Source organism: Anomaloglossus baeobatrachus, chromosome 11 (assembly GCF_048569485.1).
Source record: "Anomaloglossus baeobatrachus isolate aAnoBae1 chromosome 11, aAnoBae1.hap1, whole genome shotgun sequence".
Taxonomy (NCBI): Eukaryota; Metazoa; Chordata; class Amphibia; order Anura; family Aromobatidae; genus Anomaloglossus; species Anomaloglossus baeobatrachus.
Window position 1 is genome coordinate 61,919,471 of NC_134363.1, and position 546,214 is coordinate 62,465,684.

The following is a 546,214-nucleotide window of genomic DNA, read 5'->3' on the forward strand; positions in this document are numbered from 1 at the left end:
AGGTATGCAACATATAACAGCAGACATACTGGGATTGTGAATTGCTGAACAACAGTGGTGTGTTCATGTTTATTGCAGCCTGGTCAGACATTACCATAAGGATCTTGTGGACCCTTCATGGCTGCCATTTTCTAGTTTGTATTTCTTACCCTACTAATGAGCAGTGGATATGAGATGCAGGATTGATGATTGTTTTCTGTATATTATGGGACAGACTCAGTCTGAAGGATTTTGGTGAATATGTCAGCCAGCGGAGCATTAGTCAAAAGGGGAGAAAAGATTCTGCACAGGGAATCAGGGGCACACCAAGTACATATAGGTAAAAAAGAACACCTTTATTGAGTATACAAGAATGACATGTTAAAAACATATAAAACAAACATAGAAACAACAACATCCACTCGGCGGAGCCAAGCCCAAAGTATTGCACCAAAATTCCAATGTGTGTGCAAAAAGAGCCACAATATAAATAGTGTGAGACACAGCAACTGGTGCAGTATTCAATATCACATAATATTAATATCCCCTGGTAATAACATAAAATGAGAAAACCTACATAAGTCAAAAAAACAATCCTCAATCATGGATCATGCAAAAAAATATATAGAATATATGAGTGGTAATAAATAAGTCATGCAATTGTAGCAAAACCACAGGCGAATGCCTTATGGGAGACAAATAATTCATATGATACCACAATGGTAAGGCATCAGAGCACATACCCAAAGAGATGACAAGTATATAAAGCACCAAGACACAGGCGAAGAAATATGAGAATCCAATGCTGGGGGGCATGGAAGATGAGCAAGATGGGGCAGACCTGTGTTAAATGGAGCTAAAGCCGATAGGCTCCATGTATCAGGGGTGCTAGCATGGTCCAAATGAGAAGGGCATGAGGAGAACCAGACTGTAGGTTACAGATTCAATGCCAAAGCATAATGAAAGAGGAAAGAGAATGAAAAAAATATCATCAGAACGATTACCAGAGGGAAAACCAGAGGTAAATCAGCCGCACATGATGTGCTGCAGGGCAAGGCAGAGATGAACCGCTCAGAATGGGTGGCCCGACGCGTATCACCGCCGGAGCGGCTTCATCAGGGAAAGTCAGCGGAGCATTAATGAATGTGTGCTGTATCATATTAAGGTAATATGTACTAATGGTTGTGTTATGAGTCACCAAATAATGTATTTGACAATCACTATGTATGTTAATTTGACAGGCAGGTGCAATTATGAAATAAATGGACTGACTAAAGCAGAGGCCTCCGATTTTAGGCGTCTTATAAATACACGGCATGAGATCTATTGGCTATTAAACCTGGTCAGTATAACTAGTCAGGTAATAACATGTAGGATTCATCCATGAGTGGTAACAATGGATTCTCTGTGTTTTGTAGATTGTGATCCGTTATTTTTTCAAGAATTTGGTTGAGACGCCCCTGATGAGCCCCTGTATCTGTTAAAAGGGGCGAAACGAATAGGACAAATCTTGGATTGATTTGGAATAATCTACCTTTTATTGTCTTTCTACCTCACACAGACAAATGACCGATGCTTTTATTGATGAAGTAGTATGGCCGTATTCCCATTAATAATAACAACAGGAGACAATCCTTGACAAACGTACCTCACACAGAGCACGGATTATCTCTCTATGGGCTGTATGGTGATGCACTATTTCCCACTGCTAAAATAGGAGCACTGGGGTCTAGAAACAGGGAAGGGACCAGATAGGGATTAGCCGTTGTTGAATGGGGGCGTCATTGAGGATAGGATGCCGACCCCTGTATGGAAGGAAGGGAAAGGATAGGGGATGAAAACCTGTCATCATCCTTTCCTTTATTCACACTGAGCTCATTTTAATGTTATATTTGTTTATATGTACTTGTTGTAGTATATGTGTTTAATAAAGATTACGGGGGAACACTATTCTCCTTAAGGAGACTTTGCAAGCCAGTCTGGCTGCCAGGTAAGGGGACTTATAGCTGCAATGCCCCTCTGGGAAATATTCAAATTGTCTCTCCAGTAAAGGAGACAAACTCTAGCACAGCGCCACCTATTGGAAGTAGCGATCCTAAAAGTCACAAGTGGATTTTCAACAATCCTTTAAAATATGACTCAGGATATATAAGCCAGATCAGAATCCCAATTTGCAGACACGGTGTTTCGGGGTGCTTGCCCCTCGTCAGTGCAAAGTATGGGGGTGTCTGATCTGGCTCATGAGAAAGCTATGTGGGGACCACGGGGAACACTATTCTCCTTAAGGAGACTTTGCAAGCCAGTCTGGCTGCCAGGTAAGGGGACTTATAGCTGCAATGCCCCTCTGGGAAATATTCAAATTGTCTCTCCAGTAAAGGAGACAAACTCTAGCACAGCGCCACCTATTGGAAGTAGCGATCCTAAAAGTCACAAGTGGATTTTCAACAATCCTTTAAAATATGACTCAGGATATATAAGCCAGATCAGAATCCCAATTTGCAGACACGGTGTTTCGGGGTGCTTGCCCCTCGTCAGTGCAAAGTATGGGGGTGTCTGATCTGGCTCATGAGAAAGCTATGTGGGGACCACGGGGGAACACTATTCTCCTTAAGGAGACTTTGCAAGCCAGTCTGGCTGCCAGGTAAGGGGACTTATAGCTGCAATGCCCCTCTGGGAAATATTCAAATTGTCTCTCCAGTAAAGGAGACAAACTCTAGCACAGCGCCACCTATTGGAAGTAGCGATCCTAAAAGTCACAAGTGGATTTTCAACAATCCTTTAAAATATGACTCAGGATATATAAGCCAGATCAGAATCCCAATTTGCAGACACGGTGTTTCGGGGTGCTTGCCCCTCGTCAGTGCAAAGTATGGGGGTGTCTGATCTGGCTCATGAGAAAGCTATGTGGGGACCACGGGGGAACACTATTCTCCTTAAGGAGACTTTGCAAGCCAGTCTGGCTGCCAGGTAAGGGGACTTATAGCTGCAATGCCCCTCTGGGAAATATTCAAATTGTCTCTCCAGTAAAGGAGACAAACTCTAGCACAGCGCCACCTATTGGAAGTAGCGATCCTAAAAGTCACAAGTGGATTTTCAACAATCCTTTAAAATATGACTCAGGATATATAAGCCAGATCAGAATCCCAATTTGCAGACACGGTGTTTCGGGGTGCTTGCCCCTCGTCAGTGCAAAGTATGGGGGTGTCTGATCTGGCTCATGAGAAAGCTATGTGGGGACCACGGGGGAACACTATTCTCCTTAAGGAGACTTTGCAAGCCAGTCTGGCTGCCAGGTAAGGGGACTTATAGCTGCAATGCCCCTCTGGGAAATATTCAAATTGTCTCTCCAGTAAAGGAGACAAACTCTAGCACAGCGCCACCTATTGGAAGTAGCGATCCTAAAAGTCACAAGTGGATTTTCAACAATCCTTTAAAATATGACTCAGGATATATAAGCCAGATCAGAATCCCAATTTGCAGACACGGTGTTTCGGGGTGCTTGCCCCTCGTCAGTGCAAAGTATGGGGGTGGTCCCATATAGCTTTCTCATGAGCCAGATCAGACACCCCCATACTTTGCACTGACGAGGGGCAAGCACCCCGAAACACCGTGTCTGCAAATTGGGATTCTGATCTGGCTTATATATCCTGAGTCATATTTTAAAGGATTGTTGAAAATCCACTTGTGACTTTTAGGATCGCTACTTCCAATAGGTGGCGCTGTGCTAGAGTTTGTCTCCTTTACTGGAGAGACAATTTGAATATTTCCCAGAGGGGCATTGCAGCTATAAGTCCCCTTACCTGGCAGCCAGACTGGCTTGCAAAGTCTCCTTAAGGAGAATAGTGTTCCCCCGTGGTCCCCACATAGCTTTCTCATGAGCCAGATCAGACACCCCCATACTTTGCACTGACGAGGGGCAAGCACCCCGAAACACCGTGTCTGCAAATTGGGATTCTGATCTGGCTTATATATCCTGAGTCATATTTTAAAGGATTGTTGAAAATCCACTTGTGACTTTTAGGATCGCTACTTCCAATAGGTGGCGCTGTGCTAGAGTTTGTCTCCTTTACTGGAGAGACAATTTGAATATTTCCCAGAGGGGCATTGCAGCTATAAGTCCCCTTACCTGGCAGCCAGACTGGCTTGCAAAGTCTCCTTAAGGAGAATAGTGTTCCCCCGTGGTCCCCACATAGCTTTCTCATGAGCCAGATCAGACACCCCCATACTTTGCACTGACGAGGGGCAAGCACCCCGAAACACCGTGTCTGCAAATTGGGATTCTGATCTGGCTTATATATCCTGAGTCATATTTTAAAGGATTGTTGAAAATCCACTTGTGACTTTTAGGATCGCTACTTCCAATAGGTGGCGCTGTGCTAGAGTTTGTCTCCTTTACTGGAGAGACAATTTGAATATTTCCCAGAGGGGCATTGCAGCTATAAGTCCCCTTACCTGGCAGCCAGACTGGCTTGCAAAGTCTCCTTAAGGAGAATAGTGTTCCCCCGTGGTCCCCACATAGCTTTCTCATGAGCCAGATCAGACACCCCCATACTTTGCACTGACGAGGGGCAAGCACCCCGAAACACCGTGTCTGCAAATTGGGATTCTGATCTGGCTTATATATCCTGAGTCATATTTTAAAGGATTGTTGAAAATCCACTTGTGACTTTTAGGATCGCTACTTCCAATAGGTGGCGCTGTGCTAGAGTTTGTCTCCTTTACTGGAGAGACAATTTGAATATTTCCCAGAGGGGCATTGCAGCTATAAGTCCCCTTACCTGGCAGCCAGACTGGCTTGCAAAGTCTCCTTAAGGAGAATAGTGTTCCCCCGTGGTCCCCACATAGCTTTCTCATGAGCCAGATCAGACACCCCCATACTTTGCACTGACGAGGGGCAAGCACCCCGAAACACCGTGTCTGCAAATTGGGATTCTGATCTGGCTTATATATCCTGAGTCATATTTTAAAGGATTGTTGAAAATCCACTTGTGACTTTTAGGATCGCTACTTCCAATAGGTGGCGCTGTGCTAGAGTTTGTCTCCTTTACTGGAGAGACAATTTGAATATTTCCCAGAGGGGCATTGCAGCTATAAGTCCCCTTACCTGGCAGCCAGACTGGCTTGCAAAGTCTCCTTAAGGAGAATAGTGTTCCCCCGTGGTCCCCACATAGCTTTCTCATGAGCCAGATCAGACACCCCCATACTTTGCACTGACGAGGGGCAAGCACCCCGAAACACCGTGTCTGCAAATTGGGATTCTGATCTGGCTTATATATCCTGAGTCATATTTTAAAGGATTGTTGAAAATCCACTTGTGACTTTTAGGATCGCTACTTCCAATAGGTGGCGCTGTGCTAGAGTTTGTCTCCTTTACTGGAGAGACAATTTGAATATTTCCCAGAGGGGCATTGCAGCTATAAGTCCCCTTACCTGGCAGCCAGACTGGCTTGCAAAGTCTCCTTAAGGAGAATAGTGTTCCCCCGTGGTCCCCACATAGCTTTCTCATGAGCCAGATCAGACACCCCCATACTTTGCACTGACGAGGGGCAAGCACCCCGAAACACCGTGTCTGCAAATTGGGATTCTGATCTGGCTTATATATCCTGAGTCATATTTTAAAGGATTGTTGAAAATCCACTTGTGACTTTTAGGATCGCTACTTCCAATAGGTGGCGCTGTGCTAGAGTTTGTCTCCTTTACTGGAGAGACAATTTGAATATTTCCCAGAGGGGCATTGCAGCTATAAGTCCCCTTACCTGGCAGCCAGACTGGCTTGCAAAGTCTCCTTAAGGAGAATAGTGTTCCCCCGTGGTCCCCACATAGCTTTCTCATGAGCCAGATCAGACACCCCCATACTTTGCACTGACGAGGGGCAAGCACCCCGAAACACCGTGTCTGCAAATTGGGATTCTGATCTGGCTTATATATCCTGAGTCATATTTTAAAGGATTGTTGAAAATCCACTTGTGACTTTTAGGATCGCTACTTCCAATAGGTGGCGCTGTGCTAGAGTTTGTCTCCTTTACTGGAGAGACAATTTGAATATTTCCCAGAGGGGCATTGCAGCTATAAGTCCCCTTACCTGGCAGCCAGACTGGCTTGCAAAGTCTCCTTAAGGAGAATAGTGTTCCCCCGTGGTCCCCACATAGCTTTCTCATGAGCCAGATCAGACACCCCCATACTTTGCACTGACGAGGGGCAAGCACCCCGAAACACCGTGTCTGCAAATTGGGATTCTGATCTGGCTTATATATCCTGAGTCATATTTTAAAGGATTGTTGAAAATCCACTTGTGACTTTTAGGATCGCTACTTCCAATAGGTGGCGCTGTGCTAGAGTTTGTCTCCTTTACTGGAGAGACAATTTGAATATTTCCCAGAGGGGCATTGCAGCTATAAGTCCCCTTACCTGGCAGCCAGACTGGCTTGCAAAGTCTCCTTAAGGAGAATAGTGTTCCCCCGTGGTCCCCACATAGCTTTCTCATGAGCCAGATCAGACACCCCCATACTTTGCACTGACGAGGGGCAAGCACCCCGAAACACCGTGTCTGCAAATTGGGATTCTGATCTGGCTTATATATCCTGAGTCATATTTTAAAGGATTGTTGAAAATCCACTTGTGACTTTTAGGATCGCTACTTCCAATAGGTGGCGCTGTGCTAGAGTTTGTCTCCTTTACTGGAGAGACAATTTGAATATTTCCCAGAGGGGCATTGCAGCTATAAGTCCCCTTACCTGGCAGCCAGACTGGCTTGCAAAGTCTCCTTAAGGAGAATAGTGTTCCCCCGTGGTCCCCACATAGCTTTCTCATGAGCCAGATCAGACACCCCCATACTTTGCACTGACGAGGGGCAAGCACCCCGAAACACCGTGTCTGCAAATTGGGATTCTGATCTGGCTTATATATCCTGAGTCATATTTTAAAGGATTGTTGAAAATCCACTTGTGACTTTTAGGATCGCTACTTCCAATAGGTGGCGCTGTGCTAGAGTTTGTCTCCTTTACTGGAGAGACAATTTGAATATTTCCCAGAGGGGCATTGCAGCTATAAGTCCCCTTACCTGGCAGCCAGACTGGCTTGCAAAGTCTCCTTAAGGAGAATAGTGTTCCCCCGTGGTCCCCACATAGCTTTCTCATGAGCCAGATCAGACACCCCCATACTTTGCACTGACGAGGGGCAAGCACCCCGAAACACCGTGTCTGCAAATTGGGATTCTGATCTGGCTTATATATCCTGAGTCATATTTTAAAGGATTGTTGAAAATCCACTTGTGACTTTTAGGATCGCTACTTCCAATAGGTGGCGCTGTGCTAGAGTTTGTCTCCTTTACTGGAGAGACAATTTGAATATTTCCCAGAGGGGCATTGCAGCTATAAGTCCCCTTACCTGGCAGCCAGACTGGCTTGCAAAGTCTCCTTAAGGAGAATAGTGTTCCCCCGTGGTCCCCACATAGCTTTCTCATGAGCCAGATCAGACACCCCCATACTTTGCACTGACGAGGGGCAAGCACCCCGAAACACCGTGTCTGCAAATTGGGATTCTGATCTGGCTTATATATCCTGAGTCATATTTTAAAGGATTGTTGAAAATCCACTTGTGACTTTTAGGATCGCTACTTCCAATAGGTGGCGCTGTGCTAGAGTTTGTCTCCTTTACTGGAGAGACAATTTGAATATTTCCCAGAGGGGCATTGCAGCTATAAGTCCCCTTACCTGGCAGCCAGACTGGCTTGCAAAGTCTCCTTAAGGAGAATAGTGTTCCCCCGTGGTCCCCACATAGCTTTCTCATGAGCCAGATCAGACACCCCCATACTTTGCACTGACGAGGGGCAAGCACCCCGAAACACCGTGTCTGCAAATTGGGATTCTGATCTGGCTTATATATCCTGAGTCATATTTTAAAGGATTGTTGAAAATCCACTTGTGACTTTTAGGATCGCTACTTCCAATAGGTGGCGCTGTGCTAGAGTTTGTCTCCTTTACTGGAGAGACAATTTGAATATTTCCCAGAGGGGCATTGCAGCTATAAGTCCCCTTACCTGGCAGCCAGACTGGCTTGCAAAGTCTCCTTAAGGAGAATAGTGTTCCCCCGTGGTCCCCACATAGCTTTCTCATGAGCCAGATCAGACACCCCCATACTTTGCACTGACGAGGGGCAAGCACCCCGAAACACCGTGTCTGCAAATTGGGATTCTGATCTGGCTTATATATCCTGAGTCATATTTTAAAGGATTGTTGAAAATCCACTTGTGACTTTTAGGATCGCTACTTCCAATAGGTGGCGCTGTGCTAGAGTTTGTCTCCTTTACTGGAGAGACAATTTGAATATTTCCCAGAGGGGCATTGCAGCTATAAGTCCCCTTACCTGGCAGCCAGACTGGCTTGCAAAGTCTCCTTAAGGAGAATAGTGTTCCCCCGTGGTCCCCACATAGCTTTCTCATGAGCCAGATCAGACACCCCCATACTTTGCACTGACGAGGGGCAAGCACCCCGAAACACCGTGTCTGCAAATTGGGATTCTGATCTGGCTTATATATCCTGAGTCATATTTTAAAGGATTGTTGAAAATCCACTTGTGACTTTTAGGATCGCTACTTCCAATAGGTGGCGCTGTGCTAATAAAGATTAAAAATTTTAAGTCCGGTAGCTATAATGTGGTTTGCTATGTAGATATATCGCATGCATGCCTGACATTTGACTCATGATTGGAAATACAGACTGTTTAAAACGTGAATGCCTGCATGGATGGCAGTCTCTCAAATCCCCCCCCATATCACTGTTAAAATGTGGGGCCGTGCCCCGCACCCCGCCAGCTCTTTAACACTGACAAACACTGAGTGAAGTCACTGCTGATCACTTTGGCTCACTCATGCTCTGGAGCTCACAGCCGGCAGTCATGTTCGAAGATTGCGTGCTGTGAGGTTTAGATGTAGCAGAGCTGAATCGTCATGGGACCTTGTGTGGATTACATTGGAACTGCAGAGGTTTTCTGGGAGTTAATAAAGTGATGAAAGATGGTGTTTTTTGTCTTTTATTCCAAATAAAGGATTTTTTCAATGTTTTTGTTTATTACTTTCACTTACAGATTTGTGATGGGGGTGTCTCAGACCCTCCGCTTTACTAATGTAGAGCTTAGTGGCAGCTGTTAGTTGTTATTAACCCCTTATATTACCTCAATTACCAACGCACCAGGGCAATCGGGAAGTGCCAGGTAAAGCGCCAGTCTTGTCGCACCTAATGGATGCAACAGTTCCGAGGTGGCTGTAGGCTCCTATTCTTAGCCTGGGGTCCCAATAACCATGGGACTCCCCAGGCTGAGAATACCAGCCCCCAGCTGTTGTGCTTTATCATGGCTGGGTATGAAAATTAGGGGGCGCCACATGCTGTTTTTTTAAATTATTTAATTTTTTTATTTTATTATTTTTTATTTAAAAAAAAAAAATAACACATGCAGTTCCTTTAATTTTGATACAGCCAAGATAAGCCCTTGGCTGGAGGCTGCAGCCTATAGCCGTGGACTTTATATGTGCTGGGTATCATAATATGGGGGGATACTACCTCAATTATTTTATTTATTTACCCATTTTTTTAACATGATACTGACCTGCAGACAGTTGCACTGTTTCCCCACCCACTGGCCGTCCTGGCGCCTGTGATTAGTTGCAGTCAGCTGACACTCAGGGTGGGGGGCACGTCTGACTGCAACCAATCACAGGTGCCGGTGAGCGGGAAAAGCAGTGCACATAGATGAGAAGTAATTAGCAGCCCAGGAAGTGAATGCAAGGCCTGTGGGCAGCGTACAGCACACCTGTTCCCATCCCCCATCCCTTCTACCACCATTTTTAATAATTGGATTTTCGTCCCCATAGACTTATATGGGGACCGGAATCTGGCCCAGAACTGGATTTAAGAGCCCGGATCACTGAGATCAATCAGTCCCGGTTATCTGCGAGTCTGCTCATCACTACTCATTGCACCCAGTCGGATTCTGCATGAAAATAACCAATATTCTAGACAACCATACACCTATCACAAACTAAAAAAAGTTTATCGGTGTGGCAATCGGAAATGTTTTTGTTGTAAAGTGATCCAGCATGGGAGAGATCATTTCCGATCAGCCACCACAGGGGATGAATTTCCCATTTATCAGCATTTAAATTGTTCTTCGCCATTTGTGGTATACTTATTGGAGTGTGAGTGTGATCTTCAGTATGTCGGGTGGACCATTCAGCCTATGCACATTAATATCACAGAGGTTAAACTAAACCACAATGTGTCCAAACACTACCTGACCAACCATCAAAAAAATCCGGAAAAACTGAGGTTACCTATCATTGAGCAAATTCCAGAAAATGTAACGCACCGTTATAGAACGATAATTAATAGAGAATCTGATTGGATTTTTAACTTGGCTACATTGACCCCAGAAGGACTAAATATAAGTATTGAACATACATACTGAAAATAAAACTAAACCTTCAATAGCCTGAGGTATCGGGACGGAAAGGAAAAGGGGTGACAAAATGGAAATATAAGTACATAGTATAACAGCAGACCGATAGGATATTTACATGTTTTTAGCATATTTTTATATACATATTTTTTATCCTTACTTTTGGGCATCTACCTGTTTATATATTGGTATCACAGAAACAACAAAATCAATTACAGTAAATTTAGCTATTAAATATAGTATTTAAAAAAATAAGAACAATAAAAATAATGAAAAATAAAATGTAAAAATAAATAATCAACTCTATTTACTATATTGCATGAATATCAATAAATTATAGCCATCTAAATAGATTTACATGTCCTCAGTTAATGGAGTGCTATGTGTATTTTTTATTAATCTCCTTTTTAATATTTTTCATTATTTTTTTTAATCCATTCATATCTATATATTTTATTAGATTATATTTAACAATCTCAAACATGTTTACATTTTTATTTATATTAAATTATGTCAGAAAGGAATATTTCCTATTGTATTTTATCTTTTTCATACAAGTATTGTATTGATCAATTAATTTGTTAATTTGTAATTGATAGTTAATTGATATATTATCCCATAATGGCCACTGCTATATATATATATAGGGGATGTGCCTAACTGTTCAGTGAACACCTAAGGGGATGGAACGTCCCGGAAACACTTTGTGCAAAAAAGTAAAGCATTGATTTATCCACATGGTGTCCAGTAATGTGAAGCGCCCGATCTACCGTATTTTTCATTCATTGAACAAACATTTAAATAAATGGAGCAAAAACCGAAAATCTACTCACTCTGCCAAAGTTGCCCCTACCCAAGACCTGGTGGATGTTGTAGCTGCTGATGTCGATCCCGGTGTAGGGGCTGGATGTTCCGGGGTTTCCGCTGCATCCAGGTGTGTCTTTCTCATCCTCCAATCCTCTCTCGTCTTGTCTCCTCTTCTTCTTGGATCCGGTCACGCTGTCCTCTTCTCTCTTCCTCTTCTCTTGTCTCTTCTTCTCGCTGTCTTCTCCATGTCCAGTGGACGCCATTCTCAATAATATTTCTCAATCCGCAGACTTCAGTCCGATCACTTCAGTCGACAGTTGAAAGTAAACGGCAGTTGGTCGTGTGCAGGTGATGTCAGCGGTGACGGAAGCTCAGGTGGCTACTGCCCGGCAGCGGAGCATGGACCTGCTCTGCCCTATACACTGTGATGGCCATCATGGAGGACACGTTACCACCCAGTGGGATTAAACAGAACTTGATGGCAACTTTGATTTCTTTCCTCTAAAGTTTTCTTTGCACAGTTTTTCTATCTTTCTTATCTCACATTTCTTCCATTTCACATTTTTCTTTATTATATATAAATTTCTCCAGTGTTTATTCTATGAACATGTTGCGCACCATTTACAGCCAGTACCACCCAGCCGCCTCTACTGTATCCCCATGTACAGTATACACTGAGCTGTATACTCTTCTTGCGCTGTTATATACTCTCTATATCCAACACTGTGTTCTACCAATTATTACCTCTCACCATTATCATTATCATATATAGTGTCCCCATAACAGCACTAGTCATGGTGCCCAATAGAGAAAGGGAGAGGGGAAGATTGGAATTGCCAAAAAGTCACACATCAGACCGGACAGGAGCCATTGGCAGTTATATGTACAGTGTGGATGGGGTCTTATAGCCATTGTATAGTGTATGTGGTTCCTGTGTGCTGGGTACATGACGGCACAGTCACTTATACCGAGGTGCTGACGGGCACCACAGTGGCTAGTATTATTACATGTGTACTGAGGTTGGATATTTTTGTATGTGCACTGCTATTAGAATATGCACTATGGCACCAATTCACCAAAGTGTTTTTGGCCGAAATCCGATGTAAAACACATTTTTGGACAACCTGAGCTTTTCACACCAGGTTTGGCTCACTTTGCCAACATGGGCTGAGTTGGTGAGGGACGGGGTCACAACAGGGGGCACTACACCATAGCGGGCCTAATCCATGACAAGCTGTGGCATACCTTACTCCAGAAATCTTACTCCAGTCGCTGACTTTGTAGCGAGGAGCCTGGAGGCGCACACCACTTCTCAGAAGCGTTGGATACATTGAGGCTTGCGCCTATTAATGAGTGAGGAGTGTCTGACTCCGGCAAGCCCCCTCATAAAAACTGGAGTGAGGAAAGCCAGTCCTGAGGAATCGGAATATTAACCCATAAAAGAAAGGAAGACATAAGAATAACAATGTTACATAAATCAGTACCAGGATACATAGAATATTACACCAAAAAACAATCCCAGTAGCCTCAAATAGTAATAAATAACACCAACTGATAAAAACTAAGATTGTATTTTTTGTTTTATAAGACACACCGGATTATAAGACGCACCCCAAATTCAGAGCAAAAGGTAGAAAAAAAAATGGGGTCCGTCCTGTAATCTGGTGGTGTCTTACTGGAGGGGGCAGTAGCGGTGGTGGAGGAGGCACAGGAGGCAGGGGCGGTGGGTGTCCCAGAAACTGTAGGCGATGCTGATGCAGCAGTGGAGGCTGGGCCTGCGGCAGAGACTGGGGTAGCCATGCTGGGGCAGCTGCTGCTGCGCGCGGTGAGGGCTTCAAAGAAATGGAGCTCAGAGTCAGCGTAGATTGAGCTCTAGGCTCAATGTCAAGCTGAGATATCATCTGCGCAAGCGTCACCTCCAGGCGCCATTTTCCTGAAATTCGCTGGAGGGAGATCAATGAGCTGGAGGCAGTGCCTGCGCAGATGAGAGCTTGAGCTGAGTGTGCCATCAACGCATGTATCGACTCCGGGTGCCATTATTTGAAGTCCTCACCGCTCGACCAGTCCAGTCACCGGGGACCCTGCACTGCAGCCAGAGACCCCGCGCAGACTTCGGACAGCCACCGGAGACCCCACATAGTGGCTGCAGACACCGCACGATCCACCACAGACCCTGCACTAGACCCACAGCTCCTGCACAGCCGCTGCAGCATTCAGCCGGCCTCTTGAGACCCCTCTCAACCACCCCAGTAAGCTACATTCAGATTTTAAGACGCATCCCTCACTGTGCTCCCAATTTTTAGGGAGGAAAAGTGTGTCTTATAATCTGAAAAATATGGTATTTTATTTTTACTACATATAAAGAACATGAAACATAGACACGAAAAAAAGGAAATTAGGCACAGGGAGCAGGAGCTCAGCAGGGGATAACTATCCAAAGAGGAGAATTTAGGAATATTTAATCCAAAAGATGTATAGAAAAAATACAGTATAGAAATTACAAATGTAAATGATAAACAAATTTTAAATTCAATAACGATGGGGATGGAAAAAAACATTGTACGACTAAAGCATGAAGATATATAGGATAATGCATATATTTTGGAGTTTATTACTGAAGTACTAAATGATGTGTAATATAAAACAAATATCAATATTAATAAATAGATATAATTATATAAAAAGTGCAAGTGCAATATATACATAGTAGTTGTTTAAAATTACATTATACAGTAGAAAACAGAAGTTTACATACACTATCCAGAAAGACACATCTGCATGTTCTTCTATAGTACTCTTAAGGGTGCTTTACACGCTACGATATTGCTAACGTATTATCGTCTGGGTCACGGTGTTTGTGACGCACATCCGGCGCCGTTAGCGAGATCGCAACGTGTGACACGTACGAGCGACCTTAAACAGGCAAAAATCATTGATTTTGGTAGAGATCGTCCTAAACCAAAAATCGTCTGCTTATTAGCGATGTTGTTACTCGTTTCTGCGGCAGCACACATTGCTATGTGTGGCACTGCAGGTGCGACGAACATCTCCTTACTTCCGTCTACCGACAATGCGGAAGGACGGAGGTGGGCGGGATGTTACGTCCCACTCATCTCCGCCCCTCCGCTTCTATTGGCCGGCTGCTTAGTGACACCGCAGTGACGTCGCTATGATGCCGAATGCACCTCCCCGTTGAGGGAGGGATTGTTCAGTGGTCACAGCGACGTCGCTGACCAGGTATGTGCGTGTGACGCTGCCATGGCGATAATGTTCGCTACGACAGCGATCACCACAAATCGCACCAACGACGGGGGCGGGTGCTATCGCGCGCAACATCGCTAGCAATTGCTAGCGATGTCGCAGCGTGTAAAGCACCCGTTAGTGTATGTAAACTTTTGACTTTACAGAAAGTAATAAAAATGCGTTTAAACATTCTCTCTCATTATTCTGACATTTGGCAAATATAAATAATTTTGGTTCCTAATTGACCTTAAACGGTTATTCTGATTTCATGTTAGATAGTGAGAAAAACCTGCAGATGTGTCTTTTTAGATAGAATATGTAAACTTCTGGTTTCAACTATATATATCAGTTACACTGAAAGATTGTATATGCAAGATAGATAATGAGAAGTAAGCAAAAAAGCTAGAGTGCATGAAAAACCACTGAAGAGCATTGGTGAGGATGAAGACTCAGAAGAATCCCACAGGGATGTTATAATGCCACAACCAACAGGGCTAAAAGGAAAGGAGAAAAACGTATAAAAACTATTGAAGCCCCATTGATCGTTCAGACCATAAGATAATGTAGTCCACAGTATTGTAATACAGCTACATTCTTTCTGTAGTAAACGCGTTTTATGTCTCCTCCTCTTGATCCAAGGTGGATTCAATCAATCTCTTGGCCTTTGAGGCCAGAACAAGAATTAGGATGTTGATCATGAAAATGTCTTGTCAATGGTTTAAGTTTCTGAATTACTTCAAAGTCATTGAATTTGATTTTGTAGGCTACTTTAATATCACGTATATGTTCTTGAATCCGAATCCTCAATTCCCTTGATGTCATACCCACATATAAAGGTCATGGGCATGTTACCACCTAGATCACTGCTTGGGTCTTGCAGATAATATGATGAAGGGCTTTAAACTCCTGGTCTTGTGTAGAATTGTGGAAGATAGTCTTCAAGATAAATGGACCGATGGAACAATCTCGGCATTTCCAGAATCATCACTTAAGACCTGTAGATTGAAAGATAAATTTAGATCTTGGGGATATATTGGCTACATACTAGACATTATCTTAAGTTCTTATTGCTAGTGATGAGCAAATATACTGGGCACTTCGTTACTCGCATGAATATTAAGGTATTCGCGATTTCCATTAATCGTTGAATATTTTGGTATTCACCTCGTGAGATTTGAGACCCCTTCCAGAATCTTTGGTGCCTGATTTTCAGCCACTAAGCATGCTGATATTGCCTTCCAATCACAGTAATGCTATAGCCATCTTTAGTACTGGTATTACTGTGATTGGGAGAAAAAAAAATTACTTACCGAGTTCCCTAGTGGCTATCACACTACTTCTAGGTCCGCTTATTAGATCTCATACATATTCAGTGCTTCCCTCTCCCACTCTCTCTGCCGGCATCTGTGATTGGTTGCAGTCAGACTGCTGGCGTGCCAGCGTCTCTGATTGGCTGCTCTCACAGTAGCTATCTTGGTCCCCTAATGGAGTGTAAAAATATATATATATATATATATATATATATATATATATATATATATATATATATATATATAAAAAAAATGTCTAAGGGTCCCCCATATATAGATATCCAGCACAGAAAAAGCAGACGACTACAGGCTGCAGCTCCCAGCTGTGTGCAATATCTTGGCTATGTATCAAAATAAGAGGGACCCCATGCTGCTTTTTTAAAATGAATAATAATTAAAAAGCAGGTGGTCCTTCCCAAGCTTGATACCCAGCCAAGATAAAGCTGACAGTTGGGGGCTGGTAAACTCAGGCTGGGGAGACCCATGGTTATTGGGGCCCCCAGCCTAAACACAGCAGCCCGCAGCCGCCGAGAATTGTTGCATCCATTTGATGCGACAATTCTACAGCTTTACCTGACTCATCGGTAATATACAAAGCAAGAAGGCCTGCGGAGACACCATCACATGTTTCTCAACGCTGGCAGGAAACTAGCCAAGTCTTTCACCGGGAAGGAACAACCACGGGAAGGGCAGTCTCCAGTCAAGGAGACCACCTATGCCAAACATGGTATCCATCCACAGACAGCCGTTTCGGGGTATTTGCCCCTCATCAGTCTGGAGTAGGAATCTGGCTAGTGGGACATTGCCTAGTAAAAGACTATGTGAGCAAGGATGGTTGACCTTAGGGAGATCAACATCCACCACTGCGGAGACACCATCACGTGTTTCTCAACGCAGTGATTCTAGAGCAATGCCCCCTGGGAAATATTCAATTCAATATTCCTTCCCGGTGAAAGACCTGGCTAGTTTCCTGCCAGCGTTGAGAAACATGTGATGGTGTCTCCGCAGGCCTTCTTGCTTTGAATATTTCCCAGGGGGCATTGCTCTAGAATCACTGCGTTGAGAAACACGTGATGGTGTCTCCGCAGTGGTGGATGTTGATCTCCCTAAGGTCAACCATCCTTGCTCACATCATCGGTAATATAAAGGGTTAATGACAGATCACAACTCTTTCTACAATTTATTAATCTTATAAACAACCAGGTCTGACTTAATTCACATGAGGCCCCACAACGATCCTGGCTTTGCTGCATACCGAAGCTGCAACGCGAGCACATTAGAGAACATGACTGCCCGCTGTGGCTTCAAGCAGACACTGACTGAGCCGCAGCTGTCAGCGGTTACGTCACTGAGTTTACCTGCAGTCACATCTGTAGGTTCTCACGGAACGCCACTTGTGCCCGTAGGTAAACTAACTCACCTCAGGTGAAATCATTAAACTCAGTGACTTCACTCCACATGAACTGAGTTCAATCAGACCTGTAGAAAACCACATTTTTTTGACAGGAGATGCAGATTTAGTGCTGGAATTTATACACCAAATTCCTGCAGCAAAACTGCATCTCCTGGCAAAAAACGAATAAAATTGTGATGCGGTTTTGATGCAAATTCTTGCGAGGACATGCTGCACAAAAATCGGGTAAAGTGCTGGAATTATCACATCTAATGGAAAAGACAATTCTGGGCTACTGCAGGCTAACATATTTAGCTTGTATTGGCACAATAACCATGGGCCTCTCCAGCCTGAGAATTCCAGCCCCCAGCTGTTGGCTTTATAATGGCTGACTATCAAAATTGGAGGAGGGGGGACCACATGCCGTTTTGTAAAATTATTTATTTAAATCATTTAAAATTTAAATAATTTTAAAATAATTGCATAGATGTCACTCTCGGAGTGGGAGAAATCCGATAATACGGTGTGACAGTTGGAATCAGTCCTAAGGACGTCTTGTGCACTACAAAAACACCACATACAAAGGGGACACCGAGGTACACTTCAACAATGGTGGGCCCTGACATTTCCTGCACCCACCTGCAGCTGTACCCAGCACTCCCTAGCCAGCTCTATACGGACCGAGAAAGCTTGAGCCCAGAGCCCCAGATGTACACCTCCACTTGATGTTTTTTGTGGACACCCATATGTAGTCATTTACACACAGGTCCGGTCCAGAACGTTTATTACAATGCATGTGTTTGTTGGAAAAAGGTTACCTCCCAGATGGACCAACAACAGAGGAATTACCACTAGCCTGGACAACCTTATACTGAGGAATAACGGCCACCTCCCTCCAACCACCTCTCCAGGAGGAATAGAGAGGCCTAGTATAACCCTGAAGAGTGGGAATGTTAACACTGCTTTCCTTCAATTGAGCCTTAGAGACTTCGGTAGGGAAAATGGCTGTTGCGGAGGAAATATACATACCCATGTCACCATCCTCCACACGGCCTGTGTGGGGTGGTTTAGAGATGGAGTAACACATTGGAGTATACATGGAAAAACGGAGTTCATAACCCTATATTCAAGACTAGGACTGGAGGGAAACCGAGAACTAGCATGTTCCTGAAGTGTGGGTAGGGAATCCACTCTTTGTCCCACATTAATCTTAGCTGGAAAAGAGGGGAAGACAGAGGAAATGCACGCACCTAGGCTGACATACTCCAAAAGAGCTGGGGACATGGCTTTTTGGAAATGTTATATGTTTAGCAGTAGATGGACAAACCCAGATATAATGACTCTTAGTACCACAGTGGAAGCAAGCCCCCATCCTACGGCGAACCACAAGTGATGTAGTATGAGGGGTTAACTCCCCCAACTGCATAGGTTCATCAACATGCACCAATGCAACTGTAGCACCCAGGGATATAGGATACTCGGTTCTGGGCAGTACAGTTTTTGGGGAAGTCACGGTGGTGTCCGATACCCGGTTCCGTGCCCTGGGCCCTTTTTGGAACGGGGATATTTACAGGGGAGAATAAGGTAATATTCAAATGTGACGCCACTTGTAGTATTGCGGCTAAGTGTAGGGAGCCGCCGCTGCAGAATGTCTCTACTGGGGCTGGTGGTATTGGCAGCTAGAATGGTAGACCCTCCGCAAGTGGGGTTTTGCCCCAGAGGGTGTATGGTGCAGTGGGTGTCGGAAGAAGGTAGTTACACAGGTGTTCAGTGCAACTGGTTTACTCACTGCTGGTAGATGTTGACTGGTAGCCCGAGGCCAGCTGGATTCGCCTCCAGGTCCTCTTCGTCCCAGTGCCAGTTTTGTTCTCTGGTACCTTCTTCCCCTGCACCTGTCTCTGATAAATGGGTCCCCGTGGTATAGAACAACTGGGGGTCCCCATTCTGTGGTTTGTCCACTTCTGTCCGGCTGACGGTAGCGTGAACCCTGTGGGGTTGGAGTCTCTGGTCCTGTTCTCCCTTTGCTACTGAGTCTTCGGATTCTTTAGGGTCAGCAAGGTCCTTGATGGTCCCATTGCTATGCAGGAGTTAACAGGTCTGCCTGGAGCTCTTTCCTGTCCTAGGGTGCTGTACCTCGTCGGTGAGTAGTTCCGGGAGTACTGCACCGTATTCCACAGGCAACCACTTCTCCAAACTAGCTGCCAATACCATCAGCCCCAGTAGAGACATTCTTCAGCGGTGGCTCCCTAAACTTAGCCACAGCACCTCAAGTGGCGTCACATATAAACTTTATTCAATAATCCCCTGTAAATATCCCCATTACAAAAAGGGCCCAGGGCATGGAACCGAGTAACGGCCACCATCATGACATTCCCAAGACGTACACTGCCTGGAACTGAGTACCCCATATTCCTGGGTGCGACACACGGACACTAGGAATCCGATATGGACCCTGAACTTTACAGTTCAGGCTTGCCCATCACTATTTCTGTGAGTCAAAGCACAACTCAGCCTAACATTACAGCCCAATTCGCAAAGGTCATTTTCACTTCCTATGGCTCCACGTCCAATTTCCTCATAGAGGAGGGCATCAGGGGTGATATCACTATGGTGTATTCTCATCATGCTTTAAACATGCCTTGATCACACCCATGCTTAAAAGCCCTCCGCCCTCCCACCTCTCCACCTGCTCCATCTTTGACTGGCTACAATCTGGCTTTCGACTGCATCATTACACTGAAACTGCCCTAACTATATTCACTAATGATCTACTAACCGCCAAAGTCAAGCGACACTACTCTGTCCTCCTCCTCCTGGACCTTTCTTCTGCCTTTGACACAGTGGACCATTCCCTTCTACTACAGATTCTCTCATCTCTGGACATCACAGACTCGGCCCCAGCTTGGATCCCCTCATACCTAGCCAACCAAACTTTCAGTGTCTCCCACTCTCACATCACTTCCTCATTTCTCCCCTATCTGTCAGTGTCCACCAAGGTTCAGTTCTTGGACCACTGCTATTCTCCATCTACACCTTCGACCTGTTACAGCTCATAGAGGCCCATGGCTTTCAGTATCATCTCTATGCTGATGATATGCAGATTTACCTTTATGCACCTTGCATAACCTCCTTACTAACCTAATCCTACAATGTCTCTTTCCTATTTCATCCTTTTTCTCTGCTCAATTTTCTAAAACTTAACATGGACAAAAGAAAATTCATTATCTTTCTATCTCCTCACTTAACCCCCCCCAATGCTTGCTGCCTGAGGGTAACCCTTGACTCTGCTCTCCCCTTCAAACACATCCAAGCCCTCTTCACCAACTCAAACTCTAAAATATTTCACAGATTCGTATATTCCTCATCCAAGAAGCTGTAAAAACACTAGTGCATGCCCTCATTATCTCCCGCCTGGACTATTGCAACCCCCTATTCTGTGGCCTCCCTTCTAACACTCTTGCACCCTACAATCTATTTTAAACTATGCTGCAGACTAATCCACCTACCCCCCCCCCCTCTCGCCTAACTTCTTTCTGCAAATCCCTTCACTGGTATCCCATTGCCCAATGACTCCAGTTCAAAACCCTAATCATGACCTACAAAGCCATCCAAGACCTGTCTCCTTCATACATTTGTGACCTAGTCTCCCAGTACTTACTGTATCTGCACGTAACCTCCGATCCTCACAAGATCTCCTTATCTACTCCCTTCGTATCTCCTCTTCCCTCAATTGCATCCAAAATTTCTCCCGTTCATCCCGCATACTTTGGAATGCTCTGCCTCAACATATCAGACTCTTGCCTACCTTGGAAAACTTCAAAACGAACCTGAAGACCCACCTCTTCCGATAAGCCTACAATCTGCAATAACCCTCTGTCCACTATAGCACTGCACGACCATCTCCACCCTCACCTACTGTATCCTCACCCATCTCTGTAGATTGTAAGCTCTCGCTGGCAGGGTCCTTTCCCCTCTTGTCCCTGTCTGTGCCTGATATTGTTTATGATTAGTATACTTGTCCCTATTATATATACCTCTTTTCTCATGTAAAGCGCCATGGAATAAATGGCACCATAATAATATACTATATATTATTATTATTATTATTATTAATAATAATAATAATAATAATAATAATAATAATAATATGGCTAGAGTAGAGCATTGTGCACCTAGATGCTTCTGTTTCCATGTCTATTCTTGAAGAGTTGGGGCTCATGCCAGGAAGAGACTTGGAAGTGTGAGTTCAGTGGTGGCCAGACTCGGGAGTCTCTGACAAGAAAGGGCATCAGTCTGCCTCGGGACACGTCAATGAGAGTTAGCAGCTTTAAGAGCCGCCATTACTTATACGGATCACCGCAAGTAGTCATGGCATTCTATCAGGGAGTTGGTGGTCCCAAGAATATCCTGTTCTACTTGTGTAACATGCTGCCCAAGTAAAGTGTTGTTTCCTGTAACCATATTGAATGTGCCTCTGACATGTTTGTCAGATAAGGATTGCCATACCTTCTAACCATACCGGACTGTCCCAATTTGAGGGCTCACTACCACAGTCCCGCTGTTCACTGCTTTTGTCCCGGCTACTCCTCTCATTTCAGTGAAAAAAATTAACTCAAGAAGAGCAGTGCATAAATTAAAATCTCAACCTCTCTGGTTTCCAACAACAAGACTAGACCTCAAGAATTTGTGAGCTCTTTGTCCATAGGCAGCATCTCTAGGATTGAATCACTGTATTGCAGACTGAGAAGCCAGAAGCAAATTATTCAGTTATATATATATATATATATATATATATATATATATATATATATATATATATATATATATATATATATATATATATATATATATATATTTTATATATATAATATATATATATACACACATACACTGCATCTCTATGTAGGTGAAGGATGAAGTCAGATTGTTTTGTTCCTATAAAACTACAATAAAAAAATGAGATAAAAATGACAAAAATATAATTTTATTTTTCACCACCCACTTGGAATTAAACCAGCAATTTTCAAACACATTACAGCAAACCTAGCTGTGGAGCCACAAGCTCTGCTGATGACAGAGAGGATTTTAAATGGGAAGCTGTATTGAAGCTTTTGACTTCACAGCAGATTACTCTGCTCAAAGAGATCCATTGTATAGAGCAGCATTTCTATGTCCTATATTCTGAAGGGAGAGTAAAAGATTTTTAAATATTCTAAAAAAATTAATAAAAAAATAGAATAATGTAAATTAGATTTTCGTTTTTTTTTTTTAAAAATAATATCACAAATCAGCAAATCAAAATGGACATATTTTATATTCCTGTAATCATAACGATCTGAACAACACAGCGATCAGATTATTTATGGGGATTGGTAAATGGCACAAAAATGGCGCAATATTATTTTTCTCTATTAAAACCTATAAAAAAATGTAATAAAAATGTATCGCTTGAGGCCGTGTTCACACGTAGCGTAAATTCTGTGGGTTTTTTTGCAGGTGTCCGCACCATGCAATGCAATAACAATCTTCTCTGATTATTGCGTGTTTGTTGCATTTTTCATGTGTTTTCCCTAACATTTGATATGTTTGGTGCAGATGTGAATCCTGTTTTTAATGCATTTTAATACTACAGAAAAGCTTTGATTCTGCGTTTAAAAATACAATGGCTCTTATTTTGCTTGCAGTTTTTTTTCAGAAGAAAAAAAATACAATTAAAGCTCACAGTTCAGTGGCATCTATAGACGCACCGAGGGCAGAGATTTTATGATGTCACATTCACTTTGCTTGGACATTTAGTCCGTGTTCACATGTAGCGTAAATGCTGCATTTTTCTGCAGTTTTTTTGCACATAAATTCTGCTGTGTTTAATTGTCCAAGCAAAGTGGATGTGGTTCCGTGAAATAATATTGCTGAACTCTGCGGTTTTGGTGCTTTTTTTCTCTAGAGGTTTCTATGTGGAGCTTAAAAAAACGCAGGAAAAAACTGCAGATACTTTTTTAAGTGCAGAATAAGGCTACAGTGCCTACAAGTAGTATTCAACCCCCTGCAGATTTAGCAGGTTTACACATTCGGAATTAACTTGGCATTGTGACATTTGGACTGTAGATCAGCCTGGAAGTGTGAAATGCACTGCAGCAAAAAAGAATGTTGTTTTTTTTATTTATTTTTTTTTTTAAATTGTGAAAAGTTCATTCAGAGGGTAATTTATTATTCAACCCCTCAATCCACCAGAATTCTGTTTGGTTCCCCTAAAGTATTAAGAAGTATTTCAGGCACAAAGAACAATGAACTTCACATGTTTGGATTAATTATCTATTTTTCCAGCCTTTTCTGACTAATTAAGACCCTCCCCAAACTTGTGAACAGCACTCATACTTGGTCAACATGGGAAAGACAAAAGGAGCATTCCAAGGCCATCAGAGACAAGATCGTGGCGGGTCACAAGGCTGGCAAGGGGTACAAAACCCTTTCCAAGGAGTTGGGCCTACCTGTCTCCACTGTTGGGAGCATCATCCGGAAGTGGAAGGCTTATGGAACTACTGTTAGCCTTCCACAGCCTGGACAGCCTTTGAAAGTTTCCACCCGTGCCGAGGCCAGGCTTGTCCGAAGAGTCAAGGCTAACCCAAGAACAACAAGGAAGGAGCTCCGGGAAGATCTCATGGCAGTGGGGACATTGGCTTCAGTCAATACCATAAGTAACGTACTCCACCGCAATGGTCTCCGTTCCAGACGAGCACGTAAGGTACCTTTACTTTCAAAGCGTCATGTCAAGGCTCGTCTACAGTTTGCTCATGATCACTTGGAGGACTCTGAGACAGACTGGTTCAAGGTTCTCTGGTCTGATGAGACCAAGATCGAGATCTTTGGTGCCAACCACACACGTGACGTTTGGAGACTGGATGGCACTGCATACGACCCCAAGAATACCATCCCTACAGTCAAGCATGGTGGTGGCAGCAGCATGCTCTGGGGCTGTTTATCAGCCAAGGGGCCTGGCCATCTGGTCCGCATCCATGGGAAGATGGATAGCACGGCCTACCTGGAGATTTTGGCCAAGAACCTCCGTTCCTCCATCAAGGATCTTAAGATGGGTCGTCATTTCGTCTTCCAACAAGACAACGACCCAAAGCACACAGCCAAGATCACCAAGGCCTGGTTCAAGCGGGAAAAAATCAAGGTGTTGCAGTGGCCTAGTCAGTCTCCTGACATTAACCCAATTGAAAACTTGTGGAAGGAGCTCAAGATTAAAGTCCACATGAGACACCCAAAGAACCTAGATAACTTGGAGAAGATCTGCATGGAGGAGTGGGCCAAGATAACTCCAGAGACCTGTGCCGGCCTGATCAGGTCTTATAAAAGACGATTATTAGCTGTAATTGCAAACAAGGGTTATTCCACAAAATATTAAACCTAGGGGTTGAATAATAATTGACCCACACTTTTATGTTGAAAATTTATTAAAATTTAACTGAGCAACATAACTTGTTGGTTTGTAAGATTTATGCATCTGTTAATAAATCCTTCTCTTGTTTGAAGTTTGCAGGCTCTAACTTATTTGCATCTTATCAAACCTGCTAAATCTGCAGGGGGTTGAAGACTACTTGTAGGCACTGTATGTGCGCACGTTGCATATTTGTGTGCAGTTACGCTGCGTATTGCACTGCAGCGTAACCGCATGCGTCCTGCGTCCCCAGCACAATCTATGAAGATTTTGCATAATCCATGTACACGTTGCGTTTGAGAGCACAGCGATTCGGATGCCAAAATTGTGTTCCAAATCGCTGCGTTCTAAAATGCTACATGTCACTTATTCCGTGCGCTTTGGGTGCAGGTCCCGCTCTGTCTATGGGAGAGGCTGCATCTAGAGCGCATGAAATCGTCTTTTTTTCTGCAGAAACACTGCATTTATTATGCAGTTTTTCTGCAGCGATTTGACGCGCACATGTGCTGTCAAATCTGCAGAAATTTCTGCAGGGACACGACGCAACGTGCGCACATAGCCTAAAAGCTTTTCTATATTATAAAAACACTTAAAAATGCAGATTCAAGTTTGCACCAAAAATGCATGAAATAATGGGGAAAAGGCAGAAAAACTGCAACAAGAATGCAATAATCAGAGAAGATTGTTATTGTATAATTTGGTGCAGACAGCAGTGGAAAACAAAAAACACCATGTTTATGTAACGTGAACACGGGTTTATAGACACAAAAAAGCAACATGTCATATATTGAAGCTACATAAATATGAAAAAGTTCTGGCTGATACGACTGAATGAATGAACAGTCCGGGGTGTATGCTGAACATCCTTCTCTGGTCCTCGGACAGGTATATAATCATAGTTACTTAGGTTGAAAAAACACCTAAGTCCATCTAGTTCATCCTTTCTCCACCAATTCTACATTTTGTCCATAAGTCACTTATAACCGACAATGTTATGTACTTTGTAAATCATCCAGCCCTGATATAAAAGCTGTTATAGTATCTGCCATTACTACCTCTTGTGGTCGGCATTCCACAGTCTGACTGCTGTAACTGTAAAGAACCCTTTCCTATTTAGCTGCCAGAATCGCTTTTCTTCCACTCGCAGTGAGTGCCTCCTGGTCCTTATTATTGTCTTTGGAAGGAATAAGTCATGTGCCAGTCCTTTATATTGACCACAATACAGGTACATATGTACAGTACAGACCAAAACTTTGGACACACCTTCTCATCTCTAGAACAACTGTTAAGAGGAGACTTTGTGTAGCAGGCCTTCATGGTAAAATAGCTGCTAGGAAACCACTTCTAAGGACAGGCAACAAGCAGAAGAGACTTGTTTGGGCTAAAGAACACAAGAAATGGACATTAGACCAGTGGAAATCTGTGCTTTGGTCTGATGAGTCCAAATTTGAGATCATTGGATCCAACCACCGTGTCTTTGTAGAAAAGGTGAACGTATGGACTCTACATGCCTGGTTCCCACCGTGAAGCATGGAGGAGGAGGTGTGATGGTGTGGAGGTGCTTTGCTGGTGACACTGTTGGGGATTTATTCAAAACTGAAGGCATACAGAACCAGCATGGCTACCACAGCATCTTGCAGCGGTATGCTATTCCATCCGGTTTGTGTTGAGTTGGACCATCATTTATTTTTCAACAGGACAATGACGCCAAACACACCTCCAGGCTGTATAAGGGCTAATAGACTAAGAGGGAGAGTGATGGGGTGCTACGCCATATGACCTGGCCTCCATAGTCACCAGACCTGAACCCAATCGAGATGGTTTGGGGTGAGCTGGACCGCAGAGTGAAGGCAAAAGGGCCAACAAATGCTAAGCATCTCTGGGAACTCCTTCAAGACAGTTGGAAAACCATATCCGGTGACTACCTCTTAAAGCTCATCAAGAGAATGCCAAGAGTGTGCAAAGCTGTAATCAAAGCAAAAGGTGGCTACTTTGAAGAACCTAGAATAAAAGACATATTTTCAGTTGTTTCACACTTTTTTAAGTATTTCATTCACATATTTTAATTCATAGTTTTGATGCCTTCAATGTGAATCTACAATTTTCAGAGTCATGAAAATAAAGAAAACTCTTTGAATGAGAAGGTGTGTCCAAACTTTTGGTCTGTACTGTATGTGTACCGCCGAGCCGCTCGGATCCATGTTCGCACTGCGGGTGGTGGCTCGAGCCTCTCACGGACCCGGGGGTCACGTCGCTCTGCAAGGGAGTTGGCGCTACACGCGAGGATGTGGAGTGTTTGGATTTCAGGTAATAGTTTGTGACGCTGCGGTGAAGGTATGGGGGCCCCCGGGAGCGATATAGTAGCGCAGGTAGGTGTTGATCCCTCCGTGGGTAAGGGATGTTGGTCCCGGGGTCCGGTGGGCCGAGGCCCGGGTGCAGGGTGTAAGGTTGCGGTGCAGTGCGGTGCAGTGCCTGATGGCACTGGTGTACTCACTCTGACACAAGACACTGGAGTCACAGGTAAACCAAACGGAGTGATGAATGGGGCCCGCAGGCGGCTGCAGCTTTTTCCCAGGTTAGGTTGGTAATGTCCACCTTTCTCCTGCACCTTTGTATGTGAATCTTGACTCCCATGCCTAAGCACCGGTAGTCCGCTCCCCGGCGTGTATCTGTCGTAGGAGCCCGTTTGCCCGCAGACGCTGGCCCTTTGGATCTCTGGCCCTTGGCGGTGGCACTTATCCGGAATGGGTGGGCTGTTGCCTTCAATCGGGACTTAGGTGGGAATGAACCCCTGAGGTCCAGACCGTAATCAGTTAATTTGACTATGGTGGTGGCTTCTAGCCTAGTTCGGGGTCTGAGTACTCTGCCTGGTGCTCCGGTATCCAGTTGGCTCCCCGGTTCGGTTCCGGCGGGTCACTAGCCTGTCTCAGTCCCTTACAGTTCCACCGGTTGTCTTCCCGGTCTCCTGCAGACGGCCACTTCTGTCTGCCTCCTTGCCAATAGTGACTGGGCTCCAACCCAGCCACCGGAGTAGTCTTTGGCAGGCCTGAGCACAGGTCTGCTTCTGGACACAGCCTCCCTCCTTCACTGTCAAAACCACTCTCTCAACTCACTTAAACTTGACTACTACCGTAGGTTCCCGCCTCCAGGCCTGTGAACTCCTTGGTGGGTGGAGCCAACCGCCTGGCTCCACCCCCTGGTGTGAACATCAAACCTGGAGGGTGGTGACAAGGCTTTTAGTTTGACTGCTGTTACCTAACTGGGAAGGGGGGTGTGTAGTGTTGTTGTGTCTACCTGGGACGACCTGGATAGTCCAGGGCGTCACATATGTATTAATTGTGATTGGGAGTGCAATTACACGTCTTCGCCTGCATGTAGCTTACACCATAATTTTCAGACAGATTCTGCCACCAAGTTCATCCCACTTTTTGCTCGCACACTGTCCTATTTGACACACTATAGCTATCTGAGCTTTAACACCTTGAAATCTATTTCTAAGTAAACCTTGCCAATTCTTCCAGATGATGCTACATAAGTAATGCTTAGTTATGACTCAAGTTCCAACGATGAGCAGTAGATGGAGGTAAAACCTTACTGTACAGTGCTCAGCATAGGAAACAGCGCTACAACTATAGTCTATTGTGTATACGGCACATTTTACACATCAGCAACTTAAGGCTCATTCAGACGTCCATGACATGCAGATCGAGCACGGACCGCTAATGCACAGGCTCTCCTGACCAGGGCGTGACAGATTCATCATTTCTATTAAACTGTCATGCTTCTGTTGGGACCCACGACCAGTCTGTGCTATTCACCGATTTTCACAGACATATGATGAGCCTTAAAGGGATCCTGCCACTAGATTTGGGGCCAATAAGCTGCAATCACCACCACTCGGCTCTTATATACAGCATTCTAATATGCTGTATATGTAGCGCCCCTGAAACCATCAGGGTGCTACAAGGTTCTGCATCTGTGTTGCCCGGGGACCAGGGGTACTCAGATCCGGGCCACAGGGTCACTTCTGTGGGTCTCACGGTGGCGTGACCCGGTCTGTGATCCCAGGCTCCACAGTAAAAGGGGATTTGGGTAAGGGAGATTGTCCGTGACGCCACCCACGGTTGTGGTGAAGTTGGAACACCACCGCTGCTTTGGACGGGGATCCCGGGAGCGATGGTATGGAGCAGCTAGATGTTAGTTCTCCCCTCCGTGGGTAGGGGGCTGGCTGTCCCGGGGCCCGGCGATGGGGTAAGCAGGGCGCAGGGCTGCAGTGCGGTGCCCGAGGGCACGGGTGTACTCACAAGAAAGTCACACGGAGTCACTGGTGAACTAAGAATTGCCGGTGTCCGCGGCCTCCGGTACGGGGGTGTTAGTGTCCCACACACGGTGCAGCAGCCCTTGTTGTTCCTTCTCTGCAGCAAAGTGCCTTTTTCTCCTCTCTCTTCCTCTTTCTCCTCAGCCGGGAACGGGGAATCCTCTCCCCTGTAGTGATCCGGGTACCCAGGTACCGAGGGGCCACCGCCCGGCTCCGGCTACCTGTTCTGGCCCCTTCCTCACTACGGCCTGCCCCGGCCCTTTTGGAGAACGCTTCACTCCCAGCCTGGGAGCTAACTCCAGACCTCTGTCCTGTCTGCCTTCCACACACTCTCTGCTCCAGCCCCTCCCCTCTCCTCTGCTTTTCTCTTACACTGGGGCTGTGGCTTGTCTGGCTGCACCGGTGTGAGATCAGATTACCAAGGAGGATTAACTCTTTCTGTGACAACCTGGCTGTGCCAGGGCGTCACACACCCCCTTGGTAAAACACGGCCCGTCCTCGGGCCGTCGAGGCACCAACATTTATTAAAACTGGAAAAAGGGTAAAACATTTTAACATTTTCAATCTTCCCACAGCGGGATACACATTGCTTCAACGTTGCAACAACAAATAACACTTTTAATAATGTCAACGTGACGGGTCCTTTAGTCACCCACCCAAACAACCTAGCCTTGGTGCTGCCCCTAAAACCCAGGCAGCACCCCTTGACCCCAGTCCAGGAACGGCTCCAGATTGGTCAACGGGACCGGTACTTTGCTGCTGTTGTGGCCGGGCGGACTGCCGGAGCCGTCGTCATCTCCGTCGCGGCCGGGCGGACTGCCGGGGCCGGTGGCAGGGTGGTGACAAAGGTGAGGCCTGGGGACCCCAGGTCTGGGTCCTCCCCAACAGGCGCTGCGGGCTCCGCTACCGGTAACAGGGGTAACGGGTCGGTGCATCGCTGCGGCGGCCTCTCCAGGAACCAAACGTTGGCAGAGTCCTGGCGTCCCTGCCTTTACAGTCCTTGTCACATAAGCTGCGGTTCCTTCCTACTGCTCCCCCTTGGTACTCGGGAGCAGTCCTTCCAGCAACTTTAAAGTTTCTCTTTCGCTTCCGGTCCTCCGGAGCTTCACTTCCGCCCGCGTTCTCAGGGGGCGGAGCCTCTTTTTCGCGCCCGCCGCTCGGAGAAGAAGGCGCCAAGCTGTTGTTTTTGGCGCCTAAAATGGCGGCTAAAATGGCGGACTTCTGGATTTTTCCTCAGCGGGACGCCGCTGACGGACGGGGCAAGGCGCACTTCCTCCAGGTGACTGGATGGGCTCGATCCTGTTCGTGACGCCAAATGTGTCGCCCGGGGACCAGGGGTACTCAGATCCGGGCCACAGGGTCACTTCTGTGGGTCTCACGGAGGCGTGACCCGGTCTGTGATCCCAGGCTCCACAGTAAAAGGGGATTTGGGTAAGGGAGATTGTCCGTGACGCCACCCACGGTTGTGGTGAAGTTGGAACACCACCGCTGCTTTGGACGGGGATCCCGGGAGCGATGGTATGGAGCAGCTAGATGTTAGTTCTCCCCTCCGTGGGTAGGGGGCTGGCTGTCCAGGGGCCCGGCGATGGGGTAAGCAGGGAGCAGGGCGCAGGGCTGCAGTGCGGTGCCCGAGGGCACGGGTGTACTCACAAGAAAGTCACACGGAGTCACTGGTGAACTAAGAATTGCCGGTGTCCGCGGCCTCCGGTACGGGGGTGTTAGTGTCCCACACACGGTGCAGCAGCCCTTGTTGTTCCTTCTCTGCAGCAAAGTGCCTTTTTCTTCTCTCTCTTCCTCTTTCTCCTCAGCCGGGAACGGGGAATCCTCTCCCCTGTAGTGATCCGGGTACCCAGGTACCGAGGGGCCACCGCCCGGCTCCGGCTACCTGTTCTGGCCCCTTCCTCACTACGGCCTGCCCCGGCCCTTTTGGAGAACGCTTCACTCCCAGCCTGGGAGCTAACTCCAGACCTCTGTCCTGTCTGCCTTCCACACACTCTCTGCTCCAGCCCCTCCCCTCTCCTCTGCTTTTCTCTTACACTGGGGCTGTGGCTTGTCTGGCTGCACCGGTGTGAGATCAGATTACCAAGGAGGATTAACTCTTTCTGTGACAACCTGGCTGTGCCAGGGCGTCACACATCCCCACCAGGATGCAGAGCCTACCCCCTTAGGAACACAGAACCCCAGTGCTGGTACCAACAAAAACCCAGGTAATCCAGGTTTTCCCCAACATTCCCCCATACAATGGTACCCTACTAGGGTGGGACCAATGGATGGCTGCCTAGAGGTGGAGCTACTTCAGTCCACTAGTTGACCAGGTGAGAGGGGCAGACTGTGGAGAGTTGTCAGTTGAAAGTGTCAGACAGGCGAGAGTGAAGGTGGAAGCAAAGTGACTCCCTGACTCGGGTTGATGGTGACCTGGTACCCAGGAGAAGTGGTTGCCGATGGAGTACAGTGCAGTACTCCCGGAACTACACACCGACGGGGTACAGGACCCTAGGACAGGAAACAGCTTCAAGCCGACCTGTTAACACCTGCACAGCAAAGGGGACCATCAAGGACCTTGCTGATCCTAAAGAATCCGAAGAATCAGTAGCAAAGAGAGAGCCGGGGACAAGACCAGAGACTCCAACCCCACAGGGTTCACGCTACAGTCAGGCGGACAGAAGTGGACAAACCACAAAACGGGGACCCCCAATTGTTCTATACCACGGGGACCCACTTACTAAAGACAGGTGCAGGGGAAAAAGGTACCAGAGAACCAGACAGGCACTGGGACAAAGGGGACCTGGAGGCGAAACCAGCTGGCCTCTGGCAACCAGTTAACATCTTCAGCAGTGAGTAAACCAGTTGCATTGAACACCTGTGTGGACTGCCTTCTTCCGACGCCCACTGCACCATACACCCACTGGGGCAAAACCCCACTTGCGGAGGGTCTACCATTCTAGCTGCCAATACCACCAGCCCCAGTAGAGACAATCTGCAGCGGCGGCTCCCTACACTTAGCCGCAATACTACAAGTGGCGTCACATGTGAACATTATCTTATTCTCCCCTGTAACTATCCCTATTACAAAAAGGGCCCAGGGCACGGAACTGGGTAACGACCACCACCATGACTTCCCCAAAACCTGTACTGCTCAGAACATATATAAGACATATATAAGAGCCCAGGCCACTGTGTAAAATGTAAAAATCACTTTATAATACTCATCTAAGGGGCGGTGCGGTGCAGACTGGTCAGATGAGTGTCTCTGTCTCTCTGAATCCGGTGCCTCCTCTTTCAGCCATCTTTGTCCTCCTTCTTCTGAAGCCTGGGTGCATGAATCATCCTATGTCACACACACTAACCAGCATTGCAGTCCTGAGCAGGTGCACTACAATACTTTGATCTGCCCTGCTCAGGGCAGATCAAAGTGCGCCTGCACAGGACCTCAATGCCGGCTAGTGTGGATGACGTAGAATGCGTCAATCAATTTTGTTAATAAATTTTAAAAATAATAAATCAGTACTATACAAAAGGAGCAATGTGTTCCAAAGAGTTTTGACCACTTCTTCTTATGGCAATGAACATTAGACACAGAAGACACTCACATGGACAGTATCTCTGGGATGCCATCATTAGATACATAGTTTAAATGATAAACCAAACAAGACAAAAATGATAAAAAAAAACATTCATGGAGTATTTTTTTTATTATAGCTCTTAATGAAAGCTAGATTAGCATCACTATAATTCTTCTTGATGGGCGAGAGGAAGAAACACAGGCAATTGTTACTGGTGCTCATTTGGTGCCGCTGTTAAGTTACTTTATTGCTCATTAACATATTGCACAGGATTTTATATTGATACATTTATCATAAAGGTTATATAAGGAATACAGTGGTACCTTGCTTAACGAGAACAATCCATTCTGGGACTGTGCTTGTTAACCAAGTTACTCGTTCAGCAAACCATGATTTCCCATAGGAAATCATTGCAATGCAGATGATTCGTTCCACAACTTGTTAAATGTCCCATCCTGGTCCCCTATTGTGCCATTCCACACATGGACAAATGCACACAAACTCACACAAACACACACAAACACACAAGCATGCATTCACACGCACATATTATATGCTCACCTTACCTTCCGTTCCATCGCCGGCCTACTGGGACTTGCTGCACTCCGGTTTGGGCTGTGTATCGGTTACCATAACGACGAGGGAGGAACTTCCGCTCCTTGCGCGCTGACGTCAAAGGCAGAGCCGCTTGCCTCTGATTGGCCAGCGCGCTGCCTTTGAGTAGCGGTGACAGGAAGTTCCTGGTTCGTCGCTATGGATGCCGATTCACAGCCTGGAGTGGAGCGGAGTGGCGAACTACAGGACCCAGGAGGCCGGCGATGAAACGGAAGGTACACATATTATATGCTCACCTTACCTTCCGTTCCACCACCGGCCTCATGGTACTTGTAGTTCACCGCGAGGACGTCGCGATGTACCCGGGAACTACAAGAACCATGAGACCGGCGGTGGAATGGAAGGTAAGATGAGCATAATACTGTGTGTGCGTGCGTGTGTGTTTGTGCGTACATGTGTGTGTTCGTGTGGACTGCAAGTGCGGGTCAGAGCGCGGTACAGCAAAGCTTTCTCGTAAACCGGGTTACAAATTTACAGAAAGCTTTGCTTGTTAAGCGAAATTCTTGTTAAGTGGGTTACTCGTTAAGCGAGGTTTCACTGTAGTTTATCTTTAGACAAATCAACTGTTTATTACTCTGTTTCCTCTGCTTATATACTGTATTTTTCGGATTGTAAGCTGCATTTTTCTCTTAAAACTTTGGGAGGAAAGTGAGGGGTGAGTCTTAAAATCTGAATGTAGCTTACCAAGGGGTGGAGGAGAGGGGTAGTAGGAGGCAGGGGCAATGCTGCCACAGCTGTGCAGGGTCTGCGGCGGATGTACATGGTCTGCGGCAGCTGTGCAGGGTCTGCGGTAAATGTGCAGTATAGGCTAGCGTAGGGTAAAGTAGGCAGCGGCTGTGCAGGGTCTGCAGCAGCTGGGCTGGGTCTGCGGGTGGTGAGGGCTTCAAATAATGGCCCCCAGAGCTAGCGCTTGTGAAGAAGGAGCTCTTGGCTCAAGATCTCATCTGTGCGCGCACCGCCTCCAGCCCATTGATCTCCCAGCAGCGGACTTAAGAAAAATGGTGCCCGGAGATGGCAAGTGCGCATATGAGATTTCGAGCTCAATTTGTGCATGCGCTGTCTCCGGTTGCCATTTCTTTGAAGCCCACACTACCAACAGAGCATCTGTGACACTTGCCGCATCGCCCTGCTCCACACAGTGGCAGCAGGTCCAACTCAACTGCCCCAGCCCCAGCACAGTTGCCCCAGCACCAGTACAGTTGCCCCAGCATCAGCACAGCTGCCCCAGCACCAGCAAGGCCACACCAGCACAGCTGCACCAGCACAGCTGCACCGCCACAACCGACAGTTTCTGGGACAGCATCTGGGACTCCCGCCGGCTCCACCTCCCACAGCATCGTCCTGCTCCATCACCACCCCTGACTCCTGTGAACCCGCTTCACCACCGCTGCCGCCCCCTTCGGTAAGACTCCAACGGATTATAAAACCGACTCCATTTTTTTTCCACAACTTTTCCCTCTAAATTTGGGGTGCGTCTTATAATCCGATGCATCTCATAAACCGAAAAATATGGTATGTTGTGTTTTCCAATCCCAAAAACATTAATAAAAATGTTCTTTAAAAACAAAAGTCAGTTTAGATCTTTCGCACATTTCCATTTTATTCATTTCTGATCTTAATAGAACTTTAGATCTTTGGACATTCCCTTAAGGGTACTTTACACGCTGCGATATCGGTACCGATATCGCTAGCGAGTGTACCCGCCCCTGTTGGTTGTGCGTCACGGGCAAATCGCTGCCCGTGGTGCACAACATCGCTAACACCCATCACACGGACTTACCTTCCTAGCGACGTCGCTCTGGCCGGCAAACCGCCTCCTTTCTAAGGTGGCGGTTTGTGCGGCATCACAGCGATGTCACACGGCAGCCATCCAATAGCAGAGTAGGGGCGGAGATGAGCGGCCGGAACATGCCGCCCACCTCCTTCCTTCCTCATTGCCGGTGGACGCAGGTAAGGAGATGTTCGTCGTTCCTGCGGTGTCACACACAGCGATGTGTGCTGCCGCAAGAACAATGAACAACATCGTACCTGTAGCAGCAACGATATTTGGAAAAGGAGTGACGTGTCAACGATCAACGATTTTTCACATTTTTGTGCTCGTTGATCGTCGCTCCTTGGTGTCACATGCTGCGATGTCCCTAACGGCGCCGGATGTGCGCCACTAACGACGTGACCCCGACAATATATCATCAGCGATGTCGCAGCGTGTAAAGCACCCTTTAGTTAACAGCCTATTTTCAATAGGCATTCCATCCTGCAGATCCTATGTTTGTATTTTATTACCCACATTTGTTTCTACCATTTATTCTGTATTCCTTCAGTGCTACTGTTTTTTACATTGTTTCATTAATATGTATTAGGGCCTTCCATTCACCTTCTGTTCTCTTTAAAATTTAGACAAGGGCTTCAAGGTTTTCTATTTTACAAGACCATCAATTTGCATCTGTGTATGGATATACCCTACCTGTCTACTATTGTTTCGACTTCTGAGTTTCAAGATTTCATTTGTCTGTTTCATTTTTGGAAAAGGACAAATGGAATTCATGATTAGAGATGAGCGGCAGTTCAGTTTGGAGGATTCAGCCAGACCTTAGATAAAGTTCAGGTCAGGACCCAGATTTGACCTGAACCCCAATGGAAGTCACTAATTGGGCAGTTCGGGTTTGTGCCCATGTGTCGCCCTGGGCAAGCCAGGGGACACAGATAACAACACCACTACACCCCACACTCCAGGTAGGCACATCTGCTAACCAGAAACCCTTGTTGCCTCCCTCCAAGAGTCTGTTGATGCACACCAGGGGGTGGGCCAGGCGGTTGGCTCCGCCCACCAAGGAGCTCACAACTCTGGAGGCAGGAAGTTACCAGGCAGATTAGCCCGGGTAGGGCAAGAGTGCAGTCAGCTCAGGGAAGAGCTTGAGTGTAGTCAGGGAGGAGGAAGTGGAAGGAGTGAGGAGTAGCCCAGGCAGGGGCTAGAGTAAACAACCAGAAGTGAAAGTAAGGAAAGGAAAGTGGAAAAGGAGAAAAGCAAGAAGTGGAGAGAGCGCAGAGAGTGTGCAGAGCCTGAGAGCCCAGCTGTGTGTAGGGCTAGAACAGCAAGGTCAGCGACGGCGGTGACTGTCCGGAGTGGGACGGTTCGGAAGTTCCTGGAAGGACCCCGTTGGCTGTGTGCCCGGTGGTCTGGAGCAGTGTTCCGAAGGACAGTCAGCACCAGGGCAGTGGCCTCTCGGACCCCGGCAAGGCTAGGAGTCGCCCAATTTGCCGAATCCGTCAGTGAAGGGGACGCAGATCCCCCAGCAACAAAGTCCCGATTGACGGCAACAGCCCGACCATTACCGGGGAGACACCGCCACCGCCAAGGCACCAGTTTCCCCAGGGCCAGCGCCTGCGGGCAAAGTGTAGAGCTCCTCCGGCCCAGATTGCAGTCGGGGAGCGGGTAACCGGAGGGAATCCACCGATACCATCAGACAACACAGGTGCAAGGAGGAGAGACATCACCGTCACCTACCGGGAGTGCAGGTGCAGCCGTCTGTGGGACCGTCCTACCAGCCGTTGGTTTACCGTACAAACTGTGTCCGTGTCTGAGGCTGAGTGAGTACCACAGTGCCGCAAGGCACAGCGCGGCCCCCGCGTCCCTGTTCCCTCCAGGCCCTACACTTTACATCTCTTCACCGGGCCCCGGGATCACCAACCCCTACCCACGGAGGGGCAACACAACACCTGGCTGCTCCAATCACCATCCCCGGGACCCCCACACTGAGCAGCGGTGGTGCCATCACCACAACCGTGGGTGGCGTCACGAACTATAATCCCAACAAACAACCCCCCTTTCACTCACGGGCGAGGAGTGTCGCTAGAGACACCCCGGGATCCGGCCCGCAGCTCGAGCCACCAGGAGCAACTGCCGGACCCGAGCAGAAGGGGTGAGCGCGGTGTGCTGACACCCTCCTCCCCGCCCGCGACAACTTGGCGTCACGAACAGGATCTTACCGCTCTGCCGTCAGGTAGAGGTGCGCCTTGTTACCGCCGGAGGTATCCGGCAGAAAAATTTCAGAAGCCGCCATCTTTGGCGCGAAAAGTTCCCGCTCGAGCGTCTTCTCGAGCAGTAGAGGCGCGAAGGTCAAAACCCCGCCCCGAGAGAGGAGGGGCCGGAAAGAGCTAAGGGGGACGCGATGGCGGCTGGCGGCATGTAGTCGCTGCTATAAAAGCAAGGACGCCAGGACCTTGCCAGAAAACCGTTCCTGGAAGCAAACAGCAAAGATACCATGTGGATGCCGTCCCGAAACATCGTGGCCCCCGCACCGGGAACCGCAGCGTGGGTGGAGATCCGGACCGCGCAGCTCCATCTAAGGCTGCAGGTCAAAATGCAGCTCCTCTTGGAGGAGTGGGAGACCGACATGGCGGACGTTTTGGCAGCCGTGCGGAGACGCGAGGAGGAAGCGGAGGAAGGGAGGGTGAGTGACCCACGCCCCTATGTCCCGGAGGGACCGGTCGCTGCGGCTGAGGGACCCGGTCCAAGCCCTCTCCCCCCGTTGCCTCCCTCGCCACCCGTCTCGGAGGCCGTGACCCCGCCACTAGGCCCGCTGCCACCGCAACCGGGAGCGATACCCAGCCCGTCCGCCCCAGCGGACCGACCTGTAGCCGGAGCCCGAAGCAAACCGGAGGCATTGCCATGGAAGGCCCCGAAGATTGTGCCAGAGACAGTCCCCGAGCAGTTTCCCGAGCCGGAGCCGATGACCCGCTCCGAGCCGAAGGCCCAACTGCGGAAAGCCCCTGTGCCCATCCCCCACTCCTCGGCTGAGGTTGCGCCGGGTTGTTGCTGCAAGGCAGCGCCCAAGGCCATGACACCGCGGGATACGCCGCCCACCTTCCTGACAGTGGGTAACGTACTGGATGTCCCGCGGGGCTCAACCCGTGCGCCGGAGCCATACTGGGACAGGGAGCCGACCAAGCTGGGCCTGGAGATCGCGGAGAGGGAGCGGAGGAAAGCCGAGCTGGTAGCCCGAGCCATCCGGGAAAAGGAGAACCTGCGGCAAGCGACCTTCCGTGTCCGGGGCCCGTTCTACGAGGGGCAGGTGAGGCGGTTTGATATCCGCCGGGGCTACGGGTTCATATACGAACCGGGCCTGGAGGCCGAGGTGTTTGTAGCCCGGCGGGATGTGCATGCTCACCTGCCCGAAGAGCATCCTGGCCGCAATCTATTATCAGGGGACATGGTGCGTTACACCCGGCACTGCGGAGAGAGGGGGTGGTTTGCCCTGGATGTAAAGCGGAAGGGCAGCCCGGAGAGCAAGATGAGCTCTGCACCCCCTCCCTCGGATGAAGCAGCAGCAGGACCGGAGTAGGGCAATGGAGGCCCGCAGCACCGTCCCCGTAGGGACCAGCACTTTGTTTGTTTGAAAGTTTGTCTGTTAAGTTTGTTGAAAGTTTTGAAAAATGATAAGAAGAAAATGATTGAACCGAGTTTTCACCAGATTTGCTTTGTGATTAGCAACCGGCAGGAGCCGGCACCGTTGTCCCCGTGGGGACCGTTCAAAGTTTAAAAATGCATGGGAACTATCCATGGACAAGCCCGTGAACTCTGCAGGGCAACCACAAACGTTAGTGGCTTGTAAATATGTTGGGTACTGTTACCGTTTCCGCAATGCCGCCTCCGGAGAGGCAGGTTGGAGGGAGGGCCCTGAGCAGAGCAGGCCAGGGCCCAGCCACCAAAGGGACCGGTGGCTACCCTCTGGAGGGAAGGACAGATCCCGCTCAGGTGACTTGTGCTGGACTGTGGGTCAAGGGGTGCTGCCTGGGTTTTAGGGGCAGCATCAGGGCCAGGTTGCTTGGGTGGGAGAGAGCGGAAACCGTGACCGTACACCGTTGAAACGTTAAAAGTAAATGTGCCTCCCGTCTTGGAAAGAGTTTATTAAAAATGTCATGTATGTTTTGTTTAACCCTGTTATCCCCTTTTTGCAGAAAAATAAAACCGGTGTAGGACGGCAGCCCGCGGATGGTCTGCATTTTGCTAAGGGGGAATGTGTCGCCCTGGGCAAGCCAGGGGACACAGATAACAACACCACTACACCCCACACTCCAGGTAGGCACATCTGCTAACCAGAAACCCTTGTTGCCTCCCTCCAAGAGTCTGTTGATGCACACCAGGGGGTGGGCCAGGCGGTTGGCTCCGCCCACCAAGGAGCTCACAACTCTGGAGGCAGGAAGTTACCAGGCAGATTAGCCCGGGTAGGGCAAGAGTGCAGTCAGCTCAGGGAAGAGCTTGAGTGTAGTCAGGGAGGAGGAAGTGGAAGGAGTGAGGAGTAACCCAGGCAGGGGCTAGAGTAAACAACCAGAAGTGAAAGTAAGGAAAGGAAAGTGGAAAAGGAGAAAAGCAAGAAGTGGAGAGAGCGCAGAGAGTGTGCAGAGCCTGAGAGCCCAGCTGTGTGTAGGGCTAGAACAGCAAGGTCAGCGACGGCGGTGACTGTCCGGAGTGGGACGGTTCGGAAGTTCCTGGAAGGACCCCGTTGGCTGTGTGCCCGGTGGTCTGGAGCAGTGTTCCGAAGGACAGTCAGCACCAGGGCAGGGGCCTCTCGGACCCCGGCAAGGCTAGGAGTCGCCCAATTTGCCGAATCCGTCAGTGAAGGGGACGCAGATCCCCCAGCAACAAAGTCCCGATTGACGGCAACAGCCCGACCATTACCGGGGAGACACCGCCACCGCCAAGGCACCAGTTTCCCCAGGGCCAGCGCCTGCGGGCAAAGTGTAGAGCTCCTCCGGCCCAGATTGCAGTCGGGGAGCGGGTAACCGGAGGGAATCCACCGATACCATCAGACAACACAGGTGCAAGGAGGAGAGACATCACCGTCACCTACTGGGAGTGCAGGTGCAGCCGTCTGTGGGACCGTCCTACCAGCCGTTGGTTTACCGTACAAACTGTGTCCGTGTCTGAGGCTGAGTGAGTACCACAGTGCCGCAAGGCACAGCGCGGCCCCCGCGTCCCTGTGCCCTCCAGGCCCTACACTTTACATCTCTTCACCGGGCCCCGGGATCACCAACCCCTACCCACGGAGGGGCAACACAACACCTGGCTGCTCCAATCACCATCCCCGGGACCCCCACACTGAGCAGCGGTGGTGCCATCACCACAACCGTGGGTGGCGTCACGAACTATAATCCCAACAAACAACCCCCCTTTCACTCACGGGCGAGGAGTGTCGCTAGAGACACCCCGGGATCCGGCCCGCAGCTCGAGCCACCAGGAGCAACTGCCGGACCCGAGCAGAAGGGGTGAGCGCGGTGTGCTGACACCCTCCTCCCCGCCCGCGACACCCACATGCAGCCAACCATAAACAGATCACTTCCGGAAAGCCAAACTTTTTGGCTGGGTTTTTCCATTTTTTGGGGGGGTGCACACTACATCCGATAACTCTGTAGTTTATTTTCAGCCAGATCAGATTAAATATTACTGGTGTACCTATATTGTATATTCTATATTCAGCTAAGTCCATATTATACTAGTATTTAACACAAATGACATACAGATTTCTATTTCAGGATTTTAAATAGACCAAGTCCAAGGCTGTATTCTCAACGCCCCATCTTTGAGCCAAATATGTGAATAGATGCTTTTTCTCGAATCCTCTCCATGACAGCACACAAGAGGTTGCCTCCCTATCCTAGTTAGGGTCAGGAAACACAGAGGTGAAATAGCTCCTCCCCTCCCTCTATCCTCAGTGGTTTTCCTGTCTCTAAGGGCATGAAGAGGTTTCCTGGGGGGCTATTGCCGGCGAACAGTCACTCTTTTGTTATTACCCTTTAAATAGCCTGGCAGCTTGGGGTCAATAACTCTGCCTTCCTCCCCCCATATGCTGTTCCTAGAGATTGGGACTGCACCATTCTCTTGTGCCTGGAGGAAAATGCTGAATGATGTCACACTTGTGTCCTCCCATACCTCCTCAGCTTTGCCTCTTCTTTCTCCAGTGCGCACAGGAAGTGAAGCTAACCGCCAAAGTCCTGAGAGCATGATGTCACTTCCTGTACATGCCAAGGAGGAACACAAGGTGTTATCGGTGGGAAATTTGAAACTTGGACCGCCTATACTACATGCATGTGCTCAATTTCAGTGGAGCCTATGCATTTGGAGAGGTCTCACCCTATTGGATAGCAGAATGCTAGATATATTGTGTCCAGTTTAAACTTTACTCTATCCCATTCAAGGGTGAAAATGAGTTTGGTCCAGCTCTAGCTGTTCTGGCCTGAACCAAAATCCTTCAAAAGATCGTTTTGTCTGTCACAGCCCCAGACTCTGCAGTAGAGAGGGAAAGGTAAAGCAGGGTATTGAAGTTTTCCCAAAGGGAGAAGGGGAAGGAATACTTTTCAGAACCAAAGTCAACATAAACAATGATGCCAAACAATTAGGAGACAGAATTAGAAGATTTTTTTCCAGTAGTAAAATATATCTTTGGATTAGAGGATTCTCGAATCTGTCGGAAAAGGGTTAAAGATCAAGTTCTCCACCTACCCCCCTCAAAAGCTTTGCAGAACATTTTAGTCTCAGGACTCCAAGACCTGCAGACATTAGGAGTGATATTCTCAGTTTTCAGAACTAGAACAGGGCAAGTGTCATTATTCTCACCTATTTCTAATATAAAAAACAGTGGAGCCTACAGAATCATTATCAATTTAAACTGTCTAAAGTAAGTGTCCCCAACTGCAGTCCTTAAGGGCCACCAATGTCGCGGGTGGAGGAGGGGACGCCGCGCTCTCCCTCTGCTCGGGTCCGGGTGCCGCGGCTGCTGCAGCCTGCCGCTGCTCGGTGGCTCGAGCGATGGGCCGGATCCCGGGGACTCGAGCGGCGCTCCTCGCCCGTGAGTGAAAAGGAATTGGAGTTTTGGGATAGTTTATTGTCCGTGACGCCACCCACGGTTGTGGTGATTTGTTAACACCACCGCTGCTCTGTATGGGGAGCCCAGGAGTGATGGTATGGAGCAGCCAGTTGTTGATGTGCCCTCCGTGGGTAGGGGTTGTGGTGCTCCCGGGGCCCGGTGATGGGATTGGGATGGTGGACAGGCGGGGATGGGGCCTGTGGAGGTGCAGGGGCGCAGGGACAGCGCTGTGCCGCACGGCACGGAGGTACTCACTCAGCCAGTAAACACGACACAGTTCTCGGTAAACAAACGGCTGGTTGGACGGGTCCCTCGGACGGTTCACGGTGCTGATGTTCCCTGCAGTGAGCGGTGACGGTCTCTTCCCTGCACGTATGTAAAGTCCTTTTGGTAGCGATGGGTTCCCACCGGTTACCCACTCCTCGGCTTCAAGCTGGGCCGAAGGAGCTCTACTCTTGCCCGCAGGCGCTGGCCCTGGGAAACTGGTGCCCTGGCGGTGGCGGTGTCTCCCCTTCACGGTCGGGCTGTTGCCTTCAATCGGGACTTGGTTGTTAGGAGACAGACGTCCCCTTCACTGACGGATTTGGCAAATTATGGCGACTCCTAGCCTTGCCGGGATCCGAAAGGCCCCTGCCCTGGTGCTGACTGTTCTTCATATACTGCTCCGGTACCGCCGGGTCACCACCCATCCGCGGTCCTTCCAGCAACCTCCGAGCAGTCCCCCTGCAGACTATCACCGCCGTCTGCTGACCTTGCTGTCACTGTCCGGGGCACACACCCGGACCAACTTCAGGCTTTACAAAACTGTTTCTTTTCACTTTACTTCAGCTTCTCTCCTAAGCTCCTCTACCACTTCACCTCCTTCTACGTTCCCTTACTTTTCTTAACTGCCTGGTTCTCCCGCCTCCAGGGCTGTGAACTCCTCGGTGGGCGGAGCCAACCGCTTGGCCCACCCCCTGGTGTGGACATCAGCCCCTGGAGGAAGGCAACAAGGATTTTGGGTTAGCTTGGTGTACCTGCAGGGAATGTGGGGGTGCAAGTGGTGTTGTGACCTGTGACCCCTGGCTTGCCCAGGGTGTCACATTCCCCCTTAGCAAAACGCAGACCGTCCTCGGGCTGCCCGTCCAACACCGGTTTTATTTTCCTTTTGTTTTTCTGAAAAAAGATAGGAAAACGGTAACATATTTACAATTATGACATCATCCCACATCGGGAGGCACATTTCTTAAACGGTTTCAAACGGTGTACGGTTACGGTTTCCGCTCTCTCCCACCCAAGCAACCTGGCCCTGATGCTGCCCCTAAAGCCCAGGCAGCACCCCTTGACCCCAGTCCAGCACAAGTTACCCGAGCGGGATCTGTCCTTCCCCTCCAGAGGGTAGCCACCGGTTCCTGTGGTGGCTGGGCCCCAGCCTGCTCTGCTGTGGGCCCTCCCTCCAACCTGCCTCTCCGGAGGCGGCAATTGCGGAAACGGTAACGGTAACAAAACTTATTTACAAGCCACTTGACGTTTGTGGTTGCCCTGCAAGTTCACGGGCTTGTCCATGAGCAGTTCCTCATGCAAAACTTTTCAAACGGTCCCCACGGGGACAACGGTGTCGGCAACGGCCGGTTTCAAATCACGGTAAATCAGATGACTGTTCGGTTCCATTTACTTATCATCACTTTAAACTTTCAAACTTTTCAACAAACAACACACTGGTGGTCCCAACGGGGACTGTGCAACGGTGCTCCGCTGCCCTTACTCATACTCTTCGGCATCACCTGAGGGAGGGGGCGCGGCGCTCACACGGGACTCCTGGCTGCCCCTTAGCTTAGCGTCCAGCGCGAACCACCCCCTCTCCCCACAGTGCCGGGTGTACTGCACGATGTCGCCCGGCATCAGGTTACGGCCGGGATGCTCTTCAGGCAGGTGGGCATTCACATCCCGCCGGGCTATAAACACTTCGGCCTCCAGGCCCGGTTCGTATATGAACCCATAGCCCAGGCGGACATCAAACCGCCTCACCTGCCCTTCGTACAGCGGCCCCCGGACACGGAACGTTGCCTGACGGAGACTCTCTTTCTCCCGGATTGCACGGGCCACCAGCTCCGCTTTCTTCCTCTCCCTCTCACCGATCTCCAGGCCCAACGGTACCGGCTCCCTGTCTCAGTACGGCGCTGCTGCGAGCTCCGGCGCACGGGTCGGGCCCCGCAAGACCTGTTTGACATTGCCCACTGCTGGTACTCTGGGCGACAGGTCCCGCGGTGACGTGGCCTTAGACGCTGCCTTGCATCGGCAACCCGGCGCAACCTCAGCTGAGGTGTGGGGGATGGGCATAGGGGCTTTCCGCAGTTGGGCCTTCGGCACGGAGCGGGTCATCGGCTCCGGCTTGGGGACTTTCTCGGGAGACGCCTCCGGTTCGGTTTTCGGGGCTTTCCAGGGCAACACCTCCGGTCGACTACGGGCTCCAGCTACAGGTCGGCCCGCCTGGGCGGGCATGCTGGGTATCGCTACCGGTTGCGGTGGTAGCGGGCTTAATGGCGGGATCATGGCTTTCGAGACGGGTGGCGAGGGAGGCAGCGGGGGGAGAGGGCTTGGACCGGGTCCCACAGCCGCGATGACCGGCCCTTCAAGGGCATCGGGGCGTGGGTCACTCACCCTCCCTTCCTCTGCTTCCTCCTCGCGTCTCCGCACGGTTGCTATAACGTCCGCCATGTCGGTCTCCCACTCCTCCATGAGGAGCTGCATCTTAACCTGCAGCCGTTGGTAGAGCTGTGCGGTCTGGATCTCCACCCACGCCGAGGTTCCAGGCGCGGGGGCTACGGTGTTGCGGGACGGCATCCACATGCTGCTGGCGGCTTCTCCCAGTAACAAGATGTCCGCAGAGTCCTGGTGTCCCTGCTTTTATAGCTGCGTTCACATGCAGCCAGCCGCCATCGCGTCCCCCTTAGCTTTTTTTCGGCCCCTCCTCTATTGGGGCGGGGTTTTGGCCTTCGCGCCTCTGCTACTCGAGAAGACGCTCGAGCGGGAAATTTTCGCGCCAAAGATGGCGACTTCTGAATTTTTCCGGCCGGATACCTCCGGCGGTCACAAGACGCACCTCTACCCAATGGCAGAGCAGTAAGATCCTGTTCGTGATGCCAAGTTGTCGCGGGCGGAGGAGGGGACGCCGCGCTCTCCCTCTGCTCGGGTCCGGCTGCCGCGGCTGCTGCGGCCTGCCGCTGCTCGGTGGCTCGAGCGATGGGCCGGATCTCGGGGACTCGAGCGGCGCTCCTCGCCCGTGAGTGAAAAGGGGAATTGGAGTTTTGGGATAGTTTATTGTCCATGACGCCACCCACGGTTGTGGTGATTTGTTAACACCACCGCTGCTCTGTATGGGGAGCCCGGGAGTGATGGTATGGAGCAGCCAGTTGTTGATGTGCCCTCCGTGGGTAGGGGTTGTGGTGCTCCCGGGGCCCAGTGATGGGATTGGGATGGTGGACAGGCGGGGATGGGGCCTGTGGAGGTGCAGGGGCGCAGGGACAGCACTGTGCCGCACGGCACGGAGGTACTCACTCAGCCAGTAAACACGACACAGTTCTTGGTAAACAAACGGCTGGTTGGACGGGTCCCTCGGACGGTTCACGGTGCTGATGTTCCCTGCAGTTAGCGGTGACGGTCTCTTCCCTGCACCTATGTAAAGTCCTTTTGGTAGCGATGGGTTGCCACCGGTTACCCACTCCTCGGCTTCAAGCTGGGCCGAAGGAGCTCTACTCTTGCCCGCAGGCGCTGGCCCTGGGAATCTGGTGCCCTGGCGGTGGCGGTGTCTCCCCTTCACGGTCGGGCTGTTGCCTTCAATCGGGACTTGGTTGTTAGGAGACAGACGTCCCCTTCACTGACGGATTTGGCAAATTATGGCGACTTCTAGCCTTGCCGGGATCCGAAAGGCCCCTGCCCTGGTGCTGACTGTTCTTCGTATACTGCTCTGGTACCGCCGGGTCACCACCCGTCCGCGGTACTTCCAGCAACCTCCGAGCAGTCCCCCTGCAGACTATCACCGCCGTCTGCTGACCTTGCTGTCACTGTCCGGGGCACACACCCGGACCAACTTCAGGCTTTACAAAACTGTTTCTTTTTTTCTTTTCACTTTACTTCAGCTTTTCTCCTAAGCTCCTCTACCACTTCACCTCCTTCTACGTTTCCTTACTTTTCTTAACTGCCTGGTTCTCCCTCCTCCAGGGCTGTGAACTCCTCGGTGGGCGGAGCCAACCGCCTGGCCCACCCCCTGGTGTGGACATCAGCCCCTGGAGGAAGGCAACAAGGATTTTGGGTTAGCTTGGTGTACCTGCAGGGAATGTGGGGGTGCAAGTGGTGTTGTGACCTGTGACCCCTGGCTTGCCCAGGGCGTCACACCAACAGTGCATGTTTTTAGGGTATCCTTAGTATTGCACAGGTGATAATTTAATCACCTGCACAGGTGATGATTCCAACACCCGAGCAATGCCAAGAAAATCCTGAAAATATGCACTGTTGGTGGCCCTTAAGGACTGGAGTTTGGGGACCCCTGGTCTAAAGCATCATATTACCTGCAGAGGGTTCAAAATGTAATCTATAAGATCCACGGTCCCTCTAAGAGGAGAAAACTTTCTCATGTCAAACGTCGCTCTTCAGGATGCCTATTATCACGTGCCAATACATCCAGTATATCGGAAATTAGTTAGATTGATTGTCACACAAGAGCAGGAAGCTCTTCATTTTCAATTAAATGTCCTTCCTTTTGGGATTTCTTCAGCAACTCCAATATTCACAAAAATCATGGTGTAGGTGATAGCGTTCATCAGAAAGCAAGACATTTGCATCACCCCTTTAACACTTCAAGTTTTAAGATCCTTGTATTGGTTAGTAAATCAAAGAAAATCAGACTTCCAACAAAAAGGTCAGCTTAGGGATTCTCCTAAATTCCTGAGAACAGACCTCTTCTCTTCCAGTACTCGAGCAACTATATGCTGGGGTTTATGCTGTAAAAAACAGAAGATGGTCTTTATAAGAGTTGCCTTGTCTGTCCTGGAGTCCATGACATTATGAATCCACGCAGTTCCTTGGGCTCAGGCCCATACAAGAGTTATTCAGAGTTCCATCCTTTCATAAAAGGACAGATTTCAGGTTCACTCCACAGAAGGATCCATTTACATTATTCTTAACTGCAGGGAACTCATTTCAAGATTCTTTCCAACAATATGACCGTGGTGACAAACCTACAACATCAAGGGAGCACAAAATATGTGAACTTGTGGGAAGTCTGGGCAAGAATCTTTTGTTGGGCGTAAGATCATCTCTTGTTCTTGTTGGCCCTTCAGCTAAGATGTTACAACAATGTTCAGGCAGACTTCCTAAGCAGAACAGATGCACACCCAGGAGAGTGGAACCTAAATACCATAATCTTCCAGATGTTAACCAAGAGTTGGGGCTATGCAGAAATAGATCTATTTGCGAGTCATCACAACGCAAAAGTAGATCTATAGTTCTACATGAACCCAAATGATTTTGGGGAGAAGGTATAACCATTTTCTCACCCTTAAAAATTCAGGCCGGCCTATGTTTTCCCTTCAATTCCCCTACTACCCAAGACATTACAAAAAATCAGAACGGAGAAGCTCAAAACCATTCTGATAGCACCTCTTTGGCCACAAAGAAGCTGGTTTGGAGCACTGAACATCTTGCCTCTTATCATTCCAGCAAACCATGACCTTTTACATCAAGGTCCAATATATCACCCGGCCCCCAGGAGTCTGTGCCTGGTGGCCTGGCTTCTGAAGGCTCAATCCTAAAAGCTAGGGGCCTCTTAGATAACGCTATACTAAACCCTGAAAAAAGCAGGTCAATAATGGCATCTAAAATATGGAAAACTTTCACTTTTTGGTGTGGGTCTACTCTGCTGGATTCATTTTGTCCAGACATAGCCAAGATATTGTAGTTTTTACAGGTTGGTCTACCAAAAGAGTTAAAACGTTGCACTCTTAAAGTCCAAGTGTCAGCCTTAAGTTCCATTTTGAGCAATACTTGGCAGATCACTGATGGATTAAAAGATTCATGACAGCAGCCTCTAGAATACACCCAAGAAGATCTAATATAATTCCATCTTGGAGCCTGAATGTGGAACTCAAGGGTCTGACTCTGCTACCTCTATACCCAATATCTCTATGTAATTCAGATGTACAGATTAAGTTGGAAAACAGCTTTCTTGGTGGTCATAACAACGGCAAGGAGACTCAGTGAGATCCAGGCCTTATCTATATGGGAACCTTACCTGAGAATCGTGGAAGATAAGGTGGTATTCTGCCTAGACTCATCCTTTCTACCCAAAGTGGCAAAAGAATACCATATGTCCCAAGAAATAACCCTCCCTTCCTTTTTGTCAAAACACAACAGACAGCAGGGAAGAGGAATTTCTTTCATTGGATGTTTGGAGAACTATTCTCTACTATCTGGAGCAAACAGAGTCTTGGAGAAAGGATCAAAACCTTTTTTTATCAAGTACTGTGGTCCAAGTAAGGGGAATAAAGCTTCAAAAAACTATCTGCAAAATTGGATCACGAAAGTGGTTTTGGAATCATATAGGATCCAAGATCAGTCTCCTCCGATATCATTACCCCAACGTAGAGAAATACTTTGGCGTAGTGTTGGGGCTCTATTGCATTGATCAATTCAATTGCTAAATTTCTCTTGATTCATATGTTCATGGCAGTAATGCAGATTCCATTTTTCATACTTTCACTCTTGCATGTAGCTATTGGATTTTTCATGTCAGTATTCACACAGCAGTTTCTGCTTTTCATATATTCCCCTTACATAGTCACTGGTGTGCATACCTTATCTCCATATAGTATAGATTTTTTAGGTTTTTGCACCCAGACTCAGAATGGTTTTGCCTCCAAATGGTCAGAACTGGGGTCGGGTGTGGCAAAATCTGCTTGTTTGAGTCACAACTATATGTGGCATAACTGACTGCAGTAAGATTTGTGGAGATGCGCACTTCATCAATCAGGTGCCTCTGACTTCACCACACCCCATCGTCAGGACTGAACAACGCTAGTCTTGATGAATCAGGGCCTGTGGGCTTTAATTTTTGATTTAGAGAAAATTTGCATACCTTTTCTTAGAAAACTTCACCTGTTAGACATCCTACACTACACCAATTGAGTCTCCACAAGGAGGAGAAGCCTTTGCAATAAAGGCATCTCACACCGCTAATTAATATAGTACTTTATAACAGAGCTAGGCAAGATGCAGCCCACAGCCACATTTGGGCCGCTGGTTGTTCCAGTTTTCCCCATGGACAGAGACAGTTGGACGGCTGAAAATATTGGCCCACCTCACCATGCCCTTGCCCACACCCTGTTTGCTGCCTACTTCTCGAAGTCACTACTATCCGTATACTCAACATGCAGACAGAAACACTGGTGGAGGATGGAGCCTCCAAATCTTTCTAGAACCAGTATGTGAGATGGCAGATGCGATGATGTCACTTGATCGTGTCTGTTGTGCGGAGAGTCAGTGCACTGGAGACAAAAGGAGAGCATCGGGGAATGGCAGCGGGGTCAGTGTGTTTTTTCATGAATGGGATGTTTGCATGTCAGTAGGGGGGCTATGTAAGGCCTCATACTGTATATAGGGTGGCTATGTGTGGGCTCTTACTGTATAAATGGGGCTATGTGGGGGCTCACACTGTATATAGTTTGATGTCAGCATACTTAATTCTGATCAATATTAAGTGGTAATATTAATGTAATATAATAATAATTGTAGTTATTATGTTAAAATGGGAGAAAAATTAATATCAGTCATTTCTCTGAAACCCGCACCACTACCAGTTTCTGGATGTTGCTTACCTCACAGTGCCTGCAACAAGGATCTGGATCACCCGCCACACTGCCCATAGCATTGCCCTACTCCACCACGGCCCCTGCCTGCTGTGACCCAGCTCCACCACCGCTATCACCTCCTCCCCCCTCCGGTAAGACACTGCTGGATCATAAGACAAACCCCCTTTTTTTTTTTTTACTCCTCCCCCTCTAAATTTGGGGTGCATCTTATAATACAAAAAATACAGTATTCACTTAAAAATCATAGTAGGGCTTATTTTCGGGGTAGGCCTTATTTTTGGGGAAACACATTGTTTGCCTCCAAGTTACATGGAATGGGGGTCAAAACAGATTGGCCACTTCCTGCTGCCCAATAAATTATTAGAGCTTGGTATATCAGATAGGATGTGTGGTTGGGTGAATCGGCTGCAAAATGTGTCCAAATGGTATTCTAGCTATGGGGTCCTCTAGCTAGAGTCTGACTTTGCTCACTTCAGTATTGGGAGGTGAGCGGAGCCAGTGTCAGGCTGCCACTAGGGGGAGCTGGAGTGCTGGAGGGAAAGACACCACACGGAGCTGAATAAGCAAGGAGGGGAACTCACAGTGTGTGCTGGTGCAGTGTTTTGCAGCATCAGCTGGAAAGCAGAAGCGGGGGATGGTCGGGCAGGTTGGGTCATACACAGTACGGGGAGAAGGAAGAACGGAGGAACAAGCAGAGGTGGGCTCGAGGTCAGTACCAAAGGAAGCAACCGAGTGGGGAGGTAGGAAAGGGGGGAACAACCGGGGCTATTGTGGGAAGGAAGGAGGTGGGACAGAGGAATGGCAGAACAACTAGGGGATGGGACACAGACAGAGACCGAGGGCACAGCGAGGGGACAGATCAGGATCACACTTACAGGGACCAGCAATCACAGGCAAAGCAGCGCTAAGCTTATAGCTAGCACTGGTTCATCGGAGATGACAGTATTTAAAGCATCCAGGCTCCAGAAGTGAGGCCCAGGAAAAGGCTCTGCCCCAAAGCCATGTGGACAGGGAGGCGAAACCGTGACAGACAGTAATGTCATCTTCAAATTTCTGCTGGCTGGTATGGATGAGCAGCAGATATTGCGCACCTGTTCTATTTATCATAATAGGACAGGTGCACAATAGCTGCCTCTTCCTGATTTTTGCAGGACACAATTAGACTAAACCCCATGGACACCATCAGTTGATCTAAATAGAGCTCTTTAAATAAAAAGTATAAACTTAAAGGATTATTCTCATCTCCAAGATCCTATCCAATATGTAGTAGGTGTAGTAATAATATTAGCAAATACCTCGAATTAGAAAATATTATTATTATTTATTTATATAGCATCATTGATGCCATGGTGCTGTACATGATAAGGGGCTACATACAAAATACCGATATAGTCAACAGTAAACAAATTCACAATGAACTACTGGTACAGAGGAAAGAGGACTCTGCCCTTGCAAGCTTACATTCTACAGGATGATGGGGAAGGAGACAGTAGGTCGGTGAATTGCAGCAGGTCCAGTGGTGTTGAGGTGATGACATGGCTATTACAGGCTGTAAGCTTTCTTGAAGAGATGAGTTTTCAAGTTTTGTCTGAAGGATCCAAGCGTGGTGGATAATCGGACGTATTGGGGTGCAGAATTCCAGAGAATGGAGGATATTCAGGAGAAGTCTTAAGGCCCCGTCACACTAAGCAACATCGCTGCTAACGAACAACTTTTGTGACCTTGCTAGCGATGTTGCTGTGTGTTACATCCAGCAACAACCTGGCCCCTGCTGTGAGGTCGTTGGTTGTTGCTGAATGTCCTGGGCCATTTTTTTTTTTTAACTATATTTTTATTCAAATTTTTCAATAACATAACACTGGCATAAGCGAATTCAGCATTGTAAATTCAACATTACATTGTCGTGTTTGATCATCCCAAATTCCATACCAATTTTTAAAATCAATAACCGTAACATGGCAAGATAAAGCAAAGGAAAGCAGCGACCCCTTAACCCATCATTCTTATCATTCCCCCCATTGAACCCTTGTGAACATGGTAATGACATATAATAAAGAAGTCCCACTCAAATCGGTTATTTCCCCCTCTCCTTTTAGTCAGCTTTCGGCCTTTCCTCCCCCACCTCCAAGCCATCCAATGTATCCTTCAATTTTTCAGTATGATACCAGACTGTGTCTTTGAAAGGTGACATAATCCTGACTATCTCCTCCCGAGTACAATAGGCCAGTATGAATTTCTTCCATTTGTTAAAGTGCTGTCGTATTCTATCCGCCCTCCTTTCTGCATCCAATCCTTCTATTTCAAGAAGATGCATGAGCTGACCCAAGATCTCTTCAATCGCGGGGACCCTAGACTCCAACCAATTTTTTAGTATCGCTCTCTTGGCTGCCAGAAGTATCACATGTATAAGTCTGGGTGGGTTAGTCATCTTCCCTTTGGTATCGTTCCCCTCCTCCCAATGGTGAAAAATAGCGAACCCAGGTGAGAGCCGAACTTCAAGACCCCACACCTTTTGTATACAACTTTTGATCTGTGACCATAATGGACTCAAATGGGGGCAGGACCACAACCCGTGAAGGAGATCAGTTCCACTACTCTTACACTTAGGGCAATACGTAAGCCTGTCTGGCTTTGTTGCTGATGGAGGGAGATTAAAACCATAAATTGCCTTGTGCATAATTCTAAATTGGGTTTCTCGCCAATTCTCATTTAAAATTGATTTACGAAGAGCATTCCACCCTCCCCTAATTTTTACCCCCATAGACGGGTCCTCAAATTGTTTTTCCCAAGATTTAAATAAACCTTCCGGGTGCTGTCCTATTAATAGATCACGCATGGCTCCATAAAGAAAAGAGATAGATGATGAAGTTATTGAGTTCTTTACCAGACAATCAAAAGAGTTAAATACTACCTCCTGGGTCACATCATGCAACTGAGTCATAATACTATATCTCACTTGGTCATATTGGATTACTTGGTTAGGCCCCAGGCCATACTGCGCTATAATTTCGTCTCTACTCAACCATCTAGGTTCTGAGGTGTGCAAGAGATGAGCAACAGTCCTTATACCCCTCACCTTCCACTCTTCAAACAGCTTATTGCTTGTCCCCTGCACAAACTCTGGATTCCCCCATATAGGCAAGTATTTGGATATTTTATGGGGAAGTTTGTAGTTTTTCCTCAACGCCTTCCACGCTGCAATCGTGTCTTTAAATAAGGAAGAGTGCTTGATTTTCACTGGGAGATTAGCCTGCCTAGTATGAAGCAATGCCACCAGATCCCAAGGTTGTGCACAGTCTCTCTCAAGCTCCAACGCTGAATAATTTAGTTGTTGCTCTCCCGCTGTGAAGCACAGATCGCTGTGTGTGACAGCGACAGAGCAACAACTAAATGTGCAGGCAGCAGGAGCCGGCTTCTGCGGACGCTGGTAACCAATGTAAACATCGGGTAACCAAGAAGCCCTGTCCTTGGTTACCCGATATTTACCTTTGTTACCAGCCTCCACCGCTCTCACTGTCAGTGCCGGCTCCTGCTCTGTGCACATGTAGCTGCAGGACACATCAGGTTAATTAACCTGATGTGTGCTGTAGCTAGGAGAGCAGGGAGCCAGCGCTAAGCATTGTGCGCTGCTCCCTGCTCTGTGCACATTTAACTGCAGCACACATCAGGTAATTAACCCAATGTGTGCTGTAACTAGGAGAGCAAGGAGCCAGCGCTAAGCGGTGTGCGCTGCTCCCTGCTCTGTGCACATGTAGCTACAGCACACATCGGGTAATTAACCCGATGTGTGCTGTAACTAGGAGAGCAGGAGCCAGCGCTCAGTGTGCGCTGCTCCCTGCTCTCTGCACGTGTAGCTCCGTGCGCTGGTAACCAAGGTAAATATCGGGTTGGTTACCCGATATTTACCTTAGTTACCAAGCGCAGCATCTTCCACGCGGCGCTGGGGGCTGGTCACTGGTTGCTGGTGAGCTCACCAGCAACTCGTGTAGCGACGCTCCAGTGATCCCTGCCAGGTCAGGTTGCTGGTGGGATCGCTGGAGCGTCGCAGTGTGACATCTCACCAGCAACCTCCTAGCAACTTACCAGCGATCCCTATCATTGTTGGGATCGCTGGTAAGTTGCTTAGTGTGACTGGACCTTTAGAGGCGATTGGATGAAGAGCAAATAAATGTAGAGGAGAGGAGGAGGTCTAGGGAGGGCTGGAGATTACTTGAGGGAAGATATTGAGCTATTAGTTTGGAGACTATGGACAGCTTTGTGGGTCAGTGGTAGTAGTTTGAACTGGATTCCTTGGGGAATAGGGAGCCAATGGAGGGATTTGCAGAGAGGAGAAGTGGGGAAGTAGCGAGGAGAGAGGTGAATTAATCGGGCAGCAAAGTTAAGGACAGATTGGAGAGGTGCAAGTGTGGCACCGCTGAGGCTTCAGTCGCCACAGGGTACTGCACCTCTTCATCCCAGGTACGGAAGAGGTCATTGCCAGTAACACCACAATCCACACAACATGCAGCCAGCTTGGAGGTGAGCTGGTTAATTAAGTGGATGGGTGGAGCAAGCAGCACACAGAGAGAGGGAAGTAATGAGTCATCAGTTCCTTTGCAGACAGTCTAACAAGGGAGAAAGAAGTAGAGCTGCAGGAGAGAGGTCCTGGGGATGGGAGGCTGGAGGAATTTGTCCCAGGACCAGGAGTGAGTACAGATTGGGGAGTAAGGCGACAGACACACACTTAGTTATAGTTACGCACAGATCAAGGAACAAGTGAGGCGTGGGGAGAACACGGTCGCTGAGGGGAGAGCTCCGCCATAGCTCCCTCAGGACCAAGCGCGCAGAACAGGGTGCCCTAGGCTGGTGGGCACTGCACGTCCCGCCAGCAGAATCCGCCGGGCAAAGGATTTCAAGTCTTCTGGCCCACCCAAAGTGCCAGGGGTACAGCAGCATACAGAGCCAGGAGTCGTGACAAAAGAGCGGCACCAGTAACGAACTCACACTGCCTGCCATACGGGACCGGAACGGAGCCCATTCAAGGACTCGGGTCCCAGCGTAGTTTCAAGTCACAGGGACCCACACAACATGGCGCAAGAAGGAAGGACTCACATAATGAAGCAATGGTTCTGACTTCCGAACTATCTGGGATTTGCTGGAGCCTATGACAGCGGAGTCCGGCAGTCTAAAGCCGGTGATATCTCAGTGAGTCAAGAACTTTAACTGCAATCCTTGTGTCATCCAATCCTTCCCACGCCTTACCTGCACAGCAGCAGGAGACTACCACTCCCAACATCCCTGGGGCCTTTACTGTCTATTGTCTTTATTGACACCACCAAGGTCACAGAACAGGGCCTGGCCGCTGTGAGATCCTAAACTCTATACATCAGCCCAGTGATGAGTAACCCCCCAGACCCTGTGGGTGCGTCACAAGAGTATTAGGCGGGAGGCCACAGAGGAGGATGCTTCAGTAGTCAAGGCAGGAGATGTTGAGAGCATGTACGAGCATTTTAATAGATTGAGGGGCAAGAAAAGGATGGATTCTGGAAATATTTTTGAGCTGGAGGTGACAGGAGCTGGCGAGAGTTTGTATATGCAGTTTGAATAACAAGGCAGAGTCAAGTGTTACTCCGAGGCAGCAGATTTCCTGTACAGGCGAGAGCGTAATTCCATTTACCTTGATAAACAGATTAGGTATGGAAGATACGTGAGATGGAAAATAGATAATGAGTTCAGATTTGTTTACATTAAGCTTTAGGAAGCGAAAGGAAAAGAAGGAGGATATGGCTGATTAACACTCTGGGATTCTGGACAGCAGAGACTTGACGTTTGGGCCAGTGAGGTAGATCTCAGTGTCATCAGCATATAGGTGCATATAGGAGCTATTGGAAGCCATATGACTTTATGACTTGTTCCAGGCCAAGGGTATATATTGAGAAAAGCAGTGGACCTAGGACAGAGACTTGCAGGACTCCAACAGAGAGAGGAAGGGAGGAGGAGGTAGTGTGGGAGTGGGAAACCCTAAATGCGCGGTTGAAAAGGTATAAGAAGATCCAAGATACGGCATTGTCTTTGACACCACAGGAAGAGAAGAACTGTAGTAGGAGGGAGTGATCAACTGTGTTGAAGGCAGAGGAAGGGTCTAGATGGAGGAGTATAGAGATCTGTCTATTAGCTTTGGCTGTAAGCAAGTCGTTAGTAATTTTGGTCAGGGCAGTTTCAGTGGAAAGATGGCACCAGAAGCAAGATTGTAGGTTGTCAAACATAGAGTTAGATGAGAGGTGGGAGGAAAGTTGGGCTACTCAAGGCGTTTGGAAGTGAACAGGAGCAGATATGGGGTGATATCTGGACATAGCAGTCTGATCAAGGTTTGGCTTTATGAGGATAGGTGTTATTGTGGCATGTTTGAAAGCAAAAGGGAAGGTCCCAGAGGTTAGTGATAGGTTCAACAGTTGTGCTAGGGCTGGGATAAGAGTGGTGGTGAGGATGGAGAGGAGGTATGATGGGATGGGGTCGTGAGTACAAGTGGTGAGGTGTGATTTGTAGAGGAGATGAGTAAGTTCACCTTCAGTGATGTTGGAAATGGATGTTTTGAGGGAAGAGCAGTTGTCTGGTATACAAAGGGGTTGGGGTGGTGGAACAAAGGCTTGCCTTGTTTGGTCAGTCTTTTTTTTGAAGTGCGTGGCATAGTCATCTGCACAGATGAAGGGGCAGTGAAGGGGCAGTGGAGGGTGGAGGAGGGAGTTAAAACTGCTGAACAGCTGTTTGGGGTTCAATTAGGAAGCCACGAGGGTTGTGAAGTAGGTCTGTTTAGCAGAGGTGAGGGCTGATTGGAACATGAGTGTTGCTTGTTTGAATGCAGTGAAGTCGGCTTGTGTGTTTGCTTCCAACGCCATTCCGCAACCCTAGAAACTTGGCGAAGTTTTTTGGTGGTGAAGTTATTGTGCCAGGGTTGTCTGTTGATTCATGCCACTTTGGTGTTGACAAGAGGGGCGATGTGAGTGTGGCATTATACTCATTAAATTCCCATATTATTCCTAAGATATACAGTGCCTACAAGTAGTATTCAACCCCCTGCAGATTTAGCAGGTTTACACATTCGGAATTAACTTGGCATTGTGACATTTGGACTGTAGATCAGCCTGGAAGTGTGAAATGCACTGCAGCAAAAAAGAATGTTATTTCTTTTTTTTTTTTTTTTTTAAATTGTGAAACGTTTATTCAGAGGGTCATTTATTATTCAACCCTTTAACCACCAGAATTGTGTTTGGTTCCCCTAAAGTATTAAGAAGTATTTCAGGCACAAATAACAATGAGCTTCACATGTTTGGATTAATTATCTCTTTTTCCAGCCTTTTCTGACTAATTAAGACCCTCCCCAAATTTGTGAACAGCACTCATACATGGTCAACATGGGAAAGACAAAGGAGCATTCCAAGGCCATCAGAGACAAGATCGTGGAGGGTCACAAGGCTGGCAAGGGGTACAAAACCCTTTCCAAGGAGTTGGGCCTACCTGTCTCCACTGTTGGGAGCATCATCCGGAAGTGGAAGGCTTATGGAACTGCTGTTAGCCTTCCACAGCCTGGACAGCCTTTGAAAGTTTCCTCCCGTGCCGAGGCCAGGCTTGTCCGAAGAGTCAAGGCTAACCCAAGGACAACAAGGAAGGAGCTCCGGGAAGATCTCATGGCAGTGGGGACATTGGTTTCAGTCAATACCATAAGTAACGTACTCCACCGCAATGGTCTCCGTTCCAGACGAGCCCGTAAGGTACCTTTACTTTCAAAACGTCATGTCAAGGCTCGTCTACAGTTTGCTCATGATCACTTGGAGGACTCTGAGACAGACTGGTTCAAGGTTCTCTGGTCTGATGAGACCAAGATCGAGATCTTTGGTGCCAACCACACACGTGACGTTTGGAGACTGGATGGCACTGCATACGACCCCAAGAATATCATCCCTACAGTCAAGCATGGTGGTGGCAGCATCATGCTGTGGGGCTGTTTCTCAGCCAAGGGGCCTGGCCATCTGGTCCACATCCTTGGGAAGATGGATAGCACAGCCTACCTGGAGATTTTGGCCAAGAACCTCCGCTCCTCCATCAAGGATCTTAAGATGGGTCGTAATTTCATCTTCCAACAAGACAACGACCCAAAGCACACAGCCAAGAAAACCGAGGCCTGGTTCAAGAGGGAAAAAATCAAGGTGTTGCAGTGGCCTAGTCAGTCTCCTGACCTTAACCCAATTGAAAACTTGTGGAAGGAGCTCAAGATTAAAGTCCACATGAGACACCCAAAGAACCTAGATAACTTGGAGAAGATCTGCATGGAGGAGTGGGCCAAGATAACTCTAGAGACCTGTGCCGGCCTGATCAGGTCTTATAAAAGACGATTATTAGCTGTTATTGCAAACAAGGGTTATTCCACAAAATATTAAACCTAGGGGTTGAATAATAATTGACCCACACTTTTATGTTGAAAATGTATTAAAATTTAACTGAGCAACATAACTTGTTGGTTTGTAAGATTTATGCATCTGTTAATAAATCCTGCTCTTGTTTGAAGTTTGCAGGCTCTAACTTATTTGCATCTTATCAAACCTGCTAAATCTGCAGGGGGTTGAATACTACTTGTAGGCACTGTAGACCTTTTTATTTAGTGTAAATATTTATGGTTTTTACCAAAGGGGTGTGGTTCACAGACTAACAATACAGAGCAGCCTAAAGACACTCCCCAGAGGATCCTGTAAGCCATGCCTCATTGTAAAGACCATAAAGTTAGCATGTAAAAAGGCCCGTATCTCTCAAACCACTAAGAAAAGAAAAAAGCAGAGTAATTGGCAGCAGGGCGAATAATATAACAGTAAAAACTGGACACTTTTTCCTTTTGTGATAAGCCCTCTTTAAGTGGAGTGACTGCATCATGGTGCTGATGAGCAGCCAGGGGCAGCCAATATCCCATCACTGCGATGTTGGTACTGCAATAAAGCACATCTGCAAGAGATTGTGATTTTCACTTTATACTGAAGTACTGTAGTATTACATTACATAGAGCAAGTGCTAAAAATATTGTAGGTTTGTCTCCTAGGGAAACTAAAAAATAAATTATCAATTAAAAAAAATGCCAATAAAAAAATAAATATAAATATCACATTAAACATCATAAAGGGAAAACATAAAGACAAATAAGTGCCAGAATTGAAGTTTTTCAGTTGCTGAACCTCCTCCAAAAATGCTATAAAAAGTGATCAAAATGTTGTGTGTGTGTTGTGAACCTGGTTTCAATAACAATGTCAGCTCACCACGCAAAAAACATCCATCAAAAAAAAGAAAAAATGTATGGATTTCAGAAAAATGTATTATTTTTTAGTCACTGAAATCATACTGTCCTGAAGAATCCTGTTGCTCACAATGAGCACCATAAACACATAACCTAAAAACAATGGCGGAATTGCGGGTGTTTTTTTTTTACAATCTTACCCCAATTGGAATTTTTTACTATTTTTTTTCCAGTCCATTAGATACTTAAATGAATGGTGTCATTGAAAACTACAACTTATCCCGCAATAACCAAGACCTCAGATGGCCATGTTGATGGAAAAACAAAGGCTCAAAAAGAAAAAAGACCTGAGGATTGATGCCAAAAAGAGCCACTAAAGAAATCCCATTAAGTCAATACCTGATTTTTTTTTCTACGTATCTAGGACATTTAACCACTTTATACCCTTGAGTAGGGTTTCTTCAAGTTTAGGTCATACAAAAATATGAGAGAGTTACATCTTGACCATAAAGAATATGGTTTTAGAAAGTATACGGTCAAATTCAAGTCCACATCACAAAAAAGCATAGACTTTAGCTCAGTTAATATCCATATTGTTGTATCTTTTCTGCTTAATAAATATGGCAATCAGTCTCTTTGACAACGTGTATTTAAAATATAGGCAGCGTTGGCTTTTTTCCCCGGTATTTTCAGTGCTGTAGCGGAGATAGGTCAGCTGGAATCCCAATCCACTCCGGTAGGAATGCAGCATTATATCGGAAAAGTTTTAAGAATTCCGATTCAGGAAGTGTAAAGTTAGTGAGGTATATGGTTTCTCCTCCAACCAAATAACTTGCCCAAAATCCAAATGTCCCAATAGTCATGATTGTGTGGTTGCAACCAACCAGAAGTGCAAAATCCTTACCCGGAGTGGACTCGTAGCCATCCCCTGAGAAGTAGACATCACCCTTGGAATTGTCGATGTTCTCTTTACACCAACGCATTCCATTACTAGTCACTACGAAAACAGGTTCTTTATATTTATTTCGGAAATAATTCATGGCTTTCTCCAAGTAACCTTTGTCTGCGACCACACCCTTCCAAACGTTTGGCATGACATTGACATAATCGCCTCTTCGGACGTGGACCCCAATATAGGTGACATTTTTTCGAGAACCTTTTATGTTTTCCAAAACTTGGTTGGCCTCATTCTTAAGATAGTCATGAATTGTAAATTCCCTTTTCATGTCTTCTCGTAGATGATGAAAAAATGTCCATGAACAGGGGAAGCCTGTTAGTTTGATAAAACTCCCGTAAATGTGATTATATTCCTCAGACATCCAGTCATGTATCCAGTATTCCTGAAATGGGACGTACCTGGCCACACTGTTATGTAAAACTGGTAGCGTGATTTTAAATATTGGGGCCAAGTAGTCATGCATTTCCGTAAGGATAAAAGCCTGGCGTCCGTTTGCTTTGGCCAAGGCATATAAAGCAGCATATTCACCCATGTGGTTACCCAACCTTCCATCAGGTTTTACGGTCCAAATTCCTAAATCTTTGCATTTAGATATTATGTTATTGCTACTAGTATCTGAGACATCTTCTGATATAAGTTTGTTGTCTTTTTGTGGGCATATTAAGGATAAAGGCAGATTAGCGGAAAATGTCAAAAATTGGATACGGAACTGTAATTGGTATAATACAAGGAACACAAAAACTGACATTAATAGACAGCCCAAGAGAAAAAGTTTCTTTTTCTTGTTGGATAACTCCATCTTTTTCTGGTATCTTTCCTGAGTTCTGGTTCGTAGGATTGATTCATCGATAAAGAATCTAATACCTGTTAAAAAAAGAAAAAATAGAATTATAATTACTTTATTCACTGAATCAAAGAATATAAGCATCTGTATTTTATATTTCATAGGGGTGATCCCAGCACAAACATTTTTCACCTTTTTTGCTCACGCCAATCATTACAATGGGGGTTCTGATCCCATTCCAGAAGAGTTGGAATTGAGTAGTGGTCAAAATTAAGAACTAAAACTCTATGCATTGTCTATATATTTATATAGACAATGCATAGACATTTAGTAGAGATGAGTGGACCCGAAATTTTAAGTTTAAACACAGACTTAATAAAAAAAATTAGTGTTTGAGTTTGCATTTGGGTTCTTTACGTATGCAAACCACTCAAGCGAGCATCGCTGTGCCCGGGTACACTCAGTATGAGCTGCTTGTAGTGCTTGAATGACTTTCACTGAGGGTAAAAACAAAATTATCAAATGTAATGTGTACAAAAAAAAAATGGAAAAAACCCAACCTCCCTCCCCACTTTGTTTATGGCTGGCTGGATGAGCGGAGAGCCAAACTGCCCAATCAGTGACTTCAAATGAGGTTCGGGTCAAATTCTGGTCCAAAACAGAAGTTTATCTAAACCCACAGAACCCAATCTTCCACAGGTCCACTCATTTCTAATCTTTAGTTCTTATATTTGACCATCACTCAATTTCACCATTCAAAGACCACCACTTGAGAAATATAGACATGGAATATTATATACAGTGGGTGAAATGAGTGTTGAACACAAGTAAATATATTTCTAAAGGTGATATTGACATGAATTTCTCACCAGATGTTGGTAGCAACCCATCGGATCCACACAGGCAAAGAAAGAAAACCAAAGATGTGCTAAATTATGAGTAAGAATGAGAAATGACACAGGGACAAAAGTATGGAGCCCATGAAGAAAGAGAGGTGCAAGAAGCCAAGGAAAGTCATGAGACCAGCTGAAATCTATCAGTAATTAAAAATTAGTCATGCCACTAGTGAAAAATAACATCAGCTGGTTCAACTTCGGGCTTATAAAAAAGTATCTCAATACCGAGGTGCCACACAAGAAATATCTCATGATGGGTAAAACCAGTGAGCTGTCACAAGACCTTTTTAACTTTATTGTTGCAAAGCATACTGATGGCATTGGTTACAGAAGAATTTTTAAACTACTAAAAGATACAGTGAACACTGTTAGTACTACAATCTAGAAGTGGAAAGGACATCATTTCACCATAAATTGGCCATAACCATGTGCTCCCTGCAAGATTTCAGTCAGATGAGTGAAAAGAATTATGAGAAGAGTTGTCCAAGAGCCAAGCACACCTGTGGAGAGCTACTGAAATACCTGGAATCAGCAGGTACAATAATTTCAAAGAAAACAATAAGTAATTCACTTGACCTCTATGGCCTGTATGAATGCCCGCCAATCAAGGTTCCATTGCTGAACACAAAAACATGTTCAAGTGCGTGTTTCAAGGGACTCTGTCAGCACAGAATTACTGTGTAAACCAAGTACAGGCTTTCGTGCATCATGGCAGGGCTAATCACTTAAATACACCTTCCCACTTGTTTTCCCTCTATCTCAACTGCCCCTTCTTCTTTGTTTGAGAGCTCTTGTGGAGATTAGAGATGAGCAAATCTGTGCCGCCCCCGTGTCAGCAGCCGAGCTGCTCGGATCCGTGGTGGCTCGAGGGGCGTCCAGACCCGGGGGTCTCGTGGCCACTCGAATGAAGGGGGATATTTACAGGGAGAGTGGTATATTGAGAGTTCGTGACGCCATGCGTGGTGTGTGGTAAGGTGGAGCACCACTGCTGCAGCTGGGAGTACCCGGTGGCGATAGAGCGGGCAGCCAGGTGTTTAACCCCTCCACGAGTAGGAGGAGATGCCCTGGGACTCGGTGATGGTGACAGGGAGGTACCGTTGGGGAGGTAAGGGTCACTTGTGTACTCACTCAGTCCAATAACACTGACACCGACAACTTGAGTAAACCAAAGTTCTGGACACTGCTGCCACTGAGGAGGAGCACGTTTGGGTCCCGTTTCTGCTGGTGTTGCCTATTGATCTGTGACCTTTCCCTTGGCACTTTGTTTCCCTCTAGTTGGTCCCTGTAGCTTGAAACTAGCCGGGTCCCGCTCCCCAGTATGGCTAACTAGGGAGGTTGCTCTCAGGGTTCACGCTTGGGATTTCTTGGACCGTATTTGTGGAAAGTCCTATCCCCCTCTTTGCACTAGTATCCCGATTTTGGAGTGGGTTGAGAGCGGATCTTGAAGGCTCCGTTCTCGTCGGGCGAATTGTCAGGTTGCCTGAAGCTACTCCCTGATCTAGGGTCCACGTACCCCATCGTGCCCTGGTCCCAGCCTGGTGATGGTACAAGGCCGCTGGCTGTCCTCCACGATAATGCCTTGCCCCTTGTCATGATCCCCTGCGACCAGGGGTCCAGGTCCTACCAGGCCCAGACCAACATCTGCTACCTAGTAGTTCCAAGGAGCCCAGCTCCTGACCTCCTCTCACTTTGACCTCCAACACTACTCTCTCTCTTTCTCTGACTGACTCCTGACACTCCTGATCTCCCCTTAACCAACCCTCCAAGTGAGTGACCCTATTCCACTCAGACCGTCCACTGGTGGGTGTGGTGCAGAGTGTTCCTAGGATTTTGATTAGCTGGTTTTGGCAACACCAATGGTTAGGGACCAGTAACCAAGGAGGAAGTGGATATTGCACAGAAGGGCATATTGCATAATACCCTGTGACAACCTGATAGGCCAGGGCGTCACAAATCCATGGAAGTTTGGTTCGGCAGGTTCAGCCAGACTTTAGGTAAAGTTCAGTTTTGGACTCGGACTTGACTCGAGCCCCAATGGAAGTCACTAATTGGGCAGTTTGGGTCTCTGCCATCATATAGCCAACCATAAACAGAGCACTTCTGGGGGAGGGTGGGCAAGGAATTTACATTATTTTGTTTGGTGCACACTACAGCTGATCCCACTGTTGTTTCCCCAGTACGAGCTGCTCAAACACTGTACTTGGTTTGAACAGTCATTCTGTGCTCACAGAGGCAATTTAGGGTTTGTTCAACAACATTTTGACAAGTGTGTGAAATTTTGGGAGAATATAGTCTTGTCAGATGAAACCAAAATTGAACTCTTTGGATGCCATAATACACACCATGTTTGGAGGCCAAAAGGCACTGCACATCACCTCCAAAACACCATGCCAACAGTGAAGTTTGGAGGTGGAAACATCATGGTGTGGGGTTGTTTTTGAGCATACGTCACTGGCAAACTTCATATAATTTAATTAAGGATGAATGGACAACAAAATTACACCTCAGAAGAAATTAATCTAGAGGTGTAGTGAACAATTATAACCCTCAGGAGATTCACAGAATTGCATAACATTGGGCTGTAAAAATAAAAATGTACATTTTATTCCCACTAAAATGTTACTGTGGCCTCACAGTTTTAATTTGTATAAAGGGTAATAGAAGAAAATGGACTATACAATTTATTACACAATTTCGTCTGAGTTTGCCAATATCCCATATGTGGTTGGAAAATACTTTTGAATCACAAGGCAAAGCTCAGAAGGGAAGGAGGGACATATTGGAGTTCAAATTTAGTTGGAATGGTTTGTTGGTGCCATGTTACATTGACAGAGCCCCTGAAATGCCAGAAAAGCAGACCACCCAAAAGTATCCCCGTTTTACCTTCCCTTCTCAATGAATTAATCTAGGGGTGCAGTGCCAGTGAGCATATTGACACCATAGGTGTGCCATAGAATTTTATACCATTGGGTGGTGAAGACGTTTTTCACTAAAATGTTGTTTTAGCCACAAGATTTTAATTTTTATAAGAGCTAATAATAAGGAAAAAAAATGGACCACACAGTTTGTTGTGTAATTTTTCCTAAATGCGCCAATACCCTCCATGTAATTGGGGACTACTTTTGAGGTACAGTGCAAAACTGAGAAGGGAAGGAGTGCTGCATTGTACTTCATAATTTGCTGCAATGGTTTGTGGGTGTCATGTCAAATTGCAGAGCCCCTGAGGTGCTAGAACAGCAGAATCCCCCCACAAGTGACCCCATTTTACAAACTGCACCACTGAATGAATTCATCTAGGGGTGCAGTGAGCAAATTGACACTATAGTTGTGTCACAAAATTTTATACTATTGGGCAGTGAAAAAAATAATTACATTTTAGCAACGAAAATATTGTGTTAGATCCTGATTTCCAATTTTAAAAAGGGGAATAGGTAAAAAAAGGTCCCATAATATGTTACACAGTTTTTCTTGAATGTGAAAATACCCCACATGTGACTGTACAGTACTGTTTGGCTGAATCACAGGGCTCAAAAGGGAAGGAGCGCCTTTTGACTCTTGGAGCACAGATTTTCCTAGAATAGTTTGTGGACTCTATTTGCAGAGCCCCTTAGTGCCAGAATAGCAGAAACCCTCTCAAGTGGTTCCTTTTTGGAAATTACACCCCGTTGGGAATTCATTTATAGGTGTAGGTCGATTTTGTCTCTGCAAAACACCCATGGAGTAAAACTGAGTGAATATTGTAGAATTAAGAATTGCAAATAAGTCCTTGTAATGCCCAGTAAATAGTAGTGCCCGTGCATTGTGCCCAGCTTGTGCTTATGGAGACACACATCTAGTAAATTAAATGGGATCTCTTCATTACAACAATGCCAAACAAGTGGACATTAATAACTATGGTTTAGGCACATTGTGATGCTCCAAAGGGAGGGGGCATTTGGATTTGGGAGTGCAGACTTTGTTGGATTTCTTTTTTGGGGAGGCATAGCCCATTTCCAGAGCCTTTTTGCTACTAGTAATGAGGGAGTCTCCTATATTTCCATTGACAGATGACAGACCTGAGTGGGGACATGCTTTTTCTTGGGTTGACTTGAATGCTATTGGTGCCAATTTGGGGTGCAGAACATTTTTGATCACTTCAAATTCATCCTGTGCTTTATGCTGAACACTTAAGGCCGCTTTACACGCAACGACATCGCTAACGAGATATCGTTGGGATCACGGAATTCGTGACGCACATCCGGCGTCGTTAGCAATGTCGTTGCGTGTGACACCTACGAGCGACTGCTAACGATCGCAAAATAGTGAAAAATCGTTGATCGTTGACACGTCGTTCATTTCCCAAATATCATTGCTCATTTTGGAGGCAGGTTGTTCGTCGTTCCTGAGGCAGCACACATCGCTACGTGTGACACCCCGGGAACGACGAACAACAGCGTACCTGCGTCCTCCGGCAAGGAGGTGAGAGTGACCTTCATGCGGCTGCTCTCCGCTTCTCCGCTTCTATTAGTTGCCTGCTGTGTAACGTCGCTGTGACGCTGCACGAACCGCCCCTTAGAAAAGAAGCTGATCGTTGGCCACAGCAACGTTGTTAGACAGGTAAATACGTGTGACGCGTACCTCCAATATTGTTCGCCACGGCAGTGATTTTCCTATGATGCACAAACGACGGGGGCAGGTGCGATCGCTAGCGACATCGCTAGCGATGTCGCAGCGTGTAAAGCGGCCTTAACTGTACATCAGGGTTTCAATCTACATCTCCGAAATACATGATTCAGGTGAAACCCTAGATGGCTCCATTCACTCTTCATGCAGTAGTTTCTCTTTGCTCCATTTGGCAGAGCGGAGTTCAGCAGTGTCCTTCTGTTCAAAGGTGCAATTAAACTGTTGTTGACCATACTTTTGTGCATGGCTAAAAAGACATGTAAAAAGATGGACACTGCTGGACCACAGGCCAAACGTGAGCTCAAAGTGACTCTGTCTGCCTCATTAAAGTGAACTTTTCATTGGGAATTTTGTCTGAATCATGCTTTTCATAGATTTACACGTAAACACTGATGTAAGCGCTCAGTGTAGAGCGCCGGATAAATATAAGTTGCACCATACTGCTATCTTTGAGAGGCAGAAAAAAACATCTAACAAAGGGAGATGATTAAGTCCTGCACCACTGCACATTACCTGCAGTAACGTCTGCGGTACCGCCTGTGCCCGAGTCCGGGTGGAGAGCTTGGAAAGTCCAACAATCCAAAAGCGGGGTGCTCGTCATAGAACAAAATCCATGGATAAAGGTGAGAATAAAGGATGACCGCACTCTGTCCGCTGTGAAGGATTTTCTTTTATTCAAACACGTGCATAGTAGAAAGCCGGAGGCACACTGTGAGCTGGCTCCTCAAGACTGGACGACGCCCGTTTCGCTCACAAATTGGGCTTCCACGGGTCCACATGTGGAGCTATGGCAACACCCCTTTTAAAGGAGTGCTCACAGGTTGCCAAAGGCCACATAAAAAAACAACAACAACAACAGGAGATTTGTATATATAAAAATGAATATAAAATGTAAACATATGTCACTTTACATGAACCAGTTTACAAAATTTACATAAATAACAAACAATATATAGACACCAGAAGTATTAGAAAACAAAAATGTATCACAGGAATATAGCCAGATCCACACGATCGTTTAACCCTTGTGGGCCTTGTGCCCCATAATTAATGATCAATCTAGCCTCTTCTTGCAGTAATAATTTATGCAGGTCGCCCCCCTTAGAAGGGAGAGAGACCTTCTTGAGGCCGGCAAAATGTAAAACGTTAGGATTACTGTCATGACATTCCTGGATGTGTGTGATTAATCTGGGGGAACCTTTCCCTGATGTTATTGAACCATAATGCTCCCTGAACCGTATATATAAACACCTGATAGTTTTGCCTATGTAGAACCTGCCGCAAGGGCAGAGAACTACATAGACCACAAACTTGGTTTTGCATGAAATAAATTGGTGGACAGTGTGCAAATGCGAGCCTACCTGTAAAGAACGACCAGTTAAATGTAAATTACAAAAATGGCATTGACCACACCGGTAATTCCCCGGTGGGCAACATCTATTCAGCCATGTTGCTGGACTAGTAAGTCTGTTCTTCACAAGTTTGTCTCGCAAATTACCGCATCGTCTGAACGACACCAAAGGATTGGAACCTGTCCTCTCAGACAAGGCGGGGTCACTTTTTAAAATGTGCCAATTTCTGCAAAGAGCATTCCTAATAGCGTGCGCCATGGGTCCAAATTTGAAGCTGAAGACAAATCTATCCACACCCTCCGTGCCTTTTTTGGTGCGATTTTTTTGGGCAGCAGTGGTGTTATCGGATCTGGCTCTCTCACAGGCCGAATCAACTAGTTTTTTTGGATAACCTCTTTGTTGCAATCTTGTCTTCAACTCCTGAGACTGTTGAAGACAAGATTCCTCTGAACTATTTGCCCTTCGTACTCTCAGGAATTGACTATAGGGCAAACCTGTCTTAGTGTGGAGTGGGTGGGCACTCTGATAGTGTAACAGGGAATTTGACGCTGTCGGTTTTCTGAACAATCGTGTCTGAATGTCTCCATCCTTAATGGAAACCTCAATGTCCAAAAAATTGAGGACATCGCCACCAAACGAGGAGGTGAAGGACATATTCATAGTGTTGCAGATGTTAAGGTATGCCACAAAATCAGCAAAGAGGGTCTCAGTGCCCGCCCACACTATGAATATGTCGTCCACATACCTCAGAAAATGGCGAATGTATTTCAGAAAGGGGTTAGTATCAGAAAAAATGTATTTGCTTTCAAAGGAGCCCAAAAAAATATTGGCCATGGCACAAGAGACCGGGGTACCCATAGCGGTACCCCTGCACTGCAAGTACCACCGGTCCAAAAACATAAAAGCGTTTTTAGACAAAACGAAATCCAGGGCTTCCTCAATGAAATTGCAAAACAACGCGTCTTTTCCTGTCTGAGCCACCATATCTTTAACCGTCTGTATACCCATTTTTTGAGGAATACGGGTATACAAACTCTCCACATCAATCGAGGTAAGAGAAAAGCCTTCTTGCCAAGACATACCCTTCAGCAGTGTCAAAAAGTCACCGCTGTCTTTTACATAGGAGGGGATATGACTCATGATGGGTCTAAGGAGCCAGTCCAAATAGTGCGACAACGGCTCCGTAAGGGAGCCGATGCCAGCCACTATTGGACGGCCCGGTGGATTATCCCTGCTCTTATGTACTTTAGGTATGTAGTACCAATGGGGCTTGGTGGGAAAAGGAGGAATTAACTTATCGGCCTGTGAGCGAGACAGAAATCCCAACCCCACATATTTGTCCAACAACCGCACCAAAGACTTTTTAAAACCCTGGATGGGATTTGAAGGTAGGGGAGAGTAGGTAGATTCATCCGTCAACTGTCTATTGCATTCCTGGATATAATCATGCCTGGGCAGGAGGACAACGTTGCCCCCCTTATCAGCCTCCCGGAACACCGTGTCCTCCCAGCCCTGCATGACACCTATCGCTGCCTGTTCATTCCGGCTTAAATTTAGAATTGGTTTAGGATACACCAAAGATTCGATATCCTTCAAGACAGCCTCCTGGTACAGATCGATTAAATTTCCTGGTACAGTAGGGGGACAAAAATCTGATTTCCCCCCTTTGGTAAATCTATCCACCATTGGCTCGATGTTACTACTAACAGTATCAGTTATAGAATCCGGATCACTCAAACTGAGTAATAATCTAGCGTCCTGAAGGATATCAGAATCAAAAGCTCCCATCAAACCAACCTGGGGACCAGCTATGCTACAGGGAACATGCCCAGCCGGTACTTCTGTAGATATATCAGGCATTGCCTGGAAATGTTTGTATAGGTGAATCTTTCTGATGGCTTTAAAAAGATCAACCTTAAATTCAACGAAATCAAAAATCAAAACTATCAGGAATGCAAAACTTAAAACCCATGGGGGACTTTAACATCCCATGGATGCTCCACTCTCTCCATCTGCCACTTATCTTTTTTAACCTCTTCCTTTATCCCTTCATAGTTTACTAACTCTCCTACTCATGAACTTGAGAATACTATGGACCTGGTCTTCCCTCGACTCTGCTCAGTACAAGACTTTACTGAGACTTCCCCTCTCCCATTCTCTGACCACAGGTTTTTTCCTTCTTTGTCAAGAACCTTCTTATAGACCAGGACTCCCCCATTTACATGCCTTCAATAGCCGGCATCTTATGAACAATCTATAGTCATTCTTAGCTCCCATCCTCTCCTCTCCTGTCCAGACTCAGCATTGTCACATTATAACCATACCATTATAACAATACATTGCAGATTGGTCAGGATAATGCAGGATCTGCTACATGCAGAAAGACCCAAAATAGATTATGGCAACCCAGGCACATGCTGCAAACATGTTTTCTCCAGCATTCCTCAAGGTGCCGAGCATCAGTGGTGAAAATCACTTTCAGTGGAAGACTTCATCCACTATAAATTCATACTCAAAACTTATAACTCTGCTTACCATCTGGCCAAACAAGTCTACGTCTCCACCCTCATCACATAACTAACTGACAACCCAATACAACTCTTCGGACGTTTCTACTCCCTCCTGAGTTCTAAAGCACAGGCTTGAGTCACCAACCTCAGAGATGATGATCTGGCCACTTATTCCATAGAAGAAAATTAACCACATCCGTCAGGACATTTTTGCACAATCCTCTCACATCCTGGATCCCCTTCCCTACTTCTCCTTAAGTTCACTTTCCACCTTTGAGCCTGTCACAGAAGAAGTTACCAGGCTCTTGCTTCTTCTTGCTCTACAACCCGGACCAGTGACCCTATTCCCTTACATCTCATCCAGTCTCTCCCTACAGTTGGAATACATGCCTAACTAAAATATTTAACAAGTGATGAGTGAGCACTAAAAGGCTCTGCTGCTCGTTATTCAAGTTGGGCAATTTATAATATTCAGGTGCTCGTCTCGTGTAACAAGCATAATGGAAGTCAATGGGAAATTCAAGCATTTCTCTGGTAGACCCCCCCATCCTGGTATATATGTCCCTCATCCTGGGCCCCTTCCTGGTATACATCTCCCCCGTTCTGCTGCTGTTCTTTAACGCATTAAAAAAGCAACCAAAAAATACTCTCCCCTTTCTCCTTTCACCCACCACTCTGCATCCTCTTCTACAGCTGGCACAGAATCTGGCACCTTACATTGGTGCACGTGACATGGTGAATGACGTAATTGCCATGCGCACCAATCATGGGCACAGCAGGATGTTTAGCAGTGCAGGAACCCTTCGAGTCTCAGCGCAGCAGTATTCTTCAGCTAAATGTGTGTCCTCAAATGCAGGTGCTGGGGTCCGGGGCCGGTCACGATCTCTGCATCTGGGATCATTACGCCCCTGCTCTTAATCTTAAAGTTGTGATCCATGTGTTTTAAATGACTAGATACTAAGGGATCCTTAAATTTGAGCACCCTCCTGAAAGTCACAAACTGAGATAAGGTTACCCAAAAAGCTATCTCCGTTCAGAATGTGCCAGTTTTCCTTTAATATATACTTTATTTGTATATGAGCAATATTGTATATAAACAAAAGAGAAGAACTCCAGCACTCTTGGGATCCAGGTGAAATAAAAGTAGATTCTCTATTGACGCGTAGATTAAAAAAGATAACACATTATGGTTGGGACAGCAGCACATATGACGCGTTTTGATGGTGCATAACAATTTTAACTATGTATAACTTAACTTAAACCCTGGTGAAACACTCATATACTCGTATAGTACAAGTACAACAATAAAAAAAAAAATATGAAACATGGGAATTCAATGTGGATAATGAGTCACAGATGAGATGAATAAAGGGTTAATAATCCTTTTATTCGAGGAACTGACCTCTATTAACTTAACGGAGAAAAAAAATCCCCTTCTTCTCAAATCTTCTCCTATTCCTCTTCCTTTCTTCTCTTTATAAATAAACAAACTTTCACCTTCCATAGCTAACATCTCTGTCTTGGTGGAAATTTCAAAATTTACATACAGAGGATACTCCGACCTGTAATCTGGTATGTCTGCTTCATCGATCACCTGATCATTATTATACAAATATGAAACATGGGAATTCAATGTGGATAATGAGTCACAGATGAGATGAATAAAGAGTTAATAATCCTTTTATTCGAGGAACTGACCTCTATTAACCCAACGGAGAAAAAAAATCCCCTTCTTCTTCTCAAATCTTCTCCTATTCCTCTTCCTTTCTTCTCTTTATAAATAAACAAACTTTCACCTTCCATAGCTAACATCTCTGTCTTGGTGGAAATTTCAAAATTTACATAAAGTGGAAACTCCGACCTGTAATCTGGTATATCTGCTTCATCGATCACCTGATCATTATTATACATTGTTGACCTGCTAATTATTATACCTTGATGACCTGCTCCTTATTATACATCGATGACCTGCTCCTTTTGATACATCGATGACCTGCTCCTTTTGATACATCGATGACCTGCTCATTATTATACATCGATGACCTGCTCCTTCTGATACATCGATGACCTGCTCATTATTATACATTGATGACCTGCTCATTATGATACATGGATGACCTGCTCATTATTATACATGGATGACCTGCTCATTATTATACATCGATGACCTGCTCATTATTATACATCGATGACCTGCTCCTTATTACACATCGATGACCTGCTCCTTATTACACATCGATGACCTGCTCCTTCTGATACATCGATGACCTGCTCATTATTATACATCGATGACCTGCTCATTATTATACATCGATGACCTGCTCATTATTATACATCGATGACCTGCTCATTATGATACATCGATGACCTGCTCATTATAATACATTGATGACCTGCTCATTTTTATACATCGATGACCTGCTCATTATGATACATCGATGACCTGCTCATTATTATACATCGATGACCTGCTCATCATTATACATCGATGACCTGCTCATTATAATACATTGATGACCTGCTCATTATGATACATTGATGACCTGCTCATTATGATACATTGATGACCTGCTTATTATGATACATTGATGACCTGCTCATTATGATACATTGATGACCTGCTCATTATGATACATTGATGACCTGCTCATTATGATACATCGATGACCTGCTCATTATGATACATCGATGACCTGCTCATTATGATACATCGATGACCTGCTCATTATTATACATCGATGACCTGCTCATTATTATAACAGTAGATGAGATGCACCTACCGGATATAATTCACCTACCGGATATAATTCGTTATTTCAACAATAATTGCCTTTTATCATTCACAATCGAAATGAGTCATATGTGCTGCTGTCCCAACCATGATGTGTGATCTTTTTTAATCTAATTGACACTAAAGAATCTACTTTTATTTCACCTGGATCCTGAGTGCTGGATTTCTTCTCCTTTGCTTATATCTAATGCTGTACTGGATCTGTGTTCCTGCCACCTGTTGGATCTGGTTTTCTCTGCATACACAATATTGCAAGTAGTTATAAAGTTCATCGTACAGTTATTTCACGCTGACGTGTTCCTTACTTTTGGAGCAAAGCATTCCTCTTCTGTTGTTCAGGCTTCTTCCTGATAAGCTGAGTTAATATTTTTTCCTCATGCAGTCTTTTAGTGCTTTTAATTGATTCTTATAGTCAGTCTGGTAGAACTTTTCTGAATTCTCTTGAATTGGTCAAACAGGACAGTCAATGTCTATTTTTTGTGGTGCCCACTGTCCAACACTTAAGCCGTAGACTGCTGGCCTGCAACAGTCCAGGCGTCCGCATGCCGACGCAGGCAGCACAATGACGTTATTATCACACAGCCTCTGCAGGCCCGCTATAATAGTCAGAAAAGCAGACAGAGCTGGGCGTTAGGATTAGGTGAGTATAATAATTAGGTGAGAGCTGTAGGGACCATTACACAGTGTATACGGAGTTCTGGGCACTATCATACAGTGTATAGGGAGCTCTGGAGACCATCATACAATGTATAGAGAACTCTGCGAACCATTACACAGCCTATAGGAAGCTCTCAGGACCATCATACAGTATATAGGTGTGGCACCCCTGAGGCTCCAGTCGCCACAGAGTATTGCACCTTTTATAAGGAATGATATTCGCCTCGGGTAAGGAGGGTGTTAATCACCGGTGTTCCACATTCACACTTTACATATAGCTTAGGAGACTTCTCACAAGGGGGATGGCTCAGGGTAGGCAGGGGGGTGGCTATCATGAGTCATGGGACTTCCCCTGTCACTGAAGTCAGCCACCTGGGGGGAGGGTTCTACTGGGGGTAGAAGTAGGCACAAACTCACACAATCTTCAGACAGTCTACCTGGGACACCAGTTCTGGGACACGACACCATCACCTCTTTCTTCTCTTCTCTTCTCTTCTCTTCACAGGGCCTGCGGCTTGGAGCGGAGCGCTCAGCCGAGGTTCCTCACTGCTGGAAGGGCAACTCTGAAAAAGGACTTTCTTCTGTCAAACACCGGTGACTGCTTCTAACTTATCTGAGGTCGAAGAGGCTCATCACAGCGAGTGACCAGTACTACCAGGGCGAGCGGCACAAAGAGTGAGTAAAGACACCTGGAACCGCAGCATCTGACTCGGACTCTTATTACCGGCTCTGCCGCCCCGCGCCTTGGTGCTTAAGGCCTTCGCCATCACTACTCCCCTTATCATCCTTCCCGGGGCTCGCTAAGTCTGTGGGGAGTGGTACCATCTTCGGCTGCTATTGCCATCCAGCCCGGAGGACAGCGACAGCAGTGGCGGCTAATCTCTGGCCGCGTACCACAGGTGGCATCACGACAATCTTTCTAATTTAGTCCCCATCATCCTCCCTCCTTATTGGTGTACACCTCGGGGCATGAAGCCGGGCAGGCCACTGTGACATCCCAGATCATCATACCGGCCCGGCGACGAGTAACTCTGGTACGAGACCCCGTGCCTGAATCCCCCTGCCCCCTGGGTGCTACATAGGGAGCTCTGGGAACCACCATACCATGTATAGGGAGCTCTGGGGACCATCATACAGTGTATAGTGAACTCTAGGGACCATTATACAGTGTATAGGAAGCTCTCGGGACCATCATACGGTATATAAGGGACTATGGAGACCATCATACAGTGTATAGGGAGCTCTGGGGACCATTTTTCTCTATATAGGAAATTGTAGGGACCATCATACAGTATATAGGGAGCTGTAGGGACCATCATAATGTGTATAGGGGAGCTGTGGTGATCATCATACAGTATATAGGGAGCTGTAACTACCATCATACTCTATATACTGAGACGAATTTATAGGGAGCTGTAGTGGCCATCATACATTGTATAGAGTTGTGGGACTAGCATGCAGTATTTAAGAGGCTTGTAACATTATTTATTTTAAATGAGTGCATTATTAATTTTGATTTGGGCAATTATTACTTGGGCGGAGGCGTTATTACTCAACGGAGATACTCAAGGGTATTTGTTGTTTGAAGGGTGATTTTGGTTTTCAAAGAAGCATATTGAGCATCATTACTTGCTAGGTAGCACAGTGGAGATTTTATTACTTTCAACAGGGCATGATTATTTTTAGAAGCTCACTATCAAGCGCACTGTCTTTGTAGTATTAATAGATGACATCATTTTTGAAGTATTGGGGTCACTGTTCCGATGAGCAGGCAGGATGGGAAGTTTGTGCAGGTTGTGAATAGATGGGGCCGGGGCTGGAAATGTGAGAAGTCAGATGTGTCTTTCTTGTAATCTCTGCAGATGAGACCTGGCTGGAAGAAGTTGTCATGTTGGACCAGATGAAAAAGACGATAAAGTGAATGACTCCATCAGAAAAAAAAGTCAGCTGTACTGTATATATACTGTATATCTGTACTGTAACCTCTGTACTATGGTTGGCAGGACTGATATCTACCACTATATAGTCACCATATGGCGGTAATATCAGTCTTTTTAATAGCATTTTTTCTTTCTTTTTTTAATGCATTTCAGTCATTGTGTAATGGTAGGTGTATGGTGGCATTATTAATCTACTATAATCTGTGTTGTTTTAGAAGTAAATGTCATATTATAATATTATGTACTCGATATATAGTGGTAATGATAGTATACATTGTGTAGTGGTATTATTTTGACCTTGTATAGTAGTAATTTTGGTAATATTGGGCATTGTGTAGTGTGTTTTATTGTTAGCAATGTTAGCAACAGTGGTATATTGTATCTATATATGTATAGATTTTTTTAAGTGGTGGGCAGGTAGTATGGGGAGACATGTATTTCTGGGCTCCTGATCTTTTAGGACCCAAGCAACAACCCTGTTTAGATGGTTCCTAAAAGCAGTTGCACTTGCATATTTGCCTCTCAAATAATTAACAAATAATCAATAAAACATTTGCAAACAACAATTCTATTATTGTATTACTAACTGCCCCTGAAAATATATTATTTAAAGACCCATCCCATGAACAAATTTGCATGACGTGGCACTACTCGAGCGCCCATCGCGGTCCCTCTAATCTGGAGGTTCAACTCTTTATAAACCTTAAAGTAATTCTGTTTTAAAATTAATTTCAGATTTCATAATATAAATTATTTTTGCTTTTTTGTGTCATTTAAACATTTTCTAAATTTTGTAACATTTTTTTCCAAGTCTTTATTAATATAAATTGCAACCAGCTGCAGAAGAGAATTAAGAAACGATCGGCCTTCCCAAATGAGAACCTAAACATTTATGAATTTAGGGAAGTAAATAACACGGCACCCTTGGATAATTATTTGTTAATACTTGTTTAATATTAACTTCAATTACAGCCACTTTAACTGCTTCCTTCAGTATCAAGTCAACCTCACACTTTACGGACTGAGCTGGTGTCGAGGTGACAATCTATATATGCAGCTTTCTGACAATTGTCTAGCTTTCTCTGCATGGTAAAAAGATTTATGCCTTGTAAGGCTATGTTCACACGTAGTTTTCTGCTGCTTTTTTTGCATGGTTTTATGTAAATATATGCAAATTACAAGCTGCTTTTTACAGCACCAGCAAAAGCTATGAGTGTTCAGAAATCTCATGCACACACAGATGATTTTTTTCCTAAATGGAAAATAATAACTTCCTCATTATGACATACTGAAACACCTGCAGCAAATAACAATTAACAGAAGGATCAAATTGTTTATTTTGCCAGGGCTTAAAGGGAACCTGTCACCAGTTTTTTGCCCTATAAGCTGCGGCCACCACCAGTGTGCTCTTATATACAGCATTCTAACATGCTGCATATAAGAGCCCAGACTGCTGTGTAGAACATAAAAAACACTTTATAATACTCACCTAAATCGGTCGCTGCGGTGGATGTGGGTCAAATGAGCGTCTTTGTCCTCTTTTGCCAACACTGCCTCTTTCGGCCATCTTTGTCGCTGCTTCTGTCGTCCTTCTGAAGCCGCGGTGCATGGCGCATCCAACATCATACACACTCGTCGGCATTCAGGTCCGGAGCAGGCGCACTATGATCTGCCCTGAGCAGGGCAGATCAAAGTATTGTAGTGCGCATGCGCGGGATTGGCGAGTGTGTATGTCATAGACACGTTATGCACACAGGCTTCAGAAGGAGGACAAAGATGGCTGAAAGAGGAGGCGCCCAAAGGCAGCGACATATCAGTGAGTAAAGAACTTTGATTGCAACCCCTGTGTCACTCCCTTTCTTCACCACCTCCAACCCTGCGCTCTTTTAATAGAGTGGACTACTACTCCCAGCATGCTCCCTGGGGCATGAGCTCTGCCTGTGGAGAGCTGTACCATCCAAGCTGCGTTATCATCCGATCCAGAGAAGACCTCCCGCAGCGGCGGCAAATACTTGGCCGCACACCACAGGTGGCGTCGGCAATAACTACAACATCATCATCATCCCCCATTTATTTACACCACCGGGGTCACGGAACTGGGCTGGCCGCTGTGACAACCCGAATCGACACCGGCCCAGTGATGAGTAACCCTTAGGGACCCCATGGGCGCGTCATATGACATCCATTTTTACAAGTACGGAGACACGGACATACGTACAGGAGACACGGACTGTGCACATAGGGTTTTCACCAAGACCAAGTGTCTGTATTTAGCACACGTATGTCCATGTGTTCCTCACGGAGACTTGTTTGTTTTTTTCCAGCAGCACGGGTGTGATCCATGTGACATCAGTGTGACATGTCCCGGAGAAAACACGGTCTTTAAAATAAAATGATTTTCTATACTCTCCTGTCTCCAGCACTGCTGTCTTCGGTGCTGCTGTCACTTGCTTCCAGGCCCGCTCATTATACTCATAAATATTAACTGCACCGTGGACCCGGAAGCAGCAGTAATGCCGGAGACAGCAGCGTCGGAGACAGGTATGTAAAAAGTTCTTGCTCTCCATATGCTATCACAGATATCATGGCCAAAATCACAGCACACGGATGGGCTATACGCACCTTCAACGTGGCCGTACAAATCACAAACGTTTTTCATGAATGTATGAAGAGGTCTTAAGGTTGAACAAGGAGGAGCATGACAAATTGAACATTTCAAGCCTTTTGTTACTAATGAATAGCCAAAATGTCATTTGGATGGGAGGTTTACCATGGTACATAAGTTTTGGTGCTTCTCTGCACTTTAGTAGAGGAGATTTGCATCTCCTTTATTGGGGGGGGTTTCAATCTATTGAAGAGTATGAAACTAAAGGCCACGGTACACGCTGCGATATCGGTACCGATATCGCTAGCGTGGGTACCCGCCCACATCGGTTGTGCGACACGGACAAATCGCTGCCCATGGCGCACAACATCACCCGTCACACTACTTACCTGCTCTGCGACGTCGCTGTGACCAGCAAACCGCCTCCTTTCTAAGGGGGCGGTCTGTGCGGCGTCACAGCGACGTCACTAAGTGGCCGCCCAAGCAAAGCGGAGGGGCGGAGATCAGCGGGACGTAACATCCCGCCCACATCCTTCCTTCCGCATTGCGGGCGGCGGCAGGTAAGGTGAGGTTCATCGTTCCTGCGGCGTCACATGGAGCGATGTGTGCTGCCGCAAAAGCGACGAACTACATCGTACACGCTGCAGCAGCGATATTTGAGAAGGGACCCCCATGTCACCGATGAGCGATTTAGAACGTTTTTGTGACGATTCAAAATCGCTCATAGGTGTCGCACACAACAACATCGCTAATGTGACCCCAACGACATCGCATTAGCGATGTCATAGCTTCTAAAGTGGCCTTAACAGATAGGTCTTATTCACCAGACAAGAATCAGCATTGGATTCTGCAGGTGAAACGGTAGCTATTTTCTAGTGTTGTAAAAGGGGTCTGAATTTACTTTGCATTTTACAAAAAAAAAAAAACCTTGGCCTTGCCAGAATCTGAATTTTCTAAAATTCACTTTTGCATATCTCCCAACCATCCCAGATTCAGCTGGACTGTCCTGCTATTGTCCCAACTCCTCTTCTCAGTGTAGTGATTAAATTAAATCCTCTTCTCTAGGACTTGAAATGCTTGCCTGTACACACCAGCTCTACCCTTGAGCAACTGTCTCTACGGAAGAGTATAGGAGGATTTGGTAATCTTGACCTGCATTAAAGGCAGAGAACCCAAAATTATTCAGCTATATAGAGATATATACCTATATCTTTATGTCTATGTAGATGGAGAAAAAGTCAGATTTTTTTGTTCCTATAAAACGAATATAAAGTAAGGGAAAAAAATTGCAAAAAGATATTTTTTTTTTACTTTTCAGAATGCTCATCCCTCCCTAGGACTCAAACCAACAGCTCTCAAACAATTAATCTGCAGCACTAGCTGTTGAGCCACAGACTCTGGTGATGTCACAAGGAGATTTTCTATACTTGGAGCTCCAGTGCTGCATCTGACTCCACAGGCAGATTATATTGGACTTAGAGATCCATTGTACACAGCAGTGGATCTCTATGTCCTGTATTCTAGAGGGAGAATAAAAGATTTTTTTTTACTAAAAAAATAACTAAAAATAATATTAAATAATAATAAAAATAATTTTTAATTTTTAATCCCCCAGCAACCACATGCCTGAGCCCTCAGGTCACTGTTACACTCTCATGACAGTACGTCTGTCTCCTCTCACTTCTACTTACTGACTCCCTGACTGTCTGACCCCTCCCACCTGGTTTTTGTCTAGTGGACTGGATCGGCTCCAACCCTAGGTGGCCATCCACTGGGTCCAACTCTAGTCTGTCACCAGTCCTTGGGGAAAGGCAAAAACAGGGATTATGAAATGTTTTCCTGTTACCGGCACTGGTCTTCCAGGTTCCTGGGGGCAGGCCCTGCATCTTTGACAAGATATACGGGACCGGGTCCGCATGTGAGGCTGACAGTCTACCCTCCCTAGGTGCTTTATTGACCACAGGTAGGTCCCTCAGGTGCCAATCTCCACCATTGTATGATTTTTTTCTTGGTTGAGATTATGCTATGCACTTGATAGTGGTGCTACACACTGCTTTGTTTAGGCCCTGAGTTAGACCTTACCCTGGTGGTCACTTTTTAATGTCTCAGCACCCTATTATTACATCACCTTAGGGGATATATTTACATTACTTTGGCTACTTATATGGCCATTTGGGATATAATTCCACTATCTTGCTTCCTGTTTTAGGTATTGTGGGGTAGCCTGTCTCCCTCCCTGGTACCTCTTTTCTATGTCTCATTTAATTGGTTTTTAACTATGTATGTCTTACTACTAACTGTCATCACATGTGATTCCTAATATGTTGTATTTTTTGCTATAATAAAAACTGTATACCTTTTTTTCACAATTGTGGTGCAGTGGTTTTACTCTAAACAAAACATGGGAAAGAGCCCTTCGTGTTCACAAGTTTTTGTTTGACAGGATACAGTATCTTGTAGCTCCTGAAGGGTTCAGGGGTGCTACATTTGCAGATTTCTCAAAAAATGCATCAAAATCTGCACTGTATGCATAAAGCCTTAATTTTGTTGGAAAAATGAGAAATTGCTAATAACATTTTAACCTTTCCTAACAAAACAAATTATGTCTCAAAAATGATACTGATGTCAAGTAGACATGTGAGAAATGTTATTTAACTACTTTGTGTTACATAGTTCTCTGATTTAAAGGGGCATTGTCACATTCACGTGAATGGAGGACTGGATAAAGAGTCAGTATCCAAGTAAAGCTTTCTTGATATTGCATTCTATCTTTATTTTGCCGAACCACTGAGGTTGCTGCATTCGCTCACCTGTTTACATATCATGTATACCTTGGCTATATACTTTAGATATGGTGGCATGAAATGTCAACAAAATAACGACGGACCACGGTCTTAAGCTTTTATTGTTTGCCAAACCCACAAGTTAATTTTGCACTAATTTTCTATTGTTTAAGGTTGTACAAATATTGTCGTCCTTAAGATCCTTGTGATCCTAATAGTGATGAATCAGACGTGCAAAATCTTAGTTTGGTTATGATTATCTCCGCTAATGTCACACGCTAATGTAATAATCTATTATTAGAACATTTTCCCACTTCCACCCTGGAAAATTACCTTTGCACAGATGGTAAGGAAGCCTAAGCTTGTTGTAACCAATTATTAAAAACTTCATAAAAACGGCAGGAAACTATTTCAATAGTAGAGTTTACCTATATTTTGCCGGTATCGCAGTGTTGCCTTTTTTGTTATCATTACATTTAGAATCCAAAAGGGAATAAAAAGGGGATAAAAAAACTCAGGAAGCAGCAACATCTATAAGATACCTACAAAAAAGCTCAGTTCACATAGCATTTTTGTGCATATGATGCCCATAGGAACGTACACCAAGAGATATAGAAAAGTCACTATAAGGGTAGATAGTGTAAAACGCTCTATGCAATTGCCATAGTGTGCTGCAGCTGTCATACTTCATCTATACATTTTTCTTTGCACTTCTGTATACTTTTGAACACAGTCAAATATGCTTTGAAAGCTGTCACCAGATTTTTGAAACCCCATCTGAGAAAATAATAATAATATTAAATCTTTATTTCTATAACGCCAACAATTTCCGCAGCACTTTACAATTCAGAGGTTCATATACTCATATACAAACAAGTAACAGTCATAGAAAATACAATAATTAGACCAAAATAGACAAAACTGTTTGTGAGAGCTTACAATGAGGTGGGGGAGGGGGACAAGGTACAATCCAGGCATCTCAAAGAAATGGGGAATAGATAAAGGCTGCCTGAACTAGTCAGCAAAAAGTTTGGGTGCGGTGGAGTTTGACGTGGAATTATGTTCTGAGAGGTTGTGGAGGGACTACGTGAATTTAATTCGGCTAGGGTGGGTGATAGGTCACCCTAAAAAGATGTGTTTATACAGAGCGTCTGAAGCTGATTAAGTTGTGATTCGTCCTAGCTTCTTGGGGTAGAGCATTCCAGAGGATTGGTGCAGCTCGGGAGAAGTCTTGCATCTGGGAGTGGAAGGTTCGGATTAGAGTGGATATTAGTTGAAAATCGTTTCAGAGAGTAGAAAACAGGTGGGGTGATAGGTAGGGAGATGAGAGTGGAGATGTAAGGGGGTGCCGCACTGTGCAGAGCTTTGTGGGTGAGAAAAGCATGATGTAGGTGTGACGCCCCTGAACTAGTCAGGGTGTCACAGGGTACTGCACCCTCTTTATCTTTTGGATGCAGGACTCCACCCCTCATGGTTCCAGGTTCCCAACCTATGGTACTGCCTCCATCCGCTTCCAAATCCCAACCACACCTCACACCACACCCTGTCAGACACACCAGTGGGCTGCCTAGCTGGAATAGGGCCGCCCGCCTAGGGGTCGGGTAGGCTGGTGGCAGGGAAGTGAGCAGAATGGTGTTAGCCCTCAAGAAGTAAGGGGCTGAGGTAGTAGTGGTTCCCTGTATGTTGTTGGTTGGGTCGCAGATGGTGGTCTGGGCCCAGAGGGGTTGGAGACCCGGTCGCAGGGTATTGAGACTGGGTACCTAGACCCGGTCTTGGAGAACGGACAGCATCTCAAACCTAATAACCGGTCCAGGACCAAAAGTACAGTGGGGTACAGGACCCTAGGTTGGGGAGTAGCTTTAGGTAACCCGGCAATTGGCCTGTAGAGGATAGTGTCTTCACGTACTGTCCCCAAAAAGTTTAGAGATCGGGGGCACTAGTGCAACGAGGGGGATAGGGCTTTCCAATCTATGCAGCCTGCAAAAATCCCAAGCGTGAGCCCCTGAGAGCACAGCTCCACTACCAACAAGTAGGGAGTGAGGCTCGGATGCTTTAAGCCAACGGGCCACCAGAACATTCCAAAATGTGTGCACGGAGACAGGTTCCGGACCATCCACCAGTACCAGAGGAGACGGACACCCGGACGAGCTCCCCCAAGAGGGTAGCTGCACCCAGAGGGTCTATGATGTCATCGGGGGCCATCTTGGATATCTCTAATGACTAACTTATGTAAGGCAAATTGACACACTTCCCACAATCCCCTATGTCAAGAGGTTAATTAAATATTTGATGGAAAGGCCCTCCTCAACAGTTGGTGCTCTGAGTTCTTTTTCTCCATTTTCCCCCTTTTTAGAGGGTCTTCGTTTTATACATTCACATTAAAACATTCACATTAAAACATGTATACGGTCACATACAGTTTCCTAGGTTTATAAAAAAAAATCTATACATAAAAATTGGATGAAAAAAAAAGCAAAGAAAAATCCAGCACCATTTTCTTCCTTGGAATCTTGTTTGTTTCAAAGTTACATACAAACACCCATTAGAAATACTTGGGTCCTCATGTAGTAAGCCTCATCGGCCTCCCGTCCAACGCATTTCGGAATAAATGCTTACACATAAGGCTAAAAGTACCTTGCTAGGGCTCGTGCACACATCACACACCTTTCATTAGAGGTTTTCCTATGGAACAGGTAAACATTGAATGGTGAAAAGTTTCAATACAGCTCTTTTATGAACAGATAGGATAGAAGAGTTATACATAGGTGGTAATGTGCTGCAGACAGTCCATACAAATATTCTCTGTTAAAAAATGGAAACTGGGTTTGCTTAACACAAACATATGGCTGCATGCCTGCCATGCTCTGCATTTGTGATTATAAAGCACCAGGAGTTGTTCGGCAAACTTCAGACACAAAAGTACAGCAGGATAGATGGCTAAACAGACAGCAGACTATACCCAACAAATGGAATTGTTTGATATCTTTGGAACAACAACATTTTACATGTATCTCGGAAATTTGCATTCTATGCTCAGTGCATGTTTTTATCCCATTGGTTGTTGTATACAAGTGCTTCTCAATAAATTAGAATATCATCAAAAAGCTAATTTATTTCAGTAATTCAATACAAAAAGGAAGCGCATATATTATATAGAGTCATTACACACAGAAGGATCTATTCCTATATATTATATAGAGTCATTACACACAGAAGGATCTATTCCTATATATTATATAGAGTCATTACACACAGAGGGATCTATTTCTATATATTATATAGAGTCATTACACACAGAGTGATCTATTTCACGTGTTTATTATATAGAGTCATTACACACAAAGGGATCTATTTCACGTGTTTATTTCTGTTAATGTTCATGATTATGTCTTACAGCCAATGAAAATCCAAAAGTCATTATCTCAGAAAATTAGAATAATTACCACAAAACACCTGCAAAGACTCCCTAAGCATTTAAAACGGGCCCTTAGTTTGGTTCAGTAGGCTACACAATCATGTTCACAGAGTACTGTATCCAAGTATATTAATGGAAAGTTGAGTGGAAGGAAAAAGTGTGGTAAAAAAAGGTGCACAAGGAACTGGGATAACCACAGGCTTGATAGGATTGTTAAGAAAAGGCTATTCAAAAATTTGGAGGAGATTCACAAGGAGTGGACACTGCTGCATGAGTCAGTGCTTCAAGAGCCACCACACACAAACGTATTCAGGACATGGTCTACAACTGTCGCATTCCTGATGACCAATAGACAATGCCAGAAGCGTCTAACCTGGTCCAAGGAGAAAAGAACTGGACTGCTGATCAGTGGTCCAAGGTGTTGGTTTTGGATGAAAGTAAATTTTGCATTTCATTTGGAATTCGCGGTCCCAGAGTCTGGAGGAAGAGTGGAGAGGCCACAATCCAAGCTGCTTGAGGTCTAGTGTGAAGTCTCCACAATCAGTGATGGTTTGGGGAGACATGTCCTCTGCTGGTGTAGGTTCACTGTGTTTTATCAAGACCAAAGTCAGCGCAGCCATCTACCAGGAAATATTAGAGCACTTCATGCTTCCCTCTGCCAACAAGCTATTTGGAGATGTATTTTACAGCAGGACTTGGCACCTGTCCACACTGCCAAAAGTACCAATACCTGGTTTAATAACCACAGTATCACTGTGCTTGATTGGCCAGTAAACTCGCCTGACCTAAACCCCATAGAGAATCTATGAGAAACAGCAGACCCAACAATGCAGACGAGCTGAAGACTGCTAACAAAGCAACCTGGGCTTCCATAACACCTCAGCAGTGCCACAGGTTGATCGCCTCCATGCCACATTGCCGCATTGATGGAGTAATTCATGCAAAAGGAGCCCTGACCAAGTATTGAGGCATTTACTGTACAGACTTTAGTAGATGCCAACATTTCTGAGTTTAAAATAATTTTTTTCAGTTGGTCTTATACAGTCATATAAAAAAGTTTGGGCACCCCTATTAATGTTAACCTTTTTTCTTTATAACAATTTGGGTTTTTGCAACAGCTATTTCAGTTTGATATATCTAATAACTGATGCACTGAGTAATATTTCTGGATTGAAATGAGGTTTATTGTACTAACAGAAAATGGGCAATCCGCATTTAAACAACAAAATTTGACCGGTGCAAAAGTATGGGCACCTCAACATAAAAGTGACATTAATATTTTGTAGATCCTCCTTTTGCAAAAATAACAGCCTCTAGTCGCTTCCTGTAGCTTTTAATGAGTTCCTGGATCCTGGATGAAGGTATATTTGACCATTCCTGTTTACAAAACAATTCCAGTTCAGTTAAGTTTGATGGTCGCCGAGCATGGACAGCCGCTTCAAATCATCCCACAGATTTTCAATGATATTCAGGTCTAGGGACTGGGATGGCCATTCCAGAACATTGTAATTGTTCCCCTGCATGAATGCCTGAGTAGATTTGGAGCGGTGTTTTGGATCATTGTCTTGCTGAAATATCCATCCCCTGCGTAACTTCCACTTCGTCACTGATTCTTGCACATTATTGTCAAGAATCTCCTGATATTGAGTTGAATCCATGTGACCCTCAACTTTAACAAGATTCCCGGTGCTGGCATTGGCCACACAGCCCCAAAACATGATGGAACCTCCACCAAATTTTACTGTGGGTAGCAAGTGCTTTTCTTGGAAAGCCGTGTTTTTTGCCTTCATTCATAACGCCTTTATGTATGACCAAACAACTCAATCTTTGTTTCATCAGTCCACAGAACCTTCTTCCAAAATGTAACTGGCTTGTCCAAATGTGCTTTTGCATACCTCAGGCGACTCGGTTTGTGGCTTGCTTGCAGAAACGGCTTCTTTCACATCACTCTCCCATACAGCATTTCCTTGTGCAACGTGCGCTGTATTGTTGACCGATGCACAGTGACACCATCTGCAGCAAGATAATGCTGCAGGTCTTTGGAGGTGGTCTGTGGATTGTCCTTGACTGTTCTCACCATTCTTCTTCTCTGCCTTTCTGATATTTTTCTTGGCCTGCCACTTCTGGGCTTAACAAGAACTGTACCTGTGCTCTTCCATTTCCTTACTATGTTCCTCTCAGTGGAAACTGACAGTTTAAATCTCTGAGACAACTTTTTGTACCTTCCCCTGAACAACTATGTTGAATAATCTTTGTTTTCAGATCATTTGAGAGTTGTTTTGAGAAGCCTATGATGCCACTCTTCATAGGAGATTCAAATAGGAGAACAACTTGCAAGTGGCCACCTTAAATGCCTTTTCTCCTGATTGGATACACCTGCCTATGAAGTTCAAAGCTCAATGAAGTGACAAAACTAATTTAGTGCTTTAGTAAGTCAGTAAAAAGTAGTTAGGAGTGTTCAAATCAAGAAATTGATAAGGGTGCCCATACTTTTGCACCGGTCAAATTTTGCTTAAATGTGGATTGCACATTTTCTGTTAGTACAATAAACATCATTTCAATCCAGAAATATTACTGAGTCCATCAGTTAGTAGATATATGAAACTGAAATAGCTGTTGCAAAAACCCAAATTGTGATAAAGAAAAAAGGTTAACATTAATAGGGGTGCCCAAACTTTTTCATATGACTGTATGACTGTATAATCTAATTTATTGAGATAATGACTTTTGGGTTTTCATTGGCTGTAAGCCATAATCATCAACATTAACAGAAATAAAGACTTGAAATAGATCCCTCTGTGTGTAATGACTCTATATACTATATAGGAATATATCCCTCTGTGTGTAATGACTCTATATAATATATAGAAATAGATCCCTCTGTGTGTAATGACTCTATATAATATATAGAAATAGATACCTCTGTGTGTAATGACTCTATATAATATATAGAAATAGATCTCTCTGTGTGTAATGACTCTATATAATATATAGAAATAGATACCTCTGTGTGTAATGACACTATATAACATATAAGAATAGATCCCTCTGTGTGTAACTGTGACGCCACTGGACTAGTCAGGGCGTCACAGGGTACTGCATGCTCTTTATCTCTTAGTGCAGGACTCAACCCCCCATGGTTCTGAGTTCCCAACCTATAGTGCTGCCTCCATCCACATCCAAATCCCAACCACACCTTACACTATACCCTGTCAGACACACCAGTGAACTGCTGAGCTGGAATAGGGCCGCCCACCTAGTGGTCAGGCAGACTGGTGGGAGGGAAGAAGACAGAGAGTCAAGTGTCAGCTTTCAGAGGGATAGGAGCTGAAGAGGCAGCTTCTGGGGAGCTGGAAGAGGAGAAGAGAGTTAGCCCTCAAGAAGTGAGGAGCTGGGGAGTGTGTGGCTCCCGGTTTGTGGCAGGTTGGTTCGCAGACGGTGGTCTGGGCCGGAGGAGTCGGAGACCCGGTTGCAGAGTATTGAGCCTGGGTGCCTGGACCCAGTCTTGGAGGACAAGAAGCATCTGAGTCTAATAACCGATCCGGGACCAAAAGCACGGCGGGGCACAGGACCCTAGGTCGCGGAGTAGCTTTAGGCAACCCGGCAATTAACCTGCAGAGGATAGTGACTTTATGGACTGTCCCCAAGAAGCTCAGAGATCAGGAGCACTAGCGCAATGAGGGGGATAGGGCTTTCCAACCCATGCAGCCCACAGAAATCCCAAGCATGAGCCCTTGAGAGCACGGCTCCACTACCAACAAGGAGGGAGCGGGGCACGGACAGCTTTAAGCCAACGGGCCACCAGAAAACTTTGAATTTGTGCATGGAGGCAGGCTTCGGATCACCCAGCAGTATTATAGGGGACAGATACCCAGACAGGCTCCCCTAAGAGGGCAGCGGCACCCAGAGACTTGGTTCACCTTGTTGTCAGAGTCTGCTTTGCGGTCACACCATCAACTATGCTGCCTGACTGAGTACATGGTCCTCCCCTGCTTCCAACTGGCACTGCGCACCCTCGCTCCACCATCATCCAGAGTCCCGGGACCTTCCACTACCCGTGGAGGGAACGTCATCTGGCTGCCCCCACTCCATCTTCCCCGGGTACTCCCATCGGCAGCGGCGGTACTCCCCTTACCGCGATCCACGGGTGGCATCACAAACTCTTATCCCCTGTAAATAGTTACCTTTATATTTGAGTGGCCGCAAGCCCCCGGGACCGGAGACCCTCGAGCCACAGCAGACCCCGGATCCGAGCAGTTCGACCGCTGCAGGGGAGGCACATAATGACTCTATATAATATATAGGAATAGATCCCTCAGTGAGTAATGACTCTTTATAATATATGTGTTTCCCTTTTCGCATTGACTTACTGAAATAAATTAACTTTATGAGGATATTCTAATTTATTGAGAAGCACATGTAATTATAAATGATAATTAAGCATCAGAACACTGTGTCCCAGCTCACAACTGGGCGCCCCAACACGGTTGTGAGCTGGGACACAGTGTTCTGATGCTTAATTATAATTTATAATTATGTGGTCTTTATGGTGAGAAAAACTATTTTTCTTGGCTTGCCATACATATGGGTTTGCTGCTTTGTTTCTTGCCTAAACCATCTTGGGGCCAATATAGGCAGGAGCGGCAGAGCCTGTGTATACAAAATTAACTCACACTACACACAAAGAATATTATAATTATTTAATAGACAATGCAAAGTTGTATGAAAATTGGTATTATCTAATACATCGGTATGCAAAATGTAGGTTTATGAAAATTGTTTCAAATCCAATGACTGACTCTTATGTTGTCTTTTGCTTTCTTATGCCCCGATTTAAAAAAAAAAAGTAACAAAAAAAACAAACACAAAATGCATATAAAATTACAAACAAGCGAGTTGAACAAGAAAATAATCTTTATTGTAGCCAAAACTGTACACAATATTATATATAAAAAATTATTGAACATCCCTTTGTCATCGAAGCTTCTCTTGATCTCTTGATGGCTACGGATCTTCTCTGTGAAGCCTCCAGCAGTCGTCCCGCGTCATGGTCACATTCCTTCTACTTTGTTATCGTCGTTCCATCTCTTTGATATCCTGATGAAATCTGCCTCCTTGCTCTTTGCTAAAGGTTTTTAGGAAAGTGAATGAGAATGTAAAAATGCAACTTCAAATTCATCAGACAACTCAAGGCTTTGAAACGTTTCAGCATGTTCTCCATGATGGACTTAAATTTTGGATTTTTGTTGATACCTAGAATTTTTTTATGATTTCTTTAAAAGAATCCCAAACCCTTTTCTCAACAGTTTTCATTTTGTTTCTAACATGTCGTTCGTCTAGAGTTTCCAAAAATACTTCAGTTTTGCTTCGGACAGTCACTGAAACTTGGTACACAGGTACTGAAAGGTCTCTCCTTCTTTCAGTAGAGCTTTTACAAACTGTTTCATCAGTCCAAGCTTAATGTGGAGTGGTGGCAGGAGAACTTTAGTGGGATCAACTAAACCTTTCACCTTTATGTTCTTGAGTCCTGGTTTCAAAAATGTTCTCGTTGGCTAACCTTTTTTTGGCTCCAGTGATGAGTTGTATCCCGGCTGTCCCATTCACACAAAAAGCATGGCTACTTCCTGGATCCTCCTTGCTGCCCAAGGAGCAAAGAGAACTTTCAGATCACCACATATTGACCATCCTTGATCCTTGTAGTTAGGTTTCTTGAGAATAAAGTCTAAATTCTCATAGCTTCAAGTACACAGAGTACTCTACAGGCACTGAACCATACTCGCTGCTATTGCTTTCAGACTTTTTTGGATGAATCAATAGTCTTCACTTGCTCACATTGTAATTAATATTACATTTTTCCATCAGACCAAAAACGTCACTGCAATACACTGGAGCATCATCTTGAGAAAAGTATGGAAGGAATTCCTTTTGGAATTCTATCCTTTTGGAAGCCTATGGAGTCAGTGTTTGTGAAAAACTGTGAGAGAATTTTTTTGATATTTTTACTGAGTTCAGAGATCGAACGTATATAACAATCATCTCTTACTTGTCAAACAATTTTACCTTTACAGACCTGTTATATTAAAGGGGGATGTTCTTGACTTTTGTCCATTTTGATCCTGGACATTTGATGACTTATGCTTAAGGTGGGTCACAAATAACTTATAGGTGAGGCTCTCATAGCTAAGAATTAGGTCCACCATAAAGCAAAAAGAAAGGTCCATGATCTGTCATCAATTAGTGCTGTGTTTTCAAGGATGCTTTACCTTCCTGCAGTGATTTGCCAAGAAGGTGTGAAATCTAAAGCTGACATAGACTTTTCAAATAGGTCTATATTTGACTCACCCTCGAATACTGGGACTTATAGATCCTATTGTTTTACCATGTGTGCACAAAAAGTGAAACAAATGATTCTCTATAAATAACCAATCTCTACTTATATTCATTATTATTGAATTCCTTTCATCTGTTGGATAAGCTTGTAACTAATGTTATCACGCTTTTTTAGGCATATGAATGGAAAATCTACAAACAATCCAACAAGGTATCCAAGACTCCTGATTCATTTTATATTTAATCTTTTAATATGTGTTTTCTACAACTGATTTACACATATAATAGTCTTCACAAATTAAACAGTTTGAGATCTAAAATAGGAGTAGTAAGAAAGAGCCTAAAAGAGTAGAGATTGTGCTGATCCTCAGGGTCCCTCCTGTCTCAGCCTGAGGCCTAAAGGCCCCGTTACACGCAAAGACGTATCTAACGATATATCGCGGGGGTCACGGATTCCGTGACGCACATCCAGCATCGTTAGCGACGTTGTTACGTGAGACAGCAATGAACGACTGTTAGCGATGGAAAATACTCACCTTATCGTCTATCGTTGACACGTCATTCCCTTTTAAAAAATCGTTGATTGTTGCAGGACGGAGGTTGTTCGTCGTTCCCGAGGCAGCACACATCGCTACGTGTGACTCCTCGGGAACGACGAACTACAGCTTACCTGCAGCCGCCGGCAATGCTGAAGGAAAGAGATGGGCGGATGTTACGGCCGCTCATCTCCTCTCCTCCGCTTCTATTGGGCGGCCTCTTACTGACGCCGCATGAACCGCCCCCTTTGAAAGGAGGCGGTTCGCTGGCAACAGCGACGTCGCTAAGCAGGTAAGTATAGTTTGACGGCTCAAAATGATTTTGTGCGCCACGGGTAGCGATTTGCCCGTGACGCACAAACGATGGGGGCGGGTGCTTTCACCAGAGATATCGCTGGCGATATCGCTGCGTGTACCACCCACTTAAGAGTGAGCCCTCCTGGGGCAGATCCCAGATGACTGTAATGGCGGCTGTGTCCTGAAGAAGCGATCCCTCTAGTCCCCTGATGCAGAAGACAGACGGTCAGTAAGCCCTACGATGGGGTGGGAGCCAACGTGAGATCAGTCAGTGAGCTCACTGTGTATGGCGTGCACAGCACAGGGGATAGTGAACCTGGTGGTGTCTTAAGTATCCCAGGAGCTGGGGGGAGCAGTTAGCCAAAACCAATTTATCCAGTAATGAAATCCCAGAAGAACCCCGCTGGGGTCAGAGACGGCACCCTTAGGGTGCACGAGAAGGAAAGAGTTATGAGAACGAAGATGAACTGTGATGTTAAAGGAATCGTTGTGTTAAAAAAATGAGTAAACATGTTGAAATGGAAAATACAGCCTTGGTGTCAAGTTTATTGCCTCAGAGAATGGAAGCGTATGTGAATGAACTGTTTTCTATAAGAGTGGTGACCGGGGCTTGAGCCTTGAGGGGTTCAAGTCCGGCTGCACTGCGGCCTACTAGCCCCTGTGAGAACGACTACAGTAGCCCCTCTAGCCACTCTAAGGCTGTGTGCACACGTTGCGTTTTTTACCGCGGAAACGCTGCGTTTAGAACTGCAGCGTTTCAGTGGCAAATTGCATGCTTTCAGCTTTCCCAGCAAAGTGTATGAGAAAGCTGAAAAATCAGTGCACATGCTGCGTTTCTAAACGCAGCGTTTTGGATGCCAAAAATCGGTGCGGAAAGAAAAGCAGCATGTCACTTCTTTTGTGCGGTGTGGCTGCGTTCTCTCCCCCATTAAATCAATGATGTGGGGTCAGAACGCAGCTACACCGCAGTGAGCTGCTTTTTTGTTGCGGTCCGCGGCCTTTGTCGGCACGCCAGAACGCAGGCATTTACCTGGACGTGAGGTCAAGAGGTTTCCTGTTGACCTCACTTCCTGGCAAAGTCCAGGAAAGCCCCCGGTGTCACCAAAGTGCCCGCCCCGACCCCCGACCCCCCTCCCGAAAATCCAACATGGCCGCGCGCACAGTAGCGCACCGGCCGCCTTGCTCCTATGATTTCTGTCGCATGTGCAATAACACATGCGACAGAAAAATGCCCCCCAGGCCCTGCCCGGTCCCCCCCTATTCCCCCGGTATTCCCCCTTACCTGTCCGGTCGCAGCGCTGATCCCCCGCGGCCCCCTCCTCCTTCACAGTGCACGCTGGCCGGTCACATGTGCAGAGCAGCTGACAGCCAGCACTGTGTTCAGTGAGCTGTGCTGGCTGCTCGGCACTCTGCAGCTGTGACCCGGGGAGAGTGGCTGCATATTTTTGGCACCCACTCTCCTCAAATGGAGGGTCTGCCCTCCTAGAAAATGGGGGATACGTTCCCTGAACGTGCCCCCATATTCTAGAAGGTCCAGAGGCGACGTGGGACGTCCATATGGATTTCTGCTGACCCATTTTTTCAAATTTTTTTGATTAAATTGGAGAACAAGGGAATGATTTGGGGAGTGTTTTTTCTAATAAAAAAATTTTGTCATTTTTTTTGCTTTTGTTTACTGTCAATTAGTTATGTCGGGTATCTAATAGACGCCGTGACATCACTAATTGCTGGGCTTGATGCCAGGTGACATTACACATCTGGTATCAACCCCATTTATTACCCCGTTTGCCAACGCACCAGGGCGCGGGATGAGTTGGGGCGAAACGCCAGGATTGGCGCATCTAATGGATGCGCCACTTCTGGGGCGGCTGCGGCCTGTTATTTTTAGGCTGGGAAGAGTCCAATAACCATGGCTCTTCCCACCCTGAGAATACCAGACCCCAGCTGTCAGCTTCACCTTGGCTGGTGATCTAATTTGGGGGACCCCACGTTATTTTTTTTTTAATTCTTTATTTATAAATAAAAAAAAAAAGCCTGGGGAGCCCTCCAAATTGATCACCAGCCAAGATGAAGCTGCCAGCTGTGGTTTGCAGGCTACAGCTGTCTGCTTTACCCTGACTGGCTATCAAAAATAGGGGGGACCCCACGCCATTTTTTTCATTGTTTTTTTTTTTATTGGATAAATACTAAGCTAGGCACCCTTTAGTGCCACATGAAAGGTACTAAAGGTGCCAGCTTAGAATATGCAGGCGGGGGTGGGACGTTATATATATTTGACATACATTCATCCATTGACGCTTTTTAGGTTGTGTGCCCACAATCAGGGTTTGCAGCGTTATGGGCGCTGAGTGTTTTCCCTGCGTCCATAACGCTGCGTTGTGCAGTAGAAGCACAGTGGAAGGATTTTTGGAGATCCCATGCCCACTGTGCTTCTTTTCTCCGCAGCATAAACTGACCGGTGGCGCAGCTTCCCGAGCCTCAGCATGTCAATTTATGCTGCGGAGACGAGACTGTTCTCTGCAGGTAGAATAGAGCTAAAGTCCACAGCAGCCTGAACCCAAATCGTGGGCATGGGCAGCTGCGTTCTCCCGTGGTCAACACTCACATCTCTGCAGGAAGGCTGACACTGTGTACTAGACGCCGTGTCGCTGGATCATGGCCACATAGCCTTAGGCCCCTTTCACACATCAGTGATTCTGGTACGTTTGTGCTTTTTTTTAAACGTACCAGGATCACTGACATACGCAGACTCATTATAATGAATGGGTCTGCTCACACGTCAGTGATTTATCACTGCACGTGTCTCCATGCAGCGTACCCGCGTGTGCGTGTTTGCCGCACGGAGACATGTCCATTTTTTTCTGGCATCACTGATGTTCCACGGACCACGCAGTGGTGTGGTCCGTGAAACACGTGCCAGAAAAAAACGTGCTTTTAAAATAAAAATCATTTTAACTCACCCGGTGTCCAGCGATGTCCTCTGCAGCCCGTTCTCCCTGCTGCTTCTGAGCCGGCTCATTATTGTCGCGCATATTCATGATGTGCGACACAGCCGACCCGGAAGCAGCTGCTGCGGGGGTCAGCGCCAGCCGGATGCTGCACCGCGGGAGCGATCAGCACCAAGGACAGCGGGAGCGGGCGCAGGTGAGTTAATCTCTAAGTGCAATCACGGGCCACGGAGAATGGAGACCGGATTGCACTTAGACAACCCATGTGTGCCGTGATTCACGGCACACGGAGGGACATGTGCGTGTTTTACACGCCAGTGAAAAACATCAGTGTTTTTCACTGACGTGTGAAACGGGCCTAAAAGTGAGAATATTGTTGCTACAGCAACATTTTGGGTGAAGTAGCTGTGGATTCAAAATGCTTAATATACTCCTGAATAAAATCCTCGAGGGGTGCAGATTCCAAAATGGGGTCACTTGTGGGGGTTTTCTGACGTATAGGTACCCAAGGGGCTCTGCTAATGTGACATGGTGCGCGAAGTTTATTTCAACTTTTCCAAAATTCAAATGGTGCTCCTTCCATTCCAAGCCCTCCCATTTATCCAAACAGAATGTGGAGAAGGAAATGACATCACAGGTTTTTTTTTCCAAAGGTCTGTGTTCAACAAACTTTATTAACACTGACAAGTCTTAAAAAACGCACCTAAAAAAACGCATGAAAAACGCATGAAAAACGCATGAAAAACGCATTTGGCTGGCTTCTTTAGGAGACTGATTTCTTTTGTACACTGCAATGCTAATGCACTGTTGTGTATAGAACAAGTCATTAGACTATTGTAATTTCAAGGAGACTATTAAATACAGTGAAAAGTAGAAAAACAAGTTTAAAAAATATATATATGTTAAAATCACCTCCTTTTACCCCATTAAAGAATAAAAAAGATTAGAATCACACATATTTGGTATTGCTGCATTTGTAAACTTTCAATCTATCAAAATATATCATAAATTAATCTGATCAGTAAACAGCATAACATGAAAAATCAAAACACCAGAAGAATTGCCGTCTTTCAGTCGCCGCAGCAATAGAAAAAAATGCAATAATAGGCACATAGCTCCGTATCCCAAAAAATTGAAAACGTTACAGCTCTCGAAAAGTTCAGACACAAGCAATATTTTATTTTCCTAATGTCTTTATTTTTTATACACAACTTACCGTAAATAAAAAAAAATAATTTATACATATTTGGTATCAACATAATGGTACTGACCTGGAGAATAATACTGTTAGATCAATTTTATAATAAAATGAATGCTGTAAATAAAAAAAAAATAAATTGCAGAACTTCATTTTGTTTTTGCTATTTCGCCACACTTGAAATTTTTTTACACGGTATGATAAAATAGATGGTGTCATCCAAAAGTACAACTCATCCTACAAAAAACAAGCTCTCCCGTGGCTATATTGACAGAAAAGTACAAAAGTTATGGCTCTCGGAATAACGGGGGGGAATAAATCCACAAAAATTAAACATGTCCCGGTCCTTAAAGGGTTAAGAAAAGTCATTATTGCAGTGTATGATAAAGGTAAAGTGTAATGTTAGAAATTCCGAATAATTCAAATGACCCAAATTCTCATGAAACATTAAATTCTTTATTATTTTATTTAGACAAACACACAAGAAAAATATTAAAAAGATGGATAATGATATAAAAATATCCTGGGTTCAACAAGTGTTAATTTTTCTTTTTTTTAATATCGTACAAGATAAATTCACAGGTTCATCACACAAGTTTTTTTAACACATTTTTTGTACATATGTTTTTTGACCTTGATGCGGGCGGATTAGGGGTTGAATACTTTTGCAAGAGACCAACTTCACAAAAACATATGTACAAAAAATGTGTTAAAAAAAAATTGTGTGATGAACCTGTGTGAATTTATCTTGTACAATATTAAAAAAAAGAAAAATTAACACTTGTTGAACCCAGGATATTTTTATATCATTATCCATCTTTTTAATATTTTTCTTGTGTGTTTGTCTAAATAAAATAATAAAGAATTTAATGTTTCATGAGAATTTGGGTCATTTGAATTATTCGGAATTTCTAACGCTAAAGGACTATCAATCTTGATGACCAAACAATCAAATTATATCTGGATTTCCTGGTCAGTATATCTTACATCATACTTGATAACCAACAAAGGAACAACTTTGATAATGCCTACAAAATATAATGGTACCATCACAAATGTCACTCCTCAAATGAAAGATCTTGGACCCACTGTGAGAATCTGGCAAATTAATATTGAATGTATCAGCCGCTCAAAATGTGTTTTCCTCACAAATTCCACAAATTCCTCACTGATAACAAAATAGATGTACTTTTTCTTCAGGAAACACATATTGAAAATGAAGATCAACTCCTAGTTCGTGGCTCCATCTATGGCTTTGATGTAAGGGCGCTTTCACACTTGCGTTCAGCGCAGTCCGCCGCTAGGGAGAATAGCGCAGTCCGTTAACACACTGCACTATTCTCCATAGACTTGTATTGACGACGCACTGTAACGCAAGTGTCTGCGATGCATACGCTGGACGACGCTGTGTCGTTATTTTGACGCAGCGTCGGGTGGAGGGAACGCTGCATGTAGCATTTTTGGGTCGTTAAAATAACGCACTTTGACGGATTCTGTTAGAATCCGCCAAGGAGTCTAAGGATTGTCTATGAGGGCAAATTCCGCCACAATGCACTAAGCGTCGGAATCCGCCGACGGATTCCATCACATTCTACTGCGCATGCTCAGCATGTCCAGCAGAACAATCTAAATCATTTAAAATCACTCCTGGTCTCTCTCTCCCCTCTCACCCCCTCTCTCATACTCACCAATCACTGGCACGGCGCAGCACAGCTGTCACACTCCTCTGGCGGCTTCTCCTGCTTTTGAAAATGCCAGCCGTTGATTATTCCATCTCGTATTCACTGCTTTCCCAGCCCACCGGCGCCTATGATTGGTTGCAGTCAGACACGCCCCCACGCTGAGTGACAGCTGTCTCACTGCAACCAATCACAGCCGCCGGTGGGCAGGTCTATATCGTGCAGTACAATAAATAAATAATTAAAAAAACGACGTGCGGTCACCATCAATTTTGATACCAGCCAAGGTAAAGCCACATGGCTGAAGGCTGGTATTCTCAGGATGGGGAGCCCCCAAGCCTAAAAATATCAGTCTGCAGCTGCCCGGAATTGCCGCATCCATTAGATGCGTCAGTCCCTGGACTCTACCCGGCTCATCCCGAATTGCCCTGGTGAGGTGGCAATCGAGATAATAAGGAGTTAATGGCAGCCCATAGATGCCACTAAGTCCTAGGTTAATCATGGCAGGTGTCTATGAGACACATTCCATGATTAACCTGTAAGTGAAAGTAAATAAACACATACACTGAAAAAATACTTTATTTGGAATAAAAGACAAAAAAACACCCTCTTTCACCACTTTATTAATCCCCAAATACCCTTCCAGGTCCGGCGTAATCCACACGAGGTCCTGCGACGCATCCAGCCCTGCTACATGAAGTTGACAGGAGCCGCCACAGACCATGACCGCTCTCTGTCAGCTCCACGCAGCAACTGAAGGGAGTCGCGCTGTCAGCGGAGACGTCACTGAGGTAATGCCTGTGCGTGTGCGGTGATGATGGGTGCGGTAGTGCCAGTGTGTGTGATGATGATGATGTGGTAGTGCCTGCGTGTGCGTTGATGATGGGGTGCGGTAGTGAAGGGATGTGTGTGATGATGATCAGTGCGGTAGTGCCTGCGTGTGCGGTGATGATGGGCTCTCTCGCGCGCGGCTAGAAAACCTAGCGCAACGTGTTATTTTCCCAGGAATCCGTTGTCTTTATTATCCCACTTTTTGCAAGGCATCTGTCACATGCATCACACAATGCAATGCAACGGATGCCGTTCAACGCAAGTGTGAAAGTAGCCTTTCTGGTTTCACATCAGCATTTTTTTGCCTTGAGGCAAAAAAACGCAAACTGCATGTGACTGGATCCTGTTGAATTTGAGTTTAATGCATGCAAACGCAAGTGTTATTTACTGGATCCTGTGACTTGCAGTTTATGAGTCATATGGTCGGAAATGAGCTAAATGGGGCTGGGCGGGCAGTAAAGTCATGTGATCGGGAGTGAGCTGAATCTGCTATGACAGCGTGGATGCAGCTCTGGACGAGAGAGAGAGTGGGTGAGTGTGTGTGTGAGTGAGTGTGAGTGAGGGTGTGTGTGAGTGAGAGTGTGTGAGAGTGATATTCAGGCCATGTTCTGTACAGCAAACAGGATCCTTCCTGCAGCATATGTGATGCCCCAGGGATGCTGATCCTGTTCAGGGACGCCACAGGGGCTTCTTCAGTGTGGCAAACAGGTAATGTCAGTTTTGAATATGTCGTGACGCCACTCACGGCTTGCGATCAGGGATGTGGATGACCGCTACTGAAGATTTTACGAGCGTCTGAGGCTGATGGGGTCTGCAGTCAGATGTTGTAGCCTCCCGTGAGTGAGGCAGGCCCCAGGGGCTCGGGTGAGCAAGGTAGCGGGTCCCAGAATAATACAGACTGAGTCCAAAACTCTTTTAACTGGTTTTTACTCACTTCTGATGTTCTGTGAGCTGACCCGGGCGTTGCTGTGATGAACCAGGTAGGACCAGGGTTCCTTTGGGCCAGTCTCAGGGTAACCTATTAGCTCGCCTTCCTAGCACTCTGTGGTCAGATAACCCCCTGACGTGACGTACCATGGGGGTCGATCCAGGGAGTTGCAACTGCTTTTTCTCCCCTGTGTTTGGCCCGTTTGCCTGCAGCGTGGAGCAGGTGAGATGCCTCCAGGCTCTATCCCCTTATGGGTCCCTGCGTTGCTACTGAGGCTCGGACTCTGTAAGATTGGTGAGGTACTTGTAGTTCCCCTCACCGGCAGGTTTAGCAGATAGTTAAACTGGAGTCTTCTCTAGGGACCTGTTCCCCATACGTGCCTAGTCACCAGAGACACTACTCTCTTCTGACCAGGTGACGTTCTCCCCCGCCTACGGTTACTACCCCGTGCAGGATCTGACTAGTGTCAGCGTGCGGATCTGCCTCGCGACCACCGCTCACCACTACCAGACTGGCTCTCTCCCTCCTTTCCTGACAACCTCTGCACTTTCTAGCTCCCAGCCCCTCCGCTTCACCCCTTGACAAGAATTGAAGGCCAGACCCCTCTGGAGACTGCCCAAGGGTCCCATCTAATGGTGTGGGAGAACTGGTTGCTATGTGTCTGTGCGTACACATCTCATTCTGGCCCTTAGGATTACCTGGAAGTACTGTCCCAGCATGGGTGCAGTATTCAGTGGTGCCTGACTGGGTCAGGGGCGCCACACATACAACCGCAACTGTTAAAACCGGATCTGGTGCTCATTGAAATACATTGCAGTTACTCGATGGAACCTTGCCAAAGCCAACTGGAAGAAGTTTGCAGATCACCTTGATAAGTGATCGGCTGGATACCTCCAATTAGTAAAAACTCTAAACGGTTTTGTAAAGCAGTTATTATAGCTGCAAAGAAATCAATACCATGTGGCTTTCGCAAAGAATATATCCCAGGATGGTCTGATGAATGTGAACAACTGTACAGACAATTCCTTGAGAGTGAAGATGGTGAAATCAGTGAGGAGTTGTTGAACAAACTGAATGCAGCACGTTGTAATAAATGGATGGAAACAGTTGAGAATTTGGACTTTAAAATGTCCAGTAGAAAAGCATGGTCTCTTCTAAGAAAACTAAAAGGAAATTGTAAAGTAAAACAGAAAAGCATGATGTAGGGGCAGAGACCCTGATTCCTGTGAAATATCACAAAGCTTGCTGATTTATCTGCTGAAGATGTATCCATTCTCTGAATGCTGAGCACTGTATAACCCCACCCACACCACTGATTGGCAGTTGTGTACACTGTGCAAGGGCAAAAAGCTGTCAATCAGTGGTTGGGGTGTGATTTGACTACATGGAAGCAGGTTTTCTAGTACTTTAGAGATAATCTGCTGTTGATTGCTGTAGTTTTAATAAAGTTACTGCTTAAACAGCCCTGTAAGTGACACATCTCTTGAAGACTACGGTTGTGTTAGGGTGAACGCTTAACCAGTGGTGATGCTGATGGGTAGGTCTATGATGTCATCGGGGTGGATGTGCGGTGATGCTGATGGGCAGGTCTATGACGTCTTCGGGCGGATCCATGGTGATGCTGATGGGCAGGTCTATGACGTCTTCGGGCGGATCCATGGTGATGCTGATGGACGGGTCTATGACGTCTTCGGGCGGATCCATGGTGATGCTGATGAGAGGGTCTATGACGTCATTGGGGCAGATCTGCGGTGATGCTGATCGACAGGTCTATGACGACTTTGGGCAGATCCATGGTGATGCTGATGGGACGATCTATGATGTCATCGGGGGCCATCTTGGATATCTCTGATGACTAACTTATGTAAGGCAAATCGACACTCTTCCCACAATCCCCTATGTCAAGAGGTTAATTAAATATTTGATGGAAAGGCCCTCCTCAATAGTTGGTGCTCGGAGTTCTTTTTCCCCATTTTCCCCCTTTTTAGAGGGTCTTTGCTTTATACATTCACATTAAAACATGTATATGGTCACATACAGTTTCCTAGGTTTATAAAAAAAAATCTATACATAAAAATTGGATGAAAACAAAAGCAAAGAGAAATCTAGCACCATTTTCTTCCTTAGAATCTTGTTTATTCCAAAGTTACATACAAACACCCATTAGAAATACTTGGGTCCTCATGTAGTAAGCCTCATCGGCCTCCCGTCCAACACATTTCGGAATAAATCCTTACGGTACCGTCAAACTAAGCAACATCGTTAGCAACATCGCTGCTGAGGCACAACTTGCTAGTGATGTCGTTGTGTGTGACATCCATCAACAACCTGGCCCCTGCTGTGAGGTCGCTGGTTGTTGCTGAATGTCCTGGGCCATTTTTTAGTTGTTGTTGTCCTGCTGTGAAGCGCACATCGCTGTGTGTGACAGCGACAGAGCAACAACTGAATGTGCAGGCAGCAGGAGCCGGCTTCTGCGGACGCTGGTAACCACGGTAAACATCGGGTAACCAAGAAGCCCTTACCTTGGTTACCCGATATTTACCTTCGTTACCAGCGTCCGCCGCTCTCACGCTGCCAGCGCCGGCTCCTGCTCCCTGCACACATAGCCGGAGTACACATCGGGTAATTAACCCGATGTGTACTGTGGCTAGGAAAGCAGGGAGCCAGCGCTAAGCGGTGTGCGCTGGTAACCAAGGTAAATATCGGGTTGGTTACCCGATATTTACCTTAGTTACCAAGCGCAGCATCGCTTCCACGTGTAGCGACGCTCCAGCGATCCCTGCCAGGTCAGGTTGCTGGTGGGATCGCTGGAGCGTCGCTTAGTGTGACCTCTCACCAGCGACCTCCTAGCAACTTACCAGCGATCCTTATCAGGTTGTATCGTTGTTGGGATCGCTGGTAAGTTGTTTAGTGTGACTGGGCCTTTACACATAAGGCTAAAAGTACCTCGCTAGGGCTCGTGCACACATCACACACCTTTCATTAGAGGTTTTCCTATGGAACAGGTAAACATTGAATGGTGAAAAGTGTCAATACAGCTCTTTTGTGAACAGATAGGATAGAAGAGTTATACATAGGTGGTAATGTGCTGCAGACAGTTCTGTACAAATATTATCTGTTAACAAATGGAAACTGGGTTTGCTTAACACAAACATATGGCTGCATGCCTGCCATGTTCTGCATTTGTGATTATAAAGCACTTCGGTCAGCTAAGTACTGCAGGATAGATGGCTAAACAGACAACAGACTATACCCAACAAATGGAATTGTTTGATTTGACACTTTTGGAACAACAACATTTTACATGTATCTCGGAAATTTACATTCTATGCTCAGTGCATGTTTTTCTTTTCCATTGGTTGTTATATACTTGACCCATCCAAGTGTATAAATACCTTTGAATGGAATTGAATTATCCTATTTTCCAATTGTCTCTTCAGGGAGGAAGGAGACAAACTCTAGTGCCACCTATTGGAAGCAGCAATCCTAAAAGTCAAAAGTGGCCCTTTAACGAGCCTTTTCATATGACCTAGGATTTATGCCAGATCAGAACCTCAATTTGCAGACACGGTGTTTCGAGATGATTGTCCCTTGTCAGTGCAAAGTATGAGATCTGATCTGGCTGTATGAGAAGCTATAATGGGGTCTAAAGGGCAAACTTTTCTACTTGCGGAGACTGACTAACCAATCTTGCTACTTCCAATAGGTGGCACTAGAGTTTGTCTCCTTCCTCGTTGAAGAGACAATTTGAATATTACCTAGAGGAGCATTGCAGCTATAAGACTCCTCACCACTGACAGTCACATTGGTTTGTCAGTCTCCGCAAGGAGAAAAGTTTTCCCCTATTTTCCAAAAATGTGCATTTGCCAAAATGCAACTTTTTTATTATTTGCTGGCTGCCATTTTTCTGAAATGGAGAGAGATATTGAAAGGTTAAAAAAAAACTTTATACTCACCTTACCCGTCACCTCCCCATTCGCTCCACTACTCACTGTCACCTGTCTGGTCCTCGCCGTGCTTCTGATCACTGCTGCTCGAGCAGAAATCCCCGAGGACTTTCCGCTTTGATGAGGGACAGTTCTGCCCGTGCAAGGTCACGGTCCACATTGTGACGTCATGATGACTTGACGCGCAATTTCGAAGAGACTATCCTCGTCAAAGCCAGAAGTCCTGACTCAGTGTGACAAGCCTGGGGATCTCAGCACAAACGTTGGGGATCAGATGATGCAATGAGGATCGGACAGGTGACGGTGAGGAGCAGAGGGGTCAAGGAGGTGAGCTGTAAGGTGAATATAAATGTTTATTGTTTTCATTTTTTGCATATTACATTTACTATGCTCTCTGGTCTGGCGAGAATCGACAGAGCGTAAAATGCAACATCAAATTGAATCGAAAAACACCTGCAAAGGCTTTCTAAGTGATTAAAATGGTCCCTAGGTCTGGTTCAATAGGCTACACAATCATGGGGAAGACTTTCAAAATGCAGGCAGAGGGCACTCACCATTCCAGTGTATTTTATTTCGTTTTGACTATAAACATCATAGGCAAAAGGGGAGTGAGGGGGGCACAGAGGATGACAGCACTGGTTCGCACCTTACCGGGTGCTTCAACAGATCTGTCAGATCCTTTTCCTTCCTGTTAGCAACATCTTCCATCAGCTGGACATTCCTGGGGAAAGCGTTTACACTTGCTGCTGCAATGTTATGCGGCTCTCCTGACTGCACAGAAACAGTGGTATCATTGATTGAGTGCCCAGTTTATTTCTTCATATTTTTTGAAATTATGGAGAAGACTGCTGACTTGACAGATGTCCAGAAGGCAGTCATTGACACACGCCACAAGGAGGGTAAGCCACAAAAGGTCATTGCTTAAAAAGCTGGCTGTTCACAAAGTGCTGTATCCAAGCATATTACTGGAAAGTAGAGTGGAAGGTAAAAGTGTGGTAGAAAAAGGTTCACAAGCAACCAGGATAACTGCAGCCTTGATAGGATTGTTAAGAAAAAGCAATTAAAAAATTTGGAGAAGATTCACAAGGCGTGGACTGCTGCTGGAGTCAGTGCTTCAAGAGCCACCACACACAGACGTATCCAGGACATGGGCTACAACTGTCATATTCCTTGTGTCAAGCCACTCATGACCAATAGACAACACCATAAGCGTCTTACCTGGGCCAAGGAAAAAAAAGAACTGGACTGTTGCTCAGTGTCCAAGGTGTTGTTTTCAGATGAAAGTAAATTTTGCATTTTATTTGGACATCGCGATCCCAGAGTCTGGAGGAAGAGTGGAGAGGCCACAATCCAAGCTGCTTGTGGTCTAGTGTGAAGTCTCCACAATCAGTGATGGTTTGGGGAGCCATGTCATCTGCTGGTGTAGGTCCACTGTGTTTTATCTAGACCAAAGTCAGCGCAGCCGTCTACCAGGAAATTTTAGAGCACTTCATGCTTCCCTCTGCAGACAAACTTTTTAAAGATGGAAATTTCATTTTCTGGCAGGACTTGGCACCTGTCCACACTGCCAAAAGTACCAAGACCTGGTTTAATAACCACAGTATCACTGTGCTTGATTGGCCAGCAAACTCACCTGACCTAAACCTCACAGAGAATCTATGGGGTATTGTCAAGAGAAAGATGAGAGACACCAGACCCAACAATGCAGACGAGCTGAAGGCTGCTATCAAAGCAACCTGGGCTTCCATAACACCTGAGCAGTGCCACAGGCTGATCGCCTCCTTGCCACGCCGCATTGATGCAGTAACACATGCAAAAGGACCCGACCAACTATTGAGGCATTTACTATACAGACTTATCAGTAGGTTCCAACATTTCTGAATTTAGAATCATTTTTTCAGTTGGTCTTATATAGTATTGTAATTTTCTGAGATAATAACTTTTGGGTTTTCATTGGCTGTAAGTCATAATCATCAACATTACCAGAAATAAACACTTGAAATAGATCCCTCTGTGTGTAATGACTCTATATAATATATAGGAATAGATCCCTCTGTGTGTAATGACTCTATATAATATATAGAAATAGATCCCTCTGTGTGTAATGACTATATAATATATACAGTAGGAATAGATCCCTCTGATCCCTCTGTGTGTAATGACTCTATATAATATATAGGAATAGATCCCTCTGTGTGTAATGACTCTATATAATATATAGGAATAGATCCCTCTGTGTGTAATGACTCTATATAATATATAGGAATAGATCCCTCTGTGTGTATAATAACTCTATATAATATATAGGAATAGATCCCTCAGCGAGTAATGACTCTATATAGTATATAGGAATAGATCCCTCAGTGAGTAACAACTCTATATAATATATAGGAATAGATCCCTCTGTGTGTTATGGCTCTATATAATATATAGGAATAGATCCCTCAGTGTGTAATGACTCTATATAATATATAGGAATAGATCCCTCTGTGTGTAATGACTCTATATAATATATAGGAATAGATCCCTCTGTGTGTATAATAACTCTATATAATATATAGGAATAGATCCCTCAGCGAGTAATGACTCTATATAGTATATAGGAATAGATCCCTCAGTGAGTAACAACTCTATATAATATATAGGAATAGATCACTCTGTGTGTAATGACTCTATATAATATATAGGAATAGATCCCTCTGTGTGTTATGGCTCTATATAATATATAGGAATAGATCCCTCAGTGAGTAATGACTCTATATAATATATAGGAATAGATCCCTCAGTGAGTAAAGACTCTATATAATATATAGGAATAGATCCCTCAGTGAGTAAAGACTCTATATAATATATAGGAATAGATCCCTCAGTGAGTAATGACTCTTTATAATATATGTGTTTCCCTTTTCGCATTGACTTACTGAAATAAATTAACTTTATGAGGATATTCTAATTTATTGAGAAGCACATGTAATTATAAATGATAATTACCCATCAGATCACTGTGTCCCAGCTCACAACTGGGCGCCCCAATACGGTTGTGAGCTGGGACACAGTGTTCTGATGGGTAATAATTATCATTTATAATTATGTGATCTTTATGGTGAGAAAAACTATTTTTCTTGGCTTGCCATACATATGGGTTTGCTGCTTTGTTTCTTGCCTAAACCATCTTGGGGCCAATATAGGCAGGAGTGGCAGAGCCTGTGTATACAAAATTAACTCACACTACACACAAAGAACATTATTATTTAATAGACAATGCAAAGTTGTATGAAAATTGGTATTATCTATTACATTGGTATGCAAAATTTGGGTTTATGAAAATTGTTTCAAATCCAATGACTGACTCTTATGCTGTCTTATGCTTTCTTATGCCCCGATTTAAAAAAACAAACAAAAAACAAACACAAAATGCATATAAAATTACGAACAAGTGAGATGAACAAGGAAAAATCTTTATTGTAGCCAAAACTGTACACAATATTATATATAAAAAATTATTGAACATCCTTTTGTCATCGAAGCTTCTCTTGATCTCTTTTCTCCTATAGAAGGCAGCGGATCTTCTCTGTGAAGCCTCCAGCAGTCGTCCCGCGTCATGGTCACATTCCATCTACTTTGTTATCGTCGTTCTATCTCCTTGATATCCTGATGAAATCTGCCTCCTTGCTCTTTGTTAAAGGTCAAACTTCAAATTCATCAGACAACTCAAGGCTTTGAAACGTTTCAGCATGTTTTCCATGATAGACTTAAATTTTGGATTTTTGTTGATTTCTAGAATTTTTTTTATGATTTCTTTTTTTTTTTCAACAGTTTTCATTTTTGTTTCTAACATGTCGTTCGTCTAGAGTTTCCAAAAATACCTTCCTTCAGTTTTGCTTCGTACAGTCCCTGAAACTTGGTACTGAAAGGTCTCTCCTTCTTTCAGTAGAGCTTTTACAAACTGTTTCATCAGTCCAAGCGTAATGTGGAGTGGTGGCAGGAGAACTTTAGTGGGATCAACTAATGTTCTTGCGTCCTGGTTTCAAAATTTTTCTCGTTGGCTAACCTTTTTTTGGCTCCAGTGATGAGTTGTATCCCGGATGTCCCATTCACACAAAAAGCATGGCTACTTCATGTATCCTCCTTGCTGCCCAAGGAGCAAAGAGAATCTTCAGATCACCACATATTGACCATCCATGATCCGTGTAGTTACATTTTTTGAGAATAAAGTCTAAATTCTCTTACCTTTCCTTCAAGTACACAGAATACTCTACAGGCACTGAACCATACTCGCTGCTATTGCTTTCAGACTTTTTTTGGATGAATCAATAGTCTCCACTCGCTGACATTGTACTCATTATTACATTTTTCCATCAGACCAAAAACTTCACTGCAATACACTAGAGCACCGTCTTGAGAAAAGTTTGAAAGGAATCCCTTTTGGAATTCTATCCTTTTGGAAGCCTATGGAGTTAGTGTTTGTGAAAAACTGTAAGTGAGGGAATTTTTTCGATATTTTTACTGAGTTCAGAGATCGAACGTATATAACAATCATCTCTTTTGAATTGAAATGTTACAGCTCTCAAAACGTTCAGACACAAGCAAGATTTTATTTTCCTAATGTCTGGATTTTTTTTCACAACTTAAATAAAAAAAAATAATTTATACATATTTGGTATCAACATAATGGTACTGACCTGGAGAATAATACTGTTAGATCAATTTTATAATAAAATGAATGCTGTAAATAAAAAAAAAAAATAAAATTGCAGAATTTCACTTTGTTTTTGCTATTTCGCCACACTTGACATTTTTTTACACGGTATGATAAAATAGATGGTGTCATCCAAAAGTACAACTCATCCTACAAAAAACAAACCCTCCTATGGCTATATTGACAGAAAAGTACAAAAAGTTATGGCTCTCGGAATAACGGGGGGGAATAAATCCACAAAAATTAAAAATGTCCGGGTCCTTAAAAGGTTGAAAAAAGTCATTATTTCAGTGTATGATAAAGGTAAAGTGTAATGTTAGTCCGCCTCCACGTGGTGCACCCTGGGTAACGCTAAAGGACTAACAATCTTGATGACCAAACAATCAAATTATATCTAGATTGCCTGGTCAGTATATCTTACATCATACTTGATAACCAACAGAGGTACAAAGGAACAACTTTGATAATGCCTACAAAATATAATGGTACCTTCACAAATGTCACTCCTCAAATGAAAGATCTTGGACCCACTGTGAAAATCTGCCAAATTAATATTGAAGGTATCAGCCGCTCAAAATGTGTTTTCCTCCACAAGTTCCTCACTGATAACAAAATAGATGTACTTGTTCTTCAGGAAACACATGTTGAAAATGAAGATCAACTCCTACTTCGTGGCTCCATCTATGGCTTTGTTATAATTGGTGCTACATATGACTCTCATTACTGTGTAGCCACATATGTGAGAGGTAACATTGAAAACGCAATGCTTGTATCTACATCTGTTGAAAATGACATACGTGAAGTTGTGAGCAAAGTTGGCGATATCACAATTGTTAATATTTACAAGCCTCCTGCAGTACAATGGCCCACCGAAGTCATTCATGTTCACCCACACCCTACTGTATACATAGGAGATTTTAATAGCCACCCCGAGATCTGGCAATATGCTAGCAATGATGACAATGGCGAGCATCTGGTAAACTGGTCTGAAGTGCACAATATATTCCTCGTGTTTGATGCAAAGGACTTTCCAACTTTCCAGTCAGCAGCCTGGCAGAGAGAATACAATCCTGACTTATGTTTTGTCTCACGTAATAGAAACAATCAGTCTTTATCTACATCTCGATGTGTTGTCAAACATTTCCCTCGTAGCCAGCATCGCCCTGTCATCATCACCATTGCAGTATCTGTTCCTCTTGTAACTTCACATCTGCGTCCTCGATGGAACCTTGCCAAAGCCAACTGGAAGAAGTTTGCAGATCACCTTGATAAGTGATCGGCTGGATACCTCCAATCTGTAAAAACTATGAATGGTTTTGTAAAGCAGTTATTATAGCTGCAAAGAAATCAAGACCACGTGGCTTTCGCAAAGAATATATACCAGGATGGTCTGATGAATGTGAACAACTGTACAGACAATTCCTTGAGAGTGAAGATGGTGAAATCGGTGAGCAATTGTTGAACAAACTGAATACAGCACTTTGTATTAAATGGATGGAAACAGTTGAGAATTTGGACTTTAAAAGGTCCAGTAGAAAAGCATGGTCTCTTCTAAGAAAACTAGAAGGAAATCGTGAAGTAAAACAGAAAATGAATGCTATAACTCCAAATCAAATCGCAGCACACATTGTGAACATCTCAAGAAGTCCAAGAGACCGAGCTCACACCATAGAAGTTAAAAATAAGTTTAAGCTACTAAAATCATCAATAGCGCCAACTGAAGAATACTAACATGCTTTTAACACCAGTGACATTGAAATTGCCCTTGCTGAAACTAAAATGAACAAAGCTCACGGTTCTAATGGGATCCATCCTGAATTTCTCAAAAATTGTGGACCTTATGCGAAAAAATGGCTGGCAAAGTTCTCAGATATTATGGAGAATGCTCAAGTCCCTAGTAAATTAAAACATGCCAAAATAATTGCATTGTTAAAACCTGGGAAGCCTGAAGATAATCCATCAAGCGATAGACCCATTGCCTTATTGAGTTGCTTATATAAGCTCTTAAGGGTGCTTTACACGCTGCGACATCGCTAACGATATATCGTCGGGGTCACGTCATTAGTGACGCACATCCAGCGCCGTTAGGGACATCGCAGCGTGTGACACCAAGGAGCGACGATCAACGATCGCAAAAACATCAAAAATCGTTGATCGTTGACACGTCGCTCCTTTTCCAAATATCGTTGGTGGTGCATGCCGCTGGTTGTTCCTCATTCCTGCGGCATCACACATCTCCTTACCTGCGTCCACCGGCAATGAGTAAGGAAGGAGGTGGGCGGGATATTCCGCCCGCTCATCTCCGCCCCTCCTCTGCTATTGGGCAGCTCCTCTGCTATCTTTCGGCCATCTTCATCCTTCTTCTGAAGCCTGTGTGCATGACGCGTCTACGTCATACACAGTCGCCGATCCAGCTCAGGGCAGATCAAAATGCGCCTGCTCAGGACCTCAGGAAAGAGCAAGAAGATGGGCGAAAGAGGCGGCGCCGGACAACGGAGAAGCCCATTAGGCCCACTGCGCGACTGTTAGGTAAGTATTATAAAGTGTTTTTTATGTTATACCCCCGGCCTGGGCTCTTAGATACAGCATGTTAGAATGCTGTATATAAGAACTCGGTGGTGGTGGCCGAAGCTTATAGGTGAATTAAGTGGTGACAGGTTCCCTTTAAAGAATACACTAAAGTAGTGAATAAAGAAAAACTTCCAATACATCAAAATATCATAGATGTTACAATACAACAATTGAAATCAAGACACCCACCCATCCGAACTGCAATGATCTTGCATGAACAAGACTTCAATGTAGAGGAGAAATGGCGAGAACTTTGGGTCAATGTAGTAGACGGTGATTCCCAAATGTTCCCTAACTTACAAAACCCTCTACCAGGCTTCAATCTACCAAGGAAAACATGGGTTACTCTAAATCGTATCAAAACAAACGTTGGCGTCTGTGTAGATTTTGGGGAAAATTTTGACTCTCTGACCTGTGACTGTGGAGCAGATAGTCAAAGTATACAGCACATTGTTGAGGAGTGCCCCCTGAGATCCTACCATGGTCACAAGAATGATTTCTATACTGTAAATGATAATGCTATTGAAAACATAGAAAATCTTGATATTCGACTTTGATTTTTATCCTTTTGATATTTTTCAATCATTGTCTATTGTCTAGTGTTTATTTTTATATGATGGTAAGGTATACGTTCATACGATTAAGACATAAAGGTAAAGTGTGTGGGACTAGAGAAGAGAAAGTGAGAGAGGAAAGGAGGGAGGATGGCATAGTTCTGGTTTTAATGTCCAGTTCACTATGTTTTGCTACAGACAGAGGCAGTATCTACTCATTCATTTAAAGATGTCCTGTCATCAGATCAAAAGTGGGAAGTTTTTGGTCAGATTTATTTCAGCTACTCTCCTAGTATTCCACCTTTTTTTAAATCCACCATATGTTTCTAGAGACCTTTGTTTAATGCTAATATTCATGGTCTTTAGCAAGTGGCATGGTTCAGAAGCTCCTTGGGGGCATATCTCTAGGCTACTCTGTAGTATTAGTGTGGCGCCCCTGACCTGGTCAGGCGCCACTAGGTACTGCACCCATGTCGGGTCAGTACTGACAGGTAATCCTGAAGGCTGAAATAGGGTGTGTACGCACAGACACAACATAGCAAGCAGGTCTCCCACACCCTAGAGGGGACCCTTGGGCAGACCCAAGAGGGGGCGTTCCTCCACATCTCAGCTAGGGGTGCTGGGGAGGAGCTGGAAGCTAAGGTGGCAGTGGCAGTCAGGGAAGTAGGAGAGGAGCAAGCCAGTCTGAAGCGGAGAGCGCAGGAAAGAGGGAGCGAGCAAGCGCGCGGACACGCTAGTCAGACCCTGCCCGTAAAGTAGCTGCTGGCGGGGGAGAACGGTTGCCACACAGTCAGCCTGAAAGACACCTGAAGAAGAGACAGGCAGTTGAGTACGGGGACTCCTGGTAACTAGGCACGTACGGGACACAGGTCCCAAGAGCCAGACATCTATTTAGTGGTCTGCTAAACCTGCAGGTGGAGGGACTAGAGGTTCCTCACCAACCAACTAGAGTCGAGCATCAGCAGCAACGAGGGGGCGCATAAGGAGGTTCGAGCCTGGAGCCATCTTCCTTGGTTCACGCTGCCAGCAAACGGGCCCAAAAGGGGAGAAAAGGCAGTAGCGACTTCCCTGTATGAATCCCATGGTACTTTAAGTCAGGGGTTGTCCGAAACAAGAAGTGCTAGGAAGGTGAGTTAGCGGTTACCCTTATGCCGGCCTAAAGGATACCTGGTTCCTCCTAGTTTATCTCAGCATCACCCGGGTTACCTCACAAAAACAGCTGAAAGTGAGTCCCTGGGGCCAGTCTCACTCACGGGAGGCCACACCACCCGACTGCAGACTCCATCAGCCCCAGACGCTCGTTAAACCTGCAGTGGCGGTCACCCATAGCCCTGACCGCAAACCTTGAGTGGTGTCACGACTCCCATGTAATTAAACCTGACATACCTGTTGCCAGCAGTAATCAGCCCCTGTGGCATCCCAGAAGGTGGAGTGACATCCCTAAGGCGACCGCTACAGGTGGGCGATACATTAGTAGTATTACCCTGTCACCAATGCCTTAAAAAATAGCACTATTTAAAAAGCCTTTATCTCTGAAACTATATGCTGGATTTTTCAATAAAAAGCAGAATAATCAGACTAGTAGAATCAATGAAATAAGAGCAATAGCTGCTCACTTATGGCTTGGTAACAGATCATCTTTAACAAGATACTCAGATTAGTAATATTATATAGAACTATGACAGGAGAACACTTGAGTATATGGCTAAAACAGTATTATTTTATTAAATAAAAATATAAAATGTACAAGATGAACAAAGACAGCACAAGAAACTCTGGGTAAATACAATACAACCAATGAAATTGGTATACAGCATTAGATAGCTGAGGGGACAGATAGCTATTATTATAATAAGTAAAAAGACTCACATAAGGAGATTAAAGACCACTGTGAGGACAATAGGATGTCCTCCCAAAAGGTATTATAAAGAATATAATAAAACCTTACTCATAAAGTGCACTGGACCCAGAAATCAAAAAGGAAAATCCCCAACGCACGTTTCACATGTTTGTCGTGTTGCTTCTTCAGGGTAACTTTATTATATGCTTTATATTACCTTTTGGGAAGACATCCTATTATACCCACAGTGATTCTTTAATCTCCATATGTGAGTGTTTTTACCCCTGAAGAAACAAAACCACAAACATGCGAAACGTGCGTTGGGTATTTTCCTTTTTGACTTCTGGCTACGGTGTACTTTATGAGTAAGGCTGATCTTTATTATATGCTTTATATTACCTTTTGGGAGGACGTCCTATTGTACCCACAGCGGTCTTTAATCTCCATATGTGAATCTTTTTTACTTATAACAATAGCTATCTGTCCCCTCAGCTATCTACCTCGCTATACCTATTTTACTGGTTGTGTTGTATTGTATTTACCCAGAGTTTCTTGTGCTGTGTTTATCCATCTTGTACATTTTATATTTTGATTTAATAAGATAATACTGTTTTAAGCCATATACTCCAGTGTTCTCCTTTGTTAAACATTTCAAATTCGTGGAGTACCTTATGGATCCTTTCCCATGTATTTTGATAATTTTGTGATTCCATTTTTTTTCATAATACGCAACCATTGGAATTTATATTTCCTAATATTATATAGAAGCATGCTGAAATGCATGCAGAAGAACAGTAGGCCCTCAAAGTTAATCTTACTGGTGGGCCTATAAGGAGGTGGAGTCGTTGTTGTTGCATTGCTTTCCCTGAAGACACCAATCGCCTTGTTGTATTGTCATGTGAATTGTGTACTGTGTCTTAATAATGTGATATGTGAATTGTGATGTAATATGTAGTATATAGCAAGGCTATTTGTAGTGATGTAACCTATTATAATGTTTTCATGTATGATGTTGTGCAGTGGGTCAGGTTTTGCCCAGCAACAGACAGTGAGCAGAGTCAGAGAGAGTTAAATGTTGGGACTAGCCCACAAATGGGAGGGGTTAATTCATAGGGAAAGAGACAGTTCCTTCTATAAAGTAAGTGAAGATGCAATGTGTGATAGAAATGGATGCATAGTGTGTAGGTCATCATGGTTGTATGCAGTGGGTGACCTGTGGCAGCAAACGAAGAAAGGAGATTATATGTGAGATCCTGAGGTTATGATCGAGATGCAGAGTAGAGAACAATGTTGAACCTAGAGATCGACTATAGAGATCGATTATAAGTAAGTGGCCCTAGACAGGAGCGTCTGGAGGACGAGACTCTAACAGCAAGACTCCAATCCCCAAAGGTAAGGAGCTGAGATGGACAATTATGTGAGCTGAGTTGGCTTTTCCTGGGTGGAGTCTCCCCAAGCGTCTGAGAGCACAAGGCTCTACTTTGGCACAACTGGCTACTACTTACCCCCCTTCTCTATGAGGGGAAGAGATGTGGATACAGAAGCCTCTGGGCGCAAAAGCATCTGCTCTGGCCATAGAGATCAAAACCCCCATACCCACTACTCTACGAAGAGAATAGACGTGGAGCCACAGAAAGGGAAAGTGACCATCATGGATTGGACTCTTGTGCTGGATTGAGTTGTGTTGGGACTCAAGTCTAGTGCGATTGGAAACAACCCACAGGAAGCTGAGAATGTATCTGAATATGCTTTCTACAACTGGAACAGCTTGGAAGTTATGTGCCCACTATCACTTGTATAAAGTTGTTATGGAATAACCACTAAGTAAAGATTTGTTGAAACTGAACTGGTGGTCTCAATGTGGAAACAAGTCATTATCCAGCCATTGCCAACCACATGCGTCCTGCACGGGCAAACAGCCCACACCTCACAAGTCCACACAGCCACCCAGGACCATGTCTTTCATGTAGCATGCTGGGGCATCTGGAGTAAATCCCTTGCCAATGACTACCGCTATGTATCACTCTACAGACCCTTGGCACCTCAGTCTAAGACTGCCTAAGATATCCAGGTTGGTAGACTGATCATGTCAGGGTTTATCACATATATCCCAAACTTTAAGGACAGGGAAATAGGGAACATGAAGCAAATAGTTAACCTTGTAGTAGCTCTCCTTCCGGCTTCTGTATTTTGCATTCACGATACACCTGCTGTTTTAGGCAGCAGAGTAAAGTATATAAACCTGGAACATGTGTGTATACATGTAAATATGATAGAATACATAATGTCAAAATCACGTCAGACCAAGGTAAGACAAGCAATGCAATCATCCGTGTATGGGTGTCAGATAATACGAGATAACACACAAAAGGCTGCAGGCAGCTACACAAATGTGGAGTCCTCTGTTGTTTTTAGCTTTAGATATAGATAAGCATGTGAGGACATTGTAGGGAAGTTTAGTAAAACCTCATTTTTGTCCCTTTCATTTTTTCCACACATTCTTCCAAGAGACTTAAGCGGGCTTTACACGCTACGATATATCTAACGAGATGTTGGCGGGGTCACGTCGTAAGTGACGCACATCCGGCATCGTTAGTGATAGCGTAGCGTGGGACAGCTATGAACGAGCAGAAATACTCACCTTCTCGTTCATCGTTGACACATGCTCATATTCTAAAAATCGAACGTCCAGTTGTTCAATGTTCCCGAGGCAGCACACATCGCTCCGTGTGACACCCGGGAACGGTGAACTGCAGCTTACCTGCGTCCTGCCGGAAATGCTGAAGGAAGAAGGTGGGCGGGATGTTATGTCCCGCTCATCTCCGCCCCTCTGCTTCTATTGGCCAGCCGCTGTGTAACGTCACTGTGACGCAGAACGTCCCTCCCCCTTCAGGAAGTGGATGTTCGCCGCCCACAGCGAGGTCGTTTGGAAGGTAAGTACGTGTGACAGGGGGTTACAGCATTGTGTGACACGGGCAACAAATTGCCCGTGCCGCACAAACGATGGGGGCGGATGCGATCTCAAATGCGATCGCGCAACATATTGAAACGTGTAAAGCAGACTTTAACATTTTCTTTTATTTTTTCCATCAACATAAACATATTTATATATATTTTTTTCTTTTACTTTATTTTTTAGTTTTCTTAGGGGACTTGAACCTGTGATTGTTTTGATTGTTCGCTCACTTGTACTATATACTGCAATATTATATTGTGAAACCAGGGTCTCCTATGGAGCTGGGCTTCACAGGAGCACCAAGATGAGTGATAGGGGTTGCCCCCTGCCATCATAACCCATCAGTTCCTTGCAATTACATTGCACCTAAATGACAGCAGCATCTAAGTGGTTAACAGCAGCAATCGGAGTTCAGTTCCGGCCACTGCAGTTAGAAACAGATACCAGCCTTTTTATATAGCTGATGGCTACCCGGTGTGGGGGGGAGCTCATATCCTGAGCCTTCTGCACTCATGCAGACCCCTTCCCAGTACATTGATTCACACCCTAATGTGGGAAAGGGTTAAGGTACAAAAACAGTAATACTTAACAGGTATAATTTTGACTGACTATGTAATAAACTTGCACTATACATGTTTTTTGTAAGAAAAAAACAAAACAAAACACAAGTCTACTTGTTTTGGTACTATATATTTTCTTTTTGGTGAACTAAACAACTTTAACAGTACAGTGCTGCTGAATATGTTAGTGACAACACCAAAAACACAATCAATAAAAGTGGGAAGATAGACCACTTAGCATAAGACACCAAGAACATATGCAATCACATATTACAATTAAATCTTTATTAAATAGATAAAAATGTTAAAATAAAAAACATACAAAAAGAATGTCTCTAAAAAACAGATCCCCTCAAAGGGTAGATATTATATTGGAAACAACTAGCCAAACAACTCTCCATATAGTATAAATACTGACTACAACCGGACCAGTCAATAATAACCGCATGGTCATATATACAAGTAATGCATGGAAAAACGTATTTAGCAAAGTGACAAAGTAAAAACACAAGTGTGTTATGAGATATCAAATAGAAGTCACATTATGAACACATAGCTGTACAAATAAGGTCCTATGGTAACCCGCAATATACCTATAAGAGAGTCAGCAGGAAGAAGGTAATGGCGTCCCACACACCCAACGCACGTTTCGTATTAGCAATGCTTTTTCCAGCAGAATATATTAATGATTTATAAATATATTTTTTATTTTTCTTAAGCACTCGATCATTCTATAATGCTGAGTGTTATGCTTTTACACTGAGGCTACTTATTAATATATGCCTCTTGGATGATGCACTAACCTACAAAACATTTTCTATAACTTTTGAAAAATTTACATAGGGAATGGAAAAAAAAGAGAAAGGGAAGGAGGAAGGGAGGACAGGATGGACAAAAGAGAGACAAAGGAAGGATGAAAGAGGGAGAGAAATGAAGAATGAAAGAGGGAGATAAAGGAAGGATGAACAAAGGAGAGAATAGAAGGCTGAAAGAGGGAGAAAAAGGAAGGATGAAAGAAGGAGAGAAAGGAAGGATGAAAGAATGAGAGAAAGGAAGGTTGATAGAGGATGACAAAAAAAGGATGAAAGAGGGAGTGAAAGGAAAGTTAAAAAAAAGTAGAGAAAAGATGTATGAATGCAGTAGAAAAAGGGTTTGTTTAAAAGAACTGAGAGTCCTCAGTAGTTGATACCTTTTAATGGCTAACTGAAAAGATGGTAATAATTGCAAGCTTTTGAGACTACTCGGGTCTCTTCATCAGGCATGGTATAACACAAAATCTGAAGAGTCACATATTTATACACAACAGGACATAGAATGGAGCAGTAAAAAAAAACAACAAGTTATGTGAAGCAGAACTATCACTATGGCAAGGGGGCAAACTGTTTTGGCCATAAATATTGTTGTAGTTCATAGATAAGCAGTGTGAAAGTTTTATTGTCCTCTGATTGGGGTGTCTGGTCCGGGCTGTGATGCCCCCGGATAGTCTGCGGAACACATTTCTTAATTGATGTAAAAAGACATAAATCCATGTGACACATTCATTCCTGCTCTGAATGTGTCAAAGGTCATCATAAGTTTGTATTCCCAGACTCTCCTGTCTCTTTGGGACTTGAAATTTCCTTTCAATACCAGCAATTTCATGTCCATGATGCTGTGGTCTGGGGTGCAATAGTCATGATGAACAAATCAGACTACATGAAGGAAGCACACAGACAACTGATGGACACACGCTAGTATAAAAAATTGGAGTCTGACCCTACACAGGACTATTACAAGGAACTTAACAAGTTGGCCTCTGGGCTGCCTGACATATCCATAAGAACTGATGAACTGATACCAGTGAGTCCAAGAATAGGCACATTCTACATGCTTCCCAAAATTCACAAATCTGGAAATCCAGGAAGACCCATCATTTCATGTGTGGGCACCCTTACTGAACAAGTCTCTGGATGGGTAGAGGGTATCCTTAAAACCTTGGTAAGGGATGCAACCAGCTACATCCAGGACACTACTGACCTATTGAAAAAACTATCAGCAATAGGTCCTCTTCCAGAGGGAACCATCCTTGCTACCATGGATGTGGAATCCTTGTACTCGAATATTCCACACCAGGATGGATTAAATGCTTGCAACATTTTCCTGGAAAATACAGGAACTGATGCCAATTCTGTGGTGAAACTTACAAAATTCATCCTCACCCATAATTACTTTGCATTTGACAATAACATATCTACAGGAGACTGGGACTGCAATGGGAAGCAAAATGGCACCACAATATGCAAATCTTTTCATAGCCAAGCTTGAGAGTGACTTTTTATCCTCTTGTCCTATCATGCCTCTGGCCTACTACCGTTACATTGATGATATTTTAATCATCTGGACAGAGTCTGAGGAGCAGCTGAAGACCTTCCATGAACACTTTAATCAGTTTCATCCCACCATCAACCTAACACTCAACTACTCCAGCACGGAAATCAACTTCTTGGACACCATCATTAAACTACGGAACAATGAAATAGAGACATCCCTGTACAAGAAGCCAATTGACCATCCAACATACCTGAAATGGGACAGTTTTCATCCAAAACACATAAAAAACTCTATTGTATACAGCCAGGCCATCAGGTACAATCGAATATGTTCCAACACTACAGATAGAGACAATCACCTTGAGGGCCTCAGAAAGACCTTTCTGAATCAAGGCTACCACCCAAGAATAATTGAAAACCAGATTGCAAGAGCCACCAGAATATCAAGAAACCATCTCCTACATTAAAAAAATAAAGAAGAAAAAAACCGGGTACCTCTTGTAATCACCTACAATCCTCATCTGGAGGTGTTAAGAGGAGCTGCACGGAAACTACAACCATTACTGCAAAAAGATGCCCGGTTAAAATCTATTTTTCCAGACCCCCCACTTATGTGTTTTAGACAGCCCGGGAATCTAAGAAGCATCATTGTCAGAAGCTCTTTGTCCTCTCCAACACCAACAGGAACATTTCCCTGCAACCAGAAAAAATGTAAGACCTGTCCATTTATACTGACAACGGACAAGATAAAGATTCCCAGATCACATCAGGACTACAAGATCCCAGGTACCTTCAGCTGCACCACAACCAATGTGGTGTACTTAATTATATGTACCAAATGTCCAACTGGGGGTCTGTATGTAGGGGAGACCGGACAACAGCTCAGGACAAGGATGAATTCTCACCGCCACACAATTAAGGAAAAAGGATGGATCTACCTGTGGCCAAACATTTTTGTAACCCAGACCACAGCATCATGGACATGAAATTGCTGGTATTGAAAGGAAACTTCAAGTCCCAAAGAGACAGGAGACTATGGGAGTACAAACTTATGATGACCTTTGACACATTCAGAGAAGGAATGAATGTGTCTCATGGATTCATGTCTTTTTACATCAATTAAGAAATGTGTTCCTCAGAGCATCCGGGGGCATCACAGCCCAGACCAGACACCCCAATCAGAGGACAATAAAACTTTCCCACTGCTTATCTATAAACTACAACAATATTTATGGCCACAACCGTTTGCCCCCTTGCCATAGTGATAGTTCTGCTTCACATAACTTTTTTTTTTTTACTGCCCCATTCTATGTCCTGTTGTGTATAAATATGTGACTCTTCAGATTTTGTGTTATACCATGCCTGATGAAGAGACCTGAGTAGTCTCGAAAGCTTGCAATTATTACCATCTTTTCAGTTAGCCATTAAAAGGTATCAACTACTGAGGACTCAGTTCTTTTAAACAATTTTTTTTATCTCTACTGGCTAACACGGTACAAAGATATATTTTACCTGTAGAAAAAGGGAGAATGAAAGAGTGAGAGAAAAGAATGATGAAAGCAGAATATAAAGGAAGAGGGAGACAAAGGAAGGATGAAAGAGGCAGAGAAAGCAAAGATGAAAGAAAGAGAGAAAGGAAGGATGAAACAAGGAAAGAAAGGAAGGATGAAAGAAGGAGAAAAAGGAAGGATGGACGAGGCAGAGAAAGCAGAAAATGATGACATCCAGACCAGCAGTCACTTGACCCTGCCGCCCAATCAATAGCAATGGCGGTCAGGTATTGGTCCTTGGAAAGTCACCATCCTGGGATCAGGGGCTCTGGCAGAAGTTATGTATCTATACATTACATATTCAACAATTAATCTAATAGTGGATGTCAAAACAGCCTGGAAAGTCATGTTTATGGATTGGATTGTCTGCCTCCTTTGCATTGCGGTTATGACTCTTTTCAGGCAGTTTGCATGCAGTGTTTAACACTTTCAAAGCCATCTAAGTTATAAGAATATTCATCAACATTTTTAAAAAAAAAATAAATTCATGAATAACAATATGGTTAATGGCAATCTTTCGACAGCCTCCCATTGCTGCCCTATCTGAAAAAATAACTATATATATATATATATATATATATATATATATGTATATATATGTCTACAGACAAGACTATAAGTAGCCACTACATGAAAAGTCATTTCTGAATAATATAACTGTAAACTACAGGCTATATATGGCTGGATCATTTGAAATTCAAATTTACGATGTTCCGAAAATGTGATTTCTGCAGTGTTTGTAACTGCCAAATTGTAGATATTGTAACTAGTCATAAAAAGAGAGGGAGAGAGAATTAGATAAAAAGAGAAAGTGATTTTAAGGATGTGTCATTTGATTACAAATAAAGTATAAATGGTTTCTGACGCTACTACCCGATCTCTCGCCCTATTGATTTGAAACAATGTATTATTGAATACCACTGTCATTGAATTGCAGTTGTTCTATATATTACTGACTGCAGTATTTGGCAAATGTTTTGAGGGATTGTCTCCCTGTCCCAATTGCTGAGCTGTAACGTCCTCTCACTAGCCTAAAATCACCCTAAAATGGCTGCTGAGTTCCCTGCTTAGACTTTTCTACAATGTCTTAGAATCCCACTGATTGGCTGCAGTAAATCAAATGATATATCTGCTGGGCAGAGAGGGACAGTCCATGCGGCCCCACAAAACATCATCCACCTTCTCTGTGATGACTCAAAAGTGAGTAATTTTTTTTTTGCCATCAGAAAATTCCACTGAAATTTGATCTTTTGTAAATTGATATACTTATCTGTACTAAAAATCCAATAATAATAATAATATCAGAATAGAATGATATTATTAGTATTAGGCTTCCCAGAAATATACTTTAAGTCCAGTGTTCGGTGAAAAAAAAATGAACGAATGTTGAGACAGTGGAAATGAACATTTTTTTTTTCACTGACCAAGTGTCAAGAGTTAAGCAATCACAGGACAGGGGTCTCTAGGCTGGCCCTCAGACTTGAAATCCTACGCTGTACTTATCTTAGAGGTAGGCTTGATGGTAGCCAGGTCCAAGCCCCCAGCGTGTCCCTATCTCCTGTCTGGGCCCTAATCTCACTCCGCCTCTCCCACACCCTTGGGGCGGGCTGGATAACACAATGACAAAACCCTACAAAATGACATGGACTGGGGAGAACGGAAGCTCGTACACACAGCACTCAACACATACAGGAGAGACAATATGTGTACTGGGGGACAACGAAAAAGAGGAGGAAGTAATGCACAACAGGGGAACGCTCACACCACTCAAAAGCACAAGACGGATCACTATAAACAAGATAACCACAAAGACCGAAATCGCCGGAGCTTATGCTGAAGCAATCATTGGCACATAAAGGAAGGAATCTGTGCTTTAAATGGGGGGGGGGGGAGGAGAGACAGCTGCACATGGCAATTATCAATCTAAGGTCTTAGGTCCTGCTCACCAGTTTGCAGGAATTAACTACTGTAGAGCTGAAGAACAGTGGATCTGAATCAGCCGATGCCCAGCTCTGGCTGAACAATCCAGAAGCCTCAGGTTGCTTGCCAGTCTCTGTGGTGTGTACAGACTCTGATGATGCCGTGCCAGCAGGTGTGTGCAGAGCTGAACATCGCATGACGCCAAGTCACCATGTGAAAAAAGTCGCAGCATGCACTAATTTCTTCCTTGTATCATATGAGTCTCACACATTCACGTCTATGGGTACGCAAAAAAGATCAGATGTCATATAGAGCTATAGCATAGCATCCATTTCTTTTACAGATACATTGCAATTCTGTAACATAAAAAACTGTCAATGGTCCTGTAAATTATTAACTGCTGTTGTAAAAAAGGATTTGACCCAAATAAGTGAGAAAAAAATAACAAATATTATTATTGCAATATTATATTCTAATAATATAGTAGTCTTTATAAAGCACTGACAAGTCATCGCGATTTGGTGACAAAAATAGTTACATAGTTACATAGATTGAAAAAAGACCTAGGTCCATCTAGTTCAACCTTCCTCCACCAGTTCTACATTTAGTCCCTAAGTCACTTATAACCAACAATGTTTTGTGTACTGAGGAAATCATCCAGCCCTTTTTTGAAAGCTGTTATAGTATCTGCCATTACTACCTCTTGTGGTCGGCATTCCACAGTCTGACTGCTCTAACTGTAAAGAACCCTTTCCTATTTAGCTGCCGGAATCTCTTTTCTTCCAATCGCAGTGAGTGCCCCCTGGTCCTTAGTATTGTTTTTGGAAGAAATAAGTCATGTGCCAGTCCTTTATATTGACCACACATGTATTTATACATATAAATGAGATCTCCTCTGAGACGTATTTTTTCTAAGCTAAACATATCTAACTTTTTCAACCTCTCATCATATGGGCGGCCTCCATTCCTTGTAGTAGTCTAGTTAGACACCTTTGAACTGATTCTAACTTCTGTATATCCTTTTTAAAATGCGGAGGTCAAAACTGGATCCCATATTCCAGATGTGGCCTTACAAGTGATTTATAGAGGGGTAACAATACGTTGGGATCACGGGATCTAATCTCTCTTTTTATACACCCTAAAATCTTCTTTGCTTTAGCAGCTGCTGCCTGACATTGATGCTGCTGCTCAGCTTATTTGTAATGAGAATACCCAACTCCTTCTCCTGTTCTGTAGTCCTGAGTTTACATCCATTTAATGTATACGCAGCTATAGGATTACTCCGTCCTAGGTGCATTACTTTACATTTATCAACATTAAATCTCATTTGCCAAGTGTCTGTAAAGCATCACAAATCTCCTGTGTTATATCTGTACAGTATATAAATTATTGGCTGATTTCATTTACGGTAAGATGACTTGTGTGCCCTTCTATTTATGTGCGGTTTATCCGGCGCAGTATATCACCAAATCATTCAACGCTTTCTCACATTACTAACATCACAAGCTGATGTGTTAGAAAGATCTGTATTTTTTCCATGGAGACACACAACCTTTCCATTCCCCTAGGATAAGTATCTAAGGAATGTACGTGATCCCTAATTAAAGCCCAGAGATGTTCTACGCCCTGGAGAAGGCGCAGTATCTGAATTGGTAAAGACACACTTCCTTAATAACCGAAGAGAGAAAATAAATCCTAACATTGCATAAATAGCAGGAATACTGTAAAGTTTTCTGTTTCTCCTTTTGTTCAAGAGTAACATGCAACAAATGAACTAATATTAATAAGACCGGGGAGAGACGTCTTACCCTTCAGGATCTGGATAGGAGCATCGTACGGCGGCTGCCTCGTTCCTAGACCATCTAGCTACCTGTGGGAAATGGCAGGTGGAAGTCTTGTACCGTGACAGGTGTAATAAGATTATGTCATAAAAAGGAGAGCGGCTGTGCGGCTCCCTACTGGCACTAGGTGTCAGAGTCATGCAATTATAGTATTTTCAATCAATCCCTTGAATCAGCATCATATTTCAGCATCTGTTTTCTTCCAGTATTTCTAGTTCTATTTTTTTTAAGGGAAGGCATCATCAGCTATTGTTCTATTGAACAATAAAAGTGTATATAGAATAATGCTGACTAAACGTGTTCAACAGGATATTATTTTTCTTTTCCTAAACACTCAAGCCACACGGGATGAATAAAGCACCATTCATGGTTTAGGGGTTTTTTTTACACCGCTTTAAATGTAAGCCCCCCACCCCGTCTTACACTCCCCTTACAGCGTTCTCATACTTTACCAACCCCACTCTGATCCCACGGCGCCATATTGTGCCCAGAACTTATGACTGGCTCAATGCAAGTTTATGAGAGCCAGAACGAGGTTCTCATAGACTTGCATTGAAGAGTGACCTCCGACGTGCTCTATGAAACAACTAGGAGCAGGGTACTGCACCAAAGTTTCCTTCAAATGACCAGACAACCCCTGAAAGAACTGACACCGGATCGTTCCAAAGGGTGTCTATTGCTCACTTCCGGTACTCCAAGCAGTACTCCTTAGCCGGCCGTGCCCCCTGCTGGAGACTGCAGAGATGGAATTCCGCAAGGGAGAAGCTGTCAGGATCACCATAGACTAAGGCCAAGGTCGCAAAAAGATCATCTTCAGACCACAAAGCAACAGAATCGTCCGGCAGCGAAAAGGTCCAGGACTGGGGATCTCTCTCCAACAGGGAGACTTACGATCCCCTCCCACTGTTTCTCACTCCCCAATGAATGAGAGTGGAGCTTAAAATAAAGCCTGCATGTGCCTTCAAAAATTTAAAACTTGTCACACCCCCCAGAAAACCTGTCTGGGAGAGCAACTTTAGGTTCAGGCAGCATTTGACTTGCCACCAACAGACCCACCATGTGCTGCAAGATGCTGCACAACCTGTGTCCGCATCTTCACCACCTCCTGTGACAGGATCAGCAAAAGCTAAGCTAAAGGCGCCGCCTTAGCCATAAGGGTGCTACAGAAAACGTTGGGCCTGTTATTATGTCATGAGTGACTGGAGAACATACTGAAACCTATACTGGCCCGAAGGCTGGAGCCCCTGCGCTCACCCTCACAACTGGAGGTACCCTTGAAGGTAGGGAGGTCCAGGCCTTCAACCTGACCCTATCTCCTCTCCTTGTCCCTGATGGTAAGACCCCCCCATCCACAACCCACCACCCAGGGGAAAGAGGGAAGAACAGAAGTCAACAACCCCACTGACAAAGCTAAAAGGGGTAACAATGACTCATACACATGGCAACCACACACAAAGGAGCTGCTAAAAGTGCACAAGGGGAAACAACATAAAAGGGGGGAAGTAAATAGACTACTGGTTAACTTCCATACCATAACAAGCACACCACGGACTGCTGCAGCCTGCACTAATGCTGCAGCAAAAAAGCACACCAGAGAGTGGATCTCTCCAGCTCCTTTCTCCTCCTGGCCAAGTTTCCAAATGATTGAAAATAACCGGCACCCTCTGCTGGCACCACTCTCCTTTAGCAAGGAGATTCCGTGTGCAGACGTGGCTTCGGGTAGGGTGTATGACACTCACTTGCTGCTTCAGGCCAGTGTCTATCACCCCTGCTGCCAGTCGTTGACGCCGTCGGATAGTGAGGCCCGGAAAGCTCCAAGCTGACAGGCCAACTGAATACTCTAAAATACGGTGCCAGGAGGCAGGCCACAGACCACCAGGCAGTATTGCAGGGGACAGGACCCAGACGAGCTCCCCCCAAGAGGGCAGCGGCACCCAGAGACTTGGTTTACTATGTTGTCAGTGTCTACTTCCTTGCTGAGTGAGTACCTGATTAACCCCTGCAACCAGCGAGACTGCGCTCCCCCTGCACCCAATACCACCATCTGGGGTCCCGGTGCCTTCCCCTGCCCCCCTGCCCATGGAGGGTAACGTCATCTAGCTGCCCCACTCCATCACCCCCCCGGGTACTCCCAATGGCAGCGGCGGTACTCCCTATTACCGCACACCACGGGTGGCGTCACGAACTATTCCTCTCCCCTGTAAATACCCCCTTCTTCATTAGGGTGTGACCCTGATCCCCCGGGTCCGGATTAGATCCCTCGAGCCACGATTAGCGACGTCCGGATTCAAGTGGTTCGACTTCTGCTGGGGCGTTACACATCCCTCCCGGAAAAAGCGGTTTTCATACTGCGAAACGGCCGTTGGAGGTCCCCCTTCATTTCCTAGCCTAATGATATAATTTATGTTGCGGCAAGCATGACGATCACCTGATGCTGGTTGCATTACATGTATATGTGTGTGTACTTACTACTGATTTTACTGCCTGTGATTATCTTTGCCTTAACGGGAACCTGTCATCAGAAATGTAGCTATAAACCTAAAAGTTTCCCCCTCTGCAGCTCGTGGGCTGCATTCTAGCAGGTTCCTGTACTTTTTGTGGCCCCTTTTAAACCAAATTAAATACTTTATAAACTTGTACCTTTTGCTATGTAAATTTTGTAAATCGTCCATGGGGGCGGGCTCTCTGCTGACCGTTGCTGTTCCTCCAGCACATTGACGCCGTCCCTCCACGCTCCATTTCATCCAGCAGGACGCCGCCCACTGAACCCGAGGTGCCGCCCACGCCAGGATCGCTGGTGACATGTGTCACAAGCACGAGATTATGGGCGGCGCTGTGATTGCATCGCAAGTGCCCGCCCATAATCTCGTGGACGCGCTTTCCCCCACTGCCTCCAGCATTCTGCACAAGCGCTCGCCGGTCAAATGACCTGACGTTACCTCCTACCCATCTTACCCTGCAGCAGGGCAAGATGGGAAAGAGGTGACGTCGGGTCATCTGGCCAGCAAGCGCTTGCGCAGAACGCTGGAGGAAGAGGGGAAAGTACGGTCATGAGGTTATGGGCGGCACTTGCTGATGACACTCACAGTGCCGCCCATAACCTCGTGCCCGCGCAAAATGTCACCAGCGGTCACACAGTGCACAGTCCCGCTGCAGTCGCACAGCGCATGCGCGGGACCACGGGCGCCCAGAGGCGGCGTCCTGAGATATGAAATTCAGCGTTGGGGGGCGGTGTAAATCTGCTGGAGGAACAGCAACGGTCAGCAGAGAGCCCGCCCCCATGGACGATTTACAAAATTTACATAGCAAAAGGTACAAGTTTATAAAGCATTTAATTTGGTTTAAAAGGGGCCACAAAAAGTACAGGAACCTTGCTAGAATGCAGCCCACGAGCTGCAGAGGGGGAAACTTTTAGGTTTAAAGCAAAATTTCTGATGACAGGTTCCCTTTAATTGTATACCCTATGAGCCTTGGACAGTGATAGCTTTACCTCAAGTGTACAGTTTTTCTTACCTAAGATATTGTTGTTTGAGATTCTATTATCATCTGTTGCCACTTATTTTTTGGTCCAGGTGACCCTTGTTAGACCCACATTGGTCTTGACTGCCCTGAACCATTTTTGTACTTTGTGATATTGTTATCACCTTGATTTATAACTTTTTTGACTATATACATTCTTTGGTTTTTGTATTCTGATTGCATTTTTTTGCATGGTTTTATTTTTGACCCTAGCATATGCATATTTCATGATATTTTTTATAATAGTGTTTTCTATACAAAGATTGTTCTTATATAGTAATTTTTGTATTTAAATACCCATCACTTAGGCACTTTAGAATCGATTTATGTATTGTTCATACTGCTACCTATCCTGTGGTTCATGGGATCCCTGTGTTTGTTCTCCATCCCCTGCTTTCATGTCTTTTTCACTACTTTTTACAATTTAATAAATTATTCCTATTTCATGTAATTGCTCCTTTTTCGTTCTTTGTTAAACGTGTAACATTTATAGCTGATTCTGTCCGAAAATGTTGTTTGTTTAATGTCCAAATATCCCAATAGAGCCAGTATTACCTATATCTATATATATAATTGCCTTATTCTGTCTGTCTGTCTGTCTGTCTGTCTGTCTGTCATGCTCCGAAATTGTGTCCTTACGGTGACACAAAGCTGATTGGCCGCTGGGCTCGCCATGGCCCCGCCCCCCCACACGGATTGGCCTCTCGCCCCGGCTCTCTGCAGGCCCCGCCCCCCTCACGCAATGCACGCTCGCTCTGGCCCAACTGACACGGAGCCGCGACTCCCAGGTGAGTACACACACACACATCAGATCACACTCACTCTCACACATCACATCCACACACTCACAACATCCTGGGATATCGCTTGCTTCTACACCGGCTCCGTCAGGATCCCAGCAGCGCCACACATAACCTTGCGATGCTGGCATCTTGACGGAGGCCGTGAAAGCTGGTAACCATTATACACATCGGGTAACTAAGGTCCCTTAGTTACCCGATGTGTATCATAGTTACCAGTGTACACCGGCTCACACTCACTCTCATACACACCTCACACACATATCACATCGCATCCACACATCAAGGTCCTGCAGCGGCGGAAAATACAGACACATAACAGCACACACACACACACACACACACATACACACACACAAATCAGATCACACTCACTCTCACACACACATCGCATCCACATACTCACAACATCCTGGGATATCGCTTGCTTCTCGGCGGCGATACTGTGCTGTTAGCTTCCAGGACCTGCGGGAGGATCACATGGCCAGAAGCATGTGATATCCCCGGATGTTGTGAGTATAAGCGCGTATGTGCGATATCGTCAGTGTCTGTGTGTGTGAGTGTATGCGATCGGGTGTGTGTGTGTGGATGCGATCGGGTGTGTGTGTGTGGATGCGATCGGGTGTGTGTGTGTGGATGCGATCGGGTGTGTGTGAGTGGATGCGATCGGGTGTGTGTGAGTGGATACGATCGGGTGTGTGTGAGTGGATGCGATCGGGTGTGTGTGAGTGGATGCGATCGGGTGTGTGTGAGTGGATGCGATCGGGTGTGTGAGTGTCGGCAGAGGAGCACGGCGTGCTGGAGGAGGCTGGGAGCAGAGAGGCTGATCATGGGGAATGCTGGAAGGAGAGAGGCTGATGCTGGGGGAGGCTGGGAGGGGGAGGCTGGGACGAGGGAGGCTGATGCTGGTGGAGGCTGATGCTGGGGGAGGCTGGAAGGAGAGAGGCTAATGCTGGTGGAGGCTGATGCTTGGGGAGGCTGATGCTGGGGGAGACTGGGAGGGGAAGGCTGATGCTGAGGGAGGCTGGGAGGAAGGAGGCTGGGAGGAGAGAGGCTGATCCTGGGGAAGGCTGGGAACGGGAGGCTGATGCTGAGGGAGGCTGGAAGGAGAGAGGCTGATGCTGGGGGAGGCTGGAAGGAGAGAGGCTGATGCTGGTGGAGGCTGATGCTTGGGGAGGCTGATGCTGGGGGAGACTGGGAGCGGAAGGCTGATGCTGAGGGAGGCTGGGAGGAAGGAGGCTGGGAGGAGAGAGGCTGATCCTGGGGAAGGCTGGGAAGGGGAGGCTGATGCTGGGGGAGGCTGGAAGGAGAGAGGCTGATGCTGGTGGAGGCTGATGCATGGGGAGGCTGATGCTGGGGGAGACTGGGAGCGGAAGGCTGATGCTGAGGGAGGCTGGGAGGGGGAGGCTGGGAGGAAGGAGGCTGGGAGGAGAGAGGCTGATCCTGGGGAAGGCTGGGAAGGGGAGGCTGATGCTGAGGGAAGCTGGAAGGAGAGAGGCTGATGCTGGGGGAGGCTGGAAGGAGAGAGGCTGAGGCTGGGAGGAGAGAGGCTGATGCTGGGGAAGGCTGATGCTGAGGGAGGCTGGGAGGGGAAAGCTGATGCTGGGGAAGGCTGGGAGGACGGAGGCTGGGAGGAGAGAGGCTGATCCTGGGGAAGGCTGGGAGAGGGAGGCTGATGCTGGCGGAGGCTGATGCTGGGGGAGGCTGGAAGGAGAGAGGCTGATGCTGGTGGAGGCTGATGCTTGGGGAGGCTGGGAGAGGGAGGCTGATGCTGAGGGAGGCTGGGAGGAGGGAGGCTGGGAGAGGTAGGCTGAGAGAAGAGAGGCTGATTCACAACACACCACACACACACACACACTGGGAACCACAAACAACTGCCCTACACAGACACCCACACACACAGACAACGCTGCACACACACAACACCCAACACACAAACACCGCGGCACACACAAATATACGCACATACCGCACAACACACACATTGCACAAAACATACCTCCCCCAAAACACACCACACACCACACACACACAAACCGCGCAACACACACACACAACGCTACAGACACACAGCGCTCCACAAACAAAGCAACACACGCAACACACATACAACACCGCTCTCACCCCCCGTCACACCCAGACAACACCCAGAACATGTGCAGCGCCTACACAAACACTTGGTAACTACACACAACAACATCTCTATATATATATATAACAAAAATCATACATGAACTACACAATACGTAAATTCTAGAATACCCGATGCGTAGAATCGGGCCACCTTCTAGTATATTGATAAAGTTCTAAAGTGCTTAAAAAAATACACATAAAACATATAGAATACCAAAAAAGAGGAAACACATACTGTGCAAAGGATTTCTTGCACTTCCTCAATTTTAACAATAGGAAACTTTATTTTAAAGTATATACAAAACAAATAAAACATATAAAAGTGAAGTTACAGTGTTCAATGGGCTGGTGTGTAAATTCTTAAGGGCAAACTGTCATGGGATTCATGTTGGCCAAAGAGCGGGCACAGTTGTAGCTACGTATACATAGTTTAAAGCAGGGGTGGGGAACCATTTTACTGCCGGGGCCATTTGGAATTCTTGACCAACCTTCAGAGGCCGCATTAAATTATCAACTTGAAACTACCCTGCTATATTTGGTCAAAACATGACTTAACTCACATCTACTGTGGTGGCTGGAGCGGCTTCTCGTTGGTGCGGTTGTAATGTTAGGTGATATTGATTATATTGCTTCTCACAACTGCTTTTCCAGGTTTGTCTCGGTCTGGAGAGGCTGGGGGCATAGACATTGCAGGAGACACTTTGGCATACACATTACAGGAGATGCTGGGGCACATAAATTACAGGAGACACTGGGGGTACACACATGAAAGGAGGGGCTGGGGGCATATACATCAAAGGAGAGGCTGGGGGCATATACATTACAAGAGAGGTTTCAGCTGAGGACCACAGCTGAAGAGAAGACTAGACCGGCTAAGTCTCTTCCCAGTGTTGCTGCAGATGATTGACAGGTCTCTTTATGTACGCAAGAGGGACAATCCAGACAGGGACAGAGCCAGACTAGCTTCATCCACAGCTATGATCCCCAGCTGGATCTTTAAAGTAAATTTAAAGTAAAAATATAATGGCTATAATTATGGAGCCAATCTATAATTTATGCTACCCATGGTTTTTGCAGCACGAAAATATAGTGGCTATAGTTATGGAGCCAATCTCTGATTTATGCTACCCATGTTTTTTGCAGCACAAATCAGCTCACAGGTTCCCTTTAAATGTTTTATTGGTTTTTACTAGGTTTTTGTGGTTGTGATATAACATTCATATTGTTAAGGTTTAGGAAGTGCATCAAATCCTTTGTACTTGTCTTTTTTGGATTTTATTGCTTTTTTACATAAAAAGCTTATATATATTTCTGTCACATGAATATAAAATACATTTATTAACTAGAGCGGAAAATCGTACCTATCCACATATAGATTTATATCAGACAAGAGAAAACTGAAATCCTTTTTCTCTCCACCCATGTATATTTAGCACTTTGCAACAATCAATTTACAGCATCAATATACTTACATTATATGATGTGCTTCTCTTTGTAAATTAAAGTGTACATTGAAAATGAAAGCATGTTCAATACTTATTTCATCCACTGTATATATAAATATTCAAAGTAACTATATTTCTAAAGGTGCTATTGACATGAATTTTTCACCAGAGGTTGGTAACAACCCATCCAATCCACACAGGTAAAGTGATCAAACCAGGTCAAGTCAATAAATTAAGTTTTGTGTAATAATAAAAAATAACACAGGGAAAAAGTATTAAACACATGAAGAAAGAAAGGTGCAAAAAAAACATGGAAAGTCATGATACCAGCTGAAATCTATCATTTATTACAAAGCAATTCTGCCACTTAGTGACAAATATAAGCTGGTTCAACTAATGACCTTTAAATAGGTCTCATTACCAAGGTGCCACACAACAAACATCTCATGATGGGTAAAACCAGTAAGGAAAACATACTGATGGCATTGGTTACAGAACAATTACAAAAGGTTACAGAAAGAGAGGTAAAAAAGCCATGACACCAGATGACATCTTTCAGTAATTAGAAAGCAATCCTGCCACTAGTGAAAAATAAGATCAGCTGATTCAACGGATGGCGTATTAAAAGGTATCTCATTACCAAGGTGCCGCACAAGAAACATCTCTTGATGGATAAAACCAATGAGCTGTCTCAAGACCTTCACAACCTTACTGTTGCAACACATACTGATGGCATTGGCTACATAACAATTTCTAAACTAATGGAAATTCCAGTGAGCAGTGTTGGGGCCATAATTCGGGAGTGAAAAGGACATGTCACCATACACCGGCCACAACCAGGTTCTCCCCTCAAAATTTTATACAAAAGAGTTAAAAGATTTATTGATAGAGTTGTCCAACAGAGAAAGGAAATAAAGCTGCTAGAATGTTCCAGCCGATCACCTGACCTGAATTTGATAAAAATGTATGGAAGGAACTAAAGTTCAGAGTACATAGAAGGAGCCCATGGGACCTTCAAGATTTGAAGAATATTTGTGTGTAAGAATGGTCCAAAATCCTACCTGAGCAATGCATGAGTACTTTCATAAATAAAGGATGTCTTTTGAAGCTTCATTACCAACAAAAGGTTTTGTATGAAGTAACAAATACATTTCAGTAAGTATGTTCAATACTTTTTCCTGTATCATTTTTCTCATTATTAAGCATAACTTAATTTATGGACATTTATAGTTTGATTAATGTGCTTGTGTGGATTGGTTGATAAAGATATCTGGTAAGAAATTTATTTACTTCTGTTGACGTTTGCTATACTTATTTCACCCGCTTCATCTATCTATCCATCCAACTATCTATCTATCAATCTTTCTATCTATTGAGAGATATATATATATAATTTGTTTATATCCCTGCACCTAGTATTTCTTGCCATCACTCTGCATTATGGGATATTGTATATAATATCGCACTATTAACAGTCTGTGTTCTATTTACTTGGGTTTTGTGCAATAGTTGATTGTATTCGGTAGGTATCTTTTTCCTATTTGTATTGCACTTAGCAATTTATTTTGTCAGCAGACTTTTGCTATGTACCGTAATTTGAACATAGCAGGAGATGGAACTCAAAAACAGAGTTCAATGATGTGTCATGTATTACCCTGTGTGCAGTTTACTTATAGTGAAGGTTTTATCACCTGGGATTAACATTGCCCGGACTACATCAGCCTGACCACACCCCTCACCTTTGATTAGCAGCTCACTGTCTCTAGACTTTGTACATATAGAGCCTGATGTGGACGGGTTATCTTTTTGAGCTCTATTGCATTATTAAGTCTAAAAACTCTGATTATGTCAAAACCGCTACACCCAGCAATCTAAGTGATATATCGTTGGATTCAAGGTTTCTTTTTTCTACATTATGCTGCACTTAGATGAGGTTGTAAAAACCTGCTGACAGATTCCCTTTAACAGCTAAACTGGTGCCATTCCTCCAATGTTGGTGGTCAAAGGGCACTGTTATGTAACATGACGGCTTCAGCCTTTACTAATCTCCTTGGAACGAAGTTCCAATTGGCTACAGCAATCATGTGATATAACTTTCTCAAGTGACCACCAGGAGAAACAGCTCTGACATCAGAGGAATGGTGCCGGTCTGGGAGGGAGGTGTGAATTTATATTTTAGATGTTAAGAAAATGTTTGTACGGTGGTGGACAACTCCTTGAAAACTTGAAACACAAACTGTGCTCACCTAACCAGATTGACAACTTCTCAGTGTCCTACTGAAATTTCACACTATTCAATACAAGTTGCAGCTGTCAGTCTGGTTGGATGGACAAAGAATGTATAAGCCTGGGTAAGCGCTCTTATTCTTTAGCTGAACTCAAAAAATGTCCATTTGGAATATCAGGATCATACAGGCTTTTCATTCAGTCCCATTGCTCCCGGTGTATAGCCTACGGCCCCCCCACCCTGCCCTCTACCTTTTACTAACATGGGACAAAACAGGGAGTGATAGAAGCCTTTACTGGTAGAAGCCTAACTGTGAACCAGAGACCGTGGCCTTTCTTAAGGGTACTTTACATGCTGCGATATCGGTATCGATATCGCTAGCGAGCGTACCCGCCCCCGTCTGTTGTGCGACACGGGCAAATCCCTGCCCGTGGCGCACAACATCGCTAACACCGTCACACGGACTTACCTTCCCAGCGACGTTGCTGTGGCCGGTGAACCGCCTCCTTTCTAAGGCGGCGGTTCGTGCGGCGTCACAGCGACGTCACACGGCAGCCGTCCAATAGAAGCGGAGGGGTAGAGATGAGCGGGCGGAAGATCCCATCCACCTCCTATCTTCCTCATTGTCGGTGGACGCAGGTAAGGAGATGTTCGTCGCTTCTGCGGTGTCACACATAGCGATGTGTGGTGCCGCAGGAACGACGAATAACATCGTACCTGCAGCAGCAACGATATTTGGTAAAGGAGCGACGTGTCAACGATCCACGATTTTTGACGTTTTTGCAATCGTTGAACGTTACTCCTTGGTGTCACACGCTGTGATGTCGCTAACGACGCCGGATGTGCGTCACTAACGACGTGACCCCGATGATATATCGTTAGCGATGTCGCAGCGTGTAAATGGCCCTTAACTGGCAGCCACAGGGCACCAGTCAGCATCCGGTCTCACTCAATGGCAGGATTCAGATTGGTGGTGAGAAATCCTGAGGGAGGGAAACCCATCAACAACCTCAGGGTTTCCTCGCATCCCGATGCCAACTGGAAGGGTCCCGGTGAAGCCTTGGATGCCAAAACTCGCACGCTCCTTTGGTGATCCTCTAGGCGAGAAGTGCCCTCCACATCATTATGCTTTTTGTACAAATTTCCTAATCCAGTGGTTTCCCACTGCTCTTTGGAGGTTTGGCACCCTCCCCTGTAAGATTAAAATGATATTTGTTTCTTATTTAGTCTATCTTATAATTCCTGTTTAAAATGGATTTGGATAGTGGAGAGGTTGCTTGATTGAGTCAATCCAATGATGCGTTTGGCGTGGCCACAATTGGTGACAATACTATGCATAAGATAACTACAGAGCTTATTAATTTACATAAGCGTCTAACAAAAACATATTGGAACTGTAGAAGTCTAGAGGAATATAAAAAACTGAACATCATACCCAGGGGACTTAGGGTCCAAATTTTTCCAGCTTGGTTGCTAGCCCTAACTTTAAGACATAATGGGAGAAGGGCTTATTTAGAGATGCTTTTGGAACACGATTAGGCCCACATTTAGGTACCTCAAGGAGGAAATTAAAATAAGGGAACAAGAAATCAATAAACAAGATTCACATAAGGTTGTTATACCTTTTCAGAAAAGTCTAAAATTGACCATTGAAACCTTTGAGAAGAATGTGATCAATGGAAAGAAACGTAAACTCCAACGGGACAAGTTGGACTGTGAGAACAATAGAATCTATAAATAGTCCCATCATGGCAATCCCAGAATGTTGAACCCAGGAATCCTGCCATGTCCTCTACCCCTGCTGAATCGTCATCTAACGATTATTTGTCCTCAAAGGCCAACGACCCCGAAAGCGAACAAGCAGGGGTAAGGTTGGATTTTCCAAATGCAAGAAGAAGAGAGAGGAGATACCGGCAATTGTCTTCAACATATTGGAGGCAGACTAAAAACATTGACAGCTTCTGTTGATGAAGGTAACCTGCAAATTATTAATTTGTCCTCTTACAATCTATCAGCTCTTGAGAAAAGCCTCCTGACCAGTGGTTTATTTTTCTCACCTACGAGCAAGCTGTACAAATTTATTCTACCTAAAAACCTTTATCTTTTCTGCAGGCAATTGGTGTTCAAATCGCTTTACACCTAACCAACCCTTATTGATTCATTACCAAAGGATAAGAGACAGGTTTTTCAGGATTTCATGGAACTTCTCGATGAGAACCAAAGTAAGCCAGATAGGCATCCTGGATTTACAGGTATACTCTTATCCCAAGCCACACCCTCCTTTAATATGTTTCTGGCAATCCAGATCTTTTTTTGATAAGACCTGTAACCTTTTTGCCAAAGAACATAAGGCGTTGTGTGGCCTGAGGAAGAACGATTTGTTCTTAATCAAGGAGGTAGATAAAGGGAGGAATATTTTCATCTGGCAAACCGAAATGTACCTCATGGAAGTAAAACAACAACTAACATACCTTTTGTTACCAGGTATTACCGTCTAATCCTGTGCCAGCTTTTAAAAATATATTGGATCAGCTTCTCCATGCTGCATTTTGTCTTAACATCATCATCAAGAAAGAGAAAAACTTCATGATAACCCTGTACTTGGTCCCAAAGGTGCACAAGAACCTATCGGAACCACCAGGTAGGACCATGGTGTTGAGTATCGGTGGCCTGTTTGAACGTCCTTGCATTTATTTGGATTTTTCAGTTTTGAATATTGACTCTTCACCAACTGATCGCAATCAATCCTTGAATCAACATGAACGAACTGAGTACATGAAACTCCATAACTAAAGGCCACGTCTCACTAAGCAATATCGCTAGCAACATCCCTGCTGAGGCACGACTTTTGTGACGCAACAGCGATGTTGCTAGCGATGTTGCTGTGTGTGACATCCAGCAACAACCTGGCCCCTGCTGTGAGGTCGCTGGTTGTTGCTGAATTTCCTGGACCATTTTTTAGTTGATGCTCTCCCGCTGTGAAGCACACATCGCTCTGTGTGACAGCGACAGAGCAACAACTGAATGTGCAGTGAGCAGGGAGCCGGCTTCTGCGGACGCTGGTAACCAATGTAAATATCGGGTATCCAAGAAGCCCTTTCCTTGGTTACCCAATATTTACCTTCGTTACCCGCGTCCGCCGCTCTCACGCTGTCAGTGCCTGCTGCCTGCTCCCTGCACACATAGCCAGACTACACATTGGGTAATTCACCCGATGTGTACTCTGGCTAGGAGTGCAGGGAGCCAGCGCTAAGCGGTGTGCGCTGGTAACCAAGGTAAATATCGGGTTGGTTACCCGATATTTACCTTAGTTACCAAGCGCAGCATCGCTTCCACGCGTCGCTGCTGGCTGGGGGCTGGTCACTGGTTGCTGGTGAGATCTGCCTGTTTGACAGCTCACCAGCAACCTGTGTAGTGACGCTCCAGTGATCCCTGCCAGGTCAGGTTGCTGGTGGAATCGCTGGAGCGTCGCTTAGTGTGACGGTACCTTAAGGTGCAAGAGTAGGGCACTTGAGACACCTTGTCTCTGGCTCTCTCTTATGCCACTACTCACACATGGAGACTTCTTCAGATACAGTAACTTGACTCAATTGAAGAGGCATGTATGAAGATTCCAGAAGAAGTCGTTTATTTCAAAGCTGAATTCTTGTATTATGCACAATTACAGTAGGTAGAAAAGACAATTCTGAGCCAGAGCTGCATAGCTATGATGTTGGCAAGATGGCTGACATACACTAACTGGGGAAGAAGGGAGGGATTACTGACATCAGAGCAGCTACAGGGAGAGCGGGAGAACAACTTCAAAAAAGGGCAAGCTTTATTTCATAGTAACAATACAATGACAATACAATGCTGGATGATTCCCAAGTCGTGGGACAAGATACTTCCAGCCTGAAATATTTAGATTTCACAACAAACAAAACTTGACACGATGTCCTTAGATGACGTCCATCACTGTTCTTCAAACCTGGAAGACAAAAAAAGAAACCCACAAACATGCAACAATAAAACTGTCAACAGTTCTAAAGACCAATTTGTGGTTGGTGGCCTGTAGTTCATAACAGTAGGATAAATCTAAGTTCAATAGAAACCCATCTTCATATGGAGGAAGCCGCAACATGCAAATACTTCCACCAACCCAATAATACAATGGAGAATGTTCCATATAATAACACATACTGAAGGTATGGGCAAGTACGCTTTCCGTCATAAACTGTCTCAAGTAGTAACGGCTTTCATATGATGTCCTTCTTTGCTAGAATTACAAGTTCAGTTACAGGGCAAAGGAAACTCATGTTGAGCCCCCTTTCATCACTTTCACTTCCAACTTTTGACTCTTTCCATCGTCACTAGGTATAACTTTGTGATACTGTGGCACCCTGGACAAGCCAGGGGCCACAGGTAACAACACACGCACACCCCCACCCCCAGCAGTTCACAGCAGTCATCCCCAGTGAGACCTGATTTCTTCCTCGGGTTCAGACAGACACACCAGGTGGGCGGAGTCAGGCAGATGGGCACGCCCACCGAGGAGTTTAGCTGGCCTGAGGCAGGAAACAAGGGAGACAAGTCCAGGCAGAGGAAGAAAGAGGAGGTCTGCAGAGAGGCAGACACACACTGGGGCCTAGGTTGGAGCCTAGGTCCCTCATGTAGCCAGTAAGGCAGACGGTAGTGGCCGTCTGCAGGAGCCGGGAAGACAGTCTTGGTGGAACTGTAGGTAGCCGGGACAGGGTAGTGGCCCGTCCAGTACCGAACCGGGGAGCCAGCTGGAAACCGGAGCACAGGAGGAGCGTACACGAAGGTGCAGGAAAGGACTTACACTACCAACCTGGTGTCAGGGGAAAAACACTGCAGCCGTCTGTGGGACCCGTCCATCCAGCCATTTGCTTTACCGGAGACTTTGCATTGATCATTGGCTGAGTGAGTACCACCGTGCCGTGTGGCACAGCGCTGCCCCCGCGACCCTGCACCTCACCAGGCCCCGTAACCCGCCTGCCATCCATCCCTACCCCTCACCGGGCCCCGGGACAACCAATCCCCCTACCCACGGAGGGGAGAAAACAACATCCAAGCTGCTCCCTGTCACCACTCCCGGAATCCCGTCCAGAGGAGCGGTGGTGTCATAACCTCACCACAACCGTGGGTGGCGTCACGGACAATCAATCCCCAAAACCATTCCCCTTTTCACTCACAGGCGAGGAACGCTACTCGAGTCCCCGGGATCCGGCCCACCGCTCGAGCCACCACCGAGCAGCAGCAGCCGGACCCGAGCAGTGGGTGAGCGCAGCATCCCCTCCTCCGCCCGCGACAATACGACCCACTGACCAGTGATTACAATGAGCTTCTTGGTCTTTAAGAAGGACAAGATCTTCTTCTTGAAGGTTAGACCTGGATGATTGCCATTTGTGATGGCCTTAAAGCAAGTGTAAGTATTCAGTCTTCCAGCTGTGCTAAACCACATGTGTTGTACCTGCTTCCACTGACGATTCCATATGTCACTGTGGTCAAAATTCCTTGAAGGGATTGCACCAGCTCCATTCTTCTGTGCAAGAAATGTAGTTGAAGTAAGAATACTGCTACCAATGGTTTTGCCTTAATTATAGCTGACACTTTTGTGAGGGCGGTAACCAGACCTTCATGGGTGAGAGGCAACTTATTTACCAGCAACATCGACTCAAGGACTCTTTGTGCGATTCCAATCTTATGTTCCCAGGATCCACTCGTATGTGATAAGTGTGGGAGGTTGAACACCCAGGTACACCCACTCACAGTCGACAAGCTGTCTACATGCAGTTCCTTGCAGGCGCCTACAAAATTTGTGCTGAAGTCAGACCTAAATTGTTTGGCTGTTCCAAAGATGGAAAAGAATTGATTGAGGGCATTGATGAAGTACCATGGGCCAAAGACGTCTATGCCAATATATTCGAATGGCTGATTTGTGCTTAGTCGATTTGCTGGGAGATTTGCCATTTGTTGATGTTTTCTTCTTAATCTTTGACAGTTAATACATCTAGTAGTACTGAGAAGACATCTCTTCAGCCCCACAATCCAAAAGCCAACTTACCTGATGGTGCCTTTAGTAATTTTGATAGGCTATTGCAGCTATGGCCTCTGTAATGCATCAGAGAAAATGTGGACATCTCTTCACACGGCAGCTGAAAGAGACATTAAGGAATAACAATGTGGGACTTGGAGATGTTCTTATACCTTCAGAGACTTCTTCCATGTTTACCACCTTTGTTGTTTCTGGGACGGTAGTGAATTGTGGCAAGGTGTCTACGCCAACATATGTAAATGGCAGATCTGTGCTTAGCCGATCTGCTGGTGTTGATGTGGGTGTTTTCCGCTTATATACATATGAAGCACTGAGGAGGCAAATATCCTCATTCCCACAATCCACAAGCCAGCTGACCTGATGGCGCCTTTGTGCCGCCCTCGTGCCAGCAGCCGCCGCTGCTCAGATCCGGACCTTCAGGGGTGATGTCTCGAGGGTCTCCGGACCCGGGTGTCTCGCGGACACGCCGAATAAAATGGGGGGGGGCGTAGATGTACGGGCCAGGCCGTAATAGGTTCGTGACGACACCCACGGTGTGTGGTGAGGTGGGACACCACCGCTGCTGTTACGGGGCACCCGGGGGAGATGTTGTGCAGCAAGATGTTAACCCCTCCGTAGGCAGGGATGGTGGCCCCGGGACCCGATGGCTCTGGTGCAGGGGGATGACGACCGCAGATGGTGCTGGTGTACTCACTTTTAGTAAAACACACAAGTCTCTGGTAAACCAAGGTGGTGGTGGCTGGTGCCGCGGCCGATTGCGTTCGGGATCCCCCACCCGGCTGGTGGTTTCTATCCTTTTCCTGCACTGTTTAAGTAGAAAAGACTTCCCAGTTTAAACGTTGGAGTCTGCTCCCGGCTGGATGTGGCCTAAGGAGCCGTGTCCGCAGACGCTGGCCCGTGGGATCTATGGGCCTTGGTGGTGACCTCTTATCTCTAATCGGTGGACTGTTGTCTTCTATGAGGGACTTTGGGCGGGACAGGACCTCTAGTCCTGGCCTCAATTGGTTAATTAATTAGTTCCACTTGTTTCTGGCTCCTGGCTTCAGGGTCCGAGTACCCCCCTTTGTGCTACGGTTTCCGGGTCGGTTTCCCGTGTTGGTACCGGCGGGCTATAACCCTGGCCCGGTCCACCTTGGTTCCACCGAGCTGTCTTCCCGTCTCCTGCTGACGGAGACCACCCGCTGCCTCCTAGCCAAAGCACCAGGGCTCCTACCCTGGTACCTGTCAGTTTGCTTCAGGCCTGACACACAGGCCTGACCTCCTCTCCACACTCAACTCTAACACTTTCTGACTCCTTTTCCCGCCCTGAGCTGTCTAAACCCCTGGGTGGGCGTGTCCCAACTGCCTGGTCACGCCCACTGGTGTGTCTATCTTTCCCTAAGGGGGGTGACTAGGGTTTAATGGTTGGCTGTGTGTTTCCTTGTGAGGGAAGGTGTTATGCAGGGGCCTAACTGTTTTTGCCAGGGCGTCACACCTTCAGTAAGCTGTCTGCCTTGGTGCTCTACTCGTTCGTGATAGTATCGGACCAACAGACTAACAACATAGTGTTGACTCGGAATTATGAAAGGATTTTGCTCCTTATCACACAGATCAGATTTCTCTATACAATCACCCACTCTAAAGCCAGCTTTACACCTTACAATTAGGTGTGCGATCTCGTATGCGATGTGACACGCCCAGGTTGCATACGGGATCTTATGAGATTGCACGTAGGTCGTTCATTTGCTGTCACACGTGCGTTAGTAGTCTATGTTAAATTGATCAATTTTGTGTGCGATCCTTTAGATCATGTGTTCTGTGACGTATGCATTGGGCACCTTTTTTTTTTTTTTTTTTTTTTTTTAATTTATTGACTTGCCAAGCGTGTGTAATGTGTAGGGATGCGTTTTTACTATGTCATCTGCCATTCAGCTCTGCTACATGGCCGCTGACAGCAGACACAGACAGCCATGTAGCAGAGCTGAATGGCAGATGACAGCAGACACAGACAGAGCCGCACTGTCAGAATGAACTCGGGTGAACTTCCCCCGACTTCATGGTCATGCTGCGGCTCTGTCTGTGTCGCGTCCTGATTAGCGGTCACCAGTGAAGGACTCACCGGTGACCGCTAAACTCCTGAGTAACTGAATTGAGCAGCCCTCTCTCATATACTCACCGATCCCCGATCTCCGGCGCTGCACGTCATTCACACTGCTCCGGTGGCTTTTACTGTTTTGAAAAAGCCGGCCGCTCATTAAAGAATCTCGTATTCCCTGCTTTCCCCGCCCACCGGCGCCTATGATTGGTTGCAGTGAGACACGCCCCCCACGCTGAGTGACAGGTGTCACACTGCACCCAATCACAGCAGCCGGTGGGCGTGTCTATACTGTGCAGTGAAATAAATAATTAATTAAAAAAAACAGCGTGCGGTCCCCCTCAATTTTAAAACCAGCCAGATAAAGCCATACGGCTGAAGGCTGGTATTCTCAGGATGGGGAGCTCCACGTTATGGGGAGCCCCCCAGCCTAACAATATCAGCCAACAGCCGCCCAGAATTGCCGCATACATTATATGCGACAGATCTGGGACTGTACCCGGCTCTTCCCGATTTGCCCTGGTGCGTTGGCAAATCGGGGTAATAAAGAGTTAATGGCAGCCCATAGCTGCCAATAAGTCCTAGATTAATCATGTCAGGCGTCTATGAGACACCTTCCATGATTAATCTGTAAATTACAGTAAATAAACACACACACCCGAACAATCCTTTATTAGAAATAAAAACACAAACATATACCCTGGTTAACCACTTTAATCAGCCCCAAAAAGCCCTCCATGTCCGGCGTAATCCAGGATGCTCCAGCGTCACTTCCAGCGCTGCTGCATGGAGGTGACCGGAGCTGCAGCAGACACAGCCGCTCCGGTCACCTCCACGCAGCTAATGAAGACAGCCGTGCGATCAGCTGAGCTGTCAGTGAGGTTACCCGCTGTCACTGGATCCAGCGGTGGCCGCGGGTAACCTCAGTGACAGCTCAGCTGATCGCGCTACTCACCTCAGTTGCTGCGTGGAGGTGAGAGGAGCGGCGGTGAGTAGCGCGATCAGCTGAGCGGTCACTGAGGTTACCCGCGGCCACCGCTGCACCCACCGCTGGATCCAGTGACAGCGGGTAACCTCAGTGACAGATCAGCTGATCGCGCGGCTGTCTTCATTAGCTGCGTGGAGGTGACCGGAGCGGCGGTGTATTCTGCAGCTCCGGTCACCTCCATGCAGCAGAGCTGGATGCGACGCTGGAGCATCCTGGATTCCGCCGGACATGGAGGGCTTTTTTGGGCTGATTAAAGGGGTTAACCAGGGTATATGTTTGTGTTTTTTATTTCTAATAAAGGACTTTTTCGGGTGTGTGTGTTTATTTACTGTAATTTACAGATTAATCATGGAAGGTGTCTCATAGACGCCTGACATGATTAATCTAGGACTTATTGGCAGCTATGGGCTGCCAATAACTCCTTATTACCCCGATTTGCCAACGCACCAGGGCAAATCGGGAAGAGCCGGGTACAGTCCCAGAACTGTCGCATCTAATGTATGCGGCAATTCTGGGCGGCTGTTGGCTGATATTGTTAGGCTGGGGGGCTCCCCATAACGTGGAGCTCCCCATCCTGAGAATACCAGCCTTCAGCCGTATGGCTTTATCTGGCTGGTTTTAAAATTGGGGGGGACCGCACGCCGTTTTTTTTAATTATTTAATTATTTATTTCACTGCACAGTATAGACACGCCCACCGGCTGCTGTGATTGGGTGCAGTGTGACACCTGTCACTCAGCGTGGGGGGGCGTGTCTCACTGCAACCAATCATAGGTGCCGGTGGGCGGGGTAAGCAGGGAATACGAGATTGTTTAATGGGCGGCCGGCTTTTTCAAAATAGTAAAAGCCGCCGGAGCAGTGTGAATGCCGTGCAGCGCCGGAGATCGGGGATCGGTGAGTATGAGAGAGGGGGTAAGAGGGATAGACTGACATGGACAGAGAGAGAGGGACAGAGATAGTGATCGACTGACAGAGATTAGTGCATGACAGACATTGTGAGGCGCTTCAGAACGCAGCTTTTCAGCTGCGCTCTGAAGCGGAAGCTGCGGTGCAGAGCGCACACCTGCGCACATAGCCTCAGACATCACAATCGTATGAGGGATGTCACACGTTACAATTGACTAGGTTCATACAACAAAACGTCCAATGTATGAGGAATAAACGACGTGTATGCGATCACCGTATTTTCGTTCAATCTTGATCGCACGTAGGTGTCACACGCAAATACGTCACGAATGATGCAGGATGTGCGTCACTTACAACTTGACCCCGACGACGGATTGAAAGATTTATTGAAGCGTGTAAAGCAGGCATTAGCACCATATGATGAGCCAGCTTTGATTTTTGTTTGTGCTTTTTTAAGTCTTTTTAACAATTTGTGGTGCTTCCTTGTGCTTTCCATTGATGCGTTAACAAAATAGTATTTTTTGTGATGACCTCTCCTGTGATGTAGGGTGTGTGTGCATCCACTGCACCACTGGCTGGGCTTACCCCGAAGGGATGTGACTATGTGGTAGTCATTAGAGCCTCAGATGGTGAGGATAGACTGGGCTGCAGGTAGTCACCAGGTATAACTCTCAGCTGACTGATGGGTCAAGGTAGGAGTACAAGGTACAGAGGGTACAGGCAGAGACAGTCAAAAAGTCTGAGGTCGAGGCAGGTAGCATAGGGTAAGAATACAGAGCCGAGGTCAGGAGTGGAGAGGTCAGACGAAACGAGGATACAAACTGGGTCAAATCTGAAGAGATTATATGGACACAAACCAGGATGGAATTCTAGAAACAGGTAGCCACTAGAAACCTACATTTAGGCGCCATGTGAATGGATGAGGTACCTAATATAGTCCTTTCTGGCAGGTGATAGGACAGGGAAGCTAAACCCTGCAGAAGACAGCAGGGTTAAATTCCTGCATGATCTGGCCGTACCTCCCTATAGCCAGTTGGAGACAGCAGGATAATGCAGCAAGTTAAAACTGCCAAAAAGGATTTTAGCATGCATACCTGAGGCTGAGCAGAGTAGTGCAGTGGGTAGACTGGTGCTTAGATCGTGTTTGGGTTATCAGCCTGACAGTTGCTTCACCTTATGTCCCTCCTTTTTTTTGGCCAGACGTTCGAAGGAATCTTTCCAAGATGGAAGGGGCACAGATGTTCTACGCAGACTCCCAAGATGTCCCCTCAGGACCAAAGCCTCTCCAGTCAAACAAATAGAAAGTCTTCACCCGAACCTTCTTGGAATCCAGAATGTCCCTTACTACAAGCACATTCAATATACCGAAAACAGGAGTAGAGGCAAGAATATGTGATCTAGAGAAATGGTTCAGGACCATTGGCTTCAGGAGCGAGACATGGAAGCAATTCAGAACTAGTAGATTTAACTGGAGCTGAAGAATGTAGCTTATCAGATTGATCTGCTTGAGGATCTTGAAATGTCCAAGGTACTAAGGGGTAAACTTTAAGGAAGGAATCTTTAAGCGAATGTTGCAAGATGACAACCAGACTTTATCACCAGAATGTTAATGAGGTGGAGAATCTCTTTTCTTGCCTGCCACCTTAGACTTCATCCTAAACATGGCCTTAAAGAGGAAAACTGTAGTGTGGTGCCAGATCTGGCTAAAGTTGCCTTAAGAGGAACCTGCAACTAGTAACACAGAGGAAGCAGTCATAGGGGATAACACTTGAGGGTTCTGGGAATAACAAAAGATGATCTAGAAGACTCCCCAACATAGTTGTTGTATGCAAATTTGACCCAGAGGAGTAGTTGTACCCAATTATCCTGTCAGAGTTCCGGGTTTTCCAGTTTTCTTTTGAAAGAGCTTGCCCTTTGTTAACATGGAGTTTTCTGTTCTGTTGCCCTACTTCCTGTCCATCTGCTTAAAAGCCGCCCCTAAGCTTAGTCCAGTGCCTGAGTATATTGCTTCCTGTGTACTCCTGCCCTGCTGCTCTCATCTCCTGATTGCTGTTTGGATTCAGTGAAAACACCTGACACCAGCTCTGGACTTCACCTCTCATTCAACTGTGCTCGGACTTTGTCTGCTGTCTATGGTCGGCATTTCTGCCTGGTCCCTTCCGTTCATATCCACCCTAGGACTCACATCACGTACGGACATTTTTTTGGACTATATCTGTTGCCCTTTTTGTGTCCCGGCTGCTGTGCATTTAGGCCTTCTGGGGTGAATGCCGGACAGCCCCTGTATAGGGGTTCGCTCCTGGTGGTCTCCCTGGGGGAGTCCGGTGTGCAGCCCCGGGAATTCCCTTTTGCTCTGAACCCAGCAGGTATTTACTGTGTTTATGTTCCACTGTGTATATACTGTTCTGTGTGCATATTGCAGTTACATATTACTGTGTATATCTTGTTCTGTTTACATATTGCGGTTACATATTACTGTGTATATCTTGTTCTGTTTACATATTGCGGTTACTTATTATTGTGTATATTCTGTTCTGTGCACATTTTGCGGTTACATGTTGTAAAACGTCTTTTGCACCAAGAACTCGTCTCTGGTTGTCATTGCCCTAACGCAATCGAAATCCTCAGTACATACAGTAGTATTACATTATACTCAGGCCTTAAAAGGATTTCGCTGGGGCAATGACTGAGACACGAATAGATCAGCTTTTCTCCATGATTAACTCCTTGCAGCAGGAGATGGAGGCGGTGCAAACTAAGCTTAGAGATGTGGAGGTACAGCTGGGCTATGATCACCAGGTACTGGGTCCGGCTATTCAGGATTTGCAAACCAGAATGAAGGCTCAGGAAGCTGCCCCCGCTACATCCGTATCAGCTCCCGGTATGCCTAGGTTACCCCCATTTCGTTTCAGTGGTGATCGTAGTCAGTTTCGTGGGTTTGTTAACCAGTGTATACTGTTTTTTGATGTACATGCTGATTATTACCGTTCTGACCGGTCAAAAGTGTTATGTATAATTATGTTGTTAACCTCACGAGCACTGGCTTGGGCTAATCCTATGATAGAGAATCGTGATATCCGTTTAAATAACCTGGATGACTTTTTAACAGCAATGGCGCAAATGTTTGATGATCCTAATCGCCGTGCTACCGCTGAATCGGCTCTGCTTTCCTTACGTCAGGGAAAGCGGTCTGTCGTCGAATACGCCACTGAGTTCAAAAGGTTAGTGGTAGACACCGACTGGGGAAACAATGCACTATTGTCCGTTTTCAGAAAGGGTTTGTCCGGTACCATCAAGGACGAGTTAGCTCGTGCCGAATCTCCACGGGATTTTGAACTGTTTCTCCAACACTGTGTGCGTATCGATACCCGCTTGACGGAACGCCGACAGGAAAAATGGGCAGCTGTAAACCGGGTAACCAACTTTGCGTTTCCTTCTAGAGAACCCGCTCACAAGACACCACGGGAGGCCGAGGATGTTCCTATGCAAGTGGACTCTCTACAAAAGCGAGAGACCAACGAACGTCGTGAACACCGGCTCCGTGAGCGTTTGTGTTTCTATTGTGGTCAATCGGACCATTTTCTGATTGACTGTCCAAAACGTCTAAATCGCCCAAATAAGGTACTGGCAGCAATGGCAGAGTGTGACAACACGGACGCAGAGTCCGATATCTCTGAGGCAAGTTTACACCTGGATGCGGTATTTCCCTTGACTTTGATGTCAACTTCACCTAAGGACTCAGAAGGGAAATACACCCATTGCTCGCTTCCCATTCAGATACGGTGGGAGGGACAGTTAATTCCTACATCTGCTATGATAGACTCTGGGGCAGGGGGAAATTTCATGGACTCTTCTTTTGCCAGGAAACACTGTATCCAGACTCAACAAAGATCCTCACCGGTTACCATCGAGACGGTAGATGGTTCTCCATTAGTTTCTGGACCAGTTGATCGGGAGACAGTACCCCTTGAATGTGTGATGAAACCAGGTCAGCAGGAGACCCTTGTTTTCATGTTGATTTCTTCTCCCCATTTTCCGATAATTTTAGGAATTCCTTGGCTGCGGTCTACAAATCCAGTCATCGATTGGGAGACTAAAGAAATATCCTTCCCACTCCAGAGTGGTCCGACCATTAGTCCAACTGTACCGGTTCCAGTAACACCGAATGCGGAGGGCACTGTACAGGTACCTGTTCTACCCCCGGTTTATAATGACTTCGCTGATATATGCGACAAAAGAAAAGCAGATCGGCTTCCCCCGCATAGACCGTATGATTGTCCCATAGACTTACTCCCAGGGGCAGAGATCCCGTTTGGTCATGTCTATCCGTTGGCGGCACCTGAGTTACAAGCACTAAAAGATTACATCGATGAAAGCCTAGCCAAGGGATTTATTCGACCTTCTACTTCACCAGCAGGGGCACCCATCTTTTTTGTGAAAAAGAAAGAGGGGACTCTGAGACCTTGTATCGACTACCGCGAACTAAATAAGATAACCATCCGGAACCGGTATCCGTTACCGTTGATTCCCGAACTATTGGAGAGAGTACAACAGGCCAAAATATTTACTAAATTGGATCTCCGTGGGGCATATAATCTACTCCGCATACGTCCCGGGGACGAGTGGAAAACAGCGTTCAGATGTCGGTATGGACATTATGAGTATCTAGTGATGCCTTTTGGACTTTGTAACGCTCCTGCGGCTTTCCAACACCTAGTCAACGATATTTTTAGGGATATAATGGACCAGTTCATGGTGATTTACCTGGATGATATCTTGATCTTTTCTGATTCCCTACAGGAACACCAGGAGCACGTCAAGACAGTACTTACCCGTCTGAGGGATAACCACCTGTATATTAAACTGGAGAAGTGCGAATTCCATTGCTCACAAATACAATTTTTAGGATATGTCATCTCTCCTCAGGGATTGAACATGGAGTCTGGCAAGATACAAGCAATTCTAGACTGGCCGGAACCGGGAAACATCAAGGAGGTACAACGCTTTGTCGGTTTTGCAAACTATTACAGACGCTTTATTCGTAACTTTTCAGAGATCGTCCGTCCTATCACTCTGTTAACCAAGAAAGGACAGAAGTTTGTGTGGTCTGCCCAGGCCCAGGAAGCTTTCAATCATCTCAAGGTTTGTTTTACCTCAGCACCAATACTAATACACCCAAATCCCGCACTCCCCTTTATTGTGGAAGTCGACGCTTCCGATTATGCATTAGGGGCTATCCTTTCCCAAAGGACTGGGGACAAGAGTCTCTTGCATCCGTGTGCTTTCTTTTCTCGCCGGTTGTCCCCTGCAGAAAAGAACTATGACATTGCGGACAAGGAATTGTTGGCGATTATTTCAGCTTTTAAGGAATGGAGACACCACTTACAGGGAGCTGCGCAGCAAGTGATAGTACTCACAGATCATCGTAACCTGGAATTTCTTAAGTCTGCCAGGTGCCTGTCTCCATGGCAAGCCCGTTGGAGCTTATTCCTTAACCAGTTCAATTTTATCGTTACATACCGTCCAGGTTCACGTAATGGGAAAGCCGATGCCTTGTCCCGAATCCACGCCATGGACTCCGTGCCTGGAACCCCGTCTCAGACCGTGTTATCAGATGCCAATTTCGTTGGAGTAATCCAGGACCAGGACTTGTGGAAGGACATCAAGCTGGCCTATGATGGTGACGTATTTCTTGCTGCCCCCCCAAATGATGTGACTCTTGTCCTTCGGAATGGTGTGTGGTTGAGAGAGCGACGTATTTATGTCCCGGAGGCTGTAAGACTTCGGGTTCTCAAGTTGGTCCATGACTCCGTGTTGGCAGGTCATAGGGGGGTACAGAAGACGCAGGAATTTCTGAGTCGTTTTTTGTGGTGGCCAACCTGTTTAAAGGATGTGAAAGACTATGTCCACTCATGTGTGGTTTGTGCCCGGTGCAAGGTCCCTCGTGTGGCTCCTACGGGACTCCTTCAACCGTTACCCGTTCCATCTCGCCCTTGGGGATCCATCTCAATGGATTTTATTGTGGAGTTGCCAGTCTCAGGCGGTCACAATACCATTTTAGTGGTGGTGGATCGGTTGACAAAAGCTGCTCACTTTATTCCGTGTATCGGTCTTCCCTCAGCCGCAGAGACAGTGGATTTGGTTATCCAGAATATATTCCGATTGCATGGGGTACCAGATGAGATCATCTCTGACCGGGGCGTGCAGTTCACGTCTAAGTTCTGGAAGGGGTTTTGTTCGGCACTCCAGATTAATGTCTGTTTGTCTTCTGCATACCATCCTCAGACAAATGGGCAAACCGAACGGACTAATCAAACCCTGGAGCAGTACCTACGATGTTATGTCAGCCATCTGCAGGACGATTGGTTGAAGCTGCTTCCTTTGGCGGAGTTCTCGTATAACAACACTCAGAGCAGCTCCACTAAGGTAACGCCCTTTTTCGCTAACTTGGGTTACCATCCGAATGTTTTGCCTAGGTCACCGGTGGCGGTTTCGGTGCCAGCGGTGGAGGACAGATTGATGGAGCTACGACAGAATCTGGAGGTTTTAAAGGACACTATGGCTTCGGCTCAGGAGCATTACAAGAAGTCGGCAGACACTCACCGGAAACAGGCACCCATGTATAAGGTAGGGGACTCTGTGTGGTTATCCACCAAAAACCTGAGATTGGGTGTTCCTTCGCAGAAGCTGGGGCAGAAATTCATCGGTCCGTTTAAGATCACCGGAATCGTGAGCCCTGTGGCCTGTCGGCTGCGGTTGCCGCACCATTTAAAGGTACACCCGGTCTTTCATGTTTCTCTACTCAAACCCGTTTCCCCTAATACGTTTCATGGTCGTATCGTGCCTCCTCCTCCGCCTGTGATGGTTGACGGCGAGGAGCAGTTCGTGGTTGAGGACATTATTGACTCCCGGCTCCATCGGCTTCAGTATCTGGTACGTTGGCAGGGGTACTCCCCCGAGGATGATTCCTGGGAACCTGTGGGTAACATTCGAGCGCCCCGGAAGGTTGCTCAGTTTCATCGGCGGTCCCCGGACAAGCCGGGCCCTGATCCGTCCTGAGGCCGTTTCTTGGGGGGGGGGGGAGTACTGTCAGAGTTCCGGGTTTTCCAGTTTTCTTTTGAAAGAGCTTGCCCTTTGTTAACATGGAGTTTTCTGTTCTGTTGCCCTACTTCCTGTCCATCTGCTTAAAAGCCGCCCCTAAAGCTTAGTCCAGTGCCTGAGTATATTGCTTCCTGTGTACTCCTGCCCTGCTGCTCTCATCTCCTGATTGCTGTTTGGATTCAGTGAAAACACCTGACACCAGCTCTGGACTTCACCTCTCATCCAACTGTGCTCGGACTCTGTCTGCTGTCTCTGGTCGGCATTTCTGCCTGGTCCCTTCCGTTCATATCCACCCTAGGACTCACATCACGTACGGACATTTTTTGGACTATATCTGTTGCCCTTTTTGTGTCCCGGCTGCTGTGCATTTAGGCCTTCTGGGGTGATTGCCGGACAGCCCCTGTATAGGGGTTCGCTCCTGGTGGTCTCCCTGGGGGAGTCCGGTGTGCAGCCCCGGGAATTCCCTTTTGCTCTGAACCCAGCAGGTATTTACGGTGTTTATGTTCCACTGTGTGCATATTGCAGTTACATATTACTGTGTATATCTTGTTCTGTTTACATATTGCGGTTACTTATTATTGTGTATATTCTGTTCTGTGCACATTTTGCGGTTACATATTGTAAAACGTCTTTTGCACCAAGAACTCGTCTCTGGTTGTCATTGCCCTAACGCAATCGAAATCCTCAGTACATACAGTAGTATTACATATCCTGACGAGAAGAATTAAAATGGCATACATAGTTTTCAAGAACCTGGTTGACCCTTCCACTTACCCATTGGTCTGAGCATGATAGGAGGACAAGTCCAACTGAACATTCAGCAGCTTGCAGAGGACTCTTCAGAGCTTCTATGTGAACCTGACCCCTGAATGAGAGATAATGTGGAGAGGAAGACCATGGAAATGAAACACATGCTGAAGGAATTGCATGGCGAGTTTGGGAGTGAAAGGCAGACTGGCAAGAGAAATTAAGTGAGCCATCTTGAAAAAATGGTCTACCATGACTCAAATTGTTACAACCTTCAGAGATGGGTAAGTCCTCGATGAAATTCATGGCTATGTGTTGTCAGGGTATGGAAGGCATGGCTAGAGCTTGAAAAAGACCAGCAGGCTTGTTACTGGGGGACTTGTTTCTGGCTTACTAAGGACAGGCAATTATGAAATCCCAAACATCCTTGGCCAGTGAGGGACACCTAAAGCAGCAAGCAATCAATTCTATAGATGTGCATATGACCATATAGCCGGCTAGCCTAGACTCATGTCATCAAGGCAGAATTCTTCACCCAGTAGAAGGAACAAAGATCTTACCTGGTGGAATGTCCTTTAGTAGAATGAGCTACTTCAACAATTCTGGATGGATTGATGATGTACTGTGGTTCCTCTGCAGAATCAGACACGTCAAAGGAACAGGACAAGGCATCAGTTTTAATAATGTACTCCACAGGATGGAAGTGCAACTCAAAGTTGAATCAGGTGAGAGAAGAGTGCCCACCTTGTTTGACCAGGATTTAACAGTTAAATAGCCTGCAGAGGTGTCAAACCCTTAAGATTCATGTAAATTATTACTAGAGAGCTGGCACCTTTGCGAAGATGTTGCTATTCTTTAAGCGCCATCCTAAAGCGATTCTTACACCAGGTTTTTGCTACCTAATTTGAGAGCAGCAAAATGTAAAGGCTGCTTTACACGGTACAACCGATTGTGCAATTTCACAATCGATCGTACCCGCCCCCGTCCTTTTTGCGTCACGGGCAAATCGCTGCCCGTGTCGCACAAAGTTAGTAACCCCCGGCACACATACTTGCCTCTCGTGCGACCTCGCTGTGGGCGGCGAACGTCCACTTCCTGGAGTGGGAGGGACGTTCGGCGTCACAGCGACGTCACACGGCCGCCGGCCAATATAAGCAGAGGGGCGGAGATGAGCGGGACGTAAACATCCCGCCCACCTCCTTCCTTCCACATAGAGCCGGCGGCGGCCGCGGGAGGCAGGTGAGCTGCTCATCGTTCCCGTGGTGTCACACGGAGCGGCGTGTGCTACCACGGAAACGATGGTCAACTAAATTAAACGATATTATGGAACCTAGCGAGCAGTACCCGACTCACGATTTGTGAGCGATACTGCGTCGCTAGGAGGTGTCACATAGGCCGGCATCGCCAGCCATGCCGGATGTGCGTCACAAAAACCGTGACCCCGACGATCTATCGCACGATAGATTGTCTGGTGTAAAGCAGCCTTAAGGGCAGAAATCCAGATTCATTTGATGTGTCACTTGCTGGCATGCTTAGTGTAGTTTTGATAAAATGACTGTTTAATCAGCAGTAGATTATCATTAGAGGACTACTCGGTGTGCTGCCAGGTAGTCCACTTGTTCACGAGCTCTGTATAACTGCTACATCTGTAGCCGAGAAAACATAGATTTTATCAAAATGACAGCAAACAGCTCAGTAAGTGACACATCGCCGATATCAGGGTCTTGAGCGATGAGAGTTGAGCGATGTTTGAGGTTCGAGGTTTGCCAATTTCATGTTTGAGTGATATTAGGGGTGCTCGAGATCGAACTCGAACGCAAGCTTTTTGCTAAAAGCTCGACAGCTCGAGTTACGTTCGAGAACGGTTCGATCAGCAAAAAGCCTAGCTAGTTACTAGCTGGCTTTTCACTGTAATAGTGTGAGTCACTCTGTGATTCACACTATTATTACACTATTATCAAATTTCAGCGTATAGTGTGTGGGGGGGGCGCGTTTAAGTCAGTGCTGCTGGGATAATGACGATCGCCATTTTATTTTTTTTCCCTAAGCGCGCGTGCAGTGGGGTGGGCCAGCATGTCAGCCAATCACAGACACACACACACAGCTAAGTGGACTGTTTTGCCAGACAAGCAAGGGCATGTGTCATAGGCTGTGAATGTCACATGTCCTTGCATTATAAATACGGCCATTTTCCCTCACGGCGCCATTATCTGCCTTCTGCGTGTAGGTGACAGTCACCGCTTACGCAGCTCCTGTCACCGCTCCTGCATTCTGCATCCACCTCTGCATTCTACCCTCATGCACATTTTGCTACGCTATTTTTAGAGCAAAAAGTGCTGAAACTTAGTGGCATCCACAAAGTGTCTGCTATACTAATTTAGTGTTCCACTTGTGCCAAGCAATTCCCACCACCTCTGAATTGAACCCTCATGCACATTTTGCTACGCTATTTTTATAGCAAACAGTGCTGAACATTAGTGGCATCCAAAAAGTGGCTGCTATACTCCATTGTTGTCCCACTGGTGCTAAGCAAGTCACACCACCTCTGCATTCAACCCTCATGCACATTTTGCTACGCTATTTTTATAGCAAACAGTGCTGAAAATTAGTGGCATCCACAAAGTGGCTGCTATACTAATTTAGTGTCCCACTTGTGCCAAGCAAGTCCCACCACCTCTGCATTCAACCCTCATGCACATTTTGCTACACTATTTTTATAGCAAACTCAGGGAATTCCTTGCTGCATTTCATCATTAGGAGGGATAGAAAGTGAGGCTTCCTTTACTGTCCTGGTACCCACAGAACACGGCCACTGTACCCACCTGCCCACGTTTGCCACGCTATTTAAATTGCCCAAAGAGCTGACACTTTTTCTGCCATCCTAAAATTGTCTGGAATACTAAGTTAGTGTTCCTTTGCTGCCAAGCAAGGTACAACACATGTGCGTTCTACGCTCCTTTCCATTTCTGGAATGCAATTATTAACTGCAGGTAGTCCAGCCAATCTGTGACGAAGGTGCAGGCGTGGATATAATGTTGACTTCATCCAATGGTGGTTCTCTCGATGTCTGACAGCTCAACAATACCATCTGTTTCCACTTCCAAAACAAGTGACGACCTGTCAATCACACTCCCGCTTACGGGTAAAGGGATGGAAGTTCAGTGTGAAAAAGCATGTATGACTGCTGTCCCCACAGTCACAGAGGATGAAGAGCACGCAGATGCACTTGATGGGGCAGGCGGTGGTTGCACAGGCATGCTAGGCCACATTGTAGCACAGTGAAATTCCCATTGCGACTTATGATTTATTTTAAGTCGTGTACAGGGTGGGCTCCCCAGTATGCAGCAAAACCACGCAACAGGAAAAGGGCTCTAGGCAGTTGGGTTGATAAATGATTGTTTAACTTTCCCAAAACAAACATTAAGAACCATGCATAAAATTGAAATAATAGAACAATCTATTCAGTTGCCTACTACCTGCTAATCCCTCTGCGTAGCAGCAGTAATTGTGTGTGTGTGTGTGTGTGTGTGTGTGTGTGTGTGTGTGTGTGTGAACACGACTTACCAGTGGCGCATCACAAGAGCTTCAAAGTTATCTACCTAAACATAGACAAAACATTACCCTCTGAATACCCTTGTTAGCTGAAGCCCCACAGATAAGGCAGATTATAACAGTGTGAATGCAAACCACATAGCTCTGCAACACAGTCATGGAAATCTTGAAAAGCAACAATCAATGCAAACATGTGTCGCTATCCCTCTATGATTTAAACTGTACATGACAATTTGACAGTGCAGAGGCAGCAAGTCTTAATGTCTATATAGTCGTCCTACCCAGAACAGATATGTGTTTTGCTAATAAAACAAAGTGTTGCGTGCACGCATTACTGTCTGGGCACAGCCTACCGTACCCGGGTATTGTGATGTCCAGTTGCCAGAAATACAGACTTTACGCTCCTCTCACGGTAAACAGTATAGACAGCACTGGAATAATTTTGGTCTGTGGCACAGGATGCTGCTCACTTGCGTTACAGTACTCCTCACCAAACTCCAACACGACTCCCCTCACAATTGAATGAAGTGTTTCCGCGGTGGCTCCTTGCTGTAACACACACCGTTAGCTTTTCCTTCTGTTCATAGACAGCATCTCCAAGTCCACACCCGAAGACCAATTTGCTATTGCTATAGTGACCAAACAGACAAAGGCAGATCCAAAAAAACAGCAGCCCCTTGTGTGTAGTCTGCAACAATGGATGCAATGAACGGCAAATAAGCAAGTTGCATTGACAGTGGCTAAAGCTGAGCAATACACCCTCACGCTATCAATTCATATCCATGTGACACTTCATGGAGGTAGTATTCAAAGTCGTGAGTTTTTGCCTTCTACTTAGAGATTGTTGACAAATCTTACAGATTACATGACTCGGGTGATCCTTTGCGATGTCCAAAAAGTCCCAGGCTAGGCAAGGCTTACAGCCCATGCGACCTGCATAACCAACATGACTTATGCTCAGCGGCAGAGTTGTGGCCGAGGATTCAGTTGTTGACGTGCTTCCAGTACTTTATCTCTGTCCAGGAAGACACAACGTAAACTCGTCGTCAGTAGCATCCTCCTCCACCTCCTCTGCTGACGTTATCGACTGGCTGACTTTGGTTTGACAGTAAGTGGGGTCTCCAACCTCATCATCACCCTGTGTGTTTTCATTCCCCTCGTTCTGAGTCCTCCATGACAACCTCTTCCTACCCTGACCGAATAGCAAAGTTGTCATTACAATCAGGTATCTGAGTCTCCTCATCATGTTCCCCATTGTCTCCACCAGGATCATGTATGGGTGTACATTATGGTCAACACCTTCTTCATCGGGGCCTGGATCCGACTCACAAAGCTTCTGGCCATCTGTGCAGATCATTTCCCCGGTCTCCTGGAACTCGCTGCCTCAACACGTCAGATTATCTGCTACACCCGCAAGCTTCAAACGGAACCTGAAAACTCATCTGTTCAGAAATGACTATAACCTTCAATGACACCCCCACCGTGCGTAGCTGCTGCCCAACCTACACCACACCTACTGTCTCCTCCCCAAAATACTTTACAATGTAATCCTACAAGGGCAGGGCCCTCTTCCCTCTGTACCAGTCTGTCTATTGTTACTTGTATATGTATTCTATATGTAACCCCCTTCTCATGTACAGCACCATGGAATCAATGGTGCTCTATAAATAAATAATAAAAATAATAATAACTTCTTTGACTGTACTCACTGCAGCTTTGGAGCAGACCTCTGATTCCCAGGCTATAGTGTGACTGAACAGCTCTGCAAACTCAACCATCTCTGTTAGCCCATACTCAGCAGGGCTGGTGGAAACTTGAGAGCTGTTAGGAAGCAAGTGCGATTGGGTTGACACCACAGTGGAATGGAGTATTTGTGATATTGAACTTGAGGAGGAGGAGAGGCCACTTTATGGAGCACTTGAGATCCATTGAAGCAGCTGCTGTTTTGGTGCCTCATCTACATTTGTTAGCGATGGTCATGTCCGTGAAAAAAGGATCATATCAGATTATCCACGGGAAGAAGTACACCTGTTATTTTGGCTATTTGTTGTTACGAATCGGTGCCGCCGTAAACGCAAGCAACCTGCTGCGGTTCCAGTTGCGCCCAGGCGTCAGCTGTCATTTAGGGCTGTGCCTTGGGTTGTCCAGCTGGCTGCTTTCTCCTCCACGTCTAAGTGTGGAGAGGCGGCTAGTGCGCATGCGTGTGCCGATTTACCCCAGCCACAGCCTAACTCCAGTGTTTCATCTACTGAGTATGCTCAGCCTGACTGTGCCATTCCTGAGGCTAAGTCTTCATTTTGGGCTACAGTGCATGCTCCCACACTTAGTGTGAAAAGCCTCTTTGCACAGGTACTTGCACTCCGTGTCGGGTCTAAGTCCTGTGTTGTGCATAGACAGCATGCTGAAGCTGATAGTCTTTTTTCGGAGACTGTATTTCATGCTACTGAGCATGCTCAGGCACTTACTGCATCAGAGGCTAGGTTCGTTAATGAACTCTTTGGCCCTGCCCCTGATGTGGGGGGCCCATATAGACCACAGGGCATCAGGTGTCCTGACGATGTGGCCAGGCCACTCCCAACTGGCTTGCAGAGGCCCGCCCCTATGACTTGTCACCTCATTATTGTTGGTCAGACGATGACTGGTGAGGTGTTTGTGTCGTGGCAGCCATGAGGTCATCATTGAAGTGGCGGTTCTGAATAGGATGCTAGTTATGCCACTCATGATGTATCACTCTGCTTTTGACTCCAGGAGGTGCATTGTGGTCCACCCTGGTTTGGGGCGGACCCAGGTTATAAAAGGGACTGGAGCCAACAAGGAGGTGCGCAGTCTTCTCTTATGCTCCAAAAGAGCACACCTCCATGTGTTGAACCCATTGCGGCTTTAGGCCAGAGGTAGGCAGGGATAGAACGTCGATGCAGGCCACCACCACAGTTGGTAATGCAGAACGGTTAAGACCAGCTCCTGTCCTACCAGTCCTGCTAGTGCAGCCCAGTGGCATTAACAGGCCTGCTGCTGCTGATGCGCCTGCTGTCCACCGGTGTGGCCCCTACGCACACGGACAGCGTACCCAATGGCCCCTGTGTTGTTAACAGGGAGTTCCTGGGCTGGGTGGGCGTGTGGACCCTGTGACGCTAACAGGGCTCCCAGTCTCCAGATCCGAGTGGCGTCTAACTCGGTTCAGGCTACTATTAGTTTCATAGCCACACAGCTCTGTATCCTCCACCGAACCTTCCAGTTGCCAACCTCTCCTTTTCCACCTGGGAGCACGGTGGACACTGACTGGCGATGGAGATATATACCTTTCTCTTTCTTTTCTTCTTAATTTTTTTATATAGTGGTAACATAGTATATACCACCTTATCCAAATCTGCCAGTCCCACCGTAACAGATGGTGTTTCTTCAGCAAATGTTACTGTTCCTTAACCACCAAACCCACGGACACAAACTTTTTTCCCCTTTCCAACACACCTCTTCCCCTTTCCACCAGCATCTGTCCTTTTTCAACTCATGTTGTATATGACCAAAAGTGCAACTCTGCAGGGACACTGTACTCAACGCCGTCTCAGCACAGCAGCCAACCAGCCCTTGGTCCCTCAGATGTGGACAAGTAAAAGACCATTTCCTCCTATCCATGACAAAGCGTTGAGATTCACTCTGTGCAGCACAGGTGTTTAGTGGAAAAGCAGATCTAATATTGCGTACCACCTTCTGCTGATACTCCTGCATACGTGCATCCCTTTCTATAGCATGAATTATTTCGCCAAATTTTGTCTTATAACGGGGATCTAACAGTGTGGCAACCCAGTAGTCAGCATTACTTCGAATTCGTACAATCCGAGGGTCATGTTGTAGGTAGTGCAGCAAGAAGGCGCTCATGTGTCTTGTGCATCCAGGGGGACCAAGTCCTTGGTGTGCTGGTGGCAGAGAGGTGAGAATCATGCCTCCTTCCTCTGCCCTCTCCCCCCCAACCTCGCACAACCGAAATGTGAGCAAGATCTCACTCATCTGCTGAGTCTTCCATGCCCATCGCCAGTTCGTCCTCCATTTCTTCATGGGCTCCTGCACCTTCCTCAACAGTTTTGCTGATACTATGCGCCCTTGATAATCCCTCTCCCCCACCGTCCCATGACTGCCGCCTAGGTGCCGCTGACCGTCTGAACCTTGGAGATCTTGTTATCCCTTCCGCATATGACTCCTCCTGTACTTCCTCCCCTTCCTCTTGTCCCAACACCTGATTCCGAATAATGCTTACAGTGTGCTCCATCATGTAGATGACCAGAATTGTCACGCTGAGAATGGAATCGCCAGTGCTAAACATCTTCGTCGACATTTGTAAACTGTGTAGAAAGGTGCATAGGTCCTTGATCTGACACCACACCAGCAGCGTGATCTGCACCACCTCTGGATCAAGTTAGCCCAGGGTATACGTCATAATGTATTTCAGCAGGGCTCTGCAGTGCTGCCACAGACGCTGCAACATGTGCAGATTCAAATTCCTGCGTGTCGGCACATTGCATTTCACGCATTGAACCGCTAGTGTGACGCCCTGGACTAGCCAGGTAGTCATAAACATAACATCACACATGCCCCCTCCCCTGGATAGTCAACACCAGTCAAACAAAATCCTTGTTGCCTCCCTCCAGGGTCTGATGTCCACACCAGGTGGGGCGGAGCCAGGCAGTTGGCCCCACCCACCGAGGAGTTCAAAGGCCTGGAGGCGGGAACAGTAAGAGATTCGAGTTGGAGTTGAAAGTGAGAGGACAGAAACTGTTGGTGTCTGGGTAGGAGCCCAGGCACTGTCAGCAAGGTCGGCAGACGGTGGTGGCCATCTGCAGGAGGTGGTGCAAGTCAGCGTAACCGTAGGACCGGGGACGGGCGGTGGCCCGCCGGTACCGAGCCGGGAGCAGATTTGTACCAGGCACAAAGGCAGGGCCATCAGACCCCGACCAGGTTAGGAGCCGCCGACAACAGTCAAATCTGAGAGTGACTGGAACCCCAGGGGTTCCCTAACACCCAAGACCCGACAGAAGGCAACAGTCCACACAGTGAGGATAAAAAGCCACCGCCATAGGCTAGAGATCCAAGGGCCAGCACCTGCGGGCAAAACGGGCTCCTTCGGTACATACACGCCGGGGAGCGGACTACCGTAGGCAAACCATCGGAGTCCAAGACAGTCTACAAAGGTGCAGGGAAAGACAGCCACCATCAACCTGTCCGGGGAGAGCAAAGACACTGCAGCCGGCTGCGGGACCCGTCCATCCAGCCGTTTGGTTTACCAGAGACTCTGTGAATCTGTGCCTGAGTGAGTACAACAGTGCCATCCGGCACCGCGTCGCACTGCCTCTGCAACCCTGCACCCCAGCTACCCTGCCTCCCCGTATCACCACCGGGCCTCGGGATCACCAACCCCTACCCACGGAGGGGGAACCAACATCCTATCTGCTCCCTGCCATCGCTGCCGGGATCCCCATCACCAGCAGCGGTGGTGCCCATTATCACCACGACCCTTGGGTGGCGTCACGAACTATCTCCCCAAACAAACCACCCCCTTTTCACTCGTGGGCGAGGAGCGCTGCTTGAGTCCCCGGGTCTGGCCCACCGCTCGAGCCACCAAGCAGCAGCAGAAGCCCCGGACCCGAGCGTAGCGAGCGCGGCCCCTCCGCCCGCGACACTAGACCAAAAGACTTCTGGAGCGATGAAAGTTGTTGAGCTGCTGGGTGCGAATGATGGAAGTGAGCACATAGCGAGCGTGCCCGCTGCACAAGGCCATGTAGGCCGGGATGGTGGTTTAAAAATTGCTGGAGAATCAGATTCATCACGTGAGCCATACAAAGCACGTGTGTCACATTGCCCTGACGAAGGCCCGCAGCCAGGTTTGCATCATTGCCGCACACGGCTGTTAAGTCCCCACCGGAGTCCGCTCCATCAATTTGTACTCCGGTCGCCAGGTGACAACGTGTTCCTTTCGTGCATAGTGCTGATGATGGGAGAGGAGTCGATGCCAGCGGCGCAGGTGGACGCAGGTTATGCTCACCCACTGGGCTGCGTTACCTTGACCGATGCAGAACCACTGGCTGAATGTAGGTGGTGGGTGTCTAACAGATGAAGTACCATCATTCAGCTATAAACAATGGGAAGACACCACACCCTTTTTTAGGCCCATCCTGTCTGCAAACCACTGCCAGACTTAGCTATGAACCTCTGGTTACTGTTACCCCCAGTTCTGTTTTGTGATTTTGTGTGCTTGATTCCTGGCTACTTTGCCTGCCTGCTGTTTATGTACCTCGTTGGCTTATCCGCATTTCACCTCTGCTTGTTTTCTGATTAAGTCCTGGCCGTCCCATTCTGTTCCTCTTCCTCAATTAATGTTTTGACCCTGCATGACTACTATTCTCTGGAACTGCAGCCTTCCACAGGTATTGATCACCTTGGGCCCTGTGTAATTCCAAATCCCTGTATAGGGGTTAAAGGGTTTCAGGGTTCTGGGGGTCCTGCTTGGTGAGTGGCTTCCCTCTAGCCTATCCTTTACAGCCCGTCTGAGTGTGTGGATCAAGGAAGGTGTCACACCATGCTCTCTGCAGAAGGCCATGTAGGCCAGGATAGTGTTTTAAAAATTGCTGGACAACCATGTTCAACACGTGAGCCACACAAGGCATGTGTGCCACATTGTCACAGCAGAGGGTCGCACCCAGGTTTGCATCATTGTCGCACCTGGCCTTCCCTGGCTGCTGGTTGAGTGGAGACAACCATTGATGAAACTCGATCTCACTCTCCAGAGCTAACCGTCCACAACTCCTCAGCAGTGTGACTCACAATTTACAGACATTTCAAAGAAAAGAGTCAACCGCCTCATGCTGTTGAGCTCTGCTGCCAGCATAGTAAGGAGGTGTGTGGGATTCCTTGTACGCAGTTACAACGTGGGTGGCCTGACCACACAGGGTTTGGGCTGAGGTGGAGGACCCACACGAGGTTGAGGAGGCAGAAGCAGTGTAGGAACTTCTACATACAGAGGAAGGATTGGCACACAACTCGTGGGGATGGCAAGACTTGTACAGCAGACCCTTCTCCATCTCTCACCATAGTTACCCAGTGCCTAGTCAGCGACATGTAACGCCCCTGTCCATGCTTACTGGTCCAAGTATCTGTGGTGAAATGCACCCTGTCACACACAGAGTTTCTCAAGGAAGCGGTGATGTTGTGTGCGACCTGCTGTGGTAGCGCGGGCACGCCTTTCTTGGAGAAGGAGTGGCGACTGGGCATCAGCTCTTTGGGCACTGCGATGGGCATAAGGTCTCGAAAATCCTCGGTCTCAAAAGGGTGTAAAGGCAGCCTTTCTTTAGCCAACAAGTTGCAGATGCTGAAACTCAACCTCTTAGGCATGTCATGCCCTTCGAAAATCATGTAAAACACAGCGAGGGAACTCCAACCACAGTCTCCCTCGTTTCCACTAATTGTGCCACACACCCCCCACTTGACTGGCATCAGTTGACCCTCATTTTCAAAATGAAAAAGATGCTTTACATGAAGCACTCTCAAAAATACACGTGCCTTTCGCCTCCCCTGGATGACCCAGGGGAAGAAAAGTCCTCTGTGAGGCATGACTTGTTCATCTTGGTTCTTTTAAACACAGCGAGGGGACTCCAACCACAGTCTCCCTCGTTTCCACTAATTGGGCCACACACACCCCACTTGACTGGCATCAGTTGACCCCCATTTTCAAAATGAAAAAGATGCTTTGCATGAAGCACTCTCAAAAATACACGTGCCTTTCGCATCCCCTAGATGACACAAGGGTAGAAAAGTCCTCTGAGAGCTATGTTTACATTGTCAGTGGACAGACGCGTGTGCTTATCTGTCAGCACACCCCCAGCAGCACTGAAGACACGTTCCGAGAGAACGCTGGCTGCGGGACACGACAAGATCCCCAAGGCGTACGTGCTGAGCTCAGGCAATTTATCCAGATTGGAAGCCTAAAATGAGCAAGGCTCAAGTTGCACAGTAATGGCATCGATGTTCCCTTGCATATACTCATATATCTGTGTCTCCTCCTCTTTTTCCTCGTCCAGCTGTTTTGTTTTCACATGAGTATATGTCCTTGTTACTTTCCCATGTGTTTGTGTTGTCTTGTGAGTTGTTTGTCACCTTTGGACACCTTTGAGGGTGTTTTCCAGGTGTTTTTAGGTGTTTGTGATTGCCTCCCATTGTTTTCAATGGGGTTCGAGAGGTTCATCGAACGGTTCGTCGAACGGGGCACCGTTCGAGGAACCGAACTCGAACTCTAGGGGAGTGGCTCATCTCTAGTCTTTGTCTCTATATTATGCTGCTCTCAGATAGGATAGAAAAACATAGTAATAGATTCCATTTAACGGCCAGCAGTTCACGATCCCCAATAGTATAATTTCACTCAGCCGGACAAAAACAACTAAAAACCCCCAGGTGATGAACTTGCCTAAAGAAGTCCTTTGCAGAAGCCCTTCCTCAGCACTGATAGAGGAGACATCCACTTCCAGGAGAAACTACTTATTAGGATAGGGCTGGTGCAGCACTGGAGCTCTTGCAAAGACTTCTTTCAATTGCTGGAAGGCTGATACAGCCGATTCAGGCTAGAGTTTGGCAGTAGCCCCCTTCCTGGTTAAGGCGGAGATAGACCATGAGGGACGAGACGTGTGTAATGATTTGTCTGTAGAAGATGACAAAACCCATAAACCGCTGGATGGCACATAAGCCTTGTGGACGAGGCCAAGAGAGAACAGCAGAAACCTTCTCGGGTTCCATTTCGAGTCCCTGACTAGAAGCAATACAGTATAGCTAAGGAAAGGCAAAGAAGGTTTTTAGACGAGACGCTTATACAACTTAGCAAACAACTTGTTCTCTGGTATCCGCAGCAGAACTTGATGAGCGTGTCTTCTGTGGTTAGATAGATCAGGGGAAAAAATCAGGATGTTGTCCAGATATACAACCACGGACACATAAAGAAGGTTTTGGAAGATGTTATTAATGGACTTCTAAAACACGGCAGGCGCATTACACAGGCCAAAGGACTTGACGAGATACTGGTTATGCCCGTCACGGGTGTTAAGAGCTGTTTCTCATTCATCACCTTTACAAATCCGGATCAAGTTATAACACCTTCTTAGATCCAATTTTGAGAAAACCTTTGCTCTTTAGATATTGTCAAATAGCTTAGAAATCACAGGCAAAAGGTATTTATTTTTAATGGTAACCTTGTTAACCCCTTCACCCCGTTGCGATTTTCCGTTTTCCTTTTTGCTCCCCTTCTTCCGAGAGCCGTAACTTTTTTATTTTTCCATCAATCTTGCCATATAAGGGTTTGTTTTTTTGTGGAACGAGCTGTACTTTTAAATGAAACCATAAGTTTTACCATATAGTGTACTGGAAAACAGCAAAAAAAATTTCAAGTGTGGAAAAACTGCAAAAAAATGTACTATCGCACAATAGTTTGTGGGATATTTTATTCACATTGTTCACTATATGGTAAAACTGATGTGTTGGTGTGATGTCTCAGGTCGGTGCGAGTGTGTAAACACCAAACATGTAAGGTTTACTTTTATCTAAGGGGTTACAAAAATTCACAAGGTTGTCCAAAAAAAGTTGCTCACTTTTTGCGCCATTTTCCAAAACCCGAAGCGTTTTCATTTTTTGGGATCTATGGCTCAGTGATGACTTATTTTTTGCATCTTGAGCTGATGTTTTTATCAGTACCATTTTTGCGCAGATGCTACGTTTCTATCACCTGTTACTGCATTTTGCACACAATTTGTGGCGACCAACAAAGATAATTTTGGCGTTTGGAGTTTTTTTTGCCGCTACGCCATTTAACGATCAGATTAATTGATTTTATATTTTAATAGATCGGGCATTTCTGAACACGGCGATACCAGATGGTGAGGATAGGCTAAGCTGAAGGGAGTTGCCAGGTACCACACTCAGGGCAGTCCCTGCACCTGCAGCAGCTGACCGACGGGTCAAGGCAGGAGTATGAGGAATGGAGGGCACAGGTAGAGACATAGTAAATAGTCTGAGGTCGGGGCAGGCAGCACGGGGTCAGAATATCGGGGCAGGCAGCACGGGGTCAGAATAGAGAGCTGAGGTCAGGAGCTTTGTTGAGAAAAATAACCAACATGTAATTCAAATCAGTACAAAGCAAATTTTCAACTTTCAACTGAAAAATGGAAGACATTAGTTAATCATTTCACAAGTTATTCTTAGTAAACTGAACCCCCAAAATTGCAGAAAAAAAAATTGAAAAACGTTTTCAGAGGAAAAAAGAAGTTTCAGGAAGTTGCAAATTCTGCAAAATGTTTTGATTTCCATGGTTTCTTAAAATTTGGACACAATTTCTGATATATGTGTAAAGACTAAAACAAAAAATAATGCACAAGTTGATTGTTACATTTCCTTATAGATATAATTGGACACTTCAAAATACATCAAATTTATTGACAGACATGGAGTTTTAATAAGGCTGATGCAAATTATCATTTTTTTCTTTTTCGACTGGTGAATGAAGCATCTGCTCCACTGTGTTTAACGATAAAAGAAAACACATTTCCCATGAGGTCAGCCAGCCCTTGTTTACCTTCCTGCCGTCCATTGAATGACGTTTGGAGTTCATAGTGTATAGAATGCTTTGCCTGTTCCATTTTTCCATCAAATGAATAGAATTGTAAAATTTTGCTGCAGGCATGGAAAAATTGTGAACATTCACTGCTGCAAGAAAAGAAATAGGAAACCTACGTATGTGTGTCGTGCAAATATTGTATATCAGGCACACAATACACATTTATCAGTTGTACTGGAGAGAAAAAGGTTTTGTTCATTATTGTGTTTATGTGTTCAGAATAATAGATCGAGTAGAGCATGGATCTTGTAAAATGCTTCAAAGTTACAGGACCTCAACCTAACCTAAAATATCACTTGTTATAGAGATGAAAGACTTACGATGATTATACTACATCATGTACATTGTATTTAAGACATAAATGGGCCATGCACTAGTAGAAAAAACAAACCTCAAGGCTTAAAAGAGTTGTCCGACCTAAACTCCAAATTTTTTTTTAGCTAATCTGTGCTGTATTGTCATATAAATTTTTTTAGAACTTTTGTTCCTCTTGAATTATCCCTTTAGTCTCTGCAGACACTTCATTTACCTGCAGCTCAACCAAACATGAAATCTTTCTATGCCGAACCTCACAGTCAGAGCTGGCACCGCCCATCCTCACTGTCCAGTCCCCCCTCTGCCCGCCCTCTGCACACTCATTGGCTGTCAGTATTCTGCCCATCACAGACCTCTCATCACTACAGCATTGGAAATAACAGCCCCACGTAGGGCTCTGCAGACCCCACCATATAGGGCTCTGCAGACCCCACCACATAGGGCTCTGCAGACCCCACCACATAGGGCTCTGCAGACCCCATCACATAGGGCTCTGCAGACCCCATCACATAGGGCTCTGCAGACCCCATCACATAGGGGTCTGCAGACCCCACCACATAGGGCTCTACATCTCACCACAGACTGCCAGGACCCAAACACCACTTTTCCCCCCTAGAAAGACACCACACCGTTCTCTAAGTTAAAATGCTTTTATTTCACTTATTCAATTTAGGAGAGGCATGAGGAAAAAACACTCTCATCTTTTGGCATAAATTTTGGTCGCAGCTTTTGAATTAGGCATTATTAGCCAACACCACGGGGTTTAGGGAAATTTTCCGCCTTCCGGACGTCCGATGCGGGTATTTCACCACCACTTTTCCTACCCCTTCCGCCGCTGCGACTTAACACAGTGAAAAACAACAAAAACTTATAAAAACAAAGGGGAGGGAGGGCGGGAAACAGGTCCAGGTCCTGGAACAGAGAGATCGGAAGCTGAGCAGCGTGATGACATATATCCAGAAGGCGGGGCAAGAGCCAGTCATACCACAGAAGGTGGGGGCAGCTGATCTTTCAAGGGGGGGGAACCTCCTAAAACTTAGCATAGGGGGCCAGCAGTCAGGGGGCAGCATCACAAATTTGGCTGCAGTGCCTCTCATGGGGCTCTGCACCCCATCACATAGGGCTCTGCACCCCACCACATAGGGGTTTGCAGATCCCACCACATAGGGCTCTGCAGACCCCATCACATAGGGCTCTGCAGACCCCATCACATAGGGCTTTGCAGACCCCACCACATAGTGCTCTACATCCCACCACATAGGGCTCTGCAGCCCTGTTGACATGACATCACAGGAAGTAGCAAAATCCCGGCAGGAGCGGTCACATGACCGCTCTGAGCCAGGGGAGCGGGGCTGACAGCAGGGCAGGTAGGTAGTTACTATCTACTTATCTACCTCAATGTATCCCAATAGTGAAACAACAAAAAAAAGCAAAATAACATGGATAACCCCTTTAAGCATGTGCTTCTGATTAAAGATACTATAGCCAGGAATAATATACTGTGTTTTCCGAAATTTACCCCTACACCAAAAATAAGCCCTAGCAGGCATTTTCAGCCTTTCTTTTCAGCGTAAGGCTTAAATATAAGCCTTACCTTGAAAATAAGCCCTAGTTGCTGCTCAATAATGAAATGTCCATGCAGCTAAAAAAGGTAAAGAATACTGCAAGACACTTCATTACAGAAAGCAGACTCCCTTAAAAGAGAGAAGAAAGAACACAGGACCTGTGGTGGAAAGCATCAATGCATTCCACTACAGGTCCTCGATGCGTTCCACCGCAGGTCCTAACACTCCACTGCACTGCGACCCAGGTTCCCCTGTTGGCCAGAAGCAACAGGTATCACCAGTAGTTGTGTGTGCATGCGATCTGATGGGTGTGTGCGATCTGATGGGTGTGTGCGATCTGATGGGTGTGTGTGTGCGATATGATGTGTGTGTGCGATATGATGTGTGTGTGCAATATGATGTGCGTGTGTGCGATCTGATGTGTGTGTGTGCAATCTGATGTGTGTGTGTGCGATCTGATGATGTGTGTGTGCGATCTGATGTGTGTGTGCGATCTGATGTGTGTGTGTGATCTGATGTGTGTGTGATCTGATGTGTGTGCGATCTGATGTCTGTGCGATCTCATGTGTGTGTGATCTGATGTGTGTGTGTGCGATCTGATGTGTGTGCGATCTGATGTGTGTGCGATCTGATGTATGTGTGCAAACTGATATGTATGTGTGTGTGTGCGATCTGATGTGTGTGTGTGCGATCTGATGTGCGTGTGTGCAATATGATGTGCGTGTGTGCGATATGATGTGTGTGTGTGCGATCTGATGTGTGTGTGTGATCTGATGTGTGTGTGCGCGATCTGATGTGTGTGTGCACGATCTGATGTGTGTGAGTGCGATATGATGTGCGTGTGTGCGATCTGATATGTGTTTGTGTGTGTGCAATCTGATGTGTACCAGCCTGAAGCAGGGGAGGATAGCTGCGGAGCACAACTGCTGGGAGAGCCCATCGAGCATCGCAGGACCTGGGCGCGACGCAGACATTTTGGGTCTGTTAAGTATCATTCTCCTGAGAAGGTGGGGGGGGGTCTGCTTTTTGGGGAGGATAAACTCACCCCAACCCATGTGTCCTCAAAAATAAGTCCTACCCCAAAAATAAGCCTTAGCACATTTTTCGGGGCAAAAAATAATATAACATTGTCTTATTTTCGGGGAAACATGGTAGTAGTTGCAGTATGCCTTCTGCTCCTTTTATTTCCATGCCTGGATGAGTTTCTCTGGACTTTGATCTTTAATCCTATGAAAGCGGTAGAGTTTTATATAGGCCATCAATATCATATCAGTGGGGGCTCCAGGTTCAAAGCGCCAGGGCGCTCACCAACCTTTGCTCCATAGATTCTCTAATGGTTGCGCCTGGTATTTCACATTCAGGGCTCGCTCAAATGAGAGGTATCTAATGTTTTATCAGATAGCCATTGGACTTATGTCATACTATGGGGCAGTGCCCATGAACGTATGGGGGCGTAGATTTCCTAATAACCCTACTAATCATCTTATTACAAGCGACATCATTTGTAAGAGTGGCGTCACCACCGGCTGTTTGGAAATCTCTGCTTCAGTGGAGATGCACAGTGAAGTCAAATGTACGCTCCCCGCTTTCATTGGTGCATTGTGCATGCCCAGGGACGCAGCGGTGATGTCACATGGTGTCTGACTCAAAATTCTCCAAGTGTCTGAGGACAACTTCTGACACTGTTCACACAGCATGGTCAGACACTCCACACAATACTGCTTTGGAGTTGCACAGACCAGCTCAGGCATCGACCAGATGTGCTCTTATTAGTAACTGGGCTTGCAGGAGTTAATTTCTACTAGTCTGTGGATTACTGCTTGAGTCACATGTTGGAGGAGACCTATCACAGTCACCTCTGCCCTTTTTTTAGATGGTGGAGCCTTTTCTCCCATACCGATGATAGCTTACGTGATCCCGATCCTTGTGCTTTGATATCCAGTTGCTGGTGAACTTCTGTGTGTTGTAGAAATATTCTTGTTGTCTGATTATTTCCTTGCTTCGTTTAGTTTCCTCCTAATAATGCCAGAGGTTGGGCTGGCGGGACATGTGCCCCGGGCACAGTGTCAGGGGGAAACGCTGTCGGGCCGACTGATGCAGCACTCTGAATCTCCCCCGCTGCCAGGGCTGGCGTCAGCACCCGTCAGCAAGAGTGGTGATGTATGCAGCGGCCCCCAGGCTGAGTTCCGGGGACTGCAGTGGTCAGGCCGGCAGCCGCACTTTCCTGGCTGCAGGCTTTTAAATCCCCACCTGCATGCAGCCTTCTCTGTTGTCCGCAGGATCTAAGTTCATCTGTGGGCGGAGCTAGCACGCACTGTGCACTGCGCTCCCGTCCCACAGATGAAAGTAGATGCTAGAATGTATGCGCTCCTGTCATGAAGCTGGTCACGCCCACTAACCTGGAAGGAGCCTATACATTCTAGGCTCAACCCACAGATGAAGACAGGTCCCGAAGCATCAACATCCCGCTGAGCTGTATGTACTGTCCCCCCCACCCCAGTGCTATATACCCCCAGAACTGTTTCCCCACCCCCACTCCAGTGCTGTATACCCTCAGTACTGTCTACCCCCCACCTTAGTGCTATATACCCCCAGAACTGCCTAGTCCCTGACCCCAGTGCTGCATACCCTCAGAACTGTCTATCCCCCCCCCACCCCAGTGCTGTATAATCCCAGAACTGTCTATCCCCTGGACCCAGTGCTGTATACCCCTCAGAACTGTCTGTCCCCTGATCCCAGTGCTGTATACCCACCAGAACTATTTGTTTCCCCCACCCCAGTGCTATGTACCCCCCAGAGCTGTATTTCCCCCCACCCCAGTGCTGTGTAACCCCCAGAGCTGTTTGTCCTACCACTCCAGTGCAGTATACCACTCCAGAGCCATATACCCCCACTCCAGTGCAGTATACCACCCTAGAGCTGTATACCCCCCAGAGCTGTATCTCCCCCCACCCCAAAGCTGTATACCCCCAGAGCTGTTTGTCCCCCCACTCCAGTGCTGTATACCCCCAGAGCTGTACGTCCCCCACCCCAGTGATGTATACCCCCCAGAGCAGTACGTCCCCCCCAGTGCTGTATACCCCCCAGAGCTGTATGTCCCCCACCTCAGTGCTGTATACCACCTCAGATCTAAATGCCCCCCTCTGGAGCTGTATGTCCCCCCCCATTGCTGTATGTTCCCAGCCTCCCCTGTGATGTATATACAGCAGTGTCAGTGTGTTCTGTGTGTGGCCATGTCTGTTAGTCATGGTCACCAATCAGCGCAGCACAGCCACATGCCCAGGAGGAGCTAGATGGGTGACAAGAGGGGGAGGTGAGTGAGGCTGCTGCCGGCTTCCCCATATTAATAATATCTGTAGTGTGTGTGTGTGTGTGTGTGTGTGTTTGTGTGTGTGTATGTGATGTGTGTCTATGTATGTCAGTGTATATGATTTTGTATAGATTTATATCTTTTTATATGTATTCTTGTGAATTTGTCTTTAAATATGTATATGTATGTATGCTTGTATGTGTACATATTTGTGTATGTGCGTGTCTATGTGAGGATGGGGTCCATTGAGACTCTATCACCTGGGGCCCACAAAAACCTGGAGCTGGCCCTGCCTGCGGCTGCATTTTGCCGCCCCCGTATTGGGAGCCAGTTACTCTCTAAGTCTGACTGTCAAGGAAAGGGGATCGCATGAGAGGATTGTGTGAAGCCATAGCAAGGAGGGGGAGTGTGGTGAGGGGGCACAGTATAAAGACTGGGCAGTATAAGGGGGCACAGTGTAGCGGACAGTGTGAAGAGTGGGTTCAGTATGGAAAGTAGAAGGCACTGTGGAGGGCATGTACCATAAAAGGGATTTTGTGTGTCATGTTTTGTGCAAAGAATATTCAAGAGCACAGCGTAGGGCAGATATTTTTATATAGGAGTATTATAATCATTCAGCTATTTTAAGGGTATCATGCCAGGATGTTCTGCAGTAAAGCGGAGAAGATGGAAGTCTGCAGAGACGAGCTGTGGATGTGAAAAGTCATCATGGCATCTGGACAAGCTAACTCCGATCAGAGACAACATCATCTATAAGGTACCTGAATGTAAATGTTTATTTGTGATACTGACTAACTCTCATCATTAGGCCTCCGTCCCACTTGCGAATTGCTTCCCATGCGAGAGCATCAGATGCGATAGGCTAATGACCCTCGGCTCAGGCTCTGCTGCGAGCATGAGCCGAGTGTCATGCGACTGTGATCCGATCTTGCAATCAGATCACAGCTGCGGACAACAGGAAGAGAAAGAGTAATTCTCCCCCTTCTTCACGGCCTGTCTCCGCGTACATTGTACTGCACTCTGATGACATCCAAGTGCACTGCGATGTTTCACACGCTCCCGTAGACCTGTATGGGTGTGTGAGCTGAGACTCTCTGACACTCGCAGGATGCTGCAATTCTTTTTTCATGCCAATATATCATAAAAAATCAATCGCAGATGGACACTGCCTCATAGTTTTACACTGGTGCGAGTGCAATTCAATGTTTTATCGGATTGCATTTGTCCGTGCAAAATGCAAGTGAAACTGAGACCTTACTGTAGTTCCTGTATGCTCCGCAATCTCATGCTGACTGAAAACTCCCAAGTATCTCCTTACAATTGTTATAAGGAATCTATCACCAGGTTTTTGCTCCCCCATCTGAGAGCAGCATAATGTAGAGACAGAGACCCTGATTCCAGCGATGTGTCACTTACTGAGCTCTTTACTGTTATTTTGATAAAATCAATGTTTTCTCTGCTGCAGATCTAGCATTTATACAGAGCTGATGAATATGCTGGACTACCTGGCAGCATACCAAGCAGTCCTGTAATGATAACCTACTGCTGATTAAACAGTGATTTTATCAAAACAAACTAAGCAGCACAGTAAGTGACACATCACTGGAATCAGGATCTCTGCCACCAAGTTATGCTGCTCTCAGATTAGGTGTTAAAATCCTGGTGAAGTATTCCCTTTAAGGATGTACTGTAAGTTGTAGATTTCTGCAATACAAATGTCTACGTGTCTGACCTGACATTACAATTGATGTACCATGCTTGTGGTTCTGATGATGTATTTCTGTGCTGATGAGGGTTTTGATGCTGTGTTTCTGAACTGATGGGGCTATATGGATGTATTTCTGTGCTGCTGGTGGTTCTCATGATTAATTTCTGTACTGCTGGTGCTAGTGATGCTGTGTTTCTGTACTGATGGAGGTTCTAATTATGTATTTCTGTGCCTCTGGTGGTTCTGGTGCTGTTACTAGTTCTTATCCTGTACACAAGTAACAATACATACATTGTGAGATTGGACAACCCCCTTAATTAGAATTGGGCTACACTGCTTAATTGTATAAGTAAAGTTTTGTCCAGGTTTGAGATGAAAGTTTCCAGTCTCTCTAGGTGACTGCAGGCTTCTGAATTCTCACAGCGCTTACACACTTTTAGGATTCTCCGGTGCCAGTGGTGAGAGGGGATGGTCATGTGAGCACAAGTATGGGATTTTTATACTTCTGGTCACATTCTGATTTGACGTATCCGGCCTTACTCAATTAATTTTTATTGAGCAAGGCCATACATGTCTAGTCGGCACGTGACCACATGTATGTAAATCACATACTTGCAGTTTCGTGACCTCCCACTCACCGCCGGCACCAGAGAATCCTGACAGTGTGCAGTGTGAGAATTCAGAAGTCTGCAGTCGCATAGAGTGACACATAGTGACTGCAGATTGTTATCTCAGACCTGGAGAAGCCCTTTCCTTATCCTTTCCTTATCCTTTCCTTATAAAATTAAACAGTGTAACCCAATACTAACAACGTGTAATATACTCCCTGTCATGATTCAGCTCTGCTCAACGGTTCCAGCAATCATCACATGGCCTCTCCACTCATATATGATTTTCATACTTGCATGAGACAATTAGCTTTTCATCCTATGTTTCTCTTTGAACATTGAGAGACTTATTAAGAGCAGCTCGTCATCACGTGACTGTGAGTGTGCAAATCACATATAAATAATTGGTCACATGCGGGGTGCCAAATTGAATTCTTGCTCCGGGTGCCGGAAAGCCTAGATACACCTCTGATCTATACCTCTGTGAGTGATTTCTGTGAGTTTGCGTTTTGTTTTTTCCCCATCTGTTTATGTGTGTGGGATTAATCACTCATGACCTGGCCCTCTCCTGGGTGGAGGGATGTGGAGCCACTAGACCAGGGTTATTCAGGAAATAGGGTTAGGAAAGCGGCCCAAACATTGTCACCTTCAGACGTATCTTTGATATCAGGGTCAGCTAGGGATCCTCTCCCCTGTGCCTACTGTTACCCTGTGACAGGTGACATAGGTAGTCACAACATTTGCTTTGAGCTGGTGTTAATAGCTTGTTGAGTGCTGTGTTATTGCTGACTCCCTGGGTATACGCAGTACACAGATGAAGCCAGGGAACGCACAACTAGCTTCACTACCCATTGCCAGGGAGGCAAAGAAGTGCAAAGAGCTGACAGTGACACCATTCTTGAAAATCATATCACTGATGCTAACAGGAGCATGATAACATGATTAATTGGACGATTAATCTGGAGAAATCAACGCCTCCACAACTTAGTCACCCACTAATATAAAATTGATTTTAGGAGTATTAAAAAAAATCAATAACCCACCAAAAGGTGCTTCCTAGAAAGTATATAATAGGATTAATAAACACATGGTGGCAGGTTGTGGGACCTGAGGAAGCCGTCAGGTTCCCTATAAACCACCACCAGTATAACACAAAAGGTGTATTCAAAAGATAAACCGGTAATATCAAAGTAACAGAACAGAAGCAAAAAATAACATTAATGTCTGAGTTGCCCATAGAACCTGTAAAACCGGTAGACAGCCACTACCCTCCTCCATCATTGTTAATGTTCAGCTTATTATTGGCGATAACATCTAATGTTCAGGACTGATGAGGGAACACGGAGATTAAAATGACCTTCTGTTTATTTTATTTTCATATAACGCAGTCCTTACCCGTTAAAGCTCAAATATGACTTCAACAGAGTATGATCCCATAATAAGTACAAAGAAGAGAGAGCCTATTACAAGTTACTGGAATAGTGTCACTGGGTTATACATGCCAGAAAAATTAATCTCTCAAATAATTCATAATTTATTTAGAGGGACCAAGTGTAAACGTGTTATGGTAATACAAGAGTGTTACTGATCATTTAAAATGCATTAAGGTGTGAGAATACAATATATTTTTCTATGCGCTTTTTTACTGTGAGAATACAATATACAGTGCCTACAAGTAGTATTCAACCCCCTGCAGATTTAGCAGGTTTACACATTCGGAATTAACTTGGCATTGTGACATTTGGACTGTAGATCAGCCTGGAAGTGTGAAATGCACTGCAGCAAAAAAGAATGTTATTTGTTTTGTTTGTTTTTTTTTACATTGTGAAAAGTTTATTCACAGGGTCATTTATTATTCAACCCCTCAAACCACCAGAATTCTGTTTGGTTCCCCTAAAGTATTAAGAAGTATTTCAGGCACAAAGAACAATGAGCTTCACATGTTTGGATTAATTATCTCTTTTTCCAGCCTTTTCTGACTAATTAAGACTAGAGTTGAGCGCGGTTCACGGTTCGAGGTTCTCCAGTTCGAGGCTCGAGTGATTTTGGGGGCTGTTCTAGATCGAACTAGAACTCAAGCTTTTTTGCAAAAGCTCGATAGTTCTAGATACGTTCGAGAACGGTTCTAGCAGCAAAAAACCCAGCTAATTCCTAGCTGGCTTTCCGCTGTAATAGTGTAAGTCACTCTGTGACTCACACTATTATGACATTTCAGTGTATAGTGTGCGGGAACAGCGCATTCAGATCACTGCTGTTTGGATAATGGCGATCGCCATTTTTTTTTTTCCCTTGTCTTCCTTCCCTAAGCGCGCGCGTGTAGTGGGGAGGGCCAGCATGTCAGCCAATCCCAGACACACACACAGCTAAGTGGACTTTTAGCCAGAGAAGCAACGGCATGTGTGATAGGATGTCCATGTCACATGTCCCTGCATTATAAAAACGAGTATCTGCCCGTCCGGACGCCATTATCTCTTCTGCGTCCTTGGTGTCAGACATCACTGGCGCAGCTCCGTCCTGAGTCCTATCGCCGATACTGCTGTATGCGCTCCATACACAGCGCTGGACAGCATAGGGATAGCACTTTCTATCAGTCCTTTTAAGGGCTCGTACCGGCAGGGTCAGAGCCATAGGTGACAGGTCCTGAAAACAGAGACAGCGTCTGTGTAGCTAAGGTCAGGGATTTCCTCGCTGCATTTCCCCATTAGGAGGAATAGAAAGGCAGGCTTCCATTCCTCTACCCAGAGACCCACAACCCTGCCACTGTACCCTCCTGCCCTTTGCACACTCCAACTCATTGTTACTAAGCCATTATACTAGCAAACACTGAGTGAACTTAGTGGCATCCTAAACGTGGCTGTTGGACTTCTGTATAGTCCCACTAGTGCAAAGATATTTGCAGCACGTCTGCCTGCATTGCACACTCAAACTCATTGTTACTTACTAAGACATTATAATACCAAAAATTTAGTAAACTTAGTGGCATACAAGAAGTGGCTGTTGTACTCCATTAGTGCCCCACTGGTGCAAATCTATGTGCAGCACCTGTGCAGGACACCCTCCTGCTCTGTTTTTAATAAGCTATATTGATAGCAAAAAATACTGCCATTTAGTGGCATCATAGAACTGTCTGTTGTATTCCATTAGTGCCCCACTGGTGCCAAGCTATTTCTAGCACCTGTGCAGGACACCCTCCTGCTGTGTTTTTAATAAGCTATAATGATAGCAAAAAATACTGCCATTTAGTGGCATCATAGAACTGGCTGTTGGACTCCTTTATTGTGCCACTTGTGCCAAGCAATCTCAAGCACCTCTGCATTCTACCCTCATGCACATTTAGCTATGCTAATTTTATAGCAAACTCAGGGAATTCCTTGCTGCATTTGATCATTAGGAGGGATAGAAAGTGAGGCTTCCTTTACTGTCCTGGTACCCACAGAACACGGCCCCTGTACCCATCTGTCCACTTTTGCCACGCTATTTAATTTGCCCAAAGAGCTGACTCTATTTCTGCCATCCTAAAATTGTCTGGAATACTAAGTTAGTGTTCCTTTGCTGCCAAGCAAGGTACAACACATGAGCATTCTACTCTCCTTTCCATTTCTGGAACGCAATTATTAACTGCAGGTAGTCCAGCCAATCTGTGACGAAGGTGCAGGCGTGGATATAATGTAGCCTGCATCCAATGATGGTTCTCTCGATGTCTGACAGCTCAACAATACCTTCTGTTTCCACTTCCAAAACAAGTGATGACCTGCCAATCACACTCCCTGTTGCGGGTAAAGGAGTGTAAGTTCAGTGTGAAAAACCATGTGAGACTGCTGTCCCCACAGTCACAGAGGATGAAGAGCACGCAGATGGACTTGATGGGGCAGGCGGTGGTTGCACAGGCACGCTAGGCCGCATTGTAGCACAGTGAAATTCACATTGCGACTTATGCTTCATTTTAAGTTGTGTACAGGGTGGGCTACCCAGTATGCAGCAAAACCAGGCAACAGGAAAAGGACTCTAGGCAGTTGGGTTGATAAATGATTGTTTAACTTTACCAAAACAAACAATAAGAACCATGCATACAATTTAAATAATTGAACAATCTATTCTGTTGCCTACTACCTGCTAATCCCTCTGTGTAGCAGTAATTGTGTGTTTGTGCGTGTGTGTGTGTGTGTGTGTGTGTGTGTGTTTGAACACGACTTACCAGTGGCGCATCACAAGAGCTTCCAAGTTACCTACCTAAACATAGACAAAACACATTACCCCCCCTGAATAGCCTTGTTAGCTGAAGCCTCACAGATAATGCAGATGATAACAGTGTGAATGCAAACCACACAGCTCTGCAACACAGTCATGGAAATCTTGAAAAGCAACAGTGAATGCAAACATGTGTTGCTGTCCCTCTATGATTTAAACTGTACGTGACAATTTGACAGTGCAGAGTCAGCAAGTTTTATTGTCTATATAGTCGGCCTACCCAGAACAGATATGTGTTTTGCTAATAAAACAAAGTGTTGCATGCCCGCATTATTGTCTGGGCACAGCCTACCGTACCCGGGTACTCTGATGTCCAGTTTCCAGAAATACAGACTTTACGCTCCTCTCACGGTAAACAGTATAGACAGCACTGTAAGAATGTTGGTCTGTGGCACAGGATGCTGCTCACTGGCATTACGGGGCTCATCATCAAAGTACAACATGACTCACAATTGAACGAAGTGTTTCCGCGGTGGCTCCTTGCTGTAACACACACCTTTAGCTTTTCCTTCTGTTCATAGACAGCATCTCCAAGTCCACATCCAAAGAGCAATTTGATATTGCTATAGTGACCAAACAAAGGCAGATCCAAAAAAACAGCAGCCCCTTGTGTGTAGTCTGCAACAATGCATGCAATGGCAAATAAGCATGTTGCATTGACAGTGGCTAAAGCTGAGCAATACACCTTCACGCTGTCAATTCATATCCATGTGATACTTCATGGAGGAACTACTCAAAGGTGTGAGTTTTTGCCTTCTACTTACAGATTGTTGACAAATCTTACAGATTCCATGACTTGGGTGATCCTTTGCGATGTCCAAAAATTCACAGGCTAGGCAAGGCTTACAGCCCATGCGACCTGCATAGCCAACACGACTTCTGCTCAGAGTCAAAGTTGTGGTCCAGGATTCAGTTGTTGACGTGCTTCCAGTACTTTGTCTCTGGCCATGAAGACGCAACGTAACCTCGTCGTCAGTAGCATCCTCCTCCACCTCCTCTGCTGACCTCATCGACTGGCTGACTTTGGTTTGACAGTAAGTGTGGTCTACAACCTCATCAAAAACCCTGTGTGTTTTCATTCCCCTCGTCCTGAGTCCTCCGAGACAACCTCTTCCTGCCCTGACCGAATAGTAAAGTTGTCATTCCAATCAGGTATCTGTGCTCCTCATCGTGTTCCCCATTGTCTCCACCAGGAGGATTTACTTTTTGGAAATGAGGGTGTAGATTAGGCTCAGCACCTTCTTCATCGGGGCCTGGATCACACTCACAAAGCTTCTGGCCATCTGCGCAGATCATTTCCTCTGTCTCATGGAACTCGCTACCTGAACAAGTCAGATTATCTGCTACACCCGCAAGCTTCAAACTGAATCTGAAAACTCATCTGTTCAGAAATGACTATAACCTTCAATGACACCACCACCATACGTACTTGACGCTCAACCTACACCACTTCTACTGTCTCCTCCCAAAAATCCTTTAGAATGTAATCCCGCAAGGGCAGGGCCCTCTTCCCTCTGTACCAGTCTGTCTATAGTTACTTGTATATGTATTCTGTATGTAACCCCCTTCTCATGTACAGCACCATGGAATCCATGGTGCTCTATAAATCAATAATAATAAAAATAATAATAACTTCCTTGTCTGTACTCATTGCAGCTTTGGAGCAGACCTCTGATTCCCAGGCTATAGTGTGACTGAACAGCTATGCAGACTCAACCATCTCTGTTACCCCATACTCAGCAGGGCTGGTGGAAACTTGAGAGCTGTTAGGAAGCAAGTGCGATTGGATTGACACCACAGAGGAATGGAGTATTTGGGATCTTGAAATTGGGGTGGAGGAGAGGCCACTTTATGGAGCACTTCAGATCCATTGAAGCAGCTGCTGTTTTGGCCTCATCTACATTTGTTAGCGATGGTTGTGTCCGTGAAAAAAATGATCATATCAGATTATCCATGGGAAGAAGTACACCTGTTCTTTTGGATGGTATTTGTTGTTACAAAACCTGTAACCTGAAGCCTGCTGCGGTTTCATTTGCGCCCAGGCGTCAGCTGCCATTTAGGGCTGTGCCTTGGGTTGTCCAGCTGGCTGCTTTCTCCTCCACGTCTAAGTGTGGAGAGGCAGCTAGTGCGCATGCGTGTGCCCATTTACCCCAGCCGCAGCCTAACTACAGTGTTTCGCCTAGTGAGTATGCTCAGCCTGACTGTGCCATTGCTGAGGCTAAGTCTTCATTTCGGGATACAGCGCATGCTCCCACACTTAGTGCGAAAAGCCTCTTTGCACAGGTACTTGCACTCCGTGCCGGGTCTAGGTCCTGTGTTGTGCCTAGACACCATAAAGCTGATAGTCTTTTTTCAGACACTGTATTTCATGCTACTGAGCATGCTAAGGCACTTACTGCATCAGAGACTATGTCCGGTAATGAACTCTTGGGCCCTACCCCTGATGTGGGGGTCCCATATAGACCACAGGGCATCAGGTGTCCTGACGATGTGGCCAGGCCACTCCCAAATGGCTTGCAGAGGCCCGTCCCTATGACTTGTCACCGCATTATTGATGGTCAGACGATGACTGGTGAGGTGTTTGGGTCATGGCAGCCATGAGGTCATCATTGAAGTTGCGGTTCCAAATAGGACGCTAGTTATGCCACTCATGACGTGTCACTCTGCTTTTGTCTCCAGGAGGTGCATTGTGGTTCACCCTGGTTTGGGGCGGACCCAGGTTATAAAAGGGGCTGGAGCCAACAAGGAGGTGCACAGTCTTCTATTATGCTCCGAAAGAGCACACCTCCATGTGTTGAACCCATTGTGGCTTTAGGCCAGAGGTAGGCAGGGATAGGGCGTTGATGCAGGCCGCCACCACAGTTGGTAACGCAGAACGGTTAAGACCAGCTCCTGTCCTACAAGTCCTGCTTGTGCAGCCCAGTGGCATTAACAGGCCTGCTGCTGCTGATGCACCTGCTGTCCACAGGTGTGGCCCCTATGCACACGGTCAGCGTACTCAATGGCCCCTGTGTTGTTAACAGGGAGTTCCTGGGCTGGGTGGGCATGTGGACCCTGTGACGCTAACAGGGCTCCCAGTCTCCAGATCCGAGTGGCGTCTAACTCGGTTCAGGCTACTATTAGTTTCATAGCCACCCAGCTCTGTATCCTCCACCAAACCGTCCAGTTGCCAACCTCTCCTTTTCCATCTGGGAGCACGGTGGACACTGACTGCTGATGGGGATATATACCTTTCTCTTTCTTTTCTTATTAATTTTCGTTATATAGCGGTAACATAGTATATACCACCTTATCCAAATCTGCCAGTCCCACTGTAACAGATGGTGTTTCTTCAGCAAATGTTACTGTTGCTTAACCACCAAATCCACGGACAAAAACTTTTTTCCCCTTTCCAACACACCTGTTCCCCTTTCCACCAGCATCTGTCCTTTTTCAACTCATTTTGGTATATGAACAAAAGTGCAACTCTGCAGGGACACCGTACTCAACGCCATCTCAGCACAGCAGCCAGCCCTCGGTCCCTCAGATGTGGACAAGTAAAAGACCATTTCCTCCTATCCATGACAAAGCGTTGAGATTCACTCTGTGCAGCACTGGTGTTTAGTGGAAAAGCAGATGTAAGATTGCGTACCACCTTCTTCAGATACTCCTGTATACGTGCGTCCATTTCTATGGCAGGAATTATTTTGCCAAATTTTGTCTTGTACCGGGGATCTAACAGTGTGGCAACCCAGTAGTCAGGATTACTTTGAATTCGTGCAATCCGAGGGTCATGTTGTAGGTAGTGCAGCAAGAAGGCGCTCATGTGTGACGCCCTGGGCAAGCAAGGGGTCACAGGTCATAACACCACCACACCCTACACCCCAGTTAGGAACAACTAGGCTAACCAAAAATCCTTGTTGCCTTCCTCCAGGGGCTGATGTCCACACCAGGGGGTGGGCCAGGCGGTATGCTCCGCCCACCGATGAGTACACAGCCCTGGAGGCGGGAAGAACCAGGTGGTGCAGTTTAGGAAGTGAAAGCAGAAGGAAGTGAAGTGGTAGAGGAGCTGGAGAAAAAGAATAAAAGGTGACAGTTAAGGAAGCCTGAAGTTGGTCCGGGTGTGTGCCCCGGACAGTGACAGCAAGGTCAGCAGACGGCGGTGATAGTCTGCAGGGGGACTGCTCGGAGGTTGCTGGAAGGACCGCGGACGGGTGGTGACCCTGCGGTCTGGAGCAGTATACGAAGAACAGTCAGCACCAGGGCAGGGGCCTTTCGGATCCCGGCAAGGCTAGGAGTCGCCATAATTTGCCAAATCCGTCAGTGAAGGGGACGTCTGTCTCCTAACAACCAAGTCCCGATTGAAGGCAACAGTCCAACCGTAACGGAGAGACACCGCCACTGCCAGGGCACCAGTTTCTCAGGGCCAGCGCCTGCGGGCAAAGTAGGGCTCCTCCGGCCCATATCCAAGCCGGGGAGCGGGTTACCGGTGGGAACCCATCGCAACCATCATCTTCTTAGGTGCAAGAAAAAGGGACCGTCACCGTCACCTACAGGGGAAAGCAAGTGCAGCCGCCCGTGGGAACCGTCTTTCCAGCCGTGTGTTTTACCGAGAACTGTGTCATCGTCTCAGGCTGAGTGAGTACCACAGTGCCGCAAGGCACAGAGCTGCCCCCCCGCGTCCCTGCACCCCACCAAGCCCTGCATCACCCACCTCATCACTGGGCCCCGGGACAACCAACCCCCCTACCCACGGAGGGGAGGACTCACATCTAGCTGCTCCATACCACCACTCCCGGGATCCCCATACAGAGGAGCGGTGGTGTCAACAAATCACCACAACCGTGGGTGGCGTCACGGACAATAAACTATCCCAAATCCCAATCCCCTTTCACTCACGGGCGAGGAGCGCCGCTCGAGTCCCCGGGATCCGGCCCATCGCTCGAGCCACAGAGCAGCGGCAGCAGCAGGCCGCAGCAAGTGGACCCGAGCAGTGGGAGAGCGCGGCGCTCCCTCCTCCGCCCGCGACAACTTGGCGTCACGAACAGGATCTTACCGCTCTGCCGTTGGGTAGAGGTGTGCCTTGTGACCGCCGGAGGTATCCGGCCGGAAAAATTCAGAAGTCGCCATCTTTGGCGCGAAAAGTTCCCGCTCGAGCGTCTTCTCGCGTAGTAGAGGCGCGAAGGCCAAAACCCCGCCCCGAGAGAGGAGGGGCCGGAAAGAGGCTAAGGGGGACGGAAACAAGATGTCTGCGCCCGACGGAGCCGCTGGAGGAGCGGTGGTCGCAGCCGCAGTGGCACCCGTGGATGGGAATGGGCCTGCCCAGGTCCCGGCCGTGCTGGCAGGAGGTGCCGCGGCCCCCGCTCTCGCTCAGGTGATGCCGTTCTCCTTGCCCTATGCGCCCGGAGCTACCTGGCTACCGCAGTATGACGGGAAACCTGATGCTTTACAGGTCTTCCGGAAAAAGCTTAACCCGTTGCTAGAACTGTACCCCCTGACCGATAAGCAACGTGCAGCGGTAGTGCTGGGCCAGTTAACCGGTGCGGCTGAGCAGGAGGCGGAGACCTGGGCCGAGGGGGACCGGCTCTCTGTAGCCACCATCTTTGAGAAGCTACAGACTGCCTTTGAGACCCGGACTGAAGCTGAGCTGAGGATGCAGTTTTACCAGTGCCGGCAACAGTCTTCGGGACAACAGCATTCGGGACTATGCTTTACGTCTGCAAACCGCCCTCCGCACGCTAAAGCGGGTGAATCTTATCAATGAGGCGGACAGCAACAAGATGTTAGTAGAGCAATTTGTGCAGGGGATGAGATCCCCTGAGGATCGCAAACAACTCCGGCTGTGGGCCCTAGAACACCCTGATGTGGACTTTGCCGTGTTAAAGGAACGGGCCATTAAGGCACTGCAGCCCCCAGCTTCAGAAATCTTGGAGCCAGCCCCGTGGCCCATTGAGACGGCCCCCGTTGTAGTGGCCCCTGCCCTACCAACTTCTCCAATACCTACAGCCCCAAGCAGCACGATGGAAGAACTGGCAGCCCAGGTCCGTCGCATGGACGGAGACCTCGCCAAGATTCTTGCTGCGCTCCAACCTTTGACCAGATCTCAGCCTCCAGCACAGATACAGCTTGCCGACAGCCCTGAGGATGTCCCCTGGATGCAGCGGAGAAGCGCTAACAACCCGCGGAGCAGACCTCCAACCTGCTACAAGTGCCATAAGCCTGGGCATTACTTCCGACAGTGCCCGTTAAACGAGCAACCCCTGGGGCCCCGGGCCAATCCTCAGGAGTAGAACCCCGTGGCCCCCCAGTCTGGCGAGACCGGTATATCGGGGCCCGGCCCATCATCCCCATGGCTGTGGACGGCATACCGGTGATGGCTCTTCTGGACACTGGATCACAGGTAACCACCATACCATACACATTGTACCAGCGGTATTGGGGGACAGACGAGCTGGCACCCCCAGATACTAGTATAACGCTAATTGCTGCTAATGGACTCCCATTGACCCAAGTGGGGTATAAACAGGTGGCTATGACAGGGGGGCAAGCTGAACTGCAACACCAGGGTATGATTGTGATCATGAATGAACCCAGTGATCATAACCCAAAGATAGTGCTAGGAACCAATGTGATGGAGCACTGTATGGGTGATGTGTTTGCCCTCCTGCAGCAGCTGGCCGCCACGGCGGCGGGGAGCCGACAGAGAGCTGTGCAGCGTGAGATCCGAGCCTTGATGTACCGCCAGCATGTAAACTCAACAGGAGGAGAGATTGGTGGAGTGAGAGTGATGGATGTTGCTCCGTTGATTGTGCCCCCCAGGAGTGAGATGATGATTTGGTGTAGGGCAGCAGTAGGGCCTCAGGGGCGTGACTACCCTGCCATGATGGAGCCCATACCCTCTGAGCACTGGCCCACTGTAATGGCCGCCCGAGGGGTGGTGGACGTAAAGAAGGGGAGAGTGCCGGTGAGGGTGCTGAACTGTGGGGAGGAAGAAGTCAGGCTTCCCCGGTATGCCACCATTGCCAAGCTGCTCACCCTGGATCCCTACACCATCCACGAAGCCATTCCCTCAGTCTCCCCACCTACTACCAGCACTTCCCTGCCTCAAGGGGAGGTAAATGAGTGGCACCAACAGCTACACGTGGGCACTGATGATACCCCTACACATCACAAAGCAGGGGTATACAGGGTGGTGCGGGAGTATGAACAGGTTTTCAGCAAACATCCACTAGACTTTGGGCAGATCAAAGGGGTCCAACACCATATCCCCACCGGTGAACAACCCCCCATCAAAGAGAGGTACAGGCCTATTCCCCCTGCACATTACCAGTGTGCCAAAGATATGTTGAGGAATATGAAGGAGGCAGGGGTTATTCGGGACAGCTGTAGTCCCTGGGCCGCTCCGTTGGTACTGGTCAAGAAGAAGGATGGTACCATGCGGATGTGTGTGGACTACCGGAAGATTAATCAGATAACCCATAAAGATGCCTACCCACTGCCCCGTATTGAAGAGTCTTTGGCCGCACTGAGAACCGCAAATTACTTCTCTACCCTTGACCTCACCAGTGGGTACTGGCAAGTGGCTGTGGCCCCGGAAGACCGGGAGAAAACCGCCTTCACTACCCCGATGGGGCTCTGTGAATTCAATAGTATGCCATTCGGGCTGTGCAATGCCCCGGGAACCTTCCAACGGCTGATGGAGTGCTGTCTGGGACACCTAAACTTCGATACCGTCCTATTGTACTTGGATGATGTGATTGTGTACTCCCAGACGTATGAAACCCATCTGGAGCACCTGGCCGAAGTGTTCGCGTCCCTTGCCAAATACGGGATGAAATTGAAGCCCTCTAAGTGTCACCTGCTGAAACCCAGAGTGTAGTACCTAGGGCACGTGGTAAGTGCAGAAGGTGTCGCCCCCGACCCTGAGAAGATCACTGCCATCCAAGGCTGGCCGAGACCAACCACAGTGAGGGAAGTAAGGCAGTTTCTGGGTCTGGTGGGGTACTACCGGCGCTTTATCAAAGGGTACACGAAGATGGCTGCCCCCATGCAAGATCTCCTCGTGGGACAGACCAAAGGTGGTAGACCCATCGGGGCCCCACTGGTGTGGGAAGAAAAGCATGAGGAATCCTTCTGCCAGCTGAAAGCGGCCTTGACCGGAGAAGAGGTTCTAGCGTATCCTGACTATGGCCGCCCGTTCATCCTCTACACAGACGCCAGCAATGTGGGATTAGGAGCAGTCCTGTCCCAGGTCCAGGATGGGAAGGAGAAAGTGATTGCTTATGCTAGCCGGAAGCTTCGGCCAACTGAAAGGAACCCTGAGAACTACAGCTCCTTCAAGCTTGAGCTCCTGGCATTGGTATGGGCTATCACAGAGCGGTTCCGCCACTACTTGGCTGCAGCAAAATTCACCGCTTTCACGGACAACAATCCGTTGACTCACCTGGACACGGCCAAGTTGGGCGCATTGGAGCAGCGGTGGGTGGCCCGGCTAGCCAACTATGACTTCACCATCAAGTACCGAGCTGGTCGTGTCAACATTAATGCTGATGCACTCTCCCGAATGCCCCATTTGTCAGAAGAAGGGTGCGAGGATGACGACCTCGAGGAGATCGAGTTGCCTGCATTTCACCAGCCACCAACTGAGAAGGTATTTGTACACCAACAACGTGTGGACCTGGACCCACGGCCCAGTCAAGAGTGGCAGGAGGCCCAAAACCAGGCGCCGGCTGTCCGCCTGGTCAAGACCCTGGTGGAACAAGGTGCCGTTGGGATGGACCCTGCCGCCCCAGCTGAAGCCCAGCGCTTGTGGAAGGAACGGAAACGGCTGTATCTACATCAAGGGAAGCTGTACCGTGAGCTGATCAACCCGACGACTCATGAGAAAATCTGCCAGTTGGTTATTCCCCAAGCTGATGTGGCTACTGTTTTGCGGGCATACCATGATGGTGCCGGACACTTCGGGTAGAAGAAGCTGGAGATGCTGTTGAGAGAGCGGTTCTACTGGAGTGGGATGCGGGAGTCGGTAGAAGCCTGGTGCCGAGAGTGTGGTCCTTGCACGCTGAGGAGGAAGGACGAGACCAGCCAGAGGGTTCCCCTACACCCGATCACCACACATCAGCCGCTGGAACTGGTCGCCCTAGACCATGTCAAGCTCACCCCCAGCCGAAGTGGGTACGCCTACGCTTTGACCATCGTAGACCACTATTCAAGATTCATGGTGGTTGTCCCCGTCAAGGACCTAACTGGTCGAACTGCCGCTCGAGCGTTCCAGGCTTATTTCTGCCGACCACATGGATATCCAGAAAAGGTGCTTACTGACCAAGGCCTGGCTTTTGAAGCGGAGGTGTTCCACGAGTTCTGCCAGTTGTACGGCTGTAAGAAGATCCGGACCACCCCTTACCATGCCCAGACCAACGGCATGTGTGAGAAGATGAATCACTTGGTCCTAGGACTCCTCAAGACGTTACCGCTGGAAGAGCGGAACCTGTGGCCGGAAAAACTACCTGACTTGGTCGATATGTACAACAATATCCCGTCAAGCTCAACAAAGTGCACCCCAGCATATCTGATGAGGGCTCGCCCCGGCCGCCTGCCGGTGGACCTGGAAATGGGGTTGGAGGCCCCAGAAGCATTCCCTTCGACAGCTGAATGGGAAACTCGGCGGAGAGCACAATACCGGCAGATTCAAGAATATGTCGAGAAGAACTCAAGTCGGAGTCGGGAACTGCAGGAGCAGCGCTTTAATCAAAAGGCGTCTGCTGGCCCTTTTCAGCCCGGAGATGTCGTACTGAAGCGGAAGAGGAGAACCCACAAGCTGGATGATCAATGGGAACAGAACCCGTACGTCATACAGCCCACAGGATGGGAAGATGGGAAGGCCTACCAAATCAGTCGTGACCAAGGAGGCACTTTGGCCACAGTTTCCCGGGACCATCTGAAAAGGTGCCCACCAGCCTTAAGAGCGGCGGCAGAAGTACCGGTTCCCCTACCAGCGGATAAGGCGAAAGAGGTGATCCACACTGCGATGGGAGACTTCCCAGCAGACTGGCCTACACAGAACGGCGCGGTGATTCTTCCAGTGATACTGTTCCCACAACCCGTGGATGAAGAAGTGATGGAAGCGGTCAGCCGTGAGTCAGTACCAGTGCCCAGGGATGAACCTGTACCCAACTCCCCTATGCCTCCGCCTGCCCCACACGATAGCAGGGAGGAGGAACCGATTGTTCCCTCTACCCCACTGCCCAGCCCTACTGACACCGGACCCCGGAGGTCCACCTGTCCCAACCTAGGTAGACCCCCACTTAGGTACAGGGAGACCGTCCTTTAAATAAGGGGGGGGGGGAAGGTGTTTGTCTGAGTTTTGTTTGCAAGTTTGAAAAAGATGATGATAAGTAAAATGAAACCGTGAAGTTCACCTGATTGTCCTACCGTGATTGAGAGAACCGGCCGTTGCCGGCACTGTTGTCCCCATGGGGACCGTTTAAAAAGTTGCATGAGGAACTGCTCATGGACAAGCCCGTGAACTTGCAGGGCAACCACAAACATTAGTGGCATGTAAATAAGTTGTTTTACCGGTACCGTTTCCGCAGTTACCGCCTCCAGAGAGGCAGGTTGGAGGGAGGGCCCACAGCAGAGCAGGCTGGGGCCCAGCCACCACAGGAACCGGTGGCTACCCTCTGGAGGGGAAGGACAGATCCCGCTCGGGTAACTTGTGCTGGACTTGGGTCAAGGGGTGCTGCCTGGGTTTTAGGGGCAGCATCAGGGCCAGGTTACTTGGGTGGGAGAGAGCGGAGACCGTAACCGTAGACCGTTTGCAACATCTAAGTACTGAACCTCCCGATGTGGGATGATGTCGTAAATTGTTATGTTTACCGTTTTACCTTTTATATATTTTCAGAAAATAAAACCGGTGTTGGACGGGCAGCCCGAGGACGGTCTGCATTTTTCTAAGGGGGAATGTGACGCCCTGGGCAAGCCAGGGGTCACAGGTCATAACACCACCACACCCTACACCCCAGTTAGGAAAAACTAGGCTAACCAAAAATCCTTGTTGCCTTCCTCCAGGGGCTGATGTCCACACCAGGGGGTGGGCCAGGCGGTTGGCTCCACCCACCGAGGAGTACACAGCCCTGGAGGCGGGAAGAACCAGGTGGTGCAGTTTAGGAAGTGAAAGCAGAAGGAAGTGAAGTGGTAGAGGAGCTGGAGAAAAAGAATAAAAGGTGACAGTTAAGGAAGCCTGAAGTTGGTCCGGGTGTGTGCCCCGGACAGTGACAGCAAGGTCAGCAGACGGCGGTGATAGTCTGCAGGGGGACTGCTCGGAGGTTGCTGGAAGGACCGCGGACGGGTGGTGACCCGGCGGTCTGGAGCAGTATACGAAGAACAGTCAGCACCAGGGCAGGGGCCTTTCGGATCCCGGCAAGGCTAGGAGTCGCCATAATTTGCCAAATCCGTCAGTGAAGGGGACGTCTGTCTCCTAACAACCAAGTCCCGATTGAAGGCAACAGTCCAACCGTAACGGAGAGACACCGCCACCGCCAGGGCACCAGTTTCTCAGGGCCAGCGCCTGCGGGCAAAGTAGGGCTCCTCCGGCCCATATCCAAGCCGGGGAGCGGGTTACCGGTGGGAACCCATCGCAACCATCATCATCTTAGGTGCAGGAAAAAGGGACCGTCACCTACAGGGGAAAGCAAGTGCAGCCATCCGTGGGAACCGTCTTTCCAGCCGTGTGTTTTACCGAGAACTGTGTCATCGTCTCAGGCTGAGTGAGTACCACAGTGCCGCAAGGCACAGAGCTGCCCCCCCGCGTCCCTGCACCCCACCAAGCCCTGCATCACCCACCTCATCACTGGGCTCCGGGACAACCAACCCCCCTACCCACAGAGGGGAGGACTCACATCTAGCTGCTCCATACCACCACTCCCGGGATCCCCATACAGAGCAGCGGTGGTGTCAACAAATCACCACAACCGTGGGTGGCGTCACGGACAATAAACTATCCCAAATCCCAATCCCCTTTCACTCACGGGCGAGGAGCGCCGCTCGAGTCCCCGGGATCCGACCCATCGCTCGAGCCACCGAGCAGTGGCAGGAGCAGGCCACAGCAGCCGGACCCGAGCAGTGGGAGAGCGCGGCGCCCCCTCCTCCGCCCGCGACACATGTGTCTTGTGCATCCAGGAGGACCAAGTCCTTGGTGTGTTGGTGGCAGAGAGGTGAGAATCGTGCCTCCTTCCTCTGCCCTCTCCCCACAACCTCGCACAACCGAAATGTGAGCAATCGCTCACTCATCTGCTGAGTCTTCCATGCCCATCGCCAGTTCGTCCTCCATTTCTTCATGGGCTCCTGCACCTTCCTCAACACTTTTTGCTGATACTATGCGCCCTTGTTAATCCCTCTCCCTCACCATGACTGCCGCCTAGGTGCCGCTGACCATCTGGACCTCGTAGATCTTGTTATCCCTTCCGCATATGACTCCTCCTGTACTTCCTCCCCTTCCTCTTGTCCCAACACCTGACTCCGAATAATAATTACAGTGTGCTCCATCATGTAGATGACTAGAATTGTCACGCTGAGAATGGCATCGCCAGTGCTAAACATCTTCGTCGACATTTGTAAACTGTGTAGAAGAGTGCATAGGTCCTTGATCTGACACCACTCCAGCAGCGTGATCTGCACCACCTTTGGATCAAGTTATCCCAGGATATATGTCATACCGTATTTCAGCAGGGCTCTGCGGTGCTGCCACAAACGCTGCAACATGTGCAGATTCAAATTCCTGCGTGTCGGCACATCGCATTTCAGGCGTTTAACCACCAGACCTAAAGACTTCTGTAGCGACGAAAGTTGTTGAGCTGCTGTGTGCGCACGATGGAAGTGAGCACATAGCGAGCGTGCCCGCTGCACAAGGCCATGTAGGCCGGGATGGTGTTTTAAAAATTGCTGGAGAATTAGGCTCAACACGTGAGCCATACAAGGCACGTGTGTCACATTGCCCTGACGATGGCCCGCAGCCAGGTTTGCATCATTGCCGCACACGGCTGTTAAGTTACCAACGGAGTCCGCTCCGTCAATTTGTACTCCGGTCGGCAGGTGACAACGTGTTCCTTTCATGCATAGTGCTGATGATGGGAGAGGAGTCGATGTCAGCGGCGCAGGTGGACGCAGGTTATGCTCACCCACTGGGCTGCATTACCTTGACAGATGCAGAATCTCTGGCTGAATGTAGGTGGTGGGTATCTCAGAGATGAAGTACCATCATTCAGCTACAACCAATGGGAAGACACCACAACCTTTTTTATGCCCTTCCTGTCTGCAGACCACTGCCAGACATAGCTATGAACCTCTGGTTACTTTTACCCCCAGTTCAGTTTTATGATTTTGTGTGCTTGTTACCTGACTACTTTTCCTGCTTGCTGTTTATGTACCTTGTTGGCCGATCCGCATTTCACCTCTGCTTGTTTTCTGATTAAGTCCTGTCCGTCCCATTCTGTTCCTGTTCCTCAATTAATGTTTTGACCCTGCCTGACTACTATTCTCTGGAACTGCAGCCTTCCACAGGTATTGATCAACTTGGGCCCTGTGTAATTCCTAATCCCTGTATAGGGGTTAAAGGGTTTAAGGGTTCTAGGGGTCCTGCTTGGTGAGTGGCTTCCCTCTATAGCCTATCATTTACAGCCCATCTGAGTGTGTGGATCAAGGAAGGCGTTACACCGTGCTCTCTGCAGAAGGCCATGTGGGCCAGGATAGTGCTTTAAAAATTGCTGGACAACCAGGTTCAACACGTGAGCCACACAAGGCACGTGTGTCACATTGTCACAGCGAAGGGCCGCACCCATGTTTGCATCATTGTCGCACCCGGCCTTCCCTGGCTGCTGGTTGAGTGGAGACAACCATTGATGAAACTCGGTCTCCAGAGCTAACCGTCCACAACTTCTCAGCGGTGTGACTCACATTTCCCATACATTTCAAAGTAAACCTTTGACCGCCTGATGGCATTGAGCTCTGCTGCCAGGATAGTAAGGAGGTGTGTGGTATTCCTTGTGCGCAGTTACAAGGAAGGGTGGCCTGACCACACAGGGTTTGGGCCAAGGTGGAGGACCCACACGAGGTTGAAGAGAGCAGAAGCAGTGTATTAACTTCTACATACAGAAGAAGGATTGACACAACTCGTGGGGACGGCAAGACTTGTACAGCAGACCCTTCTCCATTTCTCCCCACAGTAACCCATTGCCCAGTCAGCGACATATAACGCCCCTGTCCATGCTTACTGGGCCAATTATCTGTGGTGAAATGCACCCTGTCACACAGAGTTTCTCAAGGAATCAGTGATGTTTAGTGCGACATGCTGGTGTAGCGCGTGCACGCCTTTGTTGGAGAAGGAGTGGCGCCTGGGCATCGGCTCTTGGGGCACTGCGATGGGCATAAGGTCTCGAAAATCCTCCGTTAAAAAGGTTGGAAAGGCAGCATTTTGGTAGCCAACAGTTTGCAGATGCTGAAAGTCAACCTCCAAGCCATGTCATGCCCTTCTAAAAGCATGTAAAACACAGCGAGGGGACTCCAACCACAGTCTCCCTCGTTGCCACTAATTGGGCCACACACACCCCACTTGACTGGCATCAGTTGACCGAATTTTCAAGATGAAAAAGATGCTTTGCATGAAGCACTCTCAAAAATACGCGTGCCTTTCCCGTCCCCTGGCTGACCCAGGGGAAGAAAAGTCCTCTGAGAGCCATGACTTGTTCATCTTGGTTCTTTTAGAAACACAGCGAGGGGACTCCAACCACAGTCTCCCTTGTTGCCACTAATTGGGCCACACACACCCCACTTGACTGGCATCAGTTGACCCCCCTTTTGAAAAAGAAAAAGATGCTTTGCATGAAGCACTCTCAAAAATACGCGTGCCTTTCCCGTCCCCTGGCTGACCCAGGGGAAGAAAAGTCCTCTGAGAGCCATGACTTGTTCATCTTGGTTCTTTTAGAAACACAGCGAGGGGACTCCAACCACAGTCTCCCTCGTTGCCACTAATTGGGCCACACACACCCCACTTGACTGGCATCAGTTGACCCAATTTTCAAGATGAAAAAGATGCTTTGCATGAAGCACTCTCAAAAATACGCGTGCCTTTCACCTCCCCTGGCTGACCCAGGGGAAGAAAAGTCCTCTGAGAGCCATGTCCACATTGTCAGTGGACAGACACGTGTGCTTATCTGCCAGCAGACCCCCAGCAGCACTGAAGACAGGTTCCGAGAGAACGGTGGCTGCAGGACACGACAAGATCCCCAAGGCGTACGTGTCGAGCTCAGGCAATTTATCCAGATTGGAAGCCTAAAATGAGCAGGGCTCAAGTTGCACAGTAATGGCATCGATGGCAACCGAACTCGAACGGGAGCTCCGTTCGGCGAACCGACCTCGAGCCGAACCGCGACCGGTTCGCTCATCTCTAATTAAGACCCTCCCCAAACTTGTGAACAGCACTCATACATGGTCAACATGGGAAAGACAAAGCAGCATTCCAAGGCCATCAGAGACAAGATCGTGGAGGGTCACTAGGCTGGCAAGGGGTACAAAACCCTTTCCAAGGAGTTGGGCCTACCTGTCTCCACTGTTGGGAGCATCATCCGGAAGTGGAAGGCTTATGGAACTACTGTTAGCCTTCCACGGCCTGGACAGCCTTTGAAAGTTTCCTCCCGTGCCGAGGCCAGGCTTGTCCGAAGAGTCAAGGCTAACCCAAGGACAACAAGGAAGGAGCTCCGGGAAGATCTCATGGCAGTGGGGACATTGGTTTCAGTCAATACCATAAGTAACGTACTCCACCACAATGGTCTCCGTTCCAGACGAGTCCGTAAGGTACCTTTTACTTTCAAAGCGTCATGTCAAGGCTCGTCTACAGTTTGCTCATGATCACTTGGAGGACTCTGAGACAGACTGGTTCAAGGTTCTCTGGTCTGTTGAGACCAAGATCGAGATCTTTGGTGCCAACCACACACGTGACGTTTGGAGACTGGATGGCACTGCATACGACCCCAAGAATACCATCCCTACAGTCAAGCATGGTGGTGGCCGCATCATGCTGTGGGGCTGTTTCTCAGCCAAGGGGCCTGGCCATCTGGACCGCATCCATGGGAAGATGGATAGCACGGCCTACCTGGAGATTTTGGCCAAGAACCTCCGCTCCTCCATCAAGGATCTTAAGATGGGTCGTCATTTCATCTTCCAACAAGACAACGACCCAAAGCACACAGCCAAGAAAACCAAGGCCTGGTTCAAGAGGGAAAAAATCAAGGTGTTGCAGTGGCCTAATCAGTCTCCTGACCTTAACCCAATTGAAAACTTGTGGAAGGAGCTCAAGATTAAAGTCCACATGAGACACCCAAAGAACCTAGATAACTTGGAGAAGATCTGCATGGAGGAGTGGGCCAAGATAACTCCAGAGACCTGTGCCGGCCTGATCAGGTCTTATAAAAGATGATTATTAGCTGTAATTGCAAACAAGGGTTATTCCACAAAATATTAAACCTAGGGGTTGAATAATAATTGACCCACACTTTTATGTTGAAAATTTATTAAAATTTAACTGAGCAGCATAACTTGTTGGTTTGTAAGATTTATGCATCTGTTAATAAATCCTGCTCTTGTTTGAAGTTTGCAGGCTCTAACTTATTTGCATCTTATCAAACCCGCTAAATCTGCAGGGGGTTGAATACTACTTGTAGGCACTGTATTTTTCTATATGCTTTTCTATAACCAAGTTTTCTTTTGTATATGGGTAACAAGATACTGTAAGCATGTGTACACTGAAGTCTGCCGATGATGTTTAATACAAGGGAACAGAATGAAAATATTGTTAATGATGACTGGCTGCATCTGATCCATGACTAGTGAGCTACGTGACAGGGACCCTGTGAGTTATGGTAGGTCAGAAAACAGAAGGGGCTGAAGAGGAAATCCCAAATATGGACAAACATCACAGGTTTTCTGCATATGCTTTTAATATGATCAATCGGAAAACACTGTGGAGCAAAAAGCGCAATTCCCTATTCAGGTTGTGAAAGTCACAACTCCTGGAGAAGCTTATAATGTTGGTGGTCAGCTGCAGCCCCGAGCGGTACAGTGTATATATCCAATAGAGACGAAATTGGGTTTCAGCCACGCTATATCACAGGATTCAATCTTGTAAAAGAATTCCTTTATTTGAAGTACAAGTCTACACGTTTCAGAGATATATCCATCTCCTTCCTCAGGACATTCAAGGAATCACAATCCCCCCAGAGCATGATCAACTCCTACGAACTATGGTAAGATTTTTGATTTAGAATTATTCTCTTATCTGTGTCCTTGGGTGGCCCCCATTTGCCTGGGGTAGTCTAGTCGGTTTCATGGGTCAATCTCTACAACCGGATCCCCTTCCTCCTGAGCGACCTTAAAGAAACCGAAAGGTTGTAAGTGACTGTCTGCTGAAATTGTTCTCTGTGTGAAATTGGAGATATGTCTAGCTAGTTGTGTTTTCTGACACTGGATTTTCAAAATGAATTGTGTAGACCAGGTATGGCTGATTGGTAATATGTGGCAGACTTAAATGTCATAAGGCCCGGATAAGGTATACCCCCTTGCTACAGACTTTGGATTAGCCGTCTTCTGAATAGTGGGAAAGTGCCAATCAAGGTCCTGGTTGGGTGTCCCCTGCGTGGACATGGTGTTAGGTACTGTCTCAGAAATCACAACCGGTCGGAAAATTCCCCAACAAATGGACGCCTTTAGGTCCATTTTTAAGCCCGATGGTTGCTTAACCTCTGGACACATGAAACCTGTTATTTGGTTACCCATCATGAGGGCAAGAAACATGGAAAAAATAAAGAAGTTGATGCTAATTTGCTGTATGCCATAATGTGGTCGATTACACCATGAACAATGGAATAAGGCATTGAAAGAACAGAAGGGAACTTTGGAAGATGCAGGATTACTTGGGACAGCCTAAGCTTGGTATAGAGTACCCTGCACAATTGTAAAAGAAGGTTATGTGGAGGAAGAAGCACGTGATAAGAAAGACAATGTATTGTGTTATGCTTACTACAAGTCTCTGCCACAACCACCACCCTATAATCAGCATAGGAAGCTGAACTTATGACTGTCACTAAAGCCTGTGAACTGGTAGAAGGAAAGACGGACAATATCTACATGGACTCCAGATACGTGTCTCTGTGGGCACTACGAGGCTACAAAACAGCCAATGGAGCACCCATAAAGAACTCTGAAGCTGTTGAAGCATTGATCATAGCTCTCAAACTACCAACGGCCGTGGCAGTCATAAAAACTAAAGCACATGGAAAACTAAACTCAGGGATAGATTTAAGGCCCTACCACACACAGAGATAAATCTTTGGCAGAACTGTGGTTGCAGTGAAATCATGGACATATTGTTCCATTTGTACACAGCCACAAACCTGGCACTGATTGTCCACAATTTCACTGCAACCACAGATCTGCCGCAGATTTATCTCTGTGTGTGACAGGGCCTTTAGGGAATCAAATAGAAAAATATTTTAGGGGGGACTGTGAGAATACAATATATTTTTCTATGTGCTTTTCTACTGTGAGAATACAATATATTTTCTATATGCTTTTCTATAACCTAGTTTTCTTTTCTATATGAGTAACAAGATACTGTAAGCATGTGTACACTGAACTTTGCCGATGATGTCTAATACAAGGGAACAGAATGAAGATGTTAATGATGACTGGCTGCATCTGATCCATGACTAGTGAGCTACGTGACAGGGACCCTGCGAATTATGGTGGGTCAGAAAACAGGAGGGGCTGGAGAGGAAATCCCAAATATGGACAAACATCACAAGCTTTCTGTATATGCTTTTAATATAACCAATGGCATATTTAGGAATTTTACTAAGAGATTAACCCACTATTGCTCTAAAAATGTCTTGTGACAATAAAGCACGTGACATGTGCACCTTCTTTTCACTGAGAAAGGAATTTATACCAGCAGTCTCAGTGTGGTCTAAATTTCTTCTGCCGGTGCTCAGTGACCTTCGATTTTAGATTCAGTAGACATTCTCTAGAAGGATATTTCCCAAAACTGTGGAATTCTTCTTAACAAAGATTAGGAACTAATGTACAATAGACATTAAAAAATAAAAGCTTCTAAAAGTAGCAAACACAACCAGATGAGAAATGAAGAAAAAGAAAAACATTGTCCCTCTAACAGATGATGATAGGAATATAATTGTACAGGACAAAGAAAAGGTTGAGATACTAAACATGCACTTTTTATCTGTGTTCACCAATGAACTGGTTGTGCACGATATTCAACAAAGCTGCTATGAATGTTAACTATTGAATATCACTAACTTAATACTAGAAGTACAGTTGTGTCTGAGAAAATTAAATATTGATAAAGCTTGAGGTCCAAATTGTGCTCATCCACAGGTATTGAGGGAGTTGAGTTCAGTAATTGACAGACCTCTGTATCTCATTTTCCATGATTCTCTTGTGACCTGAACGGGTCAAAACTTTGCATTATGGCAGAATAAAGAACACTTTGGATATTTCACCTATGCTGTGATGCTATCATTCTTCATTTGTCTCTTGTAACAGGGTCAGAGCCAACACTAAAAACAATAATAGGAAAGAGAAAGAGTAAAGGGGCCAAAGCCCTAATTTTTCCCTTCCTAAAATACGGGTGTCGGCATCCTACTTTTTAGTAACGCCCCCGTTCCATGGTGACTAGGCCCTAGGCAATCCCTCCCTAGTTCTAGGAAAAGTGCACTGACTCAAAGGAGTATATTAACCCAAAATAGTAAAACCACAGAGAGAAAAAAGTGCATAGTCCAGGGTAACTAATTTGTCTGTATCATCACCTGGGGCTGACAGGGATAGGGGGCCTAAGGTTAGTCGCGTATATCAATCAGTCTGTGTGCTCAGTAGCAGATAGTAACTGAATAGAGGTAAGCACAAGATTTTACTATCCAAGAATCTGCCAACGCGTTTCGCCCTTTCTGATAGTAGTAGTCTCAGGGCTCATCAGGGGCGTCTTAACTAGACTGATTGATATACGCAACTAACCTTAGGCCCCCTATCCCTGTCAGCCCCAGGTGATGATACAGACAAATTAGTTACCCTGGACTATGCACTTTTTTCTCTCTGTGGTTTTACTATTTTGGGTTAATACACTCATTTGAGTCAGTGCACTTATCCTAGAACTAGGGAGGGATTGCCTAGGGCCTAGTCACCATGGAACGGGGGCGTCACTAAAAACTAGGACGCAGACACCCGTATTTTAGGAAGGGAAAAGTTAGGGCTTTGGCCCCTTTACTCTTTCTCTTTCCTATTATTGTTTTTAGTGTTGATTTTATGTATGTTTGGAAATTTGATAATTAATACAAATTATCTATATATATAATTGCCTTATTCTGTCTGTCTGTCTGTCTGTCATGCTCCAAAATTGTGTCACGGTGACAGTGTCACCGTGACATGTCCTTACGGTGACACAAAGCTGATTGGCCGCTGGGTTCGCCATGGCCCCGCCCCCCCACACGGATTGGCCTCTCGCCCCGGCTGCGCCCCCACACGGATTGGCCAGCCGCTCGCCCAGGCTCTGCCCCCCCCCACAGATTGGCCTCTCGCCCCGGCACCCTGCAGGCATTGGCAACTCGCCCACGCCACGCCCCGCTCCCCTCACGCAATAGACGTTAGCTCTCGCCCCCCACCCCGCATTGCCCGAACTGACACGGTCACGGAGCCACGAATCCCAGGTGAGTACTGTACTCCCCCCCCCCCCTTTCCCCTCTCCCCAACGGGAGCCCACATCAGCGTACGCCGCCGCCGTATGCTGGTGTGGGCTCCCGTGCGAGCGGGGGACGTGTTGCGCTGGTAACCATGCTTGCATAGTTACCAGTAAATCAAGGTCCTGCAGCGGCGCGACTTCCACACGCACAAACATAACAGCACACACACACGCATACACACACACATCAGATCGCACTCACTCTCACAAACACCTCACACACACCTCACACACACCTCACACACACCTCACACACACATCGCATCCACATACTCACAGCATCCGGCGATATCGCTTGCTTCTCGGCCTCGATACTGTGCTGTTGTGATCTTCCAGGACCTGACGGAGGATCACATGGCCAGAGGCATGTGGTATGTCCGGATGTTGTGAGTATCAGCGCGTATGTGCGATATCGTCAGTGTCTGTGAGTGGATGCGATCGGGTGTGTGTGAGTGGATGCGATCGGGTGTGTGTGAGTGGATGCGATCGGGTGTGTGTGAGTGGATGCGATCGGGTGTGTGTGTGAGTGGATGCGATCGGGTGTGTGTGTGAGTGGATGCGATCGGGTGTGTGTGTGAGTGGATGCGATCGGGTGTGTGTGTGAGTGGATGCGATCGGGTGTGTGTGAGTGGATGCGATCGGGTGTGTGTGAGTGGATGCGATCGGGTGTGTGTGAGTGGATGCGATCGGGTGTGTGTGAGTGGATGCGAGGGGCTGAGGCTGGGGACAGAGAGGGGCTGAGGCTGGGGACAGAGAGGGGCTGAGGCTGGGGACAGAGAGGGGCTGAGGCTGGGGACAGAGAGGGGCTGAGGCTGGGGACAGAGAGGGGCTGAGGCTGGGGACAGAGAGGGGCTGAGGCTGGGGACAGAGAGGGGCTGATGCTGGGGACAGAAGGATGATGCTGCGGGTAGAGAGGCTGATGCTGGTGCAGCATGGGGGATGGATTACAATGGGGGGTGCGCAGCATGGGGGATGGAGCACGTTTGGGAGTGCGCAGCATGGTGAATGGAGCACGTTTGGGAGTGCGCAGCATGGCGGATGGAGCACGTTTGGGAGTGCGCAGCATGGCGGATGGAGCACGTTTGGGAGTGCGCAGCATGGCGGATGGAGCACGTTTGGGAGTGCGCAGCATGGCAGATGGAGCACGTTTGGGAGTGCGCAGCATGGCGGATGGAGCACGTTTGGGAGTGCGCAGCATGGCGGATGGAGCACGTTTGGGAGTGCGCAGCATGGCGGATGGAGCACGTTTGGGAGTGCGCAGCATGGCGGATGGAGCACGTTTGGGAGTGCGCAGCATGGCGGATGGAGCACGTTTGGGAGTGCGCAGCATGGCGGATGGAGCACGTTTGGGAGTGCGCAGCATGGCGGATGGAGCACGTTTGGGAGTGCGCAGCATGGCGGATGGAGCACGTTTGGGAGTGCGCAGCATGGCGGATGGAGCACGTTTGGGAGTGCGCAGCATGGCGGATGGAGCACGTTTGGGAGTGCGAAGCATGGCGGATGGAGCACGTTTGGGAGTGCGCAGCCTGGCGGATGGAGCACGTTTGGGAGTGCGCAGCATGGCGGATGGTGCACGTTTGGGAGTGCGCAGCATGGCGGATGGTGCACGTTTGGGAGTGCGCAGCATGGCGGATGGAGCACGATGGGAAGTGCGCAGCATGGGAGATGGAGCACGATGGGGAGTGCGCTGCATGGGGGATGGAGCACAATGGGAAGTGCACAACACACCACACACACACACACACACTGGGAACCACAAACAACTGCCCTACACAGACACCTACACACACAGACAACGCTGCACACACACAACACCCAACACACAAACACTGCGGCACACACAAATATACGCACATAACGCACAACACACACATTGCACAAAACATACCTCCCCCCAAAACACACCATACACACACAAACCGCGCAACACACAACGCTACAGACACACAGCGCTCCACAAACAACGCAACACACATACAACACCGCTCTCACCCCCGTCACACCCAGACAACACCCAGAACATGTACAGCGCCTACACAAACACTTGGTAACTACACACAACAACATCTCTATATATATATATAACAAAAATCATACATGAACTACACAATACGTAAATTCTAGAATACCCGATGCGTAGAATCGGGCCACCTTCTAGTTTTATATAAAAGTAGAAAAGACTGAGGTTTTGATGCAATATATCTACTTTGGAAATCCTTTATTGGTATTCTAACAGGGTCAGAGCCCCAAGATTGAAGGATAGCTAACTTGATAATGATCTTTAAATGGACTCTTTCAACACAGAATGACTGCTTAAACCAAGTACAGGTGCTTGTGCATCATGGCGGGGCTAATCATTAAATACACCTACGACCTTCTAGTTTTTTTATCTGGCTCCACCCTCCTCTAGCTCTATGAAGCCAAAGCTGTCCATCAATGAAGGGGGAGGAAGCATATTGATGGAAATCAAACAGGTAGAAAGGTGTATTTCAATGATTAGCCCCACCATGATGCACCGAGCCCCTGCTCCTAGTTTGAAAGTCATTCTGAGCTGACAGAGTCCCTTTAAGGTGGGTTAGAAGGTGTATATTTGCAATTTCCATCCGGTACATTTGACATTGATGTTGTGCAAAATTTTCAAGGTATTAAAAGGGATGATGTGCAAAAGTCTACAACATAGAAATATATATTAACTGGCAACCAGTATGGATTGATAACAGACAAGTCAAACCACCATGCTGGGTTCCCACATAAAAGTTCTGTGGTGTATGTCCAGTTTGTTTAATGGAAAACGTATTTTCCATTTTTTAAGGGGCCTACGGGGTAACATCTCTCCTTGTGGAGAGTGACATGCCAATGTAAGGAGACTTACAGGCCATGCAAATGCTCCTCTAGGAAGTTAAATATGCAAATTCAGAGAGGTAGAGGATTTGAACTCTAACTATTGGAAGTAGCAATCCTAAAAGTCATTATCAACCCTTTAACAAGCCTTGCCTCATGACTTAGGATAAAAGCCAAACTAGAATCTCAATTTGCAGACACGTGTGACCCCCTCAGTGCAAAGCATAATATCTCATTTGGTGGTATAAAAGGCCTCTGACTGGGGTCTACAGGGTAACATCTCTCTTTGCGTAGAGTGTTGTGCCTGACATGTCAGTGTAAGGAGACTTATAAGCCTATATAATGTAAGGAGACTTATAGGCCGTACAATGCTCCTCTGGGAAACTAAATATGAAAATTGCATCTTCCAAGAGGAAGAGGACTTGAACTCCAGCACCACCTATTGGAAGTAGCAATCCTAAAAGTCAATATTGACCCTTTTAACTTTGGAATCGAGGGGCACAGACAAAAAAGAAAACCTGTTTGAGAATCAGTGGCGCAGCACCAATCAAAGGAACTACTTAGTTTAAATAAAGAAATTCCAGTGAAAAGTGCTCTTGTGGCGCCCCTGACCTGGTCAGGCACCACAGAGTATTGCACCCATGCGGGGACAATGCTTCCAGGTAATTTCCAAAGGCCAGGATGAGGTGCACACACAAACATATAGTGACCAGGCCTCCCACATTACCAGAGGGGACCCTTGGGTAGCCAGAAGGGGTTAACTTTCAATTCCCAGCTGGGGGTGTGTTCAGGGGCTGGTTGCTAGGAAGCAGGGCAGAGAGAGAGAGGAAGAGGGGAGTCTGGAGGAAGAAGTTGAAGTGTGTGGAAGGGAGCAGAGGAGCTCTCGTGTCAGACAGGTCCTGAGGAGTGCAGTAGCTGAAAGCGGGGGAGAAAGGAGTACCGTGGGTCGGCCTGAAAACCATCCAGAGAGAGAAGGGTGGCTGAGTACGGAGATCCCGGTATCCGAGCACACAAGGGGAACTAGATCCCCAGTACAGGCAGCAGATCATCCAGAGCTGCTTAACCTACAGGTGGGGGGGGGTACTTCATGCCCTCACCACGACTACACAGCGCTTGAGCCAAGCAGCAATCACCAGGCCCATAAGGGGACAGGGCCAGAAGCCATCCCACCAAGGCCACGCTGCCGGCAGACGAGCCAGAGAGAGGGGAGCAGGGTGGTAACAGCTTCCCTGGAGGGGTCCTACCACGCTTCAAGCAAAGGATCCTCCTAAAACAGAAAGAGTGCAAGGAGGGCGAGTGGACAGCTACCCTCAGAACGGCCTCCTGGAATTCCTGGTTCAACCTGGTTATCACAGTGTCGCCCGGGCATCTCACCGTGACCTCCAAACAGTGAGTAAACACGTTGAAAGACTTCTTGGACTGTGTTTGAGTCATTCTGCGACCTGTGGTCCCACACACATACACCGGGGCCTGGGGCTTGCCTCACTCTCAGGGGGCTAATATACTGACTGCACCCACCATCAGCCCCAGGCATCCCTTGATCTGCAGTGGCGGTCCCCGCTGACCGCAATACTGAGAGTGGCGTCACGACAATCAGAAAAGAAGGTTCCCTACCTGTGACCAGACTGTTCCATCCACGTGGAGTCCCTGAAGGTACTGCACCGACACATACTAGCGGGGCTTCACAACTTCTGGCGTCACGAACAGGATAAGGACTAGACCTGTTCAGACAGGTGACCGTGTGCCTCGGAGGTCCGACCGCAAAAATTGAACCGCCGCCATATTGCCATCTTCAAAAGCGCGCGCTGCAGCCCGCGCGAGGGAGAAGAGCACCGCCCACGAAGAGGTGTGGCCGCCCCAGAATTCCCACAATTCAGAGAGCGTTCTGATCCAGGAAGTGGAAAGGGAGCGCGCAGATTTTTGAAGAAAAATGGACGCTGCAGGAGGTAATGCCCCTGGTCAGGGCGACGCAGCCCAAGCGATGCCAGCCCCCGTCGCGCTGGACGCAGCAGCGCCTGGTGCCGGTGCCGCGGTCGCAGCTGCGCCGGCCGAAGTCTCCCCCATAATGCCAGTTTCCTTACTGTATGTCCCAGGAGCGCAATGGCTGCCCCAATACGCCGGTAAAATAGACACGCTGACCGGGTTTAAGAAGAAGATCAACACCCTGCTAGACATGCACGCGATGACTGGTAAGCAGAGGGCCGCTGTGGTGCTGGGACAATTGACTGAAGCAGCAGAATTGGAGGCTGAGTCCTGGACCAATGATGACCGGAGCTCTGTTGAGACCATGTTTGCCAAACTAGCAGCTGCTTTTGAACACCGCACCGAGGGAGAGCTGAGGACGGACTTCTATAACTGCCGGCAGAAGCCCCAAGATAGCATAAGAGACTATGCCCTCAGGCTGCAGGCTGCACTACGGGCTCTCAAGCTGGTGGACCCTGTCAGTGATCAGGAAGGAAACCGGATGATGAAGGAACAATTCTTGCGGGGCCTGCGCTCTCCTGAGGATGGGAAGCAGATGAAGCTGTGGTCCCTGGAACACCCTGACGTGGACTTTGCCATTTTGAAAGACAGGGCAGTGAAAGCACTCCAACCTCCTGTGGACACAGACCCCGTCGCACCAGCATGGCCTGCCAGTTCCACGGCTGCAGGAGCGGAATCCTCCTCGCAGTCCCTGGTAACTGCAAAAGGACTCAACGCGTCAGCAGAGACTATAAATACACTATCCTCCCAGGTGCAACAGCTCACTAAGGATGTCGCACAAATCCTGAAAGCAATGCAGTTGCCCTCAGAAACCAAGGTCCCTCATCGGATCCTGCTAGCTGACAGCCCAGAGGACGTCCCTTGGATGCGGAGGAGAAGAGGTCCTACAACCCGAGGCAGGAGCAGTGATCGCTATGACTCATCTGGACAACCCATCTGTCGTCGTTGCCAGGAGGCAGGACACTATGCAAGGGCCTGTCCTTTAAACGAGCCAAACCTGGGGCCGGGGGCCAGTCCTCAGGATTAAGAAGATCAGGCCCAGGTCGCTGCTGTGATCAGTACGTGGGTGGACGTCCTGTCCTGTCCATTGTCCTGGACGGGATCCCTACCCCGGCATTATTGGACACCGGCTCTCAGGTCACCACGATCCCGTATGTCCTTTATCGTAGGTTTTGGTCGGACGACGATCTCCGACCACCGGACCCCTCCCTCACCATCTATGCTGCCAACGGACAACCTATAGACCAGATCGGGGTCAAAGAGGTAACCATAAAGGTGGGAAGGCAGGAAATGAAGGGACAAGGACTGATTGTTGTGGACACTGATATTAGAGAAAGGAACCCGCAAATGATTTTAGGCACTAATGTCATAGAAAATTGCCTAGGGGAAGTGTTGTTGTTGCTTCACCAGATTGTTGAAGGTGCTGAGGGCGGGTCGAAAAGAGCCTTGCAAAAGGAGATCCGAATCATTCTGAGGAAGCAACAGGTAAAACAGACTGGCAGTGAGATTGGTAGTGTACGGGTGATGGATGCTAACCCCATTGTGATACCCCCACGGAGTGAAATGATGATGTGGTGTAGAGCAGCGGTAGGTCTCAGAGGACAAGATTACCAGGCTGTACTAGAGCCCACTCATTCAGACCACTGGCCCACGATTCTGACAGCCAGGGGGGTAGTTGATGTACACAAGGGACGAGTGCCTGTACGAGTGTTGAACTGTGGGGAGGAGGAAGCCAGACTACCAAGGTACGCTACCATAGCCAAACTGTTTACATGCTCAGATGACGCCATAACACCTGTAGGTCCCCTGACACAAGCTGACTCAAAAGAGGGTGAGACCTCCCAAAAGCAGTTAGAGGATTGGTGCCAGAAACTACACGTGGGGACTGACTCTACACCCGACTACCAGAAACATGGGGTTTACAGGGTCGTGCAGGAATACGAGCAGGTCTTTAGTAAGAACCCACTAGACTTTGGTAGGATCAAAGGGGTGCAACATCACATACCCACAGGCAGTCATCCTCCCATTAAGGAAAGACATAGGCCTATTCCACCAGCCCATTACCAGCGCACAAAGGACATGCTGAAGGACATGAAGGAGGCAGGCGTCATAAGGGACAGTTGTAGCCCCTGGGCGGCTCCCCTGGTCCTGGTAAGAAAGAAGGATGGCACGATGAGGATGTGTGTGGATTACAGACGGATAAATCAGATAACACACAAGGATGCCTACCCTTTGCCAAGGATAGAGGAATCCCTCGCTGCCTTGAAAGCCTCTAACTACTTTTCTACCCTAGATCTTACTAGTGGCTACTGGCAAGTATCTGTAGCAGAAGAAGATCGGGAGAAGACGGCCTTCACCACCCCAATGGGCCTCTGTGAGTTCAACAGCATGCCATTTGGACTCTGCAATGCCCCCGGGACCTTCCAGAGGCTTATGGAATGCTGCCTAGGGCACCTCAACTTTGAGACCGTCCTGCTCTACCTGGATGATGTCATCGTGTACTCCAAGACCTACGAGGACCACCTGAAACACCTGGCTGAAGTCTTTGAAGCGCTATCCCGATATGGAATGAAGCTGAAACCATCCAAGTGCCATTTACTGAAGCCAAAGGTCCAGTACCTAGGTCACGTGGTCAGTGCAGAAGGAGTAGCACCGGACCCAGAGAAGGTCACAGTCATCCAGGAATGGCCCACACCTACTACCGTCCGGGAGGTACGTCAGTTCCTTGGCTTGGTAGGCTACTACAGAAGGTTCATCAAGGGCTACACGAAAATGGCAGCGCCTTTGCAAGAGCTCCTGGTAGGCCACCCAAAGAAGAGAGGAAAGATCTCCGGCCCGCCATTTCACTGGGGAGAAGCAGAAGAACACTCCTTCAGACAAATGAAAGGGGCCTTGACGGGTGAAGAGATCCTAGCCTACCCTGACTACGGTCTGCCATTCGTACTGTACACAGATGCCAGTAATGTGGGACTGGGAGCAGTGCTTTCACAGGTGCAGGGAGGCAAAGAGCGTGTGATTGCTTACGCCAGCAGGAAGCTCAGGCCTACTGAAAGAAACCCGGAGAATTATAGCTCATTCAAGCTAGAGTTCCTGGCCATGGTATGGGCTATCACAGAGCGGTTCAAGCACTACCTGGCAGCCACCAAATTCACTGTCTTCACGGACAACAACCCCCTGACCCACTTGGATACTGCTAAATTGGGTGCCATGGAGCAGCGTTGGGTAGCCCGACTGGCGAATTATGACTTTACTGTCAAGTATCGAGCTGGCCGCAAGAACGGCAACGCAGATGCTCTGTCCAGGATGCCTCACCTAGCAGACGAGGGTGAAGATGAAGATGATCTTGAAGAGATTGAGCTGCCAGCGTTCCATCGCCATGGAGCAAAACAGTGTCGGCAGTCGCGTGCCAACCGCCAAGAGGTGACCCTGAACCCACTACCTCACTACAACTGGAAGGAGACCCAGGAAAATGATCCAGCGGTAGGCTTGGTAAAGAAACTGATCAGCCAGCCGGGCGCCAGCCTTGACAAAGGAGCCCCACCTGAGGCACAGTACCTATGGAAGGAGAGGGGTCGATTATTCATCTATCAAGACAAACTTTACAGGAGCATCATTGACCCGAGGACGCATGAGAAGGTGTGGCAAGTGATTGTACCACAGAAGGATACGAGGATGGTGCTAGAAGCCTATCACAATGGTGCAGGCCACTTTGGTTGGAAGAAACTGGAGGCCCTACTTAAAGTAAGATTCTACTGGGTGGGCATGAGATCTGCCCTAGAGAAGTGGTGTCGAAACTGCGGGCCCTGCAATCTTAGAAGAAAAGACCAGCACAGCCAGAGAGCACCACTCCAGCCAATCCAAACTAAACGGCCCCTGGAGATCGTGGCCCTGGACCATGTAAAGTTGGCACCCAGCAGACAAGGCTACAACTACGCTCTCACTATGGTTGACCACTACTCCAGATTCCTGGTGGTAGTACCAGTCAAGGACTTGACAGGTCAAACTGCAGCCAAAGCTTTCCAGACACACTTCTGTCGACCACATGGCTATCCAGATCAAGTGCTCACTGACCAAGGACCAGCCTTTGAAGCTGAAGTGTTTAAGGAGTTTTGTAACCTATACGGCTGCCAGAAGATCCGTACTACGCCTTACCATCCTCAGACCAATGGCATGTGTGAGAAGATGAACCACATCATTCTCGACCTTCTGAAGACGCTCCCACTAGAAGAACGAAGTCAGTGGCCGGAAAAACTGCCCGATCTAGTGGACATGTATAACAACATCCCTGTGAGTTCCACGAACTGCACACCGGCATACCTGATGAGGGCCAGACCAGGGAGATTGCCAGTAGATCTGGAAATGGGAGTTGAGACCCCTGAAGACCATCTACAAGGTGCTGATTGGGATTCCAACCGCCAAGCCCAATACAAGAAAGTACAAGAGTGTGTGGAGCGAAGCCTGACTCAGCAGCGTGAGAAACAAGAAAAAGCCTACAATCGAAAAGCACCTGCTGTTCCTTTGATGCCAGGAGATATAGTTCTCAAAAGGAAGAGAAGACGTCATAAACTTGACAATCACTGGGAAGAAGAACCCTATACTGTGTTACCATCGACGCTTAGCAATGAAAAGACATGCCTTATCAGCAAAGATGGAGGAAAAACAACAGCTGTCGTTTCTAGAGATCGCTTAAAGAAATGTCCTGAACAACTAAGAATCCCTGAAGAAATTCCCAACCCTTTGCCAGTTCAAGAACCAAAAGAAAAGATGATCCATACTGTACTTGGAGATTTTCCAGCAAGTTGGCCTCAATACAATGGAGCAGTAGTTATTCCAGTCATTACATTCCCTCAATCTAGAGAAGTAAGAGACCCAGAAGAACCTGTTCAGAACCTGGAAGAGCCAAATGTAGCTGAAGCAGAAGACCATGCATTGGTATCAATACCTAGTACACCCATTATTCACATTGAGACACATACATCGGGTAGGAGGACACAACCTCAGACAGATGACAGTATAGTACTGCGTAGATCAACCCGCAGCAACTTTGGTCAGCTCCCATTACGCTATAGAGAAAGTACAGTTTAGTTCAAAGTGACGGTATGAAATGTAATGTTTCACCTGTTTACAGTTAAGTAACGTTTAAGTGAAATGTGCCCACAAGGACTATTGTGAGACCTCCTTAAAATGTTTTCTTTGCACTAGTTCACGTGCACTTTAAAAAATGGACCACCGGTTATGAACTGGATTTAACCACAAACTTTTGCATTGTAAAAAGTTACCTCCTTGGTACCAACCACAGGGTCTGCCTGTTGAGGGGCATGGCTCTGCACCAACAAGGGGGCACGCCTGTTTATGGGGCCTGCCCTCCAACACTCGGAAGCGGGTACGCCTGTTTATGGGGCCTACCTTACACCACTCTCCTCAGGAGAGGAAGATTGGAGGAAAGGTCTGGGGAATGTGATGGCCCAGCCCTGGTCACCAAAAGGACCGGCGACCTACCTCCTGGAGGTTTTTTTGGGTGGGTTTCGGACATGTGGGTGGTTGGTGGTGGAATGGTACCTGGTATGTTTAAATGTAAATAATTGCCCCTGTGTGGGAAAAGTTTGTAATTACCTTTTTTCTTTCTCTTGTCTTTGCAGCCCGAGGACGTGCTGATGATAACTAAGGGGGAATGTGGCGCCCCTGACCTGGTCAGGCACCACAGAGTATTGCACCCATGCGGGGACAATGCTTCCAGGTAATTTCCAAAGGCCAGGATGAGGTGCACACACAAACATATAGTGACCAGGCCTCCCACATTACCAGAGGGGACCCTTGGGTAGCCAGAAGGGGTTAACTTTCAATTCCCAGCTGGGGGTGTGTTCAGGGGCTGGTTGCTAGGAAGCAGGGCAGAGAGAGAGAGGAAGAGGGGAGTCTGGAGGAAGAAGTTGAAGTGTGTGGAAGGGAGCAGAGGAGCTCTCGTGTCAGACAGGTCCTGAGGAGTGCAGTAGCTGAAAGCGGGGGAGAAAGGAGTACCGTGGGTCGGCCTGAAAACCATCCAGAGAGAGAAGGGTGGCTGAGTACGGAGATCCCGGTATCCGAGCACACAAGGGGAACTAGATCCCCAGTACAGGCAGCAGATCATCCAGAGCTGCTTAACCTACAGGTGGGGGGGGTACTTCATGCCCTCACCACGACTACACAGCGCTTGAGCCAAGCAGCAATCACCAGGCCCATAAGGGGACAGGGCCAGAAGCCATCCCACCAAGGCCACGCTGCCGGCAGACGAGCCAGAGAGAGGGGAGCAGGGTGGTAACAGCTTCCCTGGAGGGGTCCTACCACGCTTCAAGCAAAGGATCCTCCTAAAACAGAAAGAGTGCAAGGAGGGCGAGTGGACAGCTACCCTCAGAACGGCCTCCTGGAATTCCTGGTTCAACCTGGTTATCACAGTGTCGCCCGGGCATCTCACCGTGACCTCCAAACAGTGAGTAAACACGTTGAAAGACTTCTTGGACTGTGTTTGAGTCATTCTGCGACCTGTGGTCCCACACACATACACCGGGGCCTGGGGCTTGCCTCACTCTCAGGGGGCTAATATACTGACTGCACCCACCATCAGCCCCAGGCATCCCTTGATCTGCAGTGGCGGTCCCCGCTGACCGCAATACTGAGAGTGGCGTCACGACAATCAGAAAAGAAGGTTCCCTACCTGTGACCAGACTGTTCCATCCACGTGGAGTCCCTGAAGGTACTGCACCGACACATACTAGCGGGGCTTCACACTCTTAACACATTTGACATGTATTAGCACATTACTAATGCATAGACCAAATACACACCTGTACACAAGACTATATAAATTTAGAGGAAGGTGAATCCATCTCTCACCTCATTGCCACCACAGCAATGTGATCACAAGGTGCGGATATAAACAGACCCCATGAAGATGAGCCCAATCTGTTGGATGCCAGTCGGCAAATTAATTCTATTACAAATACTTTCTCCTTTAAATCTAAGGAACGCCTATCACATTTCTTGCTGTTCATGAACGGTGACGGCTCCAGCAATACCTATGGGAAGGCATCAGGTGTGATTATAATTAGTACAACTATATGTAAGGGAAATCTGTATTCGTGCAGCAACTGGAAAAAAAATATCTACGGCTGGAGCTTTCTTTGTTCAGTGGAGGGTAAAAAAACAAGATCATTTTGTAGGTTGAGAAAGATATGTGTAATCACAGTCTATAATATGACAGGTGTACAAGACAACTGCGCTTAGGAGGACTGGGAAGCATATTTCCAAAATGGTCAGATTTCATGGCATGATATATAAAATCTGAGAAATTTGTTATGGCAGATCCATAAATCTTCTGCTTTAACTCAGAAACTCAGTGTATTGCAGGGCAGGTCAGTGAGGCTGCACTGAATGCACCCTGACTGCTGAGCCCGGTATGTAAGTGGTTAAAATCCCACTCCCATGCCCGAACCCTGCCCCCTTTAAGGTGTCCAATCCCACTATTTTCCTCACTATTGGCTCCCCTATATAATTCCCCCTACTTCCTGGATTCGGCCTCTCCTCATCCTGAGACCCGGACGCTGCTGTGCTGCTGGCAACCCGGACACAGTCTGCTGCTGGTGAGAGATGGCCGACACTTTGCCATAAGGGACAGAATCAGGACGGATGGTGACGCCTGGCTTAACACTTTCTTAGATAAGCCGCGTCCCGTCCCTCCTGAGGCTCAGGCGGTGATTCCTGGCAGCAGGCGGTCCGCTCGGCGAACCCATCCGCCAGAGCGCCTGAGTCCCACACCGATAACGTTGCGGGGCGTGCGCACTTCTTGTGCTCGCGCCTCGCAACTAGCCCCCCAAAGTTCCTCTCGGTTCCCGACCGCAGTGGCTACACGCTAGTACTGTCCCTCTTGCAGAATGGACCTGTGGTCGGTAGCTATGACATCACGGGGCGTGCGTGCGCCTCGTGACTAGTACCGCCCACTTTCACCCAGCTCCCGAACGCAATGGCTGCACGCCAGTACTGTCCCTCTGGCAGCATGGACCTGCGGTCGGAAGCTGTTAACCCCCATGTACCACCAACTCATGCGGATCCCTCACCCCTCACTCCCTCCCAGCTCCTCACTCCCTCCCAGCTCCTCACTCCCTCCCAGCTTCCGGCCGTGGCTGCTGCACGCAGACACTGTTCCCCTGTCAGTGTAGAGCCGCAGCCGGCAGTAGTTAACCCCTGCCTCCCCGAACCGCTAGTAAAACAGCCACCACCGTCACTAACAATAACAGGGGGACACCATGACTGTGGCTCCTCGTTCATAGGAGGATATGCAGGCATAGTGCAGCCCCTACCCCCCTCCCTTTCTCAGTTTATTCAGCAGGATGCACCTCTGGGTGCTGGGGTAGTAATAAGCCCTCCTGGCCCCTTTGCTCAGTTGCAGACCCTCACCATGCCATCTTTGGTACAGGGGGCTGCAGGTGTGCACCCTGCAGTATCTGCCCCTACCCCACCTGCACGAGCCTCATCTGCTCGATTATTAGCCCCTCCTGCCCCTTGTCCACCTGCCCCAGCTTGTCAAGCCCCTGATATTCCTGCTCCAGCACGGGCGGGTGCTGGATGCCCGGCCCGCGGTCGTAGCTGCCGTGGGTGCGGTATCCGCTCTGCCTTGCTCTCCTCGGCGTCACCCCTTTGCAGCCTTGGCCTACGTAGATGCTCTGCGGGTGTACACCCTGCAGTGTCTGCCCTCCTCCACCTGCATAAGCCCCATTTGCTCCTGTTTCACCAAAAGCGGTTGCTGGATCCCCGGCATCAACCTCTCTCGCAGCCCTGACAACAGACGCTCTGCTGGATCACATGGCAGACATAGCCACCATTCCTCCCGTCGTTCCAGATCCTCTCGAAGGAGCCGCCGTTCCCATTCATCGAGGTGGTGTTCTCCTTCCACTACACCATATTCTTCACCAAATAGCTTAGTTGTGCCCCATGGGCATCATCGCCGTCGTTACCGACCTCCTCAGAGGGAGACGGTTGTTGATCCTCTTCAGGAGTCTGATGTCGCTAGTTATACTAGTTAACCCTTCTTTAGCTGGTCCACCTCCTTCACAGTCTGACCCCCTGCCTCATGCTGACATTCATAGAGACGCTTTCTTTTGCGGCATTGCCCCTTTGGGATCCCATTTGGATGCTGAGACTGTCCGAAAAATATGGGCGAATGACTATGTTGATATATGGTCTTTAGTTATGACCGATCAACATACATTTGACAAGGAACGAAGCTCATCTGATAGTCCTTTCGAGAGGAGGCCAAAAGTGGCTAAGTCCATTAACACCTGGCTTCAGGCAGTTTTTGTTATGGGATGTGTCATGGGACAGAAGCACCCTGAGCGCTGTTTATATACGTATCTTGACACCATTTATAATTCCTACAAGTCACATGGGGGATCAGCTTGGTGGCGTTACGACGAGGATTTTCGGCGTCGTTTGGCCCTTCAATCCCAGTTGGGTTGGGGCGTGAAAGCCACGGACGCTTGGCAGCATTTAATGCTGGCCCAGAAGGCTTATGACCCCCTTCACCCTGGCACCTCTGCCGCCTCCGGCTCAGTGGCCGTTCGTAGACCCGGCGCGTGTTGGTTATTTAATGAAGGCCACTGCCGCTTCTTTGGCCTATGTAAATTCAGGCATGAGTGGTCCGCTTGTGGCGGAGCACATGCAGCAACTCAGTGCCTTAGTTCGTCCGCAAAATTGCCAGCGAAACCATCAAATATGCTGGATAAGGACGCCAGTGGGCGTTCTCGCGATGGGACCGTGGCTCGACCGGTACCCCAATAAAGAGGCTGTTGCTCAGCTGTGCTTTGGCTTTACTTTTGGTTACCCTTCTTGGGGATTGCAATTGATTCCAAAGCTATGTTTTTTTTCGCCTCCCACCTGACAAAGCTTGCTTTCATTTCCCATGGGTTTTTGGATCTGTCCATAGCGTCACATGGTGGCAATTGCGTGTGCATGTAATTTTGTTTGCCCATTTTGAATTGGTTCTTTTTTGCGTTTTTCCTTTGGCTTGGTCTTTTTTGGCGCTTGTCGAATCGGTGAGTAGTTGTTTTGCAAAGCACAGTTCCGGTAGTTTTCGGGCGGTTTACGTGTTTGGGTTTGTAAGTTCAGGAACGAATCCATCCGGTAGGTATTCTTTGGTTAACAACTACATGCGCTGCTCAGCTCCGGTGTTTTCTTCTACCTCTAGAGGATAGTCCCTAGCTGTCAAAAGTTCCAGTTCTTGTTCCTTTTATGTCAGTGTCTTTGGTTTACTCGGCCTAACCCTTTAGGTTTTGGTACACATTCTTTTAGGATGTGTGCTGCTACCGAGGCTGCACGGGCTGGTTTGCCAACCCTGATTTTCAGCACGTCGGTAGTGCCATTCCTCTTGTTTTGTGCATTATGGTAGCCTTCATTTATTGCTTAACTAATGGACGGTGCGGTATCGCCCAAGCTTTTCGTGTTCGGTGATGAGCTTTGTTTGTCCCAAGAGGTCCGACGTGGTAACTCTCCATCAAGGACAAGCGGCTATTTTATTTGCCTTCAAGAGGGCATTGAGCAGGCCCTCTTTTTTATGGGTGGGGGTCGGAGCACAGTCTAGCGACTTTTGCTCCTTCGTGGCGGTCAGTGGTTGAAAATGGTGGATGTTAAGCGAAGGCTGATTGCGCCGGGAGTCCGGCCTGGCATTACGCCTCGTTTGAAATGGTATATCCGGTTGGATAATTACAACGGTTAATTTTAAGCTGTGACTGACCCCAACCCAACAAAAGATGAGAGTTTGTATAAATAGTTGTTTATCTCTCCAATAAAGTTGATTTGGTTTACTACAATTGTGTGTTTTGTTCGGGCATGGGAGATTGGTTCAGTGGTGGGGTCTCAGCAGTCTGCAGGGCAGGTCAGTGAGGCTGCACTGAATGCACCCTGACTGCTGAGCCTGGTATTTAAGTGGTTAAAATCCAACTCCCATGCCCGAACCCTGCCCCCTTTAAGGTGTCCAATCCCACCATTTTCCTCACTATTGGCTCCCCTATATAATTCCCCCTACTTCCTGGATTCGGCCTCTCCTCATCCTGAGACCCGGATGCTGCTGTGCTGCTGGCAACCCGGACACAGTCTGCTGCTGTCCCACCCTCCCTCACCTTTTATTGTATGTTATATTGTTTTAAGTCACAGCGGTCAGTGGTTGAAAATGGTGGATGTTGAGCAAAGGCTGATTGCGCCGGGAGTCCAGCCTGGCCTCGTTTGAAATGGTATATCCGGTTGGATAATTACAACGGTTAATTTTAAGCTGTGACCGACCCCAAACCAACAAAAGATGAGAGTTTGTATAAATATTTGTTTATCTCTCCAATAAAGTTGATTTGGTTTACTACAATTGTGTGTTTTGTTCGGGCATGGGAGATTGGTTCAGTGATGGGGTCTCAGCAGTCTGGTTATGTATGACATGTTTAGTACAGAGCCATAGTCTTCCTGCCTGCCTGACATGCTCAACAGCACAAAGAGGAGCAATGTTCTGCCATACTGAATGCACTTGGGCACGGAAATTATCAGGATCCGCTGCTGGCAGCTCCCACCACAATTGGCGACCAGAGATTTGGCTGCTGTACTCAGTGGGAGACAAGTCCAGAGCTGTAGACCTCAAGAGCATATTTCGGCCGTGCTTAAAGTAGCACAAGCAACATGCAGCCTGGTGTTGCTGTGTTGAAAAACAGTTCCCGGAAGACTTTAGAAAGAGCAATATCACTGGTAACACTGTAAGGGGTGGGCAGACCCCTTACAAGGAGGTGCAGTTTCCCCCTGAAGATACCTCACTCTGGGGTAGTTACTGTTGATGTTATTAATAAACATGTTTTACTGTGCAGTGGGGTTTCCCCTAGAGCCCGGGTGGGACGGCTGTCCCCATAGAAACAGGGCAGGAGAGAGGAGGAGCCGGCAGCTTAGAGAGAGAAGTGTGTGTGTGTTGAAGTCAGTTGATTCCAGGACGGATGGAGAAGGAACAGCCAGGGGCAGAGTGTGGAGCTGAGTGGGCAGAAAGAAAGAAAGAAAGAAGGGAAGAAGAGAAGAAGTGTCCTCAAGGGTGAAGCAGAATTGGTGTGGGTCCAGTCTGTGTTAGCCGGAGTGGGAGCCTAGGTGAAGTGGAGTAGCCGGGCACATCCCCACTAGAGGAGACAACAAGGAAAGATTTCCCCGGACAGGAATTGTGACCGTGCGCTACAAAATCCGTGCATTGAGCTGTCTGTGAAACTCTGTGCAATAAAGATGTCGTCTGGTTTATCTGATCCCTGCCTGAAGAGTCTTCCTGCGGCTGAAAGTATGCTCTTTTACACCACACTCTGCCCCACAGAACAATCCCCTGTCCCAGTAGTGACGGCGGAGCCGGGGGTTGGCCTGAGAGAAAAGGGAGCCACGACTACAAGCCCCGAGGCACCCACGGCACCCCGTTACAACACCACCAAATCAATGTTACAACCTGGAATTAAGACTAGAGGGGTCCAACTATTGTACACACTATAATCTGAGAAGTATGAACATAGCTCCCTTCTGAAGGTCTCTTTGTAGAGGACATGGGGCAGGCAGTGGTAGTCGTGTGTGCAAAGGTTCCAGGCCGCAGAGCAGTCACTCGATAACCCCTTGCCTCCCAGTCGCCACTCCACTGCAGGGATGCTTTCACCACAGTCCATTTTTACAATGAGTCAATAAATCAGACACAGATATACTTTCTTAAAACAGCGGAACTTTACTTGATTTCGTTACAGGGAAACATTCAACTCGCATGACACGGGCACCACTTCTGACCCCGACGGGGTTCCCTCCAGGCTTCGTTCCTTGATAGAATTTACCGGCCGACCGCTTTCTTGGCACCTGAGCTTCTTCGGATACTGTTAGGCCCCTCATTCTGCTGTTCGACGTCACACTACATTAGCCAATTCAAAAAGTCCTTTAGCCTCTTCATCCCAGCCACAGAGATTTAGATGACACTATTGAAGGAGCTTATTAGGACAGCACTCCTCCGCTTGTGCTCCTGGCTAGGACCTCTCTCTTCTCCTTTAAGAGCCCCCGATCTTTGGTCTCGTGGGAAAATCATAAAGTTTTCAACCCAGCAAACACAGACACCACCCCGACCGTCTGGACTCAACCCCTCTTCTGGGGATGCAGTTACAGTAGTCGTCTTAAGAGCAAGACCCCGCATGTCTGGTGTCAAAGGGTTGACCCTTAGGATCTTTAATCATCGAATCTTTGGGCTTGTTCTCTCTCTTTCTCCTACTGGGGACTCTCCTCCCCTCCTTTTATATCCTGCCCTATTTATAGACTATATTCCTCCTTTCACTTAACCCTTTTTCTATCTAACTAGGTGCCAGGACACTAAGTCACATTCCCACCTGATGGCCATTTACCATAATACACAATACCAATTAATACACATCATAAACCGTCCTGTGTGCCGGCCACTTCTGCAGGGGTGGCGTAGCCTTGACCCCCCTACAACTTCATGGCACGTGGTTTCCATATTGAGTCTGGAGGCTAGAATGGAGATCTATCCTCTTCAGCAATGAGTCTTGGATGCAATGATAATGTGAGATTGATCTGGAAACCACATGGGCAACTTCATGAAGATTAGTTTTGTGACATTTTTGCAAAACCCATGACTTTTTGGTATAACCCGTCCCTTCCCCCCCAACAAATAAACTCAGAAACAAGGACCATTTTAGACTAAGGGGCGCTTTGCACACTACGACATCGCAGGTGCGATGTCGGTGGGGTTAAATTGAAAGTGACGCACATCCGGCGTCGCAGGTGATATCGTAGTGTGTAAAGCCTTTTTGATATGATTAACGAGCGCAAAATCGTCGTAATCGTATCATCGGTGTAGCGTCGGTCATTTCCATAATTTGGAAATGACCGATGTTACGATGTTGTTCCTCGTTCCTGCGGCAGCACCCATCGCTGTGTGTGAAGCCGCAGGAGCGAGAAACATCTCCTACCTGCGTCCTGCGGCTCATGCCAGCTATGCGGAAGGAAGGAGGTGGGCGGGATGTTTACGTACCGCTCATCTCCACCCCTCCGCTTCTATTGGCCGCCTGCCGTGTGACGTCGCTATCACGCCGTACGACCCGCCCCCTTAATAAGGAGGCGGATCGCCAGCCAGAGCAACGTCGCAGGGCAGGTGAGTGCATGTGAAGCTGCCGTAGCGATAATGTTCGCTATGCCAGCTATCACCATGATATCGCAGCTGCGACAGGGGCAGGGACTATCGCGCTCGGCATCGCAAGCATCGGCTTGCGATGTCGTAGTGTCCAAAGTGCCCCTAAGTATAAAATGTATGAACCGCGTGAGCAAGTTTGATGAATTTGGAGCTAAAAATGTCAGCGAATACTGCTGCAAGTCATGAATCAATCTGTGTGTGTTATCAGAAAAAAGTAATGATGAGTGTGTGCCCAAAAGCTAGGTCCACATTATAGATAGATAGATAGATAGATAGATAGATATGTGCAACACATATATAATGTCCCACCCCCTGCATATTGTAAGCTTGCACACTTTAGTGCCTTTCATGTGGCACTAAAGGGTACTTAGCCTTGTTTTTAGCCCCAAATTCAATAATTTAAAAAAAAAAAAGGACGTGGAGTCCCCCTTGTTTTTTTAGCCAACTAAGGTAAATCAGACAGCTGCAGCCTGCAGACCACAGCCAGCAGCTCTAACTCGGCTGGTAATCCAAAACAAAGATCACCCCCCATGCTGTTAATTTAAATGATTTATTTTAAATTAAACAAATAATAATAAAAAAATGGGGTCCCCCTCAAATTAGATCACCAGCCAAGGTAAAGCAGACAACTGTGACTTGCATTTTCAGACTCATGGTTATTGGGCCCTTCCCAGCCTAAAAATAGCAGGTCGCGGCCACCCCAAAAGTGGCGCATCCATATAACTCTTTTATTATCCGTTTTTGTTTTTCTTATATATGACTACAGACTACATCAAAGTTGAGTGTGTAGAAAAGTAAAGAGCCTAAAAAAGCAAAATGCTGCAACATTTGTACGGAAATCCAAATGCAAAAATATTTAGCCCCAAATACATATAAAGAAAATAAAAAAATGTATCAAATTCGTCATCCATCATGACCCACCTCCTTAAATTTGACATATATATATATATATATACATATATATATATATATATATATATTCTATCTCTTAGCTTTTAGTTTTATAGTAAATCCAGGGGTGCTGACAACAAACAGAAAAGGCCCTTGTGCATGTACTTTGCAGAGCAATAAAGTGTCTGTCGCAGAAAGTCCTTGCTGCTTCTGATGTGGCAGTGGGTTCCTTTACCTCCTGGGCCACTGTGCTGCTGCACACATTGCACCAATGGTATGTCTGTCCCTGAGTTAGTGAGCCTAAAGCAGATGACTAAATTCAGTGGCATAACTGGAGTCCAATGGGCCTCAGTGCAAAATATGCACCTTTGCTCCCCACTCACCAAGGATGTTTGTCAGATGTATGGGTCCTTGTAGTGCTCTAATCCTAGAAAGACATATGCTGGCCCACCTCCCCCTTCATTATGTAGTACTGTCACTCATTCTGTACTAATCTTCCCCATTCTTGACCCCTTTCTGGCAAATATGTCCCCATCCTTATATATATTTCCCCAATCCTGGTATATATTATCCTCATCCTAGTATACATGTGCTATCCTGATCCTGGTATATATTTTCCTCATCCTGGTATATTTTTCCCCACCCTGGCATATAAGTGCCCTATCCTGGTATATATTACCCCATCCTGGTATATGTTATTCTAATCCTGGTGTTTATGTGCCTATCCTGATCCCGGTATATATGTTCCTCATCCTGGTACATTTGTCCTCCAATCTGGTATACGTTTCCGCATCCTTGTATATATGGTCTCCATCCTGGTATATATGTCCCCACCCTGGTATATGTGTCCTCCATCCTTGTATATATGGTCCCCATTCTGGTATATATGTCTGTGACGCCCCTGGACTATCAGGTCGTCACAGGGTATTGTGCAATCTGCCCTCCCATGCAATATCCACCTCCTTCTTGGTTTTGGGTTCCCAACTACTTGGTGTTGCTTACATCAGCTGATTAAAATCCTAGGTACACTCTACACCACACCCACCAGACACACCAGTGGATGGCCTGAGTGGAATAGGGTCGCCCACTTGGGGGTTGGTTAGGGGAGGTCAGGAGTGTCAGAAGGAGGGAGAAGTAGTTTGGAAGTGAATGAGAGAGGAGGTCAGGAGCAGGGCTCCTCGGAAGCCATCTAGGTAGCAGACGGTGTTCTGGGCCTAGAGGAGCTGAACCCCCGCGTGACAAGGGGCACGGAACTGTCGAGGAGGACAGCCGGCAGCCTTGTACCATCACCGGGCTGGGACCAGGGCACGACGGAGTACGTGGACCCTAGGTCAGGGAGTAGCTTCAGGCAACTTGACAATTTACCCGACGAGAACGGAGCCTTCAAAATCCGCTCTCCACTCGCTCCAAAATCTGGGTACTAGCACAACGAGGGGAATAGGACTTTCCACTAAACGGTCCAGAAAATCCCAAGCATGAACCCTGAGAGCAAGCTCCCACACTTAGCCATAGTGGGGAGCGGGACCCGGCAAGTTCCATACTACCGGGACCAACGGAAAAGTTAACTTAGTGCCAGGAGGCAGGTCACGGATCACCAGGCAGCACCATTGGGGACGGGACCCGAACTAAGCTCCCCTCAGCGGCAGCGGTATCCAGAACTTTGGTTTATCCAGTTGTCGGTGTCAGCTTTATGGACTGAGTGAGTACGCAAGTGACCCCTTCACTTCCCACAGCACTCCCCGAACATCATCACCGAGTCCCGGGGCATCCCCTCTACCCGTGGAGGTTTCCAACACCTGGCTGCCCAACTCCATCACCCCCGGGTACTACCAACTGCAGTGGTGGTACTCCACATTACCATATGTAGGGTGGCGTCACTCTAACATAATCCCCTGTAAATACCCCCTTCATTTGAGCGGCCGCACAACCCCCGGGTACGGACACCCCTCGAGCCACCGTGGATCCGTATCCGAGGAGCCCTGCTGCTGACACGGGGGCGGCACATGTCCCCCTAGTTCATCCTGGTTTATATGTCCTTAACCTGGGCCCCTTCTTGGTATATATGTCTCCCATTTCAGTAAATATGTCCCCCATCCTGGTATATATGTTCCACTTCCTGGTATATAGGGTAACTATCCTGGCGTATATGTTCCCCTTCCTGGTACATATATCCCCCATCCTGGTATATGTGTCCTGGATCCTTGTATATATGGTCACCATCCTTGCATCTTTGTATATATGGTTCCCAGCTTGGTATATATGTCCCCCCATCCTGGTATATATGTCCCCATCCTGGTTTATATGTCTTTATCCTGGGTCCCTTCCTGCTATATACTGTGCCTACAAGTAGTATTCAACCCCCTGCAGATTTAGCAGGTTTGATAAGATGCAAATAAGTTAGAGCCTGCAAACTTCAAACAAGAGCAGGATTTATTAACAGATGCATAAATCTTTCAAACCAACAAGTTATGTTGCTCAGTTAAATTTTAATAAATTTTCAACATAAAAGTGTGGGTCAATTATTATTCAACCCCTAGGTTTAATATTTTGTGGAATAACCCTTGTTTGCAATTACAGCTAATAATCGTCTTTTATAAGACCTGATCAGGCCGGCACAGGTCTCTGGAGTTATCTTGGCCCACTCCTCCATGCAGATCTTCTCCAAGTTATCTAGGTTCTTTGGGTGTCTCATGTGGACTTTAATCTTGAGCTCCTTGCACAAGTTTTCAATTAGGTTAAGGTCAGGAGACTGACTAGGCCACTGCAACACCTTGATTTTTTCCCTCTTGAACCAGGCCTTGGTTTTTTTGGCTGTGTGCTTTGGGTCGTTGTCTTGTTGGAAGATGAAATGATGACCCATCTTAAGATCCTTGATGGAGGAGCAGAGGTTCTTGGCCAAAATCTCCAGGTAGGCCGTGCTATCCATCTTCCCATGGATGCGGACCAGATGGCCAGGCCCCTTGGCTGAGAAACAGCCCCACAGCATGATGCTGCCACCACCATGCTTGACTGTAGGGATGGTATTCTTGGGGTCGTATGCAGTGCCATCCAGTCTCCAGACGTCACGTGTGTTGTTGGCACCAAAGATCTCGATCTTGGTCTCATCAGACCAGAGAACCTTGAACCAGTCTGTCTCAGAGTCCTCCAAGTGATCATGAGCAAACTGTAGACGAGCCTTGACATGACGCTTTGAAAGTAAAGGTACCTTACGGGCTCGTCTGGAACGGAGACCATTGCGGTGGAGAACGTTACTTATGGTATTGACGGAAACCAATGTCCCCACTGCCATGAGATCTTCCCGGAGCTCCTCCTTGTTGTCCTTGGGTTAGCCTTGACTCTTCGGACAAGCCTGGCCTCGGCACAGGTGGAAACTTTCAAAGGCTGTCCAGGCCGTGGAAGGCTAACAGTAGTTCCATAAGCCTTCCACTTCCGGATGATGCTCCCAACAGTGGAGACAGGTAGGCCCAACTCCTTGGAAAGGGTTTTGTACCCCTTGCCAGCCTTGTGACCCTCCACGATCTTGTCTCTGATGGCCTTGGAATGCTCCTTTGTCTTTCCAATGTTGACCAAGTATGAGTGCTGTTCACAAGTTTGGGGAGGGTCTTAATTAGTCAGAAAAGGCTGGAAAAAGAGATCATTAATCCAAACATGTGAAGCTCATTGTTCTTTGTGCCTGAAATACTTCTTAATACTTTAGGGGAACCAAACAGAATTCTTGTGGTTTGAGGGGTTGAATAATAAATGACCCTCTGAATAAACTTTTCACAATTTAAAAAAAAAATAAAAAAAGAAATAACATTCTTTTTTGCTGCAGTGCATTTCACACTTCCAGGCTGATCTACAGTCCAAATGTCACAATGCCAAGTTAATTCCGAATGTGTAAACCTGCTAAATCTGCAGGAGGTTGAATACTACTTGTAGGCACTGTATGTCCACATTCTGGTATATGTGTACTCTATCCCGGTATATGTGTCCCGCATCCTTGTATATATGGTCAGCATCCTGGTACATATGTCCCCCTCCCTAGTATATGTGTCCACCATCCTGGTATATATGTTCTCATTTTGGTATATATTATCTCCATTCTGGTGTATATGTGCCTATCCTGATCCCGGTATATATGTTCCCTATCACTGTATATATGTCTGCCATTCTGGTATAAATGGTCACCATCCTGGTACATATTATCCCCATTCTGGTGCCTATGTGGCGCCCTGGACAAGCCAGGTCATCACAGGTACTACACCAACACACCCTACACCCCGGCTAGGCACACCTAAGTCAAACACAAATCCTTGTTGCCTTCCTCCAGGGGCTGATGTCCACACCAGGGGGTGGGCCAGGCGGTTGGTCCTGCCCACCGAGGAGTTCACAGTCCTGGAGGTGGGAAAAGGAGTCAGTAGAGTTTGGAGTTGAGTTTTGGAGAGGGAAGTGGTAGGACAGGAGACTGACCGTGTCCGGGTGTGTGGCCCGGACATACAGCAAGGTTGGCAGACGGTGGTGACCGTCTGCAGGAGAGGTTGATTGGAGTGAACCGTACGGACCGGGGACGGGCGGTGGCCCGTCGGTACCGGATTGGGGAGTGAAGAGAAGCCAGCACCATTCGGCAGGGCCTACGGACCCCGACCAGGCTAGGAGTCGCCGTAAAACCGGTCAAATCCGTTAGCGAAGGGAACCTCCGGGGTTTCCCAGCAGTCAAGACCCGATTGAAGGCAACAGCTCACACCGTAGAGGGAAACACAGTCACCGCCAAGGCTACTTTTCCCAGGGCCAGAGCCTGCGGGCAAACGGGGCTCCCTCAGCATCCATCCAAGCTGGGGAGCGGGTTACCGGTGGGAGGCCATTGGAACTGTAAACACAACACGGGTGCAGGGAAAGGCAGTCACCATCAACCTACCGGGAGGAGAACAACTGCAGCCGCCTGTGGGACCCGTCCATCCAGCCGTTTGTTTGACCAGAGACCCTGTGTGAATTACTGGCTGAGTGAGTACCACCGTGCCGTGCGACACAGCGCTGCCCCCGCGACCCTGCACCTCACCAGGCCTCGTAACCTGCCTGCCACCCCCTAAACCCTCACCGGGGCCCCGGGACAACCAACCCCCTACCCACGGAGGGGAGAACCAACATCCAAGCTGCTCCCTGTCATCGCTCCCGGGATCCCCGTCCAGAGCAGCGGTGGTGTCACAACTTCACCACAACCGCGGTTGGCGTCACGGACAACATCCCCCAAACCACACACCAACCCCCCTTTCACTCACGGGCGAGGAACGCCGCTCGAGACCCCGGGATCCGGCCCACCGCTCGAGCACCACCGAGCAGCAGCAGCAGCCGGACCCGAGCAGTGGGTGAGCGCAGCGTCCCCTCCTCCGCCCGTGACACCTATCCTGATCTTGGAATATATGTTCCTATCATGATATACAGTATATGTCCTCCATCCTGGTATCTGTGTCCCGCATCCTTGTATATGTACCACCCCGGCGACGACCGGGGTGCTCGGATCCGGGATGGTCGTGGCTCGAGGGGTCCGGACACGGGCTCGGCAAACACTCCGATCCTTGAAAGGGGATTATTTACAGGGGAGAAGTTTGTGATGCCACCTGCGGGTTGCGGTAATGGGAATACCACGGCTACTGGAAGAAGTACCGGGGCAGATGGTGTGGAGCAGCAAGGTGTCAGTCCCTCCGCAGATAGGGAAGGCCCCGGCCTCTAAGGGTTTTGGTGGATTTGGTAAGGCAGGGTGTAGGGATCAGTTTACTCACCGTGGGTAGTTGTGGTGCTGGATGAGGATTATAAAGTAGACACATACACTGCAAGTAAACCAAAGTCTCTTGGTACCACTGCCACTTCTGGGAGCCCGTCCAGGTATCTGCACCCACCGGTGTCACTGGTAATCCGGAGCCTGTCTCCGTGCACAATTTACTTGTCTGTTTGTGGCCCCTTGGCTTGAAGCTGTTAGGGCCCCTCTCACTATGTGTAGTGTAGCTGTGCTCTTGATGGCTGGCACTTGGGACTTCAGTGGGCTGCTTTTGGCTGGAAAACCCTGTCCCCCGCGTTGTGCTGATGCCTTCAATCTCTGAGCTCTTAGGGAAGTTCGTGAAGATACTCTCCCTCCCAGGTTAATTATCAGGACGTTGAATTGGTTCCTGACCTAGGATCCTGTACCCCGTTGTGTTCGGTACCGGTCTGGTTATTGGGCTTTTTGGTGCCAACAGTCCTGTTAAGGTGAACTCTTAACCAGAGATCACTAGTTGCCTACTGCCTGGCCGAATTGATATGGGCCAAGTGCATGCATAAAAGAATCCACACCAGACACAGTCGGATGTGTAATCTCTTCTTGGTCACAGTAGAAAATGGCACCAAATAGACAGAGGAGACTCATGCATCCTCTTGATATAGGCTAGGGGCGTACACAAGTTCAGATATGCCCATTTAGTGGGACAGTTCATGGGCTAGCGAATGGAGAGATCCGTGTTGCTGTTGATGGGCAGGTCTGACTCCAGTGGATGAAACCATGACGATGGGAGGGACGTCATCTGGTGCATCCATGCTGATGGTTTGGTCTGGGATGTCTTCCAGCTTGACCAGGGATCTTCCCTTATATGGTGGTCTTATTTCATCTGGACATACCTTGTATTCCAAGCAAGGTGTGGATAACAGGAAATGGTGGCCATCTTTATATCTGTGTCATGTATATGATCTGAAACCTGAATTATGTAAGGCAAATCGATATATTTCCCACAATCCCTTGTCAAGAAGTTAATTAAGTATTTCATCTTATGGCTCTCCTCAACAGTCCCCCCTAAATACTTTATTAACCTTCTGACCCTACCATGGTCCTCTAACACATCAGCTCTAATGCTTTAACTGCAACCTTTATTCATTTTTCTATCAGCTATACAAGCAATACTAAGCCTTTGCCCCCACTGATACAGACTGCTGATCAGAGAGTTGATCACATCCCGCACACACAGTTCACAGAGGCACAGGTAACTAGAACAGATTTATTTAATGCTGACGAGCTCACTCAGATTTCGAGATTAATCGATTAGAAAGAGTAAGGCAATTGTAAGAATAAGCTTCTTACTGTTATGCTGCAGCTTTTAGCGTTACTGTTTCTGAAAGACTGATTCTCAGTCAATATCCAAGTGCTGTCCGTGTCTTCGAGACTTTTTCTTGTCTCGGGTCTTTAATCTACCACCAGGAGGCTTTTAACAAGATTTCCCTTACACATGGATCTGATTACCTTCAGTAACACAGAGTAGCACTTTTACAGCTTCAAATACCAACAAATAAAACAATACCAGTTACCTATAAGTGTATGTTATCCTTAAGTCACTTAAACCCTTAAAATAATTGGTTCAGGTCAGATAATGTCTTTCCCACCATGAGCCCTTATTTGTGTAATGTTCCTGTACCCATTGTTCCCTTATGGTTATTTCCCATGTATCATCCCCAATCTAGAAATTCTCCATAAGGTTCTATGTGAGATAATCCAGCACTATGTGTGTTGTGACCCCCATTCTGCTGGTACAATGGACTCTTTACAGCGGCTGCTGTCTCCAGATGGGTTTTCCCTCAAGCTTCATGGAAGTCGCTGTGGTTGGGAAAAGCAGTATCGGCCCATCTGTTTCTGACTCATGGCTCTTTCTGACTTGTCTTTTTAGGATCACCCAGTCTCCTGGCTGGAGACCACGTGCTCCTGACACTGATTTAGGATCTGGAATTGGAGGATACACATATTTAACACACTATACAGGCAGTTGTATACGGCTCATACATCACTGGTCAGGATATCACACTATATCTGCAGTATGTGTGAGAAATATAATCACGCTCTAGGTACTAAACCAAAAATACCTTATATAAAGATCGAATTATTAAGGAAAACGAACATTTGTTACATGATTTGCAGCGTCCACCATTATCTTATGGATCGTTACATGATTATGTTATAATCATTAAAATTCCAAACAACATACACCCATGTGAGTATAAACACAATTAAATATTCCAATAAAGGAGGGAGCAGGGATTGGGGCAATAGCCCTAAACTCTCCCTACCTCGCAGCGGAGGTCGGCACCCTGTAAGGCGAATTGGCGCCCCCGCTCACCGACGGCTCGCCCTCCCTATCCCTACACTGCTAAGCTAATACGTGCTGCTAATGTCAGTGAGGGAAATATAGAAACCGTGAGATACAGGGGATAAAGAGGCATCAATATGCAATTATATATATCCAATTCATTCTCAAAGATTAAATATTCACACTCAGTATTTACATAGCTGTTTGGTAGCTTAAATCAATATGATACAGCAAAATTGAAGGACCAAACCCTAAAAGAAATTAAATATCTCACATGTATAACATGTACCCACTGTATAAATATAATAATAAAACCAGGTAAAGTCATGAGGAGATCTCGTCCTATCACAGACCCTCCACTGTCCAATTCACACTCAGGCTAATAAAATAAACGCATATTTATCAGACACTTAGCATGAAAGAAGCGCAACGCGTTTCTCCCTTCTTCACAATGGCAGACAGGGGTTCATCAGGGGCATCCCCAGGTACTGACCTCTATAATGACCTCTGCTATAGAATATGTACTTTTACCACTTTTTAGGAACTCCATCTTTACATAGCACCAGCACCATGAGTTTTTCAGCAGTAACGTTTTCCACACTGGATATGTTTCAGAGCAGACCTGAAAAGAAATTCACACAACACGCACAAAACTCATATAAACCTACTCATGGTAGATGTATATGACTAATCTGCAATCACCGGAGCAGTAGAGCGGATGAGGGGGGTGTTGCTACGAGGTCTTTACAGTTTTTCTACCTTAATAGGCACACGTCTTACTAGACTGGAGGTGTCTCGCCACCTGGGTACTGAGCAGTGGTGCCGCCAATATCTTGTCCATCCCAACACCTTTGTCACATGGGTTACCTGGGCCATTATTGAGTAGAGCGCTCATGGCAGAGAAAGCTTACCGCCTTTTATCCACAGACCTTCCTCAGTCACTGGCTCCCTGCGTCTCACACTCCGTTCCTTGCTGAATCGCTTGTTCCTGTAAGGATTTAAGAATACAAGGAGTGACCAATGTCACGGACGACGTGACAGGAGCCACCGAGGTACTGGTCTGCATTGGACTCTCAACTCTAGGCTCTTTCACTGCTTCTTTGTTGTGCACCTGTGCGAGCATCTCCTCCGGCTGCTGCCTATATCCACATTTTGACTATCTTACCCCTTTCCGCTCTACGAACCACAGTGATAGCAAATCTTCAACTCGTTCTCCTATTCCGATGAGAGAGGGAGTGAAGGGAGGGAGTGGTTTGATTTTTAATACCTCATGTTGCGTAACCTCAGCATATCCAGTGCAGAATCAACCAGCATCTTGGTATCTGGATCCATCTACGGAAAAACTCAAAATCTGCATTAGCAATGGCCTCATCTGAGACATGCTCAAAACCTGATGATTCTTGTTACATCAGAGCAATCATGAGATAAATGTGTGTCTGCTGTATCCTCCTTACAGATAAAAATATAAAGAACACTTAATAGAAAAACCCAATCGATGAACAAATTAAAACCTTAAATAATACGTGATTTTCCACATCATCTTTCCCCCCCTTTATGAATCTATTATCCAAAACATAATTAGATTCAAAAAGTGTGTGGCCCCGGAGCTCTGCATTTAGGCATGAAAGTCACATTGTATAGATTGTACCTAATCGGGAGCACCAGAAATATTGTTTTTATCTGTAATTTAATAATGGAAAACTGTTTCAATGGCTTTTATAACCTTTGTTTGGACCACAGAAATCTGCACTGCAATCATTCATTCTATAAAAAGAAAGCAGATTATTCAATACATTAAATATAAAACACAGAATTCCATAAATCATCCACATTCCTTAAATCAAATTATTGTAATTATTAATAAATGATTATTATTATGAATATTATTATTATTAATAATAACTATAATAATAACGTAGCACAACCTCTGGATATTGGACGTAGGGGCGTTCATATTTGAAACATTGAGGAGATTATCAGCATCTCTGTGATACTGTCCTATAACTTGAAGGGATAAAAGAATCTAGAACAAATAAACTGGCCATGTGGGAAAACAAAATGTTGATTTGCCATAGAAAAATTATCTAACAGACTTCTATGCTTGAAAAGCTATCAATGAATCTAAACATGTCCACAGTTAACTTTTATTTCTTTGGGATAAAATTAGTAAAATAAAACTATTGTCAATGACCTTTTTCCAATATAAATTGCAATGAGTTAAATGCAGAAAGCTCCCTTTTTTTTTTTTTTTTCTCTTGGGCTGCTCTCACAATAGATCGAAGGTGAGATAATAAGCCTGCACTACAGGTTTTTTTTTATCTCTAAAAGTTGCTCCTTCCCCCAAAAGCCAGAAACACACTGTTCATTTCCCTGGACACAAGTAAAATCAATTTCCCTCCTTCTGTTGGATTTTTTTTTTTTTTTTATTATTATTTATTTATTTATTTTTTTCCTTTCTGCAAGACAACTCAACATTACGACCTCTTTTCCCATGGATATATTTATTTATTTAATTATTTTTAAAACATTCAACTCTCAGGATTATTCGCCACATTCATAATTGGAATATGTATTATTTATCATGACATCTGCCGCAAAGGTACGTTATTTTAAGGTTTTTCTCTTATTTTATTGCTTACTAAATAAGATATTGCTCCTTGTGACTGTCCTGACTCAATCCAAGCTGCACACTGGATCTATATTAAGTGTCTTCCATAACTACCCAATCATTCAATGTTCCATCTTTTAGTGCTATAAACATTTACTAACACTTCATGTTATTCAGTGGCTGCAGTTTTGTCAGCTCCACTGAAGGGCTCCATACAGATTTACTAACAAAATGGCCACTGCCAGAATAGCACATGGCTTCTTTGTGTAAGGGCGGTCGAACCACATGAGAGGGGGAAGGGAGAAACTGATTTTACTTCTGCTAAACTTACAAGTTTAACCAATTATCCTTCCTGCCTATATTCCATACTCTATACATGTACACACAGATTTACATATCCACAGTCCTGGTCCAACTACAGTTAAAAACACTAATTTTTCTGTCTAAGTATGTACTACTCCATTCAGCCATGTGCTTCATCCACCATTTTAAAATCTGTAGGAACATGTGGCAGAGAAAATGGAAAACTGACCTCACATCTGCTCAAACTCTGTCTCCCCATTTTCTATAGTCTGTACTTATACATATATATATTTATACCCACACACATACGTCCCAGATCTAAGTCTAATTATAGATAAAAACACTTATTTTTCGGTCTAAGTATATAGTACTCCATCCAATCCATTGCTCAAACATTTACAGAGCACATGGTCTTCTTCACACAAACCCCTGACTCACTTTGTTTTCTTTGTCTCAATCATGCTGTAGCCATGTGCTTCGTCCACCATTTTAAAATCTTACCTAAAATGTCTGCCTCCATGACTAGCACATGCTTTATCACAGGATTGCGGCCTAGAGTCCCCACATCTCAACACAGTCCACTCATCCGGATCTTTCCGGCACAACTACACACAACTTCATCAATTTCTCCATCTTTCTCTCAAGATAAACAATATCAACAAAACCAACAAACACACACAGGAGGAGATGACTCACAACTTGAACACTAAGTAAAGTTTTGTTAAGTCTGCAGCAGGCGCCTCGTCACGGTGTCCCTGCCCAGTTTCTACATGGTCCGTAATTCATCAAGACACCAATGGTGTCACCCCTGGCTACAAGGTGCCCGTACCAGCCGATTCACGTCCAGCGCTTTTTCTAGACCCCAAGACACCTCATACCAATTATATCACCCAAGCTTGCGCTAAGCCCCAATGGTATCCGTACCAGCCATTTCACGTCCAGCGTTAGTCCCCAAGACTTCCACGTACCAGCCACAATGCGCAACTTAAACGCTATGCCCCAATGGTATCCGTACCAGCCATTCCACGCTAAACTGCGTTAGGCCCCAAGATTACCACGTACCAGCAGTCCCACGTATTTCCTCACAGAGCCATAAACTGTACCACAGGCGACAACCGTATACTATACCACAGACAAAATCCTTTACCATATCAACAAATTTGAGAGCCCGTGAAAAACACGTGCCTAACCTGACCAATTAAAACCTGCCCTATATCTCTAGGTCTTGTACCAAACCGTATTAACTACTTAAGTCTCCACTAGAACCACAAACCATATCACAGGCGACAACTAACAGAACTCACAAACCCACATGCTCTCTTAATTTCCCCTCTTCACAAATACACACAACAGGCAGCAGGCAACTGAATACGTGACGGTTCTTCCGAGATTAATATGGCCAATAGCCGTGAGACCCGTCTGCCCGTCAACAGATACCCCAACAAACCGGACACAGTCAGGCAATCAGTGCCACACACCCCACCGAGACCACGGGAAGACTACAGATTATGAAAAATCAGCAGACTTACCATACTCTCGTTAAGAAGTGATCAGTTTCCTGGGGTGTCCAGCACGTCATGCCATTCCAGTTGCCGGTTCATCAGGATTTCAGGTGTCTACGTCTATTGGCTCCACGTTGGGCACCAATAATGTTAAGGTGAACTCTTAACCAGAGATCACTAGTTGCCTACTGCCTGGCCGAATTGATATGGGCCAAGTGCATGCATAAAAGAATCCACACCAGACACAGTCGGATGTGTAATCTCTTCTTGGTCACAGTAGAAAATGGCACCAAATAGACAGAGGAGACTCATGCATCCTCTTGATATAGGCTAGGGGCGTACACAAGTTCAGATATGCCCATTTAGTGGGAGAGTTCATGGGCTAGCGAATGGAGAGATCCGTGTTGCTGTTGATGGGCAGGTCTGACTCCAGTGGATGAAACCATGACGATGGGAGGGACGTCATCTGGTGCATCCATGCTGATGGTTTGGTCTGGGATGTCTTCCAGCTTGACCAGGGATCTTCCCTTATATGGTGGTCTTCTTTCATCTGGACATACCTTGCATTCCAAGCAAGGTGTGGATAACAGGAAATGGTGGCCATCTTTATATCTGTGTCATGTATATGATCTGAAACCTGAATTATGTAAGGCAAATCGATATATTTCCCACAATCCCTTGTCAAGAAGTTAATTAAGTATTTCATCTTATGGCTCTCCTCAACAGTCCTCCAAGACTACGTCCGTCACACCCCTGTCCAACATCCCTGCAACTGGTCCCCGACTCCTCTGGTCCCGGACCACCGTCTGCGACCCAACCTTGCTTTAGCTCCCCGGGAGCTACTACTCCCAGCTCCTCACACTTAGAGGGTTCTGACTCAACTCTCGTCCTTCCCTCTCACCAGTCTGCCTGACCCCTAGGTGTGTGGCCCTATTCCAGCTAGACCAACCCACTGGTGTGTCTGACAGGTCATGATGTGAGGTGTGGTTGGGATTTGTGGTGCTGATGGTAGTGACACCGATTGTTGGGAACCTGGAACTATGGGGGGTAGGCCCTGCATCCTAGGTAAATGATGCAGTTCCTTTCCTGTAGCACCCTGATATATTCAGGGGCGCTATATATATGTGCCGCCCCCACGCCAGCAGTTGGGCTGTTCGGATCCGGATCCGCAGTGTGGCTCGAGGGATTCTCCGGACCCGGGGGTCATGCGGACACTTCAAATAAAAGGGGACGTATTTGTACGGGAATTGCCGTAGACACTCTGTGACGCCATCCACGGTGTGTGGTGAGATGTGGCACCACCGCTGCTGTTGTAGGGCACCCGGGGGCGATGGGATGGCAGCTGGGTGTTAACCCCTCCGTGGGTAGGACTGGGTGCCCCGGGACCCGGTGTCTCTGTGTTGGGGATGGTGATGGCGTGGGCCAGTGCTCCCGGTCAGACCGGGGAATCTCAGTTTACTCACGATTGAATGAATCACACAAGTCCAATGGTTAACCAAGGTGCTGGTGGCCGGCCGCTGCGGCCGGATGTATTCTGGTCCCTCACCTGGGGTGATGGTCTGTGTCACTTTCCTCTGCACTGTGGTTTTGGTGTGGTGGACTTCCCGGCGTGGAACACGGGAGTCTGCTCCCAGGACTTTTGTTGGGAGCCTTGCCCGCTGATGCTGACCCTTGGGATCTACCGGGCCCTGGCGGATGCCCTATCCCTCGCGGTGGGTGGTTGTCTGCTTTTGGGACTTTGGTTGGGACAGGACCTATAATCCTGCCCTCAATTGGTTAATTAGCTAGGCCGTTGGTTCCGGTCCTGGCTTCAGGGTCCAAGTACCCCCTCTGTGCACAGTTTCCGGGTCGGTTCTCCGGTGTCGGTACCGGCGGGCTCCTACCCTCTCCCGGTCCACCTCGGATCTTCGGCTGCCGAGTTCCCGTCTCCTGACAGACACGGACCACCATGCCACCTAGCCAGTACGCTGGGGCTCCAACCCCGACGCCTTCTCTCCCTGTCTCTGCACTTCAGCTTCACTTTCTCCTCTGCTCCTGCTCCACTCCACTCACTTGAAACTACACTCTCCAATGCTACTTTCAATCTGCTCTTTTTCCCGCCCCGGGTTCTCCAGACCCCTAGGTGGGCATTCTCCATCTGCCTGGTCCCGCCCACTGGTGTGCCTTTCCTAGCCTGGGGGGGTAACTAGGGTTTTGTTGGCTAGGTGTAACCCTGTGAGGGAAGGTGTTATGCGGGGGTCTATTCTGTGTGACCACCTGGCGGCGGGCATCACATATATATGGTCACCAACCTGGTATATATGTCCCCATCCTGGGCCCCTTCCTGGTATATATGTTACCTGTTCTGCTTGTTAAGCATAAAAAAAAAATTCTACTTACCTTACCTGGCTTCCAGTTCCCGTAGCATCCTCCTCTGCAGCCGATACAGTGGCCGGCAGCTGACACTTGTGTGTGTGCTATGCCAATGCATGATGTCACTGTCGTGTGTCCCCAGTCACAGGCATACCAACGTCACCTGCCAGCCCCTACCTGGCTGGTAGTGTGTATTGCAGTGCAGGGACCTGACAGGTCTCTGAGCAACAATGCATTTCAGCTGAGAACGCACATCCACCTGAGATAGGCGCTGGGGTTGGCAGGCCCAGTCCACTCCCGTACTTGGATTGTTACGCCCCTGACTACACTGAGAAAAGCAGGAAATATTCATATATTTGTATATCCAACTGCTGACATGGTGCAGAGCTGATGCTATGGAAAAAAAATGAGGTGCTTTGCTGCCACCTAATGGCGTTTTCTGGTATTACATATTTAACATTTAGATTTCATTTCTAGTAACACCAGAAGAAAAAGGATTCTGACATACAGCTGGGCACACCACTTATAAATAGTAAAAAATCTTGATTGTAAAAATACTAAAAACTATATAAAAACACAAAAAATAGTAACAAAAAAGTCGAAAAAAAAGAGCATCCAATTCCCATATCAAATAACTAAATCAGTAAATAATGCAAATAAAGCCCTATATATTGGGTACAAGAAGATAAACAAAGCTCATAAGGAATGAGTTGTATAGAAGATACACATAGGGCATATAAGAAGGCGTCTAAGTAGCCTGAGATGACAGAGCGTGTAAAAATAAAAAATGAAGTCTGCGATGTATTACAGTACCAGCACTGGGGATTTTACCAAATCTCAGCCACACAACACATGTAAAAAGTCAGCAGTGTAAAGTGACCTATTGTTCAGGAGTTTAAGGCACTGGCAGCGATCCATCCAGACTGACCCATCTACAGTGGAGATAAAAATTGAAGAACAGGACACAATTTCCTAAATGTTGCAGTCCTTCTATGAGATTACGATATATCCTAACATGAGGAAACTCGTAGTATTTCAAGCTTATTTCATAAATTGAATTTTTACCAAAGCACATAATAAAAATGTAAATTAGATAAATGAAAAAGACACTAATCAAAATTAGAGAACACTTTCAGATCCCTGCAAGTTTAATCTGGCACTTGGTGCTCATTTCCTTAATTATTTTACAAACCCTATGTAACTGGCAGCCTAACTTTCCAGTTTGCACTGACTTTGCTAAAACAGTGTGCTGTTCAAAAGTGACTGAAACCCTCCGGCAGCAGGTTGTCCAGATGAAGGCCAAAGAGGTGCACCTATCAGCCATAGCAAGACAAGTTGGTCGTTCCAAGTCTGTGATTTCAAGAAAATTGCATCTTTACAACATCTCAAACTCTTTCAAGTCCCCCAAGAAAGCTGGTCATCCTCGAAAGACAAATGCACGAGAGGACAGGATAATTCGGAGAATCTCCATGGGTAATTGTTTCAACACTGCAGTTGGAATTGTTCGGGAGTTCAGCACTGAACAGGGTAAGGATCTGTCTCGTCATACAGTGTCACAACGTTTAAGAGCATTTGGACTGAAAGCCCACTCTGCAGTGACCAAACCTCTCATTAGCAGAAAGAATCAAAAGGCTAGACTCACCTGTGGTGAGGAGCATGCTGTGTGGATAGAGAAGAAGTGTCCACAGTTAATTTTATTGATGAAAACAAGTTTAATTTATTTGGGTCTGATGGGAAATATTCTGTTCTTTCAAAAACTGGGAAAGACTGAACTCAAAGTGTGTTAAGAATTCAGTGAAAGGTGGTGGAGAAACTGTCATGGTTTGGAGAATGTTTTCTGCAGCAGGAGTTGTACCTCTCATATAACTACATGGCAGAGTGAATGCAAGTGTGGATCAGAACCTTCTTCAACAACATGTGGTTACTTACTTGGGTTCATCACTCAGCCAGCAATTTTCATGCAGGAGAATGTCCCCTGTCACAAAGCAAAATGGTGAAAGCAGTTCCTTGTAACAGAAAACATTGAAACAATGAAATGGCCGCCCAGAGTCCTGATCTAAACCTAATAGAAAATCTCTGGAAAATCCTTAGTGACAAAGTTATGGCCATGAAACCGACAACAGTCAAAGAACTGTGTAAGATACTGGAAGAAGAGTGGACCAAAATCACAACCGAGCAGTGTGAGATACTAGTGATGTCATGTGGCCGAAGATGTGCTGAAGTCATTCACAGCAATGGCCGGTACACGTCCTACTGATTGGTGACTGTTGTTACCTGCAGAAAATTTAGTTATAATCTTTCTCTGTGCTACAGTCATTGCTGTTCTCTAATTATCATCATCATCATCATCATCATCATCATCATCATCATCACCATCATCATCATCATCATCACATTTTGGGCAAAATAAAGGTTTTACAGTGATAAACTTTGGATCTTTTGTAAAACACTGTTCTAGTGGCATGGTGCACCCCTTACACAAAACCTTCAACTGTTCATCAATGTAGATTACATTATTTCTGAAAAAATAGACTGATCCTACATTGTTCTCTTTTGATCTTTAGTGTATGTGGCTGCTCAGCACAGAGTGCATGTGGATATAATAAGATATTGTAATTCTATACTCCGGGCAGATCCACAATAACATACTGTACATTCCCATTATACTGACACCCAGTGTACACAAAATCCAGGACTATAAATTGAGAAACTATGCAAGTCTATATCTCTAAAAAGAACCTATCACTCGATTTATGTTGGCCAAACCACAGGTATTAAAAAAAGGACAAAAGAATTGGATGTCCATTGGATCAAAATCCCTATACTGTTATATATGTGTTATATTGGTGGATTTCCTGATGAAGAGGTGAGGTTAGAAAGAATAAAACCTCCTTCATTCAATTTTCCTGGATTTATATAATATCTTCAGCAGTTTCACATCAACTTTGTTCCTGATCTGCAGTAGGCAGACATTGACACACTCCACAAGGAGGATAAGCCACAAAAGGTCATTTAAGAAGCTGCTGTTCACAGAGTGTTGTTGTGGCGCCCCTGACCTGGTCAGGCACCACTGAGTACTGCACCCATGCTGGGGACAGTACAATACAGGTAATCCAGAAGGCTGACCGAGGTGTGACTACACAGGCGCATAGTGATCAGGTCTCACACATGTACCTTTGAGAGGACCCCTGGGGATCCCAGGAGGGGGAAAAGCCTTCACCTCCACTGGAATAGTGGAGGGGGCCAAAAGCCTCCATCTCCACTCAAGGGGTGTGGTAAGAGAGCCTGGTTGCTAGGTGGCGTAGGGAAGAACAGGAGAGGAGGAGCAGTGAGCCAGTTCAGTGCAGAGTCCAGGGAGCTCAGAGAGGAGCAGACCCCTGGGGCTGTTGCAGTCTGACAGCGTCCGCGCAGTGGCTACCGACGGGGGAGAACGGTCACCTAGGAGTGCTACCCGAAATCCATCTTCAGCTAAAGAGAGAGCACGGAGTGGGAAGTAAGGAGACTGCTAGGGAGTACCAGGCCCAAACGGGCGGCAGATCCCGGAGCGGGGATAGATCCACCTTTCCCTGCTAAACCTGCCGGTGTGGGGCCCTCAAAGCCCACACCACAACACCCAAAAGCCGCAGCCACGTAGCCACAGTTAGGGCCCATAGTTCACAGGAGGCAAGCAGCTGGAGTGATCTGGCCCAGGCAACAAGCAAACGGCAACCGAAGGGGAGAGAGGCTTCAGCAACTTCCCTGGGTGACCCCCATAGGGACTAAAAGTCGGGGTTACCCCAAACCACCAAGGGCTAAGGAAGGCGAGTCGGTAGTCACCATCATAAGTCAGCCTGAAGGATACCTGGTTCCAGCCTGGTTCATCCCAGCTACGCCCGGGTTACTCACCCTGCCATCTGAAGTGAGTAAAACCCCTGAAAGACATTCTGCTTGTGTGGAGTTATTCTGCGCCTTGTGGTTCTACACACCTACACCGGGCCCTGGGGCTTGCCTCACTCTCAGGAGGCTATCCCAACTGACTGCACACACCATCAGCCCCAGGCGACCCTCAACCTGCAGTGGCGGTCCCTGCTGGCCGCAATACTGAGAGTGGCGTCACGACAAATAGAGGATTTCCTACCGGTGACAAGATCCAGACTGACAGCGGAGTCCCTGAAGGTAATGCACCGACACAGCGTGCCCGGGGCTCGACATCGTATCTAAGCATATTAATGGAAAGTTGAGTGGAAGGAAAAAGTGTGGTAGAAAAAAGGTGCACAAGGATAACCACAGCCTTGATAGGATTGTTAAGAAAAGACCATTCAACAGTTTTGGGGAAGATTCACAAGGAGTGGACACTGCTGGAGTCAGTGCTTCAAGAGCCACCACACACAGACGTATCCAGGACATGGGCTACAACTGTCACATTCCTTGTGTCAAGCCACTCATGACCAATAGATAACGCCAGAAGCGTCTTACCTGGGCCAAGGAGAAAAAGAACTGAACTGTTGCTCAATGATCCAAGGTTTTGTTTTCAGAGGAAAGCAAAGTTTGCATTTATTTGGAAATCACGGTCCCAGAGTCTGGAGGAAGAGTGCAGAGGCCACAATCCAAGCTGCTTGCGGTCTAGTGTGAAGTTTCCTCAATCAGTGATGATTTGGGGAGCCATGTCATCTGCTGGTGTAGGTCCACTGTGTTTTATCAAGACCAAAGTCAGCGCAGCCGTCTACCAGGAAATATTAGAGCACTTCATGCTTCCTTCTGCCGACAAGCTTTTCAGAGATGGAAATTTAATTTCCCAGCAGGACTTGGCACCTGTCCACACTGCCAAAAGTACCAATACCTGGTTTACTAAACACAGTATCACTGTGCTTGACTGGCCAGCAAACTCGCCTGACCTAAACCTCATAGAGAATCTATGGGGTATTGTCAAGAGGAAGATAAGAGACCACAGACCCAACAATGCAGACGAGCTGAAGGCTGCTATCAAAGCAACCTGGGCTTCCATAACACCTCAGCAGTGCCACAGGCTGATCACCTCCAGGCCACGCCGCATTGATGCAGTAATTCATGCAAAAGGAGCCGACCAACTATTGAGGCATTTACTGTACAGACTTTAGTAGGTGCCAACATTTCTGAGTTTAACATATTTTTTTCAGTTGGTCTTATATAATATTCTGATTTTCTGAGATAATGACTTTTGGGTTTTCATTTGCAAAATCATCCTCATTATCATAGTATCATAGTATCATAGTTTTTAAGGTTGAAAGGAGACTCTAAGTCCATCTAGTTCAACCCGTATCCTAACATGTTGATCCAGAGGAAGGCAAAAAAAAACCCCAATGTGGCAAACAAGTTCCAATGGGGAAAAAATTTCCTTCCTTCGTCCACATCCGGCAATCAGACTAGTTCCCTGGATCAATACCCTGTCATAAAATCTAATATACATAACTGGTAATATTACATTTTTCAAGAAAGGCGTCCAGGCTCTGCTTAAATGTTAGTAGTGAATCACTCATTACAACATCATGCGGCAGAGAGTTCCATAGTCTCACTGCTCGTACAGTAAAGAATCCTCGTCTGTGATTATGATTAAACCTTCTTTCCTCAAGACGTAGCGGATACCCCCGTGTTCCAGTCGCAGGCCTAGGTGTAAAAAGATCTTTGGAAAGGTCTCTGTACTGTCCCCTCATATATTTATACATTGTGATTAGATCCCCCTAAGCCTTCGTTTTTCCAGACTAAATAACCCCAAGTTTAATAACCTGTCTTGGTATTGCAGCCCACCCATTCCTCTAATAATCTTGGTCGCTCTTCTCTGCACCCTCTCCAGTTCAGCTATGTCCTTCTTATATATCGGTGACCAGAATTGTACACGGTATTCTAAATGCGGTCGCACTAGTGACTTGTACAGAGGTAGAACTATATTTTTTTCATGAACATTTATACCTCTTTTAATACATCCCATTATTTTATTAGCCCTGGCAGCAGCTGCCTGACACTGTCCACTAAAGTGAAGTTTACCATCCACCCATACACCCAAGTCTTTTTCTGTGCGTGTTTTACCCAGTGTTCTACAATTAAGTACATAATCATAAATGTTATTTCCTCTACCCAAGTGCATGACCTTACATTTATCTACATTAAACTTCAATTGCCACTTCTCAGCCCAATCCTCCAATTTACATAAATCTCCCTGTAATATAAAATTATCCTCCTCTGTATTGATTACCCTGCAGAGTTTAGTATCATCTGCAAATATTGAAATTCTACTCCGCATGCCCCCAACAAGGTCATTTATAAATATGTTGAAAAGAAGCGGGCCCAATACTGACCCCTGTGGTACCCCACTATGAACTGAGACCCAGTCCGAGTACGTACCATTAATAACCACCCTTTGTTTCCTATCACTGAGCCAGTTTTTAACCCAGTTACACATATTTTCCCCTATCCCCATTATTCCCATTTTATGTACCAACCTTTTGTGTGGCACCGTATCAAAAGCTTTTGAAAAGTCCATATACACAACATCCACTGCATTTCCCTGGTCCAGACTTGAACTTACCTCTTCATAGAAGCCGATCAAATTAGTTTGAGAGGATCGATCCCTTATAAACCCATGTTGATACTCTGTCATAAGGTTATTTTTCTTGAGATACTCCAGTATAGCATCTCTCAAGAAACCCTCAAGGGTTTTACCAACCGTAGAGGTTAAACTTACCGGCCTATAATTTCCCGGCTCAGTTTTTGTCCCCTTTTTGAATATTGGCACCACATTTGCTATGCGCCAGTCCTGCGGTACCGACCCTGTTATTAAGGAATCTGAGAAGATTAAAAATAATGCTCTATCTATCACAGAACTCAATTCCTGTAGTACTCTGGGGTGTATGCCATCCGGGCCCGGAGATTTGTCAACCTTAGTGATTTCGAGGCGGCGGCGTACTTCCTGCTGGGTTAAGCAGGTAATATTCAAGGGTGAATTTATGGTATCACTGGTCATGTCATCTGCCATGGCATTTTCTTGTATAAAAACCGTAGAAAAAAAGTCATTCAGCAGGTTGGCTTTACCCTCATCCCCTTCCACCATTTCACCAAGACTATTTTTAAGGGGGCCAACACTATCGCTTTTCAGTTTTTTATTGTTTATGTAGTTAAAGAATATTTTAGGATTATTTTTACTTTCTCTCGCAATGAGTCTCTCTGTCTCAAACTTAGCTAACTTAATTTGCTTTTTACATATTTTATTTAATTTTCTATAATTATATAATGCCTCATCACTACCTACCCTCTTTAATTCTTTTAAGGCTTTCTGTTTTTCTTTTATTGCTTCCCTTACAGCTCTATTTAGCCATAGGGGTTTCCTCCTATTTCTAGCATGTTTGTTCCCATAGGGTATATTTTCTGCACAAGCCCTATTCAGGATGCTCATAAAAGTCTCCCATTTGCTTTGTGTACTTTTATTACTTAGTACATCATCCCAGTTTATTGCACTAAGATCATCTCTCAACCGTTTAAAATTTGCTTTCCTGAAGTTTAGTGTCCTTGTAGCCCCTCTACTAGACATCTTACTAAAGAATACATGAAAACTTATTATTTTGTGATCACTATTCCCCAAGTAACCCCCAACTTGTATATTTGATATGCGGTCTGGCCTATTGGTTAGTACAAGGTCTAGTAGTGCTCCCCCTCTTGTGGGGTCCTGTACCATTTGTGAAAGGTAATTATCTTTCATTGTTATCAAAAATCTATTTCCTTTGCTGGAACTGCAAGTTTCTGTTCCCCAATTTATATCAGGATAGTTAAAGTCCCCCATAATAATTACCTCTCCGAGACTCGCTGCTTTATCAATTTGCTTTATGAGGAGATTCTCTACCTCTTCCATAATATTCGGCGTCTTATAACACACCCCTATCAGTATTTTATTATTCATTCTCCCCCCCCTTATTTCCACCCATAGGGACTCTACATTCTCAGTACCCTCACATATGTTGTCACGCAGGATGGGTTTTAAGGGTTTTTATGGGTTTTATGGGTTTTAATTACCAGAAATAAACATTAGAAATAGATCCCTCTGTGTGTAATGACTCTATATAATATATAGGAATAGATCCCTGTGTGTAATGACTCTATATTGTCACGCTCCCCGGGTCCTCAGCCCCGCTCCCCGGCTCACCTGCCACGCTCCCCTCGTCCCAGCCTCCGGTGCCCGTCCTCCATAGGTCCTCTGGTCGCCGATCCCGGCGTCCGACATCTTCCCAGGCCCTGGCCGGCTCTCCTGCGTCCTCCTCGCAGCCTCCTTCCCTGGCTTCTGGCACCCGGGCCGCGCGCATGCGCATTAGGGCACGCGCGCGGTCACTGACCCTTTCTTAAAGGGCCAGCGTCCAGTAACAGGAAATGAGGTTAGTCAGGTTCAGGGTATAAAGGGGGTTCTTGTCCAAGGGGGCGGGGCCTGATCTTCGTGTTCCCTGAGCTAGGAGTCAGGTCTCCTGGTGTTTATGTGCCTGTACTCACCTATCTCTCTTTGTAGAGCCGTACCTGCCTCGCCATCCAGTCTGCCGTATCCCGAACCCCGCACGCTGTCCGTCTGCCATCCGACAGCACCTGCCATCTCGGATCCCTGCGGTGACCCGTCATCTTGCTCCAGAGGTTCCGGACTCCGCCTGATATCATCTCGGCCTCCGAACCTGAGCTACGTCACCAAGACTACCTTCTGTGACTCCGTGGTCCCAGGGACTCCTCCGCTGTCTTCACTTGCACGGACTATCCTGCTGCCCTTCAGTGCTTCAGCTGCCGGACTCCCTACCTCCATCTTAGAGTTCGGTCCAGTGGATCCACCTCCTGGGTCTGCCCGACCGCCCCGGCCGTGACAGTAAGATCAGGCCATGGATCCCGCTGCTGCACTAATGGCCCTGCAAGAGGAACTCCAACGCCAGCGTGAAGTCCAGACCCGCATGCTGCAATTCATGACCTCCGTGGACACCCGCCTGTACACATTACAAGCATCAATGACGCCTGCGGCACCCAGGTCCCCCGCCAGGCACGCCATGGCTCCCGTACCAGTGGCAGCCTCTTCAGATGCTTCCCGACTCCGTTTGGCGTCACCTCCTCGGTATGCTGGAGATCCCAAGACCTGCAGGGGCTTCATAAACCAATGTTCCCTTCACTTCACGCAGCTGCCACATCTGTTCGCCTCCGACCAAGCCAAGGTCGCCTTTATAATGTCCCACCTAGAGGGCGAGGCGCTGGCGTGGATGAACCCCTTGTGGGAGAAGGAGGACCCCATGACCAAGGATCTTCAACAGTTCCTACAGGCCTTCCGCAGTACCTTTGACGAGCCAGGACGCGCCTCTGCCTCTGCTTCATCACTCCTCCGCCTACGTCAAGGGACACTGACGGTGGGTCAATACGCCATCCGTTTCCGCACTTTGGCTTCAGAACTCGGGTGGAATAATGAGGCCCTAACAGCCGCCTTCTGGGAAGGACTCTCGAGTCGCATCAAGGATGAGTTGGCGGGTCGGGACGTGCCCTCCACCCTAGATGCACTGATCGCCCTAGCAACTCGTGTGGACATACGTTTTCAGGAGCGCTCCAAAGAGCTATCTCGGGAGAGACGCCCAGTACGGCATTCTCCTCCTCCGCAGAAGTCCTCCGTTCCTCAGTCATCAACAGCTGGGATTCCCGTCCACGAGCCCATGCAGATCGACCGAGTGCGGCAGTCTGAACGACGTCGAGCAGAGCGGCTCGCCCAGGGCCTCTGCTTTTACTGTGGTGAGGACACCCACCTGCTACGCTCCTGTCCAGAGAGGCCGGGAAACTCCAAAGCCTAGGGTTGGTAGGAGAGGCCACCCTAGGTGCTGGGACCCTCTCTGACCCAGTTACATGGACAGTGCAAGTGACCACGGGAGAGACGCGGTTCACGGCTGATGCCTACCTCGATTCCGGGGCAGCAGGCAATTTCATCCAGCAGGCCACGGTGGACAAGTACCGGGTGCCTGTCATGCCACTCGACAAACCCCTAGTGATTGCCTCGGTGGATGGGAGGCCTCTCTCTGATACCATCTCCTTGATCACCAGGCCTGTCGAACTACGCATCGGTGCTCTTCACACCGAGAACATCGCTCTCTACGTTCTTCCACACATGTCCCACCAGATCCTGTTGGGACTCCCATGGTTGCGGACACATGAACCATCGGTTAGCTGGGGTACTGGCGAAGTCACCCGTTGGGGCTCTTCGTGTCATGAGAGGTGCCTAAAGTCCATACCACCCCTCCGACGACCTCCGGTTCCTGAGACCCTAACGGGGCTGCCTTCGGCCTATTGGTCCTTTGCCGATGTCTTTGACAAAAAGGAATCCGAGGTACTGCCGCCACATCGTCCATACGATTGTGCCATTGACCTGCTTCCAGGGACAACCCCACCTAGAGGACGGATATATCCTTTATCTCCAGCCGAAACCAGGGCCATGTCAGATTACATCTCAGAGAGCCTAGCAAGAGGGTTCATTCGGAGATCCTCCTCTCCTGCTGGAGCAGGTTTCTTCTTTGTCAAGAAGAGAGAGGGCGACTTACGCCCATGCATAGACTACCGGGGTCTCAACCAAATCACCGTGAAAAACAAATACCCCCTGCCGCTCATTCCCGAATTATTTGACCGGCTTAGAGGAGCTCGTGTGTTCACCAAGCTGGATCTTCGGGGTGCTTACAATCTGGTACGCATCCGCTCTGGTGACGAATGGAAAACCGCGTTTAATACGCGCGATGGACATTATGAGTACTGCGTGATGCCCTTCGGTCTGTGTAACGCTCCTGCCGTCTTCCAAGAACTGGTGAACGACGTGTTTCGGGACCTTCTCTACATCTGTGTGGTTGTTTATCTAGATGACATCCTTGTCTTCTCTCCGGACCTCCAAACCCACAGAGAAAACGTACAGCTGGTCTTACAAAGACTGAGAGAGAATCGCCTGTACGCAAAGTATGAGAAGTGTGTCTTTGAGCAGTCTTCCCTCCCCTTTCTGGGGTACATCATCTCTGATACTGGACTGCAGATGGACCCCAAGAAGGTCTCCGCCATCATCAACTGGCCTCCGCCTTCTGGACTGAAGGCAATCCAACGCTTCCTGGGATTCGCCAACTACTACCGCCAGTTTATCCCGCACTTCTCTGCCTTGACCGCTCCTCTCTCCGCTTTGACCAAAAAGGAGGCTAATCCTAAGGACTGGTCACCTGCGGCAGACGCCGCATTTTGTTCTTTGAAGCGAGCATTCGCCTCCGCCCCTGTACTCCACCGACCGGAGTTAAACCGCCAGTTCACCTTGGAGGTGGATGCCTCCTCCTCAGGAGCCGGAGCAGTGCTCATGCAAAAATCCTCCTCCGGGAAGATGGTGACCTGCGGTTTCTTCTCTAAGAGCTTCTCAGCACCCGAACGTAATTACACCATCGGTGACCGAGAACTACTGGCGGTCAAACTGGCTCTGGAGGAGTGGCGCTACCTCCTGGAGGGAGCAGTGTACCCCGTGATTATCTACACGGACCACAAAAACCTGGAATACCTGCGGTCCGCTCAGCGACTGAACCCACGGCAAGCCAGGTGGTCCTTATTCTTTGCCAGGTTTGACTTCCAGCTCCACTTCCGACCAGCGGACAAGAATGTACGCGCTGATGCCTTGTCTAGGTCTCTCATGCCCATGGAACAGGAGGAAGAGACTATCCAGCCTATCATCTCTCCTAGCAAGATTGTTCCGGTGGCTCCTGTCACTCTGGCCCAGATACCACCTGGGAAGACCTATGTCTCGGAGACCGACAGGCTAACGGTCTTACACTGGGGTCATACCTCAAAAACAGCCGGCCATGCAGGCCAGAAGAGAACATGGGGTGCAATTGTACGCCATTACTGGTGGCCATCTCTTCGCACGGACGTCGCCGCCTTTGTCTCTGCCTGCTCCTCTTGTGCCAGAAACAAGACGCCCAAACACCTCCCACATGGCCGCCTTCTGCCTCTGCCGATACCTTCGATTCCGTGGCAACACATAGCAATGGACTTTATTACGGACTTGCCATTGTCATCCGGGCACACAGTCATATGGGTCGTGGTGGACCGGTTCTCAAAAATGGCCCATTTCGTTCCTATGGCTGGACTGCCCTCTGCTCAGGAACTCGCGGACGCTTTTATACAACACATCTTCCGCTTGCATGGCTTTCCATTACACATCGTATCAGACAGAGGAACTCAGTTCACCTCCCGCTTCTGGAGGGCTCTCTGTAACCATCTGGGAGTGACTCTGGACTTTTCATCTGCATACCATCCTCAGTCTAATGGCCAAGTAGAGAGGGTCAATCAAATCTTGACCTCATTTCTACGTCACTATGTTAACGCCCATCACGACGACTGGTCCGCTCTTCTACCTTGGGCTGAATTCTCCCACAACCACCACATCAGTGAGTCGTCCTCCAGCTCTCCCTTCCATGTTGTTTACGGACTTCAGCCTTCCATCCCATTGCCTGTCTCCCCCTCTTCGGATGTCCCTGCTGCAGATACAGTAGCCCGTGACTTTGCCACCATTTGGGACTCTGTCAAGGTGTCTCTAGGACGTGCTTCCCTGCGGATGAAGAGACACGCAGACAAGAAACGCCTGGATCCTCCGTGTTTCTCTCCTGGAGACCTCGTCTGGCTTTCTTCCCAGTACGTCCGCCTGAAGATACCTTCATACAAGCTGGGTCCTCGCTACATTGGGCCGTTTAAAGTCCTCACCAGGATCAATGAGGTCTCCTACAAGCTGCAGCTCCCGGCCACGATGAGGATACCCAACTCGTTCCACGTCTCCCTGCTCAAGCCGGTGGTCCTTGGTCCCTTCTCCGCTGCTGCCAGTCCAGCTCCTCCACCTATTGCCGATGATGACATCTATGCGGTAAGGGATATCGTGGCCATGAAGACCGTACGAGGTCGGCAGTTCTTCCTGGTGGACTGGGAAGGGTATGGTCCTGAGGATAGGTCCTGGGAGCCCAGGGAGAACGTAGGCACTCCTCTTATCCGTGCCTTCTTGTCCCGGTTGCGGGGAGGGGGGCGTGGGGGGGGGGGGTACTGTCACGCTCCCCGGGTCCTCAGCCCCGCTCCCCGGCTCACCTGCCACGCTCCCCTCGTCCCAGCCTCCGGTGCCCGTCCTCCATAGGTCCTCTGGTCGCCGATCCCGGCGTCCGACATCTTCCCAGGCCCTGGCCGGCTCTCCTGCGTCCTCCTCGCAGCCTCCTTCCCTGGCTTCTGGCACCCGGGCCGCGCGCATGCGCATTAGGGCACGCGCGCGGTCACTGACCCTTTCTTAAAGGGCCAGCGTCCAGTAACAGGAAATGAGGTTAGTCAGGTTCAGGGTATAAAGGGGGTTCTTGTCCAAGGGGGCGGGGCCTGATCTTCGTGTTCCCTGAGCTAGGAGTCAGGTCTCCTGGTGTTTATGTGCCTGTACTCACCTATCTCTCTTTGTAGAGCCGTACCTGCCTCGCCATCCAGTCTGCCGTATCCCGAACCCCGCACGCTGTCCGTCTGCCATCCGACAGCACCTGCCATCTCGGATCCCTGCGGTGACCCGTCATCTTGCTCCAGAGGTTCCGGACTCCGCCTGATATCATCTCGGCCTCCGAACCTGAGCTACGTCACCAAGACTACCTTCTGTGACTCCGTGGTCCCAGGGACTCCTCCGCTGTCTTCACTTGCACGGACTATCCTGCTGCCCTTCAGTGCTTCAGCTGCCGGACTCCCTACCTCCATCTTAGAGTTCGGTCCAGTGGATCCACCTCCTGGGTCTGCCCGACCGCCCGGCCGTGACATATATAATATATAGGAATAGATCCCTGTGTGTAATGACTCTATATAATATATAGGAATAGATCCCTCTGTGTGTAATGACTCTATATAATATATAGGAATAGATCCCTATGTGTGTAATGACTCTATATAATATATAGCAATAGCTCCATCTGTGTGTAATGACTATATAATATATAGGAATAGATCGCTCTGTGTATAATGACTCTATATAATATATAGGAATAGATCCCTCTCTGTGTAATGACTCTATATAATATATAGGAATAGATCCCTCTGTGTGTAATGACTCTACATAATATATAGAAATAGATCCCTCTGTGTATAATGACTCTATATAATATATAGGAATAGATCATTCTGTGTGTAATGACTATATAATATATAGGAATAGATCCCTCTGTGTGTAATGACTCTATATAATATATAGGAATAGATCCCTCTGTGTGTAATGACTATATAATATATAAGAATAGATCCCTCTGTGTGTAATGACTCTATATAATATATAGGAATAGATCCCTCTGTGTGTAATGACTCTATATAATATATAGGAATAGATCCCTCTGTGTGTAATGACTCTATATAATATATAGGAATAGATCCCTCTGTGTTTAATGACTCTATATAATATACTGTATGTGTTTCCCTTTTTGTATTGAATTACTTAAATAAATTAACTTTATGAGGATATTCTAATTTATTGAGAAGCACATGTAATTATAAATGATAATTAATTACCCATCAGAACACTGTGTCCCAGCTCACAACTGGGCGCCCCAACATGGTTGTGAGCTGGGACACAGCGTTCTGATGCTTAATTATCATATATAATTATGTGATCTTTATGGTGAGAAAAACTATTTTTCTTGGCTTGCCATACATATGGGTTTGCTGCTTTGTTTCTTACCTAAACCATCTTGTTGCCAGGATAGGCAATTATAATACTTTTTTCTCACCTGACTACATTCTTTGTCTTTCTCTATTTTTTTTACTTACGGTAGCTCTTTTGATTATTTTGTATCTGTGTCCTTGGCTACTTCCTTGTCACCGGTCCTTACCTTCCACCTATTATGTATGTAGTACATTTTGATATGTTTATTATAACATTTTATTAATGATGTAGTAATATATACATTTTATAAATGTTATTATCTGGCATTAATTGCCCATTATTGACCACACCACCAGCTGCATGTCCGGCTGCATGACAAGTTCCCTTTAGTTTAAAGGGAACCTGTCAGCAGATTTTTGCTATGTAAGGTAAAGTCAGAATGCTGAAAGGGTTAACACATAAAATTCATGGATGCCGGGGTCGAGGCCGGGGCTTCTTGGAGCAGGACACCTGAGGGTTGAGCTCCTCCACCCGGGATCAAAATAGCCCACTTAAACCAGCTTGAAAATTCCACCATGGGGAAGAAAAAACCCCCAAAGACCACCAAGGACCCAGGAGCCCCCCAGCGACTACCCTGGACTCCTACCTGATGAGGGAAATGCCAGAGGAGCAGGAGGACGCAAGGACGGCTGGAGCGCCGCATCATCCCCGTCCTCAGACAGCTGCATCAGCGTTGTCTGTGGGGGAAGCTGAGCGAGATTCACAGGCCCGTGCAGCAAATGAAGAGAGAGGAGAGGGACGTTGGGAGCCCGACGCCACAGCTGGAAGGAGAGGTGAGGAACACGTGGATGTCGGCGGGCGACGGCCTCCCTCGTGGACAAGATGGCGGCGGCAGCGGAGGGGACGCGAGGTGACTCACCCGAGCGCCGACAGGAGCGGGACCACAGTGTGCCAGGTGAGGGTGTGTGCGCCCCCCTGGATGCGGGATTCTGCAGCCCGATGGAGACGGTGGTGACCGTGCCGCCCTTCCCCCCATAGAGATCCTGGGGCTGGAGTACGGCTGCCTCCTCTGATAGCAAGCAGAGAGGAGCAGGCGATGAGGAATGGGGCGAAGTGAACGTGGAGTGGGGGAGCAGCAGCTATGAGAAGGAATATGGCCAGAGGGAAGAGGAGGGGGGAGCCCTGGGGGAGACACAGGAGAGCAGAAATGGCGTCACACCGCCTGCTGGAGTCCCCCAGGCCCCATGGGACAATCCACTTAGTAATGGAGATGATCTTATGCCCTCCCCACTGGGACCACCAATGTTACAAAATGAGAATTTTACTCCCAGGCCTCAGAGAGCCCACAAGCCAACTAAGGCTCCGGGGTCGCAGGGTTCAGATGCTAGAGCCCAGCGGCGGGGGACCCCAAGGCCCCCACCTGGCACGCCTGACAGGGAAACTGTCAGGAGAAAGGCTCTGGAAAATACGAACACCGGACTCCCACATCCACAGCTTTCAGGCCCTCCACCAGACTGGTGGGAATTTGTTCTCCAACTCCCCACCAAGAGAGATTTTGAGGCACTCATTTCTGAGGTTAAAGATACCTGCAGATCTGAAATAGTGGCGGTTTGTCAGGATGTTGCTTCCATCTCTAACAGAGTAAATCAGCTGGAGAATGAACATAATGAACCTAGAACCACTATCCGTCACCTTCAGTCCCAAGCCTCCTCTCAATCCGAAGTCATAAGAGAGCTACAACGCCATATAGAAGATCTAGACAACAGAGGTAGGTGCCATAATATAAGGGTCAGAGGCGTCCCTGAGGCCCAAACAAAGGAAGATGTTACAGCAATTCTGCAGACCATTTTCAACTCACTCCTTCAGCGCCCTCCTGACAACCCAACTCCCATGGATAGAGCGCACAGGGCCCTGCGCCCCAAAAATTTAAAAGGGAACCCTAGAGACATTATCTGTCATATCATCGATTTCCAACTTAAAGAGGAAATAATGTTTAAGGCACGACCGCCAAAACAAGTGATGTACCGAGGCACTAGGATTCAACTATTCCAGGATCTCTCATGGATTACGTTACAGCAGCGAAGGGCCCTTCGCCCGCTGCTGTCGTCCCTGAGGGCCAATAACATCCCTTATAGATGGGGGTATCCGTTTAGCCTTTCTGCACGGCAAGGAAAGACGTCAGCCAGCCTTCGGACCCGGCAGACCTGGAGTCCTTCTGTCAGGCATTTGACCTCCCCGCTCCGGACTTGCCGGACTGGACTTTACCTCAGCAGATACCGCAGCTTTCCCAGGCCTGGCAGCCAGCCACCACATTGCGTAAGCGGCGATCCAGGAGTGCGAGGGAAGAAGGACCTACCTGATCGTATCTGTGTCGCCCTGGGCAAGCCAGGGGACACAGGTCATCACACCACCACACCCTACATCCCAGTTAGGAACACCAAAGCTAACCAAAAATCCTTGTTGCCTTCCTCCAGAGGCTGATGATTCACACCAGGGGGTGGGCCAGGCGGTTGGCTCCGCCCACCAAGGAGTACACAGCTCTGGAGGCGGGAGAAACCAGGGACGAGCTTGAGTAAGCAGATAGAGTTTGGAAGAGGAAGTGAAAGGAGTAAACAAGTAGTGAAAGTAGAAAGAAGTAAAGTGGTAAAGGAGGAAAGCAAGAGTGGTGACAGAAAGAAAGCCTGAAGTAGTCCAGCTGTGTGCAGGACAGGTCAGCAAGGTCAGCAACGACGGTGACTGTCTGGAGGGGGACCGTTTGGAAGTTCCTGGAAGGACCGCGGACGGGTAGTGGCCCGGCGGTCTGGAGCAGTGTTCCGAAGGACAGTCAGCACCAGGGCATGGGCCTCTCGGACCCTGGCAAGGCTAGGAGTCGCCATAATTTGCCAAATCCGTCAGTGAAGGGGACGTAGATCCCCCAACAACCAAGTCCCGATTGAAGGCAACAGCCCAACCAGAGTAGGAGAGACACCGCCACCGCCAAGGCACCAGTCTCTCAGGGCCAGCGCCTGCGGGCAAAGAGTAGAGCTCCTCCGGTCCAGCTTGAAGCCGGGGAGCGGGTTACCGGTGGGAATCCATCGCTACCAACACAGAAACAAAGGTGCAAGGAAAAGGGACATCACCGTCACCTACTGGGAGAGCAAGTGCAGCCATCCGTGGGAACCGTCTTTCCAGCCGTGTGGTTTACCGTAAAACTGTGTCAATGTCTCAGGCTGAGTGAGTACCACAGTGCCGCAAGGCACAGCGCTGCCCCCGCGTCCCTGCGCCCACCAAGCCCTGCATCTCCCTCACCATCACCGGGCCCCCGGGATCACTAACCCCTACCCACGGAGGGGCAACGCAACATCTCCCTGCTACATACCATCATCCCCGGGCCTATAGAGCAGCGGTGGTGAAATCACCACAACCGTGGGTGGCGTCACGGACAATAAACAATTCCCACACCCAACAACCCCCTTTCACTCACGGGCGAGGAGTGCCGCTCGAGAACCCCCGGGATCCGGCCCACGGCTCGAGCCACCACTGAGCAGCAGCCGCCGGACCCGAGCAGAAGGGGTGAGCGTAGTGTGCCGACACCCTCCTCCCCGCCCGCGACAACTTGGCGTCACGAACAGGATCTTACCGCTCTGCTGTTTGGTAGAGGCGCGCCTTGTTACCGCCGGAGGTATCCGGCAGGAAAATTTCAGAAGCCGCCATCTTTGGCGCGAAAAGTTCCCGCTCGAGCGTCTTCTCGAGTAGCAGAGGCGCGAAGGCCGAAACCCCGCCCCGAGAGAGGAGGGGCCGAAAAGAGCTAAGGGGGACGCGATGGCGGCTGGACGCATGTAGCTGCAGCTATAAAAGCGGGGACGCCAGGACCCTGCGGCCATTAATTGGTTCCTGGAAGAGGCCGCTGCTAAAGATGCTGAGTCTGACCAACAACACCGTGGTCCCCGCGCCCGGCATGGCTGTGTCGCGGGCGGGGAGGAGGGTGTCGGCACACTACGCTCACCCCTTCTGCTCGGGTCCGGCAGCTGCTCAGTGGTGGCTCGAGCTGTGGGCCGGATCCCGGGGTTTCTCGAGCGACACTCCTCGCCCGTGAGTGAAAAGGGGGGTTTGTGGTTGGGTGTGGGGATTGTTATAGTTCGTGACGCCACCCACGGTTGTGGTGATTGCACCACCGCTGCTCAGTATGGGGGTCCCGGGGATGGTGATGCGGAGCAGCCAGGTGTTGTGTTGCCCCTCCGTGGGTAGGGGTTGGTGATCCCGGGGCCCAGTGATGAGATGTAAAGTGTAGGGCCTGGTGGGCGCAGGGACGCGGGGGCAGCGCTGTGCCTTGCGGCACTGTGGTACTCACTCAGCCTGAGACGTGGACACAGTTTGTATGGTAAACCAAACGGCTGGTAGGACGGTCCCACAGACGGCTGCACCTGCACTCCCGGTAGGTGACGGTGATGTCCCTCTTCCTTGCACCTATGTTTGACTTGTGGTAGCGGTGGATTCCCTCCGGTTACCCGCTCCCCGACTGCAATCTGGGCCGGAGGAGCTCTACACTTTGCCCGCAGGCGCTGGCCCTGAGAAACTGGTGCCGTGGCGGTGGCGGTGTCTCTCTGCTTCAGGTTGAGCTGTTGCCTTCAATCGGGACTTGGTTGTTGGGGGATCTGCGTTCCCGTCACTGACGGATTCGGCAAATTTGGCGACTCCTAGCCTTGCCGGGGTCCGAGAGGCCCCTGCCCTGGTGCTGACTGTCCTTCGGAACACTGCTCCAGACCACCGGGCACACAGCCAACGGGGTCCTTCCAGGAACTTCCAAACTGTCCCCCTCCAGACAGTCACCGCCGTCGCTGACCTTGCTGATCTGGCCCTCCACAAAGCTGGAACCTTCAGGCTTTCTTTCTCTTCTGTCACTTCACTTGCTTTCCTCCTTTTTCCACTTTTCTACTTTCACTTTCACTGTCTTAACTCCTCTACTTAGCTCCTCACTCCTGCTCCTCCCTGAGCAATCTCTGTTCTCCTTCCACTTCCTCCTCCAAACTCTATCTGCCTGGTTTTCCCGCCTCCAGAGTTGTGAGCTCCTCGGTGGGCGGAGCCAACCGCCTGGCCCACCCCCTGGTGTGCATCATCAGACTCCTGGAGGAAGGCAACAAGGATTTCTGGTTATCTGTGATGTGCCTACCTGGAGTGTGGGGTGTAGTGGTGTGTGACCTGTGTCCCCTGGCTTGCCCAGGGCGACACATTCCCCCTTAGCAAAATGCAGACCGTCCGCGGGCTGCCGTCCTACACCGGTTTTATTTTTCTGAAAAAGATAACATTTGAAAAATCAACATATTTACATTTTTAATCAAAACTCTTCCCAAGACGGGAGGCACATTTACTTTTAACGTTGCAACGGTTTACGGCTACGGTTTCCGCTCTCTCCCACCCAAGCAACCTGGCCCTGATGCTGCCCCTAAAACCCAGGCAGCACCCCTTGACCCACAGTCCAGCACAAGTTACCCGAGCGGGATCTGTCCTTCCCCTCCAGAGGGTAGCCACCGGTTCCTTTGGTGGCTGGGCCCTAGCCTGCTCTGCTCAGGGCCCTCCCTCCAACCTGCCTCTCCGGAGGCGGTATTGCGGAAACGGTAACGGTAACCAACATATTTACAAGCCACTTAACGTTTGTGGTGCCCTGCAAGTTCATGGGCTTGTCCATGGATAGTTCCCATGCAAATTAAACTTTAAACGGTCCCCACGGGGACAACGGTGCCGGCTCCAGCCGGTTCAATCACAAGCAAATCAGGTGAAACTTCGGTAATTTTCATTTTCCTTATCATTCTTTCCAAAACTTTTAAACAAACAGCAACTAACAACCACTCCTTCACTTTTGCGGACCCCTTTTACTCATAGAACGGTCTCCCTGTACCTAAGCGGGGGTCTACCTAGGTTGGAACGGGTGGACCTTCGGGGCCCAGTGTCAGTGTTGCTAGGCAGTGGGGTAGAGGGAACAATCGGTTGCTCCTCCCTGCTATAGTGTGGAGCAGGCGGAGGTGTAGGGGGACTGGGTACAGGTTCGTCCCTGGGCACTGGCACTGGTTCTGGCTCACGGTTAAGCGCTTCCACTACTTCTTCATCCACGGGTTGTGGGAACAGTATCACTGGAAGTATCACCGCGCCGTTCTGTGTAGGCCAGTTTGCTGGGAAGTCACCCATCACAGTGTGGATTACCTCTGCTGCCTTTTCCACTGGTGGAGGAACCGGTACTTCAGCCTCTGCCTTCAACGCTGGGGGGCATTTTTTTAGATGGTCCCGAGAAACTGTGGCCAGGGTGCCCCCTTGGTCACGACTGATCTGGTAGGTCTTCCCATCATCCCATTCTGTGGGTTGTACGACGTAAGGGACTTGCTCCCACTGGTCGTCCAGTTTGTGGGCTTTTCTCTTCCGTTTCAGCACCACATCTCCTGGCTGGAAAGGACCTGCGGGCGCCTTCTGATTGAACCGGTGCTCTTGCTGTTCTCGGCTTCGACTGAGGTTTTTCTCCACATACTCCTGGATTTGCCGGTACTGGGCCCTCCTCCGACTTTCCCATTCTGCCGTTGAAGGGAGTGCTTCCGGGGCCTCCAACCCCATCTCCAGATCCACCGGCAGGCGGCCAGGACGAGCCCTCATCAGATACGCTGGGGTGCACTTCGTCGAGCTGGACGGGATATTATTGTACATGTCGACCAAGTCGGGTAACTTTTCCGGCCACATGTTCCGTTCTTCCAGCGGTAGCGTCTTGAGGAGCCCCAGGACCAAGTGGTTCATTTTCTCGCACATGCCGTTGGTCTGGGCGTGGTACGGAGTGGTCCGGATCTTCTTGCAGCCGTACAACTGGCAGAATTCGTGAAACACTTCTGCTTCAAAAGCCGGGCCTTGGTCAGTCAGCACCTTCTCGGGGTACCCATGGGGTCGGCAAAAATAGGCCTGGAACGCTCGAGCAGCGGTTCGACCAGTCAGGTCCTTAACGGGGACTACCACCATAAATCTTGAGTAGTGGTCTACCATGGTCAATGCGTAGGTGTACCCACTTCGGCTAGGGGTGAGCTTGACATGGTCTAGGGCGACCAGCTCCAGCGGCTGATGGGTGACTATGGGATGTAACGGTGCCCTCTGGCTAGTCTCGTCCTTTCTTCTCAGCGTACAAGGACCGCACTCTCGGCACCAGGCTTCCACCGATTCACGCATCCCACTCCAATAGAACCGCTCCCTCAACAGCATCTCCAGCTTCTTCCATCCGAAGTGGCCAGCACCATCATGGTATGCCTGTAGGACAGTAGCGACATCAGCTTGAGGAACGATTAACTGGCATATTTTCTCATGGGTCTTAGGGTTGATCAGCTCACGGTACAGCCTCCCTTGGTGTAGGTAAAGCCGTTTCCATTCTTTCCACAAGCGTTGTGCTTCGGCTGGAGTGGCAGGGTCTATTCCCATAGCACCTTGTTCCACCAGGGTCTTGACAAGGCGGACAGCCGGCGCTTGGTCCTGGGCGTCCTGCCACTCTTGACTGGGCCGCGGGTCCAGATCCACCCTTTGCTGACATACTTGTACCCTCTCAGTAGGCGGCTGGTGAAACGCAGGCAACTCGATCTCCTCGAGGTCGTCATCCTCGCACCCCTCTTCTGACAAATGGGGCATCCGGGAGAGTGCATCTGCATTGATGTTGACACGACCAGCTCGGTACTTTATGGTGAAGTCATAGTTGGCTAACCGGGCTACCCACCGCTGCTCCAGCGCGCCCAACTTGGCCGTGTTCAGGTGAGTCAGCGGATTGTTGTCCGTGAATGCGGTGAATTTTGCTGCCGCCAAGTAGTGACGGAACCGCTCCGTGATAGCCCACACCAACGCCAGTAGCTCGAGCTTGAAGGAGCTATAGTTCTCAGGGTCCCTTTCGGTCGGCCGAAGTTTTCGGCTGGCGTAGGCAATCACCTTCTCCTTTCCATCCTGGACCTGGGATAGGACCGCTCCTAGCCCCACGTTACTGGCGTCCGTGTGGAGGATGAATGGGTGCCCATAGTCAGGGTACGCCAGGACCTCTTCTCCGGTCAGGGCCGCCTTCAACTGGCAAAAGGACTCTTCATGCTTGTCCTCCCACGACAGTGGGGCTCCAACGGGTCTACCACCTTTGGTCTGTCCCACGAGGAGATCTTGCATGGGGGCGGCCATCTTCGTGTACCCCTTTATAAAGCGCCGATAGTACCCCACCAGACCCAGAAACTGCCTTACTTCCCTCACTGTAGTTGGTCTCGGCCAGCTCTGGATGGCAGTGATCTTCTCAGGGTCGGGGGCAACACCATCCGCACTCACCACATGCCCTAGATACTGCACCCTGGGTTTCAGCAGGTGGCATTTTGAGGGCTTCAACTTCATCCCGTACTTGGCAAGGGACGCGAACACCTCGGCCAGGTGCTCCAGATGGGCTTCATACGTCTGGGAATAAACAATCACATCATCCAAATACAGCAGGACGGTCTCGAAGTTTAAATGTCCCAGACAGCACTCCATCAACCGTTGGAAGGTCCCAGGGGCATTGCACAGCCCAAACGGCATGCTATTGAATTCGCAGAGCCCCATCGGGGTGGTGAAGGCGGTCTTCTCCCGGTCCTCTGGAGCCACGGCCACTTGCCAGTACCCGCTGGTGAGGTCAAGGGTCGAGAAGTAGTTTGCAGTCCTCAGTGCGGCCAAAGACTCTTCAATACGAGGTAATGGATAGGCATCTTTATGGGTTATCTGGTTGATCTTCCGGTAGTCCACACACATCCGCATGGTACCATCCTTCTTCTTAACCAGTACCAACGGAGCGGCCCAGGGACTACAGCTGTCCCGAATAACCCCCGCCTCCTTCATATTCCTCAACATATCCTTGGCACACTGGTAATGTGCAGGGGGAATAGGTCTGTACCTCTCTTTGACAGGGGGATGTTCACCTGTGGGAATGTGGTGTTGGACCCCCTTGATCTGCCCGAAGTCTAGGGGGTGCTTACTGAAAACCTGTTCGTACTCCTGCACCACCCTGTGTACCCCTGCCCTGTGATGTGTAGGGGTATCATCAGTGCCTACATGTAGCTGTTGGTGCCACTCTTTTATGTCCCCCTGGGGTGGGGGAGTGTTGGTGGCAGGTTGGAGTGTGGATGGACTGGCTTCATGGATAGTGTGAGGGTCCAGGGTAAGCAGCTTGGCAATGGTGGCATACCGGGGAAGCCTGACTTCTTCCTCCCCACAGTTCAACACTCTCACAGGCACTCTCCCTTTCTTCACATCCACCACCCCTCGAGCGGCCATTACAGTGGGCCAGTGCTCGGAAGGCATGGGCTCCATCATTGCGGGGTAGTCACGCCCCTGAGGCCCTACTGCTGCCCTACACCAGATCATCATCTCACTCCTAGGGGGCACAGTCAATGGAGCAACATCCATCACTCTCACTCCACCAATCTCCCCTCCTGTTGACCTTACATGCTGGCGGTACATCAGGGCACGGATTTCACGCTGCACAGCCCTCTGCCGGCTCCCCGCCGCGGTGGCGGCCAGCTGTTGCAATAGGGTCAACACATCAGCCATGCAGTGTTCCATCACATTGGTTCCCAGCACTATCTTTGGGTTATGATCACTGGGTTCATTCATGATCACAATCATACCCTGGTGTTGTAGTTCAGCTTGCCCCACTGTCATAGCCACTTGTTTATACCCCACCTGGGTCAATGGGAGTCCATTAGCGGCAATCAACGTTATACTATTGTCTGGGGGCGCCAGCTCGTCTATGGCCCAATACCGCTGGTACAACGTGTACGGTATGGTAGTTACCTGTGATCCAGTGTCCAGGAGAGCCATCACTGGTATGCCGTCCACAGCCACGGGGATGATGGGGCGGGCCCCGATATATCGGTCTCGCCAGTCCGGGGGGCCACGATGTTCTACTCCTGAGGATTGGCCCGGGGCCCCAGGGGTTGCTCGTTTAACGGGCACTGTCGGTAGTAATGGCCCGGCTTACGGCACTTGTAGCAGATTGGAGGTCTGCTCCGCGGGTTGTTAGCCCTTCTCTGCTGCATCCAGGGAACATCCTCGGGACTGTCAGCAAGCTGTATCTGCGCTGGAGGCTGAGATCTGGTCAAAGGTTGCAGTGCAGCAAGGATTTTGGCAAGGTCTCCGTCCATGCGACGGACCTGGGCTGCCAACTCTTCGACTGTGCTGCTCGGGACTGCAGGTATTACAGAGGTTGGTTTGGCTGAGGCCGCCACAACAGGAGCTGTCTCGACGGGCCACGGGACGGGTTCCAGAACTTCAGCAGCTGGGGGCTGGAGTGCTTTGATAGCCCGCTCTTTTAACACAGCAAAGTCCACATCAGGGTGTTCCAGGGCCCACAGCCGGAGTTGTTTACGATCCTCAGGGGACCTCATCCCCTGCGCAAATTGCTCCACCAACATCTTGTTGCTATCCGCCTCATTAATAGAGTTCACCCGCTTCAGCGTGCGGAGGGCGGTCTGCAGACGTAGAGCATAGTCCCGAATGCTATCCCCGGCTCGTTGCCGGCACTGGTAAAACTGCATCCTCAGCTCAGCTTCAGTCCGGGTCTCGAAGGCAGTCTGTAGCTTCTCAAAGATGGTGGCTACAGAGAGCCGGTCCCCCTCGGCCCAGGTCTCCGCTTCCTGCTCCGCCGCACCGGTTAGCTGGCCTAGCACTATCGCCGCTCGTTGCTTATCAGTCAGGGGGTACAACTCTAGCAATGGGTTAATCTTTTTCCGGAAGGCCTGTAGGGCATCCGGTTTCCCATCATACTGCGGTAGCCAGGCAGCTCCGGGCGCATAGGGCAAGGAGAACGGCATGACCTGAGCGAGCGCGGGGGCCGCGGCACCTCCCGCCGGTACCGCCAGGACTTGGGCAGGCCCATTCCCATCCGCGGGTGCCGCTGCGGCTGCGACCACCGCTCCTCCAGCGGCTCCGTCGGGCGCAGACATCTTGTTTCCGTCCCCCTTAGCTCTTTCCGGCCCCTCCTCTCTCGGGGCGGGGTTTTGGCCTTCGTGCCTCTACTGCTCGAGAAGACGCTCGAGCGGGAACTTTTCGCGCCAAAGATGGCGGCTTCTGAAATTTTTCTGCCGGATACCTCCGGCGGTAGCAAGGCGCACCTCTACCAGACGGCAGAGCGGTAAGATCCTGTTCGTGACGCCAAGTTGTCGCGGGCGGGGAGGAGGGTGTCGGCACACTACGCTCACCCCTTCTGCTCGGGTCCGGCAGCTGCTCAGTGGTGGCTCGAGCTGTGGGCCGGATCCCGGGGTTTCTCGAGCGACACTCCTCGCCCGTGAGTGAAAAGGGGGGGGTTGTGGTTGGGTGTGGGGATTGTTATAGTTCGTGACGCCACCCACGGTTGTGGTGATTGCACCACCGCTGCTCAGTATGGGGGTCCCGGGGATGGTGATGCGGAGCAGCCAGGTGTTGTGTTGTCCCTCCGTGGGTAGGGGTTGGTGATCCCGGGGCCCAGTGATGAGATGTAAAGTGTAGGGCCTGGTGGGCGCAGGGACGCGGGGGCAGCGCTGTGCCTTGCGGCACTGTGGTACTCACTCAGCCTGAGACGTGGACACAGTTTGTACGGTAAACCAAACGGCTGGTAGGACGGTCCCACAGACGGCTGCACCTGCACTCCCGGTAGGTGACGGTGATGTCCCTCTTCCTTGCACCTATGTTTGACTTGTGGTAGCGGTGGATTCCCTCCGGTTACCCGCTCCCCGACTGCAATCTGGGCCGGAGGAGCTCTACACTTTGCCCGCAGGCGCTGGCCCTGAGAAACTGGTGCCGTGGCGGTGGCGGTGTCTCTCTGCTTCAGGTTGAGCTGTTGCCTTCAATCGGGACTTGGTTGTTGGGGGATCTGCGTCCCCGTCACTGACGGATTCGGCAAATTTGGCGACTCCTAGCCTTGCCGGGGTCCGAGAGGCCCCTGCCCTGGTGCTGACTGTCCTTCGGAACACTGCTCCAGACCACCGGGCACACAGCCAACGGGGTCCTTCCAGGAACTTCCAAACTGTCCCCCTCCAGACAGTCACCGCCGTCGCTGACCTTGCTGATCTGGCCCTCCACAAAGCTGGACCCTTCAGGCTTTCTTTCTCTTCTGTCACTTCACTTGCTTTCCTCCTTTTTCCACTTTTCTACTTTCACTTTCACTGTCTTAACTCCTCTACTTAGCTCCTCACTCCTGCTCCTCCCTGAGCTATCTCTGTTCTCCTTCCACTTCCTCCTCCAAACTCTATCTGCCTGGTTTTCCCGCCTCCAGAGTTGTGAGCTCCTCGGTGGGCGGAGCCAACCGCCTGGCCCACCCCCTGGTGTGCATCATCAGACTCCTGGAGGAAGGCAACAAGGATTTCTGGTTAGCTGTGATGTGCCTACCTGGAGTGTGGGGTGTAGTGGTGTGTGACCTGTGTCCCCTGGCTTGGCCAGGGCGACACAGCTGCGTGGGTGGAAGTCCGGACCGCCCAGCTAAGCAGCCGTCTGCAGGTCCGCATGCAGCTCCTCCTGGAGGAGTGGGAGGCCGACATGGTGGAAGCGGTGGCTGCTATGCGGAGATGCGAGGTGGAGGAAGATTTGGAGGAACGGGTAAGAGACCCACGTCCCTGTATTCCCGAGGGATCGGCCGCTGCGGCTGAGGGGCCCGGCCTACACCCGTTCACCCTGCTGCCTCTCCCGCTCCCCGCGTTAGCTGCTGCTGCCCCGCCACTAGGCCCGCTACCACCACCACCGGTAGCGGTACCCTGCCAATCCACCCCGGCGGACCGACCTGCAGCAGAAGCGAGTGACCGCCCTGATCCGCTTCCATGGAAGAAGCCGAAGGCTGAAGCCGTCAGCAAAGATGCACCGGAGGCACGGCGGGGATGCGGCTGCCAGGAGGCAGAGCAGGCCATGTCACAGCGGGGTCCCTCATTACTGAAGGTGCCGGTCGTAGCCGACACGGAGGGACTCTGGCTGGGTCCGTCCCCCGCACACGCTGAACCGGAGCAAACAGAAAGTGCTCCCGGCTGGGAGCGACGGCAACAGCAGCTGCGCAGGGAGATCGATGCCCGAGAGGGGTGTAGAGCGGATGTGCATGCCCGCATGAATATGGAGGAAGATGACCCGCAGCTAGCTACCATCGGGGTCCACGGCGGTGCACCATGTGAAGGTGGCACTAGAGCCCCGCGATTGAGGATGGACTGCTAAGCCGGCGGTCCTCCGCCTAAAAGTTGTCCCCGTTGGGACCAGAAGTCAGTGTGTTTGTTTGAAAAATGATGAAAATGATTACTGAGTACCTAACCCGATTGTCAAAAGTGATTTGCAACCGGCTGGAGCCGACACCGTTGTCCCCGTGGGGACCGTTTAAAAAGTTGTTTTGCATGGAGGACTATCCATGGACAAGCCCGTGAACTTGCAGGGCAACCACAAACGTTAAGTGGCTTGTAAATAAGTTGTTTGCTGTTACCGTTTTCCGCAATGCCGCCTCCGGAGAGGCAGGTTGGAGGGAGGGCCCTCAGCAGAGCAGGCTGGGGCCCAGCCACCAAAGGAACCGGTGGCTACCCTCTGGAGGGGAAGGACAGATCCCGCTCGGGTACCGTGTGCTGGACTGTGGGTCAAGGGGTGCTGCCTGGGTTTTAGGGGCAGCATCAGGGCCAGGTTGCTTGGGTGGGAGAGAGCGGAAACCGTAACCGTAAACCGTTTGCAACGTTTAAGAAATGTGCCTCCCGTTATGGGAAGATTCATTAAAAATGTAAATATGTTATTTTACCATGTTATCTTTTACAGAAAAATAAAACCGGTGTTGGACGGCAGCCCGCGGACGGTCTGCATTTTGCTAAGGGGGAATGTGTCGCCCTGGGCAAGCCAGGGGACACAGGTCATCACACCACCACACCCTACATCCCAGTTAGGAACACCAAAGCTAACCAAAAATCCTTGTTGCCTTCCTCCAGAGGCTGATGATTCACACCAGGGGGTGGGCCAGGCAGTTGGCTCCGCCCACCGAGGAGTACACAGCTCTGGAGGCGGGAGAAACCAGGCAGTCAGCTCAGGGACGAGCTTGAGTAAGCAGATAGAGTTTGGAGGAGGAAGTGAAAGGAGTAAACAAGTAGTGAAAGTAGAAAGAAGTAAAGTGGTAAAGGAGGAAAGCAAGAGTGGTGACAGAAAGAAAGCCTGAAGTAGTCCAGCTGTGTGCAGGACAGGTCAGCAAGGTCAGCAACGGCGGTGACTGTCTGGAGGGGGACCGTTTGGAAGTTCCTGGAAGGACCGCGGACGGGTAGTGGCCCGGCGGTCTGGAGCAGTGTTCCGAAGGACAGTCAGCACCAGGGCAGGGGCCTCTCGGACCCTGGCAAGGCTAGGAGTCGCCATAATTTGCCAAATCCGTCAGTGAAGGGGACGTAGATCCCCCAACAACCAAGTCCCGATTGAAGGCAGCAGCCCAACCAGAGTAGGAGAGACACCGCCACCGCCAAGGCACCGGTCTCTCAGGGCCAGCGCCTGCGGGCAAAAAGTAGAGCTCCTCCGGTCCAGCTTGAAGCCGGGGAGTGGGTTACCGGTGGGAATCCATCGCTACCAACACAGAAACAAAGGTGCAAGGAAAAGGGACATCACCGTCACCTACTGGGAGAGCAAGTGCAGCCGTCCGTGGGAACCGTCTTTCCAGCCGTGTGGTTTACCGTAAAACTATATGTCAACGTCTCAGGCTGAGTGAGTACCACAGTGCCGCAAGGCACAGCGCTGCCCCCGCGTCCCTGCGCCCACCAAGCCCTGCATCTCCCTCACCATCACCGGGCCCCGGGATCACTAACCCCTACCCACGGAGGGGCAACGCAACATCTCGCTGCTACATACCATCATCCCCGGGCCTATAGAGCAGCGGTGGTGAAATCACCACAACCGTGGGTGGCGTCACGGACAATAAACAATTCCCACACCCAACAACCCCCTTTCACTCACGGGCGAGGAGTGCCGCTCGAGAACCCCCGGGATCCGGCCCACGGCTCGAGCCACCACTGAGCAGCAGCCGCTGGACCCGAGCAGAAGGGGTGAGCGTAGTGTGCTGACACCCTCCTCCCCGCCCGCGACATATCCTCTTGTGAATTCATGGCTACCCTGTGAACTTATCAGTGGTTACTGGACTCATTTATATTGTCTTTTATCTCCATGGGATTTTCTTTTTCTTCCCGGGGGAAGGGGTCTGGAGCCCGTGAGTCTGGTTTGTGGAGTTTCGTCACCCACCCCATCGACAGAGTCGTACCAATTTATTCGCACTTTGGTCTTATAGTGCAGGTTATAACTAGTGTGATAACTTTGAATTTGAGTGAACATAAGTCGACTCTGGCGCTGGGATAGTGGACGGTTAGAGTTGACTGCCATACACTTATCCTAGTACACAATTGAAAAGGTTTTATTCTTCAGTAGAAAATAGTTATGTTTTGGTTTGTTTTTCTATGTCCTGGTTATATTCACAGGTATGCAATCCACCAAAGTCTCAATGCTTTGTCTCAAAAGGGTATGGGGACTACTGTTGCCATACATACAAAATGGCGGTGTCGGGCACTAGCCCTTATACTAGCATATGTTGACGTCTTGAGATGGCTAAGTTAATGAGTCTTAATGACAAGGGGCTGAATTCAGATGTAAAGAGGAGGCTGGTCCTACAGGAGATGCGAAAATCAATGGCGGAAGTGGTGTTTCTGCAAGAGACACACTTCACAGAAAAAAACTCCTTCAACTTTGCCCGACACTGGTTTCCCCAATCCTTTTCGGCCACAAATATGAAAAAGAAAGCTGGGGTAGCTATAATGATTTCTCGCACTTGTCCACTTCAAGTGACTGGGTGTGAAGCGGATCCCTCAGGTCGCTTCCTCATAGTCCAGGGCACCCTGAATGGGATACAACTAGTCTTGTGCAACCTCTATGCCCCAAATTCTAATCAAACTAGATTTGTTTCCTCGGTCTTATCACGCCTCCCGTCAGACCGTGGGGCCTTACACATCATAGGGGGAGACTTTGATATGGTGTTTTCAGAAAGGACGGATAGAATGCTTGCACCTTCACACCCTGCAGGCTCACATAGAACATCCCATCTGTCTACTGGTTTACAAACACAACATCACACACACCCCCTCCCCTGGATAGTCAACATCAGTCAAACAAAATCATTGTTGCCTCCTCCAGGGTCTGATGTCCACACCAGGTGGGGCGGAGCCAGGTGGTTGGCCCCACCCACCGAGGAGTTCACACGCCTGCAGGCGGGAAAAGCAGTTAGTTAAGTTTGGAGTGGAGAGGAGTGAAGTTTGGAGTTCAAGTGAAGTGGAGTGGAGAAACTGTGAGTGTCTGAGTAGGAGCCCAGGCACTGCCAGCAAGGTCGGCAGACGGTGGTGGCCGTCTGCAGGAGGTGGTGCAAGTCAGCGGAACCGTAGGACCGGGGATGGGCGGTGGCCCGGCCCGCCGGTACCGAGCCGGGGAGCAGATCTGCACCAAGCACAAAGGCAGGGCCATCAGACCCCGACCAGGCTAGGAGCCGCCAACAATGGTCAAATCCGAGAGTGACCGGGACCTCAGGGGTTCCCTCACACCCAAGACCCGACAGAAGGCAACCGTCCACACAGTGAGGATAAAAAGCCACCGCCATAGGCTAGAGATTCAAGGGCCAGCGCCAGCGGGCAAAACAGGCTCCTTCGGTACATACACGCCGGGGAGCGGACTACCGTTGGGAAACCATCGGAGTCAATACATTCTACAGCAGTGCAGGGAAAGACAGCCACCATCAACCTGTCCGGGGAGAGCAAAGACACTGCAGCCGGCTGCGGGACCCGTCCATCCAGCCGTTTGGTTTACCAGAGACTCTGTGAATCTGTTCCTGAGTGAGTACAACAGTGCCATCTGGCACCGCGCCGCGCTGCCTCGGCAACCCTGCACCCCAGCTACCCTGCCTCCCCGTACCACCACCGGGCCCCGGGATCACCAACCCCTACCCATGGAGGGGGAACCAACATCCTAGCTGCTCCCTGCCATCGCTCCCGGGATCCCCGTCACCAGCAGCGATGGTGCCCATTATCACCACGACCCGTGGGTGGCATCACGAATTATCTCCCCAAACAAACCACCCCCTTTTCACTCGTGGGCAAGGAGCGCTGCTTGAGTCCCCGGGTCCGGCCCACCGCTCGAGCCACCGAGCAGCAGCAGCCCCGGACCCAAGCGTAGCGAGCGCGGCCCCTCCACCCGCGACAACTTGGCGTCACGAACAGGATAGAACCAATCTACCTACCGGTGGACGTGCGCCTTGCAGTCCCCGCTGGCGGCGTCCGGTCGAAAAATTTGAAGTTCCGCCATCTTGGGGGCGAAGATTTCCCACTCGAGCGTCTTCCCCGAGCAGGGAGGGCGCGAAAGTGAGGCCCCGCCCCCAGAAGAAGGAAGTGCTAGAAATAACCAAGGGGGGGCGGGTGCAGGTGTACCTGATGTAACCAAAGGTATAAAGAGCAGGAACGCCAGGACTCTGCTACACATCCGGTTCTTGGAAGCACATGCGCCAGTATGCCCACCCCATCTGAAAGTCCCGAGTCCCCGGAGCCTGCGCCCGGGACAGCGGCGTGGCTGAATGTCCAAGTGATGTTACTGTGCTGTCGCAACCGGGCCCAGGTGCATGATCTGCTGGATCGCTGGACCGCTGAAGTGGAGGAGCTGGCTGCGGTCGTGCGGGCGCATGAAATAGAGGCCATGCTGGAGGAGCTGGTGAGTGACCCACGCCCTTATGTCCCCGAGGGACCGGCCACTGCGGCTGAAGGACCCGGTCTACCCCCGGCCCCTGCAGGGCCCGCTCCATCGCCGGTGCTAGCCGCCCTTACTGCCCCACTCAGCCCACCGCCCCCGATGGGGACGGCGGAGTCCGCGCTGATGCCCCGCCAGGGCCCGGAGGCCCGAGAGGACGCCGACCAACCAAATGCCGGAGCGGTTAACTAAAAAAAACCAATGGCGGCCCTTCGTGCACTGACCGACGACGAATCGCCTGCCACTGAGGAGCAGTGGTCTGGGCTCAGCTGGAAACCGTACCTGTCCTACCGGATCCCGCCATCAGCCCCTTGGAGTCAGATGACAGCGGCTCAGGGGCTGACACAGAGCCTGTCTCAAAGGAAGAAGGAGTCTTCGGCTTGTATGATATGGAGGCCACCTACATCCCTCGGAGTGGAAATAATGGATGCCGGGCGGCCCTTCCCCGTCGCACCTGCCGTGTGCTGAAAGGGATGGAGCCTGTATTTCTTCGCTTGGAGCCAGGTGAGGGGTACGGAAATGAGTAATAAAGGTGGCGGTCCTCCGTTGCAACCCAGTTGTCCCCATTGGGACCATCAGCACCGGCCCACCGCTCGAGCCACCGAGCAGCAGCAGCCCCGGACCAGAGCCCAGAGAGCGCGGACCCTCCGCCCGCGACAGGACACTTCAGGCACTCCTCATTACGACCCCACAAAAATTGCCCAACTCTTTCATGCATACTGCACATCCTTGTACTCCATCACTATCAATGTCCCACCCGGACAGAACAAAAATAGTAAACGACTACCTGACTGACTGTCACCTCCCAAAACTGTCCCAGGAGGCTCTGGATGTGTGTCGCCCTGGACAAGCCAGGGGCCACAGAGAACAACATCACAACACACCCCATACTCCCTGCAGGCACATCAAGGTCAGACACAAAACCCTTGTTGCCCTCCTCCAGGGGCTGATGTCCACACCAGGGGGTGGAGCCAGGCAGTTGGTCTCCACCCACCGAGGAGTTCACAGTCCTGGAGGTGGGAAAACCAGACAGATTAGTTTGAGAGGTGAAAGTGTGAGGAGTGAAGTGGTAGGAGAGCAAGCAAAACTGACTGAGAGCATCCGGGTGGGTGCCCCGGGCGAGACAGCAAGGTTGGCAGACGGCGGTGACCGTCTGCAGGAGTGGCCGATTGGAGTCTACCGTAAGGACCGCGGACGGGTGGTGGCCCGGCGGTACCGGACCGGTACACAAAGAGAAGCCAGCACCAGTGGCAGGGGCCTTATGGACCCCGGCAAGGCTTGGAGTAGCCGTGAATTTGCCAAATCCGTCAGTGAAGGGGACCTCCTGGGTTTCCAAACAACTAAGTCCCGATTGAAGGCAACAGTCCGACCGAGTGAGAGGGACACCGCCACCGCCAAGGCACCAGTTCCTCAGGGCCAGCGCCTGCGGGAAAAAAGGGGCTCCTCCGGCCCATATCCAAGTCGGTGAGCGGGTTACCGGTGGGAAACCATCGATACCAACAACCGTACTTAGGTGCAGGGAAGAGACAGTCACCGCTAACTTGCAGGGAACAACAACACCGCAGCCGTCCGAGGGACCCGTCCAACCAGCCACTTGTTTTACCGTGAACTGTGTCATCATCATTGGGCTGAGTGAGTACCTCCGTGCCGTGCGGCACAGCGCTGCCCCTGCGACCCTGCACCTCATCAGGCCCCGCAACCCGCCTGCCATCCATCCCTACCCCATCACCGGGGCCCCGGGACAACAAACCCCCTACCCACGGAGGGGAGAATAACAACCCAAGTTGCTCCCTGTCACCGTCCCCGGGATCCCCATCTGGAGCAGCGGTGGTGTCACCAAAAATCACCACAACCGTGGGTGGCGTCACGGACAATATTCCCAAAACCAAACCACCCCCTTTTCACTCACGGGCGAGGAGCGCCGCTCGAGACCCCGGGATCCGGCCCACCGCTCGAGCCACCGCCGAGCAGCAGCCGCAGCAGCAGCAGCCGGACCTGAGCAGGGGGTGAGCGCAGCGTTGCCATCCTCCTCCCCGCCCGCGACAACTTGGCGTCACGAACAGGATCCTACCGCTCTGCCGTTTGGTAGAGGTGCGCCTTGTTACCGCCGGAGGTGTCCGGCCGAAAAATTTCAGAAGCCGCCATCTTTGGCGCGGAAAGTTCCCGCTCGAGCATCTCCTCGAGTAGTGGAGGCGCGAAGGCAAAAACCCCGCCCCGATAGAGGAGGGGCCGGAAAGAGACTTAGGGGGCACGAAATGGCGGCTGGTTGCATGTGAGCACGGCTATGGAGGCAGGGACGCCAGGACCCTGTGGCCATTTACTGGTTCCTGGAAGAGGCCGCTGCTAAAGATGCTGAGTCCGACCAACAACACCGTGGTCCCCGCACCCGGCACGGCGGCGTGGGTGGAAGTCCGGACCGTCCAGCTAAGCAGCCGTCTGCAGGTCTGCATGCAGCTCCTCCTGGAGGAGTGGGAGGCCGACATGGCGGAAGTGGTGGCGGCCATACGGAGACGCGAGGTGGAGGGAGTCTTGGAAGGGAGGGTAAGTGACCCACACCCCTGTACCCCTAGTGGTTCGGTCATCGCGGCTGAGGGACCCGGTCCATACCCGCTCCCCCTGCTACATCCCCCGCTACCCGTGTTGGCTGTTGCTGCCCCGCCACTAGGCCCGCTACCATCACCACCGGTAGCAGTACCCTGCCAATCCGCCCCGGCGGACCGACCTGCAGCAGAAGCCCGTGACCACCCTGATCCGCTTCCATGGAAGAAGCCGAAGGCTGAGCCCGTCAGCACAGATGCACCGGAGGCACGGCGGGGATGCAGCTGCCAGGAGGCAGAGCAGGCCATGTCACAGCGGGGTCCCTCATTACTGAAGGTACCGGTCGTAGCCGGCACGGGGGGACTCTGGCTGGGCCCATCCCCCACACCGCCTGAACCGGAGCAAGCAGAGAGTGCTCCGCACCGGGAGCGGCAGCGAAGGCAGCTGCGCCGCGGGATTGCTGAGTAAGGGCAGCGGAGTGCCGTTGTCACCGTCTCCGTTGGGACCACCAAAAAGTGTGTGTGTTTAAGAAAGTACAGTTGTAAAGTTTGAAAGTTCTGCAAAAATAAGTAAATGGAACCGAAATGTCACCTGATTGTTTACTGCTGATTAAAACCGGCCGTTGCCGGCACCGTTGTCCCCGTGGGGACCGTTTAAAAAGCTGCATAGGAACTACTATGGACAAGCCTGAGAACTTGCAGGGCAACCACAAACATTAGTGGCTTGTAAATAAATGTGTTGTTGCAGCTTCCAACCGTTGCTGCTTCCGGAGAGGCAGACTGGAGGAAGGGCCCGCAGTGGAGCAGGCTGGGGCCCAGCCACCACCGGAACCGGTGGCTAACCTCTCTGGGTTCCAGGGGCTCCCCATGGACGTGGGTCCCCTGGAAAGGACAGAACCCGCTCGGGCAATTTGTGCAGGACTGGGGTCAAGGGGTGCTGCCTGTTTCCTTAGGGGCAGCATCAGGGCCAGGTTGCTTGGGTGGGTGAGAGCGGAAGCCGTAACCGTTTGAAACCGTTTGAAACCGTTTAAGTAAGAGTACCTCCCGATGTGGGAAGATGTTTTTTAATTGTATGTCTGTCACCGTTTTACATTTTTTCTATATTTTTCTACAGTTGGTGAAAATAAATCCGGTGTTGGACGGGCAGCCCGAGGATGGTCTGCATTAAACTAAGGGGGAATGTGTCACCCTGGACAAGCCAGGGGCCACAGAGAACAACATCACAACACACCCCATACTCCCTGCAGGCACATCAAGGTCAGACACAAAACCCTTGTTGCCCTCCTCCAGGGGCTGATGTCCACACCAGGGGGTGGAGCCAGGCGGTTGGTCTCCACCCACCGAGGAGTTCACAGTCCTGGAGGCGGGAAAACCAGACAGATTAGTTTGAGAGGTGAAAGTGTGAGGAGTGAAGTGGTAGGAGAGCAAGCAAAACTGACTGAGAGCATCCGGGTGGGTGCCCCGGGCGAGACAGCAAGGTTGGCAGACGGTGGTGACCGTCTGCAGGAGTGGCCGATTGGAGTCTACCGTAAGGACCGCGGACAGGTGGTGGCCCGGCGGTACCGGACCGGTACACAAAGAGAAGCCAGCACCAGTGGCAGGGGCCTTATGGACCCCGGCAAGGCTTGGAGTCGCCGTGAATTTGCCAAATCCGTCAGTGAAGGGGACCTCCTGGGTTTCCAAACAACTAAGTCCCGATTGAAGGCAACAGTCCGACCGAGTGAGAGGGACACCACCACCGCCAAGGCACCAGTTCCTCAGGGCCAGCGCCTGCAGGCAAAAAGGGGCTCCTCCGGCCCATATCCAAGTCGGGGAGCGGGTTACCGGTGGGAACCCATCGATACCAACAACCGTACTTAGGTGCAGGGAAGAGACAGTCACCGCTAACTTGCAGGGAACAACAACACCGCAGCCGTCCGAGGGACCCGTCCAACCAGCCGCTTGTTTTACCGTGAACTGTGTCATCATCATTGGGCTGAGTGAGTACCCGGGACAACAAACCCTCTACCCACGGAGGGGAGAATAACAACCCAAGCTGCTCCCTGTCACCGTCCCCGGGATCCCCATCCGGAGCAGTGGTGGTGTCACCAAAAATCACCACAACCGTGGGTGGCGTCACGGACAATATTCCCAAAACCAAACCACCCCCTTTTCACTCACGGGCGAGGAGCACCGCTCGAGACCCCGGGATCCGGCCCACCGCTCAAGCCACCGCCGAGCAGCAGCCGCAGCAGCAGTGGCCGGACCCGAGCAGGGGGTGAGCGCAGCATTGCCATCCTCCTCCCCGCCCGCGACAACTGACCTTAATCGAGAAATATTGCCGGATGAGATCCACCAGATCATTGGGGACCTTCCAAACCATAAAGCCCCGGATCCAGATGGGTTTACGTACCTATATTATAAAACTTTTGTAGGGGAACTGTCTCCCCATCTGACTCATTTTTTCAAACTCTTTATGACAGGGGAGGACATTCCAAATACATTACTACATTCTTACATAACTATTATTTCCAAAACAGGTAGGGACCCTATGGAATGCGCGAGCTACCGCCCTATTAGCCTCCTAAATTCCGATCTTAAAATATTCACCAAATTGCTGGCAGAACGTTTAAATCATTGGCTCCCACAGCTGGTCCATAAGGACCAGGTAGGGTTTGACCGATTCCAACATGCGGGGGTCAACACCCGAAGGATCTTGGATCTGGTGGAGGTGGTGAACAGAGAGGGAGTGGAAGCACTTCTTCTGGGATTGGATGCGGAGAAGGCTTTCAACAGGCTGGACTGGTCCTTCATGTTCTTCGTGTTGGGTCACTTTGGCTTGTCGGGGCCATTCGTCTCCGCATTGAGGGGTCTGTACTCTTTCCCGGCGGCGACCATTCGCCTCCCACACGCTCATTCAGAATCCCTGCCTATCCGAAATGGAACTAGGCAGGTCTGCCCATTGTCCCCTCTCCTATATGCTCTTAGTATCGAGCCACTGGCGGCACAGATCTCACTTAATCCAGATATTATGGGGGTCAAGGTTCGGGAGAGGTCTTTTAAGGTGGCCTTGTTTGCAGACGACGTCCTACTGTCCCTGACTAACCTCGCCATCTCTCTACGAAATTTACATGCAGTGCTAACCCAATACGCCACAGTTTCGGGATACAAACTTAATTCTGATAAAACAGAAGCCTTACCTCTCAACATCCCAGAGGCCAAATTACAGTCCCTTAAGCAAAATTTTAAGTATTCTTGGAGATCGGACTCCCTGCGATATTTAGGAGTTAGAATAACCTCCAACTATAAGGCATTATACCAGGCAAACTTCCCACCCCTGATACGTGAAGTAGAAAATAGCCTTCAAAAACGGTCATCTCTACAGATCTCGTTCTTGGGCAGAATCGCCACAATCAAAATGTCGGTCATCCCTAAATTCCTATATTTATTTGAAACACTCCCGGTGCGGGTTCCCTTGGGGGTCCTGAAAAAAGTCCAGTCAACATTACTGCAATTTATCTGGCACTCGGGAAGGCACCGTATTCCAGACTCTGTTATGTGTACACCCCGTATAAAGGGGGGTCTGTCATGCCCGAATCTTAAACTTTACTACTACGCCTCTCATCTACGTAGCCTGGCCTCATGGACGACCCTACCGGCATACAACAAGTGGACGGAGATAGAGAAGCTATGGATGGCACCCTATCATCCAAGCTCTCTAATCTGGGGCAGCCCTAGTGACACCCCCTCTAGAGACCTCCTAGGCCCAATGGCATTTACAAGAGAGATATGGAGGCAGTGTAGAATGAAATACCAGCTGTCATCACAGTCATCTCTGTTGACCCCTTTCCTGTTTGCGCCACATCTGACGGAGGGTATGAGTCCGGGGGTGAGGGGGCTGTGGGCAAAGATGGGCCTTTACTGTTTCCGAGATATAGTTAACCCAGTGACTCTAAAAGTAAATCCATTTTCAGACCTACGATACCAATACAATCTGCCCTTTCACCTGTATTTCTCGTACCAACAAATAACACATTTTTTTACAGACAGTATGGTACTAGCGGAGGTGCGTCGCCCAACTACATTCAAGACCCTATGCTCTGGCCGAACTTCAACCAGGGGATTAATCTCAGCCATTTACGACATACTGATAACTGGGGATCATTTGGATACAGTGAAACACACGTACATGAGGAGGTGGGAGGGTTGGATAGGACGCCCTCTATCGGACGCACTCTGGTCAGTGATATGGGCTAGGACATTCCAGTCCTCGATTAGCACTCTCTACAAGGAGAATCAAGTTAAAATCCTCATGACATGGTACCACACTCCAGAGCTTCTACACAAGTTTAATCGTAATTACCCGGATGTATGTTGGAGGTGCGGCCTTGAAGGTGCATCTCTATACCATATTTTCTGGACATGCCTGGCCATCAGGGGTTTCTGGGAGGAGGTAGAGTCACTGATGGGCAGATTGGTTGGTAGAAGTGTGTCCAAAGACCCGGTGGTGTTTTTGTTAAATGCCCTCCCGTCGTCCCTAAGCAAACCGGATTTAAAACTCCTACTTCATATCCTCACAGTGGCCAAATGCCTAGTCTCATTATTTTGGAAGAGGGCAGCCCCTCCGTCTGTCTCTGATCTGTATGCACGAATAAAAGATGTTAGAAATATGGAAAAACTGACAGCCCAGCTCCATAATACCATGGATGGGTTTGTAGCGACATGGTCTAATTGGGATGCGCTTGGGGACACCTACCAAATTTGAGGACAAAAAAGGGCTTATGACAACACGTATTCCTCCTATACAAAAACCTGAGGAGTTGTGCGAAGGCTCCACCGGGTCCCTTTAGGTCCGGCTCTAGTCTTGCCCATCTCCGAGTTTACCCGATGATCGAATCCTGCTCGCCCTTCAATAGACTTTTAGTATGTTTCTGACATAGCATAATTGTGCCACATACCTGTGAAATGTTTCTTTTATGTATGTAAGTGTATATTTTCTTTTGTTGTATACCATGTTAAGAAACCTCTTTTTGAAAAATAAAAAGTTGAACAAAAAAAAATTCATGGATGCCTGTTTTGTCATAGTCCTATTTTTTGTCTATTTGCTATGATTTTTTAAGCAGCAGGACTTATCATTGCATTGACTACAAAGTCACAGGCAGGGCAGTTCGGCACAACCCCTGCTCTGACTGAGACCTCACTCTCTATGCACAATCCCTATAGAGAGACTGGTGTGGGCGGGGTTACCTTTCTCAGCTCTGCTACATGGCTAAATCTAAATGTTCTGATTGTGTCAGAACGGCTGCAGGCAGTAATCTATGTGATACAGTTGGATTCAGGACATCTTTGCCTACAACATGCTGCTCTCAGATGAGATAGCAAAAACCTGCTGACAGATTCTCTTTAATAAGAATCTACACCAGACTGGCCTGGTAGCATACAATAAACCTCACCCAAATATCCATCCTGTTAGGGTCTGTTATTCCCAATGTGCTGCTGGCCAGTGCTTTTTTTGCGGCGGTACATGCCGGTACGGCGTACCGGAAAATCTGAAGAGCGCTGAGAGTCAGCACCTCTGGCTCTGTCCACATGGCTAATTTGTAAACTATACAAATTAGCCATGTGTGGAGCTGAGGCACAAGCAGAGCAGCTACTGGAGCTGTAGGACCTGCGATGATGTCACGTACATGTGACTCGGGTGGGCGGAGCCATGGAGTTTTTCCCAGCGGGATAGAAGCTGGAGAAGATGGAGGAAGGCAGGGTATGTGAGAGAGGGGTGCAGAGGGCGGCAGGCTGTGCAGGGGGAAGAAGGATGAAGGGGGGATAGAGTGAGATCAGGAGTATGGAGAATTGAGAGACGAGGGGGATTGAGGATGGAGAGATCAGGGGGATCGAGGATGGAAGGAGCAGGGGGATGGAGAATGGAGGGAGCAGGGGGATGGAGGATGGGGGGAACAGGGGGATCGAGAATGGAGGGAACAGGGGGATGGAGGATGGAGGGAGCAGGGTTCATTGAGTTTTATTTCGTCAAACTTGTCTTAGATGGATAAAATAACGCACTAGTTCTCGGTCGGTGCGGCTCCGGCATGCAAAAGACCCCGAACAGACGTGGAGACAGAAACAAATCAGATGATAGAGCAGAACGTGGCCACCGGTTCTTCAACTATCGAACCTGCATCAGCTAGTATTAATGATCCTGATGTTTTTGGTTGAAATTTGGCGTTTTCTATAGAATACAGCCTAGATAAGTTGAAAACCATATTTTGCAAGTGAAAAAAACGATTATACAGTATTAGTCATTTTTTATTTTTCTTTTGAAATCTGAATTACATAGTTTTTGATTGAAATTAGCATACAGACTACAAAACTGAATAATGAGAAACAGGGCCACACCGTCCATTGGACAAGTTGAGCAGTTTGCTCAGGTGGCACTATATTCAGGGGGGCGGCAATGCGGCCGGGGGGTGGAGCTGTATGGGGACTGCCGTTTTCCGCCACCCAGTGCCTCAACTGCAGGTAAACCGTGCACAGGATCTCCCGGCCGCCTGACAGCACGACAGCACCCCCTCCCCGCACCTCAATCTCGGCCGCTGGCTGACAGATCCGCCGGCATCTGACAGCACCCCCCACCACTCCTCTCCTCAGAGATGCGTACCAGCAAATATTTTTTTTACAAAAAAAGCGCTACTGCTGACACATCATTGATGTCTGATGTATTACAGTACCAGCACTGGGGATTTTACCAAATCTCAGCCACATAACATTTATTAATAATCAGCAGTGTAAAGTGACCTATTGCCACAGTCAATTTACCATATAGAATTTCACTGTGGGGTTTTCACCCATTGCATAGTGAGAAACCTACAACAAATCTGCAGAATTTCTGCAATACAGTAAAATCCACAACAAAGGTCTGCATCATTTGGTGCCAATTTTACTATCAACTTTCTGCAACAGATCAGGTACATTGTAACATACTGTTAAAAGATAATTCACAAAAAAACTGTTATCCGCTATCCTTTTGATAGGGAATAACTTGCTGATAGCAGTGGTGTGAACGTTGGGACCCCCAACATTAGAACTTTGGTAACGGATCTTCAGCCTTCTTCTGATTGGTACAGCCTCACCTCCATTAATTGTCTATGGGACTGTCATCTGTTGTACTTGGTCTTCTCCATCAGTGGCATCCATGAATGTAACATATGCCTCACCCGTGCACCTTCTTTCCATGAGGACGGTTATCTGGGTGTCACAACTGTCTCTCTACATTATGAGACTAGTGACCGATTCAGGACTTGAGTCATTTCCATTCTTGACTCAATTTCAAACGTGGTTCCTTTCTTTTTGCAGTCGTGGTATTCCTTGCCAGCTATCAGGCTAATTACCAGCCCAGGTGTTTCCGGCTTGGACCACTCTCAGTCCCTTTTTATACCCTCTGCTATCAGTACAGGGTGCCAGTTATTCTCTGATCCATTCTGAAGCTTGGCCTGAAGGTGGAAGGAGCTGCTGAAACTCTCTCTTGAAGTTGCTGTGGTGGCTGCAGTAATGTTTCCACACACTGCCATAGCGCTATGGCACCTAACTTTCTTCCAGTCCTTCCTATAGTGACCACATGATTAGGAACCAGGAGAGTTGAAATGTCGGATGTGTCGCAAACCACCATATTGAAATTATTTGTTGTTGTTGTTTATCAATAAACATGCCCATTTTCAACATGCAAACTTGGAGAGTGTGGTAAATATTTATATGTTTTCTTTTTTCAGTCTGTTGTTGTTATTCCCCCTGTCTGTCTTCCTTCCCTGGTGTGTTGTTATAGTGCAGTGGTGGGGCTAGCAATCCTTACCTGCCTACTCGCTAGCCAGGGACTATTATATGGTCAACTCAGGGCTTCAGGTTCTGGCTTGGCGACAGGTGAGGAACCTGTATAGGAACTGGCTCGGAGTGGAGGGTACAGCAGCAGGTAAGTGCAGGAGGTATTCATCTTCCTTCTCACCAGTCCTAGGGGCCTCCTTTATTAAAGTGTTCCCGATGTACCTCTTGTTTGTCGTGGTGTAACCCCTGCTGTTGTGTGTTTTGGCTCACGCTAGACTGTCCAGAGTCTGCTCCATGACACTGGGATTCTAAGAAACCCCGATCTTGGGATCAGTGGGGCTGCCAGTGGTTTGATCCAACGATCGGCAAGTTATCCTCTATCACAATAACAATTTAAGATGCGATTCATGAATATGGAGTATATCAATACCTGATATAGTTTCATAGGTTGAAAAAAGACTCAGAGCCATCGAGTCCAACCTTTCTCCATCAGTTCTACATTCCCTATCTCTAGATTATCTATAACACTCAATGCTATTTGTTGTGAGAAAAGTATTCGGTCAAATTTAAAAAAACATAATCAGTAATTTTAACTCAAGCAGAAGTTCCAAAATGCATTTTATTTTTAGCCTATATGTATTATTTTAATTGTATATTGTGCTGATTCATTCTTTTACATATGTATAAACAAAGTTCCTCTCATTTGGACTATGTTCACACAAGTGTATTTAACCCCTTCACCCCCCAGCCTGTTTTTACCTTCCTGACCCGGGCAATTTTTCCAATTCTGACCGGTGTCACTTTATGTGGATATAACTCTGGAACGCTTCAACGGATCCCAGTAATTCTGAGATTGTTTTTTCGTGACGTATTGTACTTTATGTTACTGCTAAATTTAGGGTGATAATGTTTTGCGTTTATTTGTGAAAAATATAAATTTGGTGAAAATTTAGCAATTTTTAAACTATGAATTTTTATCCCTTAAAACTAGAAAGTTAACTTCTTAGTGACGGAGAAAATTTTGACATTGAGTAAAGGAGCATACATATTAACCCTTACCCAATTGACTACATAAAACTGCATTGTCATTGTATGGTTTTCAGCAATCTTTTTATGTACGGTATATCTCCCATACAGTATTAATATAATTAATTGATCATATATTTACTGTTCCCATTAGTACAAACAAGTTATTTACACATATATCATTTCTCATTTGTACAACAAATTTTACAAAAAAACATTTTTTTAGGGACCACATCAGATTTGAAGTGACTTTAAAAAGCCTAGGTGACACCATTCTAAACACTGCACCCCTCAAGCTGCTCAAAACCCCATCCAAGAAGTTTATTAAACCTTCAGGTGCTTCACTGGAATTAAAGCGTGTAAGAAAAAAGTTAACAGCTTACTTTTTCCCACAAAAATGTTACTTTAGCCCCAAATTTTGTATTTTCACAATGATAACAATAGAAAATGCATCATTCAATTTGTTTGCAATTTCTCCTGAGTACAGCGATGCCCCATATCTGGTGGAAATCCACTGTTTGGGCACACAGCAGTGTTTGGTAGAGAAGGAGCCCCATTTGACTCTTGGAATGCAAAATTGTCTGGAATTGGTAGCAGTGACCACTGCATGTTTGGAAAGCACGCATGATGTGACTAAGCAGTGACAATCCCTCACAAGCGACCCCATTTTTTAGACTAGACTGCTCAAGGAACTTATTTAGATGTGTGATGAGCACCTTGAACCCCAAGTGCTTCACAGAATTTTATAACATTGAGCAGTAAAAATAAGACATCAATCATTTTTCCCAGATAGCTATATGTAAGAACGAAAATATGAAAAATGGAACCTGCATTACTGCCATGAACATATGAATAAAGAGAAATGTAGCTATTGAATTGATCAATGCAACAGAGCCCCGACACTACGCCAAAGTATTTCTCTACGTTGGGGTCCCCCTGGTTTTTGCACCCAGTTCAGACTCAGAATGGAGTTCTAGATGTTATTTCTTGATTGATTTGTAGTTTTTCGTTTGTGAATCCGGCCCCACCCAATAGCCAGTCCACATTTTAGGCATATATAGCCTGGGTCTCAGCTTCCCATACACGGTAAGTTTTTTTAACTGCATGAGAGGACACACACAAGCTAGGCACCCCAACGTAGAGAAATACTTTGGCGTAGTGTTGGGGCTCTGTTGCATTGATCAATTCAATAGCTACATTTCTCTTTATTCATATGTTCACGGCAGTAATGCAGATTCCATTTTTCATATTTTCATTCTTACATATAGCTATTGGATTTTTCATGTCAGTATTCACACAGCAGTTTCTGCTTTTCATATATTCCCCTTACATAGTCACTGGTGTGCATACCTTCTCTCCATATAGTGTAGATTTTTTAGGTTTTTGCACCCAGTTCAGACTCAGAATGGAGTTCCAGACGTTATTTCTTGATTGATTATGTCAGACCTGCAGGGTTGTTTTGGGGGTTAACAAATTGGAGAAAAGGGTTTTTTTGTTTGTTTTTTTAAATAAATGATTTTTCACTAATTTTTGTCTTTATTTCTCTTTACTTACAAGATTAGTAATGGGGGTTTCATAGACCCCCTACCCACTACTAACCTCAAGCTTGATGACAGCTATAATTTTGTGAGACATCACAGCTGTCATTGACCCGTTATATTACCCTGATTGCGACTGCACCAAGGCAATTAGGATAAACTGGATAAGCGCAAGGGTTGGTGCATCTAATGGATATGCCAATTCTAGGGCGACTGTGGGCTGCTATTTTTAGGCTGAGGAGGGCCCAATGACCATGGGTCTCAAAAGTCTGAGAATACCAGACCCCAGATGTCATCTTTATCTTGGCTAGGTATAATAATTGGGGATAACTGCACATTGTTTTTTAAAATTATTTATTTTTTTAAAAAAGCCACTTGGGGTCCCTCGTATTTTGATACACAGCCAAAGTGAAGTGCACAGCTGGGGGCTGCAACCTCCAGCTGTCTACTTTATCTGTACTGCGTATAAATATATGAGGAACCTTATACCATTTTTTCAATTATTTATTTATTTTTACACTCCACTTACAGGGCCCAGAGAGCTACTGTGAGGGTAACCAATCACAGATGCTGGTACGCTGGCAGTCTGACTCCAACCAATCACAGATGCTGTCACAAAGGGTGGGTGGGTGAAGCAGTGAATATTCATGAAAGTTAATGAGCGGACCCAGATGCAGTGTGACAGCTGTGTGGAGACTTGGTATAATTGTCCTGCTTTAATACCCATTTTGTTTCCTTTTGCACCTCCCTAGACTATATTAACACCATTTTATAACACTTAAGTTCGGCTCCCTATAGACTTATGTGGGATTCGGCGTCTGGGCTCAAGTTCGGAGTCAAGTCCGGTCTCGAAGCCTGGACCCGCCGAACCCAACCATCTGCGGGTTCGCCCATCTCTAGTGGTGACCCCTCTATAAGTCATCGGATCTCCGAACTGAATGATTGGCTGCAGGGTCAAGTGACTGATGGACGGGAAATGATCACTTCTAAACTAAGCCAAGACCACCGGAACTGTGTAGCTGGAGCAGTGGGACTAGGCCCTAAAACTTCTTTATTTTTTATCAATTCTGTTGTTCTCGAAAATATTGAAAAAGAAAAGAAAACTTCTTGAAGATTCCCTTCAACATGGATTTCCACACTGATCCCCTACTCATAAGCTTGTACCTGACTGAGGCATATTAAGGAACTGAAAATATAAATACAATTTAAGAACATTTTTCATAGCACAACAGTATTTGTTTTTGTGTAGATATTATGTATTAAATAAGAAACACCAGTTTATAGATCATTAATAAAAAAACCTATGAAATATTTTGGAGTACAGTTTGTCTCACCTCTATATTGGAAGGGCAGGACTGCATCATCTTTATGGAACATGGATCCTGGAAAAGAAGTTATATTTCGTTAAAATTTGCAAAAATACTGCAAAAAGAAAGAACATTTTTCCTCATTTACAGAAACATGGTATAAAGAATAAGGCAAGGTTATTTGGATGGTCTATATATGCAAGAACCGCACCTTCGAAAGCTTAAACAGTCTGCTACAACTGTACATACCGGAAAATGGTGCATGACACAGCGCATGGTGACTCCATCTGGACCGTTATATACAATGGCCCTGTCAGCGCATACCTCCGTATCCCATTTGGTGGGAGGCGGGGGGTTCGGATGTGAGCCCTGATTGGACCACTGAATTTGGAGAACAAGGCAATGTGAAAGCACCTTAAGTGATACCATATGAGTATATTATTACAGTAGGGCTATCTTAAAACTTTGTCATGAAAGGAGCAGACCAAAACCATCATCTTGTTTGTTCACAGGTCTGGCGGTATGTGAAAATTGTGGGCCATCATAAGAGAGTGCAGCAGCGGGGGTCATGTCCCACTGCTTAATCCAAGTTTCAGTGAGAACCAGAAGGCTAGCAGAAGTGGAAAGAAAGAAGTTGTGGATGTAGGAGAGTTTGCTACACACTGACTGTGAGTTCCAGAGAGACAATTAAAAAGAGACTGGAGAAGAAAAGCACTGAATGGTAATATAATTAGTAGGGTTTCTATGTGCAGCAGAAAGAGAGTTATATTTACCTGTCCAGGGTTAGAGGAAATGTTGCATAAGATGACCATAAGTCACGACGGGAAGTAATGGCCCGGCTTAATTGCTCACTGCTCTGGAACAAATGTTTGTTTTTCATTCTCTGGTTTTGACTTCCAATCTTCTGTGTTTGACCATGTAGTCTGATCTTCTGGTAACTATGTTCGGTGTTTGGGTTCCTCCAGCAATGGTTTTCCGTCTTTAGCTTCCTCTGGTGATGATATTCTGACTTCTGGTTCCTCTGGCATTGGTATTCGGTCTTCAGGTTCCTCTGGTATAGGTATTTGGTCTTTGAGTACCTCTAGTGATGGTTTTCGGTCTTTAGATTTCTCAGGGCTCAGCAAATTTTCAGATAATTCCACCTCAGGTTACATGGGCCTTACCTGCTGCACACACGTCTGCTCCTTTGGTAATCTTGGTGTCAACTGCACCCTCTGGATGCAGGCCCAGTCTTTTAAATTTTGTAGCTGTGCCACAGTTGTCACGTGACTCAGTATCCCCCTCTAATGCTTCCCTCAAGAAAACATGATCCTTGCAGATCAGTAGTCAATGGCCACTGGTGCCGAAGTGTGGAGCAACGGCGACGGCAATAACAGGCTGACAGAGTCTCTGCGGTTCCAGGCGTCTTTACTCAAAATTCCAGTGCTGTCCCAGAGTGCCGGTCACCGCCGTGATCGGCCCCAGTCAATCCTGGTTAAGCTAGAGGTATCCACCGGTATTTTGACAGTGTCCTTGCTGAGTGGTGCCCCTCCAGGAGTGAGGAACCCGGGCTGAGTGTCCCACTCCAAGCCTCAGGCCCCATGAAAGAAAAAGAAAAAGAGGTGAGTGGTGTCATGTCGCCAAAACTAAAGTCCCGGCGTGACTAGACTGACTTAGTGTCCAGATGGCTCCTACTTCTACCCCAAGTGGAACCGGCCCCCCAGGTGTTTGTCCTAGTGACCGGGAAAGTCCCATGCCTTGTGATGGCCACCCCCCTACCTACCCTAGGTATATATACTATAGTATAGTATACCAGTCACCATTGGAGGCCAAAGTGTGTTTATAAATGTGTGTATTTTATTGCACTAAACACCATTAAGCTCCTTAATGTGCATACCAAGGGGTAATTTTGGGCATTTGTTGTATGCACCTGCTATTTATATTGCCTTTTGGGGTAGTACAGGACTATGCACTCAGTGTATTTGATATCGGTGGTCTGTACTACTACCCCAGGATCGCCAATGACATTGGAGGTGGTATGAACCTGGTGTTCATGTGTGGTTGTCCCAATCTTTCTGTCCACTGAAGTATGAATGTACCCTGTTTATGACCCTTGACTTCATCTGTTTTTCATCACCTTTTTGAGGGCTATTTGAGGGATATTACAGGGTTAGCCACCGCCGAGTGGGGGCGCCATTTTCGTAGCTATCAGGGTGCCGACCCCCGCGGTAGGTAGTGGACAGGAGGGAGGGCCATCATAAAGGGTAAGCATTTACCTTCTTCCCTCTTTATTTTCTTCAATATTTGCACAAAGGTTGTGGATTTTAATAAGTATCAATAAAATTTGTAATTTTAAAGGGTTATATGATTTTTACACAATACCCACCCTTGTTTCTATATTAGGTTATGCAAAGTAACATCAAAATTAAAGTGTTACAAAAAGGAAAATCATAGTTGTGTGTATTAAGGGGCTAGAGATGTAGTTTATTGCAATTTATTGTTATCTACATCTTTTCAGGCACAATGCCCCGAAGAAGTGCTACAAAACCACAAAAAAACTGAATACCAATTGCATCTCATATTGTAAAACCCTGACAAAAAAGAGGAAATACCAAAAAAATTACCACAAAAAATAAGTCAGAGTATTCCAATATACAGTTAGGTCCAGAAATATTTGGACAGTGACACAATTTTCGCGAGTTGGGCTCTGCATTCCACCACATTGGATTTGAAATGAAACCTCTACAACAGAATTCAAGTGCAGATTGTAACGTTTAATTTGAATGTTTGAACAAAAATATCTGATAGAAATTGTATGAATTGTACACATTTCTTTACAAACACTCCACATTTTAGGAGGTCAAAAGTAATTGGACAAATAAACCAAACCCAAACAAAATATTTTTATTTTCAATATTTTGTTGCAAATCCTTTGGAGGCAATCACTGCCTTAAGTCTGGAACCCATGGACATCACCAAACGCTGGGTTTCCTCCTTCTTAATGCTTTGCCAGGCCTTTACAGCCGCAGCCGCCAGGTCTTGCTTGTTTGTGGGTCTTTCCGTCTTAAGTCTGGATTTGAGCAAGTGAAATGCATGCTCAATTGGGTTAAGATCTGGTGATTGACTTGGCCATTGCAGAATATTCCACTTTTTTGCACTCATGAACTCCTGGGTAGCTTTGGCTGTATGCTTGGGGTCATTGTCCATCTGTACTATGAAGCGCCGTCCGATCAACTTTGCGGCATTTGGCTGAATCTGGGCTGAAAGTATATCCCGGTACACTTCAGAATTCATCCGGCTACTCTTGTCTGCTGTTATGTCATCAATAAACACAAGTGACCCAGTGCCATTGAAAGCCATGCATGCCCATGCCATCACGTTGCCTCCACCATGTTTTACAGAGGATGTGGTGTGCCTTGGATCATGTGCCGTTCCCTTTCTTCTCCAAACTTTTTTCTTCCCATCATTCTGGTACAGGTTGATCTTGGTCTCATCTGTCCATAGAATACTTTTCCAGAACTGAGCTGGCTTCATGAGGTGTTTTTCAGCAAATTTAACTCTGGCCTGTCTATTTTTGGAATTGATGAATGGTTTGCATCTAGATGTGAACCCTTTGTATTTACATTCATGGAGTCTTCTCTTTACTGTTGACTCAGAAACAGATACACCTACTTCACTGAGAGTGTTCTAGACTTCAGTTGATGTTGTGAACGGGTTCTTCTTCACCAAAGAAAGTATGCGGCGATCATCCACCACTGTTGTCATCCGTGGACGCCCAGGCCTTTTTGAGTTCCCAAGCTCACCAGTCAATTCCTTTTTTCTCAGAATGTACTCGACTGTTGATTTTGCTACTCCAAGCATGTCTGCTATCTCTCTGATAGTTTTTTTCTTTTTTTTTTCAGCCTCAGGATGTTCTGCTTCACCTCAATTGAGAGTTCCTTAGACCGCATGTTGTCTGGTCACAGCAACAGCTTCCAAATGCAAAACCACACACCTGTAATCAACCCCAGACCTTTTAACTACTTCATTGATTACAGGTTAACGAGGGAGACGCCTTCAGAGTTAATTGCAGCCCTTAGAGTCCCTTGTCCAATTACTTTTGGTCCCTTGAAAAAGAGGAGGCTATGCATTACAGAGCTATGATTCCTAAACCCTTTCTCCGATTTGGATGTGAAAACTCTCATATTGCAGCTGGGAGTGTGCACTTTCAGCCCATATTATATATATAATTGTATTTCTGAACATGTTTTTGTAAACAGACAAAATTTACAAAACTTGTGTCACTGTCCAAATATTTCTGGCCTTGACTGTATAAAAAACTGCCAAAAATATTCCAGTGCTGCCAAATAAATAATTATAAAAATGGTATGTATCATTAATTGTATTTATGCAATTTAATTATGCAAAAAAAAATGTAAAAGTAACATATAACATAGACATATTAAAGTGGAAGTAGGCTGGAGGAGCAAAAAATTGATGGTTGATAATATGGACTATAATAGAAATGTTCCAAAAATTACTTATAAAGGTAATGGTCAATGTATAGAAAAAATAATAAAGTGTAAGTGCAAAATACTCAACTTAGTACAATAAAGCTAAACCCATGGATACAATATAGACAATATTACATAACAATAAAAAGTATACATATATAATATGAGAAATTATGAATTATACTTAAATAATGAGCAAAAAACACACAAAGAAAATATCATAAGAACAGGGAGTCTAATTCCATGAGTATAAATTTCCAAATATTTACTGTGGTGTATCGACTCACTCAGCTAACACCGACACCGGAATGCTTTCCGTCTAAATTTCAGCTGGTTTATTCAACTTAATAAATCAGCCCAAAGAAAACAAAACAGGCTTTCTGGCATAAAGAAAATAAAACAGTAAATGAACAGTCTCCATAGCCGCGTGATCACCTGCTCAGATACAGGGTTCCATGCTTTACCAAAAGTCCCACTGCCGGAGGTCTGCTACCTCCATACACATAAAATCCACAGCCACACCATGATTAACAAGATATTATGTATAAGATAATGTCATAAATATACATGGCGGAATACGGACCCTGGCAGGTCGCTGGTATACGGCATATAGAAAGGAAAAATTGCGACAACGCCAGTAGGTGAAAGTGATGAACTTTATTGAACACAGGGTCGGTGAAATAGCGGCACAATTACAGGTGAGACAACAGGTCACAGTAGATCCAGGGTCTATTTATACATAATAGGTATAAAAATAGAAGGCTGAAGCAAATATTTGATATAGTATCCACCCTCAACCACAATTGGTCTAGGGGACAGCACAATATCCCAACCAGGTAGACATTGTACTACATGAATCGGAGATGGGACGCGGTCACATGGTCAAACAGCAGTAAGAGAGACTGTAAATAACAGGGGCTCATAGAGTATATGAGGACCGAAAACCCCAATTAGACCGCATCAACCACCATAATAATGTTAGTAAGGGACCATAAAGCCCAATACTGCGATAATGACATACCTGGGAGGCTGATCCTGGAGCGCACGGAGACCTGCGTCTGCCTGACGGCCGTTTCGGCTGTCAAAGCCTTCGTCAGGGGGAGTGGCCTGACCCTGTGTTCAATAAAGTTCATCACTTTCACCTACTGGCGTTGTCGCAATTTTTCCTTTCTATATACCTCCATACACAGAATACCTAATTGATTCAGGGGCCTTCATTAAAAACTATTTTAAAGAAACAAAACTATATTGTGATTGTTGCTCAAAACTGCATAAAAAACATACAAAAATGATAATGTGAATAGATTTATTATATTTCTGTATGAGCGAGTGGAAAACGTTTGATCCAGTGCCAGCATAATTATAATCACAATGTATTTATAATCATTAAAATGAGTCAATAGAAAAATAAAAATTCAATGGAAGTCCATGGAATGAACATATGGCAGGCAACTGACGTTACAGATGATCCCGTCCTAAAGGGGGCTTTACACGCTGCGACATCGCTAATGCGGAGTTGTTGGGGTCACGGAATTTGTGACGCACATCCGGCCGCATTAGCGATGCCGTTGCGTGTGACACCGATAAGCGATTTTGCATCGTTGCAAAAACGTGCAAAATCGCTAATTGGCGACATGGGGGTCCATTCTTAGAAATCGTTACTGCAACAGTAACGAAGTTGTTCCTCGTTCCTGCGGCAGCACACATCGCTGCGTGTGACGCCGCAGGAACGAGGAAGCTCCCCTTATCTGCCTCCCGGCTGCTATGCAGAAGGAAGGAGGTGGGCGGGATGTTACGTCCTGCTCATCTCCGCCCCTCCGCTGCTATTGGGCGGCGGTTCAGTGATGCTTCAGTGACGTTGCTGTGATGCCGCACGGACCGCCCCCTTAGAAAGGAGGCGGTTCGCCGGTCACAGCGGCGTCGCCGGACAGGTAAGTATGTGTGACGGCTGTGGACGATGTTGTGCTGCACGGGCAGCGATATGCCCGTGTCGCGCAACAGATGGGGGCGGGTACCCACACTAGCGATATCGGGACTGATATCGCAGTGTGTAAAGTAGCCTTTAGTCATGGGTGTGAGCTAGTCAGTCATTTCAGAAATATATATATATACGTGTGTGTGTGTGTATATATATATATATATATATATATAGTGCAGACCAAAAGTTTGGACACACCTCCTCATTCAAAGTTTTCTTTATTTCCATGACTCTAAAAATTGTAGATTCACATTGAAGGCATCACAACTATGAATTAAAACATGTGGAATGAAATACTTAAAAAAGTGTGAAACAAATGAAAATATGTCTTATATTCTAGGTTCTTCAAAGTAGCCACCTTTTGCTTTGATGACTGCTTTGCACACTCTTGGCATTCTCCTGATGAGCTTCAAGAGGTAGTCACTGGAAATGGTTTTCCAACAGTCTTGAAGGGGTTCCCAGAGATGCTTAGCACTTGTTGGTCCTTTTACCTTCACTCTGCGGTCCAGCTCACCCCAAACCATCTCGATTGGGTTCAGGTCGGGTAACTGTGGAGACCAGGTCATCTGGCGTAGCACCCCATCACTCTCCTTCTTAGTCAAATAGCCCTTACACAGCCTGGAGATGTGTTTGGGGTCAATGTCCTGTTGAAAAATAAATGATGGTTAAACTAAACGCAAACCGGATGGAATAGCATGCCGCTGCAAGATGCTGTGGTAGCCATGCTGGTTTAGTATTTTGAATAAATCCCCAACAGTGTCAGCAGCAAAGCACCCCCACACCATCACACCTCCTCCTCCATGCTTCACGGTGGGAACCAGGCATGTAGAGTCCATCCATTCACCTTTTCTACAAAGACACGGTGGTTGGATCCAAAGATCTCAAATTTGGACTCATCAGACCAAAGCACAGATTTCCAATGGTCTACAATGGTCTATTGTCCATTCCTTGTGTTCTTTAGCCTAAACAAGTCTCTTCTGCTTTTTCTCTGTCCTTAGCAGGGGCTTCCTAGCAGCTATTTTACCATGAAGGTCTGCTGCACAAAGTCTCCTCTTAATAGTTGTTCTAGAGATGAGAAGGTGTGTCCAAACTTTTGGTCTGTACTGTATATATACACATATGTAAAAAGACTGATGGCACTTGAATATAGAATATAGGAATATGAACAAGCATTACTGCTAAGAAAATACATTAAAAAATGAGATACTTAGCACATAAAAAGGACAGTTATATGTGAGCCCAACAGCCAAGGTCAAGGCGTATCTTTTATGTTGGGTTCCTATTAGAAATGAGCGTCAGACCCATGGAAGTTCAGTTCGGTGTGTGCAGCCAAACTTTAAATTAACATCTGTTTGGGACCCGAACTTGACCTGAACTCCAATGAAAGTCACTAATTGGGCAGTTCGGTTCTCCACCCACAAGGAGCCAGCCATAACAGATAACTTCCGGGGATGGGTGGATGGGGATTTTCCATTTTTTTTTTGTTCACACTACATCTGATCGTGCTGTTGTTACCCCCAGTGTGAGCCGTTCATACACTGCAAGTGGCTCGTACTGGGCTGAGGACCAAGCGTGCAGGTACATACTGAACATGAGATATATGATAACAAATAAAGATGCAGTTGCATTCTGAAATTCTAAGATATGTTAACAATGATTATAGGAATTTAAACATGCATTACTGCCAAAAAAATACATATAAAAATTGATATATTTAGCATATAAAAAAGTTTCATGTGAGCCCAACAGCAACTGTCTCTTTATTTGTTATAATACATCTCATGCTCAGTATGCACCTGTTCACACTTGCATGTTAGGAAGTGCCATCAGTCTTTTTCCTTAGATTATGGGGTTATGCCCATATAATTGAGCACACCTTCTCATGAGCCTTAGGTGTTTTTAATTCTTTATTAGCAGGTTCCTATCCGTCCATATATTGGAGGTTTTTTAACCTAAAGAGAGGCACTGGAGTAGACAGTGCCCCAAACTTAAGAGATATGCCTTGACGTTGGCTGTTGGGCTCACATAAAACCGGCCTCTTTTATATGCTAAGTATCTCAAATTTTATTTGTACTTTCTTGGCAGTAATGCATGTTCATATTCCTATACTCATTACACCATAACGTAGCTTAGCATTTCAGAGTGCAACTGTCTCTTTACTTGTTGAGAAATATATATACACCTATCTGAGAGACCGGAGCTGACATATGGCTGTTAAAGGGAACCTGTCACCAGGATTTTCCCTTATGAGCTGCCGTCACCACCAGTAAGCTCTTATATACAGCATTCTAGAATACTGTATATCAGAGCCCAGGCCACTGTGTAGAACGTTAGAAACACTTTTATAATACTCACCTAGGGGTGCTTCTGTTTGATGGTTGTCGCTGCTCTCGGTCCGGCACCTCTTCCATCATGTGTGATCACTGTCCTCCTGCCCAGACCCATTGGCACGATGTGTCCTGCGTCATTCAGAGAGGCCTCCACTGCGCTCCTGTGTATGCACACTTTGATCTGCCTGACTTAGGGAACATCAAAGTACTGTAGTGCACATGCGTAGGCGGACTTTCACCTTTCCTTGCTTCTGTGCATTACAGTACTTTGCTCTCCCCTTAGCCAGGCAGATCAAAGTGCGCATGCGTAGTAGCACAATGGTGGCCTCTGTGTGAATGATGCATTACACATTGTGCTGATGAGGCTAGGTAGGAGGATGGCGATTGCAAGAAGAGATTAGGCGCCAGACTGAGAGCAGCGACACCCATGGGACCGGACCGCCCCCCTAGGGGAGTATAATAAAGGTGTTTTTTACGTCATACAGAGTTGCCTATTCTAGAATATGCACATATCCATGCAGACATGTGTCCTTTTGGATTATATATAATGATATTTTTGGATTGTTGGCTAATATTTTAAATTCTGTATATAAGAGCTCACTGGTGGTGGCTGCATGTTATAAGGGAAGAACCTGGTGACAGGTTCCCTTTACGTTCCTCCCTCCCCTGGGAGAACGCATAATAATGAATGGCATCAAGCCAAATACAAACAGCAAGCAGACATCCTACATGTCATTACAAATACTCAGAATTAATGTCCATGTTGTCCTCATCATCATCATAATCATCATCATCAAAACATTTAAAAAATGCATCAAAGAAATGCATCAGAATGTGCATTAAATACTTACACTAGACATATACATCCCAGCATTGTCATGAGATACAATGTTACGAAGAGATTTATCAGAAGGCATACATTTAAAAAGATTCAAATGAAGAAGCATATAGAGAAAAAATATGTCAAGTCATTGCAATAGTTCAGGCCGTTTGGGAGCATGTAACTGAAGTATATAGTAAGCCTCTCTGGTAAGTAAGGCTTTAAACCAATCCCCATTGGATCTGTTAACATGTTAGATCCCTTTAACTTGTAAAGAGTTATATTACCTTGATTTTTCCTTATAATGCTTAGATAAGCCCAAGGAGGAACAGCCGGCAATTATTGTGTCTAGAGATGAAGCAGACACATGTTCTGATTTCCTCTTGGTGCAGCCAATGTAATATTTATTACAAGTGGTGCAGGATGCCAAATACTCCACGAGCACGGTTTATATATAACTTTATGGAGAATATATTGTTTGCATTGCTAATAAAGTGATCAGTTCTGCAGATGTTTGCGCATATGTAAACCCTTGTATCTGAGCCAAGAGGCATCATCATTATTTGTTTTAGAATGAAATTAACTCTGAAATGTGTGAGCCACACATTTTACACCTCCTGATATAATCGTACAAAGTGTTTCGCTTTAGAATTGGATAGACAAATAGTTGCCGCTGCTCGGTGGCTCAAGCGTGAGGGAAAAGGGGGTGGTTTGTTTGGGGATTTAGTCCGTTACGCCACCCACGGGTTGTGGTGAAATGGGCAACACCGCTGCTGGTGACGGGGATCCCGGGAGTGATGGTAGGGAGCAGCTGGGATGTTGTTTTCCCCCTCCGTGGGTAGGGGTTGGTGGTCCCGGGGCCCGGTGGTGTGACGGAGAGGCAGGGTCGGTGAGGTGCAGGGTTGCAGGGACAGCGCGGCGCGGTGCCGGATGGCACGGGTGTACTCACTCAGCAAAAGATGCACAAGGTCTCCGGTAAACCAAACGGCTGGATGGACGGGTCCCGCAGCCGGCTGCAGTGTCTCTCCCCGGACAGGTGATGGTGGCTGTCTCTCCCTGCACCTTTGTGTACTGTGTTGACTCCAATGGCTTCCCAACGGTAGTCCGCTCCCCGGTGTATAGGTACCGGAGGAGCCTGTTTTGCCCGCAGGCGCTGGCCCTTGGATTTCTAGCCGGTGGCGGTGGCTGTGTATCCTCACGGTGTGAGCGGTTGCCTTCAATTGGGACTTGGTTGTTAGGGAACCCCGGGGGTTCCTGTCACATTCGGATTTGACTATTGACGGCGGCTCCAAACCTGTGTGCTTAGCTTCACTCCATTCCCCGGTCTGGTACCGGTGGGCCACCACCCAGCCCCGGTCCTTACAGCTCTGCGGAGTTCCACCAACTCCTGCAGACGGCCATCACCAGCTGCCAACCTTGCTGTCAGTGCCTGGGCTCCTACCCAGACACCTGCAGTTTGTGACCTCTCACTTTCACCTCCTGATCCTGAACTCATCTACTGCCTTTCCCGCCTCCAGGCCTGTGAACTGTGGACATCAGACCCTAGAGGGAGGCAACAAGGGTTTTTGTCTGACTAATGTAGCTGTCTGGGGGTGGGGGGGGCGTGTGTTGTTTTGTCTGTGGCTACCTGGCTAGTCCAGGGCGCCACAGAAGCACATCTTAAGGCCACGTCTCACTAAGTGACATCGCTAGCGACATCGCTGCTGAGTCACGGTTTTTGTGACGCAACAGCGATCTTGGTAGCGATGTCACTGTGTGTGACATCCAGCAACGACCTGGCCCCTGCTGTGAGGTCGCTGGTCGTTGCTGAATGTCCTGGACCATTTTTTGGTTGTTGCTCTCCTGCTGTGAAGCAAACATCACTGTGTTTGACAGCGAGAGAGCAACGATCTGAATATGCAGGGAGCAGAGAGCCGGCTTCTGCGGACGCTGGTAACCAAGGTACACATCGGGTAACCAAGCAAAGGCTTTGCTTGGTTACCCGATATTTACCTTGGTTACCAGCGTCCACAGCTTCTCCCAGCCGGCTCCCTGCTCCCTGCACACGTAGCAAAGGTACACATCGGGTAACTATAAGCAAAGCGCTTTGCTTAGTTACTCGATGTGTACTATTTTTACCAAGCACAGCGTCGTTACACGGGTCGCTGGTGGCTGGCGGCTGATTTCTGATCGCTGTGGAGATCTGCCTGATTGACAGCTCACTAGAGACCATGTAGTGACGCTCCAGCGATCCCTGCCAGGTCAGATCGCTGGTGGGATTGCTGGAGTGTCGCTAAGTGTGACGGTACCCTAAGACACATAATCTAGACTCTCATTTTGCAGGGGGGTGCGGGACACCACTGTTGAAGCTAGCACTGTGCAAACAGGTTGTGGGCTGGATGGCAAATAATGCTTCCAATCTGTTTAACAGCACCACCCTGTCTTCCACAAGGTGCAATCTGACTAGTCAAGAAACACAAATAAGGAATTTAGTTCAGCTCACCACTCCAAAGCAAGTATCTCCAACTTCTGGTCCGGTGCACGGAACAAGTGGTTTGGCTTCCATAGCTGAATAATCAGTCACATCAAGAGGAGGAGTGGAGGAGAGAAGATCCAGCACCGAGGTAATAAAAAAAATCTTTATTCAAAATTCATAAAAAAGGTAATTCCAACCAAGTGCAGAATATATTTACGCTTGACGCGTTTCGGAGAAAGTAGACTCCTTATTCATAAGCAACCTTGCTTATTGGAATTACCTTTCTTTATGAATTTTGAATAAAGAATTTTTTTATTACGTCGGTGCTGGATCTTCTCTCCTCCCTCCTCCTCTTGATGTGACTGACTAGTCAACAGTCAGAACCACATAATCATTACCCTGATCCTTCTTCCCTCCACCATGGCAAGTCTAAGAAGTTAAGTAACTACACACTTGGACACTCCAAAGAGCTCTTTACCTTTCCATTTATGGCTTTTTTTCTGGCCCCTTAATGTGAATGTTTATGAGGCACATGAGAAGATTGTGTGTGGTGATGCCCAAATATTTGAGCAGCCACGGTCAGAAGAAGGCAAAGGTGGTGAATGGCAATTAATGTCTCAAGCAGTGGATGATGATGAGACACAGTTGCCAGTATGTCAGATTCAGTCTAGAAATCAGGAGAAGGAACAGAGTATGGAAATGGAAGACGAGTTAGTGGACGATGAAATCATTGACCCAACATGGCAAGGTGCAGAGTGAGGAAAGCAGCTCAGAGGGGAATGGATCCGCAGCACCACAACTGGCAGCAAGAGGCAGTGGGTGGGCTAGATGGAGAAGGCAGACAACTGTTCCCAAGAGCACCCACATGTGGCAAGATCCCAGAAAAAGGATTAGGTGTTTGCCTGTCTGGTGCTTTTTTTACAGAAAGTTTTAAAACCTCTGCTGTACCAAGCTCAGTAGGGGCCAGACCAAGACTAGTACCAGCCTGACCACTACCAGCATGCTGAGGCACATGTCACCCAAATACCCAACTAGGTGGACTACAATCATTGTCTGCAGGTGAAATACTCTGCCACCAACCCATAGGCCCAAACTCTAGACTGCTTTCCCTAGAAATGTTGCCAATTAAGCTTGCAAACACTGAGAATTTCTGCATCCTGATGACAGCGGCTTTCCCTCAGTAGTCATTCCCTAACCATCAATCTTTCTCCAGATGTGGCAGCCCCACAAACATGTGTAGAGGCGGCCGAGACCCAGTCGTCACAGCAACTGGCGACATGCCTCCCAGGGACCGCGGGTTGTGGGTGGCAGAAGGGGATTGGCACTGTGAGCAGGGTCTCGTGCCCGCAACCGCGGGTACTGCATGCCTTAAAAACTTTCCACCTGGCAGCACAAACCAGATTTTTGTTATGTGACTTATGGACTGTTGGCTTAAAAACAATGGCCGCCATTTTCTGTCTAGCGTGGGAAAAGGAGGAGGCATGCCTTCGTGGGTGGAGGCCAGATAGGTGCGCGAAAGTGAGCCCCACTGCTGGAAACTGGCAGGAAACCCCGTACCTCCAAGAAAGGGCGGGAGTCAAAGACTTGTTTACCCAGGAATCCTGACTTTGACAAGAGACTGTACACTTTGTTCCCGGTGTATCCCCTAATTGGAGAATTGCAAATGTTTGCCAAAGGATTTGCTGTTGCTGTGACCAAGTGGGGCATTGTGATTGGGGATGTTCCACACATGGACAATGCCTGGGGGCAGGAGTCGACCCTCGGGAGCCAGCGGTTAAGAAATAGTGAATGTTTTGTTTTGGGGTTTTTTCTCTCTTATGCAACTGCTGATCGTATATTGCCTATGAATAATACTGCTGACCTGACATGTTATTATTGCAACGTTTAAGTGAACCTGACTCCCATAAAGGGAATATTGGTATTTGTTACTTGTTATATGCATAACCGAAAATTGCGGTATACTCTGTGTTTTGTTTTGCAGCCCCGGAGTGCTGCAATTTGCTGTGGGGGAATGTGGCACCCCTGAGGCTCAGTCGCCACAGGGAATTGCATCTGGTTTAAGTTGTAATTCTCTCCCGGGTTGAGAAGAGGTTAATCACTGGTTTCTGCACTCACACAGAACATGCATCTAGCATGAGTCACCACACACAGGAAACCAGGCTTGGAAATCCCCTAGCACTGCTGAGTCATTCCTGAGGTGGGGGCCGCTCTCAATGAGAAAAACACAGTCAGTTTCACTTTAGGGGACAGAACAGCTCGGGACAGAGAAGTGAGCAAACAGCTTGAGCAGACCTAAATCAGCCCTGGGCCTGGGACGGGAGATAGGTGGAAATAGTGCCAGGGCCAGGGGCCACAACATCGCACTGAGTCTGTAGGAGGGAGACTGAAAGAGGGCAAGAGACAAAATCAGCTGGTAGAGATGGTGGGACAGAAGGAGTACGGTTGCCGGGAGAGTACGGTGTGAATACTCATGGGACCGAACACAGACGAGACGCAGAGATCTAGTTCAGAAAGACACTTCAAGCTCATCTGATAAATCTGCCCGGTGAGGGAATCATCAGGGTTCCTCACCAATGTTAGTGTCCGGGGTACAGCAGCAAAGAGGGAACCCGGGAACGGGGACAGAGGTCCGACCCAAGAGATGTTCAAGCTGCCTGCCATATGGGCCAGGACTGTGAAACCAAGAGGGAACACAAGACGCTTCAAGCCACGGGGGCCCACCAATTACAACAAGGTGCAAAGAGGAAGGTCTCACACATTTCCACAGACACAGGTGATTGCCTCTGATTCACCTGAGACCGTCTGGAGTCCATTCATGGCGGCGGAGAGTGGCATCTCTGGGGCACCTTAAGAACTGTGAGTAAATAGAACTTTGAACCGCAGCCCCCTGTGTCATCTTCGTCATTGCCGGTGCCGCCGCCTCGCACTTCAGCGCCATCAGCTGTCCCCATTGTCCTCATCCTCCCTGTGGCTCACCTGTGGGGAGCTGGACTATCTATGCTGCGTTAACATCAGCCCCGGAGGAGAGCAACATCTCGCAGTGGCGGCTAATTCCTGGCCGCACACCACGGCAAAGCATTCCCCATTCCCATCCAACACTGCTCCTGGGAGAGGAAAAGTCGCAGGAAGGGTCGGTGGCAGAGGAGACCTAGAACCCAGTCACCGCTGCAACCGGTGACACGCTTCCCAAGGACCCATCGCCATCCTTCCATCCCCCTCTACGCCTAGCACCTGTCTGTTTGTCATTTACATGTAGCCAATGGGACCATGGAGCCGGGTCAGGCCAGTCACAGCATACCCCACAAAACCATTGGCCTGGTGACGAGTAAGCCCTTTGTCCCTGTGGGGTGCTACACATGTGTCCCACAACATCACCCATGCCCTCACCAATGCAGTTACTTGCAAGGTCTATCTAGACGTGACAATTTGCTAGCAGATCGGTGGACTGACTAACTAAAGGCATTGCACAGGCAACTCCCCTAGTGGGAGGATGCCTTAACTATCCAGTGCCACTCAGCAATAAGCTGAGAGGCACTTCCAGGAAATAGCGCACTGGCCCTTTAAGAGCAAGTAAGATGCACATGCCCTATGTGCATTCCTGGGTGACTTTTATGTTGTGCACGGGCCCCAGGAAGAGGAGGCAAGGAAGCATATGGACGGCTGTGGGAGTGTGGGGTACTACGCGGTAAGTGAGTCAGCATTGCAGGAGAGGCAAGGTAGTGCAGAGACACTGGTGTTTCAGTACCCTCCCACTCTTACACCCCCTCGTCATTAGGCCTGATGGAAGTTTATTCTCCAGGAAGATGTTTTTTCTGGGTGCTGTAGGAATGGCCGGTGGAATGGGTAGGGCGGATGGCTGTAGGTTGAGAGAGTTGGTGTCCCTGCTGGGGAGAGGCAAGATAGTGCCGAGATGCTAGACAGCAACCTTACTATTCCACTTATCAGGGTAGCCTGCATAGGTGAACCAGGGTAGGAGTCTGACTCTTTTTATAATTTACACAAAATGTAGTCACAGGCGCTCCCTCCTCTGCATCTTTTGTTGTATGTATTGCAATCTGTCTTTGGAATTCTCACTAGGTCTTGCACTGAGTGCATAGCCTTTGCCAGTTTTGGAGTTAGATTCTTTCTAATATTGTACCACAATTGAATCTCCTCTACATCTCTTCCTGGCTATATTCCAGTCCCTCCTACTTTTTGGCAACCATTGCACTTCATGCGTAGGCTTTACCAGTCTAGGAGTCCCACTCAAAAATTGTTGTCTAAGGCCCTTATCTACATGTCTTTTAGGGGGTTTTGCAGTAACTCCTTTTAATTTTTGGCAGCCCTTGAACTTAGTGCATAGTCTTTATGAGTCTAGCAATCCCACTAGCTAACCATTTTAACATAATGTGTATGAGACCCTCCCTTATGTCTAATGAAGGGTGTATCAGAGTCCTTCTTCCTTCTAATTTTTGACAGATCTTGTATTGTCTGCACAGTCTTTGTGAGTTTGAGTGCTTGTGTCGCGGGCGGAGGGGACGCGCTCGCCACGCTCGGGTCCGGGGCTTCTGCTGCTGCTGCTCGGTGGCTCGAGTGGTGGGCCGGACCCGGGGACTCGAGCAGCGCTCCTCACCCGTGAGTGAAAAGGGATGGTTTGGTTGGGGAGATTGTTCGTGACGCCACCCACGGGACGTGGTGATGATGGCACCACCGCTGCTGGTAACGGGGATCCTGGGAGAGATGGTAGGGAGCAGCTAGGATGTTGTCCCCTCCGTGGGTAGGGGGTTGGTGATCCCGGGACCCGGTGGTGTAACGGGGAGGCTGGATGGCTGGGGTGCAGGGTTGCAGGAACAGCGCGGCGCGGTGCCGGACGGCACTGGTGTACTCACTCAGACAATCAATGACAGAGTCTCTGGTAAACCAAACGGCTGGATGGACGGGAACCACAGCCGGCTGCAGTGTTGTTGTTGTGCTCTCCCTGGACGGCTGATGGTGGCTGTCTTTCCCTGCACCTTTTAGAATGTTCTGACTCCTGTGGTTGCCCACCGGTAATCCGCTCCCCGGCGTATAGGGCCGTAGGAGCCCGTTTTGCCCGCAGGCGCTGGCCCTTGGATCTCTAGCCTGTGGCGGTGGCTGTATATCCTCACGGTGTGAGCGGTTGCCTTCTGTCGGGACTTGATTGTTGGGAAACCCCTGGGGTTCCTGTCACACTCGGATTTGACTATTGACGGCGGCTCCAAGCCTGGTCGGGGTCCAATGGCCCTGCCTGTGTGTGCTTAGCTTTACTCCACTCCGCGGTTCGGTACCGGTGGGCCACCGCCCAGCCCTGGTCCTTACGGCTTTGCAGAGTTCCGCCAACTCCTGCAGATGGCCACCACCATCTGCCAACCTTGCTGTCAGTGCCCGGGCTCCTACCCAGGCACACGCAGACGTTTTACTCCTCTCACTTTCACCTCCAAAACTGATCTCCGTCTGTTTTCCCGCCTCCAGGCCTGTGAAATCCTCGGTGGGTGGGGCCAACCTCCTGGCTCCACCCCACCTGGTGTGGACATCAGACCCTGGAGGGAGGCAACAAGGGTTTTTGTCTGACTGTTGTAACTGTCTAGAGTGGGGGGTGTGCATGTTGGCATGTATGTGACCGCCTGGCTAGTCCAGGGCATCACACTCCCCCTTGGTAAAATGCAGACCGTCCGCGGGCTGCCCGTCCATCACCGGTTTTATTTTTGTTTCTGTAAAAGATAATTTAACACATAACATTCAACATAAGTATATTTCAGTTCTTCCCTTACGGGAGGCACGGTACTTTTAACGTTTCAACGGTAAACATTTTTATTAAAACGGACGGGTTCGTGGTCATCTGCTCTCCCACCCAAATAACCTAAACCTTGGTGCTGCCCCTAAGAAACAGGCAGCACCCCTTTACCCCAGTCCAGGTCCAGGTTACCCGAGCGGGAACAGGGTACGGTGTTTCGCACCCGGCTGTCACTTCAGGGGACCCCACGTCAAGGGGGACCCCTGACCCCGGAGGATGGCCACCGGTCCAGGTGGTGGCCGGGCCCCAGCCTGCTCTGCTGCGGGCCCTTCCTCCAATCTGATTCTCCAGAGGCGGCACGGAACGGAAAACCGGCCCACAAATTATTTACAGGCCCACAAGTTCGTGGGTGGCCTGCTAATTCTCGGCCATGTTCATGAGCAGTTTCTCATGTGGGCGGTAAAAACACATAGGGTCCCCTAATTTGTCTTAAAATGGACGGCAATCTGGTGAAACTTCGGTTTGATTAGTGTTGATTCAACGAGCAACAAGGTGCTGAGGGTCCCAACGGGGACAACTTGGCTGCAACGGAGGGCCACTGCCTTTACTTGAGGTCACACTCATCGAAGACCTCCTCCAGCTCGACATCCGGACGGCATCCTGGGTGGCCCGTTGGGAGGTGCGAGTTCACGTCGCGGCGAGCCACAAACACTTCGGCCTCCAGGCCCGGTTCGTAGATAAAGCCAAACCCCCTTTGCGGGTCAAACTTCCTGACTTGGCCCTCATACACCGGACCCCGCACCTGAAAGGTGGCATTGCGGAGATTGTCTTTTTCTTTTATGACACGCGCCAGCACCTCGGCCCTCTGCTGCTCTCTGGCGGCAATTTCACGGCCCAGCTGGCTCGGCTCCCTGTCCCAGTAAGAGGCATTTGCATGTCCCTGCGCGCGGGTCGGGCCCCGCTGGACTGCGCCCACACCGGCCACGACCGGTACTCTCTTGTGGGGGTCCTGAGGTGACATGGCCTGGGCTGCTGCTTTGCAGCGACGACCCGGCGCAGCCTCAGCCGAGGCAGAGCGTTCAGGGACAGGTGGCCTCACCGGTTGGGGCTTCGGGCCTGCAGCGGCTGGTTCTTCCACGGCCGGGCGGACTGCCGGGGCCGGGTCATCTATGGGTGCGGCCACTTCCGGGGTCGACGGCTTCGCTTCATGGATGGGCACCTCCGATGGGACCTTACACGGCAGTGGAATCGGTGCGGGCCGTCTCCGGTTAGCGCCAGCAGGTCGGTCCTCTAAGGCGGACAGGTTAGATTCCGCTACCGATGTTGGGGGTAGCGGACCGAGTGGAAGGGCAACAGCAACTGGTACGGATGGCGGGGGAGACAGGAGGGTGAGCGGACGCAGACCGGGCCCCTCAGCCGCAGCGGCCGGTCCTTCTCGGACGCAGGGCCGTGGGTCGCTTACCCACTCCTCCAACATTGCCTCCACCTCGCGTCTCCGCACGGCCACCGCCACTTCCTCCATCTCGGCCACCCAGCGTTCCATCAAGAACCGGGTTTGCAGGCAGCAGCACATGTGTGCAGTCCGGGCTTCCATCCACGCTGCCGTTCCTGGCGTGGGCTCGGGAATCTCGGCATCACCGGACGGGACGGACATGCTTGCTGGCAGGCTTCCAGGAACCGGATATGTTGCAGAGTCCTGGTGTTCCTGCTTTTTATGCCCTCGGTTACATTAGGCAGGCCTTCACCCGCCCCCCCTTGGTTCTTTCTAGCACTTCCTCTTTGGGGGCGGGGCTTCGCTTTCGTTCCTTCCCTGCTCGGGGAAGACGCTCGAGCGGGAAATCTTCGCGCCAAAGATGGCGGCGCTTCAAATTTTTCGGCCGGACGCCGCCAGCGTGGACTGCAAGGCTCACCTCTACCGGTAGGTAGATCGGTTCTATCCTGTTCGTGACGCCAAGTTGTCGCGGGCGGAGGGGACGCGCTCACCACACTCGGGTCCGGGGCTTCTGCTTGCTGCTGCTGCTCGGTGGCTCGAGCGGTGGGACGGACCCGGGGACTTGAGCAGCGCTCCTCACCCGTGAGTGAAAAGGGATGGTTTGGTTGGGGAGATTGTTCGTGACGCGACGGGACGTGGTGATGATGGCACCACCACTGCTGGTATCGGGGATCCTGGGAGAGATGGTAGGGAGCAGCTAGGATGTTGTCCCCTCCGTGGGTAGGGGGTTGGTGATCCCGGGGCCCGGTGGTGTAACAGGGAGGCTGGATGGCTGGGGTGCAGGGTTGCAGGGACAGCACGGCGCGGTGCCGGACGGCACTGGTGTACTCACTCAGACAATCAATGACAGAGTCTCTGGTAAACCAAACGGCCGGATGGACGGGAACCACAGCCGGCTGCAGTGATGTTTTTGTGCTCTCCCTGGACGGCTGATGGTGGCTGTCTTTCCCTGCACCTTTTAGAATGTTCTGACTCCTGTGGTTGCCCACCGGTAGTCCGCTCCCCGGCGTATTGGGCCGTAGGAGCCCGTTTTGCCCGCAGGCGCTGGCCCTTGGATCTCTAGCCTGTGGCGGTATATCCTCACGGTGTGAGCAGTTGCCTTCTGTCGGGACTTGGTTGTTGGGAAACCCCTGGGGTTCCTGTCACACTCGGATTTGACTATTGTCGGAGGCTCCAAGCCTGGTCGGGGTCCGATGGCCCTGCCTGTGTGTGCTTAGCTTCACTCCACTCCCCGGTTCGGTACCGGTGGGCCACCGCCCAGCCCCGGTCCTTACGGCTTTGCAGAGTTCCGCCAACTCCTGCAGATGGCCACCACCATCTGCCAACCTTGCTGTCAGTGCCCGGGCTCCTACCCAGGCACACGCAGACGTTTTACTCCTCTCACTTTCAACTCCAAAACTGATCTCCGTCTGTTTTCCCGCCTCCAGGCCTGTGAACTCCTCGGTTGGTGGGGCCAACCGCCAGGCTCCGTCCCACCTGGTGTGGACATCAGACCCTGGAGGGAGGCAACAAGGGTTTTTGTCTGACTGTTGTAACTGTCTAGGGTGGGGGGGTGTATGTTGGTATGTATGTGACCACCTGGCTAGTCCAGGGCATCACACTTGTTTCATAAATTAAACAGGAAGGATGTGTCGGACTATGTCACACACCACATGCCTAGGTAAGGCAGTAAAATGTTAAAATTACATTTACCGGTGACTACCGGCTGGTGTACTTTAATTTCCCCCTACACCACATGTGCCAAACTCTGGCCCAGGGGCTAAATCTGGCCCACAGGCCAATTTTATTTGGCATGGAAGATTATGTGAGGCCTATAGTTCTGCATGGAGAGCTATGTGAGGCCCATTATTCTGTATGGAGGGCTATGTGGGGCCTATTATTCTGTATGGAGGGACTATGTGTGGCCCATTATTCTGTATGGAGGACTATATGAGGCTGTGGCGCCCTGGCCTAGCCTCATATAGTCCTCCATACAGAATAACTAACCACCCCTTTCACTCACGGGCGAGGAGTGCCACTCGAGTCCCCGGATCCGGCCCACCGCTCGAGCCACCGAGCAGCCATCGCAGCAGCGCCGGACCCGAGCATTAGCGAGCGCAGCGCAGTGGCGTCCTCCCCGCCCGCAGACAAGGCCCATTATTTTGTATGGAGGGTTATGTGAGGCCCATTATTCTGTATGGAGGGCTATGTGAGGCCCATTATTCTGTATGGAGGGCTATGTGAGGCCCATTATTTTGTATGGAGGGCTATGTGAGGTCCATTATTCTATATGGAGGGCTATGTGAGGCCTATTATTCTGTATGGGGGGCTATGTGAGGCCCATTATTCTGTATGGAGGGCTATGTGGGGCCTATTATTCTGTATGGAGGACTATGTGTGGCCCATTATTCTGTATGGAGGACTATATGAGGCTGTGGCGCCCTGGCCCAGCCAGGTCGTCACAGATAACAAACACCCCCACCCCCATTAGACAGGGACACCAGCCAAACACAAAACCCTTGTTGCCTCCCTCCAGAGTCTGATGTCCACACCAGGTGGGGCGGAGCCAAGCGGTTGGCCCCACCCACCGAGGAGTTCACAAGCCTGGAGGCGGGAAAAGTGACAGATGGAGTTTGGAGTTTGAAGTGAGAGGAGTGAGCACTTGAGTGTCTGGGTTTGTGGCCCAGGCACTGACAGCAAGGTTGGCAGACGGTGGTGGCCGTCTGCAGGAGTGGTGAAGCAATGCGGAACCGTAGGACCGAGGTCGGGCGACGGCCTGCCAGTACCGACCGGGGAGCGAAGTGAAGCCAGCACACCCAGCAAATGTCCCGATTGAAGGCAACCACACACACCGTGAGGGTATACAGCTACCGCCTAAGGCTAGAGACCCAAGGGCCAGCGCCTGCGGGCAAACGGGCTCCTCCGGTACCCATACACCGGGGAGCGGACTACCGTTGGGAATCCATAGTAGTCAGAAGGAGAACATCAAGGTGCAGGGAAAGACAGCCGCCATCACCTGTCCGGGGGAGAGACACTGCAGCCGTTTGGTTTACCGAGGACTTTGTACCTTTCTTGCTGAGTGAGTACAGCCGTTCCATCCGGCACCGCGCCGCGCTGTCCCTGCAACCCTGCACCTCACCCCAACCCTGCCTCCCCGTCACATCATCGGGCCCCGGGACCACCAACCCCTTCCCACGGAGGGGGAAAACAACATCCCAGCTGCTCCTTACCATCGCTTCCGGGATCCCCGTCATCAGCAGCGGTGGAGCCTATCTTCACCACGACCCGTGGATGGCGTCACGGACTAAATTCCCCAAACTAACCACCCCTTTCACTCACGGGCGAGGAGTGCCACTCGAGTCCCCGGATCCGGCCCACCGCTCGAGCCACCGAGCAGCCATCGCAGCAGCGCCGAACCCGAGCGTTAGCGAGCGCAGCGCAGTGGCGTCCTCCCCGCCCGCAGACAAGGCCCATTATTTTGTATGGAGGGTTATGTGAGGCCCATTATTCTGTATGGAGGGCTATGTGAGGCCCATTATTCTGTATGGAGGGCTATGTGAGGCCCATTATTTTGTATGGAGGGCTATGTGAGGTCCATTATTCTATATGGAGGGCTATGTGAGGCCTATTATTCTGTATGGGGGGGCTATGTGAGGCCCATTATTCTGTATAGAGGGCTATGTGGAGCCCATTATTCTGTATGGAGGGCTATGTGGGGCCTATTATTCTGTATGGAGGACTATGTGAGGCCCCTTATTCAGTATGGAGGGCTATGTCGGACCCATTATTCTGTATGGAGTTCTATGTGGAGCCCATTATTCTGTATGGAGGGCTATGTGAGGCCCATTATTCTGTATGGAGGGCTATGTGGAGCCCATTTTTCTGTATGGAGGGCTATGTGAGGCCCATTATTCTGTATGGAGGGCTATGTGAGGCCCATTATTCTGTATGGGGGGCTATGTCGGGCCCATTATTCTGTATGTAGGACTATGTGGGGCCCATTATTCTGTATGGAGGGCTATGTGGGGCCCATTATTCTGTATGGAGGGCTATGTGAGGCCCATTATTCTGTATGGAGGGCTATGTGGAGCCCCTTATTCTGTATGGAGGGCTATGTGAGACCCCTTATTCTGTATGGAGGGCTATGTGGAGCCCATTATTCTGTATGGAGGGCTATGTGAGGCCCATTATTCTGTACAGAGGGCTATGTGGAGCCCATTATTCTGTATGAAGGGCTATGTGAGGCCCATTATTCTGTATGGAGGGCTATGTGGGGCCCATTATTCTGTACTGAGGGCTATGTGGAGCCCATTATTCTGTATGAAGGGCTATGTGTGGTCCATTATTCTGTATGTAAGACTATGTGGGGTCCATTATTCTGTACGGAGGGCTATGTGAAGCCTATTATTCTGTATGAAGGGCTATTTGAGGCCCATTATTCTGTATGGAGGGCTATGTGGGGCTCATTTTTCTCTATGGAGGGTTATGTGGGGTCCATTATTCTGTATGGAGGACTATGTGGGGCCCATTATTCTGTATGGAGGGCTATGTGGGGTCCATTATTCTGTATGGAGGACTATGTGGGGCCTATTATTCTGTATGGAGGGCTATGTGGGGCCCATTATTCTGTATGGAGGGCTATGTGAAGCCCATTATTCTATATGGAGGGCTATGTGAAGCCCATTATTCTGTATGGAGAACTATGTGGGGCCCATTATTCTGTATGGAGGGCTATGTGAAGCCCATTATTCTGTATGGAGGACTATGTGTGGCCATTATTCTGTATGGAGGGCTATATGAAGCCCATTATTCTGTATGAAGGGCTATTTGAGGCCCATTATTCTGTATGGAGGGCTATGTGGAGCCCATTATTCTGTATGAAGGGCTATTTGAGGCCCATTAAAGGAGAGGACATCAATATATAAGTAGTGGACTATCCAAGAAGAAGACTCCAATATAAAAGTAGTGGACTATGCAAAGGAGAAAACACCAATATATAAGTCTCTAAAGGACAGGAAACCAATCTATAAGTAGTGAACTATCCAAAGGAGAGGACACCAATTTATAAGTAATGGACTATCCAAAGAGAGGACACCAATACATATGAAGTGGACTATCCAAGAAGAAGACTCCAATATACAGTTAGGTCCAGAAATATTTGGACAGTGACACAATTTTCGCGAGTTGGGCTCTGCATGCCACCACATTGGATTTGAAATGAAACCTCTACAACAGAATTCAAGTGCAGATTGTAATGTTTAATTTGAAGGTTTAAACAAAAATATCTGATAGAAATTGTAGGAATTGTACACATTTCTTTACAAACACTCCACATTTTAGGAGGTCAAAAGTAATTGGACAAATAAACCAAACCCAAACAAAATATTTTTATTTTCAATATTTTGTTGCAAATCCTTTGGAGGCAATCACTGCCTTAAGTCTGGAACCCATGGACATCACCAAACGCTGGGTTTCCTCCTTCTTAATGCTTTGCCAGGCCTTTACAGCCGCAGCCTTCAGGTCTTGCTTGTTTGTGGGTCTTTCCGTCTTAAGTCTGGATTTGAGCAAGTGAAATGCATGCTCAATTGGGTTAAGATCTGGTGATTGACTTGGCCATTGCAGAAGGTTCCACTTTTTTGCACTCATGAACTCCTGGGTAGCTTTGGCTGTATGCTTGGGGTCATTGTCCATCTGTACTATGAAGCGCCGTCCGATCAACTTTGCGGCATTTGGCTGAATCTGGGCTGAAAGTATATCCCGGTACACTTCAGAATTCATCCGGCTACTCTTGTCTGCTGTTATGTCATCAATAAACACAAGTGACCCAGTGCCATTGAAAGCCATGCATGCCCATGCCATCACGTTGCCTCAACAATGTTTTACAGAGGCTGTGGAGTGCCTTGGATCATGTGCCGTTCCCTTTCTTCTCCAAACTTTTTTCTTCCCATCATTCTGGTACAGGTTGATCTTTGTCTCATCTGTCCATAGAATACTTTTCCAGAACTGAGCTGGCTTCATGAGGTGTTTTTCAGCAAATTTAACTCTGGCCTGTCTATTTTTGGAATTGATGAATGGTTTGCATCTAGATGTGAACCCTTTGTACTTACTTTCATGGAGTCTTCTCTTTACTGTTGACTTAGAGACAGATACACCTACTTCACTGAGAGTGTTCTGGACTTCAGTTGATGTTGTGAACGGGTTCTTCTTCACCAAAGAAAGTATGCGGCGATCATCCACCACTGTTGTCATCCGTGGACGCCCAGGCCTTTTTGAGTTCCCAAGCTCACCAGTCAATTCCTTTTTTCTCAGAATGTACCCGACTGTTGATTTTGCTACTCCAAGCATGTCTGCTATCTCTCTGATGGATTTTTTCTTTTTTTTCAGCCTCAGGATGTTCTGCTTCACCTCAATTGAGAGTTCCTTAGACCGCATGTTGTCTGGTCACAGCAACAGCTTCCAAATGCAAAACCACACACCTGTAATCAACCCCAGATCTTTTAACTACTTCATTGATTACAGGTTAACGAGGGAGACGCCTTCAGAGTTAATTGCAGCCCTTAGAGTCCCTTGTCCAATTACTTTTGGTCCCTTGAAAAAGAGGAGGCTATGCATTACAGAGCTATGATTCCTAAACCCTTTCTCCGATTTGGATGTGAAAACTCTCATATTGCAGCTGGGAGTGTGCACTTTCAGCCCATATTATATATATAATTGTATTTCTGAACATGTTTTTGTAAACAGCTAAAATAACAAAACTTGTGTCACTGTCCAAATATTTCTGGACCTAACTGTATAAGTGGTGGACTATCCAAGGAGCGGGCACCGATATATAAGTATCTAAAGGACAGAACACCAATATATAAGTAGTGGACTATCCAAAGGAGAGGACACCAATATATAAGAAGTGGACAATGCCTGAAACTGCCTCTGCGTCTTCGCGTCATAGGTACAGCTTAAGTTGGGACATACCAACAACTTCCCGGGACAGCTCTCCAAATTTGTGAGTGTTCTATATCTGGGACAGTTGGAAGGTAAGCTCCTAGTGAAATGGAGATTGCACTTCATTATTGTCTGCAGATTATAACGGACACCTTACATTTGTGTCGCGGGCGGGGAGGAGGGTGTCAGCACACTACGCTCACCCCTTCTGCTCGGGTCCGGCGGCTGCTGCTCAGTGGTGGCTTGGGCGGTGGGCCGGATCCCGGGGGTTTCTTGAGCGGCGCTCCTCGCCCGTGAGTGAAAGGGAATTGTTGGGTGTGGGGATTGTTTATTGTCCGTGACGCCACCCACGGTTGTGGTGATTTCACCACCGCTGCTCTATACGGGGCTCCCGGGGATGGTGATGCGGAGCAGCCAGGTGTTGTGTTGCCCCTCTGTGGGTAGGGGTTGGTGATCCCGGGGCCCGGTGATGGTGAGGGAAGTGCAGGGCCTGGTGGGCGCAGGGACGCGGGGGCAGCGCTGTGCCTTGCGGCACTGTGGTACTCACTCAGCCTGAGACGTTGACACAGTTTTTACGGTAAACCAAACGGCTGGTAAGACGGTCCCACGGACGGCTGCACTTGCTCTCCCGGTAGGTGACGGTGATGTCCCTTTTCCTAGCACCTTGGTGTACTTGTTGGTTGCGATGGGTCCCCACCGGTAACCCGCTCCCCGGCTTCAAGCTGGACCGGGGGAGCTCTGCACTTTGCCCGCAGGCGCTGGCCCTAAGAAACTGGTGCCTTGGCGGTGGCGGTGTCTCTTCTATACTGGCTGGGCTGTTGCCTTCAATCGGGACTTGGTTGTTGGGGGATCTACGTCCCCTTCACTGACGGATTCGGCAAATTTGGCGACTCCTAGCCTTGCCGGGGTCCGAGAGGCCCCTGCCCTGGTGCTGACTGTCCTTCGGAACACTGCTCCAGACCGCCGGGCACACAACCAACGGGGTCCTTCCAGGAACTTCCAAACGGTCCCCCTCCAGACAGTCACCGCCGTTGCTGACCTTGCTGACCTGGTCCTACACAGAGCTGGACCCTTCAGGCGTTCTTTCTTTCCTGTCACCTCATTTGCTTTCCTCCTTTACCACTTTTCTACTTTCACTACTTGTTACTCCTTTACTAGCTCCTCACTCCTGCTCCTCGCTAGCCCTCAGCTAGACTTCCACTGCCTGGTTTCTTCCCGCCTCCAGAGTTGTGAGCTCCTCGGTGGGCGGAGCCAACCGCCTGGCCCACCCCCTGGTGTGAATCATCAGCCTCTGGAGGAAGGCAACAAGGATTTCTGGTTAGCTTAGGTGTTCCTACCTGGGATGTAGGGTGTGGTGGTGTGTGACCCGTGTCCCCTGGCTTGCCCAGGGCGACACATTTGTATTATAATTCACATTCACTAACTTTAGAGGCGTATTAGTATATCACAGGACAGGGAGTGGTTATTCCTGCAGAATTTAATAAGTAGCTGGTGAGTCACAGATTTGGCTAAATTCACACCTAATTTGGGCTCTGTGCTTGGCATAAACCCGTGGGTAGTGCTGCTGAATGAGGTTATGCATATTTGCCATTAATTTTTATAGTGTGGAAACTTATAAGCAGCTAAAAATAAGGTAAGTAACATAAATTAGCTATTTTGGAATAGGTTTGTCTGATATCGCAGTATGAGCCTCCATGCGATAGGGCTTAGGCCAAAATATAAGAGATCTTTGCTTCTTACGCAACACTTACACTGTGTCTGCCAGTGTGAAACTCTCATTATAACAGACTGTCACGGCTCGGGGATGTCACAGCCTGGTTATCAGCAGTACTGGATGTGGAGACGGTATTATTCTTTGTTCTCAAGTTGCAGAGAATCCATCAGAAGAGTTTTGGAGTAAAAATGAAGATTGAGATATATCATACCATTTCTTTAATAATAAATGACTATAACCAAAATCATTAGTAGAGTATATCATCCCATTAGTGACCACAAAAGTACATACGGTATTTATTTTATTATGATGCATTGTTTATATAGCACCATAATATTCTGTAGATCTCATCATCACTGCCCCCATTGGGGCTCACAATCTACTTTCACTATCAGTATGTCTATGGAGTGTCGGAGGAAACCTACACAAACATGGAGAGAACATAAAACCTCCTTGGAGATGTTTTCAACAGCGCTGCAAAGCAAAAATGTACACCACAATATTAATTTATTAATGTATTTCCTATTTTTTTAGTGTATTTTACATCAAAGTAATGGGTCTAATATACATAGGTAAATGTGCCAGAAATCTGTCTTAAAGGGAAGCAATCATAAAAAATGATCCATTGCTTTAATCATTTTTTTTATTTTAAATGTATTTATTAAAAAAAATCCATGTTTTTTTCCATATAACAGTGTGACACGTCATGCACACAGGCTTCAGAAGAAGGAGCATGAAGATGGCCGAAAGAGGAGGCACCGGCACCGGACAACGGAGACGCCTCCGTGACCCAACTCCGTTAGGTGAGTATTATATAGTGTTTTTTATGTAGTCACAGCGACCTGGGCTCTTATATACAGCATGTTAGAATGCTGTATATAAGAGCCCGGTGGTGGTGGCCGCAGCTTATAGCCAAAAAAAGTGGTGACAGGTTCCCTTTAAGGCCGCTTTACACGCTACGTCACGGAATTTGTGACGCACATCTGGCCGCATTAGCGATGTCATTGCGTGTGACACCTATGAACGATTTTGAATCGTCGCAAAAAGGTTCAAAATCGCTAATCGGTGACATAGTGGTCCAGTTCCAATTATCGTTGCTGCTGCAGGTACGATGTTGTTCGTTGTTCCTGCGGCAGCACACATCGCTATGTGTGACACCGCAGGGACGAGGAACCTCACCTTACCTGCGGCCGCCGGCAATGAGGAAGGAAGGAGGTGGGCGGCATGTTACGTCCCGCTCATCTCCGCCCCTCCGCTTCTATTGGGCGGCCATTTAGTGACGTCGCTGTGACGCCAAACGAACCGTCCACTTAGAAAGGAGGCGGTTCACCAGTCACAGCGACGTCGCTAGGCAGGTAAGTAGTATGACGGGTCCGCGCGATTTTGTGCGCCACTGGCAGCGATTTGCCCGTGACCCACAAACGATGGGGGCGGGAACGCACGCTAGCGATATCAGTAACGATATCACAGCATGTAAAGCGGCCTTTACTCTATCATGACAGACTATAATGCGCCCCTTAAATATTAATACAGATAACTATTTATACCTATACCACAGCCAATGTACATAAATCATACGTTGTATCAAAAATCAATTGGAATAAATACTGATAAACCATCAGGGCGTGATCACAAAGCACATTGATCAAACACCCCTATATATAGAAATAAATATTAACATTGGCTGCAATTAAATCCAAACAATAGCCAAATGTATGTGGCGTACACAAAAATCGGTCCTAAAATCGTCTAGCATTGTACAGATAATTAAAGATGCATACATGAAACTCAAAAAATCACTTCCCCTGAAAAATGGTGCATTCTGCACTATCACTATAAACTGGTCATAAGCCAGTCCAGTGTTCTGCAAACAATTAAAGATACATAAATAGATCAATCACTTCCCTTAAAAATGGTGCATATTGCATCGCCGCAACGCGTTTCTCCACCCGCTTTCCGGATAATCAGGAGGCCCAGGGAAAATCATGGAAGACATCAGGATATGAAGAGCTTCCTTTTCCCTTTTTTCCTCCCTGGGCCTCCTGATGATCCAGAAAACGGGCGGAGAAACGCATTGAGGGGAAGTGATTTTTTTGCGTTTCATGTATGCATCTTTAATTATCTGTACAATGCTAGACGGTTTTAGGACCGATTTTTGTGTACGCCACATACATTAGGCTATTGTTTGGATTTAATTGCAGCCAACTTTAATATTTAATTCTATATATAGGGGTGTTTAATCAATGTGCATTGTGATCATGCCCTGATGGTTTATCAGTATTTATTCCAATTGATTTTATGATACAACGTATGATTTATGTACATTGGCTGTGGTATAGGTATAACTAGTCATCTGTATTAATATTTAAGGGGTGTGTTATAGTCTGTCATGATAGGGTAAGTGAAGAGTGAGTGAGGGTGAGTCGACGAGGAATGGGGGCGCCCGGTCATGTTAGGGTGTCATACCCTCCATTGACAGGTAGGAGTCAGTCTTAAGGCTACTTTACACGCTGCGATATCGGTACCAATATCGCTAGTGTGGGTATCCGCCCCCATCTGTTGTGCGACACGGGCAAATCGCTGCCCGTGTCGAACAACATTGCCCAGACATGTCACACATACTTACCTGCCCGGCGACGTCGCTGTGACCGGCGAACCGCCTCCTTTCTAAGGGGGCGGTTCGTTCAGCGTCACAGCTGAGTCACTTAACCGCCGCCCAATAGAAGCGGAGGGGCGGAGATGAGCGGGACGAACATCCCGCCCACCTCCTTCCTTCCGCATAGCGGCCGGGAGGCAGGTAAGGAGAGCTTCCTCGTTCCTGCGGTGTCACACATAGCGATGTGTGCTGCCGCAGGAGCGACGAACTACATCGTTACTGCTGCAGTAACGATAATCGAGAATGGACCCCCATGTCACCGATGAGCGATTTTGCACGTTTTTGGAACGATGCAAAATTGCTCATCGGTGTCACACGCAACGGCATCGCTAATGCGGCCGGATGTGCGTCACAAAATCCGTGACCCCAACGACTCCGCATTAGCGATGTTGCAGCATGTAAAGCCCCCTTTAGGTAATTAAACAGGACTATCATACTGATCCCCTTATGACATTGATATTACCTTTTGAAATAACCCATTCCTGTTCGTTAAATACATATGTGTGCGGGTGTTCACCTGGGCAAATTTTAATATTGAAGATTGAAATAAAGATTATGTTTTGTTCACGATAAAACAGATTTTTGACTATCCTAACCCTATTTGGATTTTGGTTAGCCTAGTGTTTTTTTACCAACCCAAGTGTGATGACTTCATATATTTCTATCAGGCTGTCACGCTCGGGTCGGTCACGCTGTCACTCCGTGCATTGTGATCCGAGATCGGTCTGATATTCTCAGACGTCTGAAAGAGCCCTACGTTTGCACAATCTAAAAGCGAGACATATTTAGTGCATGTCTATTGTGACACCTGTACTAACCATTTGCACTATAACTCAAGTAAAAAGTGCTCGCGCAGGATTAAACATGAGCTCAAATTTTTCTAAAAGTGACAACACTTGTGTGCAGTCTCACATCTCTGAGTGAGTGCCACAGAAATTGTCAAAACATCTCATAGCTAGAGATGGGCGAATAGTAACTATTCCTGTTCGGATAATGCTTATCTAATACCGAGTACTATTCCAGTATTCGGCACGGCAAAAAAAATGGTCCATTTAGCTATTGATTTGCATTTGGTTCATTATTCGTGATGAATATCAGAATAGGACTTTGGGATGCGTTACGAATAAACAGATCACGAATAGTTACTATTCGCCCATCACTACTCATAACATATCGGTACTTAACGGTGCCACAAGTTTAGCAATCTCATGCAACATTTTGATAAATATTTTAAAAAAATTAGCTTTGCCTCCAACAAGAAACCCCAGATGATACATGTCACCCTTTATTTTTTTTACGTACAGTAGGTTTTCCAGTTTTTCTGTCATTAGACGACCCTTACATGTTTGCCACCAGCACTGAACCTCAACCCCCTGCTATGATTTTCATGTCTAAACTTTATGCAGCAAAGATGCCCATGTTTTGGACAGCGTGGACAACCAATGAATGTGAGCATATTGAACATGTACAATAATAAACTCAAATTTACATTTTCAGTGGGATCAGTAACGAGATATAATGGCTGTATATTCCTGGTATTGCAGGCTAAAATAAATTAAAATATTGCAATGTGTAAATGTTTTCTATGCTGATTTATATCATGGTTTAAGGCAATGTGGGCATGTTGTCATGGCGCGGATTAGGGGAGAGTCAAGCGTGAGCCTAAACACAAATTGACAAGGGTAACACCACGCCAAACAAGAAGTACACCAGGGACACTTTAACAATGGTGGGCCCTAGTGCTAGTGAGAGGGAAGATGGACACCTCCTCCATTTACCCTGCCGCTGTACACTGCACGCCTAGCCAGTCCCTATACAGGTTCCTCACCTGTTGCCGAGCAGGAACATGAAGCCTTGAGAAGACGCTACAATAGTTCCTGGCTAGGGAGTGGGCAGGTGAGGGATGCTAGCCACATTGAAGCAACACACCAGGGAAGGAAGACAGACAGGGGGAAAACACTACAACAGACTGCTACAGTCAGCACCAAGGCTGCAGCCATACCAGCAGCTCCAAGAGAGGGTTTCAGCAGCTCCTTCCACCTCCAAGACCAGAATAGTCTCTGGCTAGAGAGTTGGCAGGTGAAAGACGCTAGCCCCACCGCTGCACTAAAACACACCACGGAAGGAAGGCAGACAGGGGGAACACAACAACAGACTGCTCCAGGAAGCACCAAGACTGCAGCAACACTAGCAACTTCAGCAGAGGCCTTCAGCAGTTCCTTCCACCTCCAAGAACCAGCATCCAAATGGAAAAGAGAATAAGCGGTACCCTGTGCTAGTAGCAGAGTGTATATAGGGAATGGGAGTGGTCCCAAACCAGAAACACCTGGGATGGTAATTAGCCTGCTAGCTAGCAAAAATACGGACATTAACCCTACAACTGCCAAAAGAAAGGAAAACATTTAATATTGAGAGTCAAGAATGGAAATGACTCTCAAGTCTGGGATCTGTCACAAGTCGCATATAACAGAGAGACAACCATGATGCATGTTAAGTATTTGGTGCAGAAATTTTCTGCATCAAATCTGCACCTTCTGGCAGAAAACAATGCACCAAAAAGTAAGTATTTTGGGTGACTTTTTGTTTAACAGTACTTTTTATAACTTTTAGTGCCATAACATAATGATCCCAATGAGACAGAATTATATATCTATAGAAGGAGCGTCATTTGTCAGAAACATAAGTGCAATTGTATTACTATTATTACTGTTTATATTCTAGTGTACCATATAATGATGATGTACAAGATTTGTTTCACTTGAAATCAATAATTATTTTTGACCGACCCTTGTTCGCTGGTTATTTAGTAATATACTTACAGTAATAAACTTGGGGTAAAGACATGATTCCAGAGTTTTCTTTCAGAAGAAATAGTCCAGCAGAAGGTGGCACGTCCATTCCTGGTAGATGGTGATGATGCTCTTCTAGATGTTCTGCCTGATGCTGCATAAAACCTTCTCTTTTCCCTTTGCACTGAGAATCCACACCCAGAACGGAGGCTGTTTCAGAGGACAGTGATCATTCGCTTTTTGCTGCCAGTTTAGTTTTGGCATTACATGTGCACATAGCTCCCTCTGTCAGACTGGGGCTTTCACGCCATGTGCTATTCATGGAATGCAGAAAATTAGTGGATGACGTGATTTTGCCATATAAGTTGGCATTAGATAAACTGAAATGATCACACAATGTTATTCTTTGGTCTCTGCAAATCTCCATGTTCACATTTAGAATTGATTTTTAGCCTTGAACAAACTCCAATTTGGGTTTCCAATCAGTCAGAATCCCTAGTGATAAGCCATGACATGTTATAGGAGAACCCTTTAAAAGTGGAATCCAATCAATTATTTTTTTATAAGAACAGGTTAAAATATTAACACAAGCCTTTGTCATCTTACTTAGCCCCCTTCTTCTCCTTTTCCAGTAATAATGAGAATAATGTGTCCGGACAGGCAACAGTAAGATATGAAAGATCAATAAAGAGTATAAAAATCAATAAAGAGTATAAATAAAGAAGATCAATAAAGAGTATAATGTAAATCAATAAAGAGTGTAAATAGAGATCAATAAAGAATATAAATAAAGATCAATAAATAATATAAATAAGAAGATCAATAAAGATTATAAAGATCAATAAAGGTCAATAAATAGCATAAACATCAATAAAGATTATAAATAAAGAAGATCAATAAAGAGTACAAATAAATAAGATTAATAAAAAGTATAAATAGAGATCAATAAAAAGTATAAAAATCAAAAAAGATTATAAATAAATAAGATCAATAAAGACTAAATAAAGTAGATCAATAAAGAGTATAAATAAATTAGATCAATAAAGAGTTTAAATAGAGATCAATAAAGAATATCAATAAAGAATATAAAGATCAATAAAGAGTATAAATAAATAGAGATGAGCGAACCGGTCGCGGTTCGGCTCGAGGTCGGTTCGCCGAACGGAGCTCCTGTTCGAGTTCGGTTCGTCGAACGTTCGACAAACCGAACTCGAACTGCATAGGAAACAATGGCAGACAATCACAAACACATAAAAACACCTAGAAAACACCCTCAAAGGTGTCCAAAAGGTGACAAACAACTCACAACACAACACAAACACATGGGAAAGTGACAAGGACATATACTCATGCGAAAACAAAAGAGCTGGACAAGGAAAAAGAGGACGAGACACAGATATAGGCATGGCATGCCCTTCTAAAATCATGTAAAACACCGCAAGGTGACTCCAAGCGGAGTCTCCCTTTTTTCCAAAAATTGTGCCCCACACACACCCACCCATTCAGTGGCAGCACTTGTGCCCTAGTTTTACACTTCACAGCTAGATTTGCATCAAGCACATTCAAAAATACGCTATTCTTAACCGTCCCCAGGATGACACCGGGGTAGGTAGCAAAGTCTTTCCTGATCCCAGCTCTGTTCATCTTGGCTTCTTTTAAAAACAATGTAAGCAAGGGTTACTCCAAGCGGAGTCTCCCTTTTTTCCAAAAATTGTGCCCCACACACACCCACCCATTCAGTGGCAGCACTTGTGCCCTAGTTGTACACTTCACAGCTAGATTTGCATCAAGCACATTCAAAAATACGCCATATTTAACCGTCCCCAGGATGACACCGGGGTAGGTAGCAAAGTCTTTCCTGATCCCAGCTCTGTTCATCTTGGCTTCTTTTAAAAACAATGTAAGCAAGGATTACTCCAAGCGGAGTCTCCCTTTTTTTCCAAAAATTGTGCCCCACACACACCCACCCATTCAGTGGCAGCACTTGTGCCCTAGTTGTACACTTCACAGCTAGATTTGCATCAAGCACATTCAAAAATACGCTATTCTTAACCGTCCCCAGGATGACACCGGGGTAGGTAGCAAAGTCTTTCCTGATCCCAGCTCTGTTCATCTTGGCTTCTTTTAAAAACAATGTAAGCAAGGGTTACTCCAAGCGGAGTCTCCCTTTTTTCCAAAAATTGGGCCCCACACACACCCACCCATTCAGTGGCAGCACTTGTGCCCCAGTTGTACACTTCACAGCTAGATTTGCATCAAGCACATTCAAAAATACGCTATTCTTAACCGTCCCCAGGATGACACCGGGGTAGGTAGCAAAGTCTTTCCTGAACCATGACTTGTTCATCTTGGCTTCTTTTAAAAACAATGTAAGCAAGGGTTACTCCAAGCGGAGTCTCCCTTTTTTCCAAAAATTGTGCCCCACACACACCCACCCATTCAGTGGCAGCACTTGTGCCCTAGTTGTACACTTCACAGCTAGATTTGCAACAAGCACATTCAAAAATACGCCATACTTAACCGTCCCCAGGATGACACCGGGGTAGGTAGCAAAGTCTTTCCGGATCCCAGCTCTGTGCATCTTGGCTTCTTTTAAAAACAATGTAAGCAAGGGTTACTCCAAGCAGAGTCTCACTTTATTTCCAAAAATTGTGCCCCACACACACCCACCCATTCAGTGGCAGAACTTGTGCCCTAGTTGTACACTTCACAGCTAGATTTGCATCAAGCACATTCAAAAATACGCCATACTTAACCGTCCCCAGGATGACACCGGGGTAGGTAGCAAAGTCTTTCCTGGTCCCAGCTCTGTTCATCTTGGCTTCTTTTAAAAACAATGTAAGCAAGGGTTACTCCAAGCGGAGTCTCCCTTTTTTCCAAAAATTGTGCCCCACACACACCCACCCATTCAGTGGCAGCACTTGTGCCCTAGTTGTACACTTCACAGCTAAATTTGCATCAAGCACATTCCAAATCCACAAGCATTTACTCTCCCCGGGATGACACAGGGATAGTAAATTCCTGGTGGATCCATGACTTGTTCATTTTGATGAACGTTAGTCTGTCCACATTGTCACTGGACAGACGCGTGCGCTTATCTGTCAGCACACACCCAGCAGCACTGAAGACACGTTCAGAGACAACGCTGGCAGCTGGACACGACGAAATCTCCAAGGCGTAACTGGAGAGCTCTGGACATTTTTCTAGATTTGAAGCCCAAAATGAGCAAGGCTCCATTTGCAAAGTCATGGCATCGATGTTCATTTGGAGATACTCCTGTATCATCCTCTCCAGCCGTTGACTATGTGTCAGACTTGTTGTCTCTGGTGGCCTTGCAAAGGAGGGTCTAAAAAAATTATGAAAAGATTCCATAAAATTGCTGTTACCAGCACCAGATACGGTGCTACTGGTACGGGTAGACTGTTGAAGATGACGAGACCGTCCCATGTTTGTCAAGTTACAACTAGGAGAATCACTCCCTGCACCTACACGGTTGTTTGGTGGAAAAGCCGAGCTAAGATCGATAAACAGCTTCTGCTGATACTCCTGCATACGTGCGTCCCTTTCTATGGCTGGAATTATGTCACAAAATTTGGACTTGTACCGGGGATCTAATAGTGTGGCAATCCAGTAGTCATCATCACTTCTAATTTTGACAATACGAGGGTCATGTTGGAGGTAGTGCAACAAGAATGCACTCATGTGTCTTGCGCAGCCATGCGGACCAAGTCCACGCTGTGTTTGTGGCATAGAGGTGCTACCTGTTCTTTCTTCCTCTGACATCTCCCTCCAACCTCTTTCAACTGAAATTTGACCAAGGTCTCCCTCATCTGCTGAATCTTCCATGTCCATGGACAGTTCGTCCTCCATTTCTTCATGTTCTCCTGCACCTTCCTCAACATTTCGCCTGCTACTATGTGCCCTTGTTGATCCCTGTCCCCCATGGTCCCATGCCTGCTGCGTTGGTGATGATGAACGTCTGGACCTTGGTGATGTTGTTGTCCCTTGCGCATATGAATCCTCCTGTAGTTCCTCCCCTTCCTGTTGTCCCACCCCCTGACTCCGAATAGTGTTTAGCGTGTGCTCCAGCATGTAAATGACTGGAATTGTCATGCTGATAATGGCATTGTCAGCGCTAAACATATTCGTCGCCATGTCGAAACTGTGCAGAAGGGTGCATAGGTCCTTGATCTGAGACCACTCCATCAGGGTGATCTGTCCCACCTCTGCATCTCGTTGGCCCAGGCTATATGTCATGACGTATTGCACCAGGGCTCGGCGGTGCTGCCTCAGTCGCTGTAACATGTGGAGAGTCGAATTCCAGCGTGTCGCCACATCGCATTTCAGGCGATGAACAGGCAGGCCGAAAGACTTCTGGAGAGATGCAAGTCGCTCAGCTGCGGCGGTTGAACGGCGGAAGTGAGCAGACAGTTTTCGTGCCCTGGTCAGAAGGCCATCTAGGCCGGGATAGTGTGTTAAGAATTGCTGGACAACAAGGTTCAACACGTGAGCCATACAAGGCATGTGTGTCACCTTGCCCAGGGGAAGGGCCGCACCCAGGTTTGCAGCATTGTCGCACACGGCCTTACCAGGCTGCAGGTTGAGTGGAGACAACCATTTATTAAACTCGGACCGCAGAGCTGACCACAACTCCTCAGCTGTGTGACTCCTATTCCCAAGACATGTCAAGCTAAAGACCGCCTGATGCCGTTGCGCTCTGCTGCCAGCATAGTAATGAGGGGTGCGTGATTCCTTCTGCGCAGTGAGAACGCTGGTGGCATGACCAGGCAGGCTTGGGGCGGAGGTGGAGGACCCAGATGAGGTGGAGGAGGCAGAAGCAGTGGCGGAACTTGGACAGACAGAGGATTGACACACAAGTCGTGGGGATGGCAAGACTTGTGCAGCAGACCCTTCACCATCTATCACCATAGTTACCCAGTGCCCAGTCAGCGACATGTAACGTCCCTGTCCATGCTTACTGGTCCAAGTATCGGTGGTGAAATGCACCCGTTCACACACAGAGTTTCTCAAGGAAGCAGTGATGTTGTGTGCGACATGCTGGTGTAGCGCGGGCACACCTTTCTTAGAGAAGTAATGGCGACTAGGCATCTGGTACTGGGGCACAGCGACAGACATAAGGTCTCTAAAATCCTGTGTGTCCACTAGGTGGAAAGGCAGCATTTCGGTAGCCAAGAGCTTACAGAGGGATAGAGTCAACCTCTTAGCTTTGTCATGGGTCGCAGGAAATGGCCTTTTATTTGACCACATCTGAGGGACAGAGATCTGGCTGCTGTGTGTAGACGGTGTTGAGTAGGGTGTCCCTGGAAAAATGCAGGTTTGTGAGGAAAGTGCAGGCGGAGACATGATGTTGCCTTCATCCAACGTTGGTGCTATCGATGTCTGAGAGAGCTGTACACACTCACTTGTTTCCCCTTCCAAACCAACTGACGACCTACCAAGCAAACTGCCTGTTGCGGTTACAGTGGTGGAAGTTGTGCGTGGAAAACCAGGTGACAGCTGTCCCCACAGTCCTAGAAGATGAAGAGCGCGCGGATGCACTGGAAGGGGCAGGCCGTGGATGGTTCGCTCCGCTAGGCCGCATTGCAGCACGATGAGCTTCCCACCGGGACCTATGATATTTATTCATGTGACGATTCATGGAAGAAGTTGTCAAACTGCTGAGGTTTTCACCTCTACTAACAGAATCACGACAAATTTTACACATCACATAATTTGGGCGATCTTTTTCTATGTCAAAAAAGGACCAGGCTAGGCAAGGCTTAGAGGGCATGCGACCTGCTGAGCCCCCCCGACTAGTGCTCAGAGGCAGAGTGGTGGCTGATGATGCAGTTGTAGACGTGCTACCAGTGCTCCGACTCTGTCCAGGAAGGCGCAAGGTAACTTCGTCGTCGGTTGCATCCTCCTCCACCGCCTCTGTTGACCTCCTCAATTGCCTGACTGGGGGTTGACAGTAGGTGGGATCTAGAACTTCATCATCAATTGTTGTGTTTGCACTCCCCTCCCCCTCAGACCGAGCCTCTTCTTGCCCTGACCGAATATTTAAGTTGTCATCCCAATCTGGTATCTGCATCTCATCGTCATCAGTATGTTCCTCATTGTCTATAACCACAGGTGTTACAGTTTGTGACAAAGGGTCAACATTATGCTCAGAAACTTGGTCCTCACGGCCTGAATCAGAGTCAAAAAGGTTCTGGGCATCACTGCAGACCATTTCCTGGTCTGTACTCACTGTAGCTTGGGAGCAGACTTCTGATTCCCAGGCTATAGTGTGACTGAACAGCTCTGCAGACTCAGCCATCTCAGTTCCACCATACTGGGCAGGGCTGATGGAGACTTCAGAGCTGGGAGAAAGCAAGTTTGATTGGGATGACAACTCAGAGGACTGGTGTTTTTTGGATGCGGTACTTGAAGTGGCTGAGAGGGCACTTGTTGGACCACTTGAGATCCATTCAAGCATTTTCCTTTTTTGGCCATCATCTACCTTTGTTCCAGTTGTTCGTGTCCGTAAAAAAGGGAGCACATCGGATTGTCCACGGTAAGTAGTAGACATCTTACTTTTGCTGGTAGATGGTCTATCTTCAGCAGATGATAATGGAGCTTTGCCACCTTCCCCACGGACAAACCCTTTTTTTCCTTTTCCACCACGCCTCTTCCCCTTTCCACCAGCATCTGTCATTTTGCCACTCATGTTGATTGCGACAAGATTGTGCACTGAAAATGTGGTAGTAAAAATTGAGAGGTGGTGTAGATTGCAGCGGTGGTCTAGCTTTATCAACAGCAGAATAATAAAGAATAAATATCCCTGACAATGCAACTACGGCCCTTAACCTGGCAGCATAAATTGCTAGTATAATGGCTTAGTTATAATGAGTTGGAGTGTGCAATGCAGGCAGACGTGCTGCAAATATCTGTGCACTACTGGGACTATACAGAAGTCCAATAGCCACGTTTAGGATGCCACTAGGTTCACTCAGTGTTTGCTAGTATAATGGCTTAGTTATAATGAGTTGGAGTGTGCAATGCAGGCAGACGTGCTGCAAATATCTGTGCACTACTGGGACTATACAGAAGTCCAATAGCCACGTTTAGGATGCCACTAAGTTCACTCAGTGTTTGCTAGTATAATGGCTTAGTTATAATGAGTTGGAGTGTGCAATGCAGGCAGACGTGCTGCAAATATCTGTGCACTACTGGGACTATACAGAAGTCCAACAGCCACGTTTAGGATGCCACTAGGCTCACTCAGTGTTTGCTAGTATAATGGCTTAGTTATAATGAGTTGGAGTGTGCAATGCAGGCAGACGTGCTGCAAATGTCTTTGCACTAGTGGGACTATACAGAAGTCCAATAGCCACGTTTAGGATGCCACTAAGTTCACTCAGTGTTTGCTAGTATAATGGCTTAGTTATAATGAGTTGGAGTGTGCAATGCAGGCAGACGTGCTGCAAATATCTTTGCACTAGTGGGACTATACAGAAGTCCAATAGCCACGTTTAGGATGCCACTAAGTTCACTGAGTGTTTGCTAGTATAATGGCTTAGTAACAACGAGTTTGAGTGTGCAAAGGACAGGAGGGTACAGTGGCAGGGTTGTGGGTCTGGGTAGAGGAAAGGAAGCCTGCCTTTCTATCCCTCCTAATGGGGAAATGCAGCGAGGAAATCCCTGACCTTAGCTACACAGACGCTGTCATCTTGTGTAGCTGTTAAACTCTGTTTTCAGGACCTGTCACCTATGGCTCTGACCCTGCCGGTTTGAGCCCTTAAAAGGACTGATAGAAAGTGCTATCCCTAAGCTGTCCAGCGCTGTGGATGGAGCGCATACAGCTGTATCGGCGATAGGATTTAGGACTGAGCTGCGCCAGTGATGTCTGACACCAAGGACGCAGAAGGCAGATAATGGCGTGCTGGAGGAAAATGTCCGGTTTTATAATGCAGGGACATGTGACATGGACATCCTATCACACATGCCGTTGCTTCTCTGGCTAAAAGTCCACTTAGCTGTGTGTGTGTCTGGGATTGGCTGACATGCTGGCCCGCCCCACTACACGCGCACGCTTAGGGAAGGAAGACAAGGGAAAAAAAAAAAAAATGGCGATCGCCATTATCCATACAGCAGTGATCTGAATGCGCTGTTCCCGCACACTATACACTGAAATTTCATAATAGTGTGAGTCACAGAGTGACTTACACTATTACAGCGGAAAGCCAGCTAGGAATTAGCTGGTCTTTTTGCTGCTAGAACTGTTCTCGAACGTATCTAGAACTATCGAGCTTTTGCAAAAAAAGCTCGAGTTCTAGTTCGATCTAGAACAGCCCCAAAATCACCCGAGCCGCGAACTGGAGAACCTCGAACCACGAACCGCGCTCAACTCTATAAATAAATAAGATTAATAAAAAGTATAAAGTAGATCAATAAAGAGTATAAATAGAGATCAATAAACAGTATAAATTAGATCAATAAAGAGTATAACTAGAGATCAATAAAGAGTATAAATAAAGATCAATAAAGAGTATAATTAAATAAGATCAATAAAGAGTATAATTAAATAAGATCAATAGTGAGTGTAAATAGAGCTCAATAAAGAGTACAAATACAGTAGAACAATAAAGAGTATAAATAAAAATCAATAAATAGTATAAAGATCAATAAAGAGTACAAATAAATAAAGATCAATAAAAAGTATAAATAAAGTAGATCAATAAAGAGTATAAATAGAGATCAATAAAGAATATAAATAAAGATCAATAACGAATATAAATGAAGTAGATCAATAAAGAGTATAAAGATCAATAAAGAGTATAAATAACGATCAATAAAGAGTATAAATAAAGAAGATCAATAAAGAATATAAATAAAGATCAATAAAGAGTCTAAATAGATAAGATCAATAAAGAGTATAAGTGCTTGAAAGATATCAGCGGTATCTGTGTATCGCAATGGATTTTATTCGGATATTTATATAAAGACTTGGATCTTTTATTGTGGATATTGTTATTTTCTTCATCTACAATAAATGTGGCTGAACACGCCTGTGCAGCCCACAAGTAGGGGAGCTAGGTCCATTGTTGGACTTTTATTGAGAGAAGTTGTAGTGAAGAGCTGGGCTATGGTTAGATGGGGGGGTCTGGATTAGAATGAGTTGTTTAGAGGGAACTGTCACACAGCCAGTATTAGAGGGCACCCATTTTTATTAAAGGGCATTGTCACACAGCCACTATTAGCAGACACGCATTGCTATTAGAGAGCAATGTGATCCAGCCAGATTTAAAGCGCACAAAATGCTATTAGAGGGCATTTTCACCCAGCCAGTATTAGAGGGCACCCATTATTATTATAAGAGGGCATTGTCACCCAGCCATTATTAGAGGACACTAGTGATGGGCGGACCGGGACTGTAAAAGACTGTCCAAAAGAACCCAAGCACCGACTCTGGGCCATTAATTCTGAGGGAACTCCAGTTAACGATTTGGATGCGGCCACCAGAGTAATAAAAAAAATCAAAGAAAAAAGAAAGAAAATAAGAATAAAGCAAGCGCTTCATACTTACCAGTGTCCGCACGACTGTAACTGCTTCCGGATCCGCTCACTCTACTTCCGAGGCAGCTTATTATTTTCATGCATATGCACTACTTCAACCGCCCACTGACAGTTGCCACTTGTCTGATTGCTTGCAGTCAGATAGCGCCCCAACCCTGTGTGACAGCGTGCTTTACTGCTTTCAATAACACACGCTGTCTGCGTCTATATTGGTGTAAAAATAATAAAATATTTGGCAAAGGGCCCCTCCATATTATGAAATCCAGCACAGAGAAAGCATACGGCTACAGACTGCAGCCCCCAGCTGTGCGCTTAACTAGGCTGTGTATTAAAATAAGAAGAACCGCATGCGGCTTCTTTTTTTTTAAAAAAAAAAAGTATTTCAATAAATGATTTTAAAAAACAGCGTGCGGTCCCCCCCAATTTTGATACTTCTCCTTGATAAAGTTGACAGCTGGGGACTGCTATTCTCAGGCTGGGGAGGCCCATGGTTATTGGGCACCTCAGCCTAAAAATAGCAGCCTGCAGTCGCTCAGGATTGTCGCATCCATTAGATCCGACAATCCTGGACCTTTACCTTGCTCATCTCAATTTCCCTGGTGTGGTGGCAATCGGGTAATAAGGGATTAATGACAGCTCACAGCTGCCACTAAGCCCAAGATTAGTAATGGGAGGCATCCATGAGACCCCCCCATTACTAATCTGTAAGTGAAAAGAAATAAACACAAACACCAAAAAAATTCTATATTTGAAATACAAAAATAACATCCTGTTTCGCCCCTTTATTAAACCAATTGAGAGTTTCCTTGGCTGTGGATTGGGATCATTGTCTTGCTGAAATGACCATCCTCAGTTCATCTTCACCATCCTGGTAAATGACAGGAATGTCTTGTTACAGGTATCCATTAATCCTTCCTTCCGCTATATGAAGTTTGCCAGTTCTGTATGGTAAAAAACAGCCCCACACTATGATATTCCCACTTTCAAACTTCATTGTTGGTATGATGTTTTGTGGGTGAAAGTCTCTGGCATCCAAAGAGTTAAATTTTGATCTTAGCTAACAAGACTATATTCTCCCAGTATTTCACAAGCTTGTCTAAATGTTGTTCAGGAAACTTTAAGGCTATGTGTGCACGTGTGCGCTCTGCACCGCACAGAAAAGGTGCGCTTCAGAGCGCAGCTGAACAGCTGCGTTCTGAAGCGCATGGTGCCGGCAGAGAACGTGCGCTCTGCATGCTGCCTCTCCCTATAGACAGCATGCAGACCGCACGAAAGAAGTGACATGTCACTTCTTAGAACGCATCGATTCGGGCAGCAGCCGAATTGCTGCGTTCTAATATGCCACGTGCGCACGGCTCCTGCACAATCTCCATAGACTGTGCAGGGGACGCAGGACGCATGCAGTTACACTGCGGTGCAGAACGCAGCGTAACTGCATGAATTACGCACACGTGTGCACATAGCCTAACACACTTGAACATGCTTTTGTTCAGCAATGGAGTCTTGTGTGGTAAGTGTGCATACAGGCCATTGAGGGTGAGTGCATTATTTACTGTTTTCTTTGAAACAATAGTATCTGCTGATTGCATGTCTTTCTGTAGCTTTCCACTGGGGGTTTGTGGCTCTTGGACATCTCTTTTGATAATTCTTTTCAATTTTCGTTCTGAAGTCTTGAGGGGAGCACCTGGAAATTGTGTTCTTTCAACTCTCAGATTGTGGCCCCAACAGTGCACACTGGAACAGTCAGTAGTTTAAAAATTCTTCTATAACCAATGCCTTCAGCAGGTTTGCAACAATAAGGCTGTGAAGGTTTTGAGACAGCTCACTGATTTTACCCATCATGAAATGTTTCTTGTGTAGCACCTTTGTAATGAGATTTTTTATAGGTCATCAGTTGAACCAGCTGATATTTGTCACTAAGTGGCAGTATTGCTTTCTAATTACTGATAGATTTCAGCTGGTGTTATGACTTTCCATGGCCTTTTGCACTTTTGGGTTATTATTAACATCTGGTTTAGGAATAAATAAACATACTGACTTAGAAAATTGGTGGCATAGTCAGTACTTATTTCACCAGCTGTAAATATAACAACTGAGTTCCGGAGCTTAGACAGGTTTTGAGTAATCCTCTAATTCACTATGAAAAAATAGCTCATACATTGCCCTAAACTACGAAGAATACAATCCTAAGCCCATTCACTGTCGGACATTGCAAGACATGCTGACGCTATACCCTTCATTTCTGTTAACCACCAATGACCTTGAAATTAACCTCTTTAATGTCCTAGAGTAACAGGAATTAGTGATGGGCGGACCTGGACTGTAAAAGTCTGGAGTCGTGCGGTTTTAAACTTACCCGAGTGGTGGCCCCAGGACCAGGGTTCCAGATGTTGATCTGGATCCAGTAACTCAGGGAATAAAAAAATAAAATAAAGGAAAAATAAAGAAAATAAGAATGAAGCCAGCACGGCTTCATACTTACCAAGGCTCTGTCGCGGCTGTACACTGTTCCCATGTCAGCTCCTTCACTTCCACGGCTACTCATTACCTTCATTGCATATGTACTGCTTTCCCCACCGACCAGCCAAGCTAGCATCTGTGATTGACCTTCGGTGAACTGAGTGATGTTACTGCTGCCAGCCGGGTCTCCCTTGTCAGTGTTTCCCGGAGCCTGGAGAGATTGGACATGTTTTTGGTCTCTCCAGGCTCGGATGTAGCAGAGCAAGGACCGTCGTGGGATGTCGTGTGGATTAGCAGGAGCACAATGCTATTTTTGGGGAAGATAAAGAGAGGAAAGAGGGTGATATATGCTGCAATCAGAAGAACTGGGGAAAGTTGCTGGGATTTTTGTATCTAATACTGTAGATGCGATAATTCTGGGTGGCTGCAGGCTGCTATTTTTAGGCTGGGTGGTAGCACAATAAGCATGAGTCTCCTCTCAGCCTGAGAATACCAGCCCCCAGCTGTCAGACTTTACCATGGCTGGGTATCAAATTGAGGGGAACCGCACGTCGGTTTTGTAAATTATTTATTTGAATAATTAAAAACAAAAGAAGCCAACGCGGTTCCTCCTATTTTGATACACAGCCAAGATAAGCGCAGGCTGGGGGCTGCTGCCTGTAGCCATATGCTTTATCTGTGCTGGGTATCATAATATGGGGGGAACCTATGCCAATTTTTTTATTTATTTATTTTTATACCACGATAGATGCAGACAGCAACTGGGATTAGAAACAGTCAGTTCACACTCAATCTGGGGGTGTATCTGACTGCAACCAATCACAGGCACCGATGGGCGGGGAAAGCAGTGCATATTCAATGAAGTTAATAAGTAGCCCCAGAAATGAATGCGAGGCCTGGAAGAAGTATACAGCTGCGACGGAGCCTCAGTAAGTACAGCTCGCTTGCTCTTACCCCCCATCCCTTCTACCACCATTTTTAATTTCCGGATTCTCGTTCCCATAGAGTTATATGGGGACCGGAATCCTGTCCGGAACCGGATATTAAAAACCGGATCACTGAGATCTGCCAGTCCCGGTTATCTGCAAGTCTGCTCATGACTGACAGCCACTATCCCAATTTGCTGTCTTATATCCTTATAACTGCTGCTGCTATTAAATCCTTTGCAGCTCTAGAGAACAATAGAATTGGAGCGCAAAATTTATTCTCTACTAAACTCCACCAAGGATATGTAAATAAAGAAAAAATAGTTTTGTTATGCAGGAAAAACATTTTTGCACATACACAATACATGACTCATATACCGTGTGTATATACAGTATATATATATATATGACGCCCCTGGACTATCAGGTCGTCACAGGGTACTGCACGCTCTTTCTTTTTAGTGCAGTATTCGAATCCCTCATGGTTCTAGGTCCAAATCTTACAGTGCTGCCTCCAACAGCAAATCAAATCCTAGATACACCCTGCACCACACCCACCAGACACACCAGTGGGCGGCTTGAGCGGAATAGGGTCGACCCACCTAGAGGTCAGGAAGGGGAGGTGAGGAGTGAAGCAGTAGTGTAGTGTAGTGAAGGAGTAGTGAAGTGGAGGAGGCTGGGAGTAGTGGCTCCCAGGAAAAGCTGACTATGTTGCAGACAGTGGTCTGGGCCTAGAGGAGGAGGAGTCGGAACCCCGGTCGCAGGGGATTGAGGCTAGGTGCCTGGCTTGTTAAGGAGGACAGTCAGCAGCCTGGTCCTATCACCGGTCCGGGACCGAAGGCACGTCGGTGTACACGGATCCTAGGTCGGGGAGAAGCTTCAGACAACCCGGCAATTAACCTGTGGAGAACAGATCCTTTATGGACTGTTTGCACTAGCTCCAGAATCAGGGCACTAGCGCAACGAGGGAGATAGGGCCTTCCACATAAGCAGCCCACTAAAATCCTAAGTGAGGAGATCGGAGCCTTTATGATCTGTTCCCACCTGCTCCAGAATCGGGGCACTAGCCCAACGAGGGGGATAGGACTTTCCAACCCAAAACGGTCCAGAAAATCCCAAGCGTGAGCCCTGAGAGCAGGCTCCCACACTTAGCCACAGTGGGGAGCAGGGCTCGGCAAGTTCCAGACTACTGGGCCACTACGGTGAATTTAAACTTTGTGCCAGAGTGCAGGTCACGGATCACCAGGCAGTGCTGCAGGGGATGGGAGACGGACAAGCTCCCCTTTGAGAGGCAGCGGCACCCAGAGACTTGGTTTACCCGGTTGTCAGCGTCTGCTTATTGACTGAGTGAGTACCTGAGTGATTTCCCCTTCGCGGCACCCAGTAGCATGAGCCAGAGTCCCGGGGCCTGCCCCTACCCGTGGAGGGCAACGAAACCTTGCTGCCCCACTCCATCACCCCGGGTACTTCCAATGGCAGCGGCTGTACTCCCAGTTACTGCACACCACGGGTGGCGTCACAAACTTTAACTCCCCTGTAAATATCCCCCCTTTTACTTTACAGTGTGGCCCCTAAGCCCCCCGGGTTCGGAGACCCTCGAGCCACGAACGGACACTACCCCCGGATCCGAGCGGTTCGATCCACTGATGGGGCGGCAGATATATATATATATATATTGCTGAATGATATACTCAGACACACACTGGCGGTAACACATAATGTTACATACCTCTGCCCACACAAGATGTAATCACTGAATCATAAATGTTTAGATTTGGCAAGAAGAAAAATCGAAAATAGAAACCTGCTCCAAAATAGCTTTCCACTGAATACAAAAATAGAATGGAAAATATTATGCTGCTGATTTAAATTATTTTTATAAGAGAACTAACTTCAGAGTAAATTTTGTGCTACTAATTTCTTTTTTTAATCAGTTATTTTTTAAGCACAAAAAATATTTTCCAATTTCCCATTAACAAAACAGACACATTTAGACAACTTGTTTATGGAAGCAAAAGTTATTCTGACATACTCCCCATCTTACTCACTTTACCCCTCTTTCTTCTGTTCACAAAGGAGTAATATATGTAACATATTTGATTTCTTCTAACCCTTATCCTAGATTCTGATATACCTTATAATTAAGTACTGTAAAGTTCGGGTTTCATGCCGGACACCACACAAGTAAAACAATCAGCTATGGGATGCAACCTTCAGCTGTCTGCTTTATCTTGCCTGGTTATGAAAAATAGAGGGGATCCCACTCTGTTTTTTAAATTTTTTTAAATAAGTAATTAAAAAGGCATGGTCTCTACCCAATTCTTTATAAGAAGCCAAGGTAAAGCAGCTGGGGCTGGTATTATCAGGGTGGTAAGGTCCATGGTTATTTGGCCCTTCCGAGCCTTAAACTAATAGCCTGCAGCCGCCCCAGAAGTGGCACTTCCATTAGATGCCCAATTCCTGCACTTTGCCCTGGTGCAGTGTCTATCTCTCTCTCTCTCTCAATCTCCCAGGATGGTTCATATATGATTTCAATGGCAAATACCCTTTGCCATTTAAAACAAAAAAAAATTGAAGACGGATCCGTTTTTAAATTTACTGGATCCGTCGCATCAGTTTTCACACATTCTGCGACGGATCCGTCCCATCAGGCACAAACGGGATTGTGCCTGATGCCAAAAAACTGATGTGTGAAAGAGGCATAATACTTTTGGGGTTGATGTCAGCTGTGGATTGACATCTGGCATCAAACCCAAGTGTTAGTAATAGAGCCACCCTATCAGATCTCATATGCTTGGTGCTCAGCCACTTGCAGTGTTTGAATAGCTCGCACTGGGGGTAAAAACAGCGTGATTGGATGTAGTGTGCACAAACCTCCAAAAAAAATGGATAAACCCAGCTCTCATGGCAATAAAGGTTGGAGACCACTTCCATAGGCGGTGAGCTTTGAATAAATAGAGAAGGAATACACTTTGACTTGAAATAGGATTCTTACTAGACCTAACTGCCCCGGGTCAAAATCCATTTCATCTTCTATGAAACCAAGAATACATACTATGGGGCGTGAATGTGAGTGCTGCGCTGGCTTCCTACTCAAATGTCCAAAGGCAGGGACACAGACGCCAGGAGCTGATTGGTTGCGGGGTCACGTGCCATAACACATGTCTCCAGGAATGTGACTTCAAACATCACTGGAACCGCAGCCGCATCAGAGGTGAGTATAGGCTTTTTATTTTTACAGGGCACACAAGGGGAATGAGTAGAGGTTGTCCAAATAGTGGACAACCCCTTTAACAAATGGTGTGGCAATTATTATATCCTGGTTTTAACTTTAGTTGGTTAGGGACCGTCCCAGATGGGTATACCGTGACGAGGTGGGATGGCTTCTTACGTTTTTGCAAAAATATATACATTAAGTACCCTGTTATTAACCCCTTAACGACTGCGGGCCGTAAAATTACGTCCTAGCGGTCATAATGTTACTGCCCGCGGTCTGCTGGCGGCAGCATGCCGCGATCGGCACACATCTCAGCTGATTTTCACAGCTGAGATGTGTGCCTGCTAGGCACGAGCAGAATCGTTATCTGCTCGTGCCGTTTAACCCCTTAAATGGCGCTGTCAATATGTGACAGTGCCATTATAAGCGCGATCGCGGTAAACTTTTACTTACCGCCCGATACCGGAAGTCACGTGACGCAATCACGTGACTTCCGATAGTTGTCATGGTAGCACAGGGTCATGCGAGCGGCACAGCAAAAGAGAAAGAGAGTGTATCTGCTATTCGCAATAGCCCCCTAGGGGGACTAGTAAAATAAAAAAAAAGTTTTAAAAAAAAGTTTTAAGAAATTAAAAAAAAAACAAAAAAACCTAAAAGTTCAAATCACCCCCCATTCGCCCCATTGAAAATTAAAGGCTTAAAAAAATAAAAAATATACAGACATTTGGTATCGCCGCATTCAGAAACGCCCGATCTATCAAAATATAAAATCAATTAATCTGATCAGTATACGGCGTAGCAGCAAAAAAATTCCAAACGCCAAAACGACGTTTTTTGTCGCCACAACTTTTGCGCAAAATGCTATAAGAGGCGATCAAAACGTAGCATCTGCGCATCAATGGTACCGTTAAAAACATCAGCTCGAGACGCAAAAAATAAGCCATCACTGAGCCATAGATCCCGAAAAATGAGAACGCTACGGGTCACGGAATATGGCGTAAAACGTGCGGCACTTTTTTCGGTCAAACTTCCGATTTTTTTTAACCCCTTATATAACAGTAAACCTATACATATTTGGTGTCTACGAACTCGCACTGACCTGAAGCATCACACCCACACATCAGTTTTACCATATAGTGTACACAGTGAGTAAAATATATCAAAAACAATAGTGCTATCGCACTTTTTTTGCAATTTTTCTGGATTTGGAATTTTTTTGCCGTTTTCCAGTACACTATATGGTAAAACTTATGATTTCATTTAAAAGTACAGCTCGTTCCGCAAAAGATGAGCCCTCACATGACCATATTGACTGAAAAATAAAAAAGTTACGTCTCAGAAAAAGAATGGCGAAAAAAAAAAACGGAAAGCGAAAAATCGGCCGGTCGTGAAGGGGTTAAGCACTTGCATTTTATTCATTATTATTCAGAGTATTTTTCATACAATTTTTCTCTTTGGTTCTTTCTTGTCTAGAGACTGCCATTTACATTCTTCTAATGTTCCATGTTTACTGGGTTTTTTTTGTTACAGCTCCATTTTTTGGTGTTTTTTGTCTGTTTTCTTGCAAGTTGGGGGCGCAGCCCTCCTTATACTGAGGCTGAACAACTAACTGCTTCCCACTTTGCTGTGTATTTAATCTGGGACCCAGCTGACCACTTCTTACCATCCAGATTTGATAGACACAAGTCAGGTATGTATAATGGTTTTAACTTTAGTAGGTTAGGGACTGTCTCAGATGGGTACACCGTGACGAGGTGGGACAGCTTCTTACCTTTTTGCAAAAATGTATACACTAAGTACCCTGTTTATTAAGCACTTGCATTTTATTCATTATTATTCAGGGTATCTTTCATACAATTTTTCTCTTTGGGTTTTACTTTAAATTATTATACCCTTGTCACCAGCAGTCTTGTGCTATTGTTTACATTTACTTAGGGTTATGGAGTGTTGATGGTTGGTAGACGATGAGTGACCGGATGTCTCATCATCAGCTTGTCATGTGTCAGACATCATATTTTTTTGTTTTATTGAGTATTATTAACAACTATATGCATAAAATGTATACTAAAAGGCATAGATATAAGTACAAAACTACAAGTGATAACACTTGTGTGATGATTTTGACATGTGTGCTGTGCTTGTTGGACAGGTTACATAGTTACATGGGTTGAAAAAAGTCCCTGGTCCATCTGGTTCAACCTTCCTCCACCAATTCTACATTTTGTCATTATGTCATTTATAACCAACAATGTTGTGTGTACTGAGGAAATCATCCAGCCCTGATATAAAAGCTGTTATAGTATCTGCCATTACTGCCTCTTGTGGTCGGCATTCCACAGTCTGACTGCTCTAACTGTAAAGAACCCTTTCCTATTTAGCTGCCGGAATCGCTTTTCTTCCACTCGCAGTGAGTGCCCCCTGGTCCTTAGTATTGTCTTTGGAAGGAATAAGTCATGTGCCAGTCCTTTATATTGACCACATGTATTTATACATATAAATGAGATTTCCTGATAGGGAATATAAATTGTGAGCGTTGTGGAATTAATGGCTCTATGTAAGTGAATAAATATAATAATAATAATAATAATAATAATAATAATAATAATAATAATAATAATAATAATAATAATAATATTTCCTTGATATTGTATTCTTCCATGTGGCCACTAGATGTCCTCAGTTAATCAAATGTTCAATTAGTTGTACAAACTGTTGCTGCTGTTTTTGGACACTAGATGGTGCTGTTGTTATTTTTTAAATTAATTTGTCTATTGATGAACTGATTTGGTAGAAAAATAAGTAGGACTCGCTCTCTCAGATTTCTCTCTGAGGCATTTTTGATGGAAGATTCATGAGTCCAAAATGTCCCATGATTTTTCTTTTAGGATATGGAATCTATTACCTGTATTTTCATGAAAATAATCTATAAGTAGAAGGCTTTTCTGGTTTTGATCCTGCAAATATGTTTAAAAGTGTATTCTTTATACTTGATCGATTTAACTGTTTACCAAAACATAAACAAGATACAGTTATAGAGTCAACATGGGCTTAAGTGCAGACTTTCAACTTTAATTTGAGCATATTCACATCCTTGTTCTCCCCGTGTTTGCGTGGGTTTCCTCAGGGTTCTCCAGTTTCCTCCCACATTCAAAACACATCCAGATAGGGAATTTAGATTGTGAGCCCCAATGGTGACAGTGTTTCTAATATATGTAAAGAGCTATGGAATTAATGGCGTAATATAAGTGAATAAATGTTATTATTATTGTTATTATCCTAATTGGGGTAAAGGTTTACAGCTCTTTAATATGTACCTGCCTCTTCTCCAAGGGACAAAAAGTAATTGGACAATTATCTCAAAAACTATTGAGATTATCTCAAAAACAATTAGTTGCATGGGATATTCCCTCATTAATCCATCATCAAGAAAGCAGATAAAAGGTCTGGTGCTGATTCCAGGTTTGGCATTTGTATTTCAAAGCTGTTGCTTAGCTTTTTTGTTTGTAGACATGGTAATATTGTACTGTTGTTTTTGATAGTGAGTTCAGTAGGGGGTATAATTGTAATATTTCTTTTACCTTTTGCGAGATGTTTAGTTTGGTATTCTGTTTGCGCATTTTATAGCAAGGTTGTTGTTTCGTACTGCTGTGGATACAGGATTGATTCTACCTTTTGTGCTGCATGAGACAAAAAATTAAATAGTGCCTTCAATGTCTCCCTATCCTGAAAATGGATAGCAAAGCTCAATCTGGTACCATATTTGCAGATTATTATTTTTTTTAATATTATTATAGTTGTACTATTATTTATTATCCCACTCTCTACCCTGGCCCTGGATTTATAGCCTGCTCTGCAGCATCTTCTTTTATATAGCACTAACATATTCTGCAGCGCTTTATATACATCAGGAACACTGTCCCCATTGGGGCTCAAAATCTAAATTCCCTATCAGTATGTCTTTGAAGTGTGAGAGGAAACCTGAGAGCCCAAAGGAAACCCACACAAACATGGGGAGAACATACAAACTCCTTGCAGATGTTGTCCTTGGTGAGATTTGAACCCAGGACCCCAGCGCTGCAAGACTGCAGTGCTAACCACTGAGCCACCGTGCCGCCCCAGCTTGTATGTACCTTGTGTGCATAGAAAAGGCTGTCAATCATAGAGCATGGTAGTGTTTACAGCGCACTCATTGTATAGTGAACAATGATTGTTACAACTCCATGCACCACCCTGATAACTTGAAGCGAGCGACTACAGGTAGAATCAAACTTCATTTTCTCCCTGTAGCCACCACACAGGATTTAAATGCAATCTAGCTCCTGATCAATACCTTGTCTGCAGGTAAATTGCATTTCTGGACATTCCTTTAAAGTCATAAGAAAAATCATTATCAGAGGCATTCTATTACAGTGTGGAGGCAAAAGGGCAGCAAAGTTACTCCGTGACAAGAAGAAGTCTTCATGGAGGTCTGGCCTGGATAGAGAAGAAAATGGAAAGTGAACTACTATATCAGAAAATATGTTACCTGTGATTCACTGTATTTATTCAATCATATGGTGCAGAGTGTCTATGTAATACCGGTATTTGCCACTATATGATGACTGTGTAGGAGGTGGTCCCGCCCTTTCCCCCCTTTCCGCTGTTTTATGTTAATTGTTTTGTAAAGATAATATTTTCTAGGTACCAAGTATGCTGTCAATGTATATGATAAAATGATTACTGCTGCTAGTGAAGTGTTGGTCCCTGATATAGCTGTCATGTCTCCACCAGAGTCCGCACCTACCACTTCTGCTTTGATCACCAGGCGCCACCGTATTACCGTCGTGGGCGGTGCTGGTAATAGGGTAGGAGTCAGTACCAGTAGCTCTGGTGGGCGCAAGCTCCGTTCATCCACTAAGCTGGGTTTGACTGTAACCTGCAGTACCATTGGCTGACTGTGGTGGCGTCCGTGTGTCTTCCAGCTGACGTTACCACCTTTCAGCCACAGCCAATGGGAAGGCATCACACCCTTTTTATTCCTCCTCCAGACTGCTGGTCGCCACCAGATATAGCCTTGGTATACTTACTGCTGCGTCTCTGGTTCCCCTTGCCCTTATTGTTGTTCCCATGTGTTTTGACCTCTGCCTGTTTCCTGACTATTCACCTGCCTGCCACTGACATCTCTGGATTTTGACCCTAGCCTGTTTTAGTGATGACTCTGCCAATTTTGCCTCTTTTGTACCTCCTGGTTCAGGCCCCGCCTTACAACCATTCTCCTCTGGATTGCAGCTTTTCCACAGGCAGCGACCCCCTGGACCTTGTAGTAATTCTAGATCCCAGTACAAGGGGTTAAAGCACTTGGGGGTTCTCGGAGTCCTGCTGAGTGGGAGGCTAGCCTCTAGTCTGTTCGTCACAGTCACCCTGTGTCTGCAGTCCCAGACAGATGTCACAATAGCAACGCGGCCGGCGCCACCTAGTGTTAGGTTAGATGTCAGATAAGATAGGGAAGGAGAGACGGGTGGCCAGTGGGTTAGTTAGACGGACCTCATGAGAGGGAGTTCTGCATATGGGTTCAAGGATTAAAGACGTGGCACGGTGTCAGGGGCCAGTCATGCAACTCTGAGGTAACCTCTTAAAGGTCTGGAGCTTATGCTGAAGCCTACGGCTCACCTCAACAGGCTCAGGGAAGTAATGCAACCAGACAGCCGCCGGGGCCCAGAAGCGGACAGCAGTGAGAAGAAGCATGGGGAACGGAAACTCAGATGCCCAGCAGCTTGCGGACTAGTTCCATAATAGTGGCTGTAGGTTGAGTGAGAGTACCCCACAGAACCGTCGGGAGTGAGGCCATGTCTGTGGTAGTGTGGAAAAAATAAACTGTACAATTTTGGTTTGCCAAGAGAACTTTAGTGTCACGTGTTTGTCTATTGTGTGTATGATGGGGACCGGCTGCTGGGTTCTGAAGAACATAGTAAAGCGGGCTTTACACGCTACGACATCGCTAGCAATTGCTAGCGATATCGAGCGTGTAAGCACTCGCCCCCCGTCGTGTGTGCGATATCATGTGATCGCTGCCGCAGTGAACATTATTGCTGCGGCAGCGTCACACGCACTTACCTGGTCAGCGTCAACGCTGTGACTGCCGAACAATCCCTCCCTCAAGGGGGAGGGACGTTCGGCATCACAGCGACGTCACCGCAACGTCACTAAGCGGCCGGCCAATCAAAGCGGAGGGGCGGAGATGAGCGGGACGTAACATCCTGCCCACCTTCCTCCTTCCGCATTGGGGCCGGTGGCAGGTAAGGAGACGTTCCTTACTCCTGCGCTGTCACACACACACATGGACTCTCTCTGGTGGAGGAGTGCGGAGCCCCTATACCCTCATGTCCGTACCATTCTTCAACTGCAGGGTGGTAAAATAAGTCTTAGTGCTGTGTTTTTTGTTAATATTTAGTATGGTGGTATTATTCACTATGTGGCTACAATGTGATGGAGCATCCTCAAAGTATCATTCCGTAAAATGTTGCCCATCGTGATATTTCTGCTGCTGATGATCACTATCTACAGTAACTACTCCGATGAATACAGTATTGCCTTACTTCTATTTTATCTTCATTGTTGTCTTGTGCATTATGGGCCGAGCGTTGTACTATGCTGCACACGCTGGCTAGTACTACCATAGGGCGATGCTCCATGTTATTCATTTACAAGATGCGTCTAAGAATAGCTGTGACATGTACAGTTTGGCGATCTAAGGTCAGGGTTTCCTATATATGCTGGTATAGTGTTTTTCCATATAGCAAGTGAGTTGTATCATTAATAAAATCTTTGTAGAATTCAAGATCTCTGCAGATTCCACATACAGGAAACTTAAGGGGGCTTTACACGCTACGATATCCTTAATGTTTTATCGTCGGGGTCACATTGTTAGTGACGCACATCCGGCGTCATTAACGATATTGCAGCGTGTGACACTTACCAGCGACCTTAAGTGACCTCAAAAATGGTGAAAATCGTTCACCATGGAGAGGTCGTCCCAAAACCAAAAATCGCTAATAATTGATTATCGATGTTGTTCATCGCTCCTGCGGCAGCACACATCGCTGTGTGTTACACCGCAGGAGCGAGGAACGTTTCCTTACCTGCCGCCGGCCGCAATGCGGAAGGAGGTGGGTGGGATGTTATGTCCCGCTCATCTCCGCCCCTACGCTTTGATTGGCCGGCCGCTTAGTGATGTTGCGGTGACGTCTCTGTGATGCCGAACGTCCCTCCCCCTTCAGGGAGGGATTGCTCGGCAGTCACAGCGACGACGCCGACCAGGTAAGTGAGTGTGACGCTGCCGTAGCGATAATAATCGCTGCTGCAGCGATCACACGAAATCGCATGCACGACAGGGGCGGGTGCTTTTGCGTATGATATCGCTAGCTCCTGATCGCTAGATCCTGATTCCAGCGATGTGTCACTTACTGGACTGTTTGCTGTAGTTTGGTGAAACCACTGTTTTATCAGCAGGAGATTATCACTACAGGACTAGTAATCTGCTGCCATGTAGTCCTCCATATTCATGAGCTCAGTATAACCCCCCACAACACTGATCAGTGCTTACAGTACATAAAAGCTGCCTATCAGTAGTGTGGGTGGAGTTATACAGAGTTCAGCATTCAGAGGATTGGTAGATCTGCAGCAGATAAAACAGGGATTTTATGAAAACTACAGCAAACAGCCCATTAAGTGACATTTGCAACCTTGGTGTTTGGCTTCAGCAGTTAAGTTTGTTGTAGCCTTTTGTCTATGTCCCCTTGTCTGTCTTCCTTGTCCTTTGTTTTATTACCGCAGTGGTGGAGTCTACTGCACTTATTGGCCTTTGCAGTAGCCAGGGTGACTGGAGTGATAGCAAGGGACTAGGCACATGATGGCGGTGGATGGAAGGACCTACTTTGGAATGCTAGGGAGCACAGGGGACAGACACAGGTTGGTGTCAGGAGGTGAACACAGGGGATTCTATACTGTGCTTAAGCCTGGGGCCCCTGCGCTCACCTTCACACCCGGAGGTACCCTTGAAGGTAGGGAGGTTCGAGACACCAACATGGCCCTATCTCTTGCCCTTGTCCCTGATGGTAAGATCCCCCTCCACAACGCCCCACCTGGGGGAAAGGGGCAAGAACAGAAGTCAACAACCCCATCGACAAATAAAGACTTACAGGGGTATAAATGACAACTCGTACACACTTCAACCACACACAAAGGAGCCACTAAAAGTGCACAACAGGAAACAACATGAAAAGGGGGAAGTAAACAGACAACAGGGTAACTTCCATACCGTAACAAGCACACCACGAACTGCTGCAGCCTGCACCAATGCTGCAGCCAAAAACCACAACAGAGAGAGGGCTTCTCCAGCTCCTTGCTCCTCCTGGCCAAGCTACCAAATGATTGAAAATAACCGGCACCCTCCACTGGAAACGGGTATATATAGGGTCTGGGCGTGGTCCAAACTGGAAACACCTGACCAGGAGTCAGGAGCTACTGGAAGGTAAGGCCAGTTTCACACATCCGGCATTTCGCCAGATTGCCGGATCCGGCACACTCCAGTACAGTGCAATACTGTACAATAGCATCACGGTAAGCTCCGGTCACATTCCATTGTACTGTATTGCACTGTACTGGAGTGTGCCGGATGTGTGAAACCAGCCTAAACTGACTGAAATTAACCCTCTCCTCCCCAAAGGAAAGGGAATCTATTTATTCAGCAGTCTCACAAGGAAGTGAGACTCTGACCCAGAACATGTTAATAAACTTTGCAACAGATAGAAGACTGTAACACTCGTCACCCCTCTTTCTACCGTAAGGGCCTTCCATTCCCCACTCCAGGTTTCCTCCAGTATTGTCTTGTATTTAGCTCCATCCATTTCCCCATCAATGCTGACCAGCTTCCCTGTCCCTGCTGAAGAAAAGCCTCTTCACAGAATGATGCTGCCACCACCATGTGTGACGGTGGGGATGGTGACAACTTCAGTGGTTTGGAACCGGAGGTCCACAAAGTAATGTGTATTAATAGGGACCCTGGAACGTCAGGCAACTGGTACAGAGACTGCATTTAGGCTGAATCTGGAATGTTAGTAGAAGGACTTAAGATTGCTGGGGCACGGGTATTATACTGTATGTGGGCTGTGAGCAGCAGAGAGGAGAATTAACATTACAATAGATTACCAAAGCCAACAAGGTTGTGTAACAGGGACCACAAAAGATATGTGCCGTGGGACCCTTGAGCCGTATTCAGACATCTGTGTACCACAGTCCAAGTATGGACTGGGATGTATGGACTGGCGGTGGGTGGGTCTGCTAACCCGAATTTGACTGCTTCATGTATGCCAATCAGGCTGTTGGGTTGGGTAGAAGACGTGCGGCCATTCTGTGAACCATAGTCCATACGCAAGATATATGAACATCAGAAGATAGCCTTAAACTGATATAAAGCCTATCTTTTATCCAGAATAAGAAATGGATGGCTTAAACAAAGGCATGTTTGGAATGCTGTTACTAGTCCTACACCATCATGACGTCAAATTAGATACTAGAAATCTGGTGACAGGATACCTTTGAAAGGTTTTACTGAATATTTTGGAAAGAACATTTACATGACACACACTGTCTAGTCTTAAAATAATGAAGATATTGCAGTAATTTTCCTAGACTGCGAAGTTTGTCATCTGCTTCTAAGGTCAGTCACATAATAATAAAAGATTTTCATGGAAACCAAAAATACAACAGCTGAAGAATAAAATGCTATTTTCCACACTTGACAAATTGAAAGTTTCCTGTATAAGGTAAAATGGTGGTCTATGGGATGCATTATATTTTCTGGAGTGCAATATACTATATGGAGAATTATGAGGGGTGCATTATACTATATGGAGGACTATGGGGGGTGAATTATACTATATGGAGGACTATGGGGGGGTGAATTATACTAAATGGGGGATGCAATATACTATATGGAGGACTATGGGGGTGCATTATACTATATGGAGTACTATGGGGGTGCATTATACTACATGGAGGACTATAGGGGATGCGTTATACTATATGGAAGGCTATGTCAGGGCCATTATAATATTTAGAGGGCTATCAGGGAGCCTTTATACTTTTTGGAGGGTTATGTGGGTGCCATTATAATATTTGGAGGGCTATGATAGAGATTTTATACTTTATGGAGGGCTATATGAGGGCCATTATACTGTATGCAAGCAATTACACAGTGTAAAGGATTGTGTGGGGTCCATCATACTGTTTGGAGTGCTTTGTGGGGGACCATTATACTGTTTGGGGGGCTAGTGGGAGCCTTTACAGTATGGAGTGGTGTGGAAGCCATTATACCATATGAAGGCCCATTATTCTGCTTGTTACTTAAAGGGGTATTCCCATCTCTAAAATCCTATCCCAATAGGTAGTAGGTGTAATAAGACAGATTCGACTGTTACATTCAGTGGAGTCATATCTTCCAGCTATTCGTCTACTAGCCTGGTATGTCTCGTGCCTCATCTCTAGTGCATTAATCAATGTACTGTACAATATGTGTCAGATAAATTGCATAGTTTTATGGTTGACTGTCTTTTATATCCTCACCCACTGATTTCAGTTCACTTCCAATCTTGTATCTGTGTGCTCCGGCATATGATATTCTTTGATTAGTCTAACGATGAGTCTAATTTGCTTAGCGGTAATAACTTTCTGTTTAGACTAGATCTCTTATGCAGGTTTTACCAGTGTTCTTATGTCATTTGTGGATCAGTTGGCATCCTCCGCGAATAATACCTTATGTCTGTTTTTGGTCCTATTACTGATTTCCACATATGGTTTCTTTGTAGTAGTAGTAAATAACCTTGTACAAGTCATCTCTCTCCAGTAATGTTTTCACTACCAACGAGGAAACAAGAGAAAGTTCACACGTTAACGAACTCTAAAAATTAACATAGTGCCATATGCTACTAGCCCAAAACTCTCCCCGAAAGATAATCCTCCAACTGTCGTATTCCAACACAAGGTGTATCTTAAAGCCAATGGAATTTCTTTTGAATCTGGGCTACAAGTCTATGACCTCCGATTCATCAAGACTGGAGATCTTCATGCCGGCCTTGTTGACTGGGTGGGGTGGAGTGTGTGTTTCAACCCTAGAGAGGTATCATTAATGCATGTTTTCTGTCCCTAGTAGCATTCTTACCAGCACACACAATAATGGGAAACTGTCCGGTCCTCTATGCCCTCCAACACCGCAGAGTTCAGAAATTTCCTGCCTACGAAGCCCTGTATAATACTATTCACTAATATGACCTGTGACTAGTCGCAAGGGCGTTGTTTGCCCAGACTAGTCAGCCCTGTTTCCGTGTTATCACGCCTGTTCCTGGAAATCTCGCGCATGCACACAGCTCATTTTGGTGACGTTAGTGCTCCTTTGAGGCTGGGTATACGCTTCCCAGCTTCATTAGGCGCACTGCGCATGACTGGTAGTTCAGAAGACGTGTACGTGAGCTGTCTGTCTTCTGGACTTCTGGTCATGCGCAGTGTGCCTAATGTCCCCCCTGCTTCTGAGGTGCACTGGCGAGGCCAAAATGCACTGCACACAGTCGTGAGATTTGCAAAAGCTGTCAGAGCCACTGGCTCTTGGAAATCATGTTATCATGCCCACAGAGGCATGAAAACTTGGAAAGCGGGCTGACTAGTCTGGGGAACTAATGCCTTTTTCACTACTCAAGGCTGTAATTTGCATAGGAACAATGAGGTTTATAAGTCTTTTTTTAAAACATTCATATTAGTGAATAGCTGGTTATGGAGGAAATTTGGACATACAGGTATGAATGGTGCTTGGTTGGAGGGCATAGGGGACCCAACAGGATCTCTTTACCTTTTAGGATTGTCACATCTAATGGGTGGCACTAGATATCTTCTCCTCCTTCTTTCTGAAGAGGCTATTTCAAACTCCCAGGTGACCATTGCATGGCCTATAAGTCTCCTTCCTGCACTCCATGAGGAGAAAATTTTGAATTGGAATTGCAAAGGACGTATGAATCAAGCCGCATACACGGTTATCCTGGAAAAACAGTTGCTTCCTTCTGCTCAGGCAATGTTCCCCAACAGTGAGGACTGGTTTTTCCAGCAGGATAATGCACCATGCCACACAGCAAGGTCAATCAATCTGAGGATGAAGGACCACCACATCAAAACCCTGTCATGGCCAGCCCAATCTCTAGACCTGAACCCCACTGAAAACCTCTGGAATGTAATCAAGAGGAAGATGAATAGTCACAAACCAACAAAGAAGAACTGCTTACATTTTTGCACCAGGAGCGGCATAAGGTCACCCAAAAGCAGTGTGACAGACTGGTGGAAAGCAGCCAAGACGCATGACAGCTGGGATTAAACATCATGGTTATTCCACAAAATATTGATTTCTGAACTCTTCCTGAGGTAAAACATTATTAGTATTGTTGTTTCTAAATGATTATGAACTTGTTTTCTTTGCATTATTTGAGGTGTGAAAGCACTGTGCATTGTTTTGTTATTTTGACCAGTTCTCATTTTCAGAAAGTTAATACAAAATTCATTGCTTGGAAATTCGGAGACGTTGTCAGTAGTTTATAGAATAAAAGAACAATTTACATTTTACTGAAAAATCTAATATATAAAGCTGATAAAGCTGAGTGTATGTGTGTGTGTGTGTGTGTGTGTGTGTGTATGTATGTACAGTACTGTATGTGTGTGTATGTCCGCTAAAGGAATCCGCACCGTCGCATTTACAATCACAAAAATTTGCACAGACTCCCCATGTGACTCAGGGAACGTCATAGACTATGTTTTGAAATTTAACCCCGCGCTTTACAGTTACTCTCCAAAAAACGTGCTTACATTAAAGTGAATGGAACTGCGAGCTACAGGCTAGTAATAACAGCTGTGATTGCTTGCTATAGGAACAAAGGAAATTGTTAGTATAAGAAGCTTATGTGTGAGGTAATAAGATGTCAGTGGGGAGACGGATAGAAACAGAGAGACAGACAGACAGGCACAGACAAACAGGGAAAGAGACAGATAGGAAAAAATAAGCCAGCCAGACAGAAAGAGACAGACAGAAAGACAGATGGGGAAAGAGACAGAGACAGACAAACAGTCAGATAGAGGCAGACAGGAAAAGAGACAAACAGACAGAGATAGACAGGGAAAAAAGGCAGACAGACAGAGACAGACAGACAGAGAAAGAGACATATAGAGGCAGACAGGGAAAGAGACAGAGACAAACAGACAGAGACAGACAGGGGAAAAAGACAGACAGACAGGGAAGGAGACAGAGAGGGAAAGACAGACAGTGAATGAGACAGACAAAGAGACAGGCAGAGAGAGACAGACAGACAAAGACATACAGAGACAGACAGGTAAAGAGACAGACGGGGAAAGAGACAGACAGGGAAAGAGACAGTTAATCACCAAAGTCCAGTATCATTTATACACACTTCCATCAAGCTTAACAACCACCACTTGGCATCGGAAGTGACCGACCAAGAAGAAGTGAATCAACACCAATTACTAGTAAATCTTAAATATTTTATTTCTTATTTTTAGTAAATTCATTCAATAAATATACAAACAAGAGAGCCACCTGGGGGGCACATGGTTCCAGAATTATAAAAATTTCATATCCCGTCCATTATTCAACATCAAAAGAAGGGACCATACATCATATCAGTAGGGCATAATATTTAATGTCACATGTCAATAGATTTCTCACTGATAAGACATCAAGGGACCGTGAGGTATTAGAACGTGGCATGAATCCCCACCATCATAACATATAGCGCATACAGTAGTCGTATTATATTCTAGGGTATAAATACTGGCATATATGTATTCAATGGTATATCCCTGCCACCGTTCCAGCACCTTACCCCTAAGTGGTGATGCTCACTGGGGTAAAATGATGACATATATATGATGGTATACCATATCACCAAAGCAAGGCCTAAATCGCCTCCTCTTGGGCCCAAATTAACCTGGTCAATAACCCGAAATTTCAACCCTCTAGAATTACATCCTTGCGCCTTTAAGAATGGGCGTGGCCACGCACGCACCCTTTGGGCACTTCCGGAAAGCCTGCGTGTGGCCTGGAAACAGGAGGAAGCTGTGGCAGGCCCTGGGGCAGGATCGGCCCACATGGACCCACCAGTCAGGTGAGGAGGCATGAGAGCAGGGGTGTACGGGGGCACCGCACCAGGATCGGGTGCTACAGGTATCTTTAATTGTAGTAATGAAAAATATCAACTGGTATTATGAAACTGGTTGTCATGAGGACTACCCCAGGAAAGGAAGACCAAGAATTACCCCTGCTTCAGACTATAATTTCATTAGAGTTACCAGGCTCAGAAACCTCACATTGACAGCACCTCACATCCTCATAAATGATACTGACATGAAGTAGCAGAAACATGTCAATATCAACTGTCCAGAGGAGAATACAAGAAGCAGGACTTTATGGTCCAATTGCTGCAAACAAGCCATTACCAAGGCCTGCAAATAGGAGCATTATTTTGGTAAAGTAATACAAGGACTTGACATTAAACCGCAGTACGGATTTACACTGATTTAGTGAGTTAAAATTTTAGATTTTTGGTACCAACCACCATGTCTTGATGAGATGTAGATAAGATGAGCGAATGGTTTTTACATGTATGGGGCCCACTGTGAAGCATGGATATGGAGGTGTGATGGTGTAGGGGTGCTTTACCAGATTTACTTTGATGCAGACATCACCTACAGTAAAACTAGCTACTGCAAGAGCAGATTTTAGCTGTTAAGTGGGAGCATCGGGTATTGTACCCCCACAATCTCATATTGATAACATTGGGATAGGTTATCAATTGTTAAACCAACTCCCATAATACGATTAGAATTCAAAGCTGGAAAAGTGTCCTGTGGTTATATCCGCAGGACATTCTGCAGGAGCTCCCAGAAAACCGCAGCACAACTTTGTCTGTTTTGTGCTGCGGTTTATTTGCAGAATGTCCTGCGGATATGGTGCGGGTATTCTGCATTGAGGATACAGTACCATGGCTTCAGCACTGCCTCCTCAATGCAGAACAAGTGCTGGAGTGATCGAGGGAGTTCATACTTACCTCCCTCACGCAGCACTTCTCTCCGGCGTCTGTCAGCGTCTCTACACTGTGCAGGATAAGGTGGGCGGGCCTGAACTAGCTCCCGCTGTCACATGACCGGAGCTCGTGCGGAACCCGCCCACCTCCTCCTTCCTGCTCATGGATCCATCATGCTCCAGCCTCCTGTGCACCGAGGGAAAGTGACCGGGTGTCTGCATTCAAGGCAGGTAAGTATGGGACCATCCGCAGGTAAATCCGCAGGAATAATTGACATGCAGTTATATGCGGCTGCGGGATATCCGCAACATATTCCGCAGTTGCACATTCCGCAACGTGGACACAGACACTCCACATGTCCCATAGGATAACATGGGGAATGTCTGTACATGCTAAAACCTGCAGATTTATCTGGAAAATCCAGATAAAGCAACAGGATTTAGTTTTGTTCCAAAATATAATATCGTAGTGCTGTGCATAGTACATTTATGATTATTTTATATCTGGCAGTGAAGATCAGCGCTCATCTCTAGCCACTTGGATCGCTCTTCAGTGCTTGTAAAGTGTTTAGGCTAAGGAAAAAGTACAAAATTTTCCCCACTGTTGTTTGAGTGGATAACGCTTCTTGTAAACACTTCTTTGTAATAAGAATTGATATGACCGAGTCTTGCGGTAGACAATGAAGTGTTCTGGAGAGTCCTGTACTTTCCTCGGTTACGCAGGGTCGGATATTGATTTCACCAGCAGGATGAAGGAGGTGAAGGGGACAAAAAGTACTTACAAATGTTTGCAATATCGTACGGTTAAGAAAACAGCTTGCATTTTTCCCGACGTTTGAACTTGGGAAAGCGACTTCTTGGCTAAATTTGGCAAATGAACACAGCTCTGACGTGAAGTAAACTTTCTGAATTGTAGAGCACATGATATGCCGGAGGAGAGAAAAGCCTAACCGGAAATGAGCAATGGAATGAGTGTTGGCTTCTGTCATTACCATTTTATGCTGCTTAGGACTTTAATGGTTTTAATTCTGTATATAAACATTTCATGTACGGTAAATCAGATCAACCAGCTGTTTGCCCTCTCAGACAAGACCCGACATGTAAGATCTGGATTTAGGGTACCAAATTACCAAATACAGCAGGTGAAGTAAGTATTGAAAATGTCACAAATTTTCTAAGTAAATATATTTCTAAAGGTGCTACTATATTGACATGAATTTGTCACACAGGGAAGGAAATCAAACCTTAGATATGCATAAATTGTTCTGTGTAATAATGAGAAAGGACACAGGGAAAAGGCACTAAACACATGAAGAAAGAGAGCTGCAAAAAGCCATGGAAAGTAATGCCACCAGCAGAAATCTATCAGTAATTAGGAAGCAATGCTGCCACTTAGTGAAAAATATCAGCTGGTTCACCTGATAGCCTATAAAAAGGTGTCTCATTACCAAGATGCCACACAAGAAACATCTCATGATGGGTAAAACCAGTAAGCTGTTTCAAGACCTTTGCAATCTTATTGTTGAAAAACATACTGATGGCATTGGTTGCAGAAGAATTTCTAAACTACTGAAGGTTCCAGTGAGTACTGTTGGGGTCATAATCTAAATATATAAACTGGATGTGTCGCGGGCGGGGAGGAGGGTGTCGGCACACTACGCTCACCCCTTCTGCTCGGGTCCGGCAGCTGCTCAGTGGTGGCTCGAGCTGTGGGCCAGATCCCGGGGTTTCTCGAGCGACACTCCTCGCCCGTGAGTGAAAGGGGTTTGTGGTTGGGTGTGGGGGATTGTTATAGTTCGTGACGCCACCCACGGTTGTGGTGATTTCACCACCGCTGCTCAATTCGGGGGTCCCGGGGATGGTGATGCGGAGCAGCCAGGTGTTGTGTTGTCCCTCCGTGGGTAGGGGTTGGTGATCCCGGGGCCCGGTGGTGGAGAAGGAGGTGCGGGGCCTGGTGGGCGCAGGGACGCGGGGGCAGCGCTGTGCCTTGCGGCACTGTGGTACTCACTCAGCCTGAGACATGGACACAGTTTGTACGGTAAACCAAACGGCTGGTAGGACGGTCCCACAGACGGCTGCACCTGCACTCCCGGTAGGTGACGGTGATGTCCCTCTTCCTTGCACCTATGTTTGACTGGTGGTAGCGGTGGATTCCCTCCGGTTACCCGCTCCCCGACTGCAATCTGGGCCGGAGGAGCTCTACACTTTGCCCGCAGGCGCTGGCCCTGAGAAACTGGTGCCGTGGCGGTGGCGGTGTCTCTCTGCTTCAGGTTGGGCACTTGCCTTCAATCGGGACTTGGTTGTTGGGGGATCTACGTCCCCTTCACTGATGGATTTGGCAAATTTGGCGACTCCTAGCCTTGCCGGGGTCCGAGAGCCCCTGCCCTGGTGCTGACTGTCCTTCGGAACACTGCTCCAGACCACCGGGCACACAGCCAACGGGGTCCTTCCAGGAACTTCCAAACGGTCCCCCTCCAGACAGTCACCGCCGTCGCTGACCTTGCTGATCTGGCCCTACACAAAGCTGGACCCTTCAGGCTTTCCTTCCTTCTTGTCACCTCACTTGCTTTCTTCCTTTATCACTTTCTTACTTTCACTACTTTCACTTAGTTGTTTACTCCTTCACTCCCCTAACTGTTCAGCCTGGTTTCTCCCGCCTCCAGAGCTGTGACCTCCTTGGTGGGCGGAGCCAACCGCCTGGCCCACCCCCTGGTGTGAATCATCAGCCTCTGGAGGAAGGCAACAAGGATTTCTGGTTAGCATTGATGTGCCTACCTGGAGTGTGGGGTGTGGTGGTGTTGTGACCTGTGGCCCCTGGCTTGCCTAGGGCGACACATTCCCCCTTAGCAAAATGCAGACCGTCCGCGGGCTGCCGTCCTACACCGATTTTATTTTTCTGAAAAAGGGGGTAACAAGGTTAAGCAAACATGAATAACATTTTTAATAACTCTTCCCAAAACGGGAGGCACATTTACTTTTAACGTTGCAACGGTTTACGGCTACGGTTTCCACTCTCTCCCACCCAAGCAACCTGGCCCTGATGCTGCCCCTAAAGCCCAGGCAGCACCCCTTGACCCACAGTCCAGCACAAGTTACCCGAGCGGGATCTGTCCTTCCCCTCCAGAGGGTAGCCACCGGTTCCTTTGGTGGCTGGGCCCTAGCCTGCTCTGCTCAGGGCCCTCCCTCCAACCTGCCTCTCCGGAGGCGGCATTGCGGAAACGGTAACGGTAACCAACATATTTACAAGCCACTTAACGTTTGTGGTGCCCTGCAAGTTCACGGGCTTGTCCATAGATAGTCCTCCATGCAAAACTTTAAACGGTCCCCACGGGGACAACGGTGCCGGCTCCTGCTGGTTCAATCACAAGCAAATCAGGTGAAACTTCGGTAATTTTCATTTTCCTTATCATTCTTTCCAAAACTTTTAAACAAACAACAACTCCAGTGGTGGTCCCAACGGGGACGGTGCAACGGGCATCTGCTGCCCTACTGGGTGTTTTCGTCCTCCTCACCCGGCTCGGGGTGGAAGGACACGGGCACCAGCCCCTCCAGTGCATAACAAGCATGGCGTGGAAGAGCTGCCCGATACCCGTTGCCCCCGGTTCGGGGAACATAAGTGGCCTCCATGCCAGGCAGGGCAACGATCTCCTCCTCTTCTTCTGACACAGGCTCAGTGTCAGGTCCGGGATCGCTATCTTCTGCCTCCGCCGCAGTCACAGAGAGAGGCACACCCGACGGGCCAGGTGCGGTGCAGCACGCGAGTGAGTAGGACGGAGGTAACACAGGAGCCAGGGGCAGACCGGGTCCCTCAGCCGCAGCGGCCGGTCCCTCGGGGACACAGGGGCGTGGGTCATTCTCCAGCTCCTCCATCACGGCCTCCACTCCATACACTCGGGCCACAGCAACTAGCGCTTCCACCTCTGCGGCCCACTGCTCCATCAGCCCGCCAATCTGACTCCGATAGTGACGGCAGATCCCCGCCGCCCGGGCCCTCAGCCATGCCGCTGTTCCGGACACCGGCTCGGTAGTCTCTGCAGGACTAGGTGGAGCGGACATTTTCCGTTAGGGTCGATGGACCGGGGGGGGTCCCAGTGGGTTTGTCGCGACGCCACACTTACATGCGTCCAGCCGCCATCGCGTCCCCCTTAGCTCTTTCCGGCCCCTCCTCTCTCGGGGCGGGGTTTTGGCCTTCGCGCCTCTACTGCTCGAGAAGACGCTCGAGCGGGAACTCTTCGCGCCAAAGATGGCGGCTTCTGAAATTTTTCTGCCGGATACCTCCGGCGGTAACAAGGCGCACCTCTACCAGACGGCAGAGCGGTAAGATCCTGTTCGTGACGCCAATTTGTCGCGGGCGGGGAGGAGGGTGTCGGCACACTACGCTCACCCCTTCTGCTCGGGTCCGGCAGCTGCTCAGTGGTGGCTCGAGCTGTGGGCCGGATCCCGGGGTTTCTCGAGCGACACTCCTCGCCCGTGAGTGAAAGGGGTTTGTGGTTGGGTGTGGGGGATTGTTATAGTTCGTGACGCCACCCACGGTTGTGGTGATTTCACCACCGCTGCTCAATTCGGGGGTCCCGGGGATGGTGATGCGGAGCAGCCAGGTGTTGTGTTGTCCCTCCGTGGGTAGGGGTTGGTGATCCCGGGGCCCGGTGGTGGAGAAGGAGGTGCGGGGCCTGGTGGGCGCAGGGACGCGGGGGCAGCGCTGTGCCTTGCGGCACTGTGGTACTCACTCAGCCTGAGACATGGACACAGTTTGTATGGTAAACCAAACGGCTGGTAGGACGGTCCCACAGACGGCTGCACCTGCACTCCCGGTAGGTGACGGTGATGTCCCTCTTCCTTGCACCTATGTTTGACTGGTGGTAGCGGTGGATTCCCTCCGGTTACCCGCTCCCCGACTGCAATCTGGGCCGGAGGAGCTCTACACTTTGCCCGCAGGCGCTGGCCCTGAGAAACTGGTGCCGTGGCGGTGGCGGTGTCTCTCTGCTTCAGGTTGGGCTGTTGCCTTCAATCGGGACTTGGTTGTTGGGGGATCTACGTCCCCTTCACTGACGGATTTGGCAAATTTGGCGACTCCTAGCCTTGCCGGGGTCCGAGAGGCCCCTGCCCTGGTGCTGACTGTCCTTCGGAACACTGCTCCAGACCACCGGGCACACAGCCAACGGGGTCCTTCCAGGAACTTCCAAACGGTCCCCCTCCAGACAGTCACCGCCGTCGCTGACCTTGCTGATCTGGCCCTACACAAAGCTGGACCCTTCAGGCTTTCCTTCCTTCTTGTCACCTCACTTGCTTTCTTCCTTTATCACTTTCTTACTTTCACTACTTTCACTTAGTTGTTTACTCCTTCACTCCCCTAACTGTTCAGCCTGGTTTCTCCCGCCTCCAGAGCTGTGACCTCCTTGGTGGGCGGAGCCAACCGCCTGGCCCACCCCCTGGTGTGAATCATCAGCCTCTGGAGGAAGGCAACAAGGATTTCTGGTTAGCATTGATGTGCCTACCTGGAGTGTGGGGTGTGGTGGTGTTGTGACCTGTGGCCCCTGGCTTGCCCAGGGCGACACAGATGCCCTACAAGAGATAAAAAAAAGCAGCGCTGAGTGCAGAGTGTTTTCTAAAAAGATAGGAGTGAGTGTATGATCCCACTCACCTTCACTGTGGGTAAATCAAGAGTTGAAACAATGCTCACATTGAAGCCTTACGGGTACTTTGCACACTACAACATCGCAGCTGCGATGTCAGTGGGGTCAAATCGAAAGTGACGCGCATCCGGCGTCGCTGTCGATATCGGAGTGTGTAAATCATTTTTGATACGATTAACGAGCACAAAAGCGTCGAAATCGTATCATCGGTGTAGCGTCGGTCATTTCCATAATTACGGAAGGACCGATGTTACGATGTTGTTCCTCGTTCCTGCGGCAGCACACATCGCTGTGTGTGAAGCCGCAGGAGCGAGGAACATCTCCTACCTGTGTCCTGCGGCTCACACCGGCTATGCAGAAGGAAAGAGGTGGGCGGGATGTTTACGTCCCGCTCATCTCCGCCCCTCCGCTTCTATTGGCCGCCTGCCGTGTGACATCGCTATGACGCTGCACGACCCGCCCCTTTAGTAAGGAGGCGGTTCGCCGGCCAGAGCGACGTCGCAGGGCAGGTAAGTCCGTGTGAAGCTGCCATAGTGATAATGTTCGCTACGGCAGCTATAACACAATATCGTATGTGCGACGGGGGCGGGAACTATCGCGCTCGGCATCGCAAGCATCGGCTTGCGATGTCATAGTGTGCAAAGTACCCCTCCGAGTACCGTCACACTTTAGCGACGCTCCAGCGATCCCACCAGCGAGCTGACCTGGTCAGGATCGCTGGTGCGTCGCTACATGGTCACTAGTGAGCTGTCAGTGAGGCAGATCTCACCAGCGACCAGCCCCCAGCCAGCAGCGATGCGTGGAAGCGATGCTGCGCTTGGTAACTAAGGTAAATAGCGCTTGGTTACCCGATATTTACCCTGGTTACCAGCGCACACCGCTTAGCGCTGGCTCTCTGCACTCCTAGCCAAAGTACACATCGGGTTAATAAGCAAACCGCTTTACTTATTTATCCCATGTGTACTCCGGCTACTTGTGCAGGGATCCGGCACTGGCAGCCTGAGAGCGGCGGACGCTAGTAACCAACGTAAATATCGGGTAACCAAGCAAAGGGCTTCCCTTGGTTACCCGATATTTACCTTGGTTACAGCTTACCGCAGGCTGCCAGACGCCGGCTCCATGCTCCCTGCACATTCAGATCGTTGCGAAACAGAGAAGGTGACTCTTAGCTGGAGTGCAGAGGAGAGAGGGCCCTGCTTCGTGTGCCGGGTGTGGGATCCGAACACCACCGTACCAAAGGCCTACGGACACCGGCAATTTCTGGTTAAGTACTGGACTCTGTGCTTCCTGACCCTACACATGAAAGCAACCTCATCCAACACCAGGACAACCGAACTGTGAGTTTCCTGCTCCCTGCAATCCCTGCCATCACCAAAACTCCCACTGGGCCCCGGGACTACAACTCTCCTACCCATGGAGGGAATCCCACCTTGCTGCCCCACACCATCAGTCCCGGGCACGGTCCCCAGGAGCAGCGGCGGTGCCACCATCTCATCACCGCAACCCACAAGTGGTGTCACAGACAATCTCCCTTTACATATTCCCCTTTTGTTGTGGAGCCTGTGATCACAGACCGGGTCACGCCACCGTGATACCTCTAGAAGCGACCCCATTGGCCCGGTTCTGAGTAGCCCTTATCCCTGGGCGACACAAAGTCACTGGTGCGTCACAAAAACCGTGACTCAGCAGCGATCTCGCTATGTGAGAAGTACCCCTTAGAAGTGCTGCTTCTCTGGTGGATGTGGACAACCCCCACCCATAAAAAATAAAGGCTGCTGTATGTTATCTTGCAAGTTAGGGAGGAAAGTACCTAGTCCGATTTCAATGAGATAGACACCATTAGGCAACATGAGCCTGGTATTTTCTTCTTCAAGCTGTCAGTGGCTGAGAACAACTCTTGCTTTGAATTGAAAAAACCAAGGAGAAAAATTGTATGAAAAATACCCTGAATATAAATAAATAAATTGCAAGTGCTTAATAACAGGGTACTTAGTGTATACATTTTTGCAAAAAGGTAAAAAGCTGTCTCACCTCGTCACGGTGTACCCATCTGAGACAGTCCCTAACCTACTGAAGTTAAAAACATTATCAATACCTGACTTGTGTCATGTCAAAACTCCAATATGGATGGTGGCAAGTGGTCAGCTGTGTCCCAGATAAAATACACAGCAAAGTGAGACGCAATCAGCTGTTCAGTCTCAGTACTAGGAGGGCTGCACCCCCAACTTGCAACCAAGCAAGAAAACATACAAGAAACACAAAAACCTGAGCTGAAACAATGTTCAGTAAACATGCAACATTAAGCATGTGAATTGCAGCCTTAAGAATAGAAAAAACCAAGGAGAAAAATTGTATGAAAAATACCCTGAATATAAATAAATAAATTGCAAGTGCTTAATAACAGGGTACTTAGTGTATACATTTTTGCAAAAAGGTAAAAAGCTGTCTCACCTCGTCACGGTGTACCCATCTGAGACAGTCCCTAACCTACTGAAGTTAAAAACATTATCAATACCTGACTTGTGTCATGTCAAAACTCCAATATGGATGGTGGCAAGTGGTCAGCTGTGTCCCAGATAAAATACACAGCAAAGTGAGACGCAATCAGCTGTTCAGTCTCAGTACTAGGAGGGCTGCACCCCCAACTTGCAACCAAGCAAGAAAACATACAAGAAACACAAAAACCTGAGCTGAAACAATGTTCAGTAAACATGCAACATTAAGCATGTGAATTGCAGCCTTAAGAATAGAAAAAACCAAGGAGAAAAATTGTATGAAAAATACCCTGAATATAAATAAATAAATTGCAAGTGCTTAATAACAGGGTACTTAGTGTATACATTTTTGCAAAAAGGTAAAAAGCTGTCTCACCTCGTCACGGTGTACCCATCTGAGACAGTCCCTAACCTACTGAAGTTAAAAACATTATCAATACCTGACTTGTGTCATGTCAAAACTCCAATATGGATGGTGGCAAGTGGTCAGCTGTGTCCCAGATAAAATACACAGCAAAGTGAGACGCAATCAGCTGTTCAGTCTCAGTACTAGGAGGGCTGCACCCCCAACTTGCAACCAAGCAAGAAAACATACAAGAAACACAAAAACCTGAGCTGAAACAATGTTCAGTAAACATGCAACATTAAGCATGTGAATTGCAGCCTTAAGAATAGAAAAAACCAAGGAGAAAAATTGTATGAAAAATACCCTGAATATAAATAAATAAATTGCAAGTGCTTAATAACAGGGTACTTAGTGTATACATTTTTGCAAAAAGGTAAAAAGCTGTCTCACCTCGTCACGGTGTACCCATCTGAGACAGTCCCTAACCTACTGAAGTTAAAAACATTATCAATACCTGACTTGTGTCATGTCAAAACTCCAATATGGATGGTGGCAAGTGGTCAGCTGTGTCCCAGATAAAATACACAGCAAAGTGAGACGCAATCAGCTGTTCAGTCTCAGTACTAGGAGGGCTGCACCCCCAACTTGCAACCAAGCAAGAAAACATACAAGAAACACAAAAACCTGAGCTGAAACAATGTTCAGTAAACATGCAACATTAAGCATGTGAATTGCAGCCTTAAGAATAGAAAAAACCAAGGAGAAAAATTGTATGAAAAATACCCTGAATATAAATAAATAAATTGCAAGTGCTTAATAACAGGGTACTTAGTGTATACATTTTTGCAAAAAGGTAAAAAGCTGTCTCACCTCGTCACGGTGTACCCATCTGAGACAGTCCCTAACCTACTGAAGTTAAAAACATTATCAATACCTGACTTGTGTCATGTCAAAACTCCAATATGGATGGTGGCAAGTGGTCAGCTGTGTCCCAGATAAAATACACAGCAAAGTGAGACGCAATCAGCTGTTCAGTCTCAGTACTAGGAGGGCTGCACCCCCAACTTGCAACCAAGCAAGAAAACATACAAGAAACACAAAAACCTGAGCTGAAACAATGTTCAGTAAACATGCAACATTAAGCATGTGAATTGCAGCCTTAAGAATAGAAAAAACCAAGGAGAAAAATTGTATGAAAAATACCCTGAATATAAATAAATAAATTGCAAGTGCTTAATAACAGGGTACTTAGTGTATACATTTTTGCAAAAAGGTAAAAAGCTGTCTCACCTCGTCACGGTGTACCCATCTGAGACAGTCCCTAACCTACTGAAGTTAAAAACATTATCAATACCTGACTTGTGTCATGTCAAAACTCCAATATGGATGGTGGCAAGTGGTCAGCTGTGTCCCAGATAAAATACACAGCAAAGTGAGACGCAATCAGCTGTTCAGTCTCAGTACTAGGAGGGCTGCACCCCCAACTTGCAACCAAGCAAGAAAACATACAAGAAACACAAAAACCTGAGCTTAAGGCTGCAATTCACATGCTTAATGTTGCATGTTTACTGAACATTGTTTCAGCTCAGGTTTTTGTGTTTCTTGCTTTGAATTGTATAAAGCATGACATGCAAGCGTTGAGTGTACACCAAGAGTGTTCAACTGGCACCCTACTATGCAACCCTTGGAATGAACCCTGATCAGACCAAAGTGAGCATTGATAACAAGCTATGAAATGTATCTAAATCAGATCTCATCATATATATAAGATATAGATCATAGTGAGTAGTTCTGCTAATTTGAAGGAACAAACATTATTCCCACAAGCATGAATGAATAAAATGATAAGAAAAGAGAAAGCAAGCCTGAGTGATCCTTCTGATGATTTCTGGCAAAACGTGGGCACAAGTCAAGCCTCTAAAGCCTCTCCAAAAGACATCAAAGCCACGAAAATCAAGTCCTTTTCTGCCTGGTCAACCCTCAGCTCATGGTATACCCAAAATATGTAAGAATTCCCTATAACCATATTGTGCTTTTGGCACCACCTATGATGAGATAACAATGTTACTGAAGTAGTAAATTAGGTCTGATATACCTGGAAAAACAAGAAGGAAACCATCTACCAATACACTGGATCTCGGAGTTAGACAAACCGGCACACACAGCTTCTGCATGTTACATGAGGCAGCCAGATAGAGCAGGCAGAACACAAACACAGAAAATGCCAAAATAATCGTTTCATAAAGTCCAGGAAATCACATATGTACCACCCCAGCAGCGGTCGAAACGCTTGTATCCGGGTGTCGCTACTCGTGACTCGAGGGTCTCCGGACCCGGGGGCTCAGGGTCACTCTTAAATGTAAAAGGGGGGTTATTTACAGGGGATTAGATAGTTTGTGACGCCACCCGTGGGTGGTGTGCGGTAATAGGAAGAACCGCCGCTGCCGATGGGAGTACCGGGGTTGATAGAACAGGGGCAGCTAGATGACGTTTTCCCTCCACAGATAGGGAAGGCCCCGGGACTCTGGTTGGTGAGATGGATTGCAGGGGAGCGCAGGCTTGCTGGTAGCAGGGGCTGATCGGGTACTCACTCAGAAGGAATGCAGACGCTGACAACATAGTAAACTAAGTCTATGGGTGTCGCTGCCCTCTTGGGGGAGCTCGTCAGGGTTCCGTTTCCCTGCAGCACTGCCTGATGATCCGGATCCTGCCTCCGTTCACAGAATTTTAGTAGTGTCCAAGTGGCCCGTAAGCTTGCAGCTGTCCGGGCCCCGCTCCCTACTATGGATAGTATAGGAGCTTGCTCTCAGGGGCTTACACTTGGGATTTCAGTGTGCTGCTTTTCTTGGAAAACCCTATCCCCCTTGTTGCGATAGTGCCCCCGATCTCTGAGCTTCGTGAGAACAGTCCGTAAAGGCCCTGTCCTCCGCAGGTTAATTGCCGGGTTGCTTGAAGCCTCTCCCCAACCTAGGGCCCAGTACCCCGATTTGCCTTTGGTCCCAGACCGGCTATTGTACTGCAGCTGCCGACCGTCCTCCTAGACTCAGCCAGGCTCCCAGTCACAATATCCCGCGACTCCTCTGGGTCCAGACCACCGTCTGCAACCCAATCTACTTTTCCCCTGGGAACTCCAACTCCCAGCTTCCACAAGCTCCTCACTGCTCGAGGGCTACCACTGAACTGCCTTGTCACCTCCCACCTCCCTGCCTGACCCCCAGGAGGGCAGCCTTATTCCAGCTTAGCAGCCCACTGCTTTGCCTGACAGGGTGTGGTGCGAAGTGTGATTTGGATTTGTGGATGCTGATGGAGGCAGTGCTGCAAGTTGGGAACCCAGAACCATGGGAGGTTGAGTCCTGCACTGGGAGATAAAGAGCATGCAGTACCCTGTGACGACCCGATTAGTCTAGGGGCGTCACACATACAGATAACAGACAGGTAGCAGTGTGAAGCCCCTCCAGTGTCGTGTCGGTGCATTACCTTCAGGGACTCCACGCAGCTGGATCTTGTCACAGGTAGGAGATCTTCTTTTAGGATTGTCGTGACGCCACTCTCAGAATTGCGGTCAGTGGGGATTAAGGGATGCCTGGGGCTGATGGTGGGTGCAGTCAGTTGTAATAGCCTCCTGAGAGTGAGGCAAGCCCCAGGGTCCTGTGTAAGTGTGTGGAACCACAAGGCGCAGAATAACTCAACACAAGCAGAATGTCTTTCAGGGGTTTTACTCACTGATGATGGCAGGGTGAGTAACCCGGGCGTAGCTGGGATGAACCAGGCTGGAACCAGGTATCCTTCAGGCTGACTGATGAGGGTGGCTACCGACTCGCCTTCCTTAGCCCTTTACGTTTTGGGGTAACCCCGACTTTTAGTCCCTATGGGGGTCACCCAGGGAAGTTGCTGGTGCCTCTCTCCCCTTCGTTTTGGCCCGTTTGCTTGTAGCCTGGACCAGGACACTCCGGCAGCTTGCCTCCTGTGAACTATGGGCCCTAACTGTGGCTACGTGGCTGCGGACTCTGTAGTGTGGTCTTGGGGGTGTGAAGTGCCCCCTCAAGCAGGTTTGGCAAAGGAAAGGTGAATCTATCCCTGCACTGGGACCTGCTACCCGTTTGGGCCTGGTAACTCCCTGGCAGTCTCCTTACTTCCCACTCCGTTGCTCTCTCTTTAGCTGTGTGTGGATTTCGGGTAGCACTACTAGGTGACCGTTCTCCCCCGTCGGTAGTCACTGCGCGGACGCTGTTAGACTGCCACAGCTCCAGGGTCTGCTTCTGCTCTTCCTGAGCTGCACACTAAACCGGCTCACTCGTGGGACCTGCACTGCTGCTCCTGTCTGAGCTCCACTTCCATGCTCCTCACTCCTCCACACTCTGCTTCAGACTGCCCCTCTCCTCCTCCTTCCTCTTTTCCCTTTTGTGCCTGCCTACGCCACCTAGCAACCAGGCTCTCTACCACACCCCTTGAGTGGAGATGGAGGCTTCGCTCAGGCTTCGCCCCCTCCTGGGATCCCCAGGGGTCCTCTCAAAGGTACATGTGTGAGACCTGATCACTATGCGCCTGTGTAGTCACACCTCGGTCAGCCTTCTGGATTACCTGTGTTGTACTGTCCCCAGCATGGGTGCAGTACTCAGTGGTGCCTGACCAGGTCAGGGGCGCCACATTCCCCCTTAGTTATCACCAGCACGTCCTCGGGCTGCAAGACAACATTTTAAAATGCGTAAAACAGTAAAACATGGTAAAACGTTTTAAAACCATCAGGTACCATACATCACCACCCTCCACCCACAAGTCCGTTAACCCACCCTAAACCCTCTCACGTTGGCCGCGCCTTCAGCCTCTTCTGGCAGGATGTAGAGGCGGCTTTCATGGTCTGGTGGTTTCAGGGTATACCTGGCCTGGTGGATCCGCGCCTTCAGCCTCTTCTGGCAGGATGTAGAGGCGGCCTCCACAGTTGGTGCTGACCAGGTACCCTCTTTGTGGTGGAGAGCCAGGCCCCATAAACAGGCGTGCTCCCTGGTTGCAGGTGAGCCAGGCCCCATAAACAGGCGTGCTCCCTGGTTGCAGGCGAGCCAGGCCCCTAAACAGGCTGGCTCTGGTGGTGGTACCTCTGGGGTAACTATTTACACTGCGAGAGTTTGTGGCTATAGCCAGTTCATAGCCTTAAGGTTCATGGGTTTCTCACATTAGTTCATGTGGGCACATTTCTTGAACATGTAAACGTTGCAAAACTTCAAACTTTAACTTCTGTACTTTACTTTACATGCTTTACATAGATTCCTCCTTACCAGGGCTTGGGCCTGTAGGGCTGCGGCACCTGCTGCTTTCTCCATCTCTGTCATCATCGGTAGTGGTCTCATCAATGGGTTCTTTGTCTTTTCTTTCCTCTTCTTCTGTGTCTGTTTCTTTTTCTTGTGGTATGGAGACAGCTGGGTTTCTATAGGAATCTCTGATACATGGCGTAACGTCGAGTGCATACCACCCTCTTTCTCCTTGGTGCATGGTGAATTCCACTGAGTCTCCCATCTGTAGATTTCTTCCTGGATGTCCTCTAGGTAAATGCGCTCTCACATCCCTTCTGTTCACAAAGATACCTTCTTTCATGCCAGGTGCAACTATGAAACCATATCCACTCTTCAAACTGAAGTCTTCCACAACTCCTCGACAAAGTGGGCCTCTGACCTGGGATTTAGCTCTCCTTAAAGACCGTTTCTCTTCCAAGTCTCTGGCTGTTACTTCATCCTTCCTATCTGGAGATTGCTGTGCAGGGGAAAACTTTGTTCTGCTGCGGCGCCGTGTCTTGCGGGCTGGATTCTGCTGGGCTGCTACTTCACTGCTTGCAGGCTCCCAGGTGAGGTATCTGGGCAAATCTTCCTCAGCGGAGGGTGTCGGGCTCTCTTCATCCCAGCGGGAATATGGCAACATCTCTGGCTCTGGGCATGGATCCCCTGCTGATGGCTCCGGGGTCAGCTCCTCAGCCTTCTGTTCTCCTCTCCCCCTTAGTTCTTCTGAGCACTCCTGTTGTGGCAGCGCTGGGGATGGGTGTTCATCAGCCGGCCAGGGCAATGGACTTTTTGGCGTGGATATTGCCGGAATCCTCCTGGGGGTGTGCGGAGGGAGCAGATACCGTTCCACCATCTCCTGTGGGAACTGGGCCTCTAGGTCAGCCTTCAGCTTCCAGTATTCGGGGTCCTCTCCTATCAGGGACTTCCTAGACTGGGGAGCGGTGTCTGCTCTGGCCTTGCAGGCCGGGGTAAACAGTGGTACAGTCTTGTCTTGGCGGGCCGCGCCCTGCATGGCGGCGGCCTGGATCAGCGTCGCTGTCGCAGTCTCAATCAGGGTCGCAGCTGGAGTCTTAGCGGGCATCGCTACTGTGGCCGGTTCTTGGCGGGCCGGGCAGGGCATCGCTGCGGCGGCCTGAATTGGCGTCGCAGCCGCGATGGGATCTGTGCAGGCTGGGCTGGGCGTCGCTGCAACGATCTGGGCTTGGCGGGCCGCACCTGACGTGGCTGCGGCCTGGTTCAGCACCTCACTTGCGGCGCGGACGAGCGTCGCTGCTGCGGTGGGGTCTTGGCGGGCCGGGCCTAGCAGGGCGGCGGCCTGGGTCAGCGTCACACCTGCGGCGTGGATGAGGGTCGCGGTGGCAGCCGGATCTTTGCGGGCCGGGCAGGGCATCGCTGCAGCGGCCTGGGCTTGGCGGGCCGCACCTGGCGTGGTTGCAGCCTGGTTCAGCGTCACCGCGCCGGGCGCCTCTTCAGGGACCGCGGGCGTGGCAGCAGGGGTCGGGGCACTCGCGCTGGCAAGGGCAACACTGGACTCACCCATCGGTGGCACCATCGGGGTCTGAGTCGTCGCTCGGTCTGGCACTCGTCGCGTGGCTCTCCCCTCGTAGGCCTGAACCGCCGCAGCCATCTCCAGAAGCTCCGCACGTCCCTCTCTGATCTGCTCTACGACCCTGGCCTCCAGTCGGTCGCAGAACTGGGCAAGTTCCTGACACCACCAGGCAGCGGAGCCTGGCTCTGGGTCTCTGCGTTCAGACTCCATTTCCTCTAACAGCAGGCTTCTGGCTCCCTTTCTGTCCCGACGTCTCTGAACGCCTCCGCTCTCATCACTTGCGAGGACAGGACTCTGCAGGGGATCTCTGGGTAGCCACACCTCTTCGTGGGCGGTAACTTCTCCCAGCGCGGGCTGCTGTTGTTTTTCAGCGCGCTTTTCATGGTGGCAATATGGCGGCGCTTCCAATTTTTCAAGCGGACCGCTCAGGCACATGGTCACCTGTCTGAACAGGTCTAGTCCTTATCCTGTTCGTGACGCCAGATGTGAAGCCCCTCCAGTGTCGTGTCGGTGCATTACCTTCAGGGACTCCACGCAGCTGGATCTTGTCACAGGTAGGAGATCTTCTTTTAGGATTGTCGTGACGCCACTCTCAGAATTGCGGTCAGTGGGGACCGCCACTGCAGATTAAGGGATGCCTGGGGCTGATGGTGGGTGCAGTCAGTTGTAATAGCCTCCTGAGAGTGAGGCAAGCCCCAGGGTCCTGTGTAAGTGTGTGGAACCACAAGGCGCAGAATAACTCAACACAAGCAGAATGTCTTTCAGGGGTTTTACTCACTGATGATGGCAGGGTGAGTAACCCGGGCGTAGCTGGGATGAACCAGGCTGGAACCAGGTATCCTTCAGGCTGACTGATGAGGGTGGCTACCGACTCGCCTTCCTTAGCCCTTTACGTTTTGGGGTAACCCCGACTTTTAGTCCCTATGGGGGTCACCCAGGGAAGTTGCTGGTGCCTCTCTCCCTTTCGTTTTGGCCCGTTTGCTTGTAGCCTGGACCAGGACACTCCGGCAGCTTGCCTCCTGTGAACTATGGGCCCTAACTGTGGCTACGTGGCTGCGGACTCTGTAGTGTGGTCTTGGGGGTGTGAAGTGCCCCCTCAAGCAGGTTTGGCAAAGGAAAGGTGAATCTATCCCTGCACTGGGACCTGCTACCCGTTTGGGCCTGGTAACTCCCTGGCAGTCTCCTTACTTCCCACTCCGTTGCTCTCTCTTTAGCTGTGTGTGGATTTCGGGTAGCACTACTAGGTGACCGTTCTCCCCCGTCGGTAGTCACTGCGCGGACGCTGTTAGACTGCCACAGCTCCAGGGTCTGCTTCTGCTCTTCCTGAGCTGCACACTAAACCGGCTCACTCGTGGGACCTGCACTGCTGCTCCTGTCTGAGCTCCACTTCCATGCTCCTCACTCCTCCACACTCTGCTTCAGACTGCCCCTCTCCTCCTCCTTCCTCTTTTCCCTTTTGTGCCTGCCTACGCCACCTAGCAACCAGGCTCTCTACCACACCCCTTGAGTGGAGATGGAGGCTTCGCTCAGGCTTCGCCCCCTCTTGGGATCCCCAGGGGTCCTCTCAAAGGTACATGTGTGAGACCTGATCACTATGCGCCTGTGTAGTCACACCTCGGTCAGCCTTCTGGATTACCTGTGTTGTACTGTCCCCAGCATGGGTGCAGTACTCAGTGGTGCCTGACCAGGTCAGGGGCGCCACAGCAGAGTTACTGAACATAACACACTGTTAGATAGAACAGCATGGGCAGATGGCAACATAAATCAAGTACCGAGACAGATAGCAAGCAGGCAGGTAGCAGAGTTACTGACCGCAGGCAGAAGACAGATGACTCTCAGATGTAACATGGAAGTCTGACCACCTCCGAAGCCGCACCAAACGAAAGGTGGACACTAGACAGAAGGTCCAAAGACCCAGGGCAGGTCGCAGACAAGACTGCAGAGTCCACCAGAAGCTAAGATGCAACACACCAAACTGACTCTTGCTCAATCTCTCAAAACTAACTTAAAGAGGGATAGTGACTCACCCCAGGGCTATGGGGCACTCGGTCCTGGGCCGTATATTTATGGGGACAGTTCACTGGGTCGTCGTTGCCCGGTTCCTTGACCCTGGGGGTCACTTGAAGGGGGTTATGTACAGGGGAATTTTTATAAAGTTTGTATCGTGACACCACTTATGGGTTGTGGTTATGGTGATGGAACCGCCGCTGCACAGTATCTCACCGCTGGGGCTGATGTTATTGGCAGCCTGGATGTTGGGCCCTCCGCAACTAGGGCCGGGGGCCCAGGGGTAGGTGATGGAGTTAGGCGCGGAAAGAATGTGGGCCACACAAGGAATTGCAGTGTAACTGGGTTCTTTACTCACAGCGGTTTGATGGCTGATACCCAGAGGAAGGCTGGTCCTTAACACTGGTTCTCTTAGTCCTAGTGCCGGTTTGGTGACCTGGTGGCTTCTTTCTCCTGCACCCTTCTCTAGTTGGTGGGTTCCTGTGACTTGGAGCATCTGGGGGTCCCCTCCTGATAGTCTCTCAGTCTTTAATCCGTACAGCGGGCAATAAGAACCCTGTAGAGTCAGTGTTCCGTTCCGGTCCCTGGTTCTCCCGTCACTGCTGGTGCCCCCGGACTTTACGGTCAGTGAGGTCCTGGATGGTCCCCTCACTGTGCAGATTTTAACAGGTCTCCCTGGAGCATTTCGCCTGACCTAGGGCTCTGTACCCCGTCAGTGCTATGGCTCCGAGAGTACTCCACTGTACTCCTTCAGCAACCACACGTCTGCGCCTGACAGATCACACACTCCCATCAGTTCAGTTACATCCATCTCCTCTCACTTCCACTTACTGACTGTCTAACCCCTCCTTCCTGGTTGTCGTCTAATGGACTTGATTAGCTCTACTCCTGGGTGGCCATCCATTGGGTCCAACTTTAGTCTGTCACCAGTCCTTGGGGAAGAGGAAAAACAGGGATTATAATGTGTTTTGCTGTTACCGGCACTCGTCTTCCAGGTTCATAGGGGTAGGCCCTGCATCTTTGACAGGATTCAGTACCTTGTAGCACCTGATGGGTTCAGGGCCGCTACATTAGTCTCTATCAAAACCAGGGCCCAGGTGTGAGTCCAAGAAGCCCTTAAATAGGCCGAGGCAGTTCATAACATATAAACACTCCAAGCTACTTACAAAACCTCACTTGGAGCAGAGCCCAAACCAGGGACAGGGGCATAACACTGTAGCAGCCCCAATCCTAACAGAGTGGACATCAAATTCCATGGATGGAAGACCCAAGGACCTAAGAAAAATGGACTGAAATTAAAATCTCATAAGGGGAGAATAATCTTCATGGGAGAAAAAGGAATGACCGAGACGTCAAAAAGATAGGTAATTATTAACAAGGGTTAAAGGGCAAATTGGACCAGAAATTGAAAACAGAGGTACCCTAGTTATAATTTCAGATACATCAGTCTTTGATTGATGAATACGAAGACCCCCATCAGACAGGGTGACAGCATCATGGTGAAGGTCCCCCAGTTTATGTTTTGAAGAGGAAACCAAGTCGTTACTGTAGAGGGCTTTAGAAGGGACAGCGGGGTGCAGTGGTAGTCGCAGTGGGTACCGCTATATGGCCGCAGCGCAGCCCTGGATCAGCACTTTGCTCCACCGCCTCCATTTCACTACAAGGGAAGGGTTGCTGAGATTTGTGGTGCGGGACATTTACTACCAGGCCAGAGGCCAGGACCAGTTCTCGTTCCTTCTGGACCATTTCACAGCTGCTGACTGCAGCAGGCCCCAGTGTCTCCAAACACCACAAACGGACACATTCGTTCTTGAACAACAATATTTCTTTACTAAACAGTTTCCTATCACGCCATCGGTGAGCACGCTTCTTAAACGTTACAGGGGTCACAATTGCATCTCGTATCATTACTTCAGCCATGTACTTCGGTACCCCGACGGGGTTGTCCATAGCGACCGGAGTCACGCTTAATTTACCGGCCAGCCACCTCCCTGGTACGCAGGCCTCTGAGCCCCTCATCCCCTCACTCATTTTTATATGTTGGGCAGATTCATATAGTCCCTCAGGGGTCCGTCTCCTACCCATAGGGATAGGCCGTGACTGGGGGTTCCTGTGGATGGCACATCTTCTGTCCTGGTTGTCAGGATCTACTTCCTCTGCAGAGCCCACTGACCTTCAGCCTGGTGAGGGGATTCGTTGGGTATCTGCCAGGGGTAGTCACCATCCAGGCCGTCTGGACTACACCCGTTTGGGACGTGGTTCAGTCAGCCCACTTCTCACCAGGGCCCCATGTGTCCAAGGTCAGGATATGACCCAGCGGGTCAGAATCACTTCTCCTGGGGGCTTTTCCTCAAACCTGTGGTACCTCTACGCTGTTCTCTGGGACTCCTCTGTCCTTTCCTGTCAGCTTCCCCTTTTTGTGCACTGTGCTCCTCCTCACTAACCCCTTCCTGCCTAACAGGTACCAGGGAAGTGGCTTACACAGGGTGGCCATCTAGTGGCCATTTACCAGATATACACATAATAAATGCAACACAATTTTTACATGGTCAGTCTGTAAGTCTGGGATGGGCTGAGCCCTGTATCCCCTTCAAGGCACAAAAAAAATGTGAGCCAAAGGCAGCAGAAAAGAAGGCAGACTTGAAAGGAGAGTAACAGAGGGCAGGGGTGCAGTCGACTAAATGCATCAACAAAGAGAAAGAAATAGACCGTCTGTTTACCTGTCGAATGTGACTTCTCCTCCAGCACTTAAAGGTTCTATCCTTACATCCTACCACTTTTGTAATTATCTTTATTGTACAATCCCCTACACTTCTCCCTTCATAAGAAGCATTGGCTCGAGTTTGAAAAAAAGTACAAAATGTGGTCATTAGAAGATTGGAAACGGGTGATTTGGAGCAATGAGACAAAAGTCTATAGACTAGGTTCTAATGGGTGCAAATGGGTCTGGTAAAAAAGGAAAAAAGGGGTGAATGGATCAAGAAAATAAAGGATCTGTCAAGTTCAGTGGAGGAAACCTGATGATATGGAGTTATTTCACAGCCAAAGATGTTGGATACTTGACCAGAATCAATGGTGGTCTGAATGCAGAGCTATAGTATCCTACAAGATGAGTTAATACACTTGAGTCCTATGGGTATGAAAAGGTTGATATAGTGTTCTAGCAGAACAACAACCTGAAGCATATGGTGACATTGGAGAAGAAATGATTCATTGATAGTGATGGGCGATCCCCCTGATGTTCGAGATCGGGTGCCTCGCCCGAACGTTTTATAAAGATCGAGATCGGGATCGAGATAACGCAAACTTGCACTCGATCTCAGGCTTTACAGTTATGGGATTGGGCGGGGCTGTAAAATAAAGAATATACTTAATAATAAACATTGTCATTATACTTACAGGTCCTGAAACGCGTCTTGGAGACTCTGTCTCCCGGCCGCTTCTGCTTCCGCGTCTGATCCTTGCTGTGCCCCCCGGTAAGCACCACTGCCTAAAGGACCTTCCATTACATTATAACCATGTGACCAGTCTGGTGTGAATGTTGTATAGACATTGGCTTACAGACTGGTCACATGACTATGACATCATCAAAGGTCCTGTTAACTGAACTTTGACTGTCACTGTGCAAGTGTTGCATTGGCATCACCCAGTATGGCCACACACTCTCGGTTGGCTGCATGTATTTCCATGCAGCTGGGGTGCTCCTGTCCAGAGAGCATCAGGCCGTACCGGCTGATACCGATACGAGACGCAAGTGGAATCATACCCTCACTGTCAGCCTGCTTCTCGCTCTGTGCAAAGCAATGAAGCAGAGCTGACATGGCTCTTCCTGCTTCTCTCTCTTTCGAGACGCTTGTCTTTACAGAGTGATGAAGCATAGTTGACATGGCTCTCCCTGTGGACTACATCGAAGTAAGGATTTTTTTTATAATAAAGATGGAGTCTCTAAATGTCTTTTTTTGCTTTATTTCTAATAAAAAACAGAATTTCAATGTGTCGTGTTTTTTCTTTACTGTTTACTAGAAATTCATGGTGGCCACGTCTAATTTGGCGTGACACAATGAATTTTGGGCTTAGTACCAGCTGAGAATACAAAGCTGGTATTAACCCCTTTATTACCCAGCATTCCATCACCATCAGGGCCTTTGGACGAACCTGGTAAAGCGCCTGGAAATGGCGCTAAGAAACAATGCGCTATTTCCAGAGGCGGCTGCGGGCTGCGGAGAATCCTAGCCCCCAGCTGCCTGGTTTTACCTGGCTGGCGATCAAAATACGATGATGATTTATTTTTATACAACTATATATTGTGTACATATATATATATATATATTTATGTACAGCTCTGACAAAAATTAAGAGACCACTGCAAAATTGACAGTTTTTCTGATTTTTCTCTTTGTAGGTATATTTTTGAGTAAACTGTAAATTGTTCTTTCATTCTATAAATTACTGACAACATGTCTCCCAATGTCAAAGTAAAATATTTTTTATTTATTTTCTGAAAATAGTAGTTTCTCAGGGCAGATAAAGTGGATGGCTACGGGCTGCCACCCCATCTGCCTGGCAATCTTGGCTGGCAATCAAAATACAGGAAGCCTATTAATTTTTTTTAAATTATTTTAAAAAATAATTAAAAAATTGAATGGGCTCCCGCCGTATTTTGATTGCCAGTCAGGTAAAACCAGGCAGCTGGGATCTGGGATTCTCAGCGTGGTAAGGCTCAAGTGTTCTGGGCCCTCCATGTTAAAAACTGCAGCCCGAAGCTGCCCCTGGAAATGGCGCATTGTTTCTTAGCACCATTTCCAAGTGCTTTACCCGCCTCGTCTAGTAGCCCTGATTGCGGTGGCACGTTGGGTAATAAAGAAGTTAATACCAGCTTTGTATTCACAGCTGGTACTAAGCCCAAAATTCATGGTGTCACACCAAATTAGACATGGCCACCATGAAATTCTAGTAAACAGTAAAAAAAAAAACACAACACAGAGAATTTTTGTTTTATTAGAAATAAAGCAAAAATGACGTCATAGCCATGTGACCAGTCAAACACAATCTCTGTACAACATTCACACCAGACTGGTCACACATGATGTCATGGCAGGTCCTGTAAGTCAGTGGTGGTTACCAGCAGCACAGCAATGATCAGACGCGGAAGCAGAAGCGTCCTGGAGAATGTCTGCAGGACGCGTCGCGGGACCTGTAAGTATAATCATAATGTTTTTTTAATAATGTGCTTTTTTTTTACAGCCCCTGGACCCGAACTGTACCCGAACTGTAACACGAGCTTCCCAGGAAAACTCATGTTCATGTTTTACAGTTCAGGATCGCCCATCACTATTCAATGAAAATTAAATAGAGGTGCTGGATTAACTACCAGAGTCCCCAAACTGGTTAAAATTGTAGAAAAAGCTTTATAGATACCCAAGTGAGTTGACCATTATACACCAACATTGAGAACGTGTAGAAGACTCCTGGGATCAGATTTCGGTCGAGACATGCTTAAATCTAATCAAGAGCATGCACAGAAAAATTCAGTCGGTGTTGAAAGCCAAACGGTAAAATTACAAAATACTAACAAAATAATAAAAACTAAAATTTAGATTTTTAGAAGCAAAACAGTAACAATGCAGTGAAATGACAATAATCTGCATAACTAATCATATGCTAAATAGTTTCAAGTCAAATTTATGTATGAGACAGCCAAGATGATTGTCTATAAAATGAAGTTACTCTCACATTCGAAGCTGTAATGGATGATGAGATATGGAGCCTGAAAGTCAAAAGTTCAAAACATTGTTACTCTTTTGCTCATTAGTGTATATTTTAGTTGATATTGGCAACTACCATTGATGTCATCATACAAAGCATTTTAAGGCAACTTTGACAGCTATGTGCTGTCTGAGTATTCAGTAAGATTTGCATTTAGTTCCACATATACTTCTGGATTTTGCCTCACTATCTATTTGTCACGCTCCCCGGGTCCCGACGTCGTTCCTCACTCACCGCTCCAGTCCCCGGGTCCCCTGCCTCCAGCCACACATCCTCCTCGGCACCGCTCCCTGCTCTGGCCTCCGGCACCCGGGCATCGCGCATGCGCATTAGGGCGCGCGAGGTCACTGACCTCCTCTTAAAGGCCCAGCACTCCCTAACAGGATATTGCATCAGTCAGAGTCAGGTATATTAGGAGCGTCCTGCCTGGAGGGCGTCGCCTGTTCTACAAGTTCTGCAAGCTAGGAGTCCAGGTCCCCATGTGCCTTGCCTGTGTTAATATTGTCTCTTCCATAGAGCCTGCTCTGCCTCCGTAACCGGCTCCTGAATCCGGGATTGCCAAGAGTTCCTCCGGTGTTCGTCAGCGGGGATTCCCACCACCGTTACGTCTGCCTGTGCCCGTCTGTGATCCCCGGCTTCACCCGGCTGCCTCCCCGTCACATCCAGCTAACCCGGAGCCCGCCTGAGCTTCCTAACTGGCACCCGTACTGGACTCCCGTAATTGTCTCCAAGAACTCTGTGGCTCCAAAGACTCCGTTCTACCCATTCCCTGAGGGACGCTATCCCGGTCCCGCTAGTACTCCGGCTACCGTGTACCTAGGCCCTCTGGTGGGGTGACTGGACAGTCCCTGTATAGGGGTTAGCTCCAGGTTGCCTCACTGGGGGAGTCTGGTACACGGCCCAGAGGATCCACCATCACCCGGACCTAACACTATTTCTCTTAGCTTGATAATGTCAGGCAGCTGGGAAGACGGTTCTCTTACCAGGAGGGTTTGGGCACTTTCGTGAATTGGGGGTCGTCGGGGTAGTCCTCTGGTGGACAAGGGTGTTGGGCTCTCTTCTGTCTCCACACACAGGTGTGCCCCTTCTGCCTCCAAGAGTTCTCCGACTCTCTTTTAGTTGGACCCACACTGTTCTCTGGCTGCGGGAAATGGGAGTGTCGCCTCTGGGGTGGGCTGGTCCGGGGCCCTGCCGTGCCCATGTCCGTCATTCTTGGGTCCTACATTAGATGTTGGTGTGGTTGGGAGGTGGGACTTTGTCGCTCAAAGTGCTGTCTCTGTTTCGTGGTCCTGGGACACCGGGTTCAACAGCGTCAGCTGTTGCCATGGGTCATAGGACGCTGTGTCTCGTGGCTCGCGTGTGTGGTGGGAGGTTTCCTCTCCACCCTCACACCCTCCTTGCCCTTTCCTCTGTCTCCCTGGGTAGAGGGTTGAGATAGGAGATTATCTCAGTGATGACAGGTGATCCATGAAAGGGATGTTTAAATAAACCCTTTCCTCCTGTTCATTGCTAATTATTCAGTTGCACTTTAGTGGTACAGTTGGCCGGTTATTGGTGTATCTCTGGTTGGCCTCTGTCTCTGGGTTTGGTGCTCTCAGTTGTTACATCCCTGACTAATCTCCCCTACTTTCTTTGTTCATTACTTAGATTTTTATCTGCATCATCTTGATAGTTTATTGGTGTGTTTGACCTAACCGTGGTCAGCATGCCCACCCACCAACCACCCAATTTTCAGCATCTAGGAAGAGTTCTGTAAAAGTCCTTCTCTCTTCGGTGGAGCAGGTAAAGAGTATTCCCGGCCCTAAAAGGTAAAAGGTGTGCGTTTGCATGATGGCCTGCGCCAAGTGTGTCTGGCGTACAGCTGTTGTTGGCCTTCAGTCCGCTCATCTCAGCACTATTGGAGCATCACAAATAATCATCTTTTAATCAATCTCCTGCTTTTACTTATCAAATATCTGCTTTTTCTTCTTCATACCGACCTGCAGTTAACCATTCAGCTGCTGTAAGCAAAATTAACTCTTCTCTAGAAAAATGGTGCTGTTTACACTACAAATCTGATGCAGCAGTATGTAATTATTTTTGCAAGCTCGCATTCATAGTCTTTGGCAAGCAAGTATGCAGTTTGAGTGTTCATGACTGCTGCCTGCGGGTAGCCACTTGTTTGTTGATTGCTTACAACTTTGCTTTTAATCATTTATTGGCTGCAAGTCCTGGACAAACTATATATCTACAGTTACTGTATATATCCACACTCCTGGCTCTGTTTCTTCTACTGTTTCTGTGACGCCCCTGGACTATCAGGTCGTCACAGGGTACTGCACAAACTGCCCTTCCGTGCGTTAATCCACCTCCCTCTTGGTTCTGGGTCCCTATCTTAATGGTGTTGCCTCCAACAGCAAATCAAATCCTAGATACACCCTGCACCACACCCACCAGGCACACCAGTGGATGGCTTGAGTGGAATAGAGTCGCCCACCTGGGGGGTCAGGGAGAGAAGGTGAGGCGTGTCAGTCAGTTCAGTAGAGTCAGAGAGTTGAGAGGGTGAGAGAGAGGAAATCGGGTGCGGTGGCTCCTGGAGAAGCTATCTAGGTTGCAGACGGTAGTCTGGGCCTAGAGAAGTCGGACCCCCAGTTGCAGGGGATTGTAGCAAGGTGCCTGGACCTGTCGAAGAGGACAGCCGGCAGCCTAGCACTGTCACCGGTCCGGGGCCGAAAGGCACGACGGGGTACCCTAGGTCGGGGAGTAGCTTCAGGCAACCCAACAATTCACCTAAGGAGAACGGAGCCTTTATGATCTGTTCCCATCTGCTCCAGAATCGGGGCACTAGCGCAACGAGGGGGATAGTACTTTCCAACCCAAAACGGTCCAGAAAATCCCAAGCGTGAGCCCTGAGAGCAAGCTCCCACAATTAGCCACAGTGGGGATCGGGGCCCGGCAAGTTCCATACTACTGGGCCACCAAGTTGAAGTTAAACTTAGTACCAGGAGGCAGGTCACGGATCCCCAGGCAACACTATAGGGGATGGGACCCCGACAAGCTTCCCTCAGCGGCAGTGTTATCCAGAGAATTGGTTTACCCGGTTGTCAGCGTCTGCTTATGAACTGAGTGAGTACGAGAGTCACCCCTGCATACCACGGCACCCCCTCACCGAGTCCCGGGGCATCCTCCTACCCGTGGAGGGCTACGACAACTTGCTGCCCCACTTCATCACCCCGGGTACTCCCAACGGCAGCGGCGGGACTCCCAAATTACCGTACACCACGGGTGGCGTCACGAACTATACATAAACTCCCCTGTAAATGTGCCACCCTCGTGTCAGCAGCCAGGCTGCTCGGATCCAGATCTGCGGTGGCTCGAGGGGCGTCCGGAGCTGGGGGTCGTGTGGTCACTCAAATAAAGGGGGTATTTACAGGGGATTGTGTATTTAAAGTTTGTGACGCCACCCGTGGTGTGTGGTAAAGTGGAGTACCATCGCTGCAGCTTGGAGTACCCGGGGGGCGATGGAGTGGGCAGCCTGGTGTTAGACCCCTCCACGGGTAGGGGGAATGCCCTGGGGCTCGGTGATGGTAACGGAGTGCCGTTAAATGCAAGGGGGTTGGAAGGCAGGGAGCAGGGAACTCACAGTTGGTAATCGTGGTGCTGGATGAGTTGGTGCTGCTTTGAAAGGCCAGTAAACATACAGACTGCAATTAAACCAAATGTCCTGGAGCACCGCTAACGCTGAGGAGGGGAGCCCGTCCAGGTGAATCCTCCCAATGATATTGCTTGGTGTGTTCCAGTCTAGTCCGAACTTCCAGGAGCTTCTACTACTCAGCCCCTCACATTTTGAGGGCTGCTGCCTCGCTATTCTGGGAGCTCCAACTCCCCCCAGCCTGCTCTCCCCCTGAGAGCTACTTGAGAGCCATTACTCTCCTTGCTCCCCTGCCGACGCCTTCCCAGTCACCTCCCCCCCAGTCGTCCTGACTCTAAGGTGGATGGCCCTTTCTCCACTGGACCTGGTGTGTGTGTGACTGAGATTTGCAAGCTGGTGTTTGCAACATCATTGGGTGGCACCTGGAACCAAGGAGGAGATGGATACTGCATGGAAAGGAAAATTGTGCAATACCCTGTGACGACCTGATAGTTCAGGGGCATCACCTTCCCCCTTGGTTAAATGTAGCTCATCCCCAAGCTACAGGACACATCAGGTTTTATTTAAAACTGCTCCTGTAAGGAGGAAAAAGGCATAACATGTTATGAATAATTTCCATCCCTCACAGGGAAGACACATTTTTTAAACGTTGCAAAAAGACTCAGAGTTCCCATTCCCCAATGTCCCGGATCCCTTCAACCCGCCACCCAAACAACCTGACCCCTGCAAACCTATTGTGGGTCCGTGACCAGATTAAGATCCCGGGTTTAAAGGGTGACTCTGGTAACAGTCCTGGGCAACCTGGTAGCCGTTGTCCCTTGTGCTGACCCCCACCGGGGCCTCCTGATGCCGTCTACCAGCACTATACCATCCAAGGCCCTGATGGTCTTTTCCCTGTAACAACGGTTGTAAAAAGGTTCAACAAGGAGGGCGCAGTCTAATTATAGCAGAACTTTCCTGCCACCCCCCACCTGGGGATCCAGATGGACTTCTCCAAGTAACACAGGAAGGTTCAACAAGGGTGACAGTCCATACAACCATTTTCAAACTTTTTATGAACTTATAGGTTCCAGCTTTTCTTCTCTGTCGAGACGACTATCCCTATCCTGCGCCGCTCCCGAGCAAACACTTTTGCACGTAACCACATCAGCAGCCGCCAATACCTTTATTTTTCATAGGCGCTGATGTCGGGCTTCGTCTCCACCACTGATGCTGGTTGTAGCTGGACTCCTGCAGCCCCAGCAGCCACTGGGACACCACGCGGTGGCGGAACCGGCAACTCCTCAGGTTCCACCTCCACCATTGTGAATAAAGGAACCAATTGCTCAGCAGCCGGGGCTGCAGAGTCCGGGTGCTCTGCCTCTAAGGACTGGCCCGGTGATGTGGCCGGGTCTGGTCTGGCTGGTGTCGGGGTGACCGCTGTCGTCCGGGTCGAGGGACGGAACCGGGGGTGCTGCAGCTGTAGCTTCATATATAGGAGCTGAAGGTTCCGCTGCCGGGGTTGAAGTGGGCAGCTTGGCCGAGGACTGGGTTGGTGGCGCCAGAGTGCTCACCGGGAGCGGGGGTGGCCGGATCCCTCAGCCGCATCGGCCAGATTAGGACAATCATCAGGGACTGGGTAACCGCTTACCCTCTCTTCACGTGGGATCTCAATCTCACGGGCTCGCACCATCTTCGCCAGGCTCCTCATCTCTTCTCTCCAGTGGTCCAGTATAAACAGGAACTGCGTCCGCATTCTCCTGCACAGCAGCTCCGTCTCTTCCTTGATCCAGGTCGTGGTCCCGGGAACAGCACGTTTCAGTGACCAGCTCCACTCCGCCATCTTGCCTCTGCACTGTCCAGGAACGTTATGGCAGAGTCCTGGAGTCCCTGCTTCTCTTCCGCTGTAGTTACATCCGTCACAACCCCTCGGTTTTCACTCAGCACTCTTCTCGATGCTGTGGCCCTCTGGGAACTTCCGTTTCCGGCCTCACACTCAGGACGAAGGGCGGGGCTTCTGCTTTGCGCACTTTTGCGGGGAAGATGGCGTTTTGGCACCGGAAATTGGCGGGAAACGGGATCTTGACTCGTGGTTTTCGGTCTTCAAGGTGCATGTCACCCAGGTAAGTGGGTCCTGCTCGTATCCTGTTCGTGACGCCAAAGTTTGAGGTGTGCCGCCACCGTGTCAGCAGACAGGCTGCTCGGATCCGGATCTGCGGTGGCTCGAGGGGCATCCGGACCCGGCGCAGGATGGGGGTCATGCGGCCACTCAAATAAAGGGGGTATTTACAGGGGATTGTGTATTTAAAGTTTGTGACGCCACCCGTGGCGTGTGGTAAGGTGGAGTACCACCACTGTAGCTGAGAGTACCCGGGGGCGATGGAGTGGGCAGCTAGGTTTTAGACCCCTCCACGGGTAGGGGGAATGCCCCGGGGCTCGGTGATGGTAAGGGAGTGCCGTTAAATGAAAAGGGGTTGGAGGGAAGGGAGCAGGGAACTCACAGTTGGTAGTCATGGTGCTGGATGAGGCTGTGCTGCTTTGGAAGGCCAGTAAACACACAGACTGCAATTAAACCAAAAGTCCTGGAACACCGCTGCCACTGAGAAGGGGAGCCCCTCCAGGTGACCGTTCCCAATGATATTGGTAGTGTGGCGCCCCTGACCTGGTCAGGCACCACTGAGTACTGCACCCATGCTGGGGACAGTACAATACAGGTAATCCAGAAGGCTGACCGAGGTGTGACTACACAGGCGCATAGTGATCAGGTCTCACACATGTACCTTTGAGAGGACCCCTGGGGATCCCAGGAGGGGGCAAAGCCTTGACCTCCACTGGAATAGTGGAGGGGGCCAAAAGCCTCCATCTCCTCTCAAGGGGTGTGGTAAGAGAATCTGGTTGCTAGGTGGCGTAGGCAGGCACAAAGGGAAAAGAGAAGGAGGAGTAAACAGTCTGAAGCAGAGTGGGGAGGAGTGAGGAGCATGGAAGAGGAGCTCTGACAGGAGCAGCAGTGCAGGTCCCTCAAGTGAGCCAGTTCAGTGCAGAGTCCAGGGAGCTCAGAGAGGAGCAGATCCCGTGGGCTGCTGTAGTCTGACAGCGTCCGCGCAGTGGCTACCGACGGGGGAGAACGGTCAACTAGGAGTGCTACCCGAAACCCATCTCAGCTAGAGAGAGAGCACGGAGTGGGAAGTAAGGAGACTGCTAGGGAGTACCAGGCCCAAACGGGCGGCAGATCCCGAAGCGGAGATAGATCCAGCTTTCTTTTGCTAAACCTGCCGGTGTGGGGCTCTCAAAGCCCACGCCACAACACCACAAAAGCCGCAGCCACGTAGCCACAGATAGGGCCCATAGTTCACAGGAGGCAAGCAGCTGGAGTGATCTGGCCCAGGCAACAAGCACACGGCAAACGAAGGGGAGTGAGGCTTCAGCAACTTCCCTGGGTGACCCCCATAGGGACTAAAAGTCGGGGTTACCCCAAACCACCAAGGGCTAAGGAAGGCGAGTTGGTAGTCACCATCAGAAGTCAGCCTGAAGGATACCTGGTTCCTGCCTGGTTCATCCCAGCTACGCCCGGGTTACTCACCCTGCCATCTGAAGTGAGTAAAACCCCTGAAAGACATTCTGCGTGTGTGGAGTTATTCTGCGCCTTGTGGTACTACGCACCTACACAGGGCCCTGGGGCTTGCCTCACTCTCAGGAGGCTATTCCAACTAACTGCACCCACCATCAGCCCCAGGCATCCCTTAACCTGCAGTGGCGGTCCCCACTGACCGCAAATCTGAGAGTGGCGTCACGACAATCAAGAAAGAAGGTTTCCTACCTGTGACCAGACCCAGCTGCGTGGAGTCCCTGAAGGTAATGCACTGACACAACACCTGTGGGGCTTCACATCTGGCGTCACGAACAGGATAAGGACTAGACCTGTTCAGACAGGTGACCATGTGCCTGGGCGGTCCGCTTGGAAAATTGGAAGCGCCGCCATATTGCCACCATGAAAAGCGCGCTGAAAAACAACAGCAGCCCGCGCTGGAAGAAGTTACCGCCCACGAAGAGGTGTGGCTACCCAGAGATCCCCTGCAGAGTTCTGACCTCGCTTGTGAAGAGAGCGGAAGCGTCCAGAGACGTCGGGACAGAAAGGGAGCCAGAAGCCTGCTGCTGGGAGAGGAGCTGCTGAAAGAGGCAGAGCGGAAACTGAACAGCTTGCTACTAGAGGCAACGACGAGTCCACTGCTGGGAAATCGTGCAGAAGAGGGCGCAGAAGAAATGGCGTCTGACCGCAGAAACCCAGAACCGGGCTCCGCTGCCTGGTGGTATCGGGAGCTGGCCCAGTTCTGCGACCGACTGGAGACCCGGGTCGTGGAGCAGATCAGAGAAGAACGCATGGAACTTCTGGAGATGGCTGCCGCGGTTCAGGCCTATGAAGGGAGAGCCGCGCGCCGAGCGCCAGACCGAGTGGCAACGACTCAGACCCCGATGCTGCCACCGATGGGTGAGTCCAGTATTACCCCTGCCGGCCCGGATGCCCCGACCCCTGCTGCCACGCCCGCGGTCCCTGAAGAGGCGCCCGGCGCGGCGACGCTGAGCCAGGCCGCAGCCACGCCAGGTGCGGCCCGCCAAGCCCAGGCCGCCGCAGCGATGCCCTGCTCGGCCCGCCAAGCCCAGGCCGCCGCAGCGATGCCCTGCTCGGCCCACCAAGACCCGGTCCCTGCAGCAACGCCCAGTCCGGCCCGCAGAGAACCGGCAGCCACCGCGACCCTCATCCACGCCGCAGGTGTGACGCTGACCCAGGCCGCCGCCATGCAAGGCCCGGCCCGCCAAGACCCTACCGCAGCCGCAACGCTCGTCCGCGCCGCAAGTGAGGTGCTGAACCAGGCCGCAGCCACGCCAGGCGCGGCCCGCCAAGCCCAGACTGCTGCAGCGACGGCCATCCCAGCCTGCACAGAGCCCACTGCAACAGCGACGCCGATCCAGGCCACCGCCAAACAGGGCGCGGCCCGCCAAGACCAGGCCGCCGCCATGCTAGGCGCGGCCCGCCAAGACCAGGCCGCCGCCATGCCAGGCGCGGCCCGCCAAGAGATTGCATCATCATTAACCCCGGCCTGCAAGGCCAGAGCAGACACCGCTCCCCAGTCCAAAGAGGTCCCTGCTGGAAAGCCCACGCTGGGGGAGGACCCCGCATACTGGCAGCTGAAGGCTGACATGGAGGCCAAGTTTCCACAATGGTTGGTGGACCAGTACATACTCCCTCCGCACACCCCTAAGAGGATTCCGGCAACCCCTGCAGCAACCACGCCAAAGAGTCCCCCGCCTGGGCCTGCTGATGAAAGTCCATCCCCAGCACTGCCACCAAAGGAGTGCTCAGAAGAACTAAGGGGGAGGGGAGGCCAGGAAGCTGAGGAGCTGACTCAGGAGCCATCAGCAGTGGACCCATGCCCAGAGCCGGAGATGCTGCCATATTCCCGCTGGGATGAAGAAGACCTGATACCGTCTGCTGACGAAGATCTGACCAGAAACCTCACCTGGGGGCCTGCAGGCATTGAAGTAACAGCCCAGCAGAATCAAGCCCGCAAGACACGGCGCCGTAGCAGAACCCAGTTGTCTCCTGCACCGCCATCCCCAGAGCAGAAAGATGAAATAACGGCCAGAGACTTGAAGGAGAAACGGTTCCTGAGAAGAGCCAAAGCACAGGTCAGAGGACCCCTTTGTAGAGGAATTGTGGAAGACTTTAGCCTGAAGTCAGGATACGGGTTCATCGTTGCACCTGGTATCAAAGAAGGCATTTTTGTCAATAGGAGAGACGTCAGAGCTAATTTGCCCAGAGGACATCCTGGAAGGAACCTGCGTACAGGAGACTCCGTACAGTTTACCATGCATCAAGGAGAAAGAGGCTGGTACGCGCTAGATGTAGCACCATGTCCTAAAGAAGAAGAAAGGAAAGACAGCGATAAAGAAAGGAAAGATAAAGAACCTACTGACGAGACAACCACAGATGAGGAAAAAGGTCAAGAAAGCAACAGGTGCCGCAGCCCTACAGGCCCAAGCCCTGGTGAAGAGGAGTCTGCATAAGTTCAAGTAAAGTTAAAGTTTTGACCAGTTTGAAGTTTTGCAACGTTTTACAAGTTCAAGTAATGTGCCCACATAAACTATTGTGAGAAATAAACCTTAAGGCTATGAACTGGCTATAGCCACAAACTCTCGCAGTGTAAATAGTTACACCAGAGGGCACCACCACCACCAGAGTCAGCCTGTTTAGGGGCTTGGCTCGTCTGCAACCAGGGAGCACGTCCGTATATAGGGCCTTGGCTCACCTGCAACCAGAGAGCATGCCTGTTTATGGGGCCTGGCTCTCCACCACAAAGAGGGTACCTGGTCAGCACCAACTGTGGAGGCCGCCTCTACATCCTGCCAGAAGAGGCTGAAGGCGCGGATCCACCAGGCCAGGTATACCCTGAAAACCACCAGCCCATGAAAGCCGCCTCTACATCCTGCCAGAAGTGGCTGAAGGCGCGGCCAACGTGAGAGGGTTTTGGGTGGGTTAACGGACTTGTGGGTGGAGGGTGGTGATGTATGGTACCTGGTGATTTTAAAAATGTTTTACATGTTTTAATGTTTTATGCATTTTAAAATGTTGTCTTGCAGCCCGAGGACGTGCTGGTGATAACTAAGGGGGAATGTGGCGCCCCTGACCTGGTCAGGCACCACTGAGTACTGCACCCATGCTGGGGACAGTACAATACAGGTAATCCAGAAGGCTGACCGAGGTGTGACTACACAGGCGCATAGTGATCAGGTCTCACACATGTACCTTTGAGAGGACCCCTGGGGATCCCAGGAGGGGGCAAAGCCTTGACCTCCACTGGAATAGTGGAGGGGGCCAAAAGCCTCCATCTCCTCTCAAGGGGTGTGGTAAGAGAATCTGGTTGCTAGGTGGCGTAGGCAGGCACAAAGGGAAAAGAGAAGGAGGAGTAAACAGTTTGAAGCAGAGTGGGGAGGAGTGAGGAGCATGGAAGAGGAGCTCTGACAGGAGCAGCAGTGCAGGTCCCTCAAGTGAGCCAGTTCAGTGCAGAGTCCAGGGAGCTCAGAGAGGAGCAGATCCCGTGGGCTGCTGTAGTCTGACAGCGTCCGCGCAGTGGCTACCGACGGGGGAGAACGGTCAACTAGGAGTGCTACCCGAAACCCATCTCAGCTAGAGAGAGAGCACGGAGTGGGAAGTAAGGAGACTGCTAGGGAGTACCAGGCCCAAACGGGCGGCAGATCCCGAAGCGGAGATAGATCCAGCTTTCTTTTGCTAAACCTGCCGGTGTGGGGCTCTCAAAGCCCACGCCACAACACCACAAAAGCCGCAGCCACGTAGCCACAGATAGGGCCCATAGTTCACAGGAGGCAAGCAGCTGGAGTGATCTGGCCCAGGCAACAAGCACACGGCAAACGAAGGGGAGTGAGGCTTCAGCAACTTCCCTGGGTGACCCCCATAGGGACTAAAAGTCGGGGTTACCCCAAACCACCAAGGGCTAAGGAAGGCGAGTTGGTAGTCACCATCAGAAGTCAGCCTGAAGGATACCTGGTTCCTGCCTGGTTCATCCCAGCTACGCCCGGGTTACTCACCCTGCCATCTGAAGTGAGTAAAACCCCTGAAAGACATTCTGCGTGTGTGGAGTTATTCTGCGCCTTGTGGTACTACGCACCTACACAGGGCCCTGGGGCTTGCCTCACTCTCAGGAGGCTATTCCAACTAACTGCACCCACCATCAGCCCCAGGCATCCCTTAACCTGCAGTGGCGGTCCCCACTGACCGCAAATCTGAGAGTGGCGTCACGACAATCAAGAAAGAAGGTTTCCTACCTGTGACCAGACCCAGCTGCGTGGAGTCCCTGAAGGTAATGCACCGACACAACACCTGTGGGGCTTCACAGTAGGTGTGTTCCAGTCTAGTCCGACCTTCCGGGAGCTTCTACTACTCAGCCCCTCACACCCTGAGGGCTGCTGCCTCGCTGTCCTGGGAGCTTCAACTCCCCCCAGCCTGCTCTCCCCCCTGAGATCTACTTGAGAGCCACTACTCTCCTTGCTCCCCTGCCGATGACTGCCCAGTCACCTCCCTCCCAGTCTGCTTGATTCTAAGGTGGGCGGCCCTTTCTCCACTGGACCTACCCACTGGTGTGTGTGTGACTGTGATTTGCATGCTGGTGTTTGCAACATCATTGGGTGGCACCTGAATACTGCACGAAAAGGAAAATTGTGCAATACCCTGTGACGACCTGATAGTCCAGGGGCGTCACATAAATACCCCCTTTCATTTGAGTGGCCGCACGACCCTGGGTCCGGAGACCCTCGAGCCACAGCGAACCTGGATCCGAGTATCTCGGCTGCTCCCACGGGGGCGGCACATTTCCTGTTCACTTGTCTGTCTGTATCTACTGCCATGGTCGTACTGATCAATACGTTATCTGGCAAGTTTTGCCTCTTGTGCAATTGCCTTCGGTCTGTGTTGCTCACACTGATCTTAAGCTTAGAAAATCCACCTCATCAGGTGACCCCGTAACAGTTAAATTAAGTAGAATATATTTCTTTAAATCTCTAACTTCCAAGTTAAAAAGTATTTTAAGTTTTTTCCGCAGTTCCTGACATAGGTTTAAATTGTGGTTAAGCAAGTTTATTCATTTCCTTGTCACAAGACTATTTTTATGCTGTTTTTGTGTTAAAAGCTTCTAAAAAAACAACAGCAGTACTAAAGTTTACATTACTCCTGAGTTAAGGAGTAACTAATGAACAGATATTCGTAATGAGCACATATTTAGCTTTCAGCCGGAAAGGATTAACGAAGAGACAGTGGTGTAGTGTGTCCTGCCCCTCACCCCTACCCACGTCCATCATCATACTTTGAATTGTAGCTGCATCTTGGATTCAGATACTGTGGAAAACAATAATGGAAAAGGGAGCAGTCAGCTCTCTCATGGTATTTTTTTATTTTTTTTTAACCAATGAGTACATTTCACTCATTGGGGTGATCATACTGAGTGGTGAGCTGTGTAGGGGGCCATTATAATGTTTCTAGGTCTATGTGGGGGCCATTATACTTTTTGAAGGGCTACGTGGGGGTCACTATACTGTTTGGAGGGCTAGGAGGGGGCAATTATATTGTGTTAGGGTTATTATAGTGTGTAGAGGACTGTGTGGGGGCCATTATATTGTGTGAGGGACCTCTTCTTTCGGCCATCTTTGTCCTCCTTCTTCTGAAGAAGATGGCATTGAGGTCCCGCGCAGGTGCACTACAATACTTTGATCTGCTCTGCTCAGGGCAGATCAAAGTGCACCTGCGCAGGACCCCAGTGTCAGCGAGTGTGGATGATGTAGGACACGTCATGCACCCAGGCTTCAGAAGAAGGATGACAAAGATGGCCAAAAGAGGAGGCGCCGAGACCGGAGAACAGAGACACCCATCCGACCAATCTGCACCACAACGCCCCTTAGGTGAGTATTATGAAGTGTTTTTTATGTTCTACACAGCGGCCTGGGCTCCTATATACAGCATGTTAGAATGTTGTATATAGGAGCTCACTGGTGGTGGCCGCAGCTTATAGTCGTCAAATCCGGTGACAGTTTCCTTTTAATCCAGTTAAGTGTATAACAGGCCTCAACATATATAGGTTTTTGGGAGCCATTTGGATAAGTAATAATGATATTAAGCCAGTTATAAAATGTTAACATTCGCCAGAACTGTACAATATATTGTTACCAAGTACCCGGAAGAACATTGTTAGTACACCAGGTAAATTCCTGTGAAACATCTGAACGTTTTTAGTTCATTTTCCATAACCGCGGTGTTTATTAAAGAATGTGTTACCACGTTTCCTGTTTACTTTTCGAGAGGTACACTCGGTCTTTTTCTTGTGTATGTGTCAAGAAGGTCAGATAATGAAGTTACCAAGCTGTGTATATCATTCCCATATTTTCCTTGCTTTCTTCCTTGTGGGTGTATTTTGTTTAGATCTCATGTACTTTCTGCAGTCAGTTAAAGAAAAGTCAAATAAATCATATAATAGAAGCTGGTGACTTACATCCCATTACTGCTATGACACCATACTAATAAAAGTCAGGTGCGGACACTGGGGAATTTCCAGTTATGATGCTACTTGTGAAACCACATGGTCACTTACAAGTGTGTGAATAGTAAAAATCATCAATACTTTGATGTAATGGAGTAGATGATAAAGTGCATCATGCCTCACAGGTAAACCGAGAAGAATCTTTTTTTTCTCTTTTTGTTCTTTTTAGATAAGGGATATATGGCAGAGACTAGAGGGCCATATATATAGCTCGATATTGTCACAATGAGGGAGAGGTGTTCATATGCTGTCCCTCATGCTAGGGGCCCCTAGGCTATCCCTAATCTCAGGGTTACCCCTAGTGGTGAAGATGCCTGAGTCATGAGCCTGGGTATGCTCCTCACCAGAACTAATATGATTACCACCTCACACCAGGGAAGGAAAGGGCAGGAGTGTGATGGAAACACAGATAAAGACAGACAGGGGACAACCAAAACTCTGACACACTGCATACAGACAGGAGCAAACAATTAGAGACTCAGGAGAAAAGCAAGATCAGGAAAGTAGCAACAAAAAGACAACAAGGGTTAACTCCACAACCGCACACAGCAACATTTACTTCAACCACCAGATAGTCTGGATCACTACACCTCCCCAGACCAGCTTAGATGAATTAAAGCTGGCATAGATGGAAGGATCTAGCCAGCACATATAGGAAAGGAGCAGATGTGAATTGCTTCCCCACAACATGTGATCAAATGAGACTCACAAGCAGAGCAGCAGAGATTAATGCTTGCTAGCCTGCGAATGAACTACCAATCTGTTGGTTGACGGCCTAGTCTGCCTGCGCTGATCACAGATATCAGAGAAGTTATCAGCCAGAGTGTCAGAATCTGTAGTCTAAACAGATCCCAACGCTGCCATGACAGTCGCTAATCTTTGCAAAAACCTCCATGATAGATATGTAGTGTTAAGTCTTGAAACCTCATTGATCTAATACTGATCGTCAATCAATATCATTGGCATCTTAAGGTTTTCTTATAGTGGACAAGAAGCCAATGCATCTCAGAGTAGAAAAAGGAGGATCCAAAGCTATAGATGTTTATTTTCCATTATTATTGTCTCTAAAAAGTAATTAAGGAATAACAAGCATCTACGGCTGTGGACCTTCTTCATTATAATGCAAGTACTTGATAAAAGTGCCATTCCAGTCCACAATAAATCTTGTCGATCCACAGGAAGGTTGTCACCTGTAGCAATGGGATCTTTGGCATCAGTACATATCTCCATTCCTGATAAGAACAAAAATAGTGTGGTGCCTATGTAGATGCATAACCCCTCCTAAGGTGAGTCCCATCCAACGTAACAGTCTGCATTTTTGAGAATTGGGCCAGCAGCCGATTTTGCACACTCAATATTCTTCTGTGTATGGGTTTCTGAACATTGAGTGAAATCCAATGACTAATTCTTTTGTTTTCATATGCCCTGATTTAAAAAAAAAAAAAACAAAAAAAATCAAACCCCAAAACACTTCTATTTCTAATTATCACATGGAATTTGCATAAAACATGCATGAAATTACGTACATCTGAGATGAACAAGAAAAATCTTTATTGTAGCCAAAAATGCACAGTATATTATATACTGTATATATACATTTATTGAACATTCATTCTGCACCTTTATTGGAAATTAATTCTTGCGCCTTTTCCTTTTCTCTTCGAAGCTTCTCTTGACCCCTTTTCTCTTATAGAAGGCTGCGGATCTTCTCCGTGAAGCCTCCAGCAGTCGTCCCCCATCATTTTCATGTTCCATCTCCTTGATATCCTGATGAAATCTTTCTTCTTGCTCTTTGCTAACAGCACCAAGATTTTCAAGAAAGTCGTTCAAATGGATGTAAAAAAATGTAACTTCAAATTCATCAGACAACTCAAGGCTTTGAAACGTTTCAGCATGTCCTCCACCATGGAATTAAATTTTGGATCTTTGTTTTACCTAGAAATTTTTTAATGACTTAATTAAAAGAATCTCAAACCCTTTTCTCATCAGCTTTCATTTTTGTTTCAAACACGTCGTCCTTCATGAGTTTCCAAACTGAAATGCCTTTCTTCAGTTTTACTTTGGACAGTCCGTGAAACTTGGTACACAGGTACTGAAAGGTCTCTCCTTCTTTCAGTAGAGCTTTCACAAACTCCTTCATCAGTCCAAGCTTAATGTGCAGCGGTGGCAGGAGAACTTCAGTGGGATCAACAAAACTTTCCACAACTATGTGTGACGCCTTGGCAAAACCAGGTTGTCTCAGAAAGAGTTAATCCTCCTTGGTAATCTGACCTCACACCGGTGCAGCAGGACAAACCACAGCCCCAGTGTAAGGGGTGCTTCACACACAGCGAGATCGCTACTGAGATCGCTGCTGAGTCACGTTTTTTGTGACCTCATTAGCGATCTCGCTGTGTGTGACACTAAGCAGCGATCTGGCCCCTGCTGCGAGATCGCTGCTCATTACACACAGCCCTGGTTCGTTTTCTTCAAAGGCGCTCTCCCACTGTGACACACAGATCGCTGTGTGTGACAGCGAGAGAGCGACAAATGAAGCGAGCAGGAGCCGGCAGCACAGGCAGCGTGAGAGCTGCGGAGGCTGGTAAGTAAGGTAAACATCGGGTAACCACCTTGGTTACCCGATGTTTACCTTAGTTACCAGCCTCCGCAGCTCTCACGCTGCCTGTGCTTTCGGCTCCTGCTCCCTGCACACGCTAAGCGGTGTGCGCTGGTAACTAATGTAAACATCGGGTAACCATACCCGATGTTTACCTTAGTTACCAGTGCCCGCAGCTTCCAGGCGCCGGCTCCGTGCAAGCGCAGCGTCGCTTGCACGTCGCTGCTGGCTGGGGGCTGGTCACTGGTCGCTGGTGAGATCTGCCTGTTTGACAGCTCACCATCGACCATGTAGCGATGCAGCAGCGATCCTGACCAGGTCAGATCGCTGGTCGGATCGCTGCTGCATCGCTAAAGTGTGAAGGTACCCTAAGAGAAAAGCAGAGGGGAGGGGCTGGAGCAGAGTGTTTGGAGAGACAGAGAGAATAGAAGTCTGGAGTTGTAGCTCCCAGGCTGAGAGCAAAGCGTGCTCCGAGAGGGCCGGGACAGGCTGCGAGTGAGGAAGGGGCCAGAGGTAGCCGGGCAGGGTAGTGGCCGGATCACTGCAGGGGAGTGTATTCCCCATTCCCGGCTGAGGAGAAGGATGAAGAGAGTGGAGAGAAAGGCACCTGGCTGCAGGGAAAGAACAGGAGCTGCTGCACCGTGTGTGGGACACTAAGACCCCGTACCAAAGGCTGCGGACACCGGCAATTCCTAGTTACCAGTGACTCTGTGTGAAATACTTGTGAGTACGCCCGTGCCCTCGGGCACCGCACCGCAGCACTGCGCCCTGCTCCCTGCTTACCCCATCACCGGGCCCCGGGACAACCAACCCCCTACCCACGGAGGGGAGGACTAACATCTAGCTGCTCCATACCATCGCTCCCGGGATCCCCATAAAGAGCAGCGGTGGTGTCCACAATCACCACAACCGTGGGTGGCGTCACGGACAATCTCCCTTAACAAATCCCCTTTTACTGTGGAGCCTGGGATCACAGACCGGGTCACACCACCGTGATACCCACAGAAGTGACTCTGTGGCCCGGATCTGAGTACCCCTGGTCCCCGGGCGACACATATGTTCTTGAGTCCAGGTTGCAAAGATGTTCTCGTTGGCCAACTTTTCTGGCTCTAGTGATGAGTCCTATCCCAGTTGTCCCATTCACACAATTATTATTATTCCATCCACACCCAAATCTGAACAACCATCTACTCACTTCATCACAACCTTTTCCAGCAGTTCCTCAGCAATCAGATCAATACTCACCAAACATTGGTCTGTGCTGCAGATGGATGACGACATCAGTGACGTGATCGGACCTCGACCTTTATGTACCTTTAGGAGAGGGAGATCAATTGGAGATTGTCTGGTGCACAGCCATTTTGTTGCTCCCCCGTGTACCTCGTGGATCCCTTCTAGCCCTAAGGGCTGTTTCAGATGCTCTGGTTGTGTTGCATGTCCACGCATCATGGTTGGTAAAACTTTCTTTAGCTCCGTTCTGGGACGACAATATGACATACGGTCATTTATAAACTGTCGCTCTAAGGGTGTTATTTACCAAGCAAGATGCCAGTGCAATTTGGAATACATTGGTAAAACCATCAGAGAGATGAGGAGAAGAGTAGGCGAACATCTCAGAACATAGCTAACAAGAGGGACACCCCATTGGCGACACACATGAATTCCATACATAATGGCAATGTCTCTGGTCTGAGCTTCATGGGGATAGACCTCGTGAAGCGCCCCTTACGTGGAGGCAACTGGGACCAGAGAGTGTTGCAAAAAGAAAGTAAATGGATTTTAACACTTAAGACACAGGCTCCACTGGGTCTCAATGAGACTCTTACCTATGGCTGTTTCCTTTAAGTTAGGGACAGAATTAGGACAGCTAGGGAGAGCGGAATGGGGGCATCGTAAACTTTAGGATGTGTTAACTCATTAACTAACTGTTGTCAGGTAGGGTATAGTTAGGGCTCAGTGAAGTTTCATATCTCAGGGCCTTTTCTCCCCCTCCCCATTTCATGTAGTGTCATTGGAACCTATTTCAATTGTCTCTCTCCCTGATGTCTTAATCCATCCCTTGCATTCATCATGCCTTTTTCTTTCAGATTTCCATCTGCCTTTGCCCTTTGCTGTTTCTGGCAATCCTGTCATTAAATACCCTAGAGCACAAATTTTGATCCAATATTGTTTTGTTTTTTTATAGGCTAAAAATTTGCTGGTATCAGCGGGAATTATCTTTACCCTTATTGATACAACTGAATTTTTGTCATTGCCTTCTTTATCTTATTAGGGGTGATTGAATTTGATTGTTATGTGACCTTTCTTCTAATCACACAGAATGTTGCCTGCGTCGATAATGTGTGCATAATTACCATGTGATACTATCCCTGCATGACGTCTTGCTAGGAGGTTTGTTTATCCATGTGAGCGCTCCATGTGGTGATGATGTACGGCCTCCTTTGCCAACGTAATATTTTGTGCGGTGGATGATGAGTCGGGTGCGCATGTGTCGCGGGCGGGGAGGACGCCGCCGCGCGCTCGCTAACGCTCGGGTCCGGCGCTGCTGCGGCTGCTGCTGCTCAGTGGCTCGAGCGGTGGGCCGGATCCAGGGACTCGAGCGGCGCTCCTCGCCCGTGAGTGAAAGGGGTGGTTGGTTTGGGGGATTTAGTCCGTGACGCCACCCACGGGTTGTGGTGAAGATGGGCACCACCGCTGCTGGTGACGGGGATCCCGGGAGCGATGGTAGGGAGCAGCTGGGATGTTCTTTTTCCCCTCCGAGGTAGGGGTCGGTGGTCCCGGGGCCCGGTGGTGTGATGGGGAGGCAGGGTTGGTGAGGTGCAGGGTTGCAGGGACAGCGCGGCGCGGTGCCGGATGGCACGGGTGTACTCACTCAGTAAGAGATGCACAAAGTCCTCGGTAAACCAAACGGCTGGATGGACAGGTCCCGCAGCCGGCTGCAGTGTCTCTCCCCGGACAGGTGATGGCGGCTGTCTTTCCCCGCACCTTTGTGTACTTGTTTGACTATGATGGATCCCCAACGGTAGTCCGCTCCCCGGTGTATGGATGCCGGAGGAGCCCGTTTGCCAGCAGGCGCTGGCCCTTGGGTCTCTAGCCTTAGGCGGTAGCTGTATACCCTCACGGTGTGGGCGGTTGCCTTCTATCGGGTCTTTGGCTGTTAGGAAACCCCTGGAGTTCCGGTCACACTCGGATTTGACTATTGTCGGCGGCTCCAAGCCTGGTCGGGGTCCGATGACCCTGCCTGTGTGTGCTGGCTTCACTTCGCTCCCCGGTCGGTACCAGCGGGCCAACGCCCGACCCCGGTCCTACAGTTCCGCGTTGCTTCACCACTCCTGCAGACGGCCACCACCATCTGCCAACCTTGTTGTCAGTGCCTGGGCCACAAACCCAGACACACAAGTGTTTACTCCTCACACTTCAAACTCCAAACTCGTTCTGTCACTTTTCCCGCCTCCAGGCCTGTGAACTCCTCGGGGGGTGGGGCCAACCACTTGGCTCCGCCCCACCTGGTGTGGACATCAGACTCTGGAGAGAGGCAACAAGGGTTTTGTGTTTGGCTAATGTTACTGTCTAATGGGGGTGGGGGTGCTTGTGTGTTACCTGTGACGACCTGGCTAGTCCAGGGCGCCACACATGCGCTCTATATCCCGTTTTGTGGTCGGGAGCGCATGCGCTATAAGTCCCGTATCTATCTGGCCTTATTCAGGTACACACAGTTTTTTTAATTGAGCGTTCATTATGTGTATGTGTACGCTTGATTTGATGCATTCTATGGACTTTATTCTTTGCAAATTTTGCGGCATTACATGTATGTGGTGGGCGCATGTGCAGTAGATGCCTTGAGATTATTCCATTTTTATGCCTTACACAATAGGGTTTTCATTGGCACCCTCACCTTGAGCCTCTTCACTGTTTTTTGTTTAGTGGGCCCTATTTTGTCTTCACCGATACAGGTCAGTAGACCTTTTGGCTTCTGACAATCGCATTTAGTATCGGTTAATTACTATATATGCATTTTGTTTGTCATTATCCCGTTTTTAAGAAACATTAAAAGTTATATTTTAATATTACCCTGCTTATATTCAGTACAGACCAAAGGTTTGGACACACCTTCTCATTCAAAGAGTTTTCTTTATTTTCATGACTCTGAAAATTGTAGATTCACATTGAAGGCATCAAAACTATGAATTAACACATGTGGAATGAAATACTTAACAAAAAAGTGTGAAACAACTGAAAATATGTCTTATATTCTAGGTTCTTCAAAGTAGCCACCATTTGCTTTGATTATTGCTTTGCACACACTTGGCATTCTCTTCAAGAGGTAGTAACCGGAAATGGTTTTCCAACAGTCTTGAAGGAGTTCCCAGAGATGCTTAGCACTTCTTGGCCCTTTTGCCTTCACTCTGCGGTCCAGCTCACCCCAAACCATCTCGATTGGGTTCAGGTCTGGTGACTGTGGAGGCCAGGTCATCTGGCGTAGCGCCCCATCACTCTCCTTCTTAGTCAAATAGCCCTTACACAGCCTGGAGGTTTCTTTGGGGTCATTGTCCTGTTGAAAAATAAATGATGGTCCAACTAAACGTAAACCGGATGGAATAGCATGCCCCTGCAAGATGCTGTGGTAGCCATGCTGGTTCAGTATGCCTTCAATTTGAATAAAACCCCAACAGTGTCACCAGCAAAGCACCCCCACACCATCACACCTCCTCTTCCATGCTTCACGGTGGGAACCAACCATGTAGAGTCCATCCGTTCACCTTTTCTGCGTCGCACAAAGACACGGTGGTTGGATCCAAAGATCTCAAATTTGGACTCATCAGACCAAAGCACAGATTTCCACTTGTCTAATGTCCATTCCTTGTGTTCTTTATCCCAAACAAGTCTCTTCTGCTTGTTGTCTGTCCTTAGCAGTGGTTTCCTAGCAGCTATTTTACCATGAAGGCCTGCTGCACAAAGTCTCCTCTTAACAGTTGTTCTAGGGATGTGTCTGCTGCTAGAACTCTGTGTGGCATTGACCTGGTCTCTAATCTGAGCTGCTGTTAACCTGCGATTTCTGAGGCTGGTGACTCGGATAAACTTATCCTCCGCAGCAGAGGTGACTCTTGGTCTTCCTTTCCTGGGGCGATCCTCATGTGAGCCAGTTTCTTTGAAGCATTTGATGGTTTTTGCCACTGCATTTGGGGACACTTTCAAAGTTTTCCCAATTTTTCGGACTGACTGACTGACCTTCATTTCTTAAAGTAATGATGGCCACTCATTTTTCTTTACTTAGCTGCTTTTTTCTTGCCATAATACAAATTTTAACAGTCTATTCAGTAGGACTATCAGCTGTATTTCCACCAGACTTCTGCACAACACAACTGATGGTCCCAACCTCATTTATAAGGCAAGAAATCCCACTTATTAAACCTGACAGGGCACACCTGTGAAGTGAAAACCATTTCTGGTGACTACCTGTTGAAGCTCATCAACAGAATGCCAAGAGTGTGCAAAGCAGTAATCAAAGCAAAAGGTGGCTACTTTGAAGAACCTAGACCTACAATTTTTAGTTGTTTCACAATTTTTTGTTAAGTATTGCATTCCATATGTGTTAATTCATAGTTTTGATGCCTTCAATGTGAATCTACAATGTTCAGAGTCATGAAAATAAAGAAAACTCTTTGAATGAGAAGGTGTGTCCAAACTTTTGGTCTGTACTGTACCTATTCCCTTCCATTTTGGTAATTGCTCCTGCTACTCCCATTCACACAAAAAGCATGGGTACTTTGTGTATCCTCTGTGCATCCTCCTTCCTGTCCAAGGAGCAAAGAGAGAAGTTTCAGATCACCACATGTTGACCATCCTTGATCCTTGTAGTTAAGTTCGTTGACGATACAGTCTAAATTCTCATAGCTTTCCTTCAAGTGCACAGAATGTCCTACAGGCAGTGAATCATACTTGTTGCCATTGTGCAGAAGCAAATTTCAGACTTTTTTTGGATGAATTAATAGAGTCTCCACTCACTTACATTGTACTCAATGTTACATTTTTCCATCAGCCCTGAAACATCATTGCAATACACTACAGCACCATCTTGATAAAAGTATTGAATAAATTGCTTTTGGAATACTATGGAATTCTATTCTTTTGGGAGCCTATGGAGTCAGTGTTGCTGAAAAAAACTGTACCTGATGGATTTTTTTTGTGAGTTCAGCAATCAAAAGTACCGTATTTTTCAGGCTATAAGGCCCTGTGCGCACTTGCCGTTTTTTGCCGCGGATTTCCTGTGGTTTTGCTGCATGTTTCGTTGCAGAAAATGTTCATAACATCTCTGCAGTCTGCAGTGAATCACCAGCAAAACCTATGGGAAAAAAAATGCTGTGCGCACTATGCGGATTTTGACAGCTGCATGTTTTGCTGCGGGATTCCTGCAGCAAAAACAATTGCATGTCACTTCTTTTCCGCACGTCGCTGTGGCATTTCACTCCATTGACTGCAATGTAATCGTGAAATCCCGCAGGGAATAACGCAGGCAGCAAATTCTGTGCAGTTCATTGCGTTTTCCTGCATTATTCCCTCCGGTATTTTGCGGTTTACCTGCGGTAATGTTTAGCACTGCCCTGCGGTTTGTAGGGAAGGGATGTCATTATGACAGGAAGAGGAAGCGGAGCAGAGAGTAAACACACACAGATCACAGACATAGAACACACACACATCACACTCACACACAGACATATAGAATACACATAGAAATCAAACGGAAATATAGAAAAAAAAACACGTGGGCTGCGCTGTATTTTTACCGTCCAGCCGAGGTAAGCAGACAGCGGCGGCCCGGTATTCTCAGGCTGGGGAGGGCGAGGGACAGGATTAATGCCCCCCTCCTCCCTGCAGCCAAGAATATCAGCCCGCAGCTGCCCCGGGACTGTCGCATCCATTATGCGACAGTACCGGAGTGTCCCCGGCATTTCCTGTTGCCATGATGTGGTGGCAGACAGGGTAATAAGGAGTTAATGGCGGCGGATCGCCGCCACTAAGTCCAGGCTTGATCATGGCAGCGTCTATGAGACAGCTGACATGATCAACCCGTAAGTAAAGTGAAAAAACACACACCACGAAAAATCCTTTATTTTAAATAAAACACCGAAAAATCCTTTATTTTAAATAAAACACAAATAAGCCTCCTCGTTCACCCTTTTATTAACCCCTCCCAAACACACAGCTCCGGCGTAATCCACGTCCTGCGATGCTTGCATCCAGCCGCGACTGACACTGACACACTGCTGAATGCAGCCTCGCAACGAAACAGCAGAGGTAACCACAGGGCATTTCCCACGGCCGGTAATGTGAACTCACTACCGCTCGGGATAAATGCAGCGATCTGTCCCCTATCTATCTATCCCTCTATCTATTCTTCTATCTATTTGTCTATTTATCTATCTATCTATCTACTATCTATCTCAGAAGGAAATTATTATTTTTTTTTTTTCAATGTGCTTTATTGCATTGAATGCAATAAAACACATGTACCAACCCGCACGCGGCAAAACCGCGGCAATACCTCGAACAATACCGCGGTAAAACCGCGGCAAACCGCATGTGGTTTTCGGGTGCGGTTTGCCGCGTTTTTTTACCGCAGGTGCGGTAATCCTTCGGACCCTGTGGAATTTTCTTAAGAAAATTCCGTTTTCCAGTGCGCACAGGGCGTAAGATGCACTTTTTCCCCCCCAAATGTTGGGGGAAAATGAGGGGTGCGTCTTATAGTCTGAATGTAGGGCTGCGGGGAATGAAAGTGCTGCGGTGGAGCGGGTCATCTGCGGCACGAGCAGGCTGGAGCAGCGCCTGCCGTGACCACGTGGGCCCGCTCATTTGATATGCACACCCATCATCCCGCACATCATCTCTCAGCGCTGAAGCCGGCACTGACAGGTGGGCGGGATGATGGGCGAGGGATAAACAGCCGGCCCGCGTGATCACCCCTGGCAACTACAGCCTGGAGTGATCATGTGCGGCTGTATTCACTGCCCCCTGCGCATCATCATCAGCGCGGGGTGCAGTGAATCAGTATACTCACCGGCCACGATCCCTGCAGCACCGCGATGTCCTCCTGTCTGTGCCAGTGGCGGCTATGTGGAGACTAGCGGTGCGCACAGCGATGACCTCATTGCTGTGCGCAGGTGTCCACACGCAGCCGCCGCCGGCACAGACAGGAGGACATTGCAATGCTGCAGGGATCGTGGCCGGCTCCACACTCCAGCGCTGCTGCTGACACAGATGGAGGAGGAGCGATGCTGCAGGGAGTGAGGTAAGGTGAGTATGAACGTTTATTTTTTTTTTTATGTGCCACAGGATGGCGGGCCGTATACCAGGATGGGGGTATATAGCAGGTTGGGGGTGTATAGCAGGATGAGGGCATATAGCAGGATGGGGGTATATTATGAGCAGGATGGGGGTATATTATGAGCAGGATAGGGGTATATGAGCAGGATGGGGGTATATGAGCAGGATGGGGGTATATAGCAGGATGGAGGTATATAGCAGGATGGGAGTATATGAGCATGATGGGGGTATATGAGCAGGATGGGGGTATATGAGCAGGATGGGGGTATATAGCAGGATGGGGGTATATAGCAGGATGGAGGTATATAGCAGGATGGGGTATATAGCAGGATGCGGCCATATGCCAGTATATAGCAGGATGCGGCTATATGCCAGGATGACGGTATATAGCAGGATGTGGCTTATACCAGGATGAGGGACATATACTGTATATACAAGGCAGGAGGATCATTACCAGGATGGGGTACCTTAGTAGAGAATTTGGGGACATTACCCCCATAACAGTGTCAGCAGCAGATCCTCGCCCCATAATAGTGTGTCATGACCAAATTTTTTGCTTAAAAGTGTATTTTCCTATTTTCCTCTTCTAAAACCAGGGTGCGTCTTATGGTCCGGTGCGTCTTATAGTCCGAAAAATACGGTATATAAAAATCACCACTTACTTTGCAAACAATTTTACCCTTGCAGTCTGGTGGATTCATTCACTGTTGGGAATTTTCAAGCTACACTCATATGAAAAAAGTATAATACCTACAAAGTAGCTTTTTTTCATCTTTTTATACAGTACAGACCAAAAGTTTGGACACACCTTCTCATCTCTAGAACAACTATTAGGAGGAGACTTTGTGCAGCAGGACTTCATGGTAAAATAGCTGCTAGGAAACCACTGCTAAGCACAGGCAACAAGCAGAAGAGACTTGTTTGGGCTAAAGAACACAAGGAATGGACATTAGACCAGTGGAAATCTGTGCTTTGGTCTGATGAGTCCAAATTTGAGATGTTTGGATCCAACCACCGTGTCTTTGTAGAAAAGGTGAACGGATGGACTCTACATGCCTGGTTCCCACCGTGAAGCATGGAGGATGATGTGTGATTGTGTGGGGTGCTTTGCTGGTGACACTGTTGGGGATTTATTCAAAATTGAAGGCATACTAAACCAGCATGGCTAGCACAGCATCTTGCAGTGGCATGCTATTCTATCCGGTTTGCGTTTAGTTGGACCATCATTTATTTTTCAACAGGACAATGACCCCAAACACACCTCCAGGCTGTGTAAGGGCTATTTGACTAAGAAGGAGAGTGATGGGGTGCTACACCAGATGACCTGGTCTCCACAGTCACCAGACCTGAACCCAATCGAGATGGTTTGGGGTGAGCTGGACCGCAGAGTGAAGGCAAAAGGGCCAACAAGTGCTAAGGATTTCTGGGAACTCCTTCAAGACTGTTGGAAAACCATTTCCGATGACAACCTCTTAAAGCTCATGAAGAGAATGCCAAGAGTGTGCAAAGCAGTAATCAAAGCAAAAAGTGGCTACTTTGAAGAACCTAGAATATAAGACATATTTTTAGTTGTTTCACACTTTAAGTATTTCATTCCACATGTTTTCATTCATAGTTTTGATGTCTTCAATGTGAATCTACAATTTTTAGTCATGAAAAAAAAGAAAACTCTTTGAATGAGAAGGTGTGTCCAAACCTTTGGTCTATACTGTACATATATGTGGTAGTATCCATATTTTGTCTTTGCTCAAACATTATATAAAGAGAAAGGTGATCAACCCAAAAAGATCTAACGTTGGATCAATTCAAGCAGGAATAATTAGAATATTAAATGTTAAAGAGGGTCTTTAAAGAAGGAGTTTTATTTAAATCTCAAATGTTTAGAGGTTTTTTTGTTGAAATAGTGTCACCACCATGCTTAGATCCTTAAGGCTTTCTGAGCCACAAAAAATGATTAAAAAAAGATGCCTATTATGGCAAAAAAAAATCTGTGAAAGGCGGCAACACTGCTCAGTAATTTTGCATGGTTGATGAAAGGACAATAGTTCTATGGTATTATGGAACATATACTGTAGAATTATAGAAAGGAGCTTGCCACTGGAGAAGAAGGAGGCTATACATTTTTGCTTCATTATCCATTTAGTTAGATCTGGCATTGGACCACCTCTCACAGGCTTGGCTCTTTCAAATTACTATTAGCTGGTCAAAACTTTGGACGTTATCTGTTCCTCCCTTTGTCGGATCTAAATAAATGTATAATTTAAAGTAAGAATTTATAACTTTTGTCTTCTGTGCTGAGTAGAGATGAGCCAACCCATGGAACTTCAATTCAGCTGGTTCATCCGGACTTTAGATAAAGTTCGGTTTGGGACCCGGACTTTACCAGAACCCCAATGGAAGTCACTAATTGGGCAGTTTGGGTTTCCACCCATATGCATCCAGCCATAACCAGAACACTCCAGAGGCGGATGGGCAGGGTTTTTCTAGTTTTTTTTTAGTTTGGTGCACACTACATCTGATTACACTGTTCTTACCCCCAGTGCGAGCCGTTCAAACACAGCAAGAGGCTCGCACTGATCTGAGCATAGAGCATACCCAAGCACAGCGATGCTCACATGAGTGGTCTGCATATGTAAAGCACCCAAAATCCAACATTGAACTCTGATTTTTTTTTTGGAAAGTCCGTTCTCGGTACGAACACCAAATATCGAACATCGGGTTCGCTCATCTCTAGTGCTGAGGTCTCTTCCACAATATGGATACCATAGTCCTGGTCACAGGATATGGATTTGGCTGCTCTAAGTGGGATATTAATGAGTGGGCTCAGTAATTACACATGTATTTAACTTCTTATTGGTCTTATCGACATGTAACCAAAGATAGGTCCCTGTCCTCAGTTGACTTTCTATTGTAATTTATCATTTAGATAATAGAATAAACTCCATTCCTTTGTAAATACAATATTGTCAATAACCATAGGAGTAATAAAAAAATTAAATAATTGCTTTACGCTCAGGGAAAATCTAGGTGTTAATTGCAGCTGTAAAATAATGTCCCAGAGATACCTGTAAATCTTGCAACATTTCTAAATATAGTTTATTTTATCTTCTTTACCTTTGTGAGTCACTTACCTAATATACCTGCAAGTTTAGTTTCCATGTATAATAAATATTTTCCTATCATGGTGTCAATTCCATAAAAAAGTTAGTAAAATTGTTGTAAATATAAAGCTATGATACATTTGTTTCATTGTAACAATACTAAGCAGAAAAAGAGAAGCTTTCTGTTACACCGCTGAGGCATGGAGATGTACTGTGGACTCGCTGATGCACCGGGGGTCCGGTGGTAGCAGATTACCCTATACAGCGAGACCAGAGAGAAGTTGGAGAAAACAGAAGATGGTTTATTGAGGAATTGGTTAACAGAGCAGATGGTGAGAGGGCCCAAAGGGTCACAACACAGAGCATAGCCAGAGTAGCAACCGGCGAGGGAACCCCTATACAGGGATTATCCCGGCACAGCCCCCGAAGGTCCGACAACCACTTGCCAGAGGGATGACTCACGCTGAGCACCCACAGAAAGTTTACTGGCGAGGGAACTCCTATACAGGGATTATCCCGGCACAGCCCCCGAAGGTCTGACAGCCACTTGCCAGAGGGATGACTCATGCTGAGCACCCACGGAAAGTTTACTGGCGAGGGAACTCCTATACAGGGATTATCACGGTCACAGCTCCGGGGGGTCAGACAGTCCATTAGAGTCCCGGCTTAGTCAGTAGAGATGGCTCAATAGGAGAGTAGAATCCAGAATGCTTTGTCCCATCCAAGAGAAGCAGAACCTGTAGTAGCAGGAATCCAAAATGCTGTGCACTTTTCCTGGTGAAGCAGATCCGGCCGTTGTAGGAATCAGGAGAGTTCCAGAAAGACCTGAAGGTTCACATGGCAGTGTAGGGATCCGAACCATAAGGTGAGACTAGGTATAATGGTTCTGTGGAAAGAAAGAATTAAGTATCTTTGCAGAGCAGAACACAGCACAGTCAGGAAGCACAGAGCATAGCAGAAAGGGCCTGAACCCTAACAATGTTCTATGGAATGAGCATGTTGCCTAGACACCACCTATAGGGTTCAGGTGCCTTATAAACAGGAAGCAATCCTGAAATCAGAAACAGCACAACAAGGAACAGGTGTACTGTTTCTTTAAATTATAATTTAAATAATTACAGCACCGCCTAAGTGTGGTCCCAGAGGACCTGCTAAGAGAACGAAGGTTCCGGGAGAAGAAGGAGGCAGGGGAACGTTCATCATGGTGGACAGGGTGAGTGTCACGCTGCGCTGCAGATGTGGAGCCTGTGGCAGACGCAGAGCCAAAGGCAGGAATGGAGGTGCAGGGAGAACGTTGATCTCCCTGCCCAGGAGAGACCGACCCCGCGACCTACGGCATGATACTTTCACATGTATCATTTTTGTGGCATTTCTGCTTTATGCTTGAGATATAATGTGCTATAAAAAAAGAGTACCTAAACAGCAGAAACCACCCACAAGTGACCCCATTTTGGAAACTCTATGTGATGCCCCTGGACTATCGGGTCGTCACAGGGTATTGCACAATCTGCCCTCCCGTGCAGTATCCACCTCCTTCTTGGTTTTGGGTCCCTAACCATATGGTGTTGCCTACATCAGCTAATGAAATTCTAGATACACCCTGCACCACACCCACCAAAAAACCCAGTGGACGGCTTGAGTGGAATAGAGTCGCCCACCTGGGGGCTTGGGGAGGGGAAGTGAGGAGTGTCAAGAGGAGAGTAGTCTGAGTAGTGAAAGTGAGAGGAGGTCGGGAGCAGGGCTACTGGGTAAACTATCTAGGTGGTAGACGATGGTCTGGGTTTAGAGGAGTTGGACCCCCGGTCGCAGGTGATCGTGGCAAGGGGCACGGATCTGTCGAGGAGGACAGCCGGCGGCCTTGCACCATCAATGGTCTGGGACCAAGGCACGATGGGGTACATGGACCCTAGGTGGGGAGTAGCTTCAGGCAACCTGATAATTTACCCGCGGAGAACGGAGCCTTCAAGATCCATTCCCCACCTGCTCCAGAATCGGAGGGGGATAGGACTTTCCAATCCAAAATGGTCCAGAAAATCCCAAGCTTGAGCCCTGAGAGCAAGCTCTCACACTTAGCCATAGTGGGGAGCGGGAACTGGCAAGTTTCATACTACCGCGACCACCAAAGAAGTAAACTTAGTGCCAGGAGGCAGGTCATGGATCACCAGGCAGCACCATTGGGGATGGGACCCAAACTAGCTCACCTCAGCAGCAGCGGTGTCCAGAGACTTGGTTTACCAGTTTTCGGTGTCTGCTTAATGGACTGAGTGAGTACCAAAGTGACTCCCTGCACCCAAGAGCATTCCCCTCCAAACACTGAGTCCTGGGGTATTTCCCCCCTACCCGTGGTGGGTTCTAACACCTGTCTGCCCCATTCCATCACCCCTGGGTACTCCCAACTACAGCGGTAGTATACCTAATTACCACATACCATGGGTGGCATCACGAACTCTAAAATCCCTTGTAAATACCCCCCTTAATTTGAGTGGCCGCACGACCCCTGGGTCCGGAGACCCTTGAACCACTGAGGACCCGGATCCGAGCAGCCCGGCTGCTTCCAGGGGGCCGGCACATATACCACTCAAGGAATTTATCTAGATGTTTTCACCAATTTATTGAAAAAAAAATTAAAAACAAATCGCAGGGGGAAAAAAAATACGTCCGCCATAATCTTTTTTGGAGGTCCCACGACAATTCGGTCTTCAAGGATATGGGGGGCATGCTCAGCAAACGTATCCCCCATTTTTCTGAAGTGCAGGCAATCCATGTGAGGAGTGTGACTACAGTGACCTCAGTGACATTACAGATGGCACACTCCCCAGGTCACAGTGAAGGCAGTGCGAATTGCAGTAGCCTCAGTGACGTCACTGCACTGATGTCACCGCAGTCTCACTGCTCAGAGAGAGCCAGCTGAGAGCCGGCTTTCTGCGCATGCGTCCACCATTTTTCAGAAGAAGGGGAGAAAGAGGATCCGCTGGGGACACTGCTGCAGGAGGTACCAGGGGGAACCCGGGAAGCACCGCAGGTGACAGGGGGTGACCTGGGCAGGACTTTTGTCTCCCATCTGACATGTCAGATGGGAGATAAATCAGAGGAGGAGAATGATTGTGACAGGTGCACAAGTCATGCGCCTGCCATTTTAGATGATCAGGAGGAGAAGGGAGATCGGGGGGAACTTTGACCACACCAGGGGTGACTGGAGGGGATCAGGGGAGGACATATCTCTCCATCTCACAAATTTTTTGCCAGTGCTGCATTGACTTTCACATAATCAATGTTACATGATGTATAACGATGATCACGTGACCGGGGATCGGAAAAAAACGACCGAGATTATGATCTGCAAGGTAGCTGAAACGACAGAGATTTTCAGAAGCTGGAGGTGCTATACCCTTTTTCCTGAGTGCCGTTAAAAAGAGGTGCTAAGGAATAAGGCCCCTTAACTGCTGCCATTAAAAGGCATATCAGTGGTCGTTAAGGGATTAAGTCACTTTTAATTTTTTTCGTCTGGTATTATTTATAGAGATGAGCGTACCAGAGGTTCGATGTTCGTACAGAACACAGACTTTACACTAAAAATAGAGTTCGTGTTTGGACTTCGGGTGCTTTACATATGCAAACCCACTGCTGTGGGTAACAACTGTGTAATAGGATGTAGTCTGCACCAAACAAAAAAATGGAAAAATCCCGTCCACCGGAAGTGGTCTGTTTATGTCGGGCTGCATGTGGGTAGAAACCCAAACTGCCTAATTAGTAAAGTTGAGCGCGGTTCGTGGTTCGTGGTTCTCCAGTTAGCGGTTCGAGTGATTTTGGGGGGTGTTCTAGATCGAACTAGAACTCGAGCTTTTTGCTAAATGTTTGTTAGCTCGAGTTACGTTCGAGAACGGTTCTATCAGCAAAACGCCAAGCTAATTACTAGCTGGCTTTTCACTGTAATAGTGTAAATCACTCTGTGACTCACACTATTATGAAATTTCAGCGTATAGTGTGCAGGGACTGCGCGTTCAGATCACTGCTGCTGGGATAATGGCGATCGACATTTTTTTTTTCTTTTCTTCCTTCCCTAAGCACGCGTGTAGTGGGGCGGGCCAGCATGTCAGCCATTCCCAGACACACACACAGCTAAAAAAACAGGAGGATGCAGAGTACGTTGGTGCAAAAAATTATAAAGTTTATTACAATATATAGGTGACACATGTAATAAAAACAGACAAGAGGGTAACCAATGACAATGCAGTAAAGGTATATTGAGATCAGGCACAGAATAAATGGATGGTAGAAATCTCAATGGAAAGGGAGGGGGAATGCATATAAAGAACCTCAAGGTGATAAGTAACACCAAATCTATGAGTAATGTGAGAAACCCCCCACCAATTCATGGATAAAAACAGGGAATCAAATAGCCCTATTAAAGTGCCTGGTGCAAATTATGTATAATGACAAATGCCTAGTCAAAGGTTGAACCATCAGGACAATCCCCCCATTAACCTACCTACGTACGTTTCGCAAGTTTGTGGACAGAGCCACAACACAGCTTCATCATCCCTGATTACTACCTGTTAACCCACAGTCAGGCACTTGAGGAGGTCAACAGAGGAGGTGGAGGAGGATGCAACTGACGACGAAGTTACCCTTCGCCTTCCTGGACAGAGGAGGAGTACTGGTAGCACGTCTACAACTGCATCCACAGCCACCACTCTGCCTCTGAGCACTAGTCGGGGTGGCTCAGCAGGTCGCATGTCCTCTAAGCCTTGCCTAGCCTGGTCCTTTTTTGACCTTGCAAAGAATCACCCAAATCATGTGATCTGTAAAATTTGTCGGGAATCTGTTAGTAGAGGCAAAAACCTCAGCAGTTTGACAACTTCTTCCATGAATCGTCACATGAATAAATATCATATGTCCTAGTGGGAAGCTCACCGGGCTGCAATGCGGCCTAGTGGAGCGAACTATCCACCACCTGCTCCTTCCAGTGCATCCGCGCGCTCTTCATCTTCTAGGACTGTGGGGACAGCTGTCACACCTGGTTTTCCACGCACAACTTCCACCACTGTAACCGCAACAGGCAATTTGCTTGGTAGGTCATCAGTTGGTTAGGAAGGGGAAACAAGTGCATGTGTACAGCTCTCTCAGACATCGATAGCACCAATGTTGGATGAAGGCAATATCATGTCTACGCCTGCACTTTCCTCACAAACCTGCATTTTTCCAGGGACACCCTACTCATCACCGTCTACACACAGCAGCCAGATCTCTGTCCCTCAGATGTGGACAAATAAAAGGCCATTTCCTGCGACCCATGACAAAGCTAAGAGGTTGACTTTATCCCTCTGTAAGCTCTTGGCTACCGAAATGCTGCCTTTCCGCCTGGTGGACACACAGGATTTTAGAGACCTTATGTCAGTCGCTGTGCCCCAGTACCAGATGCCTAGTCGCCACTACTTCTCTAAGAAAGGTGTGCCTGCGCTACACCAGCATGTCGCACACAACATCACCGCTTCCTTGAGAAACTCTGTGTGTGAACGGGTGCATTTCACCACCGATACTTGGACCAGTAAGCATGGACAGGGACGTTACATGTCGCTGACTGGGCACTGGGTAACTATGGTGATAGATGGTGAAGGGTCTGCTGCACAAGTCTTGCCATCCCCACGACTTGTGTGTCAATCCTCTGTCTGTCCAAGTTCCTCCACTGCTTCTGCCTCCTCAACCTCGTCTGGGTCCTCCACCTCTGCCCCAAGCCTGCCTGGTCAGGCCACCAGCGTTCTCACTGCGCAGAAGGAATCACGCACGCCTCATTACTATGCTGGCAGCAGAGTGCAACGGCATCAGGCGGTCTTTAGCTTGAAATGTCTTGGAAATAAGAGTCACACAGCGGCTGAGTTGTGGGCAGCTCTGGAGACTGAGTTTGGTAAATGGTTGTCTCCACTCAACCTGCAGCCTGGTAAGGCCGTGTGCGACAATGCTGCAAACCTGGGTGCGGCCCTTCGCCTGGACAAGGTGACACACGTGCCTTGTATGGCTTTTGTGTTGAACCTTGTTTTCCAGCAATTTTTAACACACTATCCCGGCCTAGATGGCCTTCTGAACAGGGCACGAAAACTGTCTGCTCACTTCCGCCGTTCAACCGCCGCAGCTGAGCGACTTGCATCGCTCCAGAAGTCTTTCGGCCTGCCAGTTCATCGCCTGAAATGCGATGTGCCGACACGCTGGAATTCGACTCTCCACATGTTACAGCGACTGTGGCAGCACCGCTGAGCCCTGGTGCAATACGTCATGACGTATAGCCTGGGCCAACGAGATGCAGAGGTGGGGCAGATCACCCTGATGGAGTGGTCTCAGATCAAGGACCTATGCACCCTTCTGCACAGTTTCGACATGGCGACGAATATGTTTAGCGCTGACAATGCCATTATCAGCATGACAATTCCAATCATTTACATGCTGGAGCACAGGCTAAACACTATTCGGAGTCAGGGGGTGGGACAACAGGAAGGGGAGGAACTACAGGAGGATTCATATGCGCAAGGGACAACAACATCACCAAGGTCCAGACGTTCATCATCACCAAAGCGGCAGGCATGGGACCATGGGGGACAGGGATCAACAAGGGCGCATGGTAGCAAGCGAAATGTTGAGGAAGGTGCAGGAGAACATGAAGAAATGGAGGACGAACTGTCCATGGACATGGAAGACTCAGCGGATGAGGGAGACCTTGGTCAAATTTCAGTTGAAAGAGGTTGGGGGGAGATGTCAGAGGAAGAAAGAACAATTAGCACCTCTATGCCACAAACACAGCGTGGACTTGGTCCGCATGGCTGCTCAAGACACATGAGCGCCTTCTTGCTGCACTACCTCCAACATGACTCTCGTATTGTCAAAATTAGAAGTGATGATGAGTACTGGCTTGCAACACTATTAGATCCCCGGTACAAGTCCAAATTTTGTGACATAATTCCAGCCATAGAAAGCGACGCATGTATGCAGGAGTATCAGCAGAAGCTGTTACTCGATCTTAGCTCGGCTTTTCCACCAAACAACCGTGGTGCACGGAGTGAATCTCCCAGTTGTAACTTGACAAACATGAGTCAGTCTCGTCATCTTCAACAGTCTACCCGTACCAGCAGCACCGTATCTGTGCTGGTAACAGCAATTTTATTGAATCTTTTCATAATTGTTTTAGACCATCCTTTGCAAGGCCACCAGAGACAACAAGTCTGAGACATAGTCAATGGCTGGAGAGGATGATACAGGAGTATCTCCAAATGAACATCGATGCCATGATTTTGGAAATGGAGCCTTGCTCATTTTGGGCTTCAAATCTTGAAAAATGGCCAGAGCTCTCCACTTACGCCTTGGAGATCTTGTCGTGTCCAGCTGCCAGCGTTGTCTCTGAACGTGTCTTCAGTGATGCTGGGTGTGTGCTGACAATGTGGACAGACTAACGTTCATCAAAATGAACAAGTCATGGATCCACAAGGAATTTACTACCCCTGTGTCATCCTGGGGAGAGTAAATGCTTGTGTATTTTGAATGTGCTTGATGCAAATCTACCTGTGAAGTGTACAACTGGGGCACAAGTGCTGCCACTGAAGGGGTGTCTGTGTGGCCCAATTTTTGGAAAAAAGGGAGACTCCGCTTGGAGTAACCCTTGCTTGCAGTGTTTCAAAAAATGATCCAAGATGAACAGATCTGGGATCAGCAAAGACTTTGCTACCTACCCCGGTGTCATACTGGGGACGGTTAAGGATGGCGTATTTTTGAATGTGCTTGATGCAAATCTACCTGTGAAGTGTACAACTGGCGCACAAGTGCTGCCACTGAAGGGGTGTCTGTGTGGCCCAATTTTTGGAAAAAAGGGAGACTCCGCTTGGAGTAACCCTTGCTGTGTTTTTAAAAAGGAGCCAAGATGAACAAGTCATGGTTCAGCAAAGACTTTGCTACCTACCCCAGTGCCATCCTGGGGACGGTTAAGGATGGCATATTTTTGAATGTGCTTGATGCAAATCTACCTGTGAAGTGTACAACTGGGGCACAAGTGCTGCCACTGAAGGGGTGTCTGTGTGGCCCAATTTTTGGAAAAAAGGGAGACTCCACTTGGAGTAACCCTTGCTGTGTTTTTAAAAAGGAGCCAAGATGAACAAGTCATGGTTCAGCAAAGACTTTGCTACCTACCCCGGTGTCATCCTGGGGACGGTTAAGGATGGCATATTTTTGAATGTGCTTGATGCAAATCTACCTGTGAAGTGTACAACTGGGGCACAAGTGCTGCCACTGAAGAGGTGTCTGTGTGGCCCAATTTTTGGAAAAAAAGGGAGACTCCGCTTTGAGTCCCCTTGCGGTGTTTTACATGATTTTAGAAGGGCATGACATGCCTATATCTGTGTCTCCTCCTCTTTTCCTTGTCCAGCTCTTCTGTTTTCACATGAGTATATGTCCTTGTCACTTTCCCATGTGTTTGTGTTGTGTTGTGAGTTGTTTGTCACCTTTTGGACACCTTTGAGGGTGTTTTCTAGGTGTTTTTATGTGTTTGTGATTGCCTCCCATTGCTTCCTGAGGGTTCGAGTGGTTCGCCGAACCGGTTCGCCGAACCGAACTAGAACTAAACCTCCATTCGACGAACCATGCTCGAGCCGAACCGCGACCGGTTCGCTCATCTCTACTAATTAGTGACTACTGTTAGGGTTCAGGTCAAGTCCGAGTCCCAAACCGAACTTTATCTAAAGTCGAATTAGTTAACAAACTTGTCCAAAACTAAATCATAGAGCATCACTCCAATTCAACAACCTTCAACCTAATCTCATGATCAACACGCCTCTTTGTGAAGAAGCTATTGCGAAACGTACGTCAAGGTGGAAGGACGGGTTGCCCCACACCGAGGTAATGAATTTGTGTCAGATTTGCTGTCAGATTTGCTTCTATTGTAGTTGCGCCTACGCATATATATGTGTATTATGTGATTAGATGTATGTGTATAGATGCAGGCACCACCATATGCACTTTACAAACACTTAATAGCATTTGGTCTCACACGTGTACTTAGTAATCTATAACAGGTGTGCCATTCTATTCATAAACACACTGCAGATTGCTATAGAATAGGTGAATTTTCACTAGTAATAGTACACCTTATATATTGAATAGTTATTTCTGTGCATGGGGATATGTTTAACTTGTAGACAGTTAGTGGTGCACATTCACGTTGTCATAGCGATTATATAATTTTTTAACATGTTTCATGTAAATGGTTACATTTGGTTTGACGGTATTAGCGGCATTGCGTACTTATAGGTGAAATTTTTGTTACACTTTCATATAATTAAAAAATTGTCGCATTGCCGCTTGTGTTGTCCAATTTTTGGTGATCTTGCGCATGATATTATGTTTAATCTGTGGACAACTGACAACGTGGATTGGCGCTATCACTGTAATTTGATTACATATAATTGTTAATATATCACATGCTGGTGATAATGTTTAGTTGGATGATATTAGCGGTGTTGCGCTCACATAGGTGAAAGCTTTGCTACACCTTTATATAAATTAGAAAAAATCGCAAAATTGTCGCTTATATCTTCCAAATTCAGGATTACTGTGTACACATAGTCATATCTAACGCATAGACAGTTGATGGTGCACATTCATGTCATTAGAGCAATTAGTTTACATGTGGCTAATATGCCTCAGGCTAATTACAAATTGGAGTGTATGGACGGTATTGCGTGTATCTAGGTGAAGGCTTTATTACACCCTCATACAGCCAAAAAACTACCGCACTGACGCTTATACTGTCCAATTTTTAATAATTTCGGAAATAGTAGTGACATTTATGTGATATACATTTGTTATGCTTGTATTAATGCTTGTAGACATAAAAGTCTTTAATAATTGCGTTTAATCTGACTAACATACCTATGTGTGCTGAAATTAGAGGCATATTATCCGTCCTTCAAAAGGTGTGTCTCCCTGTTATTTTAATGTGTATTTAATTGCTTAATAAAGTTTTGGGTTTTATCCAAAAAAAGCTCATTGAATTTTTATATTGCATCGATATACTCTGGGTATCTCCTGATTAAAATCATGAGATAAGGTTGGAAGTTTATCTAAAGTCGGGCTGAACCCGCCGAACTGAACATCCACGTGTCCTGCTCATCTCTAGTTATTTGATGATGTTTTTTCAGCTAAATTGTTTAAAATGGCGAATGCAGCTCATGAACTTGGCTTGAAGGCAAAAATGGTATTTTTTTTCTATATTTAAAGGGACTCTTTCATCCCCAAAGTCAAATTAAATAGCTTAAAGAAAATCTGTCAGCAGGGTTTTCTATGTAATTTGAAGACGGCACACTGTAAAGGTTAACACAGAGATTTCAGCCAGGTCTCTTATCAAAAACTTTGGTTTTGTTTACCTGCAATGTTAGTTTAACCCCTTAGTGACGGAGCTAATTTTCATCTTAATGACCAGACCAAATTTTGCAATTCTGACCAGTGTCACTTCATGAGGTTATAACTCTGGAACGCTTCAACGGATCCCGGTGATTCTGAGATTGGTTTTTCGTGACATATTGGACTTCATGTTAGTACCACATTTAGGACAATATTTTTTGCGTTTATTTATGAAAAAAATTGAAATTTGGCAAAAATTTTGAAAATGTAGCAATTTTCAACTTTTGAATTTTTATACCGTTAAACCAGAGATTTCTGTGACACAAAATAGTTAATAAATAACATTTCCCGCTTGTCTACTTTACATAAGCACAATTTTGGAAACAACATTTTTTTTTGTTAGGAAGTTAGAAGAGTTCAAAGTTTATCAGCAATTTCTCATTTTTACATCAAAATTTACAAAACCATTTTTTTAGGGACCACATCACATTTGAAGTGACTTTGATAGGCCTAGATGACAGAAAATACCCAAAAGTGACACCATTCTAAAAACTGCACCCCCCAAAGTACTCAAAACCACATTCAAGAAGTTTATTAACCCTTCAGGTGCTTCACATAAGCAAAAGCAATGTGGAATGAAAAAAAGCAAAAATTAAATTTTACCTAAAAATGTTGCTCTAACCCAAATTTATTCATTTTTAGAAGAAATAACACAACAAAATGGACCCCAAAACTTGTTCCCCACTTTCTTATGAACACACCGATTCCCCACATGTGGTCAGAAACCTCTGTTTGGACAAATAGGAGGGCTCAGAACAGAAGGAGCAATATTTGAATTTTGGAAAGCAAATTTGACTGAAATAGATTGCGGGCACCATGTTGCATTTACAGGTCAGCTAAGGTACCTAAACAGAAGAAACCCCCTCACAAGTGACGCCATTTTGGAAACTAGACCCCTCAAGGCTTCTATCTAGGGGTATAGTGAGAATTTTGGATCCACGGGTACTTCACAGATTTTGTTAACGTTACGTTGTCATATTGAAAATTTTAATAATTTTCTCAAAAATGTTGCTTTAGCATCAATTTTCTCACTTTTTCAAGAGGTAATTCCAAAAACCTCAAGGTTTGTTCCCCACTTTTTTATGAGCGCGGTGATACCTCACATGTGGTCTGAAACCTTTGTTTGGACAAATGGGAGGGCTTGGAACGGAAGGAACAATATTTGAATTTTGGAAAGGAAACTTGGCTGAAAAAGATTGCGGGCACCATGTCGCATTTGGAGGTCCCCTAAGGTACCTAAACAGCAGAAACCCCGCACAAGTGACCCCATTTTGGAAACTAGGCCCCTCAAGGAATTTATCTAGATGTTTGGTGAGTACCCTGAACCCCCAGGTGCTTCACAGAATTTTATAACGTTGAGCCATGAAAATAAAAAAATAAAATTTTACCATAAAATTGTTATTTCAACCAGGTAGCTTTTTTTCACAAGGGTAACAGGAAAAAAATCACCATGAAATTTATTGTGCAATTTCTCCTGAGTTTGGCAATACCTGATATATGTGGTGGAAATCAACTGTTTGGGCACACGGCGGTGCTCGGAAGGGAAGAAGTGCCATTTGACTGCAAAATTGTCTGGAATCAATAATGGACGCCATGTTGCATTAGGAGAGCCCCTGAGGTGCCTATACAGTGAAGCTCCTCAACATGTGGCCACATTTTGGAAAATAGACCCCACAAGGAATTTATCTAGATGTTTGGTGAGTACCCTGAACCCCCAGGTGCTTCACAGAAGTTTATAATGTTGAGCTGTGAAAATAAAAAAATACATTTTTACCACAAAATTGTTATTTCAACCAGGTAGCTTTTTTTTTTACAAGAGTAAAAGGAAAAAATTCAGCATCAAATTTATTGTGCAATTTCTCCTGAGTTTGGCGATACCTTTTATGTGGTGGAAATCAACTGTTTGGGCGCATGACAGAGCTCGGAAGGGAAGGAGTGCCATTTGACTGCAAAATTGGCTGGAATCAATAGCGGACGCCATGTTGCATTTGGAGAGCCCCTGAGGTGCCTATACAGGGAAGCTCCCCAACATGTGGCCCCATTTTGGAAAATAGACCCCTGAAGGAATTTATCTAGATGTTTGGTGAGTACCCTGAACCCTCAGGTGATTCACAGAAGTTTATAATGTTGAGCTGTGAAAATAAAAAAATACATTTTTACCACAAAATTGTTACTTCAACCAGGTAGCTTTTTTTTTTACAAGTGTAAAAGGAAAAAATTCAGCATAAGATTTATTGTACAATTTCTCCTCAGTATGCTGATACCTTATGTGTGATGTAAATCAACTGTTTGGGTGCACAGCAGGGCTCGGAAGGGAAGGAGCCCATTTGAATGCACAATTGGCTGGAATCATTAGCGGAGGCTATGTTGCATTTGGAAAGCCCCTAAGGTGCCTAAACAGTGGAGGTCCCCCACAAGTGATCCCATTCTGGAAACAAGACACCTCAAGGCTGCTTTTATCTAGGTGTATAGTGAGCAGTTTGAATCCAAGAGTACTTCACAGAATTTAATAAGCTTAGGTTGCCATATTGAAAATTTTCATTTTTTTCCCAAAAATGTTGCTTCAGCATCAAATGTCTTACTTTTTCAAGAGGCAACAACAAACTATGGACCCAACAGGTTGTTATCCAATGTCTTATGAGCACAGGGATACCCCACATGTGGCCAAAAACTTCTGTTTGGATAAATGGGAGGGCTTGGAATGGAAGGAGCACCATTTGAATTCTGGAAAAGTTGAAATAAATTGGGGGCACCATGTCACATTTGCAGGGCCCCTTGGGTACCTATACAGCAGAAACCCCCCACTAGTGACCCCATTTTGGAAACTGGATTTTATTCAGGAGTATAGTAAGCATTTTGAATCCACAGGTACTTCACAAAAATGTTGCTGTAGCAACAAATTTCTCACTTTTAGGCTACGTGGCCATGATCCAGCGACATGGCGTCTAGTATACAGTGTCAGCCTTCCTGCAGAGATGTGAGTGTTGTCCACGGGAGAACGCAGCTGCCCATGCCCACGATTTGGGTTCAGGCTGCTGTGGAGCTCTATGCTACCTGCAGAGAACACTCTTGTCTCTGCAGCATAAATTGACATGCTGAGGCTCGGGAAGCTGCACCACAGGTCAGTGTATGCTGCGGAGAAGAGAAGCACAGTGGGCACGGGATTTCTAAAAATCCTTCCACTGTGCTTCGACTGCACAACGCAGCGTTATGGATGCAGGGAAAACACTCTGCGCCCAAAACGCTGCAAACCCTGATCGTGGGCACACAGCCTAAAATGCTACAATGGATGAATGGATAGATTTCAAACAAATATAACGTCCCACCCCCTGCATATTCTAAGCTGGCGCCCTTTAGTGCCTTTCATGTGGCACTAAAGGGTGCCTAGCCTTGTATTTAGCCTCCCCAAAAAATTAATAATTAAAATAAACGATGTGGGGTCCCCCCTATTTTTGATAGCCAGCTAGGGTAAAGCAGACAGCTGTAGCCTGCAAACCACAGCTGACAGCTTCACCTTGGTTGGTGATCAATTTAGAAGGCTCCCCAGGCGTTTTTTTTAAAAAAAAAAAACAAATGTGGGGTCCCCCCCAAATTAGATCACCAGCCAAGGTGAAGCAGACAGCTGGGGTCTGGTATTCTCAGGGTGGGAAGAGCCATGGTTATTGGACTCTTCCCAGCCTAAAAATAGCAGGCCGCAGCCGCCCCAGAAGTGGCGCATCCATTAGATGCGCCAATCCTGGCGCTTTGCCCCAGCTCATCCTGCGCCCTGGTGCGGTGGCAAACGGGGTAATATACGGGGTTGATACCAGCTACAATGTCACCTGGCATCAAGCCCTGGGGTTAGTGATGTCACGGCATCTAAACAGATACCCGACATCACTAACCCAGTAAGTAATAGAAAAAAATAAAGACAAAAAAAAATGTATTTGAAAAAACACTCCCCGAAACATTCCCTCTTTCACCAATTTATTGAAAATAAACAAATTCTGGTCGCTGTAATCCATTTTGGAGGTCCCACGACGTCTCTGGACCTTCTAGAATATGGGGGGCACGTTCAGGGAACGTATCCCCCATTTTCTGGAAGAGCAAGCTTTCCATGAGCAGTGTGGGTGCAGTAATCTGAGAATACTGCACTCACACTGCCCTGGTCCAACCTAGGGCAGAGTGACCTGCAGTAACCTTATTCCAGAATATGAGGGGCACGCTCACAGAACGTACCCCCCATTTTCTAGAACAGCAGGCTCTCCATGTGAGGAGTGTGGCTGCAGATTACTGCACTCACTCTCCCCCGGTCCACAGTACAGCAGCGAGGTCAGCGTCCCTGCTTGCAAGGATCCAGCTGACAGCCGCTGTCTGCACATGCGGCGCCAGCTTTCCAGAAGGAGGCGGAGTGATCGCGGGGACGGAGAAGCAGCCAGGTAACGGGGAAGACCGGGGGCTGACGGGGGTGACGGCGGGAGACCTGGCGGGACCCGGGGACAACTTTTCTGTCGCATGTGACGTGTCACATGCGGCAGAAAAAGCAGGATGAATGCGACTGCGCGCTACTGTGCGCTGCGCGCCGCCATCTTGCATGCTCCGGAGGGGGAAGGGGGGTGGCTCTGGAGAACCGGAGGGGCTCCGGGGGACCAGAGAGCTCCGGTGTACTGGAGGAGGGGTCAGGGGGAGGACATTTCCCTGCAATCTGAAATGTTTGATCATTTCAGATCGGATGGAAATGAATGCAGAGTCGGCGACGGCAGTTTTTGGTGCGCTTCGGTGCCATTTTGACTGTTCCGGAGGGGGATTAGGGGTGGGGGGGGGCTCTCCGGTACCGGGGGACTTGGGGGTACTAGGGGTTTATATCTCTTTCTCATCTGACACGTTTGATCACATCAGATGAAAAAGAAATCAGTTTTACCGGCCATTTCTTTTTCTTTTTATGTGATCGTCGGTATACGGGGTATACTGGTGATCACATTATCGAGGTCCAAAAAAACACCCCGATTCATAATCTGGGGGGTCTCAGCTACCCCCAGTAGCTGAAACCCCCGAGATTTTCGGTCGCTGGGGGACGCGACAGGGTTTTTTTTCGGACCGACGCTTTAAAGCGGCGGAACAGAATAAGTACCCTGTTTTTCCGCCGCTTTAAGTCGTACGGCCATCATTATGAGGTTAAGCTTCAGCAGCTTTATCATTAGTTGGATTAAGGTGCATGTGAGCTCAAGACCGACTCCACTCCCCTCTGTGATTAGCAGATTCTGTCTATAGAAATGTACACTGACAGCCTGGGATAGGTGGAAGCTGCTTTTTAAGCTCTGCTGCTTTGCTAAAATGAAGGCCCCCTTCACTCGTCCATGTGTTCGCCATGTGTGAGGTCCGTTTTTATACGTATCGGAGACATGGACACATGTAAACCCATTAAATTCAATGGATCTGCGCACATGTGTGTGTTTTCACACAGACCGTGTGTCTATGTGGCGCATACATGTGTCCATGAGCTCCACACATAGACATGTCCATTTTATCCAGCAGCATGGGTGTCCCATGGACCACACACTGATGTAATCCATGTGACATTAGTGGGACCCGTACCAGAGAAAACCACGTTTCTGTGAAATAAAATGCTTTTCTATACTCACATTCTCAACATTCTCCAACATTGCTGTCTCTGCTGCTGCTGTCACCCCGCTCATTATGCACATTGCATATTCACTACACCTCGGACCGGAGGCAGCAGCAGCTCCGGACACACTGACAGTACTCGATGAACACACACACGGACACATGCACACACATACGCACCTACACCAAGGACCATGCAAAACGTGTGTTTTGCACGGATGTGTCGACGAGGCCTGAAACCTTTGATCGTGTCAGAATGGCTGCAGATAGTAATTTAACTGATACATTGTTGGATTCAGGATTTATTTGCCTACATCATGCTGCTCACAAACACCTGCAGACAGATTTGCTTTAAACATTTATATAGTGTACTTATCCCCTATAGAAATCATACCTAATCATATTGATTTCAACAGTATAGAAAGTAGAAAATGTTACTTTTGTTTTTAATATGCAAATTAATGCACCTTTGGCTTGGTGCACCATTGGACTTTCAAGTTTGCATATTAACGACAGTGCTTCTTTGATAATAACTAACACTGTCTGTAATAACTTTGCACTTTTCGCAGAGCCAGTGAAGACATGCACACAACATCAGCTGCCTAATTCCTTCCTATCTGCGGCCACCACTAGATCCCTCCAGAAGTGTAGCAAGTGAGCAGCTTTACAATGGAGGAGATGGTTGTTGTGAATACGGTTTCCAGTTTGGGGCTCCCTCTTGTGGTCAGTGCTGGCAGTGCAGTTGATGTGTGGAATGAAAGCCACACACCTGTGGAGGACTGGCAATGAGGGTCAGATTGGGCTATTTAACTGAGTAGTTTTCTCTTGTTTCTTGACGGTGGTCAATGTCTCCTGTGCCTTAAGGACATTCTCCAACCAGCTCTGCTCACTACCAGAACTCCTCTCAGATAAGTGGTCTTTGTACCTCTGCTGTTTGTTTTCCACTTTATTGTTGTTTTTTTCCGCTTTAATACTAAGGCGTGATTCCTATTTTGTCTGTGTGGAGTTCTTGGTGGAATGGGATCATTCCCTGCTGGGAGTGTCTGTATACTTAGCTCCATGATTCTGCAAGGTATTCGGTTTGTCATGCTTGTCATGTATTAATTCAGTCCCTCATCTGTATTAGTGTTTTTGGATCCCAGTATCATCAGAGTGCTGATACAGTGGGGGAGAGGTTGTGTGACCTCAGGATTTTTCCATATCAAAAGTGCTGGTATATATTAGGGTTTTTACGGCTGCAGACAGTTGCTCTTTCCTATCATTTCCTACAAAGATACTTTGAGCCTCACCTTTGCTAATATCTGTCTTTTCTGGCTTTGTATTATGTTTTTTTATATCACCGTAGCCTTTACATGTGGGGGGCTATTTATCTATCTTGGGGACTGCTCTGAGGCAGATTAGCTTTCTTATATCTCTATCTGTGAGAATATTTAGTTCTCCGGCTTTGTCGAGCTGTCCAGGTTATCGTAGGCACGCCCCACAGCTACTTCTAGTTGTGTGTCAGGATTAGGTCTGCAGTCCGTTACGTTTCCAGCAACTCTGTTACCTTTTTGGGATTCCGCATTTTTGTGATCCTCCTCGGTCCCTGAATCATAACAGATGGTGTTGCAGACTTATGACGTGCAGCTTCTGACACTTGACTTTTTATTTTTCACTAACCACTTGAGGGGTAAATGTATTCCCTTTCTGTCAACTGTTATATCTTTGAAATGTCATCTTTGAAATCTTTTTAATGTCCACTGTCTGGGCACATCGGAAAATTGGTAAAACTATCTAAACACTTCAATAAATTTACTAATAAAATTTTACAAATCCAATTTAGGGATGAGTGGACCCATGGATGTTGGGCTTCGCTGCATTCGGCTGGACATTTTAAAATAGTTTGGTTCAAAACCCGAACTTGACCCCGGTTTCCAAACCCCATATAAGTCAATGGAGACCTGAATTTGTGTGCTGATAAATGGCTGTAAAATGGTCGTAGTAAGGGCTAGGGGGCAGCAAAAGAGGGCAATTAAGCTGCAAACAAATATAAATAGGGATTAAATAAAAATAAAGTGGGTTTTTGCCTATTTTTTTTATAAACAGCGCAGGTAAAGTAAACAGCTGTGGGCTACAACCCTCAACTGCTGCTTTACCTTGAGATCCCACACCATTTTTTAAAAATGCTTTAAATAAATAATAAAAAAAAGACAGCGTGGGCTTTGCCTTATTTTTGACAATCAGCCAAGATAAAGCAGACAACTGGGCTGGCTGGTATTATCAAGGTGAGGAGGCCCATGGTTATTTGGCCCTTCCCAGCCTAAATATAGCAGCCCGCAGCCACCTCAGAAGTGGCGCATCCATTAGATGCCTATCCATTACTAGCCTCTGGGCTTAATGCCAGCTGTCAATTCACAGCTAACATCAACCCCAAAAGTATTACCCCGACTGTCAACGCAAAAGGGCAATTGGGAAGAGTCGGGCAACGCATCAGAATTTGTGGTGCACCGGTCAATCACAGCCATGACAGTACTCGGCATGTCTGTGATGACTGTGACAGTGTCCACAGCTGAAAAGCTTGTTGACTAACTGTGCTGCAGCCTTTCAACAAACTTTATCAACATACGAACAGTACCCAAACTGCAAAGTTAGACACAAACATTTTTAAAGGTCTGTATTTGAGTCCAAGACCCGGACACCTGATGCTCGGTATGAACCCCGAACTTTACAGTTCAGGGTCTCTCATCTGTAATCCCTGTACTGTTTTCAAATGCCAAAATACTTCAGCAATTGTTTTCAAAATATAGACAAAATAGGCTAAAGGCTTTTAAAACACATTTTTCATCCAATCTTTATTAATTGTTTAAATTACCGGTATGTACACACAAATAGTGCCAACTAAACATAAAAAGAAAAAATAAGAAACAAGTGTATCACAAAAATGTGAGATGTTCACACTATGTCGAATGTTTCAATACATTATTCCGATGTATATACACATGTTCTACCAGTAGAGGGAGATATATCAGGGAGATGTCTGACTTGTATTAGGCTCTGGACAGGAGACAACTTGACTGATTGCTTCATATTTCAGTCCAGCCACTGTCTGTTGTAAAGAATGTATGTCTGGAACACCCATGGTGTGAACAGGGTGCAAGACTCAAAAAACATAACTATACAATAGGATAAAGAGTTGCACACAAGTCAATGTATATGGGAATGATGAAAAGCAAAACTGCTATGGGAATACTAGACTGAAAAATACAATGAACTATCTGAAAAAAGTGAAAAAAACATGAAAAATGGAATATGCATAACTGCTATGAATAATAGGAATATAAGAGATGTTTAGCCATTGTATTGATCAATGCAAAAGAGCCCCAACACCAGCGTCAAGGTAATCTCTATTTTTGGGGTCCCTAACCTATGTGTAACCTCACCTGCAGTTAAAAAAATGTGCTCTGTATGGGAAGCAAAGGATCAAGCTATATATGTGAAGTGAAACAAATGGCTATGGGTGGGGCAGGGTTCTCAGACAAAAAGTGCATACTAACTAAAGAATGTATGTCTGGAACACCAATGGTGTGAACAGGGTGCAAGACTCAAAAACCATAACTATACAATAGGATAAAGAGTTGCACACAAGTCACAATGTATATGGGAATAATGAAAAGCAAAACTGCTATGGGAATACTAGACTGAAAAATACAATGAACTATCTGAAAAAGTGAAAAACATGAAAAATGGAATATGCATAACTACTATGAATAATAGAAATATAAGAGATGGTTATCCATTGTATTGATCAATGCAAAAGAGCCCCAAATCCAATGCCAAGGTAATCTCTATTTTTGGGGTCCCTAGCCTATATGTAACTTCACCTGCAGTTAAAAAACTGTGAGGTTACATATAGGCTAGGTACTGTACTGTGGTATTGTAGGTAGGTATTGTACTGTCTGTTGTAAAGTCGTAGAAGACCTTGCTGTCTGAAATCTGCTATATGGCTAGTGATTGTCCAGGGAAATACATTATGTTAGTGTGAAGCCCCACAGGTGTAGTGTCGGTGCATTACCTTCAGGGACTCCACTCGGCTGGATCTCGTCACAGGTAGGGAATCTTCTATTTGTCGTGACGCCACTCTCAGTATTGCGGTCAGTGGGGACCGCCACTGCAGGTTGAGGGACGCCTGGGGCTGATGGTGAGTGCAGTTAGTTGGAATAGCCTCCTGAGAGTGAGGCAAGCCCCAGGGCCCTGTGTAGGTGCGTAGTACCACAAGGCGCAGAATAACTCCACACACGCAGGATGTCTTTCAGGGGTTTTACTCACTTCAGGTGGCAGGGTGAGTAACCCGGGCGTAGCTGGGATGAACCAGGCGGGAACCAGGTATCCTTCAGGCTGACTTCTGATGGTGACTACCAACTCGCCTTCCTTAGCCCTTGGTGGTTTGGGGTAACCCCGACTTTTAGTCCCTATGGGGGTCACCCAGGGAAGTTGCTGAAGCCTCTCTCCCCTTCGTTTGCCGTTTGCTTGTTGCCTGGGCCAGATCACTCCAGCTGCTTGCCTCCTGTGAACTATGGGCCCTAACTGTGGCTACGTGGCTGCGGCTTTTAGGTGTTGTGGTGTGGGCTTTGAGGGCCCCACACCGGCAGGTTTAGCAAGGAAAGGTGGATCTATCCCCGCTCCGGGATCTGCCGCCCGTTTGGGCCTGGTTCTCCCTAGCAGTCTCCTTACTTCCCACTCTGTGCTCTCTCTCTAGCTGGAGATGGGTTTCGGGTAGCCCTCCTAGGTGACCGTTCTCCCCCGTCGGTAGCCACTGCGCGGACGCTGTCAGACTGCAACAGCCCCAGGGGTAGGGGTCAGCTCCTCTCGGAGCTCCCTGGACTCTGCACTGCACTGAACCGGCTCACTGCTCCTCCTCTCCTGTTCTTGCCTACGCCACCTAGCAACCAGGCTCTCTTACCACACCCCTTGAGAGGAGATGGAGGCTTTTGGCCCCCTCCACTATTCCAGTGGAGGTGAAGGCTTTTCCCCCTCCTGGGATCCCCAGGGGTCCTCTCATAGGTACATGTGTGAGACCTGATCACTATGCGCCTGTGTAGTCACACCTCGGTCAGCCTTCTGGATTACCTGTATTGTACTGTCCCCAGCATGGGTGCAGTACTCAGTGGTGCCTGACCAGGTCAGGGGCGCCACATTAGATCTGGGAAAGCTCTTGTGAACAGTTGCTGCCTTGATATACAGCTTTCAAAACCGAACAAGAATATAGTGGTGGGGCTCCATGCTCCTTTTCATATATCAATGCATTTAAAATGCTAATAAGATGATATAGCAAAAGACTCAGAGGTCCCTGGGAAATATTGACACTCCTGATGGAGTGAGATGAAGGATTAAAGTCACTGCCTTCAGTTTATGAAGAGTGACTTTTTTAAAAAGTGGTTAAAATACAACGCATTTCAGGTATGTCAAGCCCTCATCAGGTATATACAGAATATCAAACTATGGATTATATCCAAATCTTAATCAAAGGGGCAGTGTTACCGCCAGAAGTTGGACACATTTTCTACAAATTTGTTGTGAAAATACTGTAAATATACTGTATAGCAATATAAGGGTCAAAGTTGCACTATTCGTGGAAGCCTGGCAGCCGTTAATAGAGCTTTCAAGGACAGGCTTAGCATAAGCCAAACCGTTTACCAAATCTCATGGGTTGCTCTAGGCTTCATCCTTTAACCCCTCTGCAGGAGACCTGGGCAAAGTGCGACCAGCGGTCAACATCCGGCCCTCTGCCTATTCCAGTCCAGCACACAGATCAAAACAGCCGAAGGACTAAAAACAGTGACCCACAGGCTGTATCATGCTCTCCACTGCATGCTAGTGCACAATATCATCACTATCTGAATCCTCAGGGGAAGGGAAGCGAGGTGAGTATGTGCTGTGCGTTTTTTCAATGTGTGTGAGACTGAATATAGGAAGGCTAAGTGGAGCTCATATAATGTATATAGTGGGCTATGTGGAGGCCCATACTAAATATAGGGAGATTATGTGTGGCTCATACTGTATATAGGGGGCTATGTAGAGGCTCATAATAAGTATAGGGAGGCTATGTGCGGCTCATACTATACACTGAAGATCAAAATTAGAGAACAATGTATGATCACTTGCTTTTTTCAGAAATAATGTAATCTACATTGATGAACATTTGAAGGTTTTTGTAAGGGGTGCACCATGCCAGTAGAATAGTGTTTTACAAAAGATCCAAAGTTTATCAACATTAAATTTTCATTTTACCCAAAAAGTGATGATCATATTTAGAGAACAGCAATGACTGTAGCAGAGAGAAAGATTAGAAGTAAATTTTCTGCAGGTAACAACAGTCACCAATCAGTAGGACGTGTACCGGCCATTGCTGTGAATGACTTCAGCACATCTGCGGTCACGGGACATCACTGGTCTCTCGCACTGCTCTTGTGTGATTTTGTCCACTCTTCTTCCAGTCTCTTCCACAGTTCTTTGACTGTTGTGGGTTTCTTGGCCATAACTTTGCACCAAGGATTTTCCAGAGGTTTTCTGTTGAGTTTAGATCAGGACTCTGGCGGCCATTTCATTATTTCAATGTTTTCTGTTTCAAGGAACTGCTTTTCCCATTTTGCTGCGTGACAGGGGGCATTGTCCTGCATGAAAATTAATGGCTGATTGAGTGATGAATGCAAGTAAGGAACCACGTGTTGTGCAGAAGGTTCTGATCCACACTTGTATTCGCTCTGCCATGTAGCTGTATGAGAGGTCCAACTCCTGCTGCAGAAAACAATCCCCAAACCATGACACTTCCTCCACCTCCTTTCACTGATTTCTTAACACACTTTGGGTTCAGTCTTTCCCCAGTTTGTCGATGAACATAATGTTTCCCATCAGACCCAAATAAATTAAACTTGCTGTCATCCCTAAAATGAAATGGGGACCAATTCTCCTCTGCACACACAGCATGCTCCTCACCAAAGGTGAGTCTAGAATTTTGATTCTGTTTGCTAATGAGAGGTTTGGTCACTGCAGGGTGGGCTTTCAGTCCAAATGCTCTTATACGTTATGCACTGTATGACGAGACAGATCCTTACCCTGTTCAGTGCTGAACTGAAGAGCAATTCCAACTGCAGTGTTGAAACGATTACCCATGGAGATTCTCCGCATTATCCTGTCTTCTCTTTCGTTTGTCTCTTGAGGGCGACCAGCCTTCTTGGGGGACTTGAAACAGTTTGTAATGTTGTAAAGGTGCAATATTCTTGAAGTCACAGACTTGGCACGACCAACGTCTCTTGAAAAGGCTGATAGGGTCATCCCTTTGGCCTTCATCTGGACAACCACCTTGGAACAACACTATTTTTGCAGTCAGTGCAAACTGGAACGTTAATTAAAGAATGTAATTAAAGAATGTCTGGAACACATATGGTGTGAACAAGGTGCAAGACTCAAAAATATACAATAAACAATAGTATAAAGAGTTGCACACCAGTCTCAATGTATAGGGGAATAATGAAAAGCAAAACTGTTATGGGAATACTAGACTGAAAAATACCATGGACTATCTGAAAAAAAGTGAAAAACATGAAAATGGTATGGGCATAGCTGCTATGAATAATAGGAATGAGAGATGTTTAGCCATTGTATTGATCAATGCAAAGGAGCCCCAAACCAAACGCCAAGGTAATCTCTATTTTTAGGGTCCCTAACCTATGTGTAACCTCAGATAGTCCATTGTATTTTTTAGTCTAGCATTTCCATAGCAGTTTTGCTTTTCATTATTTCCCTATACATTGTGACTGGTGTGCAACTCTTTATCCTATTGTTTAGTTGTATATTTTTGAGTCTGGCACCTTTTTCACACCATGGTGTTCGAGACGTATATTCTTTAATTAGCATGCATTTTCTGTCTGAGAACCCGGCCCCACCCATAGCCATGTGTCTTATTTCACATATATAGTTTGGTCCTTTGCTTCCCATACAGAGCTAGTTTTTTAACTGCAGGTGAGGTTACATGTAGGTTAGGGACCCCAAAAAAAGAGATTACCTTGGTGTTTGGTTTTGGGGATCCTTTGCATTGATCAATACAATGGCTAAACATCTCTCATTCCTATTATTCATAGCAGTTATGTGTGGCGCCCTGGACTAGCCAGGTAGCCACAGACAGAACACACACGCACCCCCAGACAGTTACATTAGTCAGCCACAAAACCCTTGTTGCCTCCCTCCAGGGTCTGATATCCACACCAGGTGGGGCGGAGCCAGGCGGTTGGCCCCACCCACCGAGGAGTTCACAGGCCTGAAGGCGGGAAAATGAGGAGTTGAGTTTAGGAAGTGAAAGTGAGAGGTCACAAACTGCGTGTGTCTGGATCGGAGCCCAGGCACTGACAGCAAGGTTGGCAGACGGTGGTGGCCGTCTGCAGGAGTTGGTGGAACTCCGCGGAGCTGTAAGGACCGGGGCTGGGCGATGGCCCATCGGTACTGGACCGGGGAACGGAGTGAAGCTAAGCACACACAGACAGGGCCATCGGACCCCGACCAGGCTTGGATCCACCGTCAATAGTCAAATCCGAATGTGACAGGAAACCCCGGGGTTCCCTAACAACCAAGTCCCGATTGAAGGCAACCGCTCACACCGTGAGGATATACAGCCACCGCCACCGGCTAGAAATCCAAGGGCCAGCGCCTGCGGGCAAAACGGGCTCCTCCGGTATCTATACACCAGGGAGCGGACTACCGTTGGGAAGCCATTGGAGTCAACACAGTACACAAAGGTGCAGGGTGAGACAGCCACCATCACCTGTCCGGGGAGAGACACTGCAGCAGGCTGCGGGACCCGTCCATCCAGCCGTTTGGTTTACCGGAGACTTTGTGCCTCTTTTGCTGAGTGAGTACACCCGTGCCATCCGGCACCGCGCCGCGCTGTCCCTGCAACCCTGCATCTCACCGACCCTGCCTCCCCGTCACACCACCAACCCCTACCCACGGAGGGGGAAAACAACATCCCAGCTGCTCCCTACCATCGCTCCCGGGATCCCCGTCATCAGCAGCAGTAGTGCCCATCTTCACCACAACCTGTGGGTGGCGTCACGGACTAAGTCCCCAAACAAACCAACCCCCTTTTCACTCACAGGCGAGGAGCGCCGCTCGAGTTCCCGGATCCGGCCCACCACTCGAGCCACCGAGCAGCAGCAGCAGCGCCGGACCCGAGCGTTAGCGAGCGCAGCGCCCCGCCGCCCGCGACATTATGTACATTCCATTTTCATGTTTTTCACTTTTTTCAGATAGTCCATTGTATTTTTCAGTCTATCATTCACATAGCAGTTTTGCTTTTCATTATTCCCCTACACATTGTGACTGGTGTGCAACTCTTTATCCTATTGACAAACTGGAACGTTAGGCTGCCAGTTACATAGGGTTTGTCATATCATTATTAATTAAAGTGAAAAAAACAAATGCCTTTAAAATTTCTCTTTATTTCTTAAATATTAAAAATTCCCAGGTGATTCACCCTTACATACAATTATCATAGGGAAGTGTAAATATGTAGGGGGGCAGAAACCGTACCAAAGATGATAAAGTATATATAATTGATGGTAGGGGTCAAAGTATGGGATCTCACACTATAATTACTGTAGCCCTATTAATGAACTACAGCTGACCCCTACCTACCAACGGAGGGTATGACGCCTCAACGTAGCTGGGTGCCCCCGTTCCTCGACGGCTATCCATCACTTCCCCTAATAATTTACCCTACCATATAAGAATAAATTTACAGACTTCTCTGTAATTTATGTATTCCTATGGTTGTTAACCCCTTCACGACCCTGGACGGATCTATCCGTCCAGGATCGTGTCCCGTTAAGCCCCGCCCCCTGCCGCGGGCAGGCGGCGTGGATCGGCACACATATCAGCTGTTTTCAACAGCTGACATGTGTGCCTGCTAGCCGCGTGTGGAATCGCTTCCACCCGCGGCCGTTAACCCCTTAAATCTTGCTGCCAAAGTCTGGCAGCAAGATTTAAATGCGCGCGGCCATGTTTGTTACTCACCGCCGCCCCCACCGGAAGTCACGTGTGTTATCACGTGACTATCGGTGGTTGCCATCGTAGCACAGGGTCATGTGATGACGCCTGCTGCTACGATGTTTCACTTTCATTTTCCCTCGGCCGAGAGCAGAGGGAAAACCAAAGTGACTGAATCTGCTGATTACAGCGGTATAGCTGTGATCAGCAGATAGCGATCAGCAATCGGATTGCTGATCGCTATAGCCCCCTAGGGGGACTAGTAAAATAAAAAAAAAAAGTAAAAAAAAAAGTTTTAAAAAATAAAAAAAAAAACAAAAAACCTAAAAGTTCAAATCACCCCCCTTTCCCCCCATTGAAAATTAAAGGGTTAAAAAATAAATAAATATACACATATTTGGTATCGCCACGTTCAGAAATGCCCGATCTATCAAAATATAAAATCAATTAATCTGATTGGTAAACGGCGTAGTCGCAAAAAAATTCCAAACGCCAAAATTACGTTTTTTGGTCGCCGCAAGTTTTACGCAAAATGCAATAACAGGCGATCAAAACGTAGCATCTGCGCAAAAATGGTACCATTATAAACGTCAGCTCGAGACGCAAAAAATAAGCCATCACTGAGCCATAGATCCTTAAAAATAAGAACGCTACGTGTTTCGGAAAATGGCGCAAAACATGCGCCACTTTTATTGGACAAACTTGTGAATTTTTTTTAACCCCTTAGATACAAGTAAACCTATACATGTTTGGTGTCTACAAACTCGCACCGACCTGAGGCATCACATAGATACCTCAGTTTTACCATATAGTGAACACAGTGAATAAAATATCCCAAAAACTATTGTACGATCACACTTTTTTTGCAATTTTTCCGCACTTGGAATTTTTTTGCCGTTTTCCAGTACACTATATGGTAAAACTTATGGTTTAATTTAAAAGTACAACTCGTCCCGCAAAAAACAAGCCCTCATATGGCAAGATTGATGGAAAAATAAAAATATTACGCCTCTCAGAAGAAGGGGAGCAAAAAACAAAAACGCAAAAACGGAAAGTGCCCGGGGGCTGAAGGGGTTAATTAACATAGAATAGGCTTTGTATACATTATTCGGATGTAGTTATCTGTCTCAGGTGTATATATATTTGAGAATTCAATAAGTCCAACCATAAATTAAAATACTGCATAGATCATAATTTATTCTTATATAGTAGGGTAAATTATTAGGGGAAGTGAGGGATAGCCATCGAGGAACGGGGGCGCCCAGCCACGTTAAGGCGTCATACTGTTACGAACCGGCGCCGCCATAGCCGCAAGCAGCCTGCTGCGGTTCCTGTTGCGCCCAGGCGCCGGCTGCCGTTCTTGACCGTGCCTCGGGTCGTCCAGTTGGCTGTTCCTTCCACCACGTCTAAGTGTGGAGAGGCGGCTAGTGCGCATGCGTGCGCTGATTTACCCCAGTCAGAGTCTAAGCCCGGTGTTTTGCCTAGTGAGCATGCTCAGCCTGTTTGTGTTATGTCTGAGACTAAGTCCTCAGTTCAGGCTACTGAGCATGCTCCCACAATTAACCCTAACAGCCTCTTTGCACAGGTACTTGGACTTCGTGCTGTGTCTAAGTTCTGGGATGTGCCTACTGAGCATGCTCAAACTGATAGTCTGCTTTCTAAGCCTGTGGCTCAGGCTACTGAGCATGCTCAGGCACTTAGTGCATCAGAGGCTAGGTCCGGTAAGGACCTCTCTGAGCATGTCCGTGAGGTGGCAGGCCCTGATAGGGCAGAGGGTGTCAGGTGTCCTGATGACGTGGCAACTCCGGACTGGCTCGCAGAGGCCCGCCCCTATGATCTGGCACCTCAGTATTGGTCGTCAGACGATGACTGGTGAAGTGTTTGGGGCGTGGCTGCCATGAGGTCATCAATGACGTGGCGGTTCCGGATAGGTCGCATGTGACGTCACTGATGACATGGCACTCTGCTATTGGACCTTGGTGGTTCCACCCTGGGTTTGGGGCGGACCCAGGTTATAAAAGGGGCTGGAGACAACATGGAGGTGCGCAGTCTTCACTTTTGCTCAGTCAGAGCACACCTCCATGTTAGATCCTCATTGCGGCATAAGCCTATGTTGGGAAGCGGTAGGTAGGGTTAGGCGAACGGTGCCTGTCACGCCAAGATTTGTGGCTCGGCACATCAGGGTCAGGCGCCGTGCTTCCCTCCTGCCGTTCCAGTCTTGCTATAGCAGCCCAGTGGCGTTAACTGGGCTGCGGCTGTTGTGCTTCCTGTCCGATTGTGCTCCCTACGCACACGGACAACGCACCTGCTGCGCCACCTGTCTGATTGTGCCCCCTACGCACACGGACAACGCACCAGCTGCGCCACCTGTTTGATTGTGCCCCCTACGCACACGGACAACGCACCTGCTGCGCCACCTGTCCGGTTGTGCCCCCTACGCACACGGACAGCGTACTCCAGGACCCCTGTGGAGTTAACAGGGTGTTCCTTATTTTCCTCGGCTTCCCGGTCAACGCTACTGGTGTACCCATCTGGCCTGACGTGTCCTACACACACGTGGCCAGTCGAGAGGTGGCCAGAAACGCTAATCGGAGGACCGCTCGGCCTGACGTGTCCTACACACGTGGCCGACAGGGCGCTTTCGTGGCGGTCTTCCGGTCAACGCTACCTGGTTACCACCCGGCCTGACGTGTTTCCTGCACACGTGGTTGGTGTAGCGCTAGATGCACCAAAACGCTAATCGGGTTGTCGTCCGGTCTGACGTGTCCCAACACACGTGACCGGTTCCCAGAGTTCCTGGGTTATCTCAGAGCCATCCAGCTCTATAGTCTCCGCCTAACCCTCAGGTGCCAGCAGCTCCTTTGTCATCTGGAGCACGGTGGGCCCCGACTGGCGATTAGGATATATACCCCCTGGTCCTAATCTGCCGGTCCCCCTGTAACACATACCCTCCGTTGGTAGGTAGGGGTCAACTGTAGTTCATTAATAGGGCTACAGTAATTATAGTGTGCGATCCCATACTTTGACCCCTACCATCAATTATATATACTTTATCATCTTTGGTACGGTTTTTGTCCCCCTACATATTTATACTTCCCTATGATAATTGTGTGTAAGGGTGAATCACCTGGGAATTTTTCATATTTAAGAAATAAAGAGAAATTTTAAAGGGATTTGTTTTTTTCACTTTAATAATTTTTTGACTATCCCGATATGACTTGAGCAGTTTGTCATATCATTAAGCAATTTAGCAAAAGGTTGCAGATTAACACCAATAACCTGCAGGTATCGGAAAGTGTTCTCTAATTTTGTTCAGTGTTCTTTTACATTTATCTCATTTACATTTTTATTATGTGCTTTTGAAAAAATTAAATTTATGAAATAAGCTTAAAATACTGAGAGTTTACTCATGTTAGGATATAATCACATAGGACGACACAAGGACCTTAACATTTAGGAAATTGTGTGTTGTTAATTTTGATCTCGAGTGTATATGGGGCTATGTGGAGGACATTGCATATAGGGAGGCTATGTGAAGTCTCATACTAAACTGAAAATAGGAAGCTTTGTCAGGGCTCATGCTGTAGGTACTGTAGGAGGATTATGTAGGGCTTCATACTGTATGTGGAGGATCATACTTCATATAGGGAGGCTATGTGGGGGCTCATGCTGTATATAGGGGGCTGTGTGTAAACATGGACCTGACCCCGCGAAGCTTATGAGCCAAAGATACCTGATTTTGTGGCCCGATCAGGAATCCAATTTGACACCTCTAGTCTCACAGAAATAAACTTTTTCAAAGTCTTTTTCTCTCAGAATTTCATAAATCTCCCGATGGCTGAAACAAATTTATACGCTCAACATTTTTGGTCCTAGAACCCCACTTCATCATTTTCTAAGTGGACTCCAATAGGTGCAGTAGAAATGAAGATGTTTTGGATCCTTGTTCTTTATATGAGGATAGTGAAGAAGCCAGAATTTTGGTAATATAGGGGAGCTGATGTTTTATATAACACTTCAGTGTTCCATATGGCTAGGACACAAACGTTTTAAAGACATCCACAAATTTTTGCATTTTAACAATAATGCACAATATCCTCCCAATTTTGCCTAACTTTTCAAAATTTGGCTGGTCATTGATCACTTCAGCAACAAATTTGTTGAGGTGTACATTCCCCAAAGGGACATCTGCATCTGTCACTAATACATTTCAAGGGAAGGCTGAAATTCCAGTAAGAGGCAAATTCTGCGCTTCACTTATACAACTCTGAATGGTCAAAAAATAGGTACAAGCTGTGTGAGAGTACTTCAGGGTACACCCACAGATTTAGGGTTCATGACGAGAAGGACACCCACATTCAAACCCCTGAATGCCTCCCTATCCTGGGAATGAGTAGGACAATTGTGTGGGATTTGGTACACCCATTGCTAGGTCAGGTTTATGACTTCTACGTAGATAACTTTTACACCACCACCCCACTCTTCACGTCCCTCTGTGCCAGAGCTACCGCTGTACCGCTGTATCCGGTTCTGTGCACACAAATCAACGAGGACTCCCCAGGACGCTAAGTGAGCAGCTGCTCAGACAGGATTAGAACAGAGCTCAATGTAGTGACAACATGCTTGTGGATAAGTACAAGAACAAGAGGGATGTCATTTTCTTGACTACAAAACATGGTGATGGCAGCACCTCCATCACTGTTCGGGGTACCTTTACACAGGTCCACAAACCAGTATGTGTTGTGGGATACAATAAAACATGGGGGAAGATGATCTCCAGCCCTACAGTGCCATGCAAATTTGGCGCCCCTGAGGCTTCAGGCGCCACAGGGTATTGCATCTCATTTCAGGTGCAATGCTTATCCCAGGTGATGAAGGAGTTAACAAGTTTCTAGCTTACACAACACAGTGAGTAGCCAGTTACACAACTCTGGAAGCCAGCCTGGGAAATTTCCGGTTGCTGGGACAACCACTAGTGAGTCATCCTAAAGGTGGGGGCTGCACTGAGGGAGTAGGAACACACAGACATTTTCAGTTTAGAATAGTCTGAGACTCTGAACAACAAGGTCGCAGGAGAGAGTGCTTGCAAGCGTCTCCTGCTAGAACTGGGCAGACTGGAAAAGGGTGAGAGGCAACCGGTGGAGCTAGTGAGACAGAGGAGTACATGGTAGCTGGAGGTCAAGCCTAACCGTTCCCACAGTGCCGGCGCTAGACAGGGTGCAGAGCTTTAGGGTGGGACATATTCCACGTTGGACCACCAGAATCTGCAGGGATGGGGATTCCAAGTCCCACCACCCACAACCCATTTTCCCGAAGCACAGTTGTGCTGCCCCAGCAGCAGTCGAACTGCTCGGATCCGGGGTTGCTGTGGCTCGAGGGTCTCCAGACCCAGGGGCTTGCAGCCACTTCAAATGTAAGGGGATATTTACAGGGGATGAATGTTCATGACGCCACCTGCAGGTTGAGGTAAAGGGGAGTACCGCCGCTGCCGAAGGGAGTACCGGGGCAGGTGGTGTGGGGCAGCCAAGTGTCAGTCCCTCCGCAGGTAGGGAAGGCCCCAGATAGTGGGGATTTGATGAATTGGTGGCTTGGCCTTGGGAAGCAGGGTGCAGGGGTCAGATTACTCACTGCGGTAGTCGTGGTGCTGGATCAGGTAGATTAAGCAGACACTCACACAGATGATAAACCAAAGTCTGTAGGAACCGCAGTCTCTACGGGGGAAGCCCGTCCAGGTCCTGCTCCCACCAGTGTCATTTGGTAAGTCCGGAGCCCTGCCTCCGTGCACAAATTGATTGACAGTTGTGGCCCCTCGGCTTGAAGCTTTCGGGGCCCCGCTACCCGTGTGTATGTCAGCTGTGCTTTTGGTGGCTGGCACTTGGGATTTTAATGGGTTGTGTATTTTGGAGAACCCTATCCCCCGCGTTGTGCTGATGCCTCCAATCTCTGAGCTCTTGGGGAAAGTTCATAAAGAGACTATCCTCCACAGGTTAATTACCAAGGCGCTTGAAGCTCTTCCCTGATCTAGGGTCCTGTACCCCGCCATGCTCGGTACCGGTAAGGTGGCTGGGCTTTCTGGTGCCAACAGTCCTCCTAGACTGCGTCTGTTACACTCCTGTCCAGTGTTCCTAATACCGGTTCCTGACTCCTGATGTCCCGGACCATCATTTGCGACCCAACCTGTCGCCTCCCTGGGAGCTCCAACTTCCCTGCTCCTCACTCTCTGAGGGCTACCACTCAACTCCCTCTCACTTTGAGAGCTGACTCCAAACTGACTTCCTCCCTCCCACCAGTCTGCCTGACCCCTAGGTGGGCAGCCGTGCTCCAACTTGACCAACCCACTGGTGTGTCTGTCCAGCCCTGATGTGAGGTGTGGTTGGGATTTGTAGTGCAGATGTCAGTGACACTGTTGATGGGAACCTGGAACCATGGGGGTAGGCCCTGCACCCTGGGGTACAGGATGCAGTTCCCTGTAGCACCCTGATGTTGTCAGGGGCGCTACACAGTGACACATAGGGTCCGGGGTCAAGAGCATGGTCGGGCCCCATGGCGGATCTGCGCCACTGGCATACGGGATGGGACACTTTACAAGAACACCGGGGTCCCCAAGTTGCCTCAAGCCACGGTGATCCACAAGTGAACACAGAGGAGGAAAGTCTCACACTCCACAGACACCAGTGATTGCTTCTGATTTACCCGGGACCGGCTGGAGCCCATCGCGGTGGAGAGTGGCACCACCGGGGCAGCTTACGAACTGTGAGTAAAAAGAACTTTGAACTGCAGCCCCGGTGTCGTCCTTGTCATTGCCGTCCACCGTGCTTCGGCGCGACCAGCCATCCCCACCGCCCTCATTTCCCCGGGGCCCAGTCCACCTGTGGGGAGTGATACCATCTTTGCTGCTACTACCATCCGCCCCGGTGGACAGCGACAGCAGCGGTGGCTAATCCCTGGCCGCGTACCGCAGGTGGCGTCACGACAATCCTTCCCAACCTCCACCTCATCATCCCCCTTTTATTGTGGACACCTCGGGGCACGAAACCGGGCACAAGGGCCACTCTATGATATCCCCAGAACCAACATCACCGGCCTGGCAACAAGTAAAGTTAACCCCCTGCCCCCTGGGTGCCACACAAAAAGCTTAAATGTGGTACAAGAAGCTGGACGTGTATGTGGCGCCCTGGACTAGCCAGGTCGTCACAGATAACACACAAACACCCCACCCCCATTAGACAGTGACACCAGCCAAACACAAAACTCTTGTTGGCTCCCTCCAGGGTCTTATGTCCACACCAGGTGGGGCGGAGCCAAGCGGTTGGCCCCACCCACCGAGGAGTTCACAGGCCTGGAGGCAGGAAAAGTGTCAGTTCAGTGTTAAGCAGTGAAGAGTGAGGAGTGAACACTTGGGTGCCTGGGTTTGTGGCCCAGGCACTGACAGCAAGGTTTGCAGACGGTAGTGGCCATCTGCAGGAGTGGTGGAGCAACGCGGAACCGTAGGACCGGGGTCGGGTGTTGGTCCGCCGGTACCGACCGGGGAGCGAAGTGAAGCCAGCACACAAAGGCAGGGCCATAGGACCCTGACCAGGCTTGGAGCCGCCGACAACAGTCAAATCCGAATGTGACTGAACCCCAGGGGTTTCCTAACAGCAAAAGTCCCGATTGAAGGCAACCGCCCACACCGTGAGGGTATACAGCTACCGCCTAAGGCTAGAGACCCATGGGCCAGCGCCTGCGGGCAAAAGGGGCTCCTCCGGTATCCATACACTGGGGAGCGGACTACCATTGGGGATCCATAGTAGTCAAACACGAACATCAAGGTGCAGGGAAAGACAGCCGCCATCACCTGTCTGGGGAGAGACACAGCAGCCGGCTGCGGGACCCGTCCATCCAGCCGTTTGGTTTACCGAGGACTTTGTGCATCTCTTGCTGAGTGAGTACACCCGTGCCATCCAGCACCGCGCTGCGCTGTACCTGCAACCCTGCACCTCACCAACCCTGCCTCCCCGTCGCATCATCGGGCCCCGGGACCACCGACCCCTACCCACGGAGGGGGAAAACGACATCCCAGCTGCTCCCTACCATCGCTACCGGGATCCCCGTTACCAGCAGCGGTGGTGCCCATCTTCACCACAACCCGTGGGTGGCGTCACGGACTAAATCCCCCAAACCAACCACCCCTTTCACTCACGGGCGAGGGGCGCCACTCGAGTCCCCGAATCCGGCCCAACGCTTGAGCCACTGAGCAGCAGCCGCAGCAGCGCCGGACCCGAGCGTTGGTGAGCGCGCAGCAGCGGCGGCGTGCTCCCCGCCCGCGACATGTACATTGTACAGATGGCAATGTATAATGCTTACGTGCTATCATGATGCGCAGGCCAGACTGGCACATTTCTTCAGTTCCAGGAAGTAGTGATCAAGGCCCTAATATTTGAAAGTCAGAAAGGAGCAGGCCTCAGTACTTTTGGAACTAAAGACATACCTCCCAACCGTCCCGGATACAGCGGGACTGTACCGGATTTCAGCGGGTGTCCCGGTGTCACGATCGTGAGGCTTTTGTCCCGTGGCTCCGCCCACCCTCTCTCTCCCCGTCTGACTTTCCCCCCCTCCTAATGCACATGAGCAGAGCAGAGCCAAGCACTGCTTCACTGCTCTGGCTCTGTGCTGCCGCTGTTATGGGTGGGCGGCAGCAGCACTCTGGCTGCCGGCACTTTAAAATCGGCACCTGCAGCTCAGCGTGCACTCACTGCTCACTGCTGGGCTGTTTGTGTACGGAAGTGCATCTGTGGGCGGAGCTACCGAGCAACATGCTGAGCTCTGTCCACAGATAAAGAGACTGCAGGAAGAGGAGCTGAACACCAAGGAACGCTTTATGTGACCCCCCCTTCTACCCAAAGCTGTATGCCCCAACCCCCTCCTCACCAGAGCTATATGCCTCCAGTCACCCCCCTCATCACATCTGTATGGCCCCCTCACCAAATTTGTATGCCCCCACCAGATCTATATACCCCCCTGAACCCCCCAGCTCTGTATGCCTCCAGCCCCCTCCCACCAGATATGTATACTCCAGCCCCCCCTCACCAGATCTGTATGCCCCAGCAGCCCTCTCCTCACCAGAGCTATATGCCTCCAGCCACCCCCCTCACCAGATTTGTATGCCCCCCAGCCCCCACACCAGATTTGTATACTCCCCAGCCACCCCACCAGATCTATATGCCCCCCAGCTCTGTATACCTCCAGCACCCTCCCATCAGATCTGTATGCCCCAGCCCTCTCCTCAACAGAGCTATATGCCTCCAGCCACCACCCCTTCACCAGATCTCTGTGCCCCCAGCCCCCCCATCAGAGCTGTATGTGCCCCCAGAGCTGTATAAGCCCCAACACCAGAGCTATATGCCCCTCAGTAATATCTATGCTACCAGTTATTTATATGCCCCACAGTAAAGTGTATTTCCCCCAGTAATGTGTGTACCCCTTAGTAACATGTATGCCCCTCAGTGAAAAACACAGACGTTCTTCACTGACGTGTTAAACACGCATATGTCCCTTCATACTCCGTGATTCACGGCACACAGTGGTTGTCCATGTGCAATCCATGATACGTGATCCGTACTCTGTGATTGCACATGGACATATACTCACCTGCCCCCGCTCCTGCTCTCCGTGGTGCTGAAGAGTCCCGCGATGCAGCATCCAGCCACCGCTCTCTCACCTCTGCAGCTACTTCCGGGTCGGCTCTGGCTGCATAAATGAATATGCATGCCATAATGGGCCGGGCAGGAAGAAGCAGAGAGCAGCTGCCGAACTCAGCATCGCTGGAGAAGGTGAGTTGAAAAAGCTTTTTATTTTAAATGTCCGTGTTTTTCTGGTACGTGTTTCACAGATCACACCATAGTGTGGTCCGTGGGACATCAGTGATGCCAGAAAAAAAACAGACATGTTTCTGTGTGGCAATCACGAATACGCATGTACGCCGCACGGAGACACGGTCAGTGAAAAATCACTGATGTGTGTGCAGACCCATTGATTATAATGGGTCTGCATAGGTCAGTGATTCTGGTACGTATAAAAACTAGCACATACATACCAGAATCACTGACATCTGAAACAGGCCTAATATGTATGCCCCCTCAAGTACTGTCTATGCTCCAAGACCCTCTTGTGATGTATATACCATAACCCCAGCCCTTCCAGTGCTGTATATACTGTAGCCCCCAGCCCCTCCTGTGCTGTATATACTGTAGCCCCCAGCCCCTCCTGTGCTGTATATTGTATATACTGTAGCCCCCAGCCCCTCCTGTGCTGTATATACTGTAGCCCCCAGCCCCTCCTGTGCTGTGTATACTGTAGCCCCCAGCCCCTCCTGTGCTGTGTATACTGTAGCCCCCAGCCCCTCCTGTGCTGTATATACTGTAGCCCCCAGCCCCTCCTGTGCTGTATATACTGTATATATATTATATTTTATATATATATATATATATATATATATATATATAGAGAGAGAGAGAGTGAGAGCATATAAAACCCCCATCCTCCCTTGTGATACCTACACAGCGGTGTCAGTGTGCACTGTGCGTGGCTAGGTCTGTTAAAGTGTTGCCAAGAGATCACATGCCGAGGAGGAGCTGGATAGAGACAAGCGGGGTGGCTGCCGGCTTCCCCATATTATTACCTCCAATGTATGTATATATATGATGTATATATCTATGTATGTCAGTGCAGATGACTGTGTATAGATTTGTCTGTTTATATGTATTTTAGGGAATTTGTCTTCAAATATGTACCGTATATGTGCGTATGCCTGTGCCCACGATCAGGACTCACTGTGTCCTGGAGGCAGCGGGTCCTGACCTGCGGGGCTGAACATCTCCTCCGCAGGAGAACGCAGAAGACCACAGCTGCCTGTGCCCACGATCAGGACTCGCTGTGTCCTGGAGGCAGCGGGTCCTGACCTGCGGGGCTGCATGTCTCCTCCGCAGAAGAACGCAGCTGCCTGTGCCCACGATCAGGACTCGCTGTGTCCTGGAGGCAGCGGGTCCTGACATGCGGGGCCGCACGTCTCCTCTGCAGGAGAACGCAGCTGCCTGTGCCCACGATCAGGGTTCAGTGCGCTGCGGTCTCCTGCTGTGTTCTCCCTACGGAGGACGCATGCAGCTGCAGCAAACAATTGATATGCTGCAGTCTGGAAAGACGCTCCACAGGTCAGTGTTTGCTGCAGAAAAAACAAGCACAATGGGCAGGAGATTTCTAGAAATCCCTCCACTGTGCTTGTACTGTACAATGCAGCATTTTAGACACAGCAAAAACATGTTACATCCAAAATGCTGCAAATACTGATCGTGGACACGCAGCCTTAAACAATGTGATCAGCAGTGCTGGAAAGGATTGGATGTGGGCGTGACAGATTGCAAAATGGGTGTGGTTAGGGTCGTGGCTTAAAATTGCTTTGTCCCTCTTTCTCATCTTTAAATGTTGGGAGGTATGCTGAAGATGCCCAAATAGTAGCATGGCAACTTTTCCCAGGTGAGGTCCTTCAAACTGCAAAGAAAGGAAGGTCGCAAAAAAAGTGCTTATTTACTGTTACAGTAAATAAGAAAGGACACCACTTGGCAAAACGACACCTGCCCTGAAAAACCTGACCTGTTTTTAAAGTCTTCCACACATCCATGTAATACTAACTTTATTTCTGACCTACTATAGTCATGTAGTCATGACTAAGGACCCTTTTGTTTTTATGATATAGGTCCGAAACGCGGAAAGTTTCACCTGTATGCAGATTATACCTTTGTGTGATGTATTTCCAGGAATGACTATTTTAAGGAAATATCAATAAAGTAATTTTTTTATATTTTATTGGATTTGTGCTGAGCCGACTCTTTCATCACTTTTTCGCCTGTTACACCGGCTAGGACTGACTGGCAGGCTCGTGCACTTTGGAGGATTACTGGGAGTTGCAGAATAGGTGAGCTAGAAAAATCCCCCGCATTTTGATCTGCCCATAGCAAGGCAGATCAAAGTATTGTAGTGCACCTGCGCAGGACCGGCGAGTGTGTATGACGTAGACGCGTCATGCATACAGGCTTCAGAAAGAGGACGAAAATGGCAGAAAGAGGCGGCACTGAAATCGGACAACGGAGACGCCCATATGGCCAACCGCGCGACCGTTAGGTAAGTATTGTAAAGTATTTTTTTATGTTTACACAGCAGCCTGGGCTCTTACATACAGCATGTTAGAATGCTGTATATAAGAGCCTGGTGGTGGTGGCCGCAGCTTATACGCCAAAAAAGTGGTGACAGGTTCCCTTTAAGGTCTGGAGACTGGCTAGGCCACTCCATGACCTTAATATGCTTCTTTTTGAGCCACTCCTTTGTTGCTTTGGCTGTATGTGTTGGGCCATTGTTGTGCTGGAAGATCCGGCCACAACCTATTTTTAATGCCTTGGTGGAGGGAATGAGGTTGTCACTCAGGATTTTATGGTTCATAGCTCCATCCATTGTCCCATTGATGTGGTAAAGTAGTTCTGTGCCCTTAGCAGAGAAACACCCTCAAAACATAATGTTTCCAACTCCATGCTTGACAGTGCGAATGGTGTTCTTTGGGTCATAGGCAGCATTTCTCTTCCTCCAAACACGGCGAGTTGAGTTAATGCTAATGAGCTCAATTTGTGTCTCATCAGACGGCAGCATCTTCTCCCAATAACTCTCAGAATCATCCAGGTGTTCATTGGCAAACTTCAGACGGGCTGGCTGCACATGTGACTTCATGAGGAGTGGGACTTTGCAGGTGTGGAGCCCTTCAGGTGCGGTGCAGCAGGGTACTACCCTTAGGGACTCCACGGGATGGAACGGTCGGGTCACAGGTAGGGAACCTTCGTTTTGGGATTTGCCGTGACGCCACTCTCAGAATTGCGGTCAGTGAGGACCACCACTGCAGGTTAAGGGATGCCTGGGGCTGATGGTGGGTGCAGTCAGTATAATAGCCTCCTGAGAGTGAGGCAAGCCCCAGGCCCCTGTGTATGTGTGTGGGACCACAGGTCGCAGAATGACTCAAACACAGTCCAAGTAGTCTTTTAACGTGTTTACTCACTGTTTAGAGGTCACGGTGAGATGCCCGGGCGACACTGTGATAACCAGGTGGAACCAGGAATTCCAGGAGGCCGTTCTGAGGGTAGCTGTCCACTCGCCCTCCTTGCACTCTTTCTGTTTGGGAGGATCCCTTGCCTGAAGCGTGGTAGGACTCCTCCAGGGAAGCTGTTACTACCCTGCTCCCCTCTCTCTGGCCCGTCTGCCGGCAGCGTGGCCTTGGTGGGATGGCTTCTGGCCCTGTCCCCTTATGGGCCTGGTGATTGCTGCTTGGCTCGAGCTCTGTGTAGTCGTGGTGAGGGCATGAAGTACCCCCCCCACCTGTAGGTTAAGCAGCTCTGGATGATTTGCTGCCCGTACTGGGGATCTGTTTCCCCTTGCGTGCTCGGATACCAGGATCTCTGTACTCAGCCACCCCTCTCTCTGGATGTCTTTCAGGCCGACCCACGGTGCCCTTTCTCCCCCGCTTTCAGCTACTGCACTCCTCAGGACCTGTCTTACACGAGAGCCCCTCTGCTCCCTTCCACACACCTCAACCTCCAGCTCCCGACTTCCCTCACTTCCTCTCTGCCCTGCTTCCTAGCAACCAGCCTCGGAGCACACCCCTTGCTGGGAATTGAAAGTTAACCCCTACTGGCTACCCAAGGGTCCCCTCTAGTGATGTGGGAGACCTGGTCACTATGTGTTTGTGTGTGCACCTCATCCTGGCCTTTGGAGATTACCTGGAGGCATTGTCCCCGCATGGGTGCAATACTCTGTGGTGCCTGACCAGGTCAGGGGCGCCACACAGGCACTGCAGGATTTTAATGTAACGTGTTAGTTACCAATGGTTTTCTTGGTGACAGTGGTCCCAGCTGCCTTGAGAACATTACCTGATGAACATGACCTTCCTCATGATCCTGGATACCCCAGGAGGTGAGATTTCGCATGGAACCCCTGATCAATGTTGAGTGACAGTCATTTTGTATTTCTTAAATTTTTTTACTATTGCACCAACATTTGTCTCCTTCTCACCCAGTGTCTTACTTATGGTTTTGTAGCCCAGTCCAGCCTTGTGCAGGTCTATGATCTTGTCCAGGACATCCTTAGAAAGATCTTTGGTCTTGCCCATGTTGTAGAAGGTTACAGTCTGATTAATTCAGTCTATGGACAGGAGTCTTTTATACAGATGACAATTTAAGACAGCTGTCTTTCATGCAGGTAATGAGTTGATTAGGAGCGTATAAGTGGTCTGTAGTAGCCAGAATGCTTAATAGTTGGTAGGGGATCAAATACATATTTCTCTCTGCAACATGCAAATAAATTTATATCATTTATACAATGTGATTTTCTAGATTTTATTTTTGATATTCTATCGCTCACTGTTAAAATAAACCTACCCTTTATATTAGAGACTGGTCATGTATTTGTCAGTAGGCAAACTTACAAAATCAGTATGGGATGAAATACTTATTTCCCCCACTGTATAGGATCACTTGTGGGGAGTTTCCACAATTAGGCACATCAAGGGCTCTGCAAATGCGCCATGACACCAGCAGACCATTCGGTCAAAGTCTGCATTCCAAAATGTCACTCCTTCCTTTTAGAGCTTGACAGCGTGTCCAAACAGTAGTTTCCCACTACATATGGAGTATCGTTGCACTCCAGAGAAATTGCACAACAACTTTTAGGATCCATTTTTCCTGCAATCCTAGTGAAGATGAAAAAAATTGGGGCTAATGCAACATTTTTGTGGGAAAAATCAATTTTATTAATTTTCACGATTCAACATTGTAAAATTCTGCGAAACACCTGGGGGTTCAAAGTGTTCACCACTCATCTAGAGAAAATCCTTGAGGGGTTTAGTTTCCAAAATGGGCTCACTTGTGGGGGTTTGCAACGTTTAGGCATATCAAGGGCTCTTCAAACGCAAAATGGCGTCCGCTAACTATTCAAGCAAATTTTGCATTCACTCCTTCCCTTCTAAGCCCCACTGTGCGCCCAAATAGTATTTTTCCACCAAATATGGGGTATTGGTCCACTTAGGAGAAATTTCAGAACAAATACTACAATGGAAATTTTTTGTTACACTTGTGAAAATAATTTGGAGCTAACATAATATTTTTGTTGGAAAAAATGTAATTTTTTTTATTTATCATTGCTTAGCTTATAAAATTTTGTAAATTTTATTGTAAAAATGAGAAATTGCTGATAAACTTTTAACCCTTATAATTATGCTACAGAATTTTTATTTTTTTTTCAAAAATGGCGCTGATGTAAAGTAGACATTTAGGAAATGTTATTTAGTAACTACTTTGTGAGACCTAATTCTCTGGTTTAGGGGCATAAAAAAATGAAAGTTTGAAAATTCCAAAATTTTCAAACTTTTTGCCAAATTTCCAATATTTTCACAAATAAATGCAAAAAATATTGGCCACTACCATGCAGTACAATATGTCACGAAAAAGCAATCCCAAAATCACCGGGATCTGAAAATCACCGGGTTTCATTGATAGGTTCCAGAGTTATTAGCTTATAAAGTGACAGTGGTGAAACTTGTAAAATTTGACAAGGTCAGAAAGGTGAAAACAAGCTGGATGGTGAAGAAGTTAAAGTGGATCTCGCTACAGATTTCAATGCCTTCTGCATGCATTATTTCTGTGTGCACCCTTGAAATTCTTACAAAAAAATGAAGTATATCTCCCAGAATATTTTTGCAATTCCACCTGCTTTGTTATACACATGTTTATTTCCTTTGAGTGTATTAGAACAACACAAAAAAGCCTGAAGAAAAAAGGCAAATTGGACATAATTTCACACATAATTCCAAAAATTATCTGGACAAAATTGTTGCCACCCTTAACTTAATATTTGATTGCAAACCCTTTGGAATAAATAACTCCAATTAATCGCTTCCTATAACCATAAACAAGATTCTTACACCTCTCAACTGGTATTTTGGACCACTCTTTTTTTGCAAATTATTTCAGGTCTCTCATATTTGAAGGTGCCTTCTCCAAACAGCAATTTTTTAAGATCTCTCCATAGTGTCAATGAGATTAGACCCGGACTCCTTGCTGCTACTTGAGAACTCTACAGAGCCTTGTTTCGATCCATTTCTGGTGCTTCTTGAAGTATGTTTGGGGTCATTGTCTGGTAGGAAGACCTATGACCTAGGAGGCAAACCCAACTTTCTGACAGTGGGCACTAAATTGGGACCTCAAATCTTTTGGTGGTTTTCATATTTCATGATGCCTTGCACATAGTCAAGGCACCCAGTGCCAGAGGTGGCAAAACAACCCCAAAACATCTTTGAGCCTCCACAATATGTAACTGTAGGTCTTGTGTGCTTTTCTATGTAGGCCTCATTCCATTTTCAGTAAACAGTAGAAATACGTGTCTCACCAAAAAGCTCTATTTTGGTCTAATCTGTCCACAAGACGTTTGTCTCTAGGGTCTCCTGCTATAGCATTTAATTTCAATTCACACTGACACTGATGCATCCTGGACCTGTAAGACAGCTTGAATTTCTTTCAAACTTGATTGGGGCAGCTTAACCTCCATATGGACTATGCTGCGTTGCAACCATTCATCAATATTTCTCTGCCGTCCACATCCAAGGAGATTCGCTACAGTGCCATGGCGTCACATGACGTTTTGCACAAACTTTGTTGACTGTCATGGTGGCATTGGACTCTGTTCAAAATGCAGATGGTTTCTCTGGTGTCTGGGATCAACACAGGCAGACTTGGGCATTGACCTGCTGTGTGCTTATTCATAGGCAGGCTAGCAAGAGTTATTTTCTGCTAGTCTCCTTGCTCCTTTAATCACATATTGTGGGGAGACCTATCACATCTGCTCTCCTCCTATTTCTACTGTTAGAATCCTTTTACCTATGACAGCTATAGTTTATTCTATCTTGGTCTGTGAGGTGCGGTGTCCGAGACTCTAGTAAGAGTTGTGTTTAGTGGTGCTTTTTGTCTAGTGCAGTTGTGGAGTGTATCCCTGTTGTTTTATACTTCCTTCCTGCTCTTGTTTTCCACCTTACTCTCTTATTGTCTTATCTTGTGCGTGAGCACTGTGTGACAGAGTTTTGGTTTTTCCCTTGTCAGTCTTTTTCTGTGGTTTCAACACACTCTTGTTCTGTCCCTTCCTGATGGAGGGAGAAGGAGAATTAGATCAAGACTGGTCAGGAACAGGGCCAGGAAGGAGACTCAGGCCTCTTCACCATAAGGAGTATCCCTGAGAATAGGGATAGCTTGAGGGACAGCTTAGGAGCCATGGTTCCCTGCTATTCCAAAGTCCTTGTGTCACATGTGTTGTAAACTTCTTGGTTATGTTGGATAAACGAATAGGAATAATGTTTGGAACACCATTCTAAGTCCGAACTGGGTGCAAAAACCTAAAAAAACATCACTATGGGGAGATAAGGTATGCACACCAGTGACTATGTAAGGGGAATACATGAAATAGCAGAAACTGCTGTGTGAATACTGACTTGAAAAATCCAATAGCTATATGTAAGAGTGAAAATGTGAAAAATGGAATCTGCATTACTGCCATGAACATATGAGTCAAGAGAAATTTAGCTACTGAATTGATCAATGCAATAGAGCCCCAACACATCATATGTTCATGGCAGTAATGCAGATTCCATTTTTCACATATTCACTCTTGCATATAGCTATTGGATTTTTCAAGTCAGTATTCACACAGCAGTTTCTGCTATTTCATGTATTCCCCTTACATAGTCACTGGTGTGCATACCTTATCTCCCCATAATGTTGGATAAACGAACATCAAGATCTTTGTAGCTGGACGTGCAACCTTGAGACTGTTGCTATTTTTCAACAAGTTTAGTTCTCAAGTGCTCAGAGAGCTTTCTTCCCCTCTTTCTGTTGTCCTTAATGTGGCACACTCGCACAATGCAAGGATTCAGTCAACCTCTTTCCCTTTTTAACTGGTTTCATCTGTAATTGATACACCAGTCTCATTAGGTCTAATAGATCTATTTCCTTATATTATGTGAAGTTTGGAGATGGATCCACTTTATTAATGTACAGCTGAGGAGAAAAAAATCTTTTATTCCAAATTACGACTATATTTTATATAAATGTTATACACAGGTTAGAAGGATTTGGTTGAATGAGTACAGATTACAGATATTTGCTGAACTGCTGTACTGTGCTATAGATGCCTAGTTGGCAAATATTTATTATACAGTTCTCTAAGTCAGTAATTAGCTCATAGTCCTTCTTCTATTTTACGTAACCTTTGTCCCATTTCATGTTCTCTCTCTGCAGTTCCTTCCCCCAACATGACACCTGCATTTAAGCTCAAAATTACTTCCTATAGGAAAAATAATCCAAAAGAAAAATAATGACTTAAAGAAGATATAATTTTTAGTAGAATAATAATTTTTTTATTGTTAAAAATGTTTTTTTATTAACAAGAAAAATTAAAACACACTTAATAAATACAATAAAAGAGTGGAGCCTCCAATGCAAAAGGTACAAACAGAAAAAGAGGCTGCTGGGAAGGTAGGCAGAGAATTATACCCTAAAAACACTCTTGAAAATGGCAATACCACAATCTGCTGCTAGTGATCCCTAGTATTGTATGGGTAACTGCTAATACACACACCCCCTGAGGAAGTCACGTGTATGAAACACGCGTCGGGCTGTAAAGGCGTGCTGGGATCGAACACTGACATCTGATCATATACAGGTATGCAGCTGGGATTTACCTATTTATTTTGACATCCGCGCTATTAGCATTATAAATATTTAAATGTTAATGGTGTAGTGGCAGGATGTGGCCCTGGTGGGATTAATTTATTTACTACACTCTGGGTGTATTGACACCCTAGTTACCCATACAACACTAGGGATCACAATAGCAGATTGACTATAGCTGTGGTATTGCCATTTTCAAGAGCATTTTTAGGGTATAATTCTCTGCCTACCGTCCCAGCAGCCTCTTTTTCTGTGTGTACCTTTTGCATTGGAGGCTCCACTATTTTATTGTATTTATTAAGCGTGTTTTAATTTTTCTTGTTAATAAAAAAACATTTTTAACAATAAAAAAATTATTATTCTACTAAAAATTATATCTTCTTTAAGTCATTATTTTTCTTCCGGATTATTTTTCCTATAGGAAGTCATTTTGAGCTTAACGATATTTCTCAAATGACTATGATGACATGCGACTTTTGATTAATGACACCTGCATTGTAGCAAAAATTCTTCTTGTCACAGGTCCACATATAAGTCTATGGGGACCAGAATCTGGAGCTTAAAAATGGTGGTTGAAGTGTTATCGAGATAGGAACAAGATCACTACTTATAGCAATTCTCCAATGGATCAAGAGAAGGGATGCAAACTCCACAATTCTTGAAAATGTAATTAGGAAGGGGGTGCTCCCAATACAGAGGAAAGCATGCAGCACAAAAAGAGAAACTCTGCATATAAAAGAAGAGCACACCATCACAATGAACAATCAAAGCCTTTATTAATGACACACAACACGATGAAAAGCATTAAAATGCCTGAGATTCGTGGGAATTCAAAAATTCCTAAAAGCTCTGCACACTCCAAATTACAGGTGAGAACACACATTAAAGTCTGAAATAGGCCACTGCAATGGAAGAAATGCTCGCAAATAATACAATATATATATATATATTGAAAATGGTAATAGGCCAAGAGTCACATAATTCCTGTCCCCAGAGGCCATGTGAATATGGAAAAGCCCCTAGTGCAGATATAGCATAAGGAGAATTATATAAGAAGGAATCTCCAAGTTTCCAAATAAAAAGTGCCAATGGAAACAAAACATCTGGGGATAATCTATATAATCCTAACCTAATCCTAATGCCCTGTGACCAGCTGGAAATGTACAAAAGGTGAAATACACTAGACTGAAGGGGATCCTGTGATGCCCTGGCCTATCAGGTCGTCACAGGGTATTGTGCAATCTGCCCTTCTGCGCAATATCCACCTCCTCTTTGGTTACGTGTCCCTCACCTTTGGTGTTGCCAAGAACAAGCTAATCAAAATTCTAGGAACACTCTGCACCACACCCACCAGACACACCAGTGGACGGCCTGAGTGGAATAGAGTCGCCCACTTGGGGGCTGGTAAGGGGAGTCAAGAATGTCAGGAGACAGTTCATTTGAGGAGTGACTCTCGAGAGGAGCGGTCAGGAGCTGGGCTCCGTGAACTACTAGGTGGCAGACATTGGTCTGGGCCTGGTAGGAGCTGGACCCCGGTCGCAGGGGATCGTGACAAGGGGCACGGACTGTCGATGAGGACAGCCGTCGGCCTTGTGCCATCACCGGGCAGGGGCCAGGGCACGACGGGATACGTGGACCCTAGATCAGGGAGTAGCTTCAAGCGTCCTGACAATTTAGCCGACGAGGACGGAGCCTTCAAGATCCGTTCTCCACCCGCTCCAAAATCGGGGTACTAGCACAACGAGGGGGATAGGACTTTCCACTACACAGTCCAGAAAATCCCCAGCGTGAACCCTAAGAGCAAGCTCACCCAGTTAGCCATACTGGGGAGCGGAACCCGATTAGTTCCAGACTAAAGGGACCAACTAGAAGACAAGGTGCCATGGGAAAAGGTCACAGGCCAACAGGCAACACCAACGGGCACGGGACCCAGGCGTGCTCCCTCTAAGCGGCAGCGGTGTCCAGAACTTTGGTTTACTACAGTTGTCGGTGTCAGCGTTATTGGAGTAAGTGAGGACGCAAGTGACCCTTACCGTCCCAACGGCACCCTCCCCCCCCCATCACCTTAACTGAGTCCCGGGGCATCCCCCTTACCCGTGGAGGGGTTAAACACCTAGCTGCCCACACCACCGCCACCGGGTACTCCCAATTGCAGCGGTGGTACTCCACCTTACCACGCACCACAGGTGGCGTCATGAACTTTCCACACCACCCTCTGTACATAACCCCTCTTGGTTTGAAGAGCCGTACGACCCCCCCGGGTCCGGAGCCCTCTCGAGCCACCGCGGATCCGGATCCGAGCAGCCCGGCTGCTGACACGGGGGCGACAAAATCCTATAAAGAGGAAAAGGAAAAGAAGGTTCACTAAGGGGACTTATATGAATCCAAGGGGGTGTGCATAATGGAATGTGTAAGCACACAAAGATATACCCTGGTGACAATTGGTGCAGGGAAACCAAGAAAAACCTGTTGGAGCGGACAGACCGTAGGGAATGGCCCCGTGCGTATCGCCGCTGCTTCGTCAGGGGAAGTGACGGACCTTCATTTGTGTATCATTTAAATGTGTATTGAATAAAAGCTGAACAACTTATGTGTCTGGTTTTGTCTGATTATTACATGCTGAGATGTGTAAATGGAGACCGGGATACACCGGAGCGTTCATAACTAGGAAGTAACTCACAAATACATGACCTGAAGTGGGCCGGGTATTTGCACATGTATGAATGGGGCATAAAAGGCAGCACTGGAAGAATGCGAGCAGTAAGGGACAACATTAAGTTAAAAATACTGTTAGAATATGCAAATATAGGTCTGGGCGCAAAGCACTGCTAGCTGGAGTATGTGTTGGACACAAGCTGTTTGCCATTTGCCATATTATTGCCACAGAAACCAAGTAATGCATATATGTGCATTTAAACAGTCCACACCATCAAAAAAAGAAATATATAATAAATACAGGTATGTACAGTGGCATACCGCCAATGGGGGCAGGCCACGCGACCGCTATGGGACCTGTCAGTCAGCGGGGCCCGTTAGCGCTGGCACCAGGCCCTCCACTGAGAAATGCACTTTCAATTATATTGGAGCACTCACTCATCATTCTACTGCTGTGTCTGCATCATTCTGAAACGTCAGCACAGCAGACCACGATGATGTCACTGATGTGTGCCACTGTGCTGAGATGTGCAGAGCGGCAGAACAGTGGACACACTCAAGAGACTGGAGCAGTGGGAGAACAAGGAGAAGAGAGTATTTATGTATTTAATCACAGTGACCAAAGGACTATGGGGGTGTTTGTGTAGAAGAATGGCCAAAACCTATACCTAAGCAATGCATGCGGCCAATTTCTCCATACAGGAGGTGTCTTGAAGTTGTCATCACCATCAAAAGATTGTGTGGCAAGTATTAAATAAATTTCAGTAATCGTGTTCAATACTTTTTCCCTGTATTGTTTTTCATTATTACACATCACTAAACTTATAGACATATATGGCTTGATTTTTGTTAACGACATCTGGTGAGAAATTCATGTCAATATCACCTTTAGAATTATATTTATTCAGGAAATTGGTGACATGACCAATACTCTTTTCACTCGCTGTATATACAGCAGAGTCTCAGTGTCTTCTATATGCTATATGTATATGTTTCAGTTTATTCTATGTGATGTACATGTGACGCCCTTGAAGCTTCAGTCAGAGTATTGCAGCTCATTTAGTTGCAGTATTCCCCTCGAGGTAAGGAGGGGGTTAATCACTGGTGTTCTATATTCACACTTTACATAAAGCTTGGGAGCCTTCTCTCTGGGGAGCTGCGCTAGGGTAGGCAGGCGGTTGGCCATCACAAAGCATGGAAATTCCCCGGTCACTAGGACAACCACCTGGGGGACGGGTTCCACTTGGGGTAGAAAAGGAGCAACCACACATAATCACTAGTCAGTCTACCCGAGACATCAGTTCTGGGACACGACACTACCTCTTTCTTCTCTACACAGGGCCTGGGCCTCAAGGTGTACCGCTCAGCCCAGGTGCCTCACAGCTACAAGGACCACTCTGACAAGGGACTTTCTTCTTCTTTTCAACACCGGTGACTTTTCCTAACTTATCTGAGGTCGGCGGCGGAGCCCATCACAGCAAGTGACCGGTATTACCCGCGTGAGCAGCACAGCACAAAGAGTGAGTAAAGACACCTGGAACTGCAGCCATAGACTCTGCCTCGATTACCGGCATCGCCGCCCTGCGCCTCGGTGCGAAACGCCATCACTACTCCTCTCATCCTCCTCCCCGGGGAATGCTCCACCTGTGGGGAGCGATACCATCCCAGGCTGCTAATACAATCCGCCCCGGAGGACAGCGACAGCAGCGGCAGCTCATTCCCTGGCCGCATACCACAGGTGGAATCATGACAGTCATCCTATTACTACCCCCATCATCTCTTCCCCACCATTTACTGTACACCTTGGGGCAACAAAGCCGGGCTAGGCTGCCCATGACAATGACCGTCGACGGCCCGGTAATGAGTAGGTTAACCGGCTGCCCCGTGGGGTGCTACATATATACAGCAGAGTTTCAGTTTAATCTATGAGATGTTTACAGGAGTCTCAGTCTATCCTATGTGATGTGTATACAGCAGAGTCTCACTGTAACCTATGAGATGTATACAATATTCAGTGTCTCCTATGTGATGTATATACAACAGTCTCAGTGTATCCTTTGGGATATATACAGCAGAGACTCAGTGTCTCCTATGTGTTGTATGTATAGACGTTTCAGTGTCTCCTATGTGATGTATATACAGCAGAGTCTCAGTGTAGCCGATGTTTTGTATTCAGCCAACTCAGTGTATCCTACATGATGTATATACAGCAGTCCCAATGTCTCCTATGTAATGCGTATACAGCAGTGTCAGTGGGTCCTATGTGATGTTTATACAGCTGAGCCATACACCGCGTGCAGAATTATTAGGCAAGTTGTATTTTAGAGAATTTTTTTATTATTGATCAACAACTATGTTCTCAATCAACCAAAAGACTCATAAATATCAAAGCTTAATAGTTTTGGAAGTTGGAGTGTTTTGTTTTTTTAGATTTGGCTATCTTAGGAGGATATCTGTTTTGCACGTAACTATTACTGTGCAAAATGATTAGGCAGCTTAATAAAAAACCAAATATATTCCCATCTCACTTGTTTATTTTCACCAGGTAAACCAATATAACTGCACAAAATTTAGAAATAAACTTTTCTGACATGCAAAAACAAAACCCAAAAAAATTAGTGACCAATATAGCCACCTTTCTTTATGATGACACTCAACAGCCTATTACCCATAGATTCTGTTAGTTGCTTGATCTGTTTATGATCAACATTGCGTGCAGCAGCCACCACCGCCTCCCAGACACTGTTCCGAGAGGTGTACTGTTTTCCCTCCCTGTAGATCCCACAATTTATGAGGGACCACAGGTTCTCTATGGGGTTCAGATCAGGTGAACAAGGGGGCCATGTCATTATTTTTTCATCTTTTAGACGTTTACTGGCCAGCCACGCTGTGGAGTAGTTGGATGCATGTGATGGAGCATTATCCTGCATGAAAATCATGTTTTTCTTGAACAATACCGACTTCTTCCTGTACCACTGCTTGAAGAAGTTGTCTTCCAGAAACTGGCAGTAGGTCTGGGAGTTGAGCTTCACACCATCCTCAACCCGAAAAGGTCCCACAAATTCGTCTTTGATGATACCAGCCCATACCAGTACCCCACCTCCACCTTCCTGGCTTCTGAGTTGGAGTGGAGCCCTCTGCCCTTTACTGATCCAGCCTCTGGCCCATCCATCTGGCCCATCAAGAGTCACTCTCATTTCATCAGTCCATAAAACCTTTGAAAAATCAGTCTTAGATATTTCTTGGCCCAGTCTTGACATTTTATCTTATGTTTCTTGTTCAAAGGTGGTCGTTTTTCAGCCTTCCTTACCTTGGTCATGTCCCGGAGTATGGCACCCCTTGTGCTTCTTGATACTCCAGTAACGTTGCAGCTCTGAAATATGGACAAACTGGTGGCAAATGGCATCTTGATATTCCTCAATTCATGGGCAGTTATTTTCCGCCTTTTTTGCCCAGCACGCTTCTTGCGACCCTGTTGGCTATTTGCCATGAAACACTTAATTGTTCGGTGATCACACTTTAAAAGTTTGGCAATTTCAAGACTGCTGCATCCCTCTGCAAGACATCTAACAATTTTGGACTTTTCAGAGCCCATCAAATCTCTCTTCTGACATATTTTGCCAAAGGAAAGGAAGTTGACTAATAATTAAGCACACCTTTTATAGGGTGTTGATGTCATTACACCACACCCCTCCTCATTACAGATTACAGAGATACACATCACCTGATTTACTTAATTGGTAGTTGGCTGAAGCCTATACAGCTTGGAGTAGGACAACATGTATAAAAAGTAACATGTGATCAAAATACTCATTTGCCTAATAATTCTGCACACAGTGTAGTCTATACTATGTGCTGTATATACAGCAGAGTCTTGGTGTCTCCAACGTGATGTATAAAGCAGTCTCCATTTCTTCTATGGTGTGTATATACAGGAGTCTTTGAATCTCCTCTGTGATGTATATACAGCAGTTGCAGTGTATCTTATGTGATGTCAGCAGCAGTTTCAGGGTCTTGCATGTAATGTATATGTGACGCCCTGGCAAAACTAGGTAGTCACAGTTAGGCCCCCGCATTACACCTTTCCCTCATTAGGAAACACACAGCCAACCATTAAACCCAGTCACCCGCCTTTTGGACAGTTAGACACACCAGTGGACGTGGCCAGGCGGTTGGTGCATGCCCACCCAGGGGTTTAGACTGCCCGGGGCGGGAAAAGCGTCAGATCTGTCTTAGAGTTCAGTAGTGGAGGTCAGGTCTGTGTGTCAGGCCTGAAGTAAACTGATAGGTACCAGGGTAGGAGCCCTGGTGCCACTGGTTAGGAGGCAGACGGTGGTCTCCGTTGACAGGAGACGGGAAGACGGCTCAGTAGAACCAAGGTGGACCGGGCCAGGGTTGTAGCTCGCCGGTACCGCGATGGGGAACCGACCTGGAAACCGTAGCACAAAGGGGGGTACTCGGACCCTGAAGCCAGGAACCAGAACCTACTGGAACTGGTTAATTAACCGATTGAGGCCAGGACTAGAGGTCCTGTCCCACCCAAAGTCCCTCATAGAAGACAATAGCCCACCGATTAGGGATAAGAGGTCACCGCCAAGGCCCATATATCCCACGGGCCAGCGTCTGCGGGCACGGCTCCTTAGGCCACATCCTGCCAGGAGCGGACTCCTACGTTTTATACAAGGAAGTATTTTCTACTAAAAAGGTGCAGGACAAGGATACAGACCACCAGCCGGGTGGGGAATCCTGAACGCAACCGGCCGCGGCACCGGCCTCCACCATCTTGGTTTACCAGAGATTCGTGTGTTTTACTGAAAGTAAGTACACCAACACCCCCTGCGGTCGTCATTCCCCCTGCACCAGAGCCATCGGGTCCCGGGGCCACCATCCCTGCCCACGGAGGGGTTAACATCTTGCTGCACAACATTTCCCCTGGGTGCCCCGTAACAACAGCGGTGGTGTCCCACCTCACCACGCACCGTGGGTGGCGTCACAAACCTATTACGGCCTAGCCCGTACATCTACGTCGCCCATTTTATTCGGCATGTCCGCGAGACCCCCGGGTCCGGAGACCCTCGAGCCACCACCCTTGAAGGTCCGGATCCGAGCAGCGACCGGCTGCTGGCACGGGGGTGGCACATATACAGCAATATCAGTGTCTCCTTTGAGATGTATACTGCAGATCTCCCACTAATTGAGATCTATAAACATTACATGAGCAGTGATGAACTTTACACTTTGAGGAGATGCATCTGTGTTTGGTACAACTTACTGCTGTGATTTAGTTTCAAAACATATCATTATAAAGAGTCGACTGTGCTCCAGACTGACTTATGGAAACGAGAAAAGCAGCTGTGAGTAGCAACATTACTAATACCACCCAACATTACACACCTTACCAAAACAAAGCAGTTTCTGCAATCAAACTAGGGGGGAGTTAATTAAATATTTGACCAAATATAGCAAGATCATTTTTAAGTTGATAATTTTTTGTATGGCCCAAGATTGAGGTTATAAATATCCAAAAGAGCCTTGGCAGAAAAAAAGTTCCATGCTCCTGATTTAAAAAAAATATCAAAAGTTTGAAAATTATTAAATCTCAAATATTTTTTCAGTCAATTCGGACTAATATCACAATTGAACTATTCATAGCATCACAAAAATTCTAAAACAACACGTAAATGTGTTTGTTTTTTTAAAGGGAACCTGTCAGTCGATTCAGACTGCCAACACCATTAAACGATTGCCCCTTTTCCCAACACAAAGAAAGACCAAAACCAGAAATTCCAAATTAAACTTTTATTGGAGAGTATCAAAATTAAAACCACTCTCATCCTTTCTCACCACCAACTTTGGAAGGGTAAGGTCGCAGCTCTTAAAGTTGACCACCGGAAGTGATGGGGATATGCCGCCGGACTCCCGACACATGTTACCCAGAGTCAATCTTCCGCCATCAGCTGCGACTTTCATCAACACCATTAACCACCAAACAAACCAATAAGTAGAAGGGAGGGAGGGTGGGAAGCCCTTGACCCAGGATCCAAGAGGCCATAAGAGCCTCGAGCACAGCTATATATACCCCCCCAAGGAGGGGAGGGGGAGGAGAAAATGCACATCCAGAGCCGGGGGGGCACATCTGCAACAGGTAGGCGTAACTAAAAGGGAAGGATGGTTATTAAACAAGATCATTAACCCTTTCCCGTATGTTAGGAAAAGAGGGCAAAAAACATGCCACAACCGGGCTGGCCAATCAGGGGCTCACCGGCAAAGAAAGCCGGGCCCCCTCGTGCTACCGAATGAATGAGCAGCATGAATCAAAGTCTGGCTGCACGATTGAAGCCAGGTATGTAGTTCTGTGATATGCTCCATTTTTTTTTAGAGAAAACATAGTTTGAAGATTCAGCTGGGGACCTTTGGAAGATACGAGAGTAGTCCGGCACCTACCCCGGTTGGCTTCACCCTGCACTGTTCCATCTGATTGACAGGACTCTCCTATGGGTGTACTTAGACTTGTCAATCCCCTGGATCAGTGGTAAGAAAAGCAGGCTGGGGACCATGGCCAAAGACAAGACTAGTCCATAGTCACCTCACAGGCGATTCTATTCTATATTTTCTCTGAAACGCTGGAAAAAATAATACAATTGCAGCCAGGCTATGATTTATGCTACCTGTAAATTGGGCAGCAAGAATCAAGAGTCAGTTTCCCTTCATATGCAATATATGTAACCAGCACAAAGAAGTACTGAAGTCAAAAACATTAATCACCTATTATTGGACTTAGCTCTTCCATCACTCCCATAGAGTTTGAATGACATTTAAATGAATGAACATGCTCCACCTTTTCTTCATTCAAACTGTTCCAGTCTTAAGGGGGCTATACACGCAACGACATCGCTAATGAGATGTCGTTGGGGAGATGGAATTCGTGACGCACACCCGGCCTCGTTAGCGACGTTGTTGTGTGTGAAAAGTACGAACGACCACTAACAATCAAAATTACTCACCTAATCGTTGAAGTTGACACGTCGTTCTAATCCCAAATATCGTTGCTGTTGCAGGACGCAGGTTGTTCGTCGTTCCTGAGGCAGCACACGTCGCTATGTGTGACACCCCAAGAACGATGAACAACACCGTCCTCCGGCAACGAGGTGGGTGTGTCTTTCTTTCGGCTGCTCTCCGCCCCTCCGCTTCGATTGGACGGCTGCCGTGTGACGTCGAATTTGACGCCGCACGGACTGCCCCCTTAGAAAAGAGGCGGTTCGCCGGCCACAGCGACGTCGCTAGGCAGGTAAGTATGTGTGATGGGGACTAACGAGATTGTGCGCCACGGGCAGCAATTTGCCCGTGACGCACAACCGACGGGGGCCGGTGCGATCGGCAGCGACATCGCTAGCGATGTCGCTTCGTGTAAAGTGGCCTTTTATCTTGTGGTAGGAAATCATAGCAATCATAGGCGTCCCAGGCCCGTTTCAATCTAACAATTATAACCTATGGAGTGGAGAAGTTATACTGTATATGTTTTGGGTGGCATATCTCTTTAAGAAATTTAGCAGAATTACTGTTACAGACTGTAAGCTGTTTATGTCATTTACTGGTGATAATGTAAGAGTAGAAGAAAAGATACTTAATAAGCAAGTGACATTTTCTTTTCTATAAATTCCTAAAAATTCCAGTGCACAGAGAAGGGTTAAGTAACAGGGCAAGGGTTAATGGGTGAAGTACCCATCCCTCCGCCTTTCTTTCTCCCCAAACAGTTTATATCACCATTCAATGTTGCATCATTTTGTAACCCCAGCCCTGGTGATCTCTGGTCGGAAACATGAAAAAAATGTTTACTGTAACGTGCTTCCCCCGGCTAGCAAGAAAGTAAATAGCACATTCTGCTTTAAGTGAACTTCTCATGCTCAGTGACTCAGATCTGGGGTGGGGGGGGACAGAAAAGAAAAAAAAAGTCACAGTCAAATTGCTGGTGGATAAGGGTTAAAGACCAGAGTATAAATAGGTCTCCTCGTCTTCGTTTTTGTCATTAGAAACGTGAGTTCAAACTAAGAACTAGGTATTCCCAGGGCACAGACAGATTCTATTCCTCAGTGGGTGCAGTAAGAAACTATTAAGAATATTTATTTTACTCTATTTCTTTTTCATTGGACTAAAACTCTATATTTTTCTATTATTTATACTATTTATAGTTTAAATTTTGATTTATTTTTTTGCATTTATATTGTATTTCGCATCATTATTCTTATGGACATAATGAAAGGACAACAAATTGCCTTAAAGCGAGGGTTTGTAGTGAAGGGGCTTTATCTAATTACATTGGCTCTTAGTTCACTAGCTAGTCCTATTAGAGACAACAGTCCTATTCTTGGCTTTGCAGACCAAGTACGACTAAGGCATCTCTATACAGATAATGAGCACACACATCTACATCTCCAGATCACCCCGGAAGGAAAAGTCAGTGGCACCAAGGAAAAGAACTTATATAGTGAGTATATAACATTTATATTTTATTATTTATGTGTTTATGGTTATTCTTGTGTCTACTGAAAACATAAACATGCTGGTGTGACTGTAATTATGCCCAAAATTTAGCAAATTATGGTCAAGACAGCTGAGGTATGCTGGGCTATTTGGAAAACATAAAAAATGAGGTGTGACTAATTATGCCCAAAATCTGGGCAAAATATAGTCAAGAGAGATGAGGTATGGTGGGCTATTTGGAAACCATAAAAAATGAGGTGGGACTAATTATGCCCAACATCTGGGCAAAATATAGTCAAGAGAGATGAGGTATGGTGGGCTATTTGGAAAACATAAAAAATGAGATGGGACTAATTTTACCCAAAATCTGAGCAGAATATAGTCAAGGGAGATGAGCTATGGTGGGCTATTTGGAAAACAAAAAATCAGGTGTGACTAATTATGCTCAAAAATGTGGGCACAATATGGTCAAGAGAGCTGAGGTATGGTGGGTGTGAGGTAAATCCGGAGATATGACGATAAAACATGATATTCAAGTATGTCAGGAAGCCCTCTCCTGGTGTCACCCCCCCCCCCCCTTTCCTTCACACAACTGGTTTAGCAACAAATCCCATGGCCATGTCCTGTGATATGGAAATTAGGTGGCTTAGGGACAATGGACACAGGATGACTCCCTGCCGTCACCCTGTAGTGGGGGCTGCTAGCTAGTTAGCAAGGCTATGGAAATAGCCAGACAGAACGACTCCAGTAAAAAATGGTTCATATCTCGCAAGCCATATTTCCGATAAATATGGCAACCATAAAAATGGTGTCTCCGCATGTGGACGATGCCGGCACCCCCTTTTTATGGGAGCGGGACATTGGGAAATGCCCCAGGCGTGATATCAGCCAATGGGGAACTGGCAGACAGGTCATGAGTCCCCTCGTTCTGTAGCTAAATTCATAACTGTCACAATGAGAGCATTGGCGTCCGCCTACGACGCTCCCAGGCCAAGTTATGGCCATATTCCATGTTGTGGATTTTGTCCATAACTCCAGCCAGGGGTGGAGCAGTGCTTCCCTGTGAGGTCACTAAGGTAGGAGGGGACCTGGATTGCCCAGGTTGATAACCCTACTTCGGCCATTTTCCAGCGTTCTTCTGCTCGGGGGCCTGGTTGGGAAAGACCTGCGAGAGAGTTCCTAGAAACCTGGTCTACAGCGCCCCCCTGTGGCCAGACACACAAGGTAACTGATGTAATTGTATACCTGTTTGTAACCCATGCTTTATCTGTAACTGTACTCTGACATAACTGTATATTCTGTAGATTCCCTATTGTATATATTGTAGTTTCTAGTGTGCTTTAGGCGATTAAATTATATAATTAATCTTGGGCTGTTCTGTTATCTCGATCTTGAATCCCACGTCTGTGTGTTCGGCTAATAGTTACCGTGAAGCGGTTGGTGGCAGCGAACTGTGCCAAGGATTATTGTGGGGAGGCCAGTGAGATTCGGGGAAATTTTATATATTCCGCCCGCGGAGGTCGGGGGAATATACACCTTACTCTCACCGGGGACCCTTCAATAATCGGCATAAGTAGTATAGCGGCCTCCTTGCTTATTGTCGGGCAATTCCATAAGTGGCCTGACTATAAGAGGGGCGCTAGAGAGCGCGTCACGTGCTCTGTCTGTCGGTCGGGAGGTATAAAGGAGGGGTGACCCCCACTTGTTACCCCCCGATTGTGACGTACTGGTAGCCAGCGCGGGGGATTTCTGAGTGACCCCCCCGGTGGTTTGTGACATATTGGTGGCAGCGGTGGGATCGAGATAATAGTGTGTGTGAGTGTGAGACCCATACTCCCAGACACTAAAGACTGCCTGCAGCAGCTGTGGCTGCTGGGGTCTTCAGACCAGCTCAACACTAGAGTGTCAGAGTGCAGATACTGTAAGGTGTGTGGAGGCATCAGGTGTCAGTTCTGTGTCAGTGACCAAAGTCTGCAACAATGGCTGATAGCACCAGGAGCAAAGCCAAAGGAATGGCCGATGCTCAGGCCAGAGACGATGAGGAGGTTGCCCACGAGTCCTCCAGGAGCTCGACGCCTGAAAACCGTTCTGCAGAGGACAGCGCACAAGCTGGCAATTATGGACAAGATGAGGAGGAGCTCGCCCAAGGTTCCTCAACGAGCCAGATGCCAGCCCTCCGCTCTGCAATGGACAGTGAAGCACCAGGCTCCGCAGCGGGCCGCAGATCACCACGTGCCATTCCACCGAGCCTGGGAGGCTCGGATAGCCTTCTTCAAATGGCTATGGCCCTACTCCAGGCTGGAGACCGGGAGGGCTACCAGGCACTCCTGGCAGAGCGCAGGGCAGCGTGTGAGGCTGAGGCTGCGGAGCGGCAGGCAGAGCGGCAAGCAGCGCGTGAGGCTGAGGCTGCAGAGCGGCAGGCAGCGCGTGAAGAGCGCCAGGCAGAGCGTGACTACCAGCTGCAGCTAGCTCAGCTCCGGCCCTCATCAGCCGCACGTGACCTTCAAGACACCAAACTTCCAAAGGTCCGTGTTGAGGACTTCCCAGTGCTGGAGAAGGATGGAGACTTGGACTCTTTCTTGACTGCTTTTGAACGGACTTGCTTGCAGCATCATCTGAACAAGGACCAGTGGGCCAAATACCTGACCCCCCGTTTAAGGGGTAAGGCCCTGGATGTCCTTGGGGACTTGCCTGCTGAGGCAGATCAGGGCTACGACACCATCAAGCGGGCCCTGATCCAACAGTACAACCTCACCCCGGAGTCCTACCGCAAGAAGTTCCGGAGCCTACAGAAGGGACCAAAGGACTCCTGGGCTGACCACCGGCGGGCACTTGCCCGAGCTGCCGACCACTGGACCCAAGGCCTGCAGCTTTCCACCGGACCGGAGATCCTGGACTTGTTCATCACGGAGCAACTCTTGTGGAACTGCCCTGAGGATCTCCGCCAGTTCATCCGAGACCAGAAGCCAAAGGGATCCACGGCTACAGCTGCCCTGGCAGATGACTACACCAACAATCGGGCTCCTGAAGCCAGGAGAGCAGCCACCAGCAGCACCTGGAGAGGGGGTAAGATGAACTCTGCGACTGCCCCACCTGCCCCTAGACTGCAGGGGGTGTCCCCCTCAACTCCCCTCTCCAGGCCCGTGGCAGAACCAAGACGGTGCCACCAGTGCAACCTACCTGGACACTTCAAGGCCATGTGCCCTCAGCGTCCCAAGGCCCCGGCTCCGTCCCCGTCCCAAGGGCCGCCCAAGGTGTATTGTGTGGGTGGGGGTGGTGGTAGGTCCCTGGACAGCTTCCAACCTGTCACCGTCGGCCGGTCTGTGACCATAGGACTGCGAGACAGCGCCTCGGAGGTGACTCTGGTGCGGCCTGAGATGGTGTCCCCCCAAGACTTGATCCCTGGAAAAACCCTCGCTGTCTCCGGGATTGGAGGCATTGACCCGGCGCTGCCTGTTGCTGACGTTTATGTGGACTGGGGCGCAGGGCGGGGGGTGAGGGAGGTGGGGGTAACTGATCGGATCCCCGCAAACGTGCTACTTGGGACAGATTTGGGGCAAATAACCTCCCAGTTTGGCCCCGCCCCAAAGGCTGAACCTTCAGCCAGTGCTGACGTGCCTCCGGACAATGTTAATGTGTTATCTAGGAATGATGTAAGGGAGGAGGGAGTGAACTCTGATATTTCTGCTTGCACAGACACCATAGACACACACGCAGCTGCAGCTGTGACAGGGGAGGGGGTCAGAGAAAGGTGTGACAATGCCTCTACAAGTAACCAGCCTGTGAGCTGGGATCTGCTGCCCTCTGCAGGGATAAGCAGAGAGCAGGGTGCTGCAGGGGGAGGACCAGTGTGTGGGGTGGGGGCTACCACAGCAAATGTGGGGTCCCCAGAGATTTCACAGCGGGGTTCTGTTGCTGCAGGAGGGGAACAGGCAGGTGAGATTGGGGCCGGTCCAGGAGCGGAAGTGCTCCCAGGTAAGATCTCGGTGCATGGTTCCCCCACAACCGGGGTGTCAGGAAGCCAGGTAGGTCTGCCTGAACCGGCGACTTGGTCAGGAACGGAGGAGGAGCAGGCACGACCCACGGTCGCAGCGGCTGTGGCCGCTGTCACCCGCAGTGGGAGTGCTGGAAGCCAAGGGGCCTCCCGGAGGTCCGATAGCTCTTCCCCTTCTGACCAAGTGGCAGCCGAGTCAGGTGGAGGCCAGGACACAGGTCCCGGGGTACTGACTGAAGATGTGACAGTCTCGTCGATTCTGGCCACATCTAGTCAGGAGTTTCAGGCAGCGTTAGAAGCTGACGACAGCCTGAAAGCTCTAAAGGAGCAGGCGGCACAGCCTCCCTCGGACTCGGACCCGGAGCGAGTGGTCTGGGACCAAGGACGGCTGTACCGGGCCACGGTCCAGCAGGGTTCACCGGAGGCGTGGCCCAGGGACCGACAGTTGGTGGTACCCTATCCGTTCCGGACGGAGTTGTTGCGGATCGCACATGAGATTCCGATGGCCGGACACCTAGGGATCGCTAAGACCAAGGCCAGGTTAAACCAGCATTTCTACTGGCCAAAAATGGGGGCCGATGTGGCTGCCTACTGCCGTTCGTGTGAAACCTGTCAGAGAGTGGGGAAGGCGGGGCCACACCCCAAAGCCCCACTAGTATCTCTGCCAATCATCGATGAGCCTTTCAGGAGGGTGGCTGTGGATCTGGTCGGCCCGCTGGCCATCCCCAGCAGCTCCGGGAAACGCTTCATACTGACGGTAGTGGACTATGCCACCCGGTACCCAGAAGCAGTGGCCTTGTCGTCCATTCGGGCTGACAAGGTGGCCACCGCATTGCTGGAGATTTTCTCCCGAGTGGGTTTTCCCCAGGAAATGCTCACTGACCGGGGGACCCAATTCATGTCCCAGCTGATGGAGGCCCTCTGTAAGCAAGTCCAGGTGCGACATCTGGTGGCCAGCCCGTACCATCCACAGACTAATGGCCTGTGCGAGCGGTTCAATGGCACCTTAAAGCAGATGCTTAAGATGTTGGTCGACTCCCATGGGCGTGACTGGGAGCGGTATCTCCCACACCTGTTATTTGCTTACCGGGAGGTTCCACAGGCCTCAACAGGATTCTCACCGTTTGAGCTCCTGTACGGGCGACGTGTGCGGGGCCCCCTGGCTCTGGTGAAAGAGGCTTGGGAAGGGGATTTGGCCACCCCTGGAGTGTCGGTTATCGAGTATGTCATGCGCTTCCGGGACAAAATGCAGGCCTTGACGCAACTGGTACACGACAATATGGCTCAAGCCCAGGCCGATCAGAAGCGTTGGTACGACCAGAACGCTTGTGAGAGGACCTACCAAGTGGGTCAAGAGGTGTGGGTACTGGTCCCCGTACCACAGGACAAGCTTCAGGCAGCCTGGGAAGGCCCATACCTCGTGTACCAGCAGCTCAACCCTGTGACGTACCTGGTCCCCCTGGACCCTGCCCGTGGAAGGCGGAAGCCCTTCCATGTGAACATGATGAAGGCACATCATGAGCGGGAGGCATGTGCGCTCCCCGTGTGCAACCTGCCCGAGGAGGGAGAAGCGGAAACCCTCTTGGATATGCTAGCCCAGGTTAGGGCAGGCGGATCCATTGAGGATGTGGAGGTTGGCCACCAGCTCTTGGAGGACCAACGGTCCCAGCTGTGGGCCACCCTACACCCCTTCCGGGGGTTGTTTACCAACCAGCCCGGAAGGACTGACTTGGCTGTCCATCACGTGGACACTGGGGATCATCCCCCGATCCGGCGTTCAGCATATCGGGTCTCCCTGGAGGTGCAGCAACACATGCGCCAGGAGATTGACGAGATGCTGAAGCTGGGGGTGATCCAGGCATCCAACAGCGCTTGGGCCTCGCCTGTAGTCCTCGTCCCTAAGAAGGACCGAACCACTCGGTTCTGCGTGGACTACAGGGGGCTCAATGCTGTCACGGTCGCCGATGCGTACCCAATGCCACGCATCGATGACCTGCTCGATCAGTTGGCCGGGGCTCAGTACCTGACCATCATGGATCTGAGCCGGGGATATTGGCAGATCCCCCTGACTCGCAAGGCCAGGGAACGCTCTGCCTTTATTACCCCATTTGGACTGTACGAGTCCACGGTGATGCCATTCGGGATGAGGAATGCCCCTGCCACTTTCCAGCGGATGGTCAACACCCTGCTCAAGGGACTTGAAGGGTACGCGGCCGCGTACCTGGATGACATTGCCGTCTTCAGTCCCACCTGGGAGGACCACCTAGAGCATCTAGCACAGGTGCTCAGGCGGATCCACCGGGCAGGTTTGACCATCAAGCCGGGAAAGTGTCAGCTGGCCATGAGCGAGGTCCAGTACCTCGGTCACCGGGTAGGTGGGAGAACACTGAAGCCCGAGCCTGAGAAAGTGGAAGCCATCGCATCCTGGCCCACCCCCAGGACCAAGAAGCAGGTGATGTCCTTCTTGGGGACCGCTGGGTACTATAGGAGGTTTGTTCCATGCTATAGTAGCCTGGCAAAGCCCTTGACGGACCTCACCAAGAAGAAGCTGCCCTCTGCAGTCGATTGGACAATGGACTGCGAGACAGCCTTCCGGGCCCTAAAGGACGCCCTGTCCAGCCCGCCCGTGCTACAGGCAGCCGACTTCACGCGGCCGTTTGTAGTACAGACCGACGCCAGTGACTTCGGCCTCGGTGCGGTGCTCAGCCAGGTGGACTCTGCGAGCCAAGAGCACCCAGTCTTGTACCTGAGCAGGAAGCTGTTACCAAGGGAAGTTGCCTATTCCACGATGGAGAAGGAGTGCCTGGCCATAGTGTGGGCCCTGCAGCGTCTGCAACCCTATCTATACGGGCGCCACTTCATCGTGGAGACGGACCACAATCCCCTCAGCTGGTTGCACACCGTCTCTGGGACGAATGGGCGATTGTTGCGATGGAGCCTTGCGCTCCAGCAATACAACTTCACCATTCGCCACAAAAGGGGCCGTGACCACGGTAACGCAGACGGGCTGTCCCGACAAGGAGAGGTCGCGGACGGGCGCACGGGGGAACACCGGAGTGTGCTGCCCCCTAGCGCCCTCAAAAGGGGGGAGGTGTGAGGTAAATCCGGAGATATGACGATAAAACATGATATTCAAGTATGTCAGGAAGCCCTCTCCTGGTGTCACCCCCCCCCCCCTTTCCTTCACACAACTGGTTTAGCAACAAATCCCATGGCCATGTCCTGTGATATGGAAATTAGGTGGCTTAGGGACAATGGACACAGGATGACTCCCTGCCGTCACCCTGTAGTGGGGGCTGCTAGCTAGTTAGCAAGGCTATGGAAATAGCCAGACAGAACGACTCCAGTAAAAAATGGTTCATATCTCGCAAGCCATATTTCCGATAAATATGGCAACCATAAAAATGGTGTCTCCGCATGTGGACGATGCCGGCACCCCCTTTTTATGGGAGCGGGACATTGGGAAATGCCCCAGGCGTGATATCAGCCAATGGGGAACTGGCAGACAGGTCATGAGTCCCCTCGTTCTGTAGCTAAATTCATAACTGTCACAATGAGAGCATTGGCGTCCGCCTACGACGCTCCCAGGCCAAGTTATGGCCATATTCCATGTTGTGGATTTTGTCCATAACTCCAGCCAGGGGTGGAGCAGTGCTTCCCTGTGAGGTCACTAAGGTAGGAGGGGACCTGGATTGCCCAGGTTGATAACCCTACTTCGGCCATTTTCCAGCGTTCTTCTGCTCGGGGGCCTGGTTGGGAAAGACCTGCGAGAGAGTTCCTAGAAACCTGGTCTACAGCGCCCCCCTGTGGCCAGACACACAAGGTAACTGATGTAATTGTATACCTGTTTGTAACCCATGCTTTATCTGTAACTGTACTCTGACATAACTGTATATTCTGTAGATTCCCTATTGTATATATTGTAGTTTCTAGTGTGCTTTAGGCGATTAAATTATATAATTAATCTTGGGCTGTTCTGTTATCTCGATCTTGAATCCCACGTCTGTGTGTTCGGCTAATAGTTACCGTGAAGCGGTTGGTGGCAGCGAATTGTGCCAAGGATTATTGTGGGGAGGCCAGTGAGATTCGGGGAAATTTTATATATTCCGCCCGCGGAGGTCGGGGGAATATACACCTTACTCTCACCGGGGACCCTTCAATAATCGGCATAAGTAGTATAGCGGCCTCCTTGCTTATTGTCGGGCAATTCCATAATTGGCCTGACTATAAGAGGGGCGCTAGAGAGCGCGTCACGTGCTCTGTCTGTCGGTCGGGAGGTATAAAGGAGGGGTGACCCCCACTTGTTACCCCCCGATTGTGACGTACTGGTAGCCAGCGCGGGGGATTTCTGAGTGACCCCCCCGGTGGTTTGTGACAGTGGGCTATTTGGAAACCATAAAAAATGAGGTGTGACTAATTATGCCCAACATCTGGGCAAAATATAGTCAAGAGAGCTGAGGTATGGTGGGCTATTTGAAAAACATAAAAAATAAGGTGTGACTAATTATGCCGAAAATTTTGGCAAAATATAGTCAAGAGAGATGAGGTATGGCGGGCTATTTGGAAAACATGAAAAATCAAGTGTGACTAATTATGCCCAAAATCTGGGCAAAATATGGTCAAGAGAGCTGAGGTATGGTGGGCTATTTGGAAACCATAAAAAATGAGGTGGGACTAATTATGCCCAACATCTGGGCAAAATATAGTCAAGAGAGCTGAGGTATGGTGGGCTATTTGAAAAACATAAAAAATAAGGTGTGACTAATTATGCCGAAAATTTTGGCAAAATATAGTCAAGAGAGATGAGGTATGGCGGGCTATTTGGAAAACATGAAAAATCAAGTGTGACTAATTATGCCCAAAATCTGGGCAAAATATGGTCAAGAGAGCTGAGGTATGGTGGGCTATTTAGAAAAGCCGGAGAACTTCTGGTCCTAATGAAGATTCTTTGACTACTCCACAAGGAGAAATTACTGGTGACCACTAGTTCACCTGCATGAAGCTCCCCAAGTGTCAACGTTTTGGTCCAAATTGAATGTGATATGGGAGTATTGGGTTAACTCTGATCAAAACGTGAAAATATATTTAGAAGGTGTTACACAGCATTTCTTGTACTCATGATGACTCTGCAATCATGCTTCGACCTCCCTCCATGAATTAACTCTAAACTTGAATTGACTCTAAACTTTATCAATGCCAAAAACATCTGTAGTGCATTAACAAAACAACCAAAAATAAACAAAACATGAAACATCCAAACAGTAAAAGGATCTCATGTATCTACTTCATAACAAAAGGGCAATTAAATATCCCTCCATGTGCATTGCTATTTCAATATCCCATTTTTATTATTTATTTATTTATAAAATATTATAGAATTCTTGTTTTAATTCTAATTTTAGTATTTTTATTATTTATTTTTATTATGAATTTAATTTTAAAATATTATTTATTATTTATTTGTATTATTATTTTTTATTACTTTTTTTTGGAATATTATTGATTATTTATTTTTATTATTATTGTATTATTTTTATTATTTATTGTTATTAAGTATTTATTTTTAAAATATTATTGTTTTTTTATTTGATTTTTGTTATATTTTTATTATTTATTATGTATTTATGGAAAATTATTGATTATTTATTTTATTTTATTTTTATTATTTATTTTATTTCTTTATAAAATATTATTGACCAAGGTCCTGTATATAAAGTGTGTAGTTGTCATTAATTCATATAGTATAGAGTTATTTGATTGTATTAGCAGCCAAATTTCTGTAAAGGAAGTAAAGAAAAATCCAAAGGTCATTGTTCACGGCTGGCGGCTCTTATTATGTACTATAGCAATAATTGTATTTATGGCACTAAGTGCTACATCACCAGCATTACATCAGACATATGACATAATGCACTCCTGACCATCCATAAATGAGATAGAAATGAGATAGAAATGAGATAGGTGGGAACGTTTATGAAGAATAGCCTTTTTATGATTACGATCTTCAGTGATTGCTTGACATAATGGTTCCAGGGTATATAGAAGTCTGGATCTTCAGTTGAAGGCATGTTATTGCCATCTGAAAACCAGCTTTAAAGGGAGAGATCTCATTAAACGTCCTTTATTATGGGTTCCCAGAAAAACAATTATTTTGCAAATAGAAGCTGTTGCTGACTACTCATTTTCCCATTCATTGGCCGTGGTGGGGGGTCACGTTGGCTGGATTCACCAGAATAAGTGCTAGTCTACTCCAAGATTACATAGATGACACTTACGTAAACACATAGAAGCTGTATGCAGAGGTTCCTATGGACCATGGCTATGGAGGAGAGAAGATTGACTGATAACGCAAAATGTCTGTCACTTGCATGCACTGTGGTTGAAGGGGCATAGGTCAGAATCTCAGGACCATGGTCAGTAGCTGTGATGTTCGTAGAAGACAGGATAGGACATTTCAATTGCTGAATTCTAATGCTTCTGTGACTATCCCTTCTAAGATTTTCACCATATGGGTTTCTGCTGTTTAAAAATAACAATCAGTGCTTTAGAGTATGCGCACACGATCAGGACCCACTGCGTCCTGGACGCGGTGGGTCCAGACTTGTGGGGCCGGGAATCTACTCCACAGGAGACCACAGCTGCTCATGCCCACAATCCGGGCTCGGGAAGTTGTGGTCTCTCGCTGTTTTCTCCCTACGTCTCCGCTGCCAAGAATTGCTGTGCTGCGGCTTGGGAAGTCGCACCGCAGGTCAGTTTTCGCTGCAGGATAAACAAGCACAGTGGTCCTGAGATTTCTATAAATCTCATCCTCTGTGCTCGTACGGTACAACACAGCATTTTGGGCGCAGCAAAAGCATGCAGGGTCCAAAACGCTGTGAACCCTAATTGTGGGCACGCAGCCTTATTCAGCCACCGTTGCCACTCTACCACAACCCTTGACCTTGTTGACAAGCTGTAGCGGGGATGTCCTGGCTACAACAAATATCACCTCTGCAGCCAATTATTGGCCTCAGTGGTGAAGACTAGGTAGTCCTCATGAAATCACTGAGTCCAGTGATTGGCAGCAGAGGTCATGTACACTATAGTCATAACTGCTGCGGTGAGCATGTATAAATCTTATTTATATACACTGCATTTTGTTTTCCGACATCGGATATCAGACATCAGACGGCATCATATTAATTCATTGAATTTTCAGTACTAATATTACATTTTGTTCTTTAGGTTTGCTAGAAATCAAAGCTGTAAAGCCAAGTATTTTGGTGATTCGAGCCCTGAAAACCACACGCTATCTTTGTATGGACTCCAGACACCATTTGTATGGATCGGTAAGTGTGAGGCGAAATATATATATTACCATCATAATGTTAAAGGGCTTGTCTTTCTTCAGAAAACTTCCCTTATATAACTTCGCCTGTGACTTCTGCCATCTTAATGGTGATTTGAGGGCAATAACATTTACCTAATGCAAAAAAATCTCAGAGTAGCAGGACCTCTAATGGTTCTGGGGTCACAATCTGAAGCAACACTGTGAAAAAGAACCAAAGAAAATATATTGATGACCTTTGATTTTAGGAGTAGTAGTTACTACTAACTATAATATTTTCACAAAAAAGGAAAACAAGTCTTTAAAACTATATGGTTATTGACCCTTTTCATAAGTTTAGATAAGATAGAAAGGTTATGTGCATTGATCTTTGAAACTCACAGCCCTTAAAATGTTTGAGAAAAGTTTATTTTTTATTTTGCAATTGGATCTCATTAGAAAGATATATAATTAGTCATATTAAAGGGGTTGTCCACTTCTTATACATTGATGGCCTATCCTTAAGCTAGGTCTTCAATGTCTGATCGGCCGGGATGTGACACCCGTCACCCCCACCGATCAGCTGTTCTTGGAGCCAATGACAGCGGCCTGTGGCCGGAAATGCTCAGTTGTGGAGCTGCCCAATCAACTGATAGTGGCCGCGGCCGGGTACTGCACATCCGCCTCCTATTCAAATCAATAGGGGGCAGATGTGCAGGATTCGGTTGTGGCGGCTATCAAAAGACGGGACATCTCCGGAACTGACCATTTCTGGCTGTCGCTGGCACCAAGAACAGCTGATGGCGGGGTACAGGGTGTTGGACCCCAACCGATCAGAGGTTGACAGCCTATCCTATGGATAGGCCATCAATTTAAAAGTAGTGGATTGTCATGTGCTGTGTGGATCCGCACTCGCAGAAGACAGCAACAGCATTGGACCCTGTTCACATTGCAGAACCCGACAGATAACCTGGTTTTCCTGTGCTCAGTTCTGCTGTGCGTCGGCTGAGATACGTCTACAGCTCCAAGCCGCGTAGGAGTTAAGCCTTCTCTGAGGGTCAGGTTGCTGATTACTAGCCAGCTGGTCTTTCCCTATTTAAGGCTGGGGAGTTTGTTAGGAGGTCGCTGAAGATTTCATCTGCTTAGGCTCTTGCGAATATCCTTGGCGATCCACTCTGGTGACCAGTGATCTGTTGGTTGTGTGTTGTGGAAGTGTCCCTTGTTGTACTTTTTGTCCTCCTTTATATTTTATTTCCCCCTGTGCCTTTTTTGTCAGCCCTTTGTGGTTATTTGCAGTGTGAGCGAGTTTCCGTTCAGATCCCTGTTCGTGTCTTTTGGGAGAAGGGATATATTTTGGTGTGTCCAGCACCCGGGGTTAAGGGTATGGAGAAGTTAGATCAGGGCCTTATGAGCAGACAGGGACATGCTGGGGACCCAAACCTGGCTACTATCATGCATACCTCTGGGAGAAGGGTCAGTGCAGAGATCCTAGTCTGAGGGCCAGCTCAGGTCTCACTTGCTATCCTAGCCACCCGTGACATGGACAACCTCTTTAAATATGTACTCATCAGTCACTCATATTACTGCACCTCCCAAGTCCCCCGGCTGCCTTTGCTCTTCCTCTTCCGGGAAGATGGACATGTGGCCACAGCAATCCAGCTACGTTTAAGGCCCTGTCACACACAGAGATAAATCTTTGGCAGATCTGTGGTTGCAGTGAAATTGTGGACAATCAGTGCCAGGTTTGTTGCTGTGTACAAATGGAACAATATGTCCATGATTTCACTGCAACCACAGATCTGCCAAAGATTTATCTCTGTGTGTGACGGGGCCTTTACTCTTTGAGTCTATCTTGTAGATGCCCCCTATTCAATGTGAACCAATGGACCAGTAAAATAGCTAAATAATTTGCTGTGTATTCTGTAGTTGCAAATCAAATTATTAATAGGGCAACATTTTTCCAAAAGATTGCCACTTTTGAGAAGTCCACTCTTACTGTATCTAGACCAGAATACAAGTGACAAGAATACCATGCCTAATGGTCATCTTCTCTGAGAGGGCTACCCATCCAGAAAATCGTTTTTCACTTAAGTTATTCACTTAAGTTGTCTCAAACAGTATTTAATGTGTATCACTATTCTGTGGCTATTGATAAATGACAAGAAATTGCATTCAATAGTAATTTTTTGTTTCATGGCTTTATTAACAGATGGTTTATAAAGAAGATGATTGTAACTTCCGTGAAGTGCCACTACCAGACGGATACAACCTGTATTATTCAGAAAAACATCCTGCTGCCCTCACCCTAACTCCAACCAGAGGGGGGAACCAGTCTGGCAAACAGATGGTCCGATTCATGCCACTGGAGAGCACTATTCCCTTGGAAGCATTGCATGCAGTAGATCATGCTTACGATGACCAGCCTGGAAGCCATTTAGACTCAGAAGATCCTTTTTATATGATAGACAAGTCCAACATCTTCAGTCCGAGCCTGGATTCATAGTCAGTAAAGACTCTATTGTTGGCATCATAAAAAAAGGGTTCCTCCATTGACCCTAGGCTACTAAAGAGCAAAAATAAGAATCTTTAAAGCCAATGAAGCAAAGGAAAGATACACATATACAGCATACAGCGTCTTTTATATTCAGTGACTTGTCCAATAACAAGGACGATGAGGCATAAAACCAAGTCAAAACTCCAAAAATCCCATAAGATTACTGCATCGCAAAGTAAATTCAGATAATTATGTACATTTAGCAATACTGGCTGTACTTTTGTGGTCTAGTATGTACATCTATTTGAAGAGGGTAAAAGAACTATATTTTGGGGGGCGGTTTGGAAATCCTTTCCTTTGTAAGATGGCCATGATGCTCAAGGACTTTATGCATTCGGTTTGCTCAAGACTTTTCAAACCCGACATCTCCAAGAACCGTTTTGCTATTTGGAGAGAGACTCATTTCAATTTGCTACAGAATGGCAAAGATGGTGGAAGAAGACCAATTGACATGTGGAATTTTAGTTTTGTTTTATTTTATTTATGTAACTATAAGATCTCAAAATCTTACAAGATTTTTCACTTTTAACAGAAATCTCTATATTCATGGTGTGTTTTAGTCCTCTAAATGGAATCTGTAAGCAGGTTTTTGCTACCTCTTCTGAGAGCAGCATAATGTAGGCAAAGAGATTCTGAATCCAACAATGTATCACTTAGATTACTGGGTGCAGGCGTTCTGACACAATCACAATTTTTAGGTTTAGTCATGTTGCTGAGCCAAGGGAGCTGCCCCCGCCCACAATGGGTTTTCTACAGATTTGGTACATTGTCAGTGAGCTGTCAATCACAGCAGGGGGTGTGTCAGACTTCTTGGCACCTGAGTTTCTAGTCCTGTAATGATAAGGGTCCTGCTGCTTAAACAAACATAGCAAATTAACATAGAATCAGACCATGATAAAACAGGCATGCCTGACCTTTCTGTGTTAACCCTTACAGGATGCTGGCTTCATCTCACATAGCAAAAACCTGCTGACAAATGCCCTTTAATCATGATCTGTTGTTTTTCATATAAAATGCCCCAAACCTTCACATTGACTGAACCTGGTTTATACAATTCCACTTTAATGGAGTTTTAATGCAAACTGGTTTTGGGTTCAAATAAGTGGGGGTGTCTAATTTGCTTGTGCTACATAAAGGCATGAAATACTGCAACAAGCTGCATTGTTTGAGCCTGAACTTGACTTCGTACTTTCTGCAACCATGCTATTGCAGAAGCCATCTGAAAAATAACAAATGTCTTCTTTATCTTAATGGGGCAAACAGAAATCCATTAGCACATTGTATAAGCCCCAATGGATTTTTCAGTCAGAATTTTTTGTGAAAAATCTGATGTATGTGAACATACCCTAGGCGAGTCCTACGGCAATGAGATTTTTTTAACAATAAGTATGTACAGTCTGTCACTACTGTAATGTCATGTGTAATGTATTTGCTATTTTGTAACTATTAGTTTATGTTCTTTTTTATTTATTTATATTTATTTATTGTTATTCTACAATAATAATTATTTTATTTATTGTTTCATTATGTACAGATACTATTTATTTAACTAAAGATGGGCAATCTATTTTTGAAACCGAGTTTTTGTATGTGTCCTTTTATACTACTTTTTACAGTAAATTACTGGGTTCTTATGGAGGTGTAGAGAAGTCATAAAGTTATTGTACCTACTTTAGACATCACATAAACCTAGCATTGTACTTCAGGTGATTCCATCACCATTTCCATCAGCATCAATTTTGAGTGGCAGTATTCTTGACTGATGCTCCTTTAATACGAGGGACACAAGTTCCATGTTCTGGTGGTGCATGGAAATCCCACCTGTTGGATTTACACGTATCCAGCAAGTAATCCCCCATTGTGTATATATATATATATATATATATATATATATATTTAGTCAAGAAATCAGAAGGCAGCACTCCTTTTTTCTTCAAGTTTGTCTTTTTTTAATGGCCCATGACACATGGAGTGCTGCCTTCTAATTTTTTTAATACATTGAATGGATGCTAGGATACTGTTTGTGAAGGATTTTGTAACCAACTATAATCTGTTGGTGCTGCTCTGAAAAATGTATATATATATATATATATATATATGTATATATATATATATATATATATATATATATATATATATATACATGTGTATATATATATATATATATATATATATATATATATATAATTCATGATAATTGCTTAAAGGGTAATTCTCATCTTCATAAATCGGTATTGTCAAATAGTGCTTGTAAATACAAGATATTTGCAATTTAGTGTTTCTTAAAACTTCCAGCCGTTATTAAGAGAATAATATTTTTCTTTTCTTTTGTTTACAGCTTGTTGCTTTGGAGACAGGCCACCTCTGCTATACACAGACCATGCACAGTGCTTATAAGCTCTTTTCTATTACCAGCACTGCTGTTTAACTTGTAAGCATTGTTTTGAAGCTGTCCAGGATCTTTGCAATGTTTCCTCCTAATTTTGACAGTATCTAGTGGTCAGTCTCCAAGGCAACAACATGTAAACAAAAGGAAAGTGTTAATTTCTCAATAACGACTACAAATTTTAAAGAGCATTAAAATGCAAAAGTATCTGATTTTACAACCACTACCTGAAAATATACATTTATAGAAATGAGAATAACCGTTTAAGACTGGATAAGCCTGTAAAATAACATGGTATTTTGAACTAAAAAAATGTGTAACTTTGGTAATGTAGTATAATGAAGAGTAAAAGTACATTAAACACATAGTAAGGCCCCTTTCACACGTTAGTGATTCTGGGACGTTTGTGCTTTTTTTAAAACGTACCAGAATCACTGACATACGCAGACCCATTATAATCAATGGGTCTGCTTACACATCAGTGATTTTTCACTGAACATGTCTCCGTGCAGTGTGCACCCTTGGCCGTGATTCTGCACGGAGACAAGTCAGTTTTTTTCTGGCATCACTGATGACCCACGGACCACACTATGGTATGATCCGTGTGTGGTCAGTGAAACACGTACCAGAAAATCACGGACATATTAAATATTAAATATTTTCTACTTAACTTGCCTGCGATTCGCTGTGCCTGCTCCGCTCTCGGCAGCTCCTGCCTGGCTCATGAATATTCATGAGAGCAGGAAATGCCGATAAGGAAGTAGGTGCTGAGAGCGGTGGGCGGACGCTGGAGAGCCGAGGAGTTCAGCACCATGGACAGCAGCAGTGAAGGCAGGTGAGTAATGTCCATATGCAATCACTGATCACGGATTGCACATGGACAACCCACGTGTGCCGTGAATCACGGAACACGGAGGGACATGTGCGTGTTTTACACTTCAGTGAAGAACGTCAGTGTTTTTCACTGACGTGTGAAACAGGCCTAAAGAGTATATCTTCAAAAAAGGAAATAAGATGGAGCCATACTTCTATACCAGGAAAGATCTTTTAACAAATTATTAAACAGCATGTATGGTCTTGGATAAGAATACAGTAACTAACAAGAGCTAGTATGGGTTTGTAACAAACAAGTCATGCGAGACTAATCTAATTTCCTTCTATGAAAGAATCACTGACTGGGTGGATCAGTGATATGGGGTAGATATAGTATATCTCAACTTGAGCAAGGCATTTGCTAATGTATCTCATACTATCCTTATTGAAAAAATGACCAAGTATAGGATTGACCAGGCAATGGTTAGGTGCATTCATAACTGGCTCAGTGATTGTACTCAGAGTGGGAATAAATGGTTGCACATCCAATTAGAAGAGTATCTCAACTGGGGTAAAACAAGGCTCTGTCTTGGTCCCAGTGCTGTTCAACATTTTTATAAATGATCTTGGTAAGGGAATTATAAGTAAACTAATCATATTTGCAGATGATGCAAAGCTAGGAGGGATAGCTAACACTAGAGAAGACAGAGAAATAATTCAGAAGGATCTAGATAAGCTGGAGCAATGGGCCGTGACTAATAGAATGGTATTTAAAAGGAAGAAATGCAAAATTCTACACGTGGGCAAGAAAAATGAAAATAACATCTACAGAATGGGAGGAATAGAAGTACGCAACAGCACGTGTGAAAAAGACTTGGGTATACTAATAGATCACAGAATGCACATGAGTCAGCAGTGTGATGCAGCAGCAGAAAAGGCAAACACTGTTCTGGGATGTATTAAGAAAAGCATAGAGCCTAGATCATGGGAAGTAATGATACTCCTCTTTGGTCAGGCTTCATCTGGAATACTGTGTCCAGTTCTGGGCACCACAAATTAAAAAATACATAAAAAACTCTAGCAAGTTCAGAGAAGAGCTACCAGAACTGACTGCAAACTATGTCCTACAAGAAATAGTTAAAGGGTCTGGGAATGTTTAGGCTGCAAAAAAGGCTAAGGGGAGACTTAATAGCCGTCTTTAAATATCGAAAGGGTTGTCAAAGTGTAGAGGTATCATCCTTATTCTCATTTGCACAAGGAAACACAAGAAGCAATGGTATCAAACTGAAAGGGAGAAGATACAGATTAGATAGTAGAAAAAACTTTCTGACAGTGAGGGTGATCAAAGAGTGGAACAGGCTGCCACAAAAGGTGGGGAGTTCTCCTTCAATGAAAGTCTTCAAACAGAGGTTAGCAGGGGTTGGACACGATGACCTTGGAGGTTCCTTCCAACATTCTATGATTCTATAAACCAGCCTTCACTATACAAGGACTTTGTCCTGCTTCTTCAATCATATACAGTAGCGACCAAAACTTTAACATTTTTTTTAAAAGTGTGATTACTTCTGTCTGGTCGTTGTGATGCCATTTTCATGGAGATTAATTAAAAGTGCCTGCGATTGTCATCATGCAAGACTTTAATTTTAACCAAAACGTTTGAATATAGGTATGGTCATTTAATTAAAGAAAACTGACTGCCAAAAGTTTTCCATATACTATTTATTGATCACAACATAGAGTAAGTAATTCGTTGTTTACGTTGCCATAACTTTTGCATTTTGTTGTATAACCTCTTGCTTTAATTACTGCACCACACCGACGAGACAGTGAAGCCCATAGGGTATTCAAGACATCTTGAGTGATCTTGCTCCATTCCATTTGCAAATCTGCAAACTATTCATTCCATTATGGCTATGGGTATGGGCCACATCTCCCCTAACTCATCCCAAAGGTGCTTTATAGGGTGTAAATCCGATGATTGGCTTGGCCATTGTAACAAGTGAACATTTTTTTTTTGCTACCCAATTTTTGACTAAATTGGATGTGTGCTGAGGATCATTCTCTTCCTGAAATTTCCAGCCCCTGCCTACTTTCTTTTTTTTACCATGTGGCAGCATTACATTCCCCAGTATATCCTTGTACATGGTAGCATTCATATTTCCATCAATTCTATGCAGAGGATCAATGGCAGAAAAGTAGCCCCAAACAGTGACATTGCCACCTTCATGTTTCACTGTAGGTGTTTGATACCTTACATCATTACTTTTTCCAATTGGATGGTATATATACTGCTGCCATCACTACCAAACAGATTGAACTTGGATTCATCTGACCACAACACCTTAGACCAATCTTTCCATTGGCTCTGTTCTTTGGCAAACTCAAGTGGAACCTTCCAGTTCTTTGCAGAGATGAAAGCCTTCTTGACTGGAACTCGTGCATTCAAGCCTACTGCTCTAAGACATCGCACCACAGTTTGGCGACTCACTTTGACACGATATTCTTCGTTCATTTTATGCAACATCTGTACAACACTTTTATGGACATCAGATACAGACTTTTTCTTAATAATGTAATCAACATTGGAGGAAGTTTTTCGTGGTCGTCCACTTTTAGCTTTGTCAGGTGTTCCATAGCATTCTTTTTCTTTCTTTATTTTACGTGACATTTGACTCTGAGAACAGTTGAATTCCATGTCTACCTCTTTTTGGATTTTGCCTGACTTCCCTCTCAGAATAATAAGCTTCCTAACATCTTGTGATAAATTTGGCTTTGTCTTTTCCATGTTTTTTCCTTTGTACTGGTCGCCCAAGCCTCTTAAAGGTTTACAAGGACAGCCATTTCAGTAGGGGAAATGTATGAGATCTACGGTACTTCCTGATTGCTAGCTCAACTTCATTAGAAAAGGAAGTTCTGGAAAATCCAAAATTGAGGTACTCTGTCATTGGTATTAATTATGTATTATTTTGTAGAGAACTAAAAGGTGTCAAAGAAATTACCGTATCAACTAATAAGATGTCTCAAAAACCTGTCATTAAGGTCCCATGAACACTGCGCGGTCAAGTGGGCACATAAAGTCTTTGCTGCTTTGTACTTTGGAGCCCTGGGCACACCTTGTGCCCTCATACGATTACTCCTGGAGGTGAATAGCATCATAACTAGGGATGGGTGAACATGCTCGCCACTGCTCGATACTCGGGTTGCTCGTGTACTCGCGCTGCTCGGCCAAACATCACAGTTGCTCAGATGTGTCGTCCGTGAAACAAGAATACAGTCGGTTTCCTTCACTGAATGATGGGCGCTAGCACCCTAGTGCAAGCCATTTGCAGTGTCTTAATGGTTCTCATGGGGGATAAAAAGAACATTTTCATATGTAGTGTGTCAAGAAAATAATACTCATTACTCAAATTGAGCCCTTTCAAGCGTCTGATCTGCTCAACTCGAGTGACAAGCACCCAAGCATTTTAGTGCTCGCCCATCTCTAGTAGTCATAACAAAGGATCAAATTGGGCATTCAACAATTTTGAATGTGATCCTTTGATATGAAATCAGCCAGAAATAAAAGTTACAGCAGAACCCCATAGACTTAGGATACATATACATAGTTGTATTATAGATTCCTATTATGAGTAGATGTAATATGGTAACCACATAGTCTGCTTTGAACGCATATTCTACTTGTATATCTCTAATTTTAAACAGAGGCATCCAAAGGGTTTTTCTTGCCTATTCCATGTATTTAAATAGTCTCCCATTGAAGCATTGCTCCAACCCCTAATGTGTGAATCCCATTGCTGTAGATAAGCCAAAAAGAATTGCATCAAACAAAATCAGTCATTAAAGGTAAGTGTTGGTTTTTATGTGTTTGGGAAGAATCTGGTACTATGCACTGGAGATTAAAATGATGATTATATCCTAGCATGAGTGAACTCGCAGTATTTTAAGCTTATTTAAAAAAAATTGAATTTATTGTAAAGCACATAATAAAAATGTAAGTGAGATAAATGAAAAAGAACACTGATCAAAATTAGAGAACGCTTTCAGATACCTGCAAGGTATTGGTGTTAATCTGGGACCTGGTGATAATTTCCTTAATTATCTGACAAACCCTATTTAACTGACAGCCTAACTTTCCACTTTGCAAAAATGTTGTGCTGTTGGTGTGCTGTTTGTGACTAAAATACTCCAGCAGCTGGTTGTCCAGATGAAGGCCAAAGGGGTGACAGAATCAGCCATAGCAAGAGAAGCTGGTAGTTCCAAGTCTGTGATTTCAAAAAAATTGCATCTTTACAACATCACAAACTCCTTCAAGTCCCCCAAGAACTATGGTCGCCCTTGAAAGACAAATGCAAGAGAGGACAGGCTAATGCGAAGACACTCCATAGGTAATCGTTTCACTACTGCAGCTGGAATTGCTCGGCAGTTCAACACTGAACAGAGTAAGGATATGTCACGTCATACAGTGTCACGACATTTAACAGCATTTGGACTGAAAAATTCTCATTAGCAGAAAGAATCAAAAGGCTAGACTCACCTTTCGTGGGGAGCATATTGTTTGGACAGAGGAGAAGTGGTCAACAGTTCATTTAAGTGATGACAGCAAGTTTAATTTATTTGGGTCTGATGGGAAACATTATGTTCATTAACAAACTGGGGAAAGACTGAACTCAAAGTGTGTTAAGAAGTCAGTGAAAGGAGGTGGAGGAAGAGTCATGGTTTGGGGAATGTTTTCTGCAGCAAGAGTTGGACCTCTCATACAGCTACATGGCAGAATGAATGCAAGTGTGGATCAGAACTTTCTTCAACAACACATGGTTCATTACTTGTATTCATCACTCAATCAGCCAGCAATTGTCATGCAGGACAATGCTCCCTCTCACAGAGCAAAAAGTGTAAAGCAGCATTTGATCTCCACTGTATATAGTTAAAATGTCATCTCTACCAGTGATGTTTTAAGTTGAGGTTAAAAAGTAAATCTGCCAGTGTATTACAAGGCATCATGACTTTGCTATTTCCCCTTATTAATATGCTAATTACATTCCTTATAAAACGTTCATCATGTCCTGTTATACAATCATCCATGAAAAATTCTGTATTTTAACTAAACTTTCTGAAACAGGTCCTGACATGTCTATCTATTGTTATAAAAGACCCGGCTCTTAACACCGCGTTGCATTTAAACAACTGTAAATCTTAGACTTGCATAATCTGCATAGTCTGAAAGTGACGTTATGTCACACAGCCTTAGTCATTGTAGACACAATGTCCGTGCACATGAGGTTTCATAAGGCTGATTGATATAGGCCAGTGGCACAACGTGCATTGCCAGTGCCCGGGTCAAGGCAAATATTTTGCATTCCTATATACACAGATATGCTTGGTTGAGTGCTCCTATCAGAGAGACACTGCCAGACTTCTCTGGTGATGGCTCATCTCCCTCTTGTCTCCATCCAGCCTTATACTGAGCTTTTTCATATAAGCCGCTGCCTGAGTAGAGTGCAGCACCTGATGAAATGATGAAGTCATCTTGATTTAGGCAGGCTTTGCACACTACGACATGGAAAATGACGTACTTCCGGCATTGCATGCGACATCGTAGTGTGTAAAGGCTCGATGATACGATTAACGAGCGCAAAAGCGTCGTAATCGTATCATCGACGCGATGGTCCGATGTTGTTCCTCGCTCCTGCGGCAGCACACATCGCTGTGTGTGAAGCCGCAGGAGCGAGAAACATCTCCTACCGGCGTCACCGCGGCTTCCGTAGGATATGTGGAAGGAAGGAGGTGGGCGGGATGTTTATATCCCGCTCATCTCCGCCCCTCCGCTCCTATTGGCCGCCTGCCGTGTGACGTCTCAGTGACGCCGCACGACCCGCCCTCTTAATCAGGAGGTGGGTCGCCGGCCAGAGCGACGGTCGCAGGACAGGTGAGTGCATGGGAAGCTGGTGTAGCGATAATGTTCGCTACGGCAGCTATCACATGGATATCACTGCTGCGACGGGGGCGGGGACTATCGCGGTCGGCATCGCAGCATCAGCTTGCGATGTCGCAGCGTGCAAAGTACCCCTTATGCATTCTTCTTATGCCTTTGCGGAAGCAACTGACATCACGAACAATGGTGCTGGTTTTCTCAGTCTTCTCGCCAGCGGCTGCTAATAGTGGAGGAAGAAGCCACATTTGCTGCTCAGTGAATTCCTGACTCCTGGTGCTAAATCATTTGACAGCATAGTTGCCACCTGTTTAAATTTGCCTTAAAGGAAATCTGTCTGCAGGATCAACCCTCCTAAAGCAGTCTACATGGGGAGGTAGGTCATAGAAAGATGAATAACATGATACCCTTATATATGTGATCCAATGTGTAATTCCTGAGAAACCCATGTTTTTCTGTAAGAGGTTGTCCACTACTTTTACATTGATGGCCTAGCTGTCACACGAAATTTTAAACAAACTTTGCCAATTGTCATGCCGGTGTCGGGCCTTGTTCAGATTGCAGATTCTGACACTCCACCCGATGGTTTCTCTAGTTTCTAGGATCAACATAGGCAGATTCGGGCGTTGACTTGCTGTGTGCTGATTTATAGGCAGGCTAGCAAGAGTTAACCTTTGCTGGACTGCTTACTCATTTGATCACGTTGTGGGGAGGCCTATCACATCAACTCCCCTCCTATTTATGCTGGTTGAACCCTTCCACCCATGCCAGCTATAGTTTGTCTATGTCAGTCTGTGAAGTGTGGTGTCCCAGATTTTCTGGTGAAAGTTGTGCTTATTGTTTGGTGTGGTTCTGGAGTTTTCCTCTGTTGTTTTGTAGCTTCCTTCCTGCTCTTATTTTCCTCCTTTATCTCTCATTGTCTTATCCTGGGTGTGTGCGTGCTGTTTGCTAGAGTTTTGGTTTTCCATTGTCTGTCTGTATCTGTGCATTTCATCACACTCCGGTTTCTTCGCTCCCTGGGGGCAGGGGGAATCAGATCAGGACTGGTCAGGAGCAGGGCTAGGAAGGAGATGTATTCATCTCCACCATCAGGAGTATCCCTGAGATTAGGGATATTATAGGGCCCCCTAGCTTCAGGGACAGCTTAAGAGCCCCGGTTTCCTGCTTTCTCATAGTTATTATAACAATATCCTTAGGATCGGTCATCAATGTCTGATCAGTTAGGTTGGGACACCCAGCTAAACAGTTGTTCTTGGTGCCAGTGGAAGCAGCACACAGCCGGAAATGTTCAGGACCGGAGCTGACCCATCTTCTTATAGAAGCTGCGGCCAGGTACTGCACATATGCATCACATTCAAATCAATAAAGATTAGCACACCCATGTAAGTCCAGCTACATCAGCTTCAGCCAGACTTTAGTTAAATATTTGGTTTGGGACCCAGACTTGACCTGAACTTGGCCCCAAACCACGAACCCTATATAAGTCAATGGGGACCTGAACTTTGATGTTGCAAAATGGCTTAAAATGGTGATAGTAAGGGCTAGGGGGCTGCTACAGAAAGCAAAATGGGGTTAAGAGAACGGAGTTCCATAGGAGTTGATCGGCGATGTAAGACATTACATCTTTGGATTACGTTGGAACTTTAAGGATTTCTTTTTAATTAATAAATTGGTGAACAAAGGCGTGTGGGGTAGTCTTTATTCAAAAAAAACATTTATTTTCCAGAGTCTGTGTGTTTTTTAACTGGTTAGTAATAGGGGTGTCTGATAGACACTTCTACATTACTAACCCCTGGGCTTGATGTCAGCTGTCAATTTACAGCTGACATCAACCCCAAAAGTATTACCCCGATTGTCACCGCACCAGGGCAATCAAGGAGAGCCGTAGCAAAGTGCCAGAATTGGTGCTTTTAATGGATGCACCACTTCTGGGGTGGATGCAACATTGTCCATTGCTCCATCCTTTTTTAGAGATATTTTCATACAAAACATTTTAACTTTTCCAATTAATTTTTGATGCATTAGGGAAAATTTACGGACAACCCTACTCAAGCAAATTGTACACATTTAGCACATATTTAGACTGTTCTAAAAACAAAAAAAAAATCTATGTTTTCTCATAGCACATTTTTGTCACTTCATGAGGTCTTTTTTTAGTTTCAAAATGTTTTACTTTGGAGCTTTCATTTTTTTCTTTATTAAAGCACCACTCCATCGTATTTCTTTTATTTCACTGCTGTAGTGATGCTTTAAAATTAAGTCTTCTGACCCCTGTGGAGTTTCTGACAAAGCTCTGACAAAGCGGTAGCGAAACAGCCGTCAGAGTGGTGTGGAGGTCTGTGGTCTTCTGTATTTGGGTAACCTCTTCCTCTTTTACTTGGGCCCTAGTACCTGTTAGGCCCATAACTATTGGTTGGCTTTCCTTCTGCATGTTTAATATATACAGTATATACTGTATATTTGTATCTTCATTCTGTTACCTGCATATTGTATATTGTGATTTTTGGATACCCATGTGAGGATCTATAATATATCCCATTCACCTATGCAGACCCATGCCCCCTTACCTTTTTTCTTCTATATGTTGCACTTGTGTTGTTTTTAAACTGTACAATATGTCCCTTGTCTTGTATCACTTCTTTGTGTTAGTTTCAATAAAAAGCAAATTTTTGTCTGCCGAACTGTGTAATTGCCCGTTTATGGATACTAGTTTCTAGGTATATATTTGCTTTTTCAGGTATTCTCTGGGCGTTTTAATAGCTCTCTATTTTTTGGAGATTCCTTCTAATAGGTGTTAAACACTTCAATACAAGTCTATGGGAGCCTCGTTCTGGCCTATGTTGGCTCTCATACACTTGCATTGGGAGCTTGTGACGTAGCTTCTGACTTTCGGCTAGTCAGGGGTTACAGTCACAAGATGGTGCCGCAGGACTGGAGCAGCGTCGGTAAAATGTGAAGCTGCCGGAAAGTGAGTACATGACCCTGGAATTGCTGACTCCGGTCTTCCTCCCGTCTCCTTCCACCATTCCCATTCTTATCTAAAATGACTACGCAGACACCGAATATCTTTGGATAATTCTGGCCATAGCAGCCATTTTATTAACATAAATACATAACCAATAAAATTGCAATATGGTAAGGTCCTTGAAGCTACAACCCTGGTGATCCCCATAAACCGAACCATAAAACCAACTTGCTCCCAGCCGTTACCCACACTGGCTCAGGCGCACCAACTGTAAGGGTTAATCCTTCCTTAACCCCAACACACCCACAGGGGCCCCGACATCCCCGTCGGGATTCCCCTCCAAATCACCAGGTGACCAGCAATTATGCCAATGAGGGGATCCACACCCGTATGGATTCCCCGAACAATTTTAACCAACTTCAAGGACCCACCAATAACACGCCAATCAGCCACTACGACCCGATAAACCCCCCCTCCCCCCCGTCTATCATATGATGCACACCCAGACATACCATAAATATCAGGGAGGGCGGGCGGGACTCTTCCTTCAGCCAGGGGAGCGGGAAAGTGCCGCTCCTCCCCTTTGCCCATCCAATCCTTTCAAAACGGGCTCGCACCCCCTCCCCCCACCCATGACACCCTGACCTCCCCACCAATCAGGGGTCATGCAGGCCTCCGCAAATGCCCCGGGGGGGGAGGGGGGGGCAATGCTCCGTCCTCTCTTGACCCTGGAATTGCTGACTCCGGTCTTCCTCCCGTCTCCTTCCACCATTCCCATTCTTATCTAAAATGACTACGCAGACACCAAATATCTTTGGATAATTCTGGCCATAGCAGCCATTTTATTAACATAAATACATAACCAATAAAATTGCAATATGGTAAGGTCCTCGAAGCTACAACCCTGGTGATCCCCATAAACCGAACCATAAAACCAACTTGCTCCCAGCCGTTACCCACACTGGCTCAGGCGCACCAACTGTAAGGGTTAATCCTTCCTTAACCCCAACACACCCACAGGGGCTCCGACATCCCCGTCGGGATTCCCCTCCAAATCACCAGGTGACCAGCAATTATGCCAATGAGGGGATCCACACCCGTATGGATTCCCCGAACAATTTTAACCAACTTCAAGGACCCACCAATAACACGCCACAACGAAGGCACCTTGATAACCTTCAAGTGCCTGAGACCCCCCTCAACCTCAGAGCCCTTTCAATACCTCCCTGCAAGCCGAGGGTCCACAAATCGATCCCTACCGCATTTAAGTGTACCCCGTCCGCCAACCAAAATTCCTCTTCCGTCCTTTCCAACTCCACATGCCGAATACAAACACCCCCATTCCGACTAACAAACTTTGAAATCGCCCTATTAACCTTCGCCCGCGCCTTGTTCAGCCTCTCAACAGACCGCGCTTTCCGCCAACTCCTTCTCGCCACCATCTCTGACCAAACTACCGTAATCCCTGGAAACGACACCCATAGCCGCAACAAGTCGTGCTTGATGTCTTTTATTAGGATTCTGAAAGGCCTGTCCCCTAGATCGTTCCCCCCAACGTGTAAGACCAACACGTCAGGAGGCCTGTCTAATCGGGCATATTTATTCACCTCTTGTAACACCCTGCTCCACCCTAACCCCCCGAACCCCGAGCCACCGTACGAGAGCCACGTCCCTGGCGAAGCCTAACTGTCTCCCGTTCCTTCTCGCATCCACTCGCCGGGCTCCCCAATACACGTAAGAATGGCCCAAGATCCAGACCAGCGGGGGGGAGGGAAGGGGTGTTTCTGCAATACAAAAGCACAAACAAACAACCATTTAGTGCCTGATACCCTCAAACGAAACAACCACACCCCGGCCGCCCCCCCCCCCATTCCCCGTAAAAGTGCCCCACTCAGTTTCCGACCACCGCCTGGGGGCGGACGTATAACTTAAAACGCCCCGACTTCCACCTACCAATCTGTTTAACCGCGTCTGCAGACAAACCGCACATGGAAGCCTCTGTCGCCGCCCCTATCCGAAAAGAATGCGATCCAAAAGACTTAGGATCTAACCCCAACAACTTCAAACACGCCCTGAAAACACTCACAAACTGATATCGTGATAAGAAAGACCCGTCATCATGACATAACAGCGGGCCGTCCACCTGTTTACGAATCTGTTCAAAATTCTTGAAACACCTCAACGGGCACATATCCGATCCCCTAACAGCTCCCAAACACACTCGCTTCCCTGCCCCCCGTTGATCAGTTTTAGATTTACTTATCCACAATTCAATTCCCCTGTCCACCGCCATAACGTCACCACGACTCAAACCCCCAGGGGACAACTTACTGGGAGATACCAATTCCCCCACCCGCAAGGCTCCAAAAAACGCCAATGAAAACGCCAACCTAAACAAATGTTCCTCAAACGGAGATGTACAAACCTCCCCCAACACCCCACCCAGCCGTTCCAATAATCCAAATGACACTGGTCGTCTACCATCTAGTAGCTTTCGTCCTCTGCAAAAACCCTTCAACGCCTGGACAACCAAAAAACACTTAGTTAAATCTCGTAACCCTCGTAACCGGAAACCAAATGCTAACCCCGCCATGAAACGATTTGCCTTCGCAACTGACCACCCTGCTACCGCCGCTTCCCCCAACTTTTCCAACAATATTCCCAACTGATCCTCTTCAGAAAAATCCCCACCCTGCAACCATTGCTCCCAAAGCCCCCATGCTGCCTGATATGCGTTCCACGTGTTACCCGATAAGGACGCCCTAATTAGCGGTCCCGCTGCCCGAAGACCACGTTCCAAAGGTGTGCTGGGCACTCCAACCCGCTGGACTCTGCCTCTGGTGCGCAAACCCGGAACCGATCCCACTGAAAACGAGAGAGGGAATCAGCTATTAGGTTCTGAACACCTGGCACATGAGCCGCCGTAATACATGCATTAATTTGCAGACAAACCAATACCAATTCCCGTAACACCCGAACGACCGGAGGAGAGGACGCCGAAAACTGATTAATCGCCAGCACCACCCCCATGTTGTCACAGTTAAAACGAATCTTCTTGTTTGCCAACTGGCCTCTCCAAAGATGAAGTGCCACCATTATTGGAAAAATTTCCAATAGCGCCACATTCTTTGTCAAGCCTGCAGCCATCCAGTTGTCCGGCCACCGACCCACACACCACTGACCCTGGAAGAAAGCTCCGAAACCTGAACTGCCCGCCGCATCCGTAAACAACTCCAAGTCAAAATTGTCCACTGCATCCTCCATGATCAGGGAACGACCGTTATAGTGTTCCAAAAACTGTCCCCACACTGCTAAGTCCGCTTTGTGTTCTGCTGATAACCGAACGTAATGGTGCGGAGCAATCACCCCCGCCGTTGCCCTGGCAAGTTGTCGCGAAAAAATCCGGCCCATTGGCATCACCCGACAAGCAAAGTTAAGCTTTCCCAGAAGGGACTGCACTTCCCTTAATTGCAGTTTCTTCACCCGCCGTGCCCTTGCCACCTCGTCCCTCATGGCCGCAACCTTGTCCTCAGGAAGCCGGACTTCCCAGGCCACGGAATCGATTACAATGCCCAGAAAACTTAAACTAGTAGTCGGTCCCACCGTTTTTTCAGGCGCCAAGGGGACCCCAAATCGGTCCGCAACCCACTCCATAGTTGCCAAGATCCCGGCACACTGCGCCGAATCGGCAGGACCTACACACAAAAAATCATCGAGATAATGTACCAATGCTGACAAGCCTGAAACGTCCCGAACAACCCACTCCAAAAAACAACTAAACGTTTCGAAAAATGCGCATGAGATTGAGCACCCCATGGGCAAACAGCGATCTACAAAATACGCCCCCTCCCAAAAGCAACCCAACAACCGGACACAATCTGCATGCACTGGCAAAAGCCGAAAAGCTGATTCAATATCCGTCTTAGCCATAAGTGCCCCCTTTCCACATTTTTTTACCCATCTTGTGGCCTCATCAAATGACGTATAAACCACCGAACACAGTTCAGCCGGTATCCCGTCATTTACCGACCTACCCCTTGGGTAAGACAGATGGTGAATCAGCCGGAATTTTCCCGGCTCCTTTTTTGGCACCACCCCCAACGGCGAGACCACCAGATCAGGAAAAGGAGGGGCCTGAAACGGCCCCGCCATCCTCCCTAAAGCCACTTCCTTGCCTAATTTTTCGGCCACGACCATCGAATGTTGGTATGCTGACAAAAGGTTCTTCGTCGCCGCCGGCACATTAAAATTGGGAGCCGGAATTCTGAAACCCTCCCCAAATCCCAACCGCAAAACTTCAGCTTTCTCCCTATCAGGGTACCTATTTAGGTACGGAAGCATCGCGGCTAAGCTCACCGGTGTCAGACCCTTGGGTATGAGTGGTGCCGGGCTTGGATTTGCCTTTCTTAAAGCACTTTGCCGCTCCATGTGAGGTCCCATTACAATGGGTACAGAGGTGCTTAAAACGGCAGGTGGCCCCGAACTTGCATTGCCCCTCATTGAATTGCCAACACACGCCGGGCTTTTGCGAACCCCCCTGACCTTGCTGACTACCGGCACCCTGCGTTCCGGACTGGCCGGCAGACCCGGCCCCGCCCTGAAAGGGCTGGCCATATCTCGACGGCGCCATAACCCGTAACCACAACCCGATGTCCTTTTGGTCCCATCTAATAGAAGGTCGAACGGCCTTCCGCTGACGAAACTGTTCGTCATACCTAAGCCATGTCTGTCCCCCATATACCCTGTACGCCTCACCAATAGAGTCCATATAGCAAAACAAATGTGAACAGTTCTCCGGCGCCTTCTCGCCTATCACACTCGCCAAAATAGCAAAAGCCTGCAACCAATTAGTGAACGTCTGAGGGATCAAGCGCCATCGCCGCTTCTTCTCCTCCTCTTTCTTGCTCTCATTCTTTTTACCTTTGTCCAAATTAAATTTTGCCAACGGCAGCAGGGAGAAGATCTCTACGTATTCATCCTTCCATATTTTCTCCTTCACCTCTGTCTTAAGATGGGAACCCAAGGGACCCTCAAAACAGACGAAAACCTCACCCCGCGCCCGATCATCCAAATGAAGCCTGTCCTCCTTATTCTTTTCCGTCTGAACCGACACCGACACCGGGGCAGCAATACCCGCCACCGGCGCTTCACTAATGCCCAAGGGAGGCGGATTAATCCACACCCCCATTGGCCCTGAATGTTCCCGTGCCCCCCCAATCCGCTCCAGCAACGTACGCACACAACCTATAAGCTCTACCACCTCCCCCCTTCCTGACACATATCCTCCACCCCCCGTGGGTATCCCCTGATTAAACCCTGGGTGACCTACATCCCCCCTTGCGTTCTGTACCTGACAATACTGGGCAGACAAACAAGACATAGAACCATACTCACCGGGCTGCACGAGGGTAGCGGCCCCGTCAGCCGGACTACCAGACTCCTGACGTCCCTCCGGCTGCTCAGTAGACTCCTGGCTCCGCACCTCCGCTTCGCCGCCGTTGGCCCCCGCTGCTGCAGGGCCGGAAGATCCCTCCAGGAGCTGATCCTGTGGCTGATGTCCGCCCCCCCAGCCGACTGCCACGGGGGGCTGTCTGCGGTCCTCTGGATCCTGCCGACGCATCTCCCACCTGCCACTCCACGGGGCCCCCCCGGCATTCGGGGCCTCTGCTGATGAGGGCCCTGCACGCCAGGCCCGGTGCACTACAGATTCCAGCCGTCGCGATCCGCCCCCTCCGCTAGGGCCCGCCCCCTCATCCGACCTCCACTGCAGACAGGGCTCAGGGCGCTCGGCCGGCACATCACCAGAGCGCCCCGCCGCAGCTCCGACATCCACCGTTGACACAGTGGGAGCAGGCCCCGCCCCCAACTCCAGGCAAGGCCTGCTCACCACCGCTGGACCCGGCCGCACTCTTGAATTCCTCCCAGACCGGGGCCTGCTGGACTTTTTAGCACATGGTGCCCGGCCTGGAGGGTCCCCGGAGGGGCTTCTAATGCGTCGCTGGGCCCGGGGAGTCACCTCAGGTGATAACCGCTCCGGCGGTCTGGATCTCCGGAGGCGCCGCTCACGTGGGGGGGAGCCCCCACCGCCTCCTGACTCCCTCCGATGAGTCCCTGCACAGACGCCTGCAGCCAGCCTGGAGGATGGACGCCAGCCGCCGCTCGCAGCCGCTCCAGGATGTTTTCCACGGACTCCATTGCCGCAGGTAAGATGCCTGCGACTCTTCCTTCAGCCAGGGGAGCGGGAAAGTGCCGCTCCTCCCCTTTGCCCATCCAATCCTTTCAAAACGGGCTCGCACCCCCTCCCCCCACCCATGACACCGTGACCTCCCCACCAATCAGGGGTCATGCAGGCCTCCGCAAATGCCCCGGGGGGGGGAGGGGGGGGCAATGCTCCGTCCTCTCTTGACCGATGGCAAGGGCCAGTGCTTAAAAAAAAAATATTCCGAAGTGGTACATTAATACCATTTTAGGGTATACATGCCATTTTGTTTGCATGTTATTGTATTTTTTGGGGGACGTAAGTGCAACAACTGAAGAAATATATATTTTTTATTTTTTTTAGCATTTGAGGTATAGTTTTATATTTTGATTAACCCCTGACTTTTGGGGAAACGTTAATACCAAATATGATTTTTTTTATTTCTTTATTTTTAATGAGGGAACAGGGGCATGATTTGAAATTTTTGTATTTTTTACTTTACTTTTTTATGTTTAATTTTAGGCCTCTTTAGGGGACTTGAAGTGAGGATGGCTTATACTATATACTGTAGTACAGCGGTATTGAAGTATATACTGTAGTACTGTACTTTATACTGTAGTACAGCGATATTGCAGTATATAAGCAAATTGCGGTTCTCCTAAGGAGCTCAGTTTGTGGCTGGTAATTACTGGAGGACCAAGATGGCAATGTCAGTGGTCTTAGAATGACTTAAGATGCCATAGTAATGCATTGGCTTCTTGTGATTGTGTTGTGGGGAGATGAAGGAAGCCTGTGTGCATCATTAACGTTATTTACATGCCTCTGTCAGCAATTAAGAGGCTCTGGCCATCCTACACAACCTCTAATGAATATGTATGCTGGCTAGTAGGAAATATAACCAACAAAACAAATGTGTACATCGGCCTCCATGATAACAATTCTTTGTTGTATCTTATACGACATGTTGGACATACACACACAACACCAGTGCCCTCCGCACAGGACCACTGCTCTGACAGGAAGGGTACAATGGACCTCACTCATTTTTTTACACTAAACTGTACTGAGGTAAAATGAAAGCAGAGCTCTGATTGGTTGCTAAGGGCAACACAGGCCATCTTCCTGTAAGGCAGTGAATGTGGCCCGATAATGGTCATCCTGCACAAACCACACAAAGGATGATTTTTGTGTTGCATGACATGAGGAAATTTAATTAAAAAAAGTATTAAAAAGGAATGATCAACTCCAATAAGGAATTTTGGGAGAAGGGGGAACATTTAGAAAGATTTTAAATTAAGACGTGATTCAAACATCAACACTTTTTCTTGTACATGAAAAAAACAACAATTTGTATCAGTGATTTCTACATGGTAAAACAAAAATAAAAAAAGCTTTCCTTCTCACATTCATTACAATATGAACTCATGTGTAGGGTGGGCTCAGACGCTGACCTCTCTCCACATACGGCAGATACTGGCTGCATTAGATAGCTGACATCTGCATATAACAGCCGCCACTGGAGCCAAGGTTTGGCCCCAACACAATTGCGGAGGATCTATGGGTTACTATGACAACAGGGGGGCTGCTGAAGACTATGTAGGTGTCACAAGGTGTTTGACTCTAAAATCGCCAGGTGTCATGGCTGCATCTGACGCTGTTCACACTGCAGAATCTGACACTCCTCACTATGCCTCCTTTGGTGCTTCTGAGTAAAACAGACAGGCGCGGTCGCCGACTAGCTGTGTTCTCATTAGTGATCGTGCTTGCAAGAATTAATTTCTGCTACCCTGCTGGTTACCTCTTGGATCAAATATTATGGGAGACCTATCACAGTCACTCCCCACCTTTTTAAGATAGTGAAGCCTGTCTTCCCATGCCGACTATAGCTTTTACCAAACTGGACTGTGTGCTGTTGTATCCCAGTCCTGCTGGTGATTGTATTTCTTTCTGAGTGGAGTTGTTGTGGAGGTCTCCCTTTGCCTTGTTGTTTCCTCCCTGCTCTAATTTTTAATTAAATTTTTTCTAATTTCCCTGCTCTTAAGCCCCCATCACACACAGCGAGATCGCTAGCGAGATCGCTGAAAAGTCACAGGTTTTGTGACGTATCAGCGACCTCGCCAGCGATATTGCTGTGTGTGACAAGAAGCAGCGAGCGGGTCCCTGCTGCGAGGTCGCTGATCGTTACAAACCGATCATGACCATTTTTTGCTTGTTGGTCTCCCTCTGTGCAGCACGCATCGGCGTGTTTGACGGCGGGAGACCAACGATCTGAATGTGCAGGGAGCCGGTGTCTGTCAGCCTGTAAGCGGCGGTACGCTGGTAATCATGGTACACATCGGGTAACTATGCAAAGCGCTTTGCTTAGTAACCCGATGTGTACCCTGGCTACGTGTGCAGGGAGCCGGCATCTGGCAGCCTGTAAGCGGCGTACACTGGTAACCATGGTACACATTGGGTAACTAAGCAAAGGGCATAGTAACACGATGTGTACCCTGGCTACCAAGCACAGCGTCGTTACACGAGTCGCTGGTATCTGGTGGCTGGTCTCTGATCGCTGTGGAGATCTGCCTGATTGACAGCTCACCAGCGACCATGTAGCGACGCTCCAGCGATCCCTGCCAGGTCGGATCGCTGGAGGGATCGCTGGTCGCGTCGCTACTTGTAACGGGACCCTTAATGTCTTATACCTCTGTGTGTGTGCCATGGGAAAGAGATTTTGTTTTCCCTGTTTGTCTATTTCTGTTGGCTTTATCAGTCCTGCCCTGGCTTTCCCCAGGGGTTGGGGGAGAGGGTATAAGATCAGGGCTGGTCAGGAGCAGGGTGAGGAAAGTGGCCAAGATATCCTCAGCTTCAGAGATAACTCTGGAATTAGGGATAGCTAGGGACCCCTAGCCTGAGGGCCAGTCTAGGAATCCCAGTCCCCTGCTCGCTACCTCCACCATTACAATAGGAGACTGAAATTTTTCACTATATACTGAGATACTATAGTATGGTACATATGGTATATGATCGCAGGGTGAAATCCCCTACAGAGACTAAAATATAATGCAGAAAATTAAGAAAAAAAACCTCTTATAAAAAATTAAGATAAACTATAAAAGTTGCAATCAACACCTTATCTCTCATTAAAAAAATAATGAAAGGAAAAGAATAAGAATATTTGGCATCGCAAAGGTTCTATCTGTTAAAGCATTAAATTAATTAACCCGATCGATAAACGCTGTAAATAGAAAAAAATACAGAATGCAAGAATTGTCTTTTTTGATCACCTCCCTAAAAAATGAATAATAAGCAATCAAAGCATCATCATATGTGCTCTAAATTGTTATCAATAAAAAGTCAATTCCCTACACAAAAAACAAGTCTTCATTTAGGCCCATGAACAGAATAATAACAATTTTAGGGATCCTGGAAAATGGCAACACAAAGCAAAACATTTTTTTTTACAATATTCTGATTTTTTTCCATCACTTAAATAAAAAAAAAATCGATACATGTCTGGTATTGCCACGGTCGGACTGATGTGAACAGTCATGTTTCTAAATACATTTTACTGCACTTTGAACGCCGTAAGAAGAACAAAAAAAATAATGGTGTAGATGCATCTTTTTCACTATTTACTTAAACTTTTAATTTTTTTGCTATTTTACAGAACTTTGTAAAGTAAAATGAATGGCCCTATTGAAAAACTACAACTTGTCCTTCAAAAAACAAGCAATCATATGGCTATGTTGATGAAAATATAAAATAGTTATGGCTTTGGAAACTAGTTGAGAAAACACAAAAGCTCAAAAACAAAAATTTGCCTGGTCCTTAAAGGGTTAAAGACAGACAGAGATTGCACATGGATGGAATATAGACTTCTATGGGTGATTTTCAACTATGACTCGCATAAAAATTGTACGTCTGCAATATTTTTTTTGCTGACACATGATCCGTAAAAAAAACAAGACCTGTGAACAGCCCCATAGTCTAATGGGAATGTGTTCTATCAGTAAGGCCTGCGACACACATCCGTGCCACCGGCACGTGTTTGTCATTTTTTGCACGTACCGGCGGCACGGAGACACGTTAAGCAATGCTACCCTATTGTAGCAGGCACACACACGTAAAACCACACGGAACGTGTGTCCGTGTGCGTTTGTACGCGTGTGCGTTTTTCTAAACGCTGACATGTCAGTGTTTTCTCCGGCAGCACGGGTGTCACACGGCCCGCACCCGTACCACACGGGTGTAGTGTGGATGCGGTCCCGTGTGACACGCGCCGGAGAAAACACACGTGTCAGTGAAAAAAACACAAAACCATTAACTCACCTTCTCCAGCCCTCCTGTCTCTGCCGCTGCTGCCACTTGCTGCCGACCGCCGCTCATTATTCTTGTGGCGCCCCTGACCTGGTCAGGCACCACTGAGTACTGCACCCATGCTGGGGACAGTACAATACAGGTAATCCAGAAGGCTGACCGAGGTGTGACTACACAGGCGCATAGTGATCAGGTCTCACACATGTACCTTTGAGAGGACCCCTGGGGATCCCAGGAGGGGGCAAAGCCTTCACCTCCACTTGAGGAGTGGAGGGGGCGAAGCCTCCATCTCCACTCAAGGGGTGTGGTAGAGAGCCTGGTTGCTAGGTGGCGTAGGCAAGAACAGGAGAGGAGGAGCAGTGAGCCGGTTTAGTGAGCAGCTCAGGGAAAGCAGACGTGAGGAGCAGACCCTGGGGCTGTTGCAGTCTAACAGCGTCCGCGCAGTGACTACCGACGGGGGAGAACGGTCACCTGGTAGTGCTGCCCGAACCCCACACACAGCTGGAGAGAGAGCCGCGTAGTGGAAAGTACGGAGACTGTCAGGGAGTACCAGGCCCAAACGGGCGGCAGATCCCGGTGCGGGGATAGATCCACCTTTCCTTGCTAAACCTGCCGGTGTGGGGCCCTCAAAGCCCACGCCACAACACCCCAAAGGCTGCAGCCACGTAGCCACAGTTAGGGCCCATAGTTCACAGGAGGCAAGCAGCTGGAGTGATCTGGTCCAGGCGACAAGCGAACGGCAAACAAACGAGGGGAGCAGCTACTTCCCTGGGTGACCCCCATAGGGACTAAAAGTCGGGGTTACCACAAACCACAGAAGGGCTAAGGAAGGCGAGTCGGTAGCCACCCTCATCAGTCAGCCTGAAGGATACCTGGTTCCAGCCTGGTTCATCCCAGCTACGCCCGGGTTACTCACCCTGCCATCTTCCGTGAGTAAAACCCCTGAAAGACATCCTGCTTGTGTTGAGTTATTCTGCGCCTTGTGGTTCTACACACCTACACAGGGCCCTGGGGCTTGCCTCACTCTCAGGAGGCTATTACAACTGACTGCACCCACCATCAGCCCCAGGCGTCCCTCAATCTGCAGTGGCGGTCCCCACTGACCGCAATTCTGAGAGTGGCGTCACGACAATCCTAGATAGAAGATTTCCTACCTGTGACAGGATCCAGCCGAGTGGAGTCCCTGAAGGTAATGCACCGACACAATACTTGCGGGGCTTCACATCTGGCGTCACGAACAGGATAAGGACTAGACCTGTTCAGACAGGTGACCATGTGCCTGGGCGGTCCGCTTGGAAAATTGGAAGCGCCGCCATATTGCCACCATGAAAAGCGCGCTGAAAAACAACAGCAGCCCGCGCTGGGAGAAGTTACCGCCCACGAAGAGGTGTGGCTACCCAGAGATCCCCTGCAGAGTCCTGACCTCGCAAGAGGAGAGAGCGGAGGCGTTCAGAGACGTCGGGACAGAAAGGGAGCCAGAAGCCTGCTGCTGGAAGAGGCAGAGCAGAAACTGAAGAGCCTGCTACTGGAGGCAGCGACGAGTCCGCTGCTGGGAAATCGTGCAGAAGAAGGCGCAGAGGGAATGGCGTCTGAACACAGAAACCCAGAGCCAGGCTCCGCTGCCTGGTGGTATCGGGAACTTGCCCAGTTCTGCGACCGACTGGAGACCCGGGTCGTAGAGCAGATCAGAGAGGAACGCATAGAGCTTCTGGAGATGGCTGCAGCGGTTCAGGCCTACGAGGGGAGAGCCACGCGACGAGTGCCAGACCGAGCGGCGACGACTCAGACCCCGATGGTGCCACCGATGGGTGAGTCCAGTGTTGCCCCTGCCAGCGCGAGTGCCCCGACCCCTGCTGCCACGCCCGCGGTCCCTGAAGAGGCGCCCGGCGCGGCGACGCTGGACCAGGCCGCAGCAGCGATGCCCTGCCCGGCCCGCCAAGTCCAGGCCGCAGCAGCGATGCCCTGCCCGGCCCGCCAAGCCCAGGCCGCCGCAGCGATGCCCTGCCCGGCCCGCAGAGATCCGGCTGCCACCGCGACCCTCATCCATGCCGCAGGTGTGACGCTGACCCAGGCCGCCGCCCTGCTAGGCCCGGCCCGCCAAGACCCCACCGCAGCAGCGACGCTCGTCCGCGCCGCAAGTGAGGTGCTGAATCAGGCCGCAGAAGCGCCCAGCCCGGCCTGCACCGATCCCATCGCAGGAGCGACGCCCAGCCCGGCCCGCCAAGAACCGGCCGCAACAGCGACGCTGATCCAGGTCGCTGCGGCAACGCCCAGCTCGGCCCGCCAAGAACCAGCTGCAACTGCGACGCTGATCCAGGCCGCCGCCATGTCAGGCGCGGCCCGCCAAGACAAGAATGTACCACTGTTTACCCCGGCCTGCAAGGCCAGAGCAGACACCGCTCCCCAGTCTAAGGAAGTCCCTGCTAGGAAGTCCCTGATAGGAGAGGACCCCGCTTACTGGAAGCTGAAGGCTGATCTGGAGGCCCAGTTCCCACAGGAGATGGTGGACCGGTATCTGCTCCCTCCGCACACTCCCAAGGCGACTTCTGCAGCAACCACGCCAAAGAGTCCCCCGCCCGGGCCTGCTGATGAACACCCATCCCCAGCGCTGCCACAACAGGAGTGCTCAGAAGAACTAAGGGGGAGAGGAGGCCAGGAAGCTGAGGAGCTGACCCCGGAGCTATCAGCAGTGGATCCATGCCCCGAGCCAGAGATGCTGCCGTATTCCCGCTGGGATGAAGAGAGCCCGACACCCTCTGCTGAAGAAGATTTGTCCAGAAACCTCACCTGGGAGCCTGCAAACAGTGAAGCAGCAACCCAGCAGAATCCAGCCCGTAGGACACGGCGCCGTAGCAGAACAAAGTTTTCCCCTGCACCGCAGTCTCCAGAGCAGAAAGACGAAGTCATGGCCAGAGACTTGGAAGAGAAACGGTTCCTGAGAAGGGCCAAATCCCAGGTTAGAGGTCCACTTTGTCGTGGTGTAGTAGAAGACTTCAGCTTGAAGAGTGGATATGGCTTCATAGTAGCTCCTGGTATGAAGGAAGGCATCTTTGTGAATAGAAGAGACGTTAGAGCCCATTTGCCCAGAGGACATCCGGGAAGGAACTTACAGATGGGAGATACAGTGGAATTCACAATGCATCAGGGAGAAAGAGGATGGTATGCACTTGACGTTACGCCATGTACCAGAGATTCCTATAGAAACCCAGCTGTCTCCATACCACAAGAAAAAGAAACAGATACAGAAGAAGAAAGGAAAGATAAAGAACCTACTGATGAGACTACCTCCGATGATGAGAGAAATGAAGAAAGCAACAGGTGCCGCAGCCCTACAGGCCCAAGCCCTGGTGAGGAGGAATCTGTTTGAAGTAAAGTAAAGTACAGCAAGTTACAGTTTTGACCAGTTTGCAACGTTTATAAGTTTAAGCATGTGCCCACATGAACTAATGTGAGAAACCCATAAACCTTAAGGCTATGAACTGGCTATAGCCACAAACTCTCGCAGTGTAAATAGTTACCCCAGAGGTACCACCACCAGAGCCAGCCTGTTTAGGGGCTTGGCTCGCCTGCAACCAGGGAGCACGTCTGTTTAGGGGCCTTGGCTCGCCTGCAACCAGGGAGCATGCCTGTTTATGGGGCCTGGCTCTCCACCACAAAGAGGGTACCTGGTCAGCACCAACTGTGGAGGCCGCCTCTACATCCTGCCAGAAGAGGCTGAAGGCGCGGCTTCACCAGGCCAGGTATGCCCTGAAGACCACTAGACCATGAAAGCCGCCTCTACATCCTGCCAGAAGTGGCTGAAGGCGCGGCCAACGGGAGAGGCAGATTGGAGGAAAGGTCTGGGGAAACGGATGGCCCAGACCTGGTTACCAAAAGAAACCGGTGACCTGCCTCCTGAAAGGGTTTAGGGTGGGTTAACGGACTTGTGGGTGGAGGGTGGTGATGTATGGTACCTGGTGGTTTTAAAAGTTTTACCATGTTTTAATGTTTTATGCATTTTAAAATGTTGTCTTGCAGCCCGAGGACGTGCTGGTGATAACTAAGGGGGAATGTGGCGCCCCTGACCTGGTCAGGCACCACTGAGTACTGCACCCATGCTGGGGACAGTACAATACAGGTAATCCAGAAGGCTGACCGAGGTGTGACTACACAGGCGCATAGTGATCAGGTCTCACACATGTACCTTTGAGAGGACCCCTGGGGATCCCAGGAGGGGGCAAAGCCTTCACCTCCACTTGAGGAGTGGAGGGGGCGAAGCCTCCATCTCCACTCAAGGGGTGTGGTAGAGAGCCTGGTTGCTAGGTGGCGTAGGCAAGAACAGGAGAGGAGGAGCAGTGAGCCGGTTTAGTGAGCAGCTCAGGGAAAGCAGACGTGAGGAGCAGACCCTGGGGCTGTTGCAGTCTAACAGCGTCCGCGCAGTGACTACCGACGGGGGAGAACGGTCACCTGGTAGTGCTGCCCGAACCCCACACACAGCTGGAGAGAGAGCCGCGTAGTGGAAAGTACGGAGACTGTCAGGGAGTACCAGGCCCAAACGGGCGGCAGATCCCGGTGCGGGGATAGATCCACCTTTCCTTGCTAAACCTGCCGGTGTGGGGCCCTCAAAGCCCACGCCACAACACCCCAAAGGCCGCAGCCACGTAGCCACAGTTAGGGCCCATAGTTCACAGGAGGCAAGCAGCTGGAGTGATCTGGTCCAGGCGACAAGCGAACGGCAAACAAACGAGGGGAGCAGCTACTTCCCTGGGTGACCCCCATAGGGACTAAAAGTCGGGGTTACCACAAACCACAGAAGGGCTAAGGAAGGCGAGTCGGTAGCCACCCTCATCAGTCAGCCTGAAGGATACCTGGTTCCAGCCTGGTTCATCCCAGCTACGCCCGGGTTACTCACCCTGCCATCTTCCGTGAGTAAAACCCCTGAAAGACATCCTGCTTGTGTTGAATTATTCTGCGCCTTGTGGTTCTACACACCTACACAGGGCCCTGGGGCTTGCCTCACTCTCAGGAGGCTATTACAACTGACTGCACCCACCATCAGCCCCAGGCGTCCCTCAATCTGCAGTGTCGGTCCCCACTGACCGCAATTCTGAGAGTGGCGTCACGACAATCCTAGATAGAAGATTTCCTACCTGTGACAGGATCCAGCCGAGTGGAGTCCCTGAAGGTAATGCACCGACACAATACTTGCGGGGCTTCACATCCTCATTTAATATTCACTTCACTGCTTGTCAGTAGCAGCAGCGGGGAGACGGGAGGGCTGGAGACCGAGGATCAGCACAACGGACAGCAGCACGGACAGCAGGAAGGACCACGTGAGTATGTAAATTACCGGTTCTACGTGTGCTATCGCGGATAGCACACGTAGAAGACACGTGGCCCGCACGTACCAGAGACACGTACTTACCTGCACGCAACACGCAGGGGAAATACGTGTCTCTCGGCACGTGCGTGATTTTCACGTGAGTGTGGCAGAGGCCTAAAAAGCATTGATAGGTCACATGGGAAAAATGAACATCTTAGTTCATCTATATTCATTTAAATGTATTATTTATAAACTTAACATGAGTATTTGTAGTTTTTTTTATCTACTTTACTATTTCTTTAAAGAGTTTGTCCGCTACTCGGACAGCCCCTTTTGTGCCGCCCCTGGAGCAGTTGAACCGCTCGGATCCGGGGTTTGCTGTGGCTCGAGGGTCTCCAGACCCGGGGGCTCGCGGCCACTTAAAATGCAAAGGGGGTATTTACAGGGGAAAAGAGTTTGTAACGCCACCTGTGGTTCGCGGTAAGGGGAGTACCGCCGCTGCCGATGGGAGTACTCGGGGGAGATGGAGTGGGGCAGCCAGATGACGTTCCCTCCACGGGTAGGGGAGGCAACGGGACTCTGGATGATGCAGGGATAGGGGAGCGTGGTGCAGATTGGAAGCAGGGAAGGACAGCGTACTCACTCAGACAGTGTTGGTAGTGATGCGACCGCAAAACAGATTCTGACACAAAGGTAAGCCAAGTCTCTGGGTGCCGCTGCCACTTCAGGGGAGCTCATCCAGGAGCCGGCTTCCTTTGGTATTGCTAGTAGTCTGTACCTTGCCTCCATGCACTGAATTTTAGATGTTCTAAGTGACCCCTCTGCCTGAAGCTGTCAGGGTCCCGCTCCCCACTGTTAAGTAGGGAAGCTGTGCTCTCTATGGCTGACACTTGGGATTTCAGTGGGCCGCATAAGTTGGAAAGCCCTATCCCCCTCGTTGTGTCGATATCTTCGATCTCTGAGCTCTTGGGGAAAGTTCATAAAGATACTATCCTCCACAGGTTAATTATCAGGTTGCGTGAAGCTACTCCCTGATCTAGGGTCCAGTACCTCACCGTGCTCTGGTGCCGACTGTTCCCCAAAACCAAGCCTGGCACCTTTCTCCAATACCCTGCGACTGGGTCTCCGACTCCTTCAGTCCCAGACCATCGTCTGCGACCTAGCCAAAAGTCCCCAGGGAGCTCCAACTCCCAGCTCCTCACTCTTTGGGAGCTACTACTGTTCTGTTTAAGCTTTGCTCTCCACTTCTTCTCTCTGACTTCCTCCCTCCCACCAGTCTGCCTGACCCCTAGGCGGGTGGCCCTGTTCCAGCTAGACCATCTACTGGTGTGCCTGACAGGGTGTGGTGTGAGGTGTCACTAGGATTTGCATGCTGATGGAGCAATACCAAAAGTTAGGATCCCAAAACCATGGGGGGTTGAGTCCTGCACCAGTCAAGAAAGGGGTGCAGTACCTTGTGACACCCTGACAAGTTCAGGGGCGTCACACTTTCTATTCCCCATGTTTGGCCCCTTTAAAATATAAAAGCTTAAACTCACCCCTCGTGCCGATACGGTTCCATCGGTGTTGGCGCTCGCGTTCCCGGGGCTCACGTGTGGTTGTGACATCATGCAAGCCCAATCATGGCTTCTTTTTTCCTGCCTTTCCCATTACTCATACGTTCAAAAGCAGGGACAGAGAACGTGACGTCTTAACCTCTAGTGAGCCCGGGGAATGCGAGCGACAACACCACTGGAACTTCATTGGCACAGGAAGGTAACATAAGCTTTTTTATTTTTATCTAGCCAAAGATGTGAAACAAGAAGGGGTTCTCCTAGTAGTTGAAAACTGAGGTGTATCACAGTTGTGGTGTCCGGTTGCAGAGGGTCGCTGCATTGGCTGCACAAACTGCTCCTTGATATTCCATCCTTTCCTCTGTGATGTGAATGGAATTGTGTGTGTCTTCTCTGTTAGGGTTTATTCTTTCCCCTTTAGGACCCTGTGGAGATCTTTTCCTTTCAGCTGCTAATTATCATGCCTCACCCTCTGTGTCTTTATATACCTGTATTTCCCCTTGGTAAGTTGCTGGTGATAGAGTTAAGTTTCAATTCGGTCCTGAGTGCAAGCAGTCAGCGTCTAATCATCTGGAGAAATGTTATTGTATGTTGCTCATCCTTCCCGTTCATTACCTAGGGCCCAGTTCAGGGTCAGCCAGGGCTCGGTATCCTGTTCGGGTCATAGGTGTGGAATATATCTAGGGACGTCAGGGGAGCCAGGGGCCAGCACAAGGTTTTATCAGGACTGGTGCTGGTGATATTCTTCAGTTCATTCAAGCCCTGGGTACAAGCAGGTGGCTTGCTCTCATCTGTGGTATTGTTGCTGAAAACCATGCTGAACTTCTACCGGTGTCATCTATGGATAAGTAGTTCATGCATTTTTCTCCTGTGTGTCCTCCTTGTGTTTTCTATAGTGTTTAGAAGGGTTGACGAAGAGCTTATCCCATCTGTTCCCTATTTAGGGCTCTGCACTAGGGCTACCTAGGCAAATAGGTGCAGAACCATTCTAGGGCAGTGAGGGACCCCAGGGATCAGCTGTAGGTTTAGTCAGGGGTCACCATCTCCCCCTCCCCTAGACACAGGGTTTCCCTATTCCCTCCATCTCGTTTCGCCATTTTATCAGTATTTCCCCATACCTAGGGTGACAACAACCCCTTTAAGAAGCAGCAAGTACAGAAACAGTATAGGAAAGTTTATGAACTTTTTCCCTGAAGCTGAGAATATTCTTTCTATTGTACTCCAAGGAGAGAACAGTATCTAAAAAAAAAAAAACATGTGTAAGGTGAACTCATATCTGTGCACACCTGGCAGCTTATGCAACAGGTAAAGCACATTGCAAAATCAATGGAATTCTATTCTTCATTTGAAAAGGCATTCATTGAAGTTACAATAGAAAATATGAGTGTACGTGTGCGTGTCCAAAACTGTGCTGACATGTTGCAGTCGCTATCTAATCTATAAAGCTGAATGTGTGTGTGTATGTGTGCATGTCCGGGATTGGCATCTGCACCGTCGCAGCTACAGCCACAAAATTTTGCACACTCACACGTCTGGACCCCAAGAGCGTCATAGGCTATGTTTTGAGGGGAAATTTTAACCCCGCGCTTTACAGTTATTCGCCAAAAAATCTGCCTCCATTAAAGCGAATGGAGCTGGGAGCCACAGTGCACCCAGAACTTCAGAAGAATGCGCAGCCACGCCCTTATATGGAATGTTGGCATATCAGACAGGGTAAGAGACAGACACAAAGAGACAGACACAGACAAAGAGACATATTGACAGGGAAAGAGACAGACACAGACAAAGAGACAGAGACAGACACAGGGAAACAGACAGACAGGGAAAGAAAGGAAAAGAGACAGACAGGGTAAGAAACAGACAAAGACAGGTAAATAGACAGACAAAGAGACAAACACAGGGAAAGAGACAGAGGGAAAGAGGGAAAGAGACAGACAGGGAAAGAGAGGGAAAGAGACAGACAGGGAAAGAGAGGGGAAGAGACAGACAGGGAAAGAGACAGACATGGAAAGTGACAGAGATAGATAGACAGACAGGGAAAGAGATAGATAGACAGACAGGGAAAGAGATTGAGACAGACGGAGAAAGAGACAGAGACAGTCAGAGATAGACAGGGAAAGAGACAGACAGACAAAGAGATAGAGAGAGAGACAGAGAGATATATACAGAGGGGGAGACATACAGAGAATGGGAGAGAAACAGAGAGACAGTGCAGCCAGGGAAAGAGACAGACACAGACAGGGAAAGAGGCAGACACAGACAGGGTAAGAAACAGACATAGACAGGGTAAGAGACAGACACAAAGACACAGACACAGACAAAGAGACAGACTGACAGGGAAAGATACATACAGGGAAAGAGAGGGAAAGAGAGAGACAGGTTAAGAGACAGATACAGACAGGTAAAGAGACAGACATAGAGACAGACACAGGGAAACAGACAGACAGGGAAAGAGACAGACAGGGTAAGAGACAGACAATGACAGGTAAAGAGACAGACAAAGAGACAGACACAGGGAAAGAGACAGAGGGAAAGAGGGAAAGAAACAGACAGGGAAAGAGAGGGAAAGAGACAGACAGGGAAAGAGAGGGAAAGAGACAGGCAGGGAAAGAGATAGATAGACAGACAGGGAAAGAGATTGAGACAGACGGAGAAAAAGATAGAGATAGTCAGAGACAGACAGGGAAAGAGAGACAGACAAAGAGATAGAGAGAGAGACAGAGAGATATATGTGGCGCCCCTGACCTGGTCAGGCACCACTGAGTACTGCACCCATGCTGGGGACAGTACAAAACAGGTAATCCAGAAGGCTGACCGAGGTGTGACTACACAGGCGCATAGTGATCAGGTCTCACACATGTACCTTTGGGAGGACCCCTGGGGATCCCAGGAGGGGGCGAGGCCTCCATCTCCACTCAAGGGGTGTGGTAGAGAGCCTGGTTGCTAGGTGACGTAGGCAAGAACAGGAGAGGAGGGAACAGTGAGTCAGTTTAGTGTGCAGCTCAGGGAAAGCAGACGTGAGGAGCAGACCCTGGAGCTGTGGCAGTCTAACAGCGTCCGCGCAGTGACTACCGACGGGGGAGAACGGTCACCTAGTAGTGCTACCCGAAATCCACACACAGCTAAAGAGAGAGCAACGGAGTGGGAAGTAAGGAGACTGCCAGGGAGTTACCAGGCCCAAACGGGTAGCAGGTCCCAGTGCAGGGATAGATTCACCTTTCCTTTGCCAAACCTGCTTGAGGGGGCACTTCACACCCCCAAGACCACACTACAGAGTCCGCAGCCACGTAGCCACAGTTAGGGCCCATAGTTCACAGGAGGCAAGCTGCCGGAGTGTCCTGGTCCAGGCTACAAGCAAACGGGCCAAAACGAAGCGGAGAGAGGCACCAGCAACTTCCCTGGGTGACCCCCATAGGGACTAAAAGTCGGGGTTACCCCAAAACGAAAAGGGCTAAGGAAGGCGAGTCGGTAGCCACCCTCATCAGTCAGCCTGAAGGACACCTGGTTCCAGCCTGGTTCATCCCAGCTACGCCCGGGTTACTCACCCTGCCATCTTCAGTGAGTAAAACCCCTGAAAGACATTCTGCTTGTGTTGAGTTATTCTGCGCCTTGTGGTTCTACACACCTACACAGGGCCCTGGGGCTTGCCTCACTCTCAGGAGGCTATTACAACTGACTGCACCCACCATCAGCCCCAGGCATCCCTTAATCTGCAGTGGCGGTCCCCACTGACCGCAATTCTGAGAGTGGCGTCACGACAATCCTAGAAGAAGGTTTCCTACCTGTGACCAGACTGTTCCATCCACGTGGAGTCCCTGAAGGTAATGCACCGACACAGCACTTATGGGGCTTCACATCTGGCGTCACGAACAGGATAAGGACTAGACCTGTTCAGACAGGTGACCATGTGCCTGGGCGGTCCGCTTGAAAAATTGGAAGCGCCGCCATATTGCCACCATGAAAAGCGCGCTGAAAAACAACAGCAGCCCGCGCTGGGAGAAGTTACCGCCCACGAAGAGGTGTGGCTACCCAGAGATCCCCTGCAGAGTCCTGGTCTCGCAAGTGAAGAGAGCGGAGGCGTTCAGAGACGTCGGGACAGAAAGGGAGCCAGAAGCCTGCTGTTAGAGGAAATGGAGTCTGAACGCGGAGACCCAGAGCCAGGCTCCGCTGCCTGGTGGTGTCAGGAACTTGCCCAGTTCTGTGACCGACTGGAGGCCAGGGTCGTAGAGCAGATCAGAGAGGGACGCACGGAGCTTCTGGAGATGGCTGCGGCGGTTCAGGCCTACGAGAGGGGAACCGCACGACGGGTGCCAGACCGAGCGGCGACGACTCAGACCCCGATGATGCTACCGATGGGTGAGTCCTGTGATGCCCCTGCCAGCGCGAGTGCCCCGACCCCTGCTGCCATGCCTGCGGTCCCTGGAGAGATGCCCGGCGCGGCGGCGCTGACCCAGGCCGCAGCCACGCCAGGTGCAGCCCGCCAACCCCAGGCCGCCGCAGCGATGCCCTGCCCGGCTCGCAAAGATCCGGCTGCCACAGCGACCCTTCTCCACGCCGCAGGTGTGGCGCTGACCCAGGCCGCCGCCAAGTCAGGTGCGGTCCGCCAAGCCCAGACCGCTGCAGCGACGCCCAGCCCGGCCCGCCAAGAACCGGCCACAACAGCGACGCTGATTCAGGCCGCCGCCCTGCCAGTCGCGGCCCGCCAAGGCAAGACTGTACAATTATCTACCCCGGCCTGCAAGGCCAGAGCAGACATCACTCCCCAGCCCAAGGAAGTCCCTGCTGGGAAGTCCATGCTGGGGGAGGACCCCGAATACTGGAAGCTGAAGGCTGATCTAGAGGCCCACTTCCCAAAGGAGATGGTGGACCGGTATCTGCTCCCCCCGCACACCCACAGGAAGACTCCTGCAACATCCACGCCAAAGAGTCCACCGCCCTGGCCTGCTGATGAACATCCATCCCTAGCGCTGCCACAAGAGGAGTGCTCAGAAGAACTAAGGGGGAGGGGAGGCCAGAAAGCTGAGAAGCTGACCCCAGAGCCGTCAGCAGCGGATGCAGCACCAGTCCAAGAGCCAGAGATGCTGCCGTACTCCCGCTGGGATGAAGAGGGCCCGACATCCTCCGCTGAAGAAGATCTGTCCAGATACATCACCTGGGAGCCTGCAAGCGGTGAGGTGGCAGTCAGACAGGACCCAGCCCGCAGGACACGGCGCCGCAGTAGGACAAGGGATCCACCTGCACAGCAGTCTCCTGAGGAGAAGGACGAGGTCACGGCCAGAGACTTAGAGGAAAAGCGGTCCTTGAGAAGAGCCAAATCCCAGGTCAGAGGCCCACTTTGTCGAGGAGTTGTAGAAGACTTCAGTCTAAGGTCTGGATATGGCTTTATAGTAGCACCTGGTGTAAAGGAGGGCATCTTTGTGAACAGAAGGGATGTAAGAGCACATTTACCTAGAGGACATCCAGGAAGAAACCTACAGATAGGAGACCCGGTAGAATTCACCAAACACCAAGGAGAACGCGGATGGTACGCACTAGATGTCACACCATGCCCCAGAAATCCCTACAGAAACCCTGCTGTCTCAACACTACAAGATAAAGAAGGAGAAAAAGAAACAGATACAGAAGAAGAGGAAAGAAAAGATAAAGAACCCATTGATGAGACCACTACAGATGATGACAGAGATGGAGAAAGCAACAGGTGCCACAGCCCTACAGGCCCAAGCCCTGGTGCGGAGGAATCTGTGTAAAGCAAGTAAAGTACAGAAGTTACAAGTTTTGACAAGTTTTGCAACGTTTACAAGTTCAAGAAATGTGCCCACATGAACTAATGTGAGAAACCTCTTTTTGCACTCTGAAAAATGAACCTTAAGGCGATGAACTGGCTATAGCCACAAACTCTCGCAGTGTAAATAGTTACCCCAGAGGTACCACCACCAGAGCCAGCCTGTTTAGGGGCCTGGCTCGCCTGCAACCAGGGAGCACGCCTGTTTATGGGGCCTGGCTCTCCACCACAAAGAGGGTACCTGGTCGGCACCAACTGTGGAGGCTGCCTCTACATCCTGCTAGAAGAGGCTGAAGGCGCGGCTCCACCAGGCCAGGTATACCCTGAAACCACCAAACCACGAAAGCCGCCTCTACATCCTGCCAGAAGTGGCTGAAGGCGCGGCCAACGGGAGAGGCAGATTGGAGGAAAGGTCTGGGGAAACGGATGGCCCAGACCTGGTTACCAAAAGAAACCGGTGACCTGCCTCCTGAGAGGGTTTTGGGTGGGTTAACGGACTTGTGGGTGGAGGGTGGTGATGTATGGTACCTGGTGGTTTTAAAATGTTTTACTGTTTCACGCATTTTAAAATGTTGTCTTGCAGCCCGAGGACGTGCTGGTGATAACTAAGGGGGAATGTGGCGCCCCTGACCTGGTCAGGCACCACTGAGTACTGCACCCATGCTGGGGACAGTACAAAACAGGTAATCCAGAAGGCTGACCGAGGTGTGACTACACAGGCGCATAGTGATCAGGTCTCACACATGTACCTTTGGGAGGACCCCTGGGGATCCCAGGAGGGGGCGAGGCCTCCATCTCCATTCCAGGGGTGTGGTAGAGAGCCTGGTTGCTAGGTGACGTAGGCAAGAACAGGAGAGGAGGGAACAGTGAGTCAGTTTAGTGTGCAGCTCAGGGAAAGCAGACATGAGGAGCAGACCCTGGAGCTGTGGCAGTCTAACAGCGTCCGCGCAGTGACTACCGACGGGGGAGAACGGTCACCTAGTAGTGCTACCCGAAATCCACACACAGCTAAAGAGAGAGCAACGGAGTGGGAAGTAAGGAGACTCCCAGTGCAGGGATAGATTCACCTTTCCTTTGCCAAACCTGCTTGAGGGGGCACTTCACACCCCCAAGACCACACTACAGAGTCCGCAGCCACGTAGCCACAGTTAGGGCCCATAGTTCACAGGAGGCAAGCTGCCGGAGTGTCCTGGTCCAGGCTACAAGCAAACGGGCCAAAACGAAGGGGAGAGAGGCACCAGCAACTTCCCTGGGTGACCCCCATAGGGACTAAAAGTCGGGGTTACCCCAAAACGAAAAGGGCTAAGGAAGGCGAGTCGGTAGCCACCCTCATCAGTCAGCCTGAAGGACACCTGGTTCCAGCCTGGTTCATCCCAGCTACGCCCGGGTTACTCACCCTGCCATCTTCAGTGAGTAAAACCCCTGAAAGACATTCTGCTTGTGTTGAGTTATTCTGCGCCTTGTGGTTCTACACACCTACACAGGGCCCTGGGGCTTGCCTCACTCTCAGGAGGCTATTACAACTGACTGCACCCACCATCAGCCCCAGGCATCCCTTAATCTGCAGTGGCGGTCCCCACTGACCGCAATTCTGAGAGTGGCGTCACGACAATCCTAGAAGAAGGTTTCCTACCTGTGACCAGACTGTTCCATCCACGTGGAGTCCCTGAAGGTAATGCACCGACACAGCACTTATGGGGCTTCACATATATACAGAGGGGGAGACAGAGATATATATATAGAGGGGGAGACAGACAGAGAATGGGAGAGAAACAGAGAGACAGTTACTATCTCGGGCGTTAATACATTCTATTTATACATTCTATCCCGGGAATGTTAATACATTCTATTTTGTTAACAATAGTTATTAACCCGGGCGAAGCCGGGTAGTACAGCTAGTATGGCTATAACCACGGCAAAGAAAGTTGTTGTTGCTATCAACTGCAGCTTAAAGCAGTTGGATTGCTAATAGGTGAGAAGTATTTCAGCTGAGGTTATGTTCACATGTCCAGGAATCATAGGATGCAGCAGAAATCCGTTGGCAAAAAAATTGTGCAGACATAACTAACTTTTCCGATTTTAAAAAACTGATTTCGGCTGATCCATTTTTTTAACATTGTAGTCTATAGAAAATGGATTCGGTAATTAGCCATCTGATATCTTCCATTTGAAACTCATCCAGTAAGGAAAAATCGGATCCTTTTCAAATGACAGAAAAATGGATGGAAAATTAACGGATCCATTTTTCATTGAATTTAATGTTAAAAAAAATCCAAAAACTAATCTGGCTGAAATCCTTTTTTTAAAAAACGGACAAAAAAGTTGTGTCTGCACAACTTACCATATTTTTTGTTTTATAAGATGCACAGGATTATAAGACGCACCCCCTAATTTAGAGGAGGAAAATGGGAAAAAATAATGTTTAATGTTAAAATAAGGGTCTGTCTTATAATCCTAGTGAATCTTATATTAGCTCACCAGGGGGGAGCGGCGGTGGTGGAGTAGCTCAGGAGGGTCACAGGAGGCAGGGTCGGCGATCCTACGGGCTCATTGGAGGGGGTTTTGCGGCTCAGGAGCATCAGTGGATGGAGGGTCGGCGATACTGCGGGCTCAGATGTGTCACGGCAGCGGGCGCCATTGAATTGCTGGCGGGCTGCGAGGGTGCCTGCAGTGGAGAAGCTCAGGGGGGGTCACAGGATGAGGTGTTGAGGTACCGGTGGCAGTGATCTGACTGCGGGCTCCATTGAATCGCCCGCGGTTGACGAGATGGACTTCAAGAAAATTGCTGCGGAGGCCTTTGCTGGATTTGCTCTGAGTTGTAGTTATTTTTTCTTGCAGTACTCTTCAGTCATTAGTACATTACTAATAAAACAGCACTTAGATGCAGTTACCGAAAAAACTTTGCCAATGAACATACTCACTCATTTTCAGCTGCACCAAGGATTTATTGAGTAAACATTGCTTTACAGCATTGCTTACATAATTTCATTTTATAGTACAATTGCACTCTATCTAAAAAAATGTACAGCATGAGAATTCAACCTAAAGGTATGTGCACAAAGTGTCTTTTAGACTATAGAATACCTGCATTGTTTTTATAAGCAGAAAACACTTCATGAAAACATTGGTATTGTTTATCTTGAATCATATCTGACATCCTCTGCATACTTTTTGTGGTGGTTTTGTCACTTGCTTCTTTTTTAACATATAAAATAGTGGCAACCACCAAGCGGAAGCCACCTGAAGAATTGTCAGATCAGTTCGTTCAGCCGCTTCATGGCTTTTGAAATCTGGAGTGGTTAAAAGGATTTACAAAAGATGTAATGTGGTGCACAAGTCGTTTTGACATTGCTGTGCATATATGCATTCTATTTGACTTTTATAATGAAGTTTCAAGATGGAATCTACGTAAAAAAGAAGTCAAACAACAACACGAGGACAAAATATATGGCCAAAATATAGAATTTTTTATTAATTTATTTAGAATAATCATTAAAAACGAATAAAACATAAAATGTGGTATAACAGGTATAGAGGATCGGACAGACCAACTATGACTACAATATACCAATCAAATTAGACAACATCTCAAAAGATGTCAAGTGACAATTCATATACAGTAAAAAAGAAGTCGTTTGCACTTACCCTTAGGCCGGAATCCCAATTGCGGGAGACTCGTGGGAGACTTGCGTGAGTCTTGCATTACATCACCTGGCCTAGCTTGCCACCCTCCGGACAGGAGCATCTCAGCTCCATAGAAATACATGCAGAAAACCCGCTCCTGTTAAGAGAGTGTGAAGCCGTTCCGGGTGATGCAATGCGAGACTCACGCGAGTCACTTAGAAGTGTGACTCCATCCATAGGCCAGGTTCAGACATCCATGTTTCACAGCCCAAGTACAGACCATGATGAGTGGACTGGTCGTGAGTCTCCTGACCTGAGCTTGACCAGTTCACAAGCATATATGAGGCTGTCGAGTTCAGATCAGGAGACCACTGGCCAGTCGTACATGCTCAGACCCTCATATACAGACATCTGAATTAAGCCTTAAGCCTTATTAAGACATCCATATTTCACGTTGGTGTTCTATAAGCGATTTTCAAAGATAGAACACGTACCCATTATATTCTTCAGTATGGGACGGTTCATATGTTTATATCTTTTGCGGACTGTGTGTCCAATCAAAATCACAGAGACCATAATTTACCAGCATCATGCAGTAAATATACAAATACAAGTCTATGAAAATCACAGACATCACACGTGTCCAGTCCATGTGATGTCCATGATTAACATTGCAAGGGATAGAAGCGTTGTAATTTATTTATCCATTTGTGAAAATCACTGATGAAGTTTTTTTGCATATATGAATGAGACCTTACGTTGGGTTTACACATTGCATATTTGTTACAAATTTTTTGCACAGGAACTGCTGCATTTTGCCGAGTTTTTGTTGCAGATTTCACCCTTCTCAAAGGGTAAAATCCGCGCAAATTCTGCACAAAGCATTGACTTTGAAATGTTGCAAACAAGCTGAATTTTGAACAATTCTAGAACTCGTACAATTTTCTTGCTTGTTTATATTCCCTAATTGAACAAATATTATAAAATTGACATTTAAATTATCATATATAATAGTTTATTATTATTAGGGATGATCGAAAACCTCAAATATTCGGATTCGCAAATATCCAACGAATAGGTCGCCGGTATGCGAATATTCAATGTAAGTTTATAGGAAGCCCCAATAGTTCTGAATAGTTGTTACTCAGGTTTCCCATAGACTTACATTGCGCATCGAATATTCGCGAATAATCGAATAGTGGCGACCTATTCGGCAAATATTCGCGAAGCTGAATATTTGAGATATTCGATCATCCCTAATTATTATATAAATTATTTTGTCACTAGTTGATGATTAATTAAGTCTTAGATATGTCCACATACAGTATATCAGGTATAGAAATTTGGGATATTATGGTTGCAAGGAGTTTGTATGTTCTCCCCGTGTTTGCGTGGGTTTCCTCCGGGTACTCTGGTTTCCTCCCACACTCCAAAAACATACTGATAGGGAATTTAGATTGTGAGCCCCAATGGGGACAGTGTTGCCAATGTATGTAAAGCTCTATGGAATTAATAGCGCTATATAAATGAATAATTATTATTATTATTATTATTATTACAAATAAGCTGAGCAGCAGCACTCAATGTCAAGCAGCAGCTACAAAAGTAAACAAGATTCTAGGGTGCATAAAAAGAGAGATTAGATCCCGTGATCCCAACGTATTGTTACCCCTCTATAAATCACTTGTAAGGCCACATCTGGATTATGGGATCCAGTTTTGGGCTCCACATTTTAAAAAAGGACATTCAGAAGTTAGAGTTAGTTCAAAGGCGGTAACTAGATTATTACAAAGGATGGAGGCCGCCCATATGATGAGAGGTTGAAAAAGTTGGGCTTGTTTAGCTTAGAAAAAAGACGTCTAAGAGGAGATCTCATTTATATGTATAAATACATGTGTGGTCAATATAAAGGACATGACTTATTTCTTCCAAAGACAATAATAAGGACCAGGGGGAATACACTGCGAGTGGAAGAAAAGCGATTCCGACAGCTAAATAGGAAAGGGTTCTTTACAGTTAAAGTCTCCTTAAGCCTGTGTCGCGGGCGGAGGAGGGGACGCCGCGCTCTCCCACTGCTCGGGTCCGGCTGGCACTGCGGCCTGCTGCTGCTGCTCGGTGGCTCGAGCGATGGGCCGGATCCCGGGGACTCGAGCGGCGCTCCTCGCCCGTGAGTGAAAAGGGGATTTGGGGTTTTGGGATAGTTTATTGTCCGTGACGCCACCCACGGCTGTGGTGATTGAGTGGACACCACCGCTGCTCTGTTTGGGGAGCCCGGGAGTGATGGTACGGAGCAGCCAGTTGTTGATTTGCCCCTCCGTGGGTAGGGGTCTTGGTGCTCCCGGGGCCCGGTGATGGGATTGGGATGGTGGACAGGCGGGGATGGGGCCTGTGGAGGTGTTCACGGACGGTTCACGGTGCTGATGTTCCCTGCAGTTAGCGGTGACGGTCTCTTCCCTGCACCTATGTAAAGTCCTTTTGGTAGCGATGGGTTCCCACCGGTTACCCACTCCTCGGCTTCAAGCTGGGCCGAAGGAGCTCTACTCTTGCCCGCTGGCGCTGGCCCTGGGAAACTGGTGCCCTGGCGGTGGCGGTGTCTCCCCTTCATGATCGGGCTGTTGCCTTCAATCGGGACTTGGTTGTTAGGAGACAGACGTCCCCTTCACTGACGGATTTGGCAAATTATGGCGACTCCTAGCCTTGCCGGGATCCGAAACGCCCCTGCCCTGGTGCTGACTGTTCTTCGTATACTGCTCCGGTACCGCCGGGTCACCACCCGTCCGCGGTCCTTCCAGCAACCTCCGAGCAGTCCCCCTGCAGACTATCACCGCCGTCTGCTGACCTTGCTGTCACTGTCCGGGGCACACACCCGGACCAACTTCAGGCTTTACAAAACTGTTTCTTTTCACTTTACTTCAGCTTCTCTCCTAAGCTCCTCTACCACTTCCTATCTAACACCTCCTTCTACTTCCACCTCCTAAACTTCACTGCCTGGTTCTCCCACCTCCTGGGCTGTGAACTCCTCGGTGGGCGGAGCCAACCACCTGGCCCACCCCCTGGTGTGGACATCAGCCCCTGGAGGAAGGCAACAAGGATTTTAGGTTAGCTTGATGTTCCTGCAGGGAATGTGGGGTGCGTGTGATGTTGTGACCTGTGACCCCTGGCTTGCCCAGGGCGTCACATTCCCCCTTAGCAAAACGCAGACCGTCCTCGGGCTGCCCGTCCAACACCGGTTTTATTTTCCTTTTGTTTTTCTGAAAAAGATAGGAAAACGGTAACATATTTACAAGTTATGACATCATCCCACATCGGGAGGCACATTTCTTAAATGGTTTCAAACGGTGTACGGTTGCGGTTTCCGCTCTCTCCCACCCAAGCAACCTTGCCCTGATGCTGCCCCTAAAGCCCAGGCAGCACCCCTTGAACCCAGTCCAGCACAAGTTACCCGAGCGGGATCTGTCCTTCCCCTCCAGAGGGTAGCCACCGGTTCCTGTGGTGGCTGGGCCCCAGCCTGCTCTGCTGTGGGCCCTCCCTCCAACCTGCCTCTCCGGAGGCGGCAATTGCGGAAACGGTAACGGTAACACAACTTATTTACAAGTCACTTAACGTTTGTGGTTGCCCTGCAAGTTCACGGGCTTGTCCATGAGCAGTTCCTCATGCAAACTCTTTTCAAACGGTCCCCACGGGGACAACGGTGCCGGCCACGGCCGGTTGCAAATCGCGGTTAATCAGATGACTGTTCGGTTCCATTTACTTATCATCACTTTAAACTTTTCAACAAACACACTGGTGGTCCCAACGGGGACGGTGCAACGGTGCTCCGCTGCCTTACTCAGATTCTTCTGCTGAGGCGGACCCATCCTCTGCCACCAGCATATCAAACATGCACTGACATGCCTGCTGTGACAGGGGCACCCGGTACCCATTTCCACCGGTACGCGGGGTATGGAAAACCCCTGGGTTTCCTACATAGCGGGAACGCTCACTTGCCTCCTCAAACTCAGCAGCGGACCCGGGGCTGGGGCCATCACCTCTTGTTTCTGCGTCAGGCGGGTTGCCGCCAGCTGCCGCAGCCTCCTGGCCTCCAGCATCCAGCACATCGGATCCTTCTGCAGTAGCACGGAGCAGCAGATCAGGCGAGCTTACACTGAGGTGCCCCATCAGTAACGGTGAGGGTGATGCATAGGCCGAGACTAGGCCGTTCCCCTCAGCTGCAGCGGCCGGTCCTGGTGGGACATAGGGACGTGGGTCACCAGTCGACTCTGCTACATCATTTCCCCCTTCGTACATCGGGGCAGTTGTAATCAGCATCTCCACCTCATGGGTCCACTGCTCCATCATCCAGAAGATTTGATCCTTCTGACGCTGGTGGAATTGAATCACTCGGGCCTTCATCCAGGCCACGGTCCCGGGCTCGGGATCTGACACAGTCACTACCGGGACTTCTGGCACCATGCTGTTAAGGGGCCGCGGTCCCAGCAGTTCCCCTTGGTGTACTTCAGGGACGTCCTGAACGTCTGCAGCCGGCTGGTCCGCCGGGGCGGCTTGGCTGGGTATCGCTACCGGTTGGGCAGGTAGCGGGCCTAGTGGCGGGGCGGCAGCAGCTAGCACGGGTAGCGGGGAGAGAGACAGGGTGAGCGGAAGCCGGCCGGGCCCCTCAGCTCCAACGGCCGATCCCTCCGGAATACAGGGGCGTGGGTCTCTTACCCGCTCCTCCAAATCCTCTTCCGCCTCGCGTCTCCACATAGCAGCCACCACGTCCGCCATATCGGTCTCCCACTCCTCCAGGAGGAGTTGCTTGTGGGCCTGCAGACGGTTACTCAGCGGGACGGTCCGGTCCCTCAACCACGTCGCCGTGCCGGGCGCTGGGATCTCGCTGTTATCAGCTGGAGCGGACATCTCGGCAGTCATGCCTTCCAGGAACAGGGTCGCTGCAGAGTCCTGGCGTCCCTGCTTTTATAGCTGCGTTCACATGCAGCCAGCCGCCATCGCGTCCCCCTTAGCCTCTTTCCGGCCCCTCCTCTATCGGGGCGGGGTTTTGGCCTTCGCGCCTCTGCTACTCAAGAAGACGCTCGAGCGGGAACTTTTTGCGCCAAAGATGGCGACTTCTGGCGGTCCAGCGGTCACAAGGCGCACCTCTACCCAAAGGCAGAGCGGTAAGATCCTGTTCGTGACGCCAAGTTGTCGCGGACGGAGGAGGGGACGCCGCGCTCTCCCACTGCTCGGGTCCGGCTGGCACTGCGGCCTGCTGCTGCTGCTCGGTGGCTCGAGCGATGGGCCGGATCCCGGGGACTCGAGCGGCGCTCCTCGCCCATGAGTGAAAAGGGGAATTGGGGTTTTGGGATAGTTTATTGTCCGTGACGCCACCCACGGCTGTGGTGATTGAGTGGACACCACCGCTGCTCTGTTTGGGGAGCCCGGGAGTGATGGTACGGAGCAGCCAGTTGTTGATTTGCCCCTCCGTGGGTAGGGGTCTTGGTGCTCCCGGGGCCCGGTGATGGGATTGGGATGGTGGACAGGCGGGGATGGGGCCTGTGGAGGTGCAGGGGCGCAGGGACAGCGCTGTGCCGCACGGCACGGAGGTACTCACTCAGTCAGTAAACACGACACAGTTCTCGGTAAACAAACGGCTGGTTGGACGGGTCCCTCGGACGGTTCACGGTGCTGATGTTCCCAGCAGTTAGCGGTGACGGTCTCTTCCCTGCACCTATGTAAAGTCCTTTTGGTAGCGATGGGTTCCCACCGGTTACCCACTCCTCGGCTTCAAGCTGGGCCGAAGGAGCTCTACTCTTGCCCGCAGGCGCTGGCCCTCGGAAACTGGTGCCCTGGCGGTGGCGGTGTCTCCCCTTCACGGTCGGGCTGTTGCCTTCAATCGGGACTTGGTTGTTAGGAGACAGACGTCCCCTTCACTGACGGATTTGGCAAATTATGGCGACTCCTAGCCTTGCCGGGATCCAAAACGCCCCTGCCCTGGTGCTGACTGTTCTTCGTATACTGCTCCGGTACCGCCGGGTCACCACCCGTCCGCGGTCCTTCCAGCAACCTCCGAGCAGTCCCCCTGCAGACTATCACCGCCGTCTGCTGACCTTGCTGTCACTGTCCGGGGCACACACCCGGACCAACTTCAGGCTTTACAAAACTGTTTCTTTTCACTTTACTTCAGCTTCTCTCCTAAGCTCCTCTACCACTTCACCTCCTTCTACTTCCACCTCCTAAACTTCACTGCCTTTTTCTCCCGCCTCCAGGGCTGTGAATTCCTCAGTGGGCGGAGCCAACCGCCTGGCCCACCCCCTGGTGTGGACATCAGCCCCTGGAGGAAGGCAACAAGGATTTTAGGTTAGCTTGATGTTCCTGCAGGGAATGTGGGGTGCGTGTGATGTTGTGACCTGTGACCCCTGGCTTGCCCAGGGCGTCACACCTGTTTCACACGTCAGTGATTCTGGTACGTTTGTGCTTTTTTCATACGTATCAGAGTCACTGACATACGCAGACACATTATAATGAATGGGTCTGCTCACACATCAGTGATTTTTCACTGCACGTGTCTCCGTGCGGCGTACCCGTGTGTGTTTGCCGCACGGAGACATGTCCATTTTTTTCTGGCATCACTGATGTCCCCCGGACCACGCAGTGGTGTGGTCCGTGAAACACGTGCCAGAAAAAAACGTGCTTTTAAAATAAAAATCATTTTTACTCACCCGGCTCCAGCGATGTCCTCTGCAGCCCGTGCAGCTTGTGGCTTCTGAGCCGGCTCATTACTGTCGCGCATATTCATGATGCACGACACAGCCGACCCGGAAGCAGCTGCTGCGGGGGTCAGCGCCGGCCGAATGCTGCACCACGGGAGCGATTAGCACCATGGACAGCGGGAGCGGGCACAGGTGAGTTAATCTCTAAGTGCAATCACGGGCCACGTAGAACGGAGCCCGGATTGCACTTAGACAACCCACGTGTGCCGTGAATCACAGCACACGGAGGGACATATGCGTGTTTTACACGCCAGTGAAAAACGTCAGTGTTTTTCACTGACGTGTGAAACGGGCCTAAGGAGAATAGTGTTCCCCCGTGGTCCCCACATAGCTTTCTCATGAGCCAGATCAGACACCCCATACTTTGCATTGACGAGGGGCAAGCACCCCGAAACACCGTGTCTGCAAATTGGGATTCTGATCTGGCATATATCCTGAGTCATATTGCAAAGGATTGTTAAAAATCCACTTGTGACTTTTAGGATCGCTACTTCCAATAGGTGGCGCTGCGCTAGAGTTTGTCTCCTTTACTGGAGAGACAATTTTTCTTTACAGTTAGAGCAGTCAGACTGTGGAATGCCCTACAACAAGAGGTAATAATAGCAGACACTAACAGCTTGTAAAAAAAAAAAAAAAAAGGGCTGGATGATTGCCTCAGTACATAATATTGTCAGTTATAAATTATTTAGTGACAAAATATATAATTGGTGGAGGAAGGTTGAACTAGATGGACCTGGGTCTTTTTTCAACCTAAGTAACTATGTAAAATTAGTTTCCTTTAACAGATTTCTGCAACTTCCTTCCATAAATATAGGTTGTTATTGCGATATGGACATAGATTTTTGCAAGCCTCATTAAGATAAATGGAAATTACTTCAACAAATCTGCCATTTTTTATTCTGCTCTTACAGTTTAAAAAACATAGCGTGCTACATCACTTAGTCAAGATTCATACATATGATAAAGTCATAAGTTTATCACTTGCAAAAATTGTGCAGGCAAAAACCACGTAAAAATTTTCTGCACCAAATCTGCACCTTCTGGCAGAAAAACGCACAAAATAAAATTATGTGCTTTTAGTGCGCTTTGTGCCATACGTTTTTCTTAATGAAGTCAATGGGAGGAAGGACTAAAAAATGCAGGAAAAACACACCAACACAATTGACATGCTGCACCAAATTTTCTGCACCAACAATTGACATGATGCACCACATTTTCTGCACCAACCGCACCAATAATTGACATGCTGCACCAAATTTTCTGCATCAAGCACACCAATGATTGACATGCTGCACCAAATGTTCTGTACCAAGCGCACCTATGATTGACATGATGCACCAAATGTTCTGTACCAAGCACACCAATGATTGACATGCTGCACCAAATTTTCTGTACCAAGCACACCAATGATTAACATGCTGCACCAAATTTTCTGCACCAAGTGCACCAACGATTGACATGCTGCACCAAATTTTCTGTATCAAGTACACCAATGATTGACATGCTGCACCAAATGTTCTGCACCAAGCACACCAATGATTGACATGCTGCACCAAATTTTCTGTACCAAGCACACCAATGATTGACATGCTGCACCAAATTTTCTGCACCAAGTGTATCAACAATTGACATGCTGCACCAAATTTTCTCCACCAACTCTGTAAGGAAAAAATATGCAACATGCACACAGCACCTCAGAATTTTCATTTTCTTTGCAAGCATAATGATAGACATGCAGATTTGGGCCAAAATCTGCATCAAAAACGCACTGTGCGCACACAGCCTTAGGCCTCTGCCACACTCACGTGAAAATCATGCACTTGCCGCGAGACACGTATTTTCCCTGTGTGTTGCGTGTAGGTAAGTACGTGTCTCCGGTACGTGCAGGCTACGTGTGTTCTCCGTGTGCTATCTGCGATAACACACGGAGAACCGGTAATTTGCATACTCACGTGGTCCTTCCTGCTGTCCATGGTACTGATCTTCGGTCTCCGGTCCTACCGACTCCCCGCTGCTGCTGCTGCCGGCCGCAGTGAAGTGAATATTAAATGAGCATAATGAGCGGCGGCCGGCAGCAAGTGACTGCAGCGGCAGAGACAGGAGGGCTGGAGAAGGTGAGTAAAGATTTGTTATTTTTTTTCTCTCACACGTGAATTTTCTCCGGCGTGTGTCACACGGGACCGCATCCACAGTACATCCGTGTGGTACAGGTGCGGGCCATGTGACACCCGTGCTGCCGGAGAAAAACTGACATGTCAGCATGTTGGAAAACGCACACACGTACAAACGGACACACGTTCCGTGTGGTTTTACTTGTGTGTGCCTGCTACCATAGGGTAGCATTGGTGTATGTGTCTCCGTGCTGCCAATATGTGCAAAAACGTACCAAACACGTACCGGCGGCACGGATGTGTGTCGGAGGCCTTACAGGGCTTTTTAAGCCATGGCTCAAAGCAATGAATTAGGCAACATTGATAAAAATACATGAAGATTGTAAGTCCAAGCGTTCCCTATTGCATCAGTTGCACTATTACATAAGACACAATATATGCTTTAAAGTTGAGTTTTTCCTCAAACATGAGAAGGAAATTCTATATGTGGTCACGCAAGCAATTAATATCAATTCTTCTGTCTTTTCTTCATATGTTGCATCAGCAGCCAGCTTAAACAGCCCATAACTCTCACGCAAATCCATATTTGTCCATCCAGTTATTTTAAGTGCAAGGTAAATCTATACCGTGGCTCTGATGAAATGATCACTCGGTATTTTACTTGTTGCCTTAAAGCTATATTTTCCACCTGTCAAAATGATTTGCTTATAAGTATAACCAGATCTGATGCAACCTTCTCGAAGAGTTGCGTTTTTATGAATAAGGCCGCGAATAATGTGATACAATGGCTGAGAAGCTGAGACTGCGCCCTACATTTTACGGGTCAATGAATGCCAGTAATGTAAAGTGTTAGTAAAGGAAAAAACTGGGCTTTAGTAAAGATTTGTACAAGAGGGGTAATCGACATGTCAACATTTACATAAACAGCACAGAGGAATAAGTTAATAAGAAGAATTTCTTCATTCCTTATTGACAAATCTAGTAAAATTTAAGGAACATGCAAATGTCCATTTAGTTTGCTTCTGTTTGTGTTGCCGATATTTGTTACAAACTCATCAAACTGTTTCAAAGTGTTTCATAAATTTGGCACATCTTTCGTCTAGAGCTGAAGCTACATTTTTTATGCCACCGATCTACTGGAGTGAGTTTACTACTTTTTATGCAGCTTTTTAAAAAGTTGCAATTCATACAGTAGAGCTGCCTTAAATCATATATCTATAACTAACCATTCCCTCGTAAAATCCACTTGTGATCAGGGTGAGGTAAAACAAATAAAAAAGATTTTCAAAAAAATCTGACATATATAAAAAGTAAAAAGACAAAAAAGAGACTTACATGCCTAAGCTTTACACTACTAAAATATAAAAAAATATAATAAAAAAATGTGGGATGTTTTGCATATCAAAACAGCAGTTTTCATACCTGCCCAGTAGCCGCGTCACAGCAATCTCATTATACTGGGTCTAACTCTATTTTACTACCTCTCTCTGGGTTTTAAAACCTACATACATGGGCAAAGAGAGATCAGTTATTAAAGGATAAAAACACCTGTAGCTAATGGGGAAGAGGGGCCTGGAAGCATGGTCAGTCAAATGGACATGTAGGTTTTAAAACCATGAGAGAGGTAATAAAATAGAATAGGACGCAGTACAATGAGGTTGCCATGACGTGGCTACTGGGCAGGTATGAAAATGGCCATTTTGATATGCAAAACATCTCAAAAAATCTTATTACATTTTTTTGAATTTTAGCATGTATAAAAAGTAGCAATGTTTTGACACCTAATAATTTTGAAATGCCTTTTATAGATTCAATCCATCAACTAAAGAATGATACTTTGAAAAACTCAGCAAGAAAGGATATATTGTATCTTACGTAATAGTCTAACTCATGCAATAGAGAACACTTGTATTCAATCAAAGTAGCCTATGGCTTGAAAGGTTCTGTAAACATGCACATATGCTGACATCTACAAATTACTGCAGGTTCTCTGATGTAGTTTTTGTCTGCTGTTTTGCAAGTGAAACACATATGAACATACCACAAGTGTCAATTCTGACTGAAGAGATATTCCGTGCTACTTTTTTCAAATGTAAAGTATTTTAGAGATATATTGCTGTAATTTTTTGAGACCATTCCTCTCATCTAAATTACAAAAATGCATGCATATATTGCAAAATCAACCCCATCACATATATGGAAGGATATGTCAGTTGTGGAAATTTATGGGAACGGAGGGGAGTAACATTTAGGTCATCCACAAGCAAGACATTTAAAAAATTTAATGCACACCTGAAACACACTGCTTCTTTGCGTAGCATCATGGGAAAGTCAAAATAAATCAACCAAGATCTCAGTAAGAGAACTGTGGACTTGCACAAGTCTGGTTCATCCTTGGGTGCAATTTCCAGATACGTGAAGGTGCCTTGTTCATCTGCACAAACAATTATACGCAAGTACAAACAAATGGGAATGTCCAGCCATCATACCGCTCAGGAAGGAGACGGGTTCTGTGTACCAGAGATGAATATGCTTTTGTCAGACATTAGCATATCAACCCAAGAACAAAAGCAAAAGACCTTGTGAAGATGCTGGCGGAAGCTGGTAACATTGTGTCATTATCCACAGTGAAATGAGTACTGTATCAACATGTGCTGAAAGGCCACTCTTCCAGCAAAAAGCCATTACTCCAAAAGATACATAAAAAAGCCAGATTAATGGTTGCAAATGCACACAGGAACAAAGACCTTAATTTTTGGAGACATGTTCTGTGGTCTGCCAAAACTAAAATTTAACTGTTTGGCATAATGACCGTCGTTACGTCATGAGGAAAAGGGAGAAGCTTTGATGCCTAAGAACACTATCCCAATTGTGAAACACAGGGGTGCCAGCATCATGTTGTGGGGTTGTTTTGCTGCAGGAGGGACTGGTGCACTACTCAAAATAGATGGCATCATGAGGAAAGAAAATTATGTAAAAAGAAGAGGAAAGGCCTCAATAGAAACATGTGCACACCAATATATGAAGATATTTATTACGTCCGGAACATACAAAACACAAATAGCAAATTAAAATTATTTAAAAACAAAACAGCCCTCTGTCCCATCTAGTACATATAATTCTGCAATAGACCTAGTATTATTAGAGATATCTGGTCCCCCCAAAAAAAGAAGTATAATCATATACAACAAATAGAAAAAAACTCAATAAAGCAGCGGTACATTGAAAGAAGAATAGAAGCATATATTATGGCTATAGGCTATAACAGTAAATAGAATACATAATAACCTCCAAACATAGTATAGTAAAAGAATGACAATTGGCTAAGCCTGTAATAAATATATCCTATGATAAGGTGTATCCACAGGGCACAACGATGTCACAATATATAACACCTAAACAAAATAATGTATATGATAGCCCCTGTGGACAAGCCGTGCAAAATTACAGGAAATAGTTACATCTGTAATGGCTTATTGCCAAGACTACTGTCAGAGTACACAATATATCAATAAATCTCCATACATGTACTGTGAGAAGTGGTCTCTATAATAGAAAAGAAAAAATCATATCCATTATTGATAGCAATTTATAGAGACCCTCAAAAAATATATATGACCAGGGTAACCAGAAGATAATACCCCAATAGAAGGGAAAAAAACCTTCAACCACATATAGAATGGAAAATCACAAAATGTGCCAGGCGAAAGTAGATCCCTGGATACTATAATACCATGTCCGGACTCTGGCAGCCGCTGCAAGAGAAATATATAGAAGGGGACCCAAGGTAAGAGGGACAGTCAGGCAGCCTGCCCGACGCGTATCGCCGCCTATTGCGGCTTCATCAGGCGAAATTGTAAATTGCTATCAATAATAGATATGATTTTTTCTTTTCTATTATTATAGAAAACACTTCTCACAGCACAAGTTTGGAGATTTATTGATATTCTAGAAGGTGGCCCGATTCTAACGTATCGGGTAGTCTAGAATGTGTATGTAGGTTAGCAGATTGAATAATAAGGTAATAAATGGACTAGATGGGTTAGGTTTAATTTAGTATTCTTATAATTGTTTATTGGTTTTAAAATGACAAACAACAGAAGGAACAGTTTTAATAGATGAGTCTAATGTTTAATGATGTCCATGGCTTGTAATGAAAGAAGGCCATGAACAGTGTAAAGTTAAGTAAAAATATTTTTGTACACCACATTTTGTGTGAAGACCTTTTCACTATCTGTAACTTTCCTTGTAAAGGGGTGTCAACACTTGCACTTTGACATTGGATCTCATTGTCACAATAAAATATTATATACAAAATGGCTGATGTCACAATTGATGAAAATTTTAATATTATAATTTTTGCCAGTTGTATGTGAAGAAAGGAGTCGGGGGCAGCAGACAGCAGGAGCAGCGATGGCGGAGCCGGGCGGGGGCCATGTTTGCGGGGGTGCGGGGCCGAGCAGGGCCATGTTTGCGAGTGGGGCAAAGCCTAGCAGGGCCATGTGTGCAAGGGGGAGGAGCCAAGCGGGGTCATGGCGCTGGGGATGTCAGTGCCGGGGACTGCATGACTGGGGACAGGTAACTATCCAGGTGTGTGTGTGTGTGTGTGTGTGCGTTCAGTGAATACATGCGGATGGAGGAGTGTGGGGGGGCAGAACCGAGCGGGGTAATGTGTGCGGGGGGCGGAGTTTGGGGGGGTGGAGCCGAGCGGGGCATGGTGCTGAGGACGTCAGTGCTGGGGACTGCATGGCTGGGGACAGGTGACTATTCGTGTGTGTGTGTTCAGTGTATACATGTGGAGGGCGGAGTGCGGGGGTGGAGCCGAGCGAGGCCATGGCGCTGAGGACGTCAGTGCTGGGGACTGCATGGCTGGGGACAGGTGACTATTCGTGTGTGTGTGTGTGTGTTTAGTGTATACATGCGGAGGGCGGAGTACGGAGGGGGTGGAGCCCAGTGGGGTAATGTGTTCGGGGGACGGAGGCGAGCGGTGGGTATGTGTCGGCTGGGTTCCCGGTGTGGGCTCCCGGGGGTGCAGCACTCACCGGGAAGTCGGGGCTCCATGTGGGTGCGGGAAAAAGTGACGGGCGTCGTCCTGTCGGCCCGTAGTTTGGGATGTTCAGTTAGCTGAGCCGCTGGTCGCAGGCTCTTTAGCGCGAGCGGTGTGGCCTTTCTTCTTTTATGTTTACCCTTCCTCTTAATTGTAGCACCCAATTGTATTGAATTGGCTATTTATCTGGTATACATGCACCTTGTTCTCTAAATTATAAAGAAGATTATGTGGCAATACTGAAGGAACATCTCAAGACATCAACCAGGAACTTGAGTCTTCAAAATAACAATGATCCATAGCATACTGCTAAATTGGGAACACAGTGGCTTGAGGATATCAAAGTCAATGTTTCGGAATGGCTATCACAAATCCCTGATCTCAATCCTTTTGAAAATTTATGGGTAAAGCTAAGAGGCTGGTGCAAGCAAGGCGGCCTACAAACGTGGCTGTTACACTATTTCTGTCAGGAGGAATGGGCCCAAATTTCTACCACAACTATTGTGAGAAGCTTGTGGAAGCAGATCCAAAACGTTTCACCCAAGTCATACAATTTAAGGGCAATGGGACCAAATATTAATGAAATGTACGTAAACGTTTGTCTTTGCCAAATGTAATAAAACTGCCTTAAAACATTCCCTCTATCTCATTAATCTGGTATTTGGCAAATATAAATAATTTCTGTACCTAATTGACCTAAAACAGAAAAGGTTTATTCTAATTTCATGTCAGATAGTGAAAAAAACCTGCAGATGTGTCTTTATAGAGAGTGGAGGGAAACTTCCGTTCCTCTAGTTTCAACTGTATATACATGTACATGCTATGTGTGTATATCTACAGTTGTGCTCAAAAGTTTACATACCCCAGCAGATTTTTTGCTTTCTTGGCCTTTTTTTCAGAGAATATGAATGATAACACAAAATCTTTTTTTTCCACTCTTAGTGGTTGGGTGAAGCCATTTATTGTAACTACTGTTTTCTCTTTGTAAATCATAATGACAACCAAAAACATCTAAATGACCCTGATCAAAAGTTCACATAACCCAGTTCTTAACCCTATGTACAGTATTGCCCTCTCTAACATCAACCACAGTTTGATGTCTTTTGTGGTAGTTGTGGATGAGGCTCCTTATTTTCTCAGATGGTAAAGCTGCCCATTCTTCTTGGCAAAAATCTTCCAGTTCCTGTAAATTCCTGGGTTTTCTTGCATGAACTGCACACTTGAGTTCTCCCCAGAGTGGCTCAATAATATTGAGGTCAGGAGACTGAAATGGCCACTCCAGAACCTCTACTTTGTTCTGCTGTAGCCAATGACAGGTCGACTTGGCCTTGTGTTTTGGATCATTGACATGTTGGAATGTCCAAGTACATCCCATGCACAGCTTCCAGGCTGATGAGTGCAAATTTGCCTCCAGTATTTGCTGATAATGTGCTGCATTCATCTTTCCTTCAACTTTGGCCAAGTTTCCTGTGCCTTTGTAGCTCACACATCCCCACATCATCAGTGATCCACCTCTGTGCTTTACAGTAAGAATGGTGGTCCTTTCATCATAGACCTTGTTGACACCTTTCCAAATGTAACGTTTATGGTTGTGGCTAAAAAGTTAAATTTTGGTCTCATCACTGCAAATTACCTTGTTCCAGATGTTTGGAGGGTTGCTTCAGTCTGTGCAGGAGGGCCTTTAGTAAGTGTAGTAGTTTTAAGTAAGACCATGTTTTATGTTATATTCCACGTATACACGCCAATTCCCATAACAGCAACATTGAGGACACAATGGTCGGCCATTGAAACTTAGTATAGCAGTTGAAAGGCACACCATTTTCCTTATTGCTTATTTTCATTCCATATCAGATATCTAGCAGTCCAAGCAGTTCTGTACTGGCAGAAACAAATGGGATCCATTTATACAATTTTGGTCTCCAGTGTATAAGAAGGACATAGCTTAATTAGCACGGGAGCAGAGAAGAGCAACCACCAATATTAATGCGATGGTGAACTGTCCTTAACCCAAGATAGGTTGTCAAATTAGCACAGGAAGATATAGGAAAGGAGTTTCCTGTTTTGAGGCAGTTAGGGAGATGCAGAGCCGGTGAGCAGAACAAGAGAGAGAGAGAGGACCTACAGGGTCGGATGAAGCAGTGTTGGTAGTGGATGGAGTGGAATCATAGAATCGTAGAATGGTAGAATTGGAAGGGACCTCAAGGGCCGTCTGGTCCATCCCCCCTGCGAGTGCAGCTTTTCCTAAATCATCCCAGCTATATATTTATCCAGCTTCTGCTTGAAAATTTCCATTGATGGAGAGCTCCCCACCTCCCGTGGTAGCCTATTCCACTCTCTAACCACCCTCATGGTCAGATAGTTTTTCCTAATGTCTAATCTGAGTCTCCTTCCTTTTATTTTCATCCCATTGCTTCTTGTACTTCCTTGTGCTAATGAGAATAGGGTAGTTCCCTCTGTACTGTGACTTTCTTTCAGATATCTGTAGACCGCTATTAAATCTCCTCTCAGCTTTCTTTTTTGCAAACTAAATATTCCTGGTTCTTTCAGAGGCAACAGACACAGAACAGAGAAGGTTAGGAAGAAAGGAGTTAAGGCTGCTTTACACGCAGCGACATCGCTAACGATGTCACTCGTGAAAGCACCCGCCCCCATCGTTTGTGTGTCACGGGCAAATCGCTGCCCGTGGTGTATAAAATCGCTAGGCCCCGTCACACGGACTTACCTTCCCAGCAACGTCGCCTCTTTTCTAAGGTGGCGGTTCATGCGGCGTCACAGCGACGTCACACGGCAGGCGTCCAATAGAAGTGGAGGGGCGGAGAGCAGCCGCATTATCGACACGCCCACCTCATTGCCGGAGGACGCAGGTAAGCTGGTGTTCGTCATTCCCAGTGTGTCACACGTAGCGATGTGTGCTGCCTCAGGAACGACGAACAACCTGAGTCCACAACAACCAGTGAGATTTTGAAAATGAACGACGTGTCAACGATCAACGATAAGGTGAGTATTTTTGATTGTTAACACTCGCTCAGAGCTGTTACACGCAACGACGTCACTAACGACACCGGATGTGCGTCACGAATTCCATGACCCCTGACGACATATCTTTAGATATGTCGTTGCGTGTAAAGCCCCCTTAACAACAGAAAAAGGGTACTCGTCTGCAGCAAGGCATAAAATCCAGTTCGGAAGGAGTACAGGAGGAGGGTGTCCGTTTCCCAGGTCGGTAGCAGCAAGTACCTGCAGGAACACTGCCACAGTGGGAACGTCACAAATGGGAGTTCATCCGTTAGAGCCGAGCTGCATAAAGAAGTGGATAAATCACCCCTGGTGGCCGGAGCTGTAGAGCCGAGTCGGTATGGAGATAAGAACACCTGTGGTTGATGATGATAACAGATTTCTGTAAAGAAAGAGATGATGATGAGGATGATGATGAAAGATATTGATGTGAAATCTGCCTTTGAAGAATGGACTGCAACTGTGCTACGTGTACTCACTAAAGTTGTTAAAATTGCAACCTGTGGTGGACTCGCTACTTAAGGGGCTATGCGTGATGCCATCAGAAGTGAACGGGGTCCTGAGAATCTGGATGAAGCGCAGTCGCAGGCAGGTACCACCTATACACCCATCACTCCATACACCACTCTGACCCCCATGTCTGTACTGTGCCGGGGTGGGTTGAGGATCACAGCCCTCGTCCACGACTGACCCTCTCCGTCACTTTACATAAGAGCAGTGATATTATGGAAGCATCTGCCACATGATGTTATAATGGTTGATTCAGGAAAAAAGCTGAAGGAGGCCTGTATGCTTTTCTAGAAAGATATTAAATATTACAGGTTATGTTATTAGATTCTGTCATGGGACGTTTATCCAGGGAACTAAGTCTGATTGTCATTTATGGAGACAGGAAGGATTTTTTCAATTGATATGGGATTATTAGCATTTGCCTCATGGGGTTTTTACCTTCTTCTGGATCAACAGGTTAGGTTATAGGTTGAACACTATGGACTATGGAGAACATACAAACTCCTTATAGATTTTGTCCTCGGTGGGATTTGAGCCCAAGACACCAGCGAGGAAGTCACTGTCATGGAAGTTTGCAATAAACTTAAAGGGAACCTGTCAGCAGAAATGTCCCCTAAAACCTAACAGATTCCCCCTCTGCAGCTCCTGGGCTGCATTCTATAAAGGTCCCTGTTATGATTGTGCCCACTTTCTGACCGAAAAAAAGTGTTTATAAAGTTGTACCTTTTTGGCTTCTGATTCTGTAAATCTGTCATGGGGGCGGGCTGCCTGATGGCCGTTATTCTGCCACCTGGTCCTGTATGCCGCCCCCATCGCTGATTTCAATACTTCTGGACGCCGCCCACTGCTCCAGCCATCCCCGCGCATGCCCAGTGCCCATCTCTCGGGGATGAGCACTGTGCCCAGCGTCACCGCTAGTGACGTGCACGCAGGGTTAAGATTATGGGCGGTGCTGTGATGTTTATTCCTAAGCAACCGCCCATAATCGCGGGACCGCGCTTTCCCCCTCGGCCTGCTTCTGCTTCCTGCCTCGGGGCAAGATGGGAAGGAGGCGAAGTGAGGTCAGCAGCAGCGCGCTTGCGCAGAAAGAAGCAGGCCGAGGGGGAAAGCACGGTCCCGCGATTATGGGCGGTTGCTTAGGAATAAACATCACAGCACCGCCCATAATCTTAACCCTGCGTGCACGTCACCAGCGGTGACGCTGGGCACAGTGCTCATCCCCGAGAGATGGGCACTGGGCATGCGCGGGGATGGCTGGAGCAGTGGGCGGCGTCCAGAAGTATTGAAATCAGCGATGGGGGCGGCATACAGGACCAGGGGGCAGAATAACGGCCATCAGGCAGCCCGCCCCCGTGACAGATTTACAGAATCAGAAGCCAAAAAGGTACAACTTTATAAACACTTTTTTTCGGTCAGAAAGTGGGCACAATCATAACAGGGACCTTTATAGAATGCAGCCCAGGAGCTGCAGAGGGGGAATCTGTTAGGTTTTAGGGGACATTTCTGCTGACAGGTTCCCTTTAAAGATAACTGCAAAGCTGGTCACTCACCAGTCTATCCAAATGCTCAATTTCTTTGTCTCCCTGTTATCCTGCGATGCTCATTGCCATCTTGTGGATTTCCCCACTTCCTGCACTCAGTATGCACTATATATCTGTTGTATTGGTTCACTCACGTCTGCATACATTCGGTTCAATTTCCATTCAGAAAAGTTGCATGAGTGAAATCCATGTTGTATTCCATATGTCATGCGAGTGTGTGATTTTTTTTTTTCTCGCTAAGGCTACTTTCACACTTGCGTTGAACGGTATCCGTTGCATTGCGTTGTGTAACGGATGCAACGGATGTGTTGCATATAGTGACACAACGGATGCAACGGATGCTGCAAAACAACGCAATTCGTTTTGATTTTTTTTTTTTTTTTCCCCGGTTTTACCAGCGGCAGACTATAGTGAACGATCAGCTGATCGTTCCCTGCAGCCGGCCGCTGGGTGATCAGCTGATTGCTCCCAGTAGCCGGCCGCCGGGTGATCAGCTGATCGCTCCCGCCCGCCGGGTGATCAGCTGATCGCTCCCGGCTGCCGGGTGATCAGCTGATCGCTCCCTGCAGCCGGCTGCCGGGTGATCAGCTGATCGCTCCCGGCCGCCGGGTGATCAGCTGATCGCTCCCTGCAGCCGGCCGCCGGGTGATCAGCTGATCGCTGTCACTTGCCGGCGCCCGGGCATGCCGGCGGGCGGGCGCTCAGCTGAGCGCTGTGACTTGCCGGCGGCCGGGCATGCTGGTGGCCGGTCATTCAGCTGAGCGCTGTCGCTTGCCGACGGCCGGGCGCTCAGCTGAACGTTCGGCCACCGCAAGCCAAAATAAAGTTTGATTTAAAAAAAAAAAAAAAAAAAAAAAAAAAAAGAGCATGCGCAGTGAAATCCAGAGGATTCCGCTGCTCAAAATAACGTTACATGCTGCGTTCCTCCCGCTGGGCGGAAGCAACGGAGCGTCGCCCAGCGGAAGCAACGCAACTCCTTTTGGTACAATCCGTCAACCATACAAGTCTATGGGAAACAGCGGAATCCGTTAACGGATTCCGCTGTTTCCCAAAAGGGCGGATTGTAACGGAAGGAAAATAACGCAAGTGTGAAAGTACCCTTAGCATCCATATGTTAACCGTATGTAATGCGTTTTTTTCTCAGCAGCTATTAATGCCTTTACGACCAACGACATACCTGTACATCCTTGGTTGCCTCCTTCCGGTTACCACGGGCTCCAGCGGCGATCCCGCGGTAATCACTGCACATGTCTGCTGATTTGATTAGCAGAGATGTGTGGCTAACAGGCGCTGGTGGATCAGAGATCAGCCCACATCTGTTAACCCTTTAGATTGTCAAATACTGACAGTGCAATTTAAATTGCCGCAGCGTGGATCGCTTCGTTCTCCGCTGCCATCGGCAGCCCCGTGATGTGATCATGGGGCACCTTGGTGTTGCGATGGAAGTGCAGGGTCAGCTGATGACCCCTGACGCGATCATGACTCACTTCCAGTGAGAGCCGACAGAGTGCCACCACTCACAGGAACACTGCATTTCTCCTGATCAGAGCCATGCTGCACTGATCAGGGGAAATGCACAAGCGTTTGGACTGTGCATTCATAAAGTCCCCTAGGGGAATAGTAAAATAAATAAAAAATGTAAAAAAAAAAAGTTTTAAAAAAAATGAACAAATAAAAAAACCTAAAAGTTCAAATCACCATCCATTCGGCCCAATGAAAATAAAAAATATACACATATTTGATATCGCCACATTCAGAAACGCCCGATCTATCAAAATATGAAATCAATCAATCTTATCAATAAATGATGTAGCAGCAAAAAAAATCCAAACACCGCAAACATTTTTAAAAATGCAATAACAGTCGATCAAAAAGTAGCATCTGCAGAAAAATGGTATAATTAAAAAACGTCTACTCAATATGCAAGGGATAAGCCATCACTGAGCCCCAGATCCCGAAAAATGAGAACTCTATGGGTCACGGAAAATGGCACCAAAAGCGCTATGCTATTTTTGGAGAAACGCCTGAATTTGTTTTCACCCCTTAGATAAAAGTAAGAGTATACATGTTTGGTATCTATGAACTCGTATGGACATGGGGCATCATACTGACATGTTAGTTTTAGCAATGGTAATCTATCTGTAAATATTGGATGGTATATGGATGGTCCGTTTTTTTTTCTCGCACCCATTGACTTGCATTGTCGAGTCTCTGCCTTTTTTGCGCTACCATATGCAGTACGCTGTAATTTTTTTCTTCAAACCAAATACAGCAGAGGAAAAAAAAATCACAGATCAGCACTGCTTGATTATATAACATTGGTGCAGAATCTGGATGCGAGAAAAGTAGTATCATGCTGCGATTTTCTGCGAGAGCCGTATCTCTTGCACCGATTCAAGTGAATGGTTGAGAGAGAAACATCGGACTGCACTCTGATGTTATCCCAGTGCAGTGCGATATACGCACAGGCTGACAATGGAGGCGATGGGGGGATTAACCCATCCCTCTCCTCTGCAGCTCTCACATCGGATGCCATGCGCTCGTGTGAGTCCAGCCTATCTTGTAATTTTATTAATTGAAATTCCTGGAGTATGTATAAGAGTCCAGTGAGCGGCCCTACTCAGCCAGTGGCTGAAAGCTATGTCTGCATGCACAGTCATACTGGGAAAACTTTCAATCACTGAGTAGGACCACATAGTGGACTCATATCTATATATATATATTTATAATTGCAAACATCAGGGATTACAATGAAAAAATTTAAATTTTTGTCACATTGAGTTTTGCACAAACATCATTGACTGTCATGGCGGCGTCGGCAGATGCTGACACTCCACCTGATGGTTTCTCTAGTGTCTGGGAACAACAGAGGCATACTCAGATGTTGACCTGCTGTGTGCTAAGTGATACGCAGGCTAGCAATGGTAAATCTCTGCTGCTCTGCTCGCTCCTTTGATGACATGCTGTGGGAAGGCCTATCACATCTGCTCCCCTCCTATTTATGCTGGTTTAATCCTTCCACCCATGCCAGCTATAGTTTATCTTTGTTGGTCTGTGAGGTGTGGTGTCCCAGAATTTCTGGTGAAAATTGTGCGTATTGCTTGGTGCGGTTGTGTAGTTTACCCCTGTTGTCTTGTAGCTCCCTTCGTGCTCTTTTTTTCTCTCCTGAATCTTTTATTGTCTTAACCTTTGTGTGGGCATGCAGTTTTATAGAGTTTTTGTTTGCCCTTGTCTTTATCTGTGCTTTCATCACACTTCTGTCCCACCCCATACTGGTGGGGAGGGGCTATTAGATCAGGATTGATCAGGAGCAGGGCCAGGAAGGAGACTCGGGCATCTCCACCATCAGGAGTATCCCTAAGATTAGGGAAATCATAGGGCCCCCAAGTTTGGGGGACAGCCTAGGAGCCCCGGTATCCCATAGTCATTGTGACAGTTTTACTAAAACTTTTCCCACAAAAATATACATCAATCTGATCAGCACCTCCTTTGATATAACAGCATGCAGAGCAGATGCCATTTTCAATTTGACAGCTTCCCTTTAAAACCTATAGTGTTTTTTGTTTTTAATAAAAGTTTCAAAACACTAAAAAATTAGTGGTGAATAAATATTTCTTAAGACCAGCGTACTTTATCTCTGTATTAATAAAAACTTGGCAAATGTAAAAAGTGCCAGGTTTGTTAACCCATGCTTCTTAATAACTTTGGTACAACACATGCTGCGCATGCACCCTCCCCCCCCCCAAAAAAAACAAAAAAAAAAGCCAAAACAGATCACACCAGGGAAAAGCTAGCATCCATACCATATTCTGGGAAAAAATGGTATTATTTCCGTACGGCTGTGTTCGGCACCATCCTCCCCCACTATATTTCAGGATATTATTGCATGTAATTTCCATATGTCATCACAAAATATATAAATACTCCGGAGGTCATGTCATAAAAAGACACTTTAACCTTAGAAGTCACATTTTTATCTTTACTATCATCTTCTTGACCCATAAAAAAATCGCAAATATTTCTTGCAACAAATAATTTCAACAAGCACTTAAGACGCCGGCCGTCCAGCTGGAAGAGAACAAAATGTTATTCTGACAGGTTGGGGGAATAGCGGAAATGTGATGACAGAAGGAAATGTCTACTGGAGAATGTCATAACATCTTCTCCTCTGATCCAGCAAGGGAAATACCCGGAATCATGACGTTATTTCTTAAAGGGAGATTTAGTAAATTTACGTCAACGTTTTACTGAAAAAAAGACATCTTTATAATGTCTGATAAATAAGACACATCAGAGAGATCCATGATTTTGGAAACTATTAAAGCAAAAAAAGTATAATTTCTGCAATTTAGCACTGTAAGTGTGACGCCCTGGCCTATCAGGTCGTCACTGGGTATTGTGCAATCTGCCCTTCTGCACAGTATCCAATCCTCCTTGGTTAAGGATCCTTGTCCTTTGGTGTTGCTAAAATCAGAGCCAGCGAAAACCCTAGGAACGCTTTACACCATACCCACCAGACACACCACTGGGGGCCTAAAGGGAATAGGGCTGCCCACTTAGGGAGTTGGTAGGGGAAAGTGAAAACGTGAAAAAAGGAGAGTTGTCCTGTGGAGGAGAGAGAGAGAGGAGGTCAGGAGCAGGTCTCCTTGAGTCTACTAGGTGGCAGACGTTGGTCTGGGCCTGGTAGGAGCTGGAACCCCGGTCGCAGGGGATCATGTCAAGCGGCACGGATCTGCCGAGGAGGGCAGCCGGCGGCCTTCAGCCATCTCTGTGCAGGGGCCAGGGCACGACGGGGTACGTGGACCCTAGGCCGGGAAGTAGCTTCATGCAGCCCGGTAATTTACCCGACGGGGGTGAAGTCTTCAAGATTCATCCCTCACCCGCTCCAAAATCGGGGTACTAGCGCACTGATGGCATAGGACTTTCCCAAACACAGTCCAGAAAATCCTGAGCGTGAAACCTGAGAGCAAGCTCAATCCGTTAACCATACGGGTGAGCGGGACCTGATTAGTTCCAGACTATAAGGTCCAACAAGTGAGAAGGTGCCACGGAAAAGGCCACAGGCTAACAAGCAACACCAAGGGCACGGATCCAAGCATGCTCCCTCCTTGCTGCAGGGGTGCTCAGAACTCTGGTTTACAAGCTGTCGGTGTCAGTGTTCTTGGACTGAGTGAGTATACAAAGACCTTTCCTTTTCCCAATGGCACCCCCAGCACCGCCACCGGTCCCCGGGGCACAAACCCCCTACCCATGGAGGGGTTAAACACCTTGCTGCCATACCACCGCCACCGGGCTCCCCCCACCAACAGCAGCGGTGGTATCCCATCTTACCACGCACCGTGGGTGGCATCATGAACTTTGACCTCCCCTGTATATACCCCCCTTTTCAAACTCGAGTGACTGCGCGAATCCTCGGGTCTTGAGACCCCTCGAGCCACCGCAGTTCTGGATCCGAGCGGCTCGGCCGCTGGCACGGGTACGGTACATAAGCTTGAGCTAGGTTTAGTGATTTGCAATACAGTCTAAATCTAGGGTAAAAAGAAATAAGCAAATACCCTTCAGTAAATAATGAAATACTAACAGTAGATGTAAATATCATAAGGTACTTAGTTAACACTATTTTGATCATAAGCCATCCCACCGCAACAAGTGTACCCAATCAAGATGGACGCTATGTGACAGCAGGCCTCAAAGTAGAGAGCGGCAGAGCAGGACCCAGGCCTGATTGTTTTACCACCTGCCCGTGTCCAGGCTCCCCCTCTTTGGGGTGTTCATTATGTCTTTATAGCTTTCGAGGTGAAGGTGCTAATACAGTCAGGCTCAGGTCCTGGTCTTCCCTAGTCTATGTTGAGATTTGCTGGTGTAAGGTGGTGACAGAAGCTAGATAGAAGGGTAGGTTGGGGTGTAGTTTGAATGGTTCACCGCTAGAGGGCACAGGGTCCCCCTTCGTTGATTGCAGGAGGGCGAAGGGAGAGTGTTAAGAGAGGGGGGAGGGCACGAGTTGGAGGTGAGAGCTGGAGAAGGTAACACAAGAACTACTACGACTACAACCCTCAACCTTCGCAGAGCGTCTGGCCGGTCCTTCACTGGCACATAGTGTGGTGAACTACAAGAGTTATGGACCATACTGATTGGGTACACTTTGTCACGGTACCCTTTGTTATTTACATGTACTAGTACTACCATATTTATTTACTTCTTACCGGATATCATGTTTTTCTTCTAAGTTTTAAGTGTTAGTGGCCATATTGTGAATGTGCACCTGCCCATTGCACTTATCTAAACAGTTATTCTGGTTCTCCAATATATTTGCCAGTCATTAGTCATCTCCGTTCCTTTCTGAAAATGCACATTTTCCTTGATGAAGTTGTTAATTAGTAAAGAAAATCTACTAGTCAATGCATTTCCATTAAAGAGTTTTTTCCAACTTAGTAAGTTTGGCAATCTCTTGTGTTGTTACCCTCTTCATTCTCATGGATAATTTTAAAGCCCCATACTCGGGTAAAGTTGGGGACCCAACAATCGGACACCTAGTTATCAGCAAGCTAATTATATATGGATGCTGAAAAGTTGGGTCCTTTAGAAGCTGATGTTTTGTTTTTAGTATGCAGATGGGCGTGTATAGGCTGATGATTTGTTCTTTTTATAGAGTCTGTCACACCCTAAACTCAAACCAAACTACCGTGTTTAATCGAAAATAAGCTCTATCCAAAAAATAAGCCCTAGCAGAAATTTTCGGCTTCATTGGAGTTAGGCTTAAATATAAGCCCTACCCTGATACTAAGCCCTAGTTGTGGTTCAATAATGAAGTGTGCATGCAGCTAAAAAGTTAAAAAATACTGCAGGACACTTCATTAAAGAAAGCAGACACCCCCAAAAGAGAGAAGACAGACCCCATAATCATATTCACCAGACCCCGAATGAACGCTGTGGAACACGAGGACCTGCAGTGGAATGCATTAAGAACCTGCAGTGGAACACATGCATACATACATACACACACACACATCCAGTGATACTGTACTGCTCTGGGGAAATGGGACACAGTGGAACGCAAGGACCTGAGGTGGATCACATGGTGGACCTGCGGTGGAAGCCATATCCTCACATTCCACAGCGTCCCAGGTCCCCCTGCCAGCTGGAAGCAGTACGGTCTCACCGGATGTTTTTGTGTATGTGTCGCGGGCGAGGAGGACGCCGCCTCTGCGCTCGCTAACGCTCAGGTCCGGCGCTGCTGCGGCTGCTGCTCGGTGGCTCGAGCGGTGGGCCGGATCCGGGGACTCGATCGGCGCTCCTCGCCCGTGAGTGAAAAGGGTGGTTTGTTTTGGGGGATTTAGTCCGTGACGCCACCCACGGGTTGTGGTGAAGATGGGCACCACCACTGCTGGTGACGGGGATCCCGGGAGCGATGGTAGGGAGCAGGGATGTTGTTTTCCCCCTCCGTGGGTAGGGGTCGGTGGTCCCGGGGCCCGGTGGTGTGACGGGGAGGCAGGGTTGGTGAGGTGCAGGGTTGCAGGGACAGCGCGGCGCCGGATGGCATGGGTGTACTCACTCAGTAAGAGATGCACAAAGTCCTCGGTAAACCAAACGACTGGATGGACGGGTCCCGCAGCCGGCTGCAGTGTCTCTTCCCGGACAAGTGATAGCGGCTGTCTTTCCCTGCACCTTTGTGTACTGTTTGACTACGATGGGTCCTCAACGGTAGTCCGCTCCCCGGTGTATGGATGCCGGAGGAGCCCGTTTGCCCGCAGGCGCTGGCCCTTGGGTCTCTAGCCTTAGGCAGTAGCTGTATACCCTCACGGTGCGGACGGTTGCCTTCTAACGGGTCTTTGGCTGTTAGGAAACCCCTGGGGTTCCTATCACACTCGGATTTGACTGTTGACAGCGACTCAAAGCCTAGTCGGGGTCCAATGGCCCTGCCTGTGTGTGCTGGCTTCACTTCGCTCCCCGGTCAGTACCGGCGGGCCACTGCCCGACCCCGGTCCTACGGTTCCACGTTGATTCACCACTCCTGCAGACGGCCACCACCGTCTGCCAACCTTGTTGTCAGTGCCTGGGCCACAAACCCAGACACTCTCCACTTTACTACTCTCACTTAAACCTCCTGAACTTCACTGACTCCTTTTCCCGCCTCCAGGCCTGTGAACTCCTCGGTGGGTGGGGCCAACCGCTTGGCTCCGCCCCACCTGGTGTGGACATCAGACCCTGTAGGGAGGCAACAAGGATTTTGTGTTTGGCTAATGTTACTGTCTAGTGGGGGTGGCGGTGTGTGTGTGTTACCTATGACGACCTGGCTAGTCCAGGGCGCCACATATGCGTTCCACTGCAGGTCCTCGATGTATTCCACCCTCGTCCTCCAATTGCACAGCATCCCAGGTCCCCCTGCCAGCTGGAAGCAGTACGGTATCACCAAATGTTTGTGTGTGATGTTACTATAATATGATCTGTGTGAATGAGTGCTGGCCGGAAGCAGGGGAGGACCGCTGTGGAGTACACAGGACCTGCTAGGAGTACCTACTGTGGTTTGCCGGAGGACCAGGGAGCAACACAGATGTCTGGCAAGTATGACTCTCCTGGGGGTTGAGGGGGGGTGTCTGCCTTTTATAGTGTGTAAACTTACCCCCAACCATGTTTCCCCAAAAATAAGCCTTACCCAGAAAATAAGCCCTAGTGCATTTATGAGGCAAAAATAAAATAATATAAGATGTCTTATTTTCGGGGAACTACAGTATGTACACATTCATATATCAGACGTAGCCCCTAAAAAAAACACATCATTGTAGTGTTAATTTTACTAATTTCGCTTTATATAAAAAGTTTTATTACTTATATAAAACAGGGGGGCATTGGTGTACCCATAGCGTGGTCAAGGGCCCAGTACATTGTTTTGCCCGTCAATTACAATCCTCTGAACCTCCCATTGTGTTGATTGATAGCACTCACTTTAGAGTGTTGCCTGATCTGAATCCAAATTTCTGCACTCACGGACATTTCTGGGATTGAGCGCACTCACGGTGTCAGTGTGTACATGTGCAGTTTGATAGTTTTATCCCTCTCCTATATGCAGCGGCTGCTTGCTGCACATGGGATCACATTGCAGTGGGTGACCAATACTGACAAGAGGGAGATGAGAGCGCACATCATCTATAACCACCAATAAAATCCTATGTATGCCTCCATTATAAACAATGTTATGTGTCAATGTCAAAATCTGTCATCTGCTGATAGCCTGGAAGCTGCACTTTCATTTTTATAATAGGATATTTGTATAAAGGGTAGAACAACTGACAATTAGCCAAACAAAAAAAATGATTACATATTCATTTTTTTTTAGAATCTAGGCAAAATGCAACAAGAACTGAAAAAAACTGACCTCAATTCAGATAATATTCAGCACTTTACTGTATGTAAACTCATTCATGTGTGGTCAGACATTCTCAAAATCCATTATCTCTTACCAGAACAGTGGTCTGATTTTTATATTTTTTCAGAAAAACAAGGATGACGAGCTTTTTTAAAAACGTACACACAGATGGGTGATTAAAATTAAAGACGGATGGTCAAAACAAACCATGCCACACACACGTTTTTAGGGCCGGTGTCAGCACCCGGCACACCTGGGCAAATGCCGGAGCTCCGGACAGACAGAGGGGCCCACACTCTCCTGGCTACTAGCCCTGCACTTGATCCCAGTGTTCACTGCTGAATGCTGTGAGCATGTGTGGGCAGAGCTAGTGCTGTGCGCTCCTGTCCCCCAGATAAAGAGAAAAAGGAGCTGCAGCACAGTGCCAGGCAGCGTCACCAGGCAGCAGTCCCAGAGCTGTATGGGCATCCTTGCACCAACCTAGCGGTATGGGTCTGCCACCCCCAGAGCTGCATGGCCCCCATAAGAGCTGTATGTGCCCCCCTTCAGAGCTGTATGGGCACTCCAGAGCTCTATGGGCCCCCCTAAGAGCTGTATGGGCCCCCCAGAGCTGTATGAGCCACCCCCCAGAATAGTATGGGTCCTCCCAGAGCTGTATGTGCTCCCCACTCCCTGAGCTGTATGTGCCCTCCCAGTTGCTCTAGGTAAGTTAATGCATCAAACAAGATTAAGGAAAGTGCTCAGAATGCAAATTGAAAGGGTGTTTGTGTACCACCCCAGTGTTGGTCAGGCTGCTCAGATACGGGATCGTGGTGGCTCGAGGGGCCCGGACCCGGGTTGGCGGACATTTTGATCTGTGAAAAGGGGGGTATTTACAGGGGAGAAGTTTGTGACACCACCTGTGGGTTGCGGTAATGGGAGTACCGCCGCTGTTGTAAGGAGTATCGGGGCAGATAGAGTTAAGCAGCCTGATGTAAGTCCCTCCACAGGTAGGGATGGCCCCGGGTTCAGGGGTTTTGGTGGTTGTTTGGGAGAGCAGGGTGCAGGGGCTCAGAGTACTCACTGTGGGTAGTTGTGGTAATGGATGAGGCTTATAAAGGAGGCACACACGCTGCAAGTAAACCAAATTCTCTGTGTATCACAGTCACTGCGGGGAGCCCGTCCAGGTATCCGCTCTCACTGGTGTCACTTGGTAATCCGGAGCCTACATCCATGCACAATTTAGTTGTCTGTTTGTAGCCCCGTGGCTTGAAGCTGTTAGGGCCCCGCTCACTATGTGAAGTGTAGCTGTGCTCTTGAGGGCTGGCACTTGGGACTTCATTTTGCTGCTTTTTGGCTGGAAAACCCTATCCCCACGTTGTGCTGATGCCCCCAATCTCTGAACTCTGTGGGAAGGTCCCTGAAGATCTCCTTCTTCTGCAGGTTAATTGCCAGGACTTGAATAGCCTCCTGACCTATGGTCCTGTACCCCGTCATGCTCGGTACTGGTCAGTTTCTTTAGGGCTTGCTGGTGTCGACAGTCCTCCTAGACTATGTCTGTCGCACCCTTTTCCAATGTAACTGCTACCAGTCCCCGACTCCTCTGGTCCAGGACCACCGTCTGCGACGCAACCTCGGTCTAGCTCCCCAGGAGCTACCACTCCAGCTCCTCTCTCTCTCTGAGGGCTCTCACTACTCTCCTTTCTTCCTCCCTCCCACCAGTCTGCCTTACCCCTAGGTGGGTGGCCCTTTTCCAGCTGGACCAACCCTCTGGTGTGTCTGATAGGTCATGATGTGAGGTGTTGATTGGGATTTGTGATGCTGATGGTTGTGACACCGATTTCTTAAGAACCTGGAACCATGGGGGGTAGGCCCTGCACGCTGGATTAGGATGCAGAACCCTGTGGCACCCTGATGTACTCAGGGGCGCTACATTTGAGTGCATTAAGCCCTTCATCGCACCAAAGGTCAATGAAGCAACCTCATTGGTAAATAAAATAATTAAAAGTTGTTACAAAACACATGCTGCTGGTGTGATTTGAGGGTGGGAGACTTTCTTTAAGACACTAATAATTAGCCTACTCTTATAATAACCATAAGCTTACATGATGCAGTATACACCTTACATTGTAGCACTCATTTGAAGACTGAAGCAATCTTTCTATATAGAATCTCGCCATACTACAGATAAGAAGAAAAAGGCAAGGTCCATTAAATTTTATTCATTTCAAAAGAGTAAACAAAGCTGATGCAAATGAAGGAATGACCTTAGAACAAACAGAATTATAGTGGCGCACAGTATGTATTCAGCAACCATAGCAGGCAAAAGGGAAGCATATATGGAATTAAGTTGTAGTAGCAAAGTCTATGGACAATGAATCTGGCTTATTTTTTCCTCTAGTTTTATGAGTTGCAGCACCTTCTACAATACCAGCTCAATGTTTGCCACAATCTGTGAATATGTGACGCCCTGGACCCCAGGGGTCACAGGTAACAACATCACTAACACACATACCACTCCCCTATCCCTTGTGAGGACACATCAGACACCCGAAAGGGAGACCTGATGCTTCCCTCAGGGCCAGTAGGGCACACCAGGCGGGCGGAGTCAGGCGGAAAGGCACGCCCACCGAGGAGACTACTGTCCTGAGGCAGGAAATACAAACGGAGAAGAGTGTAGAGTGTGACAGTGACAGGAGTTGGAGTTGTAGAGCTGTCAGGGACCCGTGTAGGAGCCTGGGACCCTTGAAACGTCAGGCAGGCAGACGGTGGGGGCCGCCTGCAGGAGTACCGGTGTACGACCGGCGGAACCGTAGGGACTGGGCAGGGTTGGAGCCCGCCGGACCTGAACCGGGGAGTCAACCGTTTACCGGAGCATCAGAAACCGGGTACTCAGACCCCGTCCTAGCTTGGAAGCCACTGAGTGTAGGCAAATTAACTGATTGCAGTCTGGACCTAACGGGTCCATCCTCACCCAAAGTCCCGAAAGAAGGCAACAGCCCACCGATACCGGGTGAGAGCTATCGCCAAGGGCCAAACACCCGACGAGCCAGCACCTGCGGGCAACCAAGGGCTCCTCTGGCAGCTGAACGCCGGGAAGTGGGCTACCATTGTCCAGGCAGGGGAGCCAACAGCCAAAACAAGAGGTGCAAGGGAAAGGGGCCACCATCAGCCTCACAAGGGACACAAGCAGCCGGCTGCGGGACCCGACCATACCCGAACTTTGGTTTACCAGTGACTCTGAGTGTGAATTAATCGTGAGTACACCAGTGCCATCCAGGCACAGCATCACACCACAGTACGGCACCTTGCACCCCGACTTCATCGTTGCCCGTACCACCGGGCCCCGGGACACACCGCCCCTACCCACGGAGGGGCTAACATCTAGGCTGCGGCCGAAACACCACTCCCGGGAGCCCCCTTCAACCCAGCCGCAGCGGTGGTGCAGCCCGTCATCACAACCTGTGGGTGGCGTCACGGCTCACCCGACACACACCGTACACCCCCACCCCCACTGCTTCCCCTTAACAAAGTGACGTGGCCCCCGGTCCGGAGGCGCTCGAGCCACCGACAACCTGAGCCCAGACCTCGAGCGGCTCGGCCCGAGCTGCGGAGTGGCCGGGCCCTCTCAGGGTGGTACAAATACACCCTAAATGCCTAACTGAGCTCCTGTAATGCAAACGCTTATGGGATGCATATTCATGGTCAATTCCTTTGCCCAAGGTGAAAATTGAAGCAGCGCCCTGCCCTACGGTTCAATATAAAGCTGCAGTGAATAAACGCAATTACATTTTATTTTTTAGGCTTTGCTTTTACGGTGCACTTTCCTCCTTTATGAACTTAAACCACTACACCATCCACTAATATGGACTATAACCACTACAAGATCCTGTCTTATGAACTACAATTGCCACACTGACCATTCTGATGAACTCTAACTACCACATTGTCCCCTCTCATGAACTATGACTACCACTGTCCACCCTCATGAAGTATCACCACCACACTGTCCACTCTGATAAACTATAACTGTGCTGCCCCAGCAGCGGATCGAACCGCTCAGATCCGGGACAGTGTCAGTTTATGGCTCGAGGGTCTCCGGACCCGGGGGCTTAGGGGCCACACTCTAAAGTAAAAGGGGGATATTTACAGGGGAATTGTAGTTCGTGACGCCACCCGTGGTGTGCGGTAATTGGGAATATCATCGCTGCCGTTGGGAGTACCCGGGGTGATGAAATGGGGCAGCAAGGTGTAGTTACCCTCCACGGGTAGGGTTGGCCCCGGGACTCTGGATGGTGCTACTGGGTGCCGTGAAGGGGAAATCACTCAGTTACTCACTCAGCCAATAAGCAGACGCTGACAACCGGGTAAACCAAGTCTCTGGGTGCCGGTGCCTCCCAAAGGTGAGCTCGGATGGGTCCCGTCCCCTTGCAGTGCTGCTGGTGATCCGTGACCTGTCTCCTGGCACAAAGTTTAAATTCACCGTAGTGGCCCAGTAGTCTAGAACTTGTCGGGCCCCACTCCCCACTATGACTAAGTGTGGGAGCCTGCTCTCAGGGCTCACGCTTGGGATTTCAGTGGGCTGCTTGTATGGAAGGCCCTATCCCCCTCGTTGTGCTAGTGCCCCGATTCCTGAGCTAGTGGGAACAGTCCATAAACGCTCCGCTCTCTGCAGGTTAATTGCCGGGTTGCCTGAAGCCTCTCCCCGACCTAGGGTCCGTGTACCCCGCTGTACCTGTCCTGGACCGGTGATAGGACCTGGCTGCTGACTGTCCTCTTTGACAGGTCCCAGGCACCTAGCCTCAATCCCCGACGACCGGGGATCCGACTCCTCTAGGTCCAGACCACCATCTGCAACCTAGTCAGCGTCTCCTGGGAGCCACTACTCCCAGCCTCCTCCACTTTACTACTCCACTTTGCTACTACTCTTCCCTCCTCACCTCCCCTTCCTGACCCCTAGGCAGGCGACCCTATTCCGCTCAAGCCGCCCACTGGTGTGCCTCGTGGGTGTGGTGCAGGGTGTATCTAGGATTTGATTTGCTGTTGGAGGCAGCACTGTAAGATGTAAGATGGGGACCCAGAACCATGAGAGATTTGAATACTGCACTAAGGGAAAGAGCGTGCAGTACCCTGTGACGACCTGATAGTCCAGGGGCGTCACATAGCCACCACAATGTCCCCCTCATGAACTATAACTATCACACTATCCGCCCTCATGAACTATGACTACCACATTGCTCCCCCCTCATGAACTATCACTTCCAGACTATCCACTCTTTTAAACTATAACCACCACAATGTCCTTTCTTATGAACTATAATTATTACACTGTCCACCCTCATGAACTATAACTACCACAGAGTCGCCCCTCATGAACTATCACCGCCAGACTGTCTCCACCTATTAGTTATAACTACCATGAACCCCTATGAACTAACTGCCACACTGTCCACTTTTATGAGCTAAAACTGCCAAGCTGCCCCCATTTATTAATTATAACCACAACACTGTCTCCCCTTAAGAACTATAGCTACCACACTGACTTCCCTTATGAACTTTGACAACCATAATATTCTCCCTTATCAAATACTGTATATCCTGCCCAACATCCTCTCTCATCTGTTTCTCCACACACTTCCCACTCGTCACACTTTACCTTCATGCTGTACCCCCCATGCTGCCACTTTCTCTACTATCTCCGCACATTGTACAAGACCTACAATGTCCCCTTTCCATGCTGTCCTCTCTACACTGCCCCCTCCCCACACTGTTCCACCTAATCACACTGTCCCCTTTAATGCTGTCCCTATCGCCACACTCTCCTCCATCGCAGTTACTCCTCTCCATACTGGGCCATCACACTAGACACCTCTCATGCTGCCCCAACGTCACATTGTGTCATTGCAGTCCTCCCCATGATGCCACCTCCTCACACTACGCCCTCTCCATGCTATGCCCTCACATTGTTCTACTCTGCAGTATCCCCTCTATTGTGCTCCCTCCCAGTTTTCCAGTTGTGTACAATAAAAATATCCCTTATCTTTGCCTCTAGGGAAAACTTACCTGCCATCCGTCTATGGCACAGCAGTGTAATGAGGTGTGGTCATCATGCTGCTGCACATAGCCTTTGCTCCTGCAGCGCTCGCACCTGAAAGATAGACAGACAGAGAGACAGTAGGGAACAAGGCTTCTGCTGGTGCCCTGGTGTTTTAACAACTGGTTAGGACAGGGGTGAGGAACTTCCGGCCCGCGGGCCGCATGCGGCCCGCCATGACCTTTTATGTGGCCCCCGGGCAGATTCCCGGGGGAGGCAGTGCTCGTGCTGTCACCGCGGTCTTGCTGCCGCCGGCCCATTAAATCCACACATTGCTGTTTGTGCTGCAATGTGTTCTCCTGTCGGCCAGTGCCAATTGTGGGCGGGTCCACAGCAGCCTCACAGCTTCCAGCATTGTGTGCACGCCCCCTGCCCTCCGGAGATCAGTGCCCGCCTTCTCCTTCTGATGCAGTGTGTCCGGCTCCTGCACTCCAGTGATGTGAATGCAATGCTGCTGTGAGTCCAGCGCCGACCCTCTGCAGCTATGTGCCCTGCCCAATGCTTTGTGCATAAACCCCAGTTCTGTAAACCCTCTTCCCCAGAGTTGCATGAAACTCTCAGCGCAGTGTGCCCCCAATGTCCTGTGTGCAGCCCCCCAATGTCCTGTGTGCATCCCCCCAATGTCCTGTGTGCACCCCCCACACAATCCTGTGTGCAGCCCCCCCAGTCCTATGTGCAGCCCATCACCCAGTCCTGTGTGCCTCCCCCCAGTGCTGTGTGCAGCCCCCCAATGTCCTGTGTGCACCCCCACACAATCCTGTGTGCAGCCCCCCAATGTCCTGTGTGCAGCCCCCACACAATCCTGTCTGCACCCCCACACAATCCTGTGTGCAGCGAATCACCCCAATCCTGTGTGCAGCGAATCACCCCAATCCTGTGTGCAATCTCCGTGTGGTGTCTGTGCCCCCAGCCCCGCGTGTGGTGTGCGTGCCCCCAGCCCCGCGTGTGGTGTCTGTGCCCCCAGCCCCATGCCCCCAGTTAATTAATTGCTTCACCCAATATAGCAGGGTCATTTAAACATTGATAATTTTGTGCGGCCCCCGAAGGTTGTTTGAAATTTCCAAATGGCCCCCAACAGAAAAAAGGTTCCCCACCCCTGGGTTAGGAGAACCAGTCAAAGCCAAGTCCCAGGGGCAGTATTGCAGTCTTGGGGGACACCTCAAACAACCATCTAAAGCAAGATGCTCATCTTACGACATGGCAGAAGTGCCAAGGACATGTTAAAAGTACAATGTATATTCCAAAAATGTATGCTAGGTGCATGTTCCCCCTCCTGTGGCTGAAATGGCCCAGTATTATTGTACTGCAACAGAATTAAAAAAAAAAAGTTCCAAACATACAATTTTTGGAAGAAACCATATTGATTTAATCCTGTCAAATTCAGGGTTAAGAATTTCATATTTACGTCAGACCTCAGTGATGATACCAGTTTCCAGTAGTCATTTCTCCACTATATATAAGTGACAGGTGCACTTTAAGACTTTTGCATGTTAGGAAACTGTTCATCCGTCCTGAACTTTGACATAGTTCAGCTTGTAAAGAGTCAGCTGTGTTCCGAATCACTTACTCACTGCATATCTGATGGATTATTTTAACGTCTGGGAAAAATCTGCTTCGCAGACTCTTGACACTTTTATAATTTTTTCTTTACATTATTGTCTTATAAATGATAATTTCTACGAAAATTACAAATATTCTAAATGTTAAAAAAAATATGTTACAGACAGTGACCTGTAAATGATGTCATCTGTACAACCACATCAGACCTTTACTACTGCCAAAGCAGCACATGGTCAAAGTTCACCTAACATCTCTTCATCCATATAAAGGCTGCTTTACACGTATCAATTTCTCGTGCGATCGCATGTGTGATCGCACCCGCCCCCATCGTTTGTGTGATATGGGCAATTTGTTGCCATGTAGCACAAACTCGGTAACCCCCGTCACACTTACCTCCCGAACGACCTCGCTGTGGGCGGCGAACATCCTCTTCCTGAAGGGGGAGGGCCGTTCGGCGTCACAGCGACGTCACACAGCGGCCGGCCAATAGAAGCGGAGGGGCGGAGATGAGCGGGACGTAAACATCCCGCCCACCTCCTTCCTTCAGCATTGCCGGAGGATGCAGGTAAGCTGCAGGTCATCGTACCCGGGGTGTCACACGGAGCGATGTGTGCTGCCTCGGGAACAATGAACAACCGGAGCACAGAAGGACGTTCGTTTTTTTGAAAATGAGCGACGTGTCAACGAGCAACGATAAGGTGAGTATTTTTGCTCTTTCACAGTCGCTCATTTGTGTTACACGCTACGATATGTCAAACGATGCCGGATGTGCGTCACTAACGACGTGACCCCGCCGACATATCGTTAGATATATCGTAGCGTGTAAAGCGGCCTTATGTCAGAATAAAAGTAGGGAAAATCTTTGGTCAATAACTTAAAATGGTATTCTCAACATTGGAATTTATCGACTGGATAGGGGATAACTTATCATTCACTGAGGGTCCAAACGCTAGGACCCCACTGATTCCAAGACTCAGGGCTTAATGGAACAGTGGCTGATCACTTTGTCGTCCCATTCATTCTTATGAGTGTGCCAATGACCTGCCGAATCAGTAAGCCCCACTATATGTAATTTTTATACCAGTGCCAAGGAAAAGTATTAATACCCAGTGAATGTTTCACATTTTTTCACTTACACTCCTAAAGTAGCAAGTATTTGTGCAGTATGGAGGAAACAATACACTGGTTTCATGCTATGTACTCAAAGACATTCCGGCACAAATTGTCTAAGGCTATGTGCCCACGGAACAAAGTACCTGCAGATTTTGCCGCCGAAAACCTGTGGATTTATCTGGATTTTCCAGATAAATCCGCAGGTTTGAGCAAGTACAGATACACCTCATGTTATCCTATTTTATTATGGGATTTGGGGAGTGCTGTATTAATGCTGCGGTATGTGCGGCTGTGGGAAATGCTGCGGATTTCCCGCAGCCGCACGTAACTGCATGTCAATTATTCATGGAGAAATATCTGCGGATGTCCAGCCTTTCCACTACGGAGCTAGAGGGTGGGACTTCCGCAGGTTTACTGCTACAAAAATGCTCGAATCCCGCAGCAATGGGTAGCTGTGGATTCGGAGCAGCAACTGCGGTAAACCTGCCACCAAATCCGCAGGTACGTTGTCCCGTGGGCACATAACCTTAGGCTTCCCTTGATTTACATTACATAACCCTGTTTTTGACTGGAAAACCCAGGACTTACTTAATGGAGCTCTTACTGTAATGAAGACTGTCTAGGGACTTGTATCTCGGCAATAACCATTGGTTTTCTGGATCCTTTCTCAGAGTTTGGTGATGTGTACTCTGAAATGGGTTGTCAGGACCTGCCGCCGCACAGAGCTTGCCTACACCAAAAGGGCCAAGTTGCCCAAGCGCAGACTGAATAATCTGTCTGGTCCTGAGAGACAAGCTCTCAAGGAGTACACAACAGAGAGTTTGGCTGAGAATTAGGCAATCATCGTCTCCTGTGGTTCTGTGTTTCTTCGTCAAAAAGAAAAATGGTGGACTGCATCCGTGTCTGGATTTCCATGAGCTTAGCCAGATTATGGTTCGTGACCCGTAGCCTATGCTACTCATTCCAGACCGATTTAACCAGATTACTAGTGCTAAATGGTTCTCCAAACTCGATTTTAGGAGGGGCCTATAATCTGATTCAAGCCCGACAGGGGGATAAGTGAAAGATGGCATTCAATATGCCAGAGGGTCACTTTGAAAATCTGGTGATGCCATTTGGCAACGTGCCTGCGTTTTTTCAACACTTTGTGAGTGATGTATTAGCTCACCTGCTGGCTAAATTTTTTACCATTTGCCTGGATGAAATTCTCATTTATTCACAGGATTTTGGGTCACATTTGAAAAATGTTAAAAAGGTTTTGCAGATTCTCAGAGAACAAGTTGTACGCAAAACTAGAGAGGTGTGTATTCACTGTTCAGGAACTTCAATTTTTGGGTTACATAATTTTTGCTTTGGGTTTTAGGATGGATCCCTATAAATTATAGGCTAGATAAAAGTGGGACCATCCTGAGAACCTTAATGCGCTGCAATTTTAATTGGGATTTGCAAATTATTACAAAAATTATTGCAAAAATGTTTTGCCATAGAAAACCTCAGACTGACATGACAAGAAAAGGTATGGACTTTTCTACCTAGTCTGAGAGTGTTTTTGATTGTCTAAAACAATGCTTCACGTCAGCACCTGTATTAATAAAGCCTGATATGTCTCTTTCCTTCAAGGTGGAAGTTGACACATCAGAGGTGGGGTTCGGGGCTGTATTGTCTCAAGATCCATCTGTTGACAAACTGCATCTATGTGCCTTTTTTTCCAAGAGGTTACCTTCGGCCAAATGTAATTATGACATTAGTAATAAGGAACTACTCGCTATCAAATTAGTGCTTGAGTTGCGACACTTTTTGGAAGGAGCTATTTATCCTGTTACTGTAATTACGGACCATAAATATCTCCTTTACCTTCAAAACGTCTTACACCGAGACAAGCTCGGTGGTCATTATTTATTAATAGGTTTAGCTTTTTCATAACTTGTCATCCTGGGTCTAAAAACACAAAGTCTTATGCATTGTCCAGGAATTTTCCAGAGTGGAAACTTGTGAGTAACCTCTGCCCATCCTGCAGAAGGGAGTGGTGGTGTCGGCGCTCAGTACTGAAGTTGAATCTGAGATTGCGGAGGCCCAGGATGAGCCACCATCTGGGGTCCCAGCTAACAAGTCATATGTTCCCCTGAATCTTCACCTTAGGGTTCTTGGGGAACATAATAATTTTACCCTGGGGTGAAGGGTACTCTGTATTTCTTATTGGTAGCCCAAAATCTTGAGGGATGTGTCCTATGTGTCTGCATGTGCCACCTGTGCACGTTCTAAGGCATCGCACTCTTGTCCGTCAGGTTGTCTGCTGCATTGAGTCTTCCTAGCAAACTTTGGATGGGTATTTCCATGAACTTTATTATGGCTCTTCCTCCCTCTGCTGGTAGTAAGGTAATTTTTGTTGTGATGGATAGGTTTTCCAAAATGACACATTTTACTGCCTTACCATCAGTACCTACTCCATGGAGTGCTGTCTGATATTGTTTCTGATAGAGGTACACAATTTATTGCCAATTTTTGCAGGGCTTTCTGCTCTCGCTTAGGGAATAAATTATCTCACTCGTTGGCGTTCCATTCACAGTCTAATGGACAAATGGAGCGCATGAATCAGAACTTGGAGCAGTATTTGTGCTATTTTGTCTCGGATAATAGGAAGGAGTGGTCCTCGCTCCTTCCTCTGGCCGTGTTTGCTATCAATAGTCACCACCATGATTCATATTGTGTAGCCCCTTTCTTTTGTGTCTATGATCACCATCCCTAGTTCTGTACTTTTCTTATGGGGCACTTGACCAGGGTACCTGGGTAGCACCAATTAGGTTCAGCACTATAGACTACATGGGAAAAGGTTCAGCAGCACTTGCTAACATGTGCTCTAAGTGTGTGGCTGACAGTAGCTATGTGCCTGGTCTGTACCTATGCGTGAATGATCTGGTGTGGTTGTCCACATAAACATTAAGCTTAAAGTACTATCACTTAAGTTAGGACCTCGGTTCACTGGTTCATTCAAAATTACTGCCGTCATCAATGCGTTGGTTTTCCGTCTGGCCTTACCAGCATCATATAAAATTCATAATGCTTTACACAAATTTCTATTAAAGGAATTTGTGGATTTGGTGGCTCTTCTTCCCGCCCCTCCACCTCCAGTCTTAGTTGATGGTTCACTGTAGTTTCAGTTATCGAGAATTATAGATTCTCGGGTTATTCGTTGTTCTTTACAGTACCTGGTTCACTGTCAGAGTTATGGTCATGAGGAGAAGACTTGGGTACCAGCCTCTGATGTCCCTCGTAACGTCTGGTTAGCGCATTCCATTGACGTCATCTGGAGAGTCCTTGTCCTTAGGCTCTGTGCCCATGTGTGCGTATTGCATGCAGTTACGCTGCGTTCTGCACTGCAGCGTAACTGCATGCGTCCTGCGTCCCCTGCACAATCTATGAAGATTGTGGATAATCCATGCCACGTGGCGTTTTAGAACGCAGCGATTTGCATGCTGCCAAATCGCTGCGTTCTAAAAAAACATGTCACTTCTTTTGTGCGCTTTGCATGCTGTCTCCATTCTGTCTATAGGGAGAGGCAGCATCCAGAGCGCACGAATTCTACAGTCACCAACGTTTCAGAATGGAGCTTTTCAGCTGCGCTCTGAAGCGGACATGCAGTGACAAAACGCTGCGGTGCAGAGCGCACACACGTGGGCACATAGCCTTAGGGTCCAGAGGCACTTCATAGAGGGTGGGGTATTGTCACATAGTGTTTGGCTCTAAACTCACCGAGTGTCATGGCGGCATCAGACGCTGTTCACACTACAGACTCTGACACTCCACACTATGCATGCTTTCTCTGATGCTTTTGAGTTGCGCAGGCAGGCTCGGGTGTTGACCAGCTGTGTGCTGATTAGTGATCAGGCTAGCAAGAGTTGATCTCTGCTAGACTGCTGGTTACCTTTTCGATCACATGTTGTGGGAGACTTAAGACAGTTACTGCCCACCTTATTAAGATAGAGTAATCTGTCTTCCCATGCTGACTATAGCTTTTGCTAATACGGTCCATGTGCTGTCATGTTCCAATTGCTAGCGATTTATTGCATGCTACTTGGCGTGGGCTGGAAATCCTATCGTCGTCTGGTTATTTTCTCCCTGCTCTTTAGCTCCTCCTTAGAGAGAGGGGATATTAGATCAAGGCTGTCCAGGTGCAGGGAAAGGAAGGAGGCTCAGACATCTTCACCATTGGAAGTATCTCTGGGATCAGGGACAGCTAGACCCCTTAGCCTGAGGCCCAGTTTAGGAGCCTAGGTCCTCTGTTATCCCTTTCGCACCTTGTGACAATAGGCTAATATATTACACACACGCATTCAGTCATAGCCAAAAGTGCAGCCACCCTTGAAATGGCTCCACAAAATGAAGTATTTCTCTAAGAAAATTATTGCACTTGCACATGTTTTGTTATACAGATTTATTTCCTTTGTGTGCATTGACACAATACACAAGAAAACAAGTAACAAAGGCAAATTGGATAGAATTTCACACAAAAGTCCAAAAATGAGCCGGACAAAAATTGCTGGCACCCTCAACTTAATATTTGGTTGCCCACCTCTGGATTAAATAACTGCTATCAATGGCTTCCTATAACCATCCACAAGCTTCCTTATACCTCTCAACTAGAATTTTGGACTTTTCTTTTGCAAACTGCTCCAGGTCTCTCATATTTGAAGGCGACTTGTCCTAACAGTAATTTTAAGATCTCTCCATGGTTTTCAGTGGGATTTAGATCCATACTCATTGCTACCACTTCAGAACTCTCCAGCGCTTTGTACCCATCCATTTCTGAGGGCTTCTTGAAGTATGTTTGGGGTCTTTGTCCTATTGGAAGACACTACATTGCAACCCAAAATCCTTTGATAATCTACAGATTTCTTGATGCTTGGCACTCAAACCACCCAGTGCCAGAGGCAGCAAACAAGCCCAAAACATCTTTGAACCTCCACCAAATTTAACTGGGCCAGACATTGTTGTCCCCCTCAACTTAATATTTGGTTGCACACCCTTTGGAATAAATAACTGCAATCAATCGC

At 47.6% G+C, this 546,214-nt stretch overlaps 2 protein-coding genes across 10 annotated transcripts; one reads left to right on the plus strand and one right to left on the minus strand.

The window, feature by feature from the left end:
• Positions 1–58,806: 58,806 nt before the first annotated feature.
• LOC142256609 (galactoside alpha-(1,2)-fucosyltransferase 2-like) lies at positions 58,807–313,608 on the minus strand. 9 transcript variants are annotated; one of them, XM_075328375.1, is made up of 4 exons: positions 313,361–313,608; positions 280,003–280,050; positions 166,079–166,209; positions 58,807–60,907 (listed from the first exon to the last, which is right to left on the minus strand). In XM_075328375.1, exons 3-4 carry the CDS (start codon positions 166,140–166,142, stop codon positions 59,775–59,777), a joined length of 1,197 nt encoding a protein of 398 aa, XP_075184490.1. In that variant the 5' UTR covers positions 166,143–166,209; positions 280,003–280,050; positions 313,361–313,608; the 3' UTR covers positions 58,807–59,774. The 9 variants fall into 9 exon arrangements, 8 of the variants coding, with proteins under 8 accessions (XP_075184490.1, XP_075184488.1, XP_075184492.1 ...); XM_075328373.1 differs by lacking the exon at positions 166,079–166,209 and adding an exon at positions 286,784–287,069; XM_075328377.1 differs by lacking the exon at positions 313,361–313,608 and adding an exon at positions 312,370–312,389.
• Positions 313,609–450,968: 137,360 nt separating this feature from the next.
• On the plus strand, positions 450,969–466,806 carry FGF21 (fibroblast growth factor 21). The gene is made up of 3 exons (XM_075327941.1): positions 450,969–451,378; positions 462,593–462,696; positions 464,884–466,806. Exons 1-3 carry the CDS (start codon positions 451,138–451,140, stop codon positions 465,175–465,177), a joined length of 639 nt encoding a protein of 212 aa, XP_075184056.1. The 5' UTR covers positions 450,969–451,137; the 3' UTR covers positions 465,178–466,806.
• Positions 466,807–546,214: the final 79,408 nt, after the last annotated feature.

What these genes read in the sequence shown, in the direction of transcription:
- FGF21 (XM_075327941.1), top strand. Translation starts at nt 451,138, where the DNA reads ATGGACATAATGAAAGGACAACAAATTGCCTTAAAGCGAGGGTTTGTA. An exon ending in CAAGGAAAAGAACTTATATA is followed by an intron (nt 451,379 to 462,592) that starts GTGAGTATATAA and finishes TTTGTTCTTTAG; the next exon opens with GTTTGCTAGAAATCAAAGCT. An exon ending in GACACCATTTGTATGGATCG is followed by an intron (nt 462,697 to 464,883) that starts GTAAGTGTGAGG and finishes CTTTATTAACAG; the next exon opens with ATGGTTTATAAAGAAGATGA.
- LOC142256609 (XM_075328373.1), bottom strand. Translation starts at nt 286,991, where the DNA reads ATGACCTGGTCTCCACAGTTACCCGACCTGAACCCAATCGAGATGGTT. An exon ending in AGCAGTCATCAAAGCAAAAG is followed by an intron (nt 280,051 to 286,783) that starts GTGGCTACTTTG and finishes CTTCTTTTCCAG; the next exon opens with GATCCATGTTCCATAAAGAT. An exon ending in CCTGCCCTTCCAATATAGAG is followed by an intron (nt 60,908 to 280,002) that starts GTGAGACAAACT and finishes TTTTTTTAACAG; the next exon opens with GTATTAGATTCTTTATCGAT.